Genomic DNA, 509622 nt, shown 5'->3' with positions numbered 1-509622 from the left:
GTAGAAGATCAGAGCAGGCATTGACACTGGGGATGGAGGGGAGAGGTTCCGATTTTAGACAAATTTGAGAGATCAGATCAATACAAATAGGTGATTGTTTAAATGTGAGGCCTGAAGTGACCAGCATGGGATCCAGGAGGGCTCTTGGGGCTTCAACTTGGGTAACCATGCGGGTGAAAGAGAGATCACCTGAAATCCTAAGTGCGGCAGGAGCAGGTCTGGGAGGCAGGATGAAGAGTTCAGTTAGGGCATGTTCACCAAGGTTTGCATGGAACAGCCAGGGAAGACAAAGTAGATGCGTACACAAAGAGGCAACAGAGTTTAAGAGCAGCGCTCTGGAGCCAGACTGCCCAGCTATGAATCTTCATTCTGACACTTAAAAGCTATGTGACGGAGGGTAAGTCAGTTAATATATGTAAAACACTGCCTGACACATAGAAAAAGCTCGGGAAGCATTAGCTATTAGAATGATTTCATAACCAGATGTCAGAACAGTAGGCACAGGCAGAAAGCATCCCCCAGCTCACTGCTTTCTCCCTTATATCCATCCTGGCTTTACCATATTTTAGGAACCAATTTGAGACCACATAAGGAATAACAGAGATGCCAAAAGGAATGAGAAAAGAACCCACCTGACATGGGTTCCTTCCCATTTGTTCCTAAGTTCTGCCCCCATCCCAGTGAGACCAAAGTTGCAGATGGCCTCTAACTTCATTCTTTGTTCTTTGCATATTCTGTTGAGTAATTGTCTTCGACTTGAATTTGGAACAGACTCCTTTAAGGGACTGTCATGAATAATGCAAAGTTAGAGACAGGTCCACATATGCTTGTGTTTTTCCACAATGTCAGGCTTTTATTAATGCTATTTCAATCACAAAAACCACGAGCTACATGGTCTTCCCAAGAAGGCAATTCTCCTTAGTACTTCCTGTTCACTCAGGAGTCACAGCTACAAATATTGCAAAACACATATAATAGTAAAGTTAATATATAAATGATACAGATTAAACTTTCCACATAACAAACAAGGTAACATTTAGCGTCAAGAGAAAAAGAGATAGGACAAAAGGCTAACGAGCCAGTCCCGGGGAAGCAAAGACGTCAAAAGGAATCCCGGGTCTGGGCCGGGCGATCAGTCTTGGCAGAAAGAGTCCTTGGCGGTAGATGCCGAGTTCTTATCAGGAGTGACTGCAAGACAGCTGTCAGTTGACGGCCGTTTCGAGATGCTGAAGGCCCACTCTTTTATGGTCAGAGTCCTCTGGTGAGAACTGATAGTGGAAGAGTGTGCTTGTTTGTGTCCGTATCTGGTTGGATGTAGTCTTTATTATTTTATTTGTTTATTAAGCAAAACATCTTATCCTTGTTGGCAAAGTGCCCTATGAAATATAACATGGAGACTTTCTCTAAGATGAGTTAGTTATGTCAAGGGTGCTCTATACAGCCACCTAAATGGCATTACCTTTCAGATGTGAATCTGTCAGTCCTGCCTCCATCAGCTGGAAAACAATACACCCATAAGCTCCCACGAGGACTCAATGAATGCATGGCCTCCGTGGGAAAGGGGCCAAAGAGGAGAATTAACGTCTAAGAATTTACACTGCAAAGGGTACTTTATACCTTGTCTCATTCATTCCTCACAGTAGGCCTGTAAAGCAGTACGGTAAGGAAACTGAGGCTCAGGGAGATTAAGTAACTTTTCCAAGTCATGAAGCTGGTGAGTGTCCGAGAGGGGCTCTATCCCAGGTCATCTGACCCCAAAGCTAGTCTCTTGCTTTCCATCACTCCTAACAGCCACCATTACATGATTAGTCATTAAGGGCCAGGCCAGACCCAGGGAGCCTGATTAACTTATCCTAAAATGGCATGTCTACATTTTCATTACTTCCCACTGAAAGATGAGGCTTACTAAAGGGTGAGAGCCCCAAAGCGTTAGAAGCAAACTCCTGCTTAAGTTACTGAATTGCAGGGATAACGCGCTAACTGCCAATTATGCTGACTGCGTTCCTCCCACCAGTGCCTATTAAGGTATCTATATGCCAGATACTGTAGTGAAATAACTGAAAATTGTTTGCAATTTAAATTAAAATATGATATAAACCAGCATGTAAAGAAATACAACCACCAAGACGCAACTATCCATCTAGTTAAAAATTTTAATTAAATATTAACTAGATTTAATCTGGTTTTACCTTAGCAGGGATTCCCCTACATCTTCCTTAGTATCAGAGGGCTCTGGCTACCATCTTGTTCCATGAGTTTTTCCAGGCCATAACACAGTAGTGGCAAGAAAGGGAGCTGAGTGTCCTCCCCATCAAACACCACCACTTCCCCTCATGTCCTTCCTTATCTCAATCAAGATAATGTCACAGTATTCACCATCCTGTGAATCCAATTCTATCATTCCTTATCAGTTCTTAACAGGCATTGCATGTCTTCATTTCCAAGCTATGGGCCACTAGTTTGGGTTTTAAGAGCTCGTGTTGTATTTGCTTTTTCTTTCTTACTCTTATTTTGTTTAAGGTAAATGCTTAGAGCTACTAGTTTCTTAAGGATAATACATTTTTTGCCGGTTGAATATTTCCAGGTTTCCATTTCTAGCAACAGAAGAACAACTTGCTTCAGAACAATCCTAGAAAAACTAGACTTTTTAAAAACCTGTTTGAAGGTATTGGAAGGCAACCAAGAAAGCAAGAATTTGAGGGACCAGAATTTGAGGGACTAACCTCTAGGGTTAGTCTCACCTCTGGGTGAGACTAGTGGCTACTGAACAGAAAGTTGGAGATGCGAAGCTGGGAAGCTGAACAGAGATTTTGCTGGTCTCAAGGAGATGGGGCCTGGTAACATCTGAGCTTCCTGTTGGAACCCCAGAAAGGCAAGATCCCTGGAACAAGGGCAAACAAAACCCAACTACTTGCTAATTACAAAAAAACACCCCTTAAACAAAACCCAACTACATGCTAATTACAAAAAACAACACCTTATACACAACCCAACTACACGCTAATTACAAAAAGCTAACCTTAAACAAAACCCAACCACATGCTGCTAATTACAAAAAACATCTTAAATGAAAACCAGCTATATGCTAATTACAAAAAAACTATACTTAATGCAAACCCAACTACATACTAATTGCAAAGAACTATGTCTTAAAAGTAAACATATAGAAAGGTCAACAGTAAAAAGAAAAAAATATTTCATGCAAACACGAACCAAAAAAAAGATGGATTTTTTGTACTACTATAAAACAAAGTAACTTTGGCTTTAAGGCAAAAAGTGTTCCTGGAAATAAAGACAGTAATGTCATCATGATGAAAGAGTTCATCCACCAGGAAAATATAAAAATCCAAGTCGCCAATCACCTGTGTCAGTCACGGTTCATGAAGAAGCCAGAAGTCACACAAGGAAATTGAGCAGAAAATATTTAATACAAAGAATCATTAATTAGGTAAAAAGAGGTTGACTACTAAAAAGTGTAAACATGTGGCAACTTCCATTAACCTGGAGATGAGCACACAAGGAAAGGACTTAGAAGCTCCAATAAACCAGATTCCTGGCTGGGTGCAGTGGCTCACACCTGTAATCCTAGCACTTTGGGAGGTCGAGGCATGTGGATCACAGAGGCCACGGAGTTCAAGACCAGCCTGGCCAACATGGCGAAACCCCATCTCTACTACAAATACAAAAATTAGCTGGGTGTGGTGGTGCACATCTGTAATCTCAAGTACTTGGGAGGCTGAGGCACAAGAATTGCTTGTTTCCAGGAGGCAGAGGTTGCAGTGAGCAGAAATCATGACACTGCATTCTAGCCTGGGCAACAGAGCAAGACTCCATCTCAAAAAAACACAAAAACAAACAACAACAACAACAAAAAACAGACTCCTGCCAACACTCTTAGTTCTGAGATTTATCAGGATGAAAGGTATTTATCATGGGCCTCCCAAAAAAATTACTGGTGACAATTTTCAAATATCCATCAAAGATAGACCATTTTTTCTCTTTCTATTTGGTCATGGTTCCCTCGTACCTTTCTGAAAAGATCCTTACAAAACAGAAGTAGTTTAAGAATCGCTTCTCCACAAATTCACAGAAAGGGATTTCTTTTCTGTTATTCTCAGCCACCAAAAACTCCCCCAGGCCTCCTCTTCTAACACAAGACTCCAGAGGTTGTCCCTGTGATTCTCAGAAAGCTGGTCCAGATAAAAATGTTGTGCAAAGAGCTGGTGGCCAAATGAAATATGTACATCATTTAGTAAGAGAGAGCATCTAGCTAAGAGCGACTTCTGAGCGGTCAGCAGCTTGGGAGCAGCTGGCTAGAGGCATGCCTCAGCACGGCGAACCCTCCCTGCGCTCGCACACACCCTGCAGCCTCTGACGTCAGCCGCAGCCCTAGATGCGTACAAGCTGGCAGGATTTGGCCTCCATGCCTTAACAACAATGTGATTTTTCCCTTTGGGGCTCGGCGTGTTTTGTGCAATTCTTCTCAGCTTCCATGCAACCTTTGAAAATCTCTTGCCTGGCTGGAACCCCCAGGGTTATAGGAACAGCTTTAAAACACAAACCTGAGAGCCTCGCAGAGGAATTTCCCACCCGACCACCAGGATCTTGAGCTCCTAGTTGGGGAGTGACTTCCTTGACACCAACCCAGCACCTCCTTAGCTATGACCATCCCCTCTGTAAGGAATACATGAGGACTAAATGGCCACTTTTTTCCCTCTCTCCCATGGCCTCTGTCCCACTGGGGCTGACAAAAAAAAAAACAGCGAAGCAGGTTCTCAGGCCCACTCTCCCCAGTATGTGGCTACCACAGTGTGTTTTGGGTGTTTTCTTGCCTTAAATATCTCCCCTGCCATCCAGACTAGACCCTTAGAAACCCTTGAAAATTGTTGGTTTCCAGATTCCACTGTTAAAGCACAAATATCCTAACACGTTGAGACAGCATTTCCCAAAGTGCGTTCCTAAGAACGTCCTGCAAAATGTTCTTTAGAAGGCAGTATCATGGTTATAGAAAGAAAAATGGAGAAGTGGTCACATGTCTTTCCTGCGGGGTCATGATGCAAATTCGCATGTTACAGGATCTATAGATCCCACTCATAGCAAATCAAATCATTTCACTATGTTTAACTCAGTGTATCCCAAAAAAAAGATCTGATAGTGAAACCCTGTTTTGTTTTTCCATCTGTAAACATCCCCCAAACTACTGCTTGACAGTGCTTCTTTTGGAAAACCCAGACTTAAGCCCTTAATTTAGAATGACTGAGTGGGGCACTGTCCAGATCACTGAGTCGGAAGTGGAGAATGAAAAATGTGATTTTTTTATTACTAGCTCTGTGATCTTGAGCAAGGCACTAAATATTCTGATCTTCCATTTTGCAAAATGGGAAATGGTAATGCCTATGTGATAGGTGGTGGTTGTGAGACTTGAATGGTGTAATGACTTTGAACATGGTTCATAGTTGGTAAAGGGGTTACTCAAGAAGTATTCACATCAGCATAGTTATTATTTATCTGGCCCTTTCCAGTTATTATTTTTATGCTTGTCATTTTTGCCTCAATAACAGCTGGTAAGTGAGTAAATGTGAATAGGTTTGAGAGGGTGATACAGACGCCGGTGAATCGACTATTCTACAGACCCTGGGGCAAGAGTCCTCTGTCCCTGGAAGGACCCACCAGGAGGCAGCCATAGTCAAGCCGGTGCCTCCGGGTCAGCATCCTGTCTCTCGAATGGTTCTTTCAGCCTCTGTCTGAAGGAGCCCAAGAGCCAAAACAGACACGTGTGTTTAAGCTCAGCAGAGTCCACAGACCTTGACACACATCTGTAGAAGGGAGCCATGAGGGGGACAAGGTCTCTTGCACAGATTTGATCCCAGCTCTGGTTGTGAAGGGGTTCTCAAAGCTAAACCAATGGAGTCCAGTCCCTGGGTGAGCCTCACCTCCGCAGAACCTCACCTCTGCAGTGACTCAGCCCACTTAGCATTGGGCTTGGGGTCAACGGGATTTGGGGATGATGGAGTCAAATGCCACATGCAACCTCTTAGCTGACACTTCACACTACCTGGTCTATTTACTTACTTCTTTTGCCGACTAGATGGGGGGCCCTTTGATGCAAGAGGCATATCTTATTCACATCTTTGCACCCAGGGACTTGCTAACATATCACACACCTGAAGGAATGAATGAGGAAATAAAGGAAACGCCATGACTTGGATGAGACCATTGACCTGGCAGTTCTTTATGCCACTCTCTCTCTTCTTTGCGGAAGAACTTGGGCTTTTGTGAAGCAGAGAAGGGCCATGTCCTGAGACCTCTGTGCACATGGAAGGAGTCCTTCTTTTTCTCTTCCCTGATAACCCACAACCAAGACCTATGGATTGGACAGGTACAGCCGCACACTTAACCCCTACATCCCCATATGCCAAGCGAGGGGTCCTGAGGTATCACATCTGATCTTAAAAACGCTCAAATGTCCGTGTCATTTTACAATAGGGACTGTCCTGGTCTGGCCAAATGAGGCTCCTAAAGCAAGACAGCAAATGCCATTTGAGTGCCAATGCCTGGTTTTGAGGCATCACTCTTCAGGTATTTCCCAAGTTTGTATTAGCAACATATTTTATTTCCATATTCTGACACTTTGATCTTGGGGCCTTGCTGACCCTGGAGGAACTGCCCCTCCAGGATCAATTTCTAGAGACGGTCAACAACTCACCTGGGATCACATAAATGCAAACAAACCAATCCAGAGCCCAGACCCAACAACCTCCTTGCTCGGGTTCTTATATCCTGGGCCACTTGCCACCTGCCCTAACATCCCAGAGCCAGGAACCAAAAATTGGGTGACAGCCCCTATGCCCCAAAGCCTGCTGCTATTATTCAAACTAATCCCAAGCTTACTGGTGGATTTTTCCATCAGTATCTTCCCACAGAAACCATAATCAAGGCTCTCGCCCACAATTTCCCCTCACCCTCTGACTCCTGATTGATCCCAGTGTTTCCCCACTGGGGCCCTCATGGCATGAAGTGACCCCTCCTCTTGGGTAGGTGAGTATAACAAATTGCCTTTCCAAGAAAAGTCATCTCCTGGTGTGTTGGCCTTGCTATACCTAAATAAAAATAAATCTGTATTTTAAAACAGGGCCTTCTAAAGATGGTCATCTAATTTGAATTAATCAGAATAACTAATCCCACTTCATGGACTGGACTGCATACAGTTTTAGTAGACAGGGAACTTAACCCAGTAAAAACTACTGCAAATAACAAATAAACAATCACTGGTTTTATCTTCTGTACTGGATAGGTAGATTGCAATTGCTCCTGTCCCAACACTAATCTCACAGAAAAGTAATTCTATGCAAACATGCCTGCATCATGTGTTTCCTGAGGGCAGGAATCAAAGCTAACCTTTCTATGCATCTGTCCCAATACACTTCTAGTTTTGCCCAGGCCCTGCAGTGGGTTTATTAGGACAAGTTGAGGGAGAAGCTGGTGACTTCGTAACCAGCTACTCAAATGTGGTGGGAGAGATCAACTCAGGCCTCCCAGACACCCCAGAGTATGCATCCCAATCAGACACAGCGCCTCTGATGTGTGATTCTTGTTTAATAATGCAAACATTCATCCTAATGTCATTTAGGACTGAGGTCTCCAATCTTAGTCGAGCCCTCATGGTGGCTCAGAGATCCTGCTGTGGGTGCCCCATGCCCTCCAGTGTCATTGTTCTTATTAAGCATTGCAAAGCAATACTCTTCTCTATCCTCTTCCAGCCCCTACCACACTGCTGCTACCCTATCTCATCAGATAGAATCTTTTCAAATATTTCACTGAGAAAATTGAGACTGCAAGAAATTAACTCCCTCAACTTCCTGTCCCCAGTCTTTAATCTGTATTTGTCCCCAACCGCACCATCTTTCCTCCCAATTCAGAGGAAAGAGACCCATGCCTCTACTCCAAAGTCAGCCCCTTTATCCTAAACCATAATATTGTGTTGATGCTGCTCTCTTCTGAATAGTCATTCTCTTCTTTGCTGGTCATTTAATGCCCAAGTTAGCCCCAGATTGGATTGAAAAAGATACTCCACAAATATTCAGTACTTATTAAAAGACCCTATACTAGGGCCAGGTGCAATGGGTCACACCTATAAACCCAGCACTTTGGGAGACTGATAAGGACAGATCACTTGAGGCCAGGAGTTGGAGACCAGCCTGGCCAACCTGGTGAAACCCCATCTCTACTAAAAATACAAAAAATAGCCGTGTGTGGTGGTGCATGCCTGTAGCCCCAGCTACTTGGGAGGCCAAGGTAGGAGAATTGCTTGAACCCATGAGGCAGAGGTTGCAGTGAGCTGAGATCACACCAATGCACTTCAGCACCTTTTGAGACTGTGAGATTCTGTCTCAAAAAAAAAAAAAAAGGCACTATACTAGAAGGTGAGAGCACTCAATTCTTACCTGAGATCTCTTACTGAAGGAAAACAGACAGACAAGCAAACAAATGCTACACTCTGATTAGTCCGTGGGCACAGGAAGTCTTGATTTCCTAGCAGGCATGAGACAAAAGAGGCTCCCAGAGAAGATGGAACTATGCCTTGACCCACAGGTTCTGCTGTAGCTATTACCTCCTCCCTGCTTGCTTGCATAGCTATGTTTCTAGAAATGTAGTCCACCATGAACATTCTCACTTCCTCAAGTGAGAGGAAGTGATTGGAAGGGAACCTCTCAGTTCCCTTCCAATCAATGTGGATCTGAGCCAGACTCTCAAAGACACAGCTTTCTTTGAGGTCACGTGATTGCCTACACCAATGGGCATTTTTCATTGCACCGATCTGCTTGATTTCCCTGAAACATTTCACACTGCACCATGCCCTTTTTCTTTAGCATTTGAGTTATCTTTCTCCCGAGTCTCTCCTTTGTCCATCCATCTTTCTCTCTCTCTACTGTGGACTCCTCTTTTAACACAACCTTGAGCTATCGACACTCCTGGAGGTTTCTCCAGGACTCTCTTCATGTCCCCGTGCACAATCCTGGACATTCTTTGGATCTGTTTAATTCCCATCTTGCCCTCAGTTCACTGCTCATTTGTGACTTTCTAAGCAAATAAAATCTCCCTGCCATACCCTCTGATGACACCATGTGCCTCTCCCTCATAGCACTCACCACTGCTGAAATTTTCCATTTATATATGTGGCTGTTTGCTGAATCTCTCTCCTTCAAATAGACTGAAATGCCATCTGGGCACTTTGTCCAACAACAGGATGTTGTTTAAATAATTTATTGTACACATACTTGATGAAATAACATTAACCAGTGAAAAATCACCCTAGGAAAAAAAAATGACTTGGAAAAATACTCCTCGTACTTCTATGATCTGAATGTTCCTTATGTTGAAATCTATCCCCAGGGGATAGTATTAGGAGGTGGGGTCTTGGGGAAGTGATTAGGTCATGACTATAGAACCCTCATGAATGGAATTAATGCCTTCGTAAGAAGAGGCCTGAGAGAGACCCTTTGTCCCTTTCACCATATAAGGACACAGGAAAAGATTGCTGTCTATGAGCCAGAAAGCAGGCCTTCAGCAGGCACAGAATCTTGGACTTCCTAGCCTCCAGAATTGCAAGAAAATTTCTGTTGCTCAGTTTGTGGTGTTTTGTGATAGCAACCAAATGGATGAGGACAAATACATATCACGTGATCCCTTTTTGCAAATAAGTATATACATATGTGCAAAAATACTGGAACAACAGACAACAGCTTATAATCGGCATATATACTAGGATAGCATAATTAAAAGAGATTGTTATTTTCTCAGCAATAGTAATAAGGCTGTTACAACTCAGGGTGAATTAATGAGGAGATTTGTATGCTTAAGGCTTCCCTGGGCCCATCGTTTTTTAAACTGAGCACCTACTATATGCCAACACTGACTAGGTATTTTCAAATTTATTATTGTGTTAATATTACATATCCAGATGAAGGTGCTAGAAATGTAGTCAGGCTTTTCTTTGCTTACTAGAAGAGAGAGAAGCAGCAATAAGTCAGAAAGGTCCAGAGCTGTGGGCAAGGGCTTCCTGGTCTACCTTGGGTTCCTCTGAAGTTCTGCACTCATTCCACAAATATTTATTGCACAGTCCTGGCTAGGCACTGGGAATACAGGGCCAAATTAGATGCATTCTTTCAGCACAAGGAGTGTTTCCCCAGGGAGACAGCCAGGTGAGAAGGGGTCTCCAAGGAAACTCCACCCGGCCTGTGCACTGGGATGGAGCCACAGAAGTTTGCACCATTTGCAGCAGGGAGGATCCTGGCTCCTCCTCTTCCTGGGTGGTACATGTGATTAAATCTGCAAGGCGGGAAGCACACAGGCAGGAAGTACACTCTCTCGCTTTGCTAAAACCCCTTTTCTTCCTTTTCATCCAATAAAACCCTGCCTTACTCACCCTTTGAATTGTCTGCGAGCCTAATCTTTCATGGCCATGTGACAAGGACCCCGTCTTTAGCTGAACTAAGGAAAAGTCCCACAACACCAACTCAGACATGTAAACATAAAGGCCAATAAGATTTGCAGATGCTGTAATAGAAATTCAGAGGGACACAAAACAGGGAGTTACCGTTGTGACTGGAGAAGCAGGTGACGACAGAAGTGGCTCTAGGAAGCCTCTGAGGATGATAAAACAGTGACTCATGTGTGTAGAGTGCTCTATAGACTTCAGAGGTGTTTCCGACTTTTTATTCCGTCACTTACATCTATCAAATGACCAAGGCTGGAAGCGTTATTCTCATTTTATATTACAGATGAAGAAATAATAAGTTAAGACTTTTATAGCACTCTCAAGCACTTTACAAGTATTAATCTCTTCTAATTCCCCATAACAACCGATGAAGGCAGGAACCATTATTATCTTCACGTTACAGCTAAGGAAAGAGACCGAAAGAGGTTAAGTTATTTGCCCAAGTCATCTGTGAAGAGCCAGATTTAAAATACAGGCAGTGTGTGTAATCCCAGCACTTTGGGAGGCTGAGGCAGGTGGATCACGTGAGGTCAGGAGTTCGAGACCAGCCTGGCCAACATGCTGAAACCTCATCTCTACTAAAAATACAAAAATTAGCTGGGTGTGGTGGTGGGCACCTGTAATCCCAGCTACTTGGGAGGCTGAGCCAGGAGAATCGCTTGAATCCAGGAGGCAGAGGTTGCAGTGAGCCAAGACTACACCATTGCACTTCTGTCTGGGCAACAAGATCGAAACTGTTTCAAAAAAAAAAAAAAAAAAATACAGGCAGAGTGGTGCCAGGGTCCAGACCAGGGCCAGCACTCTGTGATGCTTCTCGGGAAAGCCCCAGATAGTTCAGGGAAGGCAGGTAATTTGCTCAAAGTCATAAGGCTGGGAAATAAAAACTCCTGGATGAAAATTCAGACACTCAGTCTGGATGCCCACGCTATGTCCATTTTTCCCATGATCGAATAATTTTCAGAGGGTTTGGAAAACCTAGAAATGGAACAAGGAAAAACAGAACTAATTTTTGAGTGCTATCTGCCAGGCACTGTATGAGGCGCTTGACACATGAAGGCATTCAGTCTGCAGTGCAACCCTAAAAGGCTGTAGATGGAACTGCCCCCTTCCACACAGAGGAGACCTCGTTTCAGAGGGAGAGCCACGGTCAGCCTAGAGTCCCAGAGGCTAGGCCTGTTGATCCCAAGGAGCAGATTCTTGTTCCTTCCCCAGTGCCCAGGAGGGCATGCTGCCAGTGTCCACCCAGGCAGATGTGCCTCCCAGAAGGCCAGCCATGTGCCAGGCACTGGGAAACGGATTAATCACTGTGCTGTCCACCCTTGAGGAGGCCTTGGCATGGAACATCCCTCCCACCAGGGAAGGGGACAGAGGTGGCCCTGGGGTCCCTGCCTGACCCTTAGGTATTCTGCACTCCCTCCACCCCAACCCACCTCCAAGCAGGAAGCAGGAGAGGAAACCTTGCAGTCCCAGTCGTGAGGCCTCTGCTGGTTTTCCAGCAAGGCCAATGCTTGATGCTCACTTGTGGCACAGTTTTGTTCCCCAGCATGGTCACATGAAGCCTGGGGAGAGGCCACTTCTGATTCCATCTGCGTCCCATGGCTTCCTGCACAGTGTGTGCACTCCAGTCTGCACGCCCACGCAGGGTTTCGTGTATTCTCATTTCCCCTGCATCTCCCACCGTGACCCAGAGGCCTCTGTATTTGTTCTCCTTTGCTTTGCAAAAGGCCCAGGAAGTGCTTCGTCTACTTCATACACTCAGGAGAACTGTTTCCTTCCCAGTTGATTTATACTTTCCACTTCCAAATCCCTTCGTACATGTGACCTGAATGTGCTTAACAGCATGTTGAGAGGAACTGTGCAACTTACCCTTCTGGGGGAGGAAAGGAGATTCAATTATTTTATGGGTTATTTTGGCAAAAATCCCAACCAGGATGCTGATGCCACAGCCCTTGACAGAACAAACACATCAGTCCAGCCGGGGGCCCCAGCAACGTGCTCACCCCTGCCCTTCCGGGAAGCGCCAAATGTTTTACTATGCACATTTCAAGAAAGCAGTGGCTTGATCTCCAAATGTTTCTGCTTATTTTCAAAAACAAAAAAGGAGCCAGCCAACCCACAAAGAGATTTTAAACAGGGGCCCAAAAGCTAATAGACTTTCCTTCTGCAACATACAGTTGGTCAGGCTTGATGATTATCAGTTAAACTGGAAGTGAAGACTTCCCTTGAAATGTCCTTGAATTTCACCCAGAACAGTGGTTTGCCAGTTACAGAGCATATCTGTGGTGGGTCACCCCCACCCTTGCCTGTGGCCCCAAATAAGAATAAGCTGGGTTCAGGCTCCATTCTGGAAACAGAGCAGCTAGACGACTCCAAACACTGGGAATACCAACATCTCAACAAGACATTGGTCTCCATCCCAATGGCTTCTGCTCCTAACAACCTCGGGAGGCTTCCATTATTGACTTGGATGTCAATGCATTGAGAATCCCCATTAAGCGCTACTTTTGAAAATGTGCTATAAGTCTCACGTGGTGAGATATTTCACATATATTATTCGATTTAGTCCTCACAAGAAGCCCTTTCTACAGCTGTAGAAACTGAGGTCCTAAGAGGATGAAGAACTTGCCCCAAGTTAATGCAGCCACTAATTGGCCATCATAGGTTCATCTACTTCACTTGGTTAAATTGACTACGCAGCTAATTTTTAGCATAACTACAGACAATGCATTTATCATTCGATACAGAGAAGGTTTCTTTTATTATCTCCAGCCACCCCTCATTAGAGAATGGGGTATCTCTTAGGCAGACTGTGGCCCATCTTCAACCAGCTTTCATCATTTTACTCTTGCATCATCCCTACTTCTAGTTCTGGGGTCACTTCCCACTCAGTCTCCATCTCCATCCTAGTGGCCCTGCATTTTACCAAGACCAATGTAGACACTCTCATTACTCGAGACACAGAGGCGAACTGCAAGTTGCAAACAGCATGTGTGTAGGTCTGGCTACTTCTAATCTCAGCTGCTCTCCTCCACCATTGTCCAGGCCTAGGACCTCAGACACGTTGCCTTCACTACTCCCACCCAGACTGACTCCTGTTGGGCCTTCACAACTATCTGATGTGATAAGTAGGGCATTTTTATTTTCATTTTATAAATAATGAAGTTGGGATTCAAAGAAGACCTCTGATAGACAAAGTATAAGCTTTGGAATCACAAAGATAGGACTTATAATGCCTGCCCTCCTACTTACTGAATAACCTTGGCCAAGTTATTTACTCACCTTGAACCTCAGATTGTCTGTAAAACAGGAATAACCCAACAGGTCATTAAGAAAACTGAATGGGACAGCATGAAAAATACAAATCCCTGTCGAGTAATAAGAGACAAAGGAAGTATTAAGAAGCAGGGCAGCAATGCAGACTTGGTGAAGGGAAAAGGAACACCCCATTCTAGGCTGACTGAGCTTAATCCTTGAAAGAAGTCTTAGTTACTGAACTTCATTTTGATTTAAAAAATAAAAAAGAAAAGAAATTTAAACCAGATCATTAATATGAAATTAAGAGGGGAGATTGTTTAATCTCCCTTTAAGAAGAACTCTTAACCCAGTCAATCAACGATTATGACCTGGGATCTCATTGACCAATATCCACCTCCTGCAGGAGCAGAAGCAGAAGACAGTCCCTACTCTCGGTTGTATGAGTCTTTACTAGGGAGGCTAAACTCACATTGGTGAAACAATAGAAACCAAATGTAAAACCCACGTGGTACAAAAGCAGGCTTAATACATACCTGGGAAGCAGGGTAGATGCAACTGGTAAGAAGGTAGGGTTTGAATTTGAAGATGAAGCAAAGGTGGAGGCTAGGTTGAAGGTTTCTACTCAAGGTAGCCAACATTTAAAAAAAATCAGAAGGCGAATATGACCCAAATTCCTTATAAAATCATAACAGCAAAATCTTCTATTCATTGAATGCATAGTACATGCAAGAGCTCATTTGATTTTCTCATAATCATGAAACTGTTTTACAGATCATGAAACTGAGACCCAGAGAGTTAAATCACTTCACAAAGACCAAGCAATTAGTAAATGGCAAAGCCAGGATTCAGATTCAGACCTGTTGGATTCTCTCCACTGTGATACAGATCAAGTAGGCTGAAATCCAGAAAATCTCGAGTTCAAATATCAGGAGAAAAGAGAAAACTAGCAGACAAAATCCAGGGTCAAGATTTGGGAGGAAATCTAATGGACTGTGATCCAGGACAGAGAAGAAGCTGAGAGTGTGGCTGTCAAACTACAGCAGCAAACCAAGGTTCACCTTTCCCAGCCATTGGCCACATGTCAGTAGAGTGGGGCAGGCTGTTTTAATGTTATGGTATCTGATTGGGGCAGACACTTGAACTTCAGAAGAAAAAAGGACCAGGAATACTGAAGCAGTCAGGGAAAGCTCCCTGCAGAAGCTGGGTGGGTCACAGCTCACAATTGTCCAATGTTAAGACCTCCAATCTTCTCCAAGCATTCAAGAGGGCACCTGTGACTAGTTTATACGTTTCTCTTGCAAACTAACAAGATGACATATTTCTCACCTCCTAAAACAGGTTGCCTTTTGTGTTGACTTTATTCATCTTCTCAATATCTTCTAGGATTTGGTGGGAATGCAGGGAATATTAAAAATTGGTACACCTCTTTTAGACATAAATGAGGCACTGTTCAATTAACTACCATTTATTAAGCACTTTCTATAAGCCAAACATTGCCTTGGTTAGCAAGGATACAAAGTACAAGTCACTGGCTTTAGGGAACTCCAGAGCTGACAGGAAAGAAAGGAGTAGAGAGACAAGTGGCACTCAGAGTGCTGGGCTTTCTGCTTAGGAAAAACACAAGGCACACTCATAAGAAGCCACAGAACTCCCTGCATCCCAGTTTTATGGTCTGTAAAATAGTTTCATGGATTGACTTACTGGGTAAGTCTATTTCTGGAATCTATGTACATAAATATGCTTGCTGATGCACAACTTTTAATAATTGGAAGGTAAATGCCATAATTTTTTTTTTTTTTTTGATACAGGGTCTTGCTCTGTCGCCCAGGCTGGAGTGCAGTGGTGAAATCTCGGCTCACTGCAGGCTCCGCCTCCTGGGTTCATGCCATTCTCCTACCTCAGCCTCCCGAGTAACTGGGACTACAGGCACCCGCCACCACACCCAGCTAATTTTTTTTTGTATTTTTACTAGAGACAGGGTTTCACCATGTTAGCCTGGATGGTCTCGATCTCCTCACCTCATGATCCTCCTGCCTCAGCCTCCCAGAGTGCTGGGATTACAGGTGTGAGCCACTGCGCCCAGCCAGTAAGTGCCATAATTTAAAACACTAAATAATTTATGGTACATCTATTCTGTGAAGAATTTTATTTCTATTAAAAATTGGTTCTTGTCAATTTGCAATTGCAAAAATATGGAACCAGCCCAAATGTCCATCAATCAATGAGTGGATAAAGAAAATGTTGTATATATGTACCGTGGACTACTACTCAGCCATAAAAAGGAACGAAATAATGGCATTCAAAGCAACCTGAATGGAACTGGAGACTATTATTCTATTATTATTATCTTTTGAGACAGAGTCTCACTCTCTCGCCCAGGCTGGATTGCAGTGGCGCCATCTCAGCTCACTGCAACCTCCTCCTCCCGGGTTCAAGTGATTCTCTTGCCTCAGCCTCCCGAGTAGCTGGGATTACAGGCGTGCAACACCACGCTCAGCTAATTTTTTTTTTATTATTTTTCAGTAGAGACGGGGTTTCACCATGTTGGCCTGGCTGGTCTCGAACTCCTGACCTCAGGTGATCCACCCACCTCAGTCTCCCAAAGTGCTGGGATTATAAGCATAAGCCACCATGCCCGGCCAGAGACTTATTCTAAGTGAAGTAACTCAGGAATGGAAAACCAAACATTGTATGTTCTTGCTCATAATTGAGAGCTAAGCTATGAGGACACAAAGCCATAAGAATGATACAAATGGTCTTTGGGGACTTGGGGAAAAGGGTGGGATGGAGGTGAGGGATAAAAGACTACACAACTGGGGACAGTATACACTGGGTGATGGGTGCTCCAAATCTCAGAAATCACCACTAAAGAACTTATTCATGTAACTGAACACCACCTATTCCCCAAAAACCTATTGAAATAAATTTTAAAAAATTGTGTTTATAAGGTTTTTTAATACCAAAAGGAAATACTTGTGCTTTTATGTTAAATTAAAACTTAGACACGCTAGGCTTAAAACAGAGAAAAAGACTAGAAGACCGGGTGTGTTTAATTATTTTAAGCCTTTGGTTTGTAACTGGTTTGTTGGCATGTGCCACTTGCTGCGCTCTGAGTCCTCCCACCATGGCATTTCTAGCTGCCAACATGTTGTCACTATGTCTCTGAACATAGAACGGGGGATAGTTGTACACAATCGGCTTTCCCAAGCTGGCTCAAGCCGACTTCAGTACGCCACTGGCAATAATGTCAAAATGTTGACAGTAATGTGAATGATGTAATTATGGGAAAGGTTATTTTTCAACTATATTTTCCAAATTTTTTGCAATATAGTGGGTGTTGGGGGAGTGGGGGAAGGTGTCATGTTTGTAAAGCTTATTTTTTCAGGAAAACAGCCTCTTAGCAAATGTGACCTACCTGAACAATATGGTTCAGGCCTTCTTTTGTACACTGGACTAAATCGTTCTTGTTGTTCAGTTTCACATTTTGTCAAATAATGTTGAGAGCTAGAGTGAGCTAGAGATCAAAGTCCATTCTTTGTCCTGATCCAGCCCACACAGCAACCTCGGAATGATGTAGGCAAGGAATACTCTGATATCCAAGCAGGAGGAAAGAGTTCCTCCTGTGATCACGCCACAGCCAACTAGGACCCTGACCAATAACCAGGCATGCACAATTGAGACAAAATCCTTTTCTCGTGTTGTTTTTTATTTTTTATTTTTTTTTTATTTTTTGGAGACAGGGTCTCACTCTGTCACCCAGGCTGGAGTATAGTGTGCAATCCTGGCTCACTGCAACCTCCACCTCGAGGGCTCAAGCAATCCTCCCACCTCAGCCACCTAAGTAGCTGGGACTACAGGTACATGTCACCATGCTTAGCTAACTTTTTAATTGTTTGTAGAGTCAAGTTTTCCTTAAGTTGCCCAGGTTGGTCTCAAACTCCTGGGCTCAAGCGATCCTCCTGCCTCAGCCTCCTAAAGTGCTGGGATTACAGGCATGAGCCACTGAACCTGGCCCATTTTTTTCTTAATGAAACTAGAAAACAGCATTGTCCTCTAAGAAGTATGATGTCATATAAATTGCTAAGTGCAGTTTCATGCAGCCCACGCACAGAATATACCTTGATTGAATTCACAGAAAGTACATTCCACTTTCAGAAAACACAAGTGCTAATCTCTCAAAGCAAGAAGTACAAATAGATATCAATGCCAAGAGCTGAGTCCTTAGGCAAGTTATTCTCTCCAATCCTCAGTTTTCTCATCTATAAAAGGGGGACATTCATATACATTGGTAACCATTTCATAGTTGTGAGCATTGAATGAGATAGCAAACGTGAAGTGCTTGATAGTCCTTAATAACAGACATTGGTTCTTATGTCCCCCTTTTCTTACTCCACTCCCTTAGGAAGAAAGGAAAAGGTCCAAGGAAATGTCAACCACCAGAAAAGGGCTGAATGATAAATAAGAAGCTCATGATCTCACAAATAGCCCCAGAGGCTTCAGAAGAGCGGTAGCACACGTTTCCTATATGCATTGGCATGAAACCACACACTTATGTCTTTGCAAAAGCCTCAAAAAGATTTTCCCTAAATACATAGCTATCATATAGGAAGAAAGAAAAAATCAAGGCTCTTTTAGAAAGTCAGATTTATTTTGCATCCAAACCTGCAGCTCAGACAACAGGGCATGATTTCGGAAAAGAAAAAGCATAAGATTTCTGCCTGTAATAAGAGCCACTTCCAGCTATCACCTTCCCACCAAGAGATAAAGAGTTTAATTGGAAGAGGTGGCAAATTGCTAAGTGCAGTTTCATGCAGCACATGCAGAGAATATATACCTTGATTGAATTCACAGAAACGGCACTCCACTTTCAGAAAACATAAGCGCTAATCTCTCAAAGCACAAGGTACAAATAGATATCAGGGCCAAGAGCTGCAGAGCGTCAGATGGCCAGCCAACCTGGCTTTCTCTTCCTCGCCTAGGAGGGCTTAACTCATCAGCACTTCTGGCACCAAAGAAGAAAACTCTGCTTGCTCTGGGAGAGAATGGGATATAGATCCTCTCTGGCTCTCTGCAGATGCCAGCGATCAACAATAAATGCTACCCCTGGGGACAGGACAACATAACTCTCATGGTTCGTCTCCTACTACTCTGCCCAGAGTTCAGGCAACAGAGTGATTATGTCATTTTTTATTTTTTTCAACCCCCTTTTTTTTTTTTTTTTTTTTTTTTTTTTGAGACGGAGTCTCGCTCTGTCGCCCAGGCTGGAGTGCAGTGGCACGATCTTGGCTCACTGCAAGCTCCGCCTCCTGGGTTCACGCCATTCTCCTGCCTCAGCCTCCCGAGTAGCTGGGACCACAGGCGCCCGCCACCATGCCCGGCTAATTTTTTCTGTTTTTTAGTAGAGACGGGGTTTCACTGTGCTAGCCAGGATGGTCTCGATCTCCTGACCTTGTGATCCGCCCACCTCGGCCTCCCAAAGTGCTGGGATTACAGGTGTGAGCCACCGCGCCCGGCCTCAACCCCTTTCTATATATTTAATGATTTTTCTTTTCTATCAAAGCAGCAGCAGGCACTAGGGGGGAGTCTTTAAAAAGTGATTAGAAAAAAACCAGCTGTGATGGTTTATGTGTCAATTTGGCTGGACTATGGTGCCTAGACGTTTGGTCCAACACCAGCCTAGATGTTGCTGTAAAGGTATTTTTAGATGTGATTAACACTTGAATTGGTAGACTTTGAGTAAAGCAGATGACCCTCTATAATGTGGGTGGACCTCATACAATCAGTTGAATACTGTAAAAGCAAAGACTGAGGTTTCCCAAAGAAGATGGAATGCTGCCTCCAGACTGCAACACAGAAATTCTGCCTAGTTTCCAGCCTTTGGACTCAAGACCACAAAATCCACTTTTACCTGAATCTCCAGCCTACTGCTTGGTCTGTGGATTTTGGACTTGTCAGATCCCGCAGTTGCATGCCCAATTCCTTAACATCTCTCCAGATAGCTAGATAAGTGTATGTGTAGAAAGATACTATAGATACAGATATAGATTTGATATATAGATAGCGCATGGGTTCCATTTCTCTGGAGAAGCCTAATATGCCAGCAAATACCACCACTGTCTTCAAAGAGCAACCAGCCCAGTGGGGGCAGAGAATTTGCCAGCAGACCTGGGGAGGTTTGCAGAGTATCTATCTGTGCTGCTGAGGAAGGTGTGCAGACACAGCCCCTGCATGGTGGACTGTTCATGTCTCTCCTTTGAGGTCTGTTTCCATCACGGCCTCAGGTAAAGGCCTGGCCTACAAGACTAAAGTGCCTCCAGGCTCCTGCCCTTCTTCCCAAGTTAGGAAACAATGCTAGAGCCTTTATTCACACAAGCAAGGATGAGAATTGCAACAAGGAATTCATCCTGGTAGAAGAATAAATGGGGAATGCCACACTGCCCAAGGAGAAGACCAACTTTGCATGCAGTTCCCTGCGGTGTTGCCAAGCTGTACTGGGTCTGAGTGAGGAGAAGGAAACAGATGGAGAGAGAAAATTCAGTGAGAGGGTGTGTCCCAGAGGAGCAGTCTCAGACTTGAAGTACACGAAAGTATCACTAAGGGAGCTTTCTAAAAAATGCAGGTTGCAGCCAGGCACAGTGGCTCACGCTTATAATCCCAGCACTTTGGGAGGGCGAGGCAGGAGGATCACTTTAGCCCAGGAGTTCAAGACCAGCCTGGGCAACACGGCAAAACCTTATCTCTACAAAAATACAAAAATTAGCTGGGCATAGTGGCGTGTGCCTGCAGTCCCAGCTACTCATAAGGTTGAGGTGGGAGGATTGCTTGAGCCTGCAGAGATCAAGGCTGCAGTGAGCCATGTTCACACCTCTGCATTGCAGCCTGGGCAACAGATTGAGACCTGTCTCAAAAAAAAAAAAAAAAATGCAGATTCCACAGCTCCCACAAGAATGCTGATCCAGAATGTGTAGGATGGATCCAGAAAGCAACTTTCAACAATGTTCCCCAGGTGATTCTGACACAGATGTCGTGTGGCCACAAGCTGAGACCATCTTGTCGGCAAGGCCAATAGCTGGTGAATACGCCTGTGGAGAGGGAGACCCTCTTCATCTCACTTCATACTGCAACTCAGAGTCAGGAGAAACATAGAGGCTGAAGGCAGAGGATGGCCAAAAGCAGGCAAGGCAGAGAGTCCCTCTGTGATCATGCCAGCTTTCCCATCTCTTTCCGACTCAGCAGGATGGAAAGAGGAGTCTCTTGGGACAGAGACGGGAGATGGGGTCCTTGTGATTCCTGCAGGAGTGTCAGCATGGTTTAGAACTTTGGGGGATGAAAAACTAATTCCAACTGTGGCCTCCAGTCAAGGTTAATTTCAAAGGGAATTAGCATTGAGCTGACATTCATTTTCCCTTCTCAATTAGCAGAGTCCTCGTAAAGAAAATGTCATTAGTCAATATGAAGAGTTGGAATAGAGGAACTCGGATTCTTATTCTACCTTGATATTAGAGCATAAGGGTTGCAAATTACTCCCTCAATGCTGTAACCTTCTCAGTGGCAACACTTGACCAGCTCGCGCCTCTGTTCATGATCGGTGTCTCACCCCTTCCTTCATTTTCATGCTAATGAGGCTTCTCCAAATCACCTCATTCCCTTTCCTGACCCCCATTCCTGCTGACTGCTTATAGCCAGCAGAGGCTTCTTCTCTGCAAGAAGCATTACCCAACCATGTTAATTACTCCTTCCTTTATCTTCAGTGACCTGACCGGAGGCTGAACACCACCTCATATTTCTCCATCAGTCATTTTAACTACTCCACAGTTGCTCATAAGTGTCCTCTGCTCTGTTCATCATTGAAGTACCCACGGCTTCCTGAATAGCACATAAACCCAACCACACTTGAGAATGAAGGATGGATAAGCATTGCACTCTCTAACCTTCATCTATAATAAGAATGCTAAAAAGTACAAAGGGCAGAGCTGGAGGTTAGAAAGAAAGAGGAGAGAGGGAAAGAAGGGGAGGGTTCATTGCAGAAGGGTTTTATGCAGTTTCAATTCAGAAAAGATAATCAGAGCAGGCCTGTCTGTTTGGAGGAAGGGAGGTGAGAGGTGCAGGATGGGTTGGGGAGCTGGGTTGGAGAAGGCTGCAGAACTCCACCCTTGGTAGCAAGTATTTATCAAGGACAGAATTAAAGCCAAACAACATTGTGCTTGGGACAGGGAATGGGGGTTATGTTTTGGGAAGGAAATTAGGGTCTAGAGATTCCCCCCATAGCTAAGCTAAACTCTGTGAGTTAATAAGCGTTATAAACATTCTTCCTCTCCTTAGCAACCAAGTGGCTGTGTCTCTGTAGTCATGAGGCAGGTGAGAGGCAGGGATTTTAGGGAAATGTGCATGAAGAAGCAGCTACTGGTCCCAGACATGTACAGACACACAGAGTCCAAAACTAAACACTGTACTGCATGTAGTGGATTTCTCTGCTAATGCCCACAATGAATTGGGCAAAGTCTTTTGTAGTACCCCCCAACATTGGCTCGAGGTTGATCATATGACTTGCTTTACCCAGTAGGATATCAGCAAACAGGACACAGAGACTTCATAGGCTCATTAGGGTTTGCTGTCTTGTAAACTGCTGCCACCATGCAAGAAACCCAAACGATCCTCCTGCAGAAGCCACGGAGAGACCCACTTAGACCTCTTGGCTAACAGCCGCCCTACCTAGCAGCCAGCAATGAGAAGGAAGTCACCTTGAACCATCCCATACCAGCAGAGCAGCTAAATAACATTGAGTGTCCCAGGCCAAGTGGCAGCAAATGAGCAAGTAAATGGTTGTTACCCAAAACTGCTCATTCAGAAGGATTTGTCAGGCAGCAACAGATAACTATGACATCACACTTTTAATTTAAAGTGCCTGCAACAATTCAGAGAAAATGAAACACTTCATAAAATCCAACATTCATGCATATTTGAAACTCATCAAGAACTGGAAATAAAGAATCCTTTTAATCTCATGGAGTCTCTGACAAATAACCACAGCAAACAAAAATATAATGGTGAAATATAAGAGGCATAACTATTACAGTAGGAGCATCTGCCTGCTGTCATCGCTTCCATTTAACATTGTATTAGAAATCCTCAATCCAATAGGCAAGAAGAATAAAAGGAATAAGAATTAAAAATGAAGTAAAAAAAGAAAAAGCGATACCTATTTACAGACAATGTGATTGTCTATTATGGACTGAAAAATGACTCCCCAAGGTATCTAAGTCCTAATCCCCAGAACTTGTGAATGTTACCTTTTATGGCTAAAGGGACTTGGCCAATGTGGTTAATCAAAGGGTTTTGAGTTGAGAACATTACTCTGGATTATCTGATTGGATACGATGTAACCATTGGGGTCCTTATGAGAGGCTGATAGGAGATCAGAAGAGGAGAAGGAAGTGTGACAACAGAAGCAAGAGGTTGGAGTCATGTGAGGAAGGGCCATGAGCCAAGGAATGCAGAAGAAACTGATTCTCCCCTAAGCCCCAGAAAAATACAACCTTGCTGGCACTTTGACTTTAGCCAATGAAACCAACTTCAAATGGCCTCCAAAATTGTAAGAGGACAAATTTGTGTTGTTTTAAACCACCAAGCTTGTAGTAACTTGTTACAACCACCATTGGAAACTAATATCCTGTTTAAATAGAAGATCCTAAAAGAATTTATAGATAATAAAACTAAAAAGGAGGATCAGCAAGTTTGTTGGATACAAGTTCAACATACAAAGTCAACAGCAACAGCCACACATACCTTCAATAATCAACCAGGCAACATGATGACAAAAACGAAAGAGCTCTCAGGTGCAAAAGTAACAAATCTATAAAAGAGCTCAGAGTAACCCAACAAAATATGTGCAAGACTTTTCTTAACAAAATTGGGCCAGGCACGGTGGCTCACACCTGGAATCCTGGCACTTTGGGAGGCCGAGGCAAGTCGATCACCTGAGGTCAGGAGTTCAAGACCAGCCTGGCCAACATGGTGAAACCCTGTCTCTACTAAAAATACAAAAATTAGCCGGGCATGGTGACATGCCTGTAATCCCAGCTACTTGGGAAGCTGAGGCAGGAGAATCACTTGAACCTAGGAGGCAGAGGTTGCAGTGAGTCAAGATCATGCCACTGCACTCTAGCCTGGGTGACAGAATAAGACTTCATCTCAAAAAAAAATTGTAAAATATTTTGAAAAACATAAATGGCTTTATGAATGGGGAATTAGCCATTTATAAAAAGTTGTGAAGATTGGCTGGGCGCAGTGGCTCATGCCTGTAATTCCAGCACTTTGGGAAGCCAAGGCAGGTGGATGACTTGAGGCGAGGAGTTCGAGACCAGCCTGGCCAATCTGGCAAAACTCTGTCTCTACTGAAAATACAAAAATTAGCCTGGCATGGTGGCTTGGGCCTGTAGTCTCAGCTATTTGGGAGGCTGAGGCACAAGAATTACTTGAACCCGGGGGGTTGCAATTAGTTGAGATTGCGTCACTGCACTCCAGCCTGGGTGACACAGTGAGACTCTGTCTCAAAAAAAAAGTTATGAAGATTATCATAGAAAAAGCATTTTTCCCTAAATTAATCTATATTCAGTACATGAATCCTAGCAAAGTTTTTTTGGGGGAAATTGACAAGCCAGTCCTAAAATCCTAAAGGAAGAGTGGTCAGGAAAGGTTAATTGAGCAGCCCTGGGTTGCTCAAATCCTGTACATTCCAAAGGAAAGTTTGCCTTCAGAACTGGCCTTTGGCCACCTTTGGGGAGATGTGCTCTAAACTCCAGAAATATTCTGCCCAATAAGAGTGTTTCATATGCCTGAGACTTTGTGTCATGCTGTATTAGTTTGACTAGATAAGTTTATCCAGACACTGATTTATGGTAAATGCCCTGAATGCCTGCTTTTCCTTGGGGACAGGCAGGTGGTGGGGAGGGGTGGTGTCTAGAATCTGAGAAGCTGAGGTCAGTCGCATTAGGTGCTGCATGACTATGAAACTGACCCACAAGAAAAGCCTTGGACACCAAGACTCAGCAGAGCCTCCCTGGTTGGGCACACTCCATGCGTGTCGTCACATGTTGATACTCAGAAATTAGATGTCCCAGCCGGGCGCAGTGGCTCACGCCTGTAATCCCAGCACTTTGGGAGGCTGAGGAGGGTGGATCACTTGAGGTCAGGAGTTCAAGGCCAGCCTGGCCAACATGGTAAACCCTGTTTCTACTAAAAATAGAAAAAAATTAGCCAGGCATGGTGGCATGTGCCTGTAATCCCAGCTACTCAGGAAGCTGAGGCAGGAGAATCGCTTGAACCCGGGAGGTGGAGGTTGCAGTGAGCTGAGACCGTGCCACTGCATTTCAGCCTGGGCAAAAAAAAGCATGACTCCATCTCAAAAAAAAAAGAAAAAAGAAAGAAAAGAAAAGGAGAAGAGAAAGAAAAAAAAGAAAAAGAGAAAAGAAAGAAATTAGACATCCCTATAAAACTCCCCTGGGAGGATTTCCCTGAGTGCTTCTGCCTTATTTTTCCTAGACTTTACTCCACACCCCTTTCCCTTTGCTGACTTTCATCTTTGATCTGCAGCCTTTCCCTGCAATAAAGTATAACTGAATATAACAGCCTCTGAGTCCTGTCCATTCTTCTAGCACATCACCAAGTTCATTTTGAAGAAAATCAACAAGATGGGACGAAAATGCATCACATAACTATAATAAGAAACTTAGATGGCATTGGAACAGAAGGATGAATGGAATGGACCAGGGACCCTGACGATCTCTCTTCTCCCACACATTGCACATTTTTCAAGCCTCCACATTTCCTTCAGTTGAACCTTCATTTTGCAATGTACTACTTCTACTATTGAGCTTCTGCTAATTCTTACGTTCTATTCAAGTGGCACTTGTTTTATGAAACTTTCCCCAGCTTCAAGGAAAAGGAATTGCTCCCTACTCAAAGCTCCCATAGAAATTTGTTCTGGCCTCAGCACTAATCACATTGAAGCAATGTTGTACAGCCTGTATTTATCTGTCTTCTCTCCCGCTAAACTGTGGGTCCCAGAGGGCTCAGTCAGTACCTGATTCATCCCTGTCTCCCTGGCACACACCACAACATAGAGGACCCAGTAGATGTTAAATAAATGTATGGTGAATGAGTAAAATATGAATAATGATGAAAACTCAAGTGTTGGGAGGTAAGTAAATTGTAGTGTTCAATAGGAACTATGGAAAAGGATAACAAAACCTGAGATTTACATTTGGGATAAATAATGTGTCATCCAATGAAAAATTTCAGGATTTATTCGATTTCACTTACACACACCCACAAAATGAAGGCATCATAAAGACCAGACTAATAATTACAGAAGATATGTGTAGAGTTTGCCAATTTGTTATAGTGATTGAAGAGTGTCTCCAAATAAATATGTTTTTTCAGGAAGATCCTTCATGGTGAACTGCAAACAAGCCTTGAAAGTTAAACTATGAAAACTGGGTAGTTTTATTGAGTCACAGTCTGATATGAAACTTCCATTCATGATGGAATCCATTCATCTGCCTCTAGATATAGTTTTTTACTTAATTTTAAAGACTCTTGCTTCAAATCTAGGCACTGTAAAACCACATTACTTCATGCACATTAATTAGAAGAACTTTCTTTTAAAAGATAGAGATTAAAGGAGAATCTCTCCTTTGCATTATTTATAGATAAAATATTTGCTAATCAAATGAATACTAGTAATGCTATTACAGGAAGAACTCAAAACCCTAAGTAATCTCCCATTTTCTTTCTCACTCTGAGTGTACTCTACCTGCGTTACGGAATATGGTAGCTACTAGTAATATACGGCTAAGAATCACTTGAAATGGGGCTAGTACTATAAAGGAATTAAATTTTCCATTTTATTTCATTTCAATAGCCACATTGAAAAGTAGCTAGTGGCTACCATCTTAGATAATGATATAGAAAATTTCCATCATCTAATGAAAGATATACTAGATCGTGTTGGCTTATACTCTAGATGTCCAAAATTCAGTAAGTATCAATGAAATTAACAAACAATGACAAGTGTGTGGTTTATCAAAATATAAACTCTGACACTGAGCTATAAAAGATGAAGGGTGGTCCTTATCTTCAAGGAGGCAGATGTGTAAATAGCGAAAATAGTGAATCATCCCTAATGCAGGAAGGCAGAAAAATTACATGAGGGAGCTAGTAGATCAAAGAAAGCTCTAGCAGAGACGTGATATTTGAACCAATTCATAGAGTAAAGAAAAATTTAGACAACAAATGGGGCGGGGTTAGGGAGCCCTTAAGCCAAGGGAACCCCTGTGTATAAAGGACAGAAAGGCACTGTGAAGGGCCATGGCATCTGGTTGGCAGCACATGGATTAGAGAGGCCAGAAGGGAAAGATGATAGTGTAGCAAGGAGGCATGAAGACCTCGTAGATCAGGGAGCTTACAACAGTCCCTTGGGAAGATAGGGAATTGTATTGGGTTTTAATTGAGCAACGATATGGAACATAGGATCTGTGTTATATAAATGTCATAATGGCTAGGCACAGTGGTTCATGCCTGTAATCCCAACACTTTCGGAGGTGAGTGGATTTCTTGAATCCAGGAGTTTGAGACCAGTCTGAGCAACATAGTGAGACCCCATCTCTACAAAAATAAATACAAAACTTAGCTGGGCATGGTGGCACACACTTGTACTCCCAGCTACGAGGGAGGCTGAGGTGGGAGGATAGATAGAGTCCAGGAGGTCCAGGCTGCAGTGAGCCATGATTATGCCACTGCACTCCAACCTGGGTGACAGGGCAAGACCCTGTCTCAAATAAATAGGTCATAATGGCTGCTGAGGGAGAAATGGAGAGAATGGAGATAGATCAGAGATGAGGAGGCCAAGGAGGACATTGAGGCCAACAAGCAGAAGAGAAGCGACCATGCTGAGCCAGGACAGAGGAGGTGAGGCTCGAGAGGAAGCAAGCAACGCAACAGCTGTTTATTCAAAATGGGTTAATATTTTTTAAAAAGACTATTTTATGAAAATTTAGCAAGTGTGAGACATGCAATCATTCTGGCATCCCAACAGCATATGCTGTGAGAGAAGGTGTTGCTGCAATTGTTAGGATGGGCTCTCCTTAAAGCTCACAAAACCACTCCAAAATGCTGAGCATGCAGCAACCCAAGAAAGCCCGTTGCCACCTGCTGCAATCACTCAGCCAGCACAGCAGTTGTGTGATGGATGCTCAGGGTCACAGTAGATACCGGCCATGGCAGGCGAGCCAAGCATGGCAAAGAACGAGCTGGGCACGAAGATGCCAGACCCGGCCCTCCCGAGGCCTTGCACAAAACCCTGGAAAGAGTCCAGGATGTGGGCTCACACAGCCCATGTTCTAGGGTCCAGCTCAGCAACTTACCAGAGCCAGGCCTTTGAGTGACTCACTAGACTCTAAGCTCCTAATTTCCTCACCTCTAGAATGAGGCAATGCTATTTATCTCATAAGGTTTATAGGAGCATGACTAGTACATACTGAGTGCCTTAAATGAGTTAGTTCCCTTTACCTTCCCCAAAGCAGGCTTTCTGAGTAGCCAATCCCAAAAGTCTAGTGGGAAGAGTTCATATTTAACATGGAGCCAAAGTCCTTTCCACTCTCATGTCACATTTTTCTTTGATGTCCCCAGTCCTTGGTAGAATCTAAATACTCTATAGGCTTGGGAAGAGCCCAGGGAGTGGGCCTCATTGAATAGCTTTGTGAGGATACTTTATTCAATAAAACTATCCCTAGAGTAACTGAGGGGAGTCTGTTCTTTGCTAGAAAGCTTTGAAGAGGGCAACTGAGCTAAAGAACATGTTGGAAACTTCTCACAATTAGAGTCTAAACAATCTAAACTGAACTTTTGCAAACCATTCATGCCTTACATAAACTTAATAAGGTCCTGAGGGATTTTTATTTAAAAGAATAAAAATGCCCATTGCTTCTTCTGGAGTGGTTTCTATGGGCTCCTTTTCACATGGTTACTCCTTGTAATGATCCTGTGTGGTAGATTGTTGTTACGAACTGAATCATGCCCACACTCCCCATGCCAAATTCATATGCTGAAACCCAAACCCCAAATACATCAGAATGAGATTGCATTTGGACACAGGCCCTTCAAAGAGGTAATTAAGTTAAGCAGACCTTAGAATAGGTCTTAATCCAGTCTGACTGGTGTCCCTGTGAGAAGAGAAGATTAGGACACACGGGGAGATGCCAAGGGAACCAGCCATGTGAAGAGACAGCAAGGGGGCATCATCTGAAACCAAGGAAAGGGCCTCAGAGGAAACCAATCCTTCTGGCATTTTGGTCTTAGACATTCGGCCTCCAGAACTGTGAGAGAACAAATTTCTATTGTTTCAACCACCCAGTCTACGGTATTCTGTTATGACAAGCCTAGCAAACTAATACATGGGTTCGATATTTTTAAACTCCCAATTTTTCAGATGAACAAATGGCTTGAGTTTGCACAGCTACACTTGAATTTGAACATGGACTTGCTTGAAAACTCATGCTTTTAACATTACCTTGTGCTATGATTCAAACATGTCATTCAAATTTTATGTGTTGGAAACTTGATCCTCAAATTCATGTGTTGATTGGAGGTGAGGCCTTTGGGAGGTGTTAGGATTAGATAAGATCATCAGGGTAGGGCCCTCATGATGGGACCAGTGGCTTTATAAGAGAAAGGGAGATCTAAACTGACACACATGCATACGCAAGCCCTTCCTCATATACTGCCCCCCACCAGGTTATGATGCAGCAAGAAGGCCCTCACCAGATGCCAGTGTCATGCTCTTGGACTTCCCAGCCTCCAGAACTATGAGTCAAATAAACTCCTTTCCTTTATAAATTTCCCAATCTCCAGTATTCAGTTATAGCAACAGGAAACAGATTAAGACACCCTGAATATTTGCAAAGCAAGTTAGGTTTTAGGCACATTTTATGAAGTTACTATTTTTAAGCAAGTTTGCATGAAGATGGTATCTCTACATTCAGTTCCAGTTTCATCTTCGATCTGGTTAATTCCCACTCTAGATCACTACTTGTTTCCAATCACAATAAACACTAGCCATGCCATGACTAAACTGTAGCCGTAAGTAGTAAGGCTATTAAATTCACTCTCCTATGACCAAGATAAAGAAGGATAAAATGGAAAAAAGAATTGAAACTCTTATTCCTACCATCCTCAATCTACTACCGTGATAATAATTATAACTTTTTCCCATTTATCCCGACAGATTATGCATGGGAATGGATACTAAGGGAGTGGGTTAACAATGGAAGAAACACAAAATTGGATCAGGATGTATTTACTGATATGGAACCACTAAGTAGAGATTCTGGATTTAATGCTGTACCTCAGGGGGTCAGAAAGGGCTCTATTTGGTTGGTTTGTTGGCTGAAACATGAACCAAATGTGGTCTATACTAAATGAAGCTGAAATGCCATAACTACTTTGGTATACTACAAAAGAAGATATCCAAAGACTTAGACTGGATGTTAGAACAGATTTACCTTGTAAGATCTGCTCATCCAACCTGGAAGGGTCAAAAGGACATACCTATGACTATGACTGTGAGAAGTAAACTTGTGTGGGGAGCCCCAGCATCCTTGGAGAGTTCTGGGGTTGCTCTTCCCTGTAAGCCAGAAATCACAGTAGGTACTGTGTCCACTGAACTGTGATCTTTAAAAGCAATGGGGAAAATTGGATGCAAGGATGGGCCAACGGGGCCAAGTAATGGCATTTAATCACCAAAGACAAGGTGGGTGTGGTTACTGTAATGGACAGCAGAGTCAAAGCAGCAGTCTGAAAAGTGTGACTCTCAGAGACCTATGGTGTTGGTTAATTGATCATTGTGTCCTTAGAAGAGAAATACGTGGATATTCCACTAAATTCTTACTTGATCTGTATAAGCAGAAGAGTCCTAGGTTGAATAAAGAGAAGTCCACCATGAATTACCAAAAACAGAGTTGAAATCCTTTCGCCAATTCCCAGACTTTAGCCAGTTTACAGACCTGGAATGACCTGAGTGAAGGGGAAGCCAGCTCCCTTGAGGAGGGCCCCTCACCACAACGCCAAAAATTAACACTGTCTGTCTTTTTCCCAGCCTTCCCCAAAAGGATCTACAGTCTTCTACCAGAGTGACTATGCATTGGAGGAAAGGAAATAATCAGACTTTTGGGCACTACTAGGCACTGACTCTGAACTCGCACTAATTCAAGAGACCCAAAACTTCAGTGTGACCACCAGTCAGAGTAGGGGCCTATGGAGGGCAGAGGATCAGCGGAGTTTCACTCAGGGCCCTTTCACAGTGGGTTCAGTCACTTGGCCGACCAGTCAGAGCAGGGGCCTATGGAGGGCAGAAGATCAGCAGAGTTTCACTCAGGGCCCCTTCACAGTGGGTTCAGTGGCTTGGCCCACCAGTCAGAGTAGGGGCCTATGGAGGGCAGAGGATCAGTGGAGTTCCACTCAGGGCCCTCTCGCAGTGGGTTCAACAGCTCCCTGACTCTGGCCCTAGTTATTTCCCTAGTTTCAGAAAGCAGAAACCCCACATGTCTACTTCAAATATGTCCTCCAACCTGTCTACAAATTAGTACAATTTTGTTTATTGTCATAATATCATTTGGATCTTTCTTTCTGTCCTTCTTTCTTTTTTAAAGTATAAAGAATGTGATTTTTTAAAGTTTTTTAAAACCCTAGGCTAGAGAAGAAACAGGTCATGCAGCGTAGTTTAAAAGTGGTTATGAAAGCACTTACACTTACTGGTGCAGTTTCGTAAAGAAACTTTTAGAGAAAGTCCCTGCTGCACACTGTCATTGATCAAGGGTGGCCTGTCATTTTCCAGGTCTAAGAGGTACATTAACTTCATCAAGCAATTATGGCTCTTCCAGGCACTCCCAGGGACATCAGAAGTCCATAAAGTATCAGACGGAAATTATGTTCCATTTCCTTCCCTTCCAGAGTTCTACCAGGTTCCTCCTCATCTCTGAACTCTGCCTCATTTGAAAGGACCAAGACCATCCGTCCCCCCAATGTCTCTGTCTTTTGAGCTCAAGTCCATCTTGACAGCTCCAGTGACCCCAGCCAGCCAGGGGTCACCCACATATCAGTGTGGCAATGTTGCTGCCATTGATCACGGCCCCATTTTCAATATCTGTGAGAGGCAGGGCACACAGTCTCCCCTGAGAACATCCTATCACACTATGATTCCATTTTCTCTCTCCACTTCTTTATTGCCCATTATTCCATAAATGATAGCCTGCCTGGAAACCAAGACATAAACCCCACTGTTTGGGCCTCACACATATCATTCCTCACAGTCCAGACCATGCCTGTATATGGATGGATGAGGGAGCAAAAGTTCCCAGGGGCTCAAGAGCTGCCAAGGGCCACTCTGCCTCCAGCTAAAGGGGCTGCACCGCAATGCTCATCTTCCAGGGAAAGGGCCAGATCATGGGGAAGCCACCTGTGTGTGGGAGAGCAGAATCCATCCCATGCCTCTGGATTTTGTTCATGGGACACAAAGGTAAAGATGGGCAGGTGGGAAGAGGATGTTCTCATTCCAGGACATGTGTTTTGAGACCACTTTCTCTCTGCTGTGCCCCAGGATCCTTTCTGGGGCCTTGGCTGGTTCTCACACTATGGGTTTCTTCTCAGCTCCAGGCCCCAGGAGGCCTCTACTGATTCTCTTTCCTCACAGAAACTGGCACCACCCACAGTGTTCCCTGAGGAACCTCTTCCCCCAGGACCATCCCCACCCTCCCCCTGCTCAGCTGTGAAGCAGTCAAGTTCTTCCCGGATACCTTGCTTCCCCATCGCCTCTGAAGAGGAAATTCCAGGTTGTTTGCATTGGAAGAGTCATACCACTGGTGCCAACAAGGAGATGGGGTAAGTGAGTCCCAGACCTGAGATTCTGGGATCTAATGGCCTACATGGTTGCAGGCCTGGTGTCTAGGAACAACGCTCTTCAGATCTGGAAGGTCATGGTCTACCAGTGAACGCCGCCTCTTTGTCCTTCTTCCCAGGAGAGGTTTGCCAGGCCTCCTTTTGCCCTGCCAGGGAGGACCCCCGGAGATAGCACATAGCAAGACCAAGTGATGAACACCGTGGCTTGCAGAGAACCCCATGCATGGGTGGGTGGCAGCTGGCAGCTCTGGTGAGCTATAGGGCCATGTGGTGGTCCAAGTGGAGACAGTGGTGCTCCAGGCAACTCACAGGCAGACACACCAGCTACTGCGGAAGTTCAGAGGCTCAGCCACCGGACAGGAAGCATGAGGAAGACTCGGTCACAGAGAATAAAGGAAGAGTTCTGTCCATGAATGTCCATGCAGTAGCTCATCCGGCAAACATTCCCTGGGTGCTTGCTATATGCCAGGGTTGGTCTGAGGACCCAAAGAGGGACAGGATTTAGTCCTTGACCTCCAGGGACTCTTGTTCCCAAGGGGGAGACAACTTATTACAAAACAAGAGTGTGAAGTAAAGGTCGATGCTCCCCCCCATACTAATCCCATCCCTAAATGTTAAAACATTGGCACATATTCACTCAGAAATGTTTCTGTGACTATACCAAAAGACAAAAACCAAGACGCTAGAACCACACTCAAACACTGCACCACAGCACCCACAGCATGCAGTGCACAGAGGCCACCACATTACCCTGTGACCAGTGCCGCGGGAGTCCTGAGGGTGCAGCGGAGGGAGAGACACACCCCAGGCAGGCCAGCAGGGATGCCCATTCAGGGGCTGCCCTCTGTCCCCCTCATCCCCTATCCTGGAAGGTACCCGGTTTCCATCTGCAGGTGGGCTTAGGGCCAGGGCTGAAACCCAAGGACAGGACAGGGCTTGGAGCTCAGAAAGATCTGACCAGCGCTCTGTGTCCTGAGTCCCCTGTAACCGTGTAGGGAAGGCAGTGAAGAGACAATCCTCATTACAGAGCCATGGGAATGGACGCAGAAAAGGGGCTGCAGGTTGGGAGCTGTTGCAGGGCTCCTATCTCTGGGGATAGACAAGAGTTTGCACCAAGGTCCACATCCCCTCCCACACATGTCCTTAGAGGCCTCCTCTAGAAGGGGACAGGTGGGACCAGCCAAGGGAAAGCAGCCTCCAGCGCAGAGCCTGACAGCATCACCGTCTGCACTGCCCATCCTTCCCAGGCAGAGGGAAGGAAAACTGGCTGGGACCAAGGAGAGGCAGTGGCTAGGGAAGCAAGGTCAGCCTCTAAATTTTATTCTGGTTTACTCACTGTATTGTTCTTTTTTCCCCGAGATGAAGTCTCACTCTGTCGCCCAGGGTGGAGTGCAGTAGTGGGAATCTCGGCTCACTGCAACCTCTGCCTCCCAGGTTCAACAGATTTCCCTGCCTCAGCCTTCCCAGTAGCTGGGATTACAGGTGCCTGCCACCATTCCTGGCTAATTTTGTATTTTTAGTAGAGAGGATCTCACCATGTTGGCCAAGCTGGTCTTGAACTCCTGACCTCAGGTGATCCACCCGCCTTGGCCTCCCAAAGTGCTGGGATTATAGGTGTGAGCCACTGCACCCAGCCTACTCACTACTTTTTAGCTGGTGGTCTCGAGTATAATCCCCTCTACCCTCAGTTTCCTCTTCAATAAAATGGAGATAACAAGTTCTTTCTCCTGGGTTTCTGTGAGAATGCAGTGAAATCATATGTAGGAAATGCTTAGCCCTGGGCCTATTGCCTGAGGACACCAATAATCAGGGCAGCATTTATGAGCACTGTGCCCAGGGCACTGCCTTAAGCACCTGTGTGTCAAACAGTAATTAATGAGCCAATCCTCAAGGCAACTCAATGAAATAGATGTTGTTATTATCCCATTTTACATATGAGGAAACCAAAGGGCACAAAGGTGAAGGATACTGTCTCTCCTGCCCAAGGTCACAAAACAATGGAGAAAATGTACTCAGATTTGAACCCGGGCAATCTGAATTCAGTATCTGCGGCCATAACCACTTGTATATGTGGCTTATTAAGTAGCAGAAATGAGGGTGGTCATTGTCATTTTGCCAACCTTAAAAGTTTATTGTGAGGATTAGAAATAAAACACAGACTGTCTTTAAACAGTGCCTGGGCCAGTCTGTAGGTATTCAATAAATAGTAATTAATGATTAGCATTACTATCACTTTAGTTGAGGCCAATAGAAGGCATGCATATAGCCAGCCCCCATAGAAGGTTCCTGTATTGATCATCAGTTGCCACAATAACGCTACATAACAAATACCTCCAAACTTCAGTAGCATACAACAAAAAACATTTGTTTAGCTCACAAGTCTGAGGGATTGGAGATTCAGGCTGGGCTCACTCATATTATGTTTGGGTTGGCTAGGTGCTGGCTGATCTGGGATGGCCTGGTTGGAGCATCCGAGGCAGCTCAGCTGTGCTTATCCTTCGTCCTTTAATGAACTAGCCCAGGTTTGTTCTCATGGTGATAATGTAGCACAGGAGCAGGAAGCCCAACAAAGCAAGGACTTTTCTAGTTCCTCTTTGCATCCTGTTTGCTAACTTCCCGCTGGCCAAAGCCAGCTACACGGCCAAGCCAAAAACCAGAACAGGAAGACCCTGCACAGTTACAGGGAAGAAGGTATGGACAGGGCAAAATCTTTCACAATTACAAAACCAGCAGCTTGTCTCTGAGCTGCTGCCAGTGCAATTATCAGAACACTACACACCCCTCCTCTGGGAGAACTCCTTCCCCTCATGACTTTTATGTTAAGGTTTCTGAACTCCTCGGGCTTTGTCGTACCCTTCATCCTTCTGAAGTCAGCTTGTTCAGTCAGTATATGCCAGAAACTATGGGGGCCAATGGGGACAGACCCGTGAACAAGACAAACAAGGTCCCTGCTCTGAAGGAGCTGATATTCCAGTGGAGAAGACATGCACATAAAATACATAATATAATTTCAGATCATGAAAAATTATGTGAAAGAGATTAACCAGAATTATTTGAAAGAGGCAGTGTTGGGATAGTCTTGGAGGACACTGAACTTTGAGAATCATGTCTATATTCTCAGCCCTAAATCCAGTGCCTAACACCAAACAGGCTTCAATAAATATTGAAAGGAAGGGCCGGGCGCGGTGGCTCACGCCTGTAATCTCAGCACTTTGGGAGGCTGAGGCGGGCGGATCACGAGGTTAGGAGATCGAAACCATCCTGGCTAACATGGTGAAACCTCATCTCTACTAAAAATACAAAAAATTAGCCGGGCGTGGTGGTGGGCGCCTGTAGTCCTAGCTACTCGGGAGGCTGAGGCAGGAGAATGGCGTGAACCCAGGAGGCGGAGCTTGCAGTGAGCCGAGATCGCGCCACTGCACTCCAGCCTGGGCGACAGAGTGAGACTCCATCTCAAAAAAGAAAAAAATATTGAAAGGAGGATGGATGGATGGATGGATGGATGGATGGATGGATGGACGGACAGACAGCCAGCCAGATGGGCACTGAGACCTACCTAGCACTTCCTGCCCTGGCCTCCTCACCACCTTTACTCTCTCTGAATAGAGATATCCAGAGAGAGTACCTCACCACCTTTACTCTCTCTGGCCCATAGGATACAGGAAAGATCCCAGAGAGAAGACCCAGTTTCCTCTCCACACCTGGAGGGCCAGCCCTAAGGCTGAGCCATCTCAGCTCTCTGAGCTTAGCAAAAGGATTGCCTTCCTTTTGACCTCTCTGCTCAGTGTTGGAAAAGTATCCACAGAGCAAATGCTGCCCGCTGTCCCTTCAGAGAAGTCCAGACCTGATCCTCATGCTTTTGTGTATGCCCTGGTTTAGGGGTGTGAAAGGAATGTAAGAAGGAGAGGAAGATGCCACCAGATCCTACTCCTCCCAGGTTTCCCTGAGCTACACTGGCAGATCCATTAACCTGATATTTTAACTTCTTGCCTCCCTTTACTGAACAACTAGATGTTCCTTGTATATTCACTCTTCACAGTAATTCACTGAAGTTGGTTTTCATTGTCCCACTTCACTGAGAAGTTAAGTGATTTGCTTCAGGTCACTGTTACAGAATGGTAGAGCTGTCACTCAGAGCCAATCTTGCAAAGTCGAGGCATGGAAATAAAAAGTTCTTCTAGTCCAACAAACATGAGTTGAAATCCACATCCAACCACTTGCTTAGCCCTGTGACCAGGCCATGCTAAAGCAGAGATGAGTGTGACCAAAACCAGCAGACACAATGACATCCACAGCCTTTCAAACTTGTCCTGGCACAACGTGTCTCATGAAAGCTCAAACTTTGGTGGCTTGCATTTTTCCTTTTTAAAATACTTATAGAAGCAACTGACAAGGCAGACTTTAAATCTAAACACAGTAATAAAAATTACCGATCTTCCCAATTGCATGTGCGTATGAATAAAATATCATAAATGACACCTTCTCCCTTGGAAGTCATGGCAGCCTGTCAGACAAAGGCTCCAGATGTGAGCCCAGGTGTTTCACTGGACACTTTCACCAGAGCCTCTCTCTGATGGCAGGTGTTGACATTTGAGGCAGATGTGGTGAAGTTGGCAGGAGCAGGCAGGATGAAGGGTCTTTGCACCATGCTCTGGGGCAATTCATACTATGGAAAGTTATTTTTAATTTGTTCCATATGAATCGTGAAAAACATAAAACATTCAGGGGGTTTATCATAATTTTCGATGAGATAAATACTGTGTGCTCATGCAATTTTTAAAAAATGGAAAATAGCTATTTAGTGCAAGAACTGCATTTTTTAAAGTTAACATAAGGAGGTGATTTCCTAAAGAGCCTTGTTGTCTGAGATGAAAGACCAGCTAAGCCATCTTAAGGATACAGATCAGATTTATCGCTTTGGTTACATCCCTTGACTAGGACAAGGCTTAAGCCATGAGCTATCCAAGCAGCAAGAGTAAATTCTGCAGAACCCAAGCATGTGCTTGACTGTGCTATGTAGCTTCAGCTTTGCTCAATCCGGGTCCTGTGGTCCCACTTACCCTGATATAACCTACTGTCTATGCAACCCTGGGCAAGTTGCTGAGTCTCTCTGAACTTTGGTTCTCCCATTACCACAATAGCTATCTCTTATGGCCGGTGAGAAGATTAAATAAAATCATAGAGCTTGTTTGGCAAACTATGACGATGTTAGCTGCTGTTGCTTTTGTAGACTGAAAAGCAGACACAGTATTTTGAGGATCCTTCCTAAACTCAGCAATGTGCAAGGAGCTGAAAAGATGTACAAGAAAAGCAGATATGGGTCCTAGCTCCAAAGTGGAAACAAAGAGAATCGTGTAAGATAACAAGTAAGTAAATTAATATTTTTATGAGACAGGTTACAAACAGCTAGAAGATTTTGGTGTGAGTGGCCACATGCATATGGCTACAGGAAAACATAGTGGGAAGGAAGGTAAGTCCCCCATGAGACATGAGCAAGGCTGAGAAGATTCACATCTCAGACACCAACCTGGCAAAGTCAGCCAGATCTAATTTAAAATATGGTCCTGGTCACATACCTGTCACCAGGCACCTCTGCAAATGTGGCTGTGATCCAGGTGAGCTAAGATTTGGAGACAGCCCAGTCTCCAGGGCAGCCCCGGCAGAGCCACCCCTGTGGACCCAGGTTCCTCATTTGCAGCACAGGCCACCATTGGCCCCTTACCCCACCCTGCACATGGGCCTCCACTAGGAGGAGCTCAGAGAGGGCAGGCAGGCAGATGATGCAGAAAGGGAACTAAGGAACTCCCCCAGAAAGAACAGCAGGTGCAACAGTGGAAAAATAGACAAAATGAGGTGGAAGGGAGCCGAGAAGGACAATGCCCATTGACCAGGTGCCAGCTGTATGTCAGGCACTGTGGTGCGTGCTTTACCATCTGTATTAGACCGCTATCACACTGCCATAAAGAACTGCCTGAGACTGCCTCACAGTTCCACATGGCTGGGGAGGCCTCAAGAAACTTACAATCGTGGCAGAAGGTGAAGGGGAAGCAAGGCACGTCTTACCATAGTGGAGCAGGAGAGAGAGAGAGAGAGAAGAGGAAAGCGCCACATTTTTAAACATCAGATCTCGTGAGAACTCACTATCACAAGAACAGCAAGGGGGAAGTGCTTTCCCATAATTTGATCACCTCCCACCAGGGCCCACCTCTGACACGTGGGAATTACAATTAGAGATGAGATTTGGGTGGGGACACAGAGCCAAACCATATTATTATTTGTTATCCCACTTAACTCTTTCAACTGGAGTTGAATATCCCTATTTTACAAATAAGGAAACGGAGGTTCATAGCAGTTATAAGGCTACCACAAGATCCCATACCTAATAAGTGGAAGAAAGATGTGAACCCAAGTCCTTAGACACCTAAGCACTGGCTCTTTGAGACTTACGGAGGAGGTGAAACTGACACAGTGCAGGTGAGTCTGAAAGTGGCACTTAGCCCATGAGGGATCTTGGCTTTGCTCAGGAAAGAATTCAAGGGCAAGCCAAAGGTAGAAGAAAATGGCTTTATTGAAGAGGTGTGTTACAGCCCCATGACTGCCCCTGCAGAGCAGAGTTAGGCGGAGAGTAGTAGCTCAGGGCAGTTTTGCAGTCATATGTATATCCACTTTTAATTGCATGCAGATTAAAGGGTGGTTTATGTAGAAATTTCTAGGGAAGGGGAAGTAACTTTTTGGTCACTGGGTCATTGCCAGGGAAAGCGGCAGTAACTCCTGGGTGTTGCCATGGCAAGGATAGACCGACATGGCACATTGGTGGGAGTGTCTGATTGAAAGCTGTTTCTACACTTGCCCTGTTTCTTGCTAATCCTCAATCTGGTCCAGTGTCCAAGCCCTGCTTCCGGAGTTGAGTCCTGCCTCCTACCTCAAAATCAGACCATAAGCTGGGGAGAAATGGCAGAGGCAGGGGCAGGGTAAGCATCCTCCACTTCTCTGCCTTTTCCTCAGCTGGGAGAAGAGGCCTAGGTTGGAGATACCTTCTTGGCCCCTTTGGAAAGGTCTTGGTGGCTTGAAGAAATGGAGCCAGAGGAATGGAAGAGCTTAAGGGTGGCTCACAGTTCCCCCAAGACAGAGCACCCCAGGGGTCCAGCCCCAAAGACCTCAGTTGTGAAGGACTGGAACTGTGGGTATGCTCTGTCCAAGAATGAAAATGAGGCATCAGATAGGGCACTTTCTGAAAGGCATGTCTGGCCCTGCCCTGGTAGCCAGGACAGGTGAGATGGATGAGGCTGGTCTCAGAGTGCCACTGGGGAGAAGGAGGGCCAGGAGCCTGGGTCTAGCAGCTGAGAAGGACATTACCCTTTAGGGTATCCAGCCAGACCAAATATGGGAAGAGGCTGGGCATGGTGGCTCACGCCTGTAATACTAGCACTCTGGGAGGCCGAGGCAGGTGGATCACTTGAGGTCAGGAGTTCAAGACCAGCCTGGCCAACATGGTGAAACCCCACCTCTACTAAAAGTACAAAAATTAGCCAAGTGTGGTGATGAGCATCTGTAGCCCCAACTACTTGGGGGGCTGAGACAGAACTGCTTGAACCCAGGAGGCGAAGATTGCAGTGAGCCAAGATCATGGCACTGCACTCCAGCCTGAGGGACAGAGCAAGACTCTGTCAAAAAAAAAAAAAAAAAAAGTAAAAAAACTGAAATCGCAAGTCAAAAAATCCAGGAACCCACATGTATGGAGTGGGCAGGCCTACAGCAAGCCCCAGGATCGACTTGCTCCATCTCCCTCCAAGATCAAAGCCAAGTCGTTTCAAATAATACATTTACACTAGTGCAAACTTGAAAAAATAGAATAGAATTCAAAAATCTGCATAGATTTTTAAAACACAACACAAGACTCCAAAGAAATTTCACCAAAACTCCAGCCACTGGGCTGTGCAATGGGAATTTTCCAAAATGAAATTCGAGGAAACAAGGAGATAGCGACACGAGGGAGAGCAACGCGGCCAGGACTCAGGGGAAGACCGGGCTGTGGAGTTCCGTCCCGTTAGATAAGGGGATCCAGGAAGCCAAATGGGTGAGCCCTGGACTGCAGCTGAGGGTCCACTTACACAAATTTGGAATATGCTGTCAAAGCAAAAGACAACTCCTGCCCATCCAGGGGTTGAACACCAACAGAAATTGTCCAACCGAGTGAGTGTTTAAACTGTAAAGGGCTCCAGGACAGAAGGAATCACCATCCTTGCCAGACAGCCGTAGCCTGAGCGGCCTTCCCTGTCTCCTGAGTGGGCCTCTCCTCCTGACCACGCCCACCTCCTCTGTAGCTCCACCCATCTTTCTAGGCAGCCCCAGACACATACCTGTCTCCGCTCCAAGCCTTGGGGCTGCCACTGCGATCTGCCTCCCTCATCTCCTGGTGCGTGAGTTGCAGATGTGAGCAACTGCAACTCATATCTATATGGTCTATATGGAGCTGCTGTTTGCTCCCTTTGGCTGCTGTTTCTTGGACCCACAGTCCAGACCTGTGGACAACTCTTCACCGCTCTCCAGGCTCCGCTCTGGCTCAGCCTCCTCTGCTACTCAGGCTGCCCTGGGAAAGATGGTCCACAGCGCCATGGAGCTGGCATGGAAGGGGTGCAGGGGGCGCAGCAAGGGTACCTGTTGTGAGCTGAATTGTGTCCCCCCAAAACTCCTATGTTGAAGTCCTAATCCCCCTCCCTGTGTAGCTCAGCATGTGCCATTATTTGGAAATAGGGCAGTAAGTGGTTAAGACAAGGTCATGCTGAAGAAGGATGGGTCCTAACCTACTATGACTGGTGTCCTCGTGGAAAGGGGAAGCTGGGAGACAGATGTGCACACAGGGAGGAGCCATGTGAAGATGGAGACAGATTTGGGTGATGCTTCTGTAGGCCAAGAACAAAGCCCCACAAGCTGGGAGAGAGGCCTGCAACAGTCTCCCTCACAGCCCCAGAAAAAACCCAACCCCGCCCACAGCTTTGTTACAGGAAAGGGGTCCCAATCCAGACCCCAAGAGAGGGTTCTTGGATCTCACACAAGAAAGAATTCAGGGCGAGTCCGTAAAGTGAAAGCAAGTTTATTAGGAAAGTAAAGGAATAAAGAATGGCTACTCCATAGGCAAAGCAGCCCTGAGGGCTACTGGTTGCACATTTTTATGGTTATTTCTTGATTATATGCTAAACAAGGAGTGGATTATTCATGCCTCCTTTTTGTTAGACCATAAAGGGTAACTTCCTGAGGCTGCCACGGCATTTCTAAACTGCCACGGCGCTGGTGGGAGTGTAGCAGTGAGGATGACCAGAGGTCACTCTCGTGGCCATCTTGGTTTTGGTGGGTTTTAGCTGGCTCCTTTACTGCAGCCTGTTTTATCAGCAAGGTCTTTATGACCTGTATCATGTGCTGACCTCCTATCTCATCCTGTGACTTAGAATGCCTAACCATCTGGGAATGCAGCCCAGTAGGTCTCAGCCTTATTTTACCCAGCCCCTACTCAAGATGGAGTCGCTCTTGTTCAAATCCCTCTGACAGTTTGAGCTCTGATTTCTGGCCTCCAGAACCTTCTGCTGTTTAACATCCTCAGTGGATGCTACTTTGTTATAGCAGCCCTAACAAACTAATACAGAACCCAGCCTCTCGCCCCAGGGTCAAAGAGGGCTTCTGCAAGTAGTGTGGCCTGAGCCAAGTCTTAAAGAATGGAAAAGAGAATTCCTGGTAGAGAAGGAGGAGAATAGAAGTTGTTCTAGGCAGAGGAAAGAAGCTGAAGCAGGAAGATTGTTCCCAATTAACCACGAGGAGCTTCTGAAAGTTGCTAACCACTGGAGAGAAAGCAGGATCTGCCAGCGTCGGCTCATCCATGGCAAGAGCTAGGAGTTGGAAATGCTCTCGAAGATGCAGTCCAAATCTCTCATCTTACAAATAGGAAAATTAAGGGAAAGGGAGGGGAAATAAGCCACCCAGGGTCACACAGGGGTTATAGCCCAACAGAACTAGAATCCAGCTGTCCTGATATTCGGCTCTGTAGACACCACACTGATTTCTGCCCAGGACGTGACTGATGTAAAATGAGCTATGATTGAAAGCAGGTTTCTGTTTTAAACAAGGCTCATTTAAAACAAAAGTAAGCCTCATTTACCCATTGCTTTTGTTGGTATCTATACAAATACTTTGTTTTCCATGTAATCAGTATTGCATAAACTTGGTCTATATGGAAAGACACATAGGAGAGACAGCAGCACCCAGGGCAGACGGGGGACATTGTCGCCTGAGTAAAGTGATGGTTTTTCAATCAGGGGTTCTCACCAGCAAAATTGTTCGTACCTTCCTAAGGACATTCTGTCCTAGACCAGATGAGGAACAGCATCATATACTCCCAGCCCGCATGCCTGATGACTTTAACACGTTCATTGTTCTGCTCAGATGAAGGCTGTTGGGTGACTCACTCCTCCCTTAGTCAGAAACTCTAACCAGATTTAAGAAGAAATTTTGCTGTAAAAGTCATCAGGTGGTTGGACAGGAGCGGCATCTAATCCCACTGCGGGTTCACTGGGCTCTCTCACTGGGAGGTGATGGGCCCCAGGCTGGGCAAGGTGGAGTCAGGCCAGCCAGGAGACCCCAGCCTTCCAGGGACAGACCTCTCCTCCAAACACCAATAGGAAGAATTCAGCCCTCACTGTGATATTCTCACCCCAGTTTCTCCTTTCACAGGCTACATGATACAGGACAGGTCCCAGCCTCTCTGGGATTCAGTTACTTCATGAAATCCAGCTTACCTACTTCACTTGGATGAAGACAGAGTACTGGTTGGATAAATTTTAGATATCTTCCACACTAGAAGGCTGTAAAGTGCTCAATTGGAAATGGAAATATCAGGATTAACGATCAAATAGGCTTGAGTTTGGGAGGCACTGACATGAGCTCCCTTGATTCCCCTTCTCGCTACCCTTCTTTGCGACCCTCCCCTTCTCTCTTCTTGTGCTTCAAAACTAACCCCTCACTCCACAAAAGGGAAGAGGACAGACAAATGTCCCTCCGGCCCTGGCCCTGGCCCATGGTTCTGGACTAAACCCTTTATGCAGTACACACCACCTTATTTAACTCTCATAACCCTGGGAGGGGCTACAATTGTGCCCATTTTATATATTTGGAAACAGAGGCTCATAGAGGTGCAACGACTTGAGGCTTGTGTCTTGATCTCCAAATATGCCCGTCTACTTTGACATTGCATCACAGTACCAAGCTGTACTTGGGTTCCTCAAACTACCCCTTTCTGCCCTTCAGGCATCAGGCTCCAGCCCCATCCCAGCTCCTGCTGGCCGATACTGTTTCCATCTTCCCCATTTCACCACCTCTCCCCCTTCCCCTGTCCCTGTGGCCTCTCTCCCTCACCACACACACTCTCCCTAACACTTGTCCTCCCAGCCTTTCTGCTTCTGCACAAAATATTTTGTTTTTCAATGTAATCAGCATAACATAAACTTGGCCTATATGGAGAGACACATAGGAGAGGCCGCAGTGCCTGGTGCAGACAGGGGACATTGTCAACTGAGTTAAAGCATGGTTTTTTTCTTCTTTTTTTTTTTTTTTGTTGGATACAGGGTCTCATCCAGGCTGAAGTGTAGTGGTGCAATCTCAGCTCACTGCTCTGCCACCTCCCGGGTTCAGGGATTCTCCTGCCTCAGCCTCCTGAGTAGCTGGGATTACAGGAATGCACCACAAGATCTGGCTAATTTTTGTATTTTTAGTAGAGACAAGGTCTCACTATGTTGGCCAGGCTCATCTTGAACTCCTGGCCTCAATTGATCTGCCCGCCTCGGCCTCCCAAAGTGCTGGGATTAGAGGCATGAGCCACCGCGCTCGGCCTAAAGTGATGGTTTTTCTATCAGGAGGTCTCAGTGTCCTCTTGATAGCCCAATCCAATGACCTTTCCCCCTGCCAGTGGCTTCACACCATCAACAAATTACCCAAGACGGTTCCCCCTATCCTTCTGATCCCTCCTCCTCTGCCTCTTTTATTCTCTAGTACGGGGGAAGTCATGACTTCGAGTTCATACTCAGTCAGCTACTTCCAAGCCTCACTGATTTTTTTTCTCCTGATTTCTCTGATTCTGCCTATTCCCTGCCAGAACAATTCATATTTCCCCATCAACTACTGCCCTGTTGGAAATCACGCCACAGTGAAGCTATGCACCAGACATGGGCGGAGAGGTGCAATTATTTTGTGGAATCATCACAATATGCTTACAAAGGAAAATAAAAATCAGGTCATCTTGCTTTCTTAAGAATGCTGATCTAAATGCAAAATTCAGATGCCACAGAATCATACTGTTTATTCAGATGGATGCCAAGGAAAAAGCTGAACGCGTCCTAATTCAGGATAATTTAAGTGTTCGCCTTTCAATGGTTTGGAATATTTACAGTATTTAACAAAGGATAAATTAATATATTTGAGTAGGAGAGATAGGAGGGAGGTGCTTAGGCTCTAAATTTTGAATATGATGCTAACACAATAGTGTGACATCTTGAAAAGAGAAGATTCTATATCTCAAACTGTTAAGGATATTGTAAGATCCACCTTCTGGTTCTGACCACTCTAGACTTTAAAAGTACCCACTCTTTCTTCTCAAGTCCTCCTAAATAAATGTTTAAAAAAAAAAAAAAAGAATTAGCCAGAAATACGACTTGAACTTTGAATTTGTCATAGCCAGAGCATAAACAGCTAACCATAAAGAATGGAAGGAGAGGCAGCCAGATGGTGATAGACTTACATTACAATTAAAGGACAAACCAAGGCATCATAAACAGAAAGGCTGAGTCCAAATTAACAGAGGGAGAAATCAGTCCTATTGAAAAGTCACAGTCCTGAATAATACCTCTAATAATATACTTCTTACATAGTAAGAGTCATGAGAGTGTTGTCCAAAATTTGAAGAGTTCAGATCATTTCCTCAGCTTCTGTTTCATGATTTCTAAGAGGAGGGTAATAATGGCATCGCAGGATTGTTGAAAGAATTAGATGATTATATAGGGACTGTCTCAGTGCTTGGCACGTACTAAGCGTTCCATCATCTCATTCTTATTGTCCATTTGATTGAGGGAGCAAAGCCATTAATTGAGGGCCCATTGTACATTCAGGGACTCTGCAAGGTGCTACATAAAGGAGGATGTTTATGCAACCTAGGAGATATTTGACATGAAATGGTTTAAAAGCAATATTCTTCCTAACTCCCAGCTGTTGCAGCCATGATTACTTTTAATAGTGTGATACCGAAATTGTCTTGGTATCTACATTTCTATCTGACAGTGAAATCTGTTTTCAGCTCAGATACCAATAAAGAAGTGAGCCTACCAAAAGGAATTCACAACATCCCTGCTTTCTCCACAGAGCAGTAGGACTCAACGCTGAAAGAGAAGAGGCGGGAAGCTAAGAACACAAAGAGAAGCCATGCAGGGATTCACAAAAACAGCAGGCAGCCAGTGTTGCTGATGGAATGTTGGAGGAAGCTGTCTTGTTCAGCAATACAGGAAAAATGACTGCAGTGAAAGAAAATGGAACAAGTGCATACATTGACAAGAAAGATATGGATTCCTATACACAAAGACTTCCCCATGCCAGATGGCAAGGGTGGCATTTGCAGATGATGGGCAGAGGGGCTGGCCCTCCCACATTAGGTCAGATTGGCTAACAGTCATTCCCTGGCAGGAAGGTTCCCAACCCTGGGTGCATTGCACCATCATCCGTGAAAGATCATTTTATTTTAAAATCAGATTCTTGGTTACACCCTAGCCCTACATAATTAGGATCTCTGGGGATTATATCCTGCCATTTCACAAATATTAAATGCCATTATGCTGCCTTTTGACTACCATCTCCAATTCTTCCATATCTTTCCCATCCTCCTTCTTCCTACACCAGTCTTTGACTTTGAAGGGACCTCTAAAGCCTGGAACTGCCCAGTTTTCCCATACATTTAGGATTCTCCAGAGAAAGAGAACCAATAAGATATATATGCGTTTGTATATGTGTATATCCTTATACATATATGATTTATTACAAGGAATTGGCTCACATGATCACGATTATAGTGCCTGAGAAGTCCCAACATTCTGCAGTCAGTAAGCTTAAAACCCAGGAGAGGCCCAGTGTGGTGGCTCATGCCTGTAATCCTAGCACTTTGGAGGCCAAGGTGAGTGGATCACCTGAGGTCAGGAGTTTGAGACCAGCCTGGCCAACATGGTGAAACCCTGTCACTACTAAAAATACAAAAATTAGCCAGGCATGGTGGCTGGTGCCTGTAGTCCCAGCTACTAGGGAGGCTGAGGCAGGAGAATCACTTGAACCTGGGAAGTGGAGGTTGCATTGAGCCAAGACCACACCATTGCACTCCAACCTGAGACAACAAGAGCAAAACTCTATCTTAAAAAAAAAAAAAAAAAAAAAAAAAAACAGGATAGCCAATGGTGATTCCAGTCCAAGCCCAAAGTCCTGAGAACCAGGAAAGCTAATGGTGTAAGTTCCAGTACTGTCCAAAACCAGGAGAAAACCAATGTCCTAGCTCACACAGTCAGACAGGTGGAGTTCCCTCTTACCCATCCTTTTTCAGGCCTTCAATGGATTCGATGATGCTACTCACATTAGGCAGGGCCCTCTGCTTTACTCAGTCCAGATTCAAATGTTAACCTCTTCTAGACCTCTCTTCTAAACACACCCAGAGTACTGTCTGACCAAATGTCTGGGCACCCTGTGGCCTAGTCAAGTTGACACATAAAAGTAACCATCACAGACCACATGGACCACGGGGATGGCTTCTGCCATCCCTGCCCAGTAAGACCCAACATCTGCATTTCTACACCCAAGTGACAGACCACTCAAAGAAAGAGACATCAGAACTGAAACAATTACAAATGTATCTCTCTAATGCCAGCTAGATCCTCAGCACCAGCCCTCACATCCTTCACTTACCTTTACTTCCACCCCAAACTCCCATTATTCCACACACATTTACCATTTTCCCCACCCCGCTACTAAGCCCCTCTCATGGCCTTACTACCTCATGCCTCCCTGTCAATCTAGTCTCTCATCCAAACTGTCAATCCACTCCCATCATTGCCTTATTCCTCATTTACTCCCCCTTCATCCCCCTGCCTATGATATCCACTATCACCGCTTTCTCTGTCTCCTTCCCACCTCCTTACCCTCAGATAACATGTTCAATCCTCTCCCATCCCATGACAGACGCTATAAAGTCCCCACCCAAAGATGCCCACATCCTCATTCCCAGAGCCTGTGCATCTGTTACTTTATATGGAAAAAGGTACTTTGCAGATGGGATTAAATTAGGAAATTGGTGAGATGGGGAGTGTATTAGTCTGTTTTCATGCTGCTGATAAAGACATACCTGAGACTGGGCAATTTATAAAGAAAAAGAGGTTTAATGGACTCACAGTTCCACATGGCTGGGGAGGCCTCACAATCATGGCAGAAGGTGAAAGGCACGTCTTACATGGTGGCAGACAAGAGAGAATGAGAACCAAGCAAAAGGGGAAACCCCTTATAAAACCATCAGATCTCGTGAGACTTATTCACTACCACAAGAACAGTATGGGGGAACCACCCCCATGACTCAATTATATCCCACCATGTCCCTCCCACAACACATGGGAATTATGGGAGCTACAATTCAAGATGAGATTTGGGTGGGGACACAGCCAAACCATATCAGGGAGATTTATCTGGATTAACCAGGTAGGCTCCAGTGTAATCATAAGGATCCTGATAAGAGGGAGGCAGGATGGTCCAAGTCAGAAAAGACGTGATGACAGAAGCAGAGGTGGGAGGGACACAAGGAAGGAACCACGGGCTAAGAAATGCAGGCTGCCTCCGGTAGCTGAAAAGGGAAAGAAAATGGATTCTTCCCTGAGAGCTGTCACAAAGAATGCAGCCATACTGATGCCTTGATTTTAGGGCCTAAGCCCTCCATATCTGTAAGAATAAATTTGTGTTGTTTAAGGCCACCACATTTGTTGCAATTTGTTGCAGCAGCCACAGGAAACAAACATCTGAAGATCACCTCCTTGAATCCAAATCCCTCCTTAGCCCACCATTCCATGACTTTCCCTCCTATCCAAGTTTCTGAAATAATTGTCTGATCTTATTTATACTTCCTCACCTGCCATTTACCCAACTCATTGCTTCCTGTCCCATCCCCATCAACATGGCTTTTATAATTTATTATTTTAAATAACGTATGGCCAAAGACAATGCAAATCAAGTCAAATATTGTTGAAAATGCTCAATAAGTTTATCAAATGGGGCGGCTGGACTGCCACCTACATACTCATGCTTTGAAATCTGTGGCTTCAGACTGGCTCTCCCCATAGCTTCACACTATAGGGGGCACTGCCTGGTGCAAATTTTCACACAGGCACCCAATGGAGCCTCAGACTCAAATTGTCCAAATCAAAAATTTATTTCCACTATCTCCTTCATCTGCCCCTCAAAAACAGCCTTCTAGTGTCTTTCTCAGTTTGAATTACAACAATAAACCAAGTTACTCATGTAAGAAACAAGAATTCCTCTTTAAATTCTTCCCCTCCTTTGGGTACCACATCCCATCAATCTTGCTAGCCTACACCCTAACCATCTCTTAAATCTATACATTTTGGAGGGATTTTGTTGTACTTGTTCTTGTTATTTGGTTTGGGTTTTTTGAGAGAGTCTTATTCTGTCACCTAGGCTGGAGTACAGTGACATGATCATGGCTCACTGCAGCCTTGACCTCCTGGGCTCAAGCGATCCTCCTACCTCAGCCTCCTATGTGTAGCTGGGACTACAGGCATGCACCACCACACCTGGCTAACTTTGTTTTTGTTTTGTTTTTTCGTGTAGATAGGATTTTGCCATGTTGCCCAGGCTGGTCTCAAACTTCTGAACTCAAGCAATCCACCAGTCTCAGCCTCCCAGAGTGCTGGGATTACAGGCATGAGCCACCGCGCCTGGACCATTTTTTTCCATTACCTATTTTATTTGAAGTCACCATTATTTCTTGGAATTACTTCTTAATTTGTCTTATTGCTTCCATGTGCATTGATCTGTTATCCCCATGGCAACCAGAGTGGTTAACGTAAGATGCAAGTCTATCTACTCCTCAGCTGATAACTTTCAGTGACTTCCCAGATGAGGCAAAGCAAGCTGTGTGGCTTAACATGGGCCTCAGTAACTTAATACCTACCTACTGCTCCAGCCCCACTTAACTTCAGACACTGCCTCAAACTCCGTGTACCATCAACCCTGCATATACCAAGCTAATCCTTACTTCCATATCTTTTGCTCTTGTTGGTTCATGTCCTTCTAACTTTCTTTTTGCAATCACTCATCCTTCAAGCCTCAACTCAAGCATTACCTCCTAAAGAAAACTTTTCTAGACTGTCCAGGGCCAGAGTTAGGTTCACTCCTTTAGACTCCCAGAATGTGTTTGCCAGCACTTGGCCCAGTGCCCATTCACCCCATTTTGATAAACTCATTGAACATTTTCAACAATATTTGACTTGATTTGCATTGTCAAATATGTACTGATTTGCATTGTCGAATATTGTCAAATATGTACTGTCAACAAACATTAATGAGACTGTAGGCATTAATGGTTTGTTGGGTGAATAAATGAATACACACAGTCAATTATAGTCAATCGGTACAATAATGGAGGTGAGAAAAGGATGCTATAGGAGCACAGTGGAGGGGCACCTTGTTCTCCTGGAGAGTCAAGGAAGGTTCTGTGAGAAGGAAGCAGCAAAGCCAAGCATGGCAGGTGACCTGGAGGGAGAGGAGAAATCGTGTTCCAGGCAGATAAGCAGAGATAGCTTCATGACTGCATCATCGGTGAGTTGCATGGGGCCCCTCACTTGCTGTAGGGCTCTGCTGTCACTGTCTTGAAGTTCTTAATTTTTGAATATGGAGACCTGCATTTTCACTTTGCAGTAAAGGTCCCAACTTAGGTAGCCAATTGTGCAGATGAGACCCCTTGTCCAGAGACAAAGGGACCTGGAGAAAGAGCTCAGCAGGAGACCTGAAAGTAGCCCTGGTCTGACCGCTCCCCTGGGCCACTCTCAACCACAGTAAGAATGCAACTGCCTTCCCCTGTGCATCTTGATCTATTTATAAATGTTTAGAGTTGAGGAGGAAAACACCAAATCCACATTTCCAAGACTTTTTCTACTCAATACTTAAATGTGCATATGATGGGCAAATCAAATCCATCTGCTCCAGATTCATTTGCACTTTGTTCATGAGAATGGCCCCCTGCTCCCTCCCCATGAGGCTATCTTGTATCCAAGAAGTCATCTAAGCTCTCTTGGAGCTTTTGGGTTTAAAGAAAAGGGTTTTGCAAAATCTTAATTTGACTCAAGAAAACTGAATTTAAACCTCAAAAGGTCTGATTATATCTTGCTACTCTAAATCCTCCAGTTCAAGATGAGGACTCACCCCAGTATCCTTGTGTGGCAGGCACAGTCCCCCAAGGAGGGACATTTCCTCCTAAGACACAGTGCCTTGGTTGTACATTAAGAGCTGGAAACTCAGAGGAAATCTCTCTGCTGCTTGAGGAAAAAAAAAAAAGCGCCTCTTGCTCACACCACTGTATTTAGAATCACAAATCTTTAGAACTAAAAGGGATAATTGAGATCATCTACAATAAAAACCACCATCTGTACAGCACTTTACACTTGATAAATCACTTTCACATTCATTTTCTTATCTAATCCCTGCAGCTATTTTGTAAGAAGAGGAGAACTGTTATCATCACCTTCAATTCTGTAGCTAAGGCAGATGAGGCCCAGAAAGGCTATGCGGATCCCCCAAGCTCACACAGCTAAGAGTAGCAATGCCAGGACTCAGACTCAGCCCTTGACACTCCACCGTGAGGGTTTGACCTCAACCCCACCCACCTCTTCTCAGGGACAAACAAAGCTAGCATCGTCCAGGCTCTCACCAGCCTCGCCAGGAGTCACTCGCAGGGCAGGGTGACAGCCACACGCCCACCTCCCTGCCTGGCACCCTTTCTACTCCTCTCAGTGATCCTTGTCTCCCTTTACTAAAACAAGTCAGGAAAGAAAGAGGCTGATCTCTTCTCATTCCATTCAAAGAAATGATTTCATTGCTTCTGACATTGCGTTACCCACTCCTCTGAAACACCCAGAAACAGAGCTATTCACTTCAACATATTCCATTTTTCAAATCCTCACAACAACCTGGCAACATCAATATTTTGCAACCCATTTTCCTCAGGGAGAAAACTGAGGTTCTGGGAGGATAAGTCATAGGCCCCTATGAGATCAATGGTAAATAGCCAGCAGTGCCAAGACTGCAACCCAGGCTTTTTGGCGTTGAGCCTAAAGATGCTTCCACTAAGTCACATTGATAGCATTTGGCTACAATCCCATGAAGACAACCAGAGGCAGAAAATGGAGCTAATACAGGAGAAAGAGGAGAGAGTCAAGACATTTCCAAAGGCCCGCACTGGGACAGATGACTATACAAATTGCCTGTTTGGTCACAATCACTAAAAACTGCAGGAAAATCTTATGCATGAGGAGCAAGACAGCCTGGAAGGGGGATCAGGGGCTGGCCCTAGAGCAAAATCTGAGGAGTGAGTGTGTATATGCATACAGAAGACACACAGTTCCATCTCTTTCAAGTATATGCAAACTAAGCTATAAATTAGTACTAATCAGTACCTGTGAGGTGAATTAATTAAAAAGTTAGAATTCACAAGAGGCCGACATTACTTGATAATGTATCACCAAAGCTTATGAATATGAGAATTAATTGCTTGGCCAAGATGTTGAAGGAATGCTTAATTTCTTGAGCTCTTGGTTTGAAGCATCCATTGATTTTATACAGCATTGAAATAATGCTAGCATTATTGTGTGTTTACTAAATTATCCTTTTAACAAACAACCACCATTTATTCATGAGTTAATATTTGGTGTTTTGCTGTGCTAAGCATTTTCTACACATCATTTCATTTAACCTTCGAAACAACTACTTAAGACAGACATAATTATCAGCACTCCACATTTGCTTTAAAAAAAAAAGTAAGCTCTGTGATCTAAGAAGCCAAGGTCACAAAAATTAACTGAAGAATCAAATATACAAATTGGTGCCTGCCCAATTCTGCCCAAAGCAATGACTCTTAATTCAAATGAAGCCCTTGACAATTGTGACTTACTAGAATATAAACGACTAAGGATTTGTTTCATTTGTAAAACATTTAGCTTTGCCTGTTTTTTATTTGAAGCTTAGGGATGAACTTGAATCTCACATCTGCAGGCTCATAATTCTATTCATTTTCATGCTATGTGTTCATTCCTAACTTGTTTCTCAATTCCTCTTTAACCAAAACCAAAATCAAATTTTTCTTCCTGGTGGGTAGAATGAACACAGAGCCAGATTATAGTAATTGTTTTGAGGTTGCAGGAGCAGAGTGAACATAAAATCCCTAAACCTCACTGTAGGCAGCTGCAAGGAAAAGGCAACAGTGGAGAAATTAGAATTTTAAAAATCTGGATTCCAGGGATTTTGAGTTTAGATGTTTTAAATTTTTAATAGCATGGTTTTATTTGTTTTATTTCCTAGAATAAACATGTTTTTCTTTTGTAATATGAAAATATACTTTATTAAAAATATAAATGATAGTTTGGCTGGGTATAGAATTTTTATATAACAACCCTTCATCCAAACTTTATAAATGTTGTTCTGTTAACTGTCTTTATCCAACGTTGTAGAAGGAAGTATGAGGCCTTCTTGATTTTTTTTCCACTGTACTTGTTTTTTCTTTAAGTATTTTAGGATTACTTTGCTATCCTTGGAACTTAATCCTTTTATGAGAATACATCAAGATATTTTCCAGATTTAATTAGATTTTTTTCAGTAAGGTTCAAAACTTATTTTGGTTTCAGTAAAATTTTATTCTGTACTATTTTGAATATTGTTTCTAATTTTTTCTTTATTTTCGAGTCCATGTTTAAGTCATCTTTTCTCTGATCTTTTATTCTTCTATCATTTTTTTCTCCATCCAACTTTCACTCAGATTTTGTCCTCTACCATTTGGTTCTGTATGACTCCAAATTTCTACTCTGGTATTATTTTCTTTCTTACCTTATTTTTGGAATCTGTTTTTTCCCCATAAAGGTAATGAAATTTCAATCAAAATATAATGGAATATCATGGGAGACTTAAAAAAAATCTTCTAAAATTTCCTATAGGAAAAAACATATAAGACTAAATGAGCCATTATGGGGAAGGGAGCAGAAAACAGTAGAAATGAAAGGAGAGAAGCCATGCAATAAAAGAAATTAAAATGAATTTTAAAACTAAGTTAATAAGAACAGAAAGAGTGTTTGCCTGTTTCCAAGATAGGCAGCCAAATCAAGGGGGCAGTATAATTTTGCTTATTCTTCAAAAGATATTTTGGGAGGGAAAAGGTTTCCACCAATGGCAATCAAACTCCTAGCTAACCATTTAGGAAAAAAATATCACACTAGAACCCTGGCTTACATTTTATAACCTGAACTCTAGATGATCTTTAAAGATATCATTTTTTTAATATGTAAAATTATTTAAATAAGAGTTATAAATATTTATATAATATTGATAAATAAGAGGACTTTCAAAGTATTTCACCAAAGACAAAAAGCATGAAGCCAAAATCTCAAAAATTTAACTCTATGTAAATCACCCAGAAAAGTAGGTACCCACAGCAATGGGAAAAGATACAAATAAAAAATTTACCAAACACACACACACACACACACACACACACACACAGGGAGGGATGTGGGGGGGGGGGGGCAAGAAAAAATAAAGCAAATACAAATGCCCAATTAACTTATAAAAAACTTTTAACCTCACTATAATCAAATGACTGTAAATTAAAGAAAACTCTTGATATGTTCTCAGCTTTTATCACTTGCTTCATAGACTATTTTTATGCATTTGTGAGATGGAAAAAGAGAGACTTGAACGGAGAGACTTGTAAGACCAGATGTTGGCAGAACATGAGGGAGATGGGTGAAGAGAGGACATAACATTAACTAGAATAACATAACTGTGCCTAACAATAAAAATACAACAGATGGCCAGGTGCGGTGGCTCACACCTGTAATCCCAGCACTTTGGGAGGCCGAGGTGGGTGGATCACAAGATCAGAAGATGGAGACCATCCCAGCCAACATGGTGAAACCCCATCTCTACTAAAAATACAAAAATTAGCTGGGTGTAGTGGTGTGTGCCTGTAATTCCAGCTGCTCAGGAGGCTGAGACAGGAGAATCACTTGAACCAGGGAGTTGGAGGTTGCAGTGAGCTGAGATCATGCAATGCACTCCAGCATAGAGACAGAGTGAGACTCCGTCTTAAAAAAAAAAAAAAAAAAAAAAAAAAAAAAACAGGGGGTGGAGCCAAGATGGCCAAATAGGAACAGCTCCAGTCTACAGCTCCCAGCATCAGTGACGCAGAAGATGGGTGATTTCTGCATTTCCAATTGAGGTACTGGGTTCATCTCACTGGGGAGTGCCAGACAGTGGGCGCAGGACAGTGGGTACAGCACACTGTGCATGAGCCGAAGCAGGGCAAGGCATTGCCTCACCCGGGAAGCGCAAGGGGTCAGGGAATTCTCTTTCCTAGTCAAAGAAAGGGGTGACAGATGGCACCTGGAAAATTGGGTCACTCCCACCCTAATACTGCGTCTTTCCAACAGGCTTAACAAACGACACACCAGGAGATTATACCCCACACCTGGCTCGGAGGGTCCTATGCCCACGGAGCCTCACTCATTGCTAGCACAGCAGTCTGAGATCAAACTGCAAGGCGGCAGCAAGGCTGAGGGAGGGGCGCCTGCCATTGCTCAGGCTTGAGTAGGTAAACAAAGCCGGGAAGCTCGAACTGGGTGGAGCCCACCACAGCTCAAGGAGGCCTGCCTGCCTCTGTAGGCTCCACCTCTGGGGGAAGGGCGCAGACAAACAAAAGACAGCAATAACCTCTGCAGACTTAAATGTCCCTGTCTGACAGCTTTGAAGAGAGTAGTGGTTCTCCCAGCACACAGCTTGAGATCTGAGAATGGGCAGACTGCCTCCTCAAGTGGGTCCCTGACCCCCAAGTAGCCTAACTGGGAGGCACCCCCCAGTAAGGGCGGACTGACACCTCACACAGTTGGGTACTCCTCTGAGACAAAACTTCCAGAGGAACAATCAGGCAGCAGCATTTGCGGTTCACCAATATCCGCTGTTCTGCAGCCACTGCTGCTGATACCCAGGCAAACAGGGTCTGGAGTGGACCTCCAGTAAACTCCAACAGACCTGCAGCTGAGGGTCCTGACTGTTAGAAGGAAAACTAACAAACAGAAAGGACATACACACCAAAAACCCATCTGTACATCACCATCATCAAAGACTAAAGGTAGATAAAACCACAAAGATGGGGAAAAAAACAAAGCAGAAAAACCAGAAACTCTAAAAATCAGAGCACCTCTCCACCTCCAAAGGAACGCAGCTCCTCCCCAGCAATGGAACAAAGCTGGACGGAGAATGACTTTGACGAGTTGAGACAGGAAGGCTTCAGAAGATCAAACTACTCTGAGCTAAAGGAGGAAGTTCGAACCAATGGCAAAGAAGTTAAAAACTTTGAAAAAAAAATAGATGAATGGATAACTAGAATAACCAATGCAGAGAAGTCCTTAAAGGACCTGATGGAGCTGAAAACCATGGCACGAGAACTACGTGACTAATGCACAAGCCTCAGTAACCAATGCGATCAACTGGAAGAAAGGGTATCAGCGATGGAAGACAAAATGAATGAAATGAAGCATGAAGAGAAGTTTAGAGAAAAAAGAATAAAAAGAAATGAACAAAGCCTCCAAGAAATATGGGACTATGTGAAAAGACCAAATCTACATCTAAATGGTGTACCTGAAAGTGATGGGGAGAATGGAACCAAGTTGGAAAACACTCTGCAGGATATTATCCAGGAGAACTTCCCCAATCTAGCAAGGCAGGCCAACATTCAAATTCAGGAAATACAGAGAACGCCAAAAAGATACTCCTTGAGAAGAGCAACTCCAAGCCACATGACTGTCAGATTCATCAAAGTTGAAATGAAGGAAAAAATGTTAAGGACAGCCAGAGAGAAAGGTTGGGTTACCCACAAAGGGAAGCCCATCAGACTAACAGCTGATCTCTCTGCAGAAACTCTACAAGCCAGAAGAGAGTGGGGGTCAATATTCAACATTCTTAAAGAAAACAGTTTTCAACCCAGAATTTCATATCCAGCCAAACTAAGCTTCATAAGTGAAGGAGAAATAAAATACTTTACAGACAAGCAAATGCTGAGAGATTTTGTCACCACCAGAGCTGCCCTAAAAGAGCTCCTGAAGGAAGCACTAAACATGGAAAGGAACAACCGGCACCAGCCACTGCAAAAACTTGCCAAATTGTAAAGACCATCAAGGCTAGGAAGAAACTGCATCAACTAACGAGCAAAATAACCAGCTAACATCATAATGACAGGATCAAATTCACATATAACAATACTAACCTTAAATGTAAATGGGCTAAACGCTCCAATTAAAAGGCACAGACTGGCAAATTGGATAAAGAGCCAAGACCCATCAGTGTGCTATATTCAGGAAACTCATCTCACGTGCAGAGACACACACAGGCTCAAAATAAAGGGATGGAGGAAGATCTACCAAGCAAATGGAAAACAAAAAAAGGCAGGGGTTGCAATCCTAGTCTCTGATAAAACAGACATTAAACCAACAAAGATCAAAAGAGACAAAGAAGGCCATTACATAATGGTAAAGGGATCAATTCAACAAGAAGAACTAACTATCCTAAATATATATGCACCCAATACAGGAGCACCCAGATTCATAAAGCAAGTCCTTAGTGACTTACAAAGAGACTTAGACTCCCACACAATAATAATGGGAGACTTTAACATCCCACTGTCAACATTAGACAGATCAATGAGACAGAAAGTTAATAAGGATATCCAGGAATTGAACTCAGCTCTGCACCAAGCGGACCTAATAGACATCTACAGAACTCTCCACCCCAAATCAACAGAATATACATTCTTTTCAGCACCACACCTATTCCAAAATTGACCACATAGTTGGAAGTAAAGCACTCCTCATCAAATGTAAAAGAACACAAATTATAACAAACTGTCTCTCAGACCACAGTGCAATCAAACTAGAACTCAGGATTAAGAAACTCACTCAAAACCTCTCAACTACATGGAAACTGAACAACCTGCTCCTGAATGACTACTGGGTAAATAACGAAATGAAGGCAGAAATAAAGATGTTCTTTGAAACCAATGAGAACAAAGACACAACATACCAGAATCTCTGGGACACATTCAAAGCAGAAAGCAGTGTGTAGAGGACATTTATAGCACTAAATGCCCACAAGAGAAAGCAGGAAAGATCTAAAATTGACACCCTAACTTCACAATTAAAAGAACTAGAAAAGCAAGAGCAAACACATTCAAAAGCTAGCAGAAGGCAAGAAATATCTAAGATCAGAGCAGAACTGAAGGAAATAGAGACACCAAAAACCCTTCAAAAAATCAATCAATCCAGGAGCTGGTTTTTTGAAAGGATCAACAAAATTGATAGACCACTAGCAAGACTAATAAAGAAGAAAAGCGAGAAGAATCAAATAGACACAATAAAAAATGACAAAGGGGATATCACCACCGATCCCACAGAAATACAAACTACCACCAGAGAATACTATAAACACCTCTATGCAAATAAACTAGAAACTCTAGACAAAATGGATAAATTCCTTGACACATACACTCTCCCAAGACTAAACAAGGAAGAAGTTGAATTTCTGAATAGAACAATAACAGGCTCTGAAATTGAGGCAATAATTAATAGCTTACCAACCAAAAAAAGTCCAGGACCAGATAGATTCACAGCCGAAATCTATCAGAGGTACAAGGAGGAGCTGGTACCATTCCTTCTGAAACTATTCCAATCAAAAGAAAAAGAGGGAATCCTCCCTAACTCATTTTATGAGGCCAGCATCATCCTGATACCAAAGCTGGGCCGAGACACAACAAAAAAAGAGAATTTTAGACCAATATCCTTGATGAACATTGATGCAAAAATCTTCAATAAAATACTGGCAAACCAAATCCAGCAACACATCAAAAAGCTTATCCACCATGATCAAGTGGGCTTCATCCCTGGGATGCAAGGCTGGTTCAACATACGAAAATCAATAAACGTAATCCAGCATATAAACAGAACCAAAGACAAAAACCACATGATTATCTCAATAGATGCAGAAAAGGCCTTTGACAAAATTCAACAACCCTTCAAGCTAAAAACTCTCAATAAATTAGGTATTGATGGGATGTATCTCAAAATAATAAGAGCTATCTATGACAAACCCACAGCCAATATCATACTGAATGGGCAAAAACTGGAAGCATTCCCTTTGAAAACTGGCACAAGACAGGGATGCCCTCTCTCACCACTCCTATTCAACATACTGCTGGAGGTTCTGGCCAGGGCAATCAGGCAGGAGAAGGAAATAAAGGGTATTCAGGTAGGAAAAGAGGAAGTCAAATTGTCCCTGTTTGCAGATGACATGATTGTATATCTAGAAAACCTCATCGTCTCAGCCCAAAATCTCCTTAAGCTGATAAGCAACTTCAGCAAAGTCTCAGGATACAAAGTCAATGTGCAAAAATCACAAGCATTCTTATACACCAGTAACAGACAGAGAGCCAAATCATGAGTGAACTCCCATTCACAATTGCTTCAAAGAGAATAAAATACCTAGGAATCCAACTTACAAGGCATGTAAAGGACCTCTTCAAGGATAACTACAAACCACTGTTCAATGAAATAAAAGAGGATACAAACAAATGGAAGAACATTCCATGCTCATGGGTAGGAAGAATCAATATCATAAAAATGGCCATACTGCCCAAGATAATCTATAGATTCAATGCCATCCCCATCAAGCTACCAATGACTTTCTTCACAGAATTGGAAAAAACTACTTTAAAGTTCATATGGAACCAAAAAAGAGCCCGCATTGCCAAGTCAATCCTAAGCCAAAAGAACAAAGCTGGAGGCATCACGCTACCTGACTTCAAACTATACTACAAGGCTACAGTAACCAAAACAGCATGGTACTGGTACCAAAACAGAGATATAGATCAATGGAACAGAACAGAGCCCTCAGAAATAATGCCACACATCTACAACTATCTGATCTTTGACAAACCTGACAAAAACAAGCAATGGGGAAAGGATTCCCTATTTAATAAATGGTGCTGGGAAAACTGGCTAACCATAAAGCTGAAACAGGATCCCTTCCTTACACCTTATACAAAAATTAATTCAAGATGGATTAAAGACTTACATGTTAGACCTAAAACAATAAAAACCCTAGAAGAAAACCTAGGCAATACCATTCAGGACATACGCATGGGCAAGGACTTCATGTCTAAAACACCAAAAGCAATGGCAACAAAAGCCAAAATTGACAAATGGGATCTAATTAAACTAAAGAGCTTCTGCACAGCAAAAGAAACTACCATCAGAGTGAACAGGCAACCTACAGAATGGGAGAAAATTTTTGCAACCTACTCATCTGACAAAGGGCTAATATCCAGAATCTACAATGAACTCAAACAAATTTACCAGAAAAAAACAACCCCATCAACAAGTGAGCGAAGGATATGAACAGACACTTCTCAAAAGAAGACATTCATGCAGCCAACAGACACATGAAAAAATGCTCATCATTACTGGCCATCAGAGAAATGCAAATCCAAACCACAATGAGATATTATCACACACCAGTTAGAATGGTGATCATTAAAAAGTCAGGAAACAACAGGTGCTGGAGAGGATGTGGAGAAATAGGAACACTTTTACACTGTTGGTGGGACTGTAAACTAGTTCAACCATTGTGGAAGTCAGTGTGGCAATTCCTTAGGGATCTAGAACTAGAAATACCATTTGATCCAGCCATCCCATTACTGGGTAAATACCCAAAGGATGATAAATCATGCTGCTGTAAAGACGCATGTACATGTATGTTTATTGCGGCACTATTCACAATAGCAAAGAATTGGAACCAACCCAAATGTCCAACAATGATAGACTGGATTAAGAAAATGTGGCACATAGACACCATGGAATACTATGCAGCCATAAAAAAGGATGAGTTCATGTCCTTTGTAGGGACACGGAGGAAGCTGGAAACCATCATTCTCAGCAAACTATCACAAGGACAAAAAACCAAACACCGCATATTCTCACTTATAGGTGGGAATTGAACAATGAGAACACATGGACACAGGAAGGGGAACATCACACACCAGGGACTATTGTGGGGTGGGGGGGGGTGGGGAGGGATAGCATTGGGAGATATACCTAATGCTAAATGACAAGTTAATGGGTGCAGCACACCAACATGGCTCATGTATACATATGTAACAAACCTGCACATTGTGCACATGTACCCTAAAACTTAAAGTATAATAATAATTTAAAAAAAAGAAATCTCATAAAATTGCTACCAGCGAAGTTGGGAACTAATCTTATTGGGGTAGGGAGACTGGGGAGATGTGTAGGTGGATACATCTCAAGAAACTTCTTAGAACTCAGGTGGAAAGGCAATAACTATGTAATGCTTAAGGAGACAATATAGGGCTTATAGTTCTTAAACATGTTTAAATCCTGCCTCCAATACTTACTGGCTATGTAACCATTGTCAAGTTACTTAACTTCTCCTAAGCACAGTTTCCCATTCTACAAAAATGGAAATGAGCACTGTCTACTTTTTATGCACAGGGTTGTTGTGAATATTAAATGAAAAAAGGCTTGGCACTCAGGAGTCACTCAATAAATGTTAGTCTTATTATCACCTGCAAAAAAAAAAAAAACAGGACTAGACTCCAAGGACAGGACCAAATGTAGTAAAAGAAGACATTCAGGAAAACTGGGCCCTTGAACTTGACCTTGAGAAAAGGAAACACCAGTACAATAGACTTGGATATACTCCAGTCTTTCAACCTGCCTCAGGTGACCAAGATGGCTGGGAATTTGAAGGTAACTGAGCAGAAGGAAATTAATTCAGTCTAGTTTGCAGGAAAGTATACTTGTGTATCATGCTTTATAGTTCAAAAAAGTTCTTTGGAACATTATTTTCACCTAATCTTCAAACAACCTTTGGTATTCGACGATGAAGAGATCATTACCCTCACTTTAAAAAAAGAAAACTGAAGCCGGGAGCAGTGGCTCATGCCTGTAATCGCAGCACTTTGGGAGGCCGAGGAGGGTGGATCACAAGGTCAGGAGATCAAGACCATCCTGGCTAATATGGTAAAACCCCATCTCTACTAAAATTACAAAAAATTAGCCAAGCATGGTGGCACGTGTCTGTATTCCCAGCTACTCGGGAGGCTGAGGCAGGATAATTACTCAAACTCAGGAGGCGGAGGTGGAGGTTGCAGTGAGCCAAGACCGTGCCACTGCACTCCAGCCTGGGTGACAGAGCAAGACTCCGTCTAAAAAAAAAAAAAAAAAAAAGAGAGAGAGAGGAAACTGAAGTTTGGAGAGGTGGAAGAATTTGTCTACAGCCTCACTACTATATAACTGGAGGGGTACTTGAGCCCCATCTCATAGGGGAGTCCTGCCTTCATCATGCTTGTTACATGTAGAATAAAAATAAACCACTTCATGTCTCTACATAATAGCTGCACTGGCTTCAAAGAGTGGATTCTCATCCAAGTTTCAAGTGTGGTTATGCTAAGGAACAACAACTGGTGTTGGATGTAAAATGCTGTCAGACAAGAATTTTCTAGAAGAACCCAGATGCTCTTTTAACCCCTCAAAAAGCCCTTTGCTGCATCTGGATCCTCTTCTGGTGGGAGTAGAAAAACTTTTTAATAAAAGTATAAAAATTGCTGCCAAAAGAACATCATAGCCATCACTGCATAAATCAGAATACACTTACTGGTGGGCGTGCCCTGACCATGGCAGAACTTGCTGTGTTAACTCTCTTCCTATCGGTCCTCTGTTTCTCCAGGTGAGTGAAGGATATGAACAGACACTTCTCAAAAGAAGACATTCATGCAGCCAACAGACACATGAAAAAATGCTCATCATTACTGGCCATCAGAGAAATGCAAATCCAAACCACAATGAGATATTATCACACACCAGTTAGAATGGTGATCATTAAAACGTCAGGAAACAACAGGTGCTGGAGAGGATGTGGAGAAATAGGAACACTTTTACACTGTTGGTGGGACTGTAAACTAAAGGGTCTGGTAATATACTCCCAAAATTTGCGTCTAGCTCTGAACTTCATGGGCACCACAGTTTAAGAAGGAAGCAGACACACACTCAGAAAAGAACAAATAGGGTGAGGGGCTGCACCCCACATTGTGATAACGGGTGGCCAAAGGAACCAGGAACTGGAGAAGAGAGGACACTGGGGAACGTGAGTGGTGTGCACCTCCAAAATTCCTGTGTGGCCACAGAGAGGGAAACCAAGGCCAATGGGTGAAAGCCTCAGGTAATCAGAACTTGCTTGAAAAACTCAGCTGCCCAGGCACAGTGGCTCACACCTGTAATCCCAGCACCTTGGGAGGCCAAGGCGGGTGAATCATGAGATCAGGAGATGGAGACCATCCTGGCCAACATGGTGAAACCCCGTCTCTACTAAAATACAAAAAATTAGCCAGGCATGGTAGTGCATGCCTGTAATCCCAGCTACTTGGAAGGCTGAGGCAGGGAAATCACTTGAACCTGGGAGATGGAGATTGCAGTGAACTGAGATCACACCATTGCACTCCAGCCTGGGCAACAGAACAAGACTCCATCTCAAAAGCAAACAAACAAACAAACAAAACAAAACAAAAAAACCTGAGCCATCCAAAGATGAAACAAGCAGTTTCAGTTTCTAGGGGAGGGAAAGGGAAGAGAGAGATAAGAAAACACATGTCTTGAGCTCCTGTCTTGAGGCAGGCAGGACCTCTGACTCTAGACACCCGTGAACTCTAACTCCCACCACAATCGTGCTCTTATCAACACTATTTTCCAGGTTACAAAACTGTAGCCCAGAGAAAAACCACTTGATCAACATCAGGAGTAGTGAGTTAGTGAATGCCCCATCAGGAAGACACTGAAGTGGAGGATAAAATACTAGTTTAAACTTATTTAAGCCTCCCATGTAGAAGGCTGGACAGGAGGCTCTTTGTGATCCCTTCCAGCCAGGAAATCTCATGATTCTGTCTGTTGTGCTTGGGTGCCACTTCCCAATCACCATGAAGAAGCCTGACCTCAAAATGCTGAATGGAAAAAGGCCCACTGATGGTCAAGCCTCCACCACCATGACGACCGCCATCACCACCACGCTGGGCACTAGCACGCCTATGAGCAGAGATACTGGCTGCCATTAAATGCAATGGCTCTCATTTCGCAGGTGAGGAAACTGAGCCTTGGCAATGCAAAGTATTTATAGAAGGTCATCTAGAAAGTAAGTGGCAAAGCTCCAGCCCAAAACAAGTCTGTCTGACTCCAAAGCTGCAGCCATCTTCAGAATACCCCATTCTCTCCCTGATTCTCCCTGCATGCTGCCATGATGATGGTGCACCTGAGCACAGAATATTCCACATTAAGAAGTAGAGGACCAGGTCTTGGATCAGTTTCTGCTCCCATGGCTTAAAATCAAATGTGCTCTTCTGCATGAAGCTATCACAAATGCTACTTCAGCAGTGCCTTCCCTCCTTGAGGAACACGAAGAACTTGATGGCATGATGAGAATCTGCCTGGTTTCTTGACTTGCTGTGGCTCTGGAAGGTGGCTCCAGGACACTGGTCCTGTGATCCAGAAGCCCTACCCAGAGAAAAGGCAAGATGCTACCTTGCAGAGTGTAGCTCATTTGAAAGATTCATTCCCTCAGGGCCATATGCCCCACTCCGGGGACGCTGACTTGGCTTGCCTTGCTCGCAAGATACCAAGGCCATCAGTAACTTTCCCCACACTCAGCACTTTCTCTCCTCTCTGACTCTTTCAGCTGAGGCTGCAATGTTAAACATGTAGTTTTGTAAATTAATTCTTTGAAGATTCACTCTTGTCAGCTAACTTTTCTCTCTGCAATAAGCCAAGGAAGTCACTTACTAGCAACTGAAATTTCCACCTTCATGTACTCCCAAGCTTTTTAATTTAAGACAGTGTTCCAAAACCTCTATGCAGCAAAACTCCCCAGTTATATACTCAAAAATGTTCAGTTAATATTAATGGGGAAAGTGAGCATCCCACCTTGGCCCTGGATAAGAACAGGATCTCAGTGTATCATCTCGGGGGGAGAAAGAAGCCAGAAGATAAGCCTTTAGCTAGCATTCGACTGCAGACAATCCTAGGTTTTGTTTCTCCTCTCCAGGCTCAACTCAACAGTCATTTATGTCATGAGCTGTCCTGCGCCAGGTTGTGGGTAAGTGTCCCTATAGGGAAGAACCGAGAAGAGTGAGAGACAGACTCTGCCCTCTTAAGAGTGTGCACTGAATCGGGAAAGGACAGGCAGTCCACCCCAGGACAGGGCAGGGCAGGCAGTCCCCAGAGGCACAAGGACATCCCACCAGCAATGTGAGGCTGGGAGGCCTGAGTCCTCTACAAATTTGGACAAGTCACTTCCCCTGAGATTCAACTTATTTATTTTAAGAAAAAATTTTAAGTAGACCCAGATTTTAACTAAGATGCCTTCTGTCTCCAGTTTTCTAAGATTAAGTTAAGGGTAGCAAATGCTCCAGGAGAAAAACAAATGTTCCTGCAAGGATAAGGAGAGGGGTTCCCGTCCAGCAGGTCTGGGAAGGGGCTGGGAAATCAGCGAGCAGGAGCTGGCCTCAAGGAGCGGCGAGGATGCCAACAGGTCATGGGTCCAGAGAGGATGTCTGGATACCTTCTCGTCAAAGAAAAGATTCCCACCACTTCTGCTGCTGCCAAAGGGGAGGGGAAGGGAAAACAGAGAGGCAGGGAGAGGGAAAGAGGCAGAAAGGGAGAATAAAAGGAGAAAAGGAAGAATAAAAGAAGACATCAAAAGAGGAAGAGGAGGAGCAGAAGCAACACCTAATAATAATGGTAATAATAATACCTACATAGTCCTGAATGGTTTAGAGAAGTTCTGCCCACACAGGCTCATTTAACTCAGCCCCATGCTGGGAAGCAGGGGTCGGCAGGTTCACCACCTTCACAGACTCAGAGTTGGCCTCAGAGTTGGGAATTGTGGTCTGATGGCAGTGAGCCTCCCATCATACAGCTGTGACCGCAAGCTCAGCATGCTGCCACCGTGCCAGGGGGTGTCCTGAGGAGCTCTGTGCAGGTGCCCTCAGCATGTTCCTGGCTGAACAGTCTCCGAAGGCAAGCAATCCAGAGGCAATCAAGGACACGCCTGTTGTATTCTGCCACAACCAGTGGGGAAGGTTCTCTCCTTGACTGAACTCCAGCCAGGCTTCACTGAGCCCTTTCTCAACAAGGCCTTACGCTTGACCTCTAAAGACTTAAACACAAACTTAGTTTCTCACAACTGAAGGCCATGTCCCTAGGATGACTCTAGCCCCGTTAAAATGATCAAGGCTGAGGAAACTCAAGGCTACCAAAATAATTCAGTGTGTTCTAGTTAACACCTAAAGATAGGTCCCTGCCTCCCAGCCCCGGCGAGAACAGAAGCCTAGACCCCGATGGGTTTCACATGGGCTCACCACCCTGCCTACCTTTTGTAATTTTCACTTCTGACTCTCCCGAGCCCTACTCACCACCTCCACACCACTGTCACCTCCCTCCCGTTTCGTCATGCCCCGTCACCTCTGTACAAATCATAGGTGAGTTCACTTCATGCTGGACTCTTCCCCCTGTCGCAATGGTCCATTACTGATGAAAATCTGCCCCTACCACTTTACCTAGAGTCTGGCTTTGTCTAACTTTGTCACACCTCAGGACCACTGCTTTCAGTTCTGGATACCATACTTCACGAGGAAAACTGTCTGCCTGAAACATTTCAGAGGATGGAGAGAGTATTTAAAGCCAGGTAGGTACCTTAAGGAAAAGTGCAGGGTCTTGGATCATTTGCGTTGAGAAGGAGAGTTGAGTGCTGTTGCAGAATTATCTAAAGGGCTATTGTATCAGCCAGCATCCCAGCTGGAAACATATGGCTTTATCAAACTGGGTTAATTAGAAGAAGGCTTGTCAGCAAAGGGACTATTTACAATGCTACAGGTGTGAGAGAGCCTAAGGACGAGGCAGTAACCTGGAGCCAGCAGCAGAGAAGCTGTACCATGGCCAGCCACAGCAGGACACACAGGAAGTTGTCATCAAAACCAGAAGAAAGTCATGGAGAGAGAAACTGTCCTTGAAGAAACAGTGACAGTCAGGGACAAAGCCAATCAGAGACAATGCAACCCACCACGGGACCCCAGGGAATACATGCAACTGGAATACTTCTCCTCCCTCCTTTCAGTCTCCTGCAAAGACACATCTTTGGCCAGGTCTAGCTGAAACTCAGAGTATATAGGACCCCAAGGACAAAGAATTCCATATGCGTCAGATTCCCAAGACAGAGGGGAGTGAAGAAGGATGAAAAGAAACCCTGGAGAGGCAAACAGAAGTTATCAGACACAGCCATCATGTGGGAGAACCAGATATGGGCATGAGACCCACAGGGAGAGTGGGAGAGGAGGAGGGAAAGAATCAGGGTGGAGGGGAGGGAAGAGGAGGGGAAGGAAGGGAAGAGGTGGGGAAGAGTAGGGGCACAGGGGGCGGAGGGGAAGGGCAGGGGCGGAGGGGGCGGAGGGGAAGGGTGGGGGCGGAGGGGAAGGGTGGGGGCGGAGGGGAAGGGTGGGGGCGGAGGTGAGGGGATGGGGGGGCGAGGGGACAGGGGGGCAGGGTGCTGGAGGCGGGGCAGGACACCGGAGTGGGGAGGAGGGGAGCGGACGGTGGGGGGAGAGAGGGGAGCGGACGGTGGGGGGAGGGGGGTATGGGGTCGTAGGGACGGGGACAGAGGGACAGGGATGGAGGGAAAGAGAAAGAGTAACAGTCAAAGAGAGTTGAACTAGGAAAGAATAAGGTTGCATAAAGAGTACTGGCTCCCCACCATTGAATTTCAAGTCAAGGTTAGAAGATGACCGAGTTAGGAATGCTCTAGAGGAAATCCAATGTTAGATTGGTTTAAATGACTTATAAAGTTGCTTCTAACTTGATATCCCAACATCTTATAAAAAAGGAGATTAAAAAGGTTTGTTGTTGTTGTTAAACAATTGAGATTTCCTCCAATCTCAATCTCCTCCCATATTAAATATCTGCATTCAGCTTGCCTGAGAGATCATAGAAAATGCTTACTAAGTATGGCACCAGAGTTAAATTTCCGATTAGGCCGAATTTTGTAGTCACTTGAGATTTTTTAAGAAACCTGTCCTGTTTATTGTGACAACAGAATGACCTTGACAAGGAAAGGAAATATTTTCTAATCCAAACAACTTCAGAAGACCACGTTCTTTATCACCTCAAGAAGCATCACATTTGCTCCTGAAATTTGATTCATAATTTCCCCACGGTCTCTCTCAAATGGAGTCACACATTACAAATGAGAGAGCATCTAAGAACTAACTACAAACTTTGTTAACTTTTATGCTTTTGCCTTATAGTTTACCAAATAATGTTTTCTCCTCCCACTTACCAAGAGCTATGGTCAAAGTTAATTAAAATCTAGGGTAGCTGATGCTTCCATTTCCTGAATGGCAATGGAAATGATTCAAAGAAGGTTAGCAGTTACATAATTACTCATAGTATATTTTATATACCAGAGGCATCTCTTGTGGGCTTTGTATTAAGTGAATAATAGCAATGTTGTTTTGACTGAATAATATTTCAGTTAACTCCATGGCCGCTAAGTAGTTTACACTTAGAAAACCAAGAAGACCATTTGGAAATGTGTGCATTGAAATCTCCCATACGTGGTTGCACAATATGCTTTTCATTATTGCACAATGTCGTCAAGAATGGAACTAATAAAGCTGATATTTCATGGTGCAGGGTGCAGACTAGCAGTTTGATGTAATGTTTCAGCTCACAGTTTCTTGTATACAAGGAACGGATTAAACTGTTCAACTGCAGACAAAGACCACCCAATGTTTAGCTGCTCAGGTGAGGTATAAAAAATTGGCTCACCGCTATTTTCTCCCAGAATGAATGTAACTGATTGACCTATCTCCAAAACAAGCTGACAAAGTCGTAAATTGATGAATTCAGTTCCTGTTCTGGGAAAACTATGAATTAATTCAGTTATGTTCAGTAAGCCAAAATGTTGTAGTCATTAGGAAGTTTTTTAAGAGCAGTGGTTTTGATGTCTTTGTTCCTGCATTGTCAGTGGTAAGTGGAAGGCTTGGTGTTGCGATAGATCCACGTGACAGTGCATTAGCAGAGAGCTGTTCACGCACAGGCATGCCGTGTGGGACAGCAAAACGAACCCTCTCTGTGTCCCTGGAAAAATTATCAACATGTGACTCTCAATGCCAGAATTTCACCCAATCACTAAGAAATCCTCATCCCTCACATAACCTCTCCTACCCAGCATGGGCTTTTTAAGTCCTAAGCTGAATGGGCACCACCTATCTCTTCTCTGCATTCATGTAGCAAAATCCACTTTCATTTGTACATTTGTTCAGAAATCATTTTTGCTCTGTGCAGGAGGTTTCACAGACCAAATCTCATCTCATCCACATACCAAATCTGCCATGCAGGGATATTACTCCCATTTTTATGGTTATTTGCCTTATTTTCACTCACTTCTAGTGGTGTTGGTCCATGTGTTTGCTAATGCAGCTGAGCGTAGGAGAGAGGTTTGCCCAAGGTCACCAGGTTAGTAAGTCAAAGCTGATGTCAAACTCCAGGTCTGTCTCAATGCGTGTTCTTTGATCAGCTCCTGTACCAAACTATTTTGTATTTGGTCAGACACTGCAGCCTCCTCAGTACTGTAGCTGCATCCATTTTCTCTTAGTCTCCAACAACAATCATTTTGGATACATAACAGACACTGTCCACCATGTTTACACAATACAAATAGCTCATTCTCGCTGCGTACTTACTATGGGCTGGCACTGTTCCAGGTGCTTTCCAGGTTCTTTACACCCTGTTCAATTCTCACAACAATCAAGAGGAAAGTTACTAGTGTTATCTTCATTTGACAGATGGGAAAAATGAGGCACAGAGGGGTTAAGTAACTTCCTGAAAGCCACAGAGCTAGGAAGTAGCAAAGTTGAGATGCAAACCCAGGCTGTCTGTCTCTAGTTTGTGTTTTGGACTTCTGCACTAAACTGTTTCAGGGGTTCCTCTATCAACATAAGGAGGCTTTATTGATATAAGCAATCATTATTTATCATTCTTTACTAAATGTCTCCTGCATGCCAGCCTTGGACAGGTCCTGGGAACCCAAGGGTTAATAAGACAATGTGGTCCTTCTACAATAGTGGAAGAAACAAGCACTAAACGACAAAGAGCTATGAAGGAAAACACACAGTAAGCAAAAATGAGGATGGAGAGTGGAGGACAAGGCTCCTTTCAGCCTCAGCGGTCAGAAAATGCTTCCTGGGTTTTTTGGTTTTTTGTTTGTTTGTTTTTGTGACAGGGTCTGTCATCCAGGCTGGAGTGCAGTGGCACTATCACAGCTCACTGCAGCCTTGACCTCCTGGGCTCAAGCGATCCTCCCTCCTCAGCCTCCTGAGTAGCTAGAACTACAGGTACACACAACCATACCCAGCTAATTATTTTTTGTAGAGACGGGGGTCTTGCTATGTTACCTAGGCTGGTCTCAAACTCCTGACCTCCCACCTTGGCCTCTAAAGTGCTGGGATTCAGTCATGAGCCACCATAACTGGCCTCTCTGGATCTAATTTGATGAGATTCAGCACTGCCAAAAAACAGAACTTACAGGTGGGAACGAAACAGTTTCCCTCCTTCAAAGATCATTTTCTCAGCCTAAGTTTGCATCTCTACTCACATACCCTTGCCAGGTATGTGGCTCCAAATAAGTTACTTAACTTCTCCAAGAAACCATTTTCCCATCTATAAAAGAGGAGTGAGAACAATAATCACCTCATAGATTGCTGTGATCATTAGAAGTAATGTAGAGAAAGCATGGAGCAGATCCCTTGCCACATGGCAGGTCCTGGGCCAACGCTTGTCCTTGCCTTTCTTTCTCCTCTTCAGCCTGATCAGCTGCATCAGGGCTGGAGCCTGGTATCCTGGAGCAGGTATGGAGGGAGTGTTACAGCCCAGCCACCCTCATACCTGGATCTTCTTGGCCAGGCACATGACATGCTCATAAGTCTCTAAAGTAAAACAGATCTGAGGCCGGGCACAGTGGCTTATGCCTGTAATCCCAGCAATTTTGGAGGTCGAGGCAGGAGGATCACCTGAGGTCAGGAGTTTGAGACCAACCTGGCCAACATGGTGAAATCCCCCCCTACCCCAAGTCTCTACTAAAAATACAAAAATTAGCCAGGTCTGGTGGCGGCAGGTGCCTGTAATCCCAGCTACTTAGGAGGCTAAGGCAGGAGAATCACTCAAACCTGGGAGACGGAGGTTGCAGTGAGCCAAGATTGTGCCATTGTACTCCAGTCCGGTCAGCAAGAGCAAAATTCCATCTCAAAAAAAAAGAAATGTAAAGCCGATCTGAGTGTCAGCTGTGAATCACTACTGTGTAGGCCAGGTGGACAAAATAAAGCCATTGATTTTTTGGTAACTGCTCTCAAGTCTATCAGTCAGAATAAGGTGGGTTTTGCTGATATAATGAGAAACAATCCCAAATGCCCAAGACTTCAGACAAGAAAGGTTTATTGCTCACTTGTGCTACACGTCATCATAACCGACAGAGCCTCCTTCTTCAGGGACCCAGGCTGAGGGAGGCTCTAATCCTTGTCTCTGCAATGGCTGAGATTACAGAAAGCAAAATGGCCCATCAAACACTAGTTTTTGAGGCTTCTGTCCACACGCTACAGTCCATGACAGGTCACATGTACCTAATTTCAAGGGAGTAGGAAGTTGCAATTTTACCGAGTGCCTGGAAGAACAAGAAATACTCTGAGAACAGCACCCATGAGAACTACCAGGAGTTTGTAGAGACGCTGTGCCACAGCCGAGCTGGAGAGGGGAAATCCCACCTCAGGAGGAAACCATCCCCTTCTGAGCAATGTCAGTGTGGCTGCCCAGCAGGTTCCCTCTCCCCTTTGGGGAAGCACCTCACATTATCCACAGCTTCTCAAACATCTCCCCAAAAGCAGCCCTAACAGTAAAAGGAGAATTCAGAGCACCCGGCAATTTAAGTGCCAAAGAGACCTTCCACTGGTGAGCAATTTCACAAAGCCTTGTTTTACCCTATAGTTCATGTGGATCTGCAGCCTACTCCATTGTGTGTTACTGTGAGTTTTAATATCAAAATCAATGCTTCTGCAAGGTGTGCGGTGCTTGTGTTTTTCCCTCATTGCTAACCCATCACTTCATGTTTCTGGAAAATCTCAGTAACAGATCCCTGACATTCCAAAACATTATTCCTGAAATTTTCACAAATTGCCACAATCCCTAATTCCATCACTTTCTTACTTAGGTTGCTTTTCTTTTTCTAGATAAAAATGCTATCTGCCATTCACTCAGAGCCTCGTGTGTGTCAACAACTTGGCCTGCGTTGCCTCATTCCAGACATACCAGTTTTCCAGGAAAGGGACAGCAGGACTGGGGTCTCTCCTAATGATTAGGAAGTAGAAACTCAGGGAGATTCAATGACTTGTCAAAAGCCACACAGCAAGTAGCAGAGAAGCAATTTGAACCCAGTTCCAAGCAGCTCTGAATCCTTGCCTTTTCCACTGTAATCATATTCCCTCTTAGCTTCAGCTAAGAAATCAAACTCAGGTCTCCATCAACGCAAAAGCGAACCTCAGGCACCAGTTGTTTTCATCATTGGTGCAAGATTTTGGTTCTCTTTCAGGAGCAAGCTTCATCGAAAAATAAAGTTTTACTACTTTGCAAGTAGTGTTACAGGAGTCACTACAAAGCAGGTGCCACACGAAGATAGCCTTGATCACTCACTACAAAGTAGCTCCTTGTCACCCGACAGCCTCATAGCCACTGGGATTCTAATTCACAACTTGGAAAGACACAGACCACTATGGGTCATGGGCCTTTGGGGTTCCTGGTGACGACTCAAATCAGATTGTAAAATACAGAAAGAAGAGTCTCCACCCACCTCAGGGTCTGGATGACAGGAGGAAAGGTCCACTAAGAAGAAAAGCCATGGGTACGAAAGTGGCGCAGTTTCCTTGATGCGCTTAGAGCTAAACTCCAAGGCTCCACAGGCCCATGCTGATCAGCCTCGTGCCCAGTAAACAGGATCCTGAAGGCATTTACCCAGGCCCAGCTGGGAGAAAACATCACAATAGAGAATCAGCTCCACCTGTCAACTCTGGTTTCAAAGACAGCCTTTCCAAACCTTGTTCTCAGTGGCAGAGCCATTATGTTTTACATTATTTAAGAGATGGGTCAAGAATGAAATTGTAAGCATAAAAGTAATGAATGTTACAAAACAAAAAATTAAAAAATACATTTGACAATAGAAAATGCTAAATTCCTATGTGTCGAAAAAAATCCCCAAACAAAATTATAAGGCCAATGACAACCTAAAGGGGAAAACATTTCTAATGTATAGGATAACATGTCAATGACTTCAACACAGGGTCATCATACAAATCAACTTAAAATATATGTCCTTTGTCTGAGGAAGAGAACATTTGCAGAAGGATAAACGGTCAAGAAGTATTTCTAAAATGTTTATCCTTACTGGCAACCAGAAACACAAATTAAATAAAGGTACTGCTTTTTACCTAATTGATCTTTATTTTTTTAAGATAATACTTAGTGCCCTTGAGAGTACCATAATGTAGGCCCTTTCCCTCGGTGCTGTGGGAGAGTAAATTCCAGGAAAGCAATTTAGCAATACATATCAAAAGCCCTACTAATGTTATCTCCTTTGATCCTGTAATTGACTTCTGGGAATCTGTCCTAGGAAAATCATCAGAAATGTGGAGAAAAATTTTTATTCCGGAATATTCACTATAATGTTATTTGTTATAATCGAAAGAAAGAAAGAAAAAGAAAGAAAGAGAAAGAAAGAAAAATGAAACCAACCTAAATGGCAAAAATATAAGTAAAAAGGCAGGGTAGGGTTAAATAAAATATGGTGGGGAGAAATGATAGAGTATTAAAAAGTACCATATTTTCAAGAATTATTTGAATGACATGTGGAAATGTTCAAAATATAGTCAATCAAAAAGACAGACTCTAATACCACTGTTTTAAAAGAAAATATTACTGAAACATATATACACACAGTCATACACTCACTAAAATGCTCATAAAACAGATAAGGAAATAAGCCACTAACAGTGATTGTCTCTGGTGTGTTACGGGTAATTTGTTTTCCTTCTTTATATTTTTCTGTATTTTCCAAATTTTCAAAACTAACATTTATATACATGAATACACACAAACATACTTTTACAATTAAGAAAACACTTTTTGAAAACAATGTGGTAGACTGAAAATTTTGCCACATATTATTTACTTCCCCATATCCATGCCCTTGGGCACTTGGGCAGTGGCACACCACACTGAGCTTGGCCTCTTGACTTGTTTTGGCCAGTGGATTGTGAGCAGTTGTAATGCAAACAAAGGTTTGATGGCACTTACCTGTGGGAGCTTGTCTTAACTTGCTGCTTTTGGAATCCTCCTACCAACCCCTGTGTGAAAGAGCCTGGGCTGATCTGCTGGACGATGACAGATATATGGCCGAGTTCCCTCACTGCCCCAGCCCTAAGCTGACTAACAGAGCTGCCTAGCCAACCAGCAGCTGAACACAGACACAAGAATGATCACAGCTAGATGAGCAGAAAACCACCCAGCTGACCCCAACCCCAAACTGGCAACACACAAATTATAAAATAAATACATTGTTGTTGTTTTAATTCACAACATTTTGGGGGCAGTTTGTTATGCAACAAGAACTAAATTATATAAGGAAAAATGTACTCTAGTAGTAAAGTGGAAAAATCCTGGGTTTCTCCTTTGGGTACATTATTTAACCTGTGACTCCATTCTGTTATCTATAATGTGGGAATAAGACTGCTTGCTTCACTGGGAAGTTGGAAGAATCAAATGAGTTAATGTACATGAAGGCAGCTGACACACAGTAAGGCTAAATAAATATGACATGAATCTGAATTACTCTTGTCAGTAATTATTGGGAAGAAAGAAGCATTTAAAAATCTTAAGAAGAGAGGAATCAAAATATCTCCATCTCCACAGCTTAGGAGTAGGTTAAAAATATGATATTAGTATTTTTAGAATTTTATTATGAACAATGAATAAAGGATAAATCCCTGGGCTAGAATTTGGGGGCTTGAGTTTTATGTCCTGTTATGGACTAAGTGTTGTATTAATTCAAAATTGATATGTTAAAATATAATCCCCAATGTGATAGTATTTAGAAGTGGAGCCTTTGGGATGTAATTAGGTCATGAGGGTGGAAACTTCATGAAAGGGATTAGTGCACGGTATTAGCCCATTTTCATGCTGCTGGTAAAGTCATACCCCAGACAGGGTAATTTATAAAGAAAAAGAGGTTTAATGTACTCACAGCTCCACGTGGCTTGGGAGGCCTCACAATCATAGCAGAAGGTGAAAAGCGTGTCTTACATGGCAGCAGTTAAGAGAGAATGAGAGCTAAGTGAAAGGGGAAACCCATTATAAAACCATCAGATCTCATAAGACTCATTCACTACAAGAACAGTATTGGGGAAACTCCCCCAACGATTCGATTCAGGTATCTCCCACCAGGTCCCTCCCACAACACGTGGGAATTACGAAAGCTACAATTCAAGATAAGATTTGGGTGGAGACACAGCCAAAGCATATCATGCCATTATAAGTGGCCAGAGAACTAATTCACTCTCTTTTCTCCACGTGAGTAACAATGAGAAGTCAGCAGTCCACAACCCAGAAGAGGGCCCTCATCAGAACCCAACTGTGCTGGCGCTTTGATCTCAGACTTTCATCCTCTAGAACTGTGAGAAGTGCACTTTTGTTGAAACCACCCTGTCTATGGTACTTTGTTACAGCAGCCCAAATGGACTAAGACATATCCTACTTCTGCCATTGACTTGGAATATGACATAGGGTGTTTTTCCTATTCCAACTTAATAGGAACTTATTTCCTTAGTGGTGGTCTCTGGGGTCTGAGTCAATTGCCACAGAGCCAGAGAAGAATTGAATGCAGAAGTATTTGAGATCTAAGCTTAAAGCCCAGTCTCCTCCTCTGGATGTTCACATAGTCATGCCCATCTGCTTCTCCTGCCACTCACAGCCCACTCCACCCTATTTGCTCAGCACTCCAGCCAAACGAAACAGCTGGCTATTCTCAGGCAGGAGGCACGACGATTGTACCTTACTTATGCCATCGCCTCTGCTTGGGACACCCTTTTGCACAGTCAGACTCCTACACAGAGCTTCAAGACTTGCCCTGGGAAGACTCTTCTGACCCCTCAGATAAAATAAGTATCTCTTTCTCTCGTGTTCCCACGACCTATTTATCTTAGGTCAGGTTTTCTAGAAGCAAAGGCTAAGACAGGGATCCTTGTGCAAGTGATTTATTAAGGGAGTTCTCCTGGGAGAACCCTTAAGGAGAGGGAAGCAGAATAGGCCAGTGGGAAAAGCCAAGCAAAGATGCAGGCTCAGCTGAAGTCCACGTGGAGGCCGAACAAACCCTCAGAGTCGGCCCACCTGAGGCAAGTTGTGTCTGGCCTTCTGTGCCCCCTGCTATCAGTCAACCACAGCTGGAAGCCATCCCCAGACAAAGGACATGACCTTCCAGGCATTTCCAAAGCAGCACCCGTTACCCAAGACGATTCAAAGGGAAGGGCGCAGCTGTAGGCCGGGTGAGCCATCAGGTAAAAGGGCGCTGGGGGCACCGGCACTGTCACTTATCATCCGCCCCTCACACCTGCGCTTCACAGGCAGTTCACTCCATTAAGCACAGCGTGTTCTGGATTCTGGTTGATCACAATTTCTGGAGAAACATAAAAGAGCAAGGATGTTAGGATGAACTGCCGCCTCCACTGCTGAGTGGGTCCCAAGTTTGTCTCCGAAACTCACCATTTCCCTTTTCCACCAGCGATACAACATTTCCCTCCCCAGCAGCTGGGAGGTCTGCTGAGCTATGTGGATTTTCCTGAGGGAGATGGTACCCAGATCTTCACCTGGGGCAGCGGGGTGCAGGGAGGGTCTAGCCCCCGGGTTTCTTGTTCTTATTAGGCCATAGCTGCGGAACCTTTCCATTTCCTCTTAGAATTGAGTGTGGGAGTGCCGGGGGTGCCCAAGGGATCACCTGATGCCCAACACATTTCCTCCTGCCCCCACTGTGAAGCATTATGAAAGCAGCAGCTCACTGTTTCCTCGTGATGAGCACGGTTCATTACTCTTTTTTGTTTGTTTCTTTCTTTCTTTTTGAGACAGAGTCTTACTCTGTCACCCAGGCTGGAATGCAATGGCGCAATCTTGGCTCACTGCAACCTCCATCTCCCAGGTTCAAGCAATTCTCCTGCCTCAGCCTCCCGAGTAGCTGGGAATACAGGTACCCACCACCACGCCCAGCTAACTTTTTAGTAGAGACGAGGTTTCACTATGTTGGCCAGGCTGGTCTCAAACTCCTGACCTCAGGTGATCCACCTGCCTCGGCCTCCCAAAGTGCTAGGATTGCAGGCATGAGCTACCATACCTGGCTGGGTTCATTACTCCTACCGAGGTAGTAACTCCTTTCCTTGCCCAGTGATCTATTGGCACATGAACCCAAAATGACCGGGCAGCAACTGCAGCTTTACGTTTAGTGGGCTCTTTACTGTATTCCCTGATGGTATTAATAATTATTTCCCCTCCGGGCACCAAGAGCTTTAGATCCTCAGAGCCTAAAATTGCAGAGACAGACACAAATCCCCACGTGATTGCTCGGGGTGATGGGGAGCAGAGCCACTGCTGCTTCCATTTCGGGGTTCCTGGACCCACCCCTTCCATCTATTCTGCAGCAGGGCTCACTCCAGGGACTACACCTGCTCTGTCTTCTCACTCCCCTTTGCGCAGACTTTGAGAGCAGGGTTCATTTGTATTGCTCTGTGTACATACACTCACTCCCACTGCCCTGCATCAGTAAGGCCACTGATGGAGGAGAAAGGTGCTTTCACATGCCACATATGCCACACCTCTGAGTGGTATGGCTCATTTTCCTCAAGCAAAATATCAGGACCATGGTCCTAATACCTAACACCAGGATGATGGGTCAGGATGTTAAATTGGAGCCAACTCAGGATATCTACAAAAGCAAAATGGCTACTCAATTTGGGTAAAGAGCTGGCAAAGTTAAAAAATATCATAAGCAGTCTATATGTGGTCAGGAAGAAGGGGGACACCGAAGACCAGGATATATAAAGGCTCTGATCCTGGCGGAAATTCAACTTTGGAAATTAGGCTCATTTCTCTGCCAGGCCAGGCTCCCCTTATTTGGAAATCAGGGCAGCGAGATTGTCACCTGGGGTCACAGCAATGCACCAGGTCTCTGTCCCAAGGACCACAGTCTGTCCAGGCTCTGGGAGTGGAGGATGGGCTGGGCAGGGTGTGTGTATGGAATGTGCTAGACAATGGCCAGCTCCCTGGCCACAGCCAACCCTGAATATCCTGCCTTGGCCAGAAGGGTCCTGGAGAGGAAGCAGACACCGAACAATTGGGAAAGGTCTAAAAACCGCAGGAGTCGGCTGAATACAGCCAAGAGGCTGCCCAGTGATGCAATTCATGGGAGACAAAAAAAAAGAAAGAAAGAAAAGGAAAAAAAAAAAAAAAAGAAAGAAAAAAGAGCCCTCCAATCCTACCCAGGAGCATTCATCATTCAGCGTGACCTTCCAGGAATCTGCTGACAGACACAAAGTGTTTTGTGTAACTTTCTGCCTGGGACCTGGAATGACTGACGTGTCCCAGAGAAGGGGCGGAAGGGAGCTGGATGGTGGGGAGACTGGGGGAGGCGGGCAGCCTCGGTTCCCTGCAGGGGATTGTTGGGCACCATCTGCTGGTGGCAAGGGGAACGACACCCCACCTCTGACCCAACAAAGGAAAGCAATGTCTTGGGAAGCAAGTACTGAGGGAGGGCGTCGGGGAGAGGAACACAAACACACTTCTCACCTGCTGAGCCAGAGGCTTCCACAGGTACCTTCTGGTTAGGAAAGAGTTGCTATGCCCATCTTACAGATGGGAAACTGAGGTTCAGGGAGGTGATTAATTTCACCAAGGGTAAGAATGGACGAATTTGTTGCCATTGAATAACCATTCCTTGTTCTGAACTCATTCACAGAGGCTGGAATAGTTCCTGGAACATAAATGCTGGCTGAGTGAATGGCTGAATATGGCTTGAGAAGTAACTTGTGTTTTTGTACTATGCCTGTCTGAACCCAACAAAATAGGAAAAAGTCAATGCAAACCGAGAGTGGTGGCTGCGATTGCAGATGGCTCTCCGGAAACGCCCAGTGCATGACATCCTCCCCGCCTCCTGTTTCATCTGACAAGATTACAAACTACTTCAAAGCCTAGGGTAGGTTTTACTCCTTGTTGACCTCAACCTAGCATTTAGCTGTCCTGGAGGGGCCACAGAAGGAAGAAAGACGATGGAGCTGCATAGGCAGGCACCAGATTTCAAAGAGTCTCAAACCGGTGCAAGGTGACAGGTGACAGGCTACCACTGAAGTTCTGAAGAACCCTTTGCTATTGTGACAGCTTTTCGCCAGCCACCCAGTTGTTTCATGTCTCAGTGGAGGACCCTTATCTTCTCAAAGGTCTAGTGATATTCAGGTACATCAAGCCTTTTCATGCTGAATTCTACCAACATGTCCATCCATCCCGTCCTAATCCCACCCCCCGACACACACACACACACACACACACACACACACATCCTTCCCCCAAACACAGAAACATACCTACACACCAACACTCCTACACACAGGCAAAAACTTCACCAGTCATCAACTGTTACACAGTAAACATCAACATCTCTAAACGCTGAGATAGGTAACATCTTTGAATCCTTGCAATTAATTCCTCCATTATCCATTATTCCTCCATTCTCTCTGACTGGGATGAACATCGCCCTCGGGCAAACTCCCGTTCAACCGTCAAGGCCTATATCCAACATCACCCCACTCTTTGAAACCTTTCCCTACCCCATCACCATTTAGTGTTCCCTTCTCTGACTACCCGGGGAATATGTTTGGAGTTGACAATAACACTTAAAGCATTGTCTTCATGTGTGCATGCTGTTGATGTAAGTAGTAAGAGTTCATTGAATGAATAAATGAACAAATGAACACAGTTTCTTAAAATCCTCTAAGAAAAAGAAAAGGAATTGAGCCAGCTGGAAAGGGAACCTGGCCATCACCAGCCGCTGCAATTCTAGCTTTGGACCCAGGCAGCTCTCAGCCCCTTGGCCTGACCTGGCACCTTTCCACAGATGTGACTGACTGCCCTTCTCAATGTGGGAGGGAAAAGGGAGGCCCCTAACTAATGGAGGGAAATGCACAACTAGTCATCGAGAAAAATTACCTTCAAAAAACAGCAGCATGTCAGAAGCTTTGAGAGCTGAAAGTTTCAACATCCAGCAAATCTCCCCAGACACTTTTAGGCCAGCATTGAACACTCATTTCTTGTTCTCAGGCTCTGACCTGTCTTGGTATTTACCTAGAAAAGATGACTTCCAGACTGCCTGAGAGACATGCACCGTGACTATTGATTAAATGAATGATTTTTAGATGAGAGCATGAAAATAGCCAAAAACCAGTAGTCAATCCACTCATCCAAGATTTTCAGCCTTGTCCCGAGCCCCTAAGTTCTGGATTGGAATGATCCCTCCAGGAAGAAGAAGGACACCAACATTTACTGAGCATCTACTATGCCTCTGCCACTGTAGCTGCACAGCTCGGCTTCAGGGTAGATGTTATCCTTTCCTGACAGATTAGGAAAGAAGCTCAGAGAGGTGAAGTAATGTGCCCAAGGGTACTCAGCTTGTCTGTGGGGCAGCAGGGCTCACTCCGAGGGCATCGAGGCCAGTGCCCTGCCCACTCCACAGCCTCTCCCTGCACACTGAGGGGGCTAGAGACCAGGTAGGAGAGACTACTCACTTCCTTGGGTTATTTTTCTCTAAATTACCCCTTCTCGACTCCTCATCCCATGTGGGAATGATATCAACTCTGAAAAGGGTTTGAGAGAAACTTCTATCTACTGAGAGAGAAACAGCAGAAAGGACAGCAGAACTGGAACCCATTGTTATTCATTCAACAGGCACGTGTGCTGCAAGCCCACTGTGGGCCAGGTGTGGACCGGTGGAGAGTTGATGCAAGGCCTGCCTCCAGCGGGGCTCTGCCCATCCCATCCTTGGCACAGCATGGGAGAACCAACACAGCCCACTCCTTAACTGGGGAACATAATACTAACTAAGCTTGCAACTAGACATGCCACCAGATTTAAGTAGAGCTTGGCAAAGGCAGAAAAGCCAGAAGATCGTATCTTGCTGGCTGTGAAACTAAGTTTCAGGCTAGCAAACCCTTGCTCAGCCTTCCAGAACAGTATTACCATGAAGCGTTCAGAAACACTCATTGCAAAAGCCAAAAATCACCTTATTTGGGGAACATAGAGGCAAGGAAAAATGCTGAGTGTGGATCTTATAGAGAGAATAACTGGCACATCCAAACAGCAAGACCTTCCCTCTGGGAGAGCAGAATCCCCATCAGCAGCAGAGATATTTGCACCTTTATTTCCCATTTATTTATTCATTAACAAAAATGCATAGAGTGACTACCAGGTCCCAGGCCCTGTCCTAGGCACTGGAGCTGCAGCAGGGACAAAATGGACCAAATGTCTCAGCCACACATGGCTCACATGCCAGTGGGAGAAGACAGGTAAAACCAGGAAGTAAATCCTAAGCAACTCAGGAAGACAATAAGCCCCATGGGGAAGCTGTAGTACAGCAGGCAAAAGGGCCAAGAAGTGCAGGTGGCTCTGTGCAGCACTCAGAGAGTACACCCATGGGAGAGACATGCTTCTGGTCCCCTTTGAGGAGCTGCTGAATAGTACCTGAGTCAGAGCCATTTATAAAAGCAGTGGCAGATGCAAGATGCCCTCATGGAAATCTGCACAAGGGTTCAAGAGTCAGAGAAAGAGACCCCATATTCTTCCTGGATGGATAAAGGAAGGCTTCCTGGAGGAGGTGGCTTGTGAACCAATGTTGGCCAGCAGACCTGGGGCACTGGCTCATTTCAGCCCACAGTCAAAGGCATAAGTGCACATGAGCAGATGTCAGTCCCCGGCAGCATTGTCTAGCCTAGTGTGCTAGTTTGCTAGGGCTCCTGTAACAAATATCACAAGCTAGGTGGCCTAAAACAACAGAGATTTATTTACGTCCTCACAGTTCACATCCAACATCAAGGTGTTGGCAGGGTTGGTTCCTTCCAAGGCCTCTGATATGGTTGGGCTGTGTCCCCACCCAGATCTCATCTTGAATTGTAACTCCCACAATTCTCACGTGTCATGGAAGGAACCCAGTTCCATAGGGGCAGGTCTTTCCCATGCTGTTCTCATGATAGTGAATAAGTCTCATGAGATCTGATAGGTTTAAAAATGGGAGTTTTGCTGCACAAGCTCTCTCTGCCTGCTGCCATCCATGTAAGATGTGACTTGCTCCTCCTTGCCTTCCGCCATGATTCTGAAGCCACCCCAGCCAAGTGGAACTGTAAGTTCATTAAACACTTTTTTTTTTTTTTTTGAGATGGAGTCTCTGTCGCCCAGGCTGGAGTGCAGTGGTGTGATCTTGGCTCACTGCAGCTTCCACCTCCCAGGTTCAAGAGATTCTCCTGCATCAGCCTGTTGAGTAGCTGGGATTATAGGCATGCACCACCATGCATGGCTAATTTTTTTGCTGTTGTTGTATTTTTAGCAGAGATGGTGTTTCACCATGTCCTCCAGGCTGGTCTTGAACTGCTGACCTCAAGTGATCCACCTTCCTTGGCCTCCCAAAGTGCTGGGATTACAGGCACAATTACTGGGATCCACCACACCCAGCCTAAACCAATTTCTTCCCAGTCTTGGGTATATCTTTATCAGCAGCATAAAAACAGACTAATACAGCCTCTCTCCTTGGTGTGCCAATGGCTCAGACAGCCACCTTCTCCATGTCCCCACGTGGCCACCCCTCTTGCTCACATCCTGGTCGCCCTGTGTGTCCCAATTTCTTCCTCTTCCAAGTCATGGGTCAGATGGGATTAAGACCCACCCTAAAGTCCTTCTTTTAGTTTAATCACCTTTTTTTAAGGCCTTATCCCCAAATGCACTCACATTCTGTGAGGCTGAGGGTTAAGGCTTCTACCCGTGGATTTTGCAGGGACACAGTTCAGCCCGTACATAACAACTAGCTCGCCAAGAAATAAGTGCCTGCTCTGGGTCACACGCTTTCTCTGCAGCGAGGTGTGTTCCAGTGAAGTGTGTGAATTGGTGCACCCGGGACCATGAACTCCACCTTATCCTACAGCCCCTCCCTCAGTGGCTGCTGCACTCTCCCCCCTTGTTGGTGCATGGTCACCCTCGACTATAGACTTCTCCAGGGTTCCCACCAGGAGCACAGCAAAGCTTCTCTGTATCATCTTTTATCTCAACACAAACAATGCACCTCCCACTCCACAGCCTTGGCCCAAAGGGCATGGTCAGGAAAGATAGGCCAACCACCATCCTGCTCCACTTCCCTCTCTTCTCTTTCTCATGTGCTTCTGGACATGAAGGGGCAGACTTTCAGCTTCCTCATCCCCTCTGGAAGGAACTTCCTCTAAGCAGAGGTCCCCAGCCCCTGAGCCACAGACTGGTAACAGTCTGCAGCCTGTTAGGAACCAGGCCGCACAGCAGGAGGTGAGTAGCAGGCAAGGGAGCATTACTGCCTGAACTCCACCTCTTGTCAGATCAGCAGCAGCATTAGATTCTCATAGGAGCACAAACTCTAGTGTGAACTGTGCATGCAAAGGATCTAGGTTGCATACTCCTTATGAAAATCTAATCCCTGATGATCTGAGGTGGAACAGTTTCATCCTGAAACCATACCCTCAACCCCTGGTCCATGGAAAAATTGTCTTCCACGAAACCAGTGCCTGGTACCAAAAATATTGGGGAGCGCTGCTCTAAAGCATATTCTCCTGCCTCCCCAGGCTCCAAGCCTCTGCTTTACTGAGGCAGGCACAGTCTATCTACACTGTGGAGACCCCAGGCCTGAGGTAGCCATGGAGGGCTTCATCATAGGAACAACAGGATGGCTTGGATCAAAGGATTACCAAGGATGAAAACAGAGTGACTTAATGTTCCAAAAATATTATTCGTATAATAATCATAATATTTAATATCTAGTGATCCCATATATGCTCGAGGCAGAGAGCAAAGTGCTTTCCATCTTACCTCATGACATGGTTTGAATGTTCGTCCCCTCCAAATCTCATGTTGAGGTGGAATTCTCAGTGTTGGAGGTGGGGCCTATGGGAAGTGATTGGATCATGGGGGTGGATTCCCTCATGCACGGCTTGGGCCATCCCCTTGGTGATGAGTGAGTTCTCGCTCTGAGTTCATATGAGATCTGGTCGTTAAAAAGTACGTGGCTCCCTCCTGGCTCTCTTGCTCCCTTGTTTGCCATGTGACATGCCTGCTCCCCCTTCACCTTCTGCCATAATCTTAAGCTTCTTGAGGCCTCCCCAGAAGCAGATGCTGGTGCTGTGCCCCCTGTATGGCCTGCAGAGCCATGAGCCAAATAAACCTCTTTTCTTTATAAATTACCCAGCCTCAGGTATTCCTTTACAGCAATGCAAAATGGACTAAGACATCTCATTTAATGAAACAACGTCATGAGTGCCACTTTACAGAAGAGGAAATGCAGCCACTGGGGTAAAATGCCATGCCCAGGTCCACACGTCTAGAAAGTGATAGAGAAGCCAGCACATTCTGACTCCAGCACACGTGCACCTCATCACCGCAGTTACTGCTCACAAGTACCTGGAAGCGAGACATGCAGCGCAGTAGTCCAAAGTGATTGTCCCTGTTCCTTGCAGAGGCCAGGAGGGATAATAACATCACACTTCAGTCCTAGAAGTCCCAACCTCCCAGGCCAGCCCTGATTCTCACCCCTTCTGGTGCACATGCCCTAGAGTGATTCAAGCCCCAAACCCGCTTCCTCCCAACCTCCATTCTCTCACAGCCACCTTCCGACCACCTATCATTCACCCTGCTCCTTGAATACTGTGGCCCACTGTGTTCCTGCCCAACTCTGCTCCTGCCACTACACATGATGACATCGAAGTCCCTAAGGATGACCCACTCAGTGCCCTCTGTGCTGGTGTCTGTCCTGCTCACTGTGAACCACCTTTGTCCCATCAACCTTGGTAATCCATGCCCAAGGGTACATCCTGGACTCTATACGTGACAAGGACTGCACCACTTCTGACCTCTCAACTTCAAATGGCCCCTAACTGTCCACCATATCCTTGCTTCCTCTAAATCCCTGGCCCTGGTATTCCCCATGGAATGGGGTGTCATGCTTCAGTGAGGCCAAACCTCTGAGCTCCCTATGTTCCCAGAGGTGGTCCCACCCCCCTGCCCCGTGTTTCTGCCCCTTTGGACCCAGGTGTGCTTCTCTGGTCCCTCACCACAGCCACCCCATTGCTGTCCCTCCATCGAACTGTCCCCTGGATAAGCCCCAGTCCTGGTTAAATACAACCAATCACCCTGTCCCTGCCTATCCAGGTCACTGAATATTGCTGAAGAAAGTCCACACAACAAAACTTATTGGTTCACTCTAATCCCACTACCACAAATCTCAGATGGGCACTCAACCCTGCCCAGCAGTCCTGTAATATCATTTCCCCTCTCTAACACAGCTGTTTAATTCTTTTCTTCTCCCCCACATAAGTCCCTTAACCCCTCAATTCTCATGGGGGACGCTACCAGAAACACATTCACCTTCCCACGTCTTCCCTCCTGTTACAACGGCAGCGTCCTGCTCCTATCCAAGGTGGGGCCCTCCTTTATACTGAAGAATGCCACCTGTTGCCTTCTCAAGCACTCTGCTCCCCTCGAATCTCCTCTCTTCCCTCCTTCCTCAAGCTCTCCCTTTCTCCTGGGTCATTACCTCCAGCAACACACAAGTTCCCATTGCTCCTGTCTTCAGAGAGAGAGCTAGAGAAAAAATCTGGATAAAGAGTCCATGGGCCTTAACTGTATGATTCTTTCAACTTTTCTATAACTTTCAACCTTTCCAAATAAAAAGTGGAAATACATGACAATGGAAAAAATGTTAAGAAATCTTACCATGGGTTTCACACTGGATCCTCTTTGATATGTATGAGACATTCCAGTAAACTTTTAAATTGCTTTTAAAAAAATCCCCTTCACCTCCTCCCCTTCCGTGTATTCTTCTTCATGGCAGAATTCCTCAAAATGTCATCCACATTCACTGCTTCTACTTCCTCACTTGCATTCTGCTGAAACTGTTCTTATCAAGATTCTAACGACTTCCTGGATTTCAAGTCTAATGGCCTCATCTCCCCAACTGCCTAGCAGGTATTGCAGATTTAACATGTTTACAGCGAACTTCAATGGGCTCTTGTCTTAGTTGTCCTGCCACCGCTATTTCGCTAGTTCAACCCAAGAATGCAGGAGGCATCCCTGATTTCTCCCTTTCCTTTAAGCCTCATATTGAAACAATTAAAAAATCCCCATGGTTCTACCTCTACAGCATTTCTTTTTGAGATGGGTTCTTGCTCTGTTGCCCAGGCTGGAGTGCAGTGGTGGCATGATCACAGCTCATGGCAGCCTCAACCTCCTGGGCTCAAGCGATCCTCTCACCTCAGCCTCCTGAGTAGCATGCACCACCACGTCTGGCTAATTTTTTTTTTAATTTGTTTGTGTAGAGACAAGGTCTCTCTACCTCACCCAGGCTGGTTTCGAACTCCTGGCCTCAAGCAATCCTCCCGCCTCGGCCTCTTAAAGTGCTGGGATTACAGGCGTGAGCCACCTTGCCTGGCCTCAAAATATTTCTTAATTGTCCCTCTGCTGTTTATTCTTCCCACATCCCCCCTCCTTAAAACACCTCAGTTACTTCCCCACACTCTTAAAATAAAATCCACTCGAGCTTATCACCATGGCTGAGCAGACTCTGAGGAAGCTGCCACCTGCCTTCTTCTTCTTTGCCATGGGTCACACCCCCTCTCCTCCGCAGCTGTCACGCTGGCCCATCCTTCCCCGCCGGGGACACAGTCGGCCCTTTCTAGCTCCCAGGGCTCTGTGCTTGCTCTTCCCCTGCCTGGGAAGCCCATTTCTCAGCTCACCCAATGGATGAATTGTGCTCACGCTCACTACTTAGCTTAGACACAGGCCACCCTTAACCACCTATCTAAAGCACCCACCTCCCCAGCCAGGGCCCTGCAGTAGCTGCCTCTCCTCCACTGCTGGCTTTTTTCAGAGCCTTCTCTTGCTGACGTTGTACTGCCTGTCCTTCCAACTACAAGGGAAATGCCAAGATGACAGACTTGGTCTCCTGTCGCCATGGTGCAGGGTGATGGATGAATGAGCTACAGCTCAGCAGAGGCCTAGCAAGGCAAAAGGAATAGGAGCAGTGGGTCTAAGTGCTCACCCTGCATCATCTGTGCAAATGCACAGGCAGTCTGGGAGCACTGGGTCTAAGCGCTCACCCTGCATCATCTATGCAAATGCACAGGCAGTCTGGGAGCACTGGGTCTAAGCACTCACCCTGCTTCATCGCGGCAAATGCACAGGTAGTCTGGGAGCACTGAGTCTAAGCACTCACCCTGCATCATCGGGGCGAATGCACACATAGTCTGGGAGCAGTGGGTCTAAGCACTCACCCTGCATCATCCGGGCGAATGCACAGGTAGTCTGGGAGCAGTGAGTCTAAGCACTCACCCTGCATCATCGGGGCAAATGCACAGGCATTCTGGGAGCAGTGAGTCTAAGCACTCACCCTGCATCATCGGGGCAAATGCACAGGCATTCTGGGAGCAGTGAGTCTAAGCACTCACCCTGCATCATCGGGGCAAATGCACAGGCATTCTGGGAGCACTGAGTCTAAGCACTCACCCTGCATCATCGGGGCAAATGTACAGGTAGTCTGGGAGCACTGAGTCTAAGCCCTCACCCTGCATCATCGGGGTGAATTCACAGGTAGTCTGGGAGCAGTGAGTCTAAGCACTCACCCTGCATCATCGGGGCAAATGCACAGGCATTCTGGGAGCACTGGGTCTAAGCACTCACCCTGCATCATCGGGGTGAATTCACAGGTAGTCTGGGAGCAGTGAGTCTAAGCACTCACCCTGCATCATCGGGGCAAATGCACAGGCATTCTGGGAGCACTGAGTCTAAGCACTCACCCTGCATCATCGGGGTGAATTCACAGGTAGTCTGGGAGCACTGAGTCTAAGCCCTCACCCTGCATCATCGGGGTGAATTCACAGGTAGTCTGGGAGCAGTGAGTCTAAGCACTCACCCTGCATCATCGGGGCAAATGCACAGGCATTCTGGGAGCACTGGGTCTAAGCACTCACCCTGTATCATTTGGGGCGAATGCACAGGTAGTCTTTATCTCACCATCCTACCTAGATGCTGAGAGGAAAATGCTTTCCAGGGACAGGGTTGGAGCAGTGGGTCTAAGCCCTCACCCTGCATCATCGGGGTGAATGCACAGGCATTCTGGGAGCACTGGGTCTAAGCACTCACCCTGTATCATTTGGGGCGAATGCACAGGTAGTCTTTATCTCACCATCCTACCTAGATGCTGAGAGGAAAATGCTTTCCAGGGACAGGGTTGGAGCAGTGGGTCTAAGCCCTCACCCTGCATCATCGGGGTGAATGCACAGGCATTCTGGAAGCAGTGGGTCTAAGCCCTCACCCTGCATCATCAAGGCGAATGCACAGGTAGTCTTCCAAAGGCTTCAGCCCTGAACATTCAGGCCATTCAGGGCAGGCGACCAAGAAGGGCTTCTGTCCTGATTGCAGCTACTTGAGATGCCCAGAAACGCAGCGCCAACCCTGTCCCTGGAAAGCATTTTCCTCTCAGCATCTAGGTAAGATGGTGAGATAAAGACCTCCATGTCTGTGAGTGTCCCCCTTGCCACCTCACAAACAGCGCAAGTGTTTTCATCATTGTTTCTTTATGCTCTTTTCACTAAAATCCTCCAATAAACCTTATCACCTATGGGGGTTCCAGGCCATCATATTTGACCCCAATTGCCATTCTGGCCTCATGACCCATGGTCCACTTGTGTGGGCAGCACTCCAGGCCCCCACAACCCAAGGCACCTGCCTGCCACAGTTTTAGGCTTTGGTGTAGACTTGGCCCCCAACCAGGATTGTTCCCGTTATTTTTCCCACCTCTCTAAAACTGACCCCTTCTTCTTCAGAGCTGACTAAAGCTGACATGTATTACTGGCTCTGTGTCATTGCATGGAAACGTTACCGCCGGGGACAGCCAAAAGGCTGCCACAGTCAGAAGCATGAAGAATAGGGTGGGAAGATGGTGTGGGGAAGGGGGAAGAGAACAGGATTTGGAGTCCGGCAGATGAGAGTTCCAAACCTACCTCTGCTGCTTCTCAACAACACAGGCAGGAGCAAGCCACTTCCCTTCACCCAAAAGTAACAGCAGAATCCCTTGTCATAGTTTTATGTGACAATGACATGAAATCGCGTGTGGAAAGTATTCGGCACACAATCAGGGTTCTATCATTGTTCCTTCCTTCTTCCCCTTCCCCCTCCCTGGCCTGCCTAACACTCTGCTGTGAGTTGGCCCTGCCTGGGTCTCTGCAGTTCCCTTCCCTGAAATAGCGGTTCTCCTTCCTCTCCCCCTAAATACAACTTGAAAGCCACATACTGTTCCAGTTGAGAAGATGTTTTTCAGCCTCTCTGCCACTTTCAGTTCTGATCTGCAGCTCACAAACCTCTCAGGAGATTCATTTTGGGATGATATCACTCCAGCCTTCCCTACTTTATGTCCGTCCATCTATCCTTTGTTATTCTGAGGAAATAAGGACTTTCACTATTCCAGCTCTGCCGCCGCTCACCTAACTTGATGTTGGAAACCAGGAGAGATACCTGGGTTCAAGTCCAGCTCCGCCACTCACAGCTTATGCAATCTCAGACACATCCACAAAATGTACCTTCACAGAGCAGTATTCATCTATCCACTAAGCTTGAATTCATTTTTTGTTTGTTTGTTTTTGAAATGGAGTCTCACCCTGTTGCCCAGGCTGGAGTGCAGTGATGTGATCTCAGCTCACTGAAACTTCCACCTCCAGGGTTCAAGCAATTCTCCTGCCTCAGCCTCCCACCATGCCCAGCTAATTTTTTTGTATTTTTAGTATAGACAGGGTTTCATCATGTTGGCCAGGCTGGTTTCAAACTCCTAACATCAAGTGATCCGCCCTCCTCGGCCTCCCAAAGTGCTGGGATTACAGGCGTGAGCCACCGCACCCACTAAACTTGAATTCAATGCGCATGGCTGACATGTGAACATTCTTTAAAATCTACAGACTGCCAATTCATTGTAGTTATTCTGGAAAAAGGAAGGGTGTTTTCTCCACCATTCTTCTCATATCTGTGAACATTAGGGTACTCGGCCAAAAATACAGTTCCTGATCTGTTGTATCATGCCTTCTTATGATTTGTCTCTCTGCCACTAGGCTATGGGTTTCTTGGGGGCAGAGATGGAATTTGATCTCTGGCTTCCCGTGTATGAGCATGTAAGTTTTTGGCACAGAGAAGCTGGAGTCGGTGACTACCTGAAAAAATGACTTCAATGTAACTAAACCACTCACCCACCATCTCTGGGCCCATTTCTTCATCTGCAAGATGACGATCATATTCCCTCATGAGCCAGTGGAGTGAAGGTTCTCTTTGTCAGCCTCTATCACTCTTTCCGGAACCCTCCCACCGCCCGGTTAGATGCCCCAGCTCTTGCCCAAGTCACAGTGGTTTCCATGCTCCTTAAGGCACCTCTATCTCAGGTAGAGTCTGTATGATGAACTGTAGTCTCACGGTGTGGATTTGTAATCATGTCAAAGCCTCACTAATGGTCTCATAGAAATGTCATGTGATTTCCCCAGGGGCTCAACTGTCCAGGAAGAGCCCTGCTCAGAGTAAACTCATCACTTGGAGTTGGGGGCTGAGGGCAATTAAATCCTAAAGATTGCGGATGGTGAAAATCCAGACGCCACAACCCCTGACAAGGTGCAGGCTTCCTCCAGGCCACCCTGAAACTTTCTGCCTGGAGGAATGTGGTGGAGAACAGGCTTTGATGTCATCCATTCACCCAACATCAATGGGGTACAATCCAAGCCTAGCCATTTACTAGCCACGGGTGACAGCAGGTAAGTTAATTTACCCCCTTGAGCCTCAGTTTCCTCATCTGTAAAAAGGTGACAAAGATACCTTGTAAGGCATTAGTGTGAGGATTCGATTAGACAGATGTGTTAGAATCATTAGAATAACTAGACAAATAGAAGAATTAGAAATAGAAACCCGTCACACAGTGGCTATATTATTGAGCCACATGGTAAGGATTCAGTAAATGAAACTAAATTTAGTATTTTGACTCTATCACTTACTCCTTGTGTGACTTTGGTCAGGATACCTATTTTGGGGGCCCTAAATTTTTCCTCTGGAAATTAGAAACTGCTTCTCCAAGCAATCCCATCATGCATGGAATGCACTATCATAGATGCAATGTCATCTAGCATGCCACCTGGCACTCTCCCAGCCCAAGGGTAACTTCCTTTGCCTCACTCACATTAGTCGGAAGCTTGAAGAGCAGAAGTCCAGGAGGTTTTGTTTGTTTTGTTTTGTTTTGTTTTGTTTTGTTTTGTTTTGTTTTGAGACAGAGTCTCACTTTGTTGCCCAGGCTGGAGTGAAGTGGCCCTATCTCGGGTCACTGCAGACTTCACCTCCCAGGTTCAAGCAATTCTCCTGCCTCAGCCTCCCGAGTAGCTGGGATTACAGGAGCACACCACCACACCTGCATAATTTTTGAATTTTTAGTAGAGATGGGGTTTCACCGTGTTGGCCAGGCTGGTCTCAAACTCCTGACCTCAGGTGATGCACCCGCCTCAGCCTCACAAAATGTTGGGATTACAGGCGTGAGCCACAGCACGCAGCCTGGGGTCTTATAAAATATGCCCCCCACCCCACGGCCGACAGCCTCTAGGAGCCAAAGAGCTACCCAAAATTGATTCTGGGATTGCCCCGAAGCAATTTTAAGAAATGATCCAACAGACCTCAAGTTGGCATCAGCTGTTGTTCAGCACACCTACTGTGCACCAGCCCCCGAGCCACACACTGGGCCCTGAGATAATTGTTTCCGGGCTCAGTCCGAGGCCAGCTCCGGAAAGCAGGCCTTTCCATGAGTGAGCTGCAGACCTGTCAACGGGAGCCGGGCATGCCTCCCACGGAAACAGGGCGCCCCTTCTCGGGCTGCAGGCACACTTCCAGGGGAGCTGGGCACACAGCCGCAGCTGGAGGCCAGCCGGGCCGCGGACACTCGCCCAATTGTGTGAAGGACCAATGGGAGAAACAGTATCCACTCTGAGATGCACAAAGCTGCTGTCAGCCTCCCTCTCCAGGTGCTGCCGAAGGGAGCCTTCCAGGGGCCTTTCAGGGACAGCCGGGAATTGTTCCTAATGTGTCCACTGCAGGGCCATCAAGACCTTCCCACGGGGCTCCTTTCAGCTTTCACTGAAATTAATTAGCAAATGGAATCCGAGTAACGTGATAATAGGTGTTGCTCGAAAGGAACTTCTGTAGCCGCCTGAGTTTCACTTTCTTGTGGGAACCCCTCTCTCGCCCATTGTCGTCCCAGATGTCATCAGGAATAGGCACAATTTGTCCTCTTCACAGATCAGAGCAGAGAATCAGACTATCAGAGTCAGAAGGGGACTGAAAATTTACCTAACCAGTGGTTCTTAAACTTTAGGCGGTACCAGAACACCCTCCCTATCCTCCCGGTTTAGTAAAACACAGATTACTGTGCTCCGTGCCCTGCATTTCTGAGCTGATGGGTCTGGAGTGGCGCCTGAGAATTTGCACTTCTAAGGAGTTCCGAGGTGATGGGACAGAGACCACCTGGGAAAAACCACCAACCAGGCCAATCTTTCAGTGTAATGGGGAGAAACAGAAGCCCAGAGAGGAGAAGGGACTTCCGGAAGGGACGCCGGGCATGAGAACGGGTCTCCCTCCCGACACTCAGGGCAGGTCTCAGCCCATCAATCCGAGACCTTCCAGCTTGTTTCTGCTGTGACCCTCCGGGATCATGCTGATGTCTCTGCACTCCACCACCAGGAATAATAGCAGAAACCAACTGAACGAGCAGGGAGATAGAAAGCATCAGCTGGAAGCTGTTTTGATGCGTTTTCAAAAAATAGTTCCTGAAGGTCCACATGGAGGAAATAGAGCATAGAGTGGGCTAAGCCGGAGGTCCGGTGGCTCAGTGTGGCTGCCATGGGGCAGGCCAATAAGCCCTGGGACAAGGTGCCCTTTGAGACCTGTGCATTATTGTGTAGAAAACAGCGAACAGCTGAAGGAGAGGAAGATCAGTTTGAGTGCACTGGGGAGAAAATCACAGGGACAGGGATTGGAAGCCCAGTGCCTAGGAAGAGGCTGGTCAGTGACCCAGCATGAAACACCCTGAGCCAGAGCCCTGGGGACAGGACAGGCTGCGGGGGATGGGCAGAAACATGAGCTTCTATCATGTGATGGTGCCAGATATGTAGTGGATGCTCCAAAAACCCCAAACCAGGGTTGCCAATACCCCACACTGTGCACATCACACAGCCTGGACACCGTTTCCACAGCATCTGCAGAGCATTGGGCTATGAGAGGGAGGCTGTCCAGCTTGTACGGGACTCTGCCTCGTCATCTCAGAAACACAGGCTCTGCTCTAGCAGCAGCATCACCTGCAGCAGCATCGCTAAGGCCCGGCAACAGGGCACAAAGCCTCGGGGGAGGGAGGCAGTTCATCCTGCCATGCCCTGCCTCTGTCCCGCCTGCCCCTCCACTTACCCAAAATGCATGTCTCAGGGATGCTGTCCAACCGCAGAGTGGAGTCTGCACAGAGATCTTCACAATCCCTGAGCTGGTGGAGAGTAACACCTTCTGGCTTTTGTGCCAGCCTTGGGTTCAAGTTCCTCGGGTGTTCAAGTTATGCCCAGGGCCTTCATTCTGCTTACCCTGGGGACAGTTTTGAGAATTAAGTTGTAAGAAGCATAAAGTACCTATCATGGTACCTGACATAATAGATGCTCAATAAACCACTATCACAATAGCAGTCGTCACCTCACCCTGGCCCAAGGATGATCTTTCTCCCCTACAGTTCTAATCCTGGGCAAGATGCTGCCTCCACAATTTTTTTTAATTATATACTGAAGGCCATGGAACAAACAGAAAAACAGCAGTACCTTTCCCAATAAGGTAAGGTGATGTGGCTTAACTGTGTCCCCACACAAATCTCATCCTGAATTGTAGCTCCCATAATCCCCACACGTCATGGGAGGGACTCAGTGGGAGATAATTGAATCATGGGAGTGGGTTGTTTCCATGCTGTTCTCATGATAGTGAGTAAGTCTCTTAAGATCTGATGGTTTTATAAAGGGCAGTTTCCCTGCACATGCTCTCTTGCCTGCTGCCATGTAAGATGTGCCTTTGCTCCTCCTTCACCTTCTGCCATGATTTTGAGGCCTCCCCAGCCATATGGAACTGTGAGTCCATTAAATCTCTTTTTCTTTATAAATTACCTAGTCTTGGGTATTTCTTCATAGCAGTATGAAAATGGACTAATACACGAAGACTCCTGAAAATGCCTTCTGAGGTCTACAGATCTGACAAGAGCAGACCCATTTGGGTAGACAACAGGTTAGAGTTCATGCCTTCACTCTTCCTCTGGGTACTTGAGTGCTTGTTGGAGACTTGTCAGTGAAGTCAGTTTTAAACCCAGGCAGTCACGTGTCCACTGCGTTCAGAATTGGCCACCACTGAGCCACCAAGGCCCAACTGCCCTCACAGCTGTGGTCAGGATGAAAGAAACTGTATAAGTGTTGGGGGCCCCACTGCATGTAGAAGGACTGAAAGTGTCTAAAATGAGACTAAAAGATCTTTCTCTCTGAGAACACAGGGGCTAATAAAGAGGAGGCAGCCTTTGTTTTGAGGGAAGTTTCCCAACAGTAAGAAGTCAGTGAACAGGTAAAACAAGGAACTTTGAGCTTGGTAGACAAGACAGGTGAACAGTTGGCTCCTCAAACATCTCCAGAGGGCTAGGATGGAGAAGAGACGTCTCAGAGCTGAGACTATGCCGAGGGAACCTGTTAGAGGGAACACAAGAGCACAGAAAAGTCAAGTTCACGCCTGAGCATAGTCTGACAGTTCAGTTTAGCCACAAGGATGTGTGCATTTTATTTTATGATTTTGTCTTTCTCTAACTTGGGTTTTTATGTAGAAACTACTCTTTGTCCAATACAGGCACATTATATTCATTAAATAATAATAGCAAGGGCTGAGCACAGTGGCTCATGCCTGTAATCCCAGCACTTTGGGAAGCTGAGGCAGGTGGATCACTGGAGGTCAGGAGTTCTACACCAGCCTGACCAACATGGTGAAACCCTGTGTCTACTAAAAATACAAAAATTAGCCGGGTGTGGCGGCGTGTGCCTGTAATCCCAGCTACTCGGGAGGCTGAAGCAGGAGAATTGCTTGAATTCAGGAGGTGGAGTTTGCAGAGCCGAGAAAGCACCAACTGCACTCCAGACTAAGCCACAGAGCGAGACTTCACCTGGAAAAAAATAGGAATAATAGCAAATACTTAGATGGTGCTTAACATGCACCAGGCACTGTTCCAAGTGTATTAACTCATTTCAGCCACACCACAGCCTACAGGTTTCATCTTTATTCCAAAGACAAAGAAATTGAGGCACCAAGAGGCTAAGTAACTTGACCAAGGATGCAGTTAATGAGCCACAGCAGTGCGGCTTCTGAGTCGCTGCTTTCAACCACTATGCACGCTCCCAGGGGCTCCCCTCCCGGGATTCCCGCCACTGAGAGCCAAACAAATCATAACTAATGACTTACTGATTGGCCTGCCTCTTCCACTACCCCTACTACCTGTCTACAAGCTCCTTAAAGTCTGTGATTTGCTCACTGTGCGGTCATTAGCTGTGCATTAGCTTAGCACATGCCTGGTATAACAGGCCTTCAGCAAATGTCGAATAAGCAAATGCAATGAATGAAGAGATGTGTTGGAAACAAGTCCTCATATCAGCTTTTAAAAAAATACAGAGGAAGGGTCAGGCATGGTGGCTCACGCCTGTAATACCAGCACTTTGGGAGGCCAAGGCGGGCCGATCACAAGGTCAGGAGATGGAGACCATCCTGGCTAACACAGTGAAACCCCGTCTCTACTAAAAATAAAAAAAAAAATTTCCTAATTGAATACCCTTTATTTCTTTCTCCTGCCTGATTGCCCTGGCCAGAACTTCCAACACTGTATTCAATTAGGAAAAGAGGAAGTCAAATTGTCCCTGTTTGCAGATGACATGATTGTATATCTAGAAAACCCCATCATCTCAGCCCAAAATCTCCTTAAGCTGATAAGCAACTTCAGCAAAGTCTCAGGATACAAAATCAATGTGCAAAAATCACAAGCATTCTTATACACCAATAACAGACAAACAGAGAGCCAAATCATGAGTGAACTCCCATTCACAATTGCTTCAAAGAGAACAAAATACCTAGGAATCCAACTTACAAGACATGTAAAGGACCTCTTCAAGGAGAACTACAAACCACTGCTCAATGAAATAAAAGAGGGTACAAACAAATGGAAGAACATTCCATGATCATGGATAGGAAGAATCAATATCGTGAAAATGGCCATACTGCCCAAGGTAATTTATAGATTCAATGCCATCCCTATCAAGCTACCAATGACTTTCTTCACAGAATTGGAAAAAACTAAAGTTCATATGGAACCAAAAAAGAGCCCGCATCGCCAAGTCAATCCTAAGCCAAAAGAACAAAGCTGGAGGCATCACGCTACCTGACTTCAAACTATACTACAAGGCTACAGTAACCAAAACAGCATGGTACTAGTACCAAAACAGAGATATAGACCAATGGAACAGAACAGAGCCCTCAGAAATAATACCACACATCTACAACTATCTGATCTTTGACAAACCTGACAAAAACAAGCAAAGGGGAAAGGATTCCCTATTTAATAAATGGTGCTGGGAAAACTGGCTAGCCATATGTAGAAAGCTGAAACTGGATCCCTTCCTTACACCTTATACAAAAATTAATTCAAGATGGATTAAAGACTTACATGTTAGACCTAAAACAATAAAAACCCTAGAAGAAAACCTAGGCAATACCATTCAGGACATACGCATGGGCAAGGACTTCATGTCTAAAACACCAAAAGCAATGGCAACAAAAGCCAAAATTGACAAATGGGATCTAATTAAACTAAAGAGCTTCTGCACAGCAAAAGAAACTACCATCAGAGTGAACAGGCAACCTACAGAATGGGAGAAAATTTTTACAATCTACTCCTCTGACAAAGGGCTAATATCCAGAATCTACAAAGAACTCAAACAAATTTACAAGAAAAAAACAACCCCATCAACAAGTGGGTGAAGGATATGAACTGACACTTCTCAAAAGAAGACATTTCTGCAGCCAGCAGACACATGAAAAAATGCTCATCATTACTGGCCATCAGAGAAATGCAAATCCAAACCACAATGAGATACCATCTCACACCAGTTAGAATGGTGATCATTAAAAAGTCAGGAAGCAACAGGTGCTGGAGAGGATGTGGAGAAATAGGAACACTTTTACACTGTTGGTGGGACTGTAAACTAGTTCAACCATTGTGGAAGACAGTGTGGCGATTCCTCAGGGATCTAGAACTAGGAATACCATTTGACCCAGCCATCCCATTACTGGGTATATACCCAAAGGATTATAAATCATACTGCTATAAAGACACAGGCACACGTATGTTTATTGTGGCACTATTCACAATAGCAAAGAATTGGAACCAACCCAAATGTCCATCAGTGATAGCCTGGATTAAGAAAATGTAGCACATATACACCATGGAATACCATGCAGCCATAAAAAAGGATGAGTTCATGTCCTTTGTAGGCACATGGATGAAGCTGGAAACCATCGTTCTCAGCAAATTATCGCAAGGACAAAAAACCAAACACTGCCATGTTCTCACTCATAGGTGGGAATTGAACAATGAGAACACTTGGACACAGGAAGGGGAACATCAACACACTGGGCCCTGTTCTGGGGTCGGGGGAGAGGGGAGGCATAGCATTAGGAGATATAACTAATGTAAATGATGAGTTAATGGGTGCAGCACACCAACATGGCACATGTATACATATGTAACAAACCTGCACATTGTACACATATACCCTAGAACTTAAAGTATAATAAATATATGTATATTAAAAAAATAAAGAAATAAAATGTAAGAAATATTAAAAAATAAAATAAAATAAATAAACTTAGTTTAGGCAAAGTTGCATTAACCTTCTGTAGGTAAATGTCTTCCAGTTTAATTATTTTATAAATTAGATTCTATCATCTCTTTAAAATTTTATAATACATTTTATTAGCTACCATAAAAAAAATACAAAAAATTAGCGCGCATGGCAGCATGCACCTGTATTCCCAGCTACTCAGGAGGCTGAGGCAGGAGAATGGCTTGAACCTGGGAGGCAGAGCTTGCAGTGAGCCAAGATCATGCCACTGCACTCCAGCCTGGGCAACAGAGCGAGACTCCATTTCAAAAAAAAAAAAACTACGGAGGAAGGAGACCTAATACTGATTGGATATGTACTCTGTGTCAGGAAGTTTGTATATACAGCCATGCATTGCTTAACAACAGGGATATGGTCTGAGAAATGCATTGTTAGGTGATTCCGTCATTGTGCAATCATAGAGTGTACTTAACACAGACCTAGACGGTAGAGCTTACTACCCACCAAGGGTATATGGTATAGCCTATTGTTCCTAGGCTACATATATGTACATGTTACTGTGCTGAATACAGCTGGCCATTGTAACACAATGGTAAGTATTTAGGTATCTAAACATAGAAAAGGTACAGTAAAAATACAGTATTATAATCTTATGGGACCACTGTCACATATGCAGTCCATCACTGATCAGAACGTCACTATGTGGTGCATGACCACATTATCACTTTTAATCTGCAGGACAGTCCAGTGAAAAAGTATCAGCCCCATTTTATAGATAAGGTGACTGAGACTCAGAGAGGTTAAACAACGTGCCCAAAGCCATTATCCTGGCATTCACCACTGTCAGGAAAAGACTGTGCAAGGATTTGAAATGGGAAAAAGCAAACTAGTGAGTGTTCTTTCTAGAGCATCCTTCCAAGCTATCTGCACTTTCTGAACATCTTTGTGCTATTTTACAACTTTATAAGTTGAAGAAAACTGATAATGCAAGTAATGCAAATAATTCCTGTCCATGGAAATGCAAATCAATTTTGGGCCTTGAAGATACAATTGATTATTGCCCTGTGGACACAACTTGTTTTGCATCTATATGCAAATTCCTTTCCAATACCTGATTGCCTATATGTGTGTGTTCATTGAACTTGTTTTTACATTTTACCAGTTTCCTCATTAATTAATAAGTTAAATAAAATCCTTGGCTTGCATTCATTATATATTTTCATGAGAGTCATGATTTTACCTTTAACTTTAACACCAGTTAGTATTCAAATCCAAGTTTGTTGGTTCTTTCCAGTTAATTATACATAAACACACGCACACACATATCACTGTTCATAACAAGTTCTCTTATCATTAAGCTTTCTGTCAAAGGCAAACTAACCTTGGTTGAAACTGAAAAGCTATACACATTTAAATAGATCTTTAAACAATAATGTATTTTTCCATATTATCTAATAAGGGCTGAATTAGTAAGATTTGACTTGAGTAATATGGCAGGTCAGCCATCAGTGACAGCCCTGGATTCCTACTAGAACATGCATCTGTCGTTTTTGTTCCAAATATTTTCTGTGCTTTCCTGCCTCCAACTTCACCAGATCCAAAGGGGATGAGCTGTGTATTTTCATCTGTTTCTCCTAAACTACACTGTGGCCAAGAGCAAACTGGCACATGGTCAGGGCTAAATAATGCAGGTTGCATTGAACTGAGTTGGATTGAACTAAACCCGTGCTCAGCCTCTGGCATCTGTCCAGGAATGCTTGCCTTCCAACAATGCCAGGTCCTAGTGAATGGTCTTCCAGGGATACTATACTGAGAAATCTCAGGATTTTTCCCCATAAGGTGACCAGAAGTTTTCCAAAGCAGGAAGAATGGCTGTTGCAGTCAGCAGGCCCTGGGTGAACAGACCCAGTCCCCACCACACCACTGCCCCTACCACACACACACACACACACACACACACACACACACACACACACACACAATGAGATCATGGTCTTATGGGACAGGTTCCGGAGTCGGACAGCTCTCAGCTCAAGTCCTAGCTACATCACTCAATACTTTTTTGAGTTTCAGCTTTATCATCTCTAATGGTTAATTTCACGTGCCAGCTTAGCTAGATTAAGGTGCCAGGTGTTTGATCAAACACAGAAACACAGTCTAGATGTTGCTGTGAAGATGTTTCTAGATGTCACCAACATTTAAATTGGTAGATTTTGAGCACACAAAATGACCTTCTGTAATGTGAGTGGGCCTCATCCAATCAGTTGAAGACCTTAGGAAAAAAAGACTGAGGTCCCCTGAGGAAGAAGAAATTCTGCTCCTGACTGCCTCTGGACTTGAGCTACAATGTCAGCTCTTCCCCAGGCCTCCAGGCTGCCAACCTGCCCTGCAGATTTCAGGCTTGCACGCCCACAACTGCATGCACCAATTCCTTAACATCTCTCTTTCTCCAAATGAAAGAGTATTAAATCAGAGTCCAGGGGTGCTGGATTGTGCATAACTGGGTTTTCTGGAATGTTGTGGAGTAATAAGAAATGTATTTTCTTAGACCCAGCAAGAATCCACCTTGACTGACTAGTACTCTGTAGATAAATGAAGGGTCAAAAGAAGCTACAATGAGACATGAAGTATCTTTACCTGTCTTCTACTCTGTGTAGCCACCTCACTTCCAATAAGTATCTGCATCTTTGGCTAAATAAATAGGAAACTTAAACCTTAGAGTGTTTTTTTGTCTGGAATGATGGGGTATAAATCCATAATTCGCCTGGAATGCTGCACAACTAAAAAAAATAAAGATTATTTACTAAAATTTCACACCTTTTGAGGATTACTTTACCACCCCGTAAAGGTCAGTTATTAAGTAGATTGTTGGAATGGCATTTGGATGTTTACCATCACCCATACACCCCCAGGCCATTCTATTTGATCAAATGCAGACAGAAACCAATAGGGTGGCTGCTGTCATCAGATTCTGGGGTACACTCACTGAACTTGATTTAATCGTGCAAGTGTGTCTATGAATTAACTGTCTCCTGAGGGTAGGACAGCAGCTGTAAAACCACTCCCTCAACTTCTACTATTTCATGGGATTCCCCAAAGGCTCTGAAGTGAGCAAGAATGGGATATTAATTAAATTAGCTTCAAGGCTACATTATACCCTATTCTGAAATTTACCCTATTCTATTTCACACAGTACGTAAGTTCAGCAGTGTGGTCTATTATGGTCCTGGAGAGATCATACGGTGCACCCAAATATATATTGAAGAAGGATCTCAAATATGGACACTCAATTCTTTCTCATTTTTAGATTTCCACATAGGAATTAAAGTCCAAATAAATTGAGGTAAAAATAATTCTCTTTTCAAATTTCCCTTTCTTCTCAGTGTTAGAGAGAGGGGTTTCTGGTGGAAGTAGATTTCAGATGGATTTCTCCTGAAGACACTGCTTCCCAAACCACTTTTCAATGGACAGGATTCTTTTGGCATCTGCAAAGGACTGGAAATCTAATCCCAAGTCTTCCTGGGCCCCACTTTTCCAAGAAGCCAGTAACAACCATAAGATTCTCTCACTACCATCCCCTCACCCATAAAATTTAGAAAACTCAAGCAAATTTCAAGCCCTTAGAAAAGCTACTACAAGTAAAATCATGATGGCAGGACCAATTCGTAATACAGTTCAGACCCCAGCCAAACACCATAACTAGGGAATTTTTGAAAGAAGGAAAATATATGGAAAAGTTAGGTATGTATGATTTCAGCTTCGCCAGCATACCAGCAAGTTCTGCCAATTGTTTGGTATATTTTATCTATAAATACAAATTCAACAGACAGACTTCATCTTTGAGGAGGCTCATGATGATAGTTGCAAATTGCCTGCCCTCCAGACACTGGCTTCAGTCCTCCAGCAAACAAGAAATGGGAAGTCTCTGCATCTCATTAGAGGCTCTCTTCTGCCTCTTACAATCTCTTCATTTCTGGCTCCCCGGGTGGTCCTGGCACCCCCATGCTGAAGCAAATATCAAGATCTGTCCCTACTCTCCTATCAGAGAAGCATGTCACATTTATTTTTAGCGTCTTGTTTCCTGATAATTCCACTGTGGGTTTTCCCGTGCATTACTCAAGAAGATGGAATATCCCTTGTAAAACAACCTCTTCCCTCCAGCCCACAAAGGTCTTTATCCTTTTGTAGATAAAATCCACCATCACGCTGCTGTGGTTGAAGCCACAGTCTGAGTCTTTCAAATCCACAATGACAATCAGAGTTTATGATGTAAACACTCCAAGTTGACCCCACTTGGAGGGTGTAGATAGAGACTCAGATTCAATTGGTTTGGGTTGGGACTTGGGCATTAGTAATTGTTTAAATTGGCCCCCTCCCCCAGTTAATTTTAGCCTACAACCCAGATTAAGAATCCCTGCTGATGAGGTGCAGAAGGTGCTCTGTTCTTAATCTCTCTCACCAGCATCAGCTGCAGCCGTCATTCTGATGGGACACACAAGCCGCTGCATCCCGTGCAGAACAAGTGAGGCTGGAGATCCTGCAAATCAAGGCTCAGCTCCCCACCCTGAAAATCTCCTTTTCATGCAAAACTCACAAGGGGTATTCTCAAAGATTTCCAGCCAAAATGTGCCATAAATATCAATTACTCCTCCTCCATTCCTCAATTGCAATGCATATAAACATAACAGAATTAACAGCCATTGATGAACGTATCCACTGCAGCATGATTCAGTTAATTGGTATATCCTTCACCTCATATACTTACCCTTTTTTTGTGATGAGAACATTTAAAATCTACTCTCAGCTGGGCATGGTGGCTCACGCCTGTAATCCCAGCACTCTAGGAGGCCAAGGCAGGCGGATCACCTGAAGTTGGGAGTTCCAGACCAGCCTGGTGAACATAGTGAAACCCTGTCTCTACAAAAACAAATACAAAAATTAGCCACACGTGGTGGCACACATCTGTAATCCCAGCTACTCAGTGGGCTGAGGCATGAGAATTGCTTGAACCTGGTAGGCAGAGGTTGCCGTGAACTGAGATGACGCCACTGCGCTCCAGCCTGGGTGACAGAGTAAGACTGCATCTCGATAAATAAATAAATAAATAAAATCTACTCCCTTAGCAGTTTTAAAGAATATAATACATTATCACGGTCCTCAAAGTATATAAATATCAAAGCATCACGTTTTACACCATAAATATATTCATTTTTCCTTTATTAAAAATATTTAAAAATTGTTTAAAGAATACACAGGCACATAGGAAGCAAATGTCAGTTTCACTCATCTGGACAAGTTGTCAACAACCCCCATTCACTCTGGAAAAATACAAGAAGAGCTGGTATGGAGATCACACCTGGGTCTGAGGCCAAATGAGGCACTGCACCTACCTGTCTATAGGTATGAAGACAGCCAGGTACCCACTCAGCCAGGTGTGGGGAGGGGAGAGATCAGAAGCCTGCTGGGTGCACATGGGCACTTAGAGCTGTGCTTTGGGGACCCCAGAGAGGCCGAGGCATGCCCTCCAGCCTCCCAGCACAGGGGAGACCTCAGCATGTGTCAGGGGTCACCTCACCACGCAGACTGGCCCTCCCTGTTCCTGTGGCTTCATGTGTCCTTGAAAGGGCAGCCAAGGCTGGCTGACGGGGCAGGGAATGGACAAGGAGCAGCCTGGAAGGGCTGGCACCATTCTGAAACTCTGCAGAGTGGACCTTCACCAGCGGCTTCTCCAGCAGGAGCTGCCTCTCCCCTGTCACCTTGTTTGGAACAATGAGGCATGTCCAGACTGAACACGTTGCCTCACTGGCCACTCGCTGGCTGTTCCTCAGGGTCAACCACTCAACCTGCCTCAGGTGGACCTCTGGACTTCCATGCAGGCCTCAGCCGGCTCTGTGTTTCTGGGCTGCTGGACTCTGTAATGGGCCCTCCATGCACTCATGTGTCTGTGCTAGAGACTTGGAAGTGATCCCAGCTTCCTCCCCGGCTCTCCTCGGCTCCCCTCCTTCATGCCTGTGTCACTGCCTCAGTTTGGACCTTCAGTTTCTCCATTCTGAGCCACCTGGAGTCTTCAGGTAAGGTTCCTTGCTCCTGCCCAGCCCCTCCCATCTGTCACCACCACCACCTGGGTGATCCCTCTAAAGCATCACCCAACTCTGCCATTCCCCACTCCTCCTCCCTTTAGTGGCCACCAAGTGCATGGGAAATGAGGCCAGGCCACCTGGCTCATGATGTGGCCCTGCTCACCCCTTAACAGCATCCCTGCTGCACTTCAGAGCCAGTCCTCCAGCCACACTGCTGCCCGTCCATTGCCCTGTTTTCCCTGTTCCCTGGGTGGAAACGTCTTCCAGACTTTGAGGAAGGAGCAAGAGACAAATCATAACCAAATTCCTCCCTGACTGTTGGGCCAAGTAAGATGGAGACTAAACTGCTTGGCTCTGTCCCTTGGAGTTCATTGAAGACATTGAGTGGGTACCGTGGAGTGGGAGCCAAAGGTCAGCTTGGAGTGGGTGCAAGAGGGAAGGAAAGGGAGGAAGGGGAAAAGCAAGGACAGTCAGCTTCTGGTGTCCATGGTGGATTGGTTTCGGGACCCTTGTGGATCTCAAAATTCATGGATGTCAAGCCCCTGATATAAAATGGCATAGTATCTTTATGCAACCTATGCACATCTTCTGTGTACTTTAAATAATCCCTAGATTGCTTATAATGCCTAATACAATGTAAATGCCATGTTAATAGTTGCTATACTCTATGGGTTAGGAAATCATGATAAGAAAAAAAGTCTGGATGTGTTCAGTAAAGACAGATTTTTTCCCAAATATCTTTGACCCATGCTTGGTTGAATCCACAGATATCAAACCCATGGATTGGAAGGGCAGACTATATAGTCATCTCTTCCAAGAATTTGGCCATAAAGGGAAGCAGAGAAATGAGTGGTCATGGAGAGGAATATGAGTTGGGGCTGGTTTTACGCTGATGGGACACATCACAGCAGATCTGTATGATGATGGGAATGATTCTGTAGACAGTGGGAATTTGAGATATAGGCATTGGAGTGGCTAATGACAGGTGCATTGTCCTGGAGTTGGGGAAAAGAGGCAGGACAAGGTGCTAGACTAAAAGTGGGCATTGGAGGCACTTGCACAGTGAGCAGTAGGGCTCCTCGGCTGCTTCCCTGGTCCAACTGTGGCATGTGACAGGCCGTTCACCACAAGCTCCACCTCCCGCCATGAGGCCAGGCAGCCTCTCTGCAGATACCAAACCACCCCAGAGAGGAAAGCTGCAGGTGCTGATGTTGGGGGGACATTCAGACTACCTGCAGCAGAGCCCATGGCTGACAGGACCTGCACACCCCACAAAGAGACACCCACACCCCCCATGTTCACAACACAGACACCCACACACACACCCATATACACCCCACAGACACAGACCCACACTCATATACCCACACCTACCCACAGATAGACGCAGACACCTGCCATCCTGCACAGGCACCTCCCAACCCCACAACGTTTTAGTGCATCTCTCTTACATATAAACAGATATAAAGTATTACCAGACACTTGAGGGAAGTCGCCCATAGAAACCAAAGCAAACGAGCAAAATTTGAGGAGTTACTATTGAGATAATTCAGGAAACAGAAGAAAATTTCACAGACACTATAACTAATGTCTTCAGAAGGGTAGACTGAAGGGTAGACTCACAAAATTAGAGATGGATACCACAAAAAAAAATTAAGAACAATCCATTTGGGATCTTGGAGACAGGGCCTCCAATTAAGGAGAAAAGCAGAGAAGACTCCAGATTGATGGCTTGTTGGGGGTCAGAGCAGCCCTGTTAGACTGGAATGTGCGGGGAGAGCACTTTAGTGGGAGGGTTTCCAGGAGGAAAAAAGGAGACATGTATTTAACAATGTGGAAAATATTACAGAGATTTTTTTCCCATAACATTTTTTGGGGGCTGAGGAAGGAGTTAGTAATAATTTGAAAAAATAATGAGCCATAAAAAATGGAGCATATTAACTCCAGGGAAGGCCAAAAGTTATAGAAATAAAAAAAAACATGATATTTTTATACTATAAGGCTTAGGGATGGGAAAAAGCACATATGAAAGACAAAAACTTCATCTGGCATCGTAAGTCAATAAGGAATGCCTAAATTTCATTAATCGAAATATTGTAGTATGTTCATTTTACTTAAAAATATCAAAGTAAATTCCAGAATAAACAGGGGCAAGGGTTGAAAATGAGAATCAGGAGGGGTGTGGGGGAGGGGGGCAAGTAGGACCAGCCATGTGGATTTTGTGTGTCTTCTGGTAAAAATCTTCAACTTTTAAAACTATGTGAATATGTTATTTTGGTTTCAAAAAAAACAGTAGACTGAAAACTATAAAAAGCCAACAAAATAAAGGGAGAAAGAAAGAAAGGAAGGGCAAAAAGAGAGGCGGGGGGAAAGAGGTGGAAAAGGGGAAAGAGAAATTGACCAGCAGGGACAACAGACACAGCTCTTGCCTGCTCTCTTCTCCACTCTATAATGTTTTCTCACTAGTCAGATTCTTCAAGGACAATCCCTTTTATTCCATCTGGTGGCCAATTTGAAGAGTGCCTGGAATGGGCATTGATACAACAGTCGCTATTATGTCTGTCTGAGTGGTGTTTTGTACTTCAGAATTATACTCGACAATAAAGCATTGGAAGAAAGAAAATGTCATTGCAGTGCCTACTATGTGGATGACGCAATGCCAAGCATTAGGGGATCTAGGAGCTTATGTCTGGTTGGAGACAGACATTGAAGAAATCATGCACAGAAGCGGGGCAGGTGCAGTGATAGAATGTCAGTGTCCTGTGAGGGTGCCACACAGGGAGGGTCTAGTCTACCTGGGGGTAAAAGTGATGGGTGTTTTCAGGGTAGGGAAGGTCTCCTCTCAGGAGGGACACCTGGACAGTCCTTGGACCTTGGATTTTCTCTACTCCCTTCAGTCTCTCCCTGGGCTCATCCTGCCCTGTGGCTTTCATCACCATCTGTGTACTAATCATGCCCAAATGCCCACTGTCAGTCCTGAGTTCTCCCGTGAAAATTAGAGTGGCATATCCATTGCCCACTTGACTTGTCTTCTTGGATGTCTAATCATTCTTTCAAACCTACACGTCCAAAGAAAACTTGGTTTTCTCCCCAAGTTCAGCTCCTCTCAGTTTTCCCCTTACAGTGGTCTGCAAGGCCCTTCACAACTGGGCTCCTGCTACCTCCACCACCTAAGCTCTAGCCATGCCAGCCCCTCATCTCCTCACCCCGTGCCCCCAGCTCTAATGTCACTGCAGTAGAGGGGTGGACTCCTTGCTTCGTTCTCTGGGAAATGGTGCCTTTCCATCACTCCACTTTCCTCTCTCCCCTGCTCCTTTTTTATTTGCAGACCTTATTACCACTCGACATGTTATTGGTTTCTATGTCCGTCATGCAGAGTGCAAGCACCGTGAGGACAGGGATTTCATTGTTTTGTTCACTGCTTTAGTCACTAATCTTAAGTACCCAAACTGTCTTAGCATGCAAAAAGTATCTGAAAGACATTCTGGAGTCTTCACCATGCTGGAAGTTTACTTCTCACTCACACAAAGTCCATTTTAGTACTTGGCAGGCTACCTTCCACAGAGTGACTCAGGGACCCAGTTTCCTTCCTTAGAGATCTTTGCTTCTAGTTGATGGACAGAGACAGAGAAGGTGACAAAGGAACACCTGCTTTTTAACTACCTTGGCCCAGAAGTGATTCAGGTCGCTGCTGCTCGTGTTCCCATTGGCAAGATGGAGTGACATGACCCCACCTAATATGGGGGCGGGGGCTGGAAAATACAGCCCCTGCTAGGCAGCTGCTTTTCAGCCACTACTCTACAATATGCAAGGAAAGCAGAACTCTTCAGAGGACAAGCAGCCATCTCTCCCAGATCTCCTGAAGTTCAGGGTCTCCAAACTCCCTGTCTCTGCCCCCCACATATACAGGAAGCCCCACCCCAGTGAACATTTCCACCAGGATATAATACATCAGGAATTCAGCAACTGAACGTGTCACTCCTTTGTATTATTACTCTATTGTTACATTAGTGACAAAGAACAGAAGGCAGAAGAGAAACATAATTTGCTTAGTCCTGTGTCCCACTGTCTCACCAGCTCACATTCTTGTGTGTCCAATCAGTCTCAGTTTCCTGGTGTCCTGGCCAGTCTTGCCATTCAGCCAGGAGATGATGTCTTTGGCAGGAACCTCAGTTACATACATGCTCCATTCCGCACCACAGCATAATTGGGTCCTTGAAGATATCTCTGAATTGAAAGAGCAAGCTCTGCCTGGTGAGAGGAGCAGGGTCTGGTTTGCATTTGTTCCTGGTCAAAACAGGAAGTGCCTACCCCATTTTTCACAGTGTTAGCTTTTTTACAAAGCAAATGCTCTGTGGTGCACACAATGATTCAACCCTGAGGAATACATGGAGGCTGCTCCAAGTCATTTTCATGGCTCTGTGGCCTCTCACCATCATCAGCTCAGCCAGGATGGATGTTGGTGCCTCTCATTGAGTATTGTCCTGCGGTCTGGCTCGTGCAGCAGGCATACAACGTGGCTGTCGCTCCGATGCCTCCCCACTTCACCTCACTGGAAACAGTGAAACAGAGCCTGATGACTCTCTGATCATTCTGGATTTGGAGACTTTAATCCTAGTCCTGCCTTTTACTAGTTGGAGGACCTTAGACAAAAGTCTCTGAATTTCAATTTTCCCCTCAATAAAATGAAGTTAATGACTGTAAACAGTGATTTGGAAATAGAAATGATAATAAACAGTTATGTCTTACCTGGCAGTTTCCAAAGCACAGAGAGCTTGGTATGGGTCTGCTTGAAGAAGACCACAGGGAAGGTGAGGCTGAAGCTGGGCCTTGAGAGGTTCCTGGGGCTTCCACTGGGGAGAGGAGGGTGACCAATGAGCTAAAGTATGTGCAAGCTGGGCTGGGCGTGGTAGCTCACCCCAGTAATCCCAGCACTTTGGGAGGCTGAGACGGGTGGATCATGAGGTCAGGAGTTTGAGACCAGCCTGGCTAATATGGTGAAACCCCATCTCTACTAAAAATACAAAAATTAGCTGGGCACGGCAGCACACGTGTGTAGTCCCAGCTATTCGGGAGGCTGAGACAGGAGAATCACTTGAACCCGGGAGGCGGAGGTTGCAGTGAGCCAATATCATGCCATTGCATTACAGCCTGGGTGACAGAGCACAGAGCAACACTCCATCTCCCAAAAAAAAAAAAAAAAAAAAAAAGAATGTGCAAGCTGTCAGCCAGATGAGATGTTCGAAGGTGCGTTACTGTAAAGGCCATCTACTGTTGTGCCAGTTGAGAGAAGTCCCTAGAGGATTTGCTTCAAGGAACATAAGAACAAGCACATCAACCAGTTATGAGTGCCCTCAAAAAACCATGTGTTATCCACAAGCATAGTGAGATACTACCTACTACCAGGCACACACAGGACATCCTCAATTTTAATGTTTGCCCTTTTTAAAGCTCACATTTTCATACGTTGTACATGGACACCCTAGACTACCCCCTGGGTCTGAAATTCACCTTTATACATCAGCCAATGGTTTCACACTGTGGCGAAATGATGCAGACTGCCAGGCGCTGCTGCTGCTGTGGAAAGAAAAAGCCAGGCCTCCTCTGAGCCAAAGTCAAGTCAAGGTCAAAGTCTTCCTCCTCCCGTGGATGTCAAGGGCATCTCCGGAATCCCCAAGGGGTGGTGCTTTCTGATCAGCCTGGTGTCTCAGGGGTGGAGAGGTGGGTGCATAAGGCCACCCTTGCCCCCATCCCACTCATCTGGAGGTGTCATGCTAATATCCCTTCCCCCATCTTTTCTCCAGGCACTTCACAAATCTGGTCAGACCTCAGGCTTTTGAGACTGCTTAGCTACCTTGCACCCTGACCCCGTTCCTGCAACAGGAGGTGCCTGTGGGAATGAGAGGTACCCAGACCAGTGTCCCTGATCCCCAAAGAAAGCTGCCTCCCATCCCAGGACCCCCAAAAATCCATGCAAACGTTATCACCTGCCCATCCACCAGCTTGCTCCCAAAGCAAGCAAAACCATTATGAAAAGTTGTAAAATTGCTTTGGCTCTCTAAAAATAGGATTACCCACCCATTACTTTAGACACCCAGCCTCTCCATGTGATTTAGAGGGCGGCAGAGCACATGCAGGTCTGGAAGTGGCTTCCTGCAGGTCTCTTCACCTGCTCCTCTCTCCTCCCCATGGAAGGAGCAGCTCTACTCTCCCATGAGACCGCTGAGCCTTTGCCCAAGGATGGATCGGAGTGCAGGACCGCTCCCTGTACATCCGTAAGTGTGCCAAGGATTTGAGTAAGCGAAATGATCATGTAACCTCCAAACCAAGGCTTTACAGCACTTCAAAAAGAGAAAATCAGGACAATGAATTCTGGCTGAACTTTAAAGTCCCCAAATCCAAGTCAGTGCCACATTTGTCCTGTGAGGCAATGGATCAAGGAGATCCCATCCTTGGTGTAAAAGTTTGCAACAGTTCACTGGCAGTCAATGTAGATGTCAATATGGAATAAGAACTTTTTCACTACCGCGTTTTGCAGAAGTCAGCGTTATAATGATGATTTTAATGGTGGTCCATTATGCTCAAGTCAGAAGAATCAAGTTGACAAATGAAACTAAAAGCACAGATACATCTATTATAAGCCCAAATCCAACATCATTTCACTAGCTTCAATACATCAGCACTTTCCACTACGTACCATTAATATTAACTTGAACTCTATTAGCGCTGTAGTTTTGTTTTGGTTTTTGTTTTTGAGACACAGTCTCACTGTGCAGTGGCGCAATCTTGGCTCACTGCAACCTCTGCCTCCCGGGTTCAAGCAATTCTCCTGCCTCAGCCTCCCAAGTAGCTGGGATTACAGGCACGTGGCACCATGCCTGGCTAATTTTTGTATTTTTGGTAGAGACAAGGTTTCACCATGTTGGCCAGGCTGGTCTCAAACTCCTGATCTCAAGGGATCCACCCACCTCGGCCTCCCAAAGTGCTGAGAGTTCATGCTGGGCATGAACCACTGTGTCCAGCTGATTAGCACTATAGTTTTATCTGTACTTAAATGAATTTTGGTTTTATAATGCTGTAAGAGCTACTGTTCAATGTTTGTACATATTTAAATAAAGTTATATAAAAAATTTAGTTCAACACTAACATTTTAAATATGCCTACATTATTTAAATTTGAGGAAAAATATTGTATAATATTTGTCCACTTAACATATACTCGCTAATCCTAAGAAATTCATCTATTCGGATACCATAAGCGGATTTGTGTGGAAGGTCCGAAGGAAAAACATTTTACTGTACAAGAAATTATCCTTATGGTCATCCTCTGTGTACTGCATGAAGGAAGAACACAAACTTTTGTCCAGAATGAAGTCTCTTTCAATAAATTAGAGGTTAACCGCCTCACTCAACCAACAAGCACTGTTTATTTTTTAGGATCTCCCTGAAATACGAATCAATAAGACAAAGAACAAAAGCAAACTTGGTGGGTGGGGGGAGCGGGAAATACGGAGTTCCCAAATGAATGTGTTACTTGAAAATATAAACCATTTCTTCTTAGCTTGGCTCTGTCAACCATCTCGGAAAAGGATGTTTTTACAATCAGAGCAGAAATATGACTGGCGGCTCCTACATTTACATTTCTTTGTTGCAAAATGAATGTAACTTGTTCAGATTCCAACAGGGAGAAAGCAGCAGAAGTGGTGGTTACTTTCCAAAGTGAAACTTAAAACCACAATCTCCGGTGCACAAAAGGCAGAATGAGTCACAGGAAGAGGCCACTTGCTTGCAAAACTCATTAAAAGCAATGCAGGGCTGAATGGACTTCCTGCACCAGTGAAAAGATCGCTGGCATCAGGACAGGCACCTCCAGGCTCCAACAATTTGGGGGAGGAAGGGAGCCATTAGCAATCTGGGCACAGCCCAGGCCTGCTCCTTCACATGGACACCCCCTCCAAACTCCGCCATACACACACATACACTCACACACACTCACTCACTCACACTGCACGGCCTGGAATCCCCTCCCAGCCTGGGCCGGCCCACATCCCTGGGAAGGTGTCTCAGGCTGGAAGCCGTGTAGCAAAGGATCACAACGACACCTTGTGACTCAAGCGAGCGCCTGTACTGGGTTTCCAAGCTCCTTTTCAGGAGTGGCCGGGGGAAGACAATCTTTCCAGCGGCTTCTCTCCTGTGGCAGATCTTTGTGAGCTCTGGGCGGTGAGCGTTGCTCTGGCCAGGCCAAATTAAAGTCAGATGTGAGCTGAGCAATACAGAAGAGGCTACCTGGGAGCAGCATGCAGGGCCTCCACTGCATCATCTAAACCCTGCTTCTCCAACTTGTACGTGAGGCAGAATCCCCTGAAGGACTTCTTAAAACAGATAACCCGGCCCCACGCCCACGGTGAGATTCAGCAGGTCTAGGGTAAGGGCCTGAGCATTTGCATTTCTAACAAGTTCCCTAGTGCTGGAACTGCAGACTACACTTTGAGAATCGCAGATCTAAATGGTTTTTAGACCTGAACAAACAGCCAGACAGCGCCCTTTCCAGCCAGTTAGTGTTGTTGACCTTGGGCTGTGCCAACTTGCAGGCACGTTGGTACCAAAACAGTCCCCTTGAGGAACTCCCCCCTCTGCCCACAAGTTGGATCCACAGCCTGGCTGGTCTCCAAGGCCAGCACTACCCGGGAAGGGGCCTTTGTCAAAGTGGGGACTTTTTTTTTTTTTTTTAAAGGCTGTGCTGCCAAACCAAAAGCGACTGTGCCCCCCGGTGGCCATTTGGGCCCGTTGACTTCCAGGGTCAGGTCAGCTTCTGTCTGCTCATGTTTTGGTTTCCCTCAGGTACCAAGCTCCCTGCCTGGCTTGCAACAGAAGTGACACTGATCACCACCTTTGATGCAGCAGGAGTTTCAAAAGGGAGTTGGAAGCAGAAAGGCAGAAAACCTACTGGCATTTTCACCACTTTCTCTTAGTTTAAGGCAGAGATGGGGCACAGCGCTGCCCCTAACTAGGTCTGAAGACAAAATATAAAATACAAAGGGGAGTGGTCAGAAATTAGCCAGGTGTGGTGGCATGTGCCTGTGGTCCCAGCTACTTGAAGGCTGAGCCGGGGGATCACCTGAGCCCAGGAGTTCAACGTTACAGTGAGCTATGATCACACCACTGCACTCCAGTCTGGGCAACAGAGCAAGACCCTGTCTCCCCCCAAAAATAATAATAAAATAGTCTTTAAGTAATAAAGAGCAGAGGCAGACGAATGTCAGTGGAGATGGACAAACCTCTCCTGGAGCAGTAGATTAGGCCACACCAAGTTTCTATTCTAAGAGCCAGTTTTGTTGTTTTGTTTTTGAGACGGAGTTTCACTCTTGTTGCCCAGGCTGGAGTACAGTGGTGTGATCTCAGCTCACTGCAACCTCCACCTCCCGGGTTCAAGTGATTCTCCTGCCTCAGCCTCCTGAGTAGCTGGGATCACAGGGACATGCCACCACGCCCAGCTAATTTTTGTATTTTTTTTAGTAGAGATGGGGTTTCACCATGTTGGCCAGGCCGGTCTCAAACTCCTGGGCCTCAGATGATCCACCTGCCTTGGCCTCCCAAAGTGCTGAGATTACAGGCGTGAGCCAACGCACCCAGCCTTTAGGAGCCAGCTTTTTAATTTTTTAAGAAGGGGCCGACTTAACTTTCCTCCAGGACAGTTCCGCTGTTCTAGGGCTGTAGTAGGGCCACGTGCATTCCCTCTTCCTGGAAAGAGCACTCTGGGGTCCAATGCTGATGGTCAATGGCCCCATCGTCAACCTTCCTCGGCTTCCGATGCAAGAGAGCTGATGTGTCAGTGTTTGAGAACCAAGCTGTAAAGCCTTTTAAACATTCAGGTGATCACAGCTGAGACGCTGGGGAAATCCAAGCCCCCGAGCTCGTTTACCCCGCACACGTGAGAGCTGCCTGCAGAGCTCCGCCAGCACGTGGGAATCCACAGGCCAAAGACAATAGTCTAGACAAATTTTTATTTTATAGATAAAAGAGCCCGCACACTGAAGTCCGAGTTGGAACAAATCCGTGATGGTGTTCAACAAAATTAGAAGGTTTTGTTTTTTAAGATGCAAAAGCATTAATTCTACAGGCACCTAGAGATGAACCGTTTGGATTTGGGCTTCATTAGGAATTGGGCCTAGTATCCTGGCCGGCTATGTTGCATTTAGGGGGCCAATACTTTTCCATTTATTCCAAAAACGCTTAGGCTGATGCAGGTAAATCAATAGGAAGCTTCCAGCCACGTTGACATGTAAAATCAATAGGAATTATGACAGTTTTCAGCTTATATGATTGCACTAGTCAAGGATTTTGATTCATTCAAAATGAAAAATGAATCTGGGGTTTACCACAGAGAAGAGTCGAAAAAATGAGGACAGCAGCTGTGAGGCTGGGGAACCCCCATGTGCTAAACACCAATTCTAGGCCAGGCCCTGGGAGGCACTTCATGAAATTCACTTGATTGAAACCTCCCTACTCCTGAATCATCCCACCAGGGCAGGGAGGGATCCCGGGTGCAGCCTTCTCCTCTCTTTCTTCATCCCTCCCGTCCCCAGCAAGTGCATAGAGAAGGCTGGTCTTTTACCCATTTAAATCTAAAACATCAGGAAAAACATTTATTCCAAATAGTGAACAATTCATAGCCTGAAGATTTTTTTTAGAATATGCTTGATAACACACCCCAGAAAAGTCAACAACTTAGTAACTTACCAAAAACTATTTAAAATTCACACACCTGATTTTCAGAGAAGTCTTTCATCGGTCTCATTTATTGCAATATTTTCTAGCTTTGCATCCAGTACAACACAATGAAGTATTACAGTGATTTTTATCATTGCATCAGCATATACAAATACAGATCAAATGCAAATAAAGTGTGCTTACAGTGGTGATCCAAACATAAAATTGCAAAGGGAATTCTCTTTGAAAGTGTAATTATTTTTCTCCAATGTACCAGGTATATATTTTTCTCTATGCCAGGTATACATATTTGTCTTCATCACATGTGACAAACATTTGATGACTTGTCACTAAGTAGGATTCATTTCCATAGGGCAACTTTGAAATGTGTGGTCCAAATACAGCATTCCAGCACATGACCTCAGCATCACTGGGTTATAGTCATGTACACAAAGATAAACCAACTCGTATATGCGTGAGTGCAGCCCATATACAAATCTCACTTTCAGAAGCCAGAAGGCAGGTGTTAATATGCCAGCCTTGCCAGGGCTCACATTGAACTTGACACAGATCTGAGAGTGTGACTTTCTGGAAAGCATGCTCTGTTTCAGGGTGCAGTGATGTGGAAGTTTAAGGTACATCAAAATTCGGGATCCAAAATTGCATCCTCTGAAAACTCCGCCTGCAGGGTGTGCTGCTGCAGAGGGCTGCCTGGATGCCAACTGCATGAGGGATACATCCCCCCATTCTCGCAGCCAAAGTTCCTCCTGGGTGCAAAGGAGAAACCGTCTGAACCTTTGCAGGCCCATGAGCTTATACTTAGTTCAGAGCAGTTAAAATTCACTCAAAAATACCCTCATTGCATAAAGAATGAATATAGCCTCTTTAGGTTACTAGTGAACAAGCGCAGAGGAGTTAGTTAAGGCAGGACTTTTTTTTTTTTTTTTTTTTTTTTGACATGGAGTCTTACTCTGTCACCCAGGCTGGAGTGCAGTAGTGCAAGCTCGGCTCACTGCAACCTCAGGCAGGACTATTTTTAATTATTTTTAATACCTGCAAAAGGGAATCTGCACATGCACATCCGTGTTTCTACAGAAATCTGCGATCGATGGCAGATCTGTTTGCCTTTGTGTGTCCACATGAACCATTTGGCAAAGGCATCCAATGCTAACGGGGCCCACCAACTACAACGGAGGCAACAACTCTGTGGATTTTCTTTCACAGAAAGAGTAAAATTTCATTCAACCGTTCCATTTTTTGCCTCCTGTGATTCTAACAATGAAATTTAAATAGGAAAATGTTTCAATCGTTGGAGTAAAACACTCTTTAAAAAAATAATGCTTCGAAAAGTAAAGCAAAATCTTTTACCAAAATAATTCTTTCACTTTTCAAATTGTTCTGTCCACGAGCCAGTGTAATAAACAAGTGAAAGAATCACATTCTGTAGGCTTAAAGAATGCCAAATTATTACTTTTTCGCTTGCCCTTAATTTGAGTGGAAAAAGCTAAGGAAAATAAATGACTCAGAAATTCCAAAAGAAGGTCAGTCTATGAGAAAGAGAGAATAAGGCCCTTTCGATAGTCTAACACATACATCTTTTTAATATATTAATGACAGTGGTATAGAAAGAATATGAATAAATGCCTATCACAGTAACCTAATCAGAGTAAAACAATACATAATATCTAAAAGAATATAGTTGAACTTCTTGAAACTATTTTCTTAAAACCAACCAGTTTCTTTGGAGAGCTCCCAACAGAAGTCAGTATCATTATCATTTGGCATAAGTGTGCTCAAGTCCACACTGTCAGCACCACCTCGCTGGATGGAAGGAAGCCGGCAGTGTCAAACTCATTCAAAATACTGCCTTAGTAATATTTACTGTCATTTTAATCTAAGGCGTTGCAAAGTTACCATGAGCTAGATAAAGCGCATTCTTAAATGTCTGCCATAGATATATTAAGGCATAAATATTCCAGCCTTGAGCCACAAAAACTGGGGGGAGATATGCCAATGAAATAGACTATCTTTAACCAAAGGAATTAAAGAAAAATTTATCACCTAAAAATGAGACTAGTCAGCAAATACTGTAAGGGGCCCATCCACAAGGCCAAGTCTGAGGCCAGGCCTGGACCCGGTGGCGTCCAGATTTCTATCAGAGACCTCAGATCCAGGTCACATGAGCCTTCACAGCCCTCCCCACTGTGTTCAGAAGGTGGTGGCACTAACATTGCTATAATGGAAATGTGCCCCCTACTTTGCCAAAAACCGTGCACATCTGGCATTCCTCGATTGACCCTGTCCTAGGCGGGGACAGCCCTCAGACAGCCGCCTTCTGCCTAGGTTTCACAGCCCCAAACTGCACGTGAACCAGTAGCTACTTGCTGGAGCAGGCCGGAAAGGCAGCGTCGTAACTGGCATTAAGCCACAACTGAGGAATGCTTTTCACGGTACAAATGCACCCAACTCCTAGCCTAGAAAGTGCTCCCTTCCTATCTTGCTTAGAAATGTCAGCCCCGGGGTGGGGCAGGGGAGAAATGCTTCTCAATTCTCTCTGCTGTCAGGCCAATGATGACGCGCCAGGCTCCCAGGTGGAGCTGTGCACTCCGGGGAGACCTATCCTTTAATGGGTGACAACCAGGCTCTGCACTGCTGGCAAGAGGCTGCTTGGGACATTTTACGCTGAGGCAGAATGAATGTCCTGGTTTTCAAAAGGTGGCAGTGGCTCTCTCCAAAAGGTGAAGTTACTGAAGGTATCCGAACAGGGAAAGTCTGAAGAATGGCTTCTTTTCAGCAACGGGAAAACGTGGTCGACTACTTCACAGAGTCTCACATACCTGGAAGGAAAGGGACATTGTCACTGGCACTGAGCGATACCAGCTATGCACCCAGGGCTGCACGTAGAAGTCAAGAGAGATCTACAACCTCAAGGAGCAGACCGCCTACTTATCGACACGACTCAAGTCATTCTAGAATAATTTGTTATCGATTAATTGAAAATGAGAGATGAAAATGAAGAGTATGCAAACAAGGCATCAGAGAAGGCTCTGGGGAAGAGGTGGGTGGGACCTGACTTCACTTGAAGGACAGGTAAAGGAGATACAGCCAAGCAAAAGACGGCAGGAGGAAGTCACCATGGCCATGGGATAGCGCCTGCTGCAGGGGTCACATATGGGACATCGGGGGAAGAATCACAGACAAGGCACATCTTTGGAGCACCTGACAGAGATTGCTTCATTGCATAGTGAAAAGGAGCTGGGTCCTGGGGTTAAAGAGACATTAATTTGATGTTCAGCTCTGCCATTTACTAGCTGCGTGATCGTGGGCAAATGGCGTAACCTCTCTAAGCCAATTTCCTCCACTGTAAAGGGAGGAAAATAAAAACTATGCCACAGTTTTAAGGATAATTTAAATAAAATAACATATGCAACATTAAAATAATGTATACTGGGTGCTCAAATGTATCTAAATGACAAATTATCAACACGTCTTAGAGAAAAAAGCCCTGGTTGGCATGACGGTCAAGAGACCCGGGCTCTCCTGCTTGCTGTAACCTTGGACAATTGTCTTGCCCTCTTGGAGCCCTTCGTCTTTATAGTCTGTGGAGCTGAATTAGAGCAGGGCTTCCCAATGCTTCCTACAACGTTCTCTTGCTCTCTTTTATTTGCATGCCCAAAAATATGTTGCATGTTAGTTTCTGTGGCTTATACTATGAAAAGAAAGTTGCTATTGCTATATTGAATATGCATGTTCAGACCTCCAGGCACCTCCAAACTGAGATTCTGGCACACCCAGCCCACTGCCAGCCATCCCCAGATTCCTCCTTGACAGTCACTGATCACTGTCTAGTTCCAAATTGCTAAGAACCTAAAGGAACTTCCAAAATCCAGACTCCAGAAGTGTGCATGTTCTGAGGTATAAAATAATGTACTAAATGAAGCCGAGTGTGTATATTTAATAAAGGACCTCCAAAGGACTTATGAGAAACAGTGTGCTTGCACAAAATGGGAAAGTGACGTCTCCTAATACAAAACCAAGAGTTATGTCTTTCCTTGGGATTCAAACAAACAGACAGATTTTTAAAATACCTCCCGGCTTTAAGGCTTATTTGTCTGAGGTTTGTGGCTGCGGCAGCAGGGCCCCTCCCTGCAGGCTTGACTACAAGGCCGCGGTGCACTGGAACCAAACCCACTCTCACACTCCCTGAGCGGCCAGGCCGAGTTCCATCTGCGCGCCTCCCCCAGACCGACCTCCACACACAGTGCTCCTCCCAAGCAGGCAGAGCTTACGCACAGACACTCGCAAACGAAAGGGAAAAAGAACTGAGCTGCTCCCGCTGTGTGGCCCCAGCCTCTGAAGACATTTCAGATGACTGTCCCAGTTCTGAATGACAAGCATCTACTTGGCTCAGAAATAGCTATACCAAGTTCAGCGCCAGAGAAATGTGAGCTTCCTGGGGGAGGAGATTTACTCTCTCACAGGAACAACCCCGCCTCCAGTCCAGGTGTAAAATGTCAACATCCCCTGGCAATGAGTAAAGTCTGCAGAGCTCCACCCTAGGCCAAGCCATGGGCGAGGTGTGCATTTTAACCCTAGAGCCTCAGTCAATGCAATGACCGCAGAGGCCACCTAGCCAAACCCTCTCAGATGCTGGAGTCCCTCTTTCCATGCGTGCATGGCAAGACCTGCCACTTTCCCATTCCTGGACAGCGTCTCATTGGTTCAAAGTTCTTTTTGATCCTGATATGGTTTGGCTGTGTCCCCACCCAAATCTCATCTTGAATTCCCACGTGTTGTGGGAGGGACTCAGTGGAAGTTAACTGAATCATGGAGGCAGGTCTTTCCCATGCTGTCCCTGTGATAAAGTCGCATGAGATCTGATGGTTTTATAAGGGGGAGTTTCCCTGCACGAGCTCTCTTTCTGCCTGCTGCCATCCATGTAAGACATGACTTGATCCTCCTTGCCTCCTTTGACCATGATTGTGAGGTCTCCCCTTTTTTTTTTAATTTTTTTTTTTTTAGATGGAGTCTCACTCTGTCACCCAGGCTGGAGGGCAGTGGCATGATCTTGGCTCACTGCAACCTCCGTCTCCTGGGTTCAAGTGATTCTTCTGCCTTAGCCTTCCAAGTAGTTGGATTACAGGTGCAAGCTGCCATGCCTGGCTAATTTTTTTTTTTTTTTTTTTTTTTTGGCATTTCTAGTAGAGACAGGGTTTCACCATGTTGGTCAGGCTGGTCTTGAACTCCTGACCTCAGGTGATCCACCCACCTCGGCCTCCCAAAGTGCTGGGATTATAGGCATGAGCCATCGTGCCCAGCCTAAATCCTTTCTCCTGTATAAATTACCCAGCCTTGGGTCCATGTCTTTATTAACAGCATGAAAACAGACTATAACACAGATCCTAAATAGAAACCCAGTAGGTCCTCTCCAGCCTGGGGAATGAGAGGGGAGTGGGAACGAGACATTGTCACAGTCAGCCACTTAGAACAGTGGAGGTGGCAGAAACCGCAAGGAAGGGTTAAGAAAGGAATCAAGTTCCTGCTGTTTTTCTGCCAATCAGGAAGCAGCCTGGCACTGCCTCGCCTTCTGCAGGAGGGAACAGGGCCTTGGCTCCAGCCTCCCCTCTCTCTGCACAAACCTTGAGGACTGCTTGGGTACTGGCATGACTGCAGGGTGAGAGGAGTCTTGTGGGGCAGCCCCAGGACTCCTGTTAGCCTAGAACTGCCCTATTGACACTCAGTTAGAATCCAACTAGTTTAAGGACCATCTTGAAAGTAAAAATCTGCCCTAGAGAGAACTTATCTCTCTATCTAAAACCACAGAAGCTACATGGAGAAAACCAATCCTTAGGAATCTCCTAGAACCAAACTCCCCCAGTCTAACTCCTCCAGATAAAGAGGAACCCCTCGGGCTATCTGGGGCCACTAAGGCCAGAGGCTCTTTTGTTTTTTGAGACAGAGTCTAGCTCTGTCGCCCAGGCTGGAGTGCAATGGCACGATCTGGGCTCACAGCAACCTCTGCCTCCCGAGTTCAAGTGATTCTCCTGTCTCAGCCTCCTGAGTAGCTGGGATTACAGGCATGCACCACCACACCTGGCTAATTTTTCTATTTTTAGGAGAGACGGGGTTTCTCCATGTTGGTCAGGCTGGTCTCGAACTCCTGACCTCAGGTGATCCACCCACCTCAGCCTCCCAAAGTGCTGGGATTACAGGCATGAGCCACCGTGCCTGGCCTGCCAGAGGCTCTTTTCCAGGTCTGCACAGACCAGACCAGAAGAGGTGTAGTCTCTGAAATGGACAAGGCAGGAAGACAAGGGTCGGCCTGGGCTGATGTCACCCAGTGGGCCAACCTCCCAACAACATGGAATGAGGAAATGCTCTCCATCCTAATAAGTTAGGAACCCGAGGGGGACAGGATAAAGTCAAGAGTGATTCTAAGCACACAAGGATGCCTCATTAGAAAGAGTAATCCCATTTAGCCCACCGACTCAGAAAAACTGGGCTTTGACCAAAAATATGAAGGGAATTCTTAACAATTACACAGCAATGTCTCTGGTAAGAAACATTTGGTATGTGAAGAGATATACAGTTCCTCATCTTTAAATATAACTTCACATATTTCAGTTTGGTTATATTTCTCATTCACATTCTAGGCTTTCAAACCTAACTTGGCAAATCTAAACTACTAGTTTTCAAATTCATTCAATTCCATTCTGTAGCAGACTCTAACCACGAGTTTAAATTTTAGACCCAGAAGGGATCTGATTTAATTCCAGTTGTCTAAAAATTATGTTTTGGACAAAATACAAGGAGTTAAAATACATTTTTTCATTATAAGAATTACAGATTAACATATAGGCAGCAAAGGGGAAAAGGTACACCGCAAACTGGGAAGCACCGTTTTAAGATAATAGTACTGATATCATAATCACATAAAATGTGTACAATACTCACGAAGAGATGTTGGTCTTTGCATGTTCCTGTACCAGCTCTCCTTTAGGGTTGACGGTAAATATTCTATTCAAAGACACTCCTACTTGCTTGTATGAATACACATCCTATATTTGGTAAAGGTGATTTAAAGTGTTCATTAGAAAAGAGTTCATTGTAAAAACAAGTCCATGGTATTTCTGATTTGATGAGATATCAAATTTTCATTAACCAGAGCTCTACCTCAAAGTGGTGCAGTGAAAGAATATCCTTTGATGGGAAACTATTCAATTAGTTTTGCTCTCTGGGCCTCAATTCCCTCATCTGTTCAAGGACTGAGTTGAAGAAAAGACAACCTACCACGTCCCCGCAATTCTAACATTCCTTCAGGTTATTCTTTGACCCATATTCCTACTTCATGAAAATCTCTCGTAACTTTCAAAAGTAGGACTTTCTGATGGAGCAGTTAGTACCCAACTACATTCTCTAGAATACTTAGCTTTCCAGTAAATGCGGGCAATACATGCAAAATCTCAAAGCGCTTCTTTCATGATACGAGACAACACTAGACACTTAAAACGTGAGATGCTGAATTCGCCATTATGGTTAGGACTGATTTTGCGGTTCCCTTCTGGTAGAAAGAAACTAATCCGATTAAATGTTCTTGCTTTACTGCTTTAATGAGTAATTTGAAATTTGGAGTTTTAAGTCCCATATCTCAAGCTTTGACCCACCCGCCAACCTTCAAAGAACCCTGGAAGCCATAAGATAATTTGTAATCCCCTTGCCTTTAGATGTGGGCAAGTGGCTCTTCACCAGGCTACTGCTTCTGGGATGAGAATCTGACTCTACATATGGTTCTCGGATAGGGCTTTCAGATGACAGCAACCAGAAAAGGCAGTCATTTCAAGGGTTCTTCTATACCCAATCTACTACTTACAGCTGGTCGGTTTCCAAAAGCAGCATAAAAGGGTTCTGTGTTGGGGAAAAACAGGTTTTTGATGTCTGTCAAACACTGGACTTTAAACTTTTCTGGCTTCTTTTCAATCACTTCTCTGTTAAACAAATAAATAACAGATTAACATGAGAGGCTAAGCTTCCTTTAGCATCAAACTGTTTTTAGCTGACAAAGCTGCCGCAACACTGAGAAAACTCAAATCTTCAAAAGTTTAGTGTGTGTCAGGCAGCTGAGACATCCCAGAAAAGCACGAGATGGAAAGTAAACCCGTACTTTCAAGTCTTTCTACAAAAGAAAACACCAAGGATGAGCCATTTCACCAAGGGTTATCCTGGTCATCCAGGGAACAAAGAATGACAGAGCATAAAAACAAAAAAGAACATCTCCAAATTAATTCGATGAGGCTAGCATAACCTTAAAAACAAAACCTAAAAAAAGAAAGTATGGGCAAAGTGTGGACCAATCTCATTTGTGAATATACGTGCAAAAATTCTAAAATATATATATACACGTGTGTGTGTGTGTGTGTGTGTGTGTATGTGTGTATACAAATTGTAGCAATGTATAAAAGCTGGGTTTATTCCAGGAATGAAATAGTAATTTAATATTTAAAATCAATATAACACATTATCAGGTTAAAAGAGAAAAACATGATCATCTCAATAGATACAAAAAGGGTATTTGATACCAGTTACCTCCCAAATTAAAATTCATTTTTTAAAATACTTAAATTTAAAAAGAGGATTTGATACAATTTAACATCTAATCCAGATGAGAACTCCAACCAGGAATAGAAGGGAATACTAAAAAAACCTACAGTGAACATCTTATTAACAGTGAAATAAGGGTGGTCTGTATCATCATGGCAATTCACTGCTGTATTGCCTGTCCTATCAAATGCAATAATGTAAGAAAAATAAATAAAAGTTATACATACTAGAAAGAATTAGGGGAAAAAATTGTCATCACAAAAAACAAATATGCACATTAAGAAGATGAACCTACACATGAATTACCAGAATTAAAAAGACTCTAATAAGGTTAACAAGTCAATGTACCAAAAAAAAAAAGTACAAAAATTAATCGCATCATTTTCATGCATTAGAAACAAGCAGAAAAGGTAATTGTGTAAATGGTATTTTAAATCAAATTTTAAAATATAAAATGTCTAGAAATAAATCTAACAGAAGATGTGCCAGACCTTTACAGCTAAAATTATAAAACTTTACTGAAATATATTAGGAAAGACCTAAACAAATGAAGAATAGACTATACTCTTGAATTGGAAGATCCAATATAATTTTGAGATATTAATTCTTCCTAAATTGCTCTACAGATTCACTGCAATTTCAATCAAACTCATAACAGAGTCTTGGGTGTTTTGATGAAATTTGAGTCTAGAAGCTACGAAAACGAGCAGAAAGCCAGGCCTAGCACTTCCGATGCTGGGAAGGTGAGGAGCTTCTGCAGCTGTGGGAGCTGGGACACTATGGCCTTGGCCAATTCGTCCAGGCCTTTGCCAGTGGAACAAAACAGAAAGCCCCAAAACAGAACCACACGTTCACAGATACTTGCTTTATGACCACAATGGCATCTCGGAGCAGCAAGGGCAGGGCAGTCTTTTTTTTTTTTTTTTTTTTTTTTTTTTTGAGACAGAGTCTTGCTGGTTGCCAAGGCTGGAGTGCAGTGGCGCTATCTCGGCTCACTGCAAGCTCCGCCTCCTGGGTTCATGTAATTCTCCTGCCTCAGCCTCCCGCGTAGCTGGGACTACACTACAGGTGCCTGCCACCATGCCCGGCTAATTTTTTGTATTTTTAGTACAGACAGGGTTTCACCGTGTTAGCCAGATGGTCTCCATCTCCTGACCTCGTGATCCACCTGCCTTGGCCTCCCAAAGTGCTGGGATTACAGGCGTGAGCCACTGCGCCCAGCCAGGGCAGTCTTTTTAGCACATGGTGTGGGGACAAATGAATATCCATATAGGAAAAAAAAAATTAAACTGCACCCCTACTTCATTCTACCTAAATAAATCCATTCTTAGTGGACTATAGACCTAAATGTGAAAGCAACACCTTCAGATAAAATCCAGGAGGACTGTCTTCATGCCCACAGGTCAGAGAAGACTTTGGTAATACACAAAAAGCACAACTACAGAGGAAACAATACATTCAATGACATAAAACTAAGTTTATTTTCATTAAAAGCTATGAACTGGGAAAAGACATTCGCAGCACTCCTGACAAAGGCTAAGTGATCACCATCCTGTGCTGAGGGCTTGTTTTTGCCAACTGCACCACACGCATATCCACCCACTACCTTCCCCTCCTTCATCCTAATTCAAAACCTAGCAGTAAAATCAGAACTGCACCCAGTTAAAGAGTTGTGCTAAGGAAGGTCATTTGTGTGCCCGTCAATGATAAGACTGCATAAGGAAAATGTGGCACATATACACCACGGAATACTATGCAGCCATAAAAAAGAATGAGCTCATGTCCTTTGCAGGGACATGGATGAAGCTGGAAGCCATCATTCTCAGAAAACTAACAGAGGAACAGAAAACCAAACACTGCATGTTCTCACTCATAAGTGGGAGTTGAACAATGAGAACACATGGACACAGGGAGGGGAACATCACACACCAGGGCCAGTCAGGGGGTTGGGGGGGAAGGGGAGGGAGAGCATTAGGACAAATAACTAATGCATGCTGGGCTTAAAACCTGGATGACGGGCTGATGGGTGCAGCAAACCACTATGGCACATGTATACCTATGTAAAAAACCTGCATGTTCTGCACATGGATCCCAGAACTTAAAGTAAAATTAAAAAAAAAAAAAAAAAAGGAAGGTCATTTGTGTTAGGGCAGCCTTCGCTAGCAATTCTAGAGAACTCCACAGGACAGCTAGCACATGGAACGGCTCTGGCTTGATGGCAGCCCTAGGAAGGACCAGGCCGGTGGCCATCTGCCACTGGAGCACCTTGGCCTTCCAAGAGGACATATCAACTATGAGATTTAGGGTTTTTAAAATAATTCCTCCCAGGGAAAAAGCAATACACCTTGGACAATGATATTTAAATAAGGAAATGAAAAGGATCACTTTAAATGCATAGTTAGTGTTAGGATGTCGGAGTAACGATGTGGACTTTTTGCTTGGCCTAGCAAAGCCTTACTACTTAACACAGGCTGATGAATGGCTTGTTGCAAATTGTCAGCATAGCTTAGGGACACAATTTCACTAAAATATCAGGATTTCTATTGAGATCAGTGCTGTTATGATAGCTCTGAGGACTTGAAATACACTAGGTTGTGCCTGACTTTTCTCCCCTAGAATGTGCATGTCTCAATTTGACATCTTTTACTACAGGAAAAAAGCTACTGCTTACACAAAACAACGCCGTGATGGAAAAGGTACCTACAGAGCTAAAGGAAAATACACAAGAATCAACACAGCATTTGGGGCCCATCTAGATTCTTCCACTGTTTGCATGATTAGCAGCAGCAAACAGTTCATCTGGTCTTCAAATTCAGGCAGAATCACGTCAATGACATTCATAAAGACCAAGTTTATGATATTTACAATCAGCCTTCAGCAGGGACCAATGTCCTATGGTTGACCACAATAGCTTTTGCTTTGAGAGGTGTCTAGTAAATTGCCCTGGGCCTCCAACTACAGGGACGTCCAGTGTTTTCTTCCTCCAACTCCAAGGGGCCAGAGTTAGTCTGGCTTAGCTACCTTGATATGGCCCCATAGGTGAAGGGAGGAAGGTAATCAGAAACTGGCCAGTGGTCTGTTAGAGGACCCGTAAAATGAACAGTGTTCCCAGAAATCTAAGACAGAAAATGACAAGTATGATGGGTGTCAAAGGCCAGGTGAATGATGGTGGTTCGCAGACAGGCCACTTAAGGATCCCTAAGGAGATGAGATAGAGGCTCATTGTCCAACGGACATTAAGATTCAGCCAGGCCACTCAAGAAGAGATGGAGCAGGAGAGTGACCCAAAAAGACGGAACAGCATGTGCAAAGGCTCCAAGCAGAGACAATTGTCTGGGAGACACAGACTGAGATGTAGAGACGAGAGAAACACGCCTGGAGAGGAGGGGAGGCGCAGGCCATGAGGAGCCACCAAGCGCCAAGCTCCTGAGTCTGGACTCGGCCTGAAAGCCATGAGGAGCCAATGCAGGTGTAGACCTGTGTTTGGAATGATTTTTCTGGTGCCTGCTATGGAGCATGGATATTGGGGCAGAAGACCAGTGAGGAGGCTATTCTTACAAAACTTGCAGTTAGGAAGAGAGCGGGTCTGAACAGGCTCACAGATGGAGGTGCAGGGAGCAGGCCTGGTACCTGTGCAGGGCAGAGAAGAGGCTGCTGGGACTCAGCAGCAGGGGCCCCTGGGGCAGCACCGTGCCCCTCTCGTTGACCCAGTGCAGGTAGCCCCGCGTCATGTCCGCCATCCCGATGGCACGGGCAGAACAGTAGAGAAATTTATATCCATTCCTGAAAGACATAAAACATTCACATTTCATGGCATCAGAAAATGGAACCTTTCTGCATTCATAAATCCTGATCCATATCTGTTCTGTGGAGAATGGCACTGTTTCAAGTTCCCCCACATACAAAAGTCCACATTCTACAAAATCTTGCTTGCAATTGAGAAATAGGCTTAAATACATTTCACTGTAATTCACTAAGTGCTTTTGCATTCCCCACTTTGTTTAATCCTCAGGAGAACATGGCTGGATGAGTATTTTCCCCTGGTTTTACTGCTATGGAAACTGAGGTTCAGATGGATGAAACTGGCTCACCTGCCTGCGCTTGAGCCCCTTGTACTCCCCCTGGTCCCAGCTCTTGGCTAGAGCCCCTGCGACAAGACCACAGCCACCTGCCAATTCACACACTTTGCTCCAGCATTTGCTTCATTCGCCCCTACACACACCCCATCAAATTCCTCCTCTCTTTTGGGTAATTCACATCAGCACATAAATATTCTGCAATCTCTCATTTCATCCTTAAAACAAGCCAAGCCAAAACAACCACACACACACACACACACACACACACACACACACACATGCACACACACCAAAACATCCTTAGTCTCTCTCTGGCTAAGATACCATTTCTCTGTTCCCTTTTGTAGCAAAATTCTTCCAAAAAGCTGACTACAAGCATTGAGTCCACTTCTTCACTTTCCTTCCTCTCCTCACACTCCTAGCAGACTCTTGTTCTCTTGTTCCCTTCCTTGCTGTCCCTGCACAGGTCACCCTGATGCCCATCTTGCCAAACCCAGGTATCAACTCTCAATTCTTGTAGGAATGGACTCCCCAGTAGCATCTGCCTCGGGGGCTCATTCCTTCTCCCAGAGCACCTGAGTCACTCAGCTCCCAGGACTCCAGAGTGTCCGGGTGTTCTCCTCCTCAGCAGCCACCGCTTCCCAGACACAGCAGCTCGCCTGCTCCCATCAGCTCTGCCAGCCTCAAAACGCACAAGCGCCCAGGGTTCTCAGGCCTCATTTCTCCACACCCCCCACACTCCCTAGAGGACCTGGGAACCTCACCCACTTCCACAGCTCCAAATGCCATATCTAGACTGAAGAAACAACTAGTCTATGAACACAACTTTATTGCGTTAGCAGGTCCATTTCACTTTTTTTTTTTGTTTATTTGTTTTCGAGACAGAGTCTTGCTCTGTCCCCCAGGATGGAGCGCAGTGGCGTGATCTTGGCGCACTGCAACCTCTGCCTCCCAGGTTCAAGCAATTCTCCTGCCTCAGCCTCCCAAGTTGCTGGGATTACAGACATGCACCACCACGCCGGCTAATTTTTGTATTTTTTATAGAGACAGAGTTTCACCATGTTGGCCAGGCTGGTCCTGAACTCCTGACCTCAGGTGATCCACCCGTCTCGGCCTCCCAAAATGCTGGGATTACAGGCATGAGCCACCACGCCCGGCCCCATTTCACTTTTTTTAACTATCAAAAATTTAGTGTCTAGAATGAAATGTGCTCTAAGTATAAAATATATACCAAGTTTCAAAGTCTATTATAAAAAAAAGAAAGTATGCGCCGCCCTGTCTGGAAAGTGAGGAGCACCTCTGCCCGGCCGCTGTGCAACCTTCCAAGTGTGAAGTGACAGCCCTGTGTGTGACCTTTTCTGTCTTCCCCAAGTTTGCATTTTCGACATTAAAGTTTACTTTTTAATTAAAAAAAAAGAAGGTATGATATATTTCATTAATCGTTTTCATATTGATTACATGTCTAAGTGATATCATTTTGAATATGTTGGATTAAGTAAAACATATTATTCAAAAATTTTAAACACTATCTATACACTGATATCTCCCAAATGCATGGACCCCGTCCAGACCCCTCTCCCAAGCTGCAGGCTACTATGAACTCCACATTACACCCACTGCGCAGTACGTGCTCACCGTGGACCCCACAGTACTCATCGCACTCCAAAATGGGTACCTCCAAAACCACACACACCACAGCGGCTCCTCCCCAACTCACCCCGAGACTCCTCGGGGGCCCCTGTTGCAAGTGGCACTGCAAGTAGCAAGTGGCACTCTCCTAACCCAGGTGTGACGTCAAACCCTCAGGGGCCCCGTTGGTGTCTACCTACCCCCAGCCCCCACGCCACACAATCAGCAGGTCCCCTCTGCTCCACCCTCGGCACCACCCAGTGCTCCCACCACGTCCACACCGCATGGCCTCCTGGCCTCCGTTGCTGCGACAATCTTGAATGACCTCCCTGCTGCTATCCCGACTCCACGTGGTGCTCTAAGAAAATGTAAAGCGTAGCCCACTCACACTCAGAGCCCTCCTGAGGCTGCAACCTCTCACAGACGTCGTCCAAACCCTTCACTGTGGCCTATAAGACCAACAAGACCTGGCCCCCACCTTTCTCTCCAACCCCAACCCCATCTGCAATGACTGTCCAACTCCTCACTCCTGGCAAACCACACAGGTGTTCCCATCCTTCCTCCAACTCGCCACGCTCATCTGCGCTGGCACTTGCCCATGCCGTTCCTCCTGCCTAGAGCACCTTTCCCCCAGTCTGCAGGGACTGCTTGTACCCTCACCTCATCTAGGTCTCTGCTGGATCTCACCTCTCCAGAAGGCCCTTCCCTTGACCTCCCCCATGCGATGAAACACACACCCCCTCACTCCTCACCCAGGCACTGGCCCTTGCTCTGCCTTCCCTCTCCTCCTAGCACTGATCACTAATATGACGTTATAGTCCTTCATTCGACTGTATCTCTCATTCATCCATAAACTCCATGAGGACAGGGACTTTGTCCCATTCTTTGCTACAACCCCCGTGCCAAAAACAGTGCTTGGCATGTAGCAGACATTTAGTGAATATTTGCTGAATGAGTGAATAAACTACCCACTTCCTATCCAACATATTGTTCTACCATGAATATTTTATAATGGCCAATGGATTTGTTTCGAAAATTGCTCAATAACATGTTCTTTAAAACTAAGAAATGAGAAAGTTTTAAGACAAAAAGAATCTAGAAATATCAGCTTGTCTGGAATACAGGGATGCATCTGAAAATCAAACAAAATTAAAAATTTCTTTTTTTTTCTTTTTTTTTGAGACGGAGTCTCGCTGTGTCACCAGGCTGGAGTGCAGTGGCACGATCTCAGCTCACTGCTACCTCCGCCTCCCGGGTTCAAGCGATTCTCCTGCCTCAGCCTCCTGAGTAGCTGGGACTACAGGCATGCACTACCACGCCCAGCTAATTTTTGTATTTTTAGTAGAGACAGGGTTTCATCATGTCGGCCAGGATGGTCTCGATCTCTTGACCTCATGATCCACCTGCCTTGGCCTCCCAAAGTGCTGGGATTACAGGCCTGAGCCTCTGCGCCCAGCCAATCTTTTTAATTTCTAAATATCTTTGTATTTTAGCCATCTAATTCATACAATCTTTAAAAAGAAATCACTATTTCCATGTATAGCTCTTCACATCAAAGTCCTAAAAGCTGCCACCTGCAGAGATCTAAGATGCTAATCTCACTCAGAACTGGATTGTCAAATATATTTCACAGTTGGGCCATGCCACTGAGTTACTGTCAGCATGCCAGCCTTCTTGCCTGACTAAACTTAGCTGGAAAGCCAGCTCGAGAGTGACCTAATGGGGAAAATGTTTGCTGCTGGTGGAAGAGCCTTCCCTCCTGCCTTCAACAAAAGCTGTCTGCAATGCCAACAAGTGCCCCACCAAATGCTCAGGCAGCACTAAGTCTCCATGGTGCCCCTCACAGGGAAGACCCCTCACTCAGAAGGACAACCGGTGGCAGGACATGCCACACAGGCCAGCCCAGCCCAAGTCCCTGCTCAACCCACAGGCTCCTTCCACGGTCCCTTCAGTGCACACTCACTCACTGAGCACTCCTATGCCAGGCTGCACACGGGGCTTGGGGTACGCACAGGGCATGGCACAGCCCTGCCCCACAGAAGCAGAGGGTGCTTGGGGAAAACCAACAATACCCAGAAGGACAGGTGGGACCCAGGAATAGGAGGTGTCAGTGGATAAAGGTGCGATACACACATCACCCCTGTTCCTCTAGCATTCTCAGCAACTGGAACAGGGCTCTGGAGAAACACCAGAATGGGAAGAAGGAAAAAAAAAAGAGGGATCCATGCCCAGGCTTGGTACAAGTTTTCTCCTCTGCCTAATCTCTGCATCCCTCTTAAGACACTGACTCGGGGAGATTTAAATAGTTTGGAAAGATTACCTTCGGGAGCATTTTGCAAGCTTCTAGACTGCAGTTTCTCAACACTGACATCTGAGATTGGAGGAGTGTCTGTTGGGGACCGAGGCCCCCACGATGCCACCTCATCAGATATGCGGCACCATCCCGGGTCCACCCACTAAGAGTCAACAGCATGCCCCTTTATGTCCATCAAAAGCATCTCTGGACACTGCCATATGTCCGTCAGTTGAGAGCCACTGCTGTAGAGAAAAAGGACTCTGTGGCCCCATCTGCCATCCTAAGGGGAGAGAGGGTCACAAGCCACCTTGAGAAAGGAAGGCTCAGCACCACTCAGGCTTGGTGAGTTGCCTCCCAGGCGCTCTGCAACCTGGCTCCTGCCTACTTTCCTGCTTCATCTTTTACCCACCCCACCGTCTGCACCGGAGTCTCCCTTTCAGTGAGCCCACCCAGTACCTGCTCGTCTCCCAGCCTCCCCTCTCGCTCCTACTTCCACCTGTGGTGAGCTTTCCTCTCCTTTGAAACCCTGCTCCTCCATGGAGACTCAGCTGAGTGCCACCTTCTCACAGGGGCCTCCTCTGACACCTCTGGTCAATCAAAATTAACTTCCTGATGTATGTCCAACAAAAACCAACATCTTTCACACTCGATCTGCCCCTCACTGCCTTATTACAGGGAGCCCTAAGTGTCTCCTCCCACAAGACCACAAGCTTCTTGAAGGGAGAGACTGCTCAGCACCCCCGACGGCACCTAGGACAGCTCCTGGTGCAACCAGAGTCTAGGGGCTCCCTCTGAGTTTGGACTGAGGTTTGGCTTGGAAAAACAAAACACACCCTTGTGCAATCCACACAGCCAGGAGCAGAGCATTCCTGGGTTAGCAGTGACCTCAGGGGTCATCTAGCCTAATCTCATTTTACAGAAGAGGAAAACAAAGCTCAGAGTGGGGAAGGTACTCGGTCCCAGGGCCCAGGGTGAGCTAATGGCTGCCGCTTCTGGGATCCTGGCCCGACTCCTGATCAGACCTTCCATCCTATCTCTTATCATCTCGCATCATCCTATCTCTTACTGGCAGAGGGCAATGACTGCAATAAACAAAGAAGTGCTGACATGAAAGAAATAACTGCTGCGGGCAGGAAAGGAAAAAAGATCTAGGCCGGGCGCAGTGGCTCACGCCTGTAATCCCCACACTTTGGGAGGCTGAGGTGGATGGATCACCTGAGGTCAGGAGTTCGAAACCAGCCTGGCCAACAGGGTGAAACCCCATCTCTACTAAAAATACAAAATTACCCGGGCGTGGTGGCACATGCCTGTAATCCCAGCTACTTGGGAGGCTGAGGCAGGAGAATCGCTTGAACCTGGGAGGCGGAGGTTGCAGTGAGCCAAGATCATGCCATTGCACTCCAGCCTGGACAACAAGAGCAAAACTCCATCTCCAAAAAAAAAAGACCCTAACAAGTCTGCTACAGATGCCTCTCATTTTCAGTCCACTGGCTTGGGACACCGCATACCTAGACCCCAGCGGAGCTAACGAACCTCGGGAAACACGGTAAGTGTTCTTTTTTCTAAGTCACAAAGACACTGGCTTCTGGTTACATGAATATAAAAGCATGTATGAAATAAGGTCAAAAATTCAAACAATTATTGCCCAAATTTAGGCCTCAAAGGACCCATTAGCTGAATGATCTAGATCTTTTAGGCAACAGTCCTTCTTGACTTTCCTTCTAGTTTTGAATGCACCTGAATCTGAAAGGGGTTCCTGTATCTTCCATTTGCATTTGTTCTGTTTCATCAATACTCAAGCCAGCTTTATACCCTCTCTATGAACAAGGTGACAATTAGCCTTATGGATCATTCCTCATGGGCTGACTAGATCCAAACAAGTCATTAAATTCAGCAGAAAACAAAATTGTCCTTATTCACTGTTGTTTCAGGCAAGTGGCTAACTGCAAGATTGGCTTTTTCTCTCTCTCTCGCTCTCTCTTTTTTTTTTTTTTTTGAGATGGTGTCTCACTCTGTCACCCAGGCTGGAGTGCAATGGTGCGATCTCGGCTCACTGCAACCTCTGCCTCTAGGGTTCAAGCAATTCTGCCTCAGCCTCCCGAGCAGCTGGGATTACAGGCACCCACCACCATCCCTGGCTAATTTTTGTATTTTTAGTAGAGATGGGGTTTCAGCATGTTGGCCAGGCTGGTCTCAAACTCCTGACCTCAAGTGATCCACCTGCCTCGGACTCCCAAAGTGCTCGGACTATTCGTGTTAGTCACTGTGCCCAGCTGAAGATTGGCTTTTTCATTAGACAAATACTACAGTGCATAAAATGTAAGTCGTACCCAAATTTAAGGGAAGCAAAATCAGGAAAAAGTCCACAAACCCTCATGTAAACGGCATCTTTTCCCTGGTACCCTAGCATGAGAATCATTTCTCTGTTTCTCTAGAAATCACAATACAGATTCAAAAGTATGATGGGAGTCACTAGAACAGTGGGTCACAAGCCTTGGTCAATTCTTAGCCTGACAGGTCTCCCAGTGGTGGCTGCTAAGGCCCTCGTGTGAGGAGGCTTGAGAGAGCCTGCTAGGATGGGAATTACTTTCATCAGTGGTTGGCTCTGGAGGCTGCCATCGTGTCCAGACTGTCCTCCATGATGGGGACCGAGGCCAACAAGCCAGGCCCAAGCCCTCCGATATCCACATAGAGTCCAGCAAGTCCGGGGACGGGGAAGAGACCAGAGCTGACTAGGGTCACAGATTGTGGCCTGAGGACTGTGGCATTTGAGCCAGGCATTAAAGGCTATAAAAATATGGAGAAGCGAAAATCAGAGGGGAAGCCATGTCAAGCTGAGGCCGCCACATGAGCAAAGGCAGGAAGAAGGGAATGGAGTGCAGAGGAGGAACAGAGTCGCTGGATTAGAGCAGGAAGGGCTGAGAAACAGCAGCTGAAAATAAGGGCTTGGCAGAAGACTGGGACCTGAAAGTGCCAGGTTTCAAATGCCACATCAAGGAGCTGGCACCTCCTCCTACAGTGCTGAGCAGGGAGCCCTGAAGGTTGTAGAAAGCTGCCCTGAAGATGGGTTTTCAGAAGCCCTGGCCATCCTGCAAATCACACAGGCCTGACTGGGTGCGCGGACAACACACATATCCAACTCAATGAGCAGGCAAAGGTTTGGGTCTCCACGTCACATCATGCTCCGGGCAGTATCTGCGGGTCCAGACAAACAGGTTTCACTCATTCTAAACCAACCAATCAAAGAAAAGAATGGTCAGGGGTTCTTCAGTAAGCCACACAGCTTTATTTTTCAAGAAGATCTCTCTTCTGAGAAAACCAAGAGACAAATCAAGACCAAAAAAAAAAAAAAAATTAAAAAGCAACAGGGCTTGTTTAATGTTACAGTAAGGACAGAAATAGATTTATGTTCCAAAAACCAAATGAATCAGCTGTGCACTACTCAACATCCTGACCCATGAGGGTTTCTTTCCTTCAACTAAAAATAGATGCAATTTTCAGTGTCACACAAGTCAAGGCACCTCATGAGTAGATTAATCCTTCTAAATGAAAGGTCAGCCCGTGGTGAGGCTGTGGGGAGGCGACGCTGCACATACGCCACCTACAGCAGCACAGACTGGGATAACCTTTTGAGAGGGCAATTCGGCAATATTGATCAAAGCTTTAAATGTGCTCATCCTTTGACCCAGCAATTCTACTCCTGGGAATCTACTTTACAGCGGGACTTCCCTAAGTGTGTGTGCCTTCTTTATTTATTTATACATGCATTATATATCATAAGCATTGTCTATGAACGCTTACTGCATCACTGTTGGCAATAGGGGAAAAAGTGGCAACTACCTACACGTTCATCAATAGAGGGCGAGTTAAAGAAAGTATGGTGTATCTAGACGACAGGATTCTGCCCAGTAGCAAAAAGAGTAAGGTAAATATTACATAAAATGAAACAAAAAAGATATGATGAATAATTAAATAATGTGAGTGTATGTGTGTGGGGATGTAAATAAGTTTTTGAAATTCAGCAAGATAGAACCAAACTGTTCATAGTAGTTCTACTTTTAAGGAAGGGAATAGCTTGCAGCAAGGGCAGGCAGGAGGGTGATACAACCTCTGCGCTTTACTGTTTCCATAATCTCAGCCTCTTTTATTAGTATTTTTATGTCTTAAGAAGTATGCATAACTTTTGTATTAATAATTTTTTAAAGATGAAATCTAGAAAAGTAAAGTCAAACCAATGAGCTTGGGCATCTAAGATGACATCTGAAGCTTTTTTAATGTACATACTTATTTTTTTAGAGAGATGGGGGGGAATCTCACTATGTTGCCCAGGCTGGATTCGAACTCCTGGGTTCAAGCAATCCTCCCGCCTCAGCCTCCCAAATAGCTGGGACTATCGACATGTGCCCAACAAAATCTGAAGCTTTTAATCCCACCAGGATTAAGGTTCTCTCTCCAAGCCGCCATTTTTCTACTGGATCATAAAGTCCCAGGTCAGAGACTTACCTAGTTCATAGCAATCCCAGGCACCTGCCCTAGGATGAGGCACTAACAGGCACTCAAGGAATGCTGGATGGATGAACGGATGCAGGGCAGGGAAATACAGTTCATTCATCTGTGTTCACAGAGTTCTAGAAACAGCTCTGGATGGTGGCCCATTCCCTACCATCACCACTGTGGGCTAGAGATGAGCAAACAAGGTTGGGAACCATGGGCCTGACACTTCCGTCTTGACACTATCTTGACACTCACTAAGTGTGAATGTAACTTGCTCACCCACCTCACCCACGGAGAGACCGCACTGTCCTGATTCAGGCAGAGGCACCTTCCAGCTCTAACTGGCTGGAGAACAGAATGCTGTGGAGGGGGAGATTTCACTCGCATGGGAGACTCTAGGCCACAAAAGGCTGGAGGAGGCATGACTGAGCGGGAGAGAGGCTTGGGCCTGGCAAGCTAGAATGGGGGTGTTTCGGAAGGGGCGGGGCATGGAGAATCCCTGCAGGGCTCTGAACCCTGGAGGCAGACGAGAGCAATGAGAATTTGGATAAATCACTTTAGTTCTCCTAGTTAATTTCACTCATCTAAATACAGAAATGATATTATGTGCTTTTCAGAATCTCTGTAAGATATAAGTGAAGTAACCCATGTACCCAGCACAGGAGAGCAGTCGGAGAACCCCTCTCCCATCTGATGTCTGGGGCTGAGGGTCCCACGGTGGGCACTGTTCTGTTTTGGGCCACTTGCTGGAGCACTCCACAGACCAGGTAGACATGATGTGCCCTGCTGGTTGGCTCGCAGGGTCTGCAACGCCGCCAAAACTTGCCTGGAATCTGCAACTTTTTAGTCTACAGAAAATCACTTGGCATATATAACATATAAGCTCCTATTTCTTCAACTGGCTACCTCTGCCATCCCTCGGGATGAACTAAACCTCAGTCTCACCCCTAATGCTGCCACCATCTGTGTTCTCCTAGTAATCAATTCCCCTATACTTCGCCCCTTGTTTCTTGGTATTGAATTCAAATTTGGAGTTGCTGGGATTCACTTTCACTCTGGACTCCACTGCTACCCCTGACCCCCACTGCCCCTCCCTGGTTGAGGTGCAGCCCTCTCTGCAAGTCACCCCGTGCTGGGACAGGAAAGATTCCATATGCAGAGTGCGGTGCACACACCAGCGTTCACAGGAGGCGGGAAACAGGAACTCTGTACTCACTGGCTCACTTTATGGTACAGCTTAGCGATGCCCTGATGGGTCCAATCCTTCCCAAGGGTGGGCAAAATGTGGCCAAGAGTATCTGATCTAAATGAAGAGGAAAAGAGAAAAATAAAGTAAAAATCCCTTTCAGATTCATTGCACCATTCATGCCTCATAAAAAAAAAAAAAAAACACAAACAAGACCCACAACTTTCTTTCTGGATAGAAAGCCCAAGGCTCAAGTCATCAAAGTTGATGCTGACGGAGGGACAGGTAATCCACAGAAGGACGCCTCCAGTCTGATCATGCATCGAGGTGACCGGCTTGTTCAATCAAAGGTAAAGGCCATTCAAAAAGACGTTCTTGAGAAGCCCCCACAGAAGCAACCAAGTCGAAGAGATAATAATACCCCAGAAGGAAACAACTAAGCCCTAAACACAATGATTGCCACCAAGGAGCTGAAACTACGTAAGGAGCTCCAACTGCACCAGAATTCGAACCGTGCAAGTCCCATGAGGAGAGCAGAGGTGCCAACACCAGGCCCAGAGACCCCCACGGTGAAGCAAAGAAATCTACCATGGGCCCCAAGTCAGCAGGACCTACCTGGTAATTGTCCCATCAATATCAGAAATGATGACTTTATCATCCCAGTTCCACAGATAGATGGTGCCCTCACAGCGGCACGTGCCTTGGTACTGCGTGGTGACACTGAAAACCACGTCGTTGGGGCCATTCTTCAACTTCAAGCTTTTCTGAAAAACATGAACCATTAGTATTTGTCTGCTTGAGGGAAAGGCCCTGATTGATGGGCATTTGGCTTCTGTTCTATGAGAAGCAGGATTCGGCTTTAAAAACAAGTGACTGCCCTGGGCCCTTGTATAATTCTTTCTTTCCCCACCCTTCCTTGTTCTGGTTCTTTCCGGGGCTGGACAGGCAAAATGAAACCTCAGCTCTCTCAGGCCCCCTTGTAATGCAACTTGCCTACTTGCTACAGAGTTGTTCTACTTCCCAGGATAGTGCTAATTTGATCAAGTATTTTCAGATTACAGTCATTAGCCAGGATTCAATGACGGGGCTACACGGCGTAATAAATCACAAGTTTGGAATAGGATACACTTACCACTCTAGGACTAAATAGGAAGATCATCATTCAGGGAGACAAATTTAAGCCAAGTGTGAAAATACATTTCCCTAAATAACCATGTTTTTAAATTATTATTATACTGACACGAATTGGAAAAAGAGAAGTCTTGGTTATCAGTCATGCCTCATATCCAGAAGAATATAGTCTAGACCCAAAGAAATCACACCAAATTCAAAATACAAAGTGACTTTTGAGCAGTTTTGAGTCTCTGTGCCAGGACTCCTGGTGCACACCAGCTGGCCATTCAGACCCCCAGGCTGCCTGACTGCAGGTGTCCCCAGTGTCGCCAGTGGGAGCAGTGAGTCACACAGAGACCCCCAGGCTGCAGGGTCCCACACATGGCCTGAGTGGGTGTCTGGGCCTCTTCCTTATCTTTTCCTAGTAAACACCCTCACACTTGAGCCAGGCTCCCCACTAACTCTTAGGAGAAATGCACAAGACTTGATTCACAAAAAAGCAAGGACAGGTGCTCACTGGCCATGACCAACGGGATCCAAGAAAGGGCTTTTAATTAAAACTGGTCTCACACACAGAAAAATAAAAGGACACCATGACCAGGTGATGCCCCTGGTTACCTGAAATTCTCTAAATTCTATCACAACTGCTTGATTTCCACCAACTTAAGAGATGCATTTGAGTTAACAAACATCTCTCTCTTGAAGCAAAAACACCCTTGAGTGATTTTCAAGTCTATCTGTGATTGACACCTTAGGACGAATTAGCTCCGCCAGGCTGCCTTCCTCCTAACTCTAGTAAACTAGATCCTCCAGGGCCAGGCCAGCAAAAGGAGAAGACAAAAGGCAAGGTCATATTGGGGACCCAGCCTGGATAGTGCTGGAGTTGGGGTGGAAACAGCGGGTACCCAGTTGAGGGATTGCAGGCCCCCTGGGATGAAAGGTGACAAGTAACGGGCACATCCCAACCATCACACAGCCTTAGGAGTCTGCAGAAACCTCATGTGCTCACAACACAGCCGCGCCAAGCATGGGAGACTCACAAGCTGCTCGGAAGTCAGCCGGAGAGTCTTCTTGTAGCTGACATTAGGCAGAAGAGGGAGGTGGCCTGCGTTTGATGGCTTGGCAGCTGCGCGCTCCTCATCACTGGAGGATGATTCATGCTTTACCCTGGAACACACAGTGATGTCATCACCAATTAGAAAATGCATCTGGGTAGCCATGAAAAATGCATTAGCCTTTAATCAATGACTAAGTCAATCCAGTCTCTCCTGAGTCCCGTCTCTCGGGTGGTCATTTACCATAAGACGTTAAATTTATCAATGAACTCTCACTACATCCCCATTCATGCATCTCTTGCATTACACGTGTGGGGGCTGCCTCTCCTCATTCACTTGCCTATTGATGAGCTACCACCACTATTTTAAGCCAACAGGTTCCTACTCATGACAAGCAGGGTTAAACTCCCTCTTGGCCTAGGAAGATGCTGTCTTCTCTGTCTCTCTTCTCTTCCTATCTGAGACTGCATGCCAAGCGCTAGGAGTCCAAGTTTCTACAAGTCCACACTCATCCATCAGTTCCCTATATAAAGCTCGCCAAATATACAACTCCAAGCAATTAGGGCCTTTCTAGGACTTACGGACAGGTGCCAGTGAAAGCAAGAAAGACTCACCAATTCTTCTCTCAGGATCCCCCAGAGGGTCATCCCATGAGCAAGGAATACGCCTTACTTCCCTGCTCAGAATATACAGGTCAGTGCCCCTAACTCTTCTAGACTTTTTTGTTTAGTGGGGAGCTGGGAGGTGCAGGGTGGGAATTAGGCTCGTTTTCTTTAAATAGCTCACATAATGCATATCTGTAATTAGCTATTCACTCAATGAAAATCCTGCTATGACATAATCCCCAACCCAGTAGTATCAGCTCTGCCTCCCAGGACCACTATCTTTGAAAATGCCTCAATGCTATATGAATCACTTAGTAAATGCCTTAGACTAAATGGAAAAGGCTGAGTGGCCCCCAAAGCAGCACATCCCAAGCCCTCCGGTACTTTGCCTTCCTACAAAGCCTCTGGCTCAGCACCTTCCTCTAGGCAAGGTTAGAGTATACACAGAGCTCCAGCTTATTTTTTTTTTACTGTCTTTCGTATTTTTTATTTTTCTATTGACATATTAATTATACATATTTATGGGGTGCATGTAATATTCTGATAAACGTATATATTTGCATTTATCAAAATATCATGCATACCATGATCAAATCAGGGTAATTAGCATATCCATCACCCCAAACAGTTATCATTTCTTTGTGTTGGGAACATTTCAAATCTTCTCTTCTAACTATTTTGAAATTTATAATAAATTGCCGTTAACTATAATCATTCTACTGTGCTATCAAACGCTAGAACTTATTCCTTTCATCTAACTGTATGTTTGTACCCATTAACCAACCTCTCTTCATCCTCCTCTCCCCTCTACCCTTCCCAGCTCTGGTAACCACCATTCTACTCTCTACCTCCATGAAATCAATATTTTTAGCTCCCACATATGAGTAAGAACACGTGATATTTGTCTTTCTGTGCCTGGCTTATTTCACTTAACATAATGACCTCCTATTCCACCCACGTTGCCACAAATGACAGGATTCATTCTTTTTTATGTCTGAATAGTACTCCATTGTGTATATATCACATTTTCTTCATTCATTTATCCATTGATGGACACTTAGGTTGGTTCCATATTTCAACTCCTGTGAATAGTGCTGTGATAAACATGGAGATGCAGGTATCCCTTTGACATCCTGATTTCCCTTCCTTTGGATAAATAAGCAGTAGTGGGATTGCTGGATTGTATGCTAGTTCTATTTTTAGTTTTCTAAGAAATCTCCATACTGTTTTCCATAATAGCTGTACTAATTCACATTCCCACCAACAGTGTTTAAGAGTTCCCTTCTATCCACATCCTTGTGAGCATTCGTTATTTTTTGTCTTTTTGATAATAGCCATGCTAACTGGGGTGAGATGCTATCTCACTGTGGTTTTGATTTGCACTTTCCTGATTAGTGATGTTGAGCAAATGGGACTATATCACACTCAACAGCTACTGCCCAGCAAAGGAAACAATCAACAGAGCGAAGAGACAACCCGTTAAATGGAAGAAGATATGTGCAAACTCCTCATTCAAAAAGGGGCTGATACCCAGTATATATACAAGGAGCTCAAACAACTCAACAGCAGAGAAACCAATCATCCCATTTAAAAGTGGGGAAAGGATCTGAATTTCATAAGAGAAGAAGTACCAGGATTGTCTTTATCTTTTTATCTCAATAAACTCTCTCCTCTCAGTGCTAACTTCCTCTCGCCTTACTGCCTCCTGTTTCCCCCGCCCCTGCCTCCCTTAAGATCTCCTATGCAACCTACAGCTTTCTGACCCCATAAGTGTTCATTTAAGAAGTGATCCCCAGCCTCACCAACATGGCAAAACCTGTCTCTACAAAAAATTTAAAAATTAGCCAGGCGTGGTGGTTCTTGCCTATAGTCCAGCTACTTGGGAGGCTGAGGCAAAAGAATCACTTGGACCCGGGAGGCGAAGGTAGCAGTGAGCCAAGAATGCGCCATTGCACTCCAGCCTGGGTGACAGAGTAAGACCCTGTCTCAAAAAAGAAAAAAAAGAGATCCCTACAACCCAATACTGCCCAATACTGGGGAGACATGAAGGAGGATAGTGTCCCACAGCACCTCCACTTCTGTGTTGTTTCTACCACACTTATGTGGAGACCCAGCTCCTTCCAGTCCTAGAATGAGCAGCCCCTCCCTAAGCACCTGCTCCCTGGGCCCCAGGAAAGGGAGGTCGGTGGGCTTTGGGATGGTGGCCCAGAGTTCATTCAACCGACACTCAAGCATACCATGCCAGGCATCGATGGCACAGCAAACAACCTATTCCCACTCACGCAGGGCTTGTGTCTAAATCACAACACAGAGACCTGGGCTGAAGACAAAGATTTAGAGATCACTGGGACAGAGCCCTGGGGGAATACGCCATGGGAACAGGAGGCTGAGTTGAAGGAAAACAGAGCATCGGCTAGAACTGTGGTTGGTCTGTGGCAGAGCTAAGCTACACGTGGATGGAACAACGCCATGACATTGGGGGCTGATCCTGATTCTAGGTAGAGTGGAGATGGTACAGCAGTTAGACTCTGAAAAACACAGGTTTCCAGCCCATGGTAACTTCGGGCTACATTACCTTGGAGAAATCATTTCTTTATCTTTCAGCCTTGATTTCTTTATCTTAAAATGCAGAGGAACAACTGAATCACATCCACCCAAAACTTCAGGATGGAGGCAGGTAACAGGCTAGAGAGACCTGGACTGGGAGACCCAGACATAAGCCCCAGCAAAGGCCTCATCCTAGGAAATTCCTCCCTGGGCCTCAGTGGGCTCATCTGTAAAATGACCTGATCCAACCAAAGTCCCTTCCAGTTCTAACACCTACGGATCCTATGAACCATGCTGGTTCCTCTGAACCAACAATCTGGAGGTTTTCAGATGGGGTAAATGTGGTCCTGGAGCTGGTACAGCCTGGCAAATGCTGCTGGGAACGGGGAGGGGAGGGTGGTGCAGATTTCCTTGTCAAGCAGAAGAAGAACGAGGCTACAGGCCCCTCATTGAATGGGAAAATGTTTATGTTCCAACCAAACAGTTTGGAGTGAAATGAGATCCAAATGTGAAGCAAAGCTCTTGGTGACAACAGATTGATGTGTACCTCTGCCGGCGGGATGAGGAGGCAAGGCGGAATAGCTGTGATTTCCATCTGCTGCTTTAAAAAAAAAATCCACTAAATTTGTGCAGCATGCCATGTTTGAAGGAACACAGAAAGGAAAACACAGATACAAAGACTAAAATGCGAGATGCGCAGTTGGCTGTTGGTGGTTTCGGCTTAGGGCAAGTACACGGTCATTTGCGGCTGCCACGTCTCAGATTGCGCCACCCTGCACAGAATAAAATGCCTCCTTTTCGGAGGCCCCCACCCCACCCCTTACAATGGCTCATTAAATGTTGCTTGCTTTACAGTATCTGCAAGAAGCAACAAAACAAAACAAAAGGGCTCATGTCATTTGAAAATGTGTGCACAGAAGAGTAGCTGTGAACAACATCTAAGTTAGCACTTGTCAGTGTACGTTTTTCAAACGCTATTTTAATTATTTGTATGGTGACAAGCTGTTTGCTCAATTATGGGACTTCGGGGACTATTCTGTCAATCACGTCTGTCAATTAGGAAAACATTCTGACACCTTTTTTTTTTTTTTAGTCAACTGCATGACTCTAATAAGGAGACTCAAAGTCTGAGATGCCAGTATAAATTAAAAGGTTTACATTTTTCAAGAGAACTTTATATTCTTTTCAAAATCTGAGTTTTCACAAGAGTCAATTCTTAATTTTTCAGGTTTGATAAGGAACCATACTGTGACTAACTCAGAATGGCGAATGGTCCAGCTGTTTCTATTTGATGGGAAAAAGCATTTTTTGCCCCATTTGAATATGATTGTATCGGACAGTGAGAAAATCCGTGACACCCCAAGTAAACTGCAAGAGCTGAGGTTCCAACGTGGGAAGAGCTGCAGAAGTATCTCGCTGCTCTCCACACTCTCCTGGGGTCCTGCCTGCTATGTCTAGAAGGAGTAAGAGTAAGAGCAGTGCTGGCACCAGCAATGCCACTGTGCCCACTGTGTACGGGCCCCTCCCAGTTGCTGTCCTCTTCCCTCCCTTGTAAACCTAACTCTCTGACCCTCAGGCCCATCTTCCCCTAGGTCTAAGACTGGCTGTATTAGTCCGTTCTCACACTGCTATGAAGAAATACCCAAGACTGGGTAATTTATAAAGGAAAGAGGTATTAATTGACTCACAGTTCCACATGGCTGGGGAGGCCTCAGGAAACTTACAATCATGGCTGAAGGCAAAGGAAAAGCAGGTGCCTTCTTCACAGGGCAGCAGGACGGAGTGAGTGCAAGCCGGAGAAATGCCAGATGTTTGTAAAACCATCAGATCTCGTGAGAACTCCCTATCACGAGAACAGCGGCATGGGGGAAACGGCCCCATGATGCAATTCCCTCCAACTGGTCCCACCCTTGACACCTGGGGATTATGGGGATTACAGTTCAAAGTGACATTTGGATGGGGACACAGAGCCAAAGCATATCATTCTGCCCCTGGACCCTCCCAAATCTCATGTCTTTTCACATTTCAAAATCAAACATGCCTTCCCAACAGTCCCCCAAAGTCTTAACTCATTTCAGCATTAACTCAAAATCCACAGTCCAAAGTCTCATCTGAGACAGGTCCCCTCTGCCTATGAGCCAGTAAAATCAAAAGCAAGTGAGTTGCTTCCTAGATACAATTGGGGTACAGGCATTGGGTAAATACACCTGTTTCCATTGGGACAAATTGGCCAAAACGAAGGGGCTACAAGCCCCATGCAAGTGTGAAATCCAATAGGGCAGTCATTAAATTTAAAAGTTCCAAAATGATCTCCTTTGACTCCATGTCTCACATCCAGGTCACACTAATGTAAGAGGTGGGCTCCCACAGCCTTGGGCACTGCCAGAGGGCAGGATGGATTTGGCAGACATCCTGCATTCAGCCAACAGAAACTGTATGGTTTGGGATTGAACGCATGTCCTCCAGGTGACCACAGAGCCATCCTCCCCAATTGGTTTCTGCACTCTGGATCATTTTCTCATGAAGTTGCCTCGAAGACCCAGTGAGACGGGGTCTACCGCATCGGTGTTATTCTTAACCCCATTTCACAGATGGAGACGCTGAGAGGTGGATTAATTTGCCAAAGATCACACTGAAGGCTGTTGGACAAGGTCCCTGCTGTACATCCTGCTCTGTGCTACCTCTTGTGTTTAGAAATTATTGCCAAGACAGAGAAGGTTGTTAAAATGAATTCCAGGAAAGCGGGGCATTTCTAGTGTAGCTATTTAAGTTGGTTTAAGTTGCTGAGAGCACGCAGTTTCGCATCTTTGTTGTGTGTGCCTCTTTTGGGGTAGCATGCCTCCCATGCAGCCTCCAGGCCAGCTCCATCCCAGCCTGTCTGGGCACTGACGGTGGCACTGGCACCTTTGCTCAGATGTGTCAGGGAGCTTCCCCAAGGTCCAATGGTTACCGAGGAGCAAAGCTGGGATTCCAAACCACACTTGCCTGACTCCAATGTCGACTGCTTCCGCTACAGCTTGTGCAGTAAACAACCACTTATTTTGAAATGTCTGCTTTCCATGCTGGCTGCTCAGAGGGTGGCATGTCCTTGGCCTGGGCTCCATCCTCAACACACCTGCCTTCTCCCTTCCAAGCACACTCACAGCCAAACTCAGAATTCCCAGCTGGGAAATATCGATACCCTGGTGCCTTCCTATTCTTTCTTGTGCCTGTGAAGCACAGACCAGCGGTGGGTCAGGGGGAGGCACCTGGGACACCACCAGGGGAAACAGAAAGGTTTCAAGAGCATCCCAGGCGAGAGCGAGCCAGGCCATTCACAGTCACATTCAAACTCACCCCTACCAGGTCCCGCACACTCGTCTCCACCCTGTTCTTCTCCACAGAGAACAATAAAGAAATCAGGTCATTTCCCACCTGCCTCCCACGTGGGTTTCTGTTTGTAGCAAAGAATCCTAGATGTAAAATTGTTTAAGACACAGAGCCATGGCCGGGATTCAGAGGAATGGAAATCCACGCCTGCCTCTCCCATAAATCAACAACACATGGAGAAAACCTCAGTGGTTCAGTGACGGTTGAGCAACACTTTGGAAACGACTACTCTGTGGGGCAGTGGCCTCCAAGATACAAAAATGAGTAAGATGTGGATCTGGCCCCAATTAATCTGTTAGCACTTTCTGTCTGCTAAATAAGAAATGGAATCCTGGATTTCTTAAGCACAGGAATACTGTAAACATGAAGTAAGAAGTAAAAGATGGTACAGCGCAAATCATTCAGTGTCAGTATATGATACCACCATCATAATTAGTGTATAACGGGACTGTCCTCAGAGTCACCTCCAATCCCATACAAAGTGATTAACCTGAAGACAAAACACCACAAATACGGATCAGTATCATCAAAATCTAACCTCTCCTATGCCAAGTGAATATGAATCCATGTTAAAAGTATCAACGTAAGTCCTGGTCAGTATTTAAATTACAGAGAAAGGCAAGTTCCTTCAGAAGTGAAACTTATTTCCATGTTATTGTTAGGGCTACTATTTATTCCTGTCATCACTGTCATTATTCTCACTGTTATTATTGTCATCATCATCATCTGTGTATAAAGGACTATTGCATGCCAGGACCATGAGAAATGCTCTAGTTATATTATCTCACTAAAGGCTCACATTTATTTTGCAAATTAGCTATCTAAGGGAGCAACTGCATGCATTTTGCTCATGGGAGAACCAAGTTAAATAAATTGCTCCAGGTCACCAAGTGAATCACAGAGCCAGAGTTGGAACTGTGTGGTGAACCCTATCTGCATCCAGGCAGCACACGCCATGAACTTGGATGCGGAAAGGGGCTGCAAACATCCCAAGAAGCCTCCTACCGCACCTGGTGGCCAAGCTGAGCTGCGGCGGTTGCTCTCCGGTGCTATGGGCCTTGCCAGCCAAGCACTGCTCTGGCTTACTTTCCTAGAAAAGAAGAAAAGAAAGAGTCACAGAAGTACCACAGAGAAGGGGCTTGCAGACAGCCGGTGTTTTCCCATGGGCTTCCTTAAGGCAGGACCCCTAAAGATAGACCATTCCCCAATGACGCCCACCCTAGCGATCGCCCAGGAGGCTCTGGCTGTGTTTGTTTCGGTGGGTCCTGATCTCAACTTTGCTAAGAAGTGTACGATTAAACCAAGAAATATTTTTGACAGAAACGAATCTGTTATCCATAAGTGTTTGTGGCACCAAACCAAACTCCATCATCACTGTAGCTTATGCAAATGCTTGATCAAGGGCTGCTTGGATTCTGGGGGCCTTTCAAAATATTTTCTTGTAATTGCTGATAGAAACGCTTGAAAATATTTTTGTACCATATTTTGCTTGGGGAAGATGTGAAAGCATTTTCTTCTTTTCCAAGATGACATACTCTTAATAGAAAATCCTCTGTTGGTGTACTGGAAAGAACCTTGGATTTCTAAGAGAATGCCTGGGCCCAGTCTTGTTTCTCTTGCTTACAAACTTTGGGCAAGTCATTTAACTATTCAGAACTTCGCTTCCTCATCTGTGAAACGGGTGAAATTCTCCATCTCCTAACGCTGCCATGGGGATTAAAGGAGACTGTGTCTGAACCACAAAGCCAGGCACATAGCAGGCAAAGGAGGACGGAGATGGGCACTGGCCCCAAGGACAGAAGAGACCAGAGAGAAATGCCAAGGGACCGAGGGTGAACGACTAAATCTCTTTCTCTGTGCTCGTTTCGTCAGGAGAGGAAATCTACGGTCCTTTAATAAAGAAAATGAACAATACAAACTATATAATAGGCTGACTGTCTTAACATATGACTAGCATGAACTAAGTTCAAATATCCTTTAGGTTTTTTTATTACCACACAAATAATTGATATAATATGTCCAGTTATGTTTTATCTATTTATCATGTAACTTAGCCATCACTATTAGCAATTTCTTCTTAGACTATTTCCCAAATATGTATCTAACTGAAATAAGTATATTTCAGATTTTTAAAGAAACATTTAATTTCATAACTGTTCCTTACTTTATAGCGGCACTCCACTTAATGCAAACTGGTGAGAATTTGGATATTCTACAAAGAAGTCACTGAAATATACTTCCATCTTAAATTCTAGAACATTCTGCTCTCTAGTAAGAAAACCAGAGAGGCCCTTCATGCTTTAAGGCCTCTAGTGTAAAGCATATATATTTGAACTCATTTATCGGTAACCTTTGGAGATTAGTAAAACTGATGAGTAGACCTCAGATATGCTAACAGAAAATGTCAAAGAACAATTATATCTTGATAAAACTCTTCCAGCAAACATTTTCCCTTTCAACTAATGGCATAAATAGAGTTCATGGCAGTTTATGATTAAAATAACCAACTTGACTGTTGTCCCTGTGGCTTCTTCATACTACTTTCCCAGAGTAATCAGCGTGCCCTCAACAAATATTTGCTGAACCCCTACTCTGGGTCCAATATGGAGACCAAGAACACCAAAGCAATCAAAGCCATATATGGTCTCTGCCTCATGAAGTTTCGGGTCTAGACAGAAAGGAGAGGTTCATCAAATAGTCACGCTAGTAATTACATAATTATCAACTATGACAAAATTTATGAAGGAAAAGTTCACAGGCAGAGGACAGCAGACCAGACTCATCTGCAGGGAAAGGGCTACTGGATCTGCTAGTTAGCTAAGCGAAGCAGGGGAGAGGGGTCCACAGAATACTAAGTAATGAAAATAGCATGTGCAAAGCCCCCAGGGTAGAAGGTACCTTCAGCCATTGAAGCTAATGCACAAAGAGCAGAGAACAGCAAAGATGAGATTAAAGAGGCAGGCAGGAGCTAGAACACACAAGCACTGTAGGCCGTGGTAAGGACACAAGCCTTCATTATAAGAGCCCTGGGGAACCACAGTAAGGCTTTAAGGAGCAACAAAAATAGGAGCAGTCCCCTGAAGAGACCAATGCATCTGCAGTACAGAGAATGAAGAAGCAAGGGTGAGGATGGGTGCAAAGAGACCATCTGGAAGCACCTCTGGGAGAGATGATGGTAATGCAGATTTGTGGGAGCAGAGCTGGAGAGACATGGACACGTCAGAGAAGTATTTCAGATGGAAAACTGATAGGACCTGGTGTGGGAGTGAGGCTAAAAGCATGAATCTCACCCACAGATGGACAGTGGTGCCATTTTCTGACTATGGCCCCAATGATGGAAGAACTCACAAGAATCCCATGAGTTCAATTCTGGAAGCGTTAAGTTTGAAATACGTTGAGGCATCCACAGGACGATGTCTGCTTAGTCGACTACTTGATAAGTGGATGTGGAGTAGAAAAGAATGTCTGGTTTGGAGACAAAAATGGAGTCATCGCATGGGCAGAAGGGAAAAGTAAGAAGTAAAAGGAGAAAAGGTGGCCTAACATGAGCTTTGAGGACCCTCCTAGAGGTGACTAAGCCAGAGCAGGAGCAGCCTGCTGGGAGGAGGAGACCCAGGTGGACACAGGGGCCTGGGAGCCAAGCAAAGCAAGCGCTTCAAGAAATAGAGGAGAGGGCAACGAAGATCTGAAAGAAATCACAGGCACTCATAGACATGAACGCCAAAGCCATGGACCTTTAGACATGCCATTTCAGTGAAAGGACTCAGAGAATTAGTCAACTGCTGTGAGTATGCCTCATTAAAATTGTCCTCACAGCCTGGGCATGGTGGCTCACGCCTGTAATGCCAACACTTTCGGAGGCCTAGGCAGGCAGATCGCTTGAGCCCAGGAGTTTGAGACCAGCCTGGGCAACATGGCAAAACCCCGTCTCCACTAAAAATACAAAACTTAGCTGTGCGTGGTGGTGCATGGCTGTAATCCCAGCTATTCTAGAGGCTGAGATGGGAGGATTGCTTGAGCCCGGGAGGCAGAGGTTGCAGGGAGCTGAGATTGCACCACTGCACTCCAGCCTGGGTGACTGAGCAAGCCCGTCTCCAAAAAAGAAAGGAGGGGAGGGGAGGGGAGAAAAAGAAAAAGAAAAATTGTCTCCACAAGCAGAAGGAAGATATTTAATTTCTTAAGAAACTGAATTCCCAGGCTGAATCCCTTCTTTTATAGATGACGAAATCTTACCATGAGGGAGTGACTGGACCACAGTCTCCCAACAGTTACAGAGCCAGGAGGTGACACCTATGCTGCTGGCTCCTGACCTTCCTCCCCACCTTCCCCACGTTCCACGAGCACTCGCCCTACTTCATGGCAGAGCTGGCTCATGGAAACTCAGCACTAGGGCCTATCTTCATTTCTCTGATGTAAGTACATGAAAACCAATCTCACTACACAAAACCAACACTTGCTAAGTGTGAGCACTGCTTTGTCTTCTGGGCTTACCTCCTTGATTGTGGTGTTTCTTCCCCTCCATGAAAACCACCATCTTCCTCCCTTTTTGGGCATTTTATCCCTCATGATAGATTCCACAGTGGCCTGTTTTAAATGGATGGTAACATAAATAATGGAACAAAAAAAGATCAACTTAGCACATTCAAACCAAAAGAAACATACATGCAAATTAAAGTAAGATTTAAAAAAAAATCAGAGAAAACACAACATACTATTTGTGCGTTAAAAATTTTAGAGAAGCAAAACCTAATGGCGTCCAAAATTACATGAAGGTAACTTAAGCATGAAGACTTAAGAAGATGTTAAAGGAATAAACAAACAACAAATAAAATACAACACAACAACAACAACAAAAAAAGAAAGCATTAGAAATCATTAGTGATTAGTAAGACTGGAAGTTTTCAAATTAAAGTGGCTAACTGGTTAAGATATCATTACTCTCAATATGATGATTATCAAATAAAATATGAAATGATTAATATGGGATAGAGGATAAAACAGTTTTCAACAAAAGGTAAAATGCATAAGATTTTTACTAAGGGTAAATTTCTAAACATTTGCATTAATAGGTACATTTGATTTAAAATCTCGAGTATTAAAAAGAAAATTCATACTTTTAGGTAAATGGGTTTAATGGGGAGATTAAATATGAATTGATAATTTTCTACGTTTTTCCAAAGAACAAAATACCTATCTATCTTGAGGTTAATTCCAGGACCAAGGTAAAAGTTAGGTAATGTCCCTTCCTCAGTTTACAGAACTTTCAAGAAGCTGACACCTCAGCTAGTAACAAAAGAAAGATTTAAGCTGAAAGATTCAGTCTAAGGGAAGCAGACAGATAAGTAATTTACTATGTAGCTTAAAAGATCCCTATCTGACACAAAAGAAAACCCAACTGCACTAAAATGCAAACCACTCACATCCAGCTCATAAATAGGACAATTGACAAAGCTGTGAATGACCCTATTTCCCCTAAATCCACTCATAAATGTAACAAAACCACATTTTTTTTAAAAAAAGAAAGCAGGCCAAAGAAAGGAAAAAAACAAACAGGAGTATTTTCAGTCCTTCACAAACTGATTCTAATGTTCATTTGAAAAACAAACAAAAATAGCCCAGAAAATTCTCAGGCAGAAGAGTAGTAAGTAGAACAAGCACTACTGGGTATTAAAATATACCAAAATATATGGTAACTAAAAGAATGCAGTGTTGGTATACAAGGACACATATCACAGGAACAGAAAACGAAGTCCAGAAATAAATCTAAATTCACAGAGACACGTAACAGAGGGTGAAGTTGTAACTGCCTCTGAGTGGAGGATAGGGTTAGTTAATACACGGTCCTGGGATAATTCAGTAGCCATGTCAGACCCTGTGAGCAGCTCATCTGCCTCCCCTTTCTTGCTGACAGATCTGAAACTCTGTTCAAGAATCAGGCTGCAATGCATGCGGAGAAGACTGGCTCAACTCCAGAGGATGCACCTCAATGGTCGAAGCCGTTCACAGTCATTTCATTGCTTTGCCAAGAAGTGCTTTAGTGGTGATCATGTGACCAAGTCTTGAACTATGAGAGAGCTGCCCCTACCCTCCCGTTTCAGATGCGGCAGTCTGAGCAGACGATGTGTACGGCAGTCACCTTGTGACCATCAAGGAAAAGCTGAGAAAATCACAAAGAAGCTAACCCAAATTCATCAAGCCTGAAACTGCCAACCTCTAAGATCCTCATCATATGAGATCATTACTTAAGCCACTTTTAGTCATTCTGTTTCCTAAAACAAAAATCATCTTCACCAATTCAATAACTTCCTGAGAAAAAAACTGGTTTGCTTCCTAATACCTCTCATTACACTTGAAACAAAATCTAGATGGATGAAAGATTTTAAGATCTTTCGAAATTTCCAAAACTTGTAAAAATATGCCCCATATACAAGAAAGCACAAAAAGAAAATATAGGGCCTATCTTCACAAGTTTTGGAAATGGGGAAGCAGGGCCATTTTATGTGTGATACAAAACCCAACAGCCATAAAAGATAAGATGGGCAAATTCTACATTTAAAAATAATTTCTATATTAGAGAAATGCCATATATAGTCAAAAGTTACTGACTTGTAGAAAGATTTAGCATGCATATCACAAGGACTAATGTCTTTTAAGTTTCAGAGCCCATGTGGATTTCTTCTTCAGTGAATAAATAAATCCTTTAGCTATATTGCTATTGCAATGGCCTTTTTTCTTACGGATTTGTAAGTGTTGAGAACGGTGACATAAAAATGTGTCCCAGGCCATGGATACCATGGCAGGGACAAAATAAAAACCACTCTGGAGAACATGCCCTCAGCCCAGTCCACAAAGATAATCAGATAAAGCACCACCCAGGATGAGACTGCGGTCCTCAAAACACAACACATGCACACACACACACGCACACACACACGTGCACATCCACATCCACACATGCACGCACACATGTGCACATCCACACATACATGCACACGCGCACACACGTGCACATCCACACATGCACACACGTGCACATCCACACATATACACATGCACATACACACACGCACACACATAAGGCACACACCTGCACAAGCATGCACACATACCCGCATGCACACACATACATGCGCACACACACGCATGCAAATGCATACACATGCACGTATGCACACATGCACATGAGCACACACTGACACACAGGCACAGGCACACACACACACACACACAAACCCAGGAAGCAGCAAGCCTAGACTCAACAAAGTCCAATTAGACCTTCAAGAATCTCAAGTGTTTGAACTGGCTGACCGACGGCAACATCCTAAGCCATACAAAAGCTTGCTAAGCGCACAAAGGATACAAACAAGCCTAAGGCAGTCTCTGCAGCAAAGAACGTATAATCTAGCAGGAAGATCTATCATTGAAAAAATTAACAACTCCAGGCTGACTGTCTAGTGAATTGTTTGGGGTAGGATGAGAACACTGCAGACTGGCAGGTGGCGTGGCTGCCCTCCTAACTCCTCCCTACGGCCACTTACCTACTCTCCCCTGCAGACTGGGAGCTGTCCAGGCCCTGTACTGGCTCTGGCCTCAGAGACTCAGGCATGGGGCTGGCTTCCTGGCTGAGCAGCACTTGACACTGACACTTGACACTTGACACAGGGCACCTGCACCTGACCCTGATGCCTGCTCCACCTTTCCAGGGTGACAATCATCTCCCTTTGTCCTCACTGGGCTCTGAGGTCCTGGCACCTGTCTGCTCAGCCTCCACCTGTACCCCTTGCATGGCAGATATTGAGAAAGGAATCTTCGGTCCGCTCGACCATGATTGGGAGGTTTTGCCTTGATAAGGAAGAGGGGCAACCACGTGCAAGGTGCAAGAGAGAGATCAGAAACTCCTGGCCTGTATGCTCATGAACTTCAAAAGAGCACAGTGGAATTAACTCTGTAGTTTCCAAAATAAAAGTGAAATTCCAACCACCCCAGATTAAGCTACCCATCATTTCTAGCATCCCCTTTTCTTTCTCATGTTAAAGCTCACCTTTGGCAAAGGTTTCTGGAAGGCCTGCATTGCCAGGAGGAGGGGTGCTGCTGTTGTCCAGTTATAATATCTAACACAAAACAATGAAATATATGTCAAAAAACCGAGGCTCAGACTGAAAACCTTTCCAATGTCATATAAAGTAGTCAAGGAAAGCTCGGGACTCCAGCGAGGCCCTTAAAGAGCTCAATACTCTTGCTAGCCCCCAGCCCTCCTCCATATCACCCCTAGGCAGAGGCTCCCCCCACCTCACCCCAGCGGCCAGTTGAGGGCCCAGCAGCAGCCGTGCCAGCAGGGCAGACAGTTGGACATGCCAGCAGCCCAAATCCCACCGTACAGCTGCTGCACCAAACCACGACGTGCTTGGGGTATTTCTTGCCACGTGTCAAGGTAAAGGCAACTAGGTGTAAAACATCCATGGCTTAAGGGAGAAAAGCTTGCTAACAGTCTGCAAAAATACCTGTACATCCCTTGCCCTCAGATAATGAAGTTTTTCTTTTCTTTTTTTTTTTTTTTGAGACAGAGTCTTGCTCTTTCACCCAGGCCAGACTGCAGTGGCGCTATCTTGGCTCACTGCAACTTCCGACTCCCAGGTTCACGCCATTCTCCTGCCTCATCCTCCCGAGTAGCTGGAACTACAGGCGCCCGCCACCGCGCCCAGCTAATTTTTTGTATCTTTAGTAGAGACGGGGTTTCACCGTGTTAGCCAGGATGGTCTCGATCTCCTGACCTCATGATCCGCCTGCCTTGGCCTCCCAAAGTGCTGAGTTTACAGGCGCCAGCCACTGCGCCCAGCCGATAATGAAGTTTTTCAAAAGGGTAGAGATGTAGGCTACTCTGACATACCCATGTACTGCAGAGTGTGACTATTCACATTCAATAAGAACATCGAGCTGGGTGTAGTGGCTCACACCTGAAATCCCAGCACTTTGCGAGGCGGAGGTGGGAAGATCTCTTAAGCCCACAAGTTCAAGGCTACAGTGAGCTACAACTGCACCACTGCACTCCAGCCTGGGAGACAGAGCTACACCTTGTCGCAAAAAAAAAAAAAAAAAAAAGAAAAAGAAAAGAAAAGAAAACTCACAAGACTGAGAGCTATCTGAACCTATCAGCTATATTGCCAATTCTATTGGCATGGAACCCTGACCACAGTGAAGATAATGCAATAATGCAATGTAGCAAAGTCTTTATTTTATATATTTCTAAGGCTTAATGTCTAGGTCTATTTGAAAACATGAAACAGAAACAGTATCATGCTACTGCCAAAGTGACTTTCAAGAGGTACTTACTTACTCCCAATCTTTACCACGAGATTGGGGTCATCGATAATAGCGGGGTTGTCCACAAACTGTTGATATGACACAGCTTGCTCCAGGAATGCATCTGTGACAGCAATTGCAGAGGATCAGGGAAAAACAAAAAGAAAATTCAGTTCAAAATTAGGCCTACCTTTCATTTGCTCACTCACAAGTGTTTTCTGAGAGTTTGTGCATTCCAACTGTGCAGACAATCCTATAAAATGTATTTGTAAAGGCCGCACCATTTTACCTGGAAGGCGGCGTCTGTGCAGCAATGCAGGGAGGCCAGGGCAAGGCTGAGGATGTTGGGGGACGTGTACCTTAGTTGAGGCACATACGTTCACACAGGGAGTAGGGGTGAAAACAGCACACACGTGCATCTGCACAGGCAGAGTCATGGCTACGCATGGCGCAGAAGCCAGGCTCCCTCGGCTGAAGTCACGATTACGGGGGTAACCCTGGGCAAGCGGTTCACCTCCCAGGCCCCAGTTCCCTCCTCTAGCATGGGGATAATAACCACATCTGCTTCCTAGGGTGGTCATGGGGACTGATAATGTCGTAAATAGAAAGCACAGGGCCCTTTCAAAAATGGGGCTGCCTCCACCACAATCAGAAGCAGGCAGGGCACTGTTCTCATCATGGTGGGGCAGCCCCACCAGGATCAGAGCAAAGGAGAAGGTGGCAGGGTCAGGAGGCCCAGACCTCAGCCCCGGACCCTCAGTTCTTTGACGGGCTCTGGCAGCTGGGCTGTACCTTAAGCCTTGACCGCGGTTCTGACCATCTCCCTGGCCCAGAGCCACGCCCACTCCTTCCCTGGGAGCTCCTATTTACCCTGAACCGAACCGAAACCCAGCAGACATCAGACACTGAGAATCTCCTCCGTCCAGGAAAAGAGTCCCTGGGTCTTGATGCCAGCCTGACTGGCTTCAACATGCACCCTCAGAGCCCTAATCAGGACCTCCGGGGACTCTCCTGGGGTCTCCTGACTGTGACGATCTGGCCTCACCTGTAAGGACTGGACAGCTGCAGATCCTGGCCCCATGAGATAACACTCAGATAACGGTGCCCAGCCTTGTCAGTGCTGCCACCCCACCCCCACCAGCTCATGTATATCAGGGAGGGAACGCCCAGGGGACTCCTCACGCCAGTGTCCAGAGAGCCCCCATGACTTCAGAAACACAGTGAGGCTGGGTATTAATGTGTGGCCCTAGGAAAACTGAGTGAATGAATGGAGCCGGCGGGACCCAGCACACAATCTTGTTTCCGCTCTCAAGGGACTGGCTGGCACGGGCGTGAGAACAAAAAGGTCTCAATCTTTGCGGAAGAAAAAATTCCCAAAGCCTTGAAGGGACCAGGGTGGAGGCAGGAGTCTCACATGGCAGCCCTGGTTGGAAGGGGAGATGGGGGTGGCTCCTGAGAGGTAGAGGGAAGAAGTACACAGCCTCGGCCCCTTCCCTGCTAGAAATACCACGAGGGGATGGAAAAGAGGCAGTGGTGAGAGAGGGGGCGGGAGGGGTGCAGGGCCACTGTGTCTAGTCCCCAGCTGATAACTGCTGACTGCACCCACTGGGGGGCGTGGGCACACCCTGCCATGGAACTGTCAGGAGGCCCTGGGAGTGCATTGCTACGAATGTGGCAGGTGCTGTGAATGAATCACCTAAGCCCACCCGATTAACGCCCTTTGAATCCAGCTGGGAAAAGTTCCCAGCCCTCCTCCGACAAACTCAGACCTCCCTGTTCCAAGGCGCCGGCGCACTTCTCTCTCGCTGCCGACACCCTCTAATTTAATTAGACTGACACCCCCTCTAGCCTGCAGGCCTCTGGAGGCCATCTCTGCAGTGCTAGCCTGGGGCACAGGAGACACACAACGATGGCCCGAGCCATGGGTGACCCACAGAACTCTGAGGCCGACTAACTGCAAGCCAGAAACATCGGGATTATGAGTTCGGTGCTATCATCTGTGCTATCATTAACCGCAACCAAGGGAAAAGCTGCCTTGACACGCACTCCTTGGAGAAGCCTAAGCCTCTGCGCCTTCTGACCGGCGGCCACCAGAGGGCGCCCGCGCGAGGCCCGCGGTACCTTTCGTGATCTCCCGGTGGTCGCTGAGGCCCCCGCAGAGGGAGATGGCGATGGAAGGGAGGTCCCTCAGCCCGTCCGAGGTGCTCTCCACGCCACTGTCCACGCCCGAGCTGCCCACCGACTGCGGGGACTGGTTGGCTGACCGGGCTCCGTTGTCGCTTGCATGTTTTGCGAGTCCGGAAGGATCTCCGCTGGAAGGAGGAAAAGCGGCAGAGACCGGCTGAGGACTGTCCCAGTTCAGGGTCCTACATCACCATCCAGTGATGCTCTGGCACGCGGCCACCCTCAGAGCCGCAGACGGCTGCATCTCAGCACAGATGTTTATTAAAGCACCACGACAAGGAAAGAGACATTAAACGCCTTAGCTTAGGAGAGAAAACCATTACTTCTCAGCTGGCTGCATCTCCCTGTATCCCCCTAAAATATACTGAAGAAGAAGCAAGCTGTCCTCCCTGTTCCCTGCCCTTCCCCTCCAGGCGCCAGCCCTGCCCTAGATCGCAGGGGGACTGAGGGTGGGTCCCCAGGATCACGGGAGACCCTCCTGGGGGAAAAAAGGGCTGCACAGCTGCCACTTACTGGGCTGTGGACCACGACCACTGTGGACAACATGACCTCAGGCTTTGCAGGGAGGGCAGCCCGGTGCTGCGCCCCTGTCCAGAGGTGGGGCGCCGCCCAGTACCCGCACCCTTATGTCCATAGAGCAGGCGCATTTCACAAGGCAATGGGAGCCTCCCACTGCCTCTCTCTCACACTTTTTTTTTTTTTTTTTTTTTGAGATGGAGTCTCACTCTGTGGCCCAGGCTGGTGTGCAGTGGCATGATCTCAGCTCAATGCAACCTCCGCCTCCTGGATTCAAGCAATTCTCCTGCCTCAGCCTCCCGAGTAGCTGGGATTACAGGTGCATGCCAGCACGTGCAGCCAATTTTGGTATTTTCAGTAGAACGAGGATTCACCATGTTGGCCAGGGTGGTCTTGAACTCCTGACCTCAAGTGATCCGCCCACCTCAGCCTCCCAAAGTGCTGGGATTACAGGCGTGAGCCACCGCGCCCAGCTGTCTTGCACACTTTCTAATCAAACATAAGGGGAAACTGGTCTCACACAGAATGATATTCAGATTATAGGAAATGATGTGAGGAATTAACAGGAATTTTACTTTTTGGGAAAATACAGGGCCGCCACTTCAGGATCCATGTCTGTGAGGTCATCCAAGTAGACGCCGTCAGCACCAAGATGTCGGCTTCGTTTATCTAAAACGGCAAATGGCTCAAGTCAGAAAACCACTCTTCTAGAAATGAGCTCATGGCCTTGTATCTATAGAAACAGCATTTAAACACTATGTGCAGATTTGCTCCCAGGTACTCAAACTGCCCAAGAACCACAACAGTTCCAAGTGTGTTCTATTTTGTCTGGTAAAACAGAATGGCAAGAGCTTTTTAGACAAATACTTTGAGGTTTGGGCACAGTACCGTTGAGGGTGAGGTGGTTTTGATGGACTTATTCCATGATGTTGCTGGAGAAAGAGTGGATTGAGGTCACACTTGTAGGTACCGAGGCCCCTCGCTGGAGGCCACAGCCTGCGCTTTTCCCATTGGAAAATGGTGGGCAGTACAACGTGACCGTAGACCACCAAGGTCCACAAACCAGGGCCGTCATCCACCATCGTGTGGCCTGGATCAAGTTAGTTAACTTGCTGAGCCTCATTCCTCCTCTGTAAAGTGCCTGAAGTGTACTGAGCACTAAACGCATTGAGGCTATTACCATTATTATTACACTTATTATGAAATGATAAAAGCTTTTATTAGGCACTTCCCCATCAATACCCCGAGGCAAAGCATCCCACACTGTGCATTGTCAGACACTGGCCATGATGACTTCAAATGTCCTCTTTACTTCTAGCAGAAAATGATGTAATTGGTCCATATAATTCTAGAAAACCACACGAAGCTGCTGGGTGGATGGAGATCAGGCCTGGCATCGTTGATACTAACACACAGCCAGGAGTGCATTAAACCAACACAGAGCGCCCACTGTGTGCCAACCACTATGCCAAGCGCCGAGGAGAGAAAGGCAAGTTAGATAGAAAAGACTCTTGATCTCAGACAGCACATATTCTATGGGGGAGTCAGGCAAAAATAAATCAATAAAATAATGATCATTTGAAATCATGATAAATGATATGCAGAAATTACAGTGGGTAAGGGGCTGGAAAGCAACGCAGGGCAAGGAGAGAGGTGGCCAGGATTAACCTAATAATCAGCTTTATAAAAGTCACACTTATGGGTCCCATGGTGTGCTGGAAAGGACTTAACTCTCCCAGGTCTCAGCGAGCAGCCTCAGTGTGTAAAATGAAGTTTGCTACATGATCCTCAAGGCCTTCTTCATGTCTGATTTCCTATGACTAAATTCCGATAATTAATATATTCTGCTGAAGAGCTCAGACTGAACATGATCATTGTCACGGTTCAGTTTCTACCTCAGTTTCCTTGGAACTTTGGAAAGGACCTGTCATGTGTAGAGTGAGCACAAACTATGAACAGAAAAAGAGCCGGGAAGCCCCAGCCTTGGTACCTCTTTTCCTGGAAGGAGAATCCGTCTTGTTTGCTGTCTGGACTACACTGGCAGAGGGGGGTTTGAGCTCCTCGATCATGGGCAAGAGTGGCGCTGCTGCTCCTAAGGTCTCCAGGTCTTCTTCATTCACAAACTGCATTTCTGTCTGAGGCTTGTTCTGGTCCAAAAGTGCCCCACCGACCAGAGTTGGCGATTGGTCACTAAAAGTGTCTGAAGATTCGCTGTGAATGGCCTGAAAGTGACTTTTATCACAAATTTTTCTACTGCTCAATGGGCTGGACTCTTTCATCTTGTGTGGAGAAGAAGACTAGAGCAAAGAGGAGAGAGGGACAGAGAGAGAGACAAGGTCAGCACAAAGGCAACCAGAAAAACTGAGTGACCCAAGGAGAACAAGTAATCAAAAGTAGGCAGGGACTTTTAAGCCTCAACAATCACCTGGTGATTTCTATACCTGCCAAAAAGTCCAGAAACCAAGAATATTAGGTCCAAAGCAAATGAACTTTCCTGTGAAACATCAACTGCCAAAGAGAAGTGAGATTAGCAATGCCAACAGGCAGGAGCACCCTAAATGCTGTTAGATTACAAGTCTTTTCACACACACTGGGATTCTCAGTGGCCATGAGAATAAATGAATTACAGCTACACCAACAACATGAATGAATCTTGCAAAACTAATCTCTGTTGCTAAGATCAAGTTTCCCCTTGCAGGGAGCAGAGGGGTCAGTCTGAGCAGTGACCGCAAAGAGTGGGGGTTTCCATGCTGCTGGTCATGCTCTGCTTCTCGGTCTGGGTGCACGCTGCACAGATCTGTTCCTGCTGTGAAAATGTATTGAGCTATACATTTACAATGTGTGTATTTCTCTGTATGTATATTTCAATAAAGTTTATTCCCAAAACATGAGTGAATAAGTAAAGATTTGGTGACAGTTGGTTCACATGAGTGAGAAATTAGCATTTCTGATTCTACCGCCAGAGGGATTTCCAGTTACAGAAAAGATTTATTCAAACAAAAACCAAAATGCAATTCATGGGCTAAAAAGAGGGGAGAAAGTATTCACTTCTCTATCTGATCAAACAGCTTCAATTGCAAATAAAAACAATGCTACAGAAAATCTGTGGTTACAACTATTTTGCCAGAAGAAGTGATGGATTTGCACTTCCATGCTGTTTCTCCAGCAACTAACGACATAAACTTGCAAAGAGAGTTGGCTGGGTCAGCACCATAGCTGTGGACAGGTAAATCAGCATTTTCTATGAAATCTAAATATAACCTAGAGAGGAAATGGATCCACAACTTTGGCCTCAACAGACTACTCTCCAAAAAGCTGCCCATCTTGACTCTTTATAAGGGATGTTTTCAATAGTCATTCACTCACTCACTCACTCATTCATTCATATTACAAACATTTATTGGGGATGCAAGAGGCTATAGCATCTTCTAAGGACCTTACAATATTTTTTAAAGCTTGTGATATAATAACATAATTCAAGATGCTTATAATACATTAGCATACCAAATAAAATTTCTTGAAAGAAAAGATTGTGTTCATTTCATGTTTTTAGAAACATATTTGCTGAACCAGTTATGTACCTACATGTAAACCCACTGCATATCCAAGATAGGGAAACTGGGGCTCAGCGTGCATGTACCACAGCCAAGGAGAAAGAATGCAAATATTCAGAGGGCCTACAGGTGCCAGATACTTCACATACCTACATTAGCCCTTCTAACCTCACAACAATTCTGTCATTTTCTCACAGTTTTACAGATGAAGACACTGAGGTTCAGGGAAGTCTACTCATTTGCCCAAGGTCACCTTTTTAGCAAGCGGTGCAGTGAGGACTCAAACCCAGAATAACCTGCTGCCTCCCAGGCCCTCATTCTCTCCGCTACCCTCAGCTGCTTCTCTATTTATTTTGGAGATCTCCATAGGGTCAAATTCAGGGTCCCACCAACAATGAGGGCCCAGAAATACTTACTACTTGATGAATCAAAACCTTAAGGTTTTCTGACTTTGTTTATCTATTAGGCTGAAATCTTTCATTTCTGTTCTATTAGCCTTTCCCTCTCCCAGGGCTCTCCCAGATGTCTCTCTGTGTGAGGGACACAAGAACATGTGGATTCCAGCTCTTACAACTCAGCTTCTTTTTCAATGGGCCAAGAGTCCACAACTCTCTCCCTGTGGCTTTGCTCCACTCATCAATGACCTAGCAGACTCAAGAGCTGGAAGCTATTTTTGTTTACAGTTTCAAGACAGCAAGATTGTGTGTAAGTTGTATTTCTTTAATTTAATTTGCATTTAGCTGTGATAGAAAATGTAGATCCTGGCTGGGCACGGCAGCTCACGCTTATAATCCCAGCACTTTGGGAGGCAGAGGCAGGCGGGTCACTTGAGGTCAGCAGTTCAAGACCAGCCTGGCCAACACGGTGAAACCCCGTCTCTACTAAAAATACAAAAATTAGTGGGGCGTGGTGGCATGCGCCTGTAATCCCAGCTACTCGGGAGGCTGAAGCAGGAGAATCGCTTGAACCTGGGAGGCAGAGGTTGCAGTGAGCCAAGATAGAGCCATTGCCCTCCAGCCCGGGTGACAGAGTGAGACTCTGTCTCAAGAAAAAAAAAAAAAAGTAAATCCTAAGAGGAATCCCATAGGTTTAAAATCTACAAAAGCAATGAGACCTCTCTATAATGTTGGTAACGTGGAAGAAAGTAATTCCAACATTCAAGGCTAACCCTTAATATATTTTGGTTTACCTCTGGCTCCTGGTAGCTGTGTTTCTTGGCTATGCTATGATACTAATTCCATGTAATTTAAGCTGAGTTAGAAATCTTCGGTCCGTGGCAGAATTGAAGAGACTCTCACCTTAGCAGCCTGCGGCAGCTCTCCCCACAGCCAAAGCATTTCTGGGTTCTTCTGCCCTGTCCTTTCCGTGGACTTGCTGACCAATTCTGAATCACTTTTAGGTGTTGAAGGTCGGGAACCGGAAGGACTTAAGGAAAACACAAAGCGAAAATTAAGGTGGGAAAAGAAACTTTTGTAAATGTTTTGGGCCCAGCTCCATGGCTCAAATAGCCCAGAAAATGCACCCCCAGCTGTCGTTCGCTCTGAGCGGAGCCTCATGACAAATCCCTCCTCCGGCCACCAGGGGGCAGGGAAGCGCCTCCCATGGAAGGCGCTCCACGTGGGTCGCCCGCCCCACCCTGCCGCCTGGTGCACCGCGGGGGAGAGGAGAAAAAGAAGTGGCCCAGAATACAAAAGAAAGAGATGGAAAGAGAAAGGGAAAAATAGTCTGTTCTTACCTCAAAAAGACCACCCTTCCCCACCCCACTCTGCACTCGCATCTCCTGCAATCTGTTTCCAAATCAAGTTCCTCTGCTGTCAGAGGGCTGCAAAAGGGTCTTGGTTGGCTCGGGCAGGCACTCATTAGAGTCCATATTTTAAATATTTATCATCTGCACTGGCCTGGGAAACAGGGAAATTATATGATGTGCCAATTTTACCAAAGATGCTGGATGCCACAAATAAACTCGATAACGTTGGGCAGGAGCCTACAAGTTGAAATTTTCTAAGATCTTATGTCTTCCAGGAATACTTCACAAGGGACTCACCAACTGGTTAAGGCTCGCTCAGTAACCACCTCCATGTTTCCTGAATTTTTACTCTGAAGACCCAAACAAGGTCTTACTTCTGCCCAGCCAAAGTAACCATCCAAAAGTCATTAACTTATCCACAAGATCCTCACCATATTCTAAACAACTTAGAGAAATATTATTTACAGCAGCAATTCTTGTAATTATTTATTGCCGCATAATAACATGGTTAATTATTGCTTATTTTCCCACATCATTTCCTCTAGAGGAAGGCGGCAGGGTTTTTCAGACAAAGCAGGAAATAAAGCTTTCAGTTTCCCTTGCCGTCTTCTTTCCCAGACCTTATCTATTCTTCGGAAACTGATGCTTCTGGTCTCATTTACCTAGAGTTCAACTCCAATTGAATATAACTTTCCTGTCAATACAAGGTGAGTTCATGATGATACATAACTTGTATCCAACAAACAGGGACCTTGTGGGCTAAACTGATCCTGAATCTCTTTGATCAAGCTGCATAGAGCAGCCAGACCAAGTGCCATCTCTCTCATCTCACACCAAGGGGCAGAGGGTGGTCCCTGCTCCCTTGGTGCCCATGACTCCCAGCCCTTCTAATGACGTGCTGCCACGGGGCAGCCTGCACGCTCTCTTTCGCCTGCCTGGGGAGAGGAGGCTCCTGACATCACATTAGGAGAGCTTCTGCAATGGGACACCCTGCTCCCAACAGACACACATTTCTGCCCTTTAGGGAGCAGTCCTATAAGAAGGCACGTGGGCCCCCCCACGTCCATGTGGGAAAGGCTCCTGGCCTTTCAACCTCCTTGCTCTTCCAGTTCCACAACTGGACTTCTCCAAAGAGACAACGCTTTGGTGGCACTGAAGCGTCTACAGTCACGTGTTCGGTATCACTGCAATGGGAAAAGCGCAGGCTGTGGCCTCCAGCGAGGGGCCTCAGTACCTACAAGTGTGACCGCAATCCACTCTTTCTCCAGCATCATCATGGAATAAGTCCATCAAAACCAACTTCTCACCCTCAACGGTGCTGTTCCCAAACCTCAAAGTATCTAAAAAGCTCTTGCCATTCTGTTTCACCAGACAAAATAGAACATATTTGGCTATAAGTTCTTTGCAGCAATAAATTATCTCACTGTCACTAAATGAAATAAAGTCCTTTAGACAAAGCTTGCTCCGAACAGGGGTCGGCAAACATTTTCTGTAAAGAGCCCAGTGGCAGATATCTCGGGCTTTACGGGTTTTACGACGTCTGTCGCAACCACTCGCTGCTGTGGTGGTGTGAAAGCAGCCACAGCCAGTATGTAAACCAACTGCCTATGCCCGGGAAAGTCTGACAGAGGCAGATGGTGGACCAGATTTGACCCATGGGCCGTGCTTTACCAACCTCTGCTCTAGAAGAACGAAATGCGGAACACGGTTCTCCTGCAGCAATTCCCAACTCCAGAGTTCCTAACATTCTGGTCCCTTCATAAAAGCCACGAGCCACAAAACCCATAGAGGCACTCAGGCGTGCAACTCACGCATAAGGAGCCCAGCCCTACGAGAAAGTCTGCTGCAAGTCCCTCCCCAACAGCAAACAGGCCACCACCATAAATGCTGCCCGTTCAGGCCACAGCAACCCTTCTCCAAAGGTCTCGTGCACAAACACAGATGCGCTTTCTGCCGACCGTCACTGAGGGAATTCAGACAGACCAAAAAGGACGCAGGAATGGGGCCCACTGCCAAGTGGGATTTACCAGAAAGATGACTCCAAAGTGCTCCGTCATGAAATATTATTATTTTAAGATCAAGGGTTGTTCAAAAAAGTAAGCTTACAAGGTCAATGACTGATGTTCATAAACAAGGTATTTATTAGCCTTATCAAAGTTTTCAGTATTTTTGCCAGTCCCAATAAGGCTAGTTAGTTTTAACTATTAACAACTTTGTTTTCCTCATTTTAAACGGACTTTTCTTCTGCAAATGTAGCCTCTGAATGAAGTACATCCTGAGGTCTGGATCTTTAATCAAAAAGACAAAAGGTTTTCCACGTACAAATTAATCGTAGCTTCATTTGCTAAGGCTTACAAAGTAAACCATGTAAGTCCACAAAGTAGGTAGGTCAAAACTGAGGGAATGAAGGCAGAAATCTGAGATGACTACATCGAGTGAACACACCAACCTTTGATCCTCAGCCTGAGACCCAGCCCAGGCCATTCTCCAAGATTCTGTTCTAGAAATGCTGTGGAAAGTGTCTGACTCCATTATTCAGACAGCCCAATAAACTACTTAAATGTTTATAATAAATTAAAGTGGTATTCCAAAAATATCTTGTAAACTTATTTGTCAAACAACCCGAGACAGAAAACAGAAGATCATATTCCCAAGCTATATTTCATTATTCTCATTTTCAAAGCACTTCACAGAATTAGGTAAAATTATATGCTTAACCATAATTTCCAGAGAGTCAAATTTAGGAATTAAAAAAAAAAAAAAATCTGATCATCTACAAATGCTTATAACGAAAGGAAAAGAGTAATCTATATACATATTTTTCATAAGTAATTTGGTTAGTGAAATCGATTTGTAAAAGTTAAATCAAAATTTTCACTTCATATAATCTACAGGTATTTTCTTCATAAGTAATTTGGTTAATGGTAAAATAGACTTATAGTAAGAGTTAGATCAAATTTTTCATTATTGAATATATCCCAATGGGGAAAATAACTCCTCTACCTTTCCGAAGGATGGAACAGGGAAGACTGTGGAGGGCAAGAACTAGACAGACCTCCCTCGGCCGCAACTGCAAGATGAGGGGCAGTCCTTTTGCAATCTACCAGGCTACTGGATACCACCACGTGATACACATTAAAAGAAAGACAAAATCAGAGGTCAATTACATCAAGTGAGATTATATAAAGTATATGTAATATACTTTATATAAAGATTATATATAAGATTATATAAAGTATATATAATATACTTTAAAGACTATATATAAGATTATATAAAGTATATATAATATACTTTATATAAAGATTATATATAAGATTATATATAATTACAAAGTATATATACTTTATATAAAGATTATATATATTACGTAAAGTATTTGACTACTCTCAACAACGACATTTTTAAGAAAATAAAGAAACTCAGACATCTGATAATGGCAGAGCACCGGATATTGAAATTGCTAAGAAATCAGCATGAATTTTCTGAGACACAAAAGCAGGAAACTGCCAAATGACCTATTTCACTTTCTGTTTCACCCATGTGTAGAACTGATCATCTCTGGTCACACTTTCGTGCTTAATCAAACTACATAATCCAAAAATGTGCTCGTGTGTGCTGTCAATTGTCTCTTTACAGAAAATACCTAATTCCAAATGTGGAAATGTAGCTATTTATCCTAATTTGTCATTCCATTTGGTGATAGTCAGAGCTACATAACCTGACTCAGTCATTATGCTGCATTCATGAGGCAAAACATTACAGATGTTTTGAGCATTAAACACGCTCAGAGTTGTGTTTAAAGTGTTTCTTTTAAATCCTTAAAATTAACATACAGTGCTTGAACAGATTTTTTCATCTATTATTGGGTTCTAAATATTCTACATTATTTTCCTCCTAAACCACTATTTTTCCCTCCACTATTTTATCTCCACAGACCTAGAGAAAGAATGAGAATCTAGAAAGGTCTTATATCTGCACTGTCCAATATAATAAACCACCAGCTACAGGTGGCTCCTGAGCACTTGAAACGTGGCTTGTCCAAATTGGGATGTTCTGCGCATGTGAAATACATAATGGAGTTTATAAAGACTTGGTATGTAAACAGAAATGTGATGTATCTCATTAATAATTCTTTAAAATTGATTGCTTGTTGAAATGATATTTTGGAAATACTGTGGTCAAATGAAATATAGCTTTAAAATTAATTTCATCTTTTTTTTTTTTTTTTACTTTTTAAAAATAGGGCTACTGGAAATCTTAAAATTACATATGGAGCTAGTTATTACGTTTCTATTGAACAGGGCTAGGCTCTGACGCAGGAAGACCTCCATGCAGGGACTTTGTCACAGGCCTCAGCCTCAGCCTGCTGGACTAACCCGCGACATCAGTATTGGCTGGAAACCAGGCATGGGACATATCTATTTTCTCTCCAACCTCCATGTCAGCACACACTGGGGACTGCTGCTTGCTAATTCACAAGGTTACCCTGATCAAACTGGAACCAGGGGTGGCGTTTTGATAAGACCGGCTTCAGGTAGGAACCCAGAGTTTCTAAGGGCTGGCACCATGAACCAGAAGCGAATCTAAAGCATGAGGTATACGAATAACCCAAGGATGTCACTGGCATTTAGATCAGCGTTTCTCAGTCTCTTTTTCATTATCAACATGCCCCTGAGCATTCTGAGAAATTAATAGCCCAACTCCACCCACCATGAGATTTTAATGCTGTGGCCCCTTAGAGACCACAAACCATTATAACGTCTAAGATTTTGTCACCACCCAAGAATGAATTTTCATCCCAATGGGGGTTATATTATTTCCTGTGTTGAGAACACAGGATTTAGCTCTACCCTCTTCCCCAAGTCCTTTGAAAACTAGCCAGGGGGCTCACTATTCCCAGAGGTTTCACTGATGTAAACATCTCTGGGGTCATCAGGATGGCATCTGCACAGTGAGCAGCTCTAGTTCTCCAAGTTTTCCTCTAGGGCAACTTGTGAGTTCATTTCAGGGAAATAAATATTCTTGAATTCGGCAGAATGGATTAAGTGTGGCGGAGGCACCATTCTAATAGCCCTGAACGACCTCAGCAGCTCCTGAAGCAACGTCTGTTTTTGAATTTTACTTAGGGCTAAGTATCAAGAAAGGCTCTGCCACTGTGTTTTCTCCTATTAACAATTAGCATGATGTAATTTACATGTTTTTCCTTTCAAGTTCACCTCCAGGGAGCTAACAGCCATATCTGCAGATGGATTCTGACACCAGATATAAGTGTATGATCTGAACATGTTCTGTGTTTGATCCTAATCTGTACCTCCGACTCTACACCGTGTTTTTCCTGGTCCTAATTATTTTCACTTTTCATTTCTATTTCATTCTTTTCTTAGAATTGCTTCCTATCACTGACTTCTAAGCCTCTGCACTGGGCCAGGGGAACAGGGAACAGCTTACCTGGGAGTGGGTGACCACTCTCTATCCGAATTAGGGTATGAGGCTGACTGAGGGTAAATCACAGCCAGGGAGAGGTTTTCCTCAGGAATATCATCTTGGAATGGAGGTATATCATTAGGAAGAGTTCTGGAGGAAAAAAAAAAAGATTAAAGTCAAAGAATTCTTAATGATAGATTCATAATCAAGTTCCAATTTTTTCTTGATTAGCTCTAAGTGCTTTGTAATTAACATGATCTCTTTAAACACCCAGATCTGTTCCAGGCAGTGGAGGGGGAAAAAGTGAGATACCGGCATCCATAAACGTGTCTATGTGCTAATGCTTTGGCCGAATTCTAATTGTAAAATGATTTTGTTTCAGCATTTGGACTCAGACACACATGCAGTGATCACACTGCTGGATCCTCCCATCGTGCCACCTCCTGCTACCCTACACGGTCATGTTCCAAAAGCCTGGGAGGTAGAGTGGCCCCAAACCGGCCCCAGGGCGGTATAAAACCCCTGCCAGGTACAGGCAGAACTGCTGAATAACTCAATGACCATACGCTGATCACATTTTGTCTAGCAGAAGAAATAAATGGCATCAACCAAACATGCCTTACGATTACAGAATAACTGCAAATGACCTCGTTTCAGGTATAAGCACACTCACTACTAAATACAATTCACAATTTCAATCATGCAGAGGCCATCTGTCTATATGTTGATGTTACCTGGAACACCTACCACTAAATTTTGTACTTAACAGCCATGCAGAGAAGGCAATTATAAGAAGCCCAATGACGCTGGTTCTAAGCCTGTCACAGGTTAGATAGAGGCTGTAGTTGGGAAAAGCAATATTCGTTGCCAGTTGACATTTATTTTTCACCACGAAAAAAGATATATTTTATTCCAAATAATGACACAGGAAGATACTCCTGATTCCCCTTATCCCTTCTTTATGTTAACAAAATTATCAAAAATTATACCGAATTATGTAAAAATCTGAAACATCAAATATCCTTCAAAATGAATTTTATCTTTTAAAACTGGCATTTTTCACCAAAATAGTAATACATACAAACAGAATTTCACCACACTGTTAAAAGCAAAGAAAAAGGAAACAAAATTTCCATTAAACTTTGGACCTAAGTCAAAATTAAAAAGGAAAAAGTTGGCTTATAGAGAAAACAGCATTTTCTTCATTCACTTTTAAGCCTGAAATCAGCCCTTGCCTATAAATCAGCCCAGTTGTGCATCGTTGGTGCTCAAATAAGAATAAATAGGTTCCAAGAAAATGGGTTTGGTCATGAACTATTAATTTGCTCAGTTCCTGTTTCTTGACTCCATTCCAGGCTGCTAAAGCGATCAGCCAAGGAGGTTTGGCATCACCAACTGTCTCTTGGCTACAGCACAGCAAATCTTTATACCACTCTAGGATTGGGTCCACATGATTCCAAAATTCAGCCTAAAATAGGGGTCCCCAACCCCTGGGGTCCATGCCCCTGTTAGAAACTGGGCCACATGGCAGGAGGTGAGCGGCGGGCAAGCTGGCAAAGCTTCATCTGTGTTTGCAGTCGCTCCCCATCCCTCACATTACCACCTAAGCTCCTCCTCCTGCCAGATGAGTGGCAGCATCAGATTCTCACAGGAGCACGAACCCTGTTGTGAACTGCACATGTGAGGGATCTGGGCTGCGCACTCCTTGTGAGAATCTAATGCCTGATGATCTGTCACCCATCACCCCCAAGATGGGACCGTCTAGTTGCAGGAAAACAAGCTCAGGGCTCCCACTGATTCTACATGATGGCGAGTTGTATAAGTATTTCATTATATATTACAATGTAATAGTAATGGAAATAAAGAGCACAATAAATGTAATATGCTTGAGTCCTCCTAAAACCATCCACCCCTGGTCCATGGAAACACTGTCTTCCACAAAACTGGTCCCTAGTGCCAAAAAGGTTGGGGACCACTGGTCTAAAACACATAAAAGAATAAGGAATTATGGGGGAAAAGTTCATAAAAATAATCTTGAACAGTTAACTGTCTGATTCTGGCACAGCCCCTCCACCCTGGACAGTTATTACCTGCTGCTCTCCAGCAGCTCCATGGCCTCATCCGAGCTCATCTCGATGGGGAACATGTCCTCATCCTCAGATGTGTTCATGTTGTCATCTCTCTTCAGGCTGTCCAGCTGTGACTTTCTCCTCCTTTTTCTTCTCTTCTTTACTACAGAGCTGCTTGACGGCGTCTCGCTGGGAGCGATCACTTGGGCTGGCGTGCTGGGGTCCAGGCCTCTCATCCTGTCCACAGAGCCCCTTTTCAGCTGGCATTCCATTCTCGAAGCTCCTTCTGACAGGATGGGGGAGGTGGCCAGGTGCATAGGGATAACTTCCTAAGAAAAGAACACATTTTCTAAAAAGAGCCTCGTTAATTCAGGTATAAGAAGCAGGGCCTTGCCAGAGGCCTCCAGGATTCACTTCAGAGGCCAAGCACCTCCTGGGGAGGGCCACAGCAGATGGCCCAGCTAGAGGCCACAGCCATGGTGACCTGGAGATGTGGCTGCCCAATCTGGTAGAAGATCAGAAAGCCAACAATGTATTGAATGCCACTTTGTACTCAATCCTGCATTTATGTAATTTTAACAATGGGAGGTAATTCTCAGTGATCTCAAGCCCCCAAAATTCAACTTTGGCTGTAATACCCAGAGCACAGAGGAAAAAAATGGGCTTTGACTCACCATATTATGCTGGGAATTGGATGCACTCTTGCACTTCTGTGTAGATGTGGGTGTGCATGGGTGGGTGTGAGAGAAAGACAGAGAATGTGTATTGTGTATTTTTTATATGCAATGAATTAAGATAATAACCATCTAAAAACCAAAAACACGTAAAACAACCGATAGCCCCGCCCAAGAACCTGCCTGCACCAGGGCCCAAGGAGGGCCCTGAACATCGAGGAAGTAGATACTGATCCTCTCCTTAAAGACAAAAGGAAAAAACACAACCTGTCCATTTAGTAGTTGTTTGTAATGATTCAGCAGTTTTTATAAAACTCTAGTAATCATTTTATTAATGAATGCCTCATTTTGTATGAGAAACTCGTTGACAATAAGAATATACATAAAACAGAGGGGATAAATAAACGTGTGCTGCTGATCATTCAAATAGGTTTGGAGAGCATCAGACATGCTGAAATAGAATGTCTACACCTGAGACACACAGCTGAGGCTGGAAGGGAGTGAGAGGTCATCTCACCCGGCTGCTGGACTGGAGCAACTAGAGAAGCAGCACAGATTCTCAGATCAAGAGCAGAGAAGGGCCCTTTGCTGTCCGTGGGCTGGAAGGGAATGGGCAGCCAGGCAGACCCCCACAGGCACATGCAGTACCAAGCAGTGCTGAAGGACACGGGCTCTCCAGCTTCCAGCAGCATCCCAGGGGTCCTAAGAGGCATCTGTATGGAGCTGAACATACTCTGGCCTCCAAGGCCCCACCCCACCCACAGGCACCCTGTCAGGCCAGCAAGACCAGCAAGCAGCCCCCATACAGGTCCCGCTGCACGCTGGCCCAAAATGCTTCCTCAGCTCCGATGGCCAAAAATCTATCTAAAGCCAGGTACAAATAGAAATTAAAAATGCAGGTGTCCACATGCAGTGCAAAGAGTTTCTGTCAAAGGCCATTAGGAACCAATTAGTATTTTTGGAGTCTTCCCATCTAAGAGAAGTGAAGAGCAGGTATGCAGGGATCCCCAGTATCAACAGGGTTGCTCCAGAACATGGAAGGGGAGATGCTGGGTCCTCCCCAGGCACCACCATTCTGGGCGGGCAGGATGGAGGCTGTGCCTGGGACTGTTCTGTCCCGAAGCTGCAATTATGGACACTTGCTTTAAAACCTGGAGCTATAAAGAACCGTTCCTTTTTAATCATAGCTGTCTTCCTGGAAAGGAACTAGTTCAAGTCGATTTCATTCAGGAATCCCTACATCAGACCCCTTTAAGGTGCTTCATCTGTGAACAAAAGAGTTAAGGAAGTGGTCTGTCTTAGTAGAAAACATAACCATAAATCATGACCTTGGATTTGGCAAAGGACTCTTTATGCATATGACACCAAAAGCATGCACAACAAAAGAAAAAACAGAATACATTAAAAAGGTAAACACAAACTTTAAAAAAAAAAATTAGACTTCATTAAAACTAAAAACTATTGTGCTGCAAAGAACACCATCAAGAAAGTGAAAAGAGAACCCACCCAATGGGAGAAAATATTTACAAATCATATACCCGATAAGGGACTTGTATCTAGAATATATAATGAAGGCATACAAGGCAGCAGTAAAAAAGAAAAACAACACACACATACACACACACACACAAACTAGCAAAGGATCTGAATAGACATTTCTCCAAAGATTCAGAAATGGCCAATAAGCACATAAAAAGATGTCAGATACCGCTGGTTATTAGGAAAATGCAAATCATAACCATAAAGAGATACCACTTCACACCCACTAGAATGACTAGAATCACAAAATCAGAAAAGTATTGGCAAAGATGTAGACAAATCACAACTCTTTGTGCACTGCTGGCAGGAATATAAAATGGAACAGCTGCTTTGTAACACAGTCTGGCAGTTCCTCAAATGTTAAATGTAAAGTTACCACATGGCCCAGCAATGCCATTCCTAGGTATGTAACCAAGAAAAATCAAACACACGTGTCCACACAAAAACTTGTATACAAATGTTCACAGCCATGTTGTTTACAACGGCTACAAGGTGGAAACAACCCAAGTTGGTTTTTTTTGGGTTTTTTTGGTTTCTTTTTTTTTGTTTTTTGAGACAGAGCCTCGCTCTGACACCCAGGCTGGAGTGCAGTGGCGCGATCTCGGCTCACTGCAAGCTCCGCCTCCCGGGTTCACGCCATTCTCCTGCCTCAGTCTCCGGAGTAGCTGGGACTACAGGCACCCGCCACCACGCCCAGCTAATTTTTTGTATTTTTAGTAGGGATGGGGTTTCACCGTCTTAGCCAGGATGGTCTCTATCTCCTGACCTCGTGATCCGCCCACCTCGACCTCCCAAAGTGCTGGGATTACAGGCGTGAGCCACCATGCCCAGCCCCAAGTTGTTTGTAATGATGAATAGAACAGATGAATGGACATGGTCTATAGATACAATGGAATACTATTCGGCCATAAAAAGGAATAAAATATTGATACATACTAAAACCTGGATGAACCTTGAAACATTAGTCAAAAAAAAACAGGCACAAAAGACCAGATACTGTAATTCCATTCAAAAGTTCAGAATAAGGAAATCTATAGAGATAGGAAGGTTAGTGGTAACTTAGGGCTCAGCAGTTGGAAGGTGGAGTATAGGGGAGGCGATACCTAAAGGGTATGGTGTTTCTTTTGGGGTTGATGAAAAGGTTCTAAATTTGACTGTGGTGATAGTTGCACCTATCTGTAAATATACTAAAACCACTACGTGTACACTTGAAATGGGTAAATTGTGTATATGTGATGTATATCTCAATAAAGCTTTTAAAATATTTTTTAAAGTAATTCAGCCACTCACTAAATAAAAGAACATTGGGCATTTGAGATTTGACACACCGATGTAATCTATACACCTCTGACAGTGGTCCAGGCCCATGTGTGAAGTCCATCCCTCTGTCTCCTGGGAAGCAGTCAGCAAACTGAAGCCAGCCAGGAGAGCTGAGTCTGTGTGGACTCAGCACACCCCTAGGCCGTCTGGCTCAAATCCCCCACACAGATCAACGCCCACTTTTCTCTGCCCCATCGTCCACACAGCCACGGCCGGTATTACTTTGCACAAACTTCTGCCGTGTTTCCAGATAACCATTACTCAAAGCTCAAAACTAGGAAGTAACCCTGACCACCCAGGCTTCCTTACCTGATCATTATCTGTTTCTTGAACAAAAAATGCTTCTCCATTATCTCCCAATTTCATATGCAAATCCACAGATTCCCCATTGATTTCTATGTCAACCTGAAGGGAAAACATGGTTAAGAAAAGAATGAACTGCCTTCACCAGGACAGGAGACCTCATGGGGACGGCCAAGTCTCCACAGATACGCTATCATCGCATACACCCTGAAGTGCCACACAACTCCCAGTCTCAGTCAGGCCGTCCCATCCAAGGGAACTGTCACTTGAGGACTGGAGGAGTTCTGGGTTCGGGAGGGCAGGTCCCTGACCAGGAAAGATGGAACCCAAAACAGTACGTTGGTGCAAAAATAACTGCAGTTTTGGCCATTATTATAATTATTAAAAATAATGGCAAAAACTGCAATTATTTTTGCAGCAAGCTAATAGAAAGATTCCTCCGAGACCACCTGGTCTAGCTCCTCCTTTTTTGGCTGAGGAGCTGAGGCCAGACAAGAGGAGTAACCAGCCCAGGGTCACATGGCTGGTGAGAGTTCAAGCTGCAATCAAAGCTTCCCCAGCCCCAGACATTAGAAATTACACCCTGGAAAACTCATCAACTATTGGCTGGGATCCTTCACACATACTCAAGGAAGAGTTTCCTCTTGAACTTAACTCAAAGGACCAATCAGGAGACATCATCCCAAAATCCACATTAGGTGGGGGCATGAAATGTCTATTTGCAAGGATTTGTTTCTTTCCATTTGTGTGGCAGATTGTCTTCTAAAACTAGCCACATCAATATCCTGGTCCTACCTGCTCTTCCAGAACCTTCGCCACTCCTGAAAATAAACTAGAAATAAAATTCTAAGCTCGCAACTGACTGAACGGACCCCCTCTGGGACAAGGAGATGCCAGAGAAACCTTAAGAACTGAGTTCCAGGCCATGATGGAATGGGAGATAGGACAGGCTTCCTCATACCCCACCTCAGTAACCACCATTACGCTTTCCTCCCTAAGGGCCAAACAGAAACCAGCCCTTTCAAAAGACTGTGCACTGGTATCAACAAAAGAAGCTGCTCTGCGTTTTTGTTTGTTTGTTTGTTTGTTTGTTTGTGTTTGTTTTTTGCCTGATAAGAGCCCAGGAACTGGTCCTGGCCCACCTAGGGAGAATGTGCCCTGAGGGTTTTCCCTTCCTCTGCTCCACCCTTTGATGTTAGACACCAGAAAACTCCACCCTTGGCTGGTGCTAGTGCCATCACGTTTTGAACATGGGTCCCATGGACAGGCAGAAGCTCAGTTGCACGTGTGCATGTTTTCCTCTCCTGAACACTCACGACCTCTCCTGTGGCTTATTAAATATGTAGATTCTGTGACCCCAGACAGCACAAATCCCTGGTCTCTTTGCCCCTTCCTCAAAGTGTCTGTTTCTGCTTCTGGCAGGAGGCTACACTTCCCAGCCTGTCAGAATTGGCCACCCTGCAGGCAGCAACCTAGTTCTCCTCTCCAAATTTATGAACTTTATCCTTCTTCCATTGACACCACCAAGAAAAGCCTATTTCTCCTCCCCTTGAGCCCAGGCAGCTTGTGATGGCCCCAACCAGTAGAGCACAGCAGACGTGACGCCATGTGGCTTGCAAGGCTAGGCCATAAGCTCCAGCATCTGCCTGTCTTCCTCCCTCTCAAGATGCTCACCTCACCACTGCCACTGTGTTGTGGGGTGCCCTGGCCACGTGGAGAGGCCATGGGTAGTTGGTATGACCAAAGCCTCAGCGAAGAGCCCAGCCAAGAGCCAGAATCAACCACCAGTCACAAAGAACGTGAGTGTTCAGATGATTCCAGCCCTCAGCCTTTGAGCTTTCCAGCTGAGGCCCCAGAGAGCAGAGACAAACCACCCCACTGTGCTCTGCCTAAATTCCTGACCCACAGATACAGGAGCTTAATAAACAGTGGTGTGTGCCACGGCACTTTAATTTACACAGCCATACTAACTAGAATAATTTCAATTAGTCACTGTCAGTTCCGTGACTGGCCATTTCCAACGAAGACCTAAAACTCTGGGTCTGAGAGTTCAAGACAGGTGGCATCACCAGAGTACAAGGGCATTCTCTAAGGAGAGCCGGTGCCAGGTCCCCGTGCCCTGAGAGCTCACCACTTTCTCTCGGGAGCGCAGGACCCCCATCTTCCCAAAGCGGACGTGGAAAGGGGAGCATTGGAGGTTTCCATTGGGCTGGCGGATGACAATGATGTCAATGCACCCTGAGAGTGTGGCGGGATTCAGCCCCTTGTAGAGCTCCTTCACGGTGACAAACACCTGGCCGGCTAACTGCCCCACGTAATTCATGGTCTGCACCTGGAAAACAGACAAAAAAAAACACACACAGACACACAATTAATCCAAGGAAGAGCCAATCAAAATGAACTCCTCACCATTTCAAAAACGTGGATTACACACTCAACTTTCAGCTCCTCTCATTTCCGGAATGTGTTCTATCCACCCCCATAGCCCATCAGGGTCCATCAGGGCCCATCAGGGCCCATCACGGCCCATCAGTGTCCATCATGGCCCATCAGGGTCCATCACGGCCCATCACAGCCCATCAGGGTCCATCACGGCCCATCAGGGTCCATCAGGGTCCATCAGGGCCCATCATGGCCCATCAGTGTCCATCATGGCCCATCACGGACCATCACAGCCCATCAGGGTCCATCACGGCCCGTTACGGCCCATCACGGTCCATCATGGCCCATTACGGCCCATCAGTGTCCACCATGGCCCATCATGGACCATCAGAGCCCACCAGGGTCCATCACAGCCCATCACGGCCCATCAGGATCCATCACAGCCCATCATGGCCCATCACGGCCTATCACCCCAACTCCCACAGCAAGCCCACCAGTCTCCACTCTCCCAGAGTCCAGCACAGAGAGCCTTGACCCCATGATGTCTAATCTCAGTTGTCCCCAGGCCCTGTCTCCTCTGCAGTCCCATGAAGCTTTTTTATATTGTCCTTAGGACCACTGCCACCTGCCCCTTCTTCTGTCATGATGGACAGGTTTTGCACACTAAATCTCAAGACTGTAGAGGAAAGAGACTATTTCATACAGCGTAGGATCCCCCATCGTGCCAATCATAGTAGCTACTTGATATTAGTTGAAAAACAAATGACTGCTTTTACTGGAGAAGGGAAATGAATGATTTTTGTTTGTGACAATTTCCATGTGGCCTTTGCCTGCCTGTCTGACTTCTCTCCACTGCTCCAGGGAACACCAGCGCTCTGGGCTGCTGGCCAGCTGTCAACTGCAATCCACTTAGCAAACATTCAGGCCATCTCTCCTCTACAGGGCCTGGGGCCACACCAGAGATAAAGAAGAAAGTCCTGTCCCCTGGAGAGACTCACAGGCTCGTGAAGGAAACACAGGTAATATACAAGGAACTAGCGGGGCATAGTAGCTCATGCCTATAATCCCAGCACTTTGGGAGAATGAGACAGGTGCATGGCTTGAGCCCAGGAGTTCGAGATCAGCCTGAACAACACGGCATAATCCCATCTCTACTAAAAACACAAAAATTAGCTGTGCGTGGTGGTACATACCTGTAGTCCCAGCTACTTGGGAGGCTGAGGTGGGAAGATCACTTGAACCCAGGAGGTGGAGGCTGCAGTGAGCTGAGATCGTGCCACTGCACTCCAGCCACGGAGCGCAAGACCATATATATGACATATATAAATGCATGTCAGCAACACTTACATATATTTTAGTCGTTGTGTGTGTGTGTGTGTATATATATATATATATATATATATACACACACACACACACACACACACATTTGAAGATAGGATCTTGCTCTGGCTGGACAAAAGACCCTATCTCCAAATATATATATATATATATACACACACACACACACACACACACTAAAATATATGTCAGTGTCACCGAATTTGTTTTAAGTAAACACTAAGGGAGTTATGATCAAGGAAAGAAGGTGCATCAGAGGAGCTGGCGCTGGAGGCGGGCTTGGAGGACAGGGACACCCTCAGATGTCAGACGACAAGGTGGACAGGGTACAACGAGAGGTCCATGCAGAAGCATGGAAGCTTAAAACCACCAGACTGGAAGAGGGAGCTGCACCCAGAACACAGAATGTGCACTAGGGAAGAATGGAGAGTGCGAAACCGTGCCAGGAGATGCGGGCTCTGCTGTGTGAAGCCATCGGATTCTGGAACAAAATGACACTTTGATCCAAGATTTAGAAAAAGCATCACCGTAACAATGTAAAGACTGGCAAGAAAAAAACCTGACGGCAGGAAGACTAGGAGAGAAACGATTCCTTCCCCGCCTGGAAAGGAGGTAGGGACAGACGAAAAAGAGGGAAAGGGACAGGCCAAGAGATATTCTGGGTTCAAGCAGCTGGACTGCGAGCTGCCGCCGTGTTATGCCCTTCTTTTCGTAGCTCTGGATCCCTGACCACCTGGTGCAGTCCACACCTGCCCACATCACTGTCCACTCTGCCCGGCTCTCCGCTCCCAGCCTTCTGCCGTCACTGTGCCCTGCTGTGCTAACCGGCGGTCGTGACTGGCCCATGGCACTCACATCTTATCCCTGGACTGGGTCATGGCAGGCGGGAGTCCTCCAGCCCTCCTCTCTCCACTCCTTGCTGGGCTTCATGGGGTCATGCCATCAACCCTCCTCAGGCCCTTCAGGGACGTGGCACCTCTCAGTGGCCGTCCAGTCTCTGGAGCCTCTTCTTTTCCAGCTCTGACTTATACTCCAGGGCTGAGTCCTAGACTCTCTTCTCCTCTCCCGTTTATTCACCTGATGGTTTGGCGGACTCGTGAAGCCACGTGGTTGCAAATACTGCCCAAACAGGAAGGATTTGCATGACGTAACTTCCAGTCCACCCCGAGACTTCACCCCTCCTCCTGGTCCACACTGCTCCCATTCTTCAAGGCAACTATCCCAGGACACATGTGACCACACTGACAAAACCCCCACCTCAGGTCACCTACAGACTCCAGGAAACACCACGTGTGTGAACCTGTGGCTCACAAACCTGCTGTGTAGAAAGGTTGGTTCTGGGAGCTTTTCCTATCATTCAGTGGCGCTGTGATATTATGATGTAATAGGAAATATATATTTTGGTCTTCATCCCCAGATCCAAGCCAGAACTCCTAAACCCCTTATAATTTCTAAGTGATCAGAGTGATAGGAATGTCTTTTGTTATGATATTTCATTTTCCTCCCCTGCTCCTGAAATAGCTCCTTAGCTCCAGAGCAATAAAGGTGAAAGGAGTGTCTTCTGTCATTCATGATAAGCCCTCTTCACCCACACCAAAGTTTAATCAGAGGACTCTCGGAGGATGGGGGCTGGACCACAGCTGCCAGAGGAACAAATCTGTAATGAGAGTTGGTGCCTTCAGCCACTCCCCACCCACCCACCACCCCACCCCCAACCTCCAGGGAGGGAGAGGGGAGGGAGATTAAGTGTAATCAATGGCCGATGAGTTAATCAATCTCGCCTTTGTAATAAAGCCTCCATAGAACCCGAAAGAAAGGGGCTCAGAGAACTTCCAGGTTGGTGAACGCGTGGCAGTGCTGGGAGGCTGGGGTGCTAGAGAGGGCATGGAAGCACCACCGCCGCCTCCACCGCCTTGCCCTGTGCACCCTTCCATCTGGCTACTCCGGAGTTGCATCCTTTATAATAAACCAGTGACAATCAGTAAACTGTTTCCCTGAGTTCCGTGAGCCGATCCACAAAGGAATGAACGCGAGGAGGGGGTCATGGGAACCCCCGATTTATAGCCAGTCAAGCAGAAGCACAGGAGGCCCAGACTGTGACTGGCATCTGAAGTGAGGGACAGCTTGTGGGAACGAGCCCTTAACCTGTGGAATCTGATACTAACTCCAGGTAGATGGTGTCAGAATTGAATTGAATTATAGGCACCCAGTTGGTGTGCTCCGAGAGCTGGAGAACTGCTTGGCGTGCAAGAGACACACACACGTTTGGTGTCAGAAGCGTGTATGAGAGTAGAGGAAATTGTATGGTTTGTTTGTTCTTTTATAAGCTACATTCTTAAGGCCAAGGATAAAGCCTTGGTCTTTCAAGTTAAAAAAACAAAATATACCTTTTGTAAATCTTACCTCAACCCCTATGAAATAAGCAAAAGTGAGATCAGCACACCCATTTGCAAATGAGGCTCAAGAGTGGTCAAATCCCCTGCATGCAGGGGCTGGTAAGAACTGCGGATTTAATTCTAATTTAGAACAGGCCAGAGAACCAGAAGTCATGAATGATACCTACAAAGAATGCAAGAAGCCCTCCCAGGTTCATTTTACAATTTTAAATGAAGCTCTCTGTACTGATACACCTCCTCTCTCAACCGAGGAAACAAGCCCAGCCCTTAGTAAACACACTCAAGGAGGAACACACATCTGCCTTCCTTTTCACCTGGGAGTAAACACCAGAGCCCAGCTCCCCCTTGATCTGTCCTGCTAATACATCACATATATATAAACATCAAAACACACATTTTTCTAAGTTTACAAGTGGTGCAGGTTTAACTTCATGCAAAAAAGGTGCAGTGGGATGGTTCCTGAAAAGATGTACAATATAAGAAATGATTCTTTGTAACCCTAATACTTCTTATTCCTTCCACGTTGAACTTAGATTTTAACGTGTGTTTGGTAAGAGAGGTAACCCTCTAACTCTAAAACTACGTGCAAGCAGTATTAATAACATCTTTGTACAATTTCTTTCATATACGTTATCTCATGCTGACTGTCACAAAACCCTGTAGGAATGCAGCCTTTCAGATGGTAAAACCAGAAGACAGCCAAAGTGCAATGAAGATCACAGGGCTGGTGAAGAGGGGCTCTCTGGATTGACACGCCCCATTTCACCAAACTGGAACCCAGGTCTTTGGATTTTGAAGTGACCTCTCTTTCGGTTCTGTGAAGCTCCTTCTCATGTCCCCCCCATCTCTTTGCCTTCATCACCCTTGCACGTGAGCTATGTTTGTCACCGAATGATGAGACCACCTCCCCAGCAGTGAGGCCCCAACCCCAGGCCAGCACATCTACGAACTACTGTTGGTATTTTTTTACTCACAAGAAAAAGAAAGCGAGAGACATAAGGGCAGCATTAACAGAAACCTCCCCCTCCCCCTCCCCATGGTCTCCCTCTCCCCACCGTCTCCCTGTCCCTCTTTCCACGGTCTCCCTCTGATGCCGAGCCGAAGCTGGACTGCACTGCCGCCATCTCGGCTCACTGCAACCTCCCTGCCTGATTCTCCTGCCTCAACCTGCCGAGTGCCTGCGATTGCAGGCGTGCGCCGCCACGCCTGACTGGTTTTCGTATTTTTTGGTGGAGACGGGGTTTCACTGTGTTGGCCGGGCTGGTCTCCAGCTCCTAATCGGGAGTGATCTGCCAGCCTCGGCCTCCTGAGGTGCCGGGATTGCAGATGGAGTCTCGTTCACTCAGTGCTCAATGTTGCCCAGGCTGGAGTGCAGTGACGTGATCTCGGCTCGCTACAACCTCCACCTCCCAGCCGCCTGCCTTGGCCTCCCAAAGTGCCGAGATTGCAGCCTCTGCCCGGCTGCCACCCCATCTGGGAAGTGAGGAGCATCTCTGCCTGGCCGCCCATCGTCTGGGATGTGAGGAGCCCCTCTGCCCGGCTGCCCCCAGTCTGGGAAGTGAGGAGTGCCTCTTCCCGGCCGCCATCCCGTCTAGGAAGTGAGGAGCATCTCTGCCCGGCCGCCCATCGTCTGAGATGTGGGGAGCGCCTCTGCCCCGCCGCCCCGTCTGGGATGTGAGGAGCGCCTCTGCCCGGCCGCGACCCCGTCTGGGAGGTGAGGAGCGTCTCTGCCCGGCCGCCCCGTCTGAGAAGTGAGGAGCCCCTCCGCCCGGCAGCCACCCCGTCTGAGAAGTGAGGAGCCCCTCCGCCCGGCAGCCGCCCCGTCTGGGAAGTGAGGAGCGTCTCCGCCCGGCAGCCACCCCGTCCGGGAGGGAGGTGGGGGGCAGCCCCCGCCCGGCCAGCCGCCCCGTCCGGGAGGGAGGTGGGGGGTCAGCCCCCGCCCGGCCAGCCGCCCCGTCCGGGAGGGAGGTGGGGGGCGCCTCTGCCCAGCCGCCCCTTCTGGGAAGTGAGGAGCCCCTCTGCCCGGCCGCCACCCCGTCTGGGAGGTGTACCCAACAGCTCATTGAGAACGGGCCATGATGACAATGGCGGTTTTGTCGAATAGAAAAGGGGGAAATGTGGGGAAAAGATAGAGAAATCAGATGGTTGCTGTGTCTGTGTAGAAAGAAGTAGACATAGGAGACTCCATTTTGTTCTGTACTAAGAAAAATTCTTCTGCCTTGGGATGCTGTTGATCTATGACCTTACCCCCAACCCGGTGCTCCATGAAACATGTGCTGTGTCCACTCAGGGTTAAATGGATTAAGGGCGGTGCAAGATGTGCTTTGTTAAACAGATGCTTGAAGGCAGCAGGCTCGTTAAGAGTCATCACCACTCCCTAATCTCAAGTACCCAGGGACACAAACACTGCGGAAGGCCCCAGGGTCCTCTGCCTAGGAAAACCAGAGACCTTTGTTCACTTGTTTATCTGCTGACCTTCCCTCCACTGTTGTCCTATGACCCTGCCAAATCCCCCTCTGCAAGAAACACCCAAGAATGAGAAAGAAAGAAAGAAAAGAAAGAAAGAAAGAAAGAAAGAAAGAAAGAAAGAAAGAAAGAAAGAAAGAAAGAAAAGAAAGAAAGCAAGCTAGCTAGCTCATAACTGGATAGCATTACCACATCTCTGCATCCTAGCCTCTCCTCTGTAAAGGGGGCGCATTGGCCTGAGTGACCTGCAAGGTCTAATTCCAGCTCTATCCGTTCCAAGACAAAGGCTCCACTCCTTAGTTCTTAGCAACTGAAGAAGCATCTTTAATAACTGAATCGTTGCTCTGCTCTCTTGTTCTCAACTAAGGGATCCTTAGTTGTTGTTCCAACAACCTCATTTTTTAAAAGTAAGCCCAGAAACAGGAAGTGACTTAGCGAAGCTCCCCCCATGGCAAAGACAGAGCCAAGACTACAGTTTCTTCTGTGACCTTCCCACTGGATTGGTCTGGAGTATTTTCCTACCGCAAAGAATCAGAAGGTGCTTTGATATCAGCTGTGGCTTTAGCTTAGATTAGTGGTGCTTTGATATCTTTAGCTGTCCCCTCTATTGAATAACTTCTTTGCAAATCTGAAAATACCTGGATTTGAAAGCAGGAAATCTTCTCAATAATTCTCAACAAGTGACAGGGTCATGGGCTCCACCTGGCAGTCTTTTGTCTGTTCCTAGGAACTCAACATCTACACCCTGGGCCTGCCTTAAACTAAGCACTGAAAGTTTTTAAAAGGGTGAATACCACCACCTCACATCTATTAAGATGGCTACTATTTAAGAAAAAAAAAGACAGAATATAACAAGTGTTGGCAAGGATATGGAGAAACTGGAACTCTTGTCCACTGTTGGCGGGAATGTAAAATGTGGAGCCACTTCAGAAAATAGTCTGAATTCCTCAAAAAAATAAAAATAAAATTAGCTTATGATCCAGCCATTCCAGTCCCGGGTATATATCAAAAAAAAAAACTGAAAGCAGGTCTCGAAAAGATATTGGCACACCCATGGTCGTGGCAGCATTATTCATAATAGCCAAAAGGAGGCAGCAACTCCAGTGTGACAGATGAATGGAAAAGCAAAATGCGGTCCATCCATATCATGGACTATTACTGAGCCTTAAAAAGAAAGGAAATTCTGATACATGCTACTGTGTAGATGAACCTTGAGGACAGTAGGCTAAATGAAATAGGCCAGTCACAAAAGGACAAATGCTGTATGACTCTACTTACATGAGCTACCTTAGACAGACAAACTCATAGAAACAGAAAGACTGATTACCAGGGGCTAGGGAGAAGCGGAAAATAGGGAGTCAGTGTGTGTTTAATGGGTACAGGGTTTCCATTTTGCCACTGAACCACACACTTAAAGATGGTTAAAATGGCAAATTTTATGTTATATGTATTTTATCACAATTAACTTTTTTTTTTTAAGAATTGGGGAGAGAGAAAATTGTATTAACCAGAACTCATTTCAGGAAGCCAGGATACTATTTGGTTAAACAATTTCTTTGAAAGAGAGCTTGGGGTGGAGGGGGCAATCCCTCCCCCAGGAGGCACGGGAGGGACCATGCCCTTTAAGGGACCGGGGTGGGCCCAGTCACCCCAGGCACCTGTTGCCTGGAGGGGTGCAGGCAGGTTAGAGGCAGCCAGGCTCTTCTTTCTCTGCCCTTCCTCCAAGCTCTCTTTGAAATAAATCTAGCACATATGTTTAAAGAATACAAGAATAAACCAGCTGGGCATAAATTCCCAAATTTTACTCTCAGTTATGTTTCGAGTAAAAGGCTGGAGGAAGAAGCTAATTTACCTGAAGAAGTCAGACAAACCCAGCCAATCAACCCACCTCCCCATACCTGCCCATTAATCTCATGACTGTCTTTGGTGTCAGTTTCCTGCTGTCTGCTAAAACACGTGATCAAGCAGTGAGGGGAATATCTGCTTTAAAGAAGAAAGTATCTTAATTACCTCAAGGGTGACAAACGATAAACAAAACCTGCAGAGGACCAAATGGAAGGCTTCAATTTCCAGTGGAACGGCTTTCAGATGCCTGCTATTCACTCACCCCATACCAAATTCCTTTCAAACCTACTGACTTTAATCTCAAAATTTGGCAAGAAATAGCAGCTTCACCTCACGGGATTTTATTTACCACTTGAAACAGGACTCTACAACCCCTAGTTCAAATGTTTTTGATGGAAAACTCAGCCAAATCTTACAAATATCCTTTGGCAAGACTGGGTTTCTCTAACTGTGGATTTTCAGAAAAGCTCTAAGGTTAAGAAACATGTAAGTTTTTTCAATGTGACATCGTCTAGCTTGACCTTCTGAAATAATACAAATTTTCTGAGGTTATTACATCCCACTGGAATACCATCTTTCCAGATACCTCTGGGTTAGAAACTGTTTTATGTTAGAACCAAACAGATAATACACCAAAGAACATAAAAATCTACAAGCGTATTCCACTTAGAATTCTACCTATGACATTAATAATAAATAGCATACTCAACTCGAACAGCATCGATTATTAAAAATAAATATAGGGGCCGGGCACTCACGCCTATAATGCCAGCACTTTGGTAGGCCAAGGAGGGCGGATCACCTGAGGTCAGGAATTCGAGACCAGCCTGGCCAACATGGTCAGGCTCTCTACAAAATACCCCATCTCTACAGAAATACAAAAATTAGCATGATGGTGAGTGCCTGTAATCCCAGCTACTCGAGAGGCTGAGGCAGGAGAATTGCTTGAACCCAGGAGGCAGAGGTTGCAATGGGCTGAGATCACGTCATTGTACTCCAGCCTGGGCGACAGAGTGAGACTCCATCTCAAAAAAATATAAAATAAATAAATAAATAAAGGGATTTGAATTATTTTAGTCCACGCCTCTTAATGGACAATTCAGGAATCTGCTGTTCCACTCATTTATTATGCAAGTAAATAACAATGATTTTAATTCCCTTTCTAGTTCCTTCAACTAGAACATTACCTAAGGCACGTTATCTGGGACATAACAGTGGGTCCATTTTCACATTGTGGGTTTGCTCCTTGGAAATGAAATGATGTCATGGTAAGCAACATCTAATTATATATAAGACTGGCCGAGCAAATGCAAATGCAAAACTGTCTCAATAAATGTACTCTTACAATCCCCGTTTTTGTTCATCTTTCTCACTTGTACTTTTCTTCCTACTCTCCTTTCTTTAAGAACTAAGTGGCCAGGCGTGGTGGCTTATGCCTGTGATCCCAGCACTTTGGGAGGCCAAGGCGGGCAGATCATGAGGTCAGGAGACCGAGATCATCCTGGCTAACACGGTGAAACCACGTCTCTACTAAAAATACAAAAAATAAGCCAGGCACAGTGGCACGCACCTGTAGTCCCAGCTACTCAGGAGGCTGAGGCAGGAGAGTCGCTTGAACCCAGGAGGCGCAGCTTGCAGTGAGCCGAGACGGCGCCACTGAACTCCAGCTTGGGCGACAGAGCGAGACTCTGTCTCAAAAAAAAAAAAAAAAGAACTAAGTGTCTTGCAGGAGTTGAACAATAATTACCCCTCAAATCTGGATTTCCACCTGCCTCCTCCATTTCCTCCCCCGGCTGTCCAGGTATATGACCCCTTCATAAACATGCCCACACAACTCTATCTTTCAGCCTCAACCTTCTCCTCAGCCCTCCAGCCCAGCCATCCAGGGCAGTAGCTTGATCAATATTACTGTCATTTGTCAAGTGGCTGAACAGACATCTGTCTACCAAGTGAGTCTTCTCTCCTTGAGGACAGGGACGAGGCTTGCTCATTTCTGACGCGGTACCTGCCCCATCGCAGGGCCCATCTCAAGCAAGAAACTTTTATTTTTGGTCCCATCACGACATTCCAGAGTGTAAAACAGCAAGATGCACCCACCACCCTCAAAGTAGCTTGGCAAGTCGGGGCACGAGGGGGAAAAGCACTAAAATTTAAAAATGAGAAGAAATGGCCGGGCGCGGTGGCTCATGCCTGTAATCCCAGCACTTTGGGAGGCTGAGGCGGGCGGATCACGAGGTCAGGAGATCGAGACCATCCTGGCTAACATGGTGAAACCCCGTCTCTGCTAAAAATACAAAAAAGATTAGCCGGGCATGGTGGCGGGCGCCTGTAGTCCCAGCTACTTGGGAGGCTGAGGCAGGAGAATGGCGTGAACCCGGGAGGCAGAGCTTGCAGTGAGCCGAGATCGTGCCACTGCACTCCAGCCTGGGTGACTCCGTCTCAAAAAAAAAAAAAAAAATTAGAAGAAATGAAGAAGACAGCAGGAATTGTTCTCTGCCAGAGCATAAATTTCACAAGACAATGCTCCCAAACAAAATTCACTGCAAACAGTTTAAATAAACAGCTGTGACACCTAAGGGTAAGACTGAAAAGCAGAAATGACACAAAATTGGGGGTCGGAAGGCCTGGCTGTGAGTGTTAACTTCTGGCATTTACCAGCTATGTGTGTGGGAGCAGGGTATTAACACAATGGCTCTGACTGAGCCCACCAGGCTGTCATCCTCAGTGGTCAACACAACGACTAGTTTGGAAAGGTCTTTGCTCCTGGACAACACATGCAAAATCTTATTATTGTCATGACCTCCCATAGGAGGTGGCTACAGAAGCAAGGCTCAGGGTTGGCCCTGGATGTGACACCTTCAAAACTGCTCTCACCCGCAGCATCACCACTCCCTGACAGAGCCTCTCAGAAGGTAAAGTCAAAAGCCATTGTTCAAAACCTTCCCTACAACCCTTAAGGACTTAGAAAGGCCGAAACACCCTCCTGGGTTCAGTCTGTGATTGAAGACTTCTCTGGCACTTGCTCAGCTCCGAGTGATTCATCATTTCCTGGAGAGAAGCTACCCAAAACCCACTCACTGCCCAGAGAGCAAACACGATCTGTCACATCTGCCCTCACGGCAGGTGCTTAAAGGGCACCTGTGGGCTTAAGGCACATCCAAGGAGCCTGGTGATTCAAAAGCCAACCTAATATCACTCTGGGATGGGGTGCCCCTTATCTGTGTTCCTGTTATCAGCAGGAAATTACAGCTCTCAGATACAGACCTGGCTGCTGCTCGTGGGGCCAACGGATCATGTCAGGACAACTAAATGACCACCCCTGGCACCCTTCCTCTAGGGAAGGCACTGTCGGCTCCCCAGCTGGGCTTGACAGGGACGATTTTGGGGCTTCCTGCTCACTGCCCTAGCCGCCCTCCTCTGAGCACACTACAGTCAGTGTCTCAGCACCTGGGGACTCTATCTGTGGTCCGCCCAGCACTGGATAAAGTCACAAACATCACGCTGTTACTGGTGTTCGCCGAGATCACATCCACCTTGGAGGTTTACAAGACAAATGAGGATTTTCATCCAAAGCATTTAAAAACACAAAAAGCTTCTAGGAAGTGCCCAAAATGGTATCATGACTAATAAGACTTGCATGAAAATGAAATTGATTTATAAATAGTGTTAGCTTCCTCCTGTAATTTACACTTACGGCAAAGAGGAAGTCTTTTCAGAGCATTGTGGACTGATACTTAACGGCGGTTGATAAGGGTGATGAATTACCTGTGACAAAAGAGGAAGTCTGGCTCAGACTCAGGGTGATACAGGGAAAGGAACACAGACAGAAAGTCAGGCCACCTGGGCAGCAGCCCACGCCCTGCTGTAACTGGCACACACTTATAGGCAGCTGCTGCCCTCTGCCAGGTCTGGATTGACTGAGTCCACCAGCGTCCCTGTGGTTAAACTGTCCTGGCCAGAGTGCCTTGAGGAGCTTCTTAAACAGAAGAGCACAGCTCTGCATCCATCACTACCTGCTGGGAAATTGGGGACTTTCTTGGCATGCCAGGGTTCGTGAGACATTCCCGTCCAAAATACAAAAACTCACTAGAAAAGCTGGAGATGCTTTAAAAGGCCTGCAGGTCAGAGGCCCTGCAAGTCAGAGGCCTTTTAAAGGTCTTTCAATACTTCCTGACAAAAGTGATGAAAGAGCAAAAACAGCCAGCCCTGGGGTCCCGCCACCAAAGCCCTGCCTGTGTTAGGCAGGTGGGAAATTTTGCAGCTCTTGCAGTGAGCTTCCAGGGTGGCAAAGTGGCAGGCGTCTCCTCCTCCAGCACACCCCCACCCTGCTCATCCCCCTCCTTGCCCAGGGACAGGAGGGCGTTCCCATAATTAAGCTCATCTGTAGAACTCCAGCACACAGCAGACGCTCCAAAGCATTCACGACCGCAATTTCATACAGTTCCAGAAAGGACAGCACTGCGGACACTGTCAGGATGAGGTGACAGAGGTCACATGGTTTCTTGCCTCACGATTAAATTAGAAAATTCCACATTTATTCCAAAATTGGCAGAATCCATCTCCAGGCTTCACAAATTGCCAAGAAACGCTGCTTTCTTGGAACTGCCAAAATTCAAAACCCCTGCCACAGCTTTCCTAACCCCACAATTTTTGCCAACACCAGCCACCTCTAGAAGATTAAGGTCAGTTTAAAATGGCCTTGGAGGCCGGGCGCGGTGGCTCACGCCTGTAATCCCAGCACTTTGGGAGGCCGAGGCGGGCGGATCACGAGGTCAGGAGATCGAGACCATCCCGGCTAAAACGGTGAAACCCCGTCTCTACTAAAAATACAAAAAATTAGCCGGGCGTAGTGGCGGGCGCCTGTAGTCCCAGCTACTTGGGAGGCTGAGGCAGGAGAATGGCGTGAACCCGGGAGGCGGAGCTTGCAGTGAGCCGAGATCCCGCCACTGCACTCCAGCCTGGGCGACAGAGCGAGACTCCGTCTCAAAAAAAAAAAAAAAATGGCCTTGGAACAGCTCAAAAGAAAAAATGGACAAAACATATAGACAGTTCACATTTGGCCAATAATATATGAGAGAGATATTCAACCCCATTCATAATTAAAGATACAGGAATCGAAAGAGGCCTTTCAGATGGTCCAAAATCAAAGCATTTCATTAAAACCCCAGGGCCCATGAAAAGTAGGAGAATCAGACATCGTCACTCACTACTAACAGGGTCATAAATGGGGTAAGCAATGTGGCAATGCCCATCTTTTGGGGCACCTATTGGCAAACCCTAGCAACTATACCGCTGGGAACTGATTGTACAAATACAGTAAGATCCGTGTACAAAAACAGTAACTGTAGCATTAATTGTAATAGGGAAAATCAGAAATAACTTAATATCTGTATGACTCTGGCTTAATAAATTATGGGCCATCCACATTGTAAAATGGAATATTATGAGGCTGATAATAAAATGGTAGAGAGGTAGCTCCATAAATATTAACATGAAAATGTATATATAGAATGAAAACAGGTACAAAAATACTTATAATATGGACCCATTGTGGTTTTTTGTTTGTTTGTTTTGTTTTGTTTTGAGACGGAGTTTCGCTGTGTTACTCAGGCTGGAGGGCAGTGGCGCAATCTCGGCTCACTGCAAGCTCCGCCTCCCAGGTTCACGCCAATCTCCTGCCTCAGCCTCCCGAGTAGCTGGGACTACAGGCGCCTGCCACCAGCCTGGCTAATTTTTTTGTATTTTTAGTAGAGACGGGGTTTCACCATGTTAGCCAGGATGGTCTTGATCTCCTGACCTCGTAATCCACCCATCTCGGCCTCCGAAAGTGCTGGGATTACAGGCGTGAGCCACCGCGCCCAGCTGGACCCATTTTTAAAAAATTACATTTGTACATATTTTGATATGCATAAAAAAATTCTGGAATGAGATACATACAAAACAAGATTCACAAGATTCACCCCTGGGGACCAGCCTGGGAAAAGGAGGAAGAGATCTTCACTTTTTATCATAAATACTTCCCATAGTGTTGCTTTCTAGCTTGTGTTTTTTATGTCTGCATGTATTTCATGTCAATTATTAGTAACCTCAGAGAACTGGGAGTGAAGGATGGAAAACTCTGGTCCACTCAGTCTCAGGGTCTCCATCACTGAAACCACTGAGACAGGACAGGGTGCTGGACAGGGGTACTCCTGCTTTGGAGGGAAGGTCAGATGAGTGATCACTCAGCTCCTCCAGCGCTGACACTTTGCAACCCTCAGATACCACAACCCCAGGTGACGCTTGTTCTCACGTTCCTGCCAAGAAATACAAATGGCCTGGATAAAGGTGGGTGTAGACATCTAAATATGGTATGACAACTATGCTGAGCAAAACAGCCCAAGGCTTTGACTCCGATCCTTTGGCTCTTAATTATTTAGCTCACTGATTAAGGACAGGACGTTCTTTTCCTTCAAAGACCCAATGGCACATTCTCTCTACGCACTTTCAAGAGCCCTCTGTCCAAATTCGTGTCTTGGTCAAAAAGAATGCTCTGCCCTTATAACTTTATTTCTGTATTACCCCCCACCCCTACCACACCCCAGCAATTGGGAGGTGGGCATATATCACCTGGGTGTTCCAGGGCACTATTAGGAGACAATATAGCTCAGCAGGTAAGAGCGCAGGCTCTGGAGGTATTCAAATCCTGCCTCCACCTTCCACTAACTCTGTGATCAAAGACAGGTTACTAAGCTCTCTGCACTGCAGTTTCGCATCTATTTTATAAAAAGGGATGACATCAGCACAGCCACCTCATAGGACTGTTGTGAGGCAGTAAATGTAAAGTACTTTTCAAAGCACATGCACCAAATAAAAACCACGTGCTAATTCTGTGACCACAAACTGGTTCCAGACAAAATCCGGTCTTTGAATAACGTCTCTTGCCAGAGGGGACTTTGTATATATCACCTATTTAAATAGTACCTTCCCAAAAAGACAGAGGCAAAGAATATTACTAGTTAAAATGAATACAGAACTATTTGAAGGCTATGCCTACATTCCACATTCTCATTTGCCCAAAATCTGAGCCCAAAGAGGCCACCCCGAGACTGGTGGCATTCTGGCATTGCACAGAGTCCAATGGTGGGACATTGTTTTGCCAGAACAGTTGTCTGGGCGCCTGTCTTGTCTGGTGCCCATTATCCTAAAACCCTTGTTGCTTGTCTCCTGTCTTGTAAACTGAAGACCTACAGCCTAGTGAGATCCATGAACGCGGAGGACGACTTCATCAAAAAGTGAGTGTGTGTGGCTAGGGGACAGAGGGCAAGGGGAGAGGTGCGAGGGCTTCCAGGGAGCGAGGCCGGGGAGGGGAGGGGGGCACAAGTGCGTGCCAGCAGGCAAATGGGGGTGTTGGTTGTGTCTCCCATGCAGGGTCTGTGGTCAACTTTGTGAGCCAATGCAAATCAGCTCACACTCAGGAACAAACAGGCCTCCTTACAGAGCAAAGTGCCTGTTCTAACAGCCTATGGCTATTTCTGGAAAGCCCCAGCATTCAGCATCAGCCGAAAATTTTAAGTTGTTGCAAGAATCACAACATTTGGTCAGTGGGTTGAAAAATCCACTGTAACCATGACCCTGTAGCCATGACCACCGGTGTGAAAATGCTTCTGGCTTCTCTCCTGATGGAGCCCAGTCCATCTGGTTCCTCCCAACCTCTCAGCTGGGAGTGGGAGCGGCACAACGCGCCCTGCATCCCTCAGTGTGCAGAACAGCCTGTGGGCCAGACACTGCTGAGGTTTTAAGACTCCTGGGCCACATACCTCATTGTGAAAAGTGTCAGCCTGGGTCTGGGTCAGCCCAGACCCAGAGCTTTCTACAGGCAGAAACTCACTACTCAACATATCCCTGGCTGCACAGACCCCACCCCAACCCCAGCTGCTAAGGGCTTGTTGGGGTGAATTACAGGTAGGGAGACAGACAGGGGAAAGCTGTGGAAAGAGGAAGAGGAAGGGAACCCACAGGAAGGGAGGTCAGGGCACTTGCTTCGGACCCCAGCAGCCCCAGGGCCCAGTGTGGCCTCCTAGGGGGCACAGATTCCCTTCAGGCGCTGGTGCATCCTCTGATCAAGGAGCAGGGCCAGTGTGGGTGTGTCCCCTCGACACACAGGCATGGGCCCCTCTCTCTCTCCAGACCCTCCCTCACAGCTCAGAAAGCGAACATTTCAGAAACAGCCATCCGATAGGCACCTGGGCCTCTTCTGAATGAAGAACCTGTGACGTCACTGAACGGCTTTGCTTGGGTTTTGTCCCAACTCTTTTTTCCCCACACACCCCGTTCCAGTTTTAAATGAGTGGGCTTATTATACAATACATTGGTCCAGGGTTCAATAAAGTGTCAAAATTGTGACTTTGCCCTTCTCAAGGAACAAGCCCCAAAGCTGCTAGTGGGTGATTCCAGGGACTTCCTCCTCAGGACCCCTCAAAAGCTCCAAGATCCCACGCCCGGGCTACCAGTGAGGAAGTGCAAGTGCAAACAGGTCGAACCACCAGCCTCGGTGTCCTGGCGGGACCTAACACCTGGATGTCTCTCAAAATGCTCCAAAAGCTGCCGACATCCGTGCAACAGCCCCCTCCCACCCTAAGGAAAAAGCTGCCTGTACCCCTCGACTACCCCCATTGGCAGGCTTGCCCAAATCAATTAACCTCATTTAGGTACCTTTTAGGCCTTGAACCCAGTACACAGATGGTCCGGAAAAGCCAACCGGAAGAGAGGTGGCAGGCAGGGGGAGGGGGTGTCCCACAGGGATGATTTACAGAGCAGAGGCCGGCGTCAGCCAGGACTGTCCCAACCCCACAAAGAGCCCCTCCTCGCTGGCACCCTGTGGCACTTTAAAATCATAACAACCACAATGATTCGTGGACCCCATATTATGTTCCAGGGGCTCTTTTTTATCTCAATTAATTTTTGCAACAATCCTGTGAATGGGTATGATTATCCCTTCATTTTACAGATGGGAAAACTGAGGCTCAGAGGATTGAAGTCTTCTGCCCAAGTTCTACATCTGTGAGTGGTCAGAACAACAACTGCAAAGCCCAGTGCTCTGTGCCGGCCTCGGCGCATCTCAGACCACGGTGGCCTCAGGACCTTCTTCTGAAATATCTTTTCATCTCCTGACCCTCCCCTGCCGTCTGTTCTGGGCCCTTTGTGCAGCTGACCACGCAAAGAGCAGGAGAGCAGGACCCACAGACTTCCTTCTGGCTGGGCCAGGCCAATTGTCCCCACCTAATCCAGGGCAGGCTCCTTCTCAGTCACTTCCAAGGTCCCCCCTACAACCAGGAATCCCTGCGGTCTCTCACCTGAACCCTCGCGTTCTCTCCCACACCACAAGACTCAGCAGGTCCGCCCCTTGTCCCCCTGTGCTTTTCTAAAAGAAAGGAACTGCTGATAAGCGAGACCTGGGTGGGTGAAAGAACTCGCTCAGGGTCCCACAGAGCTCAGGCAGAGCCCAGACCTCCCGACCCGAGTCCAGGGCTATATCCAGGCCTGGCTCCACAGGACCACAGGGCCCCACATGCAAATAGGAATAATAAGCGCCAAAACACACAACCCATGCACAAAAACACTCAATAACAAATGCTGGCAAACGTGAAGTGCTATCAAAGTATATAATCATAAATCCAACTGTTACACCTTTCAACAAGAATCTGGGAGCAAGAAAAGTGTTCATGTGTGGATGTGCTTATTTCTCAAATACTATACATTCCTCAACTGCTTACTTTCATTAATAAGACCCAAATTACGGAACAAAGGATAAACAGTCAATCTCACAATCACTACCCCTAGACCACCATACCACAACACCCCCAATTAAAAAAACGGCTACAAGCTTTGATTTCCCAAAACACTTCTATCCTGTGGGAAACTGCCGGGTTCTAAAACATCTCCAAATTAATACTGCCAGTTGTCTTAGTTGGTTTCCTGCTTGCTGATCAAAAACAGGGTTGACATCTGCTTTCTCCAGCAACTACTGACCACACAAATTACCTACTCTAGCTCCACAGCACTTAAGTTACTCCCAAAACGTTACTTCTCATCCTGCATTTTCCTGGCCTTGCCCATAATAAAATTACGTGCAGGAGCAGCTGACGGAGCTCACTAGGCCTAGCACCTCCTAGGCTGCAAGAAAGGTGCAGAGGCCTCGCAGGGGAGAGCTGTAATATGAGAACCGGGATTCCAACCTGGGCTCAGCCTGCCCTGCCGCCCGGCAACTGTATGACCTTGGGCACAGAGGTCAACCTCCCTGAGCCTCAGTTTCCTCAACTGCAGCGCTGGAATCCTAACTCCGGGGGAAAGAAAGGCTCTCATCCCAGTCCCCGGCGCAAAGCTGGGGATGATCGCGCAGAGCCAGGACGCACCCGCGCTGGCCGGCTGGAGCTAGTCCCCGCGGTTCTGGGACTGCGCGGCAGCCCCCAGTGGCCCCTACGCCGCTCGAGATCAGCCAAGCCGGGCCCACACCGGGCCTCGCGGCGCGTCAGGAAAGCCAGGCCCGAGGGATGCTCGCGAGGCCCTCCCGGCCTCCGGGGCCTGTTTCCCCGCCTCCCTCCCCCGAACCACTTCCCGTAGAGGGCCCCGGGGACGTAGCCCGGCCGTCGGTCCTCGGGCCCCGGGGCCGAGCCCCCGCCTCGCCACGCGTCCTCAGCGCCCCGGCGCCGCGCCCCGCCCCGCCTAACCCGAGGCTGCGGCCCCTGCTCCACAGCGGGAGGCTGGAGGCGGCGGCTACTCACCGAGCGGCGCCGCGCGTGGCCGCCTTTGTATTGCAAACACCCAGCCCGCCGCCGGCTGTCAGCGCAGCTCGCCTTCGGGGGCGGGGCAGGGGCGGGGGCAGAGGGCAGGGGCGGGGCAAGCGGGGCGGTGCGAGGGGGACTCGGGACGCGCTGGTGGCCCGGCTGCTTTCAGGGCCTGCTGGCCGGCCCTGCCCGCTCACCCCTGGCCGCCTATCTTAGCGTTCCTGGGGGTGGGGCCCCTTAGGCCGCCTTTCTGATTTTCCTTTCCAGAGCCAAACTCGTGTGTTTCTTCAACACTCTGACTTGACCTATGCCGATGACTGGGGGAGTGAGGACGGAGGGGTGCAGAGAAAAGGCAGCCAGGTAAAAGTCCAGGTAAACCACCCAGGGCCTGGCCGCGATCACGTCGGTCCTATGGGTCCCGCTTATCACCAGTGGCGGGATCTGAGCCCGTCCTTGACTTTACTGACCCTCGCCCTTCGTTTCTTCCACCTTAAAGGCGCAATCGCGTTGACCTATCGCCATCTCTTCTTAGCTTCTCCACGCCGGGCCACCCCTGTCCTTCATCCTGATGGTGACAGCCTCCACTCCCGCCTCTGCCAAGCGGTGGTCCAGGTGCGGAACGGTGGCTCTGAACAGGAGGGACAGGCAGCTCCCTGCGCCTCTCCAGCCGGGAGGCAGGCAGCGGATAAACAATGAGCCACATAACGTCTGGTGGTGAAATGATTTCCATCAATGGGAGGGTGTCATATTTGAACTGAAACTCTAAATGACAAGAAACACCTATGACTACAAAGATGGGGAGGAGGCAGGGCTTTCTGGAGAGCAGAAATGGCAGGTGCAAAGGTCCTGGGGCCGGTGCTGTGGGCTGGAGGGAAGGCAGGGGCCAAATATTCAGGTCTTGTAGGCCAAGGCAAGGAGTTTAGGTATTATTTAAATGTTATTCCAAACCAATTCTTTTTGAGACAGGGTCCCACTCTGTCACCCAAGCTACAGTGCAGTGGCACAATCTCGGTTCACTGCAGCCTTCACCTTCTGGCCTCAGGCAATCCTCCTGCCTCAGCCTCTCAAGTAGCTGGGACCACAGGTGCATGCCACCACGCCCAGCTAATTTTTCAAACTATTTGTAGAGACCAGGTCTCCCTATGTTGCCCAGGCTGGTCTCAAACTGCTGGGCTCAAGCAGTCTTCCCACCTTGGCTTCCCAAAGTGCTGAGATTACAGGTGTGAACCACCACGCCTGGTCCAAAAAGAATTTTAAACCTGGGAATTATATGATCTAATTTACTTCTTTAAAAAGTCACCCCTCCACTCCATGGAAAATGGACTGCAGGAGTAGAAGCCAGCAGACAGGTGGCACTGCAGGAAACCGGGGGACATGATGGTGGCTCAGATTACAGGGGCTACTCAGCAAGAAGCGGAAGGACTTCAGAGAGATTTGGAGGCAAAACCCACAGGCTTACTGATGAATGGAACCGGTGGAGGTGTGTGATGCGATACTCAAAGGCAAGTCTCAGTGTGGAGATGGAACCGCTGCTCTGCTGAGATGCAGAGGGCCAGGGAGGAGGCCAGCTTAGAAACAGCATCGAATGCGGCAGCTTAGTGAATTGGATAAGCCAGCAAGCTTGAGATAGATGTTTGGGGACAGCTGCTTGGAGAGCTTTGTCCAGGGGCGCGGCTCCCGTCCATCTGGTCAAGTGTGGACACGCTCCCGCTGGGCTTGGGGCAGCTCCTATCTAGGCAGCCTGTCCCATGCTGACATTGCAGACGTGGGAGCTACACAAAGAGAATCTTGCAGTTTGTAGGTGAGCTACCTCCACAGGGGTTTTCTCAGAGACCAGAGTTTCAAGTGCATCACGGCTGCCCAAAACTGCTGAGGTTGCAAGGCCCCAGAAGGAAGCCCTCCTGCACCCTCCCCTCCCACCTCCAGGGAGGAGCTGGCCTGGGAAGAAGTCTACTCTATGTGGAAAGGCTTTCCAGGAAGCCAGTCCAACTTCAGGCCACTTAAGTTTATTTTTTGTGTAAAATAAGTCCATTATTCAAATGTGGAGATGGGAGGTCTGAAAATATAGGACAATTCAACTCAAAGCCCTCATTCTGAAAATGATGAGCTGGGGGGCCCAGCACGGCTAGGGTCAGCTCTGATGAGCAGGGTCTGGCTGGATTCAGAGCAAATTAGGTCCCGCTGCTGCCCAGCCTACCACCTCGGGGAAGGCCAAGGGTTGGGGGGAGCCTTTTGTATAAACAAGCAATGAGAAGAAAACACTCACTAGATCACAGTGCACTCCCAGGCGATAAACGAAACCGGACTTTCCAAAGCCCTGGCGCTTTTGATCAGGCACTGGCTGGAGTCCCCCTGGGAGGGCCCTTGGCTGTGCTATCAGCAACCAGGCCTGACTGAGCAGTGACTCAGCCAGGAGAGCTGAGGCGATCCCCCTGGCCAATCCCAGGACCTAGCTGCACTCGGAAGAGGAGAAGGAACTCCAGGGATGAGTAATCTTGCTCTAGCTGACTGGAGGAGGAAGGAGGGGCTGAGTAATGCCTTAGCAAAGCCAGCACAAGCATCCTGATTCTAGAGGCTCAGTTTCACAATCCAGGAAATGGGCTGCAGGTGCACATGACACAGATCTGCTTTGAGGATGAAAAAGGCATCATGGGAAGCTGCTGTCACAGTTGTGGGGTTGGAAGATTTTTCAATTCTAAAACCCCATAAGTTGAGGAGTGGCCATTCCCAGAAGGATCTGTTCACTGCTGAGCCCAGCTGGTGACAGTAGCTGTTGTATCCCGAGAACTCTGAAGTTGTCCAGATCAACCACCTACACAGGCCCAGAATACCTGGGGCAAGGTAGGCGGGAAGAATGAGCATCCCTCTTCACGGGTGCCCTGCGAGCTACTGTAGGAAGGAGAAACACTGGCTGATCCCCCAGGACTCTGAGCATGGTTAGCTCTGTAACTGCCCGGGCAGAAAGGATCCCAAAGAGAGGACAATGAATTCTTCCCCTAGAGGTGCAGACTTTTATCCCTGGCACCAGTGCCTGGGGCTCCGGGGAAGGGAGGGCATCTCCTCGGGGTCTAAGGCCACTCCTTGGTTGGGGGCCCCTCACGAGGTGACTTTGTCCTGCGCACTCTCTTAAGAACCAGGTGGGAACCAGGGGCCACCTGGTGCCGCTTCACTACCTTGGTGGCAGGGAACAGAGCAGCCTGGGAATCCACCCAAGGTGGAATGGGGCCCCCTGGGTGCTGTGGCTGGCTGAGCAGGGAAGTTTCATGGGGAAGAGGCAGGTGTAAAAGGTTCTGGGTTCCGCAGGGAGAGGACAGTGATCCTCGGAGAGCAAACAGCTGGAACCAAAGCACAGAAGGTTTTGACGGTCACCCGGGCTATCCAGAGGCCCACTTCACAGTTAGGGCAGGGCCTGCAGATTAGAGTTGAGGCACAGGAAGTGGCAGAGTGATAAAGGCTGACAGCTGGACACACAGGAGCATCTTGGAGGCCCTAGGCTGAGCACTGGGGGCTACAAAGGGGAGCAGACCAGACACAGTGTCTGTCCTCAGGGAGTGCACAGTCTGGGTTGTGATCGCGTAAAAACTGTCACAGTGCTTCAGGCCGCTGTGAACTGAAGGGCCGTGCACTGATGCAGGATTTGACCTGCCCTGTCCCCAAGCAAGAGGATTCACCTGACCTTGGTGGCCTAAGCAGGCACCGACCTAGGCAAATCTAGGCCAGGTGTCAAGGAGCAGAATGAACCACGGGCCAGCCAGCAGCACATGCACAGCAGTCAGGCACGCACAGGTGCTTGAAAGAAGGCCGTGGCTGGCCGCTGGTGGGCGGGGGAGCTCGGGAGCTCACAGCAAGCCCCATGCCTGTCTCCCACTGGATGAAGCCAGAGGGGGTCTGGAACGCCCTTTCTCCTCTGGTCAGATTGGGAACAATTCATAATGAGCGGGGCTAAGACACAGAACAGCAGAGAGGCAGGAAAGAAGAAAGAGACCAAGGTGCGAGGAGCGGACAGGGAAAGAGACCTCAACATGACCAGGGATGGGAGGAGAGAACTCCATTACTTAGAAACAGTGGCTGCTATGCTGGGAAGTGTGGACTGTTACAGTGGGCTCTAATTCCAGGAGGAACAAAAAGACCCCGCATATCACCATGAGTCAGTCCTCTGAGTCGCCATGACCCATGACCTTGCTAAACAAGTGTGGGGCTGTCACAGCCTTAAGCAGCACATCTCAAGTCTCACATTCTCCAGTGCTAAGAAAACAGCTACACAGACAGAATGCTAAGGAGAGCTCAGAAGTAGAAAACCCTTAAGAGTCCCCCCTTCCTTAGATAGGAAAACTGAGGCCCAGAGAGGCAAACAATGGGTCAGTATGTGTGTCTAAACTTATCTAAACATAGAAGAGGTATAGTAAAAATACGGTATTAGAATCTGATGGGAGCACCATCGTATACGCAGTCTGTAGTTGACCAGAACATTGGTATGCGGCACATGACTGTAGATCTTCTCATTAATAATAGGCAACCTGGTCAGGTGCACGAAGTCTAGGGTTCAGAATCCAACAGGCTCAAATTCAAGTCCAGCTCAGCCACGTGGCTGAGTGCTGTCTGAACCTCAGCGTCCTCAGCTGTTAAACAGAGGTAACCATCCCCATCTCAGCAGCTTTGGGAGGAAATTAAATGAGATATATTGGGATCCAGATAACCAATAAAATATCAAATCACTTTACCAGTTCAAGCTCTTACCACTCAGTGATTGCATGGACTTATCACTGACGAATGAACTCAGGAGTTCAGGAGTTCGAGACCAGCCTGGGCAACATCCTCACCCAGCTAATTTTTGTTTTGTTTGGTTTGGTTTTGTTTTTGAGATGGAGTCTCACTCTGTCGCCCAGCTGGAGTGCAGTGGCACGATCTCGGCTTACTGCAAGCTCCGCATCCCAGGTTCACATCATTCTCTTGCCTCAGCCTCCTGACTAGCTGGGACTACAGGCACCCGCCACCTTGCCCGGCTCATTTTTTGTATTTTTAGTAGAGACAGGGTTTCACTGTGTTAGCCAGGATGTGTATTTTTTTATAGAGACAGGGTTTCGCCATGTTGCCCAGGCTGGTCTCAAACTCCTGAGCTCGAGTGGCAATGTTTGGAACCAATTTACGCAGTTCTTTTCCTTGCAGTTGCCAAACAATATTATTTATCTAATGGTCATAACACCTTAACAGTAATAGAACTACTGAACAGCAGTGCTTACTCTGCTCATGGATGAGGTTTCTAGTTGTCTTCTGTTAAGCAGGTGGCCTTGAATTCTGGCAGCTCACGCTTCAGAGTTACCTGTGGACACACGACATCATTCACAAAATGTTCTTTTTCTCTCCAGTGTCTCTCGAGAATGAAAATGACCAGGCCATCCTCACATTCTACAGAGGTTAACCCAGCAACTTAGGGACACAGCTGGGGCAGGACTCCCGGGCTCCTGGTCAGTCCCTCTATGGGGATGCTAAGCCTCAGGGCTGACATCTCTTAGCTCTGCCTTCCAGGGAGAATTTCACAGGGCCTCCCATTTGTGCTGCTGTGAAGGCCGTCCTGCTCCTTGTCAAGCCTGTCTTCTCCGTGGCTTGAGGAAGATCTCTTTCGTGCCCAAATTGTGAATAAGTAAACTGGATGCAGCATCTCTGATTGCTCTGGGAAGAAATTTATGAGAAGTGCCTGAGAAAAGTCATGATTTTATGCCTCTGCTAAGCAACCTGTTGGACACTGCTTGGTATCTACAGCTAAGTGGTTCCCTGTTCAGACCTGCTTCCTCTGATTAGCAGCCACAGATCTTCTGGGTTTTCACTTGTTTATTTCTGTTTATTGTCATCTCTGGGAAGATGGCTTCAAATTTTTTATCCCCCAATTATTTAACCCCATATCAATTGATAAGAAGATCTTTTCTTTCTTTCTTTCTTTCTTTCTTTTCTTTTCTTTCTTTCTTCCTTTTTTTTTTTTTTTTTTTCGAGATAGAGCCTCACTGTGTCACCCAGGCTGGAGTGCAGTGGGGTGATCTTGGCTCACTGCAACCTCCACCTACCAGGTTCAAGCAATCCTCCTGCCACAGCCTCCCAAGTAGCTGGGATTACAGATGAGTCCCACCACACCCAGCTAATTTTTGTATTTTTTTTTATAGAGACAGGGTTTCGCCATGTTGCTTAGGCTTGTCTGGAACTCCTGAGCTCAAATGATCTGCCTGCTTCGACCTCGCAAAGTGCGGGGAAGTTATAATTGAAGGGTGTGATGGTTAATTTTTGGTGTCAACTTGACTGGGTTAAGGGATACCCAGATAGCTGGTACAGCATTGTCTCTGGGGATGTCTTTGAGTGTGTTTCTGGTAGAGGTTGGCATTTGGATCAGTGAACTGAGTGAGGAAGGAAGATTCATCCTCACCTGTGTGGGCTGGGCTCCATCCAATCAGTTGAATTCCTCAATAGAACAAAAGGGCTGAGGAAAGGCAAATTCACTCCCTTTTCTGAAGCTGGGACACCCTCCTTCTCCCGCGCTTGGACATCAGCACTCCAGGGTCTCCAGCCGTCGGACTCCAGGACCTGCACCGATGGCCCCTCAGGTTCTCAGGCCTTTGCACTCAGACTGAGCTATGTCACCAGCTTCCCTGGTTCTCTAGCTTGTAGACAGCAAATCATAGGACTTCTCAGCCTCCATAATCATGTGAGCCAATTTCCAAATTAAATCCCCTCTCATTTATCTATATCTCTATCTATCTTATTTGGTTGTTTCTCTGGAGAATCCTGATACAAAGGGTTTACATTGAATGTCATTCGCATATGGTTATATAAATAGTAGCCGTTTTAACACCCTCATCTAATTCTATCATGAATGTCATTTCTGGATCTGTTTATATTGATTGATTTTTCTCCAGATCCTAGGTCATATTATCCTGCTTCTTTGCAAGCCCAGTATTTTTGTTTGGACACGGGACATTGTCAGTTTTGTACTGTTGGTGGCTAGATTTTATTATATTCCTTTAAACAGTGTTGTGCTTTGTTCTGAGATGCAGTAAAGTTACTTACGATTAGTTTGATCTTTTTGAGCCTTGATGTTCAACATTGTTACGGCAGATCCAGAACAGCCTTTGTTTTAGGACTAATTTGTCACCTCTTTGAGGCAATTCTCTTCTACTTTTCTCCTCGATGTCCTGAATTTTAGGGGGTCTTCCCAGTCTGGCTGATGGAAATGTAGTTTTTGTTGCATAAAATTTACCTCAAAACTTAGCAGCTTGAATCAACAGGTATTTATTCCCTGCAGTTTCTTGTGTCAGGAATCCAGGAGTGGCCCAGCTGGTGGCTCTAACTCAAGCTCTCTCGTGAGGTCGCAGTCAAGGTGATGGCTGGATTGGAGCCCTCTGACTGGGGCCAAAGGATCTGCCTCCAGGACGGTGACTCACATGGCTGTAGCCAGGGGCTCCATTTCTTGCCTCATGGACCTGTCCGGAGGCTGATTGAGCAATACAGCTTCTGGCTTTCCCCCAGAGGGGCTGACCCAAGAGAGAGCAAGCAGGAGCCACAAGGCTTTCTACACCCTAGTCTCTAAAGTCACAAACCATCATCGTCACTTTCACCACATTCTGTCCTTTAGAAACATATTAGTAAGCCCAGCCCACATTCAAGGGAGGTAGGTGTAGGCGCCTCTTTTTGAAAGGAAGACTATCAGATAATTTAGGGATCTATTTCTAAGCTGCTCTCACAGACACACAATATCCCCAGGCCTGAGTGATTTCTGGAGATCGTTCTGCCTGCAAGCTCCTTCCTTGGTGGTTTCCTCACATTCATGTGCAGACCAGTACTCAGCTGAAGACTCAAGGCACTCCTTGCAGATCTCTGAACCATTCTCTGTGGCTCCTTCTTCTGCAGATCTCTGCCCTGCAAATTCTAGCTCCCTTGGCCTCCCGGAAGCCCACACTCCATCTCCTGAGCTGGGCAGGCCCTCAGGCTCTGTTTGGGCTCCCTCTCCTGGCACTGCTGAGGTGGACACTTGTGAGGCTGCTCTTATTGCTTCCCCTCTCCCAGGAATCCCTGTCCTGTTCTGCCTATTGTCCAGTGTCCACTAACTGTTGTTTCACATACTTGTCCAGCTTTCCGGCTGTTTTTAAGACAGGAGGGTAAACCTGCTCCCTGTTATTCCATCAGGACCAGAAGTGGGACTCCCCAGCAGCGGTGCTGGCTCCTGAAAATGAGTCAGCGGCCATGTAGCAGAGGGGAGACTGACACCCTCCCCTCTTCTTCTTCTTTTTTTTTTTTTTTAATTATACCTTAAGTTGTGGGATACATGTGCAGAACGTGCGGGTTTGTTATATAGGTATACACATGCCATGGTGATTTGCTGCACCCATCAACTCATCATCTACATTAGGTGTTTCTCCTAATGCTATCCCTCCCCTAGCCCCCCACTCCCCAACAGGCCCCAGTGTGTGATGTTCCCCTCCCTGTGTCCATGTGTTCTCATTATTCAACTCCCACTTATGAGTGAGAACATGCGGTGTTTGGTTTTCCGTTCCTGTGTTAGTTTGCTGAGAATGATGGCTTCCAGCTTCATCCATGCCCCTACAAAGGACATGACCTCATCTTTTTTATGGCTGCATAGTATTCCATGGTGTATATGTGCCACTTTTTCTTTATCCAGTCCATCATTGATGGGCATTTGGGTTGGTTCCAAGTCTTTGCTATTGTAAATAGTGCTGCAATAAACATACATATGCATGTGTCTTTATAGTAGAATGATTTATAATCCTTTGGGTATATACCCAGTAATGGGATTGCTGGGTCAAATGGTATTTCTGGTTCTAGATCCTTTAGGAATCGCTACACTGTCTTCCACAATGGTTGAACTAATTTACACACCCACCAACAGTGTAAAAGTGTTCCTATTTCTCCACATCCTCTCCAGCATCTGTTGTTTCCTGACTTTTTGATGATCGCCATTCTAACTGGCGTGAGATGGTATCTCATTGTGGTTTTGATTTGCATTTCTCTAATGATCAGTGATGAAGAGCTTTTTTTCATACATTTGTTGGCCACATAAATGTCTTCTTTTGAGAACTGTCTGTTCATATCCTTTGCCCACTTTTTGATGGGGTTGTTTGGTTTTTTTCTTGTAAATTTGTTTAAGTTCCTTTTAAATTCTGGGTATCAGACCTTTGTCAGGTGGGTAGACTGCAAAAATTTTCTCCCATTCTGTAGGTTGCCTGTTCACTCTGATGCTAGTTTCTTTTGCTGTGCAAAAGCTCTTTAGTTTAATTAGATCCCATTTGTCAATGTTGGCTTTTGTTGCCATTGCTTTTGGTGTTTTACTCATGAAGTCTTTGCCCATGCCTATGTCCTGAATGGTATTGCCTAGGTTTTCTTCTAGGGTTTTTATGGTTTTAGGTCTTATGTTTAAGTCTTTAATCCTTCTTGAGTTAATTTTTGTATAAAGTGTAAGGAAGGGGTCCAGTTTCAGTTTTCTGCATATGGCTAGCCAGTTTTCCCAGCACCATTTATTAATAGGGAATCCTTTCCCCATTGCTTGTTTTTGTCAGGTTTGTCAAAGATCAGATGGTTGTAGATGTCACACCCTCACTTCTAATCTGACATTACCTCGCTCCCTCCTCCTGGTCCACTTCCCTATAAAAGTGATGCCCTTTGGCATACACTTCAGATCAGCACATCTGTGTCTAGCACTCCAGGCTTCATCCTTCTTCCCAGCTTTCCCCAGCCTTGTAGTCCACACTGCCTCCTTTGCCAGTCCCAGGGATGATATTCAAACTATTAGGCATGCCATGAACATGAGCCAATCAGAGCAGACACCAGCCACAGCAGAGCAGGGACCTGCTGGCTTATGGAGAGGGCTGCAAAGGGAAGGGGGCAAATCTAAGAGAATAGATGAGATGGCAGGAATGAGGCCACTTAGGGGACTGGGGACAGTGACTGCAATGGATATTTCTAAATTTCTAGTATTTCAATCATTGGCAAGGTCATAGCAGTGTATACCGGATGAATCTACCAAAGAAGAAAACATTTTTGGAATTGCTTTTTAGCTTCAACTGAGAAATGCATCTGCTATTGACTGAATCTTTGTGCCCCCCAAAATTCATCTGTTGAAACCCTAGTCCCCACTGTGCTGGTATGATGAGGTGGAGCCTTTGGGAGGTGATTAAGTTCAGATGAGCTCATGAGGGCAAGACCTCCATGATGGGATTTGTGCCCTTATAAGAAGAGGAGGAGACCAGAGCTCACTCTGTGTCATGTGAGGACAGTGGGAGAAGGCAGCTGTCTGCAAGCCAAGGAAAGTGGACATCACCAGAACCCAACCCTGCCGGCACCCCAGTGGCAGAGGTCCAGCCTCCAGAACCATGAGATAGAAATTTCTGTCTTTTAAGCCACCCAGCCTATGATATGTGTTCTAGCAGCCTGACCTAAGACAGCATTCTAAAGAGACCTGAAAAGATGCTCGCATCCTAAAGGGCATCAAATTGGTTTCAAATCCACAGAATCAACCTAGACTGAAGGCACCCCAGTGCTCAATTCTTCCCCAGGCTGCCCCAACACAGAGCTCACCAACCAGCCATAGAAACTGGAACCCCAAAGCTAAGGTGTCAGTCAGCTGAGTGATCAGTTTCTGGCCTCAGTGAGGGAAGCTGACTTCCAAATAAAATCAGGTTTCTGCAAAGAAGACACTGTGCAACCTGTGACAGTACTAGGACACCTGAGCCAGCCCCCCAGAGTCATAGCTCAGCCACTAAATGCCTCAGCAGATAGACCTTTGAACCCAGTTAAGATAAAATCTACAGTGCTAAGTGATATAACCATTTATCAGCTCTAAAGAATGAATTAGGAAAGCAGAAAAAGACTGAATTTGCTAACAAATCATATCATTTCATGGGAAGAATGTAAATGCTGTTTGCCTATATAGCCATTCACTTTGGCACGTGCCTGTTGCCTAGAGCCTAACACAACCCCTTTCATCGTTGACCTAGAACCTGGGGTTGGTGAGGAGAGTAACTATACTCTGAGGACTTCATTCGTCTCACATTTCCCCTATTCGACAATGTCCAGTGTATGCCAGACCCACAGAAAGGTCTCAGAAGACTTGTTGAAGGACTAATGGGTTGATTGGCTAAGCTAAGCTATCACAGGAAAGGGACAAGACACTTAGGAGAGTTATTGTCAATCTCCTAGATTCAAATACATGTTCCTGTGTACTTAGGAAAGCAAAATTGAATTTTCCTTTAACCTAAAGCATAACATTAATATAATACTTAACAAAACCACATACACCTAAAAGGAGCATCAAAGATGTAAGAGGAACATTATCCCCCTCCAAGGGTACCATGGGAACACTTTCTTTTTTTTTTTTTTTGAGACAGAGTCTTACTCTGTCAGCCGGGCTGGAGTGCAGTGGCACAATCTCGACTCACTGCAACCTCTGCCTCCCAGGCTCAAGCAATTCTCCTGCCTCAGCCTCCCAAGTAGCTGGGATTACAGTCGTGTGCCACCATGCCCGGCTAATTTTTGTATTTTTAGTAGAGACGGGGTTTCACCGTGTTGGCCAGGTTGGTCTCGAACTCCTGACCTCAGGTAATCTGCCCGCCTCGGCCTCCCAAAGTGCTGGGATTACAAGCATGAGCCACCGCGCCCAGCCAGGAACACTTTCTGAATAACCTTCTGGTCTCTGCATCCCTTGTTCCTTCTGTCTCGTCAAAGGAGCTGTGCAGCTGTAGCTCAACTGTTCCTTTCTAACGCAAGGGTAAATACAAATCAAAAAATTTTTTTGCATTCTCTCTCATGCAATAAGGGAAAGAGACTGCCTTCCCCCCGCTTCTCTAAGAGCATTTACTATAGTATACATGTCACTGTAAATTCTTTCTCTGTCCCTTTGAGATGTTGTAAATCTTTTGAAAAGCTAAATAAGCCTGTGGCCACCTGTAAAACTCAGGAGTGTTTCCTAAGAGATCTGGAGGCCGCCTCTTTGAAATGTAAACATCAGGGAAGACAGCACCCCATCTTCTACCTTCCATGAGAAGGTAAAAGAGAGCCTATCTGGCAGGAGACTTGCTCCAAGATGCAAAACTATCTCCTGTCCAGATGGATTTTTTTCCCTCTTGGGTCTTGGGTAAAAGCAATTAGCTAATGCAGATTACCAGGTGAATTCAAGATGAACTGAGAAGGATAAAGGGTGCCGTCAAGTGCTCTTACTTGAGGACTAGTTATGGTTTATCTTCAGAACATGTAAACAATGGGTTGTATTTGCTTGGCTATAAAAAAGGGTGAGTTTCTCTCTGTCACGTTATTATTACTATCATCCATCCCTCATCCTATGTGTTCTCAAAGGGCGTGAGTGAGGACAGAAGAAAAGTTGGTCATTGGTTAGAGTCCCTCATGCTCGTTATTATTACTATTATCCATCCCTCATCCTATGTGTTCCCAAAGGGCATGAGTGAGGACAGAAGAAAAGTTGGTCATTGGTTAGAGTCCCTCATGCTCTAACAGTAGCTTCAAAATGTCACATTGCAATGTGAATGAAGGTCTCTAATTTAATACAAACTGGTCTGTTTTGATTCATGGCCAAATGCACAATACTCTTTCCTGTGTAGAATCATCAAGTGTGGTACGGGAGAAAGAACATAGGATTTGACATCAGAAAGGTTGGCTTTGTGTCCCAGCCCTGCCCCTTACTAGCTGTGTGACTTTGTCAAGACATTTAATCGCATTGAATTTCAGTTTGATTGTGTCAAGGAGATCTCTTGGATTCCTTTCATTGTTGCTTTTTGTACAATGGAACTTGGGTGCTCACAATGTGCTGCTCTGCGGGGAGTGCCAAAAGGCTGTGGGCCTCCAGTCCTTGGAAAGAAAGCACAGTAGCTGGGTGCAGTGGCTCACGCCTGTAATCCCAGCACTTTGGGAGGCCGAGGCGGGAAGATTGCTTGAAGCCAGGAGTTCAAGACCAGCCTGGGCAACATGGCAAAACCCTGTCTCTACTAAAAATACAAAAATTATCCAGGCGTCGTTGTGCACACCTGTAATCCCAGCTACTTGAGAGGCTAAGGCAGGAGAATTGCTTGAACCCAGGAGGTGGAGGTTGCAGTGAGCTGAGATCACGCCACTGCACTCCAGCCTGGGCAAAACCAAGACTTTGTCAAAAAAAAAAAAAAGAGAGAGAGAGAGAGAAAGAAAACACAGTAAAGAGTCATGCAACTGGACAATTATTATGTGTGTATAGGACAATACTAATGCATGATTGTGTAGGCCAACTAGTGTTAGGGGTGTGTGTGTGTCTTTGTGTCCATACACTTTCATATTGCCACACTAAAACCAGATTCATCTGCCCAGGCTCCAATGTATATGAGGTGTTAAAACATTCCTGGGAACATAGCAAGATAGAAAATCTATTTCCCATAATCCTGCTTGGAAATAACACCCTATCTAGTTTCAAAAGGAATACTTGGATCAGCTGCAGGGGGAAGGGAGTAGAAACCATAGGACACATATTCAAATTAGATCAAGTGGTTGCTAAACCGACAGGTCATGGGGTGCATTTTTCTGAGTGGAGAATAAACATTTCTGGGGAGTGGGAATGGAATTGTTAAGGTAGAAGAGCCAGGTATTGACCCCAGCAATTCCCCCCATCCAGTCTTTTCCCCCATGACTTTCCTTCCAAATATATGTGGAAATATTGGTCGGAGGGACCTCACAAGTTTTGGTTTGGCCCCCATACAAACACACACACACACACACACACAGAGAGAGAGAGAGAGAGAAAGAGAGAGAGAGAAATGGACACTTGTAATTCTGGTTATTGTTTTTGGAACAGTCCATCAGGAAATTCAAGTTCTACACAAGAACAATGACCAGCTCTTTTGTTCTTTTTAAACTAGGGAGTATCTATTTAGGTATCGGTAATAAGGCATATTTCACCACAGTGTAATGTGGCACAAGACACATGCATCTTGGACACCAACCAGCAGGATTTTATTATGACATTGCCATTTATCAGGTGGTCCTTTGGCCTGACAGCAATTTACAAAAGGAGCTTACATTTATTAATTGAATACTGCTTTGGAATAGGTATTTCCAAACCCTTTGCAGACATTATCTAACCATTTTGATCCTACAGCAACTTCATTAGGTAAGTACTATTATTATTTCTACAACCTGATGCGGAAACACATGTCACACAGAAAACAAAGACAGCTGGGAATAAAGCCCAGGTCTGTCTGTCAGTCCCTGACTTCAAGGATGTTATAATCTAGAGTAGATAGCTCTGAACCAGAAGTCCAAAGGGTCCACAGATACAAAGCAGAAGCATGAACTTGGATGTGGGAAAATTACATCTTAATTTCACTAACTTCTAACTGAAATGCAGTATTTCTTTCTGTTATAAATATAGGTAACAAATGGCAATAGTATTAATGATACACACGACCACCACCTCCAACAACAACAAAATAACAGAAATGTTCACACCACATCAAAGTTGTTGCACATATTGCAAGATATTACATAAACTCATCATTACTTAAAAATTGTGCTTGTCAATTGCAACAAAAGCCAGAATTGACAAATGGAATCTAATTAAACTAAAGAGCTTCTGCACAGCAAAAGAAACTAACATCAGAGTGAACAGGCAACCTACAGAATGGGAGAAAATTTTTGCAATCTACCCATCTGACAAAGGTCTAATATCCAATATCTATAAGGAACTTAAACAAATTTACAAGCAAGAAAAAAACCATACAACCCCATCAAAAACTGGGCAAAGGATATGACTAAACACTTCTCAAAAGACATGTATGCAGCCAACAAACATATGAAAAAAAAAAACTCATCATCACTGGTCACTACAGAAATGCAAATCAAAACCACAATGAGATACCATCTCAGGCCAGTTGGAAAGGCAATTATTAAAAAGTCAGGAAACAATAGATGCTGGCGAGGCTGTGGAGAAATAGGAATGCTTTTACACTGTTGGTGGTAAACTAGTTCAACCATTGTGAAAGAGCGTGTAGTGATTCCCCAAGGATCTACAACCAGAAATACCATTTGACCCAACAATCTCATTCCTGGGTATATACCCAAAGGATTATAAATCCTTCTACTATAAAGACACATGCACATGTATGTTTATTGCAGCACTATTTACAATAGCAAAGACTTGGAACCAACTCAAATGCCCATCAATGATAGACTGGATAAAGAAAAAGTGGCACATATACACCATGGAATACTATGCAGCCATGAAAAAGAATGAGCTCATGTCCTTTGCAGGGACATGGATGAAGCTGGAAGCCATCATTCTCAGCAAACTAACACGGGAACAGAAAACAAACTGCATGTTCTCACTCATAAGTGGGAGTTGAACAATGAGAACACATGGACACAGGGAGGGGAACAACACACACCGGGGCCAGTCAGGGGGTGGGGGACAAGGGGAGGGAGAGCATTAGGACAAATACTTAACGCATGCAGGGCTTAAACCTAGATAACGGGTTGATAGGTACAGCAAACCACCACAGCACATGTATACCTATGTAAAAAACCTGCACATTCTGCACATGTATCCCGGAACTTAAAATAATTTTTTTAAATTGTGTTTGTTACTAAACCTACTGCAGGAGCAAAAACACTGAGGAAGTCAGCCATCTGAAAACCAAGGGCAGGGTGCCTGCCTACCGCTGCGTCTTAATCAGCACAGCAGAGAATTTCTGCCCCTCCCCACCTCACATCGTCGAGCTGACTAGAACAAGAGCAGCAGAACAGGAGAGTGACATGCAGAAAGACACTCTCCAAGGTGTAGTGCAGAGGGTAGGTCCAAAGCTGATGTCAAGCAGGTATTCCTCTGACAAACCAAACTGCACCCTAAAATATGAGGTACTTCCGCAGGAAGTGACGGCTGTGCTGCATGGAGGGCAGCAATAGCAACAATGAACTTCAAACCTAGCCCAACTTCTACCTAGAGTAACTCAAGCCCCCAACAGCAAAAGCCTACCCGTAGAAAAAGCAGAAACAGCACCATTTCCAGAGGGAAGAAAAAATGATGTTCATTTCTACAGTTCTACACAAGATGTCCAGCTTTCAAGAGAAAATTATAAAGTGAAGAAAAAGGCAAAAAGAACACACTTCCAAGAGACAGCAATACTAACTAGTCTCAGCTATGACACAGATGCTGGAACTATCAGACATGGACTTTTTAAAAGAAAATTATGCTTAATACGTTGATGTCTCTAATTGCATAAGGTATACAATGTAACAGATGAGATGAGGTGTGCAGTAGATGGGGTCAGATGAAAACCTTCACAGGAGACATGGAGAGAACTGGAAGCACCAAGTCAAAATGTCAGAAACAAAACTGTCCTAACAAAGGTGAGCAACGGCCTCAGCGGGCTCCTCAGGAAACTCAGTGCAGGGATGAAAGAATCACTGAAGCTGGAGGTAGGTAACAGAAATTACCCAAACTGAAACACAGAGGAAAACAGAGTGAGAACAAAAAAAGGAACCAAACAGGAATGGGGCATCTAAGAGCTGTGGGTCGATGTCAACATACGTGAAATGGAATCTAAGGAGGAGAAGAGAAAGAGAGAAAGAGTAGGGTGGAATAAATAATAATTAATACCCTTATTAAATAGCCTAAAATAATAGCCTAAATAAATTAAAAATAAATAATAGACTAGAATTTTCTAAAATTAATTACAGACACCAAGCTATAGGTCCAAGAAGCCCAGAGAATACCAAACAACCAAGTAGGTTAAATATCAGCACACACTCACACATGCACACACACAGAGGCATTTTCTATTTGAAATTAAAATAAAATTAAAATGAATTTAAATGAAAACAAAATTTTATATTTGAAATTAAAATAATAAAGGCAAAGAGAACATCTTGAAGGCAGCCAGAGAAAAGGCAAATTATATAGAGGAACAAGGTTAGAATTACAACAGACTTCTCATCAGAAACCACATAAGAGAGCCAGACTGCAAATATTGTAGACTTTGCAGGTCACATGGTCTCTGTTGCACCTACTCTACTCTGCCATTAATTATAGTGCAAAAGCAGCTGTGGACAAGATATAACCAAATGGGCATAACTTTGCTCCAATAAGACTTGATTTACAACACAAGTGCCAGAACAGATATGGCCCATGTGTCATTGTTTACCAATCCCAGGTCTAAAGCAAAAACAGTAGCAATGCTCTGTATGTTAACTGCATATGTGAAAGTAAAAGCAGACAGGATTGGAGGAAAGACTTGGGAATATATGATTGTAAGGTCTTCCCCCTTTACATAAAGTGTTATAAGTATTATTTTAAGGTAAATTATACTTTTTTCCACTTCTTTAAAATTTTACTTTAAGTTCTGGGATACATGTGCAGAACGTGCAGGTTTGTTACATAGGTATACATGTGCCATGGTGGTTTGCTGCACCTATCAACCCATCATCTAGGTTTTAAGCCCCACATGCATTAAGTATTTGTCCTAATGCTCTCCCTCCTCTTGCCCCCGTTCCCCGACAGGCCCTGGTGTATGATGTTCCCCTCCCCGTGTTCATGTGTTCTCATTGTTCGATCTGGACATAGGCATAGGCAAAGACTTCATGACTAAAACACCAAAAGCAATTGCAACAAAAGCCAAAATTGACAAATGGGATCTAATCAAACTAAAGAGCTTCTGCACAGCAAAAGAAACTGGCATCAGAGTGAACGGGCAACCTACAGAATGGGAGAAAATTTTTGCAAGCTACTCATCTCATGAAGGTCTAATATCCAGAATCTACAAGGAACTTATACATATTTTAAGATAAATTATAATTAAAGATATGAATTAGAGGTATTTGAGCAATCACTAAAAAGTATTTAAGAGATATATAGAATAAATCAATAGGGAGATAAAATAGAATTATAAAAGTATTTAGTTAACCCAAGTGAAGGGAAAAAAAGAGAAAAAAAACAAAGAACAGATAGCACAAATATAAAACAGCTAGGCCAGGTGCAATGGCTCATACCTGTGATCCCAGCACTTTGGGAGGCAGACGGCTTGAGCTCAGGAGTTCAAGACCAGCCTGGGCAACATGGTGAAACCCCATCTCTACCAAAAATACAAAAACTTAGCTGGGTGGGGTGGCATGCATCTGTGGTCCCAGCTACTTGGGAGGCTGAGGTGGGAGGGTTGCTTGGAACCTGGGGAGGGGGAGGTTACAGTGGGTCAAGATCATGCCAGTGCATTCTAGCCTGGATGACAGAATGAGACTCTGTCTAAAAATTTTTTTTAATAAAACAAGTAGTAAGATAGAGGATTTAAACCAGCTATGTCAAAAATCACAATGAATATACCAGTTAAAAGACAGAGATTGTCAGATTGGATAAAAAAGCGAGACCCAGCTGTATAATGTCTACAGGAAACCTACCTTAAATATTAGCACGGAACTGTGATGTGGATACATGACTCTATGCATTGGTCCAAACTCACAGAATGCTACACTACGAAGAATATTACTGTTATATAAATGTTAAAAACCAAATGGGATGTGGTAGTAAAGATGGCATGCAGACTGACAAGTGAATCTCTCGGTATCACACATGAATCTCATAACCACACAAAGGAGAGCAGAGTAGAAAGGAGCTGGCCTAAGTGACTCTGGCAAAAAGTGTTTCAACTGGGTGCCATAATGCAGAAGACAAAAAAACTGTACAGCAAACCCACAAAATCCCTGGATACAAAAAGTCAGCCCTCCGCATCTGCAGATTCTGCATCTCACGAATGCTGTATTTGTCGACCTGCGGTTGGTTGAATCCATGGATGTGGAACTGGTGGATATGGAGGGCTAACTGTACTTTATTTGGGTACTAGGATTGAAAAAATAAGCAAATCAATTTCAGATAATAGAAGCAGAGTTTCTCACTGTTGGAGAAAGAAGTTGCAAATAAGGAAAGTGGGAAACTGAATGTACCTTGTGGTCTGAATTGGAGTCAGATATAAACTCGTGGACTTTAAAATATAGAAAGATAATAGATAAGACGGATGTATGGATAAAGTAGAGGTGCATGTGTGTATTCATGGTTCCTATAATAAATATATTTTCTCTTTTCCACTGAGAGGGACTAGAAACAGTGACACCCCACTAGCAGTGAGCACACAAGCACCCCACGTCTTGGTTTTCCAATAAAAAGGGTCACTGGAGAACTGACTGATTCCAGGGCCAGAGTAGACAAAATGCCACATGAGCCTGGAGGATCTTATGGTAAGGAGGTGCCAAAAAGTAAAGAAAAGAAACAAGCGAGCAAAGATGTTGAAAGAACACAGGAAATTAGATTAGAACCGAAATAAATTTTAAGATATATAAATCCATACTGATGTAAGTAATAACTGAATAAAACAATGAATGGTGAAGACGCTACTTTTCCTTAAAGAAGAATTCCAGTTAGTACATGTAGAAAGAAAGAGGGAAACAGAAAATCACCATTAGAATGCCCCATTAATCACTACTGCAGCAGGATCCACTAAGGGAAGCTAAGGCGAATGGACGAAGGTAAAGAAAAGAGGGGATATTAACATAGTCTCAAACATTTCTAGCGATTAAAAGGGAAATTACAGTAGAAAACCTGGGAGACACCCCTTTAATCAAGTGTTCAGGGTTGACAACTCCAGCATGGCATGTCTGCACCATGTGCCCAACAGGCACTGAAAAGGGCACGTTCCTTTGTGGCCTTCATCCCAATAATGCATAATCGTGAAAACATTATACAAACCTGAATTGGGGGACCCTCTAACAAGATGACTGACAAGCACGCTTCAAAAGTGTCAAGATCATGAAAGACTAGGAGAGAATAGGGAACTGTCACAGCTTGGAGGAGACTGCAGAGGCATGACAACTCACTACATTGAGGATCGTAGATCAGATCTTGGACCAGAAAACCTACACTAGTAGAAAAACTGGCAACATTTGAATCAATTCTATGGCTTATTTTAAAAAAATAACTGGCTCAACATTGCCACATATGCCTACTATCACATGATTGCTAAAGTCCCAGAGGCTCGAGGAGTTTGGGAGGGGGAGGAGGGCTGAGAGGGTGCTGGGGTGGGAAGAGAGGCTGAAGCTGCTCTTAAACAGATGGGATCTGATCCAGACCTGGAGGAGCTTTGGACGACAACCAGGACAGATGAGCAGAGAAGAGATGGGGGGCGGGGGAGAGCGTGGCTGGGAGTAACAGTGGAGCAACACGTTTAGCAAACCTTAGGTAATGGGAAAGTTCAAAACGTGTTTAGGATTCACTTGCAGGTTATCACACAGCCCTATGGGTTTGTTGAGGTGTTAATATGGGAAGACAGATGGAGACCGATTCGTCATGGCCTCAGATGGCAGCCTAAGGAGTTAGCGTTTTGTCCTGAAGGTCCGGGAGAGCCATTAAAAGCTTCTAAGCAGGAAGTAAAACATTATGAAACCTCTGTTTTATTAAATGAATCTGGCTATGGCGGACATTTCATATGCCGGGCAGCAGCTGAGGTAGAAAGGGCTTCTATGATGGTCCAGATGCTTGGTGATCAGGTCAAGCTATGGCTGTGAATTGATTGCCATGGAGAACTGATGAAGGGACAGTGCATTTCCATCATCTTGAGTCTATGAGAATGGATCACTCCAGCAATAACGCTGCCAGTCACCACACAGGCTCAAGGTGGGGCCACAGTAGCCTCTCTGCCGTGCGTTAACTCCTGATCCCGCCCTTTGAGATGAGAGTCCTTGTAGCTTTATCTCTTAAATGTCCTTCTTGGATTTAGGAAAGCTGAATCTTCATTTGTTTCCACATTCATCCATAAAAGAAGGGCCAGAAATCCAGGGAGAAAAAAGTGATTCCGGGATTGTGCCCACGTGTTTCCCTGCCAGGAGCCTCAGAGTGTCAGACCACACTGGCTGGCTGTTTCAAAAAGTCTCTGACAGCCACCTTTTCCCAACTCAGAAACAAAACAGAACAAACAAAAAAATCCATGACTTTAAAATCCCAATGGAATTGCGCTTCCTATAAATGTGTGTTTGCTGATTGTTTTTGCATGATTAATGGTTCCCAGGGTTACATAAAATTCTAGGGACCCCTCTTTCCCATGGAAAGGGAAAGAGGATCAAGTCAGGAAAGGGTTAGGGGGCCCAGAGACAGATGTCGCCTACTTCCAACCATGCTGTGGGCTCTCTCTGAGTCCTGGTTTAGGAATTGAAGTTCCGGTACCTATTGTTCTCATCCCTCTAAAAGGAATTAGGCTCTGAGGATTCCTGTCAGGATCCAACTTGGGGAGTTCCCTGTCCCTGAAAATACTCTCAACATCACAGGCTGGCCCATGCATCTAATGGCAATTCCTTAGCATTCCACATGTTTGTTTGTTTGTTTTTGTTTTTGTTTTTGTTTTTGAGACGGAGTCTCGCTCTGTCCCCCAGGCTGGAGTGCAGTGGCACAATCTCAGCTCAATGCAGGCTCTGCCTCCTGGGTTCACGCCATTCTCCTGCCTCAGCCTCCCAAGTAGCTGGGACTACAGGCGCCCGCCAACACGCCCGGCTAATGTTTTGTATTTTTAGTAGAGATGGGATTTCACTGTTTTAGCCGGGATGGTCTCGATCTCCTGACCTTGTGATCCGCCCGCCTCGGCCTCCCTAAGTGCTGGGTTACAGGTGTGAGCCACCGCGCCCGGCCACGCATTCCCCATGTTAATAAAATATTGGGGGGAAAATTATTGTCTACATTAGAATTTTATAAATGTGAACCATAGTTTATCATTCTTACAAGAATTCCTTGAGAAAGCATCCAGTTACACTGAAAAGCTGGCAAGACCTGTCTAAAAGCCCAGAGCGAACCAGCAAACAGAATCAAAACTCCCTGTCTTGTTGCACAGCTCCAGTCTCCCCAAATTCCAGTCACTGCCCCCTTCAGCAAGCCAGGGCCTGAGAAGCCCGATGGGGGACACATTGACCTGTGTCACCGGGAAGCTCTGGAAGCATCGTGATTCCCCACCCTCCCTGCCTGCCCTTTACCTTAGCTTTCAGAGGAAAGTCTCATCTCCCCATCAGAAGGCACATTGTCAGGACCTGGCTCAGCTTCCATTAACTTCAGATAAAGGCCCCTGCTCATGCGAACCTGGGTCTCCTGGTGGATTCTCCTTTTTCTTCTGATTTTCTAGTTCTCAGCAGGCTGGGCCACTGCTGGGTGGCTGCTGTTAGGACAGGCATGGCTGGCCCCGGTCTTGCCCTTCATCTCTCTTCCCTCCTGTTCCTTCCCTCAGGCTGCCTCCTCGCCTCCCATCCTCTCTCCCTCTCCAGCTTGCTTTCATCCATGCCCTGCGCATGGGCTCTCCTGGGAAAGGCCATTGTTGGGCGGCAGGATTCTGATGCCCCCCACGGGGACTATGACATCAGCATTTGGTGGTGTTCAGAGGAGGAGAGAAAGAGATGAAGAGGAGTGAGCCAGGTTTCAGGAGGGGGCACGCAGGAGACCAGCCCTGGATTCAGACTTGAGCCTGGTCCACACCAGAGGCCGATAGAAGGCTTGGATTACAGCAGGGGCAGGTTCTTTCACGAAATCAAATTTCTCCACTGATTTCTGAATTCATAGCAAGCTAACTAGAAGAGATTTTTAATTCAGAATGCTGCACTCCAAAAAACTGAGAAAGACATTGAGGGAGGGAATATGGAAATTTGATGGTATCTCGGCTAAGTTTGATATTGAGATTTTTGTAATAAATGTTGTTGAATAAAAAAGGCATCAAGATGCCTAAATCAGAGAGATAAAATGAAGAATAATTACAGTATACAATTTTTGAATTATTGTCCAATCAACTAAAATTAGAAGTTTTTAACATGCTAAAATGGAAAGTTATTCAACAGAATGGAATCCTTTAAAATATGATGGAACTGCCACTTAAGCATCAGAAGTCTGCTCAGGTGTGACCCTGGGAGCCCAAACTTTTCACGGAACAGCAAGGAACATCCCTGTGCTCCTCCTTCCCAGTCTCTTTTTTTTTCAGAGGGAGTCTCGCTCTGTTGCCCAGGCTGGAGTGCAGTGGCGAGATCTCAGCTCACTGCAAGCTCCGTCTCCCGGGTTCACGCCATTCTCCTGCCTCAGCCTGCCGAGTAGCTGGGACAACAGGCGCCAGCCACCATGCCCAGGTAATTTTTTGTATTTTTAATAGAGATGGGGTTTCACCATGTTAGCCAGGATGATCTCGATCTCCTGACCTCGTGATCTGCCCGTCTCAGCCTCCAAAAGTGCTGGGATTACAGGCATGAGCCACTGCACCCAGCCCGCCTTCCCAGTCTTTACATAGATGCTTAGGATTCAAGGGGGTTTTCTTCTCATTAGCAAGACTTAGGCACAATCACTATGCCTAGTACCAAATCTCTACATTCAGGAAAGAAGGTGCAACTTAGAAATATCAGTTCATGAACCATGGGTCATCTCACTCTTTGGGAAAACACAGAGTCAAGCCAACTCTCTTGATCTTCCAGGCATACAAAACCTGCCTTGCCTCTCCCCAGTTTGAACAGTGCTTTTGAACTTTGATGGAAAAGCCACATTTGGAAGGTAAATTCTTACAGGGAAGAGATTTTTTTTCTTTTGTCTCTAGTTCATGGTACCTTGGATAGATGTGTGTTCACTGCAGAGTCCTACAAAGTATGCTCTAATGTTCAAAGGCAGGGTAGTAGGTTCTAGTAACAGCGTGGGATTTGCACATGCTTTGTTGACTTTTTATTATGCAACAGCACCTTTTAAGTCATGTGCTAATCTAGCACATTCAGTTGTCCTATATGAGAGTGTGATTGTTCCTAAAATATTCACCAATCATTTGTTCTAAGTGCTAGGCTCTTCTGTAGTATTTTCAGATCTTCCTTATTAAAATTTGGGAGCTAAAAAACATCCACTTGCTTCTGAAATCATGATTCTCATCCTCAAAAGTGTACAGTATTCTACTGAGACTGAAAGGGGTGTTACTGAAGCCTGCATGTTCAATGGGCTACAAGATTCTGGCTTATGTAACACTCCCGCCAGCCTTAGTAGAGTAAGATCATGTAGCTTTGCATTTTCCCAACCCTGTGATCTTGGGCTGCACAAATACACACCTATTAGCCTGAAACAAAGGAATTCATTTCCCCTGGGCTTCTCTGCAGGTCATACCACCCTTGACAAACTGCAGTCCCTACTGGCCATTACACTGCAGAGCCGTGACAATGATGGATCTCCTGTTTGGAAGAGAATGACCCAGGACAAAAGGGGTGACCAAACCATGGTCTAAGTGTGATATCTGAAGCTGCTTAATCTGCAAAAGGAAACCCAGTGTGAGGAATGGGAGATGGAGATGTGGAGGCCTAGTGTCTAAGGGCTGGCATTCAGGGGAAGAATTACATTTGTCTGTAATCTCAAAGGCTAGGAAGGATGGAGCTGGGTGGATTTGGGATCACCATGAAAAGGACCTATGAGTAAGTCAGGCCTGCGTAGAGGTGATCTGGAAGCCCCCAGCTGCACCCTCAATTGGAAAGGGGCTGTGGAGGGGTCTTGAACATGACTTAGCAAATGGAGCTAGATTCCTTCAATGCTCCATCCAGCCATAAATCAATGAAATAGCTCCCTCCTTCTTTTTCTCTGCCTTCCAAACTGAACTACTGTATCTCTTGCAAAACCAATTGGATAATTCTGTGTTAAGCTTCCTGTCTCCCACCCTGAGCAACCACAGATGAATGATGGTTGTTGCAGAGATGGGCAAGTCTGGCTTCTGAGAGCTGCCATTGAACTTCTCTGTGCTGAGCTGGCATTAGCTCCTCTCCTCTCCCCTCCCCACCCTGCTTAGAGAATCCTCTCCACATTTGGAGGTTTGTGTCACCCTTCTACGTGACCAGGGCTTCTGTCCCATGAGAAGAGAAGGGACAGGAGGACTCTGTCTGAAAGTTCTGAGTTGTAGATTTGCCCATGGGCCAGACATCAGGCTCTGTCCATGAGGTGACCCAAGTCACCAGAGGAAAAGTGTCTGTCCCCAATCTCCACATTAAATTTGCCTTGGGCCTCAACCAAACTCAATGTTTTTTCCTCCTAGAACAGTGAGGATAGAGACCCAGTTAAAAAAAAATCCCACAAGTCTTTCTGGAGTCTGGGGTGTGCTGGACAGGGTGTGAGGAACTGGGGACCTGGGTTCTGGTTAGTTCTCTGTCCCTTACTATGAGACCCTGCACAAGTCACCTGGGGAACTCGGTCCTTACACTGGACAGTGACACAATGGGAAACAGAGGACCACCAGGACACATTTTAGCCATGGCCTATAATTAACATCTCTATGATGTGACTTCACAGGCACAGATCATCTTGCATCCTCACCCCTGACACACACACACACACACACACACACACACACACACACACACACACGCATGCAGTACAGTAACTGTCAATCTCAGGTCCAAGATACCCCAGCGCATCTCTATTCATCTCAAGGGATATTGATATCATTTCATAAGAAGGAATTAATGCGAATTCACCTGATTTTAAAATAGGTAACATCCCGCCCAATATTTTCTCCTCTCCCTCCCCTGGGGACGTGGAAGTGAAGATTCAGGCACAGCTAACCCAATTGGAGGGAGTTCTAAGCAGAGTACAGCACAGTCTAGATAAGGAATCAGTTGGGAGTTTCTGGAATCTCAAATGGAAGAGAGGGAGGCAGTCAGAGAGCAGGGCGTGGGCAGACAAGGACTCGCCCTGTCCTAACATTACTCAGTCTGAATTCTCTTCTCTCGCACCTTGCTTCATATGCCTAACCTGACACCGTACATCTGCTTGGTCTTTGCTCAACTCAGCTGCAGCATCCTCGGGAGACAGCTGGATCAGCCAGAGAGCTTCAGAAAGACACACATCACTCTGCCAGACACACACACTGCTCCAGCTCCAGCATCCAACATCTGACCACATGTCGGCAGCCACTGCTGACCTGGCTCCACCATTTCTCCCCAGGTCTAAGCTTAAGCCGCACTGCATTGCTTCCATTTCTTCATGCTTGCTCTGTTCCCTTCTACCACAGGGGCTTTGTGCAAGCTCAGCCTCAACATGGATCTTCCCCCTTCTTCACCTGGTCAACAGCCACTCATTCTTCAACCTTAGTTCGAGCATCATCAACCTCCCCCGCTATGTCAGTTCTCCCTGTTAGACACCCTGGCTGTTCCACATATCTTTTATTCAAAGTAGTTACATATTAAAGCATTCCATTTGTGCATACAATTATTGTAGAATTACTTCCCAGCAGACAGATGCTATAGGAGGGAAGAGACCTTTTCTGCTTAAGTATCTAGTGCAGTGCCTGGCCCTTAATAGGTGCTCAACAAAAATTTTTAAATGAATGCTTAAATACCATATCATGGGTCATGTCTGGTTGCAAAAAGATATTCATCATAATAAAAATAATAAACTATAATTAAAATATACTCATCATCATAAAAATAAATGAACTAGGCAGATACTGGTGTTAAAGGTATCACTGCCTTTATTGTGGGCCATTTTAGGATGCAAGGCACAGTAGGGGTAAACAATTAAGAGAGACTTCTGTAGTCTAGGAATACAAGAGCTAGTAAATATATAATGTCTCCAGCAAGAGAAAGGAGGACAAGCAAGTCGGAGCAAGCTGCCCACTGGGGTGGGAGAAGGGAATGATAAAAGGGAGGATTGGAAATATACACCAAAATGCACCATTCATACAACGTTTCTATTCACAACTCAGAATTCACTGAACAAAAAATGACCATTCTGTATACGATTCCAATTAAATGCATTATTGTTGTATCTGATTGTGCTAGTGCCTGTCGCTAATCCATGCCACAATGATTCATGCTTTAAAAAAAAAAAAAAAAAAAGAAGCAATTGGTTATAACAGCCACCACAGTGCATTTCTAGATAAGAGCTCAGTGACTGTTAAGGGGCACCTGCGTAAGAGCTCCATTAACAATGCTAGGCAAGGAAGAAAACCCCAGGGCAGATGCCAGACGGAGCAAGAGACAAACATGCATTTATTTTCCGTTTACTCCAGATAACTCATTAAATTTCAAGGAAACTTCAGAATTTAAAACTCACAGCAATGTAAAGAACAGGAGGGGCATCTTCAATGGAGAAGATACTTCATCAAATTTGGAAAGTGAAAGCAAAGGGAAAGTCTGACTAAAATAACATAGAGCAAGCTATACCCTGGACTTCCTGCAAAGGGGGCTTCAGTGAGGGAGGGGCCCATCTGCCTACAGAACTCAAGCAGGCACTGGCCTCAGGAGCCCCAGATAACAGCCAGCTCCTGGACTTTTTATTCCAGAATGAACTCTACCAGTTGGATCTTCCAGGCAAGCTTTTTATCCTGTTCATGCTAAATAAAAACAACCACAAAGTGCCAGGCATTTGAGGAAACCCTGCAATGTGAAAGAGGAAAAATAACAAACAGGGGAAACAATTCCAGAATAAATAAAAATAATGAAGGGAATAGAAGAGAAATTACTAGGAAAAAAAATTCCCAGATCAGAAGCTCAGATTTGGGTTGCTATTTCATTCATAAAACAAAAACAGAATAATGCTGTAAAGAAGAAATAATTAGAGAACAAAAAAAGAAGTTTGAAAAGTAAACAATTTGGATTATGAAAATAATAACAATAGAAAGTGAAATTTATAAAATCTGCCAAATCACAGACCAAAAAAGTCGGGCAATAGAAGATAAAAGAGATAGAGAACCACTCCTTGCGTCCTTAGCCACCACCCTTTGCTTGTTTTTCCATTTTCCTTTCATCTCTCGGAATATCTCATCAGCTGATATCTATTAGAGGAGAAGGGAATTGTCCCCCAAGAGACTAAGTTCTGAGCAGATGAATGAAAAACGGCTACCTCAAGGCACATCAGTGTGAAGTTTCAGAACACAAAGAGTTAGCAGAAGATCCTAAAAGCTTCCAGTAGGAAAAAATAAGATAAAAGCTCACCTACAAAGAAACCAAAGCCAGACAGGCGTAGAAGGAACATTTGCTGCTAGAAGGTAATGGAACAATGTGTACAAAATTCTGTGAGAACTGAACATCAACCTCAAATTCTAAATTCAACCCAACTCAAATGTAAAGCCAAATTAGAGATTAAGACATGCAAGCATTCAAAGTATATCTCCACACACCTGTAATCCCAGTACTTTGGGAGGCAGAGGCAGGCAGATCACTTGAGGTCAGGAGTTTGAGACCAGCCTGACCAACATGGTGAAACCCTGTCTCTACCAAAAATACAAAAAAAATTAGCTGGGCATGGTAGTGGGCACCTGTAATCCCAGCTACTCGGGAGGCTAAGGCAGGTGAATCACTTGAACTCAGGAGATGAAGTCTGCAGTGAGCTGAGATCGCTCCACTGCACTCCAGCCTGGGCGACAGAGCAAGACTCCATCTCAAATATATATATATATCCTGACCCCCTTTTCCTGAGAGGTTACCTGGAAATGTACTCCAGCTTTTGCTTATTGTAAAAGAGGAAACTAAGAAAGAAGAAAATAGCAATCCGGTCACAGTGGCTCCAGTGAGGACCTCCCAAGAGGACAGCTCTGTGGGAGGACTTAGGAGCAAGCAGGAAGAGAGAGATCTCCTGGAGAGAGGTCCTGGGAAAACAGGGTTACCTACACAGGGAGCTGTCAGTCTGGGGAAACTAGAGAGTGTGATAAAGGCACTAAAAGCAAGGAAGCAATGGAAAGAACTAGAAACTACTGAAAGAGAGCAACTTCTTGTAGAGGTAGAATAGTGCTTAAGAACAAGGTCTCTGGACATCTGTGGGTTTGAATTCTAACCCTGCCACTTTCTAGCTGTGTGACCTTGAGCAAATGACTCAGCCTCTCTGTGCTTGGTTTGTCAGCTCTCAAACAGAAATCATAATGGGACCAACTTAGAAGGCCGTTGTGAGGAATAAATGAGTTATTATTTCTAATGCTCTTAGAAAAAAAAAAACCTGTCACCTGATTTGTGGTATATAAGATTTGCTAAATAATTTTTTTTAAAAATTCTAAAAGCCATATGAAAAATATGGTCGTCCAAATAGAAGGAATAGATTCCAATGGTAACAAGGTTACAGGCTTAAAAATAAAGAATGCGATGATTTCCACGTGATAGGCTAATGTCAAAGTTTAAGGACATTCTGTGTTTGGAGGGTGGGGGGATGGGCAGGTAGTGGTATTTCTTCTAACAATAAAAAAGAGAGGCAAATATAACCTCCAGGAAAAACACCCCCCATATCTCTCCCCGCCAAGAAAACTCTTTACAAGTAAGGCAGTATCTGAACATAGAACAAACTAAAATATGATGAGATTACACATAAATGCTAGATTATGAGAAAGAAGATCATTGGCATTTGATGCTCTGTAGAATCAGCCAGACCCTCCTCTATCAGGTGTGAATCCACAGGGCAATGTGCAAAGACGCATCAATTAACTGGGTAGGAACAGGAGACTGCGGCCTTCATTGTGAGCCAGTATTTCCCAGTTGATTCTATAGAACCAGCCACATAAATCGCTTTGATCACATGTTTCAAAAATAAATGTAAATCTAGACAAAGTTTCACTTCCTCCCCCGACAAAACATGCTCCCTCCAAGAAAACTAAAATTTAGGTCCAGTCCTTTCCCAACCTAAAGACAAGAAATAAAAGAAATAAGCAAAATATGGTTTCCAGTAACTGGGCCAGGATAAGCTAGAATTCTGGGAATTGTTGTTCTTATTAGAAATGTCGCAATCAAAGTACACATCAGCCAAGAGGGAGGCACAACGTGAATGGTGTTGCTTCTGGTGTAGCAATTTGTCCCAGCATTCCAGGTCTTTTGCTGTCTTGAATCTTGTTTGGGGATAGAGCCGGGGGAGGTGGGTTGGTGAGTGTGTATTTCGTTGAGTTTCTGTATTTCACAGCTAGATTCTTCAAACCAAGAGCTTGACCTCTTAGAAAAACTTTCCCTCAAACATGTCTCCAGTCCATGGAGAATTAATCGCTGGCTTCTCTGCACTCACGAGTCCACAGGCAACCCTGTCATAGCACCTGACACACGGCACCATCATTATGATCCCACTACCCCCTCCCCTGCTTGGTGAACTCCAGAAGGAAAAGACTAACCATGACACACTCATCACTGTGTCCCCAGTGCCTAGTACAGTGGCACAGTCACTAGGAAGGAGGGAGAGAGGGGGACAGTGTCAGGGAGAGGGACAGAGAGAGAGAGGAGACTGGGAGAGAGAGAGTGAACGAGAGGGAGAGGGAGAGCAGGAGGAGAGAGAGACTTTGAGTCTTACTTTCGCCCCTATTGCCCTTCCTCCTCATTTTTGGTTTTCTCATTACTAAACATTCCTGGAATTTAGGAACCTACCTTCTGCGGACAGCGGGACACAACAATGATCAATGCCGGGATAGAAGGAGAGGTGTGGGTTGGAAGCCTGCCTGATGCCCCAGCCACCTCCCCATGCCATGCGCCCTCCAGCGTGAGTCTGTCCACCTTGCACACCTGATCCGCACCGTCCACTGTGGACTGCAGTTCGGTGTTTCCAGCCCAGACCTTGTCCCTTGGCTCCAGACCATGCATCCAACTGCCAGCTGGTCACCTGCCTTGGGAAGTTCCATGAGCAGTTCACACTCAGCCAGGCTAACAGTGGACCCCAAGCTGCCCCCCTGCCTCCAGGTCCACCCCTATAGCTGTACTCTCACAGGACTGCAGATCTGGAGGGGACATTGCCTGCTTGGGGCCTTTCAATCCACCTGCCCCGGCCCCCTGTATACCATTACCTGTAGGATAAAGTTCAAGGTCCTCAGAAAAGCAGACGAGGCCTCCTGGTCATCGGTACCCATCCTCCTCCTCCATTTTCATCCCCTCTTCCAATCACATCCCCCAAATCTCAAAGACACTGTGCTGTTTCTTACCTCTGTGCTTGGCCAACTGGTATGGCTCTTTCAATACCCTGCAGAACACTCACCTTCTCTTGGAAGCATTTTTCTGAAATTGCTTCTGAACCCCCCACCCACACAAGCTGATACAAGCCCTACTTCTCCTCTCCCATGAGGCCCATGGTGGACAGCAAGCACTTTCTGCTCAGGATTCACTGAAATCCTGCTGTACGCATGTGGAATGCAACTCAGAGAAGTCAGGTAACTTGCTCAATGTCACACATGCTGTAAGTGGCAGAGCCATGGCCCAGATTTTGCACTCCTGATCCAACACCCCTACCATGGATGGCGGACGCTTTCTGTAATTTCACCTTTGAAGCAGGAGCCTCCTGCTTGGCGCCTCCCGTCCTGAGCTCCCTGTATTGCTGGGAGCCCAGCTCTGTGCAGGGTGGGGATGGAGGCCAGCGGATTGCCTTTCCTTACCTGCCTCTCGTGTGTCCTGCACGTGGGGCCAGAAGCTGGGGTGGAAACATGGTAGCCATGGGCTCCTGCCCCACAGTCTGGAGAATGGGACTGAACCACGGGAAGCTGCCCGAGGCCGCCTCCATGACTATGTGGCCTGCGCTCCCACCCACAGGTGAAGGGGGTCACTTACTTCAATTTCCTGCACCTTCTCACAGAGCGGAGCTTCTCTCCCTCCAGGCATAACTGCCACTAACTGCTCTCTCCTCAGGATTCCTGGCCTCCATTTGGCCCCAGTCCCTGCCAATCCCCTTGGAAATAAAACTTCTGCTCCTCACAGAGTGCCCAGGCCAGGCCTTCCTTGCAGCCTTCTTCATCCATGTCACTGACGCCTCTGGATTCGTCTCAACGACGAACCTCTCACTCTGCCTGCGGCCGCGCTGAGCCTCAGGTGTCCTCTGCAAATCCTTAGTCCACACTCTGTTTCAGTGTCCCTTTCTAACTGTGGGCTCCTCGAGGGTGGAGACTAAGTGTTACTTTTGTTCCGTAGCCACAAGGCTTGGACCAGGCCACAGTAGGGACACTAAGCATTCCAGCGTCATCACTTCTACCCTGGATCATTCCACAGCCCCTCTGGAACCTCCCTATCCACACACGCTGCCTCCAGCCTCTTCCCCACAGTGGAAGCATCTCAGGGGTAAGATCTGTGGGCCTGTAGCAAATTACATGATGCCCCTGAAGCTTCAGCTATAGCTCCAGGGCAGGGTGAAGGCCCGAGGAGAAAGGAACGGGAGACAGAGTTTGGGACCACCTCTGGGAGTGGGGCGAGGGAGGGTGTAAACAAAATATCCCCCCACCCAAACAACAGTGGCTCAGAGAGTTTGAGGAGTGAGGGTAGTGATGGCCTTTGGGCTGTGGAACATGGGGTCTAGGAAGAGCCAAAAAGACAGCCTCGGGGGCAGACAGAGAGCAAAGCATGAAAAACAATCCCAGAGATGCTGAAGGGGCTGCACCAAAGCCTGGGAACCAGGTGCAAGGCAAAGAGGCTGCGGTGGGAGGAAGAGGCAGAATCTGGGGAAGGGCCTTGAGGGGCTCAGGGCGTGAGGCAAGGGCTCTCATTAGTCATGTGCAACTGCATTTGCGGTAAGGATCGTCCAGTAAAGGCAACCAATGACATGAGTGTGAATGCAGACCTCTTCCTCTTGGCACTGGGGAGCCATTGAAGGCTTTTTAATCAGGGAGGTGACAAACTCCTTTCTCTGCCTGGAGGAGGATTCATCTCAGGAAGAAGAGATTAGAAACCAGCCAAAATGTTCACAGCTCCATGGGGAGCTAATCAAGCATCCAGCAAGTGCTGCGGGCAATCTCTGAAAGCATCAGCGGAAAGGAATAGGCCTGCCTTGGAGACTGCAGATAGCCATGGCGACAAACCACAGCTGGACATGGAGTATTTTCTCTAATCTTAAAATGTAAAAGCATAACAACGACATTCTATCACAGCGGCACTCACGTTAATGTTTGAAGACCATACATTTCGAATCCACCCAGGGTCTCTCATTATTGGAATCTGAAAAACAAAAACATTAGAAATTAATTAATAGAAATGTTCTGGAATTAGGTGGTGGTAATGGTTGCATAACTTTGCCAATATACTAAAAACTCACTGAACTCTACATTTTGAACATGGTGAATTCGGTGGTATGTAGGCTATATGCCAATTAAAAAAAAACTAAATTAAGAAGAAGAATGTGTGACCGGGCACAGTGGCTCATGCCTGTAATCCCAGCACTTTGGAAGGCCAAAGCAGGCAGATCACCTGAGGTCAGGAGTTTGAGATCAGCCTGGCCAACATGGCAAAACCCTGTCTCTACTAAAAATACAAAAATTAGCTTGGCATGGTGCTGGGCAGCTATAATCCCAGCTATTCAGGAGGCTGAGGCAGGAGAATCACTTGAACCCTGGGGGCGGAGGTTGCAGTGAGCCGAGATAGTGCCACTTCACTCCAGCCTGAGCAAAAGAGTGAAAATCCATCTCAAACAAACACAAAGAATGTGGTGTCTTTTCTTTGAGCACATTCAACTATGATGTGTCAATTACATAGGGTGCGTTATGAGGTTGGAAACTCCCTGTCTCTCTGACTCTTTCACTCTTTCTCCATCTTCATGTCTTCCCCAAAGCACATGGATCATAAGAAGGTCAGGCTGCATGAGAAAATGATGGGATTGGAAGGCAGAAGACATGACTCAAGTGCTGCCTCTGCTGTTTCTTAGCCACAGGGCTTGTTTTCTTACCTGTAAAATGTGGGTAACAATAACCCCTGCCCTGCCAAGTGACAGGAGTTATTGTGAGCATTAAGTGAGCTCATTTAGGCAAAAGGGCAAAGCCCAATTCAGGTACTAGCTATTAGGACTGTTGGCATGGCGTTATCCTAGCAGGTAGGACATATGCAGTAGTCCTTTCTCACAAGTGTCCCAGTTAGAACTACACAAAGGGCACAGGGAGTAGGCCCAGCCTTCCTAAGGGATGTATTGTCCTAGGCCTAAAATTCTACTAAAATTATACTCAAAAACATGTGTGCTCTGAGTTCAACTGCCAGCAGCCCAGAATAAACAGCCCCAGAAGCCCCTAAACCTCTTCCCCTGTCCTGTTCCTCCTTGGCCCTGCACCCCACCTCATATTCATCTGACCCACTTAGCTTTTCCAGCACATATTTGTTGACTGACTGTTAGTTAATGGTGTTGCTTTACATCATGACATAGAATAGCTCTAGGGGTCATGTACTTCGCTAGGTACTGGGAACACAGCAACAAATGAGATGCAAATCTTGTCCGTAAGTCACTCATAAGCTAGTGGAGGGCAGGAAGACAAGTAACAAAGATCTCTGTGGCCAGGGCTACCATCAAGATATGCCCAGGGTCCAGAGAGAGCACAGAGGAGGCAGCCAAGCATCTGCCTGTGGGGAATGTAGGGAAGGTTCGTGCCTTCTGCAGGAGGGGACAGTTGAACTGCCTCTGCAGGGTGAGTGGGAACTCTGGGAGAGGAGAGGACAAGAAAGGCCGCTCCAGGCAGAGCAGAGAGCATATTCAAAATAACAAAGTCATCGCACATATGTTGGGAACAGCACGGTGCCCCTCATGATTCCAGAGTAGTTGAGCACATGCAGTGGGCATAAGGGGATGCCGGGGGGATCAGGGGGCAAGGAGGCAGGGGTGAGTGAGGCCGGCATGGCGAAGGCCTCGCGTGCTCCCAGGAGGACCTCTGGCCTTGTGCTCTAAGCCGGCCAGTTTCATTTTTTTAAGAATGCCCTCCTCAAACAACAACTCTTGCTGGAGCACATTATGTAATTAGAAAAAAGGGAAATGGCTATGGTCAAATGGGGAAGGGGACTGGAGTCTTGGCTACAGAAAACCTGAGGCTCTCAGAGCAGTGTGAGAGCAGTCACTGTGCACCACTGGGGATTACAGAGGAGGAGAGGGATGATCAAATCTGTGTCTTACAAGGACCACACTGACCTCCGCATGGAGGATGGATTCGAGGCAGAGAAGTGAATTTGAAGGTTATTCTAGCAAAGGATCGCTGGGATATGGACCAAGGTGATGACAGTGGGACAAAGAGGAAGATGAGCTCTGAACACAACCACATGATGGAATCACCAGGAAATGATATGCAACTTGGATTGGGGGGTTGAAGTACAGGGAATTTTCAAGGATGCCTGAAGTTTCTAGTCTGGGTGACTAGGTAGATGATTATATCATTCACTAAATTAGGAAAGCAAGAGGGATGAATTTAGGGAGGAATATTCTAGTCTCTTGGAACCACACCCAAAATAAAAAGGATAGATTTTCCTTTAAGACAGAACCAGGGAAAGAAGGCAGATGTGTGTTATAGGATTGTATCCAATCTGGATCCTTGCTGGGGTAGCAGGGGTAAGGCCATTGATTTCTTCATCTATACGTTGCTTAATATGGCAGCTAATGAAGTCCTCATTTCAACTGAGCAATGCATTTGAAACACTTCTTGGAATCCAGTTGCTGCTTCTATTTCAGCTCCTGTGGAATATTTCAGCATGCTGCAAAAAGTCATGCAACTTGGGTACAGATATTCTGGACCATCCAACCCAAATTCTTCAGGGGCCACCAACACAGTCACACGGGCACCAGAATTCTCTGTGTACAATAGTTGGATTGATTTTGCACTCACGAGGTAGGCTAGGAAGGCTGCCAGCAGTTTAAATTCACAGTGTTTGGATTTGGCCCTGATTCAAAATGAAGTTTTAAATCAAATACAAGATATATTCTTGGACTGCCAGAGGAGCAATATCTCTGACCCCCAAGAGTCTGGTTTGAATTCAGAGATTAAATATAAACACAAGAACACCAAAAATGGTGACCCAGTATATTTCAACAATAATTTCTTTCACAGCTAAGTAGAAAATAGGCTCATTCTGCCCACAACTATTTGTTGTAATTCAAAATTCCAACATAAAGTGTGAAGCTCAGCCATTTGGATTCTGGCATCAAGCAGTTGGCAGTCACGGTGGAAGCCAAAAATGAACCTGGCTTTGAATTCCAGTTCTTCTACTAGGAGCTGTGTGGCCTTTGGCAAGAAATTACCTTTCTAAGCCTCAATATTCTCATTTCTAAAGAAAGGCTAACAATAAAATACTTACCTCATAGAACTGATGTGAGAATCAAAAGACAGAATACTGTGAAAACAGTAACGTACCATACAGATGTCAGTGGCTACTCCTGGATGAAGGTCATGAAGTGGAAGATTCAAGGTCAGAAGTAGGTGAGCATCTTCAGAGCAGCTGGTTTGCTTCTACCTTGCTTGAACCTTGAGCTGTATGACTGTTCAGGTCCTTGTTCAGTGCATTGGCTGCCAGAGCCACATTCCTGTTCTCGGTGTGAGTCAGACTCCATGAAACACATGCTTGTGTTAACCTCCTTCTCAACTCTATTGTTTGTCTTGATTTCTTTCTTCCTTTTCTTTCTCATTTAACATAGACTTATGTGACGCTATGGATTAAATATTTGTGTCCCCACCCACACCCCTGCCACCATAAATGCATATATTGAAGTTGTAATCCCTAAGGTGATGGTATTTGGAGGTGTGGTCTTGCAGAAGGTGGGGGCTGATTAGGTGATGAAGATGGAGCCTTCAGAAATTGGATTACTACCCTTATAAGGGTAGGAGAAAGATAATCTCACTCTGCTATGTAAGTTCTGCTATGAGAGTCAGATGGAAAATGTACTTGAAAGTGACCAGCTCACGGCAGATACTCAATGAAGCTGAAATTGAATTCCCATCACAGCCTCATTAAGATTAAGACCCAGGTCACAGTTCCTTGTAATCTTCATGTAGCTGGGCTCACTGCTACCGTTCTTGCCATGATTTGCTGGAAGTCACATATCTGGAGCCTACGTCCAAATTCACATTCAGGTCTGTGGGACTCCAAAGCTCTTGCTGCTGTTTCATTGATGGTGCAACATTTAAACAGCAGAAATCTCACAAACACAGAAGGAAAAGAGAGAATTCAGAGAGTAATGTTTCCAGATTATCAGGCTCAAAGTCGTGGGCTGCTCCCAGTTTACAAATGGGTTGTCCAACGTTCATTTGTAGATTTTTGTAAAAGCAGGGTAACATTTTCATATAGAAACGGTACTACCAAAGTCAGCTTTTCCAGGACAAGAGAGGCAGAGAAAACTATAGCATTACTGAAGAAACAATGGCAGCATATAACTCGGGACCTAAAAGCATTATGGTTGGTTTATACAGTCTGCTTTCATGGGAAAACCCATTCACAGTCCAATGGAGGATTCCAGGAATGTGTGGGAACTGTCCAAAATGTGAGAGGAGAACCCTGGCCTGGGGATCAGGCAATCCAGGCTTTAGCGCTGGTGTCGCTAACTTGTTGCAAGGCATCGACAAGGTACCGCCCTTCTCTGGGTCTCAGTTTTTCCATCTAACGGAGGCTCGAGTTACACTCAGTGGTTTCTAAGGGTTTTCATCTCCAAAATTCTGCATCTACATGCATACACCCTCCTACACCATGATTCCAACAATGATACCCCCTTTCTTTGGTAGCCTGGTACCCTCTGTTGAGATAAAGGAAGAGGATAAAGGAAGGTTTGCTCTGAGTAGGGGGGAGATGGGGTGAAAGGGATGATGTTTTATGTAAGAGGACTCCTCCTGGGACAGTTCTGGCAAATCTGATGAGATAACCACTTGTGGTCCCCAGCATGGGTTTTGGAGTCAAACTGTGTAGAATGATCTAGGGTAGAATGCTGGCTTCACCACTTACCATCTGTGTGGTCTTGAGCAATTCATTTAATATTCCTGAGCCTCCATTTCCCCTCTATAAAAGGGGAACAATAATAACAATAATAATAGTAGTAGCTTTGTCATAGGGCCCTTGTGAGGATTAAAGAAGATACTTAATGTCAAGTGCTCAATATATATTCGTTATCATCATCATTGTCATCATCATCACCAACATCATCATCATCACCTTCCCTTCCTCCCATTGAGAGGTGGATAAACTGGGTTCTAACTCTAACCCTGGCTTGCTGGGTGACTTTGGCAAGTTTTTCCCCCTCTTTGGGTCAGCTTTCTTACGTATCAAATGCCTGGATTATACCAAAGCAAGGGTACCTAACTGGCCAAGTGCAACACAGCTGGTCTCCATCTCCTGTGCCTCCTGCTCCATTGAGCACATCACACCACATCATTCCCCACTGAAAACCTTTCATGGCTCCCCATTGCCCAGGAGTTAAGGCCCAGGTCTGGCATGCATGGCCCTGCATGATCCACTCCTGCCTGCCCCCTTGCCTCAGCTCCTCTCCCATGCCTCACTCTCCACTCCCGGGACATGTACAGGGTTCCCATCTCAGTGACTAGGCTCCCCTGCTTCCTCCCAGTCGAAGGTTGACCCTCCACCCAAATCTGTCCTTGGAGTCATTTCCATGACTCAAAACCCAGCTCTCCATGGGGCCTTCTCAGAGTCCCCCCCTTGGCAAATAATCACCCTCCTCTGTGCTGACTCAGCATTCCAAAGAGAAGGCCACAGTGCAGTAGGCAAAAAGTGAAATTGATGAGAGTCAAGCTGCTGGATTCCAGCTGTCGGGGGGCCAACAGTGAAGGGTAATGCCCATTCCCTGGGTGGCTGAAGGCAGATCACTGCTCCTCTTAGGGCCTAGTTTCCTTCTCTGTCCTGTTAGTTAGGAGAGATGACCTCCAAGGGTCTAGGTGAAGGTTGCTGCCCCACTGCCTGACACAGCTGGTCTCGGATGCGGATCTGATGTGAAACTGTGATCATCACTCAGGATCTTTCTCAGTGAAGCCCAGTTCAGTTCACTTCCCCAGGATTTTCTCACATGAAACTCCTGAAGTCCAGCCAGGCTTCTCTAAGGGGCCTACCCAGTCATAATTAGCGGAGACCACTCACTCATCATTGAAACACATCAGAAGAGTCATTTGAAGGAAGTAATCATGCCTGGCTCAATGGTAAGGTCCATCCCAGCAGGCAGGTGAGCACCTGTGGTGCTCACAGAAGCAGCAGCGCTTGGTTGGGACAGGCCCCAGCCACTCCCTTTCTCCCCTCCCAAGCCACATCCAGTCACAAGCAAATCCTGCAGCTCCACCTCCAGTGGGGGACCCCGAGCACTTCTCCCCGTGCGTGCACCACCACCCAGTCCCAGCCACGCTGCTCTCTCCCGCAGCTCCAGCAATGGCTCCACAGCCAGTCTGTTTCTGCTCCTCATCAGCTCTGCTCCTCACAGCAGCCACAGGAACCTTCTGGAATGTTAGATCACACCACTCCTCAGCTCAAAACTTCCCGTGCTCCCCGGTCTGCTCAGTAAATTCCAGGGCCCTACAGTGGCCTCAGGGGGTCTGGCCACGGTTCCGGACTCACCTCCTGCCACCTCTTCATCATCCATGGTGGCTTCTTCCACCTCAGAGACTGTGCATGAGCTGTTCCTCTGCCTGGCAGATTCTCCCTAAGCCTCCTTCTCTCACTTCATGCTGGTCTCTGTTCCAGTGACCCTTCCTGGAAGGAACTTCCTTGGTCCATCTGATCATCCCCCGTCTCCTTACCCTGCTGTCTTTTTCTTCTTAGCACTTTATCAGTATCTGACGTTAGATCATTATTCTTTGTTTTCTGTTTTTCCTACTAAAATATAGGACCTTCCTTTCTCTCCTGCCATACTCCCAGCACCTGTGATAATGCCTCACGTGTAACAGGCTCTAAGAGGTGCTGTATGGCTAATTGCTACAAAGGTAACGTTTAGTCAGTACCCATGCTCTTTCACCAAAGCTATTTCCACTTTTTAATGACAGTCATAAAGTTTTAGAACTGGGAGGAAGAGCTCTTTTTGGCCCTTTTGATATTTTGATAAAAGCTATGAATCCTCTCTCCACAAAATGCACATTCACCCAGAAACCTGCACATCATTTTAGGGGTCTCAAAAACCTGTCAGATTACCTAGAAACATCTTTTAGTTAATGAGCCCCCAGATATAGACCACCTCCTCACCCCACGCTCCAAGAGGGTAAGTGCTTGCTCAAGGTCACACAGCTCTAACCTGGTGGGAGTTCCCCAGATTATCATGGCAATGGAAAGAGAATTCATACTCAAGGGAATTGGATCTAAGCCCTTGTTATAATATTTAATAATGCTTGGTCTTGAGTAGGTCTTGAGCACCTTATGTCTTAGAAGTTCCATTTCTTCAGTTATAAAATGAGCTTAATAGTACTTCCTCCATCTTCCCAGATAGCAAGGGCAGTTTGAATGCTTCTAATGTGTGCACCTCTGACCACTCTCTAAGTTCATCTAATGACATTGGGCCCACCCAGGTAATCCAGGATAATCTCCCTATTTTAAGGCCAGTGATGAGTAACCTTAATTCCAACTGCAACCCTCATTCTTTCCTTTACCACCCAATGTAATTTATTCACAGGTTCCAAGGATGAGGATGGGGCATCTTTGGGGGACCACTATTCTGCCTGCCTCCTAATGGGCTTGCCCACACCTCCCTGTACCACCCTGCAGTTCACTCGCCTTGCTGCAGCCGAAGTCTTCTTTTTGTAACACAATCTGGTTATGTCACCATATTAGTCCATTTTCACACTGCTGATAAAGACATACCCAAGACTGGGCAATTTACAAAAGAAAAGGGTTTAATGAATTTAACAGTTCCACATGGCTGGGGAGGCCTCACAATCATGTTGGAAGGCAAAGAGGAGCAAGTCACATCTTAAGTGGATGGCGACAGGAAAAGAGAGAGCTTGTGCAGGGAAACTCTCATTTTTAAAACCATCAGATCTTGCGAGATTCATTCGCTATCACAAGAACAGTGCAGGAAAGACCTGCCCCCATAATTCAATTACCTCCCACTGGGTTCCTCCCACAACACATGGGAATTGTGGGAGTTACAATTCAAGATGAAATTTGGATAGGAACACAGCCAAACCCTATCAGTCACCTCTATGATTAAAGCCATTATATAACTTCCCACTGCTTTTAGAAGTAAATATAAAAAAAGCATGCAATTTTCTAAACCCTCCTGAACTTGGTGAACAGTTTTCACCCACACTTGCAGTCTCATTTCCCACTTGCTCCCTTTGATCTCTCTGGCCCAGTCACACTAGCATTTCAACCCCTCCTATTCAGCTTACTACATCCAGCCCCACAGCCTTTGCACATGCTACTCTCCCTGTCCGAGACACGCTTCCACTGGATAGCCTCTCTTCACCCCCCAGGCCACAGCCAAGTGTCCCTTCCTCATAGGGGCTGTCCCTGGCCTCCTCAACCTGCTCACATCCTGACTGCACCTTCTCACAGGGCACTGTTGTAGCTCCTTCATGGCACTTAGCGCAGTTTGCAAATTTACATTTGTTTGCGTACTCAGCTGATGACAGCATCCTTCAAAAGGAACAGTGCCTGTTGGTCTCATCATTGTGTTCACAGCAGTGGCTGGCACACGGTAGTCAATAAGCACTTGTTGAATGGAAAAATAAAGGTGATTTTTTTTTCAATATACAGTTGAGCTCAGAAGGTCAAAGGACTTGGCCGAGGCAACCCAGCTAAAGTGTTGGGGGATGGGTGAGCTGGGATTTGACCCAAGTTTGACTGACTTCAAAGCCACAACACCACACCATCTGCATTTCAGGCTACTATTTATGGGAGGGGGCTGGAGATGGCTTTATTCATCAAATTTTCCCAGTGAAAAAGATGAAGGTGGTATTGATCTCTGTAGCCCTCAAGGGGCTTCATGCCTTGGGCTTTTGTCTGATCAATCCTGTGGCCGGTAACCAGTGGAAGTTCCCACAAGTAACATGTGGAAGTTCTCCTCTGTTCCTGGTTATGTCCTCCTGGCCACTTTGAGAGGTGAGCTCCTCCAGGCCTCGCCATTGACCAGTGATGACTAGCTAGTCCCCAGTGTCCAGTGTTCACCCAGACATCTGACACATAAGTGTGTGTGGCCTCTGGAGGTATTCAGATAGCAGGATCCCCGGCAGAGGAAACTCCATGGAGCAGAGCCCTGCAGGGGATCCCGGGGAGATAGAGGACCCAGGGCTGGGGATCCCAGCTGTGTGACTGTGAGACATTTACCCCCTTGTCTTGGCCTCATTGTCCCTGAGTGTACAATGAGGGGCTGGATGCATGGTGCTTCCTGCTAGAACATTCTGTGATTCTAGTGAGTATCTAGCACAATCTTTGATTCCAGACTTCATGGACACTCCACATAGAAGAGACCCTAGATATAACTAGATTTAGTATGTGGAAGGGACTTGAATTTAAGTCCCAGAATAGAAATCTCTGCCCATTAGAAGTGACCTCCAGTGCGGGCTGCTACCCAAGCCTCATATCCCACTGGACACATCACAATCCAGGGTGGTGATGTGCTACCCCGCTCTGCCTCCCCCGGGTGGGGCCTCACAGTTGCCACTATTTCAGGCCCAGATGCAACCACAAAAGTGAGTTCAATATGGAAGGCTTAAGCTTCACATGAGATGCATGTGTGTGCATATATTAGATTAAAGATGGCTTCAAATTCTTTGCTACTCCTTCCGTTGAGAGATAAAGTCTCATAACCCTCCCCTTAAATCTGAGCTAACCTAAGTGACTTGCTTGACCAATAACATGCAGGACAAGTGACATTCTTCATCTTCTGAGGCTAGGTCATAAGAAGCCTAAAGCACCCTCCCCATTCTGGGGGATGCCAGCTACCAGGTAAGAGGTCTGACTACCATGAGATGCCAAGCCTGAGAGGCTTTGTGTGCTGAATCCTGTCAATGGTCCCAGGTGAGCCTTCCAGCCACCCCCACCAAGGCAGCAGTCAGGTCAGGGAAGCCATCCTGACCCTTCCAGGCCAGCCCATCCACCAGTCACATACCGCAGAGTCATCTCAGTCAATGCCATGAGGAACAGAAAAATCACCCAGCTGAGCCCAGATTCCTGACCCATTAAATCATGAGCTATAATAAAATAATTATTGTTTTAAGCCACTAAATCTTGAGTCAGTTTGTTTTGGAGGGATAACTAGAATAGAACATGTATGTGGGGGGAGGAGGAAGGGAGGCAGGTCTAGTTTGTGTGTTTCTGTGTGTAACTGCATCTATGTATTTGTATCATGATGAGGACAGACTAGTTGTGTCTATTTTTGCAGGTGTCTATGAGTTTGCCTGTTATACAGTTTGTACTTCCGTGAGTTTGATACGTGCCCGTTTGTGTGTATGTTTATGGCAAAATAATGAGGCAAGTCCTTCTGTATAAAATCTAATCCTATTGCTTTATCACCTCCTTGCCTATTTATGAAAAGAGCCAGTGCAGACCAGAGATGTATGCACATGTATATGTGTCTATACAAGGAGAAAGTATGACTGAGGAACAGGTTAAGATTGGACCCCAGGGCTCTCAGAGCAGTTGCGTCAGGCTCCTTGGGCACCCTGAACCTCTGCCCTCTAAGCCTAGGATTGGTCACTATGAGCCAGGCAGTGGGCAACTCAGATCCACGCTATCCCTACTCCAATCCCCCCAGCAGGCAGCAGCTCCCAGAGGATTTCTCATGGGTTAGAAGTAAGTGTTATGCAAAAACCAGTTCCATGGTGGGTCAGATACATTTGGAAACACTAGATAAAACAGAGATAAAGATGACTTTTCCCTAGTAGTTTTTCAATGCCTTTATTACATCACTACATTGTCAGTCTCTAACAGGGAATGTAGAATGAAGCATTTGCCAAAACCTCTAATCTTGAAACCCCTTTCTTACTGAGCAAATAGTGGTATTTGCATGTCAGGTAACTCATTTTGGAGAAATCTTGCTGCAGAAATATCCAAGCCTGGGAGGCGGTCATCCACACTTCCATCTCCATCTGTCTCCCTGGGGAAGATAAGGTGCGAGATATTCAAGTCTATGGCGAGACTCAGAAAAGGATCCACGTGAGAGTTAGGAGAGAAGAAGGGCAATAAAAATGATTGGCAAACAAGAGTAGCTTGTGCCATAGTGAGGAGAGACAGAGAGACAGGGAGAGGCAGAGAGACAGAGAGAGACAGAGAAGCAGAGACAGAGAGATAGAGACTGAGAGTGACCTGAGGTCAGAGCAAGGGGAGGTTGACCCAGCCTGCCCTGCTAACATTACTGTTAGCATAGTGCATATTCTTTGTGCAGTCCTTATTGCAAAAAGCCTCCTGGGCATGCATGAAGATTTCCTTCTTAGCTAGGCCATGACAAGTCAGTCAAGGTTTCCCTTTCTCAAGCATCCGCGTTGTCTCACATATTACCTGTGTCTTTTTACCTCCCGTATTTTGATGCTTTGCTATCCAGGGTGTGGCTGGCCTGCAGACCTTCCCAGGGCCAGGCCTTGTCTGTGAGTGCACCTTTCACATGCAAACCAACCAGTCCAGAGCCCAGACCCCAATCACCTCTTTTGTCAGGACGTCACCCTCTGGGCCACTATCCACTGTGCTGTTCACCCCAGGGCCTGGGATCAGACAACTAGGGACAGCCTGTGTACTCCGGAACCCACTGAAATTATTCACACTAGCCAGCCCTAAGCCCGTTTACCCTGCCTCACCTGTTCCTTTCCACAGAAACCACAATAAAGACTCTTGTCCACATTTTCCCTTTGCTCTCTCTGCCTCGTGACCAACCCAGTGCTTCCCCATGTGGCCTTGTGTGACGTGGCGTGCCTCCTGTCTTTAGGGACCCGTGAGCACCACAAACTTCCTCCTTCGTGAAAGTCATTTTCCTGTCTGTCTTCCCATACCCAATTAAAACAAATCTCTAGTACTCTTAAGACACTTGGCATCCGACAGCCACAAGACCAGAAGGCAGAACTCAGCAGAGATGAGCACAATGACGTCAGAAAGTTGACATACGCAGGAGGGATTAGACAGAATAGTTCAGGAAGAGTTTTAGCACAAGCACGGACCAAACCAAACAGACACTCAGCCAGTAGGAAAGGACATGGCAGCCCCGGCTACACCCACGGATAATACCAGCAGCTTTCTGTAATCTAAACACACAGGCTTTAGAATCGGACTGGTTAAGCTCAAATCCTAGGCCCACTAGGCACTATCTGTGTGACCTCGACCTAGTCATTTAACTTTTCTTTGCTTCACATTTTTCATGAATGGAGATGATGATGTACTGTTGTCGTGAGGATTAAGTGAGAATGAGGGTAAAGTACTTAGTATAGAAACTAGTACATAGTATGCATTCAGTAATGTCATATTTTTATTACTACTACTACTGAAACATAGAACTAAATAGCAACAGTATGATGCATTAACTCATTTGTATTGAGAGTCTACTGTGTGTGCCACCTGGGCCGGCGCTGTGACAAGCATGAGTGTTTGTCACGGTTCAGAGCAGAGAGACCAGCAGGGACTGGATTAGGCAAGTCCAGTCACACATTCATTGAGCATCTATCAGGTGTCATGACCTGTGCTAGGCACTGAGTTCATCAGTGGGGTAATTACGAAGATAACTAAGACAGGATCACTTGAGTTACTCATAGCCAAGCAGGAAAAACAGATGCAGAAACTAGTATCTGTAATCCAACATGATGCGTGCTGCATGCAGGCACAAACAAAGGGCCAGGTACCCAGGAGGGGAAAAACCTCCTAGAGAAAGGTGGGGAGGGGTCAGGAAAGACATCTGGGAAGAGCTCAGGTAAGAGTTGACCAGGAGGAAAAGGGAGCATGTGTCAAGAAGCAAAGGCTTCAAGGAGACAAGAATAACCTTGGCCTTATAGCCAGTGAGGACACCAGAACACAGAGTGAGGGGGAGCAGGGCCAAGGAAGGGAGAGGCTGCACAGAGATTAGACTCTGCGATTCAGGAGAAGAGCTGAGAACTGAGGGCTCCACTGAGGTATCCCGCCCAGGACAGTGACAAAGGACCCAAGTCTTGGTTGCAGAGGAGCTGTCTGGGAGCCTAGGCATATGGAGTGGCTCTGGGGAGGTGGAGGGATGTGGGTAACAACAGCTGCCACAGAGCGAGGACGAATCGTGTGCTCCGTGCTGTGCTGGGCATGTATACTTATACCTTCCTTCAGCCTCTCTCTCTGCCCAGGGGGACGTTTAATTAGCATCAGCTTGGAAATGAAGATGCTGAGGCTCAGAGCGGCTTCATACAGCCTATCCACACACTGTGGAAGTGGCCAAGTGGAGACTGAATCCAGGCCTGTCCAGCCCCAAGGCCCTCACCCTTCCTTATCTGTGATACTGCCTCCAGAGAGGCAGGGAGGCCTGCGCTGGGGCTGGCACTAAAGCCCATAGGGGTGGAGAGTGGGAGAGGGAGAGAGAGCGAGAGAGAGAGAATGAGAGCGAGAGAGAGAGAGAGAGAGCTGAGAGAGAGAGAGAAAATGAGAAATAGTGCAATGGACCAGAGGTCAGGATGAGACAGGTTGTGAAGGTCACACAAACCAGTGTTCTGGGCAGCCTTAATACACAGCTCACCCCAGAAGGGAGATGCCCCATAGACACTGGGCATTGCACCACCTGACTGAGGTTGTTTAAGTCTAAGAGTACCCTGGGATGCAAAGCTATGTTTCTGTACTTGGGCAGACTCTTGAGGCTTCACCTGGGAAAGAGTGGGTTCTTGGATTGCAGGTGACTATGAACAATGGACACAGGCCTTCCAGAACCTGAGTCACACCTGACACGTGGATGGCTATCAGAGGCCATTGGGCTCACTTGCAGGGACTTCACCCTGTGCACCAAGGCAGACAGATGGCCACCAGGCAGCTTCCTCTGCCTAGAATAACAATCAAAGAAAGACACACCTACCATGTGCCAAGGGCTGTGCCAGGTGCTTCCCAGAGTCAATTCATTTAGTTCTCCAAATGCTGTGGGTATTACATCCCATTTTTTTTTTAATTGAAGAAACTGAGTTTCAGAAAGGTTGAGTAATTTTCCCAAAGCCACACAGCTTACCGTTTGTCCAGCCAACCGGCTCCTCTCCCTCCCCCAGCCCGTCTCCTGCAGGCGGAATCAGTCATTTCTATTGCCCTTGCTTATATCACTTTGCTTGCCTGTGCCCCATTAGGCTGGGAGCTCCCTAAAAGCAGCCCCAGATTCAGGCTTCTTGTTCTTCAGAGCCCAGCACACGGTGGTCACTCAGTGACCCTTCGTCCGATGGTGAATGTCTAAGGAAACAGTGAGTGGCTGGCGTGACTGCACACAGTCAACCGATACCCAAGACCATCTTCATGCTTCCTCGGCGACATGGCTTCACCAGAGAGGCTGCATCTAACAGGTGTCGAAACCATACCGAGAAGGAAAGGTGCTCCCATGACTCACACTAGCACCGTAAAAGGTGAGCGTTCTGGTGTCTGTTTCCTCCCTGTTCTGCTCTTTCTTCCGCACGCCCCCCCCAGGGACTCCATACCCATACCCGCTGACATCAGGGCGCCGGTCAAGTCTAAGCTGTGGGTCGACCCTGACATCAACTTATGACATATCTCACTGTTTTCAACTACATGTAAGGACTTATCCTCAGCAAGAAAGTGTTCCCTAGAAAGGTCCTTATGTGGATTTATTTTAACAAGTACAAACATTTTGCATGTAAATGGGGGTTCAATAGTTCCTGAGGACCCGTTACTGATTTATAGCAGGAGTGTCCCATCTTTTGGTTTCCCTGGGCTACATTGGAAGAAGAATTGTCTTGGGCCATACATAAAATGCACTAACAATAGCTGATGAGCTAAACAAACAAAATAAAATTGCATTTTTTTTAATTGAAGAAACTGAGTTTCTTTGCAAAAAATCTCATAATATTTTAAGAACGTTTACAAAGTTGTGTTGGGCCACATTCAAAGCTATCCCTGGCTGCATACGGCCAGCGGACCATTGGTTGGCCAAGCTTGATTCATGGCCTCCATATATTTTCCCCAAAGGGGACGCTGATTTGAAGGAGGCACAAGTTCTACAGGCAGGGTGTGAGCTCAGGCAGTGGGCCCAAGGCCAACCACTGGCTCAGGCTGACACACCAGAGAGACAGCTGATAGGCATCATTTAGACTCCTAAGTTCCCTGACCCACCTTCTGCTCACAAAATGTGCAAAGCCCTGACCTCGTCCAAAATACCAGAGATTCCACATGAGAAGGACCCTAATCAACAAAGCTTATTCTGTTTAAATAGAAGTGCCCAGCAGCGGGAGTCCTGATAAAAACACTGTGTATTTCATAACGCGGAAGAAAGGAATTCACTCCGTGTTCAGAGGCATGGTGTCGGGCAATCTAGAAGACCAGCTTTTAACAACCTGGGCCTGATCCACCAGCTCACACGTGAGTGGGTTCTTCTGCAGAAATAGCACCAGGAACATGAAGAAACAGCTGTTTCTGAAACTGTTGGAGCCACGTGGTGTTGTCCCTGCTACTGTGTGCTGTTCCTACGTTTCCCGGAAGAGGCGTAGGACGTGGCAGCCAGTCACAGAAGCCTTGACTCTAAAGAGGATTTTTAAATACAGAACTCGGACACAGCCCCTTGACTTCAAGTACATCCAGTGCCTTCTCCCAAAGCATCTGGTCTCCTGAGACAGCTGCAACCTGCAGCAAAGCTGTCAGGAATGAGGGCCACGTGCGGCTCATCTGGGCCCGGCCAGGGGAGAACAGACAGCCTGAGTCAGGGCTTGCCATGACGTCAAGTGAGGATGGCCACCGGAGCCGCCCCGCACACCCCTGACTGAGCTATTCTGGGTCACAGACACCAACATCCCAGCAGGATCAGGACCTGAGAGAGGGGCTCTAGACAGAAATGGGCCCATCGCTTGACAGAAACGACAACACAGCGCTGGAGACAGTGAAACTCTCTGACCACCACCGGCTCCACCAGGACTGTAGGCAAAACTGGGCACTTCTGGGTCAGGAAGCCACCCACAGCCGGGGGTGCGTGACTAGTCTGGCTTGTGACTGAGGGCTGCCCCTCGGGAGAACCTGCATTTCTGAGCACACTCGCTTCCATGTAATGTGCGGTAGGGCTTGTTCCCTGGCCTGGTGAGATGGGGAGGAGGGGGTTGTAAATGGGGAAGGACACAAGGCCCGGGGCATTTGGTACCCAGACTCTGCCAGCACTCACACACCAGCAAGGCCAACAGGATGACTCAGTGTGATTCAGGTTTTCAGTGGCTGCAAAACCAGCCCACCAAGCACTTCTCCACTCACCCTGCCAATGAATGGGCGTCCTTTCCCTGTCCCCAGGCCAGGTCACTACCAGTGGCAGGCAAGGGAAGGAGTCAGCAGGTCACCACGGTTCAGCAAGCACTGGGCACCCAAGTGCTAGGGAGGAAGGGATGAATTCCCAAGACACGACGCACAGATTCGGGCAGACTTCCAGCTTCTAGGCCAAACCAGGGAGAAGCAGGAGCCGAGCACAGCTCCTGGTGCAGCCCCACAGTGGCCCACGGGGGCTGCTTCCTGTTCCTCCTGCACTGGCCACAGGCCACCAGGAGCTGCTTGCTTGCTGTTCCAGCCTGGAGCAAAGACAGAGCTCAGGGCTGCCAGGAGCACAAGAGCTGGGCGAGGCCAGGAAGCATCTGGGTAGTGCGGTTGTATCCAGAAGCAGCTGGGGGCTGATCAGGGGGAGCACGCAGCCCTCCGATTGCAGGGCTGCCTATTTGAGTGGCAGCTCCTCTTAGAAACAATGCAGAACAAGCCCAGGGCCCCACAGAAAAGGGCACTGCCCTTCCCAGAACTTGAGCTCCGGGACTACGCATCTGTTCTCACCAGATACAGCTTGGGGCTGAGGAACAAAGAGCCTTCCCTGGGCCACAGGTGGGGGACCCAGAGGCTGGGCAGGAGCCCCTGTTCTGAAGGGTCCCAGGCCCACACCACAGATGCTGCTGACGTGCAGAACCACTCTAAAGAAGAACAGAGAGACGCAGGAGCACAGAGGAGGTGCGGCCAGGGGAGGCACACCTGGGCGTAGCCAGGGAGGGGCGCAGGACACTTCGAGGCTGACAGGAGACCCACGTGGTGGGGAAAGGAGCCCCCCAAAGTGTCAGAGCATGAAGCAGCAGGAAGGAGCTCCCTCGGGCCACTGCTGGGATCAGTGGTGCCATGGAGCAAGCGAGGAGTTGTTTGGCCTGAAAGCCGGAAGCGTGCCCAAATCTTTGCATCACCATGTAGGCAGTCACCTCGCTCCTCAGCACTCGGGGCAGGACAGAAGCTTGCTGTCTGCTCACCAGACATCCTGTGCTGCCCTACAGACACCTTGCTCGCCAGCCATCCCCACTCACTTCTGACCGGGACCCAATTCTCTGGCCAAACCCAGGCTCTAGCACCGTCTTGGTGCTGCTTGAGAAACATCTAGTTTAAGTCAAAATCCAATGTCTTTTTAATATATAGACTATATGTACCTATGGACTAGAGGTGAATATATATACATCATATCAAATTCAAGTGACCCAGTATTTCAGGAGAACCCACTATGTCCCCAGCCTGCATGGGAAGCTGGGGATTCTGGCATGAACTGCACCTTATCCTTCCCTCGAGCAGCTCATTCGAGAGTCAGCAACCCCATCAGAAAACCAAACACCACATGTTCTCACTCATAAGTGGGAATTGAACAATGAGAACACATGGACACAGGGAGGGGAACACCACACACTGGGGCTTGTTTGGGGGCGGGGGTAAGGGGAGGGAACTTGGAGGACGGGTCATTAGGTGCAGCAAACCCCCATGGCACACGTATACCTATGTAACAAACCTGCATGTTCTCCGCATGGATCCTGGAACTTAAAGTAAAATTAAAAAAAAAAAAAAAAAAAAGGAGAGTCAGCAACTGTCAGAGCCATAGGATGGTGAAGGATGCTGCCGACCTCACAGCAGTGGGAAAGGGCCTGGCCACTGGGTAGAGAGGAGAAACATGTTTTATCAGTTATACTTCAAAACTCAGACCACATTTATAGTGGTCAAAAAAATCTATGGGAGGATACTGATTTGGACTGAGCTCCTGCACTAGGTCCCAACAGACCAACCCAAAATGGAGTCACTCATGCTAAGGTTCCACTCACCAAACCAAAACCTAAGCTGTTTCCTTGTGAGATCTGAACTGCCAATAAATCAAGACAGAGATGATAGCCAAATCCTTAAACAGGCCAGCTTCCCTCTGGCCACCCGCAAAAACAAAAATAAAACAAAAAAACAGAATTTCACAGCAATCAGTCAAAAGGGGCCCAGCTACCCTAAGCTGGCGTAATAGGGAGATCCCCTCTGCTTTAACCCATGTGAGGAAAGAACCTGAAGTTAACCAATCTGCTCCTCCCCTCCCCCTCATACCCTGACTGCATCTCTAGATGCCTTCTCTTGCCTCCATTCCAGCCATGCTGAGCTCCTCATATTCCTCAAATACTCCACCTTAGGGCCTCTGCACTGGCTTTTCCTCCCCCTGCAACTCCTTTCCTCCAAAATCAAATGGCCAGCTCCCTCATCCCCAAGTCTCATTCAGATCTCATCTACTCAATGAAGCTGCCGACCATGGTTGGCCCTTCCCTGTCCGAATCCCTGGTCCTTGTACCTTGCTTCATTTTTTTCCATTGCACTTTTAGCCTTGGGCATGTTCTATCATTTACATATTTACTATATTAATTGTTTATGAACTGCCCACCATGTGAACTCCATGAAGGCGGTGTTTACTTTTGAGTTGTTTTGTTCGATATATTATATTTGGCAGATTTGTTCACCAAAGTACTCCAAGTTCCCAACACAGTCATCAGCACATCATAGGCTCTCAATAAATATTCTGCAGCGACTGAATTGAATGAACTGTAGCCTCATGACCACCTGGGGCCTTGGTTTTCAGGTATTTATTTCATGGGCAGGAGCACCAAAGAAGCCATGTGACAGCCCAGATGATGGATGATCATCGAGATTCATGGATGCTGAGAAAAATGGGTGGAGAAAATGGGTTCATAGAGAACCTCGGCTGTAATACTGCTTGTATATTTCTTAACGTAGTGGTGAGGATTCAGGAATTTTTTATATTATTTCTTATAACTTTTGTATGTGTGAGAGATTTTATATTTTAACAAAATTAACAGATGTTTAGTAAAAGGCAAAAGATGCATGCAATCTGAAGAGAACCCAGAGTATAAAATTAACAGATATTTTAAAACTTAGCCATGCCTATCATGTGCTCAGCCCTGTGCTAGGTGCTGGGCTGGGAAGCAGATGGGGGTACACCAAGGACCATGGACTCATCTTCAGAGAACTTGGTAGGTGCATTATGATATAGCGCTGCAAGCTTCAGATACATACACAAGGACAGAAGGTAGAAGGAAACCAGCCCAGGATTTGCAGGCAAACACGTGACACAGACACTCAATGCTGCAGAAGTTCAGAGGGCACGGAAGTGGCAGTGGCCAGAGGGGTCAGAGGAGCTTTACCAAGATGCTGGAGCAGAGCTGAGCTCTGAAGAGTCAAGGAAGAAGAAGGACATCATGGAGACTAGAAGCCATGGTGGCGTGCTCTTTGAATCCTTGCATGAGCCTCTCAGATAGGCTCGAGTAACAATAACAACCTAAACCTCACCTTAGTTTCTTCACACATTCTTGGAGTGGATTATTCTGTACAATCTATGAAGTCTTTTCTGTTTCAAGGGTTCTATCATTCTGTTCCAAAATGACTAATTCATGCAATGCTAGGCATTGGGCATGCAGAAATTTTAAAAATATATGGCTCTTGGTCGGGCATGGTGGCTCACGCATGTAATCCCAGCACTTTGGGAGGCCAAGGCAGGTGGATCACCTGAGGTCAGGAGTTCAAGACCAGCCTGGCCAAGATGGTGAAACCCCACCTCTACTAAAATACAAAAATTAGCCAGATGTGGTGGCTCAGGCCTGTAATCCCAGCTATTCGGGAGGCTGAGGCAGGAGAATCACTTGAACCCAGGAGGCGGAAGTTCCAGTGAGCCGGGATCTTGCTATTGCACTCCAGCCTGGGCAACTGAGCGAGACTCCATCTCAAAAAAAAAAAAAAAAAAAAAAAAAAAAAATATATATATATATATATATATATATATATATATACACACTCACACACACACATATATGGCTCTTGCCCCCAAGAATTCACAATCTAATGTGGGAGTCAGACATTAGTGCCCCTACGAACTTTGAGAGGGAGGTACAGCAAATATCATTGCCACCCCCATTGAAGATGAGGAAATTGAGGCTCAGAGAGGTGCCAAGGGCAAAATGTGATCCCTGTCTCAGGGAGTGCCCATGGTAGGGATAGTTTCAGATATAAACAAGAAGCTCTGTGCCAGGTGACCACTCACACCACGAGGAAACTACGAACCACCGAAGGGGGTGCTTGTTGAGAATGCAGATTCTGATTCAGCAGGTCCAAGGTGGGGCCTGGGAGTCAGCATTTCTCATTAGCTCCTCCGAATAGTGCAGGGCTCTAGATTTAGACCAGCTCAGACTGCTGACCAGATCTTTCAGCAGAGTGCCCGGGTCACGTTAGAAAATTCTGGGATCTCCAGATCAGTGTTTCCCAAGCCTGGCTGCACATCAGAGTCACATGGGCAATTTGCTAAACATGCCCAAGGCTCAATGCCAGAAATTTCAGCTGGACCTAGGATTCCATCATCTCAAAAAAAAAAAAAAAAATGTTGTTCAGGTGATTCTGACAGACCTTTGGACCACGACTGTACCTGGCCTTGCTGGGACCTTGAGGACGAGTGCCCCGCCTTTTCTATTTCTCCGACTCTCTAGCTCCACCTATCGGACCCATCTTGTCTGTCACAGTGACCCTGAATCTTCCTTCCAATCAAAACTGGGCCCAAGTCTAGAGAAAGCCTCTAGGGTAGGATTTGGCCAGTCCCTACCCAAAAATAATATTTCTCTCCAACTTCAGCTGGCCTCAATGCCTTAAATTTCTCAGGCTGAAAATATATTCCTAAGATCTCAGGGGCAGAGCCAGAATCCTATTTATCTCTGTATCATGGGGCTTAACAAAGGGAAGAGGATAGGCCTGATATCTGGAGGTAGAATTTAAATGAAAACTTTGAGGTAAGCATTGTCCTTTTTTCTGACTATTTTCATCAAAAACATCTGGAGAAGGGCAATTTAAATGATTTTTGTCCTATGGTTTTCTCCTGTGACACAAACTGGGAACACCCAGAGCACCATGTACCTGGGAGGAAAGCAGAGGAGACAGCAGGTGGGGGAGGAAAGAAGGAGGTGGACGCATGTGTAGGGCACGTATCGTGCTCCTTATTGCTAAGCACTATTTGCTAAGCACTTTAGAAACTTATGCCACAAGATCAGATTCAACTGAAGAATTCACTAGCGTTACATATTCCCAGGCCCCACTCAAATCTACTGAGTCAACATCAACAGGGGTAGAACCCGGAACATTGCAAAGCTCCCAGGAGTTTCTAGTATTTGGGAACCACTGCACTGCCTTGTTTAATCTGCACAGCAACCCATTTTATAGATGACGCCACCCAAGTGCAGAGTGACTTACTGAAGCCACACAGCCAGTATGTGCCAAGTATGTGCCAAGTATGTGCCAAGTATGTGCCAAGGCAAGAAGGAAAGGGGACCAAACTTTCTAGTGGCATTTTCACAGAAAGCAAAAATATTCAAAATCCCTGGGGCAGTAAGGACAGATGCCTTTTTGCTTTACATATGCCAGCATTTCCTTAGGATGCACAGCAAGGTATGTTCAGTGTGTGGACTTCATCCTGGGTTCCCCCAAGTGAGTCATTCTTCAGATCGGAAAACAAGGGTTAGGGTTAGGGTAACAGCCTGTAAGAAAGTGACAGCCCCCAGAACTCACAGTAACAACTCTGCTAAGGAAAAGGCTTTCCATTTTCATAGAATAGTTAGATTGGCAAATCAAGGGAATCACACACACACTCGCATTGTAGGTCAGGGTTTCAGAGAAGCATTTGATAAGATCTTTCATGATGCTCTAAAGGATAGTTGGATAACCTGGGTTGGGTAATAGTGTATCAAGCACAGCATTTAGACATTCCTATTTCTAAGAAATATGGAAATCAACTTGGATGGAGGCTTCTCATGCCAGGCCACTGGCTCTATTCTTTCTTTCCTTCTTAGATATTTGATCAATATTGAAGTGGGAGAGAAAGCATGCTTGTGGCTCATGGTCAAGATGGTATAGTGAACTTGTATTTTGAATCACCCCCTCTGATCCAAGCCCACAGTATATCAATGGATAAGCAAATATGACATAGCCGGGCTCCAACAGCAGTCAGTGTGCAAGAACCAAAGACAGATTAGAAGTGTGCATGGTGAATGGAGCTGAAGCCACAGGCCCGGCACAGTCTCTGGCCTGGAAAGAGGTAATGGCTGGAGGTCAGCACCTGAGGAGGAAAGCATAGATGGGACACGGGAGCCAGGCTTCACACTGAAGGTAATCCTGGGAAGGGATTTCCTATGCTGGTGAAAAGAGGCTTAAACATGTCTGCAGCCCTACTGCTTAGGGCCAAGGCAATAGAGGGAAGTGACCCAACCTTTCAAGCAGGAAGGAAACCAAAGGCTGCTTCATTCAGAGCCCAGATTTCCCCATATCACTGTAAGACGGGAGCTTGGAAGTGCTGTTATAAGGCCTGGCTCTGGACTGTGCCCCCGGACCTGGGGAGGCAACTACAAACCACAGGACTGAGGGTGGACCCTCAAATCACCCAGCCTTGTTGCTAGAGAACAAAGGACTAGGAGTTGGTGTGAGGGGTATTAAAGGAGAGAGAAAAAAAAAAAAAAACCACAACAAGATTTTTAAATCCACTCAAAATGAGCCCTCAAGCAAAATGTCTAATGCTAAGGACAGCACACAAAATAAATATTTGGAATATAGACTTACATCATGATGTATCCTATTTTCATTTAACAGTCATTATCAGGTTATTGAACAATCTGATAATGACTGTTAAATGAGAATAATTGAGATACATATAGACACAGATTAAGGAATAACCTCCATTAAAAAGAGAAATTATGAAACAGAAACATATCAAAAATTAAACAATGAAATAAAGGAAAAGAATCTATTAGAAATACTGGAAATGAAAAACATAGTCATTGAAATTAAAACATAAATATCAATATAGTAGATAAAACCTAACAGGAAACATAAAAGAGAGAATTAATGAAGTAAAATATAGTAAGGAAGCATCCAGCAGGCACAGCAAGTCAAAGAGATTAAGAAAGAAGTAAAACAGCAGCTAGGAGGCATGGAGGATACAGTGAGGTTCAAATTTGTGTCTAATCGTGCCAGAAAGGAGAATTAAGGAGATCACAAAGAAGAAGTTGTTGAAAAGATGTTTGAGAATCTTCCAAAATTGATGAACGAGTGATGAGTAAAAAAGCAGACTCTGAACACTAAGAAGAGTAAATAAAAATAAATCTACACCTACACATTACAGTGAAACACAGAGCACACATGGCAAAGGATAATATTTAAATGTCTCATGGAAGACTAATGCTTTTTTAAATATTGAGGGAAAGCAACTGTTGACCTATAATTTTATAATGAGCTAAACCACCATTCAAGAAAAGAAAGTGCAAAAAAAAATACATTTTCAGATAAACAAAAACTAAAGGAATTTGTCTTCCATAGACAGTCCCTAGAAGAACCATGAAATCATGAACTGAGACAAAAGGTTTGGGATGCAAAAAGTGTAGATAAAGATACAAGAGGTTGGACATATTATAATTAACATTTTTCTTTTTTTTACTGAAAACAATAACTGAAATTTTTAGGTTTTCTTTAAAACAAAAACTAAAACTCTGGACAAGACTAATAAAATAAGGGTGTACCCAATGGTTTTCAAAGTGAGCTGAGGCCTAGGCCCTGTTTGGCAGGAGTATAGAAGTAATAAATAAATTCAAACTGTGTTAGACAATATTTGTTATACAGGTATGTTTTCTTTTCTTTTCTTTTTGAGACAGAGTCTCACCCTGTCACCCAGACTGGAGTGCAATGGCACGATCTTGGCTCACTGCAACCTCCACCTCCCGGGTTCAAGAGATTCTCCCTCCTCAGCCTCCCAAGTAGCTGGGAATACAGGCACCCGCCACAACACTCAGCTATTTTTTTGTATTTTTAGTAGAGATGGGGTTTCGCCATGTTGGCCAGGCTGATCTTGAACTCCTGACCTCAGACAATCTGCCTGCCTCGGCCCAAAGTGCTGGGATTACAGGCATGAGCCCCCATGCCCAGCCTATAGGTATGTTTTCAAAAGCTAAGGAGAACCACTAAAAGAATATAATTTTGTTCTGTGATTATGGAATTAACTGAGCAAAAACAGAAAAGAGGATAGAAAAATTATATTTTAAAATTATAAATTCAACAGAAGTCAAGAAAAGAAAGCAAGTCAGTCAGATTTTTAAAAGTCACAAAATCAGTATGTTGGATAACAAAATCAAAATCTGAAAGGACCTCGTCAGGTCTAAAACCAACAAGATGATATTGAAGACAAATATACTAAGCCTCAAAAGTCCATTGTAGAACTTCCAGATGGCAAAGCCTTAGCCATCAGCAATTCATGCGAAAAAATCAGAATACTTTGAAACGACCAGGGCAGTTCATTAATCTCTCAAAGCTCCTCCATGTGTAAACTGAGGCTAAGAATCACCTGTGTGTTTCTTACAAGGATCGGTAGGACAAAATATGGAAAATGTCTCATAGGGCCCTGGCATGGAGAGAGAGCACTCGGTAAACAAAAACAATAATCAACCTGGACATTGTTCATTTTCGAAGCACTTCGAATTATCCATAAATTTGGAATAAGTCGTGTTTGCAAAATACCATTATACAAGTCGGCTGCTCAAATTCAGTGTTCAGCATAGAAGACTTGCTGTTCCTTTTCTTTGTATCTGGTGACCTCTCACCCAGTGGGCATTTCTAATTGGGTAGAAACTAGAACTTGATCCCGTCTTGCTTCACCATTAACTGCGAAGTGCCTATCAAATGGCTATTAATAACTCAATTTCTGCCTGGGTCAAATCAGGTGAAGAAACCGACTAGCCAAGTCCCTTTCTCCTTTATTTTGAACTGTTTTGAAACTCAAATCACCTTATCCTTAGATAAAGAGAATTCACTCAAGAATTTCAACAAAACTCTCTTATTATCGGCTGAAAATGTTGTATGTATTAACTCATTTTCCATTTGTCAACACTCCCCTGTGGCGAGGGGCCCTGATTCGCGCCGGTGCGTCCTGTCCCGGGTCTCAGCGTGACAGCGCCCTCTAGAGGGTATTTCTGGGCCAGGACACCGGGACCCGAGCGACCGCAAGATGTTTCTGCGAAGGGCTGCACTTTTACGGGGTAAATGAGGAACAGGCGGGGCCTGAAAAATACAGCAGGGCGTGGAAACTGGATCCTCCCAGCCACTGCCATGCAGAGAGTCTCAGTCCTGAAGTCTGAAGACTGTTACTCCGTGCTGCTCTGAAAAGAATTCTAGCCTGCAACTCCAGAGTGGTAGCTCTGGGAGGTTACTTCCTCTAGGAGTTTCAAAGGATGTTGCAAGGAGCCCTGGGGTGACTGTGGGGAGAGGGAGGGTGGAGCTGGCAAGGAGGTGGCAGGGTTGATGTAGGAAAAAGAAAGGAAGCTTGAGAAGGGAGGGCTCCAAGCTCTCCGTCCTTTTATCTCCAGCAGTTGCTCCATTCTTATTCCATTTATAGACAGGGACCTGCAGATATTTTCAGCTATAACAAGAATTCCGCGTCGGAGAGTGAAGCATTGAGAACTATGGAGAGGCTCAACTCCCTGGGCCACCACTGACACTCAGAGTCCCTCCAGGCAGAATTAACAAAGAGGACCTCTGGGTGGACAAATTTCAACAAGGTGCCCTTTCCCCTTCAATGTCCCAGCCAGCTTCAGTCCCAGAGCCCGGAGGGCGTGATGAGTCAAGCACAGGTTGGGTTTCAGCCCCCGGTGTCCTCTCGGCCAGCACACCATGCAGACCATAAACTGCAGAGACTTAGCTGCGGCCCTGCCATGGCCTCATTTAATAAAAGTGCATGTCACAAGCCACCCACCTGATAAGGCTGGTCTCCAATGCTGCCTCCCCCGTGAGTGTTGGTGAGCTTGGCTACTTTTGAGGGCACCCCTGTGCTTGCAGCATCCACACAGGGTCTCACGCAGTCTATGGACAGCCCTATGGGGAAGGTGTCATTGCTACAAATGTATTGCAGGCCTGGTCAAAACCACTTGGTCAGGGATAGAGCCAGATTCTCTGAACTGTTCAGATTCTCTGTATTTCTCTCCTACTAAATGCAATTCTCCCCTCTACAGAGTCTCATTCTCTTCATCCTAGTAATAACAAACTCTTCCCAAGTTCAGAGACAAAGCCCCCTGTCCCTGCCTTGCTGTCCATGCTATAGGAGATATCACATCCGCCTGCCCCTCCCTGAGCCCAGCCGCAGAGCAACTTACAAGAGTCTCACAGTCGTATTTATTTCAAACTTTCAGTATTATTTTCTTATATACTTTATCAAGGCCTAGAAGGATCTCAAGAAGCATGATGAAAAACAAAACTGGGTAATAGAATTGTTTAAAAACAGATCAGGATCAGGACCAGGCCCAGTGGCTCACGCACTTTGGGATGATCACTTGAAGACGGTAGTTCAAGACCAGCCTGGACAACAGAGCAAGATCCCATTTCTACAAAAAAATTAAAACTTAGCTGGGCATGATGGTGTGTACCTGTTGTCCCAGCTACTTAAGAGGCTGAGGTGGGAGGACCACTTGAGCCCAGGAATTCGAGGCTGCAGTGAGCTGTGATCACGCTGCACTCCAGCCTCAGCAACGCACCAAGACCTCATCTCAAAAAAAAAAAAAAAAAAAAAAAAAGGATCAAAAGCTATGACATGGAGCAGGATTCAGAATGCTGGGAGGGAGTGGAGAGAATGATTCCTGAAATCTAGACCACAGATAATCCTGCCTTTGAGCACCAAACAAAACTCTGCCCCCAGCAGCTGGGGCAGAAGAGGAAAGGTGAGTGCCTGGGCTCTACTTACCCACAAAAGGACCCATATCGATTAATCACTAATGGACACACATTCCAACTGCAAACACTGTGAGGGGCGTATTCATGGGTCCTCACATAGGAGTGATGAGAGCAGAAGGTGAGCGTCAGACCCCCTCGGAACACAGCCACAGGCATCTCGTTGCTCGCTCGCATGAGAAGGAGAGTGCTCTTTCCCGCGGGTGTGTGCTCTGCCCGTGGTGCCCAGGCCATGGCTACCCACCCTGTTCCTGTCCCTTTAAACGAGGACAACCCATCCACAAAAGTCACCACACAACCTCTGTCCAGGGCCAATACACACAGGCCTCAGGTGTGCCAGACCCTCCAGCACCGTCCTTCCCCACCAGCCTCCATCTTTCCCGGAGTCCGTCCAACCCAGCGTTCTAGCCCTCCTCTCCTGTTTCACCCTGGGGGCTAACTACAGAGCACCTCTTGATTGCTCTTGGGCCCACCCACTTTCTGGTTCCCCCTTCTCCAGGCACATCCCACCCACGCTGGGCAGGGCTTTCTCAAAGGGACAGCCCAGGGGCTGTGGGTGATCACATGATAAGTGCCAAAAGCGGGGTCGGGGATCCTCAGCACATTGATGAAGCCCAGAACAGGCCAAAGCTCACCAAAGACCTAGGCACGCTCACCTGGTCATTTCATTCCTGCATCTGTTTCTTCAGCAAGTTCCAGGCGCTTGCTGTGTGCCAGTGGCCCATCCCAACATAACCACAATGGAAAGTAGGGGCCAAATTCTAAAAGCGAGCTGCTGTGTGGTTGAGAATGTAGGTATCCCACCAGCTGGGGGGTTTCCAGGCGGCTGGAGAAGGCTGCACTTACACAAGGCCTGGAAGGGTCACTGGACATTGGTGGTGGCAATCTGTCTCCCAGGATGTCCAAGTGCTCTATCAATTGAATGCAACCCCAAAAGAAGAAATGGGGTTGGATAAGCAGAGGCACGGGGAGAATGTGAAGGGCTGAGAAAAGAGAAACAGAGGGAAATCTCTGGAACGAGAAACAAGACCAAGTGTATTCCAAATCTAAATGCAAAGGGAAGTTCAAAATGGTACCTGAGTTTACACACATTCCTCGATGGGAAATCAGGAAGTGACTGTTAGTCTTAGCTCTGCCATAGGCATGCCTAGAAAAGACACCTGCTACCCTCTGGGGGGACTCGGTAACCCGTCTCTAAAACAAAAGGATGCACCAGATCTGGAGTTTTTAAACTCTGTATTTCAGGGACTGAAGTTGTATCTCCAGCCTAGATTTCTCATCTGAATTCTGTTAAAAGGTAAACTGAGGCACAATAAAATTCTAAAGAGTTTATTCGAGTAAATGGTTCAAAACCCTTCTCTGCTACCACCTAGTTCAAACCACCATCCCCTCCCACTTGGATTATTGCAACAGCCTCCCAACAGGTCCATCATGTCTGCCCTGCCCCGAAAGCCCAGGAGGTGGGTCCCCTTAACATGACACCCCAAGGTGGGGTCGAGGCCAATGCCTCCATGCTGGCCTGTGCTCCGCCAGCCTCCACACCGCTCTCACACCATCTCCTCCCACTTTTCCCGTCCTCTCAGCTCTGGCCACACTGGCCTCTTGGCATTCCTCAAACCTGCCAAGATGCTTCAGCTTCAGGACCCTTGACACCTCCTGAGGCCTCCGCTCACTCCTCAGCTCCTTCAAGTCTTTGCTCACATGTCACCTTCTCTGTGACCTCCCCAACCTCCCCATTGAAAATTACGTCATCCTCCCGTCTCGGGCTCCCCGTTGCCTTTCCCCATTTTCTTTTTCTCCACAACCCCTCTCCCCATCTGACATGCATGTTACTTAGACACTTGCTTATTCTTTTCTCCCCCACCTGGACTGTAAGCTCCAGGAGGGCAGGATGTTTGTTTTATTCACGGCTCATTTCCAGTGCTTAGAAGAGTGCCGGCCACAGTGTCGCCTAGTGAATATTTATTACTAGAATAAGCAAATGAGTGAAAAGACAATAATCTTTTACAATTTTCATTTCAGGGAGCATGCGTGGTAACTGACATAAGGTTGTCAACTTTTAATCTTAAAAAATGAAAAACAATGGAAGGAAGGGAGGGAGGGAGGGAGGGATGGAAGGAAAGTATTTTTCTTTTCATAAAAGATACTTTAACCTCCCCAAAATAGAAAATGCCTTCTCCCAGGATAAATAATAGTCTTTCCCAGGGAATTTGAATGGGCCAAGTCACATGAACATATCTACCCCACAACATTGTCTTATTTTCTTTGTTCACCACGGGTCAGTGAAAACTTTGGCACCAATACTCCATGCCAACCACCCTCCAGCTCTGTGTTACTCTGGTTCTTCCTTCAAAAACAAGAGAGTTGGGCACAGTGGCTCATGCCTGTAATTCCAGAACTATGAGAGGCCAAAGCAGGAGGATCATTTGAGGCTAGGAGTTCAAGATCAGTTTGGGCAACATAGAGAAACCTTGTTTTTACAAAAACTTTAAAAAAAAATTAGCTGGTTGCAGTGGCACACACCTGTAGTCCCAGCTACCTGGGAGGATGAGGTGGGAGGATTGGTTGAGCCCAGGAGACAAGAGAGTCCATCACCCTGGCTGGCCCTTGCTCTAGCAGACACACCTGCTTACTACGTCAGAAGCAGCCTTGGCACTGGGAAGGGTGGGGGCTCCAGCTCCAGAAGCCAGCCCAGACCCAGAGCTGCCATTCGGATCACAAGAGACAGCGTGATACCTGCCAGAGGTTCACAGACTGTACAGTTCACACTGAATTTTCACTAAATGGATACTTTGCCTGGCAGCTTCTTCTAATCCACCTTTCATGCAGCTGCTATGAGAAAAGTAAGAAGACTCTTCCGAGCTCACCTCACTCACCCCCATGCTGGGCTGGTAAAGCAGCGTCATCAGCCCCAGTTTAAAGATGAAGAGCCCAGGGCTGGGAGAGGCTCAAGGCAACTTGGGCAAGGTCACAGCTCAGTTTAGAAGCAGCAGAGCCAGGATTCCAAGCCAGGGCACCTGGATGACAAAGCCTGGCTTTCACCACACCTGTCCCTTCCTCAGGTGCAGCAGGATGTTCACATAAACACCAGCCGTCCTGGAGGAACAGAGCGGCAGTGCAGGGCAGGGCAGGGCAAATCTGCTTACCTCGACGACCACAGCATTGGGGGGAAGCCACGCCCCATCTTCTCTCCTCTGCATAGAGTCCAGGAGGAGGCAGGAGGCAGGGACAAAGAAGGGCGGACCCGTTACTTCCCAGAGTAAAAGCCATCTCAGACCTCCCTGTTTCTCTTCTTCCTTCTCAGTCCCTCATCCCCATCCCTCACGTTCAACTCCAGGCCATCTGCTCCCAAAGGGCGACTCATGGGCTGCCTCCCTTCAGCCGCTCCCATCTCCCATGTCTGGAGTCATCATTTCAAGTATACCCAGCCCAGCTCAGCCCATTCTCTCACGCTCTCTACCATACACTTGAGCATGTTTAAATATCAGAAGACAAAATGACACATGACGCATTTCATATGATCTGCATTATTTTATGTGGTTCTTAGCTCACTGGCTATTACCGAAATTCCAAATCAAGTGTTCTTCTCCAGCCCCTACAGAGCCTGCAGGGGTGCAGAACCGACACTGACAAGTTAAACGGCAATAATAGGGCGCACCACAGTTTGCAGAGTTATGTGGAGTCACATAATCCATTTGAGCTTCACAATCACAAGCGTCACAAACTGAGTCTCTCAGGGAAGGGACCTTGTTGAAGGCCTTGCTTTAGACACTTGCTCCCCACTCTGGCCCTGACCAGAGGGGTCGGGAAGATTACTGGGGCCCCCAAAGTAGCCGGTGAGAAAGGACCTTTGGGAACAGGTTTGGGTGAGGGAAGCCTACACACTAAGGTGCTTTGGCTTAATAGGTGTGTGCTAAATAGGGTGACTGTTCCAACCCAACACCTATGACAGCAAAAGAGGGTGCATAAATAATTACAGGACAATAGGCGTAAACCTGAGTGACCCGGACAAACAGGGACTTGCGTTCCCATGCGAAGGGTCTGCCCTGGATCGTCTGGGAGACTGTGCTAGGTGCTGTGGGGACACCGAGATGGTGACACCCTCGCTGCCCCGGGGAGTGTGACATTTACTGGAGCAGGAGATAGATAAATACATACTGGGACATGACCACAACCATCTCTGTCACTTAAATGCTATGTTCAGAGCCTTGTCCCCTGCACTCCAACTTTACAGAGGGAAACAAAATCTGTCTGCAGCAGAAAGATGACGATCGCGACGGGAGCTCCTATCCCCAACCACGAACTGAAATGGTATGGAGATGGAGGCATTTGAACTGGGCCTTGAAGGATGACTAGGGCTGTCACCGGTGCTGGGGAGAAGGGATTGAAGATCGGCGTCTGTGCCGGAGGCAGGTTGTGTTCCATCGGCAGCTTGCTACGAGTTCAATCGCAAACATGTAACAGCAGGAGTTTAAGCAGGACTGGCCTGGCTGCTCCCTTGTGACCACCGACTTTGCTCGTGCTCATCCTAATTTCCTGTCACTAAGAAAAGTCACATCAGACACTGTGGTTGGGTTTCCAGGTGGTTTCCTATGTGTAGTGGCAGAGTGTCACCTCCAGGGGGCGCTCAAGGCCTCCCCACGGCTCACCTGCAGGAGGAGTGGGGCAAGCCCAGGACGCTGAGAGGAGAGAGAGGCCCAAAGCCCCGCTCCCCACGGAGGCCTGCAGCTTTCTTCTCTGTTTCCATCTCACCCACAACGAACACCCCAGGCGCCAGTGCCTTCAGGCCGGCCAGAGGTAGCAGCCTCCCGAGAGCCCTCCCAGGACCAGGGGGCAGCCCACACAGGCATTTCAGGGGGTTCGCGGTATGGGAGAAGTGGACCCTTTCCCTGGGTTTGTCTCCACACCCGGCCACCGTCAGGGGCGTGCGCTCCAAAGGTCCCTGTAGAAAGGGGCCCCAGAGGAGAGGACGTCGCCCAGCCTCTGTTCAGGCCTCTGGTTGGTGAAGCCAAATGAACCCAGGTGGCAAACAAAAGCTCTGAGTAGATGGGGCCCCAAGTCCAACCCCCAAGCCTACATGGACTGGAGGTGACAAAATGGGTCCAGGGTCCTGAATGGTCACCTCCCTGGAGACCCAACTAACACGCCTGGCTCAGCACGTCCCAGGGGCAGCACGGGGACGTGGTAGAAGGAAAGAACAGAGCCGACGGGGGTGTACTAGCCTGTTCTCGCACTGCTATAAAGAAATACCCGAACCTGGGTAATTTATAAAGAAAAGAGGTTTAAATGGCTCACAGTTCCACAGGCTGTACAGGAAGCATAGCTGGGGAGACCTCGGGAAACTTACAATGACGGCAGAAGGCGAAGGGGAAGCCAGCACGTCCTATATGGCCGGAGCAGGAGGAAGAGGAAGACAATAGAAGGAGGTGCTACATACTTTTAACCAACCAGATCTCTCATGAGAACAGCAAAGGGAAAGTCGGCCACCATGATCCAATCACCTCCCACCAAACCTTTCCTCCAACACTGGGGATTATAATTCAACAGGAGCTTTGGGTGGGGGACACACATCCAAACCATATCAGGCGGAGAGGTGGGGCCAGCCTTTGAGGGGCCTTGAATGCCAAGCTAAGTGACTAAAGGAAGACTGAACTCAGAGTTCTTCATACAGAGACAAATGCAGGACCTGGCTCCATGCATTTTCCCCTACAGTGCTCTCTGAGTCCACTGGGCCAGTGTAGAGGGATTCAGTGTCTTGGCACCATTGTATTTGCAGTCCAGCCTGTCACCACAGGCCATCTGCTTTCAGGTGTAGTGCTGGTATTAATAATAGCTACCATTTATCAAGCACCTGTGAGTAGTATATAGTTAGGTATTATAAGCTTCATTTTATAGATGAGACAACTACATTTTCAGCAAATCAAAAGTTGTAACTGACAATGCTAGGGTGTGAGTCCAGGCCTCGTGGCCCCCGAACTTTGGCCTTCACTCTGGGTCTTACATATTCGGCCCGTGACTGCCTGCTATCTTTCATAGGCAGGGTGCCTGACCAAGACGAATGTCACCACACACACCCCAACTAAGAAAAAAATAAAGTCCCAACGCCCCAAGGAACAACCCCTGCAGACTTAGCTTTAGGGGAACACACTGTACTCATTCCCCAGCCTTTGCTCAAGCTGACCCCGCAGCTAGAAAGCTCCACCCCCGTCAGCTCTGTTTATTGAAATCCTATTCCTCCTCCAAGGCCAGCTTCTCAGAGAGGCCTCCTCCAGCCCTGCCAGGCTGAATCACTCTTGACCTGTGCCCTGTGAACTCTGTGGCTTGCCAGCTGCAGCCCCACCCATTCCCATTCCACCTTGACCTCCTGCAGAAGAGGGAGAGACCAGGCCTTTCACGCACCGCCCCCAGATCGCCCCGTTACCCCACCACAGAGCTCTGCACACACTCAGGGCCCAGAAATACTTGTGGCGCAGAGACCAAGCCCAGAGTCTCTGGGAATGGCCATGGCCAACAGCACAGGTGATGCTGCCAACTTAGCAGGTGCCTCCGAGGGCTCACGCTGCTGCCAGCTGCCATTTTCCAGCCCCAGGAATGAAAACAGCCCTATGGTGGCTGAGCCACTTTTACGCTTCCCAGAAGCCAGCCAGCCCTGCCTGGGCTTCTGGCCAGGGCAGTCACAGCTCCCACCTCTCCCACCCACATCTCCTGCATCCCCCCTCAGCATTCCTGGACTGCTGTCAGTCCATCGGGGGCCTGCCTGATCTAGGTCCCAGTTTCTCTTCTTTGCTGAAGCCCCAACTCTGGGCCCAGCCCTCCCTGCCATCCAAGGACTAGTCCCAGACTCAGTCCCCAGCAGCAACTCCCAGTGACGCTCCCAGTTTCACGGCTCTGCAGCCACCCTTCAGCAAGCAGGCCAGATTCCTCCAGGTGCAGCACCAGCCTGAGCCAAGGCCAAGGCCACCAGGCCCCTTCAGAAGCAGAGCCTTGCAGGAAGCCAGCTCTGCAGCTTGAGAGGAAGCAGGCCAGACTCCCCCGGCCCCCATCACCCTTCAGAGCCATGGAGGCCTGCCTCCCCCAAGGCAAAAGGCCATGGGCACCGCACAGAGACTGCCGGGGCAGGGGTTGGGGGAATCTAGACCACGGTGGATCAGCCAAGGGGCCTGCTGAGGGTTTTAGCCTGGGGCTTAGTATCCCGTCCATCTGTCAACAAGCGTTTATCAAACACACAGGAAGGTTGTGGGGTTGGAAGAGCGATGGAATACAAGGGGACACGTGGCGGGTTTGACATCCTCTCTGCAGCTTCATTACAAGGAGCCTTCGGTGAAGGAAGCACCACCTCTGTTTACAAAGTCCCCAGGCTTTTATGTTATTTAAACTTTCCTGTATATGCTACATATTCTACAATGAACATGCTTTTATAATCAGAAAAATAATTAATATCCAATAAAACATAAGCAGAAAACAGACATAATATTAAATCAGTATTAAATCCAAACTTCCACATCTGTAGGGAGGTGCAGGAGAGAACGAGGGTTGGACTGGGCCCCAGGAGGCCTGGGTTCCTCTCCCCATCTTCCACCACTCCCCTCCCAAGGTGCTGTGCAAAAGTCCCAACTTCATAGCCTCAGTTTTCTCAGCTGTCAAATGGGAATAGCGATGCTGTGCTCCCCACCTGCCAGGCTTGTGTGAGAGAGATGCCATGATAATAACACCTGCGTCTCAGGCTGGCGAGAGAGTCAGTCCTGCGGGGCATGAGACAGAGCTTCATAAGAGCCCCACCTGTCCACTGGGAAGATGCGAGTGCCATTCTCAGTCAGCACCGGGCAAACTTAAGAGACATTCCAGCAAAGGAAACAAGACAAAGCCATTATAATCCCTGACTAACCACAAAAATGGTCTACTTAATCTGAGTGTGGGTGTCATTCACCTGCACGGGGCTCCCGAGAGAAGGTCCTGCTCCTGTCCCCATCATGTAGAGGGATGTTGTGGACCAGCCTGATGTCTCTCCCCTGCAGGCCTCCGGTCCATTCAGGAAATACTTGCCCAAAGGGCCAAGCTGCAAAACAGTGCAGAGGTGGGAGCAGGATCCACGCCTCCTTTCTCCCTAGAGAGCCCTCACTGCATTGCCGCCTGGACACCAGCCCCAGAAGGACCTCTTGTCCCTGAAGGAAGGCACTGCCCTGAGGATGGAGCTGACTGAAGTGACAGGCGACAAGTGCTTGGGGTCCAGCAGCGGGAGGTTGGCCTGCCTCGCCACTCTATCCCCCTAGGATGCAGAAAACCCCGGGTCTCCCTGCCCCCTAAGCATGCTGAACCCTCTCTCACTGCCATCTCAGCCTCTGCAGCTGAGGACCACAGCAGGTGTCCCCGACGCACCATTTGGAGCAGTGGTTTGACACATTATCCTCACTGCAGCCCAACCCCCTGGCCTCTGGAAGAAACTGCAGGGTTCTGAATTCTAGCCCAGGCCCTACCCTCGGGACTCACTGCCACTCAGGGTTATTCGAACGCCCTCCACTCCTGCTTTGGGCTTTTTTGTGAAAATAACTACTTTTGTGCAACAACAGCAAAAAAGCCTTGGCTGCTAGGATGAGATCTGAAAAGGGCAGTAGGGACAGCCGCTGGCTTTGGGGTCCACAGAAGCCCCACAGCACACACAGCATGTTATTGGAGACAGCACTGGTTAAATGACCACATTGGAGGGGTCCCTTCAACTCTCCACACCTCGCTTCCTGGCCTGCACACAAACTGGACAGACAAGGATGTTCTAGCAGAGTGCCTGATGGGCTGGAGGCACTCACGAAGCTCTGAAGTCCCATTTTGAAGATTAAGCAATCACTATGCATTTTCCATCCAAGGCAAAGAAAAAAGCCTTTAATTCTTGAATAAGTTCTACAGCCTCCTCTATAAATGCAGCCTTCTGAATAGGAGCCTGTGAGGAGCAAGCGGGGCCGGTCACCTATCTGGGGAAGCGTGAATGCACAAACCCATCCCGAACAAGGCGCTCTGGGCGCAAATGTTCCCCGGGTCCCATCAGTACGCGGGCACCTGGGGATGGAAGGAGGAAGAGCAGGGGCTGTGTTTGCAGATGGCCACATGGCCGGCCCTTACCCATGACCAAGCCGAGTCTGGGGAGCTCTTGCCCTGCGAGGTCTCCCAGCTGGAGCTGCGAATGCCGTCCTGTTCCCCCATGGCCCGCCCTGTATGGTGCTGTCTGCCTCCTCACCCAGCATCAGGAGAGAAATGTCCCCCGGCAACACCGGCTCAGAAGCTGGGAGGCTGGGCTGGGTGACACTGGAGCCTGGGCAGGCGGTGCTTCCCTTTACACCAGTCCCGGGAGCCCCGGCCAAGTCACAAGGCTCAGCAAAAGAGCAGAGTGTTGAATTGCAAATGCTCTCCTACCTGGGGACCAGCTGACAAACAACATCCAGGATGCAAAACTTCCAGAAGATGCCAGTTTCTGTCACCTTTGTGAAGGGGAAACTAGAGAGGGGGGAATGACCCCTGCCGGCCAGCCGCGGGGCACTGTGTACCCTGCCCTCCCCACTCCAGCTCCTCAGAGGCAGTAGGGCTCGGAGATTGAATAACTTCCCCAAGGCCACGAAGTTCCCGGGATGCTTTTCTCCTGCTCTACTTGTTTCCAGATTTATCCTCTTTGTCTTGGGATATTCTGTCTCCAGAGGAGGTTGGTGGCAGGTGTGGAGGGAAAGACCACCTCGTGCTGAGTGCTGGAAATGGTGCTTTCTAGACAGTAATTCCTCCACTTTGTACTCTACCACTGTCTCGCGTGAAAGGTTCTGGAGTCCTCTCTGTTCCTCTGCATCGCCTCAGCACCCCGCAGAGCATCAGGAGAGCCGGGTCCAGTGCGATGCTGCACTCCCCACATGGCCCTGAGCACGGCACGCCACTCTGGACCCTCTTTCCCAGCGGGCCCCAAGGCCACCTGCAGGCACTCAGCCCCATCCATCATCACGACAGCTCTCCAGGTGAATACCTCTCACATATCAGGACCTGTGCTAGACATTGAAGATGCATGCCGGGTGCAGATGCTCACGCCTGTAATCCCAGCAGGTGGCCTCTAGGAAGCAGAGAAGGCAAGAAATGAATTCTCCCCTAGAGCTCCCAGAAGGGAATGCATCCTTCCAGCATCTGTATTTCAGCCTAGTGAAACCCGGGTTGCACTTCTACCCTACTCAACTATCAGGTGATAAACGTGTATTGTTTTAAGCCACTAAGTTTCCAGCAATTTGTCACTGCAGCCCTAGAAAACTAACACACCAAAGAGTGGCTGGAGGAGAGGATCACCCTGCGGCCCTTGGGTGTCAAGGGTGTCAGCTGACCCATGGCAATCAGCCCAGAGGGACCCAGTCAGAGGAACAAACACTGGAACTGTCTCTCCTTTCACTCACCTTCCACCACCGGCCAAGCTCTGTGGAGGCCAGAGCTCATCGAGAACGCTCTCTCTCTCTCTCTCTGACACCCACACACACACACACACACACACACACACACACACACATCTCTGTTGTTCCTATGAAGGTAAACTCTGCTTCTCTGAGTCAGAAAATCCTCCTGTGACTCAATCCTGGAGTGAGGAAAAGAGGGAATGACCTCTGCATTTTTAAATATTCTCTCTAGTCCACGTGTTGGCATCAGACCAAAAGCTGCATAGGGATTAGTAACTGTCAAAGACAATTCAGGCTGCCATAACAAAATACCATAGACTGGTTAGCAACAGGAATTTATTTTCTCACTGTACTAGAGGCTGGAAGTCCAGGGACAAGGTGCTGGCATGGTGGGGTGCTGGGGAGGGCCCTCTTCCTGGGGCTGACTCCTCACCATGTCCTCACATGGTGAAGAGGGGACAGGGGAGGAAGAGAATGCTCTCTGGTGTCTCCTCTTTAAGAACACTAATCCTATGGGATCAGGGCCCCACCCTTACAACATCATTTAACCTTAATTACTCCCTTACTCCAAATACAGTCACACTGGGAGTTTGGGCTTTAACATACTAATTTGGGGAACACAACTCAATCTATAGAACAGGTTATTTTAATGAAAGGTTGCATGCAAAATACAAGAAGGCCAGGACCCAGAGCACACAAAGCAAATAGGAAACCCGGGGTCCTGGCCCCAGACACCCCCTGGCCAGCCAGAAAGCCTTGTAATACTTGACGCTATTGCCCAAAATAGAGCAGCTCTCACATCCCTGGACTCAGAACTGCTGCTCTCCATAACTTCCCACACCTGTTAGAGTCCTCCGGCACTGAGTAGTTCTAATTATTCTCTGCTGAATTAGAAACAGAGGAAGGTAGCTGCCTGCTCAGCAGTTGAACAGGAAAGCCAAGGCTTTGATTCTGCATACAAAGTGGCAAATATCAAGGGTCAGTCTTCCCATACAGGCTGAAATCAGTGCAAACACAAATGATGTTTTATTCTTATTCAGAGGCAACATTAGGCTCTGATGAGTATTGTAGAAGCAAGAGCCAGTCCCAGAGCATCTATGCATAGATATACTCTCTGTGAAGGGCGTCAAGTTCTTGTGACCACGAATGAGATTTACAAACAGGGAGCAGAGCAGTCATTGTGCCCCGATCCCCTAGTGAAGACAGAAATTCTCAGCCTTCTGCACACGCCTGTTGAGGGGACCCCCTCGGCAATTCGATGGTGCTAAATTCCCTCACTTCCACGTTCACTGCGTTTTCCAGTCCTCCCCTGACCTGTCTGGAGACGCCCACTTGCAGAAAATACAAAGAAAATTCTCCTCTTTCTACATGATAGAGAATGCTTACCTAGAGCTGTCCTGAGAAGGCATCAATACATGTCTTTGATGCTCCCTCTGGAAAACGCAGCCACCCCTAACAGTGCCACACATGAAAGACTAGAGACTGTCCCCTTTATCTTTGGGCTTCCCTCCTGTGTAGGCATTAAAGGTTTAACTCCCTGAAGTAAGTAACAGCCAAGGAGCCAAGGAGCTTCAGTTCCTGTGATTTTTTTTTTTTTTTTTTTTGACAGTCTTGCTCTGTCGCCCAGACTGGAGTGAGTGACGTGATCTGGGCTCACTGAAATCTCTGCCTCCTGGGTTCAAGCGATTCTTGTGCCTCAGCCTCGTGAGTAGCTGGGATTACAGGTGTGCACCACCGTGCCTGGCTAATTTTTGTATTTTTTAGTAGAGACAGGGTTTTGCCATATTGGCCAGCCTGGTCTCGAACTCCTGACCTCAGGTGATCCGCCTGCCTTGGCCTCCCAAAGTGCTGGGATTATAGCAATCCCTGTGATTCTTATCTGCTCATTGCCCTAACTCAATGAGGTAGGAAAAGCAGATAGTAGTCTTATCACCCCTCCATTTCAGATGAGTAAACCAAGGCTGAGAAAAGCTGCGTGACTTGGACAAGCCGTAAGACAAATGAGCAGCAGGAGCCAAGACCTGTCCTCACCTCTTCTGACTGCAAGCCCAGCATCACACCAACCTAGACCTTGGGAGGCTAAGCACTTGGAGGATTCTTCCAAAGAGAAGCAGAAACCTACTTTCCCTACAGGCCTTAATGAGCTACATGAAACCCATTGACATAGTTTGGCTGCGTCCTCACCCAAATCTCATCTTGAACTGTAGCTCCCATAATTCCCATGTGTTGTGGGAGGGACCTGGCGGGAGATAATTGAATCATGGAGGTCGTTTCCCCCATACTGTTCTTGTGATAGTGAATAAGTCTCAAGAGGTCTGATGGTTTTATAAGGGGTTTCCCCTTTCACTTGGCTCTCATTCTCTCTTGTCTGCTGCCATGTAAGGCATCCCTTGCTCTTCCACCATGATTGTGTGGTCTCCCCAGCCATGTGGAACTGTAAGTCCATTAAACTTCTTTTCTTTATAAATTACCCAGTCTCGGGTATGTCTTTATCAGCAGCATGAAAACAAACTAATACACCCATTAAAAAGTTAAGAATGTATTGGTACTGGTTATTTTGTTCAAAAAATTTGTTTAACATTCATCCATATGGAATCCTTAAACTTGATGTGGAAACTGAAGTGTAATCTCACAGTTTTCAAATTTTTTAGTTTTAGTTTTCAGTTTTACTTTTAATACTGTAAATATTGATAGATATAACCCACATAAACACAAGTTCTCTGGGGTCCTCAGTCACTTTTAAGGGTATAAAAGGGTCCTGAGACAAAAATGTTATACTTTCTAAAATTAAAACTGAGAATTTTTAAGTATATATTTTTAATTCATTAAAAAAACCATTACATGCTAACAATGCATTTTTATTAGAAATAACCATGTTTCCAAGTTAAAAAAATTGCATCGTATTGCTTCATATTTTTGCAAATCTCATTAATGTCTGGCTAAACTGAAGACAACTGATTCCCTGCTTCTGCATTCAATCTGTTCCAATATTATGCACTGGTTGACGTATATAAAGAAAAGTCAATTTCACACAGACATATACTTGAAAAACTGGGGGGATATTTTAATAATCTTTCAGATACTTGTGGATATTCTTCTCTGGTATTACATCAAATTTGACAAGTAGTGGTTTCTTAAAGGTTGTTACAATATGGAAACTGAAACTATACTGATGAATTTTTCATCATCAGTTACATTAAAATCCACTGGTCTACTTTCTCTTTTGAATGGATCTTTTACTCATGCACAATTTTATACCCTCACACACTGGTTATTTGTAAAATACCAGTTCATCTAGTAGCCATGCAGATCATCCAACTGTTGATACATTTCATTATATAAAAATCACATTATTTCATATCACCATTGTTATCATTAATAAAGTCTTTGGATGTTGGGAAACTGTCAAGTTCATAATGGCAGATACAATGGTCCAAAATTCTGATTTCTTTTTGCAAGCTCAAATGTTATAAATTTATTTACCAAAATATGTTCTGTTATTTTCCCTGAGCGCCAGCTTACTTCATTCATTTTTAAGAAAATATCTGCCAAATACTCAGGCCTAAATAACCATAGTTTGGCAGTCATACTTTCAAGTAAAAATAGTATTCCAAGGAAAAAGCAGCAAGTTCATCTTGTGACTTGGACAAGTGTAATGCTTTCCTTTGAAATGACCATCGTACTTCCATATGCAGCAGAAGTGATTTTATGCATGTGAAGAAGAAAAAGCACAAATGTTAACCTTTAGGATACCAGGGTAAATATTACATTTAATTTTGAGTTGCTGGCACAAAAGCAAAAGGAGAAGCATGATACACTTCATCGCTTAGAGTAACAGAAAAGAGGAAGCAGACAGGAAAGGCATATATTGCTTGATATTAAATAAATTATTCTGAAATAATTTCTCGACCCCAAACATCATATATTGTACACAAACTTCTCTGCTGCCTGTTCACATGGGCTTCCCTCTCTCCTCCAAGGAGTCTTTGGGTGGAACACAATCAGAGCTGAAACAGGGACAGAGCTGGGCAGTGGTCGTGACAAATGTTTTTTATTTTGTCTCAGATTTCACATCATATACTGAGACTTCTATATAGAAAAGACACTTGGGTCTGTAGCAGTTTATTAACTCATTAAAAGCTTTTTAACCTGTAAGATACCATATAAAATTATTCCTTTTTTTTTTTTTTGAGACAGAGTCTTGCCCTATTGCCCAGGCTGGAGTGCAGTGGCACGACCTCAGCTCACTGCAACCTCCGCCTCCTGGGTTCAAGCAATTCTCCTGCCTCAGTCTCCCGAGAGGCTGGGATTACAGGCACGCACCACCACACTTGGCTAATTTTTGTATTTTTAGTAGAGACAGAGGTTCACCATGTTGGCCAGGCTGGTCTCAAACTCCTGACCTCATGATCCACCCGCCTCAGCCTCCCAAAGTGCTGGGATTACAGGCGTGAGCCACCGCGCCCGGCCCATATAAAATTATTCTAAACAATGATTTCAGAGAAGCGAGCACTGTGCGTCACCACAGCCTCTCCACTGCCCAGCAATTTCATCATCTCTCCTACGGTTTTAGGGCGTTGATTCATCCCTTAATTTCCTTAAGATCACAAGAAATTAAGTGGACACGACCTTTCTTTTAAAATTAAAACTTCAGGGCCAGGCACAGTGGCTCACACTTGTAATCCCAGCACTTTGGGAGGCTGAGGTGGGTGGATTGCTTGAGGCCAGGAGCTTGAGACCAGCCTGGCCAACATGGTGAAACCCTGTCTCTACTAAAAATAACAAAAAAATAGCCAGTCATGATGGTGTACACCTGTAATCCCAGCTACTTGAATGGCTGAGACACGAGAATCGCTTGAACCCTCAAGGCAGAGGTTGCCGTGAACAGAAATTGTGCCACTGCACTCCAGCCTGGGCAGCACAGCAAGACTCTGTCTCAAAATAAATAATAAATAAATACAATTAAAACTTCAAAATACCATTTAGGAAGGAGCTATAAACCATTAAAAAAATCACATATTCTGACAAAGAAAGCCCTCTTCCTTTCTTTGTCCCTCAATTGCAAAACACATCAGACTGAATATATGTCTAACCACTTCTGCTCAATTTACTTTCTTTGTGGGATGTTCTCATTTGTAGTTACAACTGGCTACATAATTTGCAAGACTCTATACAAAATGAAATTGCAGGGTTCCTTGTTCAAAAATGATGCAGAATTCCCAGATGACAACAGCATTTGACTCAGGACAAGGCCTTTTCAAGCATGGGACCCCATGCAAAAACACAGTCACATGCCTAAGAATCCAGCCCTGGTTGTTAATGATTCTTGTCGTTCAATAAATGCTTATAATTTCAATAAATTTATTGTGCAGAGTAAAAGTATATTTACATAATCTCAATTTCAATGTAGATATGGTTATATGCCCACATGGAAGATTAAACTGATTATCACCGGGCCATAATAACTTTGCTGAAGACAAAAAAGTCAGGATCCCTGGGTTCCAATTTCAATTCTGCCCCTCAGTAAATACCAGGGGTTCTTGGATGAAATGAGAAGGCCTCTGGGCTTTTCAGCTCTAAAGTTCGGGTGTTCTGCATGAATTTAGAAAAGTGAAAGGTTTTAAAACATGCTAAAAACACTTCTCACTTCATCCCCTAGCTCCATGAGAATGACACTCTCAAAGGACTGGGAAAGTGTGGCACCATGAGGATGTATTCTCAGTGACAAAGGAGCTTCCTGGGGCTCTTAGGATGGCATTGAAACAGCCCTTTAGCAAGAACAATAACAAAATGCTGAAGTGCTGGGAAAGTCTTTCCCAAGATCTCTCCCGAGCTGCACACACACACAAATCAACACAAGGGCCAAGGCGCAAGACGAAAGCACCATGTCTATTTATGCTGCAGGTAGAAACTTCCACACACACGTTCGCTCATTTCATCTTCCCAGAAATTCTGCAGTGTCGATAATAAAGTTGCAAAACCAGATTCAGAGAGGTTAAAAAACTTGCCCAAGTTCACAAAGTTCGAAAGTGGTGGAGTTCGGCCCAACTCGGGACTATCAGCCCCTGAAGGAACCCAACCCCCTTTCCACCAGCACGCGCTTCCCTGGGTTGAACTGAACCCAGACGTGTGACCGACGCTAACGGGCTGGCACTCGCGGTCCCACGTTGGCTCAGGGACACCCTTTCGGGGGCGTGTCCTCCCAGTTCTAGAGGTTCCCAGAGAAGAGGAGGTGCTCACTAACCAGGCAGCTCGCCCAGACTCCGGGCAGTGAGAGGGAGGGAGCGCCGGCCGCGGGAGCGGGATGGAAACCAGCAGCCCGCGGCCCCCGCGGCCCAGCTCCAACCCGGGGCTGAGCCTGGACGCCCGGCTGGGCGTGGACACTCGCCTCTGGGCCAAGGTGCTGTTCACCGCGCTCTACGCACTCATCTGGGCGCTGGGCGCGGCGGGCAATGCGCTGTCCGCGCACGTGGTGCTGAAGGCGCGGGCCGGGCGCGCGGGGCGCCTGCGCCACCACGTGCTCAGCCTGGCGCTCGCGGGCCTGCTGCTGCTGCTGGTCGGCGTGCCGGTGGAGCTCTACAGCTTCGTGTGGTTCCACTACCCCTGGGTCTTCGGCGACCTGGGCTGCCGCGGCTACTACTTCGTGCACGAGCTGTGCGCCTACGCCACGGTGCTGAGCGTGGCAGGCCTGAGCGCCGAGCGCTGCCTAGCCGTGTGCCAGCCCCTGCGTGCCCGCAGCCTGCTGACGCCACGCCGGACCCGGTGGCTGGTGGCGCTCTCGTGGGCCGCCTCGCTCGGCCTCGCCCTGCCCATGGCCGTCATCATGGGGCAGAAGCACGAACTCGAGACGGCGGACGGGGAGCCGGAGCCCGCCTCGCGAGTGTGCACGGTGCTGGTGAGCCGCACCGCGCTCCAAGTCTTTATCCAGGTAAGGGCGTGGAGAGCGGGAGTCGGGGGAGGGGGGGTGGGGGGGCGGTGCTGGGAGGAGGGAACCCCCTCTCCCCGGGGAACAGACATTTTCGACTCTAATGCTCGCCACCACCCAGCAAGTTGGGTCTTGTTGCTCTGTCCCATTTTACTAGAAGGAGGGAGGCGTGGCCAAAGTGAAGCATTGAGAGAAGTCCCGATTTCAATTCAAAATTAACTCCAAAGTCAGTGTTCCCACTCTTGCGAGAGTGGTGCTCAGACATTTGGGCGTAAAGTTGCCTGCAGAGCCTGTGAAAATCCGGAGTCCATGACCCACCCAGGTTCCTGCCTCAGTAGCCCGAAGTCTGTGTTCCAACGAGCTCCCCAGACGGCTCTGGAGAGGGCCTCCCTGGAGGTAGGGTGGGGACGGGGAAGGCACTCCCGGCCTCTCTTCCAGAGGCCTGATCAGGCTTCTAACCTCATTTCCTGTTACCGTCTCCCTGGCAGCCTTGCCTCCTCCAGGCCACTTGTCCCCCCACACCTCTTGCTCCCGCTTTCCCCGAACCCCACACCATGCCCAGCCTCTGGCTTTTAAGTCAAAAGCTCATTCTTCTGCTTTTGGTTCCAACCCTTCTTATTCCCCAAAGTGCAGCTCTGATCTCACCTCCTCCCCAACTCCAGGGACTCTCCCGTCTTCTGAATTCTCTCAGCATGTGATGTATTTGCAGCACTTCACAATGCATTTTCTGAAAGTGATGCTCACCTTTCGAAGTGTCTGTCTCCATTTCCGCATCGTTCTACAAGCCAGTGTCCTCTGGTCGCTTGCTCTAGTCACATTAGACCATGATCTCATGTATCCAGCACATTGGGGAAGTGGGAAAGGCTGAGAAAGCACAGGCCCCTCCAGGCCCTGCTGGGCCTCCAGGAAACCTAAAGGAACAAAGCAGAGTGGAGCCAGGACCCCTTCTCTGCACACTGGCACACGAGGGTATGTGGGAGCGTTTACTGTGTGAATTCATCAGGGCACATGGAGGGTGCAGAGGCTGCTTAGGGGACTCGTCCTAAGCAGTCTCCTAAGCGGCTTCTTAGTGGCACGTCCCCAGGTGAGGCTCCCTCTCATGTTAAGCTGCTTCCTGCAGATGGAAGCCCAGCCTGCCTACACAGTCGAAGGGCCCTCGCTAAAGTCCCCTCTCTCTTCCTATACCCTCTCCTCGTTCCTGAAGATCCCACCTTTGTTCGTGTCTGCTCATCCATCCCCTGGGCAGGGGTAGAGGACTGAAGGGCCTCAGGGAAGGTGTTCACTCACCAACCTGCTTTTCATTCATGACCAAGAGAAATCCATGAAGCAGGCAACGTCTTAAGATTTCGTGGGTGTTCAGTGGAGCCGCTTTGTTTCCATTCAATCTAAACATTGTGGAGGGGAGAGGGACTTTCCACGGCCAGAATCCTTCCAGATATTGAGCATGCCCCACAGTCCTGCCCCCGGAATCCACAGAGGCCACCGAGTCATCCTCAGAAGTGTACCTCTGTGGAGTGGCTGTCCTGGCAACAGGGCCTTCTCTCCACTGAACTTGTCACCTCTTATTTCTTTAAACAACGTCTTCCTCCCCTAGTTCCTTTCTGACAGGCTCAGCCCAGAGATCCCTTGCTCATCACATGGAATCTGCCATGAGCAACTGTCTGCAGTGATTTTCCCGTGGGTCTGGGGGCTCCAATGCGCACCTGGAAGCAGGACACAGGTCTCCCGTGGATGTGGAGTATGGAGGGTGGGATCTGGCCTGGAGAGAGGGAGAGAAGGATGGAGGGACCAAATGCCTAAGGAAGATGTATTTATTTGTTTCCTTGTTTATTTTACATGGAACTTCGCATTTAAAAGTTTATAAGGCTCGGTGCAGTAGCTCAAGCCTGTAATCTCAGCACTTTGGGAGGCTAAGGCAGGAGGATCAGTTGAGGCCAGGAGTTCGAGACCAGCCTGGGCAACATAGTGAAACCCTGTCTCTCCTAAAAATAAAATAGTTAGCTGGGCATGGTGGCATGCCTGTAGTCCTAGCTGTTGAGGAGCCTGAGGCAGGAAGATCCCTTGAACCGAGGAGTTTGAGGTTACATTGAGTCATGATTGCATCACTGCACTCCAGCGGGGGTGACAGAGCAAGACCCTGTCTCAAAAAATAAAAATTAAACATTAAAAGTTCATAATCTGTTTCTGAATAAAAATTCTAGCCATTGTGGAAGGGGAAAGAGGCTGGAGAGGGGTGTAGTCAGAACTCTATGTTGCAAATGATGGAAACAGAACTGGAGGCAACTTCAGCCAAAATAAAAAATTGAAGCAAGGATGTTGGGGCAGAGATCTCAGGTCAGAGTCAGGGGCTCAGGGCTCCCAGGAGCCCCTCTCGCTCCTGCTCTTCCCAGACTCAGAAAGAGGCCTCTGGGTGTCTGTGGGTAGCGTTCACATGCCCAGGTCTGTCCACAGGACAAGAACATGGCTGCTGGCATCCTCTGTGATAATTCAATGAGATCATGTGGAATTGCCCAGAATATTGCAGGTCCTCAACAAACGTTCACCTTCTTTCCTTTCCTGCCTTTTCTTCCCACCTGAGGGTTTAACTCCAGCTCTCCCTTCCCAGCCTGGTACAGTGCCTGGCTCACAGGAAGCAGAATCAGGGCCTTCCCACCTGTCCCGTCTTCTCTCTCTCCCTGCCTGCTCTGCCCTTCTCCTTCCCTCCCTCCTCTCCTCACTCATCATCAAGCTCCCTCCTTCCTCCACCCCTGGCCTCTCTTTAATAACTCAGCTCCATTTGCCTTCTCTGGATTTACTTTTTGTTTCGTTTTTGATATGGAGTCTCACTCTGTCGCCAGGCTGGATTGCAGTCGCACATTCTCGGCTCACTGCAACCTCGGCCTTCTGGGTTCAAGCGATTCTCCTGCCTCAGCCTCCCAAGTAGCTGAGACTACAGGCACGTGCCACCACGCCCAGCTAATTTTTTTATTTTTAGTAGAAATGGGGTTTCACCATGTTGGCCAGGATAGTCTTGATCTCCTGACCTCGTGATCCACCCGTCTCAGCCTCCCAAAGTGCTGGGATTATAGCCGTGAGCCACCACGCCCGGCCTAGATTCACTTTTTGTTCGTTGTTTTTTATTTTATTTTTTGCTTTGAAAACATCTTTACTATTTAAGCAAAGTTATATATGTACATTTTTTAAAAATTTGAGCATGAGTAAGCAAAGGGGTGTGAGAGTTTGGTAGGATGAGGAACCCCACAGTAGCTGTCCCTGTGGCCTCTGGGGCAGCAGCTGGAAGGACTGGCAAGGAGACGACCAGCTGGAGACCCGCAACCTCATCTCTCTGCTCTCTTTGCCTGGGAGATCTTCCCAGGTCTCCCCACCACTTTGGCCCACTGCCACTTGGTACCTCAGCTCTACCAAGGGGTATCATCCTCCTTTTGCCACATCGATTCAGGTCCTGCTGTTGCTGCTGGGTAGCAGGATTCCAAGGGCTAAAGCGCCTGCGTGCCTTCCTGCAGTCTTGACCTGGTTTCTTGGCCTCAGAGGCTGTGACCATGGACTGTGACTTTAAACTGAAGCTGTCCAGCAAGTGGGAGCCGCTTGAGGACCTGTTTGAATCTGAGGACTGCAAAGTAGGCTGAGGCACTTGGGGTCGTGTCTACAAAGCCAAGAGGAAAGGTGGTTCCTTCACAAGCTTGAGCACCCACGGGCCCTCCCTCTTCGGAAAGTCTTTCTGTCTCATGCTGACATGGAAGTAGGGCTTCTGTGTGACCTCTGACTTATAATCTAGTGGTGCAGAGCTACTAACAAACAAGAAGCCAGCTCAGTTACCTTGGGGGATAGTGAGGTCATCATCACCTCCCATCCTAGATGCAGTTTGCTGCCTGCATGACCACTGGGAGTTACATAGGTATGTAGAACCTGCCAATATTTTAACTATGAGTAAAGATCCTGAGTAAATTCGAGTCCAAATCACTGATATGAGTGGCACTCTATTTTTTTGTTCACCTTTGAAGCCTTGGGCAGATCTGGATCTAGCAGCTGCAACATTCCGAGTCCCAGAGCTACTTATCGAGGCAAGACATTATTCCAGAGCTGCTGATACATGGGCTATAGCGTGTGTATTTGCAGAACTACTAATGTCAGAACGAATATTTTTTATCATCCACACTAGTAACCTCTAGCCCCATGACAAGCCAGCACTAAGCACAGAGCAGCAGGTACAGGAATCTACCTCCCAGCTGCCTGCACGTGGTCCCCAGCTGCAGCAGAAGAGCCAGCGCATTGCCGCTCAGACCTGGCTGCGCAGTTCTCCGCCGAGGCCTGGCGTGGCTGTGACAATGAACCGTATTTCCACAATGCCTGGGAGCCGGGTTCCACCACTTGTCACAGTCTGGACTAGTGACTTCCAGGCTGTTCCTAACTGGGAGACAAGCTTGGAAAAAAAAAAAAAAAAAAAAAAAAAAAACAGTGCCAAAGTGCCAAGCAATGTTTGTGTTTTGAATATGCTGCTCACAGTTTCCTTGACATGGTTCAACCTGGCCAGGGCAATGAAGCTGTGAAATGAATTCTGTCAGTCTAACAGCATCTTTTGACAAATAGTGCGTTTAAAAATGTTTCAATTGAAACATACAGTGTATGTTAACACAACAAAATAACCAGACTCAAATTAGGATTATTTTGATTCTAATATTTTATCAGTGAGTTGATTCACTGTTTATATTAACCAGTGTTTTTTTGGTCCAAGAAAATTGCTTACAGTTTTTGAAAGTACGAAAAACTATAGTTTTCCCAGAAAGATTTTAAAACTCCCAAAGATTAATTACTAATGCATAAATATATTTTTAATTTTGATCTTTGTCTTGACTGGTATTAAAGCTACAAATTGAGAGTAATTAAGTATGTCATTACTGATATAAACCTGTTTGGTTCGTCAACAAACTAAATTGATGGTCACAGGTAGTGTTTTATTTTTCCCTCAGTGTTGCTGATTTGTGAGCAAGCATTAAGATAAAAAGGCATGAATGATAACTCCATAAAAAGGCACAGGGTCCAATTCAGATAGTTCATACTGATTTTAAAGTGGTATTAAATATCATTCAGTTAGTCCAGGCACAGTGGCTCACACCTGTAATCCCAGCACTTTGCGAAGCCAAGGTGGGCAGATTGCTTGAGCTCAGGAGTTCAGGACCAGCCTGGGCAGCATAGTGAGAACCCCATCTCTACACAAAATACAAAAATTAGCCAGGCGTAGTGGCACATGCATGTAGTCCCAGCTACTCGGGAGGCTGAGGTGGGAGGATCACTTGAGCCCAGGAGGCAGAGGTTGCAGTAAGTTGTGATTGCACTACCGCACTCTAGTCTGGGCGACCTCGTCTCAAAAAAAAAAAAAAATGCTCAGTGTTTAAAATGTTTGCTAAGGGAAAGGTGGAAGAGAGCCTTAGAACTGATGAGGGGAAACCCTAGAACACATTGATTTTGAATTTTTAAAAGTAAACATTTAAAACACAGGGTATTATATAAATAAATTCATTTTTCTAAGTCACATAGTATCAATGATGATAACCCAAGGTGTGTGATGGAAAACAGCAGTCCCATCATTCTCCATACTCTGATTCATTTCTCTATTTCTCTAGTTGAGAGGCAAATACCATGTGTTCTTGTCGCTTGTCCTCTTTGCCTCCATATTTCTAAAGAGCATACTAGCTTTATTTCTGTTTTAAATTGTATCCACTGTCTTATATCTACAGAAAATGAGCATTTCACTCTCCCACATTCCTGTCCCTGCCTTCTGTCACCATCACCTCAACACACACTGGCCCCATCCTCCTTCCAGTGTAATTCTATCCCTGTGCTGGGTTAAATTTATGTTCAGTATTTATGTAATTGTGACTATGTAAACATTCTTCACAGATGACCCATGTGTTGTATTTTCTTTCTAATCCAAGGACTTTTGTTTTCTTTGCGGTTAATAATGTATGGCCTTTTTTTTCATTTGCATAGTTTTTTAAGTACCTATTTGTAGTTCATTTTCAGCTCCTCTATCACAAGCGTAAATGCCCTTTCAATATGTTCTGATCCATTAGATAATCTACCAGTTTCATCTTTTATTTTTCAGTTCTCCCTGGAGCTCTCTGGTCTCCTGCTCCAGTCCCACTGGTTGCTCTCTGGTGCACAGGGGGACCATAGGGAAGTCTCATCTGCACGGGGGCCCCCTGGGAGCTCCCTTCCATCCCTCGGTGGGTCCTGTGTAGGATACCCCATTTTGAATGACAGGTCTTCCTCTTTATTGGCTTATAACCTTATTTGTCTAGAACATGTTCTTTTAATCTCCTGAGACCTGAGGAAGGGTCCATAGAGGGTAAAAAAAAATTGAGAATTTGCATGTCAAAAATTGTTTTCTTTTATCCTCATGTTTGTCATAATATGGCTGGGTATAAAATTCTAAGATGGAAGCCATTTTTCTCACAAATTGTAAAGCACTGCTCATGATTTTCTAGCTTCCACCATTGCTTTTAAGAAGTGAATGTCATTCTGGTTTTCCATCCTATCTATGTGACCTGTTTTATCTGTCTGGAAGCTTTCAAGATCTTCTCTTTATACCTAAGATGCTAAATGTCATAAGAATGAGACTTGCTATGAGTCTATTTCCATCGATTCTTCTGGGCACCCGGGCAGCCTTTCAGTCTAGAAGCTCAGATTCCTCAACTTTGGGAAAATTTTCTTGAATGCATTTTTTTTTTGAGACGGAGTCTCGCTCTGTTGCCCAGGCTGGAGTGCAGTGGCATGATCTCGGCTCACTGCAAGCTCCGCCTCCTGGGTTCACACCATTCTCCTGGCTCAGCCTCCCGAGTAGCTGGGACTACAGGCGCCCGCTACCACGCCCAGCTAATTTTTTGTATTTTTAGTAGAGACAGGGTTTCACCATGTTAGCCAGGATGGTCTCGATCTCCTGACCTCGTGATCCGCCCGCCTCGGCCTCCCAAAGTGCTGGGATTACAGGCGTGAGTCACCGTGCCCGGCTTGAATGCATTTTTAAATAAAATTTCCTCCCCTCTGTTTTCTCTATTTTTTTTCTTCCTGGAACCCCTATTATGAACATCCTATACTAATCCGAAATTTTATTTTCTCTCTCCTCACTTTTTGAGAACTTTCTCAACCTTATCTTCTAACCCTTCTGCCGCTCCTTCTGCTGATGCAGATTCCGGGTCTGGGGCACAGCCAGATGGCGAGGGCCGCAGGGCCCTGGCGCTGCCCCATAGCCCTTGGCATTACCTCCACAGGTGAATGTGCTGGTGTCCTTCGTGCTCCCCTTGGCACTAACTGCTTTCCTGAATGGGGTCACAGTGAGCCACCTGCTGGCCCTCTGCTCCCAAGTGCCGTCCACTTCTACCCCGGGCAGCTCCACCCCCAGCCGCCTGGAGCTGCTGAGTGAGGAGGGTCTCCTCAGCTTCATCGTATGGAAGAAGACCTTTATCCAGGGAGGCCAGGTCAGCCTGGTGAGACATAAAGACGTGCGCCGGATCCGCAGCCTCCAGCGCAGCGTCCAGGTTCTCAGTTAAGTCCTCTGTAACATCACCCCAGAAGAAAGGGGCCTAAGTTCCAGGGCTGCCTCCACCAATCCCTGGCCGGGTGACCTCAGCAAGTCACTACCTCTCTCAAGGCTTCCTTTACCCTATGCCCCAGGGGAACTGTATAACCAACAGACTTCCTGTAGGGTTCGGTGCTATAATTAAAGGAAAGAATAGGAATTCTGTACATGAAGCCTCTGATCTGCTCCAGGGAATAGCACACACAGGCAAACAGAGACCTGACCACTTTTCAGTGAGTCTGGCGGTGTGGATGAACATGAGGAGCAGTTATGGTTAAAGACTGCGGCTGCAAATTGTGGACTCTCAGATGGGCTGGGTACCTAAATCCAGTCCCTTCAAACTCCATTTTCCCTCCTACAACACTGATCTGTTTGCTTTCTTGTTTTGTAAGTCTCTGGGAAAATTTGGCCTTGTAAGAGAAACTCCAAAAGGCACAGGAGAGCAGAGGTCTCTCCAAGCACCCACCATAACCCAGGCACTAGCTAGGGTATGGAAGGATCAAGTACAAGACAGGCCCTCTGCTGTCATCAATGTCACAGTCTTGTGTATGGACAGAGATGCAAGAGCTAAGTGCAATGTGATGTGATAAGTAACACAAAGTCAGCACATGAAGGTGTCAGACTTCATTTTAGGGACGATGGTCAGTCATTGAAAAAGTTGATGTCCATAAGTGACGGGAGATTTGCTTTTGAGACCTATTGCGCTCAGCTCTTTGGAGAATGGGCTAAACGGTGCCTCTCAAACTTCAGTGTGTGTTAAGAATGATCTGGAGAGTTGTAAAATGCAAGCCGCGGGGCCCAAGATTCTGCACTTCTACCAGGCTTCTCACTGATGTTGACACTGCTGGTCCAGGGGCTACCCTGGGCTAGATGATGGCTTTGCCAGTCAGAGCAGAGTAGAAGCAGGAGAGGGAAGGGGTGGGAGGTTGGGAAACTCGTCATAGTCCAGTACAGAGGCGGTAAGAGTCTCTTAGGGAGGTAGCAGTGAGAGCAGGGAAAGCACAGAGGAGAGATGCTAAGAAGGAACTTTTCAATAGACTGGATATAGAAAGGAACAGAAAAATAGGAGTCTCTGGCTTATGGCTTGAGTGCCAGATGAATGGCAGTGCTGTAAATTAACCAGAGAAAGGACTAAAGGAGCAAGAGGCTTTCTAAGACAAGAAAGACACAAGTTCACTTTTTTTTTCTTTTTGAGATGGAGTCTTGCTCTGTCACCCAGGCTGGAGTGCAGTGGTGTGGTCTCAGCTCACTGCAACCTCCTCCTTCCAGGTTCAAGCAATTCTCCTGCTTCAGCCTCCCAGGTAGCTGGGATTACAGGCACCTGCCACCACACCTGGCTAATTTTTGTCCTGTTAGCCAGGCTGGTCTCAAACACCTGACCTCAACTGATCCACCTGCCTCGGCTTCCCAAAGTGCTGGGATTACAGGCATGAGCCACCGTGCCTGGCCCAAGAAAGACAGTTCTGTTGTATATGCAGATAGATAACCTGGTAGGGATATCTAGCCCTGGGTTGGGAGTATATTCTAGTGGCCAGGAGGAGGTCCTAGAAGCATGCTGTGTCCTGCTCATGGCCAGAGTGGACACTTATCCAGAGGACAGGATCACATGAGGTTTGAGAAGAGATTCAGGTCGGGATATATCAGATAACCTCAAAGCCTCCTTCCAACCCTTGACTCCAGGACCAAGTTAGAGGGAAATGCTGCTATCCCCTCGGGCATCAGCCTCCCTTTGCAATGGTGTAACTGAGAATGTGTTTGCTTTCTCCTGGCGCTGTCTCTCCCTTTCCAATGCTCTGCAGGAGCCATCGTGGTCATGTATGTCATCTGCTGGCTGCCGTACCATGCCCGCAGGCTCATGTACTGCTACGTACCTGATGACGCGTGGACTGAGTGAGTGTGGCAGAAGGACCCTAGCACACAGGGAGGGGGCCCAACTGGGCTAGGCCTGGGGTCTCCATTGCTCTCCAGAGGGACCCTCCATTGCTGGGTCCTCTGGAATCCTGGACCGCATTCCACCTGGTCCCGTGCAGTCTGTGCCTTGAAATCTCCCAGCCAGGGATGGGGAACAGAACATTGTATCTGACCTGGTAAGGCCGTGTGCGTAAGAGGCCTAGCCAAGACTGTGGGATTCTCACTACAGGAGAAAGAGAAGCCTCAGCCTGGGAAGAGGGAGCACGGGCCATGCTTCTGAGGCTTCCTCTCTCTCTCCTTCCTCTCCTATTCCAAGGAGAGTGTGAGGAAGACACAAAGGTGCGACCCCAGGAGCTAACAAAGGTCCCCTTGGCAGAGACCAAGACATGCACCCCCTTTTATGACATGGTTGGAGAAGATGAGAGAATTCATAATCTGCCTTTCAGAAATCACTGTGCCCCAATCATAAGTGGGAATCAAACATCCAAAAGAATCGAGGTCCCAGGAAGCCTCCACAGAAAGAGCCATGTGACAGATGCCTCCTCCTCAGGAGGCACCAGCACCCCTTACACTTGCACGGGCAACATGAGCTCGTGCCAAGCGCTTCCCACTGCAGAGAACCTGCAGCAAGGAGTGCGGCTCCTCAGACGGAACTTCGGCTCTTAGTGCAGCCACATCTCCTGACCACACGCAGCAGTCCGGGGCACCCGGGGCCTCAGTGGCTGGACAGATGGCCCCTGTCAGTCAGCAGTGTCACCTTACCATGAGGTGACCAGGAACCACAGCCAGGGATGGCAGATCATAGAGGCTGGGTGGAGGGCGTCAGCTGCTGGTGATGAAACATTTATGGAATTTACATTGTGCTTCCTGGCTGGGCACGGTGGCTCATGCCTGTAATCTCAGCACTTTGGGAGGCTAAGGCAGGTGGATCACCTGAGGTCAGCAGTTCAAGACCAGTCTGGCCAACATGGTGAAACCGCGTCTCTACTAAAAATACAAAAATTGGCTGGGCATGGTGGTGTGTGCCTGTAGTCCCAGCTATTCAGGACTGTAGGCAGGAGAATTGCTTGAGCTCAGAAGGCGGAGGTTGCAGTGAGCCATGCCATTGCACTCCAGCCTGGGAGACAGAGCAAGACTCCGTCTCAAAAACAAACAAACAAACAAAAACACTGTGCTTCCTGATAGCAGAAAATAGGCTTCGTCATGCAGCCCTCTGGAGGAGAGGCATTCTCCAGTAGGAAGTGGACACTGTGAGGAGGTGACAGGTCCTCTAACCAGGCTCCCGGGTTTCTCTTGCAGCCCACTGTACAATTTCTACCACTACTTCTACATGGTGACCAACACACTTTTCTACGTCAGCTCAGCTGTGACTCCTCTTCTCTACAACGCCGTGTCCTCCTCCTTCAGAAAACTCTTCCTGGAAGCCGTCAGCTCCCTGTGTGGAGAGCACCACCCCATGAAGCGGTTACCCCCGAAGCCCCAGAGTCCCACCCTAATGGATACAGCTTCAGGCTTTGGGGATCCCCCAGAAACCCGGACCTGAATGTAATGCAAGAATGAACAGAACAAGCAAAATGACCAGCTGCTTAGTCACCTGGCAAAGCAGGTGAGCAACCTCATCACTAATCATTCAAGCTTCGCAGCCAGGGCGACTTCTATCAACCCCTGCTCTGCTGAGAACCATCAAGCGCAGGGAAGCCACGTGACCCCTCCTAGCCTCAGGCTCCCTCGTCTGTGTAGTGGAGATAAAGAACAGCACCCATCTCTTAGTGTTGCCTGAGACTAAAGTGCTTAGCACAGAACCTGGTGCGTAGTAGATGCTCAATAAATTTTTGCTGGCACGATTTCTGTTGTTACTGTTGTTGCATGGCTATCATCATTGCTTTCCTGCTGTCCTGAAAGCCCACAACACTCTTCTGTAGTTTTATGCTCAGGTGTCCTATAAATTTCCTCAAATGACAAATCAGCAGTGCCCCAGAAGCTGACCAAATCGGTGCCTCACGTGAGCTGTAGTAAGATTCTCCATTCTCTCCCAGGCAGGGAGCAGCTGTTGACACTGACAGCAGCTTCTGCAGACTCTGGAAAGCCAGTGGGCTGCTGGCGTCCCCTCCTGCCTCTGGCCAAGCCAGACCATGTGGCTTGCCGGGAAACGGCCATGCACACTCTGCCACGAGGCACATGCAGCCCAGTTATGCTCTGGCCAGCGCAATGCTGGACAAGAGTTGAATCTTAATTCTCTTAATCAGCCTGCACTGCCCGCACAGGCCAGGCCCACTTTCTACCGCCAGCCTTGCACCTGGAGGCGGTAAGGCTGAGGCCAGGGGAGCAATGGTGCTTTTCCCTGAGTGCAGAGGACGCAGTGGCAAAAGACAGGGGAGGGTACCGGCCTGTGAGGGGAGGAGGAGAGAGATGGGTGCAGGACACAGCACCAAGGAGAGGTTCGTTTTGATGAATTGCGTCAACGCTTCCCTAGACTCTGTCCACCTCCTGACCCGTCCCCCACCCCCTACTCCCATGATGAACGCTACACACACTCATCACACACACATCACACAGGCACCCATCACACAAGTATCCACAGACTCATCACATGCAGACATACCACAAACACACGGCACATGCACTCTTGTCACACCTCACGTGCACACATGTCACATACACACTCATTACACCTACAGCACATATCAGATGCACCTCACACACACCACATGTAAACTCATCACATGCATACGTGTCATATGCACACACTCCTGGGCTGGTACACTGAGACGAGCCGGCAGTGGCTTCTGCACAACTCGGAGGTGACTGTTCTCCAGACCCCAGCCCCAAAACCCCTGAGAAGAGGCCAGAGGTGACGACCATACCCCCTTCACGGAGCCATCCCGGGCTAGGACCACCAAGGGCACCCACACGTGGGCCTCGTCGAGCGAGGACATGCCACCTGGAAAGGAGGAGCGACAGCAGCTCTGGCGTGGGGACCCCTAGAGAGGGCGGCTCTGACGGGCAGGCCACGGGCTCACTGTGTTCATGGAGGAAGAAGGAGCTTCAGACCCGCACCGGGAACGGTGAGGCCCAGCACGCCCGGCCCCGCAGCCGGTGATGGTGCAACCTCCGTTTAAGCCGCGGCTTCGGAGGCCCTGGGTCAAGGCTGTGGCTGCGGCTCCCCAGCCAACGCTCCAGAGAGGTCCAGGAAGCAGGAAAGGCAAGAAGCAGCTCCCAGTCCAAACGCAGATAAGACGGCGCGGGAAGCAGGCTTGGGCGAGGTCCGGGGCGTGGGCCGGAAGAGCCGGTTCCTCGACCTCATCACTGGGAGCAGGGGAACCCTGGGCAGGTTCAACTCCCTGAGTCTGTGTCTTCATCCGCGAAACTGGTGAAGGCAGAAAGTTCTTAAGCTATTTAAAAACAGTAATTCAGGTCAGCAAGAATGGATCTGAATTTGAAGCAATTTGTAATCTTCATTTATCTCTTTTGCTTGTGTGTGTGAGTGTGTGTGTGTGTGTGTGTGTGTGTCTACAGATATGTTAATGCACTTGATTTGGGGTATTCTCCCAAGACCCTGCTAAGGGTGTTACGTAATATATGGCATATATCCCATGTTACTTTTCTCAAACATGGAAGACCCAAATTGAAAAATACATCTGGCCCCAAGGGTTTCAGATAAGGGACTGTGGATCTGTAGTACCTAATAATAAGTTTATAATAATTAAATAAGATAAAGAATGTTAAGCTCCTACCACAGTGCCTGGCATATAGTAAATGCTCAATAAATGCTAGTTGTCATTATTGTCGTCATCTTCATCCTAGACCCCAAACTGGGTAAAACCTGGTAGTGTCCCTTCGAAAAGATTATATGAATGAGGGACACTTTTTCTGCTACATGTTACCAAAGTACAGTAAGCAGCAAGAGAAACAAAATGTAAAGAATAGACTGAGAAACATAGATGAGCTACTTTATATATTATCCAAAATTTTCATGCAAATCATTAGGCAAAACACCAGGACCCCAAAGGCCAAGAAACACACAAAAGGAAAATGCTCAGCCTCAATAGTTCCTGGAGAAATGGCAGCCCAAACAATAATACGTGACATTTTATGGGCAATGTATTAACAAAAAATGTCAATGACCAGAACAAATATTGGGTGACCTCAGTGTGCTCCTGTCTTAGAGGGAGAGGAAACTGAATAACCTTCTTGGAAAGCAAATTGGCAATATATTTTGAAAGCCATAAAGTGCTCAGAAACTTAGACCCTGTAATTCAACTCCTGGATATTTACTTTGATAAAATTTGCTAAAGAAGGAAAGGCCTCTCTGTGTGCACACAGAGTCATTGCAACATTCTTCATTTGGGCCTTTACGAGCAGGCACTGGTTCAACAACATAAATCTCTTACGCTGCCTAATCTTCACAGCAGTCACTACAGTCAAAACTGTTCTTACCATCACCACTTCACATATGGGGCAACGGAAGCAAAGACAAGCTAAGCAAGGTTCTTCTCCTGCTACTTGGTAACTCGAGGAGTAGAGCCCAGGCTTCGGAGTTGGGAGCCAGTGCTCAGCCTCTACATCATGCTGCTGCCCAGGAGCTGGATGGCAAAAGATGTCAACAGGCTGGATACCATGGCTTATGCCTGAAATCTCAGCACTTTGGGAGGATGAAGCAGGTGGATCACTTGAGGTCAGGAGTTTAAGACCAGCCTGCGCAACGTGGCGAGATCCTGCCTGTATAAAAAATACAAAAAATTAGCCAGGCGTGGTGGTGCACACCTGCAGTCCCAGCTACTCCGTAGGCTGAGGTGGGAGAATCACCTGAGCCTGGGAGGTTGAGGCTGCAGCAAGCTGTAATTGCACTGCTGCACTCCAGCCTGGGCAACAGAGTGAGATCCTATCTCAAAAAAGAAAGACGACAAGAGATTCGAGGACCAACATTATGGAGCTGAGTGAATCACAATGCCCTTGTTCAATCAAATCCCAATTATTAGGTCGTCCTTAACAAATATAAATTATAAAGTGTATTTAGCAATATAAGCATATTCTGATTATATGACTAGGAAAGAAAACAAGACAAATTATGATATTATGTACACATCACACAGATACAGAGAGAAGGTCAGAATGAAGCACTTAAAAATAAAAGTGGGGGCTTTGCTAAAGAGGTATGAGTGACCCCAGAACAGTACTAGTGGCTGTCCTCTTCATCACACCATCCAGGCACAATAATTGGGGGCACGCAGCAGACGCAGAAACGTATGGAGAAAAAAGAACCACTAAACCAGTTTTCTTTCATGTGTTGACATAATATTGTTTGTATAATCTTGAGATAACAAATTGCAGATAGGAATTTCGTTCCCCTGATGTTGTCCCAGGTGGTAACACTGAGCCTTGATTAAAGAGACAGGAGCCTGGGGTCAGCCGGGTCCAGGGATGAGTACTTAAACAAATCCCTTCGCTTCCTTGGGCCTTGTTTCCACTTCTGTAAAGTAGGCGTCATCACAACAACCTGCTGGGTTTTGTTTTGTTTTGTTTTGTTGTTGTTGTTGTTGTTTTTGAGACGGAGTCTCACTGTGTTGCCCAGGCTGGAGTGCAGTGGCGCGATCTCGGCTCACTGCAAGCTCCGCCTCCCGGGTTCACGCCATTCTCCCGCCTCAGCCTCCCGAGTAGCTGGGACTACAGGTGCCCGCTGCCACGCCCAGCTAATTTTTTGTATTTTTAGTAGAGACGGGGTTTCACCGTGTTAGCCAGAATGGTCTCGATCTCCTGACCTCGTGATCCGCCCGCCTTGGCCTCCCAAAGTGCTGGGATTACAGGCGTGAGCCACTGCGCCCAGCCAACTATCTGCTGGGTTTTAAGAATCAATTGGTATCAGGAATATGAAAAAATCCTTACTGTATTACCTAGCACCCAAAACAACTCAATAAATAGTAGCTGTCAAAATTATAGAAATGGGGAAGATATTAGTGATTGCCAAGTGTCTGGGATGTGGGGAGGGGGCCCTAGAGAGAGGTGAGTGTTGTTTTAAACATGTGATATGAAGGATTCTTACAGTGATGGAATTGTACTGTATCTTAAACCTATCGATGTCAAAATGCTAGTAAGGTGCACAGAATCTTGTATTCTTCCTTAAAACTGCATGTGAATATATAATTATCTCAACATTTTAAAAAGGAAGAAAGAAGAGGATCAGTCGTAGTCCCACCATGCAGATAACCACTATCAAATTTCAAATTTTTGATTTACATCTTCTGGGGCAAAAAAAAAATAAAAATAAAATAAAACAACAGTAGCTGTCATGATTATAAAGGGACTCTATGGGCACCTGAATGCAGATTATTATTATAATTCTATATTTAAAATTTTTAAATTGTGTATTTCTTTGTGTGATTGGTTGGTTTGGCTGCATACCTGCTTGCTTGCTTGCTTGCTTGCCTGCTTGCCTTGCCAAGATCAAGAGAGAGACCCCAGAAGTGTTTATTTCATCAAGCTTCCGTCTCTGAGCCATGACTTTATCAGTATCAGAATCCTAGGAGGCTTTCGCTAAACATTGAAAGATGAAGTATGCACTACGCACCTGTGTTAGTTTCTTATGGCTGCCATAACAAAGTAACACAAACTGCGTGTCTTAAAACAACAGAAATGTATTCTCTCACAATCCCGGAGGCTACAGATCTGAAATCCAGGTGTTGGCAGGGCACAAGACTCTAGGGGAGGAAACTTCCTTGCTTCTTCCAGCTTCCGATGGTTCTCAGCAAACCTTGGCATTCTTGGCTTGTAAATTTATCACTCTAATCTCTGCCTCCATTGTCACATGATAGTCTGTCTGCCTCCACGTCTCTCTCTCCCATCTTAGAAGGACACCAGTCATACTGGATTATGACCATATGGGACCCCTTCACTCCACTATGACCTCATCTTAGCTAGTTATATCAGTAATTATATCAGTAACGACCCTATTTCCAAATAAGTTCCCATTCTGAGGTCCTGGGGCTTAAGAGTTCAACACATCTTTTTTCAGGACATGATTCGACCTGTAATACCACCCAAACTCCCCCCTCCAGCAGGGTGGACTCCCACCCTGGGAAAGACCCTTGGATAGAGCAAGAATTAGAGTTGGAGTAGCCCATGGTCTCAAATGAGAAGAACGAGTCCTTGCCAAAGTTTTAGAAAGAAAGGAGAAGGAGAACTGGGACAGCATATTTGGCGAATGACAAATGCAGTCATAGAAGAATTCTTGTTTCTTCTCTAGACGTGAAGGCCTTTAAAAAGCTGCACTGGCCTTTCCAACTGTTTTGTGAAGTAAAATGCTAATTCCCTCTGGGCTGGGAAATCTGCCCAAGCAAGTAGACTGAAAAAGAAATGAAAGCTGTCAACACTGGATGCACCCTTGGTTCACAGTCTTCCCTTCAACAAAAGCTGTCTGCAGAATCTTAAGCCAGATCTAGGAGGTTTCATGCAATTTTTAAGATTAAAAGTGATTTCTAAACCTTAATACTGGGCTGTCCCACACTCTGGATGGCACATAATGTGGTATGTTTCATAAATGCCCACACCCAGGATTACCTCCAGGAAACCCGAGAACTGGGTTTCCCAGTGAGAAAAGATTGGATCTGTACCTTGATTGTACACAGAACCTTGCGAGCCAACATTGCCTTCTAATATATGGCATTCAGTGGCAGTAAATTGCTCAGAACAGGAAGCAGCTGTGACGTTAGTGGAAATATTATTACACATGCAGGCATGAATCTAGGTTTGTTCTATCACTTAATAGCTGTGTCATCTTAGACAAGTCATTTTACCTCTCGGAGCCCCAGTTTCTTCTTCCATAAGATGATCCCAATAATATCCATCTCAGAGTATTGTGTTGATTCAATGAAATAATGAATATTTAGTCATCTAGTAAAATGCCTGGCACAGAGTGGGTGCTCACAAATGTTTGCTACTCACTATGTTCATTTTGTAGCTAACACACTCTCTGGGGAGCTGGGTGACTTGGCCAAGGAATAGAAGCTCGAACCCAAGTCTTCTGATTTGAAATGCCAAGCCCTCTCCACTGCCACATCCTGCCATGGGAACTCCAACTCCTACATAATCAATGTTGCTTCTTGCAGGATGATTCCTCCTCTGTTACTGTAGCAGCTCTTAATTAGCTAAAAGCATCCAGGTGATTTTTTTCTTTGGGAACTATCTCTGACCCTGACTACTAGGCAGGTCAGAAAAGCATCTCTGAGCCCAGATGGCAAGGAACAGAGAAAACAGCTCTAAAGCTAGGCCTAGTAGGCACTAAGTTAGTGGTGCATAGCACATAGTCATGAAGACCCATTAAACACTGACCTACAGCCCCAGCCCACTGTGAACCCTTGTAGTAAGGTTGGGTTTTGCTGATTGGTTTGGGTTTTGAGGGCTTTCTATTTGGTTGGACTTGAGACTGTAAAGCAGAGTCCTGGGGTAAGCGAGGGTCTTAACTCTCAGAGTGTCCTAGAAAAGATTCTTGCAGGTCTTGGAGTGCCCCCTAAATGAAGAAATAGGAGGGTTTAACGGTTGGTTGTGTATGGACTGTTAGAGGCGCATGAATGGGGCTTCCTGTTCAAAATGACATCTGGCTAAGAGTCCCCTGACACAGCCCTTTCCAGTAGAACAAAGGTAAAGATACAATGGGGAAGGGCTAATGACATTAGGAAAAGCAAGGAATGGAAGCGAAAAATCTCCTAACTTCTAGTAGCTATCAAACTGCTGGAATTTTCAACCACTGGTTAAAGAAAATGCTCTATTGCCTAAAACAGCACACCTCTAGGTTTAAAATAAGTCGGAATTTGCTTAGCTTCCCACTGCCAGAAGTGTAGATGAAGACTTTGAAGTCATTGGAAACCTGCACCTCCATTTTATACCTCCCCATCAGTTCCCTCTTCTACATTAGTTTAGAAAGAACCTGGTAATAACACTGACATCAACCCAAATGTCCTGATTTGGATCATGTCTAGAGATAGGTCAGAGGCATTGCATCCTAACCAGCCCTTATCCATGGCACGGAGAAGGAGAATCCACCAACTCCAAAACAGTTAGGAAGCAAGGCCAAGGGCAAGCCTTACCAACTGAAAAAAATTGAATTTGATTTTTCTTCATTCCATAAAGAAAAGTAAAGATACATACACACACACACAGGACCAAATTGAGGGTGAGGAATTCTGCAGGATAAAATGTGCAATAGGTCAGGAGCACACCCTGGCAAATGGATTTACTATCCCAGACAATGATTTCTTCCCTTCATAGCTTGCAAGAAAGCATGGCTCCTTGGCATCGCATGCAAAAGGCCATCAAGGAAAGGACAAGTTGTGACAAAAGGGAGCATGGCAATGCCCTGCAGGCAGTAGAGAGGGAACGACAGTGTAGGAATTCAATCTGGGGTTTGGTGACACACTTGAGAAGCCCTTCTGGAAGGGAGTGGAAAGGCATGAGGAGATGAAGACAAGACAGGCCCTGATGGTAGATGAAAACCACAGAGCAGCAGATCACCAGAGCTAACGGGAAAGGGTGGGAGCTCAGAGGAAAAAAATGCCGCCAAATAGGAGGGATTTACTGAAAAGTTTTAACCAGAGGAGTGACACAATCAATCATTGAAACAGAGAAGGAACACTATCATATTGTGTGTGTGTGTGTGTGACATTTGAGTAGTGGGGAATTTCCTGTTTAAGAAAAAGTGTACAATTTACACATAAGTCCTCTTACCTTACAAAAAAGTAAAGCATCTGGAAGGCCAGAGAGAAAAATGCGGAAGCCCCCTCAACACACCCCACTCCCTGCCCCTTCCCTAATGTGGTCATTGTCAACAGTTTGGTGTTCATTATTCCAGTTTCTTTCTACACATAAGCAAAAATACATGCATAAATTACGCCTATGTATTTTTACATGTAAACTAAAGTTTGTGTTTCTTTCTCTGATCAATATCTCCATGTCAGTATACATAAAACTGCTAACATAAAAGTGTTATTTTTCGCTTTTGTGTTTGGAACACTGTTCTAGAAAATCAAGTCTGCCTAGGAGGAGCTAGAGTGGTTTAGAAAGTGTGTGCCCCCATCATCATTGGACTATAGAAGAGTAAGGACAAAAGCAGCGAAGATGAGTTAGAGAGATGGAGATATTTTCTTAGCAGAAAGGCTGAGAACTGAGGAGAGAGACTAGACTGATATGAAATGAAAAATGAGATGTTGAAGGCCAGTGAGACATACAACGAGGAACTGGAGAGAGGCCTAGATCCAACTGTTCTTAAGGAAGGTATTAGAAAAGGGGGTGATGTCTTAGTTGTGTGAGATCAGAAGTGATGAGGGGAAGAACATTCTGCTCATCTGACAAGAACAGCAGCCTGGCATGTGACCGCAAAGGGACCGAGGACCCAGGAAACTCTGGAGATGCGACTTTTAAAGCCACAGATACGTTTTGGAGTAGGAGTAATTGGGGAACAATCCCTTAAAATATGACCACAGTGCCAAGTAGTTACAGAAAATCTGGGTATGTTTGAGAGGGGAAGTCTAGAGATAGCAATGTAAATACTCAAAATGCTATTAACTGAGTTTCAAGTTCTCTGTAGGTGGAAATACAGAAATTGCTGGGTCCTTAAGGAGCATCCCTGAGAAATGTATAGAATATGGGATCTAGGGAAGGCCCAGTCAAGATGAGATCTATTGGAGAGGAGCCAGACAGCACGTGGGTGGATCAAGCCCCAGCCTGGGTTAGATGCTGGCCTGACAAAATAGCTCCTGATGGTTCTATGCAGGGAGGTAAGTTAATATTTGTGACACACTTAGAACAGGGAGTCAAAAATGATATGTATGTGGTAAGGGATAAATATGTTTGTGCTAAAATAAGTTAAGTTAAAATGAACATTTTTATTTGCATAGTAGATAGAATTGGCAGATCCCAGACTCATCGATTTCATCTCTCTCACTGTGGGAAGCCCAACAAGACAAAATCTAGAGAAGCACATTAGGAAAACAAATGTCTGTGCAGAAAATAAAAGAAATCGTAAAAGGCAGTCCCATTCACCATTATCTATTCACGGCCTAGCCCTACAAGTGTTAGAGACGAGGGAGATCAACTCAGGAAGCAGGATAGAGGCAGCTCTTAGCAGGAAAAAAGGAGACAGGAGTGGCACATCCTTCTAAATAGAAAAAATATAGCAGAAAGAAAGGGGATTGAAAGCCATGGGCACTCCAAAATGAGGGAGGAGGGTATGTCAAGAAACATATGAGCAGTACTGGCCTTCACTGCATATGAGCAGTGCTGGCCTTCACCAGGGTTTGGGAAGGTGATTGATTCTCCAGCAGAAACAAATGTGAGGGGGTGGGGGAAGCTTCTCCAAGAAGCAGGCTCCATAGCTCCAAGCAGGTTCTGCCCCATGGCAGGACTGCAAACACCTGCACATGGGTGAGAGTGTCTGGGGACAGCTGGTCAACCAAGAGGGTGGGCCCTTGAATGTTACTGCTGTGATGGGATGATCATGCTAAGCAGGTTTCTCAACTTCACAGGAAGGCAGTGATGCCTCCAAGTCTCATTGTTTGAGATAGGAAAGAGCAGGCAGAGATGGTGTTTCCCCTGGGTAGTGGAAACAGCACCATCCTTAACGTGGATGGGGGAGTTACCCAGTTGAATTGAAGTGCAGACGTTGTGGATTCCAGACCCACAGGCACAGACCGGCTTCCTGGAATGACTAAAACCAAAAGGATTTTCCCATGCTCCTCCTTCACTCAGATATCACCGAGGGTCCTCTGTGGCTTTTGGAAGCATTAAACAGTGTACTTTAACATAATTTTGCCTGAGAAAATCTCCTTGTTTTCTAAATGTTATGAGGGAAAGCCCAGTACTTTAATAATTGCATCGATTCCTTGAATCGCTGGATCTAAAAACTGGGGAACATCAATTAATTACCAATGTGCTAACACAACCTTCAGAGAACCTGGAGGAATCCAGTCCAGTGAGCATTCCCAGGCTGCAGCTGCAGAGGGAGCCCCAACTCTACCAGGCATCTAGAACATTCCTGGGTGAGAAGAAGCTGAATAACAAGTAAGGGAAGATGGATTGGGACTTTACCTTAAAGAATACATATAATTTCTTCGGATTTTTCATCCATTTCTGCTTTACATTTGATTCCTTTGTGTTTCAATGTCTGTGAACATCAACTGATGAGGGACTTTGATTTTGCCCCCAAAATATATAATAGGAGAGGATTAATATTCAAATGTGGGGTGTATTAATCCATTTTCATGCTGGTGATAAAGACATACCAGAGACTGGGTAATTTATAAAGAAAAAGAGGTTTAATGGACACATAGTTCCACGTGGCCAGGGAGGCCTCACAATCATGGCAGAAGGCAAAAGCCACGTCTTACATGGTGGCAGACAAGAGAGAATGAGAACCAAGTGAAATGGCTTTTCCCTTATAAAACCATCAGATCTCATGAGACTTATTCATGACCACAAGAACAGCATGGGGAAAACTGCCCCCATGATTCAGTTGTCTCCCACCAGGTCCCTCCCACGACATGCAGAAATTATGGGAGCTATAATTCAAGATAAGATTTGGGTGGGGACACAGTCAAACCACATCACAGGGACATCTCCATTTTGTTAGCAGACGGTTATTGGAACATCTCTCAGGGCCATCAAGTTGCATAATCCTAGCAGGCACAATTCACATTGCTCATCAAGATAGGTTAAGTAATGCCAACATCACAAATGAACCCTGAAATTGCAGTAGCTCAACAGTGTAAAAAAATGGTCACTGGTTCTTGTCATAGAACATCATTATGAGGGCGAGGGTCTGTGCAGGGTCCCGGTCCCTTCATCTCAGGACACCCCCCTCCGAAACACACGGCCACCTCCTGGGGTCAAGTCTACGGCACCATCAAGGGCTTCAAGGAAGATTCAGAAAAAGCAAACATTGTTTTTGGGAAGGTGGTCTTAAAAATGAGAGCAGAGCTTCCCCCAAGGACTGTTCATCCCCCTAGGGGTCAGCCTATACTGACTGTAGGCTTAATGGTCAAGCCCAGTGGGTTAGGGAATCAAAAACTGAGGTAAACTAACAGGAAACATTTGTTCCCAACTTCTGATATTTCCTCCTACATGCAGGGAACACCATTAATGTAACATTTCTAGCTTCTGTCTACCTCCTCACTTACCCTTTGCCATGGGCAAAGAAGTAACCTGTGTTATAGGTTCAGGGAAGGAGCTGGCCTGCATAACTCAGCAATCTACTCCTTCCCTCTGCCCCTGGACCCAGCCTGCCTGAGGAGCACAGGATCCTGCCTGCTCTTCCAAGCTATACATTTGTACGGACGAGACCCCACATGGTGTCTGCTGCTTGCGGCCAGGTAGGAAGGCCTAATTCCAGCTTCAGCACTGGAAACCTTGTTGATACTGATATGCCTACATCTGCCTTATTGATACAACAGGGGACATTTTGGTCTTCATTTGTTTAACTACTGTTTTGTCTTACATCTGGATTCAGAGTGAGAATGTCAATCTCAATAGGCAGCTTCCAGAAACAATCTGGTTGGGATTTGGATTAGCTTTGTATTGAACTTATAAGTTAATTTGGGGGTAGGGTTGGGGGAGGAATTGGTAGTTTGATAATACTGAATCTTTCCATTAGGACATAGTTTTCTCTATATTTAATTTAATCTATCTTCTTTTATTTCTTTCATGGATGTTTTATAACTATCTTCACAGAGGTCTTACACATTTTCTACCTATTGGATACAATGTTCACTCTTCAGGTGATGGGTTCACTAGAAGCCCAGACTTCACCACTACACAATACATACATGTAAGAAGCCTGCACTTGTACCTCCTAAATCCTTAAAAATAAAACTTTAAAAATAAATAAGACTTAAAAAAATAAGTTTTCGGCAAGACCTAACTAGAAAAATGAGAAGACAGAGATATGACACTAAAAAAGAGAAATGAAGATAGTAAAGAGATTCTTAAAATTCCCACACAAATACATAATGTTTAAATTTATGCCAGAAAACTTGAAGGTTTTTATGAAACAGATAATTTCCCAGAATGTACATTTTAGAACGTTGGATAAAATCTAAATATACAAATAACTGTGAAATAAATTCTGCAACACACTCCATGTTTATTGCAGCACTATTCAAAAAAGCCAAGATTTGGAGCAACCTAAGTGTCTGTCAACAAACGAATGGATAAAGAAAATGGGATACATATACACAATAGGGTACTATTCAGCCATTAAAAAAAAAAAAGAATGAGTTTGGGAGGCTGAGGCAGGCGTATCATGAGGTCAAGAGATCGAGACTATCCTGGCCAACATGGTGAAACCCTGTCTCTACTAAAAATACAAAAATTAGCTGGGCGTGGTGGCGGGTGCTTTTAGTCCCAGCTACTCGGGAGTCTGAGGCAGGAGAATCAATTGAACCCAGGAGGCTAAGGTTGCAGTGAGCTGAGATCACGCCACTGCACTCCAGCCTGGCGACAGAGCAAGACTCCGTCTCAAAAAAAAAAAAAAAAAAAAAGAATGAGGTCCTGTCATCTGCAACAACATGGCTGGAACTGGAGGTCATTATGTTAAGTGAAATAAGCCAGCCACAGGACAAACTGAATGTTCTCACTTATTTGTGTGAGCTAAGAAAATTAAAACAATTGAACTCATAGAGAGTAGAATGATGGTTAGCAAAGGCTGGGAATAGCAGTTGGGGAAAGGGGTGTAGGGATGGGTAATGGGTACAAAAATATAGTTAGAGAGAATGAATAAGATCTAGCATCTGATAGCACAACAGGATGACTATAGTCAATAATTTATTAAACATTTAAAAATAAGAGTATAGTTGTTTATAACATATAGAAACAGGAAATGCTTGAGGTGCTGGATACCGCATTTACCCTGATGTGATTATTACACATTTTATGCCTGTAGCAAAAGATCTCATGTACCCCATAAGTATATACACCTACTATGTACCTGCAAAAGTTAAAAATACATAAATTGTATGAGTAGTTAAAAAAAAAAACCCTCTTTCTTAAAGAAAAAAAAGAAACTGGAACCATAATTCTTTTTAATGTCTTTACTATTCTTAACTGGTTTGGGATTAGTGTTATTTCCGGCCTTGCAGAAGTACAGATGTCTATATTTTCCAATGCTCTGGAAGTTTTATTTTATGGTAGTAAAATATACCAAAAAATTTACTATTCTTGACAGTTAGCATATTCACAACGTTGTGTAACAATCACTGCTCTCTAGTTCCAGAACATTTTCTGATTTTCTGGAATGATTTGTGTAACACAGAACTCTCTCATTTGAAGGTAACTTTATGTCCAACACTTTCTATGCCCATCAGATTTCATTTCTATTGGTCTCCTTCCTCTGTTTCTGAGAGAGATGGAGTGGTCTCCATTTATGACTACGGAATTTATGCATTCTTCTCATATATATATTTTTTATAGAGGTGGGGTCTTGCCATGTTGCCCAGGCTGGTCTCTAACTCCCGAGCTCAGGCACTCCTCCCATCTTGGCCTCCCAAAGTGTTGGGATTACAGATGTTGAGCCATCATGCCCGCCCCTCTTCTCATATTTCTAACAGTTCTCACTTTATATATTTCATAGCATGTGGGCATGTCTACATAAGTTTGTGATCAAAATGTTAAATTCTATTCTGATTAGCTTTCTCAGTCCAATCTGAGCACCTCAATCTATTTTTAGGTAAATTTAATCCACTTATATTTCTTTTGACTGTTGATATGTTTGGATGTTTGTCCCCTCCAAATCTCATGTTGAAATGTGATCCCCAATATTGGAGGTGGGGCCTGGTGGGAGGTGTTTAGGTCATGGGGGGCAGATTCCATCGTGCTTAGATTGCTTGGTGCTGTCCTCAGGATGAGTGGGTTCTCCCTGTGAGTTCACACGAGATCTGGTTGTTTAAAAGTGTGTGGCACCTCCCCACCTCTCTCTTGCTCCTGCTCTCACAATGTGTCTGCCCCCCTTCACCTTCCACGGTGATTGGAAGCTTCCTGAAGCCTTCACCAGGAGCAGATGCCAGCACCATGCTTCCTATACAGCCTGCAGAACCGTGAGCCAATAAACCTCTTATAAATTACCCAGTCTCAGGTATTCCTTTATAGTAACATACAAATGGACACACACACCTGCCATCTAATTTTGTTTCTTATTTGCCAAGATTTCCTGTTGTTCTCCCCATCCCCAACTGTTCTTTCCTTATGTTGGATTTCATTGATGTGGTGTTTGCTGTCTTCCCTTTAATGTTTTAGATGTTGGACATCCTTTCTTTTCTCCCAGTGGTCATCCGAAATGCTTAACATGCATATTTAAATGTTCCTTTTCTACCAGCATATTAATCAGTGCTGACCCTGTAAATCAAAAATTTCAGCTCGACTTCACTATTTTCTTAGTTTCTCCATCACTGATCACTCCCACCCCTGCTCCCATGTTGAGATCATTGCGGGTATGAGAGATTCATTCATTCACTGAGTGGGCAATGAATGAGCACATACCAGGAGCTGGGCAAATTCAAAGCTCTGGGCATGCAGCACTGAATGTTTCTTACAGAATTCCTACCTTCACAGAAGGAGACAAAAATAGCAAAAATGTATTCTATGTTAGTAGTTCCCCAGTATGGGATGGCCTCATTGGGAAGGTGACTTACGAGTAGCAAGAAAACATCAGGGTGTGGGAGAGTCCAAGGGATGAGCACTCCTGGCATGAGAGGCAGCAGGCCTGAGTGGGCACTTGCCTGGCAGGGTCCAGGGAGCTGATGGGGAGTGAGCAAGGGGGCCACTGGCCTTAGCCATGGCCGCATGCTTAGCCCAGGTCAGTGGAGCATGGGAAGCACGGCGGGAAGCGCTGCAGGGAATCAACCAGGCTGGCTGCTCCAAACCGCTCCCCCTGGTGATCATCCAGACAAATGCCCCAGGTCCCTTCCACTCTTTGCAGCCACCGTGAAGCTCAGAGTCCCCCCAAACTTTCTTCCCTTGGTGGCAGGCTTCTCTGCACATTCTGAGCTGGTTTCCTCCATATTTGTTCTCCTGCACGTCCAATGCAGTCTGCCTTTTTATCCTCAGGAATTCTGCAACATGTTAATATATTCCACTTTTATGGTTTTATTCTTATTTCTTTTCCAAAACTATCCATTTTAAGCAGCTAGTCCCCAGAGATGACTAGCCACACTACCTTATCTCGAAACAGTGCTATGAATACTCACCAACAAAACAATACATGCATTATAAGTTTTATTTATAAGACTGGAACAGACAAGAATATTAGTTTGAGGGTTTTTTCCAATTTAAATTAACTAATAAAGTGGGGAGAATGACACAAAAGCTGCTATTTACAAAAGACAAGTATATGATTAAAGAAGGTCAGTTTTTATTCCAAAATAGGAATAATGAGATATACAAAGTAATCATTTTATAAACATTGATCTAAATATTTAATACTCGCGGACTTTTTTTCTTAGGAAAAAAAGATTGACATCAACTCTTCGGCATCATCTTTTACAATCATTTATTCTTGGATTGTTATCCATTAGAGTGCTTATAAATGTCTAGGATAGATGTGTAAGAATGCATTCTGAGGCCAGGCGCAGTGGCTCATGCCTGTAATCCCAGCACTTTTGGAGGATGAGGTGGGCAGATCACCTGAGGCCAGGAGTTCACAAGACCAGCCTGGCCAACCTGGCGAAACCCCATCTCTACTAAAAAAAAAAAATACAAAAATTAGCTGGGCATGGTGGTGGGCGCCCATAATCCCAGCTACTCGGGAGGCTGAGGCTGGAGAATCACTTGAACCCAGGAGGCAGAGGTTGCAGTGAGCCGAGGTCATTGCACCATTGCACTCCAGCCTGGGCAGCAAGAGTGAAACTCCGTCTCCGAAAAAAAAAAGAATGCATTCTGATGATTAAATTGAACTGTCTTTAAACTTTTCCTTCAAGTTATGGGCCACTTCAAAAACAGTGTGGCATTGAGGGTAGGCAAGTGGGAGAAGGGAGACCTGGACTGCAGAGTCCAGAAGCCAGAACTTTGAACTGTGCTTCTAGCTCTTTCCAGCAGTGAGAACTTGGAAAGGTAGACTCTTTGCATCTCAACCTTCTCATCTTTCAAAGGGGATGAATAATTCCAATCACACAAGAAAGGACTGAACAAGATGAACAAGATGATCACTGTCCAGGCGCCGGGCAATGGGTGGCCTCTCAACTGTGGCTTTAAAAACCATTCTGGGGCAGGCACGGTGGCTCACGCCTGTAATCCCAGCACTTTGGGAGGCCGAGGCGGGCGGATCACGAGGTCAGGAGATCGAGACCATCCTGGCTAACATGGTGAAACCCCGTCTCTACTAAAAAATACAAAAAATTAGCCGGGCGTGGTGGTGGGCGCCTGTAGTCCCAGCTACTCGGGAGGCTGAGGCAGGAGAATGGTGAGAACCCGGGAGGCGGAGCTTGCAGTGAGCCGAGATCGCACCACTGCACTCCAGCCTGGGTGACAGAGCTAGAGTCCATCTCAAAAACAAAACAAAACAAAACAAAACAAAACAAAACCATTCTGTCAGTCTGTGAAGGGGTGAGCCCTAAGAAATACATCTCCCTGCCTCCTTCTCTCTTCTGTTCCCACCTCCTCTCTAGTCAAGTGAGATTCTTCCCTGAGGAACCAAACATTAGTAAGAGAAAATGAGCTACTTCAGCAACTGAAAACTAAACTCTAGTAAACTACAGTCATAAGTCTAGTTCTCATCAACTATTTTATATATCACTTTGGTTGTTTTCATTGTCTGTTTCAAGTAAGCAATGTGGTCCTTTCTCCTTTGTAAGGCTAATTTTAGGTCAACCTCTGTTAGCCTTATTTCCTCCCCGCCAACTCCCCCCCCAAAAAACCCTTTTAGTTTTAAAGAAAGCTTCTTTGCATTTTTGCCCTTTCTAAGAGGTAGGGTATTTACCCTATATTATTTTAATAGGATCATATTTGCTCTGAAGTAAATCAATTTGTTTAACTTTATTAAATTTGATGCCTTTGGGCTAGCCTCTGAAACAGCAAACTTATAGGCAATTAAATAATTGTTATTAAAACGATCTACTTATTTTTTCTTGTCTCCAGCCTTTACAGTTAAAATGTTCCTTTGGAATATTGCTTTGTAGGAGGTTACAGGGGAACCTACTTGGCTGAAATCCCATCTACTGAAATACTGGCACCGCTACAAAATAACCCAAGATTCTTTAGAACTAAGAGAAAAAAATCAGGTTTGTCCATGGAAGCACACGAATGGCAGGACAGGAAGTAAATCTTTGTTCCTCGTGAAATGGGCTTTAAAACAGCCCAGAGCAATGGGCTGGCCCAGAACTTGGGAGTCTCAAGTTTTCATTCTCACCCACTGCGGAGTCTTCCTGGCTCCCAGGACCACGGCCTCGGGGGCCCATGTGTACTAGGAGGGGCTGCACCTGGACAGTCCCTGGGGTCCATTCCAGTCAAACGCCCCACCGTTCCAGGCCTCCCTTTAGCCTCAACAGCATGAGGGCTCTGAGCACTCATCTCTTCAGAAAACTCGCCGCTGTCTTCCTCAGATGTGTCGTCCCGTCAGAAAAAAGAGCGGCCGGTCTTCCCTGGCATTGGCGGTCTGGAACTCATCGCGCAGCCGGAACTGCCACTCGTCCTCGAGCTCCAGGCGGACGACCGTCTGGCGCAGTGAGCTCCGGTCCTGACAGATGACACACAACGTCGCACCTGCGTGGACAACGGCAGAGGTGTGGGAAGGGAAAAGGTGAGTTTATCCAGAGGAAAGCGGCTGCCCGGATTCTACTTGCAATGACAAGACAGGGCGCTGTTGGGAAGGGCAGAAGCGGCATCCAAGTCGGCCCCTTGCTTCTTTCGGGATGATGTACAATCTTAGCGAGACAGGAGTGTGGCTGGGATGTGGCAGGTGTGCGGGGGAGAAAACACGGAGGCAGAAGGAAAGCCGAGCAGGGACTGAACCGAGGTGCGGAGAGGAAGGAGAGAGGCTGGTGGAATCGCAAACCAAGCATCCTCAGCCCCAGCCGGTAGCTCACATACCCCACCCTACCTACCCCACCTTACAGCTTCATCCCCCTCTTCTGCCACCCATCCAGGCCTGGGGCAGCCCCCACTGTCCCACGTGCCAGCCACAGGAATTCCCCTTCCTCTCAACTCCCAGCACCTGGCGACACCTCAACCCAGTCTCCTCCACACTGTCCCTCTCTGCTCCCTCCCCACCTTTGTGTCCAGTCCTCCCTTTAGATGAAATGTTTCCCAAGGCAGAGACTGCTGTAAAACCTCTTGATCTTTCCCAAGGCCTTAGATGCTGCTGGTGCTCATTCAGTGCCTGCTAGAGGGGAAGGTCAGAGCCAAGGGCCACCAAGGAAAGCGAAGGTCAGCTAGGGATCTGAGCAGGACTGGAAATGCAGACTGGAAATCGTGTTTTCAAGTCATGCAGAACAAGTGCTTGTCATTCTCAACCAAGCTGGTGCAGACAGGAGGAAGACTGGCGTAAAAGCCAAGGTGGTGTGGCACCTCCCAGGATGAGGAGAAAGACTCGTCTACCAGGAGGAAGAGTGTCAGCAACGACTGGGACACCGATGTGAAGGATTTGGGTTGGAAAAGAACACACATGGCTGGTGCGGTGGCTCACGCCGGTAATCCCAACACTTTGGGAGGCCGAGGCAGGTGGATCACCTGAGGTCGGGAGTTCGAGACCAGCCTGGCCAACATGGCAAAACCCTGTCTCTACTAAAAATAAAAAATTAGCTGGGTGTGGTGGCGGGCACCTGTAATCCCAGATACTCGGGAGGCTGAGGCACGAGAATCACTTGAACCCAGGAGGCAGAAGTTGCAGTGAGCTAAGATCGTGCCACTGCACTCCAGCCAAGGTGACAGAGCGAGACTCCATCTCAAAAACCAGAAAGAAAGAAAGAAAAGAAACACAAAGGCTAAAAAATGTCCGCAATTCATCTAAAAGAAAGGGGGATGTGTCTTGCCTCTACCCAAACAGGTATAGGGGAAAGAGAGCCCCCGGGGATCAAATCCCAGCTCTCTTGCACTTCCCTGGGTGGCTGAGGCAGTCACTTCCCTCTCTGATCCTCAGTTTACCCATGGGCAAATAAGGACTAGGACCAAAGGTCCCCTCCTCAGGGTACCCGGTGACTACAGCCATTGAAGACAAGGTGCAGAGTTAAGAGTACAAAAGTTACCTTTCAGAAAATGAAACTTTTTCAAAAAGCTAGCTCCCACAAAAGAGTCACAGAGGTACAGCAGCAGCCCACTGAACAGCAAGTCCGAGCAGCTGATGTTTAAAGAGTGGGGCCTGGAGCTCACATAGCAAACAGAAATCTGAAAAAGAAGAAATCCAAGAGAGGGCACCGTTTTCTATGAAATGCTCAGTAACATTATACTACAGGTTTGCACCTAGTAAATACCAACTGCTTGGTCCAGCTCAAGATTTTTGGGGGGCCAGAGACAATATTTTCATGTTATTTCCAAATCTGTATCTGAAAAATAAATTCTGGAAGTTTTATCCAGATTTATCTAGTCATGAGTTCATCTGAGAATCAGAATATTTAGGCCGAGTGCGGTGGCTCACTCTTGTAATCCCAGCATTTTGGGAGGCCGAGGCGGGTGGATCCCCTGAGGTCAGGAGTTGGAGACCAGCCTGGACAACATAGTGAAACCCTGTCTCTACTAAAAATACAAAAATTAGCCAGGCGTGGTAGCATGTGCCTGTAATCCCAGCTACTTGGGAGGCTGAGGCAGGAGAATCACTTGAACCCAGGAGGCAGAGACTGCAGTGAGCTGAGATCGTGCCATTGCACTCCAGCCTGGGCGACAAAAGTGAAACTCCATCTCAAAAACAAACAAACAAACAAACAAACAAAAGTTTGGGCATCAGAATTGGGCTGGCTTCCTATCGTCTTACTTCCAGGCAAAGCATCTCAGTTCTCTCAGCTGAATGGCAAAACCTACAAAGTGGGGTCAACCCCGAGACGAAGGAGTTGAGGACTTAGGATTCAGAGTCCCAGATTCCAGCCCATTGGTTCTAGAGATTTCTCTGAATTAGGGATTCGACAGCACCCCCTCTGAAAGTCACCTGAGATCCCAGGTTCAGGTAACAGTCGACAGACAGCACTGGGTGGTCATGGTTCTTCAGGGACAGCGGGAAGAAGAGGTGGCTGTGGTGCTGCAGGAACTTCTCCAGCAGGAGCTGGGCGGGCGCTGCGAGGAACGTGTGCTTGCTGTCCGGGGCACAGATGTACTGGGCCGGCACGACCGCGGCAGAGTTATCAGACACCTGCACGGGAAGGGGGGTGTCAGGCCACTACTGCCCTGAGGGGCGAGGACCTTCCCATGGCTTCCGGGCTGCAAGGGTGGCCCAAGCATGGGAGCTTGTGTCACTCAGGGGAATGAACTGAGAACACATACTTCAAGAATAAACTTCTCTATTGAGAAAGATTAGGTTTTACTCAAAGGAAACATGAAACAGACACGTCAAAACGAACCACCCTAATCAGTAAGAATTATAGACACTGATCATTCCATGCAGGAAACCAGCTTTCTGGTCTAGAGAAAACAAGAGAACCCATGGGTCTGGGGGATGCAAGCCTCTGGGAGTGGCCAGCTCCCCACCAAAGGTCCTGTCCCCATCCCGCCCAGCCCCGGGGCTCTTCCCACCCACAGTCAGCATCCCAGCCACAGGCTCTTGCTCCATCACCAACACGTTTACATCTACGTAAATCAGACTCTCACTGCTTCCCTCCCGTGAGTCCTAGAGAAAAGTCTGGAACTTTCCCATAGCTGGGAAGGCCTGCCTACTTCCTCAGCTCCTCTCCGCCACCCTCCTCCCCTTCCTCCATACCGACCTCCTCGCTCCTACCCTTCTGCACCTTCACCCACTGAAGGCATCCTGTCCCTGCCCCTGCCTCTGCCCCTGCCCCTGCCTCTGTCCCTGCCCCTGCCTCTGTCCCTACCTCTGCCCATGCCCCTGCCTCTGTCCCTGCCCCTGCCTCTGTCCCTACCTCTGCCCATGCCCCTGCCTCTGTCCCTGCCCCTGCCTCTGTCCCTGCCCATGACCCTGCCTCTGTCCCTGCCCCTGCCTCTACCTATGTCCCTGGCTCTGTCCATGCCCCTGCCTCTGTCCTTGCCTCTGCCCCTGCCTCTGCCCATGTCCCTGCCTCTGTCCCTGCCCCTGCCTCTGTCCCTGCCTCTGCCCCTGCCCATGCCCGTGCCCCTGCCCCTGCCCCTGCCCTTGCCCCTGCCCATGCCCATGCCCTTACCCCTGCCCTTGCCCCTGCCTGGGCACGTGGCTCACTCTCTTCCTCCAGGTCTCCTTTAACATCACTTCCCTGGGGACTCCCACAGACTCAGGTCTCCCCGCGACACACACTTCACCTTTGTGGTGCTTCTCCCGATGGTCCTTAACTAGCCATGTGTCTAACATCTGCCCCAGCTGCTGGGCTGGGTACTCCTGAGCATGGGGATTGGCTGCTCACTAAATATTTAGTGAATAAATGAAAACAATGCAGTGATTTCACTCACATGAAAGACTGTAAGACATGACTAGCTTTCTTATGCATAACCAATATACAATCAAACATAATAGAAAATTAAGATTATGTTTCAATAATAAAGATAAAATACCTAAGAGTTTAAAAATGACACTGAAGGACACAAAAGAAAAGTTCGTTTTAAAGCCACATCTGGCCCTTTGGTGGAGACCCTGGTAAAGGTGTCTGTTCTCCCTGATTAAACAACAAACCTCACACAATCGTAAGATCTCAATGATGCTGTAAGTGGGGGCCTTTATTTAAAGGTCTTGTTACTTTGCAAGAACAATGAGGAGAGGCCCCCAACTCCCGGAAAAGGGGCAATCCCTGACTCTGGGGGTCAGTGGAGATGGAGCTGGTGTCCCAATTCAGACCCAGCCCACCTCAGCGTAGCTAACTCCATCAGGAGTTTACAGAGACAAGGAGGGATAGAGCCTGGGAAAGGCAGCTGGTGGCATTAGGGCAGGATCAAGACAGACAGAAGTGACAGAGAAAGGGGCTCTGGCCCACGGGACTGGGGAGAACTTCGGGCAGAGACACACCTGCTGCATTGCTTCCTGGAAGACACAGAGCTATCAAGACTTGCTGTGATTTTACGTCTTAATTCCCCAGGCCTGCTCAGCTGGAACACACATAATCATACCAGGTCTCTCCCCACCCCGAGGCTGCCCAGTGGACACATAGTATGACTATGGGGCCAGCCTGCAGAGCCATTCAAATAGTTATGCAACTAGGCACCATCCCAGGGGCCCAAGGAAGAGCGTGGCCTGAGACCTCACCCAGCTGGGGCAGGTGAGAACACACAGGAAGGCTTGGTTGTAGCCTTGCACCCAGAGGAAGCTTGCAGGATACTGGTTAATGTCAGAGGTAGAAGAGAGACCCCATCATTTCCCAGGGCTCAATGCCGATTAAAAACCTTTACTGACCCCACCCAGTAGGGCCCTGCCCCATGCGCTTGAAAGAGACATGGCCTCCCTCAATGGCTCCTACCCTCAGTGTGTGTGCCAGGGCGGCCCAGGCGGTGGACATAGAGGCCTGCCCAGCAGCGAGGAGCTCACCTTGGATGTGATGTGGAAGGACCTGTGGCCGCCCACCACGATCTGCTTCTTCATCACGCTGAAGCGGTTGAACCGGCAGAGCAGGAGGCCGGCGCTGTGCACCCGCAGGTTGAAGTCTACATCGTCACACAGGAACCTACTCAGGGCCAGAGGAGGGGTGGGTCTGATGGGGCACAGCTCACACCCTCCGTCACTGCCCCCAGCACCTAGAGTGTGGGTCCCCATCGTAGGGGGCTATGAAGGTGGAGTGGGCTTCATTCTTGCCTCAAGACCTTCCTTACTCTAGGGGAAATATGAGGCAAAACAGACAAGGAAAACGCACAGGACAGACAGGGCCATCTCTGCACAGGAAAGGCAGTGTGTACCTCATGCTTAAACCACAAAAGCACTGCCCGTGGTGACCAGAGGCCAAGGGCCAAGTGCACGTGAGAAACGTTACCAACACGACCTCACGCATCGGTGAAAAAGAAAGCAACAAAAAACCTCCCAGGGTAAAAACGTGAGCTGCTTTTTACAGCTAAGAAGAATAGGGCTTGGAGGTGAGTGGCCTGCCTGCGCTGCAAAGCTAATACGCAGCAGAACCCCGGTTCTTGGAGGCGCAGTCAGTCTGGCTCCAAAGCCCACCCTCTTTGAGAGGCTCACGCAGGCCGTGGTCCACTGCCCAGTGGAGAGGTACTCCGTGAACACTGAGCAATTGAATCCTCTGGAGATGTGAGCACTTCTGCGACTAGATATGTACAGAAACCTACGGAAATTATCATTTTCTTCAGGGCTAAAGCTTCTAAAAAGCAATGTATTGGGAGAATGAACCAAAAAGGCAAGAAAAACACACAGTCCAATATAACTCACTCAATAAAGCATCATGAGAATTGGTGAATGAAGCTGAATGATCTGCGAATACTCAAAATTATTCAGCACTAAAAAAACTGGGACAACGGAGAGCAAGGCCAGGTCAGTGCTCACAGCCAGGACGCCTCTGCAGCCCCAGGCTGCCCTCACTCAGGACTCTGCGCCCCCAGGGCTGCCGCCGCCTCTGCCCCAGGTGCAGGAGCTCACCGGTTCTGGTTGTACTGCACGTTCTGGGTCAGGTCCACGTTCAGGATGATGAAGTTGTGCACGTGGCAGCGGGAGAAGGGCTCTTGCACCTCGCTGGCCCGGGTCTTGCTGGACCACTTCCGCAGGCCCAGCAGGGCGTAGTGCATGATGTCGGGGGCCGCCTCGATGTGCTGCATGATGTGCTTCAAAGACACGTTCCTTTCCGACCAGGAGAACTCCCTGCTCCAAGGAGGGAGAGTGAGTCCCTAGGCTGACACACGAGCAGCAGCAAGGTCCTTGGGACCAGGCAGTGTGGCACCGGCTCTCAGACTGCCGTGAACACCTGGACGGGCCGGTGCCCCGCACAGTCCCCCCAGGGCCAGGCACCCTGCTGGGCGCTTCCCACGGGCGCTCATTTCTGCTATGTGCTGAACACATTTGCAGACCATAATTTAGTCAATTCTCACAACAACTCCATGGCATAGGTATTAATCGCAGACAAGGAAACTAGAACCCAACATGATTTAGCCATTTGCCTAAAGCCACACAGCAAATAAAAATAAAGCTAGGAGTCAGCAGTCAGGCTAGTGAGGAGGGGTGGGGCTGGGGCAGCAGGAAGGGAGTTTCTGGGGGGGCAGCAATGTCCCTTTCTTAATATCGGAGTAGGTTAAATGAATGTGCTTAGCTTGGGAAAAGTTCTGTATATGTATTATACTTTCTTTTTTGTCTATATATTATACTAAATGGATAGTGTGATTTTCTGCATTATACTTCAATAACAATTTTTTTCTTTCTTTTTTTTTTTTTTAGACGGAGTCTCGCTCTGTCTGCCAGGCTGGAGTGCAGTGGCGCCATCTCCACTTACTACAAGCTCCGCCTCCCGGGTTCACGCCATGCTTCTGCCTCAGCCTCCCAAGTAGCTGGGACTACAGGCGCCCGCCACCACGCCCAGCTAAATTTTTTTGTATTTTTAGTAGAGACAGGGTTTCACCGTGTTAGCCAGGATGGTCTCGATCTCCTGACCTCGTGATCCACCCACCTCAGCCTCCCAAAGTGCTGGGATTACAGGCATGAGCCACCGCGCCCGGCCCAATAACAATTTTTTAAAATTAAAAGCAAGCCAGGCTTGGCACATGAGCTCACTTTTACCACACCCAGGACTCTGGGAACCACAACCACAACCACCCCTTCTACTATGAGAGGCCCTCCGGTCTTCCAGGGGTGGGCACATTCCCCATACAAAGAGGGCACACTCGTTGGTCATCATTCGTAGGGTGGCAGGAGGTGGTGCTCTCAGGTTACCTCACCTGCTTCTCTCCCCAGCAGAGTTGACATCCACCACGTTCCACATCACGCAGGAGTCATCAGAGATCACAATGAAAGGCCAGATGTCCTGCGGCTTGATTCCCAGCTCCTCCTGCCGGTTCCGCTCGAGCTCCAGGTTATGGTAGGACAGCTCCTTGATGAGGAAATGAGCAGCACCTGCAGTGGGCAAAGCACCTGGACTCAGGACTGACCTGCACCCACACCCACAGCAGACAGACCCCAGGCAGACCTGCTGTCGGGGCCGCCCAGACAAGCCAGCCCCGACCTTCCTGACATGAATCACCTGTCACAAAACACAGCCCATGGGCTAGGGAGAGAAAACTACAGGGAGGAAAACACTCCTCTCCAGGTGGAACACAAATTTGCTTTCTTATGCTTTCTTCTCTAACCATTGAAAATATCAATTTGGCCAGGCGCAGTGGCTCACGCCTATAATCCCAGCAGTTTGGGGGGCCGAGGCAGGCCAGTCACCTGAGGTCAGGAGTTTAAGACCAGCCTGGCCAACATGGTGAAACCCCGTCTCTACAAAAACACAAAAATTAGCCGGGCGTCATGGCTGGCGCCTGTAATTCCAGCTACTCGGGTAGCTGAGGCAGGAGAATCGCTTGAACCCGTAAGACAAAGGCTGCAGTGAGTCGAGATCATGCCGTTGCACTCCAGCCTGGATGACAGAACGAGACTCCATCTCAAAAAAAAAAAAAAAAAAAAAGAGAGAAAGAAAGAAAGAAAATATCGATTAAATGGATAACCAAACACTGGGTGCGGGTAGCGGGGGAAGACTGCATAAAAAAGTCAGACAAAATGAAAATAGCTTTAAAAGTCCAAAAGTAAAAGGCCTGATGTCACATGTTTAACTTTTGTCTCTAGAACACTCTCTCAAGTGTTCGTTCACAGGAGTTTGACTGAGTAGATGATGTTAAAGGACACTCACCAACTCCAGCACTGTTGAAGATACTGGGGAGCACCAGCATGATGTGGTTGGGCCAATATTTCTTATAAATTGCCATCTCGTATTCCTTGACAACCAGCACGTGCAAATGGCTGGCACCGTCCATTGCGTGGTACAGATTAAAGAGCCCATGTTCGTGACGGCCGGTGGTTGGAGTGAATGTCGGACTTTTTATATATTCATGGCTCTGCAAAGTACAGGTATCATGAGGTAGAGTGTTTGTAAATGTGGCTGCAATTATTCCCTTGACATGTGACTTTGCAGTATTTTCCGTCAAAGAATGATGACCATGCCTACACTGCTGGAATTTTCAGCCTTGTGACTTGCTTTTACCAGTAAAAGGGAGGAAAAATGGCCTTGTGCCAGTCCTGGGCATAGCCTCAAGAGGACTTACATGTTCCACACCCTCTCAGAACTCTCCCATGCACAAGCCCGGGCTAGCCTGCTGGACGATGAGAGACCACATGGAGGAGAGCTGAACAGCCCAGCTGAGGCCACCAGCCAGCCCGCAGACAACCTGCTGGCTCACTATCGACACGAGTGAGTGAGCACAACAGAGCCCAGAAAATCATCCGGCTGAACCAAGCCCAAACTGCTAGCCCACAGATCCCAAAGCTAATGCTTATTTGGGAATAGTTAGGCAACGGAAATTAACTGGCATATAGCAATTAACCAAATTCATTACCCTCTCATATTAGAATCTAATATTGTGCCCAGAGCACACATTATTCTTGTATGTCTTTAATTTTCCATGCAAATGAACACACAACACCCCCCAATCACTGCCCCATAGAGCTTAGCTATCCACTCGGGTTGTTATATCTTTTATGTAAATAACTGTTTTCTTCAACTCCTTCTTTAACAATAAGTTCAACTGGCAGAGCTAGGCCTTCTGCTCCCTCTGAATTCCTCAGAGCACCTGCCACAACACTGTGCATGCAGCTGGTGCTCATGGCCAGCTCCGCCAGGAAGGCTGGAAGGTGAGTGGAGTGGTGGAGAAACCCCAGCTCTCATATTTCACCCCTGGAATTTCACCGCAACACCCAACCCCAGCCCGTGGGGTAGGAGGTACCTAACAATGAAGTCCTCTTGGGTACATTACAAATATTTTCACTGCTTAATAACAGGCTGCCAGATCTGAAAGGCCAGGGGCAACTCCACAGGTGCCTAGCACTCTGGAGAAGGAAAAGCAGCTTCTCCACATGGCCTGCCTTGAGCGGGGCTGGTTAAAGAGCAGCCAACTGACTCTGAGGTGATCAGGTGAGCACCGTCAAACCAAAAGCTCTACAAGGAGCATCTCTGTAAGAATGGTGAGAGACAATGGAACGTTCAGAACGACCTCTTCAAAAGATAAAGGAAATGTGTCTTTTAGAGAGACACACTGAAATATCTATATCTATAGGTATAAATATGTATAGATAGATGACATGATTTGAGGTCTGGGATTTACTTCCAAACAAAACAGGAAGGCAGAAGAGGAGAGAGGGACGGATGAAACAAGGCTGGCCATGAGTTAGCAATTGCTGGAGTTGGTAATGGGCCCTAGGGATTCACTGTGCTGTCCTATCTACCTAAGCCTACGCAAAATGTTACCTGGCAGAGCATTCAAGAAAAGACAGGGAGGGGATGAACGTCTACCCAGCTCCTGTTATCTTCCGGGCACGGAAGATAGGGCCTTTCATCAGTTATTCCAAACAGTTCTCACCACAAGCTTTTGCAAGTTGCTACTCTCCAATGTAACAATGAGGAAACCAAGGCTTGCAGATATTAAGTGACATGTTCAAGTAACAAAACTAGTAAATGGTAGAGCAAGGCTGAGGCTTGAATTGGAGTGACTCCAGAGCCCGTGCGCGACACCAGCCTCCTCCAAGTTCAGTCCCTGTATCGGTGTCTGCACTCCCTCACAGGAAGCTCTGTCTCTAGTCCCCGGCTCAGTCCCCAGTTGAAGCCACTTGGATCTGTCCCACTAGGTCTCTGAGCCAGTACCTTGTCTGTCACGAGGGGTAGTCGCATGCTCTCCAGCTGGCCTCCAGGTTGGCTGAAGACAAAGTGGTGCTCCTTGGACTTGGGGATGATGAAGTGCAGCTGGATCTCCTCTCCTAGCATGGAGTAAGAGAAGGCAAAGGCGTGCAGGGTGGACTCATACAGCTGGGGTGTGGGGGAAAGGACAGAGCTTGCCGTCAGAGTCCGGCCTGCTTCCCAGAAGACCCCAGGCCCACTCTGCTGTGACAACGTGCAGCTCACAGTCACCACTTCCCTACAGCACAAGAAACCCACGGGGTGACTCCAGTGCAAAGTGCAGACACCCAGGTCTGTTGACAGGGCAAGCACGCCCGAGGCCACACACCCACGACGAGAGCCTGCTCCCATCCTCAGTCCGCATGGGGCCTCACCCTGCTGTGCCAAGCAGGCATCAAGCTTTCTGGTCCCCGTGGCTTTGAACCTGACCAGAGCCCTGTTCTGGGTCACCAACTCAAGCATTCATGCTACAGAGCTCATTTTTAATTCTAATAAATGTATTTCTCCATCACAGTTACATGCAATCACATATTAACACTAGCTGCATATGCTTGGACACTCCTATAACACGGCTCGCCAGGCACCGTTCTGTCCTGTGTGCTGCGATTAACAATCCTACAAAGCAGTACTGTCATCATCCCCATTTTACAGGTGTGAAAACTGACATTCAGAGACCTTGGGCTCTGTCACCAAGTCACCAAGTCTGGCTGCGCCCTTAGTCACCTCCTCCAGCCTCCACTTCCCAGGAGCCTCACACCCCACATCTGTGCACGTGCTGCTCTGGGTGTGACCTCCAGCGCAGCTTTGCCCTCAGCTTGAACGTCCTCTTACGACCCCACCGACCCACGGCCCTTCCTACTGACATCCCCTCCTAGCATGTGCTATGCATGCATCCAGGGTCTGCAGGGAAGGAGGCAGACGAGCACACACTGCTTTAATCTCTGCCATGGCTCTTCTAGACCCACAGAGCCCTTTCTTTGGGAGCAGAGATGAGGGAGAAAGGGATTTTGACTCGGGGAGGCAGTTAAGGAGGACACACTGAGGCAGTTTCATAAAAAAGGTCAAGGGAGCCTTGGGAGGCAAAGGAAGAGAAAACAGAACGAGCAGGTGCAGGCCACATGGAGAGGGCAGCCAGGGGGCCACGCGGCCTCTGCACCCGCACCAGCTGGTTTCAAGCCCCCTCACCGTCCCAGGCATGCTCCTCTTCCACTGTGGCCCCCAGACCTGCGCACCCCTGAGAACACAGGCCAGGCACAGCCCAGCCGGCTGCCTCTCCTCCTCCTCTGCACTCTGGTGTCTGTTGATGCAGCCCGAGGTCCTGATGGCACTACCCACTCCTGACACTGACAGGGATGAGTAGGGACTGACACCCTTCAGTCCCTTTCAGTTCCCTACATTTCAAAATCAAGGACGTGTTTTCATGTATGTTTTTGTTTGCCTTAAAAGAAAAACTACATCTCCAAGAAACAAAATGTTAGGAGAGTTTATCTGGAACAAATGGGATTACTGATTATTTTGACCCTTAAAAAATTGCTCATATGTTCTTTCTTTCATCTACAGTACAATTGCACACTCAAACAATGAGTGCTGCGTCCCCGGCAGCCAAGCTCAAGGCCAGGCAGACAGGTGCTGTTTCCCTCTGTAAAAGGGATGGAAAGAGAGGCCAGTGCTCTTGCCTCAGGCCTTTCTGAAAGCAGCCCAGGACATCAGCTACCCTACATGCCTCTGCTCCCCAGCCAGGCATCTGACTAGCTCCCACCAACTCTGGCTCTCTCCCTCCACCCCTCTCTCCCTTGCTCGGGTCTGAAATGAAAAGAAATATTCAATGTAAAATAAATCCTCTGCCCTGTTTATAAATAACCAGCCTCACAGGCCCTCCATACACCTCCATGGGACTAAGAGACCAGTCTAAACACAGCTCTGCCCACACTGGGCTCCACTTGGAGTTCCCACTGAGAGAGTCCTCGTTCCTCCCCACAGTGCCCACCAGGCATTTTGTGGTCTGGCCTCTGCCTGCCCTCCGAGTTTCGTGGCTGAGTGTACCCACCCCAAAGTCTGGGTTCCAGAAACACCCAACCCACATCACTTCCCATCCCCTGGAAACCCCACCTCCCCTCTCCCACACATGCTGTCCCTCTCCCTTCATCTTATTAATTCTTGGCACCTTGGCAAATTCTTATTAATTCTTCCAAATCTTCTCTCTTCCGCTCCCGACCCAAACAGGATCCTCATTTATAAAACAGGGACAATGAAATTTTAGTGTGAAGTAAATAGGACACTAGATAGGACAGCTCCCATCCAGCACACCTTGGGTGGCTTGCAGGCGTGGCTTCAGGTGACCCACCAGGGCCTGAGGCAGCCAGAGCCCTGGGTCAGGAGCCTTATCCATTTCTATGTGTCCAGGATAAATATTTTCTATTGCATAAAAGGTTGGGAGAGACTGATATATAAAAAGTGCCTAGGCACATTGCCTGGCATGCAGTAGGTGCTCAATAAATGCAAATTCCTCCTCTTATCAATGGATTTCTGTGCCTCAACCATAGTACTCCTTTTGCCTGCTTCATATCGTTAGGTTTTGCTTATGTGCACATCTCCCTTCTAGACTGAGCATGGAGGATGGGGACAGAGTTGATTCAGCTCTGCAGCCCCAGTGCCTGGTACAGAATAAGCACCTGGTGAGCATCTGTTGCATTGGACTAACTTCTGAAAGCATTGGGACCTAAAGATGACGACCACCTCCACGGTCGGGTAACTTGGCCACTGATAAACACACAACCCCAGGAGAACCGTGGTGCTCTAGTTCCAGCAATCATTTCACAGACAATTGAAGGGAACAGAGGATGCAAGCAGACCAGGAAGCCAGGGCTTCCAGAACTCTCTATCTCCCACTCTGGAATGAAAGCGTGAGAGAGCAGGGGAACGGACAATGTGAGCCAAGGTGAAATGCCTGGTGGGGAACTGCTGGGGCCTACCTGGTAGCGGGGGTGGAAGCCCATGTACTGGTGGCACTGCTCACAGTGGTGGTAAGTGTTGTACGCTGCGTACTTGGACAGTCTCATCCGTGCCGTCTGACGCCGCACATAAAGGTCCTCCGGCTTCCGGGACATCCCTCTGTCTGCACCAAATTCCCCAGGATTAAAAAGCAGCAGGGAGCAAAGCAAACATTATCCCCTGCCTGCTCAAACAGAAACCAAAAATGCTCAAATGACCAGACAACAGGATTCTGTCTGGTTGGGGAGGACTGCCTCTCACCTCCCTGGGCCCTGACGTGACAGCTGGTCAAAGGAGACAACGAAGGGCCACAAAGTGTCAGTGGAATAAACTAATTAAGGCACTGTCCATATCATGTCTTACTGTAGACTAAAAATATTTCATCAGCACCTATGTAAAGATCCGCTATACAACAATTTAAATCGATTGCCAACTTAACATGCCAGCTCTGAATGCAGATGAACTGCCCCTTGTTTTTCTGTTTTTGTTTGTTTTTTGGAGACAAGGTCTTGCTCTGTCGCTCAGGCTGGAGTACAGTGGCACAATCTCAGCTCACTGCAACCTCCGCCTCGCAGGTTCAAGTGATTCTCCTGCCTCAGTCTCCTGAGTAGCTGGGATTACAGGTGCACGCCACCAAACCTGGCTAATTTTTGCATTTTTTGTAGAGACGGGGTTTTGCCATGTTAGCCAGGCTGGTCTTGAACTCCTGACCTCAGGTGATCCACCCACCTCAGCCTCCCAAAGTGCTGAGATTACAGGCGTGAGCCACCACACCCGGCCCCTGCTTGTTTTTCAAATGACCTCGCCGATTAAGATTTTAACACTCAGCCTTCATTAGAGACTGGCCTACGAGAAGGATCCTCAGTGCAAGGGATCTATTCTGAGAGCAAGGACAATAAAGTTGTTGGTTTGAAATGGAGACTGGTGGGTCACTGATATGGTTTGTCTGTGTCCCCACCCAAATCTACCTTGAATTGTAGCTCCCATAATTCTTACATGTTGTGGGAGGGACCTGATGGGAGATAACTGAATCATGGGGGCAGTTTCCCTAATACTGTTCTCATGGTACTGAATAATTTTCACGAGATGCAATGGTTTTCTAAGGGGTTTCCCCTTTTGCTGGGCTCTCACTCTCTCTTGCCTGCTGCTATATAAGACGTGCCTTTCACCTTCCACCACGATTGTGAAGCCTCCCCAGCCACGTGGAACTGTGAGTCAATTAAGCCTCTTTTTCTTTATAAATTACCCAGTCTCAGGTATGTCTTTATCAGCAGCGTGAAACGGACTAACACAGTCATTTCCTTTCTCACGGCATTTACCAAATTTTTCTAGTCTAAGTTTATAATCGCAATGGCCCCGGTACACTGCAGCGCCAGCACACCATGGATGTTGGGGATCCCTGAGGGAGGGAAAAATCAAGACACCGGGGGAGGAGAGGTGAACACGTGTACTCGTTTTGATAACTCCAAATTAATAAGTAAACATACACGTCTTTTATCCTCTATTAACCACAGCCTTCAGAATATTCCAATGGTGACAAATCAGCAAGGGTGTCGTCATTGTCACTTAGCACTTCCTGAGCAACACTCTTCAATTCACAGGTTTTGCATTCCTCCCTTCCTTATACAGGGAGGTGGTGACCTCAGTTCTGTACTAGGTATGGCAGGTTAATTCATCACCACCTGATTTCATGCCTAACAAAATCCAGCTCATCCCTTTAAGAGGCTGTGCCCATGCACTCTGGAAGGTGAAACGAGAGATTCAAAGTCTGACCTTCACTCTTTATACCCTGATAGTGCGAACAAATCAGGCTGGCATCTTCATACTTCGGGTCGTGAATGATGTAGTCAAAGGGCAACTTCTTGAACAGCTCCAGGTCTGGCCAGGGGTCGCTAAGCTGGAGATAATGCCAGTCAGATTCTTCTCTGAGGTCTACAAGATTGGTAGAAACATAGATGTGACAAAATAGGAAGTGAAAATGATTTACAGTCATGTGTCGCTAAACAACACAGAATACGTTCTGAGAAATGCGACATCAGGCGATTCTGTCACTGTGCTAACATCCTAGAGTGCACTTACACACACCTACACGGCACAGCCTGCTACACACTAGGATGTGTGGTGTAGCCTACTGGTCTTGGGCTACTAACCTGTGAGCACGGGTGTCCACTCTTTTGGATTCCCTGGGCCACATTGGAAGAATTGTCTTGGGCCACACATAAAATACACTAACACTAATGATAGCTGTTGAGCTTAAAAAAAAAATTGCAAAAATAATCTCGTAATGTTTTCAGAAAGTTTACAAATTTATGTTGGGCCTCATTCAAAGCTGTCCTGGGCCACATGCAGCCTGTGGGTTGGATAAGGTTGCTATATACAGCAAGTTATTGCACTAAATACTGCAGGTAATTGTAACACAATGTGAAACATTTGTGTATCTTGGCCGGGCATGGTGGCTCATGCCTGTAATCCCAGCACTTTGGGAGGCCGAGGCAGGTGGATCACCTAGGGTCAGGAGTTCGAGACCAGTCTGGCCAACACGGTAAAACCCCGTATCTACTAAAAATACAAAAATCAGCCGGGCATGGTGGCGGGCACCTGTAATCCCAGCTACTCGGGAGGCTGAGGCAGGAGAATGACTTGAACCCAGGAGGCGGAGGTTGCAGTGAGCTGAGATCTCGCCATTGCACTCCAACCTGGGTGACAAGCACAAAACTCCATCTCAAAAAAAAAAAAAAAAAAAAGAATTTGTGTATCTAAACATAGAAAAGGCATGGGGGAAATATGGTATAAAAAATGTAAAACAGTGCACTGTACCGGGCACCCACCTTGCACGGGGCTTGCAGGACTGGCAGTTGTTCCGGGTGAGTCAGTGAGTAAGCGGTGAGCAAATGTGAAGGCCTGGGACATGGCCATGCACTACTGGAGACTTGACACTCTCCTCTTAGGATACACTCGATTTATAAACGATATTTTTCTTTCTTCATTAATAAGTTAACCTTAGCTTACTATAACTTTTTTACTTTATAACCTTTTAAACTCTTTGACTCTTTTGTAATAACACTTAGCTTAAAACAAACACATTGTGCAACTGATCAAAAATGTCTTCTTTCTTGATATCCTTATTCTATGAGCTTAATATTTTAATTTTTCTACTTTTATTTGTTTTTGTTGTTTTTTTCTTGAGACAGAGTCTCGCTCTGTCACCCAGGCTGGAGTGTCACTCCAGGATGGAGTGGCACCATCTCAGCTCACTGCAATCTCCGCCTCCCGGGTTCAAGCGACTCTCCTGCCTCAGGCTGGAGTAGCTGAAATTACAGGCGCGTGCCACCACATCCAGCTAATTTTTGTACTTTTAGTAGAGACGAGGTTTCACCATGTTCGCCAGACTGGTCTCAAACTCCTGGCCTCAAATGATCCACCCACCTCGGCCCCACAAAGTGCTGGGATTACAGGCGTGAGCCACCACGCCTGGCCCTACTTTTAAAACTTTTTGTTAAAACTAAGACAGACACACACACACTCGCCCAGCCTTTACAGCATCAGGATCATCAATATCACTGTCTTCCACCTCCACATCTTGTCCCACTAGAAGGTCTTCAGGGGCAGCAACACTCATGGAGCTGTGTCATCTCCTATGAGAACAATGCCTCCTTCTGAAGCATCTCCTGAAGGACCTGCCCGAGGCTGTTCTACAGTTAACTGCTTTTCAATAAGTAGAAGGTGTATACTATAATAAAAGTATGGTAAATACATAAAACCAGTAACAGTTGTTTATAATTATCAAGTGCTATGTGTTGTACATAATTGCATGTGCTAGACTGTTGATAGTACTGGCAGTGCAGGTTAATTTACACCCGAATCGCTACAAACACTTGAGTAATGCCTCTTGCCACAAATTCCGATGACTACGATATCACTAGGTGATAGGAATTTTTCAGTTCCCCTAGAATCTCATGGGACCAACGTCACAGATGCAGTCCGTTGACCAAAACGTCATTATGTGGCGCACGACTAAATTTTAAATGCGCACAAAGGATGATGCTTGGAGTGGAATTGTTATTGAGTCCGTGGGCTGCTGGGAAACCCCATTGTATCTGCAAGGCTCTTGACACATATTCCATTTTCAGGAATGTTCTAATGAGGCAAGAATGTGCATTCAGAGCTATCTCCATCCAGAGCAACAGCCTTGTGCTGTTTGCTGTGAGAATGGCTTTGCTCTCCTGTCCCTAAGTCTGACTTCCACTCCGGCCAGAGTCCTGACCCAGAGGACCTCAGCCCTGTGCTTCACCCCAGCACCATCCCCCCAGGTGACCACACTGGTGGCCAATGCCAGCAAAACCTGCATAGCTTCCTTTCTTGCCTCTATCTAAATGCCCCCCAGCCAGTATGGCTCAGCTCCTGTCACTCCACCTATAGAAAGCCTCTCAGAGTGCTCCAGCCTAGGGGCTTCTCCCTTCTGATGCCAACAACATTCGTAGCCCAAACCACACTCTTCCATTTGCCATGTCTCATCTCACATGGTGATCATTGTAGTCTATGGTGCTTACTAAGTGTCTAAGGTAGAAAAATCTAGATGGCCCAATTCAAATTATAAAACATGTTGATTATATTAAATACATGTCCTACTATAGTACACACATGGGCAGAGTGCATGTCCATAGGAAGGCAGGGGAGAAATGCCTATGAGTATTTAATAGGTTTTGGCCAAGCACGGTGGCTCACACCTGTAATCCCAGAACTTTGGGAGGCTGAAGCGTGTGGGTCACTTGAGGTCAGAAGTTTGAGACCAGCCTGGCCAACATGGTGAAACCCTGTCTATACTAAAAATACAAAAATTAGCCAGGCGTGGTGGCACATGCCTATAAATCCAGCTGCTCCAGAGGCTGAGACAAGAGAATCACTTGAATCTGGGAGACGGAGGTTGCAATGAGCCGAGATGGTGCCACTGCACTCCAGCCCGGGCAACATAGCTAGAATTTGTCTAAAAAAAACAGTCTTGGTGCTCTGTGTGTGTCACATTTAATCCCCATAAAACCCTATAATAGAGAAATTATCCCTATTCAACAAAAGAGATAAGATTTAAAGAATGGGCTTTAACACTGAACAAACTGGGTTCAAATCCTGTCTTTATCACTGGTATGTCCAAGAAAGCAAGGAGACAAATTCAGCAGGGCTGCAGACTTCATCTGAAATGTGGTTCCAAACTGTGGGGAAACCTTAGAAAACTCAGAGCCAGCTGAAGAGCCTCTCCTTTCCTGGGAGGGAAGGCCGAGGGCTGGATGGGCTTCCTTGGCTCCAAATTTTCTCCAAGTCAAAACTGAAGCACAATCGACAGCATCTCACCAAGTGCCCTTCAGACACTGGTGCAGCTGGCTGGCAACCTCTCCACAACACAGACAGGACTCGTCTGACAAGCTCTCTCTCCCAGCACAGCAGATTCATTGACCAGACCAAGTTTATGAGCCACTGGGAGGAGGGATGAGGAGGAAACAGGGGAGGTTATTTTACATGAGCACAAAAGGGGTGCTCAAAAAGAAACTGACCTTAATCAGGGTAAACTCTGTTCTGGAAATGAGAACAGGATTTTCCCCACATTTCATGTATTTCTATTTTGCCCCAAGACACTGACCTCCCTGCTCAGCTGCCTGAGCAGGAAACCTCTCCTGAGGGGTAAGTCTGCTTTGCAGAGGCAGCAGTCAAATCTAATTCCTTCCAGCCCTGCCACTACTCAGCTGGGCTCCCAAGCATGTGATTTATCAGGAGAATGGAACATCTATCTCACCCTGGGCCTAAGAAATTGACATGGTAACTTGTGCAAAGTATCTAGGTCAGCGCTCCACATGTGGAAGGTACTCAGTAAACAGTCAGCTAATAATCATAATTGTATCACTACAGCAAAAGCCTGATACTGAGAAAAATGACTACAAGATAAATAGCACCCCCTACAAGGTCCTTGGGATGAGTCTGATCATGAATCTGAGAATTCCATCTAGAAAGTGAAATATAAAATTAAAGTCACTTGAGAAAGTGATGAAGGTGGCTCCAAGCCCACATAACCCCAAACAGATAACTCACTGATATTGATCTCCTCCTCGTCATAGACATCCACTTCTGTGAGCCGAACAAGCATCCTGGACAGGACACTGAGGAACTGCAGGTAGGCACCTGTCTTCCCGATCTGTAAAGGTATAGGAGTTAAAACCCCCAGTGAGGAAGCCCCATCCGCGTGCCAGGCACCGGCTGAACACCTGGCATGGCTCCTGACATCTGCCTCACTTGAAGATCCTGTCTTTAAAATGAGAACCCTGTGGATGCAAAGATATTTGAAGGGAAGAAGCGTGGCAGGTGGACAAATGGACTCCCACGAGCATAAGGCCTTCCTGCTTAAATATCGTCGCACACGCATCTCTAGATTTTAACCAGCCGCATTTTTAAGCTGTTAGAAATAGAAGTTTATCATAAGCCAAAGCAAGCTGCTTCAAAAAAATAGGATACTATAAACATGCCTTATGAATCTTGCAAATTGCTTGTCTTAATCATTATGTCTGTACAAGACAGCAAAATTCATTGTATAAGACATAAAAAAAAAATGCTTCTCGTATTTCTCCTTCTAAACCCAGGAAAAGAACAACTTTCTTCTTCTTCCTTCTCCTGCTTCCTATAACGTAGAGTTCCCTGCTTCCCCAGCCCAGCTTCAGGCTAGCATACCTCCTATTAATCTTAGTCCATTTTGGTTATTACTGATTGAGAAGTACCCATGGTCTGGCCCAGTACCCTCCCTGTACCACTGTATAAACAGCCACTACAGGCGTGGGTTTCCTGGCTCACACTTGTAATCCCAGCACTTTGGGAGGCTGAGGCGGGCGGATCACGAGGTCAAGAGATCCAGACCATCCTGGCCAACATGGTGAAACCCCATCTCTACTAAAAATACAAAAATTAGCCGGGCATGGTAGCATCTGCCTGTAGTCCCAGCTACTCGGGAGGCTGAGGCAAGAGAATCGCTTGAACCCGGGAGGCGGAGGCTGCGGTGAGCTGAGATCGTGCCACTGCACTCAAGCCTGGCGACAGAGCGAGACTCCGTCTGAAAAATAACAATAATAATAAACAAAAGAGCCACTCCAGGGATGTGCTTTCCAAGCACCGAGCCCAATGCTTGGTTCATGCTACAACTCAGTAAATGCCAATGAATGGAAATAACTAACTTTACAGAGGAAAATATGACACCCAACCACAGGGAAGCTTCAGAGAAAATATCTGCAATACAGATGATAGACAAAGGACAAAAATCTGTAATATCTAAAGCACTTCCACAAATCAACAAGAAAAAGTCAAATGGCCTAAAGGAAAAACAAATAAGAGAAACCAGAAAATCACTGAAAAAGAAGTATCAACGACCAGTAAAAACACAAGAATATGTCAACCTTACTAGTAAAACCGTAAGGTATTATTTTTCACCCATCAAAGAGACAACGATTTTAAACTGATAATATCCAATAGTGTGAGGGTATGGAAGAAGGGAGACTCCTTGGTAAGAAACATTTTCTTTTGTCCTTTTTAAATCAGAAAAAGTAATATTGTTCATTCTACAAGTTTAAGAAACAAATGGATACTGAACCGCATCCCAGCCCCAAAGCCCAGCTCTGTTCCAAAGAGCAGATTCCAGTCCCCAGCCCTCCTCCTCCCCACAGGCTCACGCACAGGAGATTCTGCCATTGAGAGGTGAAATGGACTTTTGTTGTTAAGGAAACACCATGCATTGCAGGAAGGCTGAGACAGGGAAACAGAACCCCTAGTTCTCCGTTCATGGTTCACCGAAACCTTCCAGTGGAGAACCCAGAGTTTTGTTTCTATTTGTCAGAGAACATGGGCAGTGGCCGAGTGAGATGATGTGGATTGAGGAACCGTAGTCTGATACACCCAGAAAGGTCTCCTGTCCGCCCCCTACATCACACAGGGGAGGAATGGAAGCCACCAGCCCTGAGTGGCAGATGAGTCCTGCCCTCCTCCCTCCGGTCCACCCCAGGCCATTGGAGAAGATTCCACCACGGGAAGGGTGAAAAGTGAAGACGTGGGTGCGGTCACCCCCAGGCCTGCCCTCCAGATGGGAGTGTGAGGACCCCCCCAGTCCGGGGCTGTGCTGGGGCAGCGAGCAACACTCACCTGAGGGGGGCCGCTGAGCAGCAGCCTGCGGGGGTGGAAGCCGTCCACGCGGCCCTCGGCCCGGTTGCCGTAGTCCATGTGGCTGGGCCGGGGCACCGTCCACTGCCGGTAGTAGAGGGACTGCTCGGTGGATGTCATGGTCTTGCTGAGCAGGGGGCGGAAAGAGCTGGCCCACATGACCGAGGGGGAGGGCAGGAGGGAGGCGGCCTTGGGCAGGCCACTGCTGTCAGTGGACACAACCATGTCGTACACGAGCTTGGGCAAGAAGACAATGGGTGGCTGGCGGCAGGCCTTGGTCAAGGAGCACTGGGAGGCCTGCAGGACCCACGTGCCGGCAGCGGGCGCCACGGATGAGGAGGATGAGCCCGAGGAGGAGGACAGCTGGGAGCACGACGAGGTGACCGACACCTGGACGCTCCTCTGGCCGGTCCTGAGGCTACAGTCGGGCTGGGGCGTCGGCCCGGGACTGTGCCTGCTGATGGCCGAGGGTGGCCCCTGACTTGCCCGGGGCCTCTGTTTCTCACCAGGGGCTCTGCCCTCCTCTGCGGGGCCACGGGGCTGGGGCGACCTGGCATGCTCTCCCTGGGGGAGTGCTGTGGGCTGAGCCGAGGACTCGCCACCGAGCGCTGAACCTGAGGAGAGACGAACATGGTCAGGGACGTCCTAGAAGGTACCTGTCCCAGGAGTCACCCATCCCAGGAGTGACCTGTCCCAGGAGTCACCCATCCCAGGAGTGACCTGTCCCAGGAGTCACCCATCCCAGGAGTGACCTGTCCCAGGAGTGGCCCATCTCAGGGGCGACTCGTCCCAGGAGTGAGCTGTCCCAGAACTTGCCGGCGGCTCCTGTTTCTGCCCCAGGCCCCCTGTACTGTTTCAGGCAAACAGACCCAGTGGTTGCAGCTTTTCTGACTGAGCTCCTGCCTATGAGGCAGGGCTTCTTTCAGTCCCCGAGCTCTGGGCTGAGGGTGAAGAGGCTCAGTGCTGACTCCATCGGGGGCATCTGGGAGGGAGACCCCAACCACCAGCTCACTGCTGTGCACAGGCGCAGGAGGTGAGGGGAAAAGAAGGGCGGCCCCAGATGCCCCCTAGCCAGTCTCCTGGTGGGCCCTGACCTCTGACCTTTCCCCGTCCCAGACCAAACAGCAGGGACTCTCAGCCGCTCCCTCAGCCACAGCTAGGCACACCCCCGGCCCCAACAACAGGAGCCTGCGGCCACCGCACACACCCGTCCCCGCACCCAGGCCCTGCACGTCTCGCCCCTGAGCCTCTCGGCCCTTAAGGCTTCCTGCACTTGCAACACCTTCCGCAAGGCCCGACTGAGGGTCAGCTGCTCTCTCAAACCTGTGGTAACCTCACCTACCCTGAAATCTGCCCTCTGCCTTGGGACAAAATTACAGACTTCTTCATATGTGAAGTGAAAATGTGTGCAAAAGACTACTGCAAAATAACACGTCTTTTATGAGAACAATGAGTTCGTTCCCTGAGGTCAGGTCTACATCTCATTTATCCTTCAGTGCTGATCCAGATAGCAAGTAGGCCCTCAGAATGCTTTTGGCGGAAAGACAGGGACTGTGCGTGCTGATGGCCGACGGTGGCCCCTGACTTGCCCGGGGCCTCTGTTTCTCACCAGGGGCTCTGCCCTCCTCTGCGGGATCCTGACTACTCTCGGAGACAGAGGAACCCCTTAGGGCAGAGACCGTGTGGAGCCTGTGGTTGGCACTGCCCACCCGCTGTGGCTGTGGCTACGCGGAAGGCTCATGAGCTTGTGTTGCCTTTTGTTGCTCTTCCCCCAGTGAAGTCTCCATGTCTACTTCTCTCCTTGCGCTCAGCTCCTCTCCCCACAGGGCACAGGGTTTTCCCAAACCAACAACGGCAGGGAGAACACCCGGGGACCCGCCCCTAACACGGCCAGGACTCAGCCTGAGGCCCCAGCCACAGTGAGGGGCAGGGTCCACGGTCCTCCCCTGAGCACAGGGGCAGCAGAACCCTACAGTCTTGCTCAGTCTTCAAGTTCTCCGATCCGAAGTTGACCACAATATTTACTCTCTAGAGAGTCTAGCACTTCAAAGATTTCCTTATCTTTCCAGTTCTGATGGAAAATAAAGGATCAGCAAATAGCCCTCTATAGGTTTCTTTTCATTCTCTGAAACCTCAAAAATCAGTCTGCTGGTCTGGTCCTTCCCGTGTGGGAAGACTCACCGGAAGCCTTGGAGGAGAGGGATGAGGATGCTGAGTCGTGGGAGCGGGACCTCTCCCTTTTCATGGGGCTTCTCTTCTCCGAGGTAGAGCCTGTTCCAAAACACACACGCTGAGAATGCACCGAAATCACCATTCCTGACATTTGCCCAGCACTTCACAGTGTGTAAAGTGTGTTCCCATGCATCACCTCTCCCCATCCATTTACTCATTCACTGCCATCTTCCAGGCCCCCACCATGGACAGAGCACTGAGGAGACAGGAGGGAGTGGGCTGCAGTGCAGGGAGGCACTCTGGGTGCAGCGAAGGCTCCTGCCCATGAGGCACAGCTGCAAGCTGGTGGAGGAGATGCAAAGAGAGAGGGGTCGGGGAGCCTGGGGGAAAAGCAGGGCATCTCCTGGAAGAGGGGGGCATCTGGCCGTCGCCCTGAAGGGCCTCAGGGTTTTGCAGGTAAAGTAGAGAAAGGAAAACTCTGAGCAGCAGGAAGGGCAGCCGTGCAGCGCAGAGGCCAGAAGGGCAGGGCACAGCCCGGCCACTGCAAGTTTAACGTGGGCCAGTGCTCAGTGCAATGCGGGCTATGGGTAGAGAGAAGCAGATGGTGAAACTAAAGAAGGGGGTCCTGAGATGCCAGGGAGCACGGAGACGTGCAGCAGATACTCACAAATGAAAGAATTAAATCAGAGTCTCTGCCGTGCTTCGAAAAGATGGCTACAGGCGGGCAGGCCTTTCCATCTACATTTTACAGACGAGCAAGCTGAGGCTAAGAGAGGTCCCACAGTCAAGACAGACAAGGCAGACCACAGACCCGCGCTGGTGCCCACACCCACCTCCTTCCATTCCACACACTCCACAAATGCTTTCTAGTTTTTGAATGACTGTCTACGTCTTTCTCATCACATTGTTGACTATAGTCAATGCCTTGCGATGTTATCATTTATGTGTCCTATTAAAAAGGCGGCATCAGATTTGAAGAGTCTGCAAATGAGCCTGTTTTCACACTTCTTAAAAATGGACAGCACGCTGTTGGGTTGATTCACAGAGGAAATAAACAAGCAAATCACACTAGGTGGGAATTCCACCAGTGAGTGGAACGAGGAACTCTAAGAAATTTTGAACTTGAACTCTAAGAAATCTTAATTTTTCTTCCTATTCTTTAAGAATTCTAGAACTAGGAAAAACCTATAGGGATTTCCATTTTCTCACACCACCAAAAGAGATGGGGAGAAAACAAACAAAATCTGAATTCAGTGAGAGCTCTGCCATTTCATCCAACACTGGAGACCTCTCATCCAGAGCCGCTGTCCAGCAGACAGGTCCCAGGACCCTGCTGAACTGGAGACAGCTGTCTCCATAAGCACAGGCAGCCTCAAAGCTCAGAAGCCAAGAAAGACATGCAGACAGGGACAAGTAGGCTGAGGGCAGCCATCCCTCACCTTCTGTCCCCAGCTCCTCATCCTCGTTGTCTGTGCTGCTCAGCTTCTCAGCATCACTCTCCAAGGCCTCGTTCCTAGCCCCCTTCTCCAAGGGAACCTCGTTGCTCACAAAGTAGGCAGCCAGGCCCAGCTCCTGCTCCAAGGCTGTTCTCACCAAGCAGGAGGAGTTTATCAATCGCAGGTCACAGTACCTCAAAGACCTAGCAAGACACAGAAGAAGGTGTCTGTTTAGTGCCTTCCACAAGTGGAGTGCTGTTCCCACTGCGGCAGGCAGCACTGATCGGGACCACACCCCACCTTCCTGGTGAGGACCCAAGGACTCGTACAAGTGGAAAAGCCAACAGTGTTACTGGGAGCTTGCAGCAACAAATTCAGTATAATAGTAAATCTTTGGGGACACCCACTATGCATTTAGCTCTGTGCTGCACTAACTTTTGGGTCAGATAAAAAAGGGGCTTGCAGCACTTTGGGAGGCCGAGGCGGGCGGATCACAAGGTCAGGAGATCGAGACCATCCTGGCTAACACGGTGAAACCCCGTCTCTACTAAAAATACAAAAAATGAGCCAGGCGTGGTGGCGGGCGCCTGTAGTCCCAGCTACTCGGGAGGCTGAGGCAGGAGAATGGAGTGAACCCGGGAGGCAGAGCTTGCCGTGAGCCGAGATTGTGTCACTGCAATCCAGCCGGGGCGACAGAGCCAGACTCCATCTCAAAACAAAACAAACAACAACAACAACAACAAAAAGGGGGGGCTTGAACCTGAGCTCTGCTACTTCCTAGCGACAGAAGCCGTGACAAGCTGCACAACTTCTCTGAGGCTCTGATTTTTTCATCTGAAAGATGGGAATGAATATTAATAACCATCTGGCTGGGCGTGGTGGCTCACACCTGTAATCCCAGCACTTTGAGAGGCGAAGGCGGGCCGATCACTTGAGGTCAGGAGTTCAAGACCAGCCTAACCAACATGGCAAAACCCCATCTCTACTAAAAATACAAAAATTAGCCGGGTGTGGAGGCAGGTGCCTATAATCCCAGCTCCTCGGGAGGCTGAGGCAGGAGAATCACTTGAACCCAGGAGGCGGAGTCTGCAGTGAGTTGAGATTGCACCACTGCACTCCAGCCTGGGCAACAGAGTGAGACTCCGTCTCAAAAAAAAAAAAAAAAAAATCTAAGTCCGCTGTGATAAAGATTAAATGTAATCAGTGAGCATTTAATTATTCAATCCAAGTGAACACAGGCCAGGGTACTAGATGCTAGAAATATGATGGCAATCAAGTCGGACACCAACAAGCAATGCTATCTGTGAGCAGCAGAGGAAAGGCCAACCCCGTGCTCAGACTTGCGCAGCAGAAACACAACCAAGGCAAAGGGCTTAGAGAGGGGTACGTGAGGGTTCCAGTGGGGCTCTGAAACTTACTGCTCATGACCTCAAGCAAATGATCGTTCATTGACTCAACCATGAAACAGGATGGTAATACTACTGCAGCAAGGAGTAAGTTTCATATGAAAAGTCTATCATGATGCCTGGTACAAAGAAGGTACCAGAAGGTACCTGGTATTCAGCAAATGCTTGCTAAAATTTAAAATAGATTAAGACATTGTCTCAGTCCTTAAGGAGTTGAAGAAGAAAAGAATTAATCCATGTGAAATAGCAACAAGCAAGGTCAAATGTTCTGGAGCCCCCTTCCCCTGGCCCATGAGTATGCAGCATGCACAGGGCCGTTTGCTGAAGTGTGGGGTGCTCCTGGGGGAAGAAGCCAGGCCCACTGCTGGCCAGACTGGCTTAATCTCAGTAAGCCTCAGTTTCTTCATCCGTAAAATGGGACTACTGAAATAGCACCTTTCCCCCAGGATTAAGGTGAGAGTAAAATGAAATAAAACCTAAAAGAAGAATCTAGGACAGTTCCCAGAACATAACAGGAATTCCACTGATGTCGGCTTTTGCTATCTTTTGCTGGCCGTCTGCTCTTCTCCACCGGTATGAAGTCTCTAAAACCCAATCTGTCACTACCAATCCAAGAAACTGCCTTACAGGAGGCCCAGGGACCTGAGTCTCGAGTGTCCGCATGTCTGTGTGGTGGCCTAGAGACCCCCCACACCAGCGGACATCGAGTGGATATGTGGCTAAGACTTTCCAGGCTGTGATGGATTCAGAGGGACACATCTTTTGAGACAGTCCACTCTGTGCTGGAAGAACCAGCTCTTCCCGAGCAGCGTCAGTTGCCTCCACTCCCAGAACGCCTCCTAAGCCGGGAGGGCCCAGGCATTGCGGCAGCCTAGGTACCAGCAGGAACTGTGGCTGCAACTCCTGGAGAGGATGCCGTACTGTCCCAAGCAGAACTGCCATCCCCAGCACACACAGAGCGCCCCATGGGGAGACACTGAACTCAGGAGGCATGAAATCCTGACTCCACCTGCAGAGCCTCCACCCGTAGAGCCTGGCAACAGCCGTCACCACGAGCCCAAACAGCGCCTTTCTGAGAATCAGGAGAAGGGGCACGGGCCTCAGACGCACTCAGGCCCATGCTGGGAAAGCCACGATGAAGGCCCCACCCACGGGGCCTGTGAATGTGAGTGGTGCTGCCTACCGTCAGGGCACAGCAGCCCCCCTGACATGCTCCTTGAGGGGGCCCAGGCAGCCAGCTCCTCAGAGACCCCCAGGGGCATAACCCCTCCACTCACCTCGGCAAGGACTCCCCATGCGGGTCCATCCCACTGAAGATCAGGATGCAAGGCAGACCCTCCAGCTCCAAGTAAGTCTGGGGTCTCCACTCCACATCCTCAATTTTCTGCCACATCTGCAGATAACGAAAAAGAAATAAAGCCACAGACGCCTCCCTTCCCAACCAGCCCAGCTCAGAGGAATCCTGATGGCCTCCCACACCAATTTAAACTCCTTGAACTATATCTTCTGACCAAAAGGAAATTTCTTTAGACTGCAAATAAGCACACCATCCACTTGGCCACCGTATTTTCAGTCGGCTAGAACATGGAGATTAGCCAGCCAGAGCATGTCCAAGACATCTCTATCAGCTGACCAGCTCCGTGAAAGGAAGTCTATGTTGTCAGCTGCTCCTTAAGTCTTTTTTTTTTTTTTTTGAGACAGAGTCTCGCTGAGTCACCCAGGCTGGAGTGCAGTGGCGCAATCTCAGCTCACTGCAACCTCCACCACCAGGGTTCAAGTGATTCTCCTGCCTCAGCCTCCCGAGTAGCTGGGACTACAGGCGCACGCCACCCCATCTGGCTAATTGTTGTATTTTTAGTAGAGACAGGGTTTCTCCATGCTGGCCAGGCTTATCTCGAACTCCTGACCTCAAGTGATCCGCCCGCCTCGGCCTCCTAAAGTGCTGGGATTACAGGTGTAAGCCACCGCGCCCAACCAGCTGTTCCTTATGTCTTGCCTGTGCTCTCTCCTGACAGTGTCCTCCCTTTCATTCCTGTTTTCCACTCATTTGTTCTTTCCCTAAACCTTTTGCATTTTCTGTCACCTGCAGATTGAGTGAGAACCTACTATGGGCCAGGCGCTGTGCTAGGCTTTGGGGGCTGAGTTCTGTGGGGATGGCCATTGCCCCCCACCATCTGGGAGAGGGGCTAGATGACAGGCAGGGAGCATGGCACTGCCCTGGGCATGGCAGAGGGGGAGGGTGGCTTCCTGAAAGAGGAAAGACACCAACCTAAGTGCTGCAGAAAATAAGCAGGGCAGCTCACACCTGGAACCCAGCACTTTGGGAGGCTGAGGCAGGAGGGTTGCTTGAACTCAGGAGTTTGAGATCAGCCGGGGCAACATGGAGAAAATTTTAAAAATTTTAAAAATTAGCCGAGTGTGGTGGCACACGCTGGTGGTTCCAGCTACTCAGGAGCCTGAGGTGGGAGGATCCCTGGAGCCCAGGAGCTCAAGGCTGCAGTGAGCTGTGATCACGCCACCGCACTCCAGCCTGGGCCACAGAGTGAGACCCTGTCTCAAAGGGGAAAATAAAGAAGCATCAGCTAAACAAAGAAGAGAGGAAATGGATGCCCAGGAAAAAAGAAAGCAGGCTGTTGCCCAGAGGTCTAAAGTCATAAGGCAATGCTGCAGGGGTGTGGGGGTGCTGCTGGGGCGGAGGGCAGAGGTGGGGAAGCACAGAGAGGAGGCTGAGGGGTGGCTGGGTCTAGGGAAGCCACGTTGGCCACGCTGTGGGGTTCGTGACACTCCCTGCCTCTGGTGGGCCCCTCAGCTCTCCCAGGTACCCCCAGGCCCTCCGCCCCTCCCTGCGCACAGCACCTACCCTGAGCTGCTTTACGAAGTGCTTCCCCACGGTGACGCCTGAGCTGGGACTGCCCAGGATGATCTCAAAGTGCTCCTCCAGCGCCAGCCGGGCCCGCACGTGGGCCAGCCGCTCATAGGCCACCACCGCCAGGGGCGAACAGGGCACCCGCAGCAGGACCATGAGCCCGTGGCCGCAGGGGCACTGCTTCGGGGAGTTGAGGAGGTTCTGCGTGATCTCCAGCGTCTCCACCGACGTGTAGTTCTTCATCTGCGGGAGGCCGCTTACGGCCATCAGGGCGGCCGCGTAGTGCTGCACGAGAACAAAGGTCCTGATCACCGCGCTGTGCAGGCGGGGGAACCTGCAAGGAACACAGAGAGACCATGTCTGTGACGGCCGCGCCCACCGGCCTGCTGCTGCCAAGTCACCCAAGACATCCGTCACTCTACCACAGGCAACTCCGGCATTATACGCAGTTGTGTTGCCTCTGGAAGGTGGTTGTGGGAACCTGAATGAGAAGCCTTCTTTAGAAATCAAATTATACAGTCCTTTGTTTTTTCCAGCTGGAAAACAAAAACATAGGTTTGTTGTTATTACGTTTTTCCAGCATTTGGCACTTAGTAGCTGCTCAATAAATATTTGTCCAATGAATGAGCAGATGAATAAATGGTATAAATGCCTATTTTGTCTCTATCAGCACAATGTGCAGCTCTCTGAGGAGGGGACTAAGTTGCCTCTGGTTCCTACTAGAAACAGGAGAACCACCAGCAATCAATATGGAAATGCAGCTACCGGAGGCCCGAGTTCTAAAGGCCCATCTCTGTGTTCACTTCGATCACAGTGAATTATTAGAAATATAACTAAACGTATTTTGACAGACTAATTACAAATCAGAACATATCCAGCCAAATCAAGAATCCCAGTTTTTGCTTCAGAAACTGTGGTTACTATCTGTGTCCCCACACAAAGGTGGTGGCTGCTCCCACAACCACCTGCTCTCCTAGAGTGGCTCTGACCCGTTAGTCACACAGACCCCAGGGCACCAATGGAAAAGCCCAGGTCCCTGTAGATGATGGTGTTTCTCAACGTGAATAAATAAATTGGTATCCAGTTTATGCACAATGTTCTTCTGGGTTGATTGAGCTGGAATGGGTCCTCCTGACTCTGGCTTTTTGTAGCAAAGGTAAGGTAGTTTCTCGACCTACAAAAATGAGTACCATACCGTGGCCATGCCACCCTGTGAGTTCTATCAGGGCAGCCAGCTCGCCTTCCTACAGCACTTGATAGCATTTCTGACATTGCGATGACATCCCTGCTCCTTCTTCCTGACCATCCTCCTCCTTTTCTTCATGTTTCCTTCAGCACTTCATCCACTACGCAGGTCACATAAGCTGGAAGCTGGCCTGGCAAGCTTGCCATTACCAGGGCTGTCTAGGAAGGTATAACTGGTCCACAGACTCTGGCATGAAGGGGACTCAGCAGCCCAGGGACTGCTCTACCTACCCCTGGTGCACCTGTCAAATAATGCCCAGGAAACGGATTGCCTGAGGTCAGGAGTTTGAGGCCACCCTGGCCAACATGATGAAACCCTGCCTCTACTAAAAATACAAAAGTTAGTCAGGCATGGTGGCACACGCCTGTAATCCCAGCTACTTGGGAGGCTGAGGCAGGAGAATCGCTTGAACTCAGGAGATGGAGGTTGTGGCAAGCCAAGATCATGATCACCACTGCACTCCAGCCTGGGCCACAGAGCGAGACTCCATCTCTAAATAAATAAATAAATAAATAAATAAATAAATAAATAAAATAATAATGCCCAGGAAGAAAGAAAGAAAGTGCAGTAGGGAAAATGGGCTCTGCTCAAAGGACAGAGATTTCTGCTTCTGACAAGATGGAGCAACGGGATCAGGTTTATCCTCCCATCTGAAACAGCTGAAAAACTGAACACATAAATGAAACAACTGCATTTCAATACATGGGACATCAGGCAGTGAAAGACAGTGATCCTAACAATGTGAGACAAATTAGGTGAGTCCCCCAGCTTCTGCCTACAGTTTCTGGGATGTACTCAGGAAGAGGGAAGCCAGCCAAAGCTCGGTGGTCTCCCTGAGTTGAGGAGAGGTATCAGATTCCGGGAAAGCCAAGGCAGCTAGAGATCACAGGGCAAAGTACCAAAGAGGAGAGATCTGCAGAGGGTCTCCCTAAAGTCTTCAGTTGATATGAGCAGTGCACATATGTAAGGAAATGACCCAAAGCCAAAACAAGAATCCTTTGGTTGCAAACGAATTAAAGGGAACAATGTCTCAAGTTCATGTAGGGCTGGGAATAGTTCCTGTTTCCACAGCCAATATGGAACACCTCGGAGTCATGAAACATTGTAGAGTACTTACTCAGAGGATTTTGTCTCAGTAATGGGCAAAGTTAGCGCTACATTAAATACTGCTCTGGTCCTGACTAACAAAGTTTAAAACCAAGACCTGGAAGGATTAAACTGTGTGCAAGTAACTTAGTTGTATCACAAAAACACCTCAGTATTTATAGACATACAAATATATCTAGCACCCAACAAGGTAAAATTAACAACGTCTGGTATTCTCTCAAAAATTACCAGACATGTAAATAAGCAGGCAAATATGATCCATAATAAAGGGGGGGAACCAATTGATCAGTAGAAACTGACCTAGGAATGACACAGATGACAGAATTTGCAGACAGCAAAATTAAAACAATTATTGTAACTATATTCTATATGGTTAAAAATCTAGAGGAAAGACTGAACTTGTTGAGTGAAGATATAAAAATCACAAATTAAATTCTAGAGATGAAATCTTCAATGTCGTAGATAGAAAATAAACTAGACCCTGAATTCTCATGGGAGCTATGATCTTTGTATGTGACCTTGCCCTGCCAGCCACAATAGAGTGGTTCAGGTATGGAAACCCAACTCAGGCTGAGCCAGTCTTCTCTTGGGATTTTTCAAACAATAAGAAAGAATAAGTCCCCCTCTGGAATCTAGAGACCGTGAGGCTCAGCATCAAGCAGTGGTAATGTTTTTCAGTGCACAGAGGAAGACACTGTGCAGTGAGATACAATAAAACCATCATACAGATACCAAAGACAAAACAACACAGTCTTGGCGGTGTTTGAATACTTAAGTTGTTAGGTATCTCTGCTGTTCTATGGTTTATTTGTTCAACCTTTCCTATTCTTTTACAAGTCAATACATCTCTCTCTTTTTCTGAAAAGAGTTCAAGTTGAGTTTCTGTTACTTGCAACAAAGAGTCCTGATTAATAAACACAGTAACTATGTATCATCAATGTGTATGTACATCAATGCACGTGACACCTGAAATTGTCTTTTTTCTCTTAGGAATCTTGTCATAAAACTGTGCTTTTCTAAGATAAATATATATATATGTATATATATGCATATATGTGTATATATGTATATATATGTATATATGTATATATGTGTATATATGCGTATATATATGTATGTACATATATGTATATATATGTGTATATATATGTATGTACATATATGTATATATATGTGTATATATATGTATGTGTGTGTATATATATATACACACACACACACACACACACACACACACACATACATATACTGGATGAAATTGGCAGCAGATTAGATAACATAGAAAATAAGATTAATAAACTTGAAAACACAGCAATAGAAACTAAAATGTTCCAGCACTTTGGGAGGCCAAGGCAGGAGAATCACTTGAGGCAAGGGGTTCAAGACCTTGGCAATATAGCAAGAAAAATTTTTAAAAATTGGCCAGGCATGGTGGCATGCACCTGTAGTCCCAGCTGTTTGGGAAGCTGAGATGGGGGGATGGCTTGAGCCCAGGAGTTTGAGGTTACAACGAACTATGATCATGCCACTGCACTTCAGCCTGGGCAACGGCCCTAAAATATTTTTTCTCTAAAAAATAATAATAATAGGCAAGGCATGGTGGCTCACGCCTGTAATTCCAGCACTTTGGGAGGCCATGGCAAGCAGATCATGAGGTCAGGAGATCGAGACCATCCTGGCTAACATGGTGAAACCCTGTCTCTACTAAAAATACAAAAATTAGCTGGGCGTGGTGGTGCGTGCCTGTAATCCCAGCTACTCAGGAGGCTGAGGCAGGAGAATCACTTGAACCCGGGAGGCAGAGGTTTCAGTGAGCCAAGATCATGCCTCTGCACTCCAGCCTGGCAACAGAGTGAGACTCCGTCTCAAATAATAATAATAATAATAATAATAATAATAATAATAATAATGAAACTAAAATCAAATAGCAATCAATTAAAAGGCAGAGATTGTCACATTTGATTAAAAAGCAAGACTCAACTATAAGCTGCCTACAAGAAACGAAGTTTAAACACAAAAAGAGAAACATGCTCAAAGTAAAAGGATAAAAAATTATAATCTATAGTAACACTAGTCAAAAGAAAACTAGAATAACTGTATTAATATCAGAAGCGATTATAGAGCTATAAATAATATTCTTTGGGTCGTTTGAAAATAATAAAGGAGTCAACTTATCAAGAGACACTTCACCAAAGATGATACACAAATGGCAGATAAACATAGGAAAAGATGTTCAACATCATCAGTCATTGGAGAAATTAAAATTAAAATTACGAGCTACCACCTCATACCTATTAGAATGAATAAAATTTAAAATACTGACCATACCAAGTGCTGACAAAGATGTGGAGCCACTGAAATTCTGATGGGAATGTAAAATGAACGACAGCTGACCCTTGAATAACACAGGTTTGAACTTCAAGGGTCCACTTGTATGTGGATTTTTAACCAAATGCAAATCAAAAATACAGTATTTTCTAGACGTGAAACCCATGTACATGGAAAGTTGACTTTTGCTTACATGTGGGTTCCAGAGGGCTGACCATGGGACTGGAGTATGCATGGATTTTGGTATGGCGGGGACAGTTCTGGAGTTAACCCCCCGTGTATACCAAGGGACAGCTACGCTTTGGAAAACAATTTGGCAGCTTGTGAAAAAGTTAAACATACACCTATCAAATAACCCAGCCATTTCACAACTAGGTGTTTACCCATGAAAAGGGAAAGTATATGTCTATACAAAGCTTTGTACATGAATGTTCATAGCACCTTTATCTGTAATAGCCAAAACCGAAAAACAACCTAACTGCCTCTTAACCAGTAAATAAACAAACTAGTATGGCCATACGATAGTATTCTATTCTAGAATACCAGCAGTAAAAAGGAACAAACTATTGATACATAAAACAACATGGATGAATTTCAATATAATTATACAGAGTGAAAGATGCCAGGCCAAAAACAGAGTACCTATTGTACAATTCCATTTATATAAAACTCTAGAAAATGCAAACTACATTTCTACTGTGGGAAAAGGACAGGAGGAAGGAATTACAAAGGGCCAGGAGAAAACTGTTTTTCATTACCTTTTGGTGACCAGTCTATACGTGGATCAAAATGTAAATTGAATACTTTAAATATGCACAGCCGGGCACGGTGGCTCACGCCTGTAATCCCAACACTTTGGGAAGCTGAGGTGGGCAGATCATGAAGTCAGGAGTTTGAGACCAGCCTGACCAACGTGGTGAAACCCCGTCTCTACTAAAACTACAAAAATCAGCTGGCCGTGGTGGCAAGCGCCTGTAATTCCAGCTACTTGGGAGACTGAGGTAGGAGAATTGCTTGAACCTGGGAGGCAGAGGTTGCAGTGAGCTGAGATCGCGCCGTTGCACTTCAGCCTGGGCGACAGAGTGAGACTCTGTCTCAAAAAAAAGAAAAAAAAAGATATACGGTCTACTGGCTGTCAGTTATTCCCCATTAAAGCTGCTGCGTAAAAAAAAAAAAAAAAAAAAAAAAAAAAAAAAGAAGCAGGCTCTGGTGCCCAGCTCCAGACAGTACCCCCAGGTCAGGCACAGAAATGTACCCTAGCTGTGGCTCAGCAGAGAACTATGCCCACCCTTAAGCCTCTGTGGTAGGTACTAAAGGAAAAAAGTTCCATAGACAATATATTAGAATAAAAATAGGAGTTGTCAAAGGTCTAGATCTTTTGTTTTTAAGTCACAGTAGGTTTGTGTCCAACTGACAGTCCTACAAGCAGTTTTCCCAGCCGTATGCTGGCGTTTATGGCACATAGAGGACTAACAGTCGGACCACACACATGGTGGCAAGAAGCAGTAACCCCATGTTCTAACCTTTATCTCCTTCTGTTCAAATTACCAGTTTCAAGAGAGTTCTCCAGACAAATGATTCCTAGTAAAGGCAGTGCGGTATGGTGGAAAGATGTCAAACCTGTCTGCAGTCCATGTTGCCACCAACAGGCTGCATGAAGTCGGGCAAATCACTCTCCCACTCGGCTTCAGTTCCCACAATTATAAAATGAGGTGGTTGGGCCAAATAATTCCTAGAAGTTCCTATGATTCTCCATACTTCAACAATCCAGGGTTTGAAATTCTCTTTTCACCCAGTGAGACATAAGATTTAATCTCTGCAACACTTCTAGTTTAGCAGAGGGGGAGAGAGAAGAGAGGATGATGATGGTGAATAGTGGTGGAGGTGGTGGTGCTAGCAGCCAACAGAAGCATGTAATGTGTGCCAGGCCCTGTTTCCAAAGCTTTAGGTGTATGAATCCATTTAATCCTTATAGTACCTCTATGATGTAGGTGTTATCATCCCCAAAGAAAATCGAGAAACTTTCTCAAAGTCTCACAGCTGGTTAACGGCAGATTCAGGATTCAAACCCAGGAAGGATGATTTTGGAGCCTGAGCTCTCAGCATGCAACTGTTACTGAATGTGCACACGTACATTAGCTCATGAAACTCTAAGAAGCCACCAGCAAGGTGGATTTCTACAGGTCAGGGTACAGAAGTTTAGACAGGTTAGATGATTTGCCAAGGTTAAAACTGATAGAGGGTAAACCAAGATGTATTGGCATGGTGGTCACAGCCCACCCTTTACTAGCTGTGAGACTTTGGTCAATGTGGCTTGGTGGCTACGTGGTTTTGGAGCCAAGCAAGCAGGGTTGGGGTCCAGTTTCACTATAAACCCCCCATGTGACTCTGGACAAGTAGCCTAACTTCTCTAAGTCTCAGTTTCTTCATCTGAAAAAGGGAGATAACAGTATTTCCTATCTCACTGTGTCACTGTGAGGATTATTTTAGGTAATAAATATAGAGTGCTGAGCCCAGTGTCTACAACATACTAAACACATCATGTGTGCTCACTGTCTGAGGAGAAGCAGAGGAAGGGCAAAGGCCGGTTTTCTTGCCTCAATGTGAAATCTTGGAGGGCTACTTCATGCAGCCAGTTGATGAGAGCTCAGCTGTCGATCCATGTGCTGGAGAACTGACCTGATTAATTTCTATCAGTATCACAGAACCGAACAGTATCTAAGAGATTTAGTTTCTGCAAGAGTGTTCTGGGAAATTCTAGTCCCACGAGCTACTGGACACATCTCTAGCCTTCTGGAGAATTACAGCATGCATGGATGTGCTGAAGGCTCCAAGAACTCTCATGGAAAAGAAGTCCTTTCCTTAAATGTTTCTCAGACACGTTTGACCATGGAACCCCTTTATGCTTAATAGCTATTAGTATCCAGCCAAAGCAGTATACCTTGGAACATAGCTTGAGAAGGATATGTCTAACTTCATCCCTTGGTCTGCAAATGAGAAGAATGAGGTTCAGTAAGAAAAGCGGGTAGAAACCAGCTCATGCTGACAATCAGTGGTATTTTGTTCAGTGGCATTTTGCTTTGCATTAGATCGTCTATAAAACTTGGCCTGGCTTTACCACGAATAAACCATGTGGTCCCTGGCAATCACTTAGCCTGTCTGAGCCTCAATTTCATCTATAAAATGAGGTCTGTTGCGACAGGGTTAAAGGGGCTGGCTGTGCAGTCAGATTGACTCTGGGTTCTCACCCAGTTCTGTCACTTGCTAGACACGTAGCCTGAGAAAGCTATGGGGCCTCTCCAAGCCTCAGCCTCTTCATTTGCAAAGTATGAATAACAGTAGCAAGTGGCTCAGAGAGGCAGTGAGGATCAAATCAGATAATGAAAGTAAAGTCCATGGAAGAGTGAACGGCACAAAATAAACATTCAATACATGATATGCATCGGAAATAAAAACAAAGCTGACTATGATCATCACTCCAGTTTCTTTTAAAGCTTTGTTATCTTCCTCCCATTTTCCTACCCTCCATTGGCTCAAAAACATAATTCCACATTCCAGCATATTTCCGCTCATTGTCATCTCTAAAATTTTCTAGAGCAACAGGATGACAAAGATATCGCTGACCCAAAGGGATTCAAATAGAGGAGAAGGAAAAAACCAGGGTACATTTAGTGGAGAAACTGAGTTGCTCAGGAAGGAAAGGCCTCCCTTCCTGGAATTCCCTGGCTGGCTAAACGCACCTCAACTTGCCCTTTAAGCTACTGAGCACTTCTAGTAACTTAGAAGAGAAACAAGTACCTTTTTCCTAATGCAGTGACCATGGCCTCAAAGGAGCTATCGTATCTGAGCAAGGGGAGGCTGTGTCCTGAAAGGGTGGATTCAATAAACTCCGACAGCCCGAAGTACTTCTTATTTTCATGATATAAGTCCACTCCCTAAAACAAAGAAGAGCGTCGGTCACTCCAACACTGCATTCGCAGGGACGGTCAGAGGTTCGTGTGCCAGGCCTGCGGATGACCTGGGTTGGCAACTTCATCCAAATCGTGCCCACTGTGCAGTGGCTTGGATGGCATTTTATAAACTTCTTCCATCTGCAGAAGCAGAGCAAAGTACCTCCCATACTTTAAAAATGGTGTGTCCCCATTGCTCAGGAGTTTTCCATTCATTTGGTCCCAATGTTTTTACCAAGAAGAAAATCAGCCTTATCTTATTTTAACATATACATTTCTTTGTTAAATTTGCTTCTTTCTACAATCTTAAGCTGGTTTTAGGAATGGGCAAATCAATTATTTTGCATTCAGTTGCTACTAAAAATCAATAGACAAAGAAAACATTTACCTAGCCAATTTTACTCACACAGACATAAAATTCCAAAGTTGGGGGAGTTTGTTGAAAATATTAAGGCATGAAAACTCTACTCCTAAATAGCACAGTGGTTAAGGGCCGAGCCATGGAGCCAGTGGCCTGGGTCATATCCTAGCTCCACGACTTTCTAGCTGCCTGGCCTGAGCCAAGTGGCCCAACTCTTGTTGGCCACTTTGTCTCATGTTCCCCATTTGTAGATGAGAACTCATCCTAGCACCTGCCTCTTGCATGAGCTCACAGCACGAAGCACTTTGGGCAGGGCTTCCCTGGCCTATGGGAAGTGCCTTATGAACAATGGCTATCCCCACCATGGATTCTCAGTCCACAGGACGGAAGCCAGGTATTTTTTAAAGTTTCTCAGAGGATTGCGAGGCACTCCAAAAAAGTCTCATCTCTTACGTTTACTTATTCTTGTGTAACTAACTACAAACCACCCAGAATTCTCAAATTACCAGGATTGTTTTAGTCTTCTATTTTGATGAGAAAATGTCAGGTGATAAGCTAAAAACTCATCAAGTTTTGAGGATATGTGTTCAGTTTGAGGAAGGAGATTCTGAATCTCACTACTTAAGGATGCAGGGATAGGGAAAACAGGAACCTTCCTAGGGCTTCTGGAGACATTAAGCGTTGCTCTGTATGGAGCCCAAAGCCCCCAGCGCCTAAGGGCTCTACCTTCAATATCTCCATTCAATGCCATAGAACAAACATTCCACATGCTGCTCAGAAAGCGGCAGTCACCAGAGAAAATGTCCCACAAACTGCATTACATCTTCCGAGATGAGGAAGCCAACTGGCGTACTGCAGGAAGGTTACCAAAAAGACCAAGAAGGGTTTACAACCTAACTCTGGGTTGAACCAAAGATCCAAGGAGCTGGAACCCATTATCCTCAACCACACTGGTCAAGGCTGTTACTAAATGTAATTTCTGCAAACCCAAGTGATATTGCTACACAAGGGCCCAGCAGCCCCGTGGCACTCACATTACTGCAGGAGGCAGGCCAGTGGATCTCGTTGTAGGGGCTGATGAGGGTGTGCTGTGTCTGCAGTGCATACGGGAAGGAGGTCACGTGAAGTGTCACAATGTTGGGGGCCTCCTTCACCTCCCTGCAGTTGAGCAATCGGTCCACCAATCCCACCGACGGGTCACTTTGAGAATAGAGGTTATGAACAGTGCTACTGAGGGAGGAGAAGACACAATCAGTGGAATTACTATATTGTTTTCTAATTTTGCAAGGTGAAGCAGTTGAATAAATTTATAACTAACCCCTGACTTTACCAACGACTAAAGATTATGGCTCTGCCCCTGACTAAGAATAGAGAAAATAAAAAAGGCTGGACTTCAGGTAGCTGTCAGGGGCTCTCCTGAGATTCGTTACTTAGGAAAAATGTGTCTGGCGTGGGACGGTAGTCAGAGAGGATTTCTTACAAGACACACACTCCTTCTATCCCAATCGGACAGTGATATGACCCTGGGGATGTTCCATGAATCATTTGTTCCTCTTTGGCCCCATCTGATTGTGTACTTATCTCCTTACACAGTCCTTCTGACCTTGAAATGATCCAGAAAAGATGTAAAAGAGTAAATTCTATAGTCAGTTTAAAAGGCAGCAGGAAAGGATTGGGAAGCATTTTGGACAAGGGGTCTAGGAGACAGGCCCAGCTCTGCACTTTTCCGTGGGACAAAGGCCTTTGCATTCTCTCCTGTAAGTTTAGGGGATTAAAAAAAAAAATCAGTGCTTAACCCTTTGGATGGCAGGAGGCCACTCTGAGAAACCTATTCCCAAAATGAATATTCACAATACAGCTCTTTCTATAATTTCGGAATGTTCCGATTTCCCCCAAGCCCACACATGGATTCTGGATTGTAAACCCTTTACGAGGTCCTTCATGTCCTGACCAGCCTAACTAGCTATCTGTGGATCTGCGACAATCAAAGGCTTTCTCCACGACCTGGCCCAGGAGCCCCCTCCTTCCTCATCTACATCAGTGGAAATGTCTGAAGGTACAACCCCTAGGCCAGTCTCACGGAGATGACCAATCCCGGTAAACCACCAGAAATCCTGCCAGGCGCTTGGCTTGGCCCATCTGAAATTCATCTGGGTTTATGTTCATTTTAACTGAGTGAGTCAAATCACCCCTTAAGAAGGGCAGGCATCAGCCGGGTGCGGTGGCTCACGCCTGTAATCCCAGCACTTTGGGAGGCCGAGGCGGGCGGATCACGAGGTCAGGAGATCGAGACCATCCTGGCTAACACGGTGAAACCCTGTCTCTACTAAAAATACAAAAAATTAGCCAGGTGTGGTGGCAGGCGCCTGTAGTCCCAGCTACTCAGGAGGCTGAGGCAGGAGAATGGTGTGAACCCGGGAGGCAGAGTTTGCAGTGAGCGGAGATCGTGCCACTGCACTCCAAGCCTGGGCGACAGAGAGAGACTCTGTCTCAAAAAAAAAAAAAAAAAATACAAAAACGAAATTAGCTGGGCGTGGAGACAGGTGCCTGTAGTCCCAGCTATTCAGGAGGGTGAAGTGGGAGAATGGCATGAACCCAGGAGGCTGAGCCTGCAGTGAGCCGAGATCGCACCACTGCACTCCAGCCTGGGCGACAGAGTGAGACTCCGTCTCAAAAAAAGGAAAAAAAAAAAAAAAAGAAGGGCAGGCATCAGTGGTGACCCACGGTACCAGAGCCCCCACGGAGCCTCTTTCAGGGAAGGGCTAAGCTGAGCTACTCCTGCTAGGACCCTCCGCACCCCACACCAGCATGGCTCCTTGTTGCTGAGTGGACTATGAAAGAAACACATCAGGCATCAGGCTGTGATTCGGGGTCTCAGCTCTGCCACTAACACCCTCCCACTCCACCCCACCCTGTGACTCTGGGAGACACGCTTCCCTTCTCCAGCCCTTAAATTCCACCATGGTAAATTTCAGAGGTCACACTGGATAATCCCTGAGATAACTTCCAGCTCAAGATTGTGGGAAACCTCCATGGCATCTGCTTAGAAACACCAAGCCCAAACATCATCCATCTTTTCAGGATTTGTACCCTCAGCCCCCGGGAACATCCACATACATCACTTCAAAGAAGGAAAATGTCAACTTGTCATATATCAAGTCAATCTAACCTCACAAGATCCCAGTGCGCATGGTCATGGATTAGGACAAAAAGTGTATGCGGGTTCTGGAAGGAGTTTTGCAGAAAAGCCTTAAATTTTGTCTGTGCCTCCGTGTCTAGCTTCAGAACATACTGTTCCACCCTCTGCTTCGTCATGTGCTCTTTCTTCAGACCAAGCTCCAGCAAAACCCCTGCAACACAAAGAACATACATCAGTAACTGCAAACATGCGCACTGGGTTTCATTCACTCAACAGACACCTGAGGAGCGACTCCTACACAGCAGGTCCTGAGCTAGACTCAGAGATGCAAGAGCAGGGAAAGGAAGGGAAAAAACTCCCACACAGGTTACAGCTGCATAACTGTCCTGCACAGGAGCTGGGGCGCAGGCAAGCCTTGGCTGTGTGTACAGCAGCCCTCCCGAGGGGCACCAGCTTCATGAAGCAGCTGATCCCAAGCATGGTAAGACAGAGGGAACCGAAAGGTCCTGCCAGCAGCAAAATCCCTCTCTCAGTCTGAATGCCACAGGGCGATACATGACACCACTAAAGAGTGAGTCCTTTCAGTGAAGACACCGGACATCTGTGTACTCTGTGGTTAAATATGATATCCTTGAAAGTACAAGGATATCAGTGACGCTAGATAGCAACATGTGGTTAGGTCACTAGCCTGAGTGGGACATGGTGAAAGTTCAAGTTTTGGCTCTACCTTCAACAGATCCTAAAATCTTGGGCAAGTCACTGTCTCTGAACATCAGTTTCACAATCTATAAAACAAGAGCAGCAATACTTGCCCTATTCACTCTATAGCAAAGAACAGTGTCAACACCCACACATGGATTTCGGCAGATCAAAGCTTCTCCACACGTGACTTCTCCCCAAAATGCCCCATACCTGAATGCCACACATGGAGCAGAGTCTGCTGGTAGGTCACTTCTGAGGGGGGAATGCAAATGAGAAAGTCCACCTTCTCAAAGGATCCCAGGTCCAGATTTTGGGTGCTGGAATCCGCAATGGAACACACATGGGAGAGGAGCTTCTGCGCTACTGCCAGCTGGAAGGGCCGGATGCTGTGTGGCTCCAGATTGTAACCTGGAACCAGAGCCCCAGGATGCCAGGTGAGCTCCAGGGCACACGGCTACTGCCAGGCCCTTGGCCAGAGAATCAGTGAGACCTGTCCAGGGGAGACGGCCCCATTCACAAAGCGATGAGGGAAAGGGGAATAACTCACGTTTATCAAGTCCCTGCTCTCAGCTAAGCAGTGGCGGGTGTGGGGGTAGCAATCATTTTATGCACCATCTTTCACTTAATAATAAAAATAAGAACCAAGCACTTGGGGAGCACAGTGGAGGCAGTGGTCTCTTCTGCTTAGAGGGGACAAGGAGCCTATCCCAGGGGAGGTGATGCTGAGACTGGACTCTGGAAGAGGACTGCAAACTCTCCAGAAAAGAAAACTAACACGACAGTCATTTAGGAACTCTGTATGAATAAAAAACATCAGCAACAGACTCAGAGGCAGGAAATTGGCATAGAAAAATCTATCACCTCAGAGACAGTGATGGATGTGCAATTCAAGATTAAATGAGATTGTCATAATTAAAGACTGAATTTTAAATTAGGTATCAGGTCTACTGTGACACTAAAAGATGTCCTGTCTTGTGGATGTGCCTCTGACATTGCTACCTCCAATCTGAGTCCTTGGATGCTGCCTCCCAGGCCAGACCGAGGCCCTCGCCAGTGCCCTCTCATCGCCCACCGAGCACACATGAGCCCTCTGTCCCCTCAGCACCCACTTAGCACACCTGTGCCCACTGCCCTCTCTCACGGTGCACACCTGTGCCCATTGGCGCCTCTCACTGCACACAGCTATGCCCACTGCCCCATGTCACTGAGCATATCTGTGCCCCTGCCCACTCTCACGGTGCACACCTGCGCCCCCGCCCCCTCTCACTGTACACACTGGTGCCCCCACCACTCTCACTGTACACACCGGTGCCCCCACCCCTCTCACTGTACACACCAGTGACCCTGCCCCCTTTCACTGTACACACCTGCAATCCTGCCCCCTGTCACTTTACACACCAGTGCCCCACCCCCCTCACTGTGTACACCTGCGCCCCCACCCCCTCTCACTGTACAAACCAGTGCCCTACCCTCTCTCACTGTACACACCTGTGCCCCACCCCCTCACTGTACACACCTGTGCCCCCACCTACTCTCACTGTATACACCTGCAGCCCCGCCCCCTCTTACTGTACACACCAGTGCCCCACCCCCGTCACTGTACACACTGGTGCCCCCACCCCTTCTCACTGTGCACACCTGTGCCCCCACCCCCTCACTGTGCACACCTGTGCCCCCACCCCCTCACTGTGCACACCTGTGCCCCACCCCCTCACTGTGCATACCTGTGCCCCCACCCCCCTCACTGTGCACACCTGCGTCCCTGCCACCTCTCACTGTACACACCTGTGCCCCGTCCCCCCTCACTATACACATCTGTGCCCCTGCCCCCTCACTGTGCACACTTGCGCCATGGCCCCTCTCACTGTGCACACCTGCGCCCACTGACCCTGCCCCTCATCACTACTTTGTACCCTCTCCACCCTGGGAGATTCCTTTTCACCACTCACTTGTGCACACCGGTGTCCCACTGACATCCAGGGATGCTGCTTTAGTGACAGAAGAGGCAGCGAGTGAGGAAGAAATATGGCCTTGATTTTCCTGGTGAAATTTGTCCAGCAAAATGTCAATGTCACCCTCTGCCCAAGACAGAATAAACAAATGGGTTTTTGATGTCAGTGAAATTCAGCAAACATCTACAGCGCAGTTAGTGTCAGGTACTGTCCCGAGGCCTGGAGTCATGAAGGTAAAGAGGAGGACATGGCCCGTCCTGTCAAGGGGTCTCAGCCTAGTCAGGATGAAGACACACTGCCAGAGTGAGCTCCCCCCACACAGACATAGCAGGTGCTAGGGCAGAAGGAAGAACAACATGGTAAAGGATGAAGGGGAAGGTCCCAAGCCCATCTGGAAAACGAAGGGTCTGAGAAGCTTTCTAGGGGGACATGAGATGAGTCTTGAGGGGTGGGTAGCTAGGCCAACAAGGGAGAAGGATGCTCACAGCCCAGAGCACGAGGGATGCGGAACTCTCCAGCAAAAAGGGGAGACAGGGAAGAGAGGCCACCAAGGCTGGAAAGGTGGAGAGGAACAGGCACAAGGGCCTTGTGTACCCCATGAAGAAGAACCCACAAGGTGCCCTCCACCTCTCAGGAGAACTCTACAGCTCAAGCAGGAAGAGATGGCCAGCCAGAACCCGCAGCTGTCACTCAAGAAAAGAAAGGGACAGAAGTGCAAGTGCACAGAATGAGGGGCACTCTGCAGTGGAGGCCAGCCTTAGCAGGTCACAGGCAGGGTGAGGCAGAGATGACCTCCCCCGGCACTGATTACTGTCCTATTAACATACGCATGTGCACCTGTCTCACGACAAGCCTACCTGGACAGAGGGTGCTAAAGAAGGCCCCCAGCGAGTCTACCTTCCCCGTAACCAGCTCGTAATTGACTTCCTTCTGGTACTCCGCAGGAGTGAGAAGGCTCTCGGAAAGAATCCGGGCTTGGTATTTTCCTGGAAAGCAAACAGATTTCACAGTACCCATTGTATCTTCCCTGCTTACGGGCTGTGTAGCCCTAGACTAGTCCCTTAACCCTTCTAGACTTGACATTTCCCATCTGGAATCTGTGGCTAACAGCTGGATCTACCTCCCAGGCCTGCTGTCAGGTGACACAAGACAATGGTGCCTGACACATGGCAGAGGCTCAGGGTCTACTACTGCAAGTCCCACTCACATCAAGGTAAATAATTTATTTAAAAAAAAAAAAAAAGGCCAGGCACAGTGGCTCACACCTGCCATCCCAGCACTTTGGGAGGCCGAGGCAGGCAGATCACAAGGTCAGGAGATCGAGACCATCCTGGCTAACACGGTGAAACCCCGTCTCTACTAAAAATACAAAAAAATTAGCCGGGTGTGGTGGCGGGTGCCTTGTAGTCCCAGCCACTCAGGAGGCTGAGGCAGGAGAATGGTGTGAACCCAGGAGGCGGAGCTTGCAGTGAGCCTACAAAGTGTCACTACACTCCAGCCTGGGCGACAGAGCGAGACTCTGTCTCAAAAACAAACAAACAACAACAAAAAACACAGAATGGGTTTAAGATTAAAGAACGCTGGTCGGGCACGGTGGCTCTTGCCTGTAATCTCAGCACTGTGGGAGGCTGAGGTAGGTGGATCATCTGAGGTCAGGAGTTTGAGACCAGCCTGGCCAACATGGTGAAACCCCATCTCTACTAAAAATACAAAAATTACCTGGGCATGGTGGTGCACGCCTGTAGTCCCAGCTACTCAGGAGTCTGAGGCAAAAGAATTGCTTGAACTTGGGAGACGGAGGTTGCAGTGAGCTGAGACTGCACCACTGCATTCCAGCCTGGGCAACAGAGCAAGACTCCATCTCAAAAAAAAAAGAAAAAAAATGCTAAAAGACAATTCAGACACTATACTTAAAAAGTACATTAAATGCCAGGCACAGTGGCTCATGCCTGTAATCCCAGCACTTTGGGAGACTGAGGCGGGTGGACTGCTTGAGCCCAAGAGTTTGAGACCAGCCTGGGCAACATTGCAAAACCCTGTCTCTACCAAAGTACAAAACTGAGCTGGGTGTGGTGGTGCACACCTGTAGTAGTTCCAGCTACTCCGGATGGAGGCTGAGGCAACAGAATCACTTGAGCCCGGGAGCTCGATACTGCAATGAGCCAAGATCTCGCCACTGCACTTCAGCCGAGGTGACAAAGCAAGACCCTGTCTCAAAAAAAAAGTGCATTAAATTCTGCACTTTTAAAGTAAATTTTACAAGGTACAAAAAATTCTGGCTGAAAATGCACAACACTTGTGAAGATTTAAGCAGGCCAGGAAAGCTCACGTGTTTGGTGTCTGCCTCCCCCACCTAAAAGAACACTCCAGGCAAGTAGAGACTGCTCTGCTCCCTGTGGGCCCCCAGCCTCTAGAACAGTGGCTGTACATGTGGGGCCTCAATGGGTGTTTTTAAAATTAAATCAATTGGCCGGGCACGGTGGCTCACTCCTGTAATCCCAGCACTTTGGGAGGCCTAGGCAGGTGGATCACTTGAGCTCAGGAGTTTGAGACCAGCCTGGGTGACATGGTGAAACCCCATCTCTATCAAAAAATACAAATTAGCTGGGCGTGTCCCAGCTACTTGGGAGGCTGAGGTGGGAGAATCTCTTGAACCTAGGAGGTAGAGGTTATAATGAGCCAAGATCAGGCCACTGCACTCCAGCCTGGGCAACAGAGTGAGACCTTGTCTCAAAAAATTAATTGGCTCCTGAACACAGACAACACAACAAGGGCATTGTTTCTTATCTCCAATAGATCAGTGAAGAAACAGGGCCATCCTGGTGTGAGTGACCACCCACGTGGTGGAGCCAGGTTTTCAACAGGGTCTTTCCACATTCCCAAGCTGACCCCAGGGCTAACCTCACCAGCCACTCAGAGCAGGGATGAGATTGTAACTAAGTCACTAGTCAAGGCTGCCTTCTGAAGCCAGCTACTGAGCACAAACCGCAGGTGCTAACTGCTGCTGCAAACCCGGGCCACCCTAGACAGAAAGGGAGAGAACCACCAAAGGAGGGGACCGGGAACACCGTTCAGGGGGCTTTCCCGCAGCCGCGCGGCCCAGAGCTCACCGGTGACGGCGATGCAGGAGTCGATGGCCGCGCTGCGGCAGGCGCAGATGATGACCACGTAGTTGGTCTTGGCAAGCTTGCCCTCGACCAACAGCCGGAACATCTCGGAGAGGCCCTCGGCCAGGGAGTAAGCACACTCGATGACGTGCACGCTGTCGTTGCAGGAGCTGGCGGCCAGGCTGGCCAGCCAGGGCAGCTGCGCGGAGGTCACGGGTGCCGCGGCGCTGGGCGCGGGCGGGAAGGGCTGCGGCGGCGCCTGCTGGTACTGCCGGATCTCGGTCAGGTGCGACTCGCGCCAAGAGCGCAGGAAGATCTGCTCCAGGTCCTCCATCAAGGGCACCTGGTCCGCGGCTGCAACACAATGCGGGCGGAGGGCCTGCCACAAATGCCAGCGGCATCCGGGGACGCACGGGTGCAGTGATGTGAAAGTACCCACCTAAGTTATTACTGTGAAATCGTATCACAGATGGCTGGAGCACGAGGGGAGGGCATAAAATCCGCCACAATCTCACCACCGTCCTAACAGAGCCACGCTATTTACGTGTATTTCTCAGTCTTTTTTTCCATATGAAAGTTTTTTTTTAATTATAAGATGATTTGTACATTTATCTTTATTTTTAAGATTAAGCATCCTCTTTGACAATCCAGAAACATAGTCCTTGCTCACTCTTTGGCCACACACACCTAAAACAGTTAAACGTGATTCCTCAATTTTCAATGACAAAGTAGGAAAAAAGAATATGTCCTCAAGCTGCAGTTCAATTTTTCTGTCCTCTTTTTAAAAAAAAAAAAAAAAATCTTACTTTGCTACCAAGCCACTCACCAATTATAAGTTGGAAAGACAATTTTTCAAAAAGCCAACAAAACCCAGAAAAAGGAATAAGTATCAATCCAGAATTATCACCCAAAACACTGCTGTTGTTAAAAAAAAAAAAAAAAGAAAAAAAAAAGTAGGAAGCCAAATTCCCATAGCTTGTTAGAGAAGGTCTTTAAACAGAATTCAGAAAGTTAGGACTGGAACTACGGTGGTATAGACAGGTTACACTGTCCCTATGTGCATATACAGTGGTAAATGTGTAGAACATTCAGCCTGGGAATATAGGCTTTCTCCTACTCCAGGACAGGGAATAAAAACATGTATTGCTGGAATTAGTATTAAAACTGTCCTTACAAATAGCTGCAATGATTGTCAGTATAAACTTTGGGTCTTGCATTCTTTCCTTAACCATGACCCTATCATCAGTTTCAGTGCCATTTTCAGCCAACATAAAGAGTGCTGTTAGTGTGTCCATAATGTCCCATCATACGTGAGCACCACCGTTTACTTAGCAAGGTCTCTATTGTGGATTCTCTTATTTCTTCCAAATATTCACCTTTATAAATCCCTCTGCAATGCACATCTTGACATATAGAACGTTACTTCCTTCGCCTAAATTCTCAAAGGTGGATTTACAGAACCAGCTACTACATATCATCAGATTGCTTCCCAAGAGCCTGAATGCGTCAGTTTACCACGCGAACGGTGCATCGGACAAGCGCTGGTTTTACCGCACCTAAGCACCACTGGGTACCATCATTTGGGTTATTAATTCAGAAAAAGATGACTTGATTTGTGATTTGCATGTCTTTGATGATGAGTGAGACTGAATACTTTTCAATATTTGTTTCCTTCTGGTATTTTCTCTTTTATGAATTGTCTGGTTTATACGTCCGGATTTCGTATTTGATGTGCTGGAAGAAAGTGCGTCAGGCTTCCATTTAGAAGGTGGGTTCCAGCCCAGCTCTACCCAGCACCAGCTGTGCGGCCCTGAGCTATCTCCCATGGTTTCCTGATGCATAACACGGGGTTCATGACACCTGCTCTGTGGGCCGTGCCAGAATTTGATTAAATTAGCTTATATCTCCCTCTTTGATTGGATGCATTTAATCAGAATTCACTACTTGAATTAGCTAATCAAATTAGAATTTAATTAGATTAGCCGTTATCTCTCTCATCTTTAAAAACTTTCCTTTGAGTCCACATCTCCTTCCAGAACTAACCCCTACCCAGAGCTGTCTGCACGGGCCATACTGTCTCTTCACCTCCAATCTCTCTAACCCACTCCAATATGACTTTTATCTCCAATCTTCACATACATCATCATCAAGGTTGCCAGCCGCTTCCCATGGCCAAACCCAATGGTCAGGGTCCAGTCTTCCCTCCACTCAACTCCCGGCCACACTGGCACAGTTGATCAGCCCCTCTCCTTGGGATCAGCCCCTCTCCTTGGGAATGCTTTTTTTCACTGCTTCTTATCAACATTCACCCATTCCTCAACTATTCCCTCAATATAGGTTGGCAGACTGTTGACTTCAGCTTCAGATGCTATGGGACATCGGGAAAAGGACTCACTCACCATGCCTGGCCTCATGGAGCTTACACCCTAGCTGGGGGAGACACACTTAAAGGGAACAATCACAGACCCTAATTCCTGGTGCCTAAAGATAAAGGGCATAGGATAGGGGCCCGGAGGGTGGGAGCTGTCTTACACACAGTAACAAGAAGGTCTTGCTGAGGAGATGATGAGTGACCCAAAACCTGAAGGACATAAGGGAGCAAGCCACACAAATGTCTTTGGCAAGAGCATGCCACAGGGAAGGAACAGCAAGTGTGGGATGCCCAGGTGGGACCAAGATTGCTGAGGGGGACAGTGGGCTGGGACAGAGCAAGCAGGTGGGACCAGGAGGCAGGCTGGGCCCCCGGGAAGGGGTGGAGTGAGCGACTGATGGGAAGCCGCGGCAGGGCTCTGAGCAGGGAAGAGATGCAATCGGAGTCCAAGTTCTCAGGGATGTGGGGAACAGGGCAAGAATGGTGCCCCGGTGAGGCGGCAGCCACAGAGAGGGTGAGCGAGGCTGGATTCAGGATGAAGCCGTGCTTACTGATGGACAGGTGGGGACTATGAGAAAGAGCGACAATGCTGGGTTTCCCAGATTCTCCACTGTCCTTTCCTTCCTTCCCACCCATTCCATCTCAGTCGCCTCCTCTGGATCTCTGAAGATTGGAGGTCCCCAGGCCCAAACCTTGGCACTTTCCTCTCCTCGTAGCCACCCGCAGCTGGTCTCACGGCTTTAATATAAGTCATCTGTAAGCCAGTGTGTCTTAAATGTATACCTAGAGCCTCCACCTCTCCTGGGACTCAAGGCCTGTCCATGCAAATGAACACAGGCGACTTGACTGTCTCGTGGGCATCTTGTACAAACTCACGCCAAGACAGAACTCAGGTTCATTGCCACCATTCACCTGGCTGCTCAGGCTGAAACCCAGGCCCCATCTGCTCCCACCCCCTTCAAAGGCATTTCCAGCCGGCCTTACCTTCAGAATAGCCCCTCCAGCTCACTGCTGCCACCTTCAGTGGCTCAAGCCACTGTGTGCCTTTAATAGGCAACAACTGACTCTTTCTCCATTTCCGCCACTGCGTCTGCCCCATCTGACTCCACATAGCCGCCAGGGTGGCGTTTTTAAAGTGAAAATCAGATCACCTCCATCCCCTGTCTAAAAATACTCCAATGGCTTCTCAATGTGTCTACATAGAATCACACCCTTGACCGGAGCCGGCCCCCTCTGACCACACCTCTCACTCACACCCTCTCTCTGCTACAGCTACGCTGGCCTCTCCAGCGACTGGGACACTCACTGCTCCTCCACCTCACAGCACTCACCTGGCCTCCCTCTCTCCCCAGGGCCCCACCTGTCCTCATTCCTCAGATCATCACAAGGCTGAATCCTTCTCAGGGTCCAGGTCTCCTATTCACAGAGGCCTTTCTTCATGACCTAAACTGACCCCATACAAACACACACTAATGCATGCACCCATCTTTACCTGCCTGTTTTCCACTGGTTTATTGCTTCTCTCTCCCACTAAGACTAGAATCGCCTCAAGGACAGGGTCTTTGCTCAATTCCCTGCTGTATCCCTGTGCCTAGAATGGCAGATAAAGAGTTCTGGAAATGTCTCCATCAACCTCAACCTACTTTCAGCCCCCCAGTGTGGGGACGCCCACAGTGACTTCATGACGTCCCGCCAGTGAAGCCATAAGCTCTCCCCATGTATTTCAATTCCAGCAGCCCAAGTCAGCCCCCACGAGGGCCGAGGCCAGGTCTGTGCTCGGGCTGTGGCCACTCCCTGCCACTGGGCCAGGAGGTGGAGGTGACTCACCCAGCTGGACCAGGTAGTAGACGGTAAGCAGGAGCTGCATCTCCTCGGAGATGGGCTGGATGGCAGAGGCGCCGTACTGCTCGTATGCCCGTGAGACAGACTGGGAATTCTGGTAGCACGTGTACAAGAGGGGGCTGACCACGACGTCATTCAGGTTCCCACAGAGGTAAGGGAAGTTCCCATGGCCTGCAGAGGAACAGCAGCGACTTGGCACCCAGTCTTGTGCACAGCTTACGGTCCCATACATGTGGGTTCTCTGGGGGTGAGGGCACTGAAGGAGATAGGTGAGCTGCGCCAGGTCCCTCGAGTGCCCTGTCCTGGGAAGCCTTGCTCATTGAGTGCACCTGCTCACCCTCCTGGAGCCTAGGATGAGAGGAGTCACCTTTTCTAACCAATGGGGCTGTGCCACTTGCTGGTTCATTTCGTCCAATCCTCTTATTTTTTACAAGTGAGGGGGCTGGAGGGAGGGACTTGCCCAGAGCCAAGCAGCCGCCACCTGTCACTCCTCCAGCACCACCAATGGGACACCTTGTGGGCAGAGCACCTTCCAGAGCTTCACTGGGTGCTGCCTGCCAGGTCTTGCCTCCCTGACTCCAAGCAGGGAGGATTCTGCCCTGCATTCTCCCAGGGCTGTCTGGCAAGGTGAGTTGGGACAATATATCACCACAGAGACCAGAAGACTGAGTCATTCTTTTTTTTTTTTTGAGACAGTGTCTTGCTCTGTCCCCGGGCTGGAGTGCAGTGGCGTGATCTCGGCTCACCACAACCTCTGCCTCCCAAGTTCAAGTGATTCTCCCACCTCAGCCTCCCGAGTAGCTGGGATGACAGGTGCGCATCACCACCACACCCGGCCAATTTTTGTATTTTTAGTAGAGACAAGGTTTCACCATGTTGCCCAGGCTGATCTTGAACTTCTGACCTAAAGTGATCTACCCGCCTCGGCCTCTCAAAGTTCTGGGATTACAGGCGTGAGCCACCGTGCCCAGCCCATCAGAAGATTCATTCTGAGGACAGCCCTCAGAGGTGGAATTGCCCAGGTCGGGTTCAAATATCTTTCCACCATTCTTTACCTACATGATGCTAAGCAAGAAGCTTAACTGCCCTAAACCTCAGTCTCCGCATTTGTAAAACCAGGTGAAGCGGTGAAGCTATCAAATCCTCTCGGGGCTGCTGAGCTCCCAAAGGTGGCGTGTGTGTGTGTGTGTGTGTGTGTGTGTGTGTGTGTGTGTGTGTGTGTTATCTTGTACTCCAGGTACTCCATTTAGTCACCAAAAATATATTTTCTGACTTCGGCTGTGTGTTATATGCAGATGTCCTGCTGGGCTCGGGGAGTAAAGCTGGTGCCTGGGGCACAGGTCACGTTCTCAAAGACACTGCTTCTCAAGGGCTTGCCAAACACTTGCTGGTGCCACCCAGGGCTTCTGATGCAGAAGTGGGGCCTGATTCTGATTCCAGGATGGGTCCATGAATTCACGCCTCTCATAAGCTCCGGGGCGATGCAGGTTCTGCCGGACCAAGGGCTACCATTTGGGTAGCACCATTTACAAATACTGCAGTGGGCAAGAGGCAAGGTAAAGAGTTGCTATAAAGGCAAGTATGTGACATTTGTCATAAAAGAGGGACAGAGAAGTGACAAGGGGGGCAGAGGAAAGGGAATCTAAGACAACTTCATGGAGAAGGCACAGAGCTGAGTCTTAAGGCCTCAGGAGGGCTTGGACATATGGCTGTGGGGAGCAGGAGTCCGGGAGACGAGGGCTTTACAGCGAGGGGTGCAGTGTAAACAGAGAGGCAGCGGAGGGAGCAGAGCACGCCTGAGAACCGAGAGGACAGTCTCTATTCTGAGATTGCTCGTGTGAGACGTAGACTTGCTGGGCTTTCTTTTCCGAGGTTCCTGGCTCAAAGCAGAAGCAGGTGACGCCCTGCCTGCACCTCCAAGCCCTGCACCCTGTCCTAGCTCTGTTTCCTGAGCACCGTGGTCTTCGGGCCTACCACAGACACGCCATGGCCACGTAAAAAAACACACACAACATGACTGAAAGAATGTTGGTCTTCATTTGAGGTAGACAGTGGGGCCCAGTGGAACTGCCTCGGTCATTGGTCCTGCGTCATGCTAAGGTCGAAACTCAGAGTTGCACTCTACTTCCTGAATACCCCGTCCAGTTTTTGTGTTTTAGGAAAAAGACATGCTCTTTCTTATTTCTTAATTAACAGTAGGGTGCTTCTCTCACTTTCCTACAATCCTCTCTACTCTATCTACAAGCATGATACCAAATGCAATAATAACGTATTTAAGAGGGGCCTGCGTGCACGGTGTGTGTGTGCCGTGCCCACGCGTGTATGTATGTGTGTGTTGCCATGTGCCAGCCATTCTGGTGCCTACATATCACCAGCCAAGCCCTGCTGAATCCCCCCAGGGTTTCCCATTGCAACATCCCCAGCTTCATCAAAGAGATTTCTTCAGCTGAGCCAAAAGTCTACCCCCACGTAGCGTACGTTAGCCCACTGCACAAAACAGATCAAATCTAATTTTGTTTGATGCTTCTACAGTGGTGACCACGGCTATCTTTGCCCAACCAAAGTAGATTTCATAGTCAAAAAATACTAGTGGCGTGGGTGATAACAGGAGACAACCCACCAGAGCGGAGCTCCTGCAGCCAGGGAGTGATTTGTTTTTTCCTAATCTTCGGCACTCAGCACCGGGTCTGGGACCACGGCAGAAGCTCAATGAAGCTGAGCAAACGAAGGAAAGAATGAGTGAACAGGCAAATAGACTTCATGGCAGGGAATCATTTCACCTGGACCCACTGTGGAAAGTTGTGACAAGCTCCATCATTCTTGGCATCTGATCAGGGGCTGAGCTAGTGACTGGCTCTGCCTTGTTCTTTCCTTGCCCTGGAAAGCATTTTAGGTTTGTCTCAGGAGGATACCCTTGGAGTCAGACCGGGATGAGGTCTCGCTTTTGCCTGTTTCTCATGCCTTCCTTTAGGTTCTCCCATCCCCACGACTCGGTGCACTGCTGTACTTGCCTTTAAATATCACTGGCTTGGCCTTGCATATTTTCAGCAAGTTGTCAGGAACAGACACTGGTTCTCCAGAGGCCACCACTGGAAAGGTGACTGAAGCTGGTCCCACCAAGCCAACCTGCGGCACGCAGGACATGCCTGCGCTCTCTAGGAACACCCAAGAATATTAGTGAAAACATCAGACAAGGCATCCACCTCTCACATACCTGACATCAGGCCAGCCAGCAAATCTGCTACCCTCTGACCAACGTCCCTGATTACAGGAGCACCAAACTCTTAGAGTCACAGATTCCTAAGGTCAACGGCACCTTTAAGTTCATTCCGCCCATCCTTCCCCCAGTAGTTCAGTCTCCTCTTCGATATCCCTGCCAAGTCATAAATAGCCCCTTTTAAAATTTCTCAAGGATCAGAGAACTCACTATCATACACGGATCCTAGACCTTGCAAAGCAATTTTAACATGTGAGAAAGAGGTCTTTTGTCACACCAAACTCTGCCTCCTTAGAACTCCCTCATCAGTACACACGCACATTCACACTCGTGCGCACGCACACACGCACACATACACACAACTGGCAGCAGCACTACCACCAGTACCCAAGTCTGGAATTCTGGGCAAGGCTGCCATCACTTACCATACTTAGCTCTGTTCCCACCACCTTGGGGGCAGCCACCATCTGGAGCTGATGGAGATTCTGGAGACCACCCTTTGTGGCGTTTTTTGGGGGGCCCGGAGTTTGACAAGATACCTAGACAATATTCAGAGTGTGGATTAGGCTATCACCAGGACAGGGCTCCAATAAAATTTACCCTTGGTTTGGAGAACAATGATCTGTTTTGTTTTGTTTTTTTTTTTCTAATCACAGATTCACGTGGGTTTTAAGGACCTAGTGAAATATCTATGCATAAGGAAATGTCAATTTTTGTAAATGTTTCATTCCGACCTGGACCGGTTCACCCCTCCTTAGGCAACCTGGTGGTCCTCCACTCCCGGGAGGTCACCATATTGATGCCAAACTTAGTGCGGACACCCGATCGGCATAGCGCACTACAGCCCAGAACTCCTGGACTCAAGCGATCCTCCAGCCTCAGCCTCCCAAGTAGCTGGGACTACAGGCACGCGCCACCGCGCCCGGCTGTAAATGTTTCATTCCAAAGTTGTGTGTGTGTCTAAACGATCTCTCTCTGAGCCCGAGCTCCTTCATCTTTAAAATAGGACACTAAATCCTACTCTGAAAGGTGGTTTGATCAGGACTAAAGAGAATGTATGTAGAGTGCTTTGTGCAACGAATTGTGGGGAGCTTGGACCCAATAAGGTAGCCAGAATTACCCACATCATCATCATCTTCACTACCATCATTATTGTTATCGACATATTCCAATACACTTCTGAAGGGCTGGAAGAGAGAAATATGTTTGTGCAGACAGGCGGCAGCAGTATTTGATCCACCACCACAGCTCCACCGCTTGGGGGCAGTACTGATCCACCTGTGCTCCCCTCCCTGCCCCAGCCTGGAAAGCTAATTTCAGACTCAAAAAAATCAAGTACAGAGCAGCGCATCCACTCCAATGAGTCATCCCCGCCCACTCTAGACAACAGCATGCTCATGACTCAAACTATCTTCGTGAATGGTTCAAAATATCAAGAATTGGTTTCCATAGTTTCTTGACTAACCAGACACAAAATTTCCCCTACATGCAGAGATTCATGTCTCAACTTCAACTGTACATTAAACTCAACCGGGAAACTTTTAAAACTCTGTCTGGATGCAATCTCATCCCAAGTAAACCAGAAGCCCAGCATGGGAGCAGGACCCAGGCATCCCAATATCTCAACGCTTCTTCTTGATTCTAACGCACAGCCCGGGTGGAGAAATACCAATCAGAGCAACGGTTCTCCAGGTGTGACCCGAGGCACTGCACAGAACCCCCATGGGCCTATTAAACCTGTGTGTCCCTGGGCCCTGCCTTGACCTCCAGAATCACATCTCTGGAAACGACAGTAAAAAAACACCATCCTTTGTAAGCCAGCCTGGTGATTTTTTTTTTCGAGACAGAGTCTCGCTCTTGTTGCCCAGGCTGGAGTGCAGTGGCGCGGCCTCAGCTCACTGCAACCTCTGCCTCCTGAGTTCAAGCGATTCTCCTGCCTCAGTCTCCCGAGTAGCTGGGATTACAAGCGCGCACCACCACACCCGGCCAATTTTTGTATTTTTAGTAGAGACAGGGTTTCACCGTGTTGGTCAGGCTGGTCTCAAACTCCTGACCTCAGGTGATCCGCCTGCTCAGCCTCCCAAAGTGCCGAGATTATAGGTGTGAGCCAATGCACCCGACCAGCCTGGTAATTTTTAAGCACGCTGCAGGGTGAGAATCATTGCTTTAGAGTCTCTCAAGAGTAAACAAAAAAAAAATTATCACTTCATTTGACTGACTGAAAGTAAACAAAAAGTTAAAAGCATAAAGTACTTTGTTTACAAAGAGCTTTCAAAGCCGTGGGCTCCTTTGGCCCTCCCAACAACCACTGACGCAGCTGCTGCTTTCCTCCTTCCTGTTTGCAGGGATGAGGCCTTAGACTCTGCAAACATCTGTCCCCAATTGCGATGGGAGACCCCCCACAGAGGCTAAGCAGCCAGCTCCTCTAAAAGCTCTACTGAACGACCAAAGGGGACAGGGCTTGGAATTGGATCTCAGTAAGGATTGAAGAGACGCAGATGTTTTCTCACTTTGGGAAGATAACCCTATAAATAGTTCTAAATAGACCCTAAGCCCGTGAGCTCTTCCCAAATGATGTCACCAGGAACTGCTCCCATGGTACCAATGTGGATCAACTATTTCTCAAAATGTCTCTTGGGGAGGTACTATTTGGCATTTTTTGGAGATGACTCATTATGTAGCCTGTTTGGTGCGGGACATTGTGCATCCTGCCCGCTCTGTCCCAGCACCAAATGCCAGTAAGACCCTGGGCCTGGGACAACAAATCCATCCTTTACCAGAACATTTCCTACCCCCGCCCCCAGGGGGCAGCACTTCTCCATTGCGAACCAGTGAGTGACAGGACTCTAGGCTTCAGTAAACTCCATGTGGTATTAGACGCAGTTTCTTAAAAATTGATTTTGAGCTCTCTCCCCAGAGCAGAGGAGAAGGCCCAGGAACTCCGACACTTCAGCTGTGCTCAACGCAACTCAACCCAGCCAGCGTCATGCCCTCTGGCGGAGCTCCCCAGCAGCTGGTACCAGCGGCTCCAAGATGCACATGACCAAGGCGCTGCCCTCGGGAACTGCACAGCGCCGAGGCCCCGATGGCCACATGTGGCTGCGGGACTGAGCCTGGGACGGCTGGGAGCCCCGTGAGCTCACAGGGGGCCCTCCTGCACAGAGCAGGTGCCCCCTGAACTAACCTCAGAAAGGCGATTTAATAGGCGGGTGGAGAGAGCAGCCCAGAGCCGGGACGCAGGCACAGAGCATGGAGACAGGAGGATGGGGCCATGGGGGTGGGGGAGCTCAACTGCCCAGGGTAGCCAAAATAGCAGGGAATGAGGTTCGGCAGGTGGGCTGGAGCCAGATTCTGGAACGGCTCGTGTTCCCCTAGGCAATTTGGAGGAGCTCCATCTCCCACACCCCTCCACGGAGCATGGCAAGGAAAATACAGTCAGTCCCACACAGAAGGCTTCCCAAGGCCACCTTCCCAGGTTCCCGGGCTGAAGGAGGCCCTCATCTCCCTGCTGTTCAGGGTGGAGGCTGGGGGTCCACAGACAGCCCAGAAGGGAGGCCGCAGCAGCGTGGCATCCCCAGCATCCTCATCCCCAGAGGTCCAGCTCTGCAGCCACAGGGTTGCCCCCAAATGCAGCACCGGCAGAGAAGCAGCAGTCCCTGGATGAAAGCAGAGGCTGCCTGGGGCTAGGCTGCTGCGGAGGACGGGACTCAGCTACTGCCTGGGTCTTGGCTGCTGTGGGTTTCGGACTCCAGGATGGAGGTGCTGGTTGGGAGGCCTCGGATTCTGTTCAGAAACTACCTTTGCCCCTTCAGTGAAGAGTTAGACAATTCACAAGATTTTCACCAGGGAGATCCTCCACCAGCACAGTGGAGTGGGAGCATGGAGACCTGCCTTGCCTCTCTGGACCTCTGTCTCCTCCTCTGTAAAACAGCGCTGGCCTAGATGGTTTCTAAGGGCTCCTCCAGTTTGATGTCTTAGATCTTCAAATCCAATTTAGCTGAGTGCATGATGGAGGAAAGAAAGACGAGAATGGCTTATGATGTGGCTCCAGATGAGCATGGTGGGGAGAGCACTGGACTGGGAGTCCACGAGCAGGTCCCCAGGTTGCTCCGCCCGTTCACAGCTCCCTCAAACCCTCCTCTGGCAGGAGGTCTGCTCAGCCCCTTCACTCACCCCTCTCATCCATATCCTCACCTCCTCATTCCCTCTTTGCTCCCTTTGTCCCTTTCCATCTCTACATGATGCTTCCCCAGCTTCTAAGTTGCAGCTCAGTTATCACCTCCTCCAGGAAGCCTTCCCTGAGCAGACGAGCCTCAGCAATGAGGCTGATTTGGATGAGAACAGCCGGTACCGATTAGTGAGCTGCCAGATGTGCTCTGACCTTTCATACAGCACCTCATCCCTCTTAACAACCCTTGGAGCAGAATTCTCATCTCCAGATGAAGAAACATTTATTGAGACTTGGCCAAGGTCCCCTGACTAACAAGAGACAGCGGTAGGTTTTGAATTCATATTTTTCTGATTCAGAAGCCCATGTTCTTCCCCAACAACACACTGCCCACTATTGCTCCAAAATTCTACCATCCTCCAGCTGTGCAGCCCATAGGACAGGTCACTCGCCATTACCACAGGTGTCTCACTGCTCCTTGGCACATACGGTAACTCCCAAGTGTCACTCATAGAGCACCAGGGCCTGGGCCCAGACCCACGGACTCAGGAGGCACCTGTGGTCCTGGCCTGACTCTCATGGAAGCCACATCAGACTCCAGGAGGCTCAGCGGCCCCAGCCCAGCAGCTCCCATGCCCCCTCTGGCCTTGGCCCAAAGAAGAGCAGGATCCCCAGGACGGCCAGGACAGGCAGAGCTACCTAAAGCCGATGGTCGCGGCAGGGCCAACAGGTTATTCTTTGCCAGTTGTTGGCACTTCGGGGAATCTTTGCCGTTGAAAACAGCCGGACCCATTGCTGCGTTTAGTGAGGGGTGATCAGAAGCTGGTCCTGAAAACAGATAGAAGGCAAAGAGGAGGGTCAGTTCACAAGAATGCCCTGGGAGCCAGGCAAGGAGGAAATCATTTTCCTTGCAGTTTCACAAACTAGCTTTTCCCCAGCAAGTCTCATCAGGAGGTCAGAATGCCCAACAGTGATTCTGCTACACTGAGAAGATACATGCAGACACATGCATACACACACACACCCCCATGCACGTGTACACACATACACACTTCTGCCTACACACAAGGATACACATGCACAAACATGTACACACATACACATGCACAAACACATGCCTATATACATGCACTCCCAGGAACATGCACCCTCCTGCTCACACCCCATTGGACACACAGCCTGAGTTAAAGAAGGACCGGGGGACTTCCTGAATTCCAGGACCACACCTGAAACTGTTCTGCTTCCTTCTACCTTCTCTCTCAAGACCTCTGGTTGATACGGTTTGGCTGTGTCCCCGCCCAAATTCCACTTTGAATTGCAGCTCCCATAATCCCCCTGTGTCGTGGGAGGGACCTGGCGGGAGGTAATTGAATCATGGGGGTGGTTTCCCCCATACTGTTCTCGTGATAGTGAAGAAGTCTCACGAGACCTGATGGTTTTATAAAGGGCAGTTCCCCTGCACATGCTCTCTTGACTGCCATCATGTAAGACGTGCCTTTGCTTCTCCTTTGCCTTTTGCCATGATTGTGAGGCCTCCACAGCCATGTAGAACTGTGAGTCCATTAAACCACTTTCTTTATAAATTACTCAGTCTTGGGAATGTCTTCATAGCAGTATGAAAATGGACTAATACATCTGGAGTCCAGGAGAGCAGTCGGGTTTGCAGCTACCTGGGCGCAGGCTGTTCATAGGGCCCAGGACTCCCCAGGTCTAAGGGTAATTCTGGGGACAATCATGGCTTCTGGTCTCCTGGGGCTGACGGAACTGCTTAAGTTGCTCATGTCAGCCAGAATGGTCTGGAAAGAGCTCGGGTCAGGAGTAGCACTGAATGTTTCCTGTGGGTTTAAGAGGCTGGCTCTGAAGCCAGATGACATGTGTTTGAGCCAGTTCCACCACCTCCCAGCTGTGTAACCCTGGACACTTACTTAACCTCCCTATGCCTCAGTGTTCTCATCTAGAAAATGGGGGTGGTCACTGTAGCAACTCAGAGCCACTGTGAGAATGACATGAGTTAGCAGAAGAAAGTGCCTGGAACAGTGCCTGGTGTGTAACACGCTTGGAGTACTTGCTCATACTATCGCCTTATTTAATTCTTACAATTGCCCTACAAATTAGACAGAAGAGATTTGCCCAACTTTACAGATGAGGAAATGGAGGTTCAGAGGTTTTGAGTTGCCCCAAATCACTCAGCTAAAAGGTAGCAGCACTGGAGCTTACACCCAGGCACCCTGACAGCAAAAACAGCAGGCTCTCCAGGCCATGATGGCAGAGGCACTGGGGGCCTGGGCATGGGGAAGCAGTGAGGAGCTCTGGGCCTCTGGAGGAGAGTACATCCCAGTCCCCTGCCCAGGCGATGGATGGGCCAGGTGGGTACAAGGGCACTGGCTCCCTCCCAGGGCCAATGTGCCTCTACAGACCCTCTGGGCAGGAGGCATGAAAACAACCAGCGACCTTCCTGCGTCCTCGGGAAGGCTGGTGTCCACCGTGATAACAATCGCCATGCTTAGGAAGTCTGTGCAACATGGTGAAGTGCCAAGCATGTACGTCAGGGTTCACATCTAATGTCACCTCTTGCCTCCACCTCCTCCGGCCCACGAGGTCCTAGGCAAGCACCCAGCCTCAATGAGCCTCACCTTCCCAATCAGTAAAATGTGGAAACTGACGCCTGCTCACAGCGTGGTTGTTGGACTTCAAGGCATTCATGGAGCTGGGGAGTGCTGAGCACGGGGTGAATGGCAGCAATCTGGTCTTTTCCACCCCTTCTAGCAATTCATTCAAACCCTGACTCAGCATCTTTACATAGAGAGCTCTATGCTGTGCGGGGGTTGGGGTGGGGGGTGCTGCAGAGGGATCCTGCATATGTCCCCACCAGGGGATCCCACTTCATATCAAACAGGAAGAAAGAAACTCCCAATGAAAAACCTAGCATTCTTTGTTGAAAAGTATTACAAATTCAAGATGAAAGTAAAGGTGTTATAGAAAAAGATAACAGCCCCCTGATTTATTTTGAAGAATGCTTGACGGCATAGTCAACCGGACACATCGGAGACAGTGCCAGCTCTGTGGGTTTAGCAGCTCTGGTGTGTCTCCACCACCTCACCTGCCTGCTGAGCTCCCATCAGGATGCTGGGGTTCGTCCCAGGAACGGGCTCGCTGGGGAAGGCAGCCGTGCTCTCCAGGGCTGGGAAGAGGGAACTGGAACAAGTACTGGCGGGGATCTGCCGGCTTCTAAACTCTAAGGGGGCAAGGTGCACACGTGAAAACCAACTCGCTCTTCTCCAACAACTACGAAATGAGTTCCTGGAGTGGAACGTGTCCTACAGGACAGTGAGCTATGGAGACAGCCACACAAGCTGCCACCACATCCTGGTCTTTGTTTCAGCGTGAAGCCAGGGCAGGGGTGCGACTCTCTACTTGTGGCTACGTGCCAAGGGGCAGCTCTGGTTGTCAAGAGTGGGAGCAATGGTGAGTATTTAGAAGAAAGGGAAAAATTACACAAATAAGTCACCCTACAGCTACCCGTAGCCATAGACGAGAGTGTTACTTGAAGATAAAGAAATGATACCATCTTCCACCCTTATTTCCTCCTCTGGGAAAGGCCATCCCCAGCGGCCAGTGAGGTGGGGAACCTCTGAGGTGCTTGGACCCAGCAGGTGATCAAAGACGGTGAACTGGTCCCACACGGGGCAGAACCACTGCAGCCTCTGGGCCTGAGAAATGACTGGCAAGTAGTAGGGGCTCAGGAGGCATTTACTGAACAAAACAAGAAAAGCAGAGAGGAAGGAAGAGTCGGGTGTGAGGGGGGCGTGCCCAGAGCCACCCAGCCTAAGGCCTCTTCCTTCTACTCCCAGGACCTGCCCGGGAGCGTCCGGAAGACAAGATGGGAACAAACACAGACAAGGGAGGGACACCTCACACCCCAGACTTGCCCTCCACCCATGGCAGGCCGCTGAGGATCCAGCCTCCTCCTCACCCTGCGTTGCTGACTGTGGCCATGAAGGGCAAAGCTGAGACAAAGAAGGGTGGGAGGGCAGCCTGCTCCCAACATTTCTGAAAGCTGCATCCCAATCACTTCTTCAGAGACCAGCAACGTGAAGCTGGTCTTTCTGGCCATAGTTTAGGGTTCAGGGGCTTGGGTGGGGCATTGTTCAAGCCAAGCTGTCTTAAGTCAGGTTCTCAGCCTTGGCACCAGTGACATTTGCAGGGGGCTTCTTTGTGCTCGGGGCCGTCCTGTGCACTGCAGAATATTCGGCCATACCCTGGTCCCTACCCCAGATGCTGGTGGCACCATCCAGTCATGACAATCAAACTTGTCTTGAGTTATGGCCACACGTTCCCTAGGGGACAAAAGTCACCCATGGTTGAGGATCACTTGGATGAACCACTCAATCTGGGGAGATGAGAACCACTGCCCCAAATACTTGCCATAGGAGGTAATGCACACTCTGGCCCTCTGTCAACGTTTTTTTTTTGTTCGTTTGTTTGTTTGTTTGTTTTGAGATGGAGTCGTGCTCTGCTGCCCAGGCTGGAGTGCAGTGGCACCATCTCAGCTCACTGCAACCTCCACCTCCCAGGTTCAAGTGATTCTCCTGCCTCAGCCTCCCGAGTAGCTGGGATTACAGGCGGGCACCACCATGGCCGGCTAACTTTTGTATTTTCAGTAGAGAAGGGTGTCACTGTGTTGGCCAGGCTGGTCTTGAACTCCTGACCTCAAGTGATCCCCTCACCTCAGCCTCCCTAAGTGCTGGGATTACAGGCGTGAGCCACCACAACTGGCCCTCTGTCGACTTTTAAACATCCCATCCAATTAGACTGTCACTGTCAACCAGCTTAACGCCCGTAACGCAAAGGAGCATTTTCCATTTCATAGGCCTGGCCTTTTGCCCGTGATGTGTGCTGCTATGCAGGGGCCTCTCCCCAGCATCACACCGACAGGCACCACGGCCCACTTGGGGGCCCAGCACTCCCATACCTCCTCCACAGCCAACCTGCTCACCTGAGCCTTTCCAACAGATTAAAGGTCCTTTGGTTAGAGTCCCTTGTGCATTACGGACCAGGTAATACTTCAAGTGTTTCTGCTTCTTGGGTTGAGTGGTCAGTTTCAGATTTATATGATTGGAGAATTCCGTGAAGTAACAGAAGCCTTTCTTTCCACAGCCAACACAATTCCCAGAGAAACCTGGAGAAGGAAGTAAACCATAAACATCTTTCTTTTTTTTTTTTTGAGATGAAGTCTCGTTCTTGTCATCTAGGCTGGAATGCAATGGTGCGATCTCGGCTCGCTGCAACCTCTATCTCCCAGGTTCAAGTGATTCTCCTGCTTCAGCCTCCTGAATAGCTGGGATTACAGGCATCTGCCACCGTGCCTAGCTGATTGTTTTGTATTTTTTAGTAGAGACGGGGTTTCACCATGTTGGCCAGGCTGGTCCTTTTCAAATAAGACAGAGTTCATCCAAACTCTGAAGGTTCACTTCCTGCACCACCAGCCAGAGAACGCCACAAGGCAAGCACCCCACCCTCTTAGACTAGCCCAGAGGTGAAGACGGCCTCAACTCGAATGAAAGAGGACCAGGAAGACTTAGTGATAGAGATGGGCCTGGGCAAACTTGGAAGATTTAACGTGCTTGAGGGCCCACTTAAACACCTATGTAGAGAGCAAACTTTGCAAGACAAGAGCCATCCCATTCCACTGTCTACACAGATCAGGCACCTGAAATGATGCGACAGGCTCTTATTTCCGTGGGGGTGGGTTAGTTACAGACTCTCAAAGCAATGTGACTAGTGAGATGGGCTACACTGGGAGACCTCCTAAGAGTCCAAAATTCCATCCTGCTATCAAGTTGATCCCGTGAGTTTCTGAAAAGAAATCAGGAGCGCTTCACAATATCTGGCCAGCATGCTGGTGAGTGAATTCCGTGGCTTAGCAGCCAGTGGATGGAGACACTCTGCTAGAATGTGACTATCTTGCTGCTGCTGGCCTCTGCACCAGGCCTACAACTGACTTTCTGGGAGGTGATGGAGGCTTCCATCAGCTGTGAGACTCTAAGCAGGCTTCCTACGCAGTGGCAACAACCAAACCACCTCCTGGAAGCTATTAAAATCCAGAGAATGTGCTTGAAAAGACCTTCATACACTGTAAAGCCTATTCAGACCATAGGCATTGGGAGCGTTGGTTAAGATGAGAAATGTGAAGACTGGGCTTCTGCCCAGGCTGACTGCTCTTATTTAAACGATCTTAAGACGGCCTTGTTTCACCCACTGGTATGTCTGGTTTCTTTGGGCTCAAAGGTCTTTGGCTGGGGAGATGCTGAAGCTAAGACTCATGTATCATATTCTCCATTTGATAAGTCTACAAAGGTCATCGTGCCTTAGGCCGTGAGGGCCACCCGGCTCTGTGTGTAACTCTGCTCTAAAACAGTTTCCCTAAGGTCTCTGGCTAGTGTTCAGAATAACTCCAGTTAGTGAAGGTTAAAAACATCTCCACAGATAAATAAGACATCTACATTACAGAGGCCTACAGGACTCCCTGATCTACTTTGAGCACATCTAGTCTTTCTCAAAAGGCGTTAGAAATAAGGACAGATCTCTTGGCCTCGCCATAGGACAGTTACAGGATAGTTTACCTTCCACAGTCCTATTCCCTCTGTGCCAGCACAAACAGTAAGGTCCTGGCATGAAATACTGTCCTCTCCATGTGCTCGCTTTCCATGGGACAGGCAGGGAACTAACACTCACAGGGAACCAGGGCCATTCTTGTCATTCATCTCAACCCACAAGTGACACAGGAGCCAGTCAACCTGGAGGGCAAGTCCTTCTTTGTGAAATCAGAGAACCAGAGAGGCCAATTGTTCAAATCCATAGGTACAGAAAGTGTGGCATTCAACTCCAGCCTGAGGATGATGTTCTCACCCACAGGCCTGGCATCCGAGGCTGCCCCAATGCCCCCTAGCCTTCATCTCCAGCTTTATTCCTGTCCTTCCTCTGATATGCTAATTCCCAGCTGGACTCCCCTGCCTTTCAACCCAGCCCGCTCCCACTGCCCTCCACCCACAGGCTCATCCTTTCCTCTGGGGGCCCCACCTGTACACCTCCAGCCCTCACTCAACATCCTGCTCCGACGCCTATTCCCAAGAGCCTTCTGTGACCCAAAGGCTGGCTGGCACTTTCTTCCAGACTCTTCCTGTAGCTCAGGGGCCTCTGAACATCCCAGTGATTGAAATTTGTGTCTTTTTCCCATCATTATTCCTCTAAGCTCGCAGCATGACTGCACGTGTGAGCTGTGTGTGTGCCAGTGTACAGGTACTGACTAATACCCAACACGTGGCAGGCAGCCGGTTAACATCGAGAGGGAAGAAAGAAGAGAGGAAACAGGGTAACTGTAAACACAGCCTGTTAGGGTTTCTGTAAGCACTCTGAAGGAATAACCTCATGTCTTTGTTTATTCCTTCACCTCCAACTTAGGGACGCTTGAGATAAACCCAGCTCAACTGCTGCCTAAGAACAAGGCCCGAAGAAACCTTCAGAGCTCCCTGGAAGGGCTTCTAAGCCTGGTGTTAAAAAGATGGATGAACAGGAAACAGAACTGCAAGAAACTAAGAGCAACTTGCCAAGGCCAGGCTGTCAAACCTCTCCAGAGACAGCTAAGCAGGTTACAGGCCTCTGTCCCATAAGAAACACGGGCTGGGGACCGTCGCTGTGCTGCAGAGGCCGTCTCCATCTCCTCCGCTGGGATGGGAAGCACAGGGAGCCCTTTGTGATTCAGAAATGAGGGTGGACACCCTGGGTCTTGCTGGTACAGGAAACATTTAGGGACTCAGCAAGCAAACTGCTTTTCTGCTTTGGCAAAAACTTTCTGGTCAGGAGACCCAGCTGCTCTTCTGTGAGGTGTCTTGGAGAGATAGCCACAGAGGCCAACCAAGAAAACCACAGACAGCTTCCCAACCGGCCCTGGGAGAGACCGGAAATGCCAACCCTCCAAGAAGGTATGGGAAAGGCAACAAAAATGTTCATGAGAAAGAGGAAAATAATGAGCCGTTCTCTTCAGAAATCTACCTTAGGACTTGAAAGTCTAGAAAGTTTTCTTTACATGATAGGCTTAGAAAGCATGGGATCCTGCCTGAAATCTCAAATTCCTGCCGGGTGTGGATATCCAGAATCGAAATTCTTCCTTCAGTGTCCTCACCATGGAAAACAGTCCATCTTAAACACGACTCTTGTCACCACGCACAGCCACACCCTGTGATTTTCCTGTGTCTAGTTCAGCAGCTGCAGGTAGCATTTGTTTAACAAGCACGTCCTGGGCGGCTATGTGTGCTGGCCACTGAGGAAGCCTCTCCCCTTCTGCTGAGAGGACAACTACATCCACTCCCCCAGCCCCTGCAAGGGAGTGTGCATAAGCCTGGATGTCTGAGGGGCCTGGGTTCAAATCCTAACTACAGTTAGGTGATGTGAGGCAGGTAACTAACACCTCTGAGCTTTGCTTTCCCCGTCTGTCAACAAGCCGACAACAGCGGCTTCATAGTGCACCTATCATGGGCCAGGCACTGTGCCAAGCACATTATAAACGTTCTCATTTAAACCTCATGAAGCCCAACAAAACAATCAGTAGCAGTGTCCCAGTTTACAGATGAAAACAGCAAGGCAGAGGGAGAAACAGAAACCCATCCATGGTACAGGGTGACCAAGCCACGGCTACAGGGTAGAAAGTGCTGGAGTTAGGATTTGAACCCATCTCCTCCCAAAAACCCACCTTGTAGGAGCACTATGCGGGTTAAGTGCCTACGAGATATCTAACATGTCAGGGGCACTCTGCAAGCATCCCTCCTTCCTCTACCCTGGACTAAGTGTATTAGGAAGGAGAGAGCACAGTGGGGGTCATGACACTCACATGTGGCCCTAGGGGAGCAAATATATAGCCCCCCACAACAGTGTGAGATGTGGAGGAAGCAGCTCCATTTCTCTGGGTTTCCATGTTCCAACCATCAAAGGGAAGGCTATGACTAAATCGGCCCTATGCCTCCTTCTAGGACCAAAGTGACATGATTCTTCTTGGAAGCATCCATAGGTGGCTTCCTTCAGACCCAGTGGTCTCTGAGCACTTGGCTCATAGCAGGCTGGAGATGGCCCAGGTTTACTGCTGGGGCCACTCCCTCTGCAGAGAGGAGTCCTCCCACAAAACCTCAGGGATGCCTCTAGAAGCCCACCTGCACCTGACCTTTCTTCTAGAACCACAGTCCAAGCAGATCTCGCTGACAGCCACTGCACCAGAGCTGGGAGCCACAGACCTGTCCCCCAGGCCTGATGCCTCCATCCAGTGCCTTCCCAGGAGAGTGGATGCTCAGAAGGGCCTTACTCTAGGCCACTGTCCCTGCGCAGAGGGCCACTTGGCCCTAGTCATCAACCCTCCATGAAAAAATGCAAATCTGACAAATACTTTTATGCACAAATATGTTTAGAAAGAAAATCTGATAGGAAACAAACCACATGCTCTGGGCAAGACATAGATTAAAAATGCATGGTTCGGCTGGGCGTGGTGGCTCACGCCTGTAATCCCAGCACTTTGGGAGGCGCAGGCAGGCGGAGCAGGAGGTCAGGAGATCCAGACCATCCTGGCTAACACAGTGAAACCCTGTCTCTACTAAAAATACAAAAAAATTAGCTGGGTGTGGTGGTGGGCGCCTGTAGTCCCAGCTACTCAGGAGGCTGAGGCAGGAGAATGGCGTGAACCCAGGAGGTGGAGCTTGCAGTGAGCCGACATCGCGCCACTGCACTCCAGCCTGGGAGACAGAGCGAGACTCCGTCTCAAAAAGAAAAAAAAAATGCATGGTTCATTAATTGGGTATTGTTTTTGGTTAAAAAAAGAAATGGTCCCTGTTAGGAAGAAGGAACAGACACAATTAAATAATCCCATGATTGAGGCAGAAGTACCGGTAGCAACGACAGTAGTTCCTCAAATTTGGGCAGCATTTTCGAGTTTATAAAGATCATCATATAAAGAGCGGAGTTATCCTCAAAACCGCAGTCAGGTACCGCGTACATCTTTATCCCCTTTATAGATGGCAAACCTGCAGCCCCAAGGCAGGAAGTACTTCTCTGCCAAGATGGGACTGGCTGTTCCAGCACAGTGTGCTGCAGAGAAGAATGAGGAAACAGCAGGAGTAATTTAGGAAGGCAATTCCAGGAAGACATCCTGGCAAGTGGGATTTAAATTGGGCCTGAACAGCAACTCTATGTTCCTTCCAAATAATGAGCCTTGAAAGCTCATGAGCTCAGACGAGCACACACTATACCTAGCAACTAATGACCACCCTCCCCGTGCCTGAAAATAAACAGTTACTTGGGACAAAAATAAGATCATCTTTGGCTCATTGTGTGCCATATTAATTGAAAAAAAGAAAAAACAAAACCTGGGGAACATTATTTTAAATCCCCACCTTGATGGAGAAAGGAAAAGACCATGGGAAAGGAAAACAACGTTTTATATATATATATATCCAGAGCCCCTGCCTTGGTATTTTGGCCAAACCCCAGCTCAAGTGTAGAAATGACCTCCTTGTGTTGGGGAAGCCTAAGGAGCCGTACCAGGATTCCAGGTGAGACAGGAAGTGGGGCAGGGGTCCCAGGTGTTCCCGCGGAAGATGAAGCACTCAGGGGTGGTAAATAGTATGATGTTGGGAGGTTTGAAACATATAATTCTCAGGCCATCGTACTCCTCTAGAATCCTGCAATAAGTTCATAACTAGTTCTTCTGCCTCAGTTTCTCCCTTTGCCTAAAAATCAATTGTGTATCTGACTTCTAAGAGATCTTCCTAAAACACAAATTAAAACAGTCATCTAAATTTAACATCTAACACTCTAAATATCCTTAAAAATATCAATTATAAGGGTAAAACTAGGGAGGAAGGACCTACACATAAAGAAAAATTGAAGAGATACAGCAACTAAATGCTTTAGAACTCCCTTGTCTGGATCTTGATACAAATGCACCAATTGCTTTAAAAAAAAAAAAGTATAAGATAACAATTCGAACACCCTGAATATTTGATAATATTAAATACCTGTTAAATCTTTTAGATATGATAATTGTATTGGATTTCTAATGAAAAGCCGTTATCTTTTTTTTTTTTTTTTAATGGAGTTTCACTCTTGTCGCCTAGACTGGAGTGAAATGGCTTCATCTCAGCTCACTGCAACCTCCCAGGTTCAAGTGATTTTCCTGTCTCAGCCTCCCGAGTAGCTGGGATTACAGGCATGTGCCACCACGGCCAGCTAATTTTTGTATTTTTAGTAGAGACAGGGTTTCACCACGCTGGCCAGGCTAGTCTCAAACTCCTGGCCTCAGGTGATCCACTCCCCGCAGCCTCCCAAAGTACTGGGATTACAGGCATGAGCCACCACACCTGGCCCCATTATCTTTTAGAGATAATGCCCTGCCGATATATTTACAGATGAAGTGATACAATGTCTGGGATTTGTTTCAAAATAATCCCAGAAAGGGAGAAGAGGGGGACATTATCAATGAAACAAGACTGGCCACGTGTTGGTAACCTTTAAAGAAGGCTAGATCACCTCATACCATGAGACTCTGTACTTCCATAGTTTGAAAATAGCTCCTTTTCCAAGCAGAACCCAGCTGGGCACCCCACCCCGCCACGCTCTCCACCAGCCTCCGCTCCAGCCACAGAGCACTCTCGCCACCTCTCCAGTGTGCCACGCTGTCATGTACAGGGAGGTCCCTCTGCTGAGATGCCCTTCATCCTCCAGGACCTGGGCACCAGGGCCAGACCCTCGGGGTTCAAACAGCAGGGTGGCCCTGAGCAAGTCAGTTAGCCTCTCTGTGCCTTCATCTCTGTATATAACTCTAGATAATAATAGACCCACTGCATTGGCTATTTTAACTTATTTCGTGCAGTTTCTGGCACACGATAAATGCTCAAAAAGTGCCGACTGCTATTAGTGCTTGGTTTCTGTTGCTGTTATTCTCCAATTGGCAGAATTCCACTCATTTTTCAGGGCCCAACTCAGATACCACATCCTCCCATTCCCATCCTCACTGGGAGCCGGTGTGCTCCTCCGATTGCCGGAGCACCTTACCGTCTCTGCTGGACCATGTCGCACATGGATGTATTGTAAGATTTACTGACAGAGTCGTTTGTTGTGGACTTCTAGGCTGATTCTTGGTGTGCCTGCATCCCCCCACCCAGCCCCTAGACGTAACTGAAGGTCCAGGCTTTCATTTCACGTTATATATTCCGTAAATGCATGCTGAATTCTTTGCATGCTGAATGAACAAAGGATTTGTTTACTCCCATCTAAGAAAAAACAATCTAGCGGAATATGTTTTCCTTTTTTATGTCTGAGCTGTCAACCCATTTAGATAAATTACCGGGCAATAAACTGAAACACACACCTAGATTTTAATCTTTCAGCTTTTTCAGATAAAATACCTGAGTTGATTAAAAGTCACAAAAACAAGTCTCCTAATACTGCTGCTTCCCTCAAGGTATTACCCAGCCTGTATTTTATAGATCACTAAAAAGCACTGAGCCCTGCCGCTGCAGGGCTGGAGCGGACCACCTTGTCCTGTATAGCCATCAGACTTAATTGCAGGAAACCTAAACAGTGTTAAGTATGCAAGCTGAGAGCATAAAGTTATTTTATTAAAAGAAGAAAGCAATGGTTATTACCAACCAGGCCTTGTCACCCATTTCAGATGGCTCTGGCAAGCAATTAACAAAGCTCCTACACTTCCTCTCCTCGATGAGCTGGCTCTGTTACTGGGCTGGTGGTGAAGGAACTGGAAGATCCTCCTCTCTGCGGGCCAACAGGCAGAGCCTCCTTGATTTACTACCCTGGCAATTCCTTTACAGTCACAAAGTGGTGGGATCCAGATGAATCCCCGGCCACCGCCAGATCAAACGCTAAGGTGGCCACCAGGCATGGCCTCGCGTACTCACTTTCATCCTGGGCGACTGTCGTAAGCGTTCAGTCTGTCATTGAATTATTCCATCAGCTTCTTTGCTAGAGTGGGTTTTCTGGAATGGTTCTGTTTTAGAGAACTAGTTACAGTGACTCCATGAGCCTGCCTCAAAAGAGTTGGCCAAAATGTTTTCTCTCCTTCATCACTGTCTAGTGGTGCTGTCCCTCGAGTGAGCATTCACCTGCCTCGTGTCAGAGTTCACACACGTGTGTGTCCCCAGCGCCTCTGTGGCAGGAACCATTGCGTTTTCTTCTCCCCTCTCTCCATTCTTCATCCTTTGCACAGCTTCTCAGACATACAGTGTGCTCAGTAACTACCCGTGGAGTGAGTTTATCCTCCCAGCTTTTGGAACTGTATCAAGCGCAAAACTGGAGGCTTCAAGGTCTATACTCATGGAAAATATGTAAGAAATTGTGGGGGTTTTCAACTTAGAAGTTTTTCCCATAAATTCTCACAATCAAATTTGCTTCTGCATGAAGACCGTTCCTGAGGCTACATCTGAAGTGGATTATTACCAATCCTGCCTCCTGCCCAGATTTCCTCCAAAGAAGATGCCAGGCCAGACGGAGGGGCCGGACCCACAGTCACGGGATGAGAACAGACTGCCAAAGGGCCAGGGCACATGTGGAAGTCACCTCCCCGCTTCATGGATGAGGACGCAGAAGCCCAGGGGGATACACAGGGACCTGTGGGCAGATGCAGGGCAGGAACCCAGATCCCCGGGCTCTCAGTCCACACCTCAGGTGTCCCTAGATTTTACTCCACAATGGGGGAGCCTGCTGAGTGATGGCCCGGCACACAGTAAGAACTCAATTACATCATATGAGCAAAGGCAGCCAGGCTTGGCAAGGCCTGGCCTCAGCTCTGCACTCAGAGCCTTAGTGGGCCAGCGGTTGTTGGAAAGATCAAAGGCTAGTGGTGCCGGTGGCTGGAAGGGAAAACGGTGGCTCCCCCACCTTGACCTTGACCACAACATGGTCAAGACCACGTGGGATGGTACCGGGTAGAATCTGGAGCCAGGAAGACTTGGGTTTGAATCCTGGCTCTGTCCTCTTTACTCACGCGGCCTTGAGCAATTTAACAGATCCAAGCTCACCTATAAAACTGGGGTAATAAAGACCACCTCTTGGCTGGGCGTGGTGGCTCATGCTTGTAATCCCAGGACTTTGGGAGGCCAAGGTGGGCAGATCACTTGAGGCCAGGAGTTCGAGACCAGCCTGGCCAACATGGTGAAACCCCATCTCTACTAAAAATACAAAAATTAGCCGGATGTGGTGGTGCACACCTGTAATACCAGCTATTTGGTTGGCTGAGGCAGGAGAATCACTTGAACCCAGGAGGTGGGGGTCGCAGTGAGCTGAGACAGTAAACACTGCACTCCAGCCTGGGCGACAGAGAGAGACTCTGTCTCAAAATAAATAAACAAACAAACAAGCAAACAAACAGACCATGTATTGAGAGATGAGTGATAAACCAAAGGGGAAAACAGATACAGGGTGCCTGGCAGTCCTTCAGGACAGAACATTCTGGAAGCAGCAACACACTCGGCCTCATTCTCCTCTGCCTCTGTAGGCTGTTTCTGAGACTGCCTAGGACAGGGTTTGTCACCCATTCTTGACACAAGCAGGCACTTAAGGAGGTTTGAGGAATAAATGTATGAAAAATGAATGCTAAATGGTGAGCTTTCTGCAGGGATGCAGTCATACTGTAAATGCATCTCATTTGCATTCCATTCCACAAAGAACTCATCTACCAAAAAACAGAAACAGGGCTGCATGCTGCGCCTGGGGTCCCAAAGATGGTCCCTCTGTTGCCACCACCCCCCGCCGTGACCTCCCTTGACCCTGCTCTACCCCATGCAGAAGGAGCCACAGAGGATGACAAAGCAGTACTTACCAAGAAGAGCATTGTGGCCATTGTCATCTGGCAAGAACCTCTTGTCAACGGCGCACACCAGGAGATGGTCCGGCAGGCTGGGGGACTTGACCCCCACGAGGAGAAAGCCCGCAGGGACATCCATGGGCTCGTTGGAAATGGAGACAAGGCGCAGGTCCTTCCCGGCCTGGCAAAACCCTAGGAGGGGTGGACAGGGTTCACACGCTGCCCAGGGCTTCCCAGAAGCGGGGTCACAGGGGCAAAGGGAGGAAACGTTCTGGGTCTGCTCAGGAGAAACCCTTACCCCTGGGTGTGCTTGACCTCAAAATTAATCCTGAGAGATAGAACTATAATCTTAGTTGGCTGGGCATGGTAGCTCACGCCTGTAATCCCAGCACTTTGGGAAGCCAAGTCGGGAGGATCACTTGAGGTCAGGAGTTCAAGACCAGCCTGGCCAATGTAGTGAAACCCCATCTACTAAAAATACAAAAATTAGCCAGGCGTAGTGGCACACACCTGCAATCCCAGCTACTCGTCAGGCTGGGGCAGGAGAATCATTTGAACCCGTAAGGCAGAGGTTGCAGTGAGCTGAGATTGTGCCCCTGCACTCCAGCCTAAGTGACAAAGTGAGACTCCATCTCATATATATATATATATAATCATAGTTATCCACGACACAGATCACACGTTATTTGTGTATCGGTGCCACCATGTGATGCACATTAATGTGCAAATGAAGCTCAACAGGAAGAAATTTTAAACACATGACGGCAAACGGAAACATAAACAAGATAAATCCACAAGAAACTGAGGGTCCTCTGATGTTTTTTACATGCTGCATTTTATGGGGATGAGAAAGAGGCCATCATGAAAAACGAAGGCTGAGAATCTGATAGCGTCAGTTTCCGCTAGGGGGTCATGGGGAGGACTGGCGGCCAGGACACAGGCACTGAGCCGGCCGAGAGCACAGGGATTCTCATTCCATGCCCTTCAGAACCTTTTGCGTGTTGGAGCTTGTAAATACATTTCCTATTCAAATAATACATTTCTACAAACATCTGGCAAGGGGAAAGGTAAAATAGAGAGCCAGCTGAGACTAATTTGGATAAGGCTTTTCCAGGGTCTTGTCCCAGGTAAGGGCACACCCAGCCCCATCTCCTGTGCTTCCTGTAGCTTTAGCTCCCGACTGAGACCTCTCTGGGAGTCCTGACGAGCCAAGGCCTTCCCAGCAGAGCTCTACAGGAGGTCATGAAGACTTTCCTCCTGAGTGCAGTGCTTCCCCACTCACCATGCATTTGCTCTGTGGTTTCCCATGTGCCCCTGGGCGGGGGCAGGAGAAAGCAACACCTGTGGGGGAGACGCTGGCAGGCATGGGGCCAGCACCACCACACACCAGGCACCAGTGAGGCAGGCTCTGCAAAGCTCTCATCTCATCACCTGCAGCAAAGTGTGGCTGTTCCCATTTTGAAGATAGGGAAACTGAGGCTCAGAGAGGCTGAGTGATTTGCTGCAAGCTACAGAGAGGTGGACCAGGAAGGGAGGCCAAGCTGACTCCCAGGTCTGGGGCATGATATGGTCTGGCTGTGCCCCCACCCACAGCTCATCTTAAACTGTAATTCCCACAATTCCCACATATTGTGGGAGGGATACGGTGGGAGGTAACTGAATCATGGGGGTGGGTCTTTCCCACGCTATTCTTGTGATAGTGAGTTTGTCTCATGAGATCTGATGGTTTTTAAAAGGGGAGTTTCCCCACACCAGCTCTCCTGTCTTGTCTGCTGCCATGTGATGTGCCTTTCACCTTCCACCATGATTGTCAGGCCTCCCCAGCCACGTGGAACTGTGGGTCTAGGAAACCAGTTTCTTTTGAAAATTGCCCAATCTTGGGTATGTCTTTATCAGCAGTGTGAAAATGGACTAATACAGGGCAGTTCCTTGCATTGGCTTGGGAAAGGGAGGTCAATTCCCTGAGGTCAAGGTCAATCCCCAGGGGGTCCCCTAACTCTCTGACCTAGGTCCCTCCCAGCCCAGTGTGGTCCATGCCTTCTGAAGAGCTGGAGGGATGTAGGCCATGAGTAGTCACAGTGTTTACTGTATTTATTTGGAAATTATGTGAAAATCTAATGACCAATGGAGAGTCTACCTCTTAACATTTATTTTTTTAAGAGATAGGGTCTTGCTATGTTGCCCAGGCTGGCCTCAAAGTCTGGGTTCAAGCAATCCTCCTGCCTCAGCCTCCCGGTAGCTGGGACTTGACTACTTGTGCCACCATGCCTGGCTGAAGAGTTCACCTCTTACCATTTAATTCAGTGGCCTTTTAAATATTTGGACACTATAAGTCCTACCTCACTAAGAGCCACCATATTGCCTTCCCCTTGCCTGGAAGAGCAGCCCATCGAGGGCCGAGTCCCTCCCCTCCCAGTCATCATGCTCAGGGTCAAGTCCAGTCCCCAAGGCAGAACACATGGGGCCTTCACACCACGTCTCATCACTCCTCCAAGCCTGGCTCTGCCACACCTCAGGCCCCTACGTAAATAATCTGCTAGTAGTTCCTCCAAATGAGCTGTAATTTCACCCACTAAGCCTTTGCACATGCTGTTCCCTCTGTCTGGAACTTCCCAGCTTCCTCCAACCCCTCCACAGTCTCCTGGCTGACTCGTACTAATCCTCCAAAACCCAAAGGGCCACCTCCTCCAGGAAGCCTTCCCAAAACTCTCTACCTGCGTTAGAGCCCCTCCTCTGCTCCATGCACCCCTGCTTGCTCCCAACTGTGTGCAAAGTATCCACTTTCCTGTATAGCTCCCATCAAACAGGGATCTCTCGTCCCATTTATCTCCATATTTCCAGAGCAAAGAGTTCAATAATTACTTCAATTACTGCTTAATTTAATAATACCCAGTTAGTTATCTTAAATAACTAAGGACTGAGCACAATGCCTGAACATAGTAGGCATTCCAGAAATATTTGTATAGGGGGTACCATAGTGTCATATGTAAACCATTTTACAAATAAGGAAGCAGAGGCTCAGAGAGATGCAGTGATTGGCCCGCAGCTATTCAACTATCTGCTAAGCAGCATGGCCTGCACGTTCCAGTTGTGTCTGATGCCCAAGCTGATGTTCTCGCCACTAACTGGCCTCCCCACTTGACTGACATGGTGTCAGACAGATGAACTCACTAGCAAAGAGGTCGTGTGGCTCATGGGTGGCAGAGTCAGGGGTGTACACCAAGCCTGAGTGCACAGCACAAGCTCTCAGCACAGGACTAAGCTGCCACCCATCCAGCATCTCCAGGCCTCTGTTCCTCAACAGTGAAACTGTACCATTACTGACTGTACAGGGTCCCTGAGATTATGTGTATCTGCCTGTTCAACATTGACGTACTGATGGGTATGAAAGATTATTCCAGCCAGGCCCAGGGGCTCACGCCTGTAATCCCAGCACTTTGGGAGGCTGAGGTGGGTGGATCACCTGAGGTCAGGAGTTCGAGACCAGCCTGGTCAACATGGTGAAACCCCATCTCTACTAAAAATACAAAAATTAGCCAGGCATGGTGGCATGTGCCTATAATCCCAGCTACTTGGGAGGCTGAGGCAGGAGAATTGCTTGAACCTGGGAGGCGGAGGTTGCAGTGATCTGAGATTGCACCACTGCACTCCAGCCTGGGCAACAGAGTGAGATTCCGTCAAAAAAAAAAAAGAAAGAAAGAAAGATTATTCCTCCTAATCACTTGTGAGTTCAATATGCTGTGCAAACAGGCCTGAGTAGGGAAAATGTATTCTAGGTTCCAAGCAACCAACACAGAAAAATGAATGTCTGGCTCCCAAGCCACTGGTAAAGTTGAGACTGTCCAAAGAGTGGCACAGAGGCCTGCCTTAGCATCCCAGGATGGTGTCTCTGGAGCTCCTGTTTCAGGAGGGCAGGCCGGGCCAGCACCTGCTGCGGGCCCAGGGGCATGGCTCACACCTCAGGGAAAGCAAAGAGGAAGAGCAAAGAGGACCCCTGCAGCACACAGTCACAGGCCCAGTCACCCGCCTGGCCACTGCCTCCGGGCAGCATGGCAGGCACTGCCTGGCCAGGAGCTGGCAGAGGCTCACCGTCTGTGGTACAGCATCCTTCAGGCAGAGGGTGCAGCTGGAAAGGGTTTGGGGGGCCATTTGTTTCCAGCCCTCCTTCTCCCTCTTCTTCCTCTTCCTCATTGTCCACTCGGCTACCACCTAGATGCGGGAAGAAGAGTGATGAGCAAGGCAGCTGCTGTCTGGCCTCAGAGCTTCCCCCAGGGCCTTTCCTCTGCCTGCATTCTCAGGCTCAACAAGCCCAGGACCTATGGGACTAATCCAGAATGGGTTCCACCCATCCTTAACAAGCACTCAGCACGTCTAGCTAGTTCGAAATTAACTTGTCCTTACAAACAGTCTGTCAGTCGGGTTTTATCAACCTTCTTTACTGGAGGGAAAAGCTGAGGCTTGCTCGGGTTGGATGACTCACCCAAGGTCACACGGCACACAGACCTGGGCCTCATGACTCCAAATTCAGGTTCATTTCTCTTCCATCTGTCACAGCTGCGCGTACACTAGAGGTTTAATATGTATCGAATTGGTTGATAAGGACTGAGCGCAATGCCTGGACATGGTAGCGTTCCAAAGATATTTGTGTAGATGGTACCATAGTGTCATATGAAGACCATTTTACAAAACAGGAAATGGAGGTTCAGAGAGATCCAGCAATTGGCCCACAGCTATTCAACTATGTGCTAGCAGCATGGCCCACACGTTCCCAGTCCTGTGTGATGCCCAAGCTGATGCTCTTGCCCCTAACCTGCACTGCTTCATTTGGGACACAAAATATAGGTAGTATGAACAGCTTTACACAATACAAGACAGCTGTCAAACGGCACATTGTCAATGGCCATACCACCCTGAACGCACCTGATCTCGTCTGATCTCAGAAGCTAAGCAGGGTCGGGCCTGGTTAACACTTGGATGGGAGACCACCTGGGAATACCAGGTGCTGTAGGCCAGGCACGGTGGCTCAAGCCTGTAATCCCAGCACTTTGGGACGCCGAGGCAGGTGGATCACCTGAGGTCAGGAGTTCGAGACCAGCCTGGCCAACATGATGAAACCCTGTCTCTACTGAAAATACAAAAAATTAGTTGGGCGTGGTAGTGTGTGCCTGTAATCCCAGCTACCCAGGAGGCTGAGGCAGGAGAATTGCTTGAACCTGGGAGGTGGAGGTTGCAGTGAGCCGAGATCACGCCACTGCACTCCAGCCTGGGCAACAAGAGAAAAACTCCGTCTCAAAAAAAAAAAAAAAAAAATATCCCCAAGGGAAGAATGCATGTAAACACTACTAGACACACAAACACACACACATACAAATAGCCATTCTATAACAGGGTCAGGTATGGTATGGATGTAGGAAGCTTTTTTTAAACTGATAAGAACAGATACTACACTTGGTCTTAGCCAAAAGGCCGAGAAGCAATGTAGGAAGCTTTTTATAAGTGAAATAATATTTCAGAAGGAATGGTCACTGTTGAACAGGTCAGGAGAGCCTAGGGGTGGCCATGGAAATCCTGCAACTCCCTGGACACACACTCTGTCACTACAGGGAAATGAAATTCTCTCAGCTCCGGCAGGCAGGATCTGTGCCCTCACTCATCCCTGTATTCTAGGCACCCCACAAGGAAGCTAATTATGACTGTGTGTTGGGCAGCCCAGTGGCTCTGGGTACACAGAATCGTACCTTATTCACTAAGCACTGCTGGAGAAGGCAGGATCTCAGGCTGTTGAAATTTAGTCCTGCCAACTTCTTGTAAGTTAGACATTTGGGGTAAAAATCTTTCTCAACTTCTCTATCTTTAAATGTCATTTAATAAATAGCATACAGAGTTCTTCAGGGAACAGGGTCATTATGAACATCCTTAAACACACTGGGCCAGGATACAGGCACTCTTCGCTTATTTCTTTTTTTTTTTGAGATGGAGTTTCTTTCTTGTCACCCACACTGGAGTAAAATGGTGCGATCTCAGCTCACTGCAATCTCCGCCTCCCGGGTTCAAGCGATTCTCCTGCCTCAGCCTCCCAAGTAGCTGGAATTACAGGCACCTACCATTACGCCCAACGAATTTTTGTATTTTTAGTAGAGATGGGGTTTCACCATGTTGGCCAGGCTGGTCTCAAACTCCTGATCTCAGGTGATCCACCCGCCTCGGCCTCCCAAAGTGCTGAGATTATAGGCACGAGCCACCATGCCCGGCCCGCTTCTTATTTCTTTGTCTTCTCCTCCAGTGTTGGTTTATTTGCTGTCAAGTCTCAAACTCTCACTTAACTTGGCTCTAACACCGTCCATCCATCCAGAGGGCTAAGCAACCTAGGTTAATGATGAAATCATGTGTAGTAGAAAGAGATTGGACTGGAAATCAGGGAGCTCAAGTTTCCATACTAGCCTGGGCCACTGCCTATGTGGACGCAGGAAAATTACTTAACCTCTCTGTGCATCTGATCCTGCATCTTTAAAATGAGGTGGTTAATCCAGACAAACCCTAAGGTCACCTGGAGTTCTGATGGTCTGTGTGGAAAAACGTGGCCCTCAGAGCTGCACGGGAGTTCCAGATGTGATTAAACGGTAGAGCATACTGGAAACATGGCCTCACAATGGCGACCATTTCAAACGGGCTTGTGGGACAAGAGGCAGAAGAAGCTGAACGTTTCCAGCAGGTGGGAAGCGTGACTTTGGGAAGGTCACAGCAGGAGGTGACTCAGGAACTCCTGATCTCTCAGATTTCCTGGGCTTAGAGGACACAGAGTGGTAGGAAAGGTGTGAAGAGATTACCCAGAGGTGGGGTGGGGAGGGAGACACACTCTTGAGCCTGCTTCAGATGCTTTCTTCCTGCCATTACATACAGCAGGCGTGGTTTTAGCAGAAGGTGTAAAGAGTCATGCCCAGACCCCAGGCGCCAGCAAGGCAGTACAGGTCTCCATGTCGGACACAGAAGACTCTGCAAAATCGACTCTGGTCTCTAAGCCAGCACCACAGAGGCTCAGAGGGGATGGCACAGATGCCAACTATCAGTGAAATAAGGGAGACACATCCCAGGAGAACTAAAACCAGCAGCCCCCAAGGCCCGCACCGTCGCAGCCAAGGGCACACCCGGGAATGCCTGCATGTGATTCTGCCAAGCTGCTAAGAACGGCAATTCAGACTCTCAGAAGGCATGAAAGAAAAGGGTCGTAAGCCTCAAAAGGTCAAAGAAAGAGCTCAAAATCCAGTCAGTAAGAAAGCAGGATTAAAAGTCAAAGGTCTACATCAGATATTCCAGGGGCTGTGATGGGAAGATCCGCCAGCAACAAGCTCGAGGGGACATTCCTGCCCGGGAGCAGACTAAACCAGCCGTGTTTACCCAGGTCTCCTGGCAGGACGAGAGCTCTAAAATGGCTTTAGACAAAACCAACTGGATTGGGAGCTTAGAATCCTAATAACAAAACACAGGAACTCAGGGGCCTGGAGCGCCGCTTCCCTCCATTCCGTACAAGGCTACTGCTTTTAATGTTGACATGCAATTGTGTTTTCTTTCCATGAGCAGAAACTCTATGGCATTCTAAGTGGGTGGGACTACAGGATTTTACCTACATCCTGTTTAATGAATAAATACTTATCCCAAAATGCTGGACAGTGTCTGTTTTGTTGATCTCTCTTTTTTTAAAAAAATCAAGAATGTGTAAGGGTTTTTCCCCTAAAGGAGGTGGTAGGTTAACAGCCCTAATTCAAAGAACAAAGTAATAAGACTCCTGTTAAATCCCCCTCACAAATACATAAAATGTTAACAGATCAAGGGGTGTTCAGTATACCAGCACCCTGGTCATAAAAACCATCTTTAATGTCATTGTCTGAAGAAGGCCAGCAATGAGATAAGAAACCCCGACAAACAGACACTACGAGATGTGGCCTGGATAAGCCTGTCTGCACCAGGTTTGACTATGCAGAAAGCAGGGCCTCTAGCTGAGTGCTTGGTTTAGGGTAACATTTAGCAAACCAAAAAGAGTCTGTCTCTTCCCACCAGCCCCATCAGCCCCCTTGTTTTCCTGCACTAGAAAACCAAACTCTCAGAGGACTTCTCTCTTCTGTTTGTCGGACAAATGGGAAAATCATAGGGCTTGTTCCAGTTTTCATACCAACGTGGAGCTGGACAAGCCGGCTGACAGCTGGCAGGGAACCTTCAACCGCAGCACCGGAGGAATGAAGGCTTAAGCCTCAGCGCTGTCCCTGGACAGTGCCACATGTCCAACAGCAGATAAGGGCACCCTGAGCTGTCGGAATGTCAGACACAGCCTCCCAGTTAAAGGTGGGCAGAAAGCAACTATCAAGATCTTTCAACAGGAGGGAAAGCTAATTTGGAATCCTCAAAGGGCTTTCTACTCCTCTCTCCCGCTGTGGGCAGCCCTGAGTCTACTCAAGCCCTTGTCTGTCCCCTTTTTATCTCAGAGCTTGGCCAAAGCTGAGTATGCAACTGCTGCTCAGTCACTCAAGCTTCCAGCAAGCCACCCTTCCATCTTCCCAAATCACAGAATTCAATTACTTCAGCTTGTGAGGTGAAAGCACTTTGTGGATTTTAAGGTATCATTCAAATAAACATTACCATCAATATCACTATTATTAATCCATAATTAGCCACAAAGCTCTTCAATACTATAGATGTAGAGGATGACCAGGTAATTCATATTCCACCAAAGTCTTTCAACTGGCCAAAAACAGTCCATAAAATACTTTCCAGCCATTTCTCGGCTCCCCATAAAATCACAGTGACGTCTCCCATGCCAGAAAACATCAGTGCTTTTGATGTGAATGCCAGCGAATTCTTGGTTTTCCTAATGCATGGTTTTGACCACAGTCTAGTTTCTCTCAGACCCACATCCAGTTCTTCCAGGGGTTTAGAAGGGCCATTTGCAAGGTTAATTTAGTAAGGATGTTTTAAACAATGACACAGAAATGCCTCCTGCTAGAATAAGCAACTATCAGATCTCACACAAGCTCAGTGTGGGGCCCCTTGAAGACAAGCACCTCCACACCTCGTTCTTCTCTAGGTGCAATTCTCTCCAACCCAACCATCCCCTTCCACATACACACTCACGCACAGCAAGACCACCCCAGCACAAGACCTGGCTCACTCAGTGCTTTCTTCGTTAATTCTAGTTTATTAATTTTTGTTTTAAAGTATAGCCCCTTTTCACTTCAATAACTAAGAGAAGTCTGCGGGTAACTTCAAGTCAAAGACATCAACTTACAAAAAGAACTTCCATAACAGAGCTATCTCATACTATGGATCACTGAGGGGTTACTTCTGAAATGAAAACACACAGCTATAAAAAACAATCATTTCAATCTCTGCATAATTAAATAAACTCTAAAAAGTCATCCCTATGCCCGAAGAGAATTTAGTTGTTTATTCTTGGCATATATTAAATTTATAATGTTTGCTTTTGGTTTTTAAAAGTTTCTGAGAGTTCTCATACCTACTATTACTTTGCAAAGATATAGCCACAAATCACAGGACAAAGAAAAGGAATATATTGCTGAGGGTCAAAAGCATGTTAAAATTCCTTGCTTTTCCAAGTGAAAATGTCAAACCTTCTAATAAGAGCATAAGTAACAACCGATTGAGAACAATTTGTCCTCTTCCTTTCTCCTACTGATTCAATGAATAATTTTACTTCTTGCAATTTTATGGCTGAAACTTATTTACATTTTAGCCAAAGTAAGAACTTGTACCCAGTTTTCTTTTTCTAATAATTCTTTTCTGCTAGATTCAACGTTATCTACATAAAGAAAAGAGTTTCAAGTTCTGGTGCTAACATTAACTGCGCACAATAAAAGAAATACACAGATAAAAGCAACGTGCGTCTCCCACCTTCTAGAGCGGCAAGCTGCTGCTCAGCTTCCAGGTACAGCTGGGAAAAGATGGGCCTGGGCACCAGGTTGTTGGACCGCAGGGATGCCTCGATGGAATTGTGCAAGACCTCTTCAAAGCGTGTCGTCTTCAGCTGTCCAGCGTAAGAATTTCCCATCTTCAAGAGGATGGAGTCTTCTGTTTAAAATGGCATCTCAGATTCGGTGCAAAAGCCTGGCTCCACGCAAGGTAGAAGGTGAAACAGCTGCAAGGAGGAAGGGCCGTGTAGCCTTCGCTCAGCAGAGACGAAGAAAGGGTGGCTGTCCTCAGCTGCAGCTACTGCCGGGCAATTACAGGAAGTTATATAAGTAACAGCTTTCTCTAATTTAGCACTCAGCAGAGCCTGACACCTCTTAGACTGTTTCACTAGGAGCTGCCTCTTTTGCCATCCCCAGGTTTCACAGGACTCCCACTTTTCCCAGAGATGTGGTCCTGCCCCTGAGAGTTCCCAGACGAATGACGTTTCATTTTCCATGACCTGCAGACGAATGGCCCTCCAACACTCTTGTAAGTGACGGCAAATGAGCGATCCACCAAAACCAGTCCCAGATTTGAGGATTAGAGGAGCCGGCCTCCCCCACCTTCCCAGAAGATAGGCTAGCAGGTCTCCCACCATTGTCTTTGCTGGTAAAAGGCTGATTATTCTCATTCTTCCTTTAAAATGTTTTTTAATCTACTAAATGTTTCCATGATTCAAGTAATACAGAATTATATCTGGAAAACCTGGAAATCACAGAGGAGTGGGAAAACGAGGAAAATCACTGACATTTCTATCCCCCAAGAGATTTATTTTCTATCCCCCCAAAAATCACAGAGAACCACTGTGACTTTTTTTCTGTAGCAACTTAATTGAGATATAATTCACATACCTTACCACTTAAAGTAGACAACTCAATGGTTTTTCGTATATTCACAGTGTCGTGTAACTATCATACGATCAATTTTAGAATGCTTTCATCACCCCAAGAGGAAACCCCAGACCTATCACTCTGCAACCCTCCAACCCCTCCAGCTGGAGGCAACAATTAATTTATTTTCTGTCTCTATAGATTTGCTCATTCTGGATACTTTGTATAAATGGAATCATTCAGTACGAGGTCTTTTGTGACTGGCTTCTATCTAACGTTAGCACAATGTCTCCAAGATTCATCTGTTTAGCATGAATCAATACTTCATTCCCACTCACGTATTTTGATGTATTGTTTTAGACTTAATTCTCTTCAGAACTTGCAGATGGGAAGGGATGGGAGATTGTATTCACATAATTATAATCATACTATAATACACATTTTTATTGTTTTTGTTTTTCCTTGACATAAGCATTTCGCTCAACCCTCTTGCAAATGTTTTTAGAACAATTTTAATGGCTGCTTCCATTGAGTGAAAATGCTGATATTTGTTCTGACATTTCTCCCTGATCATACATAGGGTTAAATTTCTATTTTCAGTCCTTCCCAAGAACAGGCATTTAAATGTGTATATGTCCATAATGTTTTCCATTTATTTTCTATTTCATTACATTTAGCTATTTGTTATATTTCTCTTTATTTCCCTTTGGTTTAACTTGTACTTTTTCCAAACTTTTCAAAATAGTTACTTTATTGTCATCTTTAGTTTTCATCTTCATTAACAACGAAGACATTTAAGGCTATACGTTATTCTCTGGGCACCTCCTTTGCTATGGTACAAGGTTTAGTATGAAGTGTTCTCCTTTTCATTTCTTTCTAGACAGTTTATCATTTCCCTCTGATTCCCTCTTTGATCCGTTAATTATACAGGAGTGTGTGTTTAATTTTTAAACAGTCAAGACAGCAATGGGGGGTGACTTCAGCTTCATATTATTTATTTCCAGTTTTTAATAGATTATAATCAAGACTGTGGTCTTTAGAAACTCTACTTTTGAAACTTGTTAAGGGTTTCTTTTTGACATATACCTGCTGGAGTTTTACAGATATGAGAAAAGACATTCGTAAACTCTACAAGGGATGAAAGGAAATCAATCAGATTATTCAACTGTTCTATATCCTTGTATGTCTCTTGTCTACTAGCCTGTTCATCTTTAAAGTAACATTTGACATACAAAATGGCACCAGATGCCTGCACTGAAATGACCACAGAATAGCAGTTTCCTGCCTTCATCTACAATTACTGCACACAGACCAGTTATGAAACTGGCTTCATCGGTCAAGCGAGATCTCCCATTCACTCTAACTCAAGCCATGTGTAATAAATTCCCCTCGTCCTTGTTCTGTTGGTGGCAGAGTAGCTTCAAGATGTCATCCTTCATGCCCTGAAAGAGTTCTGCTTTCCCTCCCGAAGGTATAATAACTGGTAGAGTCACGTTGATTTCCCGCCCCTATTGTAAGAAAGATTCAGCCTTTCCTCTTCCAACTAAAAGTAAATGGAAGGCATTAACCACTTCCTGCTTGTGGCAATAACTTCTGACCACAGGGCCCCTTGGTCAGCCTCTGCTTATAGCCTGGGGAAATGAGCTGTGGGAAGATTGCTTCAGGAATTAGCCCCAACAAAAAGAAAGTGCTCCTGAAAGAGAGAGGTCAGCAGCCGGAGTAACCTAACAGGAGAGCAGAAGAGGTTGCAGGGTCCTCTTGTCTGCCTTTTTTCTCGATCTGTGGCAGACTTTAATATGTGACTGAGGGGTTGCCAGCCACATTTGGGGACACCTGCATTATTCTCAACTCAGGGTGGTGTGTTTAAAGCTGCCACCAACGAATAACATCCCAAATGCCCTCTGTTTCCATAGCATCTTTGTCTATAGAGCTTAAGGCACACAGGAAGAAGCTTTAAGGTGGACTCGTTTTACATGGAGCCCCTGAAGAATCATGTCCTCTGACAGAAAGAACACATCGGGGCATCCAGACCCTCCCTGCCCAAGGTCCTGTTCAGCTGACCTCACAGCTGATTGGCACCCAGGAGACTCCAGCAGCGAAGGGACATGTAGGCCTGATGTAGACGGGGCAATAAAAATGAAGAAGGAAAAATAATATCCACTGTCCAGCCACTGCGTGCAAGACACTGGGCACACTCCCTACTTCACACACATGGTAGCCCATGGAAGAGGTATGATGAAGCCCATTTTATAAATGATACATTTGAATCTAGAGATACATAGCCGGCAGAAACGCTTGCTGAAAAAAAAAAAATAGAATGGGGGAAAGATGGAGAAAGAGACAGAGAAGCTAAAAACAAGACAGCATAGAAAAGTGGGGTTTTTTGTTTGTTTGTTTTTTGAGACAGGATCTCACTTTGTTGCCCAGGCTGGAGTGAGTGCAGTGGCATGATCTCGATTCTGCAACCTCTGATCCTCCCACCTCAGCCTCCCCAAGTGGCTGGCACTACAGGAACATACCACCATGCCAAGCTAATTTTCACATTCTTTGTAGAGACGGGGTTTCACCATGTTGCCCAGGCTGGTCTCGAACTCCTGGGCTCAAGAGAGCTCCCAAAGTGCTGAGACCACAGGCATGAGCCACCATGCCCGCCCAGTAAAGTTTTCATACTCACAAAATTAAAACTTTATTTTATAGCCCTAAACAAACATCAAAGTTTTAATGTCTGTAAGCAAATAGTGAAAGAAAAAATAAATACCACTCCCTATCCCAAATGACGCATTTGACATCAGAACAATAAGTACATACCACTAAAGAAGAATGAGGAGGCATTGCAACAGTATTCAAATCTGCGGCTCTTTTTTTTTTTTTTTTTGAGACGGAGTTTCGCTCTGTCGCCCAGGCTGGAGTGCAGTGGCGCGATCTCGACTCACTGCAAGCTCCGCCTCCCGGGTTCACGCCATTCTCCTGCCTCAGCCTCCCGTGTAGCTGGGACTACAGGCGTGCGCCACCATGCCCGGCTAATTTTTGTATTTTTAGTAGAGACGGGGTTTCACCGTGTTAGCCAGGATGGTCTCGATCTCCTGACCTCGTGATCCGCCCGCCTCGGCCTCCCAAAGTGCTGGGATTACAGGCGTGAGCCACCGCGCCCGGCCAACTGCGGCTCTTTTTGTTATTCCATTGTGGCCACAACCAAACAGTGTGGGGACTTTCTAGATACCATGGCAGTGCTCTATCTTACAGACAGACCCTGACTGCAAAGCCACACCTGCTGGGTGAGGAAGGTTTGGGCCAGACCGGTCCTGCCGCGGAGGTACATCTGGAGCTCTCTGACCCACTGGAATCCGTCATTTGACCAGTGGAGAACTAAAGACCCAGACAGGGAAGAGCCTAGTTCAAGGTCACACACTAAAGCTTCAATCCTCCCAAATGCCGCATGGAGTGGAGACAACACCTATCAAAGGCCTCCTTGGGATGGTCCTTCTTTCCCTGGGCTGGCCCTGACCACTCGTTCTCTGTCCGTGGTCTCTTTGCTAGATCCCTGCTGCAGTTATTCAACTCTGCAGACTGCCTGTGGGATTTCTTCCACGCCCTAACACATCACATCCAACGCCTGCATTCCAAGGCCTGGACCAGCTTCTCTCCAGGCTGGTGTGTGATGCTCTTCAACTACAGAATCTGAAGCAGTGCCCATCAGGGCAGTGATGATGGCCGAACAACAGCCTTCACCTTAATGCACAAAAGCCTGGCTGTACTAGTCTGTAAACAGCATGCGCAACCCCACGCAAAGTGATTTAATCACTGGGCCTTGGTGTTCTCAACTGTAAAATGGGCACTTAGAAAAACTGATTGCTCGTTACGGACAGTAAGAGAGACGGAGTATAGTCAGTGCGTAATCATTAATTTCTAGTTAAATCTGAGCATTCACAGGAAAAGAATTTCAGATTATAAATGACAAGTGACAAAAAAGCACTATTGTCCATAAGTGCTACAACTTAAAAGAGGGGAGAAATCAGTGAGAACTTGGTTTACAATGGGGCTGGTACTGGAAGCAGGCCAGGAGGGCTGAGTAGGATATTTTTGGCCACGGCTCGTCCTGCTCCACTTCTTGGTTCCATGACCGGGAATCGAACCCGGGCTGCGGCGGTGGGAGCGCTGAATCCTAACCACTAGACCACTGAGTAGGATGTCTTTGGAAAAAAAACTAAGAACAGCATTTGAGGAAGGGACAGGAGAGTGCAAAGGCACGAAAACTCCAAGGGAACAGACATACTCTAGAAAAAGAAGTAAGTTCATTTGCCTAAGAGTAAATGGTTTACAAGATGACACAGTGATAGAATAACAAAAACAAACCCAAGGGTGAAAATCAGACATTGTATAGGCGACAGACACTCCCTGGACCCGCAGAGCTAGAGACCGATGATAGTAAAGATAATGCCAGTCAATCAGACAGAAATGATTAGGATAAAACTGGAGGGAAGACCTGCAGGCAGGAGGCCGGGCAGACACTCTTTCAATAGGACCTTTGATATCTGCTTATCTTTAAGAGTGAGGCACAAAAAGTTGCTTGGAAACTCTCTACGTGGAGATTCAACTGGTTGCCTGGTGGGCTTCATGGGAGGTGATCAGATGTGGGTTTGTTTCACCATATCAACCTCAAACATAGCTCCATGTCAGCTCAAATCACAGCACCAGTACCTAACTTCCACTGGCCCTTCTGATCCCAGAAGCACCATGGGCTTGACCAGATGAAGCCAACTGACCCAGGTCAGTTTGAAGTGGCAACAGTGAGCTAGCTCAACATGCTCTAGGTGGCTGGGACATTGACCTGAGCTATTCTCTTCCCATGGTACCAGTAAATCTGTGTCCTTTAGAGGACTCGGGTAGAATGAGAATTTTTAGGTTGAGTTGAAGTTCAACTAGAATAAGTGCAGGGCAGAAGCTTCAAGGAAGATAAGGAACTATTAAAGGCGGGGACAAAGAAAGGAGAGGAGGCTTCTGGTGAAATGGGACAGATGGAGAACATGCATTGTCTCTAGTCCCTTCAAAACCTCACTAGAAGGACAGTGAAGGAATGTGCAGGTATAAGGACCCAAAGACAAAGAGACAGGAGAGAAAATCACGGCAGACAAGATATGCCAACAAAAGTTAGCATTTTCAAAGCAGACGAGAAGTAGGGCTAGATTTGGAAAGTGTCCTTTCCAAGCCCAGTCCTGAACTGGGTGAGGCCTCCTGAGGAGCAAACTGATTCAAATGCACAGAACCCAGAGAAGGCTTGGGAATTCCAGGCAACAAGGTGAAAAGTAGGGCTGAAGAGTGGGAGGACTCCCTCTCCCTTCCCGAGCAGCCCTTTCCCCTTCTCTGCAGAAGTCTGGAAGTTTACTCAGGACAAATTAAACCAAAGAGAATCTGGACTCTTGGACATAGCTGGCAACAGATATGAGATGCAAGGGTGAAAACAGGGAAATTGACTCAAATGACGCAATGTCCCTTCTCTCATTCCTTTTCTCCCATTTGGCTCCCCTAAAATGCAATCATGCTTAAGGATGGACAGATATTGAAAATTGGGGGTACTCAGTATAACAGATCCATATCCAATCACCTTCTGTGAGGCCCAGCAGTCAACCAGCAGCTTTCTTTTATTATTTATTTATTATTATTATTTTTGAGACAGAGTTTCGCTCTTGTTTCCCAGACTGGAGTGCAATGGCACAATCTCGCTCACTGCAACCTTCGCCTCTCAGGTTCAAGCGATTCTCCTGCCTCAGCCTCCGAGTAGCTGGGATTACAGGCGCCCGCCACCTCACCTGGCTAATTTTTGTACTTTTAGCAGAAATGGGGTTGCATTATGTTGTCCAGGCTGGTCTTGAATCTCCTGACTCAGGTGATCCACCTGCCTCAGCCTCCCAAAGTGCTGGGATTACAGGCATAAGCCACCACAGCTGGCCAATCAGCAACTTTCTATGCTTGACTTAAAAATAAGCAGACATCCAAAGATCATCAGCATCACAAGGCTTTTGAGAAAATCCTTAAACATAAAAGGTAGACACTAAAAGAAACAAAGAGACAAAAGAGAGCAAACAAAAACCACAAAGGAAACACATCTGCCACAGTTAATATCTTCAGAGGGATGATGTATCCACAAAACAAGAACAGAATGCTATAAAAAGTAAACATGGAGAAAACGAGAAGGAATTCTTAAAAACTGTTTAAACAATAACAGAAATTTAAACTTTACTAGAAGGGCTACAAGGCAAAGTTGAAGATCAAGATACAAAGAATGGAAAAGAGAAGAAAATTGAAATGATTTTGTTATTGCATAACAGGACAACTATAGCATTAAGCTGAAGTTTTTTCAGTAGTTTTCAATGTCATTTTCCTACCATATTATTTCCAAAATGAGACAAAAATAGCTACTCTTGGCCACACTGAAGGCTATTCTGAAACATTTCATTAATGTGGCTCCTATTTATACATTTAACCATTCTCTTTTTTTTCGTCTTAAAGTAGGACAACTGAGACGTTACCGAGGAAAGGACTTATCAGACACCGAATACCCACAAAGAGAAAACATTTTAATGTTTCCTTTTAATGTGTTTATTCTATTAGAAAATAAACTCTTTGGGGGTTCATGGGGGAAAAAAAGACAACTGGAAGATCAATCCATGAGGCCCAGAAGGAGTTCTAGAAGAATAAATAAAGAAAAAGGAGAAAATGAGATTCCCAAAGAATATTTTTCAGAGCTGAAAAACATAGATTTCCAGATTTAAAGGACCAATCAAGAGCCCAGCACAACAAATGAAAAGGATACACATGGAGGCACATCCATGAAATTTTAGAACCCTGGAGATAAACAGGTAAAGAAACAACAGGTCACATTCAAGGGCTTAAAATAATCAGGATGACTTTGGATTTCTCAACAGCAATAGTGGACATTGGAAATAATGAAATAATGCCCGGAAAATTTTAAGGGAAAATTTTCCCTACCTAGAATACTCAACAAAAATAATAATCAAAGTGAGAGTAGAGTAAAACCATTTTCTGAAATGCAAAATCTCAAAGCAATTTATCTCCCAAGTTCACTTTCTCAAGAAACTACTGGGGAGTGGTGTAAATTAACAATTGTGAAGCCAGGGGGCCAGGATGGGGGATCCAACAGAGGGTAGAAGGAGAGGGGACTCACAAGGTGATGATGAGAACAGCTAAATGATCCACACTGGAGCAGGGACAGAAGGCTCCAGGAAGGAGGCCTCCAAGAAGAAAACAGGGCAACAGATTTAATTATCTGATGTGTTCAATAATATTGAAAGGAGTTTACAAGTTCTATCAGAATATGGGGATGTATTATTGACAGGTGCAGGAAGAATAAGATGTACAATGCCTGAAATTTTAGTTACTCACACTGTAAGTCTATGGTGAGTGCTGATTCAAACAAAGTTTTGATATAACTATTTTGGAAGAATGAGAAAAGGGAAAGGCATGTGTATGTGTATGTATGTGGGTGTGTGTATGTGTGTGCATCTGTGTTGGGGTATATGCATGTGTGCACGTGTCTGGGTGTGTGCGTGTGTGTGCATATGTGGGTATGTGCACGTGTGTGCATGTGTCTGGCTGTACATGTGTGTGCACATATGTTTGGGTATGTGCACATGTGTGCACATGTCTGGCTGTGTGCATGTGAGAATGTGTGGTGGGTTTTTTTTTTTTTGGAGACAGGGTCTTGCTCTGTTGCCCAGCTGTAGTGCAGTGGTGCAGTCACAGCTCACTGTAGCCTCAACTCCTGGGCTCAAGTAATCCTCCCACCTCAGCCTCCTGAGTAGCTAGGACTATAGGAACATGCCACCATGCCCAGATAGCTTTTTTTGGTAAGGACAGAGGTCTTGCTAGGTTGCCCAGGCTGGTCTCAAACTCCTCGGCTCAAGAAATTCTACCGCCTCGGCCTCCCAAAGCACTTGGATTACAGGAGTGAGCCACTGCACCCAGCTAACAGTGTGTTCTTGGGGTAGAAGGAAAGAGCTATAAGAAAGCTAAATTCTCATATTCTACAGTAAGAATGAAAAGATGGCCTAGACACAAACAATAAATTGCAACACCAGTTGTTATTTGGAAATAAAGAGGTAATTCCAGAGAAGAAGAAAAAAAGGAAAGAATTTAAAAATGGTTTTAAATTTCGTCAATTTAAAAATGGTTGTCTCTAGGAAGCAGGAATTGGGATAGAAATAGGTTTTTCATTTTCATTTTTCATTTTAAAGCTTATAATTTAACTTTTAGACTGTGTGTATATTTATAATTTTTGAAAAACGATGATTACATTTTAAAAATAAATGAAAGGCAGGGAAGAATAGAATGACAGGCATTATAAGGAATCTCAGTAGAAGAGAAGCTGAAGATCATGGTAGACTGCAGACCAATATTAAAGGAAGGACACGTGTGAAGAATTATCTAATTTCATCCTGCCAACAACCCTGTCTTCTAGATATTTCTCTCCCTACTTTTATCCCATATGAAGAAACTAAGAAAATAAGGCTTGGAAAGGTTGGACCTGTCTGAAGACACACAGCTAGTGCCTGGTCTGGAATTAAAAGCCGATCTCCAAAGAATCTCTTCCATGAAAAGTAGTGTTAAGAAATTTAAACTAGCACAGCCGAGCACGGTGGCTCATGCCTGTAATCCCAGCACTTTGGGAGGCCGAGGCAGGCGGATCACTTGAGGTCAGGAGTTCGACATCGCCCTGGCCAACATGGTGAAACCCCATCTGTACTAAAAATACAAAACATAGCTGGGCGTGGTGGCACACCTGTAATCCCAGCTACTCGGGAGGCCGAGGCAGGAGAATCACTTGAGCCCAGGAGGCAGAGATTGCGTGAGCCGAGATTGCGCCATTGCAATCCAGCCTGGGCAACAGGGTGAGAAGCCATCTCAAAAAAAAAAAAAAAAAAAAGTTTAAACTAGCAGAATGTAAAATTCTCAGACATCCTCACTTTCAGAGTTATAAATCTGTATTATCATTACTTTCTGGTGCCATTTCTAGTAGTGACAAGACACTTCCTGATTTTATAGAAAGTTAAGGCATTCCTCTAAAGTTCTAAAGGACAGCACTAGAGACTTGGCCTAAGGAGACTAAGCCTGCATTCACACAAAAAGCGAGATGCGCTCCTGAGCAGAGCAGGGTTTTCATCATGCTGGGAGCCAAGAAAGTCCTGCAATTATTTCAAGAACAGGTTCTACCTATTCTCCCAGAACCACTTGAGAAAGTTTGTAAAGTCCCTATTACAGAGCTTGTATGTTACAACATTGTATTCCAAGTGAGCACATAAAAAATACCAAAACTTCAGTTTATAGCTCATCTACCTATTCACTTCAAGTATGTATGTATATATTTTATAAGGCAAATAATATATACTGTGGTCCATGCATGCATAAACCACATATAAGCATATAAAAACATGTGGTCCATGTTCTTATAAATCAGTAAGGACATATGTTGTATACATATATATGTGTGTATTTATTTACTGAAAGAGAGTATGAATGGAATAAGAAAACCAATATTTCTTTCCTGTATACTATGTGCCAGGAAATTTTCTTCCAACAGCTCAATGACAAAAGTATTATTGTCTTGGTTTTGCAGATGAAGGGAGGGGGCGTGGGAAGTAAAAGCATTCTTTGTCTTCACATCTTTGTTATTTTTTTTTATTTTTATTTTTTGAGACGGAATCTCGCTCTGTCACCCAGGCTTGAGTTCAGTGGCACGATCTCAGCTCACCGCAACCTCCACCTCCTGGGTTCAAACGATTCTCCTCCCTCAGCCTCCCGAGTAGCTGGGACTACAGACGTGCACCACTATGCCCGGCTAATTTTGTATTTTTAGTAGAGATGGGGTTTCTCCATGTTGGTCAGGCTGGTCTTGAACTCCCGACCTCAAGTGATCCACCCGCCTCAGCCTCCCAAAGTGCTGGGATTACGGGCGTGAGCCACCGCGCCCGGCTATCTTTGTTATTTTCTTTAGCGACACAAACCCCAAACATTTTAAGTATAATCAACAGCTGCTATCTGTCAGGATCACTCTGTGCAGAGATTTTTCTTGCTTTCCATTTGTAACCTTACTTCATCTTCATCACAGTCCTAAAACTTAGGTAACGTGGTTCTCATTTTACACATTAGGAAATTGAGGCTGGGTGACATTCAAGTGACTTGTCCAAGGTCACACATTTGGAACAATTTTAGAATGTCCAATGATGGCCCTCAGTATGCTTTACTGAAAGCAAAGATTCATTGGAAAGATTAATCCCTTTTCCTTCAGAAAAGGATGCATTTTTTTTAAGTTGCTTTTTAAAAATGGTGTTCACTTGTCCAGCCATGCTCCAAACTTTGGGTTAGGAAAAGGATTGCCTTGGGTTCTTTTGTCATGGTGCTTTGCCAAAAGGGGAGCTGCCATAGAAAGTTGCTGATTGGCCGGGTGCAGTGGCTCATGCCTGTAGTCCCAGCACTTTGGGAGGCTGAGGCAGGTGGATCACCTGAGTCAGGAGATTCGAGACCAGCCTGGCCAACATGATGCAACCCGTCTCTGCTAAAATACAAAAATCAGCCAGGTGAGGTGGCGGGTGCCTGTAATCCTAGCTACTCGGAGGCTGAGGCAGGAGAATCGCTTGAACCTGGGAGGCGAAGGTTGCAGTGAGCGAGATCGTGCCATTGCCCTCCAGCCCGGGACACATTTTTTAGCCTCATCTAAAAAGACACATTTCTAGCCAGACAAAGAAAACCGAGAGCAGGCCGGGCCGGTGGCTCACACCTGTAATCCCAACACTTTGTGAGGCCGAGGCGAGTGGATCACCTGTGGTCAGGAGTTCGAGACCAGCCTGGCCAACATGGTGAAACCCTGTCTCTACCAAAAATACTAAAGTTAGCTGGGCATGGTGGCAGGCGCCTGTAATCCTCACTACTCGGGAGGCTGAGGCACAAGAATCGTTTGACCCCGGGAGGCAGAGGTTGCAGTGAGCTGAGAACGCACTACTGCACTCCAGCCTGGGTGACAGAGTGAGACTTTGTCTCAATTAAAAAAACACAAACAAACCCAAGAGCATTCTAAGAATGTGGCCTGCAGACCCATCTCCTGCGTGGAGGTGAGCAGGCAAACAGGGGGGCAGGACAGACAGGCGGCCAGCGTTGGCTCCTCCACCTGCACCCTCAGCACCATGGGCCCTTCCCTGGGGATGAGAGCAGGAGCCTTCTGGCTCCAGCCCATTCCAAGGAAAACATTCTTGCCCTGGCCTCTCCTTAGAGCGACCCCTCCCCTCCTCTTCCCTCCTTAGAATAGAACAGCCAAAAGTTTGCCCACAGGTGAAAAATGGATTTCTCTTAAAAGGCTCGGCCGGGCGCAGTGGCTCACGGCTGTAATCCCAGCACTTTGGGAGGCCGAGGTGGGCAGATCACAAAGTCAGGAGATCGAGACCATCCTGGCTAGCACGGTGAAACCCTGCCTCTACAAAAAATACAAAAAATTAGCCAGGCATGGTGGTGGGAGCCTGTAGTCCCAGCTACTCGGTATACTGAGGCAGGAGAATGGCGTGAACCTGGGAGGCGGAGCTTGCAGTGACCCGAGATCACACCACCGCACTCCAGCCTGGGCAACTTGAGCAAGACTTCATCTCAAAATAAACAAACAAACAAATAAATAAAAGGCTCTCAGACTAGAGGGGTTAAGCATCCAACTAAAATCGGGGTCTGAATGATTTTCCTACTCCTCTCTGAGGTCCCTTCACTCCACCTGTTACCAATCATGCAATGAGGCACCTCTGTCTAAATGAAGCCTCCATCTGTCAACAACAGCGCTGAGTCCCAGAATGGGCTGGAACTCACTTCCTAAGATAACACTTGGCTCTGGGTGCTCCTGGGTGCTGTACACTCATCATTTTGCTCAGAAAAATAAAGCCACAGCTTCCGTGTACTGCCTACCCTTCAGACCCAACTCCTCCCCACTCCCCGGTCCATTCACAGACGGGCGTCAATACCCATTTCTTCACACCACCCAGCAGCACACATCAGGGGTTCAACACCCCTGCACACGAACATGGACACCGAGGCCCACGAGGTGCTGAGAACACAGCGCTCTGGGGTTCCCAGTTGCAACATCCAGCTAGATCAAAACCAGCAGGACTCATAGAGAAGGTCTTACAGGTCTCTTCAAGTTATGAGATAATAAACTCATTATCATTGAACTTCACCAATGTCAAAAAAATTCTCAAACTTGGGCTTTGCAAAGTGTTCATAATCTGTCTGCTATAGTGGTAAAAGCATTCACTTTTCAATAAGACCACCAGGGGCTTGATTCATGGTTATGCTGCTTTCAAGCTGTGTGACCTTGGGCAAGTTACCTAACTTCTCTGAACCTCCATTTCCTCTTTTATAAAATGGAGATACTAAGAACCACCTTACACGGCTGTAGTGAGGACTAAATTAACATGCAGGGCAGTTGGCATAAAATAGATGTTAATAAGTTCCAGTTTCCTCTCTAAAATTGGAATTAACTGCCCATAATTCTAATTTCTAGATGTTAACTAAAGACTTAATTTTAAGTCTTAAGCTTGCCTTAATTTTATTCACTATCACAGAGTAGTTTATCCAATGGAATTAATTAAACTTCTGGCTTCCTTAGGAGTACACCTATTGAAACGTGCCTCTCTGAGCAGATAATATATCATTTAGTCTCTTATCCCCCCTTCTGCCAGCTTCCCAACTAAACTTGAAGGGCTTTGACAGCAGGGACTATTCCAGTCACCTCTTTACTTCCCATGGTGCCCGGAACACTGCAGGTCCCCAGAAAACAACCCCTAAAAAGAGACAGTAGACGAGGAAAAGGAAGACCACATGCTTAAGGTTACAGAGAGGATTGTCAAGAAATAGACTGAGGTCCTGTCTGAAAGCATTTGGATTAGCATTTAAAGCCCCAGGTGTACCAAATAAACACATCTGCGGCTTTAATTTAGGCCCCTGGGATGCCACCGCTGTTAGAATTCCAGAAAACTAATTAGCTAATTCCCACTGCCCCAGGTATTACCTGAACTCACTTTGTTGTTTTCTGCTCCAAACAAAGCCAGAGGGGCCAGAGGAGAGCCCTTCCTATGGGCATCAAAGTACAAGATGTGCGCTTTGATTCTTTCTCCATGAACACACTGCTGCTCAGCCGCCCCGTGTCTGTTCTCTCTTCAGTTTACTCTTAAGCCAAAATCAACTGCTCCCTCTTCTGCCCTCCCCCCGCCCCAGCACTTTGCTCATACTGCACCCTCACTGGGCTCTGGGTTTGTTCTCCCTGGGGCCACAGGGAGTGTGTCAGTGTCTACACCTCCCCCAGGGACTGAGTTGCTAAATGCAGCAAGGAAGCTCACCCATCTCCCCTCTTCCCCTCGTTCCTCTCAGAGCCCAGAACAGTTTCTTACGGGAGAGTGGATCTGCAAGGGAATGGCATTGACTCTGCCGATGATCCCACGCTGCAGATCCTACTCGACCACCACCCAGGCCACCCCAAGCTCCAAGAGCAGATGCAGCCGGGGGCCTTCGGGGTCTCAGGGCTCAAGTACAGATAGCCAGGTCTCTCCCAAGCCACACATGGACAGCTTCTGGCCTGTTCTATGCCTGCCCTGTGAGAAGCAAAGAACTTTCCTCTTCCAGAATCAGGATTTTGCCTTAAACAAAGGTAAATGCTTACATAATCTGAATTGGATCCTTGGCAGAAATATTTCATTACCACTTGTTGCTAAGGGTGAAACTGAACTAGACACAGTTCCTGCCCTGAAGAACCTCACCGAGACACAGGAAGTGCAGGTCAGCAGTGTAATGCAAAATAGAAGAGATGGGGGCAAGAAGGCCTGGAGGGAAACAGAGAAGGGAATGGAAAATTCTATCAGGTCAGTCTTGGCGGGCCTCATGGAAGGCTCAGTCATCAAAGTTGAGTACAGGTTTGCTGTCTGAAAAGAAGGGGCTTTCCAGGCAGAACGTATACAAGGCATCGGCTTGACCCAAGGGCGAGACACCTATTGTGTGCCTGGGCAACACAGGTCCTTCCAGCATGAGGTGTATGCAGGGACAGGGGGTAGGAGGGCAACGAGGGGCCCGTTCAGCCTAAGCCCTGCTAAGGTGTTTGAAATTAACCACGTCAAGCCACCAAAGGAGTTAGGCAGGGCTGATGAGGCTGTGTTTGAGATTCCTGCGGCTTCCTAAGGAAGGCTTCTAGGAGGATACTGCAATAGACCAAGACTCAAAGAGGACTAAAGACTGCCTCTGTGCAGGGTGAGTAGCACGAGGAGCCTAGCTGACCTCGGGCTTTGGAAAGAGTCGGAGGCAGTGGTGGTCTCACTGTCATAGAGAAGAGTAGTGCATGGGGGTCTGAAGAGAGAGCTGAGAGGTCACGATGCCAAGTGTTCCGATCCCCATGGCCCCCCTCTCACTTGCCATCCACTCACTCGCGGATGCCCACAGAACCCGCCTGTGCACAGAGCCTCAAGCGGTGTGATACCCTCTCCTCCAGAAGGATCCATGGCAGAGAAGGAAGGGCCATGGTCTGGAGTCAAGTCTATAAGAGCAAAACCCCAACCCTGGCTTCCTGCCCGGCCTCCCTTTCCCTTCCCTTTCTGCCTCACTGCCTCCATTCTGAATCACATCCAAAACACACCACATACCCTCCCACCTGGGGTTCCATCTCCTTCTGGGAGATGGCCTTCTCCTAGAAGCCCTGCCAACCTGGCCCTTCAGGGCCACTACCCTGGCCAGCCACAGGGACATGACCCCACCCCAAATCTCACTAGAACACCCCAAATTCCAGACATCACTGACCCATGCTCCCTCCTCTTCTAACTTCCCTACAACTAAATTCTAACTGGAAGAATTCCCCAGCCAACACAGAAGCATGGTGACTTACTTCTGGTGAGTCCAAAGTTTGAGAAAACAAGACTTGAAAAAAGCAACACTCTCCGGACTGCGTCCTCAACCTGTCTCACTTTCAACAGCTGAGGAAGGATGGGAATGGGGTGCTCCAGTAATGTGGCAATAGTCAGCCCCCAATATATGACACGGCAATAAACGCATTGAGACTGCAGGATGGTCTCCTATAAACTCTTTGACGGTCCTCCCAGCAGGAAACAAGACATCATTCTCATGTAGATTTCTCCGATTTTCCCTAGAGGAACTCATAAACTCCACAGGTGTTACTGAAGGGAGAAAAGCTGGGCTGAGAGGCGACTGGTGTCTAATTTGTTTGTCTCTCCAACTCAGACTGCCTGGCCCACAGCCACAGCTCAGCCCCGAGCTGCTCTACATCTGTGCACAGAATGTCAGAGAGTGTTTCTTTGGAGAATATCTTTAAGTGCTCTCAAATGGAACTACAGAGCCATCAGCTATGTCCCCTCCGATTGCAGTAAGAACTGAATGGAAGAGAAGGACCTTCAGAATAAAGCCAGGGAAGCAGAAACCACTGAAAACCTTCTCTCTGGAACCAACCAGGCAGGGCCCAAGCAGTGTTTTGAATCTCCTTAGCCTATCATTCATAAGAACACAAACTAATTATCTGCAATCCCTTTGGATATCATTTCAAACAATAAAAATAAGGACACCCGTTCATTAAGTGGACTTGTCTCGGTTTACTGCTCCCCTGCACCTTATTAGAAGGGCCAATGCTTTGCCATTATTCTGCTGAACACAGGCCACAGCTGTCTTCGTAAGTCAACACAAACCTCTCCAACCCCCAAAGCAGGTGCTCGCTTGCAAAGTCAAATAAACCGTACCTTACAAAAAGCTGGTCACTTCAGGCACTCCACAGACCAACCAGCCAAGAGGCTAAGCCCAGCAGAGGTGGAAAGTGTGCAGGGGCTCCCGCCTCCTGGGCTGCGCCTTTGATCTGTGCCTGGGGATGGAAGAGGATGCGTGGGGCGCGTAATGCCCTGCTGTGCAGAGCCTGGCTCGGGTCTGCCTGACACCCAGGCTTCCTGGCCCCTGCCCGGCAGGGAGAGGCAGCCAAGCCAGCCAGGGGAAAAGTTTCAGAGCTAGTATCTGCTCCCAGAGCTACAACAACAACCAAAAAAAAAAAAAAAAAAAAAATTCAGCAGTAGCCCTTCCAACTGGAGCTTCATCTGCCCCAGCGCCTGCCGGGTCAGATGGCAAATGCCACCGTTTCGTGTCTTCTTAGCCCTGAAGTGTTTTGCTGGGTCACAGTGCTCTCCACACAGGTACATACCAATCTGTCTAACCACCAACAGTTAAACTGATTCTTTTTAAACTACATGGAAGTTTGTGTACTTGGACTGGAGCCACAGTACGCTGTGCAAAGAACAAAGGGTCAGGAGAAGAACACAGGCTTTGTGGTGGAAGACAGTCAGCTGGCAGCCTGGCTTGCCTCCGAAGGACTACAGGTAGCGTGGACCTAAGCCACATAAGCGAGCACGTGCCCCTTCAAACAACTCTGCTGTGAATACCATGGAACATGCCCCAACAACAAAAACCCCCTGGAGAGGCCCAGGAAATCTTCAAGAAAACACCAGCTATTGGCTGGGCACAATGGTTCACACCTGTAATCCCAGCACTGTGGGAGGCCGAGATGGGAGGATTGCTTGAGCCCAGGAGTGGGAAACCAGCCTGGGCAACATAATGAGACCACATCTCTACAAAAAATAAAAATTAACTGGCTGTGGTGGTGCACACCTGAAGTCCCAGCTACTTAGAAGGTTCAGGTGGGAGGATCGCTTGAGCCCAGGAGGCAGAGGGTGCAGTGAGCTGTGATCGCACCACTGCACTCCAGCCTGGATGACAAAGTGAGACCCTATCATAAGAGAAGAGAAGAGAAGAGAAGAGAAGAGAAGAGAAGAGAAGAGAAGAGAAGGGAGGAGAAGGGAGAAAGGAGGAGAAGAGAGGAGAGGAGGGGAAGGGAGGGGAGAGGAGGGGAGGGGACACGAGGGGAGGGGAGGGGACACGAGGGGAGGGGAGGGGGAAGGAAGGAAGGAAAAGAAAGAGAGGGAGGGAAAAAGGGAGGGACGGAGGGAGGAAGGAAGGAAGGGATGGAGGGAGGGAGGAAGGGAGGGAGGAAGGAAGGAAGTAAAGAAGGGAAGGAAGGAAGGAAGACGGGAAGGAAGGAAGGAAGAAAGGAAGGAAAGAAGGAAGGGAAAGTGAGAGAGAGGGGGAGGGAGGAAGGGAGGGAGGGAGGGAGGAAGGAAAGAAAGAAAGAAAGAAAGAAAGAAAGAAAGAAAGAAAGAAAGAAAGAAAGAAAGAAAGAAAGAAAGAAAGAAAGAAACACAAGCTCCTGTCCAGAGCTCTCTTTACATCCCTGTTGCAATTGACTCTTACGAATCCAGGACTCCTGATCAAATCCTAATTCAAAAAGGAAAGAAAATAAATCATGAGAGCCCACTCCAATTGTGCAAATACCTTTAACTTTGCTTTTTCTCTTCTTGCTAGGATCACTAACTTCCTGCAAAAGTGACTTGAATATGACCCAGAGGGTTCAAGGTCATTTATCTTTTGTAAAAAAAGGTTAAAGAGGTGGATTACTCCTCTTGGTGCCCCAGTCAGGGAGGAGAGTTCCCAGCTGTTCCTGGGCTCAGTCCCCAAAATTGCCAGGCGCTAAAGGGTAGAACTTGTGTGGTGGGCTTCTTCGTTCCCAGGCTGGGCAGTGCCTCCCTAGAAAGGGCAGTGGAGACCCCACCCATCCCTGCACCTTCATCGCCAGGCAGGGGTGGCACCCGCTGGAGGTTCTGCCCGAGCGAGCATCTGCAGCTCTGAAGCATCCCTAGTGCCAGGGCTTTACTCGTTGGGGAGGCACACTGTACGCGGTCTGTACGTGGAGTGCCCCGTGCCTTCTGCCACTCAGGGCACCGTGTGTGACGGTGGGAAACTGGAAACTAACAAAATACCCAGCAAAAAATGCATACTTAACACAGCCTGCAATAAATGCATAAAAGCTATGTGCATGAAGAGTTTGTCAATGATGCAGACACACTTAGGATACAACATTCAGCAAGATACATTTACTGTATAGAAAGATAGGTAGATCCTGCGGATAATTTTAAATTCTTATATATGAGATCATATATATTAAAATACATGTATGTATTTTATGTTAAAATAGTATATTTTATTTATAAATATATAAAATTTATATATTATTATATATTATATAAATATCATATATTTATCTAATATATGATATTTATGTAATATATAATATATAAAATATTTTTATATTTTTATATAATATATAAACTTATAACATGTTAAAATAGTATATACTATTTATTATATTTTTAGAGAAGGGAAGAGAGTTTAAGCAGTAGAGTTTTTAAGATGATGGGCTCTGGAGCCAGGTTTGGGTTTGAATCTTCACTTACTGGATATTAGACCTTGAGCAAGTTACTTAACCTTTATGTGCCTCAGTTTCCCCAACTGAAAAATGGGAGAAAAGTACTTGCTTCTTAGAGTTGTGTGGATTTAATAATTAGTATGTATAGGGTGCTTAGCATGGTACCTGGCACATATATAATATTATACATGCCAGGATAATAGTAACAATTCTTACCAATATGAAGCTTGCCACCTGTGAATAAATAAATTAAATGTGTAAAAGGGACTGAAAGAAAATGTCGGCCGGCGCGGTGGCTCACGACTGTTATCCCAGGACTTTGGGAAGCCAAGGCAGGCAAATCACCTGTGGTCAGGAGTTCAATCCCAGCCTAGCCAACATGGTGAAACCCCATGTCTACTAAAAAATGCAAAAATCAGCCAGGCGCGGTGGCGGGTGCCTGTAATCTCAGTTACTTGGGAGGATGAGGCAGGAGAATCTCTTGAACCCAGGAGGAGGAGGTTGCAATGAGCCACAATTCCAACACTGCACTCCAGCCTGGGCGACAAGAGTGAAACTCCATCTCAAAGAAAAATAAAAAAAAAGAAAATATCTATGGTACTTGCCTCTAAGAATTCAAGGTTTTTTAAAACATGCTTCTTTCAACTGTGCTGTAAATTGCTAACTTTTAAAATTGATGTAACTTACTATTATGAGGAGAAAATTAGCAAAGTTTGCCTTCATTAGGTGTGAATTGCAATGACTTTGAACCCACTATGCTTTCTAATTACTGTCAAAAATAGGCTTTTGATGTGAAAATAGCAATGAGGTACCTAAAGAGGAGAGAGCTCACCTCCAGTGTTAACTCCATCTGCTGTGCGGCTCTCTTCTCAGTTTAAATCTGCAATTCTTTGCTTAATGCCAGTATCTCTTCTTGCCATAAATCTCTTTGTTCTATTCTATACATAATGCTCTTCTACCCCTGGCCAAATCCTCTCCACATTAAACATGACAATCATAGCCACAGTTTGGCACTTTTTGGCATTTTTCTCTTTTTGGCCACAATGGCTAGGAGTGATAACTTTCAAAAAGCAGAAAAGTCTCTACCTATCCAACAAAATGCTCTAGAAACTATATAACCACCATTAATAAATAAATATGGCTTGGCTTTTACAAAATGTTTCCCTGAGAGGTTTCCAGATCACTAGAGAAGACAAAGCTTTACTGGGACAAATCATGCGGGGTTGGTGCTGCTGGCACTGCCTGGTTGCTGACTGCCTGGGGCACAAGCAGTGCCTCCGTATCCTGTCACACCTCCGACTCTGCACATGCTGTGTTCCCGCTGCCTCATCCCTCAAGACCCAGTTCAAGCATCTCTTCAATTGTGTGGTGGTTCTGACCTCCCGAAACTGAGCTGGGCATTCTCTTTGTGTCCCCACCACTCCTGTGTATGCTCCAGGCTTGCGGTGGTCTCCCAGGACCATGGTTAATCTGTGTGCTTCCCTCTCTCCCCTGCTGCCTGGGATCCCCAGGAGAGCAGAGAACATGCAGATGTACGCCCTTGGCCAATCACAGTGCCTAGGAAATAGAAGGTATCTGATAAGAGTTTATTTACAAGGTAGTGTTTGCATTTTACAGGGAAAAAAAAAAGAGTTCAGGGCAGCAAGAAGAAAGAAGATGAACAATTCCGACATCCATATCCAGGCAAAATGTAGACAGCCCAGAGATTTCAGAGATTTAGTGGGCACGGTCAGGAAGTGGGGAAGATAAAACAAATCATGTAAGTGGGGCTAATGCAACCTTTTTCTATACTCGTGAAAACCCAAGGACCCAAGCCTTCCCATCTAGTTAAAGACTTTCCTCAGCCTCTCCCCTTGAATCACCGAATCCTAGACTCTCAGACCTAGAAGTAACCAAAGAACTCAATCAATGTATTTCAATCAACACACACCTTATTTCTCTATTATTTATTTATTATTATTTTTTAAGTGTCATCCTGTGTGCCAGGCACTGGAAACTCGAAGAGTAAAGTCCTTTCCTTGTAAAAATGCTGTTTAATGGAAACAGACATTTAGATTATGGTATGAGAATTAACTTCTAATTCAACATGGTACCTGGCCCTTCCTGAGATGACCTTCAAAAGATACTGAATTAAAAATAAATAAATAAATAAATAAATAAGTGGGGTGAGGTATTTTAAGCCACAGTGATGAAAAGATGGAAGGGATGCCATTAGCTAACTAGAGGTTCAGGTTTCATAAACTTCCAGAAGCCAGACTAGAGAGGGAATGTGGAGCTGACACAGGAGAAGGGTGCATACCTGGGGGGACCAACTGGCCCTGAGGAAATGCAGAGACTCAGATACGCCAGACAAGTGTTGGGAGGAGTGCACAGCAGCGCTGGGACCAGGGGTCTTCTGTGAAATCCTGTCTACAGAGCAGGTAGCTCCTCTACCTCCCACCCCAGGGCCACATGCAGATCTCCCAGGAGCCAGGCGTTCACCCCAGGCAAAAAATACCGAAAGCTCTTCTGATACAAATTGAATCAACCAACAAGAACTAGAGCCGCTAACGCACAGTCTGGCATTCAGAGGCCTCCAGAATGCCAGCTGATTCTGTCCTGAGCACCCCAAAAGTGACACCTGCCAGACACCAGCGCCCCCTGTGGACACAACACTCCCAGTCAACCTTCTCTGCCTCACTCTTAAACACACATGAAAATCCAAGGGTCATGTAGCACTTAAGGAAGGAAACATGAAAACAACATCCAGGAGAAGAAACAGAAGAAAAGACACCAAAGCAATCAGAGAACAACCAGGTATATGTGAAGAAGAAGCACACATCCCCCTCTAATTACCATCCTCAGGAAGACTGAGGGCCACACTCTGTTTCCCAACCAACCCAATCACTGAGCCACTCAACAATCACACAAGAGGAGCTCTCACGGGTGAGCCTGTTGATCTGGCTTTACTGCTGAGGGGCCCCCAGGTAAACTGAAGAGCTGTGCAGAAAGGCTGGGGGTATGAAAGCCGCACGCTCCCCACTTCAGCACACAGGGTCAGCAAGAGTTGCAGTGATGTTCCCACATACAGTCAGTTCAGCTATAACGCTTGTTTTGAAACTGCAAATTTGTACGGACAGATTGACATATTACAGAACAATTTGAATACCTTGTGGGTTTTGTGTGTGCCTGGTGATTTCCTCTGCAAGAAACACAAAAGTAAGTTCAGAAAAATGGTGCCCAACTGACCCCAGCTGCTTGAGAATATACAAAAGGCGCACACACACCAGCCTCAAGCACCTACCACCTACCTCCAGTCACCACACGTGTTAAAAGCCATGTCCTTCCACACATGGTGTCAGAACTTTCCATAGGGCTCCAGGTCTCTGTCCTTCTTCCATTTGGCAGGTCCTCAAGAGCTGCAAGCCTTCCATTGAAAAAACTTTATTTCATTTACCTTTGCACTTTGAGGTAAAATCCCATCTCTACTGCAGTATTTATGTATCTCTTAACCATTTAGCATGTGTAAAACGGTGCTGCCCTTTTTATTAGGTTTTTATCTTTTTAAAAAATGTGTCATTGATGAAGTTTTTGAGAGCTGTTGCCCTAAGCCTGTATTCGTCATAAACCCTGCGGTTTTTATTGCCCAATCTTGCATGGTGCAATAATTTTTAGGAACACATATATCAAGTTATAGTAGAATTGATTATGTGTTTACATTTCTGCCTGCAAGCTACAATTTTCTCCTAGGGGAGAACATGGCGGGAGAGCATGGTGTGCAGATTCTAGTTTAGAAAATATGGTCCACACAACTGAATTTCACACCAGTCACCCCTAGTTCATTGTTTCTGGCTACCCCAAAACGTTCATCACCGGCTTGCCTTTCTCCCTGCACTAAGCTAGAATCTCAAAGAACCAATTGTTGGGTTTTGTTGGTAGCAATCTGTGTATCATCCATTTTTTCCTCCATCAAACACAAAATTAAATTCAAGCATAAATAATGAAATTGTTGTTCCCGGCTTCTGTTTACAGAGTCTCAGGGACGCTGTGGAGCTGGGTGTGCCTGGGTCCAGTCCCTGCCCCCTCACCCACCGGAGCTGTGTGACCTTGGACAGCCTCCCTCACTCCCTGAGCTCCAGTTTCCTCAGCCATAAACAGAGATAACAGTGCTGACTTCAAAGCTGACTTTGTGAGGATTAAATGAGATAATGTAGTAGAGTATTTAGTACTGTGGCTGGCACTTCAGTGTTTTCCCATTTATCTGTTTTTTTCAAGATGAGTGATCTCTTTGCTGATCATAAACATATTCCTCCATCTGTCTTGTGTTATTCGCCTGCATTGAAATCCCATCCCAATCCCCGTCTCTATTTGAAAGTGGAGCTTAAAAATTGCAAAAATGAATAATTGGGATGTGCAAAACCTCTTAACTTGTAGCACCAAGTTTTTTGTCTCATGTTGATCAGTCTCTCTCTTCTTGCATTTCTCTCCCATTAGTTTGGAGTTGCCATTCATTCCTTCATTTATTCATTCACTCAACAAACATTTATGGGTGCCTGGTATCTACTGGCTATGTGACTGACTTAACTTCCCAGAGCCTCAGTTTTCTTGGCAAAATGAAGATAATAATACCTCTATCATAAGGTTGTTGGAAGGCTTTCCATGACACCAGGACCGTAAAGCACCTTTTACACCGTCTGCCATATGGCAGGTGCTCAACAAAGGATATCTTTAAGCAGTATCATCACGATGACAATGGACAAGCCATATCCCTAACAGGGCTTAAACCTGGATAACAAGAACACTGTTTCCACTGCGCTAGTGGGGACAAGCACACACATCGCTGGGAAGATCTGCAAGCCTCCCTCCTCCCACAGACCCAAACATGCTGCTGCAAATGTCTCACTGGCTACAAAACAATGAGTCTGATTACGACCCACAGAAATGAAAAGGCAGCAAACTTGTTTAGGTATGATTCATCATTGTCTGCTGCGGCAATCAGAAGTATTTTGGTTGCTTCTAGGTCAGAATGACCCAGTTGCCACACTTTTTTTCACTGCTAAAGTTCGTAATGAACCTTTAAACAAAAACTAAAGGCGTAAGGAAAGATAACTACTTTGTGGCTTTTGCTCAAAGTGAGGACGTTATCAGCTCTGCCCTTCAGAAGCAAGCCCTGATCAAGGAAACCATTCACACTTGATTTTCTTTATTTTATTGGCCACAATTGAACATAGGTATAATTTTCATGAACCTCCCTCGCTCCAAGACCAGAGCTCCTAGGAAGTTGTCTTTCCCATCTGTTTCCCGGCCCCTACCAGAAATAAGTGCCATGAGAGTGTTGACTGATGAAGGGCTCCTATACGCGGGTTGATTTTCAAGCAGTTAAGAAGCAAGAATTAATGACTCGAATATATGATCTTTGCTAAACTCTTCAGGAATAAATGAACATTTCCCACTTTATTCTTGCTAATGTTGACTCCTTAGCAAAGATAATTTCAACATATTTAATATGGCATATTCAAATGACAGAAAGTACGAAACAATAGTAGAAAGCAGAGAAAAGTATATATAAAGAGAGAAAGCGGTATCATTCACATCTTTAACACCTAATCTAATTGTAATTTTCTTAAATGCATAGAAAAAAGACTGGGAGGAAATACACTAAAATGTTAACAGTGGGTATTTTAAAACAAGAATTAGGCGAGGTGCGGTGGTTCATGCGGTAATCCCAGCACTTTGGGAGGCCGAGACGGGTGGATCACTTCAGGTCAGGAGATCAAGACCAGCCCGGCCAACAGGGCGAAACCCTGTCCCTACTAAAAATACAAAAATTAGCTGGTCATGGTGGCAGGTGCCTATAATCCCAGCTACTTGGGAGGCTGATGCAGGAGAATCGCTTGAACCCGAGATGCCAAGGTTGCAGTGAGCCAAGATGGTGCCACTGTACTCCAGCCTGGATGACAGAGCAAGACTCTATCTCAAAATAATAATAATAATTAATTAATTAATTAAATGTTTAAAAATAAAATAAAAGCAAGAATTATACGCAATTTTTTTTTCTTGTTTCTAATCATCTGTATTTTCTAAATTTTTTACAAATGATCACATGCATTTTTTATAAACAGCTTTTTTGGGGTAAATTATAATCATGAAATTCCGTCAAGCTTGAATCTCTCTGTAGGCTGCACAACGTGGAACAGATGAAAGGAACCAAATGCTGGAGTCGCACCAACCTGGCTCTGCCTATCTCCAGCAGGCAAGTCACTTAACCTCTATACAATTAGTGGTCTGAACTAAACCAGCTCCTTGGCAGCCTAGGCTCTAGCTCAACATCTGCTTGTATGCGTCAAGCAACTACACTCCCACAGTAAACTGGGAACCTACTGGGAGCTAAATAGAAGCAAATATCCCCAGGCCTGGGTGACACTGACTGAGCTGACCTCCAGTACAGGGCCTGAGGCCACTCAGGAAGCAGCCAGGGCACCTGCCCACACCCTCCAAACAGGCCCACCTACCTAGGGAACTCTTTCTCCCTGGCACTAGGCTAGTTTTGGGGGGGTTAATGGAGTTATGGACTGGGATGGGCAGCCTTGTACAAAGGGCTTCTCTGGCCAGAGAGAGCCGGTGTCTGCTCCGCAAACACCAAACTTCCCCACCCTTCCTGGCCAGCCTCAGATCCTATTTCCCCCACACAGCCTTCCCACATTGGCCAACCCTCACTCTAACCCCTTTTTAAAAATTGTGTGTATTAAACTTAAGTAGATACAAAAGAATATTGGTATGTATGTTGCACAGACTCATGATATGATGAACACCATGCACCACATGCAGGTTCTGGTGAAGGTGCACTTCATCATCGTCTTTGAAGTCCCCTTCTTGTCCTCCATCCCTGCCCCCCATTAACTCACATCCTGAATTTTATGTTTATTTTTCCCTTGCTCTTCATGATTTTAACAACATGATGGATTTAATTGTAACTTAATTTTTTTTTTTTTTTTTTTTTGAGACCGAGTCTCGCTCTGTCCTCAGGCTGGAGAGCAGTGGTGCAATCTCAGCTCACTGCAACCTCCGCCTCCCGGTTCAAGCGATTCCCCTGCCTCAGCCTCCTGGTAACTTAACTTTTAACCTAAATTTTAACATAGATTTTACTTTTTTTTTTTTTCCTATTTGGCAAAGATCAACTTTAGTGTGCATAAGAATCACCTAGGGCCGGGCGCACTGGATCACACCTGTAATCCCAACACTTTGGGAGGCCAAAGTGGGTGGATCACTTGAGGCCAGGAGTTGGAGACCAGCCTGGGCAACCTGGTGAAACCCCATCTCTACAAAAAGTGCAAAAATTAGCTGGGTGTGGTGGCTTGCACCTGTAGTCCCAGCTACTAGGGAGGCTGAGGTGGGAGAATAGTTTGAGCCCAGGAGGTTGAGATTGCAGTGAGCCAAGATGGTGCCCCTGTCCTCCATCCAGCCTAGACAACAGAGTGAGACTCTGTCTCAGAAAAAAATAAAATAAAATAAAATAAAATAAAAAATCACCTAGGGGTCTTATTAAAATGCAGATTCTATTTCAGTACCTCTGGGCTACAGCCTCCAAATTTAGCATTTCTGACAAGCCAATTTAACTTAATTTTCATTTAACTTTTAAACTAAGAAACATATTGTTTCATTTTACATTTAGTTTTGTTTAGTTTTACATTTCTCAACTGTGTATGAATGGGCTCATGCTGTATGAATTTTCTAAGACTTGCTTTTCTGCCTCATACAATGTTCCTGAAGTTCATCCACAATGTTGCCTGTACCTGTGAGTCATTCACATTCAATGCTGTATAGTATTTTATGATATAAATATACCACTTTCTCTTCCCAATCTACATGTTATGTCTATTTGAGGTATTTCTAGCATTTGTGTGTCAGGAGGGTACACACATAACTTGTATCAATCAACATTACTATTTGTCTCCTGTTACACACACAAGTCACAAAGCTGCCAGGGAACTCCAGGGGGCTCACACTATGGGCTACATAAATCGCTCCCCTAGAGCAAGGGGGTGGTACCCACTTACACCCCCATCATCAGGTAAGTAAGTGTTCTGGCTGTTCCACAACCTCATCCATGCTTGTCACCGTCAGACTTTTGAATTTTTGGCAGTCTGGTGGGTGTAAAAGGGTATCTCATTGTGGTTTTAATTTGCACTTCCCTTGTTACTAGTGAAGTTGAGCATCTCGTCCTATGGGTATTAACTATCTGTTTCTCGTTTCTTTCCAATTCCTAAGCCAGCGCCTCAGTTTATCTTAGCAAACCAAAAGAACCTTCTGTGGATAGTCATATCTTGCTCTTAATTAGTTTTCATCCCTGCCCTACAATAGATTCCAATGTGTCTTTTTACTGCTTTACAGGCTCTTTTCTCTCATGGGGTTGAGGGGTACTCTTCCATCTTTACAGGTTTAATACAGATTTGTCAATTTCACTACCTTAAATATTCTTTAGATTACTCTTCCCATTATTTTCAAATGAGGCAGATTCTCTGAATTCTGGTGAATGGGAACTTTCAAAGTCACTGTGGGCAAAAAATATATATAAACCAGGAGAAAATAAAGTCTTCTCTTTTTTGAAGATAATAACTGCTGCAATGCAACTCTGCACTTCAAGTAATCAAAGTCACATTTTAATAATGTAGAGAACTGCCAAAGCTAGTTGAAAAAATTGCCAAGGGCTCATTCTTTATTCAATTTAATTAATGAATGACTTCTAAAAAATATTGTCTGGTTATTCTTTTAGAATAAACATCTATAGGTAGCAAAAAAAAGGAAAAATTTCACAAACATACATTATTTCATAGGCATATTGGTATTAAGGAGTTTGCCCAGGAAATACAGACTTGGTACCAATTAATGCTTACAGATGAAGCATAACTTGGTAAAGGACTTTATAAAATATTCTACTTGGGAGGCTGAGGCAGGAGGGTTGCTTAAGCCTGGGAGTTCAAGACTGCAGAGAACTATAATTGTGATTGTGAATAGCCACTGCACTCCAGCCTGGGCTACATAGCGAGACTCAATCTCAAAAAAAAAATTCTATAACCATAGATTTTACAACTCAAAGGGGACTCAAATCTCTCACCTAGTCTAACCCTCTGACTCATAATAAGAAACTGTTATATCATTTTAAAGACAAGGAATAGAAGAACACTTGATCGGAGTAAATAATTCTGCTACTTTCAACGAGGGTATTTGCAGTGTATAAATTCTTGCCTTGTATGGATAGATTTGAAAGATCTTTCTGCCACAAATGAGCTTTCACATAAATGTGGATTTGGAGTAGATGTAAAGAGATAGAAAAGTCATCATTCTTCTGTTTCACCAGTGATCTCTAGATTTTTGTGATCTGTTCCTCAGACAGTCACAAGCCTATGAATTCAGGGCACTTTCCTGGTGTGAACAGCTAGGACCAGGAAGGTCTGACATAATCCCTGGTGTACTGTTTTCCTCAGGATGTTTTGGGTTTGGTGGAATTTGATTTTACAACCTGAGAAAGGCTGATTCTGAGATATTGTGTGTTTATTCTGCAGTTATTTGACTGTCAGTGCAGAAAGAAGAAAAGCCTTCAAAAAAGTTAAAGGGAAAGGAAATTAAGGGACTTAGGGATATTGATAGGTCTTAAAGCAGTTTGAGGATCTGTATCAGCAGAACAACAAATGTGGGGGACTTTGTTAGAATGCTTTTGGGATTAGGGTCAAGTGTGGCGCCCTCCCAGGCCTCCTGCACTTTTCCTTTGGAGCACCCGTCACACCAGCTCTTCATGCTTCAGTGTCTGTCTTCCCGTAGGACCCTGAACTACATGAGAGCTGAGTCCACATCTGTTTTACTATAGAATCTATGGAGCCTAGGCAGTGCCTGGCTGCCTCACTGAATAGCTCCTGGTTGAATGAATGAGTGCAGTCTTGCTATTTGGAGAGGCTGGCCTTCAGGAAAGACTGTCCAGGGGATGGGTTGTCCAGCCAATCCACCAGATGCCCAGGTCCCACTCTGGGACCAAGCTTCCCCACAAAGCATTTTTAGGCTGAGCAGCTCGGTCCCTCGTGAAGTTATCTTTCCAAAGTTGCACTGAAATGTTATTACCTTGGTTATTTTCTGAAACCATTACAGAAAACAGCCATATGGAATTGGCTTTGGCATTTCCTAACAAATTAAGTCCACTGTATCATTTATATGAGGTCCCACAACCAAAGTTACTTTGAGAATTTAATGCCATGAGAAAATATCTTTTCCCTTGAAGAAGTGACATGCCTCTTTCTTTCTAATAATATGACTAGTAGCACTTATCACTTCCCCATTTTTTTTGACCGCATGATAGCAATAGGTGCATTCAAAAAATAAGCAATGACTAATTTCAGGGAAAGCAAAAAACTATTCAGGACAAAAAACTAATAGTAGTACACTACATGGCTCTGCTGTCCAAGTGTTTACATGACTATAGTGATGTATACATTGAATTGGGCTATCTAAATCATAAATAACTGTAGTGGAAGGATGGAGGGCAGGATGTGGGTGTCTGTGTAGGGAGGATGAGGCATGTGTGAAAAAGAGCAACATCCTTATCTTCCATATTAGAAAGCTTAAGAATATTACCTAAAATTCAAAAATCAAGAAGTAGCAAAATATGTTATTTAGAAATATCAAGATAATTACCAAAAGAATCAGTTAAAAGGATTGAAGCCGGGAGCGGTGGCTCATGCCTATAATCTCAGCGCTTTGGGAGGCTGAGGTGGGTGGATCACTTGAGGTCAGGAGTTTGAAACCAGCCTGGCCAACATGGGGAAACTCCATTTCTACTAAAAAAATACAAAAATTGGCCAGTCGTGGTGGCCGGTGCCTATAATCCCAGCTGCTCGAGAGGCTGAGGCAGGAGAATCACTTGAACCTGGGAGGCAGAGGTTGCAGTGAGCCAAGATGGCGGCACTGCACTCCAGCCTGGGCAACAGGGTGAGACTCTCTCTCTAAAAAAAAAAAAAAAAGGATTTAAAGTTTTTGCCCCCAGAGAACAAGATATGGGAAGAAGGCATGAGTAGCTATAGAGAATAAGATCACAATTAGTACCGAATACATAATGTTATTTAATCTTCACTAAAATTCTTGTTTTACTAATGAGAAAACTAAGGCTTATAGATATTAAGTAACCAAGATCACATAACTAGTAAGTAGTTAAGCTGAGATTTTAATACAGCTTTACTGAAATCCAAAGCTCATAATCTTTCTACTACATTCTGCTCCTCTCTTATTCTCCTCTAAGAGGACTAGTGATATAAAGGAAGAAAGCTTAGAGCCACAGAGTCTCATGAAGTGCCGTATGATGTAAAAAAGAAAGAAATGTGGCAAAGATGAGTGCAGAAGAACGAAGGACAATGTTTAAGACCATTCATAAAACTAGGGCTCTATCCATAATTAACCTGCGTGAACTCAAGCCCTCTATGGATTTTTCTTGCACTAGAACAAGCTAAGTTAGCATTGATAAAAGAAAGCCTTTGATGAAACCCTCTCAAATGTCTGATGCTTCTATGCCAAGCTGAAATACGCCTTAGAAGCACCACCCACAGATGACAGCAGAGTTACTCTCCGGGCAAAGTTAAATTCAGAAGGCACTTGACTCCACGCAGCCCAAAGCTTTACAACAAAGGATCCATCAGGGCACGGCAGAGCATGGGGAAAGCAATGATGCTGAGAGTCCAGGCAGGAGGTGAGTTCACAGCAGGATGGAGCCGGGGCCAGGAGAATCTAGATGGGTCGTTCAGAACCAGGCATATGAAGTTCTGACTGCTGGAGCCCCGACCTCATGCTCCATCCTGCCAGGCTGGTCTGTCTCTGGGTAGGGCAGTCCTGGCCTGGAGAGTGGTGTCTTACACCCTGCAGTTAGTGCTTCCCTATCACCAAGAGTGGTAGAATTTCTGTGTGAGAATAGCCTCCCATGTCTTGGCCAACTGAGGCCCAAGTCAATCAACAGAGTAGGTCATTCCAAAAGGAAACAGGCAAAAGGAAAGAGAATATGACCTGAATGCCTTTTTTTTTTTTTTTTTTTTTGAGATGGAGTCTCCCTCTGTCACCCAGGCTGGAGTGCAGTGGTACAATTTCAGCTCATGGCAACCTCCACTTCCTAGGTTCAAGCGATCCTCCTGCCTCAGACTTCCAAGTAGCTGGGACTACAGGCACACACCCAGCTAATTTTTATATTTTTAGTAGAGATGGGGTTTCACCATGTTGGCCAGGTTGGTCTTGAACTCCTGACCTCAAGTGATCCACCCCCTTCGGCCTCCTGAAGTGCTGAGATTACAGGCGTGAGCCACCGTGCCCAGCCCGGATGCCATTTTAAAGGCCCCATTAAACATGTTTAAATTGCTTGGCTCATATCAGTATGAGTTCAGAGAAGCACCTCACGTATCAATAATCATATTTGGCTGCATGTAACACAGCCAACCACAATGGCTTAACCCAGTAGAGGTCTGTTCTTCCCATGGAACAGCAAGTCTGCAATGACTTCAAGATCAAAGCTCCTTCTGCCTTTTGGAAGGCAGCAAGTGTAGTCCGCTTTCCAAACCAGAAGAGAGAAACATGAGGGATGAAAAGAACACGGCCGCTTTACCAGAAAAACAACAGCGTTTCTAGAAGACCCGCCCATAGATGTCTGCTTACAAAACATTGGCCAGGACTTAGTTTTTTGGCCACCTTAACTCCAAAAGACCCTAGGAAATCAAGCTTTTAGCCAGGTACTCTGCTATCCCTAACAAAATCAGAGTTCTGCTAGCCAGGAAGTGGGGGGATGGACAGGGTTGTCTGCCACAGGCCACACAGACTCCAGCATCCATGCAACCAGTGAAGAGAAGATGACTGATGTGTTTTGGAAAGCACAGTATGAAAAGTAACGAAAGAACAAAACAGAGCAAGGCCAAATATGTCCCAGACAATAAGGTCATGATGACCTTTTGAGAAGAAGAGGATGTTCAGACAGGACGTGGTACTGCAAGGGAAACACAAAAATATCAAAGTGTTATTTTACAATCCTGCAGAGGTGGCTATTTCCACCTAAGTATGGCACACAGATTTCCCTTAGAGGGTACTCTTGCCAGCATTTCACATGCCACTTCATTTCACCCTCAAACAGTCCTATGACTCTTGGCCCTGTCCTCAAGAGTCATGGACATGTCACCTCCCTCTGTCATGTCACCCAACCTAATGGCTGTCAATTAGCAACTGCATTGCAACCTGTTTAGCATTACAACCTGTCTCCTGGGCCTGGCCATGAGAAGCCCCAGCCCACCTCCTTCAGACTGTTGAACAAGCTCTTTCCTCTTCACCAGGCCTTATCAATAATGTCCAACTTGTCTTCTACAACTAACACCTTCTACTGAGAGGAGGGAGAAAAAAGATGAATTTTATATTGAAGTGTTTAATAATTTCATTACAAGGAGTACAAATTTGCACTGGCAAATTTAAATGCAATGTGTACTCTGTGTGTGTGTGTGTGTGTGAGTGTGCATGCACGTGTGTGCATTTCTTCAGACATGATACACTGTGATCCCTTTCCTGTAAATAAAGAGTCCTTGGGCTGAGCCTGAATGAGCCTGAGAAAAGACCTGTCCCAGTATGAATTCATGGGTACCATCTGCTTAGAAAGCAGTTCCATTCTGTGCCAGACACTTTGAACCAATCTAGAGAGCAGAGACCATGGTAACTGATGGAGACCCCCAAATCATGAGCTGCACAGGCTGTGAACACAGTAAGCCGGGGGCAAAGAAGCTAAAGCCTCCCATGGCCTGTCTATGATCACTGGAAAAGAAAACAGGAAGGAGACTGATCAGAAAGACTGAAAACCAGGGTTGTTTGCAGGTCCTCCCGTCTTTCTGGTTTTCATTTGAATCACAACATTAAGACTTCTGCTCGGCATACCAGACATCTATCCAAAATATAGCTTAGAACTCAAGGACAGTTAAGAGCTCTGCAGATCTCTGTGTCGAGGACAGGATGCCCATTTACTGCGTCCAAGGAAAGACACACGTTACAGAAGCCGTACCAATCAACAGAGTTTTATGGACCATCTACCATGGCATCCCAAGACCAATAGCAATTAGCTTCCAAAATAAAAGTGACATTAAAACATAGAATCCACTGAACATGATATTTTTTCTTTTTTTAACTTTTATTTTAGGTTTAGGGTGCGTGTGCAGGTTTGTTATACAGGTAAACTCATGTCATGGGGGGGGTTTTGCACAGATTGTTTCATCACCCGGGTACAAAGTCTAGTACCCAATAGTTATTTTTTCTGATCCTCCCCCTCCTCCCACTCTCCATTCTCAAGTAGGCCCCAGTATCTGTTGTTCCTCCCTGTGTGTCCATTGGTTCTCATCATTTAGCTCCCATTTATAAGTGAGAACATTGCAGTGTTTGGTTTTCTGTTCCTGTGTTAGTCTGCTAAGGATAATGGCCTCCAGCTCTATCCATGTTCCTGCAAAAGACATGATCTCATTCTTTTTTATGGCTGCATAGTATTCCATGGTGTATCTGTACCACACTGTCTTTATCCATCCTGTCTACCACTGATGGGCATCTAGGTTGATTCCATATCTTTGCTATTGTGAATAGTGCTGCAAGAAGATGATATTTTTCTAACTGGAAGATGTCAAACAAGGTGCACAGGATGGATGACAGGCACTTTGGGAATCCTGGTGAGATGTGCTGAAAACAACAAAACCTTTGTTTCAAGCCTGCACAGGCAAAGGGGATCTATATATCAGACATCCCATGACATTGCTATCCCTGAGTCTGCACAGCTAAGATGCTCCCCAGCGGAAGCCTCCCCAGGTCCCTCTGCTTGTGTCATTCTGTGTCCCATCAGAAGTGTTTTATCAGACAGAGCGGATGTGTCCTTGGACTTGAACTCCCTAAAGTAGGAGTTGAACCACACCTGCCACGGGTGTAAGAACCACATGTTCAGTGGCTGTCCTCTTCAAAGCCAAAAGCTCCGGGAGGGCAGGGACCATGATTTGTAGGTTCCTGCTGCGAGTCCTGCAGCAGTGTGCAGGGTCCAGCACAAAAACCAGTATTCAGGCGACAGTTGTGACAGACCCAGCCAAGTTCAACTTCCTAAGTAAGCCTCTTTCAAATACAGAGGCTTAAAAAGCATTAGCTGCAAAAACACTCTACTTTAACCCATTTATGCTGGAGGTTGCAATTTTTTGAATTGCAGACGTGTGTGAAAAATCAGACCTTGGCAATGACATTGAGCAGTAGGATATAAATAATTCCTACATACTTAGTGTTCCAATAATGGAACACTAGGCATAAATGGGTTTAATTGTTCTCCTGGGACTCATTCATATTTAGAATTAATGTTAACACCCAAAAAAAAATCTACTTGAAAATCTTATAATGCAAATGTGCAGAACCCTGGAACTTGGGAGTTGTGCAGAATGCCTGACAAAGCCAGACAGATAGACAGATGCCCCTGGGGGATGATCTGTGCTCCTCTTCGTCTACCAGGCACAAAGCAGAGACTTCCTGCAGACAACTCCGTATTTTGAGTTTAAAGAGCCGAGATTAACTACACCCAGCGGGAGAAAAGCAGAGATCACAACGTGTAGACCACAGATCGCTGCAGGACACGTGTGGGAACAGGGCCTGGTACAGTGGAGTACATTGTACAAAGATGAAGAGCATCAGTGCCACCCACTAAAGTCTTTTGAGGCAATAATTACAGTGTGGTGAAAACTGGCTCAGAATATTTCTAAATACGGCACAAAGTAGCCAACCAGAAATGGTTTGCGTTATTAGCATTTTGCAAGATTTTCAAGTAGATTTATTTACACGTTAAAATTTATTTTGAATCGGAATGAGTTCTTTGATGACAAAGGAGAGGCTCCGTAGCTGATTTTTTGGGCCTCATATTTGACAGAGAACTCTCACTGGGGTTAAGGAGCACAAGATGAGTAGAAGTGAAACAGCCGAGTTTATAGCAAGGGAGCTTCCCAAATCAAGAAAAATTGCAAAGTTAAAAAGCAATTCATCTACGTGGGACACAAATTGTTTTATCCTTTAAAAGTTTTAGAAATTCACACATGCCAATTTTTTTAATATCCTTGAATATCAATCACTTCTGTTCTAAGAAAAGAGACTAGGCCGGGCACAATGGTTCATGCCTGTACTCTCGGCATTTTAGGAGACCAGGGTAGGCCAATTGCTTGGGCCCAGGAGTTCAAGACCAGCCCGGGCAACATTGTGACACCCCATCTCTACTAAAAATACAAAAATTAGCTTGGTATGGTGGCACATGCCTGTGGTCCCAGCTACTCAGGAGGCTGAGGCAGGAGGCATCACCTGAGCCCAGGGAGGTCAAGGCTACAGTGAACTATGGTCACACCAGAGCACTCCAGCCTGGGCAACAGAGTAAGACCCTCGCTCAAAAAAAAAGACAAAGAAGAGAAAAGACCAGCATAAATTCATCCCTCCCTGGGTGAGTGCTGAGTTGCCTATACATGCCTGGCTCAGGTCCTGATAGACCATGGAGCCCACACGGCAGAGGGCATAAGAATTCTAGCACTGCCCGCAGTGGGATCCCAGACGCCCCCTGCTAACTGTGTGACCTTGAAAACATTAGTTAATCTCTCTGCACCTCAGCTGCCTCATCTGTAAGAGGAAGAGAATGGTAGTAACTACCTATGGAAAGCAGGATAATGGCTCCCCAAACACAGCCACCCCCTAAAGCCCGGCACCTGTCAATATGTGACCTTAGTGGGAAATGGCACTTTGCAGATGTGATTCAGATGTGATTCAGGTTCCAGACCTTGAGATGCGGAGATAATGCTGGACTACCTGGGGAGCACAATCTAATCACGTGAGTCTTTAAAAAGAAAGATACTTTGCCATCTGTAATCAGGGATAATACAAGAAGAAGGAGGAAAAGGAAAGAGGAGAGAGAGGGTGGAGAAGGAATTCAAAGCATGAGAGAGACTTGACCAACCCTGTTGGCTTTGAAGGTAGAAGAAAGGAAGCTCCAGCCAAGAAATGTGAGTGGCCTCTAGAAGCTAGGAATGGCCAGCAGCTGATAGGCCTTCCCTACAGGGAACTGAATTATGCCAACAACCCAAATAAGGAAACAGATTCCTCCTGGAGCCACAGGAAAAGAATGCCGCCTTGCTGACATCATGAATCTAGCCCAGTGAGACCAAAACCGATCTTCTGGCCTCCAGAACTGGAAGATAGATAATAAATATGTGCTGTTTTAAGCCAATAGATCTATGATAATTTGTTACAGCAGCAATAGGAAGCTAATACTCTATCTCAAAGGTTTGCTATAAAGATGAAATGAGCTTAATCTATAAAAAGAGCTTAAAACAAGGCTGAGTATTATGGTAAGTACTTAATTAATCATTTAACTTTTTGGTGGCAGGGGACAGGGTCTCACTCTGTCTCCCAGATTGGGGTACCATGGTACAATCACGGCTCACTGCAGCCTCGACCTCCTGGGCTCAAGTGATCCTCCCATCTCAGCCTCTTGCGTAGCTGGGACCACAAACCCAAGGCACCATGCCTGGCTAATTTTTGTATTTTCTGTAGAGATGGGGTTTGGCCATGTTGCCCAGGCTGCTCTTGAACTCCTGGGCTCAAGCAGTCCACCCCCGTTCAGCCTCCCAAAGTGCTGGGATTATAGACGTGAGCCAACACGCTTGGCCTCATTTAATTTTTTAATGGTGAACAAGATAAGTACACTTCATGTTCTCACAGAACTTTAGTCTTGAGGGTGAGAGGCTAAATAATTAAGCAAGTAATCAGGCTGGGCACAGTGGTTCACGCCTGTAATCACAGCACTTTGGGAGGCCAAGGCAGGTGGATCACCTGAGGTCAAGAGGTCGAGACCAGCCTGGCAACATGGTGAAACCCCATCTCTACTAAGAAACACAAAAATTAGCCAGGCGTGATGGCAGGTGCCTGTAATCCAAGCTACTCAGGAGACTGAGGGAGGAGAATCTCATGAACCCGGGAGGTAGAGGTTGCAGTGAGCCGAGATCGTGCCATTGCGCTCCAGCCTGGGCGACAAGAGCGAAACTCTGCCTCAAAAAAAAAAAAAAAAAAAAAAACCAAAACAAGTAATCATAAGATGTGAAAAGGCTAAGACCAGGAAATTACAGGATAATCAGAGAATACCTGGGGGACTTACTAACTTCACAGAGACCTAATAAAGACCCTCACAGATGGTCATTTCCTATGTTCAAAATGCCAGCCTTTAATAATCCAACAAGCAGTAACATCCAGATAGCCCTTATTACCAACAGTATAGGTAACGATGTCTATCTAAATTTTATTAAACTACTAGTCTGATTAAAAGAGAAAGTAATTGGTACCTTTCTGTCAAAACAATTTTTGGAAGACATCTGCCAAGGAAAAAGATAAGACTTTCGAGGGGATTTTTCCTTTTTTTTTTTTTTTTTCTGAGACGGAGTCTCATTCTTTCACCCAGGCTGGAGTGCAGTGGCGCGATCTCGGCTCACTGCAAGCTCCGCCTCCTGGGTTCACGCCATCCTGCCTCAGCCTCCCAAGTAGCTGGGCCTACAGGCACCTACCACCACGCCCAACTAATTTTTTGTATTTTTAGTAGAGACAGAGTTTCACTGTATGTTAGCCAAGATGGTCTCAGTCTCCTGACCTCGTGATCCACCCGCCTCGGCCTCCCAAAGTGCTGGGATTACAGAAGTGAGCCACCTCGCCTGGCGGGATTTTTTCATTTAAAAAGACACATGCTTATATTTTATGCATATGCGCTTTTTCTTTTTTTTTTTTTTGTATTTCACTTTACTGCCCTATCTACTGCTCTACAGACCTGAAGAACTTGCCCAAGTTCTATTCAAATTGACATCAAAATATCATCAGAATCTAATGTAAATCATTTTAGCAGGTTTGAACCTTGATTAAAGGAGATGCTGCAAATGCATCTGGAGGCCAGGACTGGATGGATCTGTCTGCATTAACCAGGCCCATGCCACACACCCCCACCCCCTACCCGCCCCCTGCCCACTGCAGCAGCAGCAGCCCTGTGCACAGATAAAGCTGCATTCTCATTCGATGCCCTGACTCTAGGTTTCTGGAACTCAAAACTCAGTGTCTGAGATACAATGACAAGCTCCAGAGAGAAAAATAGCAACTTTTTCCTACTGAAAAGAAAGGAAAACACAGTCACCTTACCCAAACAGCCCAAAATACCTTTAAATGAGCATGACTACTTTCTCCTATACACGAATTTTTTTAATGTGTTCAACTTTCAATGATTGCAAAGTCATAAATTCCACCCAAATGGATCTCCATGCTCCTCCTGACCTTGACGTCAAACAACTGGAAGGAGGCCTCAGTTCTCTCAGCAGGTTGTCCACTCCATTGCAGACCATAAAAGAAAACTATTGCCTAAAAATTAGCATGCATATTCCATTTTGTTAGTTATTGTATCCTTTATTCCTTTGCTCTTGAGGAATAGCACTAAATTACCCTCTCTGGCAAAATGCCCACAGTCAAGGGGAAACAAAAAACAAACTCACTCCTTGGAAAACTCTCCGGGTATTGTGAAGTTACCAGCATCTTTAAACTGCTGTTAAAGATGCTTCACTGTTATAATCCCAGCACTTTGGGAGGCCAAGGCAGGTGGATCACGACGTCAGGAGATCGAGACCATCCTGGCTAACACGGTGAAACCCCGTCTCTACTAAAAATACAAAAAAAATTAGCCGGGCATGGCGGCGGGCACCTGTAGTCCCAGCTACTCGGGAGGCTGAGGCAGGAGAATGGCATGAACCCGGGAGGCGGAGCTTGCAGTGAGCCGAGATGGCACCACTGCACTCCAGCCTGGGCGACAGAGCGAGACTCTGTCTCAAAAAAAAAATTTAAAAAATGCTTCACTACTAGTTGTGAAATGTAACAAACAAGAATTTCATTAGCACAAAATCACTCTGGCTCCCACACCTCATAGCCAAGACCCTGTTCCCACAGCTAACATCAATCTACCTTCAGATCAAGCCCCTTCCTCTTTTTTTTTTCAAGTCTACAGCACCGGGTCTCCCCAGTGGTCTCCCATCCAAGTACTGACCAAGCCAACCCTGCTTAGCTTCTGAGACCAGGCGCATTCAGGTCGGTCCAGCCATCGATCCCTTTCTCTTTGTAAGGAAAAGCACCTGAGCCAGCTGGGAAGGAGGTGGTCACAAAAGGCAGTCCAAAGAGCAGGTGCCTGGGTTGGAGCGGAGGGAGCCGAATGGCACAAGGCAGGATCAGCACCTTCAGGCAGCGACTGCACAACACCGACTCAGACAAGGCACACAGGATGGTGCTGCTGGAAGGCAAAGGGCAGGGAGGCCGGGGGCAGCAGGGAAGAGGGCCAGCCTGGCCTTGGAGGGGTCCACAGGACATGACCCCAGCCTACACCCAAAATCTCACTCATCCAAGTGACCCTGGGGCCACTGCTCACACCAGGGAACCTTCCAGACACAGCGGCAAAGACAGCCACTGGAATAATAAGCAGTGGTCACATCATCCATGTCCCATATTAAGGAGCTTGGACTGGATCCTAATCCCCTGCTCTGCTCCTGGAAGGGCTTCCCCAAAACAATGCTCCCCGCCTCACAGCCCTCGCCACCCCACTGCCCACGGAAGAGAAAAGTCTGTCTCAGTAGGAGACAGAAGCTGCTCCTCCTTCCTCCACTAGGTAGAATGAATCCAGTGAGAGCCTGTTAGCACAGAGACTTTGTCTCTCTTTCTTGCTTGCGTGTGGCAGCTTCCTAGGTAACTTGGGTGCAGGTCTTTCCCTTAGATGGACGGCGCCAAGGTCTATCCTGCAGGGAGTCAGGAATTGGGGCGGGGAGCTTGGGTAAGGCCGTTTGGCCCTCACGCCTCAACCGCATGGGCCCACAGCCTTAGTAAGAAAGGTGAGATTCTGGTCTCCATCTGCCTGACTCCTACGTCAACTACAGCTGGGACTTGGGGTGGGGAAGAGAAGAGTCACTTATTAGCTCCCGAGGCCAAATGGAAACACTGCAGGGTTTGAAGCCCCTGGGTGATGTGACTATGTTGTAGAAGACATTCGAGGATGCACTGGTGGGAATCTGGTCTGTGTGGAGACCTGGGAGAAGTCAGTTATGACAGTCCAGCTGAGGACGGCACCAGAGCAGTCAGGGCAAGATAGAAGAGAACAGATTGCGTGCACACACACACACACACACACACACACACACACACACCTGCAGGAAAATCTACAGCACTTGGTAATTACCTGGTTTTGGAGGCAGTGAAAGATACCCAAGTCTTGGTAGATGGCATCAAAGAGTTGAGGAGAAACTGGACTAAGGAGAAAAAGCTGGGTTCATTTTGGACGTGATGCTCTGGGAGGACCTCCAGCAAGCAGAGTGATGTCCAAGTCTAAAGATCGGGTGTGAGACAGACAGCACTTCTTCCTATGGTTCATGTGACATCCACCATGTCCCGCCACAGAGGCCATCTACACATTTTCACTTTCAATGCCCAGATTCTGGATTTGCCAAGTCAGTTTGAAAATAAGCCACTGAGCTCTAATGAGCTTTTCTCTGGTTGTGTTTCTGCGGCATGCCCGAAGTGCTGTCTTGCCTGGCTAAATCTGCCTCCCTAAGGAGCTCCACATGGGCCTCTAAGCACAAAGCCTGGAGTAGGTGAAAGAATTTACTCTACCCCTAGGAGTCTGAAGTGTTTCACAAAACCCTACTAGACTGAATTAAGAAGAATGCCAGAGGATTTTAGCCTTTGCTCTCAGAGAAATATGCTGTCACCTCCTGTTCCCGGAGGAGGGGCTGATGAAGGATCACTCTGGCCTGAGAACATCTGCTCTGCCCTTTTAGGCAGCATTCCTCCTGGGAGACACAGGAGGGGACGGGGTTGTGACCACCTTGAAGCCACCAGGTCAGTGCCCCTGCCCTCCCCCCGCCCTCAGGCTCCCAGGGAGAGCCTCACATCTCACAGGGCTTCCAGCAGAGGAAGCAGCCAGATGGTGCCAGAGAAAACCTCGGAGGGGCAGAAACACAATGGAAAAAGACAGAGTGGGAGGTTGCCTCACTCACGTCTACATTATTCAAGACTTTTAAAAAACACAACAATAACAACCTAATTTCTTCTTGGAGAGCCTCAGGCTTGCAGTTAATGACATTTTCATTAATTCATTCTTTCCTACTTAGCACATTTTCCTCTCACTACGCCTAGACTCTGTTCTTTGAGCACATCATCTCTATCCAATTCAATCTCTGTTCCCTCTGCACTGGCCATAATACCTGGTATGTTGTACTGTTCAGAGAACACCTACTGAAAGACTGAATGAGTGAGTGGGTGCGTGCATGAACGGATGGATGGATGGATGGATGGATGGATAGATGGACGGATGGGGGGTGGGTGGATGGATGGATGGATGGATGGATGGAAGGATGGATAGATGGGCAGGTGGGGGAAGAGATGAGAGGATGGATACATGTGTGGATGGATGGATGGATGGATAGATAGATGGTCAGGTGGGGGAAGAGATGAGAGGATGGACACATGCGCGGATGGATGGATGGATGGATGGATGGATAGTGGAGGAAGAGATGGGAAGATGGATACATGTGTGGACGGATGGATTCAACTAATAGCTCTTAAGTGCCCACTCTGTGCCAAGCACAGCACTAAGCACTGGGCATACAGAGATGACTGATGCCTGCTCTCAACTTCAGAGGGACTCACAACCTAGTAGGGGGAAATGCCATATTCCTAAGCCAATACATGATAAATGCTATAACAAAGAGGAGAGAGCAATGGACTGAGCACAGAGGGGTTGTGCAGACTGAGCCCCAAAAGATGCAAAGGATCTCTTGGCACTGGGTTCAGCATGTGCCTTCCCAAACCTGCAGTGGCATTCCTTTGGCCCAACTGAAACCTCCAAAGTTCATTCCAGTTCTTTCCCTCTAAAGAGTCCTCTGTAATCAACACCCCTCCTCTTTGGCTTGACAAACATTGCTGAGGGTCAAACTTCTCCCCAAGACAGCAGTTACATAGTACATACATCTGAGGACACAACACTGACATCTGATCATGGAAACATGGTGTGGCATGGTAGTGGATGTTGGCAAAGGGGTGTAGTGAAAAGGGTGTAGGATCTGGAGTCAGAGTCTCCAACTGGTGAATCCCAAGTTCAACAATGCAATAGCAAACTTGGAACATAACTGATTTTCTCTGACTCTCACTTTTTCCATATTTACGTAGGTAACATGGTAATACGTACAGAGCAGTGTTGTTTAAAAGACTGAATGAGAACTCTATGTAAATAAGCCAGCACCATATCTGGCACACACACATTTGGCTCTCAATGTTAATCGCCTATTTCCTGCTTCCTGGGATTTGGAGACACCATTTCTTTTCCATTGCCTTTTGTCATGTAGATTCAACTCTATCCCATCTGGTCCAGTCTCCCAGTCAAAAATATTCCTTCTCCACCCATCCCCATCCTCTCTGCACTGATCCAGCTCCTATTCTGTTGCAGTGAGTAGGAGATTAATCTTCATCCTCCCCTCTTAGGATGTGAGCTCCTAAGGGCAGCGGCCAGGACTTAGGCAGCTCTACAACCCGGAAGCCTAGCTCAGTACCTGCCACAGATTATTACTCAGAAATTACTGGCTGAAGAACCACAAGTTATGCTGGTGATACCAGTATTACTACAGCCCATGTGAGTGCATCCTACCAAGCCAGGATGTCCAGCCAATATGGCAATATCGGTACCAAGAAGGACCAGGCCTGGAAGAGCACTTCATACACCCTGGGGACTAAATAAATGTGAGTTATTACAAGGAAGCCACAGTTCTTTTTTTTTTTAAAGCAAGACCGAAAACCATCAATTAACTAGAATGATCAGGAAATTGCGTGTTGCTGCTAATTTAAGTTTCTGGCAAGTCAAAATAAATCTCCAAGCCAGGACTATAGAGTTTCAGAAAAGGGAGAAAATTCTACCAGCTAAGGAGATCAGGGAAGGCTTCCTGAAAGAAGTAGGCCTTGAAGGATGACTAAGAGCTTCCCTATAAACCCCATACTGGGCTAGACTAAGAGAATCTAATTTGTGGCAAAGATCTTGAGTGTTGCTCCCGGATAAATTAATTACCGTGACCCTGAGCTGCTTCGAACTTCCTTCCCTGAGATGCCCATCCTTTGATTCTGGGATTGAAATCCATGAGGGTGACATACACATCCTTACTGTTCCCACACAAGGACAAGGGAGAGACGCCCACCCGCCTCTGTCAGGGATATGAGCTGCGAGTCCCTAACAGACTTCCAGGACAGCTGAAAAATGTCCTTATGTGGGAAAATAAAGAGGATAGACAGATTTGATTCATCCTCGGGGCATTCTAGAACCGTAGCAGACCTGCTTACATAGTCTTCGTTATGAATACAAATAGGAAAACAATCAGACCCAATTAAGTCCATTTTTTTAAGCTTTGCGCTTCAGCTCCAGAACAGAGAAGTTTCATCTTTATCAAAATCTCCATTCCCAGGCGGACGGACAGTGTGTTGAAAGAATCCATAACTCTTTCTTTCCAGCCCACCGGTTCCTCCACCCTCACTGCCCCAACAACTGAAAGAAGGTCATTTTGACCTGATTATCTTTGTCTATAAGTCTTAAGCCATATCCGCCTAAGTAAAACATAAAATTACTTAAGCTGCGTAAAAAGTCTCCTAAGTCTCATTCTTTTCTTAGGATTCTTCAGATCCCACAAGGGTCACTGAGCACATGCCATGTGTTGGGCACAGTGAGCCTTCCAACAGCCGTGTGAGACAAGAGGTCTTATCCTCTTTGTCACACAGGGAAAGTGAGGCTTGGTGGTTGATTTGAGCAAAGAGCTCCTGTACTAGCTGGTGGGGTGTGGAGCACACAGCCCAACCCAGGGACCCACGCCAAGCTCACCGCACCTTCCACCAAAACAGAGTAATCTTCAACAATCCTTGGTCTAAACACACACAAGTCATTTTTTTCTAAAGCTTTAGGAAATACACACGTTTCCCCTTGCTTCAATGTTGCCAGGAAAATCCTTGCAGGAATCACACCCGTTGCATTCATTACTAAATACACAGGGCATAGCACATAGTAAGCACTCAATAAATATTTGTTAAGTGAATTTTTACTTAATAGGAAAGCACTTAGCTGCTTTTTAAAAAAATTTTCTACTTCAGCCTCATAAGAATTATAATTTCTCTCTTCAGGTTTTACTAAATTAAATGATGATTCCCAAGACACAAATTCCTCCCCAGGAGCTAGTGGTCAACTTTTTAAAATGAAAATAAAAGAATTTGAAGACAGCGTTGCTAGAGGTGATGGTGGCACAACATTGTCAATGTACTAAACACCACTAAATTGTTCACTTTAAAATGGTTAATTTTATGTTGTGTGAATTTCATGTCAATTGTTTTAATGTATTTCCAGCACTGTTTCTGAATATAACTCCATTGCCAGTGCCTTGGGAATTCCACTCGCTACAGGCTAGAAATCGCTGAGTAACAGAAAGCAATGAGACTGGACCGAGATTTTTTTTCAGGAACACAGACAGCAAAGTAACAGTCAGAGGAAAGGGGCGGTGGGTGGTAATAACAGTCACACCCACCAAGGTCTCCTCCACGGACCAGCGCTGGGCCAGGCATCCGAGGTGTGTCATCTCACTTAATCCCCACATCAGCTCTAGAGGCAGGACCCCTGTTCTCCCCAGTTCACAGTGAGACTAGGTGTCTAAAATACAGGGCAAACAGGCTGAGTGTTTGCTTTGGGCTATATGAAAGCCCACTGTGCAGTACAGAGGAACCCCATTCCCCTAAGCTCAGGGTCTCAGCAGCAGGCGAGTTCCTGGATGAGGATGAGGAGCAGTGAGACATGAATGCTGCTCTCCTGCGCAGACGCCCTCCTCTCACCGGGTCACCTTCAGAGGGCACGCTGCTTCCTCATCTGGAGACATCCAAGTTCTCCAAAATGGAGTTCCTGTTACCTTCTCCACCCACCCCTAATATGCTTTGGTTCCAGCCAGTCTTTCCCTGAACTCACACTCCCATCTTGTCTCCATGCCTTGGCCCAAAGTTTACCCCACCTAGAATGCCATCCCCTGCTCTATTCTTACTCCCCATTCACTCTCAGAGATGTGGAGCCAAAAATTGTCTTCCTAGTTCTGCCTTTCCTGGCTACGCAATCTGGGGAAAAATGTAACTTCTCTGGGCCCCAGCTCTCCAGCCATAAAATGGGGATGATTGTGTAGCACCCGAAAAACTATGACCCCTAGAAAAATGCTTTACTGGATGATGGACAGAGTGATCTTTTCATCCAAGCCTGGCTACCCATGGCCGTTCACCAGGAAAAAGCTTCGTTCTTGTGAAGACTGCTGGGAGGAAGTGAGCCTGACGCCCCATGCCTGCCCTCACCATTGGCCCTGCAGAAGCCAATGTGAAGAGTTTGCGCTGGCCAAAGCTGGGCAATTTGAGCACCAAAACAAATAATTACTTTGCCAGATCAGGCACACTGACTGTGTTTTTAAAAATCCATACGTTCATAATTGGCCAGGCATGGTGGCTCATGCCTGTAATCCCAGCACTCTGGGAGGCAGAGATAGGCAGATCACCTGAGGTCAGGAGTTCGAGACCAGCCTGCCCAACATGGCGAAACCCTGTCTCTACCAAAAATACAAAAAATAGCCGGGTGTGATGACAGGCACCTGTGATCCCAGCTACTCGGACTGCTTGAACCCAGGAGGCGGAGGTTGCAGTGAGCCACAGTAGCACCACTGCATTCCAGCCTGGGTGACAAGAGTAAGACTCCGTCTCAAAAAAAAAAAAAAAAAATCCATATGTTCATAATACTGAAAAAAGAAAAAGAAACTAACACTGGGTCAGCTTTGGAGGATGCGAGGAAATGAACTCATTATCCTGAAAACTGGTGGATAAAGGAAAAGAACCAAGCCTTCCTCCCACCTTTCCTGTGTGAGCTGTATTTTCAAGTAACCAAATCGTTGATTAGGAAAATGTCTTTATAAAAGAATTCCAGCAAATATATGAAGAAGGAATTATAAATTAGGGTGTCATCATTTTACAACCCCTAATGAAATCATGGATCTTAGCAGTGACTGGCAATTGTGGCTAAATCCAATGATGAAAGATTGAAGGGGGAATTTTAAGATGGATAGATCAGGCTGATAGTTATTGAAACTACTAACATTACACAGGGAGAAAAGCAGATTGCATTCTGCCATTGGTGCAATATAAGGTACATACCATCACTCTGGCATCTTCTCACCAGACATTAAATCTGAATCTGATCCAGTCCCTATATCAAATTACTAATTTACTGAATATACAGGGACAAAGATACACATTAAACAACAGCCCAGTGATGCAATCAGCCAAGTCCAGTAAGTAGGGAATTCCAAGGGAACAGCGACTGGATGTTTTCAACAAATAAATGGCAAGAAAAAAACTGTTATAAACCAAAAGAAACCCAACAGACATATCAATAAAAAGCAAAATGCATGGACTTTTTATTGGATCCTGATTCTAGCAAACAGACCAACTGCAAAAACATGCTAATGAAATAAGGGGAAATTGAATTGTCTTAGCCCATTGGAGCTGCTCTTACAAAATATCTTAGATCAGCTAATTTATAAACAACAGAAATTCATTTCTCACGTTCTGGAGGCTGGGAAGTTCAAGGGTATGGCACCAGCAGACTCAGTGTCTGGTGAGGGCTCCGTCTCTGCTTCAAAGATGGGGCCTTCTCACTGCATCCTCACATGGTGGAAGGGGCAAACAGGCTCCCTCAGAACCTCTTTTCTAAGGGTGCCAATCCCATTCATGAAGGCAGAGCCTTCATGATCTAACCCCCTCCTAAAGGCCCACCTCTGAATACTATCACATTGGGGATTAGGCTCCAACATATAAATTTTAGGAGGACACCAACATTCAAACCGTAGCAAACATTAACTGGATAATTGGTATAATAAGGAATTACCGTTAATGTTTTTTAGGTGTGATAACGGTATTGTGGTAACTTTTTTTTTTAAAGAGAACACCTTTAGAGATACACATAAAAGCATTTTTGGATGAAAGGATATACCTGGGATTTGCTTCAAATAAGCTAACAAAGAAAAAATGTGTGCAGAGTGTAATAAAACAAAATCGCCCACATGTTGCTAATTTTTTTAAATCTGGGAAATATATATATGGGGGCTCATAAAAATATTCCTTTTTCTTTTGTGTATGTTTAAATTTTTCCATGATAAAAGCCTTAAAAAGGAGAAAAAAGTGAATATGGTCCTGCACACTTTGGACTTAGGGGGAATTCTTACAGAAAGAAAAATCTGGGGCCGGGCGCGGTGGCTCATACCTGTAATCCCAGCACTTTGGAGGCCAAGGCAGGTGGATCACGAGGTCAGGAGATCGAGACCATCCTGGCTAACACGGTGAAACCCCGTCTCTACTAAAAATACAAAAAAATTAGCCGGGCGTGGTGGCGGGCGCCTGTAGTCCCAGCTACTCGGGAGGCTGAGGCAGGAGAATGGCGTGAACCCGGGAGGCGGAGCTTGCAGTGAGCCGAGATCGCGCCACTGCACTCCAGCCTGGGCGACAGAGCGAGACTCTGTCCCGAAAAAAAAAAAAAAAAAAGAGAGAAAGAAAAATTTGGATTCACCTTTAGGCCTCAGATGTCTTCATGTTTCGGAAGACAACCACGGTGAACGTTTTGGGTAGGCAATGGCAATAATGGTGGAGATTCTGGCAAACAATGATTTGAAATGCTGTGGATCTAGAAAGAGAAATCTTCAACACGGTGCAAGCCAAATCTCTAAAGTTTATGTTGGCTTTAAAAGGATGTTTGTTTTATTTTGTTTCATTCTAAATACAAGTGTAGACTACACTGTCCTGGAAAATGACTGTTTGTTCTTGGGAGGATTATGTACGTTCTTGTTCAAGCAGCAAGCCACGTAAAAGGGGAGTGGCCAGGCAAAGATGTCAGGAAGGATGCAAAACAAACCTTTGCCACACTGGGGGAAAGCCAGAAAGGAGCCCAGCCTGAGGCTGCCAAAGCGTGTGCAAAGCCCGTTCTGCTGAAGACCCACGCAGGGCGCTGTTCTTTGTTGGAAAATGAAGGATCTGGGAAATATTCCAACGCCAGCCTCATGTGTCCCGATGCAGAGGATGGTGAGGGTGGCTGCAGGGTGAGGCCAATCCCTGGATGTAAAATGTGGAGGGTTTTCCTGGAGGAAATAGAAATTCCAACTGCCATGAGCCCCTGGAGAAGGAAGATCTAGGGATAGAAATTGGACCAGGGTGCAGGCCTGTGGCATGGGACTGGGGCCACAGTGGGGAGAGGCTGAAGGGCCTGGAAGAGCTCAGTGTCTATCTGTCTGTCTTTCTGTTTCTCCTTCTCTCAGAAGAAGAAGAAAGCAAACCTCTACCATAGGCGAAATGGACTAGAAGCTGTCTAGAAGTCTCTGAAAACAATATATCTAGTACATGGCTTTATGTTTTTTGGCATATAATTCCCTCCTGGGATAATTTCCTCAATATATTACTGTAAACAATGCAGCCTCTGTTTAGATGAGTTAATGGAGAGAATTAAAGAAAGGTCCAGAATCCTCAGTTAAAATAACTCAGGAAAAGGCAGCTTTCTTCTCACCCACTCCAAGGCCTATGTGGTGACAGCAGCAACAGCTTCCCTGAGTCCTGTGGTCTCAGGACTCCATGGTAGAGTCGGGACCAGAGAGGGACAGACTCAGTATGAACACAGCTGTTGGGGGCACCAGGCAACCAGCTCCACCCAGAGCCTCCAAGGGCAGGAAGGACTCTGAGAAGCAGGAGGCTGGCGCCTGGACAGGCAGCAACTCCATGCCAGGAGACTCCCTTGTTAGTCAAAATAATACCCATTTGATAGAACTGCAAGGGCTGGGCAAGGTCTCTGAACTAATAAAACACAGAATACAGTTTGCATGTTCACTCTTGGTTTCTTGATACCAAATATAAATTACCTGATCTAGTGCCTGCATCAGAGTAGGCAGTCACTACAGGGCCACTTTTGATGCTATTATTATTATGTTGCCATTATTGTTTTTCGGTTTATGGTTTTTTTTTTTTTTTGGAGTCTTGCTCTGTTGCCCAGGCTGGAGTGCAGTGGCGCAATCTCCACTCACTATAACCTCTGCCTCCCGGGTTCAAGCAATTCTCCTGCCTCAGCCTCCCGAGTAGCTGGGATTATAGGCACCTGCCACCACGCCTGGCTCAGTTTTGTATTTTTAGTAGAGATGGGGTTTCGCCACGTTGGCCAGGCTGGTCTGAAACTCCTGACCTCAGGTGATCCGCCTGCCTTGGCCTCCCAGAGTGCTGGGATTACAGGCGTGAGCCACCTGTTACTGTTGTTATTACTATAATTAATCATGAAAAAATACCAATGCTTGTGATATCATCTACCAAGAAAACTGGTATATAGAGAAGGATTATTTCTGTTTTAATTTCTTTGTATAATAAGTTATTGATTATCTTGTAATTCTATATCAAAATCAGCAATATTCTTTGATTGCTTCACACAAAATATAAAGGGATGTAACACATGTTGTATTTAACGTGGGTGGAACCTTGATCCTGAAAGTTCTGAAAAACAAAGTGTGATATCCACAGTACAGTGCAGTCTGCCACTGCACACTGCAGTGTGTGTGCAGTATCAGGGACTGGAAGTTGGCTCCTCCCCAGGATGGAGAGTCCAGAGCTCAGGGTTCCACGCTGCTCTGCTGCTCCAACTCTGGTCATTCTGCCAGTTCCCAAGCCTCCCCAAGCTTCCATGATCTCATCCCTAGCACACATCACATTTTAGCATAATGAACTTTCAAGACATGAAGGAAGGGAAGACGGGACTGTATGATCATTTCTAACTAATTTGGGGAAATCCACCTCTAATTCCTAACCAACTCCAAAGGCAGATGGTCTAATAGAAAATAATAAATACACCAACTAAATCTCCACTCTTTTCCCCTGGCCACCTAGGTTTCTCATCACCTAATGAACAAAATGCCCACTGGTCTGGGTATGCTAAGGCCTGCCAAGGAGATCATGGGGAGAGAAGCTCTGATTCCTGGGCCTCAGGTGCTCTTACCATTGGCCTCCCTGAAGAAAAGGTGTCACTGGTTCCCCTCAGGCTATGGCCACAAGCCCAGTCCCCAGATAAACCATTTGACCCTGGCTCAGCTGCATGGTAACTACCTGTTGGCACATTACCAAACCACGCTTCTCAAGGACAGGAAATTCCAGCATCTATACTCAACCAAGAACACATGAGATGATTTGCTGTGACTAGAAACATTACTCCCAGACCACAGAGAATGTTAGGCCCGTGAGCACGGGGACCATGTGCACTGGGCTCACAGGTCTGTTCTTGGTGCCTGACATACTGCAGGTGCTCAATAAATATTTGTTGTAGCAATAAACAAACGCAACAGGCTTTGATACCCAGCCCTGTCGCTCCTTCACTGTAGAACCATTAGTAAATTGCTCTGCCTCTCTGCACCCTGCATCACAACTGAGAGTTCGCCGATGTTAAACATTATCCTTTTTCCTGATTTAATATTTATTTACAGCATGCCTTACTACTGCTTTACTTCCAAAGTCCGTTTACAAGTTAGTTTGAACACTTTTTTTTTTCCCAAAACAGGGTCTTGCTCTGTTTCCCAGGCTGGAGTGCAGTGGTGTGATCACAGCTCACTGCACCCTCGTTCTCCTGGGCTCAAGCAATCCTCCCATCTCAGCCTCCCCAGTAGTTGGTACTACAAGTACCCATCACCACGCCCGGCTAATTTTTTGTTTTTATTTTTTGTAAAGACCAGGTATCCCTATGTTGGCCAGGCTGGTCTCAAACTCCTGACCTCAGGTGATCCTCCTGCCTTGGCCTCCCAAAGCATGGGGTTACAGGCGTTAGCCACTGTACCCAGCCTGAACACTTTCATTGTTTTTATAATTTAATGATTTATTATTATTGAATTCCTCACATCCCTGAGGATGTGGGACAAACTCTCAGGGAAGTATAGAAGAGCTGGAGAGAACTGCTTGTGTGAAAGACTCTAGCTCTGTCCAGAGGACCAGTGGCTGGAGAGACAGGAAGGAGCTGGCAGGCACCATGACAGAATGTGCTCTCCACCCCAAGAGCATGCAGAGCCATTAGGAGACATTTTAAGCAAAGGAGAAGCATGATCAAGTGCAGGCTGGGAAACTGACTTACACTCCCCTCGCCGCAGTCCCCATCTCGGTAGAATGTGATGACACCTGCCAGGCACGGTGGCTCATGCCTTAATCCCAGCACTTTGGGAGGCCGAGGCAGGTGGATCACTTGAGGTTAGGAGTTCAAGACCAGCCTGGCCAACATGGTGAAACCCCGTCTCTACTAAAAATGCAAAAATTAGCTGGGCATGGTTGCATGCTCCTGTAGTCCCAACTACTTAGGAGGCTGAGGCAAGAGAATCACTTGAACCTGGGAGATGGAGGATGCAGTGAGCTGAGATGGCGTCACTGCACTCCAGCCTGGCAACAGAGCAAGACTCTATCTCAAAAAATAAAATTAAATTAAATGAAAAGAATGTGATCACACCTATCTTGCAAGGCAGTTGTTACTCAGAGCCAATAAGGTGGCCCAAAGTGCTGTGTCTGGCACAAGAAAGGGCTCAATGAATAGTGTAGGAATGAAAACAAAAAGTAATGTCGAATTATTCATAATGGCCAACAAGTAGAAATAAGCAATCAAGCAATGTTTGGATAAACAAAATGTGATCTATCCATACAATGGAATGTTATTCAGCCAGTAAAAGGAATAAAGTGCTATTACATGCTACAACATGGATGAAACTTGAAAACATTACACTAGGTGAAAGAACCCACACACAAATATGCAAAATGTCCAAAATAAGCAAAATCCATAGAGACAGAAAGTAGATTCGTGGTTTCCAAGCAAGGAAGGAATGGAGACTACTCGCTCATAGATGCAGGATTTCTTTTTGGGTAGTGGAAATATTTTGGAATTCATGGAGGTGGTGGCATAACTTTGTAAATCTACTAAAAATCGCTTCAACATAGTGAGTTTTCTGTTATGTGAATTATATCTCTATTAAAAAATCGCTTTGAAGACCCTCATCCACAGTTTCACTTTTCATGGTTTCAGTTTTCCAAGGTCTGAAACTACTAAATGAAAAATTCCAAAAATAAGTCATACATTTTAAATTGCATGCCATTCTTAGCAGCATGATGAAATCTCCCACCTTCTCACTCCATCCCATCCAGGACGTAAATCTCCTTTGTCCAGAGTGTCCACAGTGTGGACACCACCCACCCATGACCACTAGTCACTTATGACCCATCTCAGTTCTCATATCAGCAGATCACAAGAAGAAGGGTGAGTACAGTACAGTAAGAGACAGAAGGAGAGAAACCACATTCACTTAACTTTTATTACAGTATATTGCTATAATTGTTCTATTTTATTATTAGTTATTATTATTAATACTTTACTGAGCCTAATTTATAACTTAAACTTTATCATAGGTGTGTATGTATACGAAGAAACACAATATATATATAGTCCAGTACTAGCCATGGTTTCAGGCACCCACTAGGAATCTTGGAACATATATCCCATGGACAAGGGGGAATTACTGGAATGCTGAATATTGTGGAAAACCTGTTAAAGTCAGAATATGTAATATGCAATAAACAGGAAGGTTATCTTGCTCTGCTAACCCTAAGATAACCAGACGTGAGCAATCTCATCAGCAATCAAAGCTCGAATCATCATTCCACACTCGGAAAGTGGCCAAAATTAAGAAGCCCAACAATATTTGGTGTTGGCAAAAATGTGAGGAAAGAAGCACTCATCTGCCACCACTGGACATGTAAATTAGTCTGGCCACGCTAGCGAGCAATTTGGCAGTGCCTACACAAAGTGGAAGTGCACATACCACGTAACCTAGCAATTCCGCTCCTAGAAACTCCCCTACTGAGACACGAAGAGATACAAAAGGATGATCAGAGCAACATTTGTCATAATATTATAAAAAAGGAAACAATGAAAATGTCTACCATTAGAGGGAGAAAGAGAAAACAGTGATATATATTCACACTACCAAATACCAAAGATTAGCTAAAATGAACTACATCAATAATGTGAATATGAACAATGCCATTTACAACCCAAAAAATGTAAGCACTCGAAGCAATAGATACAGATTTATGTAATAAACGTGTGAAAATCTGGGCAGAAACAAGCCATGCCACACTCATGAGAATTGTCCCTCTGGGATGAGGGAGGAGAAAAGGGGACTTCCCCTCATCAGGAACGTTTCTTTCTTTTTACTGTCTGGGGCCATGTACAACAGCCAAGCCAGGTGGGGAAATAAGATGAGAGTGATTTCTGCTAGCCCCACACAACTAGAACATTGGTCTCCTTGCCCTCTGAAAGTCACTTTTACCAGGCACCTCTGCAGCAGCCTCCCTTTCTCCTTTCCAACATGAGCCATGAAGCCCCATAGCAACAACACAGCCTGGAGGTCGGATGGACTTCGTATGAATCTCAATTCCACCCCTTCCTGTCTGTGTGGCCTTGTCACTGAGGCTTTCTAAGCTCCCATTCCTCAACCATGAGACAGCAACAAAACTCACCTCCTGGACTTGTTAACACAGTTAAATGATGTAATCCTTCCACCTGTGACATCACTATATGAAGTGCTCCAGATAACATATAAAATAGATGTAGGCACATATAAAGTACTTGGTACAATATCTGAGGTCAATAAATATTTTCATCATATTTGTATATAAATAGATAATAAAGATAAAAGTTTATCTTCCTCCTTGCAAGTTAAACTGTCTTGTAGTTATTTGCTCCTTTAGTAGTTTATCCAAATAAAGATAAACTACTAAAGGAGCAAATATATGAACTGAGGAAAACCCCAAATTGCACTAGTTCTGTAAACTGAAGAAGAAATCCGGCCAGACACAGTGGCTCATGCCTGGAATCCCAGCACTTTGGGAGGCCAAAGCAGGCAGATCCCTTAAGCCCAGGAGTTCAAGACCAGCCTGGGCAACATGGCGAGACCCTATTTCTACAAAAAAAAAAAAAAATTAGCCAGGTCTGGTGGTGCATGCCTGTAGTAACAACTCCTGAGGAGGCAGAGGTGAGAGGATTGCTTGAGCCAGGGAAGTCGAGGCTGCAGTGAGCTGTTACCATACCACTGCACTCCAGCCTAGGCAACAGACTGAGACCCTGTCTCAGGAAAAAAAAAAAAAAAAGAGGGCCAGGCGTGGTGGTTCATGCCTGCGATCCCAGAACTTTGGGAGGCCCAGGCAGGAGGATCACCTGAGGTCAAGAGTTCGAGACCAGCCTGGCCAACATGGTGAAACGCCGTCTCTACTAATAATACAAAAATTAGCCAGGTGTGGTGGTGCATGCCTGTAATCCCAGCTACTCAGGAGGCTGAGGCAGGAGAACCGCTTGAACCCGGGAGGTGGAGGTTGCAGTGAGCCGAGATCGCACCATTGCACTCCAGCCTGGGCAACAAGAGCAAAACTCCATCTCAAAAAAAAAAAAAAAAAAAAAAAAAAAACAAAAAAAAACAGGAAATCCAGGCTCTAATAAGTAAGAAATCAGTTCCGCACAAACATAAATAAAAAGGGAACTCTGAGTACGATACTTGAAAATTAACAAAACATAGCAAGGACTTTGCAGGAAGTAGGCACTTCACATGTGTTTGAGGTTGGACACATCTTGAAATTATCTTCCTAAAAGATACAAAACAGCATATAAAAACAGCACCTTGGCCAGGTGCAGTGGCTCATGTCTGTAATACCAGCAGTTTAGGAGGCCAAGGCAGGTGTATCACCTGAGGTCAGGAGTTCGAGACCAGCCTGGCCAACAAAGTGAAACGCCGTCTCTACTAAAAATACAAAAATTAGCCGGGCATGGTGGCACGTGCCTGTAGTCCCAGCTATTTGGGAGGCTGAGGCAGGACAATCGCTTGAACCTGGGAGGCAGAGGTTACAGTGAGCCAAGATCGCACCACTGCACTCCAGCCAGGGCAACAGAGAGAGATTCCATCTCAAAAAAACGCAGCACCTTCTGTCTTTAATGAGCTGGGTCATGGTAACTCGGAGATCTGCAGCAAATGTGTCTAAAACATTTCAGGATCAAGAATCCCACCTGCCCTCTCAGGCCCACCCTTCTGCCTCTCAGCTCCCCACCACCACTGCTTCGATGTACTCAAAATACCTATGACATGACATTGATAAATGCAAAGTCAGTAGGGAACACAGCTGATTAAAGAGTGTCCCTCCAGGAAAAAAAACTGAATGTGTTCACTGGCCGAAGCTGCAGTACTCAGTTCAGGTCCCATGGGTGCCCAGATGATGGATCCCTGATTCCTACCCTCAAGGGACTGGGCAGTGGAGGAAAGACAGAGCTTGTCACTACCTCATGTAAGACCCTGAGAAGGGACCCTGGCTCTGTACCACATTAAAGTCACATCATAGCTTGAACTGGGGAGTGAAATGGTGTCTCCTGAACTGCTAACCTTTCTCATATCTCATTTAACCCAACTGCAGTTTGCCTGTCACTCTCTCCACTTTCTGTTTCGTTTCTTCTGCCATTCCTCTTACTCTGACTTGCTCTCACAGAAATGCCGCAGTTGGTTGGGAATCTTACCATTCCCTGCTGTCAATATGTAAAGTCCCCATTATTTGCTTATGAAAACTGAGTAAAGCTCTGTGGTTCCGCTTTCCCAACTGCTGAAACCATCTTCCCTAGTAAGTAACAGTCCGTTACTTGAAGGATACATTTAAGCCTTTCCTGTAAATCAAGTAGGTAATTTTATTTGCAACATTTTTGTTGCTGCAATAAGAATACTTTACTAATTGGGGCCAGCCCAATGGCTCATGCATGTAATCCCAGCTGGGATGCCAAGGCGAGTGGATCACTTGAGGTCAGGAGTTCGAGACCAGCCTAGCCAACATGGTGAAACCCTGTCTCTATTAAAAATCAAAAAAAAAAAAAAAAATGGCCAGGCACAGTGGCTTACGCCGGTAATCCCAGCACTTTGGGAGTCCGAGGCGAGCAGATCACCTGAGGTCAGGAGTTCAATAGCCTGGCCAACATGGTGAAACCCCATCTCTACTAAAAATATAAAAATTAGCCAGGCGTAGTGGCACACGCCTGTAATCCCAGCTACTCAGGAGGCTGAGGCAGGAGAATCACTTGAACTCGGGAGGTGGAGGTTGCGGTAAGCCGAGATCACACCACTGCACTCCAGCCTGGGCAACAGCGTGAGACTCCGTCTCAAATAAATAAATAAATAAAAGTTTTAAAAAACTAGCCAGGCATGGTGGTGCATGCCTGTAATCCCAGCTACTCAGGAGGCTGAAGCAGGAGAATTGCTCGAACCCGGGAGGCAGAGGTTGCAGTGAGCTGAGATGACACCACTGCATTCCAGCCTGGGTGACAGAGTGAGACTCCGCCTCAAAAAAAAAAAAGTATACTTTACTAATCAGAAAGGGCAACAATACCATTTCAATTTTTTTAAAGCAACAATTCTATAATATAAAGAAATTATGTAAAAGGATATCTGATATCTGCAGATACTAAAATTTGAGTAGTAGAATGCTTACAGTAATGACATGGGTACAGGTTCCTAGCAGACCTACAGCAAAGTTATATGTACAATATGATAGCCTTTTTTGTAAAATGTGCATATCTACATTAAAAGGATATGAAGAATCTCCCAAAATGCTAACAACAGTCATGTCCAGGTAGAGGAATTTGTTTTTGTTTTGTATTCTTCCATGCTTTATAAGTTTTCTGCAATTAACACATGTAATTTTTGAGATGTAAAGAAAGTGATTTTTAATTACTTTCATCAGATAAATAAATCAACAAATTTTCCTCAGAACAAAAGAGACTGATGTAAGTAGCTAATGCAAATATTATTGATCTGCTCTTGCCTGAAATTAACAGCACAGTAGAAGCTAAGCTCAGGGCTCTATTCCCCATGGAGAGAGACCCCTTACACAGTCAGGGCAAAGGACATGGCCAGATAACAGTGTTTAGACATGTCTTTGATGTTTTCAGCCTTCATCCTGAACGGCTGACCAGCGGAAACAAAAGATCATTCTCGTAGCACTGGCTGCAGCCGGCCTGTGTGTGCCCACCCCTTGCTGTTGCTGTTTCCCAGGCTGACCCCTGCACCCACACACAAAGACCTCATTTGCAGCATGGTTAGCAGTGTCAAACATTCTCTCCAGATTCAGCCATTGAAAAGACATTTCCTTTTTTCCAAACCAGCTTTGTGTCTTCATGACCCAACTGGAGTAAGAATGGAGTTTTGGAATGAAATAAACAAAAAAGACAATCTGCCTTCCACAATTAATAATAATTCTGTGTTTATGGGGATTGCAGATACATGTTGCTTATCTGTGCTTTTTATGTTCCACCCCCCCACCACCAGGAACATGTTTGTGTAATTAAGCATTTTAAAATCATAACCATTTTTTAAAATGAAAACCCACACTTCCAAAATAGCACTTGAGTTCCACATGTTCTCTGCATAGGTTTTTAAGCAGCCAGCAGCTGCACGCCACATTTGGGGCTGGGAGAGATGTCACAGGGGCTGACAACTGAAATCAGTCAGCAGTTTCGGTGAGTCTGCAGCTGACAGAGGAGACAAAACGGGCACCCAGCCCAGTCATGCCCGTGCCTACCACAAGGTCAGCTCCACCCGTGGGTCAGTGTGCCCCAGATCAGCCCAGGACGCCAAGTGTCACCACCCTCTCCCCAGGCAGGCAGGCTGCCCAGCTGCCCAGCAGCAAAACTGCATAGGAACTCAGACTCCCATCACCTGGCCAGCTTGGCTGTCCCCTGACCCACGTCCCCACCTCACTGCCCCCCAGTTCTGACTCACGGTGTCCCGAAGCTGAACACTCTTTGTGGTCCTCTTGAAGCCTAGAATTAGCTATGTGAACATCGGTGAATATCATAATTTATTATGCAAACTTTAGGTACTGTTGTGTCCCTATATATTTGACTTGGTAATAAAAAGCAGGAATTCTTAAAATCTTAAAATAAATAAATGCAAAGGCAATCCATTGTAGGAGAGACAGCTTTTTCAATAAATGGTGCTGGAACAACTGGGTATCTACAGGCAAAGAAATGAACCTTGACCTAAACCTTTTACAAAACCTAAACCTTTTACAAAAATTAACTCATAAAGGATCATAGACCTACACATAAAACATAAAACTATAACACTTCTGGAAAAAACAAATTTTTTATGATCTAGGCCTAAGGAGTTTTAAAATTTGACATCAAAAGTACAATCCATAAAATAAAAAGTGGATACATTGGACTTCATAAAAATTAAAATGTTTTGCTCTGCCAGGAGGTCGAGGCTGCAGTGAGCCGTGTTCATGACACTGCATTCCAGCCTGGGTGACACAGTGAGACTCTGTCTTTAAAAAAAAAAAAAAAAAAAAAAAAAAAAAAAAAAAAAAAAAGTTTTGCTCTGCAAAAGACCCTGTTAAGAGGATGAAAAGACAAACTAAAGAATGGAAGAAAATGTTTGCAAACCACATATACAACAAAGGACTAGTACTTAGAATATATATATTTTAAAACTTTCAACACTCAATAGTATAACAAAGCAAAAGAAGTGAATTAGAAAATGGGCGAAAGACATGAAGAGATGTTTTACTGAAGAGGATATACAGATGGCAAATAAGTCACGAAAAGATGTTCAGTGTCATTACTCAATAGGAAAATACAAATTAAAACCACAATATGACATCACTATGCATCTATCATAACAGCTAAAATAAAAAACAGTGACACCATCAAATGCTGGCAAGGACAAAGAGAAGCTGGATCCTCACACATTGCTGGTGGGAGTGTGAAATGGTACAGTCACTTTGGAAAACTCTTTTATAGTTTCTTACAAAATTAAAAATACAACTAAAATAAGACCCAGCAATTGCACTCTTGGATATTTATCCCATAGAAATTACAACATATGTTTACACAAAAACCTGTACACAAGTGTTCATATCAGCTTTATTCATAAGAGCCAAAAACTGGAAACAACTCAGATATCCTTCAACAAGTTCATGGTTCAACAGACTGTGGTCCATCAATATCATGAAAGACAATTCAGCAATAAAAAGGAATGAACCACTGATACTTAAAACAACCTCGATGAAGTTCCAGAGAATTACAATGAGTAGGAAAAAAGAAAAGTCAACCTCAAAAGGTCACATACTATATAATTCCATCTATATGATATTTTTGAATTGACAAAATTATAGAGATAGAGAACAGATCACCAATTGCCAGGGGTGGGAAAGAGAATTAACCACAGCTATAAAAGGGCAGTACAGGCCAGGCGTGGTGGCTCACATCTGTAATCCCAGTGCTTTGGGAGGCGAAGGCAGGAGGATCACTTGAGGCCAGGAGTTCAAGACCAGCCTGGGCAACAAAGTGAGACCCCATCTCTACCAAAATAATGTTTTTAATTAGCCAGGCATGACAGTTCGAGGCTGCAGTGAGCTATAATCACGCTACTGAATTTCAGCCTGGGCAACACAATGAGACCCCAACTCAAAAAAATAAAAAATAAATAAAAGAGCAACATGAGGGGTTTTTATCAGGGTGGAACTATTCTGTATCTTGACTGTATCAATGTTGCCATAGTGTATGATAGTTTTGCAAAATGTTATCATTGGGAGAAACTGAGTATATGGTACATGAGACCTCTGTATTATTTCTTATGAGTGCATGTAAATATACCATTATCTCGAAATAAAAATTTGAATTAAAATTTAATAAATACTATAGATCAGCATTTTAACAATATTCTTCTTGCTAGCAGCTTGCCATAACGCTGTGTGACCTGAGAAGCAGAGCGTCCTTTCATCCAGACCTCCCCCTTGTTCGTCAGACATGTGACGGGGGGGCGGGCGGGGTGGGGAAGATAAGTCGCTGCTGCTTGCCATTGTCTCCTGTGTGAGAAATCTCTCTGGGTATTAGAAACCTTTATACAATATTAATGGGGATTAGAAGGGAGCATCCAAGGGCCAGGTCAGAGCCAGTCCTTTTCACTCATGTAAATGACCTGAGACAAATATAAACCGAGAGGGTTCACATCCTAACAAGGCATTTTTGTTCCCATCCGTGGTGATCGAATCATTGAAAGAAGACCCTGTTGGTGACCCCAGCCCAAATCTGAAAGGCATTTGCATCCCTGTGAGCTGGGATCAGCGCACAGTGGCCGGTGCCTGATCTCCACAGAGCGAGCACAGGAGGTCGACTTTCTGGGAGGAAGTAAAGAGGCTGACGCATCTGCTAGACTCAAGGACAGTCCCAGCAGCACCTCCACTGCGTGCGGAGAGGGAGGAAGCGCCACGGATAAGGAGAGCCAGCTTCACAGTCAGGCACAGCCTCAAACCCCAGCCGTGCCGCTTTTTGGAGCTGTGACCTCCTTACCCTCTCCCAGTCTGGTTATCCTCACCTGGAAAACGGGGTTGCCGTTACGTCCGTCCCAAGGCTGCTGCAAAGACAGAAGAGGAGCGCCACGCACAGACTCACAGAGGAGCTCAGTGACGCTGGGCCCTTCCTTCCCCCACTCATCGAGTTCTGCAACACCGAAAATCCCGTTCACTCAAAAAAAAAAAAAAAAACGGGGGGACTTATCCTAACCAAGATTCAACGGACTAGTATAGGCGGAGGCTAGGCGCTCGGACCCGGGCCCAAACTGTGTGTGTCCAAACTCTTGTCTCAGCCATCTCCCAGGTGTGTGGACTCAGACAAGCTACTTAACATCTGTGTGCCTCAGTTTCCCACTCTGCAAAACGAGGATAATAAAAATCCCATCTACCTCGTAAGGTTGTCATGAGGATTGAGTGAGTTACACGTGAAGTGCTTGGAACAGTGCATGACCCCAACTTATTTTTTTTTAATGCATCCTTTTAGGTAACAGTTTGGTTAGAAGAAATAAGAAAACTTCCTTGAGGCCATTTTTTTCTAAATTTTGTGGAAAAACAATTATGTTGTATGAAAAAAATACCGAATGAAATTGCCAATATGCTGCAATTTTCACCTACAAAAATGGCAGGTTCATATAGTCCCACCCAGTTAGTAAATTTCTGAGCCTCAGTTTACACATCTGTAGAATGTGTATCCTAGTCCTTACATTCTGAGGCTACGGTGTAGCTTAGTGCTAATGTAAAATGTTGGCACAAAGTAGGGACTTAGTGAATGACAGCAGCTGGTGGTGTAAAACCACCAATCTTCTTCCCAGTGAGATGCTCAACATGGCTCAGGAGCAATATGTCTATAGAAAGAGGCATGGAGATAAGCAGACGATGTAACAGGCCTGATTCCCCAGGAAGACCAATCAATGTCACCGGGGGCAGGGGCAAGCGGGGGAGACCCTCCTCCCAAAACGTCACAGAATGACACAGAGCAACCACCATGGGAACAGAGCAGGAGATGTGGAGAGCCATGAAAACTGAACACCACCAACGGTGAGCACCTCTGAGGCCAGGCCCCAAAGACAGGTCATGGGTGATGATGACACTAATAATAAGAGTCATAACAAGTTGGGGGCTCTTTTCATGTATGAGGCAATGGTCTAAGCACCTGCGGTGTAAACTCGCTGGATTTTGGCAGCCACCCCATGGGTGTTGATTATTACTGACCCCATCTTACAGATAAAGAAACAGATCTAGAGAACATTAAGTAGCCTGCCCAAGTGTCACTGAGCTTGGATTTGACCCTGAGTCTATAGGACTCCAGGTGACCAGCTCTTAACTACACACCCATTAGCTTAACCACTCAGATCACTCCCATTAAAAAAGGTGTAGGATTATCATCATTGAAAGACAGGGCCAAATAAGGAAACCAGAAGTCAGCAGCTGCATCAGGAATGGACTCCGGATTTCTAGACCAAAGTTCCCCTCCATCAGTCTCTTACGAGAACAACTCTAGAGCAGTGTCCACAGCAATGCTTCTCAACTGTCAGCATCCATAAGATGCACCTGGATGGCACTGGGCACCCCCATCAGGGAATCTCATTCAGAGGGTCTGGGGACCCAAGAATGAACATTTCTATTGATTTCCCAGGTGATGCTGCCACAGCCCATCTATAAACCACACTAGAGGATCCAGAGGGTGTCTGATAACTCCAAAATTTCATGAGTCTCTGTGGTGACAAGTCAGGGAAGACGGCTTCAGTGTTGGGGGCACCCCCGGATCAGACTGCCCCTGTAGCCCATCTTCTCACCCTGGCTCTGTCCAGCCTCTCTCCCACTTTGGAGTAAGACAAAAACGGGTTCCCTACCATCTGCTGGCCGCGCAACCCTGGGCAAGTCCTTAGGCTTTCCTGCACCTCCGTTTCCTCATCTTTACAATGGGTACCACACTCTGGCTTACCACATAAGGAGTGGTGAAGCAGCCTGTGTAAGGTACCTGGACTCGGGAAAAGGTCAGCAACTGTTCATTTCTTCTTTCATCTTTTCTCCATCAGATTCATTTCTCCTAAGCCCCCAAACACACCAGCTCAAATTCTACCCTCTCTAAACCTGTCTCATGTCTGTAGCCATTTGTAAGGATAACAGCAATACCTTACATCTCTGGAGTTTACAAATTGCCCCCAGAGGTCAGAGTTTGCAACTTATACCTCATGTGCCTCTTACCATGCCTGGCACAGAGCAAACATTCAATAAGGACTTACTGGTCAAAAGAACTGACTAAATCTGCTCTCTAAAATTTTGGGGAAAAAAATGCAACCTTCAAAAACATAAGGTTGCATTAATACTGGCTCAGTATAACATACTGTATAAGGAAACCAATTTTACATAGGCGAATTCAGGGGTCCCCAGTCCCCGGGCCACAGACTGGTACTGGTCCATGGCCTGTTAGGAAGCAGGCCACACAGCAGGAGGTGAGCGGTGGGCAAGAGAAGTTTCATCTGTATTTACAGTCGCTCCCCATTGCTGTCATTACCACCTGAGCTCCACCTCCTGTCAGATCAGTGGCAGCATCAGATTCTCATAGGAGCTCAAACCCTATTGTGAACTGCGCCTACAAGGGATCCAGGTTGCACGCTCCTTATGAGAATCTAATACCTGATGATCTGAGGTGGAATAGTTTCACCCTCCCCCACACCCTGTCTGTGGAAAAATTGTCTTCCATGAAACTGGACCCTGGTGCCAAAAAGGTTGGGGGCTGCTGGGCTAATTGATATAAACAAGGTTCAAGTCCTATGGCATACAGTACATACCTCATTTCCCTTCATGTCGCAGTTTCCACAAGCCTATGGACAACATGAAGTGGAGGCTTATTGTTTAACCAAGTTGAAAATCATATAGTTGGGATGCTACTCAAGGTGTCTTCATTGATAGGTTTGTACGATCAATCATCTTGGGACAATTGCTCAAGGCCAGCAGCTGCCATCAGCCCTTCCTGGGACTTGGGCTCTGCTTCCTGACAGGATATCTCCAGCTGCTGAGCCTCAGCTCCCATTGTTTAAGCCTAGTCTTGCTGGTTTGCATTACTCCTGTCTGGTCTCTGCTCCAGCTGTGACCAGCCCCCAGCAGATAAGGAGCCATTTTCCTAGGGCACACCCTCTGTGGGTACTGCCTGGCACAACTGCCTTGGAGACTCTTGCTGGCCCCACAGGCACTAGGGGTCACCTTCTCATTGCAGTTCCCTCCCCAGGAGGCCTTCAGTGTGAGTCTCAAGGGGGCTGCCCTAGGGCACAGTCCAGATGAAAGACTGTTTTCCTCAAAACAAACTTTTACCCTTTTCTCTTCCCTTACATTGATTCTGGCAAACTTGATTCCCACTGTCCCCACCCCCATTCATGCACTCACAGGCCCCAGTGAGTGGGAACTCAGCTCAGGGGGGACCCAGGTCAGGGTCTCACAGAAACCCACCCCTCATCCCAAACTTCTCACAGCAGAGAATGAGCCTCTGCCATGCAAAGCCGGCTCCAGATCACAGACTGTGATAACACAGCTGAGCTCCCAATTTATCGTCCTCCTTTTGCGGAAATTCTGTACACATGGCCAGGAGTACAGCTGACTCAGTCTTCAATGGCTGACCAAGAAACAAACCAACCAACAAGCATTTCTTGATAGAGCACACTGAGGGTTTGGAGAAGAAAGAATGAGGGATGTTTTTGTCCTAACTTCAGACTTAGCCAAATGTGGCATGGTTGCTTCTACCAAGTGGGGTGGGCATGAGGGAAGAGCCCACTCAGGCCTGGCGTGTCCATGACGATGCTCCAGTGCTAGGTGAACAATCCCAGAGTAAAGTGCCACGTTAAATGACCATGGAAACGATGCATGGTAGCCAGGCAGGGAGTCAACCAGACGGCTGGAAGAGCCATGGGGAATCCAGGGAAGAGGACCGTGAAATCAATAGCACCAAGGGCAGCTGTCCCAAGAAGTGGGAACTAGTCACCGAGTCAGGGTGCAGACACTAGAAGTCACTGAAAGAGGTTGGAACAGAGATGGCCAGGCCTCACATACATAGTGGATTAGAGCACTAAACTAATCGGTAGAAGGGTAATTCGCAGAACTGAGCACAGAGAACCAAGCATTAGAACAAGGCAGAAACCAGGCATCCAAATATGTCAATGAGCTCTTGGTGAAGAGGAGAAACTGAAGAAAACTGGCTGCTGGGCCTGGAACTAGAAGGTTAAGCCACTTATGGCCTCCAGCCTCACTCCTGGGAACCAGACAGGGAGGCTGCTAATGTTTACTTAAGACCTACTACATGCCAAGAACACTTTTCATGAACAAAATATTCAGTCTTACGAAAATTCTGGGAAATTATTATTGTCATTATCAGATGATTAAATGGAGGTATAAGAAGGTGGAATAGCTCTTCCAAGTCTCAGCTAGAGACAAAACATGCTTCTAATCCTCTCTGATTTCAGTCATATCATATTACATTCTGAGCCCAAAGGTAAGAATTAAGTCATTGGCCCTACTCTCAGACTTAATTCTAAAAACCTTTAGTAAGCTTTTTAGTGATTTAGCCCATTTCTTTAGCTTTAACTCAGCCTTCTAATAAGTCATTCTTCTGATAACATTGTCAGGATTTGGACATTTTACCAAAGAAGCTGTATTAAAAGAAATAAAACAAAACTTGAACACACTAATATGCAGATATCATTTTAAGATTTCTAAATCATGAAAACAGTAGATACAGAAATTTATACCATGCCAAGGAAATTATTAAGACAGTGCTGTACTGATCCATTTATTGGTAATGTTTAGAATATAATGTAAGTAGGAAAAATGCAAACCTATAAAAACAATGGATCTAAACCACAGAAAATCCACACCACAGCAAATCAGAGCCCCAGTGAGAGACCTCTCCACCCACTAGAATGGGTATCGCCAAAAGACCAACAGTAACAGCTGTGCACAAGGACGTGGAGAAACTGGAACCCCCATACAAGGAACCCCTATACAGTGCTGGTAGACACGTAAAATGGTGAAGCTAATTTGGAAATCAGCTTGGCAGTTCCTCCAAAAGTTAACTTAGAGTTCCCATAGGACCTAGCAATTCTACTCCTAAAGTACGTACCCAAGAGAATTAAAGACACATTTCCAAGGCCGGGTGTGGTGGCTCACCCCTGTAATCCCAACACTTTGGGAGGCCAAGGCGGGCAGATCACCTGAGGTCAGGAGTTCAAGACCAGCCTGGCCAACATGGCAAAACCCTGTCTGTACTAAAAATACAAAAATTAGCCGGGCGTGGTGCTGCACGCCTGTAATCCCAGCTACTCAGGAGGCTGAGAGAGGAGAATCACTTGAACCTTGGAGGCAGAGGTTGCAGTGAGCTGAGATGGCACCACTGCACTCCAGCCTGGGCAACAGAGTGAGACTCTGTCTCAAAAAAGAAAAAGACAAACACATTTCCATACCAAAAATTTGTTTATGAAGATTCCTACAAGCATCATTCATAATAGCCAAAAAGTGAAATAACCCAAACATCCATCAGTCTGATGAATGGATAATAAAATGTGGTATATCCATACAATGGAATATTATTCAGCCATATAAAGAAACGAAGTTCTGATACATGCTACAACACGGGTAAACCTTGAAAACACATGCCGAGTAAAAGAAGCTCGACACAAAAGTCCACATATTACATGGTTCCATTTATATGAAATATCCACAATAGGCAAATCTGCCATAGAGGCAAAAGGCAGAGTCGTGGTGGTCAGGGACTGGGAGAGGAGGATGTGGGCAGTGACTGTAATGGGTCTGGGGCTTCTTTCTGGGGTGACGAAAATGTTCTGGAATTAGATCATGGTGACAGTTGCACAACTCTGAATATATTTAAAAGCACTGAACTGTATTCTCTAAAAAGGTAACTTTTGTAGCACATAAACTGTAAAATTGTATTATAATTATATATATAACATATATAATTGTAATATAATAGAGTATATAATTGTAATACAATTACAATATTATTTGTTATATATCTAGTAATATAATACATAAATATATATGTTATTGTACTACAATTATAATATATAATAATACGGTTCTGACATTCAGATACTGCTCAGCCTTAACAAGCCACTTCTGAGCCTGTTCCTCACCTATAAAATGGGAACGATAATAACAACTTTGCTGAGTTGTAAAGAGAGTGGCAATTCACCTAAAATACTTTTACATGGTAGATTGTCAAGAAGTGGTGGCTATAATAGTAATAATTATTCAACTAACTCTTGAGTCTGCAAGGCCATGCAATGAAAGATATGTAAGTCAATGAACTACTCTTACACGCATGAGTCCCTTATTTTATTCTTCTCTTTTCTTGCCTCCATAGTTCTCTGCCGGAGTCTAAGACATTGCTAAGCACATAATACAATACTGTTATTTGAGAAATATGAAACTAAATGATCTTTTGTCTCAATGATCTTTTGTCTCCTACATTTGGGGGCAAGACTTCAAAGTAGCATTCTTTATTTATTTTTTTTTCCCCCAAGACGGAGTCTGGCTCTCTCGCCCAGGTCAGAGGGCAGTGGTGCGATCTTGGCTCACTGCAACCTCCATCCCCGGGGTTTAAGCAATTCTCCTGCCTCAGCCTCCCAAGTAGCTGGGATTACAGGCACGCGCCACCACGCCCGGCTAATTTTTGTGGCTAATTTTTGTATTTTCAGTAGAGACGGGGTTTCACCAGGTTGGCCAGGCTGGTCTGCGAACCCCTGACCTTGTGATCTGATCACCTCCTAAAGTGCTGGGATTACAGGTGTGAGCCACTGTGCCCGGCCGGCCCAAAGTAGAATTCTTAATTGTTCTCTAATTGTTCCTACCAGTATGAGGCTTGGCATTCTATCCAGAGTTTCATAAGTTCCCTAAAGAACAAAAGCTCATTTATTCATCAGGTATTTACTGAGTACCTCCTATGGGCCAGCCATTGTACTGAGTGCTGGGATACAAGGGTGACCAAAAGTGATCTAATCACCTATGTTGCATACTGGGAGGAGACAATATCAGACAAATAAATATGTCACTGCAAATGCGGTGTGTCATATAAAGGGCTTCTCAATCTTTTTTTTTTTTTTTTTAATGAAAACTGCCTACATATGCCCCAGTTCAGATAGATTTTATCTGGTAATTCCTTTCCCAAATCTTTTTTTTTTTTTTTTTGAGACGGAGTTTCACTCTTGTTGCCCAGGATGGAGTACAATGGCACAGGCTCGGCTCACTGCAACCTCCACGTCCCAAATTCAAGCCACTCTCCTGCCTCAGCCTCCCAAGGAGCTGGGATTACAGGCGCCCACCACTACACTCAGCTAATTTTTACATTTTTAATAGAGACAGAGTTTCACCATGTTGGCCAGGCTGGTCTCCAACTGCTGACCTCAGATGATCCACCCACATCGGCCTCCCAAAGTGCTGGGATTACAGGCATGAGCCACTGCACCCGGCCTCTTTCCCAAATCTTTATGAATCACTTTAACTTTCAGTCAGAGTTCCTGATCAACAAAAGATCTCACTGTCCTTCCACAGCCAGTATCATTCTGCACAGAGGGAAGAAGTCTAACGTTCGGTTGACTTACAGAGCTGCAAGCAAGTAAATGCGCACTTTCCAGGAGGTTTCGTCTCTGTTGTTTTTATTTTAAGAGCTTACAGACTCCTCGGCCACCTTCATGGATTCATGGTTCTCAAGGTTGACCACCCAACAGAGACCCCTGGAGAGGCTCGTTAAACCACAGACTGCTGGTCACCACCCCCCGAGTTTCCGAGTTGGTCTAAGGAGGGGCCAGAGAATCTGTATTTTGTACAAGTTCCCTGACAACACTGATGCTGGTCCAGGTACTAGAATTTGAGAACCACCACAGTAGACAGGCAGAGCATATGCTTCAGTAAAGTCAACGTCAAAGGAAGCTTTTAGGTTACCCAAGCCAACCTCCTCAAGGAGCAGATGAGAACCTGAGCCCCGAGAGGCGAACCACCTCTGTCGAGGTCAAAACTAAATAAGTATGGTAGGTCCCCAACTCCCAGGTCACCAGTTTTCCTGTGCCACAACCTCCCAGGCAGTCCACCGCCTTTTGTTGAGCCCCAGAAGACATTCCCTTCTCATTGGATTCTGATGTAAACTCGTGGTCAAAAACACCAGGGGCATGAAATGATATAATGTCTTGGATTTACTTTAAAGTGATCCAAAAGGGTTGTGGTGTGGGGAGGGAGGAAACACAAGAAACAAAATTGACAAAATCTTGACAACTGCTGAAGCTGAATGATGAACACAGAGGCTCACAATCGTTCTATTTTTGCACATGTTTTAGATATGTTTGAAATTTTCCATAATCAAAAAGAAGTTATCGGAATCAGTTGGATCAAGATTTGTCATTGCACATTTCTGAAGGGCTCAGTCTCTCACACTACCCCTAAAATATACCCTCTCCCTCAGGAAAACAGTGTGTTTTGAACATCTATGGCTTGCCAAGCCTTGGCTGGGGACTCAAGGGATGCAGACAAAATTAAGACATAAATATCTGTTCCTAAGAAGCCCATAATATGATGGCATAAATAAAAAGCAAGCGTTGTCCTACGGGGTTGAACAGTGGCATCAGAGACAGTTAAGAGTCAGCTAGATTATACCCACTGAGATCAAGAGGACTGAGGCAAGGCTTCATCTCTTTTCATTTCACGTCCCTGAAATTCAATATTTTTGTCACTTCCTAAGAGCAGTCAAGTTTGAGAAATGTGTACTACCATCAATCAATGACGTTTTACCAAATTAGAACATTAAAAGTACAAATGATAGGCAAAGCTCAAGCATCCACTAGCGAAATACTGAAATGACAATTTATCAACACAATAGACCATGAAATTGTTATTTAAAATAATAATGTCAAAGAAATATTGATATTGAAATAAGCAATGTCCATAATATATTACATTAAAATGAGATATAAAATTATATCATCTAATATAATTTTAACTAACTTTTAGAAGCATATAGAATTTCATTTTTATAACAGGAAAAAATAGACCAAAGTGTTCAGAGTAACTATATCTAAATCATAGATTTCTGTGGTTGTTTTTTTGTTTGTTTATTTTTCCGAGATGGAGTTTCGATCTCGTTGCCCAGGCTGGAGTACAATGGCGTGATCTCAGCTCACTGCAACCTCCACTTCCCGGGTTCAAGCAATTCTCCCGCCTCAGCCTCCCAAGTAGCTGGAATTACAGGCACACACCACCACGCCTGGCTAATTTTTGTATTTTCAGTAGAGACGGGGTTTCACCACATTAGCCAGGCTAGTCTCGAACTCCTGGCCTCAGGTGACCCACCCGCCTCAGCCTCCCAAAGTGCTGGGATTATAGGCGTTGGGACTATAGGCATCAGCTACCACACCTGGCTGTTTTTTGTTTTTTTTTAACTCTTCTGTATTTTCTTAAATTTTACGTCACAAATATATATTACTTCTATGAGAGCCTTCCCCTGCCTTTTTAGTGCAATTAGCTTTAAAGTACTACAATTAGGCTGGGCGAGGTTGCCTATAATCCCAGTGCTCTAGGAGAGTGAGACAGGAGGATTACTTGAGGTCAGGACTTTAAGACCAGCCTGGGCAACATAGTGAGACCTCATCTCTACAAAAATTACAATTAAAACTAAATTTTTTTTAAAAGTACTACAATATATGTGTATGTCCAGAAACTGAACCAATAGATTCCAAGACTCTCCATTAAGGCAGTGTAAGAGCTGGGAGGGTTAACTGCCTGGCGTCATTATGAAGGAACTACAGGTCACCCTGGACGCTCTGGAATAGCTAGCCCAGAGTTCTATGAACTGCCCAAAGTCAGCCCTAATGGTTAGTTGCCCCCTCGAAAGCCCTAACTGCTTCCTTTCCAAGTCTGGAACAGAGAATGCTAAAAGGAGAAAGGTGAGATTATTGAAAGCAAGTTCCTGTCACCAGCCCATCCCACAGCCTTTCCTTTAAATGTCCTGGTCACTCTCAATCCTGATTATGGTGCCTGGTCATGGGTAGCATGCAGGGGGCTTGACCTCTCTCTTTATGTTACACTTATCTTCTTCCCATCCTGATTTTCTAACCATTGATTAGCTCTACTTTGAAATAGCCTCAGAACACTCTGGAATCTCTAAATAATTCAAATTTTGAATCCCCAAAGTGAACACAGTTTTCTTTAAAAGGGGGTTTCTAATGTCAAGTAAAATGATAGTACTAGAATGAACATCTATAATGCCACAGGTATTCAATAAATTGCTTACTAAATGAAAGAAACAGTGATCAACTTCGTACCAAGCATAGAAACCTTTCAGAAAGGCTGTTTGAGATCAAAATCTCTCCTATTGAAAGTGACAAGTGAGAAACACAGATGTTTCAAATGTAGCTTCCCGACTAGTGCAGTGGCTCTCACCTGTAATCCCAGCACTTTGGGAGGCTGAGGTGGGTGGATCACTTGAGGCCAGGAGTACAAGACCAGCCTGGCCAAGATGGTGAAACCTTATCTCTACTAAAAATACAAAAATTAGCTGGGCATGGAGGTGCACACCTGGGATCCCAGCTACTCAGGAGGCTGAGGCACAAGAATCACTTGAACCCAGGAAACAGAGGTTGGCAGTGAGCTGAGATTGTGCCACTGTACTCCAACCTGGGTAAAAGAGCAAGACTCTGTCTCAAAAAAAAAAAAAAATACATATATATATATAAAATAAAATAAAATAAAATAAATGTTGCTTCTAATTACCTACCCAGCAAAAGATTTCAGATATTGGTCCAACTGGCTATCTTCATGAATCGGAATCATTTTAAACCACCAATAAACCATTTAAACCATCTGCAGGCCAGGCGCGGTGGCTCAAGCCTGTAATCCCAGCACTCTGGGAGGCCGAGGCGGGCAGATCACGAGGACAGGAGATGGAGACCACGGTGAAACCCCGTCTCTACTGAAAATACAAAAAAATAACCGGGCGCCGTGGCGGGCGCCTGTAGTCCCAGCTACTCAGGAAGCAGGAGAATGGCGTGAACCCGGGAGGCGGAGCTTGCAGTGAGCCGAGATTGCGCCACTGTACTCCAGCCTGGGCGAAAGAGCGAGACTCCGTCTCAAAACAAACAAACAAACAAAAAAAACTATTTAAACCATCTGCAATAACAAGAAAGGCCAAGACAGAATTTAGTTTCAGCCTCAGCTTTTTTCACCCCCTGCTACGTGCAGTGAAGTGCAGTGGCACGATCATAACTCACTGCAGCCTCGAACTCGTGGGCTCAAGAGACCCTCCCAGCTTAGGCTCCAAGTGCTAGGACTACAGGCATGTGCCACCACACCTCGCTAATTTTTTTTCTTTCTTTTTCTTTCTTTCTTTTTTTTTTTTTTTTGTTTTTTAAGAGATGAGAGTCTCGCTATGTTGCCCAGGCTGGTCTCGAACTCTTGGCCTCAAGCAGTCCTCTGGCCTTAGCCTCCCAAGTAGCTGGGATTACAGGTGTGAGCCGTGCCTGCCTCCTGAGTTAACTTCTTACTCAAGAAAGAATGCTTGTCCCTGCAAGAACAGCAGAACGCCTCATGAACTGCAGCTGGGAACTGGAAATGCCACAGATAACACTGCAAACTTTAAATGAACCAGATTTTGGCATGAAAAAAGACCTGTAGAAAGATCTCCTCACCTGTGTTCCGTTTAATTGTTTCAATTTTAAATTTGGTTTTTGTTTCCTAGAAACATACTTTTCTGAGAAAGCAGTCAGAAACAGTGGTCTGGAAACAATGGATTGCTTATGAACAATTCTGCAAATCTGCCCAGAGATTTAAGAAATCCTAAGAGGATCGAGAAGTGGAATTCTAATTGGCCTTTAAAACTCCCAATAACAAAGTGCTACAAACCAGGCGGCATGACCACAATATTTATAGAAGATGGAGCTCAGAATCCCCATGTCTAACTCCCAGGTTAAATGCAGAAATTAAAGTGCTTTCACTGGGAATAAAAGAGTGTTTATTCAAGCTAAATTTACACATTTATTGTTTTAAAGGGATAATAAAAAGTCTTTCAAGCCCTGAAGTAACACTTAACTCTCTAATAAAAGTTTATTAAAGAAAAGCTTCAGTATACAAAGTAAGTAGTTCTTTTTTGCAGGTCCTCAAGACCAGGCATCAAAGAGAGTTGACAGCAAAATGGCCCGGAGTCCCTCTGCATGAATGGCGGCTCTCCCAGTCTCCAGCTGCCGGCGCCCTGGTGGCCGGGCCACACACACACACACACACACACACACACACACACACACACACACACCCCTTCTTGTACTTCGGGGAAGCAGCCTTTGTTCCCAGGACCCAAACTGGGATCCAGTTAGGAAGTCCCCACCTCCCCTGAAGCATCCTCTTCAAGTGCAGGGGCCCCTAAACCACCGTCCCAGAGCCACTCAGGAAAGATACCCCAAAATTTTCTCCCGGGTCCCAAGTGCTGGGGACATGTGGCTGCCACTCTGGGCTCCAGACAGTCTCCCTAAACACAGAGGCAGATACACACACACACACACCCTTGCAATACGATTATCACCGTCACTGTTCACGGCTCCCACCTACCGAGGGCTCACCATGTGCCAAGCGCCAGGAGCCTCGGGTGCTCTCTCTCTCTCACACACACACACGCGCGCGCACACCGATACACGCGTACACATGCACGCACGCACACGCGCACTCACACACGCACACACGTGCACACACGCACACCCATACACGCACACGCACGCACACCCCACACACACGCGCGCCCACACCTATACCCGCGCGCACACGCACGCACAAGCGCACGGCAGCGGCAGCACCCAGGTCCCTACACGCTGCCAGGGCCGATCCCGGACACCTTCCACCTCCTTCCCGGGACCAGGGCCAGGAAGTGCCCGCGTCCGGCGGGGCGCACCTTCCCCGCCGGGCGCCGAGTGCCCGCCCCGAGCAGCCCCGCACAGCCCCGCGCCCCCGCTCCGCCCGCTGCCGCCCGGAGGGACCGCTCCTACCTCGGGCCCTTTGTCCTCCGGCCGCCGCGGCCCCGCTCCTGAGCGCCCGCCGCCGACGGAGGCTAGCCCAGCCTACAGGCTGAGCTCGCGGCCGCAGCGCCAGGCCCCGCACCCGGACCTGGCCCCGGCCCCGGCCACGGCGCGGGGCGCTCGGCAAAGCCCGGATCTCCGGAACCGCGGCCAGCGCGGAGGACTCGACCCCTGACACTGGCCGCCCCCTGTGGTCCACTTCTCCGGGTCTTCGGGACGGCCGCGGAGGAGGGCCGGGCGGTGGGCTTGGCTGCCCCAGGACCTCCGCCGGGGAAGGGTCGGGGGAGGGCGCGGGGCCGGAACCCCTAGCGGCGGCCGGCGATGGGTGGAGGTGACAGGGACAGAGGGGAGCCCCCTGCGCCCTCCCACCCGGGTTCGCGCCCCGGGCCTGGAACCCCAGTCTTACCCTGTCCCGCCCGCCCTCCTCCCCAACAAAGACGCGCTCCCCCACTCCCGTGCCCGGCTCCCCGCGACCCAAGGAGGGTCACCGTGCGGGGCTGCCCCGCCAGCTGACCCTGCCCTGGCGGCTGCCGGGTCCCTTCCCGCGCCCACCTGCGTGGGTTCAGAAAGATGGACGGAACCTCGCACCTGAGCGCCCAGCCCCGGCTCCGCGCGCCGTCTGCGCTCAGCGGTGTCGCCGTCCTCCCTCCTCTTACGGGGGCTGCCCTCCCTGCAGCAGCCCTGTCCCACCCCCGGGCCCAAGCACCCCGACATTCCCGCGGGGTCACACTGGACATCCCCTCCGGTGACAGGGCACTTAGCGGGGAAGAAGATCTGGACAGAGGTTGGGAGACCCCTCGGAGGAGCGAGGTCATTTTGTCACTTGGGAACGCAGGCGCCCAGACGGGACACGGCAAGGCTGTGAGGCAGCAGGAGTGGAGCCCAGGCTTCCGGACAACTCCACCCCAGGGGCCCCCGGATCCCCACGCTCGGCCGCCGGGACTGAGCCCGACCGAGCGCGGTGACCGGGGGCACCCGCCGCCCTCTCCCCACCGCCGCCGACCGCTCAGGACGCGGAGATTGAGGGACCCGGTCCCCAACAGCTGAGGTCGGCGAGCGGTCCATGAGGGCCCAGCCTGAGGTCAAGAGAGGAAAAGGAAGATTCTGGAACGATGGACCCCTGCGGGTGGAACCCGGCCAGCTTTTCCTGGTGACAGCCAGGTCGGAAAAAATGAGTGAAGGAAGGAAGAAATGAACGAACCTCAAATGAGTCCCTCAGTCCTCACTGGCGGCTGCTGCTGAGGTGGCCCCTAGCAAAGAAGCTGAGACAAGAAACAAAGAGAACTAGAGATTTCTTTTTTTTTCTTTCTCTCTCTCTCTCTTTTTAATAAAAAGACAGGCCCCTGTGTTTTCAGGAGGCAGCCAGAAGCAGAACTGGAGTCAGGAAACCGTCCCTGGGCCCCCTGCCACTCACCCCCAGGACCCACAGTGGGGCCTTGGGCCTAACAGCCACTGTCTTTGAAAACACCCTGAAAAGTCACAGTTCACGAATCTGGGCGGTTAAACAAAAGAAGCCGGGAGTGAGGTTATAGCCCCCAGCACCTGCCAGCACACAGGTCCTCAGTAAAAGTGCATCGTGAGTGAACCCCTGCAGCTCGCCATACTCTGATTGGCAGCACCCTCATTTTCCTTTTCTCATCATGAAATAGCTCAAACACCCGCATTTGACTTTTCTCATTGTGAAATTTTCAAACACACGCTAAACTAGGAGAGTAATGTAAAGAGCCCATGTGCTCAAGAACAAGCCAATCCTAACATCGGGCCACACTTGCTTCAAATGTTTAAGACATGAATATTGCAATACAGTTAAAGCCCCTGGAAGCCTTCCTCATGTCACCCCGAGTACTCTTCCAAAGCATCCCATTCCTGTTTTTATACTATTACTGCATATGCGTGTGTTCATAAGTCATACAGAAGATTTTTACAACTTCCTGTGTGTTCCTGTTTCATTCTGTAACCCGGTCGGTTTGTCTTGTTTTGCTCAAGATTATAAGATCCATCTGATCATCCATATAGCTCTAGTTTATTCATTTTAACTATTAAATAGCATTCCGTTGTATGAGTAGGGCACAAGTCATATATACATTCTTCTGTTGATAGACATTTGAGTTGAGATTATAAAGAAGACTGCAGTGAGCATTCTTGAACTGCATTTATCTTTCTAGGGTATAGCTCATTTCAGCCACTCTAGTAAAAACGTGCAGAATAATGATGTTGAATTAACATTAGCCCAAATGTCTGCTCTATGGTTTGGGTTACTTACTGCAACTGCTAAACCAATAATCACTGTGAAAAATGTCCTTACATTTTTTCCTCTTTACGTTTTGACAGCTGTGTCTTACCAAGCAGATAAAATCCCATAGAACAGAGGTCAGCAAATTTTTCTTAAACGGCAAGAGGCCAATATTTTAGGCATTGCCTTCTAGGATGCAGAGTTGAGGCTTACATAAACCATTTAAAATGTAACTTTTTTTTTTTTTTTTTTAGAGATAGGGGGTCTCGCTCTTGTCACCCAGGCTGGTCTGGAACTCCTCGCCTCAAGTAATTATCCTGCCTCAGCCTCCCAAAATGCTGGGGTTACAGGCACGAGCCCCTGCTCCCCACCTAAATGTAACCTTTTGAGAATGTAAAAATATACTTACTTGGACTGTAAAACAAAAATAAAAAGCAAAAGTTAGTCAACTGAATGGATTTGGCCCCTGGGCTATAGTTAGATTTCCCACTCCTGCTATAGAATAATTCATTACATAAATGAATTCCTTTCTTTAAATAGGCAATCTTTCAATCATGACAAAAGTGTAATTTGGCTCAACAGAAGAATCAAAATGAATATGATGTTACACTGAGGGAAAAATTCCTAGGAAGATGTCCCATACCTTAACTAATTAATACAATGACTTTGAGAGAAACCATTTAATCCTATTTTTGAATATCTATAATGAATTTTAGAAATGCATAAACTCCTACCAACTAAGAATTCATTAGTTGGTAGAACTAATTAATGTAATTCTTTTCTCAGCTAAGAAAACAAATGAGATTCGATGAAAAGTTGTTTATTATTTTCTTATTTAATGAATCACCTCCCCGCTCCTAGTTCATTGATTTAAATACAAGCACACAAGTACAAATGATTATGTTTTTCCTGGAACCTGACCCACTTGTTTTATGTCTTTATTGAACTTGAACCAAAACTTGGAAAAGTCATTTCAAGATAGTTTCTTAAATGAGCTGAATTAGCCCGGTTTAAAATGTTGACAAGAATGGGGCCGAGCTAAAAAACTTTGGTGGCCAACCTGTAACTTGCAAAGGAGCCGTCTCTCTCCAAGCCCATTCAATAAGCAGAGGCCTTCCCCAAAAACGGCGGGGTGGGCAAAGCAGTTAGAGGTGGCTCTCTTCTGACCTTTGTGTCTTTGCCAGCATTATCCTAAAGAATCTCTCTCTCTCTCACACACACACACACACACACACACATTGTTCTCTCCCTCACACATACACATTCTCACACACATTTCCCCCTTACGTGTCTTACGTAACGGTGCATGTGCTATGCATGTTGATTCCGTACACATATCTACTTCCTTAAATGCATGCAGTACTCGTGCTTCAAGCATACACATGGCTCTTTTTCACACATATCCATACTCTCACCCACAAACACGCTTTGTCGCACAAACAGTTCTCTGCTGGATACATATGGTCTGTTTGCACCTGTATTTCTGTTTTGTGCAGACCCAACACTTCTCATACCTTTTTCTTTCTACCATCCACACATTTTCACACCCCTCCACCTAGCTTGCTTAAATTGTCCCAAAATGTGGATGGGAAGGTGCATTCGTTTGCTAGGGCTGCTATAACAAAGTGCTCCAGACGGAGGGGCTTAAGCAATAGAAATCTATTGTCTCCCATTTGGAGGCTAGAAGCCCGGCATTGAGATGTGAGTAGGTTGGTTCCTTCTCATGGCTGTGAGGGAGGATCTGTCCCAGACTTCTCTTCTTGGCTTGTAAATGGCTTTCTCCCTGAGTCTCTCCACATTGCCTTCCTTCTATGCAAATTTTTTTTTTTTTTAGACTGAGTCTTCACTCTGTCAGCGAGGCTGGAGTACAGTGGCATGATCTCAGCTCACTGCAACCTCCGCCTCCCAGGTTCAAGTGATTCTCCTGCCTCAGCCTCCTGAGTAGCTGGAATTACAGGCATGCAGCACCATGCCCAGCTAATTTTTGTGTTTTCAGTAGAGACGGGCTTTCACCATGCTGGCCAGGCTGGTCTCAAACTCCTCACTTCAGGTGATCCATCCGCCTTAGCCTCCCAAAGTGCTGGGATTACAGGCATGAACCACCATGGCTGGCCCCTCTATGCAAATCTGTGTCCAAATTTCCTCTTGTTATAAAGACACACCAGTCATTTGGGACAGGACTTGCCCTAATTACTTCACTTTAGTTTGATTACCTCTGAAAAGATCCTCTCTCCAAATAAGGTCACATCCTGAGGTACCAGTTAGAACTGCAACATATGAATTTTGGAAGGGTCCTGGCACAAATAGGACACAATTTGACCCATAGCAGTAAGGTTCGGGTTTGGCTTGTTTCTGAGTGAGGTTTAGACCAGAAATACTAAACTCCATCTTGATCAGTAGTAAATCTGAAGCCTAGATGTGGCATTTCCTCATTAGAAACCTTGAACTCAAATCCAACTGCACCCCTCTCCCCACCAAGGGAGGGGGTAAGGGAGGGGATAAGATCCTCACCTGGATCTTATCAGGAATACTGGTCACCCAAAATTCAAGGGCTCCATTCAATGGACTCCCTAAGGTGAAAGTGCGCCACCTGGTGGAGAGCACTTTGACTTCACTACACATTTGCAAATGATTGACCAGCTGGTAGCAGCACTACCAAAAGCATCTTGGTTGACATTAAATATTAGATAAAACAGAGGAAGGAATCAGGGGGGCAAAATGAATTTGATGCAACCAATATAGTTCATGGGGTAGTGCCTGAGACGTGAACATTTAATAATCAAGAAGACATTATCTAACAAACTAGATAGTATTTGCATAGAATTCAAGAATAGAAGGTAGTAATTCACCTCTGATGGAACTTTCTTTAAAAATCTGGGTGCAGTGTGGGTGCACACTAGACCTGGGCTCCCAATAACCAAAGAAGATGAAATTATATAAACGTTTGAATGGGAAGAAACTCTGTTGTTCCAATAACATACATAGAAATACACCTTTCTGTCAGGTGTGTAGCAACATTTAAGGACCACCTTCTTGATCTCTAATGGCAGTTACAGAACAAATTACATAGGACAAGAAAACACAAAGGGTAGAAAACAATATCACAGTGGATGTCTGTACCCATCACACTTAACCTCGTCATCCGATTTCTCTTTTTCTCCAAAGAACACCTCTTGGGATTTCATTCTTTAAGGCACGTGATAGTGTGTAATATACACGAGGTACATTATATACATGTTTTGTTGTGTGTTTGTTGTTTTCTGAGACAGAGTCTCACTCTGTCACCCAGGCTGGAGTGCAGTGGTGGCATCATGGCTCACTGTGGCCTTGGTCCCCTGGGCTCAATTGATCCTGCCACCTCAGCCTCCCAAGTATCTAGCAGTACAGGCGTGCACCACCACATCCAGCTAATTTTTGTATTTTTTGTAGATATGGGGTTTTGCCTTGTTGCCCAGTCTGGTCTCAAACTCCTGGCTCAAGCGATTGGCCCGCTTCAGCCTCCCAAAGTAATCCCAAGTAGCTGGGATTACAGGCATGAGCCACCACACCCAGCCTATATACATATATAATATACTTGAATGATTGTAATGTGTCCCAAAATTCATATATACATTTCAGTACCACGTCAGACTTTAAGCTAAAATGATTGAAAACCTTTAATAGCACCAGCAAAGAAAACTACTGTTCTGGCAGTTAGCAGCCTTTGATATAGAGCTTCTTTCTATCCAAAAGAATGTGGATTCTTTTGTTGGAGAAATGTGTTAATACAAATGAACAATGCTGTTTCTTAAAAGCTGAGTGAAAATTTATTTGCTTTATCATAGTTCCATACCTTTATCTCTTGCTAGAAAGAGTTAAGGTAAATTGGTAGGATAATCTATGGAGGACAATTTGGCAATTGCCAATGATCAAAATCACCAATGCATGTATCTCTGACCTGGTAGTTCATTTCTAGCCATTTATCTTTTAGAAATACTCAACCTTAAATGAAGTAACATCTGCACAAGATTATTCTATATTCAGTGTTATTTATAGTAGCAAAATATCGGAAATAACCTAAGTGTCCAGTCTTGGGGTACAGCATGGTTAATTTATGGTGTATACACACAATTCAATACTGTGAAGACATAAAAAAGAGTAAGAAAGGGCCGAGTGTGGTGGCTTATGCCTGTAATCCCAGCACTTTGGGAGGCCAAGGAAGGCGGATCACCTGAGGTCAAGAGTTCGAGACCAGCCTGGCCAACATGGTGAAACCCTGCCTCTACTAAAAATACGAAACAGCAGAGTGTGGTGGTGGGTGCCTGTAATCCCATCTACTCAGGAGGCTGAGGCAGGAGAATCACTTGAACCCAGGAGGCGGAGGTTGCAGTGAGCCAAGATTACACCACTGCACTCCAGCCTGGGCAACAAAAATAAAACTCCTTCTCCAGAAAAAAAAAAAAAGAGTAAGAAAGGTATTTATTGCACTGACAGAGAGCAATCTGCAAGGTATTTTGTTAGGTTGAAAGAAGGAAAAAAATACATTACTAGTGCACTAAAAGGGGGAAGGATAACGTAGATGAACATTTTTGCATAAATATTCTGCAAGAATATCTGAGAAACCAACACAATGATAGTCTCCAAAGAGAGGACATTACTGCCGAGAGACAAGAGTGAAAGGGAGATTTTTCACTGTTACTCTTTTGTGTCTTTTGAATTTTGAGCCATGTAAATATACCTCTTCAAAAAAAAATTTAAAGTTTTTTTGTTTGTGTAATTTGCCTTGACCAAAATTTCTCCAAGGTCTAATGATATTTAAAATTTCTTGGTATCATGAGCCTGAAGCCAATATGATGTGATAATTCTCTGATATTTGACTACTTTCTTTCTATTTTAGGAGAAGGTACTGTAATTTTTTTAATTATGTAAATGATACATGACTACTTAGCAAAACAAAAGATTTTAAGCTTGTTGACTGTATTCCTCTTTCAACACAATTAATTCAAATGAATTTTTGTAATATATACCCCTACCACAGAAAATGCAAAAGAAAAATTGAAATGATTCATCTGAATTATTACCAATGAAACTTTGGTAATTTTTTTTTTTTGAGACACGATCTCACTCTGTTGCCCAGGCTGGAGTGCAGTGGTGCAATCACGGCTCACTGCAGCCTCAAACTCCTGGGCTCAAGTGATCCTCCCACCTTACAGCCTCCCAAATAGCTGGGGACTACAGGTGTGTGCCACCATGCCTGGTTAATTTTTATATTTTTTGTAGAGATGGGAGTCTTATTTTGTTGCCCAGGCTGGTCTTGAACTCCTGGGCTCAAGCAATCTGCCTGTCTCTGCCTCCCAAAGTGCTGGGATTACAGGTATGAGCCACCATACCCGGCCTGGTAAAATCTTTAACAAATTGGCCAGGTGCGGTGGCTCATGCCTGTAATCCCAGCACTTCAGGAGGCTGAGGCGGGCAGATCACAAGGTCAGGAGATCGAGACCATCCAGGCCAACATGGTGAAACCCTGTCTCTACTAATAATACAAAAAAATTAGCTGGGTGTGGTGGTACACGCCTGTAATCCCAGCTACTCAGGAGGCTGAGGCAGGAGAATCACTTGAATCCAGGAGGCGGAGATTGCAGTGAGATGAGATGGCGCCACTGCACTCCAGCCTGGCGACAGAGTGAGACTCTGTCTCAAAAACAAAACAAAACAAAATCTTTAACAAATTATATCTGAACTCTGCAAATTTATACAAGATAAATTATCATCATTATCACAACTTGAGTGCGAGTATTCCGTTTTCCTTACTATTTTCATTTCTGAGAATTCCCAAGGCTAACTATTTTTTCTACAAAACAAAACTAATTTGAATCAATAGTATTTAAGCAATACTAAAAAAATTATTATTCAGCATATAATTCAAGCAGGAGGGAAAATAGAAGTTGCTAAACTTACCAATAATTTGATAGGCTGAATCAAAACAAAATCCTTTGTAATATTTACTTAGAAGATTTAAGACAAAACATTACATTTTGTCATCATGTTTTGCTTCATATTTCAAAGTCAGCATAGTTAAGATTCTCTTTTTCAAATTCAATTTAGTTATTTATAATGTAATGCACGTGTTGACAGTGAAACATCATTATTGTCATTTGCCCAGGTTGCTGGGGTCATCGAGCTACCTACAGGGAGGAAGCTGGGGTGCTAGCCTCATCTGGGTGTCCAGGGAAGGTTTCCCTGAGCGAATGATGTCCAAAATGAGGATAAGGAGTTTGCTAGAGGAAGCAGCAAAGGGATAATGTTTTAGGCAAAGAAAACATGAGGAGACTCAGTAGTGAGGAAAAGCTTTGGAGGAATTGAGTGAATATTAGTGTGACTGGACCAGAGAGAGTGCAATGCACCAAGTAGTCCATGATAAGGTGGTGGCCAGGGGCTCCTGAGTGTTCAGAAACAGCTGCAACCCTCCAGCAGCCGGCAGCGTGATGGGGAGACCACCAGGCAGGCAAGCGGCCAGTTTACAGGGGAAAACACTAACAAGGAGTATAAAACAAGGTACACAACAGATTTCAATCAGAGGACGGATGAGGTCAGATCTGCATTTTGAGATGATTTCTCTGGCAATGTGAGGTCAACAGCTGCAAAAAGTAAAAATAAAAAATAAGAAGAAGAAAAGACAAGAAAAAAGCAGCTCTTTGACAGTGACAGTGGAGAGCCAGTGGAGAGACCAAAGACAGGGAGATGAATTAGGAAGCAGCTGTGACAGTCCAGGAACAATGATGAGGAGGGCAGTAGCGGGCAGCGGGAATCGAGGGCAAGGAGGAGGCTGAAATGCTTTTTGGAGGCAGAGCTGACAAGCCCCCATGCCCATCCCCTTCCCTTTGTCACCCTCTCATTGGAGTTCACTGAGGCGGACAGCAATAGCTCATCTTTCCCGCAGCTCTTTGTGGACAGGCTGTCATGGGGATTTGCTGTCGTGGGTGTCTTTGACTACAGGGTTACCTTTTTGTTTTCTTTCCAAAGCAGGAGGCAGATACTGTTGCTAAGTGCAGAGACTGAATCCATGTGCTGGGACCAATGAAAGCCTCCATGAGCTACCATCTTGGGAGCCCTCTGGATAACCTGTCAAGTTCTGAACAAAACCTCAGGACAAAGTGTTCACCGCACCTCTCTTTGTTCCATTTGATGTCATTTTAGAAGCATTCTTAGTCACTGGGGTAGAGAGCTTCAAGACTCGATTAGAAATGGCTCCTGTGAAACTGTGAAGCTTGAGTGACCATTGAAGATGGATTTTGCACTACGGACTTGACACCTATTATCTCTCATACAACACAATTGCATGTATGTTTACCTTGAGTTTACAAATACGGACACTGAGAGTCCTAAAGATGAGGTTACCTGCCATGAGGGATAATTGGAGTTGGTGCTGGACACACTCTAGCCTGGGCTCATCTGCTCATGTCACTCCACCCTCCTCTTTCTGCATCCTCCCATCTCTTCCACACTCCTCTCCTGCCAAGTGTGTTTGTTCCGGGCCCTTCATAAAAGTTGGACTCATCTGGGAAGAATAAGACCAGCGTTCATGTGGCAGCTCTGATAGGGACCATCTTATGGACATTAAGCAAGTCATTTGACCGCTGTTCTCAGTTTCCTACTAATATGCTTTGGATTTGTGTCCCTGCCCAAATCTTATCTCGAATTGTAATCCCCAATGTAAGAGGTGGGGCCTGGGGAGATGACTGAATCATTGGGGTGGGTTTCTTATGAATGGTTTAGCGCCGTCCCCTTGGGTCATGGGCGGGGAGTAAGGGGAGAGGGTAGAATTGGAGATTTGGGAGACACAGCAGGCAATCAGCACAGATTTATAGATGGGTGAACGGATGGCGAACAGTAGAGGGGACTGACCTGGGAAATGCTATAAGATTCTCATGCTGTTCTCATGACAGTGAGTGTGTTCTCAGAAGATCTGGTTGTTTAAAAGTGTATAGTACCTTGCCCCTCACTCACTCTCTTTCTCCTGCTCTGGTCATGTGATGCGCCTGCTTCCCCTCACCTTCCGCCATGATTGTAAGTCTTCTGAGGTCTCCCCAGAAGCCAAGCAGATGCCAGCACCATGCTTCCTGTACAGCCTGTGCCACCATGGGCCAATCAAACCTCCTTTCTTTATAAATTACCCAGTCTCTGGTATTTCTTTATAGCACTGTGAGAGCAGACTACTACACCTCCCCTGTAAAGTAAGAGGGTATACTCAATATCTCTTCCTGCTCTAAGGTTCTAGGACCCAGACTATTACATATTACAGAAAACTGATGGGGAACAATCCTTGCTGTCACTCTTTCTCCTCTGCCATGCTTCACAAGTGCCTCTCCCTACTCCAGTTATCATGGGAGGATGTGTACTTAGAGATCCTGTGAGATAGCCACAGACAGGCACAGATAATCTCTGGTGAGGCCCCACAATCTTGTCATGTTTCCCAAGTCAGTCTCCTCTACTGTTCCCCATCCATCTGCCCATCCATAAATATGTGCTGAGCACCTGCTGTCTCTCAAATCTCCAATTCTACCCTCTCACCTTACTGTCAGCCAATGACCTTTGCTCCTCCCTCACAGAATAAGAATTCCCTCAACTTCCTGCCAAAGTACCTTACAAATTAACCTGCATCTGTCCTCACACTTTTCTCCCCTCCTCCCGTCACTTGGGAGGTGGGGTCCTTTCTCTCATCTCCCATCCCCTCCTCCATTAGCTGTCTGCATCTCATCCCTGTCAGCATTCCCCAAGTGCTGGGATTACAGGCGTGAGCCACCATGCCTGGCCTAGGCCTTTAAATTTGGGTGTTCCTCTGGGTTCCATCCTCTGGTTTTGCCCCACGTTGCTTCACTCACGCTCCCTGAATGATCCATGCCTAAACTTCAAGCACCCAAATTGCCATTGTCAGGCCAATGGATTCCCTCGAATCCAAACAGCCTCCAAACTCTGTTCTTTCTATGTTTCCCTCTCTTGAGTCTATTCCCTCTCCATTTTCACAGCCCCAACACAGTTTGGCTATTTGTTCGGTGACTATGGCAGCATCCTAACCGTTCTTCTTGCCTCCAGTTTGACTCCTCTTCCTACATTCTCTGCACCATCACCCCATCCACCTTTACCTATCAGAACAATCTGTAAGATCTAAGAATGCCTATGCTGGAGCGAGAGGTATAGATAGAGAGTTAGAACATCTAGCAAATATTAGGTTACAATGATGCTATAGTTTGAATGTGCCCCCCAGAATTCATGTGTTGGAAACTTAATCTCCAATGCAACAGTGCTGGGAAGTGGGGCCCAATGGGAGATGTTCATGTGATGAAGCAGTAAGTGTGATGATGCAGCAAGAAGGCCCTCACCAGATGCTAGCATCTTGATCTTGAACTTCGCAGCCTCCAGACTGTGAGCCAATGTATTCTATTATAGTGGCATAAAATGACTGAGACAAGTGGTGCCCTTTGGTATTTGTTCTAAGCCCTCAATCCCAAAACACTGCATTAGAAAAGTTAACTTGGCTGTAATATAGGGGTATCAGAAGAGGGGGCAGGGGGCAGTTTCCTTATCTGGAAAATAAGGAGTTGGACTGGGCCAGTGCCTTGCAGAGTACACCCAAACCTTCAGTTTCTGATTCAGTAGATCTGCACAGGACCAGAGAATTTGTATTTTTAATGAGCTTGCAGGTGATGGCAATGCTGAGGTCCACAGACCACGCTTAGAATACCACTGGTGTCTTAGTCTGTTCAGGCTACTATAACAGAACACTGTGAACTGAGTGGGCTTATAAACAACAGAAACTCACAGTTCTGGAGGCTGGGAAGTCTAAAATCAAGGCACTGGCAGATTCAGTGTCCAGTGAAGGTCCACTTTGCTTCCTGGTTCATAGATAATGTGATGGTTAATATTGAGCATCAACTTAATTGGATGCAATTAATTTAAATAGCCACAAAGTATGCAAAGTATTGTTCCTGGTGTGTGTCTGTGAGGGTGCTGCCAAAGGAGATTAACATTTGAGTCAGTGGACTGGGAAAGGCAGACCCACTCTCAATCTGGGTGGGCACCAGCTAACCAGCTGCCAGTGTGGCCAGAATAAAATGCAGGCAGGAGAACATGGAAAGACTAGACTGGCTGAGTGTTCTGGCCTCCATCTTTCTCCCATGCTGGATGCTTCCTGTCCTTGAACATCAGACTCCAAGTTCTCCAGCTTTGGGACTCTTGGATCTTCAACCACAGACTGAAGGCTGTACTGTTGGCTTCCCTACTTTTGAGGTTTTGGGACTTGGACTGGCTTCCTTGCTCCTTAGCTTGCAAACGGCCTATTGTGGGACTTCACCTTGTGATTGTGTGAGTCAACACTCTTTAGTAAACTTCCCCTCATATATAAATCTATCCTATTAGTTCTGTCCCTCTAGAAAACCCTGACTAATACAGATGGTCATCATAAACCAAAAAGTATCTGAGACGGGTCTCAATCAATTTAGAGGTTTATTTTGCCAAGGTTAAGGACAATGCCTAAGAGACAGGTCTATACCTTTCTCTGAAGATGATTTTGAGGGCTTCAATATTTAAAGGGGAAAGGGCAGATATTGGGGAAGGGGGAAGAAATTTTTAAAAGGTGTTGATAGATAAGAGCTAAGTGGTTGCATTCTTTTGAGACTTTGATCAGCCGTTCACACAGAAGAGGCGGGTAGAGGAATAGTCACTTATGCATTCACCTAGCTCAGTGAATCTGCACTTTTACATAAGACAAAATAAACATGGCAGAGGAGGCCATCAGCTATGCATTTGTCTCAGGTGAGCAGAGGGATGACTGAGTTCTGTCCTTTGTCTATGTCCTGTCCATACCTATGAAGATAAGCTGTCAATCTACATTGTCCGGGTGAAATTCAACAGAACTATTTTAGGGTAAAGATCTTGGGGCCCACAGGGAATTTCCTGTGGGGAAAATGTGGAGGAAGCATGTAGCTTTTTAACGTTGTAGCTATCTTATTTAGGAACAGAATGGGAGGCAGGTTTGCATGATGCGGTTCTCAGCTTGGCTCTTCCCTTTGGCTTAGGCACTAATCCCACTCCTGGGCAATCTTTCCTCACGACCTAATCACCTCCCAAAGGCCCCATGTCCGAATATGATCACATTGGAGATTAGGTTTCAACATGTGAATTTTGAGGGAACACAAACCTTCTGACCATAGCAACTGGACTCAATGATATCTACAATTTTAGTTTCTTTGCCTGGGCTATCCAATATGGTAGCAACTACTTATGTGGCTATTTAAATTACAAATTATATTAAATTAAATTAAATTGAAATTCACTTCCTCAGACACACCAGCCTTATTTCAGGTGCCAGTGGCCACATGGGGCAGTGGCCACCATATGGAACAATGTGGAACATTTCCATCATCACAGAAAGCCCTAGTGGATATGGTCATTTCCTCACGGACCTCTGGAGAGGACATTTTCAAGTAGAAGGGAAGTAAAATATCTTCTGACAGATGAGGGCTTTCAGGATTGCTCAAGCACACCTGTGCAGTTGGCCTAATATTTCAGCCCTAACTTTAAAAATGATCCCTGGGAAGTATAGTCTTCAGCCCTAACTTGAAAGTCCCAAAGCCCATGCCCCATTCTGCCCTAGCACCATTTTGCCCCAGGAAGCATACACAAAAACAGGGCTGGAACTGGGAAATACCAGAATTTCTGTGCTCAGAACTGTGACTGTATATCAATGTAAGGCCATGGTGGACAAAGCCAAGGATGTAGTGGCCAAAGTCCTGGTATTTGAGTACCCAACCTGGAACAAACTTCTCTGAGCCTCTGTACCCTCATATATATATATATATATATATATTTTTTTTTTTTTTTTTTTTTTGAGACAGGGTCTTGCTGTGTCACCCAGGCTGGAGTGCAGTGGCATGATCTTAGCTCACTGCAACCTCTACCTCCCAAGTTCAAGCGATTCTCTTGCCTCAGCCTCCTTAGTAGCTGGGATTACAGTCGCCTGCCACCACGCCCGGCTAATTTTTGTATTTATAGAAGAGACAGGGTTGCGCCATGATGGTCAGGCTGGTCTCAAACTCCTGACCTCAATCAAGTGAGCCTCCTGCCTCAGCCTCCCAAAGTGCTGAGATTATAGGTGTGAGCCACCATGCCCGGCCTTCTATAAAGTATTCTTGAAATAGCTGCCTCACAGGCAGATGTGGAAAAGCACCTGTAGTTTACAACTAATTCAGTTATTATTTTTTCTTCCTCTGCTGTGCTGCTATTGTGTGTTAGACACACTCTAATTTAGTACTTATGCTTTCTGCTTATGTATCTCCCCCAGGCTAGTAGCCCCTGGAACACAAGGTAAGGCCCCATCAGATTCAGTTCTTCCCTCAACACCTACCCTACTGCTTGGCCCATGAGAGATGCTTCAAAAAAAAAAATGTGCAAAAGATTATGTCTTGGGGAAAAGCCAGGTCACAGGCACAATAAGTGTGAGGATTGTGCCATTTCCCCGACTCTCCCCAGCTCTGTGCTCATGCTCTTTCTTTAGCCTGGACCACTTGCTACTCCGTCCTGATCCACACCCCACCTTTACTTGCCCAACCCCAACTCTGGTTGTAGAGAATCTAGTCGTCCTTGAAGAATCTTCCTAAAGATCTGAATGCCAAATTAATTAATCAGTTGTGGAGTCAAAGCCTGCCTCTACCACTGCCTACTAGGACCTTGAGTAAATTTTTGTAATCCTGCTGATCTTAATTTTGCTGATCTGCAAATTGGGCAGAAAAATACCTATCTTTCAGTTTTGATATGAGATTTACATAAGCAAATGCATGTGGAATGCCAAACACATAGCAGATGCTGAATAAATGCCTTCAAATGGCCATTTCTAACGGCTCTGGGAAATTCTCCATTCTGCAACAATATGCAGTCTTCTCGAGACCTCCGCTACGTTCTCTTTTTTTCTCATCGTTTATTTAGCAAACATTAATAGAGCATGTTTTATTTGCCAGACACTTTGCTAGATGATAGAGATACAAAGATTAGAAGCCAGGCATGGGTGTCTCACGCCTATAACTCCAGCACCTTGGGAGGCTGAGGCAGGAGGATTGCTTAAGGTAAGGAGTTCAAAAAATAAAATAAAATAAAACATAAAAAAAAATTAGCCAGGCATGGTGGCATGCACCTGTACTCTCAGCTACTTGGGAGTCTTAGCTGGGAGATCACTTGAGGCCAGGAGTTTGACGCTACAGTGAATTATGACCGTGACACTGCCCTCCAGCCTGGGTGACAGAAAAAAAAAAAAAAAGATTAGAGAAGGCCTCTGACCTCACAGTCTAGTGGGGAACCAGCTTCTTCGGGGATTTTTCCCTGCCTCACCTCGCCCACCTCAGGCTGTGTAGAAACCCCCAGTCTAACCAGTTGTTTCCCTCCAACTCTGTACATACCACGGTGTGTTGCCTTTTTATTTCAAACATGTGCTGGCCTCTGTTCTAATCACAGCAACCTGTATCCATTAATCCATTTAATCCTCACAACAACCTTATCAGGTAAGTATTGTCATTATTTGCATTTTCCAAATAAGGAAACTGAGGCACAGACAGATTAAGTAACTGGCTTAATAAGGTCTTCTAGTTTATACGTAGAGGCAGCCAGGACTTGAAAACACACCTTCTGGCTCCAGCTAAATTAACATGCTCTGTTTACTTATCTGTCCCCACTGAAATTGGAGGTTGAACCCGTGGCATATTCAAACGAATAAGTATCGCCTGTGCCCACCCCAATATCTGACACTATAGGTCAACGATAACTCATTCGTCAAACAGGAAGGAGGAAGGAAGGAAGGAAGGAAGGAAGGAAGGAAGGCAGGCAGGCAGGCAGGCGGGCAGGCAGAGGTAAAACGATTCCACAATGGTGTGGTTGCTCACATTTACTAAGCATCAACACTGACCTGCCTGTAAGATGCGCTAACAGAGCTCACGAATAAATGAAGGCTGGGTGTGGTAGCTCACGCCTATAATCCCAGCACTTGAGAGGCCAAGGTGGGAGGACGGCTTGAGCCCCAGAGTTCAGGACCAGCCGGGGCAATATACTGAGACCCTGTCTCTACTAAAATTAAAATTAAAAATTAGCCAGGCACAGTGGCGCGCGCATGTAGTCCCAGCTACTTGGGAGGCTGAGGTGGAGGATCGCTTGAGCCCGGGAATTCAAGGCTGCAGTGAGCCCTGACCACGCCACTGCACTCCAGCCTGGGCGACCAAAAAAAAAATTAAAATAAAAAAAAGGAATAAATGAACATCTCTGCGGCTCAGAACTTTCAGTTATCACCTCAGAACTTTCAGTTATCACCGTCGAGAATTCCAGGCGACCGCTGGGTTTTCCCGGTTGCCTCTTTTCTCTCACCCCTGTTCCCTTCCTCTGGAATTCGGCTCCACCTCTTCCTTTTCCTTTGCCAGCCTCTCCGTGGATTCCGCGGTCCGGGTTTCCCGGGCGGCAGCCGCCGGGAGAGGATCGGTGCGTGGGAGCGCTCCGGCAGCGGCGGGCATGCGCAGAGGGGGGCGGTGTACTGCGCATGCGGGAAGATGGCGGGCCGGGCGACTTGAGATCCGCGGGTCTCCCTCCTCTTTTTCCGTCTGCGTCGGGAGCTCCCGGGCACGTGAGGCCGTGCCGCGTTTACTGGCGGGCGGGACGGCCTAGCCGGGCGGCGCCTCGGAGGAAGCCGCGGACCCCTTAGGTGCTGGGCCCTTGGAAATCGGCGCGTGGGGGGCGGTGCTCGAGCTGAGCGCGAGAGGGCGGGAGAGCTCGTGGGGTGCGAGGGGAGCAGGACGCCCGGCCGGGCAGCATGAGTCAGCAGCGGCCGGCGAGGAAGTTACCCAGTCTCCTCCTGGACCCGACGGAGGAGACGGTTCGCCGTCGGTGCCGAGACCCCATCAACGTGGAGGGCCTGCTGGTAAGCTCCGGGACGGGACGGGGACGGGCGGTGGTCTCCCAAATCCGGCCCCCTCCTCCCCGCGCCGCCGCCAACCCCGCTGGCCGTCGTCTGGGTCGTCTGCTCCCCCTGGGCCAGGCGCTGCCCATCACGTGCTGCGAACTGCGCTCTCCCGCCTTCTGCTTTCAGCATCTGCTCACAGACGTGGTATCAGTCTTCTAGGCTTTTACATCGGAACTTCAGAGCACTGTTGGAGAAAATTGCTCAACTTTGCATTAGAGAGTCCATGTTTATCTCCTTCTATGGACTCTAGCTGTATCTCTGCAACCTATCATTTGTTTTTCTGCCTCCTCTCCCATCCTTCTGCTCTACTGCAGCCGTTTAAAACCTTGTCCACGCTTTATATTTCCCACGCCACAGCTCCCATTCATCAAATTATCTCCCCACCTGTTTGACAGAGAAAATGGTTAGGAAATTTGGCTCCCTTTCCTGCAAAGGCTGATTTCTTCTCTTGTTCAGGACCAGATGCTGTATTCCCCGCGGTTATCAGGGCCCTCAACAAATGCATTTTCTTTTTCTTTTCTTTCTTTTTTTTCTTTTTTTTTTTTTTTTTTGAGATTGAGTTTTACTTTTGTTCCCCAGGCTGGAGTGCAATGGCGCAATCTCAGCTCACTGCAACCCCCACCTCCCAGGTTCAAGAGATTCTCCTGCTTCAGCCTCCCATGTAGCTGGGATCACAGGCATGCGCCACCACACCCAGCTAATTTTGTATTTTTAGTAGAGACGGGATTTCGCCGTGTTGGCCAGGCTGGTCTCGAACTCCTGACGACCTCAGGTGATCCACCGAGCCCGACCTCTCCCCGTATTTTCAATTTCTCTGCTGCTTTCTTTCTATAACTAGTAGTAATTAAACATTTTCCCAAGTCATTATGCCTGGTTCCCCTACCAAATAGTTTGTGATTATTGCCTCATTTAATTTCTCATTTCTCACAGCAGTGTTTTATAATACTAAAAGATTATTATTCTTGTTTCACGGTTGCCAAAACAGACTTGGAGATGCATGTAACGCCGGCTTGCCTGTGGCTGGATAATAAGTGTAGAAACTTGGGTTGAAGCTCCAAATGTCTAACTCCAGATGATAAATTCTTGACTACTAAAACCGCATTCTAAATCCATCCCCATCTTAAAAGATCTCTCCCTTGATTCCATATCCCCTCCCATCTACTGTCTCTCTTCCTCTTCACAGCTAAACTTTTTTTTTTTTTTTTTTTTTTTGGTGACGAAGTCTTGCTCTGTCACCCAGGCTGGAGTGCAGTGGCCTGATCTCGGTTCACTGCAAGCTCCGCCTCCCGAGTTCACGCCATTTTCCTGCCTCAGCCTCCTGAGTAGCTGGGACTACAGGCACCCGCCACCACGCACGGCTAATTTTTTTTTGTATTTTTAGTAGAGATGGGGTTTCACCGTGTAAGCCAGGATGGTCTCAATCTCCTGACCTCGTGATCCACCCGCCTCAGCCTCCCAAAGTGCTTTCACAGCTAAACTTCTTGAAAAGGTTATTTACACTCACTGTTTCCACTTGATGGCCTCTTATTACCAGCCAACCCACTGCTGGGGACCCCTATCCTAAGCACACTTGTAAGACCATTCTAACCAAGGTCACCGACAAGCTCGTCAATTCCAGCAGCTGTTGTAGTTTTGACTACAACACTCGTGTTAGAAACCCTCCCTTGAGCTTCCTTGACGTTTGATGCTCCATCTGCTTCTCTGGCTTCTCCTTGTCCTCATCCTCTTCCCATTCCTTCATGTTGATTTGTTTTTCTGTTTTTGTTTTTGTCCCCCCCCCCGGTGCAGGATCTCACTCTGTCACCCTGGCTGGAGTGCAGTGGCACATCATGGCTCACTGCAGCCTTACCTCCCAGGCTCAAGTGATCCTTCTGCCTCCAACTCCCAAGTAGCTGAGACCACAGGCACATGCCACCACACCTGGCTAATTATTTTTATTTTTAGAGATGGGAGTCTTCCTATGGGGCCCAGGCTGGTCTTGAACTCCTGGGCTCAAGCAGTCCTCTCACCTCAGCTCCCCAAAGTGCTGGGATTACAGGCGTGAGCCTCTGCAGCTGGCCACATGTTGGTATTATTCAGGGTTCTCTTCTACCGTCTCTACACATTCTTCTTAGGGGAGTTCATTCACTCCTCCCATGACTTCTGTTACCATCTACATTTGATCATTGAACGACTCAGGGATTGGGGCACCAAATCCCATGAAATTCAAAATCTGAATATAACTTTGATTCCCCCAAAACTTTACTGTTTGCTGGAAGCCTTACTGATACCGTAAACAGTTAATTGACACATATTTTGTATTTATATGTATTAGTTACTGTTTTCTTATAGTAAAGTAGCTAAAGAAAAGAAAATGTTATTAAGAAAATCATAAATAAGAGAAAATCCTACTCCTTCGGGGGAATTAGGTCATCGTAAAGGTCTTCATCCTTGTCTTCACACTAAGTGGGCTGATGAACAAGAGTAAGAGGAGGAGCTGGTTTTGCTCTCTAAGGGGTGGCAGCGGGTAAAGAAAATTGGTCTCTAAGTGGACCCACACAATTCAAACCTGTGTTGTTTGAGGGTCAGCTGTATATTGGTACCATCTGTATTGGTGGTCTTAATATTTGAGAACGTGATAAAAACTCTAAGCTCACTGTGGAAAAACCACTTAGTTTGCATGTAGTATCAGCAGATACATCCCTTGAAATCTTAGACATACAGTTCTGGTATTTTCAGTTACCATGTCATAATTCCCAAATCTATAAATCTCCTTCAGGGTTTTCCAGCTGTCTACTAGACCTTCCTACTTAGGTTTCAAACTCCTATTAGTCCCCTCTCATCTGAGGTTTCACTTTTCTTTATTTCAGTTAACCTGTGGTCCCCCAAACTATTAAAATGAAAATTCCAGAAATAATTCATTAGTTTTAAACTGCTTGCCATTCTCAGTAGTGTCATGAAATCTTGAGCTGTCCAGTACCACCCAGCACCTGAATCTTCCTTTGTCCAGAGTTCCCATGCTGTCACTGCGCCCTGCCCTTAGTCGCTTAGTAGCTGTTTCTTGATTCTCAGACCAACTGTCACGGTGCTTGTGTTAAGTAGCCCTTATTTTCTCAGTAATGGCCCCAAAGCACAAAAGTAGTGCTTCCAGTATGCTTCCAGTAGTGCTTCCAGTATGCTGAAGAGAATTGATGAAGTGCTTCCTTTAAGTGAAAAGATCTAAGTTCTTGACTTAGTAAGGAAAGAAAAAAAATCTTATTCTGAGGTCGCTAAGATCTACAGTATAAGATATTTTGAGAGAGAGACCACATTCACATAACTTTCATTGTAGTTTATTGCTATAATTGTTGTATTTTATTATTAGCTGTTAATCTCTTACTATGCCCGATCTATAAATTAAATGTTATCACATGTATGTATGTATACGAAAAAATAGTATATATAGAGATTGGTACTGTTTGCGGTTTTAGGCATCCACTGGGGGTCTTGGAATGTAGCTCCCAGGGATAAGGGTGGACTACTCTATATCCAGAATTGAATTTATTACTCTATTGGTCAGGGCTCTCCAGAGAGACAGACCAATACTAACACAGATTTTGGTACCAGGAATGGTTCTGGGAAACAGAATATTAAAGATGAGTTTCCTTAATTGGGGTTTTTGGAATTGATTCTTTAATCTGATTAGAATCTAAAAATGCCAAGAGCTCTACTTCTAATAGTAGAGAGAGCACTGGAAGTCCATGACACAAACTGTTTATAGATATGCAAAATAAATGCCTTTTTATTCTAATTCACTGCTTATAAGAGGCAAAGAATTTAGTGACGCTATATGTGATATTTTCAAATATTTTTGGGAAAACAAGGATTATAATGACATTGGTTGGTTGCTCCTATTGTCTTTGGACAAAGTGATGAAAGAAAAGGATGAGCTCAGGGATTCAGTTTCATGGCTGGAGTTCCACATAAATGACCTAAAAGTTTCTAAGTGTGCCCTGGGTTAGAATCTTCTATCCTGTAGCCATGGGGCTGAAATTGCTGAAAATCAAACACAAGCCTTCATCATGTAACTGGCCAAATTACAATGGAAGTTGAACTCTTGGCCAGTCATGGTGGCTCATGCCTGTAATCCCAGCACTTCGGGAGGCTGAGGCGGGTGGATCACCTGAGGTCCGGATTTCGAGACCAGCCTGGCTAATGTGGTGAAACCCCGTTTCTACTAAAAATACAAAAAATTAGCCAGGCTTGGTGACGTGCGCCTGTAATCCCAGCTACTCGGGAGGCTGAGGCAGAAGAATCACTTGAACCCAGGAGGTGGAGGTTGCAGTGAGCCGAGATTGTGCCACTGCACTCCAGCTTGGGCAACAAGAGTGAAACTCCATCACAAAAATAAATAAATAAATAAAATAGAAAGTTGAACTCTCTTAGCCTCACAGAGCATCTACTGTTAAAGTGAGGGTATTGGTTGGGAAAGAGTGGGGTCCTGCAAGTTTGGATGGGATCATGTGGGAAGATGAGGCTGGACACATTGAGCCCCTAAATTCTGATGAGTCTTGTTTGCCAGAGGGGCAGTAGCATTTCCACCTACAGTGGTATCATCCTTTCCACCCCTGTCTAAGGGGATTAATTCTGCATTGCCTGTGGAGATAGTAATGGCCTCCTCTGAAACAGTTCCCGGACAAGACAGTGCTGATTCTCATCAGGACCCACCCCGCCACCCCTCTTTGCTTCTAGACCTATTACTAGACCCAAGTCCCAGCAGACCCCTAAAGGTGAGGTGCAAAGTATGACTCACTCCACTTCTGGTACCAAATCTGTATTAGGTTTCTGGTCCTGTAAGATTATAGTGGAGCTGAAAAATTTCTATCACCTGGTGACATTGTAGCCATCATAATGGTCATAGCACCAAACATTACCTTTTCTATGTTTAGATGCACAAATACCATTCTGTTAGTTACCGTTATCTACAGTATTCAGTCAGTCACATGCTCTACAGGTTTGTGGCCTAGCAGCAATAGGCTATACTGTATAGCCTAGGTGTGTAGTGGGCTGTACCATCTAGGTTTGTTTAAGCACTCTATGATGTTCACGCAACAAAATCGCCTAATGACGATTCTGAGAAGATGCATGATTGCATGTAGATATATGAGAGGGAATTTATTAGGGAAATTGGCTCATGATTTTGGAGGCTGAGAAGCCCCACAATAGGCTGGCTGCAAGCTGGAGACCTTGGGATGCTGGTAGCATGGCTCAGTCCAAGTCCATAGCATGAGAACCTGGGAGGCTGCTAGTGTAACTCCTAGAGTCCAAAGGCCAGAGAATCTGAAGTTGTTGTCCAAGGACAAACGGGAAAGAGGGTCCCAGAGGATCTGGACTTCTGAGAAGGGAGAAAATAGCATTGATTGGAGGTAGAACTTGGTCTGCATAATTGAAAAATAAGGAAAATTTGAATGGGTGAGAATGCAATAACCTTTCCAAAGACCTCTTGAAGGAATATTGCTCCCCAAAACAGAATTGGTGTAGAGAAACATCTGTATAGAGAAAGGTTTAACCAGCTTGGAGGCAGTGCTTAGCATTTTAGTCCCTAAACTTCATCTTTTATTTTTTTTTCCACCTTTGAAGCAGCTCTTCAAAGCTACACAATAAAGTATAGGTCTTTAAATAGGGGACTTGGAGCAGTGGTGAAATAGCTTGGAATTTGAAAAAATATGCTGACTTGCCCCAGAAGATGCTGGTTCCTAGAGAGCTGTATACTCTGTCAGGGCACAAGATCAGCCTGAGTGATTTTCATTTTGTAAGCCTCTGACTTCTCCATTCATTTTGCAGCTAGCATGCAAACAATCTGCCTATTTATCATCTTTTTTTTTTTTGAGACGGAGTCTCGCACCGTCATCTGGGCTGGAGTGCAATGGCACGATCTCAGCTCACTGCAACCCCTGCCTCCCGGGTTCAAGCGATTCTCCTGCCTCAGCCTCCCAAGTAGCTTTTATTACAGGTGCCCACCACCACCCCCAGCTAATTTTTTGTATTTTTAGTAGAGACGGGGATTTCACTATGTTGGCCAGGCTGGTCTTGAACTCCTGACCTTGTGATCTCCTCCCCCCACCCCGCCTCCCAAAGTCCTGGGATTACAGGCATGAGCCACCGCGCCTGGACTTATGTTTCTATCTATATGTCTGTATATGATGTCTGCCACTGAGGGGCAATGGTACTGTTGTGATTCCTCCAAGATAGAGTGTTTTTGTATTTGAAGAGGAAAAAAAAACAAATGAATGCTCTTGGAGACTGTTTTCCCACATACATCAGTATAGCCAATATGTAATGGAACTGCATTGATAGCAAAGAGTGGGGAAAACAAAGCCATCTTTTTTCATATTATGCCTAACTGAGGTGTTATTTCTGTACCAACCTGTGATCCACTGTCTAGATGAGATGGGTAGGGAGGTGTGTAGCAGAGAAGACACCCTAGAATGCATAGCTAGCGAGGCAGCCTCTTTGGGAGCCAGTAAGTAGAGTGTGTAAGTCCTGGGCCTGCTACTCTGAATTAAGAACGGGAACCTCTGCAGCAAGGCCCCTCTGAGCTTATATATAAGGATTTAGGATGTTTGTTTATGTGTGTTTCAAATCAATGTGATAAGGATGGATTTTTTTTTTTTCCATTCAAGAATCTTGCTACCGTAGCTGGCCCGTCTCATACTATTAGCAGAGGGGTTAAATGTAAAAATAGCAATGGCAGTTGGTCACACTTGTCTAATGTCTGACTTTGATAGGACTGCTTCAGAGTTTCACTGTTGGATACCATGTTTGCAAGTCACCATTGTCAGCACTGTTTGAGAGAGCTGGCCAGACCTAGTCCCTACCCCCAAGGCCAGCATTCCCAGCTCCAGTGTTGCATGCCCTAGCAGGTCTACGTGTTCAATTCTAACAACTAAATTAATTTTACAGTGGGATTCTGTCTCAATGGGAGTATTCCATATTGGGGTGATTTGTTAATAGATGCTATCATCTTGTCATAGATGATAAGGAAATCATTGTGCCGAGGATATTGTTAACACCAGTATAAACAAAGAGCTTCTTAACTGCTCACCTTGCCTTCAGGCTTCCTCATTTCCCAGTCCTTTTGCCATATTGCTGCCATACTTATATTTCTAAACCATTTACTTAATTATGTCCTAGTCTGGTTCAGAAACCTTTGGTGATTCTCTACTGGTTATGACATAAAGTCCAAACTCTTTAGCATTAGTTTTATGTGGTGCCAGCATGCCCTCCCAGCTTCAAAGTCAAGTCACTTACACACTGGCCACTTCAGTGGGTTCCCAGAAACATGCCATGCCATATACATCTTCACACCTTTGTTCATTTCCGGTACCACAATCCTGTCTTTTTTCTTCTCTCCCCACAGTTGTTTATTCAGGCAAATCTGGCTTGCTGGGCTAGGCTCAGCTGAGGGCTGCCTTCGCCATGAATCCTTCTGTGAGTTCCCTGTCTGGGTGTATCCCTAGTACTGCTGTTGATTCTCTTCTTAGAGTACCTATGAATTCACTTGCCCCAGTTTTGCTTTATGGCCAGTTTTTTCTTAGATAAGAGCTAAACCTGATGACAGCCTGTCTGGAGGCACATTAACATTGATGTTACTAGGAGTTTCTGTTCATAGGCTTTCATTTTAAGGTTTGGTTTCATTTTATTTATTTTTTACAGAAAAACAGTTTCTAAATGTTACTACCAGTTTTATGCAAACTTTCAGAGCCTCTAAATAGCTGGTAAAATGGTGAGCATTGATAATGGAGCTTCTACTAATTTCCTGGTTGTTTCAGGAATTTAAAAGAAACTTTTTATCTAACGCAAAAGTTTCTAGTTACCCACAGCATGCATTGTTTTCCATTGTTAGAAATGCTGCTGTTTTTACATTAATTATAATGGGAATGCATAGCTGCCTATGAAAGCTTGTGAGCAAATTTTGGGGAACCACGTGTACTTAATAATAGCAAGGAGTGAGCATGTGTTGGTTGAGATAGATCTTCTATCTCTACTAAGCTTTCCCAAGTCAGGGACAGTGTTGTAATGATCGTACCTGATGTATTCAGTATATTTTGTGTGTGTGTGCATGTTTTTTTGTTTTGTTTTGTTTTTTGAGACGGAGTCTTGCTGTGTTGCCCAGGCTGGAGTGCAGTGGCATGATCTTGGCTCACTGCAACCTCCACCTCCTAGATTCAAGCGATTCTCTTGCCACAGCCTCCCAAGTAGCTGGGACTACAGGTGCCTGCCACCACGCCCGGCTAATTTTTGTATTTTTAGTCGAGATGGGGTTTCACCATGTTGGCCAGGCTGGTCTCGAACTCCTCACCTCAGTGATGCACCTGCCTCGGCCTCCCAAAGTGCTGGGATTACAGGCGTGAGCCTCTGCCCAGCCAGTAATTATCATATTCATATTCCCAGACCTTTATACTATTGAGTAAAATGCTATTTGTTTGCATTGTTGTTTTAAAATCACTAAGTTAAATTTTTTATCTTTTTTTTCAGCCATCAAAAATAAGGATTAATTTAGAAGATAATGTACAATATGTGTCCATGAGAAGTAAGTTGATTCCTGAATAGGTTTTAGGTTTTGTTAGTTTGAACTTCTTATGATTAAAATGATTTGTTTAAGTGTATGAGTTGATGAGAAACTGAAATACAATTTGTTATGTGTACACTGAAATGTAAAGTTGCAAGTTTTAGTAACAACTCCTGAGGTTATGGGTTGAATCATGTGCACAAATGCCAGTTTATTCTCCATAGAACAGTCTGTATTTAAGGCTATTTTCTCAGAATTCCTCCTGGGAGAGAAATGTACTCTTTCCTTCTTGTCCCTTATCTTAGGTTAATGTTTAGGGTATCTGTTAGAGGCGATAGGATGTAAATGGCTCTAGTTCCCTCTTCTGGAAGTTTCCATGATAGACCGCCCCACCTCAGCTTCCTAATCTCAGTGGATACATAGTGCATCGATAAGTCAGTGTGAATCTTAGAAATACTCACCCTTAGTTTTGCCTCAGTGCCTGCCCCAGTCTCACCCATAGTTGGTCACTGAGTTTGGTCAGCTTCACCTTTGATGTGTTTCTTGCATCTGTCCCATACCACCAATTTATAATAATATCTAACATTTATTGAGCTCATACAGTGCCTGGCACTGCATTAAGCTCTCTGCATGGATTGTCACAATGACCTTTCAAAATATAGGTATGGATTAGAATTCTTACTTTATAAAGGCCCAGAGAGGCTGAGGTGAGTTGCTCAGAGTCAGGGTTGAATCTCTTACCTCTCTGACGCAAGAGCCCAGAGTCTTTACCACAACGTTGAATTGCTTCTTCTCGTTCAGGGTCTAACTTCCTCTGTAGCTGAAGTTGCTGGGTCTCCTTCTTAGAAGGCAGTCAGCTTCCAGGCTTTCCAACCTGGATGCTGGAAAAATCCAGGGGGATTTGTCTAATACAGAAATTGGATTATGATATCATTCAACCTAAGTTCTTCAGTGACGCTCTTTTACATGTAGAGAAAACCCTGATTCCTTGTATATTTGATTTTAAGTGTTTGCATTAAATTCATAAGCCACTTCATATTAAAAGAAACAAGGCAGTAGAGAATGGGTAGACAGAGCAGACCAGGCCCTTGTAGGCTGTTTCTTGCTTAATGCCGCAGCCTCTTCTTCCAGCATGCTGCCGCCCTCCTCCACAGCACAAGCTACACCACCTGTGATCCCCAAAGCACCCCAGGTTCTCTAAGTCTGCTTTGTCTTCTGAGGTGTGGTTTCCTCTCCCTCACTTCAGCCCCTCACCCTCTGTCACAGTGGGCAAACACCGCCCATTCGCCTTCCTGTTCCCTATGCCCAGTGTACTCCCATCAAGAGGCCTTCCCAGTTTCCCCCTCCAGTGAAGGTTTGATTTCTTGCCATCGGGTGACTTTGAATACCTCTCTTAGCACTTACCTCAGGACATATAATAGAGTTCCTTATTAGACTACGGAGTTGCTTTGGTGTGAAGACCTCTGTAATCCTATTCATATCCCCTCAGCAACTGTCACATTTTTGGTGTTCCGTTGTACATGTTCTTTATAAAATAACATAGAAATATGCTTATCCTGAGCATATAAGACCATGCCTTGTTAATAATTAGTATAATTAAATATATGCTTTTTAAAGTTAGAATTTCTCATTTGTAATCTTCCTGAGTTTGTTGTAGAATTGTGACCCTCTACTTCCGATTAAAAATCCTTTTAAATTCCTAATTTACGCCTATTTAATCTTAAGTGTAGGAATGGGCTCCAGAGAGAAGACATTTATATTATGAAATATGTACCTTTGTTCCTGAAGTAACCGCCAGTGGTCTTTAAACTAAATGTGACATTGTGGAGGTTCTGAGTAAGGACATTTCTGACTGAAGGTAGGATGGACATTTCTTTGAGGCATACTGACTGTGGTGTGCTGTGGAAGTAGAGAAAAAGAAAGTCATATATTCCACACCAGAGTGACAAAGTTATTTTAGAAATTATTTTTTCTGCAAACCAAGCCATAAGAACTTTTTCTTAGTATCAAATTGGAAAAGATGACAAGATACTTAGTTCTGGCGAGCATGTGAGATGAGGCCCGTGTATACTGCATAGAATGGATAGAACCCACAACCTGCAGAGCAGTTTAGCGGCACATATCAACATTCCTTAAAAATGTCCAGTTAAGGGGACATACAGTAGTTTCGCAACAAAAAGGTTCATTGAAATATGAAGCAAAATCGTAAAGTTGGAGATGGTCTAATTTCTAATATTGGGATAAATAGCAAATACTGCATACAGTTAAGCATGCAGCCATTAAGAATAATGTTGAAATACATTTGTTGACATGTCAGGATGTTCACAATATGGAGTTAAAAGAACGTGTTGCAAAATTGCATGGTCCTATTTTTGTTTTTAAAAACTATATATATGATTGGCACACAAGTGTGAATGTGTTAGAGGTGTGTGTGTGTATGAAAACCCCAGTCATTATAGTAGGTGAGTGAGGGAATTAAGGGATTTTTTTTTTGTCTATCTGTTAAATTAATATAGGGTAGTGAATATTTTTAAAAATAGAGATACTGGGCCAGCCGCGGTGGCTCTTAATGCCTGTAATCCCAGTACTTCGGGAGGCTGAGGCAGGTGGATCACAGGGTCAGGAATGAATTCAAGACCAGCCTGGCCAATATGGTGAAACCCCGTCTCTACTAAAAATGCAAAACAATTAGCCAGGCGTGCTGGTGCATGCCTGTAATCCCAGCTACTCCGGAGGAGAATTACTTGAACCCTGGAGGCGGAGGTTGCAGTGAGCCAGGATCGCGCCACTGCACTCCAGCTCCAGCCTGGGCAACAGAGCGAGACTCTCTCAAAAAAAAAAAAAAAAGAGAGAGATACCACTGTTGCTCGAGGTATGTCATAATTGTCTTAATAGAAGACTAGTTTGGGCTCTTTCAAAAAAATTCATCAGACAACTTACACTATGACATGGATAGAGTCATTAAAAGGGGAAAAAAAGCCGCCAATTCTCTGCCTTTGCTTTGTAAAGAATTCCTTAACTTGAAGACCAAATGAGAAATTTAATTTTAAAAATCATGTGTAATTCTATTCCTGAGAGTGGTATGGATGCAAATTAATCTCACTGCTTTGTCCGAGAAGATACAGTAGACTTGTGAAAGTCCACATGTTCGGTGGACACTGGTTGCATATTTCAAATCCTCCTTTGTTTAAATCTAAAGCCTTTGTTTAGAGCCAGGATAGGCCAGTGAATTTTTTCTCCAATTTAAGAGATTTATTTCATAGAAACCAGCTTTGATTTGGTCAATGTGTAGGCATTTCTGTAGATGTCTGCTATCTGATCAAGAGGAAACAGATGATTTTTAAAAATGAGTTGAGAAATGTTATTTAAAATTTTACAAATATGTTTATTTTGTTTCCCAGAAGCTCTAAAAGTGAAGAGACCTCGTTTTGATGTATCGCTGGTTTATTTAACTCGAAAATTTATGGATCTTGTCAGATCTGCTCCCGGGGGTATTCTTGACTTAAACAAGGTTGCAACGAAACTGGGAGTCCGAAAGCGGAGAGTGTATGACATCACCAATGTCTTAGATGGAATCGACCTCGTTGAAAAGAAATCCAAGAACCATATTAGATGGATGTGAGTTGCTTTCAAACTTTTTCGTGGCTTTTGTTCCTTCTCATCAAGTGACAATTCCATGCTTAAACTAGATAGTGGCAGTGTTTTGACAATATAATACAAAGGTACGACTTCTTGTTAGAAGAGAATTCTATAAAATTTTCTTGCATCATCCTAGAGAGTACATAAATTTTTTAAAAAGTATTTCCTCAGTTCCAATTGATTATTGATATTGGGAAAATTTGTTAAGGTTGTAAAACAGTGGTTTTCACACAGAAGTGTAGTAAACACCTAGAGGCTTACTGCCTCTGGAGTTGTAATTCGGTAGGTCTGAGGGAAAGCAGGAAAGTACATTCTCAACAGGTAGCCCAGGAGATTATGACGTAGCGAGGTGTTTAAAATACTGCCCTGAATATTAAAAAAAAAAAAAATCAGACAGTGTCTAAAAGACAGTTGCTAAAGACTTGACATGATGAGGAGAAATCCAATGGAAAGGGAAGCTTAAGACATTGACATAGATAAAGGTATCTGTGTGTGCACACATGAGAATGCTGTTGTACCTAGAATAGGCAAGTATTTGGGGACAGGGAGAAATAGTTACAGCAAATAAGTACATAGTGACCTCTCAGGCAAATGAAAACCTACCAGCAAAGACCATAAAATGACCCTAAATAATTAACTTAGTTATTAGAGGAAAGGGATTCATAAAGGAGGTAATTTTTTCAATAGTACAGAAGTACAGGTTGAATTCTAATTTGAGCATGTTTACTAAATAACACTAAAAAACACTTTAGGAGTTTATATCGGCATGCATTGTGAATCACTAATTAGAATCAGATTTGAAAACTACCAAGTAAAAGATAAAGGCAAGGACCTTTCCCTATTTATTTTCCATTAAGATTGAAAGAAAAAAATGAAAATCAGTTGTTGCCTGGTCATATCATATTGGAGTAGGCACTAATAACTAAAGAAAATATGTCTTTTTTTTTTTTTTCTTTTGAGACGGGGTCTTGCTCTGTCACCCAGGCTGGAGTATAGTGGCACAATCTCGGCTCACTGCAACCTCCACCTCCTGGGTTCAAGTGATTCTCCTGCCTCAGCCTCCCCAGTAGCTGGGATTACAGGCATACACCACCACGCCCGGCTAATTTTTGTATTTTTAGTAGAGACGGGGTTTCACCATGTTGGCCAGGCTGGTCTATAACTCCTGACCTCAGTTGATTCACCTGCCTCAGCCTCCCAAAGTGCTGGGATTACAGGCGTGACCCACCATGCCTGGCCTGAAAATAATGTCTTTTTTTAAATGATGAATATAATCATTATATTCAGACAGAATGTGTACACTAGGGAAAGATACAGACTCCTCACATGTTAGCAGAGGCACTGTCATTTAGCCCACCCTATGTTTTCATGTGTAGGAACTCAAGTACTGTACGATTATAACTTATCAGAAGCTGCGTTGTAAGTACTAGGACTGAGGCTGAAGCTGGGTGTTATTGACTCTTAGTTCAGTGCCCTTTTTATTTCCTTAGGCTGCCTCTGCTGTTATTAATTTCTGTTAGGTTGTAATGTATTTTTTTGAAAAAGACTGTATAAGATGAAGAACTATAAATAATTTATGTACAGAAGGAATAATGGCTGTCTAGAACAAAGACGGCAGAAGTTAAAAGTCCCTAGTTTCTATTGTTGTGGAAAACACTTATGGCAAACATTTGGAGAAGTTCCAATAACCTAACTTGAAATTACTTTGTTATCTCCTAGTTGGTATTGATGCTGACATTTTTTTTCTTCTAAAGAGGATCTGATCTTAGCAATTTTGGAGCAGTTCCCCAACAAAAGAAGCTACAGGAGGAACTTTCTGACTTATCAGCAATGGAAGATGCTTTGGATGAGTTAATTAAGGATTGTGCTCAGCAGCTGTTTGAGTTAACAGATGACAAAGAAAATGAAAGATATCCTTTAAGTCTATACCTTTTTAAAATTTCTGCTTCCAAAACAGATTACTTAAGTAGTAGAGTCAGCTTGGGGACTTAATTTATATATTTAAGATATAAAATTAGACCATTGAAAGTTAAATACAAAATTAGCCAGGCGTGGTGGCACACATGGCTGTAATCCCAGCTCCTTGGGAGGCTGAGGCAGGAGAATCGCTTGAATCTGGGAGGCCGAGGTTGCTGTGAGCGGAGATGGCGCCATTGCACTCCAGTCTGGGCAACAGGAGCGAAACTCCGTCTCAAAAAAAAAAAAAAAAAAAGTTAGGTAAAAGTTGGTAGTAGTATAACCTCAAACATACACAAACAGTAGGTTTTTTAACTTCTGTGTGGCATTTCTTAGATTAAATTCTGGATGATGACCTCAGGGGTACAGTACCAAACCAAGGTTGATGGTACCACTTAAAATGGTGAGTATTCATTTTTATAGTCTGAATACTATAAGGATAATAAAATATTTGTTGGCTTTTGTGAAGTTCATGTTTTTCCTAGAAATTTGTGAATGGAAGTTGATTTCTGAAACAGTGAATTGCCATTGAAGTGGTGCTTAAACTGCCATTTGTGTCCACAGAAGCGCGTTGTTGCTTAGTAGCAGTTTTGCTTTGAAACTCAGTGTCTCAGGGAGCTGGGGGGTGGGGCTGGGGGAGCCTTGTCTTTGGTACTGACCTCCTGGGTGTCTTAAACCTATATGCTGTGCTGTTCCCTGTGGCACCCTTTGAGGGGCTCACTGATTCTGAGCTATCCCATACCTCATATTTACTTAAAACTCTCTCCAGCAGTCAAAAACCTCTATTCCCACAGTACAGGTACTGGAAGGAAAAGAAAAAATAAGCACCAACATTACTGCAGCCAATCAGAAAAAAAAAATGCTAGAGAAATCCAGTAAATCACTTAATTGGTAAAATTTGAGGCAACACAGTGAGACAAGACGAAAAAGACTCAGGTAGTGAGATGGAAAATAATTTTGGATGAAGTAACATCATACATGATAGTCTTGAGAAACTTAATCTCTAAGTCGTTTATGCCTTTTTATAGATTTTTTTCCATCTTTCATTTTAGGGGATTCTTGTCAAAGCCCTGAGTGTTTTTTCTCAAAGTTATAGTAAGATCTAGCTTACTATACCTGAAAAGGGAATAGGGTGAAAATTTGAATTTCTTTATGTGGTGTATTTGTGTTAGGGACTCAGACTTTATTAATATTTTTCTCCAGAAATTGCCATCATAATCATAATAGTAGAGCTTAAAGAAACTCTTTAGGTTGTGTTGTAAATATTGTAAAACCCTTCATAAAAATCTTAATTTTATGTGAATAATAAAGATTATCAATGAATTTTTTTTTTTTTTACTGCTTTCCTTAATGGTGAACTTGTATCTCATAAAAACTAAAAACATTCTAACATTACCCTTGCGTTAACTGAATTACTAGAGATAAATTACCTCCCCAGTAAACAGCATTCTGTGTAGAGATCCTTGACTGAGTTTTACACTAGCATATGTGACCTATCAAGACATTCATAGCATTCAGGCCTTCCATGAACAGATCGTCATTGCAGTTAAAGCTCCAGCAGAAACCAGATTGGATGTTCCAGCTCCCAGAGAAGTAGGTAACCCTGCATTTTTAAAAAGATTTAAAGAGGGATGAGGGCCGACTGCTTAGGCTGTGATTTATTGCAGTCATACTTAAGAGCCGTTGTGTGCACGTGCACTGTACATCCGATACTGCTCAAGGCACTTCACACATTTAACTTGCTTCAACTAACACAAGTCAAGTAGTCATTATTATCTTAAAGATGAGGAACCAAAAGCTCACAAAGATGAGTTAACTTTTTCAGGATCACCAGAATTCAAACCCAGTTAGTGTGGCTTCATAGTTTGCTTTTCACTATTGTACTGCAGTGCTTCTTAGAAGAATCACCAAGAATTGGCCCATCTTAAAGTTGCAAAAGTAAGGTCTGGTGTCAGCCAAGGCACTGGGGAATTAACAAACTCTTGAAAGACTGATGAATAAACCAGGACGCTAGGTTCTGAATTTAAAATGGAAAAGTAGGATTTCTGTGTAAATGAACATTATTTTTGTCAGCCGCCAGCTGCTCAGTGCGTTCTTTCCCTTGCAGAAAAATTTGCATTGAAAGATAATTGCATCAGAAGGCTGCTTGATGAGGACAGAATCAGAACCAAGGAATGTGGCCATTCTTGGGACACATCCTCAAGACTGACAGCCTTGATAGACCCATCGGTGCTCACAGTGCAGCCCTCTGCATTGCCCTGGGGGTTTGCCTCCTGCCTAGCGAAGAATATTTTCTTGACCTGTTTTTCCTTTTGTCCCCAGCAGACCACTGTTCAAGTGAGCCCTGTATTACTCCACAGTGTATGGGGTAAGGGCTGGCTTTCATTTACCTCAGTCACACTCAAGTTATGATTTCTTGGTGATGTTTCCTAGTTGTTTTATTTTTAAGAAACTGCCAATCAACACATCTTTACTTTGGGGCATAATAATTCATTCTGCAGAGACTAATGGATTTTTGGCTTTTCCCTATGCTGTGAGCTGCTTCAGACTGTAATTGCTAAATCTGGCTGAGCCTTTGATCATACCTGAGGCTTCTCTTAGAGTCCTATTTAAAGTCTCTGCACATGGGCCCTCTTGGCCAGAGCCTGACCGTGAAGATCTGGGGACCTAGTGTGATGGGTGGCAAACTGGCCCTCAGGTCAGATCCGGCCTGCTCCTTTTTCTTAGAAATAATTTGATTAGGACACAGCCACATGCACATTTGTTTACATATTGTTTCTGACTGCTTTCATACTATAGTGGCAGAGTTAAAAGGTTGTGACAGGGATAGTGTGACTTGCAAAGCCAAAAATATTTACCATCTCAGCCTTTATGGAAGTTTGACAACACTTAATTTAGTGGAATGTTATTGTTAAGAAATATCTATTAAATTGTACAGGATTTATCATTCAAACCAGTTGTGACCTGGCACTCTAGAAGCTGAGCACAGATGTTCTCTAGCCCACTTGTAGTACCAGGAAGTCATAGCAAGGGCAGGTGAGGCTCTGAGACCGTCTGAGAGGCTGCATCTCCACAGACTCACCCTGGTATAAGATCACAATGAGGTGTGGAGTGGGAGGGAGCAGTGGTGTATGTGTGTCTAGCCCAGGCCTAACTGCATTAAAGGGGAGAAAACAGACTTTGTTATAGTTGAAGCAGCTCCCAATTAAAGCAATCATTTATAACTGGGGCTGTTCCTTAAGAATTTAGCATAATTCCCAGTAGAAGCACTGAAGTTGCCTGATACCTTACGGAAAAAAAGTATTTTGATTAATCCTGAGGAAATCTGAAATCAAAGGATGTGAATATCATAATGAGTTAATTAGTCCTTTATAAATAATGTAAACGATTTTTTTGACATTTTACTTGAGATATATTTTGATCTTTTCCTGTTCTTTCAACTGGACAAAAGAATGGCCCTTCCATTATCTCAAGACCTGTTCATTGGTCTGGAAATCCAAGCACATATTTATCCTGTGAGACTCTAGGGTATTCTGGAGTTCTGTGTCATCAAAACACTGATTTTTGACTGAAATACGGCCTCCTTGAAGGGTCAGCTCCTGAGTAGAAAAAGACAGGCTCTTGAGTACTGAGGTTTTCACATGATAGCTCTGAAGCCATTACTGCAGGATCACATGTAGCTGTCTTCAGCATGGGAATTGGCCAGTGCTGTAATGTGACTACAGCTAAGGTGATTTTCTCAAATGTCTCGAAATTTTTGCAGTTCTAGTGAGTGAAAAAATATGATTTATTATTTCATTCATCTTGACGATTCCTGTGTCCTTTGCTAGGACTCTATCACAGTGCACATAAGGAGCACCAACGGACCTATCGATGTCTATTTGTGTGAAGTGGAGCAGGGTCAGACCAGTAACAAAAGGTCTGAAGGTGTCGGGACCTCTTCATCTGAGAGCACTCATCCAGAAGGCCCTGAGGAAGGTAAATATACCAGTGATTCTGACAGTATTTTAATTAAGCATGCATAATTTTATTAATGTGTATTATGGCCTTAAGATATTTTTACTCTTCCTAGCCACAAAAACATGAGTAAAAAATTACAGCATAACTCTTACTGTAGTTTAGAATATTTCTGTGAACATTATAGTTAAATTTCTGTAGTTTTGGTAGCAGTGAAAACTTAGAATTCTGTTTGGTCCCATGGTGATACCAACTTGCGATGGTCTCTGAATAGGGCAGGCTTTCAGTCAAACAGCAGCTCCACTCGGCCAAAGAGCCTGCCCATGACCTGGCCGGGAGACTTCCCCTTCTGCACATCTTGGAGAAGGGAAGGGGCTAGACCTGCTTGACCCAGGCAGTCAAATACCCACTCAACTCAGCCAACAGCCCACTCCACAAGAGTCAGTCCTCAGTTGCACATTTCTAAGGACGTCGCCTCTGGACCCATCTGGCCAGAGCAGTGACTCCATCTAACCTCGGAACCCAGCTTGCAGTGCTGTCCAACAGCAGATCCCAAATAGTGGAATTGCCTGAGCAGGGGACCAGCATCCTGTGACCGGCCTGGGCAGAAGCCATCACAGTACCCAGCCAACAGCTCCACCGACATCCGAACAAAGACCCAGCCAACTGGAGAACTTGACAAGCACTGCGGGCCAGGGTGGTCTTCAGGTGGCCCTTGCAGAGCCACAGGCTGGACCGATAGGAAGCTTTCACTGACGAAGAATACCTGTAATGACCAGAAGAGGGGGCTGTTGCCCACATGCAGACAACAGCACAAAGACACAAGGATTACGAAGACTGGGGGAGTCGTGACGGCTCCAAAAGAAACTAATAAAGCCCTAATAAGGGAAGGTTTCCTCCATTCTCGGACGGGTGCTTTCAGGTACAAGTTAGAGTTCCAGTTTATTCTTGAGAGGCTGAAAAAATTAGCCTTATGCCATTAACCTGAGAATACGTGTTCTTGACCAGGCATCTTCAGGGTTTTCTGAAGTAGTCAGATTGTGTATTCTTTTACGTATTTGCCTATCAGACCTTCACTTAGGTGTATTCACTTAGGTGTATTTCTCTCTCGTGTTCTTTTCCAGAAGAAAATCCTCAGCAAAGTGAAGAATTGCTTGAAGTAAGCAACTGATGGCATTTGAGAATTTATGTATCACTGAGTTTTTTGGGAATATCTTCGTGGAGAATTACGCATCAAATTTGATTCTCAGAGCAATAAATTATCCATGAAGTGCTCTCGTTCTCAGTAGCGGCATCATGGCCAGTAGTGTCTTTGAGGAGTTCACCACTTAGATTACTGAGTAATTGTGGTTTCCACATTTGAAAACAACTCCTTTTATAATTATTCACTGCTTTTTGTCAGTGAAATAGACATCTTGCCTCCTGAAGTAGCTTCATCACAGAGTGTCATGAAGACAGACAGTCAGGCTGAAATGGACAGTTCTTTGTGGACTCTACCCTTCCCTTCAAGGAGTATGTCATATATCACAAAAGAAATTGCCTTACACTGGTTCATGTTTGCAGTTACTGTTGTACATTGCATAGATGTACACACGAATTTAAATGTGATGTCTTTGTATATATCTGTATAATGTTGAGATTACTTACGAAATATGTCTGAGTGACACTTTTCACCCTTGTACAGCCAAAATAATGTATATATGGAAAGTGACAGACAAATTCTCTAATCTCTTTGGTACCTATAACTTATTAGAATCCTCTGGATGAGGGTTAGAAGAGACTTTTTCCAAACTTCTACATGTAGAAGTATCATAAATGTGCTACACATTTATGTTTGTGGATTTAATTAAAGTATTTTAATATGGTTTTCAGTGCTAAAATTGGAGTCAGATACTTCTTGGTTTTAAGCTGTCTACCTAATTGCTGTCTCCCAGCAGACTGGTGGCATGCCCAGTGGCTTTGGGGGCAAGGATAGAAATGCCATCAGGAAATAGCTGAATTCATTGTGAAACATGAATTCAGTCATGGTGATAATTGGAAACTCCTTTCAGGTTTTTGCAAGTAGATTTTGTAATGTTTGTGTATGCAGCCTTGCTGTTGAGTCAGTCCAAGGGGTTTTACTTAGGACAAGTTGTACCTTGCCCTCTCTCCAGCTCTGCTCCCACATTTTCACATACCTAGCTGTTTCTACCTCATTGGGTAAGTCATTTACCACTCTGTGCCTCAGTTTACTCTGTAGTTTACCATTAGACTGTGAGCTCCTTGAGGGACTTTGTCATAATCACTGTTACATCCCAGTGCCTCACACCATGCCTGGCCCTTAAGAAGTGCTCAATAAATGTCTGAACAAATAAGTGAGTGGAGTGAGTGAATTGTAAGATCAGAATAATAATATTTGGTTTGTCTATCGTACAAGATTCCTGTATCGTTTGAATATTGCTTTTAAAGAAATATTTGAAGCGACTTCAAATTCAGACTGTGTTTAAAAAGATTTAAAATCGGAATCCAAAATCAAAGTATTAAAAAATAATGCTGAGTGTTTAGGATTCACATACCTCTGAGCTCTGGTGGCTTTTGCCAGTCCTGTCCCTCTGCTGAGCACCAGCCCTTCCTGCAGCAGTCCTGCCGGTGTGTTTCTGTGCACCTGGGGATGAAGTGTGCTCCTCCCCCAGCGGTTAGCCTCAATGCTTTTCCTCCCTCTGTTTTATTATTTGAAATTAGCCAAAGAAAAGCTGCAGGGGGCACTGCTGATCATCACTGGACTGGTGGGTCGTACTGTTTGACAGAATAGGGAATACAGGAGGAGGAGCAAGCCTAGGGTAAAACTTAGGTTTGGGACATGCTTGATGAAAGCAAGAGTTGAGCAGGTTGTTGTGTGTATGTAGGTCAGGTGCTCAGCGGAAAAGTCTGAGCTGTGTAGTACGTCAGGCAGATGTCAGTTTAGATGCGATAGTTTAAGCCACAAGAGTAGGAGAGGTCATCTAAAGAGTACAGCAGGCCTAAGGGCATCTATATTTAAGGAGAAATACAGAAGAAGTCTCCTGAGAAGGAATAATGGGGCGGGTGGGGAGGGAGAAGGCAGTGTCCCAAAAACCAACAAAGGTTTTACCAAAGGTAATACCATCATTTCTGAGCAGCAGTTCCTTAACTTGTGAATGTGGCAAATGTTCTCCTTTACAAATTGTTCTGAAGGTAAAATGAGATCATGTAAACGAAAATCCTTTGTAAATTACAGATGTGTGTTATAAATGAAGTATCTCTCGAGTCACTCCATCTTCTGGCGTTGGGTCTCTGATTCTTAAAACGGATAAAATAAGCATGAACTCGTTTCTGGGCCCCTCCTCCTCACTAACCCTAACCTTTCCAACCTCACTGTCCCATCTCTGTGCGCACCGCTTCTTCCTTCAGAAACCTTGAGCGATCCGTGTTTCCTTCAGGCCGAAGTGCAGACTCTGGATATAGAAGGGCCCAAGGCTTGCTTACCAATCCTGCCTTGGTACCTGCCTTGCAGACCTTCACCCCAGTAAATTGGTCTCATCGCTACCTGAAGCACACAGTGAACTTTCCCATCTCCCTGCCTTTGCTCTTATCCTATCCTCTTCCTGTTCTCTGTGTTTCAAAATCGCATCCCTATTCTGGACCTGGCTTCACCCATGCCTCCCCTTTACTCCTACCCTGCATGCAGTTTATACACAGCACGCAGGTGGCCATCTTCCTTCCTCATAAGTTGCTGCGGCTACGTTCCCAGCTGCCATTCCATGTTGTCAGAGTGTAAGCTCATGTCTTAATAGGTATTTCTCATATTAATGTAGTGTATGATAGGGTTTGGCTGTGTCCCCACCCAAATCTCATTTTGAATTGCAGTTCCCATAATCCCCATGTGTCGTGGGAGGGACCAGGTGGAGATAACTGAATCATGGGAGCTGTTTCCCTACATCCTGTTCTCGTGATAGTAAGTTCTCACGAGATCTAATGGTTTAATAGAGGGCTTTTCCCTTCGCTCGGCTCTCATTCTCCCTCCTGCCACCATATGAAGAAAGACGTATTTGCTTCCTCTTCCACCATGATTGTAAGTTTCCTGAGCCAGCCATGCTGAACTATGAGTCAATTAAATCTGTTTCCATTATAAATTACCCAGCCTTGGGTATGTCTTTGTTAGCAGTTTGAGAATGGACTAATACAGTAAATTGGTACCACAGAGAGTGGGGTGCTGCTGTAAAGATACCCAAAAATGTGGAAGCAACTTTGGAACTGAGTAACAGGCAGAGGTTGGAACAGTTTGGAGGGTTCAGAAGAAGACAGGAAAATGTGGGAAACATTTAGAACTTCCTAGAGACTTGTTGAATAGCTTTGACAAATTGCTGATAGTGATATGGACAGTGAAGTCCAGGCTGAAGTGGTCAAGATGGAGATGAAGAACCTATTGGAAGCGGGAGTAAAGGTCACTCTTGCTATGGAAAGAGACTGGTAGCATTTTGCCTCTGCCGTAGAGATGCATGGAACTTTGAGAGAGATGAGTTAGGGTATCTGGCAGAAGAAATTTCTAAGCAGCAAAGTGTTCGAGAGGAAGCAGAGCATAAAAGTTTGGAAAATTTTGCAGCCTGATGATGGGATAGAAAAGAAAACTCCATTTTCTGGGGAGAAATTTAAGCTGGCTGCAGAAATTTGCATAAGTAACGTCAAATGTTAATCACCAAGAGAATGGGGAAGATGTCTCCAGGGCATGTCAGAGACCTTCCAGCAGCCCCTCCTATCACAAGCCTGGGGGCCTATAAGGGCCCCCCCCCCACCCCCCGCTCTATGCTGCATTGGGACATGGTGCCCTGCATCCTAGCTTCTTCAGCTCCAGCCTTGGCTAAAAGGGACCAACATAAAGCTCAGGCTGTTGCTTCAGAGGGTGCAAGCCCCAAGCCTTGGCTTACACATGGTGTTGGGCCTATGGGTGCACAGAAGTCAAGAATTAAGGTCTGGGAACCTCTGCCTAGATTTCAGAGGATGTATGGAAACACCTGGATGTCCAGGCAGAAGTTCGCTCTCTGGAGAACCTCTGCTAGGGCAGTGTGGAAGGGAAATACGGGGTTGGATCCCCCACACAGAGTCCCGATTGGTGCACTGCCTGGTGGAGCTGTGAGAACAGGGCCACCGTCCTCCAGACCCCAGAATGGTAGCTTGCACTGTGCACCCGGAAGAGTCCCAGACACTCAACACCAGCCTGTGAAAGTAACCAAGGTGGGGGTGGGGGTATACCCTGCAAAGCCACAGGAGTGGGGCTGCCCAAGGCCATGGGAGCCCACCTCTTGCATCAACATCACCTGGATGGGAGACACGGAGTCAAAGGAGATCATTTTGGAACTTTAAGGTTTAATGACTGCCGTATTGGATTTCGGACTTGCATGGCACCCGTAGCCTCTTTGTTTTGGCCAATTTCTCCCATTTGGAATGGGTGTATTTACCCAATCCCTGTACCCCCATTGTATCTAGGAAGTAACTAACTTGCTTTTGGTTTTACAGGCCCATAGGTGGAAGGGACTTGCCTTGTCTGAGATGAGACTTTGGACTTGGAGTTTTGAGTTAATGCTGGAATGAGCTAAGACTTTGGGTGACTGTTGGAAGGGCAGGGTTATGTTTGGAATTATGAGGACATGAGATTTGGGAGGGGCCAGGGACAGAATGATATGGTTTGGCTGTGTTCTCACCCCAATCTCATCTTGAATTATAGTTCCCATAATCCCCACATGTTGTGGGAGGGACCAGATGGAGAAAATTGAATCATGGGGGCTGTTTCCTCCATCCTGTTCTCGTGATAGTAAGTTCTCACAAGATCCGATGCTTTTGTAAGGGGCTTCCCCCTTGGATCGGCTCTCATTCTTCTCTCTCCTGCCACTATGTGAAGAAGGACATGTTTGCTTCCCCTTCCACCATGATTGTAAGTTTCCTGAGGCCTCAGCCATGCTGAACTGTGAGTCAATTAAACCTCTTTCCTTTATAAATTACCCAGTCTTGGGTATGTCTTTATTAGCAGCATGAGAATGGACTAATACAATGTTCAGTAAGTTGTTGCTGGTTGGTAAGTGACCTGACCTGACTACATCATTCGACCCAACTCCCAAGAAATTTTTTTTTTTTTTTGTAACGGAGTCTCACTCTGTCACACAGGCTGGAGTGCAGTGGTATGATCTCAGCTCACTGCAACCTCTGCCTCCCAGGTTCAAGTGATTCTCGTGCCTCAGACTCCAGAGTAGCTGGGATTTCAGGCATGGGCCACCACAGCTGGCTAATTTTTGTGTTTTTTTAGTAGAGGTGGGATTTCACCACGTTGGCCAGGCTGGTCTCGAACTCCTGACCTCAAGTGATCTGCCTGCCTCTGCCTCCCAAAGTGCTGGGATTACAGACATGAGCCACCACACCTGGCCCTGAGAATTTTTTTTAAAAGATGACTTCAGGCCGAGCGTGGTGGCTCACGCCTGTAATCCCAGCACTTTGGGAGGCTGAGGCAGGCAGGTCACAAGGTCAAGAGATCAAGACCATCCTAGCCAACATGGTGAAACCCATCTGTACTAAAAATACAAAAATTAGCCGGACCTGGTGGCACGCACCAGTCGTCCCAGCTACTCAGGAGGCTGAGGCAGAAGAATCACCTGAACCTGGGAGGTAGAGGTTGCAGTGAGCCGAGATTGCACCACTGCGTTCCAGCCTGGCAACAGAGCGAGACTCCATCTAAAGTTAAAAAAATAAATAAATAAATAAAAAATAAAAAAAAAACGATGACTTCAGTAACTAACGGAATTTGTAATGAAAAAAAGATTGCCAAATTTGCATTTTGCTAAAAGTTAAAGCACATCTAACTAATTGTCCTTTGCCTCAGCAAAAGATGAGCCCCCCTGTACTTGAGACAGCTATGACTCCTTTTGTGCCTCCCTTTTGATGGTTTTGGCCCCAGGGATGCATGTATTGGCGGAGTCAAGTGAATGCCCAAGGTTAGCAAGTGAATGATGGTGCTGCTGAGGGCTTGAGGGGCTTAAGACAGAACCAGCGTTTCACTTTCATACATGAAACTGTTTCTTCATATCTCAGAAATGGGCCACTCGATTAACATAATTAAAAATGAAAATCAGAATAAAACCACCTGGGTCATTAAAAGCAACCCATTGTATTACAGTGTTTCGAAGTTGGCTTTTTGATTCTATTAGGATTGGCTTACCCCACCCTCCAAGCGGTGCACCCCGGCCTTGCCAGGCGTTAGCTGCAGATTAAGGCAGTGCCTTCTCCTGGCTTTATGTTTTGCTTTTGTAGTTTCTCTGACTGCTAAAGACAGACCTGGTGCCTTGTTGGCCTTAGGCCCTATTGTCACTCCAGTCAGGTGGGAAAGGGATGATGTTTGGGGCTTTCAGCCTGGCCTTCAGAGGACAGGAGGCGAGGGCCCAGAGAAGCAAGGGAAGATCTGCTGAGAGAAGGTAAAGAAAGGAGCAAAAAACAAAAGGAGGAAAGAGCCAGGATGACAGGACAGGGAGAGAAGAAAGGGGGACACAGTATAAAGGAGAAGCAGTGGGAGAAGTGATGAAGAGTGACAGTATGGCCTGGGAGATGCGAGTCTCCAAAGCCAAGGCATGGGTCAGGCAAGGTGGCCGTCACCGCAGCCGGAGGAGCAGCCCCAGACCACAGGTCTCGAAGGCAAGGCGCCCAGAGGTGGAGGGTTGCAACTCACCTTGAAGCTACCACTTGGCGAGTTCTGATGTAGTTTCAAGGAAGGATGGCCTTTGGGATCTGAAGAGGCTATTAAAACAACTTTCCATTTTCCAACTACGTATTTATATGAGGCTGGGCTTTTCTTTATGTATGTAAACCAAAACGTATCACAGCAGAATTCACACAAGCTGACGGGAAAATCCATCTGTCTTCTATTAGGCCAGACTTTAAGAGATTTGTGAAATGTAAAATAGTGTCATCTTCACTAAATTGTTTTTGTCTTGGAAAACATAGTTTTTTCCATAAAAATATTTAACATGTATTGTGTTTACTATTTTTATTTTTAGATGGATTAAATACTTATATAATTTCCTAGTTTTAATTTGCAATACTTATATAATTTCCTAGTTTTAATGTGCAATACTTTACATATCAGTCAGTATAATACATATATAAACAAAAGCTTTGTGGGGTGTTTAATGTTTTAGAGTTTAAGGAGGTGCTGAGGCCCGAGCTTATTCTATCCAAGGATCCAAGGGCTTGTAACTACAGGCAGCTCTCCTCTTGAGAGAGCTGAAGAGGGGCCTGTGTGCACACCCCCACACTATACACTCCCTCCTTTCTCCAAACACCCACAGTGACTCTCAGGATAAACACATGGACTCAAAGCAGTGGCCAGCCACCCTTAAAAAAATATAGTGCTGGACCCAATGTCTTTATTCTTGCTCATTGAGCCTTTCTAGTTCCCATTCTTTTATTTCGAATGAAGGTAATTGTATCCAACCATTCACATTATTTCTAGCTAATGTTTGTGAAAATTTAGGCTGTCAGGAAAAATGAATCTCTGTACACAGGGCTAATGACAAAAGAAGGGAGCATTTTCAGAACTACGCTAGCATTAGGCTTCCGTGTAGAGGAACCTGGATTAGAGTGACACTGTTGGCCTCTGCTACTCCCTCAGTCACTCTTTTAGAAGCAAAGCGGGTGGCTTCTCTGAGTATGGAAAAGGGAACTGGACATGAAAGGCTTGGTGACTTTGGCTTTCCTCTGTTCGGGAATTTCCTGCCTGTGGAGATACGCATCTAGATTGACCTGAGGGGGGCTCCTGCAATTGTTCAGTTATGCCAGTTGTTCTCAGCTGGGGACATTTTGTTCCCCAGAGGACACTGGGCAATGTCTGGAGACAGTTTTGATTATCATGACTGGAGTGCTGTTGGCATCTAGGAGTGGAGGACGGGATGCTGCTAAACCTAGTGTACAGGATAAACCCAGCGACGGTCACCTGGTCCAGCGTGCCAATGGTGCTGAGGCCAAGAGACCTAAGTTAGGTCAGTAACAGAGGCAGATAATCTGTCCATTTCAAGAGGAAGTGCTAACTAGCCCTTTTGCTCACCAATCTAAAGCCACATCCCCATCAGCTTTATTAGTAATAGCAGGGAGATTTTTACCTCTATCTTTTTATGTCTATCAGTTGATTCCGACCATGGAAGGGGAAGAGGGATATTACTTATTGAGAAAAGAATCCGGAACAGACTTTACACTGGGGCTCCATATTAGTAAGGATTAAATTCAGCTGCACACAACACACAACGGTGGCTTAAACAAGACAGAAGTTTATTTCTCTCACACATTTAGGAAGGAGACAGTCCCGAGTTGGTATTGTTCTCCAAGAGGTCAGGAACCAAGGCCCCTTCCAGGTATTGGTTCTTCATGCTTGGCTTCCATTCCCAAGGTCACTTCAAAATCCAAGGGAGCTGCTGGAGCCCACCCCATAATAGTACGTATTATTTACATGCTAGCCAGCAGGAAGGATGAAGAAGGAGAAGAAGGGTACAATTCCTGTCCTTAAGGACACTTCCAGCAGGTTGTGACCACACTTTTAACTGACATCCATTGGTCACAGTTTAGCCACTTAGACTTAGAAATGTCGTGTTTAGAGGAGGGAGGGACAGCCACGTGCCCAGCTAACGACCGAGAATTCTGTTGCTATTCAAGAAGGGAAGAATAGGAACTGGATATGGTAGATACTCAAGTGTCTATCAAGTTCTGGTTCCCCTCCCCTTCTGGGAACCAAAAGATGGAACCTATTAGTGAGGCCATCTGGTGTGTTCTAGCCAGTTGGCTATGACGGGAGGTGACACGTGGTGACAAGATTATAGTCTCCAGTAGCTCTCCCCTGCCAAGGCAGCCAAGGAAGCCACAGGTTCCAGATGTAGCTACAAGGCACTGCAGCCTCCACTGACGTGGATCCCTCAGAGACTGAATGGGAATGGAGCCTCTGCCAATCTACATGCAACATGAACTGTATCAAAGCACTGAGATTTATTTGAAGTTAATTTTTACTGCAACATGACTTAGCCCATCTTAACTAATATGTCTGGGGACAACTAGCAGTCTCTGCCGCAGGTCAGTGAGGGAAAGAATAATGCAGTCAAGATAGCCTCACAAACTAGTGTCATAAATGCCTTCGGCTCACTCGGAACTGTTGACAGTTGCTTATGATGGGCAAAGTTGAAGCACTAGTCGCTCAATGAAAAGTGACCCTCTGAATGCATTTATTTGCTACTCGTATAATGGGTGCCTAACACAAATTTGGGTGATGATTGCCATCTGGCAGAGAATTCACGATTATTCAGATTTCTTCACTTGCTTTCAATTAAACAGATGCTGCTGAAGAATAGCATTGACTTGAAAAAGACATTTTTGGATCACATTCTTGTTAACAAAATGAATTCATGTGATTTTTATATATCAAATCTAAATGAATCAACTTGGTGAGAAAGAAGTCCTTGCTCTCAAGAAGTCAGCGTAATACCCTGGCCATGTGATTTTTTCTGTTCTTGCCATAATCTGGTCTGCAGGGATCTTGATTCTTTTGAGCCTCCTCAGGACATCACACTGTTCTGTGACGTTGGACCTGTCGAGCAGGAAGGAGCAAGTACCCCAGATGTCTTCGTAAGACATACGTGTGCCAAGGGGGCAGTAAATGCACTTTTGATAGCAAGGTCTGTATCAGTCAGGGTCCAGTAAGAAAACCGTTGTAGGTATTACAGCAGAGGTGAGTGAAGACAGGAAATGGGTTACTCAGATGTTGGAAGGCTAAGAAGCAGAAAGGGGATATTGAGGTAAGATATGAATACATTCAGGGGCCGACTCTGGGTACACTGCTTATGAGTTAGCCCTGCTCCTCAAGGAGCAGTTATTTAAAAAATAAAAACAAATTCAGGAAGTGACTACCACCCCTAGGAAAAAGTAGGGATACCGTAACGTAGGGGCTCATAGGAGAGGTCCCCACGCGGCTGGCACTTAGACCTCGGAGGAGATGCCACCACAGTGCTTGGACTTCCAGTGGGGAAGGAGACACCCACCAAATGTCTGGGGCCCAATCCTCTGATTGGGGGATGGCACAGCTGGTGTGCCACCCCGGACGGATACAGCCACATACTTGAGCTGCCAAAACAATCTGGAAACTGGAGCCATCACAATCTTCTATTGCTGTAGGGACACAGACGGGAACTAGAAAAAGGAAGAAAAGTTCCTCCTCCTCCCGCTTTCCACTCTCTTACCATTGCCTCCTAGTGTCAGAACTTACCAGCTAGCAAGGGAATACAGGAAATGGGTTTGCAGAGAGCCAGTCCCAGGATCACAGAATAGAAACTAGAAGGGCGGACTTGGATCTGAGAGAGAATAAACACCAAGCATTCGCTTCCTGCCCATCATGGCCCCATGGGGTGGCAGTCCCAGCTCTGTCCCTGGCTATGATGTTAGATACATCTTACAAATATAAATTATAAAATTATAATTGTAAAATTCCTTTTTGTTTTTATTTATTTATTTATTTATTTATTATTATTATTATTATTATTTGAGATGGAGTTTCACTCTGCTGCCCAGGCTGGAATGCAGTGGCGTGATCTCAGCTCACTGCAGCCTCCGCCTCCTGGGTTCAAGCAATTCTCCTGTCTCAGCCTCCTGAGTAGCTGGGATTACAGGCGCCAGCCACCACACCCAGCTAATTTTTTGTGTTTTTAATAGAGGCGGGGTTTCACCATGTTGGCCAGGCTGGTCTCAAACTCCTGACCTCAGGTGATCCGCCCGCCTCAGCCTCCCAAAGTGCTGGGATTACAGGCATGAGCCACCGAGCCTGGCCAAATTCCTTTTTAGTTTTCATATTCTGTGATACTAAATTGAGATCTGCGTCCAAGATGATTGCAAGTCCAAGTTGATAACTGGAATATTTGTTTCTTAGATGGTACATTTTGTCACATGATTTGACTTCTGTAAATACAGACCAGCCTCACCTGGATGTACTACTGTTTTCCTCAGCTTCATTCTCCTTTATTTAGTACAATAATTTGCCGTCGCGATTTATGGCCCTTTCGTCCTCAAGGTCACCTTCCGTTTTCTTTGCGACTGTAGTCAGTGCACACACATGCTGAGGGAATAGCACCTACCTAGTTCTCCTCTATTTATAGCCTGAAACTATAGTGAGAGAAGTTAAAACCTTACAGTCTTTTAACTTGCCAGGTTAAAACCTGGCAGTGGTGTCTACAAAGGTGGCAACATCAAGTGCTTATACTGTCCTGAAATTTTGTGCCAAGAATGCAAACCCACTGGTCTTGAAGCAGAACGTGTCTCAACACAGAACCGCGAAGCTCACACATGAAGTGGTTGTGTGGTCGAGGCTGGGGGCTGTTCCCAAGCATTTCTGTAGCATTTCAGTCATGAAGCGCAGCACCCACGGTGCGGTGGAGGTGGAAAGAAAAGAAAACCACCCACCCTCTGTCACATTAGGAACTGAGCTACTTTGCACATTTCTTCTAGAATTCTAGGTGTTCCCAAAGGCAGCTGGAAAAGTAAATGACTAAATGAAAATCTAAAGAACACAGCAAAATTGATGGGGGAAAATTATTTTCCGATTTAATCCAAGTCGTATATGGCTTGTTTCCTTTAAATCCCCATTGATGCCTGTTTATAAAGAGAGAAATTTAGTTGAAATCAAAGCATTTAAGTTTTACTAATCTTTGTGTTCTGCTTTATTCCACCAGGAGTTAATAAGCCTCCTTTTGATGCATTGCTCTTTGTAATAAAATGTGTATGGGTCTTCTTTCTTTTTGAAACGGAATCTTGTTGTGTTGGCCAGGCTGGTCTCAATCTCCTGGGCTCAGGCAATCCTCTCACCTCGGCTTCCCAAAGCGCTGGGTTTACGGGCGTGAGCCACCTTGCCAGGTCTGTATGGATCTTCTGAAATCTGCTCCTGATGGCATTGTTGATTTAAATGAGATTGTATCCACATTGGGAAAAACTAGGAGCATATTGCATCATAATCATGTTGCATACTGTTCATCTTGTTCAGAACAGACCCCAGCATCACGGTCAATGGACGTGAGTTGTCTTAACACTTTTCACTGTTTTTAAGCATTAACATAGGAATGATGTTGCTTTTAAAAATCTGCATATGACAATAATTAGAAATTGGGACCAGGTGTGTTGGCTCACACCTGTAATTTCAGCACTTTGGGAGGTTGAGGGGGGAAGATTGCTTGAGCCCAGGAGTTCGAGGATGCAGTGAGCCGTGATCACGCTACTGTGCTGCAGGCTGGGCAGTGGAGCAAGACCCTGTCTCTTAAAAAAAAACGTAGAAAACATATGGATTAAATGTATGTTCAATAAAAATTAATTACAGGGTTCTATAATATAGTAAGCATTTTAGAGTCTGTTCTATAGATCAAACTCTGTTATGGGCATTTGAATGACAAAAATAAAAATGGCATGTTCCCTGCCTTTAACCACAGCTTGAGAGGAGACCAGCAAACGAAAAACTACCTACCTACCCCGCGATGGGAACAGATGCCCACCAGAGGAAAGAATGAGTGAGCACGGAGTGACTAACACATTTAAATTAGGACTTGAAAGATGACTAGAAGCTCCCCAGGCATAGAAAAGGGAAGAACCTTCCAGTTGAGGAGAAAAGCTATACAAAAACAGAGAAGTCAAAGAGTGTCCAGAGGGACTCAGTGTGCTAAAGCAGTGGTTTCCAAACTTGCCTGTGACCCACAGTGAGGAAGACATTGTCCGTGGTTTCCAGTGCACACACAAGAACTTCTCAAAATAATTACCTAACTGCCCTGCAAGATACTTTTCTATTTATTCCATTTTATTTACAAAAATGACAACGTAAAGACCTAACCAGTCACAAGCTGCAGTATGAAAAACATGGTGCTAGGGCTTCTGGAAGTCTGCAATTCCTGTAAGATAAAGAGTTGTCGTTTCAGGGGTGGTGGTGATGATTTTTATCTAACCAGTCATTAGTGGGTCAGAGTTGTATTTTAGAAAGATGGCTGCAGAGCACTGTTTACAATAGCAAAGACTTGGAACCAACCCAAATGCTCATCAATGATAGACTGGATAAAGAAAATGTGGCACATATACACCATAGAATACTATGCAGCCATAAAAAAGGATGAGTTCATGTCCTTTGCAGAGACATGGATGAAGCTGGAAACCATCATTCTCAGCAAACTAACACAGGAACAGAAAACCAAACACCACATGTTCTCACTCATAAGTGGGAGCTGAATAATGAGAACACATGGATACAGGGAGGGGAATATCACACACCGGGGCCTGTCAAGGGGTGGGGGACAAGGGGAGGCAGAGCATTAGGACAGACACCTAATGCATTCGGGTCTTAAAACCTAGATGACAGGTTGATAGGTGCAGCAAACCACCATGGCACATGTATACCTATGTAACAAACCCGCACGTTCAGCACATGTATCCCAGAACTTAAAGTAAAATTTCAAAAAAGAAAATAAT

The 509622-nt window shown here is 46.2% G+C and overlaps 4 protein-coding genes, 4 long non-coding RNA genes, 3 other non-coding genes and 6 pseudogenes across 68 annotated transcripts, besides 46 other annotated features; 8 read left to right on the top strand and 9 right to left on the bottom strand.

Annotated features, from left to right (window-relative positions):
- Positions 31623-31672: a silencer, noted in NCBI's record as "silent region_11179". NCBI's record gives its function as "represses an Ori minimal core promoter by ATAC-STARR-seq in GM12878 lymphoblastoid cells {active_cell/tissue: GM12878}" and the evidence as "EXISTENCE:reporter gene assay evidence [ECO:0000049][PMID:35858748]".
- Positions 38609-38738: an enhancer, noted in NCBI's record as "active region_15330". NCBI's record gives its function as "activates an Ori minimal core promoter by ATAC-STARR-seq in GM12878 lymphoblastoid cells {active_cell/tissue: GM12878}" and the evidence as "EXISTENCE:reporter gene assay evidence [ECO:0000049][PMID:35858748]".
- Positions 40908-41202: a silencer, noted in NCBI's record as "tiled region #12680; K562 Repressive DNase matched - State 6:EnhF". NCBI's record gives its function as "represses a minimal TATA promoter and a strong SV40 promoter by Sharpr-MPRA in K562 cells {active_cell/tissue: K562}" and the evidence as "EXISTENCE:reporter gene assay evidence [ECO:0000049][PMID:27701403]".
- Positions 66309-66358: an enhancer, noted in NCBI's record as "active region_15329". NCBI's record gives its function as "activates an Ori minimal core promoter by ATAC-STARR-seq in GM12878 lymphoblastoid cells {active_cell/tissue: GM12878}" and the evidence as "EXISTENCE:reporter gene assay evidence [ECO:0000049][PMID:35858748]".
- Positions 71841-71910: an enhancer, noted in NCBI's record as "active region_15328". NCBI's record gives its function as "activates an Ori minimal core promoter by ATAC-STARR-seq in GM12878 lymphoblastoid cells {active_cell/tissue: GM12878}" and the evidence as "EXISTENCE:reporter gene assay evidence [ECO:0000049][PMID:35858748]".
- LOC105373430 (uncharacterized) lies at positions 76481-110543 on the bottom strand. Of its 3 annotated transcripts, XR_922803.3 has the most exons (5): positions 110099-110543; positions 109337-109440; positions 108662-109139; positions 94021-94188; positions 76481-76915 (listed from the first exon to the last, which is right to left on the bottom strand). It is a non-coding gene; the product is annotated as an uncharacterized LOC105373430 (long non-coding RNA). The 3 variants fall into 3 exon arrangements; XR_001739287.2 differs by lacking the exon at positions 110099-110543 and having other exon boundaries at positions 109337-109545; XR_001739288.1 differs by lacking the exons at positions 76481-76915; positions 110099-110543 and adding an exon at positions 92634-92851 and having other exon boundaries at positions 109337-109545.
- Positions 78913-78962: a silencer, noted in NCBI's record as "silent region_11178". NCBI's record gives its function as "represses an Ori minimal core promoter by ATAC-STARR-seq in GM12878 lymphoblastoid cells {active_cell/tissue: GM12878}" and the evidence as "EXISTENCE:reporter gene assay evidence [ECO:0000049][PMID:35858748]".
- Positions 79233-79282: an enhancer, noted in NCBI's record as "active region_15327". NCBI's record gives its function as "activates an Ori minimal core promoter by ATAC-STARR-seq in GM12878 lymphoblastoid cells {active_cell/tissue: GM12878}" and the evidence as "EXISTENCE:reporter gene assay evidence [ECO:0000049][PMID:35858748]".
- Positions 81849-81948: an enhancer, noted in NCBI's record as "active region_15326". NCBI's record gives its function as "activates an Ori minimal core promoter by ATAC-STARR-seq in GM12878 lymphoblastoid cells {active_cell/tissue: GM12878}" and the evidence as "EXISTENCE:reporter gene assay evidence [ECO:0000049][PMID:35858748]".
- On the top strand, positions 105779-105832 carry MIR4262 (microRNA 4262). The gene has a single exon (NR_036226.1). It is a non-coding gene; the product is annotated as a microRNA 4262 (primary transcript).
- Positions 112008-112724: an enhancer, noted in NCBI's record as "OCT4-NANOG-H3K27ac-H3K4me1 hESC enhancer chr2:11970167-11970883 (GRCh37/hg19 assembly coordinates)". NCBI's record gives its function as "activates a minimal SCP1, AML or CMV promoter by ChIP-STARR-seq in primed H9 embryonic stem cells {active_cell/tissue: H9 hESC(primed)}" and the evidence as "EXISTENCE:reporter gene assay evidence [ECO:0000049][PMID:30033119]".
- Positions 114972-115081: an enhancer, noted in NCBI's record as "active region_15325". NCBI's record gives its function as "activates an Ori minimal core promoter by ATAC-STARR-seq in GM12878 lymphoblastoid cells {active_cell/tissue: GM12878}" and the evidence as "EXISTENCE:reporter gene assay evidence [ECO:0000049][PMID:35858748]".
- Positions 115356-265221, bottom strand: LPIN1 (lipin 1). Of its 14 annotated transcripts, none has more exons than NM_001261428.3 (22): positions 265037-265221; positions 228953-229009; positions 177032-177232; positions 174907-175002; positions 171086-171393; positions 169020-169145; positions 166572-166679; positions 163120-163246; positions 160258-160564; positions 158843-158936; positions 157689-157879; positions 155598-155691; positions 154309-154378; positions 150759-150851; positions 147278-147357; positions 139732-139858; positions 138194-138342; positions 137609-137695; positions 127525-127677; positions 123167-123281; positions 122251-122354; positions 115356-118133 (listed from the first exon to the last, which is right to left on the bottom strand). In NM_001261428.3, the coding sequence occupies exons 1-22, from the start codon at positions 265115-265117 to the stop codon at positions 117974-117976; spliced, it is 2928 nt and encodes a 975-aa protein (NP_001248357.1). In that variant the 5' UTR covers positions 265118-265221; the 3' UTR covers positions 115356-117973. The 14 variants fall into 14 exon arrangements, 13 of the variants coding, with proteins under 13 accessions (NP_001248357.1, NP_001336133.1, NP_001336131.1 ...); NM_001349204.2 differs by lacking the exons at positions 228953-229009; positions 265037-265221 and adding exons at positions 186901-187018; positions 196094-196133; NM_001349202.2 differs by lacking the exons at positions 228953-229009; positions 265037-265221 and adding exons at positions 186901-187018; positions 196094-196133 and having other exon boundaries at positions 166572-166676.
- Positions 157748-158042: a silencer, noted in NCBI's record as "tiled region #7856; K562 Repressive non-DNase unmatched - State 14:Gen5'". NCBI's record gives its function as "represses a minimal TATA promoter and a strong SV40 promoter by Sharpr-MPRA in K562 cells {active_cell/tissue: K562}" and the evidence as "EXISTENCE:reporter gene assay evidence [ECO:0000049][PMID:27701403]".
- Positions 162638-163837: an enhancer, noted in NCBI's record as "CDK7 strongly-dependent group 2 enhancer chr2:11919054-11920253 (GRCh37/hg19 assembly coordinates)". NCBI's record gives its function as "activates an origin of replication core promoter dependent on BRD2, BRD4, P300/CBP, MED14 and CDK7 cofactors, with strong dependence on CDK7, by STARR-seq in HCT116 cells {active_cell/tissue: HCT116}" and the evidence as "EXISTENCE:reporter gene assay evidence [ECO:0000049][PMID:35650434]".
- On the bottom strand, positions 175240-175321 carry MIR548S (microRNA 548s). Its single transcript, NR_036071.1, has one exon. It is a non-coding gene; the product is annotated as a microRNA 548s (primary transcript).
- Positions 182092-182604: an enhancer, noted in NCBI's record as "H3K27ac hESC enhancer chr2:11900287-11900799 (GRCh37/hg19 assembly coordinates)". NCBI's record gives its function as "activates a minimal SCP1, AML or CMV promoter by ChIP-STARR-seq in naive H9 embryonic stem cells {active_cell/tissue: H9 hESC(naive)}" and the evidence as "EXISTENCE:reporter gene assay evidence [ECO:0000049][PMID:30033119]".
- Positions 188761-188970: an enhancer, noted in NCBI's record as "active region_15324". NCBI's record gives its function as "activates an Ori minimal core promoter by ATAC-STARR-seq in GM12878 lymphoblastoid cells {active_cell/tissue: GM12878}" and the evidence as "EXISTENCE:reporter gene assay evidence [ECO:0000049][PMID:35858748]".
- Positions 192588-192647: a silencer, noted in NCBI's record as "silent region_11177". NCBI's record gives its function as "represses an Ori minimal core promoter by ATAC-STARR-seq in GM12878 lymphoblastoid cells {active_cell/tissue: GM12878}" and the evidence as "EXISTENCE:reporter gene assay evidence [ECO:0000049][PMID:35858748]".
- Positions 193108-193157: an enhancer, noted in NCBI's record as "active region_15323". NCBI's record gives its function as "activates an Ori minimal core promoter by ATAC-STARR-seq in GM12878 lymphoblastoid cells {active_cell/tissue: GM12878}" and the evidence as "EXISTENCE:reporter gene assay evidence [ECO:0000049][PMID:35858748]".
- Positions 193178-193437: an enhancer, noted in NCBI's record as "active region_15322". NCBI's record gives its function as "activates an Ori minimal core promoter by ATAC-STARR-seq in GM12878 lymphoblastoid cells {active_cell/tissue: GM12878}" and the evidence as "EXISTENCE:reporter gene assay evidence [ECO:0000049][PMID:35858748]".
- Positions 194210-194881: an enhancer, noted in NCBI's record as "H3K4me1 hESC enhancer chr2:11888010-11888681 (GRCh37/hg19 assembly coordinates)". NCBI's record gives its function as "activates a minimal SCP1, AML or CMV promoter by ChIP-STARR-seq in naive H9 embryonic stem cells {active_cell/tissue: H9 hESC(naive)}" and the evidence as "EXISTENCE:reporter gene assay evidence [ECO:0000049][PMID:30033119]".
- Positions 195885-196454: a silencer, noted in NCBI's record as "silent region_11176". NCBI's record gives its function as "represses an Ori minimal core promoter by ATAC-STARR-seq in GM12878 lymphoblastoid cells {active_cell/tissue: GM12878}" and the evidence as "EXISTENCE:reporter gene assay evidence [ECO:0000049][PMID:35858748]".
- Positions 197306-202829, top strand: LOC124907735 (uncharacterized). The gene is made up of 2 exons (XR_007086220.1): positions 197306-198937; positions 201463-202829. It is a non-coding gene; the product is annotated as an uncharacterized LOC124907735 (long non-coding RNA).
- Positions 197393-197966: an enhancer, noted in NCBI's record as "H3K27ac-H3K4me1 hESC enhancer chr2:11884925-11885498 (GRCh37/hg19 assembly coordinates)". NCBI's record gives its function as "activates a minimal SCP1, AML or CMV promoter by ChIP-STARR-seq in naive H9 embryonic stem cells {active_cell/tissue: H9 hESC(naive)}" and the evidence as "EXISTENCE:reporter gene assay evidence [ECO:0000049][PMID:30033119]".
- Positions 203308-203602: a silencer, noted in NCBI's record as "tiled region #9262; K562 Repressive DNase unmatched - State 8:EnhW". NCBI's record gives its function as "represses a minimal TATA promoter and a strong SV40 promoter by Sharpr-MPRA in K562 cells {active_cell/tissue: K562}" and the evidence as "EXISTENCE:reporter gene assay evidence [ECO:0000049][PMID:27701403]".
- Positions 203811-204110: an enhancer, noted in NCBI's record as "active region_15321". NCBI's record gives its function as "activates an Ori minimal core promoter by ATAC-STARR-seq in GM12878 lymphoblastoid cells {active_cell/tissue: GM12878}" and the evidence as "EXISTENCE:reporter gene assay evidence [ECO:0000049][PMID:35858748]".
- On the top strand, positions 218542-222532 carry LOC101929752 (uncharacterized). 2 transcript variants are annotated; one of them, NR_187661.1, is made up of 4 exons: positions 218542-218653; positions 219112-219253; positions 219593-219668; positions 221927-222532. It is a non-coding gene; the product is annotated as an uncharacterized LOC101929752 (long non-coding RNA). The 2 variants fall into 2 exon arrangements; NR_187660.1 differs by adding an exon at positions 220253-220420 and having other exon boundaries at positions 218542-219253.
- Positions 245323-246171: an enhancer, noted in NCBI's record as "H3K4me1 hESC enhancer chr2:11836720-11837568 (GRCh37/hg19 assembly coordinates)". NCBI's record gives its function as "activates a minimal SCP1, AML or CMV promoter by ChIP-STARR-seq in naive H9 embryonic stem cells {active_cell/tissue: H9 hESC(naive)}" and the evidence as "EXISTENCE:reporter gene assay evidence [ECO:0000049][PMID:30033119]".
- Positions 254355-254854: an enhancer, noted in NCBI's record as "H3K4me1 hESC enhancer chr2:11828037-11828536 (GRCh37/hg19 assembly coordinates)". NCBI's record gives its function as "activates a minimal SCP1, AML or CMV promoter by ChIP-STARR-seq in naive H9 embryonic stem cells {active_cell/tissue: H9 hESC(naive)}" and the evidence as "EXISTENCE:reporter gene assay evidence [ECO:0000049][PMID:30033119]".
- Positions 259442-261340, bottom strand: LOC100506405 (uncharacterized). 2 transcript variants are annotated; one of them, NR_187639.1, is made up of 2 exons: positions 261273-261340; positions 259442-260574 (listed from the first exon to the last, which is right to left on the bottom strand). It is a non-coding gene; the product is annotated as an uncharacterized LOC100506405 (long non-coding RNA). The 2 variants fall into 2 exon arrangements; NR_187638.1 differs by having other exon boundaries at positions 259442-260467.
- Positions 260220-260860: an enhancer, noted in NCBI's record as "H3K4me1 hESC enhancer chr2:11822031-11822671 (GRCh37/hg19 assembly coordinates)". NCBI's record gives its function as "activates a minimal SCP1, AML or CMV promoter by ChIP-STARR-seq in primed H9 embryonic stem cells {active_cell/tissue: H9 hESC(primed)}" and the evidence as "EXISTENCE:reporter gene assay evidence [ECO:0000049][PMID:30033119]".
- On the top strand, positions 272570-284587 carry NTSR2 (neurotensin receptor 2). 5 transcript variants are annotated; one of them, XM_006711877.4, is made up of 4 exons: positions 272570-273259; positions 280525-280731; positions 282632-282722; positions 284043-284587. In XM_006711877.4, the coding sequence occupies exons 1-4, from the start codon at positions 272636-272638 to the stop codon at positions 284078-284080; spliced, it is 960 nt and encodes a 319-aa protein (XP_006711940.1). In that variant the 5' UTR covers positions 272570-272635; the 3' UTR covers positions 284081-284587. The 5 variants fall into 5 exon arrangements, with proteins under 5 accessions (XP_006711940.1, XP_006711939.1, XP_016859227.1 ...); XM_006711876.5 differs by having other exon boundaries at positions 280525-280740; XM_017003738.2 differs by having other exon boundaries at positions 280525-280791.
- Positions 272593-273129: an enhancer, noted in NCBI's record as "H3K4me1 hESC enhancer chr2:11809762-11810298 (GRCh37/hg19 assembly coordinates)". NCBI's record gives its function as "activates a minimal SCP1, AML or CMV promoter by ChIP-STARR-seq in naive H9 embryonic stem cells {active_cell/tissue: H9 hESC(naive)}" and the evidence as "EXISTENCE:reporter gene assay evidence [ECO:0000049][PMID:30033119]".
- Positions 276796-277439, top strand: CDK8P1 (cyclin dependent kinase 8 pseudogene 1; annotated as a pseudogene).
- Positions 285405-286358: an enhancer, noted in NCBI's record as "H3K27ac-H3K4me1 hESC enhancer chr2:11796533-11797486 (GRCh37/hg19 assembly coordinates)". NCBI's record gives its function as "activates a minimal SCP1, AML or CMV promoter by ChIP-STARR-seq in primed H9 embryonic stem cells {active_cell/tissue: H9 hESC(primed)}" and the evidence as "EXISTENCE:reporter gene assay evidence [ECO:0000049][PMID:30033119]".
- On the bottom strand, positions 299977-459877 carry GREB1 (growth regulating estrogen receptor binding 1). 29 transcript variants are annotated; one of them, XM_047446466.1, is made up of 34 exons: positions 459802-459877; positions 385994-386311; positions 380183-380302; positions 376109-376285; positions 366230-366412; positions 364334-364468; positions 361933-362061; positions 357491-357604; positions 356860-357003; positions 353834-354019; positions 349639-349989; positions 347386-347514; positions 346526-346654; positions 344787-344984; positions 343905-344085; positions 341770-341965; positions 340223-340359; positions 339366-339411; positions 331738-332028; positions 330155-330270; positions 327475-327674; positions 326045-326134; positions 323846-324477; positions 321758-321860; positions 317453-317611; positions 315661-315803; positions 312656-312817; positions 310652-310856; positions 309702-309876; positions 308416-308634; positions 307360-307495; positions 304849-305049; positions 303956-304094; positions 299977-302474 (listed from the first exon to the last, which is right to left on the bottom strand). In XM_047446466.1, the coding sequence occupies exons 2-34, from the start codon at positions 386148-386150 to the stop codon at positions 302311-302313; spliced, it is 5847 nt and encodes a 1948-aa protein (XP_047302422.1). In that variant the 5' UTR covers positions 386151-386311; positions 459802-459877; the 3' UTR covers positions 299977-302310. The 29 variants fall into 29 exon arrangements, with proteins under 29 accessions (XP_047302422.1, XP_047302424.1, XP_011508720.1 ...); XM_047446468.1 differs by having other exon boundaries at positions 341770-341962; XM_011510418.4 differs by lacking the exon at positions 459802-459877 and adding an exon at positions 402657-402946.
- Positions 310521-311720: an enhancer, noted in NCBI's record as "MED14-independent group 3 enhancer chr2:11771171-11772370 (GRCh37/hg19 assembly coordinates)". NCBI's record gives its function as "activates an origin of replication core promoter dependent on BRD2, BRD4, P300/CBP and CDK7 cofactors, and independent of MED14, by STARR-seq in HCT116 cells {active_cell/tissue: HCT116}" and the evidence as "EXISTENCE:reporter gene assay evidence [ECO:0000049][PMID:35650434]".
- Positions 326040-326540: an enhancer, noted in NCBI's record as "H3K4me1 hESC enhancer chr2:11756351-11756851 (GRCh37/hg19 assembly coordinates)". NCBI's record gives its function as "activates a minimal SCP1, AML or CMV promoter by ChIP-STARR-seq in primed H9 embryonic stem cells {active_cell/tissue: H9 hESC(primed)}" and the evidence as "EXISTENCE:reporter gene assay evidence [ECO:0000049][PMID:30033119]".
- Positions 343951-344155: a silencer, noted in NCBI's record as "fragment chr2:11738736-11738940 (GRCh37/hg19 assembly coordinates)". NCBI's record gives its function as "represses an EF-1alpha promoter that drives an FKBP-Casp9 reporter gene in an ReSE screen in phorbol 12-myristate 13-acetate-treated (for megakaryocytic differentiation) K562 erythroleukemia cells {active_cell/tissue: K562(+PMA)}" and the evidence as "EXISTENCE:reporter gene assay evidence [ECO:0000049][PMID:32094911]".
- RN7SL674P (RNA, 7SL, cytoplasmic 674, pseudogene) lies at positions 357793-357992 on the bottom strand (annotated as a pseudogene).
- Positions 358260-358349: a silencer, noted in NCBI's record as "silent region_11175". NCBI's record gives its function as "represses an Ori minimal core promoter by ATAC-STARR-seq in GM12878 lymphoblastoid cells {active_cell/tissue: GM12878}" and the evidence as "EXISTENCE:reporter gene assay evidence [ECO:0000049][PMID:35858748]".
- Positions 359728-360022: an enhancer, noted in NCBI's record as "tiled region #7562; HepG2 Activating DNase unmatched - State 25:Art, and K562 Activating DNase unmatched - State 12:CtcfO". NCBI's record gives its function as "activates a minimal TATA promoter and a strong SV40 promoter by Sharpr-MPRA in HepG2 and K562 cells {active_cell/tissue: HepG2 | K562}" and the evidence as "EXISTENCE:reporter gene assay evidence [ECO:0000049][PMID:27701403]".
- Positions 363147-363782: an enhancer, noted in NCBI's record as "H3K27ac-H3K4me1 hESC enhancer chr2:11719109-11719744 (GRCh37/hg19 assembly coordinates)". NCBI's record gives its function as "activates a minimal SCP1, AML or CMV promoter by ChIP-STARR-seq in naive H9 embryonic stem cells {active_cell/tissue: H9 hESC(naive)}" and the evidence as "EXISTENCE:reporter gene assay evidence [ECO:0000049][PMID:30033119]".
- Positions 363783-364418: an enhancer, noted in NCBI's record as "H3K27ac-H3K4me1 hESC enhancer chr2:11718473-11719108 (GRCh37/hg19 assembly coordinates)". NCBI's record gives its function as "activates a minimal SCP1, AML or CMV promoter by ChIP-STARR-seq in naive H9 embryonic stem cells {active_cell/tissue: H9 hESC(naive)}" and the evidence as "EXISTENCE:reporter gene assay evidence [ECO:0000049][PMID:30033119]".
- Positions 367784-368284: an enhancer, noted in NCBI's record as "H3K4me1 hESC enhancer chr2:11714607-11715107 (GRCh37/hg19 assembly coordinates)". NCBI's record gives its function as "activates a minimal SCP1, AML or CMV promoter by ChIP-STARR-seq in naive H9 embryonic stem cells {active_cell/tissue: H9 hESC(naive)}" and the evidence as "EXISTENCE:reporter gene assay evidence [ECO:0000049][PMID:30033119]".
- Positions 380986-381104, top strand: RNA5SP85 (RNA, 5S ribosomal pseudogene 85; annotated as a pseudogene).
- RNU2-13P (RNA, U2 small nuclear 13, pseudogene) lies at positions 381459-381571 on the bottom strand (annotated as a pseudogene).
- Positions 382982-383700: an enhancer, noted in NCBI's record as "NANOG-H3K27ac-H3K4me1 hESC enhancer chr2:11699191-11699909 (GRCh37/hg19 assembly coordinates)". NCBI's record gives its function as "activates a minimal SCP1, AML or CMV promoter by ChIP-STARR-seq in primed H9 embryonic stem cells {active_cell/tissue: H9 hESC(primed)}" and the evidence as "EXISTENCE:reporter gene assay evidence [ECO:0000049][PMID:30033119]".
- On the bottom strand, positions 390993-391064 carry TRG-CCC7-1 (tRNA-Gly (CCC) 7-1; annotated as a pseudogene).
- On the top strand, positions 402088-402160 carry MIR4429 (microRNA 4429). Its single transcript, NR_039627.1, has one exon. It is a non-coding gene; the product is annotated as a microRNA 4429 (primary transcript).
- Positions 404117-404626: an enhancer, noted in NCBI's record as "H3K4me1 hESC enhancer chr2:11678265-11678774 (GRCh37/hg19 assembly coordinates)". NCBI's record gives its function as "activates a minimal SCP1, AML or CMV promoter by ChIP-STARR-seq in naive H9 embryonic stem cells {active_cell/tissue: H9 hESC(naive)}" and the evidence as "EXISTENCE:reporter gene assay evidence [ECO:0000049][PMID:30033119]".
- Positions 421729-422230: an enhancer, noted in NCBI's record as "H3K27ac hESC enhancer chr2:11660661-11661162 (GRCh37/hg19 assembly coordinates)". NCBI's record gives its function as "activates a minimal SCP1, AML or CMV promoter by ChIP-STARR-seq in primed H9 embryonic stem cells {active_cell/tissue: H9 hESC(primed)}" and the evidence as "EXISTENCE:reporter gene assay evidence [ECO:0000049][PMID:30033119]".
- Positions 425262-425368, bottom strand: RNA5SP84 (RNA, 5S ribosomal pseudogene 84; annotated as a pseudogene).
- Positions 441788-441957: an enhancer, noted in NCBI's record as "active region_15320". NCBI's record gives its function as "activates an Ori minimal core promoter by ATAC-STARR-seq in GM12878 lymphoblastoid cells {active_cell/tissue: GM12878}" and the evidence as "EXISTENCE:reporter gene assay evidence [ECO:0000049][PMID:35858748]".
- Positions 442997-443782: an enhancer, noted in NCBI's record as "NANOG-H3K4me1 hESC enhancer chr2:11639109-11639894 (GRCh37/hg19 assembly coordinates)". NCBI's record gives its function as "activates a minimal SCP1, AML or CMV promoter by ChIP-STARR-seq in naive H9 embryonic stem cells {active_cell/tissue: H9 hESC(naive)}" and the evidence as "EXISTENCE:reporter gene assay evidence [ECO:0000049][PMID:30033119]".
- Positions 443783-444568: an enhancer, noted in NCBI's record as "H3K4me1 hESC enhancer chr2:11638323-11639108 (GRCh37/hg19 assembly coordinates)". NCBI's record gives its function as "activates a minimal SCP1, AML or CMV promoter by ChIP-STARR-seq in naive and primed H9 embryonic stem cells {active_cell/tissue: H9 hESC(naive and primed)}" and the evidence as "EXISTENCE:reporter gene assay evidence [ECO:0000049][PMID:30033119]".
- Positions 457821-458322: an enhancer, noted in NCBI's record as "H3K4me1 hESC enhancer chr2:11624569-11625070 (GRCh37/hg19 assembly coordinates)". NCBI's record gives its function as "activates a minimal SCP1, AML or CMV promoter by ChIP-STARR-seq in naive H9 embryonic stem cells {active_cell/tissue: H9 hESC(naive)}" and the evidence as "EXISTENCE:reporter gene assay evidence [ECO:0000049][PMID:30033119]".
- Positions 475789-475868: an enhancer, noted in NCBI's record as "active region_15319". NCBI's record gives its function as "activates an Ori minimal core promoter by ATAC-STARR-seq in GM12878 lymphoblastoid cells {active_cell/tissue: GM12878}" and the evidence as "EXISTENCE:reporter gene assay evidence [ECO:0000049][PMID:35858748]".
- Positions 476296-476852: an enhancer, noted in NCBI's record as "H3K27ac hESC enhancer chr2:11606039-11606595 (GRCh37/hg19 assembly coordinates)". NCBI's record gives its function as "activates a minimal SCP1, AML or CMV promoter by ChIP-STARR-seq in primed H9 embryonic stem cells {active_cell/tissue: H9 hESC(primed)}" and the evidence as "EXISTENCE:reporter gene assay evidence [ECO:0000049][PMID:30033119]".
- Positions 476604-498390, top strand: E2F6 (E2F transcription factor 6). 9 transcript variants are annotated; one of them, NM_001278277.2, is made up of 9 exons: positions 476604-476993; positions 484414-484484; positions 485532-485586; positions 487291-487423; positions 488967-489183; positions 490959-491114; positions 492639-492753; positions 494991-495138; positions 496242-498390. In NM_001278277.2, exons 5-9 carry the CDS (start codon positions 489029-489031, stop codon positions 496286-496288), a joined length of 621 nt encoding a protein of 206 aa, NP_001265206.1. In that variant the 5' UTR covers positions 476604-476993; positions 484414-484484; positions 485532-485586; positions 487291-487423; positions 488967-489028; the 3' UTR covers positions 496289-498390. The 9 variants fall into 9 exon arrangements, 8 of the variants coding, with proteins under 8 accessions (NP_001265206.1, NP_001265205.1, NP_001265204.1 ...); NM_001278276.2 differs by lacking the exon at positions 484414-484484; NM_001278275.2 differs by lacking the exon at positions 487291-487423.
- Positions 476853-477410: an enhancer, noted in NCBI's record as "H3K27ac hESC enhancer chr2:11605481-11606038 (GRCh37/hg19 assembly coordinates)". NCBI's record gives its function as "activates a minimal SCP1, AML or CMV promoter by ChIP-STARR-seq in naive and primed H9 embryonic stem cells {active_cell/tissue: H9 hESC(naive and primed)}" and the evidence as "EXISTENCE:reporter gene assay evidence [ECO:0000049][PMID:30033119]".
- Positions 493177-493438: a silencer, noted in NCBI's record as "fragment chr2:11589453-11589714 (GRCh37/hg19 assembly coordinates)". NCBI's record gives its function as "represses an EF-1alpha promoter that drives an FKBP-Casp9 reporter gene in an ReSE screen in phorbol 12-myristate 13-acetate-treated (for megakaryocytic differentiation) K562 erythroleukemia cells {active_cell/tissue: K562(+PMA)}" and the evidence as "EXISTENCE:reporter gene assay evidence [ECO:0000049][PMID:32094911]".
- Positions 498391-509622: the final 11232 nt, after the last annotated feature.

Source organism: Homo sapiens, chromosome 2, assembly GCF_000001405.40.
Source record: "Homo sapiens chromosome 2, GRCh38.p14 Primary Assembly".
NCBI lineage: Eukaryota > Metazoa > Chordata > Mammalia > Primates > Hominidae > Homo > Homo sapiens.
This window is presented reverse-complemented; position numbering and strand designations above follow the sequence as displayed.

Bases quoted from the DNA above. Each gene is read 5' to 3' on its own strand.
- GREB1 (XM_024453251.2), bottom strand. From the start codon at position 386,150: ATGGGAAATTCTTACGCTGGACAGCTGAAGACGACACGCTTTGAAGAG. The intron at 340,360-341,769 runs GTGAGTGCCACG...TCTTTGTTTTAG, and splicing joins GGCCTGCCTCCTGCAGTAAT to GGAGTGGACTTATATCATGA. The intron at 309,877-310,651 runs GTGAGTGTCCTT...TGCCCACTGCAG, and splicing joins CTTCAACAGTGCTGGAGTTG to GTGCTGCTCATTTCCTCATC.
- E2F6 (NM_198256.4), top strand. From the start codon at position 476,886: ATGAGTCAGCAGCGGCCGGCGAGGAAGTTACCCAGTCTCCTCCTGGAC. The intron at 485,587-488,966 runs GTAAGTTGATTC...TTTGTTTCCCAG, and splicing joins ACAATATGTGTCCATGAGAA to AAGCTCTAAAAGTGAAGAGA. The intron at 491,115-492,638 runs ATATCCTTTAAG...ACTGAGTTTTAC, and splicing joins GATGACAAAGAAAATGAAAG to ACTAGCATATGTGACCTATC.
- NTSR2 (NM_012344.4), top strand. From the start codon at position 272,636: ATGGAAACCAGCAGCCCGCGGCCCCCGCGGCCCAGCTCCAACCCGGGG. The intron at 280,799-282,631 runs GTTAAGTCCTCT...AATGCTCTGCAG, and splicing joins GCGCAGCGTCCAGGTTCTCA to GAGCCATCGTGGTCATGTAT. The intron at 282,723-284,042 runs GTGAGTGTGGCA...TTTCTCTTGCAG, and splicing joins CCTGATGACGCGTGGACTGA to CCCACTGTACAATTTCTACC.
- LPIN1 (NM_001261428.3), bottom strand. From the start codon at position 265,117: ATGGGGGAACAGGACGGCATTCGCAGCTCCAGCTGGGAGACCTCGCAG. The intron at 175,003-177,031 runs GTGAGCTCTCAG...TTTTCCCTTCAG, and splicing joins TGCGCTCCCGAGAGAAAGTG to GTTGACATAGAAATCAATGG. The intron at 150,852-154,308 runs GTGAGCTTTAAC...CATTTAAAACAG, and splicing joins TCCAGAAACCTTTGCCAAAG to GCCACTGTGGAATCTATCAT.